General features: G+C 38.5%; 1 protein-coding gene across 5 annotated transcripts; it reads right to left on the minus strand.

The window, feature by feature from the left end:
* Nucleotides 1–54,481: 54,481 nt before the first annotated feature.
* CDH10 (cadherin 10) lies at nucleotides 54,482–403,027 on the minus strand. 5 transcript variants are annotated; one of them, XM_081951532.1, is made up of 12 exons: nucleotides 210,662–210,930; nucleotides 155,450–155,810; nucleotides 111,726–112,020; nucleotides 94,264–94,383; nucleotides 84,451–84,618; nucleotides 75,194–75,381; nucleotides 72,479–72,732; nucleotides 68,459–68,595; nucleotides 66,802–66,923; nucleotides 62,916–63,024; nucleotides 60,967–61,218; nucleotides 54,482–55,959 (listed from the first exon to the last, which is right to left on the minus strand). In XM_081951532.1, the coding sequence occupies exons 2-12, from the start codon at nucleotides 155,678–155,680 to the stop codon at nucleotides 55,472–55,474; spliced, it is 2,364 nt and encodes a 787-aa protein (XP_081807658.1). In that variant the 5' UTR covers nucleotides 155,681–155,810; nucleotides 210,662–210,930; the 3' UTR covers nucleotides 54,482–55,471. The 5 variants fall into 5 exon arrangements, with proteins under 5 accessions (XP_081807658.1, XP_081807657.1, XP_081807659.1 ...); XM_081951531.1 differs by having other exon boundaries at nucleotides 54,482–55,965; nucleotides 210,662–210,929; XM_081951533.1 differs by lacking the exons at nucleotides 111,726–112,020; nucleotides 155,450–155,810; nucleotides 210,662–210,930 and adding an exon at nucleotides 96,988–97,065 and having other exon boundaries at nucleotides 54,482–55,965.
* Nucleotides 403,028–505,000: the final 101,973 nt, after the last annotated feature.

The following is a 505,000-nucleotide window of genomic DNA, read 5'->3' on the forward strand; positions in this document are numbered from 1 at the left end:
AGGAAGAACTTAAATGTTTCATATTACACATACTTAGAACAGCTTGGCAAAGTAGTGATGCACATGAATGGCTGTTTACCAACACAGGTATACACAGAGATGAGCACCATTATCTCTCCAAGTAGTCTCAGCAGTCTGGAAGAAAAAGATCACTGTTTTGTTTTGTTTTTCCCTAGTGAAAATCGTCTTTCATGTATCATCTGCCCTTCAACACACACACAAATTTTTTGGAATGCCAAAACTGCTATCATCATTGTTTCTTAGTGGAAAAACAAACTGTCAGCACAATTCTGAAAAGTATGTTGGTAGGTAAATTAAGAGACATGAGTAATGCATATAGGGCCATATAGACAATGGTCCAAAGGATCGTGATGTCTCAATGAACTATTAAATATGAACCAGCCATGTATGGAGCTTCATGGGGGAAATAAAAATGTGATCTTAGGCTACAGCAACAGAAGCATAAATTACAGCTCAAGAGAAGGGATTGCTTTTCTTTGTTCCAGAGAGGATATTGCATGTAGGTCTGGTACCAGCCTCATATTTTAGGAAAGACAGTAATAAACAGAAATAGAGCCAGAGGAAAGCAACAAAGATTTGGGAGGGAGGGAGGGAGGGAGGGAGGAAGGAAGGAAGGAAGGAAGGAAGGAAGGAAGGAAGGAAGGAAGGAAGGAAGGTAGGTAGGTATCAGGGTTCCAAGCAACACCCCCAACAGAAGTAAAACTCTGACGCAGGCAAACTCCTGGAGGCCATCTTTTACTTAGTATCTTCAGGGCTGCTGGAAGGAAGGAAGGAAGTAAGGAAGGAAGGAAGGAAGGAAGGAAGGAAGGGAGGAAGGAAGGAATCAGGGTTCCAAGCAACACCTCCAACAGAAGTAAAACTCTGACGCAGGCAAACTCCTGGAGGCCATCTTTTACTTGGTATCTTCAGGGCTGCTGGAAGGAAGGAAGGAAGGAAAGGAAAGGAAAGGAAAGGAAAGGAAAGGAAATTATGAATTGATATTACAAAGAAGTGCATTTTAGATGGGCATCAGAAACACTTTTCTAACAAAGTTGTCCAGTAATACAACATAAGACCTTAAGAGGTTATCATTCTTTCATTCTCCTGGAAGTGTTTAAATAGAGGCTAGATGACCACTTATAGGAGTGACTTTAGTGAGGGATTCCTGACCTGGACCTGGGTGGACTAACTTCCTTATAAGGTGTTTTTCAATCCTTAATTCAATCATTTTATGCCATACTTCCACTATATTCTTTTTATCCTCTTTATAAGAAATTTGCAAGTTCTCTAAAAATGAACCAAAGCCTCTCATCCTGAATCTGACATATTTCTATACATTATCCTCCAGTTGCAAACCAATTGCATCAGTACAGATTGTATAAGCTACTTACTGTACAATCCCCTATAAATGGATTCAGAAGAAAGCCATATTAACTTCAGTGGCATTTATCTACAGTTAAGTCTGCAGATGATTTTCGTCTTACCCTTTAACTTGCAGAGGATGAACGGTTTAGAGAGAGAGAAACTAATTTTGTTTCCCTTGGATCCTTGTTCATGGATTTCTGGAGAATTATAGAACTGATTATGAATCTAATATTTATCTGTTTGTTTTCTGAAAAGTCCCTGAAGCCCAAGCTAAGAATAGTTACTTTTAAAATGACAATTTCCTGGAACAAGTAATAGAGCCTTGTCACCTTCATGTCTGGTTTATGAGTATTCAGAGATGTGAGCTATTATTAAAACCCAAACAGCAAGAATCCTAGTTTCATCCAGTAAGATTGGACCAAATTTCTTTTTGGATTGATATTTACTTTGATTTGTTAGGTAAGACCCATTTTTAAAATGTATTTATGCTGCAATGCAGAAGTAATGTTTTTGTTTAATCCATATAAATTCCTTGCTTAAAGGCTAGTTTGGAGTTCAGTAAATTTTCATCTTATTCTATTTGCCCCTTTACCTGGCCTTTTGTTTTATGAATGCCATGTTTACCCAGTTGGTAGATACTGACACAGGCAGTAACATCATGCTTAAAAGATGGGACAGGACATGGGGAGGGGAATTTAATCCTGTTTTCTTCCCTGCCGGACTCTACAGATTGAAATATAAATGAAGCTACTTGTTTTCAGTTTTCAAGTTCAGAAGCAGACTCACATTTAAACTTTCCGTATTTCAGTGTGTGCATACTTTACATTTTGAAGACTTATTACAAATCTAACTTCTGTATCTCTAATATGCAGGGTTACACTTGTATGTTTTATCTCCAATTTAGTTAGATGGAACATTGAAACTGATATTATAATAGACTGGAAAATTTCATTAAAATATCTAAATAGCTCCAGCAGAGAGTTGCTTTCATTTCTATCTAGGTTATTCCTTTTAAATGAACTGAGGTTGTTATTTTTTCCCCCAGGAATGAATTATGAAATAAATGAAATGAAGTCTAACCATTAAATGAGAAACACTCATCAGTGCTATTAGCCTGGCTAATTGATTTCAGTTTAAATAGAAAACTAGCTCCATTCATACTTTATCATTTGTGATCTTCCATCTGTTGTTACTGAACATTCTGCTGCATCAAGTTGTTTAAGTTGATAAGGTAATTGTGAGACTGATAGTGGTTCAAACTCATATATAACAATGTTCAACATGTCTGTATGCTTGTTTGCATTCATTTCTGCCTGCTGATCTTTTTTTCTGGGAATGAAAGACAAGAACAGTATGTACTTTTTGAAGAGAATATCCCATCATGCATTTAGGAGAGGCACTTCATCTGTACAATTTTGTCTTCTTAGAGAAGCTTAGAGAAACAGATTTTTTTTCTATTTTAAGGAACAGAACGCTGATCTTATGACATCAGCAGTTATTCCTTCAATACTTGTACTCGTTTCAATATAATTTAGCTTCTTAACAATAAACACTGAGAAAAGAAAATTAAAATAAGCATACAGTGCTTGAAAACCTTTCAAGAAATGGAATATTTTTGTCCAGATAAGTTATATTAACACTGCAGTGCTTTATTAATCCTTAGATTTTCATGCAAGCACATGATGCAGTCCTCAAGTGATATTTAACCAATGAACTATGCTTTTGTTGTTGAATTTATTCCCTGTATATTGTGTCAAAACCTAATTTTCCATCAGTGTAGCATTTTCAGAGTTCTGGATATCCCCAATGTTTCTTCTTTTCCTGAATAAGTAACCCAGTGAGTTCACGATTTTTGTAACTTTCCAAATTTCCCAGCTTTGTTGCCACTTCTCATGGGTTGATTCACAATGCTGAATTATAAAGCATTCTTGCCTCCGCTTTTTTCAACTTAAACTTCTTTTAAAGATCAGTCCTAAAATATCATGTTTAGGAGTATTATGTTCCTCCATAATTGTCTTTCAAATTTATTGCAAAAACTTAACACATCAAGTTAATGTAGAACTGCTTGTAAGTAGCCCTTGACTTATGGTTATAATTGGGACAAGAACATCTGTTGCTTCTTAAAAGAGTTTCAATCTCTTTTGCCTTGCTTGTTAAGTGAATCATTTTGGTGGTTTAAGTGAAGCACACAATCATTAAGGGAATCTGGCTTCCCCCACAGATTTTGCTTGTTGGAAGACAGGAGGGAAGGTTGAAAGTGGTGATCACATAACCTAAGAATGCTACTCCATCCATAAATACATGCTGGTAGCCAAGAGTCCAAATTTTGTTCATATTATTGCATGTGAGTGCGGGGATATAAGGACAAGGATCTGCTCCAGTCTTAAAGGTATTCAGATATTTAATAATCACTGAGATTATTAGATTAGATTAGAATGTATCTTTTTATGAAGGTGAAGGTGCAGACAAATCATCCCTTTTTCTCCATTCTTAAAATTACCATTCCAAGATACTTTTAAATACAACCACAATCACTCCATGCACACGCTAGTTTTTTTCTTTCTTTCTTTTTTCGTTTCTGTTATAATTTTGTACCAGTGAGGTTAAAACCAATTTTGTTGTATTTAAGAACAATGACAATAAAGATTATACATACATACAAACATACATATACAAAAACACTCATTATTAATAGGAGGCTTATTCAAGATAGGTTTGTACTATTTATTAATGTAGCTATTAAATGTATAGGTTACCACATTGTAATCAACAACAATTTTCTTCAACAAGATAAAATGAATGAAACAACTTCCATACCAGAAGAGCAAAGTAAAACACAATTACTAATACCTCAATTAATAAATTAAGTAACAAGCTTCAGCTGGTACATAATGCAGCTGTGCAGGTAGTTATGTGTGTTCCTAGAACTACATATTAACACTGCTGCACTAACTGCATTGGTTGTTAATTTGCTTCCAGACCCAATTCTACTTGCAGTATCATTAGCTAGGAATCTTCATATGATGGGTCCAGAAGGGTTACCTGCTCTTCTGTGGAACCCACCCTATGGAATATCATGTCTCCCTCCAATAGATTAGTTCCATCTCTCTCTCTCTCTCTCTCTCTCTCTCTCTCTCTCTCTCTCTCTCTCTCTCTCTCTCTCTCTCTCTCTCTCTCCCTCCCTCCCTCCCTCCCTCCCTCCCTCCCTCCCTCCCTCCCTCCCTCCCTCTCGTATGTATGTATGTATGTATGTGTGTGTGTTACAACCCCTGGTATGCCCAAATATGGGAGGGAGCTCACTACTCCCCCTTTCTGTCCTTTGGCTCATTACAGAAGATCATCCAGGCAGAAAACCATATTTTTATTTTTAATGTTGCCTTTGCTATGTTTGTGTTGTATTTGTGCTGATAAATAAATAAAGGGAGACTAGTATAGATCTATTTCAAGCTATTTAGCTCTCATCAGCTAGCCATACCCTTACTGGGATTACACACACACACACACACACACACACACACACAGAGAGAGAGAGAGAGAGAGAGAGAGAGAGAGACAGACAGACAGACAGACAGACAGTGTGCAGTGTGTGTCTTACTTGATTCTTCTGCACTGCCCAGAGTTGCTTTGCTTGCTTGCTTAATAGATAAAAAAAGAAAATTAAAAACACTTCCAAATAGTACTCGGATAATCCTCAAGAATAAAGTCTTTGTTACTTTACAGAATATATGTCTGGAACATGGTGGGATTCAAAACGTTTTACTACCAGTTCTTGGGCATGACATAGCATAGCTTGATGGGTGTGGCTTGGTGGGCATGGCAGGGGAAGGATACTGTAAAATCCCCATTCCATTCCTGCTTTCCAGCTCCATTCTCCTGTGCAGGGCAACAGAAGAAGACCCAGACAATCAGCTGGGACTGAGGAGGCAGTAAATAGATGGGGGCAGAGCCAGCCAGAGGTGGTATTTGCTGGTTCTCTGAACTACTCAAAATTTCCACTACCGGTTTGGTAGAACCAGTCAGAACTGGCTGAATACCACGTCTGGTCTTGAATGTCAATATTCTAAAAAGCAAAAAAGTATTTTTGTGCTACATGTGTTGATCTTTATCAGTGAAACATGTAAGATTAATTTTTCTTTTCCCCAGATTTATTGGATCTCAACGGATTATAAAATGAATACTGAAGTAAGCAGGAATATTTCAGCCATAAAGAATTTTAAAACTGGCATTAAATTGGCATATAAATAGCACATAGGATTCCAAATTCATGCAGTTTAGATCACGCTACTATTTTCATGACAAACTTGCTGAGAATGTGCAAGTAAGAAAATTACAAACAAACAAATAAATAAAGCCACACATTACAGCTGCCATTATGTTTTATTGCTGTAAATTTGGTGCTTTGCTATTCAGAGCTCTAGCAAAGAAATGTAAATGGTTTCTACCATACAGCCAGAACCTTTTTTGCCCCAGAAAGATAAATTGCATGGCTTTGATTTTCACAAAGAATTTGCAGTTCATAGAAAAGTATCTTTGCTAATCTTAACCCTTTACTATCTTATATTATATAAAGTTATTGATACGGCAACTGGCTGTGGTAAAATTTCTGCATCTAAAGGATTTGACCAGCAACATCTGCACAGTCCATTTGTATGTATGTGTGTGCGTCTAACCAGTCAAAAGCAGCAAACATTCAGTACTTAGTATGTGTCATGTCATCACACTCATATTTCCAAAGGAAGAATTTATGAGACTGTGTGCCTTTTCTTCATTTTGATAGAAACAACAGGACTGTGCACATACTTATGGATTTGAGGGCTCTTTGGTGCTCTTTGAACTGGCTTGTTGACTTGCAGATGTTTTATTACCCTAACAACGTAACATTATCAGTGCTAGTAAAGAGTGCTCTTTGCTGTCAGTTTATATTCTGGTGTCTTGCCTGTCTGTGTGGGTTGAAGCGGTCTTAGAGATTTTTTGCTTGGGCTGTTTATTAATGGCTCTTTGGCAGTATATTGGTAGTTATGGATCTGGCTATTATAGAACTTTGCAGGAACATCAGCTTGCTTTTCCCTCAAGAAATTAAGATGTAGACCTTTTTTTTAATGGGAACAGAATATTAATAGTAGCACCTAAAGAGCTGTGTCTGAAATTGTGGGAGAATAGAAATGGCCAAGAATAGACGTTTGTTTGATCCTATACTTACTGCTTTTCTTTGATTTTACTGCATACCCATTAATGGAGATAGACAAAAAGTTAAATTTGTGTGGGCAGGGGGCAACCAGATAATCTTTTAAAATAGTCTTAGTTTATTATTTTAAAGTCAACAAAATGAGCCTGAGGAAAAAGAAGAGAGGAAAGATATTGGATAGATATTTGGTCTTTCTGGGAATCCTAAGATTGCTGGGAGGTTTTAAAAAAAAAACCAATCCCAGAAGACCATAGCAAATCGTGTCTGTAACATTACCAAAGTGTCCATGTTCAATTGTGTTATGTTAAATTGAAAGGTGTCTTTACTTTTTAACAGTTTTAAAAAGTGGTAATGAGCAGCAGCAGTGAACATTGTCCCATGATAAATTGTTTCTTTCCAATAAGCCAACCCTCCCCCCACTTTTTCCCAAAAGCTCAAACCCATCCTTCAACTTCCACTTGAGGAAACATGGCAACTGGTCTACCAAGAGAAATTCATAAATAACATACCTCATAGAAAATTCTAACAATAGATTATGCTTTAATTACAATTAGCACTGTAAGTAGAGGACAATTTCACTTCCTACCCTATTTGAAACAGTTATCCTGGACAGACTAAGGTAGGCCCTGGGAATTCAAGATTTCAAAAGGAGGAAGAATCAGCAGAAAATTCTTCTCCTTCTATTCTCTTGACCAATGAAGAGTCTTTATTCATGGAGTGTTACTTATAAACAACCAACTGCAGTTAAGGCAATGCTTCTGGCTGGACCACTGCTTCCCAGCTCTTCCCCAAAATCTTAGGAATAGCTGCTAACTATCTCACCAGCAGGACATATCTATGAAAATCAAAAAACATTTCAAGCCCTGTCACATTTTTAATAATTCATAAATATCATATCCAATGTATGGGAATAATATATTCTGATCATGCCTTTCTTCTTCCTTTCCAAGTTATTTCATTTTATACATACCCCCCTTTTCTTTTTTGGAAAGGAATGGGTGAATCATGCATAGATAGATACTTGGATTCAATAAGCTGTTTGTTTTTATTTATTATACACAGCTTTTATTTATAATTAGCTCTGTCTTTGGATAATGCCCATTTATTTTTGACTTTACCAGCTTCTTATTGGTTTCTATTTTTTCTTAGCAAAATGGGCTCTGGTTTTTATTTATTTCCCCCAATCAAAATCTTTCCCTCTCCATTTAATTGTGGCTTAAGTAAGTAAGAAAGCAAGATGGATACACACACAATCTTTTCCCCCTAGGAGGTGAAAAAGGGGCTAATTAGCCTAATTCCTACATTCTGCTGAGGCAGATGGAGCCTTGTGAAACTCCTGTTTGTGTTGCCAGGGGGAGAGGAAATTGTCTTTGAAGCAGAGCTTGGCATATTAGATGAAATCTTCTTCTGACTTTCAGAGCATCTGCAGCATCTTTGAATCATATGTTTTAAAATGAAGACTTGTCTGTTTATCAGTCAACACCAATCAGTGGCAATTGCCTTTCTTCAACATATTGCCTGCTCTTTGATCTTTTTGCAATACAGTAGGAATGGTGGTGCTAGTGAGCTCAGCTTGCATGTTTCTAAATATGCTAAGTTAAACAACAATGACAACAAGTAACAGTGAGCTAGCGTGTTATACAATTCAGGTCAATAAAAGTTATCTTTAATCATTTAATATTCTTTCTTTAATTCATATTCTGCACAATGGGATATGTGGAATTGAGGAAATAGTAGCTGTGTTACAAAGTTATGGTTAGAGCTGGACTCAATCAAACAAAATTAGAATTTCTAAATGTGAATTCCCCTCTTTTCTCAAAGAAGGGAAGGAGAGAGTTAGGAGGAGTTTAAAAAGCTCCCAAAAGGGAACATTTTACTGTTGGAAGTCAGTCAGAAAAGAGAGAGGTCTGCAGTGCTAAGGCTTCAGAATTCTCTTTTTCTGTCTCTTCTTCTGGTTTTTGATCCACTTAAAGGTAAAGGTAAAGGTTCCCCTTGCACATATGTGCTAGTTGTTCACAACTCTGGGGAACAGTGCTCATTTCAGTTTCAAAGCCGAAGAGCCAGCGCTGTCCAAAGATGTCTCCGTGGTCATGTGGCGCTTTCAGCATGACTAATCCCAAATTTTAGTCCCTCAAGTCTGCATTTTTAAATTTTTAGGGGTACGCTTTTTAGCTGATTTTAACTTTTATTATTCTGTACAGCTGAATTTAGGTTTAATTCGTTTTTAAGGGTATGTAAGGGTATTTATTTTTTGTATCCGTTTTTAATGTAAAGTCTGTACACCACCCCGAGTCCCTTCGGGGAGAGGGGGCGGTCTATAAATTTTGAAAAATAAATAATAAATAAAATAAATAAATGCTGAAAGCGCATGGAACGCTGTTACCTTTCCACCAAAGTGGTCCGTATTTTTCTACTTGCATTTTTACATGTTTTTGAACTGCTAGGTTGGCAGAAGCTGGGACAAGTAATGGGAGCTCTCTCCATTATGTGGTGCTAGGGATTTGAACTGCTGAACTGCCGACCTTCTGATCAACAAGCTCAGTGTCTTAGCTGCTGAGCCACCATGTCCCTTTGATCCACTTACATACACGTATACTTTTTTCTATTTTCTGACATGTCTGTATTCATATTCCCATTTTTCTCCGCTTGAAAGTAAGCAGTACTTACTTACAAAGTAAGTAAGCAGTACAAACTTACAAAGTAAGTAAGTTACCTTACAATTTTTTTCTCCTTCTGTTTCTTTTTTTACCAATGATTTGTGAGCATTACTGTCTCTGAGAAAGTGAGAAAATTCTTCCTTCAAACATGGGTGGGCTTATTATGAACCAAAACTTTGTCCAACTCCCTGGTATGTGCTTCACCCACCCTCCTTTATGAATACCTGAAATGTCTTATAAATAAGGTAAAGGTTCCCGTCGCACATATGTGCTAGTCGTTCCCGACTCTAGGGGATGGTGCTCATTTCTGTTTCAACGTTGAAGAGCCGGTGTTTTCCGAAGACATCTCTGTGGTCATGTGGCCGGCATGACTACATGCCAGAGGTGGTCTGTATTTTTCTACTTGCATTTTTACATGCTTTCAAACTGCTAGGTTGGCAGTTCGAAAGCATTAGCTCCCGTTACTTGGATAAATAACAGGAGCTCACTCTGTTATGTGGCACTAGGGATTTGAACCACCAAACTGCCAATCTTTCTGATCAACAAGATCAGCATCTTAGCCACTGAGCCACTGCATCCCTGTCTCATAAATACTGGTAGACTAAGATACCTAGCAGGTGCTTTGCATTCAATTAATATTTTGCAACTTGCTCTGGACTAATCTAAATGGAAGAATCATCAACACTGGTGTTATTTTTTCCAACATTACTGGGAAACCAGCTCATAGGATGAACCTAGCATGATGTTTCATGTAGATCAAAGAATGACCAACCTAGGGCACAGCCTTTAATTTCATGCAGTTCCCAATCTAACACTTAATTAATTTAATCTAAATTAAAACAATGCAGACATTATTGTGGGTAATTCCCAGTCTAGTTTCACCTAGCACATCTCCAGTCATTCCCTTAATCCAAACTGGAGCACACACATAGACACACACCTTGATTCAGCTACAAAAATATAGCTTGATGTTTATTCATTAAACATTGGCAAACATTAAATAAGTGTCAAAACAGACCAAATTCCAAGCAAAAACCAACAAGAGAGAAAGACACGGACAACAGGCTACAATTTGCATTTTTTCTATATCCCTCTATATAAAAAGGCACAGAACATACAAGAGCCACAGGAAACAATACCTTGGATAATTATTATGCACAGTCCCAAAGGGGGTGTCTTTTGATTATCCTGTCATTTTCTTTTACATACAAAATTCCAACTGAATAGAGATGGACAACTGGTGATCCCTCTTTTATTCTACAGTTCAGGGACTGGGATGCTGGAGCCAACCAGACTTTGTGGAAAACTATATTCTCACTTTCTTAACTGTCTTCCATGTGCAGAGGAAGGCAGGGAAAAAAGAGTGATGGGGGAGGTGGGTGAAGGAACATAAATATACATTATAGTTCTGTTCATACTTGTCTGTACGTTGGTTCATGACTTGGTTCAGATGTGTCCTCTGTAGGTAGAGGATGTTTCCCACAGAATACTCTTTCGAAAATGTAGCCCTCTAGAGAGAAAGGTGGAAAATATCCATCTCTGGTCTAAACATATAGGACCATAGGAAGTGGTAGAAATGTGAAAATATGTCTCCTAAAGTTAGCAAATAATTGCATTAAATCAACTTCTAACCTGTAGTACCATTCAGACTTTCTGAACTTCAGTTCCCAGCATTTCAAGCTGGTTGAGAAATCTGTGTACTGAACGCTAATATACCTAGAGGTTACCAGCTTCAGGAAGTTTGTTCGGATTCAGTTTTAACAACTTGCCCATTCTGCACTGCACCTTCATTAAGTTGTTAAAAATATGTATGGTCTACAGTAATATTTTAACTAGAAGAGAGCTTGAGGTCTTTGCACAAAGAAAAAAAATGCCTCTGTAATAGCCATTCAAATATATTGTTTTGGGTGTGTGTGGGGGGGTGTATTTGTCATGAAGGCAGATGGCAATGTCTCTTAGAACAGCTGTGGGCCATCACTCTTCTACACAGGATTCCAGATGCTGTTGACAAGTTGTATGTAAATCATGCTGACAATTTGTTCAGCCTCTTCCCTGCTGAGATTGAGGTGTTCAGTTTGTAGAACTGGTCATATATAGAAGATGGTATAATCCCAGAAAGACACTTTTTTTTGTCAGCGAACATATGACAATATGAGGGAGGTCTGATTTGATATTGATTTCTTTGAAGAAAAGTGATTTGTTTTAATGACACACAAGATTATGTTTCCCCAGATTAGACAGAATGTAAAATTGATATTGGTATGACTACCTACTACTACCATTACTATTACTTCATCTTTCTCTTTGAAACACTGACAAGATATTTCCCTGACCTTGTATGTTAAAATTGCTTTTATCTCAAGGATTTGACATATAACAGAGAGATTATGCATTTATTACTGAATAAATGTCAAACGTTTCACTTTGCAAATACCTCCCTTAAAGCATTTGCATTGCGAGAGGTAGATTTACAACCTGTATCAGCCAAAAACCTTTCTCCTTCTGGCTTTGACAAGGCAGGACATTTAGATAATGTTGAAAAGTGGAGATTCCAGAAGAGATCCTTTCTTTAATTAACCTGTCTCCTGAAGTTGAAAAGAAAAGGCATTTAACAGAAGATTATATAGCATCATATGTTAACCTTAGATAATATCAGGCTTCAAGGACAAATATTTTTAGGGATTGCTATAGAACATAAGACCAACAGGAGAATAGCTACAACATTAATGTTTACATCTCTAAAATACTTTGGATGCAGAGGTCATTGTCATTAAATGGCCTAGGAATATTCTGACTAAATATGTATATACAGAGCTGCTCTAGGGAAATGGGTTTTCATAGCACTACCATAATTCCATTTATGGTGCAAGATTTTTTGTTTTAATGGTTGCCTACCAACAGTGCTTAGCAAATTAAAAGCTAGAATTTTGTTACCTTAAAGATCCCTGTTCATAAGAACAATTCTGCAGAAGAAACAATCCCTTAATGTTATTGAACATATAAATACCTGGAACCTTTTTCAGTTCCTGCGGTGAACAATGGTATGTCCTGTAAATCAGGGGTCCCCAACTCCCAGGCTGCAGCCTGGTACTGGACCATGGCCCATTCAGAACTGGGCCATGCAAACTTGTGTGGAACTATCCCTTCTCCTCCCCTTTGCCACTGCTGGTCCGCAAAACCAGAAATGTTGAGGACCGCTGCTGTAAATAATATACAGGTAGTTCTCGACTTACAACAGTTCATTTAGTCGCTATTCAAAGTTACTATGGCACTGGAAAAAAGTGACCTATGGCTGTTTTTCACACTTACGACCATTGCAGACTCCCCATCATCACGTGATAAAGATTCAGATGCTTGGCAACTGGTCATGTGATTCCCTTTTGCGATCTTGTGACCAGCAATGTCAATGGAGAATCCAGATTCGCTTAACAACCAAGTTACTAATTTAACAAATGCAATGATTCCCTTGACAACTGCGGCAAGAAAAGTCATAAAATGGGGTAAACCCGCTTAAATGTTTCACTGAGCAACATAAATGTTGGGCTCAATTGTGGTCACAACTCAAGGACTGCCTGTAACAAACTCTTGAAATCAACTTCACCATTATCATGACACTTGGGACAGAGCTCAACATAAACCCTAAAACCAAGAATAGGACGAGACAGAGATAAATCCAACTTTTTTTAAGTGGAATTGTAAGACCCCCAAATATGTTTGTGTGTATAAAGAGAAGGAGAAGAGAAACTGGGTCTGGATTTCACTTGATTTTAGTGAAATAGTATTATTTCGGAAGCAGTTCTAGAAATATTTTTCCACTGGGTTATGTGCCGACACTAGAAATGTACAATGTACAGTGTACATTCATTGCCTTGTTTTCCAATTAACATAGTAAAATTTGCAGACATTAAATGAGCATCAGACTGAATATATGAAAGGAATTGTACAGGGAGTTCTCACTTAAAGACATCCTTGTTGAGTGACCATTTGATGATCTGCAGCTATAATTGAGCTATTCATTAGCTATGTTTAGTTGAGCTCCAGGTGTCATCAGCATGCAATCAGAATATGTGTTGCCACATGTAATTACTACCAATTGTTATATTTCCATGGATAGTCAGCCAGCCAATCAAATAGTAAGTGTCTCAATTTATGACAAGATTGAAAGCAAATGGTTCTTTGGGCCTGGATTTTTGAACCATCAGTTCAGAATAATTGTGTAAATAAAACCATATGCTCTGCATGTAAATGGCAAACTGATAAGATTCTTAAATGATGGACAGGGGATGGAGAAATTACTAGTAGAGCAGGCTTCCAAATTCAGTTCAAATGATTTCTGCAGAAAGTAGCATCCTGCTAACACCTGGGTAGAACTTTCCACGTTCATTTCTCTTTGTTATTTTATCGGGATAACAGAACATTAATCAAGATTGATAGATGTACATGGACAAATATGTAAGACTCAAAAAGTTTTTTTTAAAGTAATATGATACATAGTATAATCTGGAGTGCTAAGATTTTTTTTCAGTAAGTTTTTATTTTTACTACACCTTTTAGTCTATAAAATGGATAGGGAGCAACAGGCTTCAGTGGACCCCTGACAGGACTGAGTGGCTTTTGATTTTGGAACCAACCGATTCCAGGAGTTTGCTGTCTTTGGTGATAAATAGAATAGCACTACCTCAGAAAAACTCAGTACAGCATATTTTAATTCTTCCCAGTTGCTTGAGTTCAAAGCAATATATTATAGGTTCTTCTTTCATTATCATCACATTACATTGAAGTTACTTCTCAGGCACCAAAAGGTTTTGGATACCTCTCTCCAGATGAAGCTCATTATACCAATTGAAAAATTGCAGTGTTGATTCAGCATTCTTTAATCAAGCGAAAAAGGAACAATTGCAAAGGTATGTGAGGAATTCAATTCAGATTCTGTTGTATAGAAGAAGAATTGGGGAGTTTTAGAAGAAGAAATCCAGTGTAGCAAAGGTTCCTCATTTTCCTTTTTTTTATACATTTAAATTAGTAGGGTAAAATCTACCCACCTTTGTCCTCCCATATCTGCATCCTATACATGGACTTAATATTTAAAGAACTATTTTTTCCCCGATGATCCTTCCTTCAGGCTTGTGATCAAGTATTGGAGTATTAGTAGTGATTGTACAACTAAACCTAAAGAGTTTAGAGGTTGCATAACTAAACTTCTCAATGGCAGATCCTTTTGGGTGAATGTTGTGAAATATATACATGCCTTCTAAATTATTCAGCCTCTTTTCTTTCTGACCTACAGATGGCAGCACAAGGCTGTCCTTGTCTAAGCTCAGAAGCAAGTGTAGATGAAGGGGAGCAGATGGGTTTTGTACTTAAATGGCAGGTACTGGAGAATATCAGGGTTGAAGGTAAAGTAGTTCTCTTCTCTTGCTTCAACACTTTGACACTATGACTGGGTTTGAGTTTAACTCAAAGAAGCCTTTATTTTTAATCTTATTTTCTGTTCTTTAAACAGTTTGCCATATTCAGATCTGATTTGGTATGAATATGAGCAAGCCAGTCTAGGAGGAGGACGAGATACACCTTACATAATTAGCACTTGGCTAGGTTCAGTCGTGATGTTTAGTCAGAAAGGACCTTTCAGCATATCATGGCAGCAGTGTGGGATGAACCCACAGCTAATTGGCTCCCATGGCAGTGCAATCACATCTAAAGGGCATCTAAGTCGAATGCTTTTGTGTGTAATGATTCAACACTGTCATTGTTTAATGGTCTGTGAGGAATATAGCAACAGCTGTTCACATTAGAAAAACAATTTAGGGGATGACTAGAAAAATACACGTTCTTGTCCTTGATATTTATATTTATTGGGTGTTCATGAATTGATGATTTATACATTTATTTCTTCTGAGTTACCCACTTTACATGCAACTCAGGGAAGTGTATACAAATAACATCAGAAACAGCCCAATTATACTATCTGCTTCTATTATCTTCAGGGCCTCTAATCCAGGAAGAACTAGAACTTCCTAGTTCTATAATAGGAAGGACTTCTTAATTCTTTTCATTGGCCTCCACTGAAAGGTCTAAAAAAGCCTCTATGTGCAGAAATGTAGTCAAGACTAAGGACTGGGTCAAGTAACTAACATACATGTAAATAATTAGCCAATTTTTTTTTAAAAAAAACCTTTTGAATTCAAGTTGATAAGCCAAGAAACTTTTTCACAAGCTTCTTTCTCCTCCATCATTTTAAGTCAATATATTTCCATAAATCAGCCTATTGCCTACTATTTTCTCTTTCATATTTCATTTTAAATCAATATATTTCCCCATAAATTTGGTTCGCCCACCTTTTGAAAGCACATTTTCTAATAGCAGAGTACTCAAATAGACTGGCACTTTTAAAAAGAGGGGGGAGGGGAAGTGAGCCTATGCATGTGCAAGAGAGAAAAAGAAAGCAAGAAGGCAATGAAAGTCACTCCTGTTGAGTGATTTTCATTACTCAGCAGGATGAATAACTCTGAGAAAATTAATGTGTTTAATTAGTAGATTATATTAAAAACAAGAATTGAAATCTATTTAGAATGAAAATTAATTTTGAGGGCTTGTCCATGCACTAGTGATGAGATTCAAACTTTTTTACTACCGGTTCTATGAGTGTGGCTTGATGGGCGTGGCATGTCCCGGTGGGTGTGGCAGGGGAATGATACTGTAAAATCTCCATCCCCACCCCACTCCAGAGGAAGATTACTGCAAATTCCCCATTTCCTCCCGATCGGGAGGCAGAGAATAGATGGGGGCAAGGGCAGTCAGAGGTGGTATTTACCAGTTCTTCGAACTACTCAAAATTTCCGCTACCAGAACTGGTCAGAACCTGCTGAATACTACCTATGCCATGCACATAAGTTGAAGATGATCATTTAACTTTTTTTCTATCTGATTATATTTTTAACAATAATCAGATAGAAAATAAGAAGTAATGTTTTACATTGTGCAAGATATGCTCCATTTTTAATTGCATACCACCAATATTTTTAGGACTGAGTATTTCTAGACTTCATTTACTTTATTCTGAAGTGTTCACACAAATACATTTACACACTCTCAATCAAATACAGTTTTACAGATACCAGTGTTGTGTGGTTCTAGTAATGAAACTCCCCTTCCTAACTAACTAACCCTACTATATGCCACCATCTAAATGTAAATTGTGTTGTTGAGAAGGTGGTGAAAGTATTAAAGAAGGTATATGATAAAACACAAACTAACGAACAAAGCCAATAATCTCATGGAATTCGAGAGACTAACAGTCATTTAATTTTATTTATTATTTAATAATAATAATAATAATAATAATAATAATAATAATAATAATAATAATAATAATAATAATAATAATAATTAATGCTTCTAGACCGCCCACTCTCCCGAAAGGGACTCGGGGCGGTGTACAGTTCATACAAAATATAACAAGATACAATAAAATTAAATATGTACAGTTGACAATTGACATGGAGGAGGTTAAAATGTAGTTAAAAGAACTGTACAAAGCAGATATAGAATAAATTCAAACCCCTAAAAACAAATACAATAAATTTAAAAACCCCTAAAATAACCAGATATAATACATTTGCCAGGAGGGACAGTTGAATTATGCCAGGCCTGCTAATCGGAACAGGTGGGTCTTCAGTTTTTGCCGGAAGGAGCGGAGGTCAGAAGTGGTTCTAATGTTGGGGGAGAGGTCATTCCAGAGGGTTCGGCCCATCACAGAGAAGGCCCTACTCCTCGGTGTCGCCCACTGGCATTGCCTAGTGGACGGCACCAGGAGAAGTCCCTCCCTGTGTGAGTGTATTGGCCGCAGGGATGTATGTGGGATTAGATAGTATTAGATTTGTATCCTTCTTTTATTACTTTATAAGTAACTCTAGTTGAAAAACATGCATAATATTCTTTCCTCCTCCTATTTTCCCCACAATCACCCTCTGAGGTAGATTGTTCTGAAAGAGAGTGACTAGGCTAAAGTCACCAGCTGGCCTTCATGTCTAAAACGGGACTGGAACTCCTGGTTTCTATGCCAGCCAGTATCTTAACTACCAAACTGGCTCTCTATTTTTGTTTTGTTTTAATGGTATGAATTAGACTAATTGCTTATGAAGATTTATGCCAAATTGTTAATATAAGACCCAGAGATTTCTATTGCCAGTCAAGGTTTTTGGATGTTGTTAATTTAACCTGAACAAAAATGCCAAGTTAATGCATTTGTTTCAGTTGAAAATGAATGACTAGTGAGTTAAGCCAGTGTCTTTGTTAATTTTTCTATATAATAATAACTTCAAAAAACATTGGATTAGCTTTTACATTAATACTAAACTAGATCTTGACAAACACCCAAAAACTTGATGAAAGGTGCTGAGAAAGATGAAGCAGTCTTTGTTTTATGTTAAACTTTGTTTGACTCAAAAGAAAAACAGCTTCGGTCTTCTGCTGGAATTTGTTACATATCCACAAAAGATTGGTGTGAGTTACCTTGCACTTCTAGAGAGCTAGCATTAATTTTATAAATATGGGTTTCACACACATTCTTTACTTGTGTCAAATTTTGTTCTTAAGTCAAGTCTTTGAGCTCAGGGCTGCAAAAATCCAAATGAACATTTGTATTACCACCCATACATGATTTGTTGAACAAATGAAACTCTCTATTTTATCCTTCCATTATGAAAGAAAAGTTCTCCGTTTCCTTCCTTCCTCAATTAACTTATGCTGTCATTATATTTCCTGCACCTAAATAGTGAAAAATATACCCTTCAATTTTTAAGAGCAATGGTCAGAAGAGGCTGTGATCTTGCAAAATAAAATGGCTCAAGAGATTTATACAGTTCTTCTGATTGCTCCTTCATTTCCTTTCCCAAAAGAAGCAGTGCCTGAATGGAAACCAACAATTTAGTTTGATAAAGAATTAAAGGATAAAATTGAAGTTAGTATTCATTATATATCAAAATTGCAAAATGAAGATATAAAATAGTGATTTTTTGAGAATCAAAAGGTTCAGAGGTTGAGAAATGTAAAATATAATTATAATTTTAAAAAATGAAATAAATTCATCAAAGAATGTTATTTTGTGTTTACTGGACCCTTCGTTTCAAAAAGGGATGATTTTCATATTTTTTATGTTGGCATTGCAAGATATTTGATAGTTCCTTAGCTCATATCATCTGCTCTTGTACAACTTTGTTATGGTTTCCAATCATTTCCTACGCCAATACAATTTTGGCAAAAAAAAAAAAAGTAATATTAAAATATATTCTTAAAATATGGAGTTTGTCTTCTCATGAAGATCTTTAGCTCTATTAAACCTGGAATACGACAAAGAAAATGATTGTATATAATTAGAAAAAAAATACTGTCCTGATTTTAAAGATTGGGTTCAGGTAATGTGTTTATAAAGTCTGTGTATTCTAAAAATGGCCAGATAATGCAACATGTTTCTATATGATTTAGATTTAGTGATAAACATAAAGATTAAATGTGTTTAATGCCATTATCCATAGTTATTATATGTTTTTGTGTTAATTGGAGGATGTGTTTTTGAGCATGTTTAATTTATTTTAATCACAACAATATATATTTTTTTAATGGGAGGTGTGATGCTGTAATTATTTTGCATTTCATCAGACAATAGTTGCTCATTTCTATGGTAAGGCTGAATCTACAGAAGGGCTACAATTAAGCTCTTTTTTTTTGTCTCCATTGTTTTTTGTACATTAAAGTCAAGAGTGTGTAATCAGGACTTCCGGTTCCGGCTGCTGATCACGACGGGCAGGCTCTGCTCGCCTCGCGCTCTCCTGGTGGGCTCCTCACTCCTTGGGGGGCACAGGACGCCCCGTAGAGGCTCCTGCCGAGGGGGCAGCACCGCGGGGGATCCCCTGAGTCGTCGGCGGCTGGGGGGGGCGCATCACCCTAGGCACCGGGAAGCATGATGGGGAGGTGCTCTGGCGCCTTCGTGAGGAGGCAGCTGGAAGAACGAGCAATCTGAAGGACGTGGTTGCTGTGCGGTGAGGTGGAAATTCCCTCCATTCCTTTTGCCTGCTTATAAAGAAACTCTCAGCTATATTTAGAACTGCTTTCAACTAGCTTCGAGAAGCGCGGCTGGAGGGAGGGGGATTTCCCCCCCCTCGGACAGGCGGCTGTAAACTGTTTTTGCTCTCAGCCCTAGAGGTGGAGGAAGGGAGAGAGCCTTTTAATGATTCCACGCTCATAGCAAAGGTGAATTTTGGATTATAACCTTACAAATGAAGTGATGATCTGAAAATCTTGGAAATTTTGAAAAACTTTCTGTTATGTCTCTTAACTCCGAAGCTGGCAGGGCAAGATGGCACACTTCCGTTGTCTTTAAAAACATTGAAAATAGACTCCACCTATAGAACTTCAGGCTTCCTGTCTTTGTCTCCGTGACACTCAGACAAATCTCTTGTTGATTTGGATTCCCTGGAGTAAAGGATTCATCACTCTATTGCCAGAGATTGTAACTAGAAAAAATCTCCTTCTGCCTGGACCTTTAGTCTCCTGAACTCTCTTGGCGGTTTTTCCTCTCTGACTGATTTCTCTCTGTATTGACTTTGAACTCTTTATTCCTCAACACAATGACACCTAAAAGACCACCCCCGGGGAAGCCGGGCTTTGCTGTCTCCACCCCGACATCCACAGCATCTAGTCCTAGTCAACAAATGATAACATCTTTGATGCAGCCCAAACCTACTGAGACGGACTTTCAACAAATGTTTCAACAAATTTTAAAGGGACAGGAGGACATAAAAAGTCAACTAAAGGACGACAATGAAAGAAGAGCTTAAAGAGAACAAAGACCAGGCGAGCAAAAATTCACAGAGACTGGATCTTTTGGAGGGGGGACGGCTGAGATGAGGGGGGAGATGGAAGGGGTGCAGAAGGGGAACAAAGAACTTGAGATCCACCAGATGAAAACAGAATTTGAAAGAATGTCCTTTTTTCTTACATTTCAAAATGTGGTTGAGGCAGATGATGAAGATCTAAGGGACATCATGATGAACATATTGGCTGAATACATTCAGAAAGAGAAGCAACAGATGGGGTGGGAACTAGATCTGGTTTATAGAGTAAATTCAGCATATGCTAGAACACACAATGTACCCAGGGAGGTACACATTAAATTTCTCAGAAAGACCACAAGAGATGAGATCCTGAGTGCACAAAGAGGGCAAGTTCTGAAATACCAAGATAGAGAGATAACCATTCTGAAACAGATCCCCAAGAAAGTGAGAGAGAAAAGGAAAAATTATGTGCAATTAGTGAAGAAACTTTACCAGAAGGGGGTGTGGTTTAGATGGTTGATGCCTGAAGGTATGTTAATATTCTGGGAGGATACAAGAGTTAGAATTAATACAACCATAGAGGCTCAGGCCTTTATGGAAAAAAACAAAGCACTCCTAGATAAACCAGATGATTTCACAACAGATACACAGGACACGGGAGGGGCCGGAGCTCTGCTGGCGGGGGGAGAAGAGGCAACACCAAGAAGGCTCAGATCACAAAAATGAGTAAGAATTTGTTTGATATAAACTGATTGAAATTATCACTTGAATTTACATGCTGACTAAATATTGCTATTTTGTATTGAATTCTGTTTAAATGTATACCATGAGTATGGGGGGAGGGGACACCTGCCACATATTGCAACTGCCAAAATTTGTAACCCTTTCCATCACCCCTTTCCTTTTTATTTCCTAAAAACCAATAAAACTTTGTTTTAAAAAAAGAGTGTGTAATCAGGAGAGAATGGGGAAACTAGAAATGATTGCTAGCAATCAAATGCATGGCCTTGAATAGGGTGTCAGGGTTCCAAATAGCATCTAAAAGTAAATCAGAGTCCAAAGCAAAGTATTGTTCAAAGTTTGAATTTATTAAGAAAGCCATGTTGGCACATCTGGGAAAACCTGAATCTAAAAGCTTCCCAGTTTTCCCCACCGAGTTGAAAGTTCAAAACCCTACACCAACACCCACACATCCATCACATGGTCCAATATTCCACTGCCATGTACTCCTGACCAGTATTTGAGGTTTTGGGGGCTTCCGTGCACACACAGGGAGTGTACAGCACCTGTGCGATGCTCCGCCAAGCAGCTGGAGCATTGCGGAGGCATTGCAGAGCATTTTGGGTGGTAAGTACGTGTGTGTGCACTGCGTGTGTTCATGTGGCTGACGCCTGGCCCCGTTGCACCGTACCGGTTGCAACGGGATCCAGAACCCACCACTGGAGGAATGCCTAGGAAAGAAGCAGAAATGCCATATAATAGAAAATGGACACGAATGATAAAGGGATGCACAAATATGTGCATTCTGTCACACACACCCCACTGCCACCGCCACCCCCATATTGTGTTATTTTTAAATCCAGAGTTTCTTTCTTGGTGGTAAAAGCCAAGAGTCAGTGTGTTACAGAGGGTGCTATAACTTGCTCTGGACTAGTATATCTGTACCTCTTGCCCACAGTGGTGTTGTTACAAGGAAGGCCAGATATTATGCATGTTTGATAAGAGCTGTGTCAGTACAGTGGTTAGAATCCAGTATTGCAGGCAAATTCTGCTGACTGTCAGCTGACTGCCAGCAAGCAGTTCAATCCTCACTGGCTCAAGGTTGACTCAGCCTTCCATTCTTTCAAGGTGGGTAAAATGAGGACCCAGATTGTTGAGAGCAATATGCTGACTGTGTAAACTACTTAGAGAAGGATGTAAATAGCAATAGGGTTATATACTGTGTTATAGTGCTTTACAGCCTGCTCTAAGGTTTACAGAGTCAGCATATTGACCCCAACAATCTGGGTCCTCATTTTACCCACCTCGGAAGGATGGAAGGCTAAGTCAAGCACTGTGAAGTGGTATATAAGGCTAAATGTTATTGCTAACTGCTTGAGCTCTCTAGGGGAGAATAGCTGCTATATTATTGTTATTTTGGCTGTAATTTCCAGTGACATGACAGTATTCATTTTAAGTCCATGTATTGTATTGTGATTCACACTAGCATAAATTTTATTTTTACACTAATATAATTTCTATTTCATTTTTATGCCATAAACAAACACAGTATCTTTTACAGGTTATTTCATAACTGCCTCATACAGTGACCATTTGTGCTGACAATGATGATAAAAACATAACTTTGCAACTGTCCTTGCACTTTGCAGGTTTGCAGACTGAAGCAAAACTAAAATAAGAGCATAAGCAGAGTTGCAGTTTTGCTTAGTGACGCTTCATTTATGAACTGAATGTTGGTCCCAATTCTAGTAGCTAACTGAGGACTACCTGTAATTTAGTTTGTTCATTTTTTGTGCATATATCCATATCCAGAATAAGAGAGGATTAAATTAGGGAGAGAGAACTATGGTCTTTTAGCTGCTTTTGGAAAAAACTACACACTTCCTGATGGGAGTTGTTGATTAATAGAATCTCTTTTCTTACAATTTGTTTGGAGTTGTGGTTCTCAAAGAGAATGTCTGGAAATCCTTTGGAATCCCTGAGATCCTTTCATAGGACTCACAAAGTTAAATAAATGATTTTTTTAAAAAAAATCTCAATTTTAATTTCTAATACAGTAAATATTGATCAATATAAATCCACATAAATAAAAGGTCTTTGGGATCCTCTATCATTTTTAAAAATCTAAGGGGACCCAAAACTATCAAGTTTGAGAAACATTTGTTTACATGATTAAAAAAACAGCATAGAAAGAAAGTAGGTTTGCTTTCATTCATTCACAGGCATGTGCTAGAGAGAAATAATATTGCAAACCTTGGAATTAAATTTCAATCAAATTAAGATGGAAGACAAATTTCAATCAAAGGAGGGAAAACTTTGACTTAGTAGTATGTATCAAAACCACAGGGATGCAGTAACATTATATTTTAGTTCGAACCCTTTATTCTAGGTGAGGAACTGCATAAATTCTCTGATGCTATGAGCATCTTTTCCATCTAAAGGAGAGAAATGTCTGCTAATCTCTCTCACTGTTGCAGAAGTCAATGCTACTACTTCCTCATGGCTGCCCTCTTTAAGAAAGTGAATAGGAGAGCACTAAAAACGTTAACTCTTTCCTGCCAGTTTCAACCTTGGTGATTGAGAAGGGTAAAAAATCCAGAGCATAATTTTGATCAGAATTATCTAAAAATCATTTAAAATAATGTGTTAAATTGCATTACATTGTTTTTAAAAAGCATAAAGGGCTCAGGTAATTGCCAGAGATGTAGCAATGGCCTTGCCTGAGCCACCTTTGAGCCCTCTCTGGTCCACCCTACCTAACCATTCTTGAACTATAAAAAGGCTTCTGAACAACAATATCAAATGAGAGGTTACAGACTGGTTACAGACAGAGTGGAAGTGAAAGGGAACAACAATTGCATCTTGTAATTTTCCAGAACTTTTTCATGATTCTCATAATGCACTGTTCCATTCCCTAAGTACTGTATGTTATCTCACAGTGAAGCCTGGTTCTTAGGATCCTATTGTTGTTTCCCCATTATTATTCATAATGTTCCCATGCCCAGCCACTCAATCCCTCCACATCATCCACAAATCCTCATGTATCTATGCATCAAAGCATCCAATTTGGAGAAAGTATATGGGATCCATTTCTCCACTCGATTATAGAAAATCCAACTTTGTCCTGAATAGAGTGTAGGGTTAAGGACAATTAATCTTTTGGGTTAACATCACAATGATCACACCTAGGTACCTTTGAATTCATGTTTAGCAGGCAATTCTTTGGGAAATTGAATTTTCAAAGCAAAAATTAAGAGTTGAGTATGAATGAGAGACTGGGTCTGGACACATAAGATCTCTGGCAGACTATTTTCTGCTATAATTGATTCTCAATCAAAATTTTATTTATGAACTAAATCAACCACAATAAAAGAACAGTGTACAATGCAATAACTATAAGGGACAATTTTAAAACATGCCACAAAATCCTACTGCTATTAGCTTATTTTCAATTCTTACCAAGCTCCACTCATGAGCTGTCCACCAGGCTTTTGTCTGTCCAGATTTCCAAATCTCAAGGCTAATGCTATTTTGTTTTTATTCCAGGCATTAAGGGCAATATGCTACTTTTTATATTCAGAAAGCATCCTTTTCTCCTTGTGCCTGAAAGCATCGAATTAGCTTAGGGCATTCAATATAGACTATGAGCTCTTTATATAACTGTTTCTTCCAATCTCTCCCAACCCCACCAACATATGCCACTTGAGGCAGCTGGCACACTCTGTGGGGTTGCTTCTGCTAAATCACATTTCTGTTTCTCTGGCATATTCCTCCTTGTCTCAGAATTAGAGGCTCCAGAAATCTAAAAATTCTGCACCTAGGGAATCAACATATGGTTGGAATTCAACCATATTGACTGAATACTTTACCTTAAAAATATTTAGCCTAGCTATGACTCAAATAAGATTAGAACAGGAAATAAAGGAGAGTAAATTCCCAGGAGTTATTTTTAAGCAATCTTGAGTACAAATATAAGCAGAAAGATATAAATTTAGTAATGAATAATACGCTTTTTAAAAGGATGGTTCATTGATGAAGAATGAGAAAGAAGCTCAATGTGTATTATTTAAGAGACAGAAATGTGTGGTGCCAACTATTATAAGAAATGAAACATGACAAATTCCCTAGGTCTGTGGGTTATAAGAGAAAATAATAATAATAAAACCTTGTGTATCAAACCAAGACAGGCAATAAGATGCATTGGTTTCATTTGTCAACTTATGGAATGAGTTTTGCTCAAAATGTTCATTTGGATTGCCAAACAGAAACATGAATCAAGAGCATCACTCAGTGAGTCCCAAGCTTCTGACAGAGGCCTCATCTTAATAGGGGCAATGGATTTCTTTCAATCATGGCATAAACCCACCAAGCTAGATATAACAGATTGCTTTGCAAGGTATTAGCTTAGGCAGAAGACTCCTGTTGAAATCACAGTGCCTTTAGTCAAACCATTTATATGCAGAAAGAAGTTTTATTCTCATCAGTCAAATTGATTGCATGCCCAAGAGTAGGGTTGACATCTAGGCACTAATCACAAAGGCAAGGCTAACATAAAAGCTTTGTAGATACAAGCAGAATAATCGATCAGAGTTTTGTGTCTCAGCTGTACACACATAACTGGTAGGATATCTACACTATTTCAGACAGGTTAATTAAAACAGGTAATTTGAACTATCAAGAGAAAGGCAGTGGCAAGTCAGGAGTAGCATTGCCAATCTTTCACCTCTGGAGTATATTCATCCATGCAATGTAAAATGAGACAGCTACTGCTATCAATTGGGTCTACCTTATAAGGATAGGTCTTATATGGGCTATTAGACTAGGAAAGGGACAAGAAGAAATTGAAGTGACACATGTCATTGTCTTAACCAGGAGACTGAAAAGCTAGTGACCTGGGTCTAAATCACTCAATGTTATCTGGAAGAGCTCAGAAAAAGTATTTTCAGACAATAAGGCAGGCAGCTACAGTGAAGAGTCTGAATTGATGCTAAAAGTATTGTTAAGAACCCTGGAGACCTGAAAAAATGCAGTAATCCAAATTAGACTGAAACCCTAGATATCAATCTTTCACTGGTATTTTACTGAAATGTCATTCCTTTAACCAAGGCAGCAATTTCTTTCTTTCTTTTAAAGCCATGAAGAATGGCTGAAGCAGTGGATAATTCTCAGTCAACAGAAAAATGGAGAGGGGTTTTTTGGTTGGTTGTTTCCTTGGAAAGAAGCATAAATAGGATCAAAAATTCTCCACGTTTATAATGTAGCAACAATGCCAGCTAATTGATTTATATTTTTTATTTATTTGACTTTTATCCTAATTTTATTATTATTTATAAATAACCCAAGGCAACAAACATACCTAGTACTCCTTCCTCCTCCCATTTCTCCCACAACAATAACCCTAGGAGATGGGTTGAGATGAGAAACAGTTACTGGCCCAATAAAACCACTCAGCTGGTTTTTCATGCCCAAGGCAAGACTAGAACTCATGGTCTCCTGATTCCTAGGCCAACACCTTAACCATCAAGCACAAATTTATAGCACAGTTGCAGAAAAGAAAGGGGAGGGAATGAGAATATGTTAGCTTCACATTTTGCCCTCATTTTTTTCCCATCCACCAAATTGAGAATCTGATTTTTATTTAAGAAGTTACCACTTAAGTTTATCACTTGTGGTGATGTACTTGAAAGCTCTGTGACCTTCCTGCAGGCGGAAAATGCCAGGCTTCTAAATCTATGACAAAAATAACCCCATTACAGAAATGTATAACAGAAAACAATGTAGAGTGATTTAGATGCCCTAAAATACAAAACATCATTCTCCTCCCCACCCCTGTCCCTAGGACTGCAAACATTACAAGCTGCCCTACAATTTACAATGCAAGCATTTATTGGGGTGCATACGAGTGATTTGTGCATTACCTTTATCACGCATTAATATTTTAAGTTCTGCCAGACTGCAAATTCTAAACCCAAGGCCATAGGAATAATAATGTGACAAGAACTGGTATAACGGTGCCTTCTTAAAGAGATGATGGGAAATAACTTGGCAGGAAGCAGAACAGGATTTTTAAAACGTTTGCATGATTTTATAGTACATGATCAGGAGTCATTATAAAATAATATTTTAATATATAAAATCCTTGCTGGTAATGTCCATAAAATAATGCGAGTCTCTAATAACCCTGCAATTCATTATAATTATCCCTACAATACTTTAGAATATATATAGTTTTTATTACAACAAAATGAGTATGGTTGTACATATTCTATTTTTCCTTGGATTTTTTTTTTACTGCTTTCATAGTATCTATGAAATCTTGCTATTTTTACTGAACAGTATTTTCTCTTTTATTATAATAGTAAAGTAGACACACCATATATGCAAAACCCATTAGCACTGTATATTAAGCTGACATTCCCTTTTATTACTATGAAAATATCTTAATGGTTATTGCTGTATTCTTGAGATATATAGATTAACCTTCTAACAGTGATCCTGATTTTAATAGATTTTAATAAGATCCACACAGCAGTTGTGCAATTCTCATTGCTAATTTAATAATGATACAAGAGAATTATATAAGCTTTAGAAGTATTCAGTATTTAACTTGCTCACAGAGCCAGTTGTTTGCCAGCCATAAAGCAACATACTGTATGTTAACAAAAGTCTGCCAGTTATTTATTTATTTATTCATCAAATTTATATCACCACTCATCACACAAGAATGATTCTGACCAGCAAGCAATAGTCAAGTCAAACAACAATATAAAAACAATAATTTCAAAAAAAAAACAATATTTATTAAAAATTAAATATTATTAAATATTAAAATACAGAAACCACAAAACAGAGAGAGAATAACAACCACAATAGGGGAGCCATCTTTGTGGTTTGCAGTTCCTCAGAGTTTTTAGATTGTGTTAAACAATAACACCATTTTCCTAGTTAGATCATCCCTTACACAACTGAACAGAGTCAAGAACAGTTAAAAAACAACCCTACTGTTGTTACTTATTAGGACCAAGTGTCAACTACACGTAGCAAATGAAAGAAGTAGAGAGGAAAACCCCAAATAAAAGCAAGTGTAATCAATAGGAATTTCCTTACGACAAGCTAAAAAAAATGGCACAATAAACAGTATTATGCTTTAAGCTACACTTCTACTAGTCCCCAAAGCTTGAATCTGTATGTAATTGGTCACAAAGTGCCTGTTTAGAGAAGCAACATCTTTGCAATATGTTAGCCGCTGAAAGGTCTGAAAGTTACAAGATAACTAGTATAAATCCAGTATACAACACAATAATTTTGTTAAGTCAACTTGTTTCAGGAGGAAGCTGAATTTTTGCATGCTCTGTTTCCAAGCCCATTTTTTCCAGCAACAATTCAGATTTCCTAGTAGTGTTCAACAATCCAATTCACTCTATGAAGAAATGCTAGTTTCACATGAAATGATGTCCCAGAAGAATAATATCAATAATCATATCAATATTAACCCATTCCTGCAGCATTTCTATTTAAGCAATATAAGTATTTCAGGGTATATCTATATTATGGGTTCAGTTTAACAATCTGCCTAAAAATAATTATTATAGAAATGCTATTCATGATAATTATATAAAAGAAAATAAATGAATAGTACCAATCTTAAAAACATGGAAAGTAAATTAAACTGGAAATGCATTCACAGGCCTGCAGAAAAATAAACATTTCAACAGCAAGCAAAGCAGATTTTCCTGATGTCTCTTTTGAAGGACAGTTCTAGAAACTATGTAAGTAGACATGGAGGAAAAATTATTTAATTCTCACATGAAGGCACACTTATCCAATTTCAAATATACACTTCTCTGAATTTTTCAGTACACTTTGTCAATCAAACATAACACTGCAGACTATCTTAGTTTAGTAAATTAATAATTTACAGGTAATTTCAAATACAATTCTGCAGGCATTAAATACAACGTCATACGATCATACTGAATTACATCAGTTCTGGCTACAGTCATTAAGCAAATCACAAGAGTTCATTGAGCATGATGTCATATGACCACAAGGACCACATGTAACTTCCTGCTTGTTTTTCCATTGAATTTGCTTGTTGGAAACCAGCAGAGGAGGTCACAAATGCCAATCATGTAACCATGAGATATTGCAAGCATCTTAAACATGCGTTGGTTAAGTACCTTGAATAGCAATCACACAATCACGAAGATCCTTCAATGGCTACAACTTCAAGTTGTAAATTCCCTTTTTCCAATGCCATTTTAACTTTAAATGGCTGGTAAAGGAGGAATACCTGTATATGTTTTTGAGCATGTAAAGAATATTTTGCAACTCTCAGAAATCAGTTCAAGATGTTTGTCCCTACCACAGAAAGAAAACAAAGCAAAAATAAATTGTGCTATGCGGATGTTTCATTTAGTACTCCAAGTATGCCTAAATAGTTGCCAATCCTAATTGTGGTCAGTATGTGAGGTCTACCTGTAAATTATTATTATTGTTTGCCTGAATAGCAAGAGTCATATTTAATACATTAACATAAGTAAAAGAGGTAGAGAACTATATATAATTATCATATAAATAAAAGAAGGTTACATTTTAAGAATATTAAAACCTTAATTCAGAAAGAACTAGAAATATGCAGAATAACAAAATTATAAAATATTCATAGTAAAAAAACATGATCTAAAAGGTTTACACAAAATGCCTTTTATGATATACCATATGGTCATAAAGCTACCAACTATGTTCAAGTCAAAGCTGCATGTAGAAACCATCATAATAATAGCTCCTTTTCCTTTCTTTCTATCAGTTACTTAAGGTCACACTGCTCAGATTCACACACATATAATTATGCAATACATTACAACATTCTGATTTTTAGGAAGTGTGAATGAAGGACAACACCAGCTAAAGAAGTGGCAGCTGTGATTTCACATTGTGGCGTATAAAATAAAAATAAAAAATTATGATAATGATCCTAATGATTTATGATAAAGATTTATATCTTGATGGATTGCAGAAGGCATCTTCTTATTGAGTTTATTAATCAACCTTTTACTGCAAATAAAGCATCCTGAAAAATGTATTGCAAAAATAATTTATTTTGTTCCCTTTGGGCAGTTCTTTGTCTAAGCAGCTTTTCATACTCTTACTCTCGTTCATTCATTCATTCATTCATTCATATTGTCAGCAGAATTTCCAATCATGTATCTAAGTCATGGTATCTCATAGATTGATGCCCATTTCTTTAAGCAAAATTGCTGTTAACTCTCAAACCAGATCTGCACAGATCACAGTACAGTTTATGCTTTAGGCCAGGGGTGTCAAACTCAAGGCCTGGGAGCCAGAGCTGGCCCACTGGGTAGTTGGATCTGGCCCGCAGGGCCACCCTGGAAGCAGTGAAGGGCCAGTCCATGGTGCTTCTGCCAATGAAAACAGAGCTCAGGAGGGCTGTTTTCACTGGCAGAACACTTGGGCCCCCACAGGCGTGCCTGGCACAAGTGACATTGAGCTGGCCATGTCCCCTGGACATGCCCACCCAGACTCCCCAAGGTTAAACACAAACCTGATGCAGCACTCAATAAAATTGAGTTTGAATATATATCTTTAGGTTATATATTCTTTAGAATTTTGCAATCCAACATGTTTTTAAAAAATGAAAAACTAAACACATTCTTTATTTTTTTTAAAAAAAAAACCAGTATCTTCAGAAAAGAGCATACAGGCATATATTTTGTAAAAGAGAAGACTCAGAAAATTAAACAACTTGCTTGTGGTATAGCTGTGCATGTTTTATGTTGGAGATGAAAGAAGTTAAACTTAAGACTGAATAGATACAGATCAGATTCACAACAGAAATAAACAAATATAACCCAACATTTACTTTTGTGATCCATGGGATTTTTATAGTCATTGTCTAAATCCTCTTTTCCTAACTATAGGACTTCCCTACTGCCATTACTTTATCATTATCTCCACTTTTTACCAAACCTGTATGGAAATTACTCAAGGAACCACAGTATTTTACAATAGAATCTAATGTATAGACTCTCTCTTTTTGTCCACAGCCCTATTTCTCACTTGTTTTCACATGGAGACAAAGTTTGTCGGGAAGCAATTATCTCTCTGGAATCAAAATGTTCATTACATCTATAGATTTCAAGCTGCTTTGCAGAAAATGTCTTTGAGTATTGTCAATTCAGGGCACTCAGCCATTAAAACTGGTATAACCCACTGATCAAACATAACAGCTATGTGTTGAAAATTATGGTTTAAATCATTGTTTCTTTTCTTTTCTTTTAAAGCTTTTTGAGATGCTCATGAAGGTTTTGTCATTTGAACCATCCCACGCTATGTGTTATTAGTTCAGTGCATTTACAATCTGATTTACTAAACACCACTGTTCTGTTATTGTGGGTGCACATTCCTCTTTATATGACTATTGTGTGTATTTTTGGTCATCTGTTAATTAATTCATTAAATTTATTTAACCACTGATCTCACACATGTGACTTTAGGTAGCACACAATTAGAACCAAGCAATCAATACAGCAAAAAACACAACCATTAAAAAGCAATGAAAACTATAAAGAAACCAAAACCATGGAAGACTATATTCCTGTGATGGTGAACCTATGGCACATATGCCACAGGTGGCATGCAGAACCCTCTCTGTGGACACACGAGCTGTCACTCCAGCACAGCTCCACTGCGCATGCATGCATGCCTTTCACTGGCTAGCTGGTTTTTGGGTCTCTGCTGCACATGTGTGTGGGGAGGGTCACATGCAGGAAAACTATGCATGCATGGGGGTCGCACATGCATGTGCGGGGTCACACATGCATGCTTTAGGGATGAGGCACATGCAGGAGGTCAAGAGCACATGTGCGGGGGGACAAGGACCATGGGGGATCACCCATGCATGCATGGGGTGCATGTGAGGGTTGTGCATGCCTGCATGGGGGCAGTGTCATGTGTGCAATGCATTATGGGTGCACTGCAAACACACACACACACATACACATGCATTCCGCACGTGATGACAAAAAGGTTGGGCATCACTGCTATATTCCATTCTTACAAGAATATAACAGTTTAGCTCTCTCCATACTTCAATGGGACCCCTAAGCCCAATGACCAAATTTTAAGGGACTTATAGAAGGTCAATAGAATTGGGGCCAATCTCATCTTAGGGGAATGATAGTCCAAAAAGTGGGTGCTTAATATTAGTGTAAGTAGTGTAATATTAGTGCAGTCAAATATTATAGTATAAGAGAAGAGTTTGGGCAGAATTGCTCTTTTGACTTCTATTTCTTATTTTATCGTTGCATAGACTTAAGCTGTGGAAATGAGTATTTTTAAATCAACATCATCTCCAGCAAGAACAATACATGGTTGAATTTTACAATATTACCTATGGAACATGACTATTTTTTAAAGAATGATACTGATTTTAACTTGGACAAAAACTTTTTAAAAATCCTTCTAATCCATAGGTAAGATCAGGAAGGGAGGGAAGGAGGATGGATGGATGGATGGATGGATGGATGGATGGAAGGAAGGAAGGAAGGAAGGAAGGAAGGAAGGAAGGAAGGAAGGAAATGTCTTGGCTGGTGCTAGAATGTGAAAATAAGATAGACTATTTTGCTCATGGTAATTGCTGTCAAAGCAATAGACAGATGTTTGCATGAATACACAATGATACCAAAATGACAATTGTTGCACATAATGTCATTTCATAAATGCCACTGTATAGTTGCATTCCAATATTTAAGTACAAATGAAACTTGTATGATGAGGTCATCATCATACCTGTTTTTCTGTCTATTTTTTTGTCTTTCTCTCCCACCCCCATACTATTAATAGACTTTTCTTTAATGATTTTGTCTGATTAGTATAAAAAAAAAGAATCCTAAAAGTTTGCATAATATTGTGAAGTTGCAAATAATAGCAAATATTTTCTTTGATGTCTGTCCTTGGCAGTTTATTTCTTATGGAACAGATTTGGGAAAATACATTTCATTCAAACATGAGTCAGAATTATGATTATTTTTCTTTTTGTAAAGGCCAAAAAGGGGGACATGTCTCAATTGCCTGACATTAGAGCTGTGATATTGTTGAACAAAAGGCTAAAGGCACTGGAAAATGTAATATCTGTTCTAGTAATATAACCATTCATGTTGAACAAATTAACATTTTCCGTTTCAGGTATCAAATTTCAATCACAAAATTTAGTTATTAACTCTGCGGGTGAATTCTCAATTTGGCATCCTTTAAGTGAAATGTCAGATGGCTTTTCAGATAATGTCCATGATAAAATAATAATAATTGAGAATGAATGGAGAGAGAGAGAGAGAAAAGCTAAGAGATGGAGGCATACAAATTGTAAGTGTCTGATAAACCAAACATGTTTCTTTCCCTTTACATTTGCCAGGATGCTATTTCTTCAAATTGTTTATCTTCCCTCTGAATTCCTTCCAATTTTCAGAAGTTCAAATATTGTGCAGTCAGTGCAATTACTTACAAAACTACCTTTTGGTATTTGATAAGTAGCCATCATCATCATCATCATCATCATCATCATCATCACACACACACACACACACACACACACACACCTGTCTGGAAAACTAAACAGTGTTTGTTTGTTTGTTTGTTTGTAAATTGGTGAACTTCAGTTCCCAATAGCTCCTCATTATCAAATGAGAGAAATGTAGGGAGTTATAGTTCAGTACATATGAAGGCGCAAGTGGCTTCATGCATAAACATAGTTTGCTTTGGCATGATATTTTGAATAAATCAGAAGAAGCTGGGTTTGCTATTCTTACTCATCCAACAGAACATGATCTAGGATTTAGAAAATTAATGTCCAGATTGCACTAGGGTCTACAACAATTGATATGATCACCCAATAATGGCATAGAAATATAGAGATATTAAAAAATAAATAAACACCATAGACCCTTTGCCGACTTCTAGAGTTTTGCAGTTCAAATCTACCCACCTTATACTGAACTGAAACCAAATTGTATTTTGATTTAATTAATATGTGCATCAACCCTAGTGGCATAGAAGCAGAGGTGGTATTCAGCAGGTTGTGACCAGTTCTGGAGAAATTTTGAGTAGTTCGGAGAACCAGTAAATATCCCATCTATTCTCTGCCTCCTGAGTCCCAGCTGATCGGGAGAGAATGGGGATTTTGCAGTATCCTTCCCCTGTATCTGTTTGATAGTAGCCCAAGAGACCAGAGATTTGGAAGAGCCAGTGTCCACTTCCATCTTGCAGGGCTCTCCCTCTATTCACACAGTCAGGTATATCTTATGGGTAGGCTTGGTCAGGGATGCATGGCTGATAGCCCAATCAGGGTGCTGGTCACCTGCGATGGCAAAACAGTCTTCGCGGTGTTTGGGAAGTCTTTACGAATTGTCTAGACAAGGCGCACTCTGGAGGTGGGTCAGCGATTGGCATGGCGTCTCTGCAGACATTGGCTAAATGTCCTTTCCTGTCACACCAATGACATATTGCAGCTTTGAACCTGCAGACTGACCTTGCATGGTTCCGCCACAACTCAGTCAACCCGCCTGAGGTAAAAAATCAGCCTGAGTCGTTTTTTTCCTGGTGGCCAGTTTGAGGCAGCTAAACTCTTCTTTCTCATCTGAGAAGTCTTCTTCATCATCTTCTTCGTGGTAGACAGCATGGCCCCTGCTGGCATGGGTGGTGGTGGCAGAAATCTCTGAATTTCTGTGGTGGATTTGTTTGACATTTCATATGCCATGGCTTCATCCACGGCTGCCTGAAGGCTCAGCTCTTTTTGTGCCAGCAAGCACTGCTGAAGTCTGAGTTCTTTGATACCACAGACCAGCTGTTCTAACGGGACATCATCCAGCACAGGAAAGTCACAGTGCAGGGCAGATGTTCTGAGGGAAGCATGTAATCACTCACAGATTCCCCTTCTCTCTGGGTCCTCTGCCTAAACGCATAACGTCTGGCTATGCGTGAGGGAGTTGGAGAGTAATCATTTTTAAGTTTCTCCAAAAGAGTCTCCCAAGGCATCAAATGGATGGCTTGAGGGGCTGCTAAAGCCCTGGCTTTTCCAAACATCTCGTGGCCACATGCGCTGAGAAAATATCCTCTTTTACGGCCACTGGACAAACCGGTGAAGTTGTTTGCCTCCAGGAAGCACTCGAACCGCTCGAGGTAGGCGTCCCATGTTTCAGTGGCCAGGCTGAATGCCTTGAATGCTGGTAGATTAGCCATCCTTAGAAGGACGGAACTTGAGGAATTAACTTTGGAGCGACTTCCCATCGCCTTTTACTTGAGGCAGCTCTTATTAGTGACTTCGCTTTTCCTTTACCTCAGTCCTGATCCCACCTTCGTCGCCAGTGTTCTGTAGGGAGAACGAGGCAGACAGGAACTGAGGCAAGGCAGGTTGAAGCTAACACAACCTTTATTAACAGTATAACACAGCAAAATATAAGGTAAACCTCAACCCGGCAAACAGCAGCATTTGACAGCTGACAGCCCTTTTTATATTAGAGCTGTCAGACGCTGAACCAATAGAATGGCTGCATTCTCCCGCCAGCTGGCTACTCGCGCCTCAATCAATCAGGGGCCAGTAATGATAGTCAATGGCGTTATAGCCTCGAGGATTTAACATATATAGATTGTATAGATTTATAAAAAAGTAATGGAATATTGGTATATATATGAATTGAATATTTAGAATATCTTGTTTAAAATGAAGAAATAATAATTGTAGTTGATTATATGAGATACAATGATAAAGATGTATTTATAAACATTTAATAGATTTTTTATGATTTTACATATAATTGAAAGTAATGATATACAAATATATGTTGGTGAATCCTTTTTTATATATATACTGCAAGAAATATTAAAATAAGATAGATGATACCATTAAGATTTGTTACTGTTTAATAGATTTACAATGATGTGACAGCTAGCATATATATGAATTTAATCCTTAGAATACATGTTCAAAAGGAAGAAATTATAAGAGTAAATTGAATTATGATTTACAATGATAATCAACGTATTAATTATACTGGGCTGATAACTACTGATTCTATATGTAATTGAAAGCGGTGATGCACAAATGTTTGTGACCAAATGACATGCTAAATGGATATGTAACTGATGATATTTTTTTAATGTATATTCTTGTTTATTTTAAAATTAAAAAAAATGTTTAAAAAAACTTTTTCTTGGGTAAATGTACACAGAATTGCAGCTTAAATCTTTGTTTTTTCACTTTTTTTTCTTAACCATAAAGCTAATCCACAACTGTATCTTCTTATAAAGACACCCACAGAATATGTACAGAGGAGGGCAGTAGACTGCAAAGCAGTTCCAGATTCTCCTGCAGGTGGGTGATGGTTGCTTGTTTCTCTTGAGGTAATTCCGGCTGGTGAAGCTTCTGTGTGTTTATTTGTGTGTTTGTGTGTGTGTGGTGTTTAATCTTCCTCCCTCCCTCCCTCTCTCTCTCTCTCCACTTAGATCCACAATTTCTGTGAGAAGAATCCAACAAGACATTGGGCATTAAGTGTAATTTTATGCAATGCCCAATGATGATTAATTCAGTTTTATTTTCATCGTGTGCACATGCAACCACCCACCCACACCCACCCACACACACACACACACACACCTCCTTTCTATGATGTAAGTTAAAGATAGTCTAGAATTGTATGAGACATAATCAAAGAAAGAATAGTGATTGAAATTTGATCAGCATGCCACTTACTTGATTTGGGCTTAAAAATATGGACATGACTAAAAAGTAGAGAGCTTTCTGGTAGCTCTACATATTGAAAAGCTGGTTTCTGGATTTTTAAAAAACCAGGTCTAGCACTGCACTTTCCCTGATTTTTTTCAATCAGAGAAAATAAGTTTGTAGAAAACTGTAGGATTAAACCATAAAGGGATTTAGCTAAACTGCAAATTTAATCAGCCACCCTTTGGAGGGCTTATCACAATGCCCTCTGAAGTATCTCAAGTTCACCCATCAGTAACAGAAAAATGCAATGGAAAAGTCATCTACCATTATTACCTTCATGCTTAATGTAGACTTTCCCCGCATTCTCTCAGTATTTTTTTTATACAATAGATACAATGTACATAGACAAAAGGAGACAGATTTCAACATATTAACCAGAAGTTTTAGTGGGAGAAAAATAATCATTATGAATGCTAGTTACAGCTTGAACTGTGGTTCCTTTATTTTATAATGTTTAAATACTAGCTGCAAGCTAACTTAACATTGCCAGAGCAGAATAGCTGGGACAAATCTTTCTGCTTTTAGTTTCTGAGTTGGGTTGCTATTTCTTTCATACAAATTGTTTCCACCATTTAAGCATAGCCAGTAGCAGCTAGAGAAAACAGTTACTGACAAGTGATGCACAATCAATATTCATGCAGTCAACAAGCAGAAGTGAAAAGCCAGAAAGAGTACATATTTCTAAAATGTTTATGTGCTAAACACCTGTAGTTAAAAGAATTGGTTCAATTTCCTGGCCACCGCTGCCTTTTAGATTTCAATTTCCCATCTTCTGCCCCACCCTTTCCTCACCAATTTATAAATTCCTACCCTTCAGTTCTACATGAAGTTGTCCCAAATCCATTTTTCTCTTAGCTCCATCATTCAACAATTTCATGTCTCATCAGCTTTTCTTTTCCAGACAGACATTTTCTATTCTGCTTTCTCTTTTCTTTCTTAGGTTTCTCTGCTGAAAATCAGATGCTGCTTTCCACCAATCTACCCATCTGTCCAGATTTTTTTCTTCTTATTGCCAATGCAAGATGATGATGATGATGATATTAATAATAATAATAAATTTCCTCCCTAACTTTCTTCTTCCTTCAGTAAATTCTATTGGAGGCAGAGGTGGTATTCAGCAGGTTCTGACCAGTTCTGGAGAACTGGTAGTGGAAATTTTGAGTATTTCGGAGAACTGGTAAATACCACTTCTGACTGGCCCCACCCCCATCTATTCTCTGCCTCCTGATTCCCAGCTGAACAGGAAGAAATGGGGATTTTGCAGTAACCTTCCCCTAGAGTGGGGAGGTAATGGAGATTTTACAGTATCCTTCCCCTGCCATGCCCATCAAGCCATGCCATGCCCACCAAGCCATGCTCCCAGAACTGGTAGTAATTTTTTTTTAATCCCACCACTGATTAGAGGTCTATATCCAGTGGCATTTCTATTGACCACAACTGCAACATGGGGTGTGCCTAGAGATATGAAGAACCTCTTAATGACATTGTCATAATAAATACATCTAACTTTTGCAAACTTTCATATATATTTTTTCATGGGAGGTATGTACATTTTAAGATTTCACTATGGAAAGTGAGATGTCAAATATTTTAGAAAGCCCACCTTAAAGAGTACAAGATGAAATGATTCTGTAAGAAAATGGAAGATTTTCAGGTAGAAAGAGAGTAAGCGTAAGAGGATGAATCTAAAGGAGCAAATAATGGCTATGAAAGTCTACTTGCATTTAAATTCCCCTGCATAAACAGAATAGCTTCCTTTGTGATTCAATTCAGGCTGCAGCTCTGAGGTTTGAATATGCATGATTTAATTTTCAGATTTGAGATGCAAGGGCATCAACTTGATTTGAAACGCTTTGAGATGCAATTTTGGGGGAAAAAGGTTCACAGATTGTGTAACAAGGAAGCGTTTAAGATTTGCAACTACTGCATTTTGAGGGGAAATATTAAAATAACAGGAAAGGTATATACTTAAGCGGGCATTACCTTTAATGCCCTCTTAAGTTAGCAATTTCATGCTAGCCTATTTTTAAAATATTTCCCTGGATCTTCAAAGAGAAAGAGAGGAGGGAGAGACAGAGAAAGAGAGAGAGAGAGAGGTTTTTGAGGTAGGGACAGAATGACAGTCTATTCCAGCAAATAGTCTTAGGGTAAAATTGTAGTGAAGCAATATAGAAAATGTAATGCTCCAACTTCAAAGTAAATTGTTCCAAACAGTTGAAAAAGCTCAGCTTTTAGATGCTCACAGACTTACCCTTGGGGGATGGTGAGCTTAGCTTCCTCTGATCTTTAGGTTTTCAGGGATGCCAAGATGGCTGGCATCGGCATTTGGCAAGCTTGGCCTTTTCTGGGAAAGACCCCCGTTACCCTGGGCTTTGGGTGAATGCCAGGAAAATGCAGTAATGCTTGGGTCAGTGCCTGGAAGTGCCTGGGAACAGTCACTCATGTCAAAACAGAGCTTGTATTTCATTTAATGAATGTACTATCTTGTCAGAACAAACGTGCCTGAGCAGGATCTAATAACAGCTACAGAATCTGTGATTTCAGCTTGCTTTTAACAAATGGCATGACTGCTGTTATTGAACCCCTTAAGTGTACTAATGTAGGTTAATACTACTTCTTTTAGAGATAAAGTTACCAGTAATCACATCCAAATCTATCAAGAAGCAAAAGAAACTGCCAAATGAATAATGATAAATGTTCATATGAGAAATTAAGAAGCACAAGAATCAAATCCTGGCACTTGTACAGCAGAGTTGTTTAGTGCAATTCGACTCAACTTTCACAAAGACAGGAAATGAAATCTAAGCTACTTAAACCTTATGCTCCAGAAGTAACAAAGGTATGTCTATGAAAGTTGGAGAACTGAACAAAACTGCTAGTAAGAGCAACCAATATTTACCAGATTAGAATATATTTGGAAAGAAGGGGAAAAGAAAGAACATGGAATAACAGAGTTGGAGGGGTCTTGGAGGTCTTCTAGTCCAACCCCCTGCTTGAGCAAGAGACCCTATGCCATTCCAGACAAATGGTTGTCCAATCTCCCCTTAAAAACCTTCAATGATGGAGCACCCAAGCCATTACACTGATTATTGTTCTCGCCATTAGGAAATTTCTGCTTAGTTCTAGGTTGCTTCTCTCCTTGATTAGTCCCCATCCATTGTTTCTTATCTTGCCTTCAGGTTCTTTGGAAAATAGGGTGACCCCCTCATCTTTGTGGTAGCCCCTCAAACTTGGAACACTGCTATCATGCCTCTCCTAGTCCTTCTTTTTACTAGACTAGACAACCCAATTCTTGCAACTGTCCTTCATAAGTTTCAGCCTCCAGCTGAAATCAACCTACTAGACATCATACTACACATACTAGTAATATATGTGGCTTCCATATTACTTAAGATTACGGTGGGATGGAGGTAGTGTCATGAACCATAAAAATACTTTCAAGTGTGATTATGGCATTACACAATAGTGTCAGTCAACCATGTTTAAACCCTGTAAACCAAATTGATGTGAAGGGTGTAGTTATTTGAGGGACTAACTATCTCACCTAGCATCTGCCCAGTCGATTCAATCTAGCAAAGTTGATACATTCAAGGTGTCTTTGATTAAACAATGCCATTTATGGGGACTTCAGAAATGCACCTTGAACTGCTTTCTGGAATGAGAATTCACATGAGATCTTGCTGACCCCAACCTGCTGATGTTTCAAAGGGCTTTGAAGATGTTACTATTTGCCCAAGTCTTTGACAAGGATGATTGAAACATCATTTTAAGAGGAATCAGTCCGTTTTTGTTGCTACCTGGGTTCTTTTTTTGTCCAACTTTTATTCTTGTCCACCATTATACAGGTAATATCCAGGTTAAAGCGTTCCCCTAGCAAACGTTTGAAGTTATGCGATACTACTCTGAACAAGTCCCGAAACTACGAATGTTGCAGCATCACAGCAGTTGTTCACCCTTATGAACAACCACACAGACTCTGCAACATTCACCCTGCCTATTCCCCTCCACTCTGCCCTTTGTGTTTTGGCCTGTGCAGGCCATCTAGCAACCTGTCTCCTCTCTGGCCTCTCAGCTGCATGTGCCCCTCCATTTTGGTGTGTGCAGATCTTGCCTGGCACTTTGCTGATCAAAATGGAGCATCAGAGGAGTGGTGCACATACCAAAATGGAGCACACACCAAAACAGAGCTCCATTTTGGCTGGCAAAGTGCTGGGCGAGGTCTGCACACACCAAAATGGAGGGGCACATGAAGCTGAGAGGCTGGAGAGAAGACAGCTTGCTAGATCTTTGCATGGTAAATGACCCAGAATGGCAGATTGGGGAGGAGGAAACAATTGTGGGGAGCATGAGGTATTTCAAATGAATACCTCAGTGGGTCAGGGAGCCTTTGGGTGTTCTTAAGCAGGTGGCCTATTCCATCACTAGGTCCCCCATGGCTTTCCTCACCCTGAAATACCTCGTGTGTACTTAACAAGCCACGCATTCGATTAATGAATGCTTGGGCAAAAGAAGGGAGTGATTGTGTTCAGGCTACAAGATTTACTCCCATGAATCCTCAGGTTACAAATGGAATTGGTGAGCTCCATTACATTCTTAACTCAAGGACTACCTGTATTATTTTATCAGTTTGTTTTTTTTATGTTTAACTTGTGAGTTGCAGAGAATCATTGAAATTTGGTAGGCATGCATGTAATAAATAATAATATCTAAGATGGTATCCATTCTTATCAGCACAAGACTGCTACTCAGTTGTGAGTGGTTCCTGTCAACAAATAATGTTTTAGAGAATATTGTATTGATAAGATTTACTGGCGAACACAAACTTATACTGTCATCCTTCTGCCATTAGCAACTCCTTGAAAGCTTTTTATCAATTAGTTTACTTTTCAGCAAATTTGGGATACTTTTCTCCAATCCAATCAAACATCTCTAGCCAGAGCTCCATTTTCGGATCTCCCTAGAATAATATTAGTCTGACTTTAATTTTCACCAGATCTGGACATTCCCACTAAATTCCTTAGTCAACTATTATGTAATAATTACTTTACAATATATTACAATTATTCTTGGGGAGCGGGAGAAGGGGGGGAGAGAATCCTAACTTTCTCACTGTTGATGTTATCTTGTGGAAGCAGCTCTTAAATAGCTTGAAAGTAAGCTGATTGTATGGCTGGTTTTGAATGAGTTGGAGTCTCGTCCATGAAAATATCTACTGTGTAAGATGAGATAAAATGACACATAATTATGGAAGATAAAAACTAGACAACAAGCATAGAAGCTATTAATTGAGAAGCTGGAGAGTTTCTGAGTTATTTCAATAAATATTCCTAATTTGATATGGCTGTTATTCAATTTCTGTCATTTAATTAATGAAGCATGTCCCATTATATCTAAAGGATAAGACATCTTTCATATTAAAAAACCAATTGTATATTTGGTTTTGAATAAACAAAGAATACAAGATGGCCATATCTGAGCCTGGATTTGCTATTCAGTGAGAAGTAGGTGGAAAATGACAGTCTGCTGGTATATCTTCTACCAGAGTTTGGCCTCACAATGGGGAAACCATGTCAAATATAACAGCTGATTCCTTCCAAAACTGGAAGTTTCAAACTAGAAAATATTAAAAACCTGCCACTTAGATGGATCTCAGCCAGCAAGGCATGCACAGATCTTCAAGCACCCTGCAGTGGTGGGTTGCAGGCGGTATGCCCCGGTACGAGTGTACCGGAGCCAGCCCTCAGCAACGGATACCGTTCCAGTACGGTGCTCTGGAGGGCCCACCCTCACACCCGAGCTCCTTACCTGTCTTTTAAGGTTTCTAGGCTTCCGCGCATGTGCATGGGGCATACAGTGCTTGCGCGATGCTCTGCTGAGCAGCTGGAGTGTCACGGAGGCTTGCAGAAGCCTTGCTGACAGATAGGATAGAATCCAGAACCCACCACTGGCACCCTGTAATATCATATCAACCTTGCTTAGCTAGAAAATATCCTATTCAATATCTTTCTGGTCTTTTCATTTAGAAAATAAGCATATTAGACGAGATAATATAAAGTCCCTGAGCTAGAATGTTGAATGGTCTTGCCATATTGGAATATTATCTTGGATATCACTTTTTGTTGTAGTGATACTGATTTCTTATGTTTCACATAAAAATCTTATAAAATAGAACCATTATCAGTTAGCATTCTTAAAAGCTATAGTTGATAAAGTACTTAAAAACATATTACAAGCAGTTGACCTAGTCAAAGTATACTGTTTCAAAGATAGTAAAGATGGTGTTTGCCAATCAGAGATACTCCCTTTCAAAATTCATATGCATACAAATAAAAATTTAACAATGATTCAAATCAGAATCTTTAAAAGGTTAATTCATTTCTGCTGAGCCAATATGCAAGTAAACAAGAATAGAGAAGCTCTGTTTTTTTAAATACACATCCGCATTGAGCACTTCAATAAGCTCATTATCCTCTCTAAATTCACAAATAGCAGGTTGTAGTTTTCCATTACATAGTTCTCCTGTTTTAATTGATAAACACATTTTTATCCCAATTCCATGAAATAATAACATGAAAAGAACAATGTTCAGGAGAGGAAGAGAAGGTCCTAACATGCTGAAATCATCCCCACGATAATTGGCAGCATCAATAGTCACTAATACAAGGTCCCTATGAGTCTTTTAAGAAGTAAAATATGTTATTTCAAGACACTTCCTTTCATTATCCATAATTAAGGGTAAGAAAACAAGCTTCCTTCATGGCAACTGTCACTTTCAAAGGTTACTGTGACATTTCAAAAGCATTCTGCTGCACATATGACTGAACTATGTCTCTTCCTTAGCTGTTGCTTTGTCTGCAACACCAAATCCTTTGGAATGGAACTGACATTTTACATGGTGAAACAGGTTTCTTTTTTCCCGTTGTTAATTAAATGGGGGAAATAATTGTGTTGAGTTGGAATATTTAATAAAGTATAAAGCAAACATGACAGAGTGCTTGCAATCAGTGTATCAAGACTCCAACTGCAGCAATTGAATTGTTAACATTGCCAGGTGGTGAGGAAAATGCTCTTATTGTTGCAAATTGAAGTGGGGAAGGAGAAATTACACCTGAAAGAAAATAATTATATATTTATATTTAAAATAATTATATATATATATACTGGTTTTGTTGTATTCGGGTCTTTTACCGTGTAAGGTTGAGATTGTCTTTGCAACGTTTCGGCAGGATCTCACCTGCCATCTTCAAGCCTGGGCTTAAAATGGGAACGGAGCTGCCGTCTTTCTGTAAGTCTTGGTGGGAGGGGATGGGGTGCTGGCTTTGTTTCAGTAAGTGGAATGATTGGTTGTGTGGTTGTATCATGATTGGTAGATTGATGCTGATTGGTGCAGGCTGTGTGTGCATTGTTGTTTTGTATTGTAACGGCTTGGGTGGTGGGTGGTGTTCGTTTGTTGGCTAGGGCTGGTTTCCAGATGTTTGGTAGGCGGGAGGTATCATCACGTTTATTCATGTTGTGGGAGTGTTTCTCTATTTCGATGGCTTCCATAATAATTCTCTTGTGGAGGTGTTCTGTTTTGGAGATTAACCTGTATGTGTGTGTGTTTGTGTTTGTGTGTGTGTGTATGACAGATGAGTGGTGGAACTTTGTCGTGGTTTTATTGCTTTTATTGATCATCTGATGTTCTTACTGCTTAGAAATTTTGTGAGCAGTTAAACTGAAAAACATGACAAATTTAAATGAAAAAATAATTACAGATCTGAACAACTGTGGTTTAAAAAGGAGTGGCTGAAACTGCTTCTGTATGAATCTGTTTGCTTTATTCATCATTCAGTACTGTCATATCTTGAGAATTCAAAAGTCCTGAAGAATGATGCTCAGACTCAATTAGAAGCAGCCTGAACAAACATTTCATGTGTCTCCTCCCTTATACATATCTTCATCCCATGGTTTATGTTGTGGCCCAGCTGGTGCCGTTGCCGCTGCCACCAGACTCCGAGAGTGATAGTCCCTACGAGTCAGCTCCAGAGGAGATGGGCGACCCTGGATAGGATTCGGAGGCTGGGCAGGGATCCGAGAGTCTGGTCGGCCACCAGGAGGCGCCTGAGGCATGGAGCAGCGGTGAGAGCCAGAGGAGGAGGACTCCCGATGCCATGCCTTGGAGTAGCGGGGAAGAGTCACGTGACAGTGACTCAGGACTCAACAGGGAGTTTCTGGACGCCCGTTACCGGCGCGCCCACAGACGCAAGGAGCGTGGGCGTAATTATAGGCGGTAAAGAGCTCTCAGGTGCTGTTTAGGAGGCGCCCTTTTTTAGGTTATAAAAGGGTTGACTTTGGATACGCCCTTCGCAGCAGTCAACAAAAGACTTATGCCAGAAGCTCTAGTCTGGGATCCTGGCAAGCTGGATGGCTGCTTTTGTGTTCTGTTCCTGTGAGTTTTGTCTTGGTGGCTTGCTGCCACGGAACCTCTTGTCTGTTTGTGCAATAAACCTTGTTCCCTTGTACTGTTCCGGAGTGTGTGTGCTGTGTGGGCAACGGAGGAAGGGGGGTCAGAACAGGTTTATATAGAACCTCATGAAAAAAATGATTTCTATATTTTTGAAATTAGATTATGGTCTACCCTTGGCTTTTTATACACTACCTTCAAGTATACTACAGTTTTTTCCTTAGAGAGACCACAAGTTGTGTATCACTTTTTTAAAACCAAGATATGCAGTGTCATGATTAAAGAGACTTTTTAAAAAATATTTCCAGCAGAGAAGCTATAAACCTAGGAGCAATGTGCATGTCACATTAAATATGCCAAGAGTAACAGGTCATCTAAGAAGATACCAGAAACAAATTGGCTTTTTAAAATAATTTTCCCTTTAGATGCTAAATCTGTCAAAGAATCAACGATGAGTTTCTCAAGTGATGAGTGGTCCAAGAAGGTCAAGCACTTCTTCTAGAATGATAAACATTCTTCCAATTTCCTTCTTACCTACATAACTCTCTGATCTAAAAGGTTAGGTGCCTTTCAGGGTACTGTTTGATCTTTTACAAACCTCGAGAGAACCTTCTATCTTCTTTTTTGCAAGATTTGGGGGAGATGTGTTGTGTCAATCTTTGATTATCAAAAGTTGAGCTACAACCTCTGCTGCATAGCCAAGATAAAATCCATAAGCAGCCCAAAATTTCCCTCCATTTCTTTGGAGTTTCACTGAAAGTTGTGGAATAAGGAGGGGGGCAGAACACTAAATACATTGAAATATAATCAATCAATGTTTGTCCAGAGTTTTAGAGACACTGAAAAACTGGAACAATGATTTCAGAATTGCTCAAGGAATTTTAGGCTTGGAAAAGGACATTTAGTCCATTGGTTTTAAACTCTTTAATCAACAGAAATCAATGCATTCAAAAAAAGGATGTCTAACCTCCTCTTGAACATATGCAATAAAAAGGTATTGGGATTCATTGTCACAATGGAAACTGGTTGTCTAGTAATTTCGATTCTAATCCTTTTATTCAACTTCAGAACTGAAGAAGCTTTTTTGATGAGAAGTGGAACATCTGCAAAAAAAAAAAAAGTCCAGTTGCCTCTTGAAAAAGCATATTTGAGACAACCATGACCTGGATGGCTAAGAATCTCCCTAGACTTTTATTCCAGGGTTCTCCAATGTGAACAATATCAAATCCCAAGAATTGATTAGACTATCCAATGAATTCTTCTTCTTGTTGTTGTTGTTATCATTACAACAATATGAAGTCACAGCTGCCAGTTCTTTAGCTGGCATTATTTGAATTGAATTCTTTCCAAGAACATAAGCTGTCATAATATACTGGCACAATATATGTGCAGATCCAAGCAGTGTGGCCTTTTGTAATTGACAGATATAAATTTTGTCAATGTGCAGATTTTCTAAGTGAAATCCAGGAATTTTTGTTATGGTCACCTAGTTATTATTAATATTCATAATATAATTAATTAAAGGTATTTAATAAATTAGTTTCATATTTATTTACTCATTTATAAAATGTATTGATAATTTTGTATAATACATGTTTGGGGATTGATGAAAAATCTGAAACTTCATGAAGGAATCAATGAGCTGAAGAGTTTGGGGACTTCCTGTTTTATTCTGTAGCAAAAAAAAGGCAGTCTGTGGCCTTTATATCATTTTTCTGTAAGTCTGGATCCCCCTCTGTCCATAGTTATTGAAAACTGATGGCAGACATTCTTGCCATCCTGAAAACTCTCTTTTTTTTTACAATTTTGTTGCTTTATTTTGAAAATCCCAAAACACCTCAAAACTCCTCCTTTGCGAAGGATATATGTTTTAAAGTGTCATTCATACTGTGGCTCTCAACTTCTAAATGGTAAAGCAAGTGTGCCTCATGTCCACAAATGATGCTTCCCTTGATTTAATGGATGAGATCAGGATCCAACATATTCTTACTATCAGGGATGTGCGGTCAGGGGAGGCAGGGGAGGCAGAGCCTCACCGCTCTCATCATGAAAAGAAAAGAAAAAGGGAAAAGGCACATGTGGTCTAATTCCCTGCCTTCCTGAGTCAATATGAAGGAGACCGCGGAGTGCGCTCCACTGGCTCGCGTTCCGTGGTCCCCTTCATGTTGACTCAGGAAGGCGGGGAATGGGACCACGTGTGCAGGAGGCTGAGTCTGCCTCAGTCTCCTGCACACGTGGTCCCATTCCCCGCCTTCCTGATGATGTCACCAGCCTCACCAACCATAAACCTCACCGCACATCACTACTTACTATTCACTATTCAGATCATCTTTTAAACCATTTAAACCTCTTCATTCTGACTATTGGAAAGATTTCTTATCTATGATTTTCTTTAAAACTGAATTAAAAAAAAGGTTCCCCTTGCACAAATGCGCTAGTTATTCCTGACTCTAGGGGGCGGTGCTCATCTCTGTTTCAAAGCCAAAGAACCAGCGCTATCTGAAGTCGTCTCTGTGGTCATGTGGCCGGCATGACTAAATGCCGAAGGAACACAGAACACTGTTACCTTTCCACCAAAGTTGGTTCCTACTTTTCTGTTTGCATTTTTACATGCTTTCAAACTGCTAGGTTGGCAGAAGCTGGGACAAGTAACGGAAACTTACTCCAATGCACAACACCAAGGATTCAAACTGCTAAACTGACAAACTTTCTGATTGACAAGCTTAGTCACTGAGCCACCGTGGTCCTGAATATTATTATAATATATTAGGTAAGACTTATTCTCTCGGTCAGAAAAACCTGTGCAAAGACGATCCTTTATAAACATCTTTTCCCCAATTCCTTATCATTCTCATACTTGTTCCTTTCCTTTTCTGTAATTTTACTCCTTCCTGAAGTTGGTTTGGCAAGAGCTGGTACATTCCAACAGCTCTTTTACTCTGCCTAACTAATTTTGCTCTGACTGAGGAAATTGTTTGAATGAGCAATGAAATGTCTCAGATCAACAAAATTTGATCCAGCAGCCATGATTCAACCTTTAGACACTTTTGGCCTGGATGATTGTGTTTTCATTGATATAGTCTTATCCAGGGTTATCTACAAAAATGGCAAAATGACAGGAAGGGCACCACAATCCTTTTCACATATGTACCTGCTGTTATTGCTGTGGAGGAGGAGGGACATGGTGGCTCAGTGGCTAAGACGCTGAGCTTGTTGATCAGAAAGATTGGCAGTTCAGTGGTTTGAATCCCTAGTGCCACATAATGAGGTGAGCTCCCATTATTTGTACCAGCTTTTGCTAACCTAGCACTTCAAAAGCATGTAAAAAATTGCAAGTAGAAAACTAGGAACCACATTTGGTGGGAAGGTAACAGCGCTCCTGCACCTTCAGCATTTAGTCATGCCAGCCACCTGAGCATGGAGACATCTTCAGACAGCCCTGGCTCTTTGGCTTTGAAACGGAGATGAGCATCGCCCCCTAGAGTTGAGAACTACTAGCACATATGTACAAGGGGAACCTTTACCTTTACCTTATTGATGTTGATATCCCTGCTTTTAGACCAACTCTTTTCTTTTTCAATGCTCCTTTCTATACACTTTCCCCCCTCTTTAAAACCCTTCCTAGTTTCCTTTTATTTGTATTTCTCACATTAATTTTACTTCCACGATTGTTGGGGGTCCCAGACAGCAAGTTAAAAACCACCAAAAATAATCCCCAGATAACACTATTTTTCTTTTGACTTTCTGTTGCAAATTTCTTTTGTACTTCAACTTGCTAACTTTTTAAATTAAATTAATTAGGAATTGTTAATTGTTGTCCTCTCACTGCAATCTAATAATTGCAGTATCTAGAGAGATATATACAATTTATAGAACCAAGATACTGTTATATATGTAGTAACCATATTTCAGAAGGTGTTTTGGTCCTGTAGCATAGGGATAGAATCAAGATCAAATGAAAAGTTAGTACTACTGTGTTACGCCTTGGTAAGACCACAACTGGAGTACGGCATCCAGTTATGGTTGCCACAATGTAAAAAAGATGTTAAGACTCTAGAAAGAGTGCAGAGAAGAGCAAGAAAGATGGTCAGGGGATTGGAAGCTAAAACATATGAAGAACGGTTGCAGGAATTGGTTATTTTATTTATTTATTTTATTTATTTAATTTGACTTCTTAGTCGCCCCCTCTCCCCCCAGGGACTCGGGGCGACGTACAATAACGTTATTGGTTATGTCTAGTTTAATTGAAAGAAGGACTAGCGAGTGACATGATAGCAGTGTTCCAATATTTGTGGGGCTGCCACAAAGAAGAGGGTGTCAAACTATTCTCCAAAGCACCAGAAGGCAAGACAAGAAACAATGAATGGAAACTAATCAAGCAGAGAACCAACCTAGAACTAAGGAGAATTTTTCTGTCAGTGAGAACAATAAACCAGTGGTATAGCTTGCCTTCAAAAGCTATGGGTGCTTCATGCCTGTAGGTGTTCAAGGAGAGATTGGACAGTCATTTATCCCAAATGGTATTGTGTCTCCTGCCTGACTAGGTGGTTGGACTAGAAGACTTTCAACGTATCTTCCAACTTTGTTATTCTGTTATATATTCCTGTTGTTATTGCTTTTGTTAAAAAGAAAAGAGTTTTCCATAACAGTCACAATATCTTGAATTTGTAACATAGTTTTGTTTGAAATTTCTTTTTTGCTAAAATTTATGGAATTTGGGAGGGGAGAATTGTAACATTTAATCCTGATGTTTTTCTGAAGTGTGTCAAATAATAATAATGATAATGATAATGATAATGATAATGATAATAATAATAATAATAATAATAATAATAATAATAATAATAATAATAATAATAATAATAATAATAATAATAATAATAATAATAAACAACCCTATCAGCCACTACATATTATTGCATATCTTTATTTTCAGTGATTTTGTTTCACATTTCACATTTCCTGATCTGTGGAAATCTGGCACGACAGCTTCAGAGTTATTTATTTACACATTTATCAAATTTGTTATAATGCCCAGAGTTCCTGTAGAGCCAGTGGTCTTTCGGATCTGATAAACAAGCAAAAAACCCCAACTATTGTCTGCTCATGTCTATAAACTCCCTTTTCAAAGGGAATTTTTGACATGGCAAAGCATTGAGATGGAGAAATATTTCTACCTATGTTCTGAAGAGACCCAGTCTGATATTTCCAAATATTTTAAATAGTTAAAGGATCAAAATATATTGCAGCTTTCCCTCAATTTCTTCTTCAAATTTCCTTTCCTCCATTATTCCAATATAAATATTATTTGTGAAAAACATCAAAATGGATCTGATTATAAAGGCTGTTTCAGCAAAACTCATTTTAGAGGTAGCAGGTAAACGCCAATACTTGCCCACTTTGAGGCTAAGAAATAAAGTTAGATGCTGACAATATTAAAGAACTGAAAAAAAGATGAAACAATGGTTTAGATGTATAGATCAAAACAGCACACTTTGTGCTCCAAACAAATATTTTTTTGTTATGATATTTGTTATGAGCAAACCAGGCAACATGGTGCCTCCAGTTGTTCTGCATTCTCATAACTTCTCCCAGTGATCCTATTCTGGCTGTGGTTGATGGGAGATGAAATGTAAAGCATCTGGAGGTTATCCAAAGTTCGACCTTGGTCTAGACTTTTCACATAAAGTTTGCACTGAATCAAGTTGGTGCAATTATTTATATTACGAAAGGAAAAATGAAAACTTTTCAAGCTGGATTATAACTCTGATTTTTAACTCAGGACGCAAAGGCTTTGAGACTCTAAATAAATAGAGAACATGTATTATTTTGACTTTGATACAACTATAATGGATTAAAGCAATTACTGAAGATATTTGTGCTCAGAAAAATGCTCAGTGCTATAGCCTAACAAAACATTTGTTTAAAGTAAGTACTGTTTAATTTTGTCTCTTCAGAAAGTTGTTCTGCTAACAGAGCCTTGCTGTACACAAAGGCATAAAGATTTTTCCCACTTCCAAAGTAAACGGCCAAACTTTATTACAAGACTGTTGACACAAGAGTTGGCAAACCTACTATCTCAAAGTCTTAAAACAATGTATTTAGTTTGTTAAACATTCTTGGATGGAATTACTTAATGTAATAAGGAGAGTCAGAAAAAGATCATTTGGCCAAATTCATAGTTTGGATTGGTTAACTAACCAGAAGTCTACAGCTTAGTTTTCAAGCCAGCTAATCACCTGATTCTTAACCTCTTAGGTTATCATGGCTTACCAATCAAAAAAATTTCTCGGATGACAATTTTCTCCTCAAGAGATAGGAAATACTTCATGTTGCATGTTGCATCTAATGTGTTGATGCTCTCCCTAAAACTCCTTTGTTTCTCTCAAGCCCCACTGATCAATCCACAATGGCAAACTATTTTTTGACTACAACCAACAAAACTATAGATAGTGGATGGAGTTGCCAAGAGTTGAGTTTACTTAAATATCTTTTTAGTTTTTCCAAGGCCAGACAACATAATCACCTGCAACATTTTTGGAGTACTGCTTTGCACTAGATAGGTATTGAAGGCTGAAACTGTGTTGAACAGGTTTATGATATTCTTTTGGGGAAAACAAAACAACGCAAAGCCAAGAAATTCTATAAAAATGTAGCAGAAGGTATTGTAGACTCCCTCCAGTATTCATGTATCAAGGCCTGAAATTGAAACTAGAAAACAAGTTCACCCACTCCCTCTTTCTTTTCCTGCTTCTCCCTGATGATCACATTTTCAGCTAGGAGGGCTGAACTAATGCTATATTTGAAGAAATGACTACCATTGTGTAAGCAGCCTTGCTTTATTAAGATGTTACACTATACATTTTTGGGAGATGATGCATTGACTATAAAATTGTGAAGCAGAACTCAATGTGGTGCTTGAGTTTTCTTTTTTCTTGTCCCTGAAGCCCCCTCTATACCATGCTTGGTGTTAGTAAAAAGATTTTCTTGCCACATTGAGATCAGGAATGCTGGTGAAAACACTAGTGTGAAATCTTAAGTTACTCCTATCATGGTTAAAACAACTCTCTTAACCTCCATTCCTCAAAATAGTCTTATCTGCATGTACTTGTACTGTATGTAGTGTTTCTCTCTTTGATTCCCAGTCTTCCCCCTCATAGGATTAAGCGAAGTCCTTGGCCACCACAACTTTTCCTATTTTGTTCCAGAGAAAGCACATAAAACCAAGGAAACTTCTCTGGATCAATTGGCTACAGAAATAGCAAGAAGAAAGGAAACTCACTTTATGGGATGGCTTTTTTAAAAAAAATATTTTCTTAAGGTCTGTAAAGGGCACCATATATGAACAAGTATGGAGTAGCTTAGGGGGATTTTATTTCTCAGCTGCACTCACAAAGACATGTGAAGACACGTCCTGCTACCAAGCTTCTTGATAGCCATAATGCTATGTTTAGCTAATATAAATATTTCCTGGAATAGGCAAGGATAATGTTACAGGAGGAGAAAATTAGAAAACCCCATTTTATGAAAAGGGTTGGGGAAATGTTTCTCTTCCAATATTTGCATGTTTTGTTTAAAATCAGTTCAGTGAAAAACCAATAAGAGGGCATCCCCTCTTATTCCTTAAATAGGGAAAGAACAATTTTTCAACATTTCATTTTTTTCTGACATCATCATTAATAAAATTCTGTGAATTTAATGAAGTGGAGTGCAAACATTGAAACCTTGTGTCAAAATAAGTGTATTAGTCTTCACAGTGTCCTGGGTCTTTTCACTGTTTTGCTGCAAAAAAAAAAAGGCTATATTTTTGATCACCATAATATTTGGCTGTGTTCTCATTGCAAACTAAGACCAGAAAACTCAGTTAAAAAGCATGTCCATGCTATAATTTTACCTCCTGCTGTGTGCTGTATTTTAATCAAGGCCTATAGCTTAGTTTATGTTACATACAAGGTAACAGCTGCATGTGTACAGACCAGATATCTCTGTAAGCAATATAATTCAAAGTCTGACCAATAATTTGTAGGATAATCTTATACGAATACCCAAAGTCTATTGCATTTCATGATTAACTGGCAGAAAAATGTGCAAGAGCTATGCCTGTAGATTAATCAAGGAGAGAACCAACCTAGAACTAAGGAGAAAGTTCCTCACAGTTAGAACACTTGAAATCTGTAGAGATTCTCAGTCATCCAGGTCATAGTTGCCCCAAAGGTGCTTTTCCCACTGGAAATCCATTCTTACTCCCAGAGGAAAAAATGCAGATTACAGGAACCAGGAGCACTACTTAGGTGACCCTGAGGACACAGATAAACCTCCAAGTTCTTCAACGACCCTCTAAAAGGTTGCAAATTACCAGCTGTCTGCAAAGAATATAAATCCTTCCATTCCCCACTCTCCTTACAGAGCTGAAGAAGCTTCTTGGATAAGAAGTGAAAGGTCTTCAAAATAACAAAAAAACAAGAAAGTCCAGTTCAGTGGTAAAATCTGATTTTTTTTGCCACTGGTTCTGTGAGTGTGGCTTGGTGGGGGAGGGGGGGTCATGTGACCGGGTGAGTCTGACCAACTTTTCCCCACTTTTTAAAGCATTTTTGTCCTGCCGGTTAGGGCGAATATGTAGGAAAAAATGCTTTCAAAAGTTTTTTAAAATGGTTCTGAAGTTTGCGCGGATCAGCTGAAAGCATGCGATCATCGGACCCTCTTTATTTAACTTTTTAAAGCATTTTTCTCTACTTATTCACCAGAACTAGTAATAAAAGAAATGCTTTAAAAAGTGAAAAAAAAGGTTCCCAGGATCGTATGACTCACAGCTGATCTGCACGATCATCGGAACCTTCCCCCCCACACACACACTTTTTAAAGCATTTTTTACTACCTATTTGCCAGAACTGGTAGTCAAAAATGTTTTAAAAAATGAAAAAAAAAAAAGGATCTGACGATCGCACAGCAGAGCTGAGATCACGGATCCTTTTTTTCACTTTGAAAGCTTTTTTAAACTACCAGTCTGGGTGAACCTTAGCATTTTTTGCTACCGGTTCTATTGAACCGGTCACAACCGGTAGCATTTCACCCCTGGTCCACCTGCCTCCTGAAAAAGCACCTTGGGGACAATTAAACACTTATTTGTGGGTATTCCAGTACTGGAGATTTTTAAGAGCAGAGTGGACAACCATTTGTCTGAAATGTATCAGATTTCCTGCTTGAGCAGGGGGTTGGACTTAGAAGCCCCACCCCCAAAGTCCCTTCCAACTCTGTTATAACTTTGTAAAGTAGGATTGCACTATTAATAAAATCTTAAGTGAATTCACAATAATCATTCTTTGAAACCCTTAAAACTAACAGTGCCTAACAGTCCCAAGTAATGTGTGCCTCACTATGTTTAATAACATTTGCTTACATGTTCAGAGAGCTTTACTTAACCTTGTAATACGTTATTTCCTTTTATAGAACAATCAGGGAACAGAATCGTTATAAAACTGGTTTATTTCTTAAAAATAAATACAAAAATATAAATATAAAACATTGGCAGATAGAATCTGATGAAATGAAGTTGCACAAAATTTTTCTTTTTAAACCAGCTGCATATCACATTAACACCACGTGTACATTTTCAGGGGTCACGTTTTTTTAAATGTACAGAATAGGGGCAACTGTTTTCTTCCTACTTCTTTTGGGTTATGATCCAAAAGGAAATGCGCAGACACTCTGTGCATACCATTTCAATTTTTTTCCCCAGTTCATTTTTCGGAAGCTGCACAAGCAGAAACCCCCCGATTATAACTGTTGTTCTTAAACAATGAAATCTGAACGTGTCTATCAAAAACTCTCATGGTATATAGCACTAAATTATTTTCCAGAGGAGCTATTTTTCTCCAAAGAAACACAAACCCAAAGCTAAACAAAAACCAAACCCTAGTTTGTTCATTATATGTGTAGATTTAGGAGAGAGCACACTCTCTGAATGAAAATGCTTAATAAGGTTTATGGGGGGGGGGGGTCTTCTGTGCATAGTTTCTGAAAAAGAAACACATTTCCAAGGAAAATGTGGGTGGGCATGTGGAATGTGCATGCGTGATCCTTTTGTAGATCACAGTCTGGGTCTTTTTCAAAGCCGTCCTTGCGAGTGTACCTAACAGAAGCAACTCTCATCTGACTGTTTGAGAGATTATATACCTGCTCAAACAGTGTCTCCTTTATTTAATAAAATGGATGACACCAAATTTCAATTGCTTTGGCTTTCAGAACAGGGTGAAATAAAATGCTGAATATATTCCATGTGACATTTTACAAGAAAGAATAAAGGACATTAATGAGCAATTCAAAAACCAAAATGAAGGAAAAAAGAAGAAGAAAAAGAAACATTGTGCTGAGTGGTAGGAGAATGCTCCTGAACATCAAATATTGTCACGTGGAAAACGTATCCGTAAAGTTACTTCCTCTCAATTGAACTACATATCCTACCGTAGGTTAGGAAGTGTCTTTATCACTTTCGCCTCCACCATACATCTCAGCAAGCTTATTAAACCGAGGGCCCCATTCCTTGAGGTAATCATAGTTTTGGTCTCCCTCAGTGGTGCCAGACTCTAAAGAACTCAAGGATTCAGCTATAGAATCATTTCCTTCATAGGCATAAGTTGCCAGAGAGTCATAAGGTGGAGCAGAGGGGTCATGATCATGTTCCTTCAACCTTTGGTTAATGAAATCACGGACATCTGTGTTATCTGGAGCAGAAGGAGTCCTCCGTGGTATAAATAATGTTTCTGGGATAATATCTCGGCGGAGTTTCTTATCTTCAATAGCTGCAGGATTTCTCAAAGTGCCTATATCAAAAGCCTGGGTATCTTCCTCTCCACCCCCTTCATCATTATAGCTCACGATATTGTCTCTGATGTCTTCTTTAGACAGGATCAGAGGCTCTTTCTTGCGCTGCCTCTTTAGAGCAGCAAACAACACCACTATAACTTGGAAGAAAGAAAAAACATGAATTAACTAAAAATCACATTTTATCATACTTTTTCTTCATAAACATAAGTATGCAACTTGGTTTATTATCATTATTGTTACATTAGCCAGGAGACTACAATGCAATTGCAGAGTAGTAGTTTGGCTGCCTGTTTACCAGTGCTGTCAGGTACATGCTTGCACGCTACCCATGGTGCACCATAAGAGAAAGAAGAACTGGAAGAAACATGAGCAGCTGTTCTTGCAGCATCATCCAAGGATCCCCTCCCTCCCCTGGATCCACCTTGCAAACTGGGAAGATTCAGAGCTGGCAGGAATCTGACTGCCTGCATGGAGCACCAGTTTGTCTTCTGACCGAAGAGGTACCTATGTATCTACTTGCATAAAACATGCTAGGTGGGCAGAAGCTGAGGCAAGTGATGGTGCTCACCCTGCTCCACAGTATTAAGACTCTTAACTGCTGGAGCAGAGACCATCTCCAGCATCATTAAGCTACTGAGCCCTCCCAGATTTAATATACAACTGTTTTGCTATGTTCCTTTTGGATAAATCTTAATTATTCTGATCCTGGACGTGTGGAATGAACCAAGGAAGAAATGTAAAAATCCCTGCTGAAGCAGACCAACATTGCTGCTTTCCTTTAGTGTTTTGTTTTGTAGAGTTGATAATTTGGGGAGTTCTGATTCCAATATAACTAGAGGGCATTAGATTGAGGAGGCTGCTATAGAAACACAGAAAAAGAATAGGAAGTTAATTGTCATCTTCTATCCTTGTTTCAAGCAATAATTATATATTCTTGCACCTGAACAAGAAAGGACAGATTCATTGCCAAACAGCTGCTGATTAATCTATCAACCATCAGCTTAACCATTCTTTTTTTAAAAACACACACACACACACAAAAGAACCATAAAAGAAATCAGTTACGCACAAATTGAAAACTGAATACTTCTTTCCATTTTTCCCTGTTTTTAAGCTACTATAAATATATCATAGTGAAAAAAAGGGACAAACATTTCATTAAGACCCTTATTAAGGTCTTTATTCCTTATGTGTCTGTCTTATACCATTGCAGGGTATTCTTTGCAAATATTAAAATAAGTCATTCAGAAATTCTTATTTTAAACTAAAGCGCAATAGAACACAGTAGCAATGCTTTCTTCTTTTGCAAAACATATTGTGTCAAGTTTTGATCAGATTTGATTTGTTTTCCTATACAGTTTCATTCAGACTTGCAAGATGAAGAGAGGGCTGTTTCTTTTGAGGAAAGAATTACTAACAAAACTATGTATTTGCAGTCCATATACATCAATATAAGAAACGCGGTGGCTCAGTGGCTAAGAGCAATGTTCCCTCTAAGTTGCGCGGCCACGCACTTAACGAGAAAATGCCATGCAGCAGTTTCCAACTGCCGTGCAGTGTTTTTTAATGTCTTAAAATATGACTTAAAATATTCCCCCTCCCTCCCTCCTATCTCTGCACTGAACTCTCTCCTCCAGTGGGTGAAGTCAAGGAAGACTCTGCCCGGAGACCAATGATGCTGCAGAAGGGAGAATTCCCATATGTCCTCTGGAGCTTCGTCGGTTCCTGGGAAAATGCAATTTGCTGGTTGTAGCCTGCATTTCTCTGCACATCCCGCATTTCTCAGGCATTGCGTTGTCTGAAGGCCCGTTCTGGGCTCAGCAGCCTTTCTGTGATCCCTTCGCTTTGCGGAGAGAGGGAAGTAGCGTGGAGTTGGACTGCCTGAGCCAAAGGGGTCCACGGGATCTTGAGACTTGATTTTTGAGCAGTACCAATCTATTCCACTCTTTCCTTTCCCTTTCTGACCTTCTTCTATCTTCCTTTCCTTTTCCTTTTCTTTTTCCTTTCCTTATTTCCTTTTCCCTTCTTTTTTTCTTTTCCCTTCCCTTCTCTTTCCCTCCCTTCTTCATCCTTTCCTTTCTTTTTTCCCATTTCCTTTCCTTTTTTCTTTCCTTCTTTTCCATTTCCTTTCCTTTTTCCTTTCCTTTCTCTTTTCTTTTCCCTTTTCTTTTCCTTCCTTTCCTTATTTCTTTTTCCCTACTCTTTTCTTTCCCCTTCCCTTTCTCTCCCTTCATCATCCTTTCCTTTTCTTCTTTCCCATTTCCTTTCCTTTCCCTCCCCCTCCCTTCTCTTCCTTCCTTCTTGGAGGTCTAAGGGAGAGGGAGGGTACCCTTTTCCTCCTTGCCCCCCTCCCCAACATCTGCTCTGATGGCATTTATGGCTAAAAAAATTTCAGGTGCTCAGGCATGAAAATGTGCCGCTCAAACACTATACTTTTCCGCACCCACTGAAAAAAAATGAAAGGGAACATTGGCTTAGAGGCTGATCTTGTCGATCAGAAAGGTCGGAAATTTGGCAGTTCAAATCCTTAGTGCCATGTAATGGAGTGAGCTCTCATTACTTGTCTCAGCTTCTGCCAACCTAGCAGTTTGAAAGCATGTGAAATTGTGTGTGTGTGTGTATGGTATGTATGTGTGTATGTGTATCTGTATGTGTATGTGTATGTGTGTATATATATTTAATATGTGTATATACATTTAATATGAAAGTTTTATAAAACTATTCACATTTTACACATTCGTTTTTTTAAAAAATGAGGTACTAAACTCATCAAATGAGAACTTTAGCATCTCAAAAACAATTGTCTAAATCATCATGGAAATTTTAATATAGCCTACTTGATAAATGACATGTGTTTAAGAAAGGAAAGGACTTTCAGTGAATGACGGTTTATGTTTTAAGCAAAACATTGTTTGTGTATGTATTAGTGTAAGTCTGGATATGTTCAGACTAAAATCCCGAGGCCACAGTGGCTTAAATAATACTAAGGAAAGGTTCTGAATTGCTAGGTAGCTGATAGAAATATACACACTTTGAGTTACTGTGATACTATAACTAGGGATGTGCAAAATGACTTGAGTGTTCTCTATTTGAAACCAGGCAATTTTCTTTTGAGTGCTTTCTTCAAAGTATGAAAGAAGACCGTGTTAAGATGTCCTTTCTAGCAAAAAGGAGCATTGTCTTTTGAATTTTCCTGCTTGGGCCAGTATAAATGTTTGTCTTAGCCCAGCTAAGGATAATCTGGAACTGAATGTTGGTATAATGCAGTAGGCATATAAGCAGCAAATGACATAATGAGGAGCTAGTCTGGATCTGTTTGTTGCTAGTGCAACACCAGGAAAGGAAGGTCTGGATCGCATCAAAACACATTACTGGATTCTGTCACTTTCTGGATTGCTACTACTGCTGCTTGTCCTAAAACTGATGGATATATGGCTGTCTGCTTTTCAAATACTGTAATTCCCACATTCTGATGGCAGTTAAGATGTGTTATTTCTTCTGTCCAGCTTTACAATATGTATTTTTTTTAAAAATGAGATAGAGAAAAGAGTGGTAATGCCTTTGATTTTAATCTAGACTTTTTTCTGGGTGTGTGTTTCAAAGGATGTTCTCTGCCGGATCCCTGAAAATCAGGCCTGTCTATCATTTGGGAGACACAATTCCTTTAATTAGGTTTAATGTGCATTGGTGATAAATACACCACAACCTTAATCTTGAAAACCCATGCTATGCTTCCTGTTAGTTGTTAGTAAAAAATGGGCCAGCAGGATGAATGCAATAAACATATTTTGCTGTCTAGAATGCTTAAAGATCTTCTTAGGCATCCAAACAGGTATCTTTTCCACTGCGGCAACACTCTGTAGCCTAGAGATAAGGCACCTGGTCTTAAACAGAGCAAGATGCCATTACAATGAATGAAACAGCCATGAAGAAATAAACTGCAGGGTACATTAAAGTAATCAGGTTCACACTAGCTCTTATGAAAATGATGGCTTTGAACAAGCAGGCTGTGATACTATTAGTTAGTTAGGATTAGGGCAATTTTTGGCTACTTTCAGCAGCTAGTTGTTACTATCTCTGTGACATGCTGGAAGAAATATTGCAATATCTGTGTGCATCAGGTACCAACCCATACAGCCACTTAATTTAATATATTTGGATACATAAAGGTGGAGTTTGTATATTTTACTTTTTTGTCATTTTGCACTAAGAGGAATGGAGGATCAAGTTATGGGTAGATGCTTCCTGATCTGCTGAATAGAGTTCATTGGAACACAAGGCAACTGTGACATTAAGTGCACAGCTATAATGGGCTTTCAGAGGAGAGGGAGTTTGGGGCCATCCAGATGGGAAGGCTAGGTGGATATGCTACCTGCAGTAGTACCAGCAGCCAGGTCTACATTCTGGTATGATATGGTAATCTTCAAAGTATTTGGGACTGTGCATATTTTAAATATCCCATCAGAAACAGAGTTGGGAGGACCTTGGAGGTCTTGTAGTCTCCTGCTTCCTGGTGTTGATTGAAAGGGGGTTAGTTTGACCTGCTATTCAAGAGTTTTATTTAATATTTTCCTGCAATTTTGATGACAAGTGGCAGCCATTGTATATGGCTATGCCAGTTGCTTTTGGTAGGTAGGCTGTAAAAGTGAGCAAAGGACTCATATCAATTTTTTAAACATTTCCTATGGAAGGAACATTGAAAATGTTTCAAGTTTTGTTTTAATGAAAGGCAAAACACTCAAGCTGTTCATAATTTTGTTCAATAACAATGCAGCCAAGTCAACCTTGTTCCAAGGAAACATTTTGAATGTTCTGTCTTCAAACCTAATGTGTTCCCATTTTGGGCATATCTGGTATAAATATCTCATGCTTTCTTTGTGGTTTGTAAAGGACTTTAATGCAGTATTTTATAATTTGACCTGGGCTTACACTGTCTGCCTCTGTATGACTTGTTCTCGAACTGCTGTATAATCCAAAGTTGACTCTCAAATTACAGTAGCTACAAAGGGCTTAGTTTCTGACTGGTTGCAAGGAGAGTCAACAATGTTTCTTTGCAAGGGTTGCACTCAATACAGCTTGGTAATATCTAGCATTTGGTAGTATTACGCTTAGCATGTGATTATTCCCTCAAAACTTACCCAGGAGAATGATGATACAGAGCAAAATGGCAATGAGTGCGCCGGTACTAAGGCCCGCTGGGAGGAGCAAAGCTTCAGCATTGCAGGACTGCATGTTTCCCCGACTATCACAAGCACACACACGAATTGTCAGTGTGCCTGTGCTACTCTGGATGGGGTAGTCATTATCTGATATCACCACTGGAAGAAGGTATGTGCTTTTTTCATGTCGGCTAAAGCCATTCCTTCTTGTCAAAATCCGGGCTGTGTTATCTGAACCAAGAAGTCACAAACAAAACATGCATTACAATTAATCCCATCAAGGAATGTAATCCACACTTCTAGTGTAAGCACACTTACAGCTTCACTTTACCACACATTGAAACAAACTTTAGTAGTATTTTTTTTTATTAATATGGCAAAGGTGTTCTTTTTTTCTCCTTTTCACTGAATGTATATGCGTGGCTTCTCAGTGATAAATGCAAACATTTGCAACTTTGTTTGAGAATTAAATTATAAGGTAATAGATACATTATCTATTACCTTATAATTTAATTATTATAATAATAGATAGAAGGCAGCATATTAGAAAACAAAACAGCTCTTTAATTGAACTCTCAGAGTCTATAGGATAATTTCCTGGACAGATCTAGCAGGTAAACTAGATCTCTATTTTTTTTAAAAAAAAATTGCAATGTAACAGCCACACCAGGTCCAGTTCTGAAATCGCAATAGCACTTATTGCTTATATACCACTTTACAGTGCTTTACAGCCCTCTCTAAGCAGTTTACAGAGTCAGAATATTGCCCCAAACAATCAGGGTCCTCATTTTACCCACCTCGGAAGGATGAAAAGCTGAGTCAACCTTGAGCCTGGTGAGATTTGAACTACCAAATTGCAGGCAGCCTGCAGTTAGCAGAAGTAGCCTGCAGTACTGCACTTTAACAACTGCACCACCCTGGCTCATACATATGGAAATACATATTTAAACTCATCCGTTGTTATATGCTGATTAAGTAGAACTTCTTTGTACAAAAGCATTTTAATTTGGGGGCTTCTGCATGGAAAGCAATTATATTCCCCACCCCACCTCTATCGATCTATTAAATCTAAGTGGCTTGTTTCTACAAAAAAAAAAAAAAGCTTTTTGATTCAATAATAAGCAGTTATTTGGAAATTCTGAAAAAAATAACATTTCAAAATGTTAAGTGGTCACCGCTCAGTAATTAAAAAGATTTATCAAATCATCCTCATCATCCTTTTCGGTTTCACTTTTTTGGCATTTCAAACTTGCTAAACTTGCTTTGTTTGCCTATACTTCCTTTATCAACATGTATTAAAAACACTTATCCATAATCATAAATCCCGAGTAATAATATAACAGTCTTTAATGTCAAATAATTTAGCTTAATAATTAAGAATTTATTATATGAATATTAATTTATTATATAAATATAACACAATAAAATAAATGCAATAAAATATTGTACCAAACTGAAAAGATGGCGCAAGAGATTGGTCAAGACAGCTAGATTTAATAATAAGTCAAAGGTAGTATATATTAACTCTTTAAGGCAGGGGTGTCCAAACTTGGGAACTTTAAGACTTGTGGACTTCAACTCCCGGAATTCTGGGAGTTGAAGTCCACAAGTCTTAAAGTTCCCAAGTTTGGACACCCCTGCTTTAAGGATATAAAGTGTTTCATTATAGTTAAGTTTCTTCAAAGTTACTCATTTAATTTCTATGTTGTATATTGTTTTCTGATTACTATGTTGTATATTGTTTTCTGATTTATGAAGACTATGTTGTATTTGTCATTTCTTCTATTCTTTGTATATTTCCCCAATCATTTCTTTTTTTAAAAAAAAAAATCCTAATTTCCTGAATCAGATAACATCTAACTGCTAAGTACATTACACTGTAGACATGTGTATGAGAATTAATCATCCTTGTTGTGTATGCATTATACCTTCATTGTCTTGTACGGTGAAATTTGGATTAACAGCTGCTAAACTGAAGAAAAACTTTTGTCCTCCAAGGGGATCATCTTTATCAACAGCACTAATGGTCTGTATTAGCTACAGGGGAGAACAAAGAAAAAAAAATACAGTTTGCAACATACACGACTGTTTTAAAAATAAAAAAAGAGTCACAAAAGATAGTAATAAAATATCTTTTATTTTATTATTAATGTAATAATTTTATTGAAATAATTTAATAAAATTAAAATGTGTTAGTATAATGGCACACAATACATTAGCCACATTGACTGATTTTCTTAAGGTGGGATAGGCAACAGGCTTTCCACAGTTTTCAGTTGGGCTTCTTAGAACCAACTCAAAACCAACTGATCTCAGCATTAGGCCCTTTGGTGCACAATTCTAAATCTAATGGAGAGATAAGCATGCTGTGTTTTAATTTCTCTCTTCCCCTTAGAATGCATATAGATGAACGGACTGAAGCAAAGTAGCATTAATGCAATGCAGGGTTGGTTTTTCTTTTGGCGATTCACACTTATAATTTTTCAGGATTTCCCACTTCTTATTTAATTAACTGTTCCATACAAAACCTTAATGATGATTTTACACTATAATGTTAATTTAGTGCAATATAGTTTATTCCATCCATCCATCCATCCATCCATCCATCCATCCATCCATCCATCCATCCATCCATCCATTTCCTCCCTCTCTTCAATAAAATAACTTTATGCAGATCTCAACAAATATAAATTATATTCCTTTGGTTCCTTGTTGCCTAGCAAGATACTTAAGAAATCTGGAGATACACAGAGGATCATGGCTACCAAAGATTCTACCGGTGGCCCGATTTGATATTACCATGAACGAGTTTTCTTAATATTTTTGGGTAGTGACACCTTGGATAAATTACAAAATGGTTGCAGTAATGGCATTGGCAGTCACACATATACACACATGTACACCTGGTACAACAATGCTAGTGGGCACAACTATGTTTGCTTTCATTATATTGGGATAGCCAACATTAAACTATGGCATAACATTCAAATCTCTGACTCCCCATTCATCCTTTAAAATGTCTGCACATAAAATTGTTTCATGCAATCATACCAGCAAAACTGAGAGATTTGGGTTACACTTCCTATTTTAATTTTAGGCTGTCATAATACAAAACACAGGCATCAAAGGCACGAAAGAAGAAAAGGAAAACAGTGCGAAAACAGTCAAATCCATGTTGTTTGTCAATCCTGTTCCAAATTACAATAAAATGTCAAAGTAGCAGAGCTGGAAGGGATCTTGGAGGTCTTCTAGTCTAATCCCCTGCTCAAGCAGGAGATTCTGTACCATTTCAGACAAATGGCTGTCCAATCTCTTCTTTAAAAATTCCAGGGATGGAGCACACACTACATCTCAAGGCAAACTGTTGCATTGACTAATTGTTCTGTCAGGAAACTTTGACTCATACTTGATTTCCTTGGGTCACAAGGTATAATTCCAAACCCCAGCTATTTCTCATGCCTGGATTACCTCCATTCAAGACAAAGGTACATGGAACAAGGCAATAGGTGAGAAATCAATATGCAGCAGAGTTACTTATGCCTACTAATGTACTTGCAGTTGCATTTGTTTTTATTGCTGTTCTTGCACTGAGGTATATTGTATTGTCTTTATATATCTTATTCTGAAAGAGATATAGAATTTATTTATATTTTGATAATTTCTGTATTTCCAAAATCCAGATGGTTTGTAATGCTTTGAAAACCATGAACATTCAGATATTAAAAATCTTTGAAAAACCACACATCGTTTCTTCTATTAATTTGCAATATACCATTAGCATTTAAATGGAAATGCTGCTTTTTGCATTTCTCTCTCAATATTTGAGCAGCAAGTCTTTCAAAGAAATTGGGCTGTGAGAGATTGCTTTTTATTCCCCCTCCTTTAAAAAAAATAGTGTCTCTATATATTTTAGCCATTCATTCCATCATTTGCTGCACACATCCATGGGTTTTTAATATACTCTGTCAATTTTCTCTGAAGAGTTAAATGTACTGATTTTTAAATTACTCAGTAAGGCAAAAAGTATGTTTTTCTCTGTTTAATACGACACAATTTCATTTTACAGGTTAAAACAGGGAAATATATATACAGACTATAAAATTAGTTTAATATGCCACTGTGTTTACTTCATCAAGCAAATGCACATTTCTCTATCTAAGATGGTAAATTATTTGTTTAATATAACTCTGGGTACCATATTAAAAAAAATCTGATTTCTTTACTTTGGCTAATTGCAGTGGCTTCATAATGTGTTCCTTTTATAATGTTCCAGGTAATTCCAGGCAGATCTTCTCTGGAAATATCCCTAATGTCTATATTTATACAATGTCTACTTTTAAAAAGTTTCTGCCACAACCTAGTCCTTGATCTTTTCTTTTCCACTCTCTTGATCTAAGATTTGCCCAGCAACAATCACAATCAATTGTGCTTCCTAATTTTATGAAAGCAGAGAAGAATAACACAGTTGGAAGGGACCTTGGATGTCTTCTAGTCTAATCCCCTGCTCAAGCAGGAGACACTATATAATCCCAGAGAACTGACTGTCTAGTCTCTTCTTAAAAACCTCCAATGATGGAGTATCCACAACTTCTGAAGGAAAGCAGTCCCACTGGTTAATTGTTAGGATCACTGTTAGGAAATTATCTCCTTAGTTCTAGGTTGCTTCTCTCCTTGATTAGTTTCCATCCATTGTCTCTTGTCTTGCCTTCTGGTGCTTTGGAAAATAAGTGACCCCCCCCTCTTTGTAGCAGCCCCTCAAATATTGGAACACTGCTATCATGTCCTTCTTTTCACTAGATTAGACATGCCCAATTCCTGCAACCGTTCTTCATATATTTTAGCCTCCACCCCCTAACAATTATTGATATCAACAGCAATTCCATAAAACAGGTTCCCCATTATTATAGTAAAACTAAACTAGTAACTACTCATGGTCTGATTTAGAGGAGGGGGAGGGTGTCCCAAATCTGCTCCTTTAATGAACCCAGTTTTTGATTTCTATTATTATTTTTTCTGAAAAAAAATATCACGAAAGTAGGATGGTGATTAATTGGTTTCTCCTTTCCTCTTGTAATTTGTTCACTCAGAATCAACTTTCCAAAGTTGCTTTGTTCTCATAACTTCTCCTACACATTGGAATTAAGGGGAAAGGGCAGTTTTTACTGTTAAAACAACTGGTTTTCCCTTGTCTCAAAAGGACATTTCTGACAGAATTCTGAGCTTGGTGCTTTGCTTTTCACTATATTGAAACTATTCTTTATTGGTGTTCAGTATTCTATATTCATCTGTAGGTGAAGGAAAACATGTTTTTTTAAAAAAAACTAACAACTTTTTATTCTTTTGTGACATTTGTCAACAACAAGCTGACTGAGATGAAAATAGTATTTGCAGAAAGAAATGCTGTCAGTGATGTTTTGATCCATATCAACTGAAGACTGAGCTGTGTAAGAAAAAAAAATCATATACACATATACACACGCACACACAAAGTGATTACAAGAAATAGTTTATAGCATACTTTTCTTCCACAAAGATATCATACAAAATTATTGTATTTCTGGGAGAAAAGAACCAAACAAAAAGAAGTTGAGGGAAAAAATAAGTTTGAAGAACCCAAAGTGTTTGGTGACAATACAAAAAGGTCGTGTTAGCATTGCTAGAAAGCACATCTATACAAAACTGGATTCAGATTTATTGATAGACATTTTTCCACTTTCATGTCATATTTCCAAGTTATTGTTAGATGAAACCTTTCATTTTTCCTGTTCCTAAAACAAAACTAGAAAGTTTGATGCATGTGCACAATTGACTTACTTGTCCTGCTCTTGCATTTTCACACACAAAAGTGTCATAGAATACAGCAAATTGTGGTGCATTGTCATTCACATCCAATATTCGTACGTACACAGAAACACGGGTTGTCTCTTTGGGATTGTCTGTCAAAGCAGGGGAAATAGGCAACTTTGTTTAAAAATGGATTTGTAGTCCTTAACCAGGATGTCCACAAATATACTACATTTTACTTTAAATATTTCTTTAAAGGATAAACACATTTTCAATCTGAAGACATTTCTGACAATCTCTTTGCACCCAGTTTGTGCTCTGTTATGGACAGAAGGCACCAAACTTACTTTTCTATGCCCTTTCAAAGAAAAACAAATATAAAGTAGTGGTGGATAACAGTTTAGTGACCAGAATTTACTATTTTTCATCTCTGAGAGCCAAAGTGGCATCAATCTCAAATGAATGGATAGGGCCAACATTTTAAATCTATTATTTTGAAGTTTCTGGCAGTTTAAAACAGAGCAAGAAGCATCTTACCGCCCCCTATTTTGGGTGAAACAAAGAAGCACAACAAATTAGAAAGAAACAGTTTCTTTTGAGACTTAGAAAGATGGGAAGAAGCATAAAGGAAAATTTGCTTCTTCCAGTTTCAATGAAAAATATATTTGATATTACAGATTCCTTAGAATGACATTATTATAAGTTATTCCATGACATATCTGATTAGGATATTATTTTTAATTAGCTTCAATAAAGTAAAGGGCAATTGGATAAGAACACAACTATATTCTTGTTTAATTTCCCTTTTCAGCCTATCCAAACTTTCTAGTTTCCAAATTCCTCTCTACATCACCAAGCAACACAACCTTTGATATCACTTATTAAGATAGCCTTAAATAGGGAAAATTGCTAATGATTTCACACCCCACAAAATAGCTATTTTGATAAAGAAACACTATATACTCATCAGTGTGATGAAATCCTCCTTACTACTATGGTGCTGAATAAAATCCCTTCCTAATATAAATTGTAGCCATGCCATTGTAGGATTACAAATGGGGATGATTCAGAAGTTAACATTTCCAAAAGAAAGGAAAACTTATTTTCTAATAGCTTATCTTGTTTTTGTATGACATTATGGCTACATGGCTAACCAGGGAAGTATGCATTGAAGTCACAATTTACATATCTGAATTGTGCTGAATTAGGGAAGGCTAGACGGTCACACACATATTTTGCTGGAGGACCACAAAACCACACAGATGGCCCTCGACTTACAACAGTTCACTTAATGACTGTTTGAAGTTACAACGGTATTGGAAAAAGTGACTTATGTCCATTTTTCACACTTATGACCATTATAGCATGCCCTACATCATTTACATTTAGATACTTGCCAACTGATCTACATTTATTATGGTTGCAGTGTCTCCTTTTGCTATCTTCTGGCAAGCAAAGTCAACGAATAAGCCAGATTCACTTAACAACTGTGGTACTAGTTTAACAAGTACAATGATTCACTTAACAACATCATAAAATGGGGGCACAATTCACTTAATACATATTTTGCTTAGCAACAGAAATTTTGGGCTCAATTGTACATCAAGGCCTATCTGTATTACATAACCAAGATACATTTCACTAGAAACAATAAATGAAATATATACACTGATAGTAGTGAACTTACTGATTTCTGCTGCTATTACACTAAGGTTGTGCCACTGTGATATTTCTCGGTCAAGCATCTTAGAAGTATAGATAGATCCATTTCCTGAATGTATGTTGAAAATTCTATCAAGATCAGTGTGACGATCCAAAGAAAACCTAACGATTGGTAGGAAGAAAAAGAACTTTATGTTGAGATGTACATATATACCACATATAATCTTGGGGAGTACAAGTTATTCTAATTGCGAGTAGTGATATAGTTGTCAGCAACTTTTAAAAAGCATTAAAATCAGCAAGAGATAGATAGTATTGAGATGCAAATCTCACACCCTTTATAAGAATGGCAACAATGCATACATATTCAATATGCTTGCATCATGGCAAAATGTTGCCCATCTTGATGATTTCAACACCTGCCCCCTCCCAGACCCCACCATATGTTGCCTTGTCAAATACTGAGCTCTTAAGAAAGCAAAGTTCATGAAGTTGTTTACCTCAAGATGCAATAATTAGAACAGCGACAATATTACAGTTTGTGACAATAAAAATTAATCAGAGATGACTGGCATTTCTAGACTTAAACATATTTAGAACTGACAGTTCATCAATCAGATTGAATATGAAGATGTTTGTATCCATTCTAATATGCATAAAGTTTAAGCTGCAATGGTTGGAACTAGATGTGACAGCAAGGATATGTTTGCACCACACCAAAAATCTTCCTGATGTTCAGCTCATAATTAGTGGCATTCAGTAGATGGTCACAATATTATGGATTTTCCATTGCTCTGTTTCATAGACAGTATTGTCAAAGCAATTCAGAGCTGGATGCAATGCATGAAAGCATCCATGATGCTGGCAAATGGAGCAAAACATAAAAGTTGATTCTGTATGACCTGAAATGCTATAGTTCATATGTGCCTTTTCTACTGAGAACTTTCTCTGTTATACATTTCTTTCATATATTTCCAGTAACATATAGAGAATATTCATATCAGCAACATCATGCAGGCAGCCTTTTCAATGCCTCTTAACTGTGAAACACAAGGTAGCAATGAAGTATATCAGCATAAAAGGTAATTTCTACATGATTTGCTAATGTTGAAAAGATACATGGTGCTAACCTAAATATATATAATCATTGTTCCAGAGAGCTTATATTTAATCTCTCCTTTTCATAAGAACAGTTTTGTTGCATCAAGTGCTGTTCTATTTGACTAAAAAGACAGTTTTGGCAGGAAGCATAATAATCACTTATTGTAATTTAATTGGCAAATAGCAACTTTTGCTCCCCTCTGATAAATACAGTAATTTACCTTTATTAGCCCTATTACCACTGTTGGTTAAAAAATATAATAATTAGAAAGCTCTAATGAGCTCCTACTCTGAAATACACCTTTTATCACTGTAAAGTGTCTAAAATGCTTAGGGAGCTTTGCCTTTCAGTATGATCACTATTTCTATTCATTCTTTACCTACAGAGTATTTTGTAAAAGTTTAAATCTTACCATAGATGGTAAGATGCAGCAGGACCCGCAAAGCATCTCAGAATCTGTTCTGAGATTACACAGAAAAATACACTGGAACTGACACTAATGTTTTGAGATATTTCCTGACCAAATAATTTTTTAGATCTCTGGAAATTGTGAAGTATGCAGAAATATCTAAACATATCGTTCTTAAACTACATTGCTTATTTTTATTTAATCTTCCTTTTTTTAAGATCTGACAAACTAGATGGACAGTTATTTTGCCCATCTCCAGTAATGGTTGTTTGCCCATCTCTAATAATGGTTGTCATAATCTTTAGATTATGAAAGAATATCCTCATGGGGATTGGGGACATTTATATGAAGGACTTCCAAATTAACAAAAAAATATTACGCTAGCATGGATTTACGAGTAGTGCTTGACTTCGTATTTTGGTTTAATGACATGGGTTTATCCTCTGTCATAAATTGCCTTTGGAATGATATAAGCTCAGGCTTTTCCAGTTTTGCCTGTAATGATTTGTCCAACTTTTCTTTAATTTATCCATGTATTTCATTAACTGATTCTGGACTACCATTTGTTATTCTACAACTATACAAAATGTCTGGACAGTTGTTGACAGCTTTAGAGAGCTCAAGTTTTGGCAGAGCCAATCAGCTTTCATTACTATCGTATTTTTCAGAGTATAAGATACACTCCCCCCCCCCCAAAAAAAAAAAGAGGCTGAAAATTTGGGTGTGTCTCATACTCCGAATGTAGCTTTTTCAAAGCTTTTTTTAAGCCCTAATGAAGCGCTAATGAGTAAAGTGATCTTCCCTGCTTTTCTCATTGCTCCTCACTCTAACATTAGTGCCTCATTAGGACTAAAGCACAGCTGATCGTTGTAGGGAGCAGCAATGAGAAAAGCAGGCAAAGCAATGAAGAATGCTTCACTCACTAGCGCCTTATTAGGGCTGAAAATAAAGCTTCTAAAGCATAACTGATCATCGTAGGGAGCAGCAATGAGAAAAGCAGGCAAAGGACAGAAGATCGCTTCACTTGTTAGTGCCTTATTGGGGCTGAAAAAAAGCTTTGAATATTTTTACTGCAGCATACTCATCCCTTTGGATACCGGTACATCTAAGTAAGGCTTGGAAGAGTAGAGACGAAACAAAATGGAGTCTGTGTTCAAAAAAAAATTCTCAAGGAATGGAAAATCTACTTCTTTGAATTTTCTCATTTAAGTATGCCCTTCAACTTTTCTCCAGAGCAGATAACTTGCTAGTATTACTGCTCCAAGTTTCCAGAATAGAAATAGCATTGATCTCAGATAGAGTTTAGACAGGAAAGTATACTCCTTTTTGGTCCAAATAGACTTCTCACTTGCCCTCAATAATGATTGTTTGTAATGATTGTAAGTAATTGTTAATCAGTGTGGCCTCACTTTGAAAGGAACATTCACTTTGAAAGGAACACTATTTAAAGACTTTGCATAAACATTTGTCGAAATTCACCCTTGAAAATAATGGACAAGTTCATTAATTCTAAAACTTCTCTCCAGACAATTGATAAAGTTCACTAATGTGATTATAATTATACACTTGACATAAATTAGGTCAATTACGTAGATTTGGACATTCTGGTTTTATGGATACCTTTTCTCCAGAAATGATCAATTAAACTGAAGTTTTACTGTATTGTCAAGTAAGATAGAAATAAAGCTGTTGGGTTAAATAATCTCATGTCAAACGTGCTTTGAAGAAATTCAAAACATGGAGCTGATGTAAATTTATTATGTAACTATTCACTGAGGATTTTATATTTAAACTTAATATTAGAACTGTGCTATTTTTCTTTTTCATATTTTAGTACTGGAAAATTATATTTAATTATTCATTATAATTGATTATATTTAAACATCAGGTACTACTTTAAATATATAATATTTAGTATGAGATTTCAGACAATGATACTATATGCCAACAACTTGGGAACTTTTGTATTTGATATTGGCCAATTGCAATGCAAATCAATTAAACCAATGAAACTTCAGATAGACAATGGCAAATTTCACATTAAAATTAAAGGTTATATTTCAATTGGGAATTTCTGGCAATTTTCCTCCATTTATTAATGCCTTTTTTCAGTTCTATTAATGAACCTCTATTAAAAGCAAGCAAGCAGGGAAAACTAACTTATGGTCCCACTATTTGACATTAAAGTGATGCTCATTATATCAGCCTTTCTCAAACTGATATTTTGCAGATAGCGTGAGACAACTGATCTAAGAACTTCAAATGGAACAAAATTATTTCTTATCCCTCATTATCCATATTGTTTGGCAATATGGGGAACTGTCCGTATTGTCTGGAGACACTTACTTGGGTAAGGCTGCAATTTACTTGTAGAAGATTATCTCACATAGTTCAAATTAAATAGGTGACCTGATGCTCCATTTTCTCCTTGTTTTCTGTACATTTTGTCACTCACAACAAAAGTATGAACTTAACTATTGATACAAATAATTCATCTTCCTATAAACTGTAATATTTTGGATTCTGGCATTTACCTTATCGGGCCTGCAGCAGAATCTGGATCTCGTGCCATGACTGTGCCTATGATGGTGCCCACCTCAATATCTTCATGGATTTCAAAAAGATATGAAGATCTGCTAAATATAGGAGGTTCATCCACATCTTCCACAGATATTTTCACGGTAATTGTATCTTTAAAAGGTCCAAGGTAATAAAAGCGTGGGTCAACATACAGATTTTGTGCCTCTACTTTCAAAGTATATAGCCTTCGATTCTCATAATCCAATGGCTGTATTAAAAATAAATGAATATATAAATACAGTTATTAACACAATGAGACAGAAGTATCTCAGGTATCAAAATGGCACACGGTAAAAAAGTGTGAATAGTATATCAAGGACTGTTTCCATTCATTTAAGGCCAGTTGTGTGTTAGGTCCTGTAGATAAAACAGAAACTATTGTAACTTCTTACATTTTCTTATTATACTTTTTTGTATTTATAAAGTAGACATTTTATATTCCAAGTTATATTATGCAGTCTGTAAACCACTACTTTTAATATTGGAGCCAATGCAACTTTTATCATGGCAGGAAGGAATAATGAATACAGTTACATAGTTTCAAAGAACAAATTATACCACAACTGATTTCAGTTTCCAAAGTACAATGAATGTGCCTTTAAATAAAGATAAAGTTCAGACTGATTTTAGGTGACAAATCCCTTACTTAACAGATTTAGTATACAATGAATTTTGTAATAGTTTTTTTAAAAAATATAAAATACATAAGCGCAATTAATCACTTTTTAAAAATGAAAAGATAATAAAGCTTGGGGTTAGAATTTATATGCTGTATGATAGTCTATGTGTGTAAATGGACCTGTCTATGTGGTTTTACTGTATATCTTTGGTGAATACTTTTGAATCTGTTTAAACATAAATAAAACACACAAAAGAGGGAACAGTGTGCTTAAATCTTCTCATTTACTCAGAAGTAATATTATACTAGAAATAAATATTGCTTTCAATATTATCTTGAGACTCTCCTCCTTATCATTTTAATCTTATTTTCTAGGACATTTTTATCCTGAATTGTAATTAATATATCTCAAATAAATTGAGATTTTAGAATTGCGTAGGGTTACACACTGCAGAGCAGTAATGTGAGTTCTAGGCATTGAAGAGGAGCCATCAAAGAAGACATCTGATTGGATGCCAAAAAAGTCATCCAATATAAATCCAGTTGACCTGTTTGAAATACTTCTGTAATTGCTTGGCTTTGAACAAACAACCGACATATATCCTTTAAGAAGCCAGATGATTTCCCTAAACGTTTTGCATTTGATGTTACAGCTGGCTACTAAGCTAAGATTCTAATGTCTGCTGGTTAACTAGTAATTAATTTAATGTTCTTCTCTGAAGACTTTATAGAAGATGCAAAGACTAAGTTCTTCTGAACATCATTTGGTGACTTTTTCATCACTGCTCTTTGGTCAATACATCATTGCTAGATAAAAAGCAAAGTGGCATCATTTTTGGGGGGGGGATAGGGAGATGTGGGCCACATTTCTTAAATTATACCTTTGTAGGGATCAATCTGTGATGGAAATGGATAAATATTTAGAAAATGTTGCATCCTTCTTGTGATCAATGATGCCATGGCTACCTCATGAATGGACTGCTGAGATGCCTCTACACGAGGCTGCCCTTGAAGATCATTCATAAGCCAAAGCTGGTACAAAATGCAGTGGGGCAATCAATAATGCAATCAATAATATCCTCTGCTTCTACTTAGGCTGCACTGATTGTCAGGAAGTTTCCAGGTACAATTCAAATCTATCTCCAATTGTTTTGGCCTACCAGGTAGGTTTGGGTGAGTGAGAGAGCTCCAGTTCTTTTCAATTGAATGCTGCATCTTACAGGAATCAGGAAGTGTGCCTTTTCTTTCATGGCCACCATCCTCTGGAACAACATCCCCCAAATATTTGGATGCTACCCACTCTTCTGAGATTCTGGAAAGCCTTGAAAATCTGGCTCTGTTCACAAAGCTGGGATTAAGTGTGTTATATTGGATGAGTCTCTGTTGTATTAAATGTTATATTCTTTGTACTATTTATTTTAATTGTTTTATTCCATGCTGCCTTTTTTGTGCATTTTAATTCTCTTTGTTTTTTATGGATTCCAAATTAATTTGAATTGGATAATTAAATTAAGTTATTATAACTGAGAGACACATAATCTCAATGCTGTATACTTCTATATAACAAACATATTGGTAGAACTTTTAGACACCCATCAAAAATTATTGTGTTTTTTTTCCAAAAACCAGATCATCTTATTTTTTGTAAAATCTTTTTCCATGTTATTGTATAGTTGATCATTCTGCTGAAATCATATACCACCAGGAAGATTTTCAAAGAATATCCCAATAAATTTGTCAACTATAGAAAGTATCCCATTTTAACTCTTCCTTCCTTCCTAATCAATGATATGATACAAAAATAAATATAAATAACCACCAAAGGAAAAAAGTTTTAGCTGTTGCTTTTTATTCATAATATTGTTAACACGTAGTGTTAACAATACATGCACCAAATTGTTCTATATAAACAACAATGTGAATTACAACAATACCAACTTATGGGTATTTTCATGGTGTTTGGTTGTTGTTGTTGTTGTTGTTTTTTTGCAAGGACTGAATGGTTAGTAGTTCCAAGCACACAATACAACATATTGAAAAAAATATGCACCTTTCGTACTGTTATAATGCCTTCCTGTGTGTCCTTTTGTGTTGCAACATCAAACATGTCTCTTCCATCACCATCAATAATTCGGTATTCAAGCTCTGCATTTCTCCCAATGTCAGCATCAGAGGCTTTAATGCTTCCAATGGCAGAGCCAACTGTAGAAGATTCTGGAATGCATAGATGGACTGAACCTGCAAAGAAGAAGAATCAGAAAAAGGTAAAAAATAAATAAATCTGATTAAGACCCCTGGTATAATAGCTTTGACCAAGAAACATGTGAATTGCTTTTAATTGAATGAGGTCTAGGAAAGTTATAGATTTAAATCCAAGAGCATCAGTTTTCTATTTAACTACAGAGTCACGGCTTTCAAATGGACTCTTCCAAAAACAAACTTGCACTTCACTGGCTAAATATAGTCTGCTAATTCTATTGGAAAGTTTAAAAACTTGTTTTCCCAGCATTTCAAATTGTGTTATGATGAAACATTATTCTGTAGATCCATTTCCCCACCACTAATCATTGCATTGTTCAACATACTTAAAAAGAAAAGGCAATTTCCAAGAAAGGCCTCTGGAGCTGACTGAAAGACTCTTAGTGCCTGCCTTACTTATTCAGTGATCATGAAACACCATCCTGTCTCTCCCAATCTTTGTCTATCTAATTGATGAGAAACTCATGACAGCCTTGTTTGTGCTTTCTTGCAGGCTACTATAGCTGGTGACTACTTTGCATCTATTGGCAAATAAGAAAGCCAATACACACTCTCTTGGCTACATAGGAGTGAGATGAAAAAAAAAAAGAGAGGTTACTGCAACTTGAAAGAAAATACCAAAAATCTACTGATCCATAAAATCTGAGTCTTTCAGACAGAGCCAAATCCTTCTTTTGAAAAGTTAAAAACTGAAAACAAGTTTTCTGCTTATTCCAAGAGCACCTTTTTTTGTTCAGGAAGCACAGAGAGGTTGCAGTATGATTGGGGAGATTTGTAAGATCATACATAAAAAGTAACACAGCACAGCATCTTTGAGTACTTTTCAATATGAAGATTAACCCCCCAAAAAATCACCTGAGAAATTCTAAAACAATGATAAAAGAAAGTGTATTTTAGGTGAAAGAAACTGGAGAACATATCTTTGCATACCATTAGATTTTCATCAAGTACCTAACCAGCCGCAATACAACACTGCTTGGTAGGTCAAAGAAAAAAAATGTGAAGAAATAAAGTAGGTTTTTGCAGTAATGCTAAGTGCAATTTCACTCAAGAGTGTTTGAAGTATAGACCTAAGTGAATACTAATAATCATTTGCAAATAGCTAATTAAAATACTAAAAAGAAAGTAAATTAGCAATTCAATCCAATATATTTAGAGGATATAGATAGATAGATAGATAGATAGATAGATAGATAGATAGATAGATAGATAGATAGATAGATAGATAGATAGATAGATAGATAGATAGCATTTGTGCTGACAAATAAATAAAGGAAGACTAGTATAGATCTATTTCAAGCTATTTAGCTCTCATCAGCTAGCCATACCCTTACTGGGAATTGAACCTGGGCTGCATTACATATTAGGCAGTTGTATTAGCCACTAAGCCCCAGGCTCTCCTCCTTATCAGCTGAGCCAGGGAAATAGGTATGTATTTGTGTTACAACCCCTTGTATGCAGTTGTATTATCTCCTCCTTTATCTAAGCCTGTGACTTAGTGGCTAATACATAAGTTAGTGGCTATTTTTTTAAAAGTAAAATTTTAAAATCAAATTCAAGTATTTCAATCATTTTGCAAGTTCCACCAATTTTTTCAGGAGGTGATTTGATCTGAATTTTGTGAGTCTCTTTTCCAACATCCCCACAGTTTCTTGAAGTACTTAAATGCTTGCAGTAAGAAGGTGAGGTGAAGAAGGAACTGCATTCCAATCCCTGATACTGAAAACATCACTGCAAGAGTTTGTAGGAATTCAGGGAAATTAATAGGGTCTGCAGAATCATAAAAAAAATTGCTCTTGGACATTTCTTTTTCATTGCAGCACAATTTGTACTGGAGTTATTTTTGATGGAGTCATGCCTCATTTTGCGGTATTTGATGGTTTCTCTTGTGTAGCATGTGTTGTGCAAAAAAAAGCCAAGTTTCTCTGTGTGGGCTTCTGTCTCTCCTGGCACAGGCAAACTGAACAGTAACATCTCCATCTGTATTTCTTGAGCAATAGCCTCAAGTGAGTGTAAATCTGGTGAAAATGTTTATTTTGAAAAGGAAAACCATTATTCCAGTAGAAGCCAATTTGTTGAAAATTTATGTACTCCACTAATGTTTAGTTTCCAGGCAAGACATGAACAACAAAGGATTTTGTTGTTATAGTTATTTTAAAAAAATAGCTCGGCTTCTTAAAATAAATTTGTAAGATACTGAGGCTAGGTCAGAAGAGAAATACAGAGAGAGATCTATGTGTGCGAGAGAAAATTTCTAACACCCTTTTCTTTGTATTTCATTTCCCTCTTCCTTTTTTGTGCCTCATTAGACCATAAACAAGCAGGGCACCTAGATTTTTGAGGTAAGTTATAAATTACCATTATTATTCTTTATTTGCACTTTGCCTCCAAGAGCTAAAAAGCTCTGGAAGCCTGGAAGTAATATAAAATCGCAATCAATCATTTTTATAAGTCTAGCAGTTTCTATAGCGTTGCCAAATTGCACAGCTCTTTGCAACTCACTTGAAGTGAATAGGCTTCATTTTGTGATTTTCAAAAGAAATCCAGAATAGAGAAGAGGAAACTGCTCCTGCTGGTTTTCAAAAGTATTTGTAATTTGTGACAGTTGAAGCTGGCAGTGTTTGAAAGTTACCAAAGCCAGTTTTCCTCTAGATTCTATGTTAACCTCTCTCTCACACACAAAGTCAATGGAACCACCATAATCCCCTGGTGAAATTCCAAGGAAACTACTCATCCTTGCTTCTACTTTGAGAAAGAAGAATGCAATCACAATTATAAAAAAATGTTGATGAAGACACAGAGTGCCATTTCCTGTGCCAAAACCAAGAGGCTTATGTACCAACCCATGACTGTCTAGGAAGAAAAAAAATCTATTTTATTATTTTCTGTCTCATAAGAACTCTCTTTGCATTGAAATTATATTTTTCCCATTGGAAGAGTCAGGAACCGTAGTAGTAAGGGTATATTTAAAACCAAAGACTCATTTCAAGCAGATTTGACTTGCCTCCATTTGACACAAGGGAATAAGGAAATGTGGTCAATATCAACACTACATTCAATTCTGCTGTTTTCAGGCAATTTTTCAGCATCTCTCTTTTTTAAAAAAAAATACCATTGGAAAATTGAAAGTTTACAAGATTGATATTATATGGAAAAAAAATGTGACTGAATCTAGATATTCTGCTTTGGATACCCTGAATTGTCTTCCCAAAAGGTAACAAGGAAACAGGTCATGAAGAGAATGTTTAGCATCTCAAACAATACTTTGGACCCTGTTCATGCATCACTTATATGCCATGAATATATATATATATATATATATATATATATATATATATATATATATATATGTGTGTGTGTGTGTGTGTGTGTGTGTGTGTGTGTGTGTGTGTGTGTGTGTGTGTGTGTGTGTGTGTGTGTGTTACAACCCCTGGTATGCCTAAATATGGGAGGAAGGTCACTACTCCCTCTTTCTGTCCTTCGGCTTATCACAGAAGACCATGCAGGCAGAAAACCATATTTTTTTTTTTAATGTTGCCTTTTTATATTTGTGTTGTATTTGTACTGATAAATAAATAAAGGGAGACTAGTATAGATCTATTGCGAGCTAATTACCTCTCATCAGCTAGCCATACCCTTACTGGTATTTGAACCTGGGCTGTATTATATCTTAGGCAGGAGTCTTAGCCACTAAGCCACAGGCTCGCCTCCTTATCAGTTGAGGTATGGGGTTGTAACACAAATACATACCTATTTCCCTGGCTCAACTGATAAGGAGGCGAGCCTGTGGCTTAGTGGCTAAGACTCCTGCCTAAGATATAATACAGCCCAGGTTCAAATCCCAGTAAGGGTATGGCTAGCTGATGAGAGCTAATTAGCTCGAAATAGATCTATACTAGTCTCCCTTTATTTATTTATCAGTACAAATACAACATATATATGCCACCTGCCATCTTTGGGCTTAGGCTTAAAATGGGAATGGAGCTGTCGTCTTTCTGTAAATCTCGGTGGGAGGGGATGGGGTGCTGGCTTTGTTTCAGTAAGTGGAATGATTGGTTGTGTGGTTGTATCATGATTGGTAGATTGGTGCTGATTGGTGCTGGCTGTGTGTGCATTGTTGTTTTGTATTGTAACGGCTTGGGTGGTGGGTGGTGTTCATTTATTGGCTAGGGCTGGTTTCCAGATGTACCTCCCACCTACCAAACATTTCTCTGACACTATGTGTTTCTTTGCTGAAAAACGCTACCTAACCTTGTCTTAAAGATTCACACCCCTATTTTCATGATCTAAGATTCATTTCTTCAGACATAGAAAATATTAATTAGCTTAAAACTGTAAGGAAGTCTGTTTTATTCCTGATATTACAGAATATATGGCATTGTTAATGACATAATTTTCATTTCACACAAATTCTATATTTCAATTTCATTTGCTGGTTATAGCCACTACGTCTAAATATACCTGTAATATAAGATAATATTTCTTGCATTTGTTCAAATGGTTCTCCTCTGCTAAAACCTATGCTATGTTAGTTTTTAGCACCTGAAATAAAAATCACAGGTGGAAACAACATGAATAATTTTTGACAACTTACAAACTTACAAAACCAAAATGTAATTTAGGTTGCTAGATTTTTTTTAAAAAAAGATTGTCAGAAATGAAATGACAGCTTCTAAAACTGTACTGAACTTTCTAAGAAACGTTTATCATGGAGAGGACACACAACAGAAAACAGAAAAGACTTATGTCTTCTTTCTAGCTGATAGAATTGAGATATATGATGAATAGATATGGAAAGCAACTGAGCCTTGAAAGACCAATATCCCAACCTTCACACTACTTATATTTCAAAACCTATGCTTTTTATTCAGTACTTTATGGATAAAGACATGAAAATCGTTGAAAAAGTGCAACAGAACTTTAGGCCAGATGTCTTCTAAAATAAGTTGACCTGCTCAATGTTCCCTTTCCCTAAATGGTCCCTTTTCAAAATGATTGTATTTCAGAGAAATATGACTTCATTCGTTACTATCCATTTTCAAAATGGGCAATTTTAAAATTCAGGTAAATATGTAATTATAATTTCCATTCCAGTAATTTTCCTAATGTCTCGTAAAAAACATGCAATGCATGAATTACCGTGCAACAATTTGCACAATGCAACTGGAATACTGCTGACAACAAACTTATAGTTGTTGGTTTTTTTCCCCTCATGAGAAAAAATGGGATTTTGTGGGAAAAAATCACAGAAAGCTCACTATAAATATTTTCAATGGGGAAAGAACTTACAATACAATACAATAGCAGATTCTTCAAATCTCAGAGAGGAACCATGGATGGAAGAATCCTGGATTTATTTCTTCCCGAAATTTAGTTCCTCTGCTGTCAAAAATAGGCAGAGAATCACAGCTGGCAACCAGTAAGAAACCTTTTTCATATATAATGCTTCCTGTTGCTGGTAATAGGATATTACACATTCAAATAGCACTATAAGGTGGGAAGATGATACTCCCACTGGGACATCTGATGGGCTGCCAATTCCAGTTACAGTCAAGTTAAATTGCTCTTCAGGAAGCTCCATCCTACTCCTGACAATTCTGGGAATATTTCTGACTCTGTAGGAAAATATTTAAAATATTATCCACTCCACTTTGCAGAAGGAGAATGGAGCTATGAAAGCAGAGGCTTTTTACATCATGCTTATATCATGCAGGGGCTATCCCATTATTCTCTGTAAATTAACAACCTTCTCTTACTAGATCTATCTTGATTAGGAATGATGAAGGTTGGTATCCAGCACTTCTAGAAGGTATCAAATTGCAGAAGGATTATAAAGTTAATATCAAAATGCTTGAGAAGGGAGGGGATGTTCAACCTAAACTCTATTGATATTACGGTTACTGGAATTCTACAGTAAACCAAAAAAAATGTCATGCAGGTATTAGAGCGCTTAAGTAAATCTATCTATAACTAAGGAGACTTAAGCACACAATAGATTTTCCATGAAATTGTGCTTTTCTGGCACATCTCATGGGGTTGTTGTGAGGTTAAAAAGAAAAGAAACGGAGAAAGGGTTTGTAAAAAAATTACATTTTAATTTTTTGTGCTGGAAATGTCTCCAGCAAAAAATAATAATACTTCACTTGTTTTTGAATCAGAACACTTATCATTGATCTAATGTTTTCACAAGGCTTCACAAAGTTGTGATTAGTTCTTTGTCATTAATACTAGTACAACCCTAATCTGATAATAAACTGTGTAAGGTCTTCCAATTTCAGAAGTCCTCCTGATCCATAATCAAATCAGCAAATCAGACAAGAGATGAGATCTGTTAAGTGTACAGTTTTACATTTGACATGAATATTATTGATTCTCTTTTAAGAAGGAATCGATAAGGCCTTTAGCACTTACATGAATCAACTCCTTTCACAAGCTCATTCGTTCACTTTCTTTTAACATGATATAAGCCTCATTAATAAAGAGAGTGTCAGGGGAACTGGGGAGGAAGAATATTTAATTTTAGAAAAATGCCTTATAGCAAAAAGATAGTTTATCTTACCAAGTTCATATATAACTACAAGACAAAAGTAAATATTCCCTCAAATCAAGCCTGATTTTACACAAGTTTATGTTGCAATATTAGAGGAGTGATTCGCCATTGCCCTTTTCAATAATATTTTTCCATTTCCCAGTCTAGTTTACAGGCTAATTGTTCCCTGGACTAACCAGACCCGGTCTTATTCAGACTGAAGACCCATATATAGATATACTTTGTAGTAAAGGTAAAGAAGGGAATTCAAACAAATAGAAGATATATGTGTGCAGTTCTAACTTCCAGCAGTATCGTGAGATCACAAAATACAGAACTGACCAGTTTTCTGAGACTATACAAGAAATTAACCCCCCCCCCTTTATTATCGGTCAAACGAATTAGTCAGTGAATGGCAAGGAAGCTATGCAAAGGGCTTTTCCAGCCATACCTACTAGGAGCAAACAAAGAGAAGGACAACAGAGCAGTACATTGCTCAGATCATCACTACAGAGGAAAAGCATCACCAGAGGGTCTTGAGAATGACTGCCCAATTCTCATGACTCAAAGTCATAAGCTTCAGCTAAAATAAAAATAAATAAATAAATGTAAATCAAGTCTAAGTACTGCAATAATTTTTAATTTATTGTAACTAAAAATAATTGACAGTACTATCCATGATAGAACTGGAAATATTCAAGTGGAGGCTAGACTGCTATCCATCTGGCAGGGGGCATCCATGAGTGGAAGGGGATCAAAAACATCATAATTGTGACACATTCATGAAGTTGTAGCCTTATCATGTGTGTTGTAAATAAAATATGATAGAAGATTGATTGTTTCACCCTCTTTCCCGAGAGACCTATGGAATACATCTGGGATAACTGAATTAATAACTTAAAGGTAGATTGGACCTGATGGTCCAAATGCCATTTTCCAAGTCTATGGGTTTTTTTGTTTAAAAAAGACATTGTTAAAACATGCCCTTCTATCTTGATTCGTTTTTAAAGTGTAATGCAGCAATGCATTAGCAGCTACAAAAAGTCTCCTTTGGTAAAGAAGCTGTTGTTAGTTATTCAAAAATTACTTTTGAGAAATATTGGAAATGGATCTCCAAATACCTTATTGAATCCTTCCTCCTGCTGCTTGATATTACAAACTGAGTAAGGAGAAAGAAATAGACAAGAGTAGAGGAGGATTAGCCTTTTCCAAAACTTTTTCAGTAATTTTGTTTTGGAAAATTGAAATGCATTACAAGTTCTCTACTAGCCTAAAATGTATTAACTATGTACATTTGGCCTTGTGTTTATGACTTTTTGAAGATTTTTTTAAAATCACTTCAGTTTGATGAATGGGAACATCCTGTTTCAATCTGTAACTCTGAATTGTAGTCATCTTTCAAAAACCCTTGTTTTGCTACAAAAGCTGTTCATATTTTGGTTTATGTTGCTCAAATTATTATATTAACTTCCAGACATCAACAAACAAAGAAATGCTCTTGAAACTTTAATTATAGAGTCAACCTCAGAAGAAATCATTCTTCTATATTCTGCTTTGGTCAGACTGTATCTAGACCAGGGATGTCAAACTTGCATCATCACGGTGGTGCCACGTGACGTATTGGGACTTTTCCCCCTTCGCTAAACCAGGCATGGGTGTAGCTAGCGCATGATCCATCTGGCCCATGGCCCACGAGTTTGACAGCCCTGACCTAGAACATTAATTTCAGAGTAGTTTAGGAAAGGAACTAGCAAAATAGAGTATGTTCAGAAGAGAACAATTAATTAAACAATTAATATATTATCAATTAATAATATAAAGTACTGATAAAGGGGAGGGAAAAGCACAAGTTTATATGAAATATCTGAACGTTTTGGATATGTTTAACCTTGACAAGAGAAAACAGTAAGAAGACACAATAGATGTCTTCAATTATCTGGTTGGTTATCATGTAAAAGATGGGGCAGAATTGTTCCAGAAAAGGAAACAAAGAACAATGGGTTTAATTACAAATCTAGTTGAACATTAGGGGAAAAAAATAACAGTAGGAGTTGATTAACAATAGAGAAGACTGCTTGGGATGTGGCAGACCCTTCTTTGTAAGAAGTACAAACTGGATGGCCATCTGGTAGAGATGCTGAAGCAGTAGATTCCTGTATTGTATAGTTAGTTGAACTAAATAATTTCCAAGGTCACTTCCAACCCTTTCATACTAATGTTATTTCTTCCATTCCTTTTGTGGAGGAGGGAGGGCGAAAGAGTATCATTCTGTACCATTATGCTAAGAATTATCCAATATTAAGCAATTGTTCTTTGCAACAGTATTTTTCTCTAACAAAGTTGTCCCTGTAACGTCTCATTTTATTTTTTTAATAACAGTGAATAAATCTATGGATAAAGCCTATTTTGCATGCGCTCCATAAACTATTTTTTTTTCTTACATTAAACCAGATGGTAGTTGTTTAATTCTTTCATTCTGATATTTTGGTAGCACAGAAGGACAATTAAAGGAAGCTTACTCTGTGGGAATCGAGGTGGATTGTCATTGACATCAGTCAGGGTAATGTTCACTATCGTGGTTCCTGATAATCCGCCCATCTGGCCCCCCATATCCTTTGCCTGGATAACAACCTGATATTGCTCTCTGTTTTCTCTGTTCATATTTGGCAGAGCTGTTCTAATAATGCCTGAAAAAGAAACAAACACAATTTTGCCATCACTCTCTGTGGAACAATATGTCTATTATTTAGAAAAGATTTTTTTAAAATGCCAAGCAGAGTTTAATGAATACATTGAACACAGAAATTAAAAGTAGGTGATAGTGGCTGTTATATATTAAGTAGCAGTTTATGCATTAAACAGTAATTCTGAGTCTGCCAGTTCAGACACTGAGGGAATATTTTTGAATGCTCTGCATATTAAGAACAACAATCACCTCTCTAAAGTAGTAAATTAGTAAAAAATAAAGGAAAAAGGAAGGCAATATTTTTCATAACATACTCCCTCATGTGTTTATTTTAGTAAATGCAGGGAACTTTGAGAAAGAAGGGAAAATATAATTAATCCACTATATGAAATGCCACTGTCACTTCATTTTGCACGATGTACATAAGTTCTCTTTTCACATTCTTTTTTTAGTTACTATTTTTAATCTTTGTCTTTGACTGTTCTCATTTTTACATGATGAAGATTTTTAACAGGCGACCAAGAACAAATTTTTTGATTCCATTCTTTTACATCTGTAGTATTGTTTTCAGTCCATCTTAGACAAACCCGTGGCTCGAAAAGATCAGAATTGTCTGCCAGAATCACATTCCATATTTTTGAAATATAACTCAGTATTACATTTGGACTTTTAACAACAATGCTTTTTCACATTGGCTCCATTAATATATACATGGTCATGGCTCACATATTTCAGCCAGTTTAGAAATTCTGATTCCAAAGAGGCTGCTAAGCCATTCATATAAAATTTGAACACTGCTGGTGCCAAAACATACCTTTTCTCCCTCCATGTTGTGTGAGGGGATTGAATTAGTTAAGCACTATTGGGACTATATCTAATCTGCAAAAAATGACTTAAGAGTATAATTGCATTATGAGAATGACCATTGGCTTACCTGAAGGGTCCTTTTCTGTGCACCGCGGGAGAGTCCAAGCAATGGGTTAATTCAGTCTGGTTGCCCTTGGATACTGAGGAACTTTTTTTCTCCCTTTAACCACACCTCCTCGTGTGATTATTGCCAGAATTAATGCCGAAAAGTCAGTCTGTCGAGAGGATGGAGCGAAGGCGTCCAAGATGTCTGTAGTTGAGAAGAGGAGCGAATCCCCAGGCCGAAGACCAGGGTGGGTTGGACTCTCCCACGGTGCACAGAAAAGGACCCTTCAGGTAAGCCAATGGTCATTTTCCTGTGCACCGCTTGGAGAGTCCAAGCAATGGGACATACCCAAGTTATTGTCCGGTTGGGTGGGCAGAAGCAGAGTCCTGGGATTCGGTCGAAGACACAACCCCTTGAAGCACCCTCCTGCCAAAGGACGCCTCAGCCGAGGCGTAGATGTCCAGCTTGTAATGACGGATGAAGAGCGATGGGGAGGACCACGTAGCCGCCTTACAAATGTCTAGGATTGATGCCTGGGTGGCCCAGGCCGCCGTGGTGGCCGCGCTGCGGTGGAGTGCGCAGTGATGCCCTGTGGCACCGACCTGGACTGGCTTTCGTAGGCCAAGGCGATGCAGGTGCGCAGCCACCTGCCAACAGTGGAAGAAGAGACTTTCTTGCCCAGGGAACCTGGATGAAATGACACGAACAAGGACTCCGACTTCCGGAATTCGGAGGTGCGGGCGATGTATGTTTTCAGCGCCCTTCTCACATCCAACATGTGCCACTGTCGTTCCCTGGGATGTGACGGTCGCGGACAGAAATCAGGAATTACAATTTCTTACGTTCTATGGAACCAAGTATTAACCTTTGGAATAAAGGTAGGGTCTAGTCTCAACACCACCCTGTCTGGGTGGACGGTACATAGGTCCTGGTGAACCGACAGTGCTGCCAGTTCTGATATACGACGAGCTGACGTCACGGCGATGAGGAATGCCGTCTTGTGTGTGAGATGACGTAGTGACGTAGTGCTGAGGGGCTCAAAGGGTGGAGCGGTGAGCGCCTGCAGAACCACGGACAGCTGCCAGGTGGGGTAACGATGGACCGTGGGAGGTCGCAAGTTACAAGCCCCTTTGAGAAAGGAACGGACCCTGGGAACCTTGCTAAGAGGCAAGACCGGGTCACCGGCCCAAACGGTGGAGAGGGCCGCCACCTGTCGTCGAAGGGTATTTGGAGCGAGGCCCTTGGCAAGACCCCCTTGTAGAAAGTCCAGGACGTGGGAGACCGGAGCCGTCACAGGGTCTAAACGTAAGGCGTCGCACCATTTGGTGAAGGAAGCCCACGAGGCATCGTAGATTCGAGTGGTTGACGGTCGCCTAGCTGCCTGAATGGTGTGGACTACCTCCTCTGAGAAGCCCTCATGCTTCAGCTGGTCCCCCTCAAGTGCCAGACGGCCAATTGGAGCCATTGGGGCTCTGGATGAGTTACGGCCCCCTGGCTGAGGGAGACTTGGTCTGGAGGAATCTTCCACGGAGGCGACAGGGAGAGGCTGACCAGGTCGGCGAACCACGATCGACGGGGCCAGTGCGGGGCCACGAGGAGTACCTCCGCCTCCTCCGCGATGATCTTGTGGATGACTTGCGGAATCAGGGGCAGAGGAGGAAAAGCATAAAGTAGGCCCCGGGGCCAAGGGGAGCGAAGGGCATCCGTCCCTTCCGCCCCCGAGGACTGGAAGCGGGAGAAATAGCGGTGAAGTTGAGCATTTTCCCTGGATGCGAATAGGTCAACCGTGGGAGTGCCGAACCTGCGGGACAGCTGGCGAAACAGAGCCGGATCCAGTTTCCACTCTGCCGGGTCTATGGTGGTCCTGCTCAGCCAGTCCGCCTGGGTGTTGTCGACTCCCGAAATATGGTCGGAACGAAGAGATGCCAGATGCCTCTCCGCCCAGCGCCCCAGGGATTCCGCTTCCTTCATCAATGTCTTGGATCTGGTGCCCCCCTGGCGGTTTATGTGGGCCTTGGTGGCCACATTGTCTGTCATCAATAAGACATGTTGATGGTGAATGTCCTGGTGAAAATGTTGGAGTGCCAGGCGGGCCGCATGCAGTTCCAGAAGATTGATGCTGCAGGAGCTCTCTGCGAGTGACCATTTGCCTTGCACCACTAGATGACCCATGTGTGCCCCCCAGCCAGCGAGGCTTGCGTCTGTGGTGACCACTAACCGGTTGGGCTCCTTGAACAGGTGGCCCTTGAGGAGTGCAGGGGACGTCCACCATCGGAGCAATCTCTTCACTGCTGGGGGAACGCTCACCAGTCGATTCGAGTTGCTCCTTGAGGGCCTCTGGTGAGGAAGGAGGAGCCATTGGAGAGCTCTGGAGTGAAGGCGAGCCCATGGGACGATCGAGATGGAAGAGATCATTTTTCCCAACAGCTGTGACAGGAGGACGATCGGTACCTGTCTCGCGAGCATCACCTTGCGGGTCATGGCCACTAAGCTGTCTAGCCTGTCCTGGGATAGGAAGACCCTGCACAGGGAAGTGTCTATGACCGCCCCCAGGTGGATAAGTCTGGAGGTGGGAACCAGATGGCTTTTCTTCAGATTTAGGGAGAAGCCATGGCTCCTCAGAGTTCTCATTGTGATGCGGAGGTCCCGCAAGGCCTGCTGCCTGGACGACGACTGGATCAGGATGTCGTCCAGGTAGCACTGGAGCCTTATGGGTCTGCGCCTCAGTTGGGCTGCTACAACCGCCAGGACCTTGGTGAAGGTCCTGGGGGCCGACGACAGGCCGAAGGGGAGGGCCCGGTATTGAAAATGCCGGCCGGCATAAAAGAAGCGCAGGAACCTCCTGTGCTGGGGACGGATGGGGATGTGTAGGTAAGCCTCCTTGAGGTCGATAGAGGTAAGGAGGTCTCCCTGACGGATCCCCGACAGGATGGACTGGAGGGACTGCATCTTGAACCTCCGGTAGGCGATGTGCCTGTTGAGGTTCTTTAGGTCCAAGATGGCCCTCCAGCCCCCCGAGTTCTTTGGTACCAGGAAGAGGATGGAGTAGAACCCCCTCCCCTCCTGGCCGGGGGGAACCTGCTCTATCGCATCTATCTCCAGGAGATGAAGTATCTCCTGGTTCATAAGCTCCCTCTTCAGAGGGCAGGAAGGAGTGGGGCACCGGATGAAGTTCCGGGGAGGGGGGATAGGAATTCTAGGGATAGGCCCTCCCTTACAATCTGGAGGACCCAGGCGTCCTCCGTGGTCTGGGCCCAGTGGTGGGCGAATAGCTGGAGGCGCCCCCCCTATGGGTGACAGGCCCGGGCAGTCACTTAGATTTGCGGAAGGGAATGTTAGAGGAACCTCCGCGGTTGGATTTACGGAAGCCGAATTGTTGTCTACCTCTGTCCCTAAAGGTGGATCTGTCCTGGAACCTCTCCCCTGACTGACCAGCCAGTCGGTAGGACGGGGTGAAGGAAGAAGAGGTAGAGGGTTCAGAGGCACGAAAGGGCTGCCTCCTGGGGTATGGAGCGGATTTACGGTCCTGCTTCTTAGTGGTGGAAGGTAAAATCTTTCTTTTATCTTTGGATTCAATGAGGAGAGGCTCAAGCGCCTCCCCAAATAATTTGGCGCCCTTAAAGGGGGCTGAGGCCAGCTTCCATTTATGCTTCTGGTCCGCCTGCCAGTGTCGGAGCCAGAGCAGGCGGCGTGAGGTGACGTTGGCCGCCAAGGCTCTAGAGGCAAATTTAGAGGCGTTAAGGGATGCGTCCACCGCATATTGGGAGGCCGCAATTATTTTTGAAATATCCTGGCGGAGGCGCAAGTCTCCTGCCGGGAGTTTGGCCAACAGTTCCCTTAGCCATATAACGGAGGCCCTGTTAAAAAAGGAGGCGGAAGAGCAGGCTTTGATGGCCCAGGCAGCTGCCAGGTGGGCCTTATGACATACCCTCTCTGCCTTCTTATCCTCCGCCTTGAGCCCATCCAGCAGATCTGCTGGAAGGGAGGAGTTGGAGGTGAGGGCAGTGATAGGTGGGTCCACGGCTGGGAGAACCAAAAGGTCTTCCAAGGTGGGGTCCATAAAGTAAAGATTCTTGTCTGCCCCGCTGGGGGAAGACAAGGTGGCTGGTTGGGCCCACTGGCGTTGGATTACGTCCAGGAATAAGCCTGGAACCGGTACCAGCTCTTGTTGGGGGGCCGGGACGTCGAACATGGCTGCATTGGGGTTTTCGGGAGCAGCATCGGCCGAAGGTTGGGCCGGCTTAGGTTTAATCCCTACCCTGGTAGCTAGTTTGGCCTTATGGAGAATGGACTTAAAGAGAGTAGGTTTGAAAAGTCCGGAAAAAGAGGGGGCGTCCGGGGGGAGGCCCTCGTCTTCAGATAGCTCCTGGCCGTCCTGGTCAGCGTCCTCGATGGCGGAGGTTTCGCTGACCACGGATGACTCAAGGGATGGATGGCGGGCACGTTTGGCTGGAGGAGGAGCCGTCGGGCCCTGGGGAGTGGCCCCTGACCCCGAAGGGGGAGGGGAGCGTTTTTGGAGGCCCTCAGCAATGCCTCTGGCGATAGCACGATCGACCAAGGCCTGCATGCGCGGTGACAGCTCGGGCTCCTGATCAGAGTCTGATTCCGGGTCCCTGGGGTCCTGGAGATGGTAGTGGGAGCCCCCAGCCGGGGGAGCCCTAGTGTGACCCTCTGGGACTGGGTCCTGTTCATATGACCAGGACGGGGCAGGAGAAACTGGTTCCACCAGTGATCTGTCCGGGGACAGATCCTGAGACTCTACCTCCTCATTCATCAATGCCAAGATATCACCTATGGATGGGGGAATGGGGGCCACCTCTGGGGGGGACCCTGTCCCAGCCTGGCGCCGGGTCTTCTCAAATTGTTTATCAAGGGCCCGCTGGCACCTCTCAGCGTCCTTGGTTTCGGCTGCAGACGGGGCCTTGACAGGGTGCTTATTAGTGGCCCCTGAGGCGCCCTTGCCCACACTCCCACCCCTACTGGAAGGGGGATCCTTGCTAGGGGCCTGAGAGGGGCTGGATCTAGCCTCAAGGGAACCTGATGGAGGGGGCAGCTCCATGCCAATGACCGCACAAGGATGATGCAGAAAACACAGGCAAGCGGGTAGGCTGCAGCGGATTTCGACTGGCTACACTGAAAAGCATAAAAAAGACAATCATGATTAATAATACAGGCATAGGAAAAATTAATAAATCCATTTCAGCCTAACACTAGTAGCCAGATGAGAGAAGGACACCCAGGAGGTTGAGCTATGAGGTGGGCCCGCAGCTCAGGCTGCAGTAACCCCTGCAGGAGAGACAGGGAAGTCAGTAGGCCAGGAGACTAGAGGCTTTAAAAAGGGGAAGGCCTGGCCAGATCTTAAGGATAAAGAAAAAATTCTTCCCTGTGCCGGTGCAAAGGACACGTGGTGGCCAAATTACCAGCGCCGCTGATGTCCAGTGAGTGGTGGCCGAGGGTCCGCTGGGCGGGCCCGGCGAGGCCCTGTGGCCACCAGGCGGCCTCCTGCCTGAGCGTGGCTGAGTGGCAGAGGCCTGAAATTAAAGGCGCGAACTTTTCGCGCCTAAAAATGGCCGCCGCAACAGCGAGGAGCTGGGCGGAGAGGAAAGCGGCAGCCAGGATCAATCCGGGCCGCTTGTTGCTCCGCGGCGGCTGAGGGGTGGAAAAGAATGCAGGGAAGTCAAAAAACGAAAAAACTAGGCCGGAAAATAACAACCGGGGAGGGAACCGAGCCAAAAACAAAAGAAAAAAACCCCCTCGCCGCTGCTGCCGCGCTCTAGGAGCAAGCGGCAAGTTTCCAAGCCTGCACGAGTGCGAGGCTGTGGAGAAAAACCTCCCCCACACACGCTTACCTCCTGGCCTTCGAGTTAGCTTGATGTTGATTGCAGAGGAACAAAAGGCAAGGAGAAAAATTCGTTTTAAAGAGGAAAAGGTTTTCCAAAAGATAGATCTGGGAGAGTCCAAGCCAAAGATTAATAGCCTGAACTCTAATATGCATCCGATCTGGGCAACTGAGGAATTAATTCTGGCAATAATCACACGAGGAGGTGTGGTTAAAGGTAGAAAAAAAGTTCCTCAGTATCCAAGGGCAACCAGACTGAATTAACCCATTGCTTGGACTCTCCAAGCGGTGCACAGGAAAAAAAACCTGCCTTCTGACAGTTCAGGGTTCCGTTATCTTTCCCCATAAAATACTCTACAAATTGAGTGTCAAACTGCTTTTAAGTCAAACAAAGATTATGTTTTAGTCCTCAGGAATATTCCCCTATTGTTGTGTATTGAACTGCCCTGCCATAGACTTACCTTGCTGCCTCCTGATTGGCTAAGACGCAGCAGCCTGCCGGCGGGAGAATCCAGCTACCTGATTAGTCAATTGCCTGACAGCTCGACTATAAAAGAGCTGTCAGCTGTTTTTTGCTTGCTGTTTGCCGGTCCGAGATTTGCCGAATTTATGAGCTGTTTGTCACTGTTAATCAGGGATGTACGGTCAGGGGAGGCAGGGGAGGCAGAGCCTCACCGCTCTCATCATGAAAAAAAAAAGGGAAAAGGTGCTGAGGAGCCTCGGGGAATGTGATTGCGCGAGCTGTGGTCCCCTTCATATTGACTCAGGAAGGCGGGGAATGGGACCACGTGTGCAGGACAGAGGGAGGTGCAGCAGGCTCCTCTAGCCTCAGCCTCCCTCCTGCACACGTGGTCCCATTCCCCGCCTTCTGTCGGGTTCTGACACCGGAGCTCATGGTTCCAGGGCGAATGTGCATGCGTGAGCGGCTCCCTTCCTTGCACTGAGCAATGGCAGGTTGACGGGAAGTTGCTCGCGAAAGGACGGACTTTTCGGACCGTCGGCTACCGTTTCCCTGCCAGCTCGCTCACGAAAGGACCCTGGAAACCGAGTCGTGGCCGGCGCCTTGCTAAGAATTCCCCGCCTTCCTGATGACGTCACCAGCCTCACCAGCCATAAACCTCACTGCATGTCACTGCTGTTAATAAAGGTTGTGATAGCTTCAACCTGCCTTGCCTCAGTCCCTGTCTGCCTCGTTCTCCCTACAGAACACCTATGAAATGGTATAAGATCAGACAGTGATCCAATATAGAATAACTTGCTCTGAATTCAGCCTGCCAAGATTTTAGAGTCTGTTGGCCACGTTCCTAACTTCTTTAAGAGATGCATAGCTTAAAATTTGCATACCACTGATAACAAACCAGTGATGCAATAGTTCAAAAGGTATTTTGGACATCTTTCTTTAACACAGGTACTACAAAAGTGTTTAACTATTTTTCAAACTAAATTCCACTGATTTTCTGAAACTGGATACTCACAGTCCTTATTCCATGCATCCTGTATATTTATATCACTGTTATTAAGTTTCAACACATTTTGAGATTTTCTATAGAATTGAATTTTGGGTTTTCTTTCTGATAGAACAGGGGTGTCAAACTCAATTTCATTAAGGATCACATCAGGGTTGTGTTTGACCTCAGGATCTGGGGTGGGTGTGGTCAGACTGGGCGTGGCCAGCATGACATCACTCATGTTGGGGGGCGCCTCTGGTGGCCTGAGTGCTCTGCCAGCGAAAACAGCTCCTGAGCTCCCTTTTCACTTGCAACATCCTCTGCAACCCTCTGCCAGCAAAAACCGAGCTAGGGAGGACCACCCGCAACCCTCACAATCTCCATTTTTGCTGGCAGAGGCACTGTGGGTCGGTCCTTCACTGTTTCCAGGGCAGCCCCGCAGGTCAGATCAAAGCACCCCATGAGTCGGATCTGGCCCTTGGGCCTTGAGTTTGACACCTCTGTGATAGAACATATTTTAAGCATCGATTATGCTGCTTTGCCCCTGGATCTATTGAAGTTAGACTGTATCATTTTTATCAGGAGTGTCAAACTGGCAGCCCATGCGCCAGATGCATCACGTGCAGGCCACAACCACCCCACCTCCGTGAATGGGAAAACCGCCATGAAATATCATGTGACGCGGCGAGTCTGACTCGTGATTTTGACACTATGTAAATCGTATATAGTACCAAGCACCAGATTCAGATAAATTCTATTCAAAATGTAGAGTCTTTGGTGCTTTCTAAACATGTTTGTTTTCTTGCAGATGTTTCATTACCCAAACTAGCTAACACCATCAATGTTAGGAAGGAGTGGGGTTTGCTTTCAGTTTATATTCTAGTAGCTTGCCTGTCTGTGTTGGTGGGGGTGAAACTACCAAGCAAGCTAAGAGTAAGCAGCCCAACCAAAGAACCTCTATGACCACCTCCACCAACACTGACAGGGCAAACTGCTAGAATATAAACAGAGAGCAAATGATGATATTACCTAGCTTGGGTAATAAAACATCTGCAAGAAAATAACCAAGCTCAGAGAGCACCAAGGACCCCTCCTTTCAACCCTGAGCTACAAGTATTTTCCTTTATATTCAAAACGTAACTTCCTGGAATCCTTGAAGTAGTCATCACTAATCCATCGTTTATGGTATGAATTCTTTGTTTAGCCCTTTCCCCCTAGTTTCAGATTAGGGAACAACAATATCTTAGGTAAATCCAGATCAAAATTTAATTGCTATCCAATTAGTACCCACATTTGAATTTTGTTACAGTAATTAGGACACATTTTCTCATATACTTTAAGAGAATTTAAGCTATTTTGAATGTGACACGTGGCTGAAAAATAACGGGAGTACCATTTTCTGACAGGGCAGAAATCCTTAATTAAGATCAATAACTACAACAACACCTGTTTCTGGCTCCACAGAGAAATATGGCTGGCCCTGGAGTATGCTGTAGATAATTCTGGCACTATTTCCATATGAAGGGTCATCGGCATCAAGGGCTGTGACTTGAACAACAGAAGTACCTGGAAAAGTCAAATGGAAATTAATTAGGTGTCATGTCAAAACCAATGCCCCCCCCCCCTTTTTTTACTGTTGCTCTATCATGAAAACATGTATCAACATTATATTTTGACCAGAGAGGCCTACAGATAATTATATTATCTTTCCTGCAGTAAGAATGCAAACACCTCAGCATCAGATATTCATGAGATTCATGCTGCTTACTAAAAGCTGCAGGTTTTTTTTTCTTTTTATTCTACTTCTTCATAGTAGTGCCTTTCCCAAATCATATTCCAGAATGTTCATAATTGCATACATTTCACCAAAACTCTCCCTCCCTCCCTCTAGTTTTTCCTCTGGTCAGTCCTTTGAGGAAAAAAAAATGACTAGTGCTTTTTTAGAATTTTAGTAGCTGAGGCACCATTTTTAATGATAGGCCATATTTTCTCCAATTTGTAAAAAATAAAAATCACCATTATTTCAGCATGTCATTTCTGTGTTGTTTCCAACCTTTAGGTCTCAAAACTCTGAGAACATCTTTAATATGTTGATACCACATATGTTGCAAGGAAAAAGGAAATGCTAGTGCTTTTCTGGCAGTTCTGTGACTTTAGTAATGTTTAGTTGACAAGAAACTTTGGTCATGTTTCACCAGTAATATAAATGTTGCTTCTTGAGGCAAGGAGGTTTTCTTCATATATTATGTAAAATAGTATGTGTATTATTGGTTCTTGATCTGCAGTTGCACAGTGGTTAGAGTACAGTACTGCAGGCTACTTCTTCTGATCACCAGCTGCCAGCAGTTTGGCAGGTCGAATCTCACCAGGCTCAAAATTGACCATCTTTCCATCCTTTCGAGGTGGGTAAAATGAGGACCCAGATTGTTGGAGGCAATATGCTAACTCTGTAAACCGCTTAGAGAGGGCTGTAAAGCACTGTGAAGCAATATATAAGTTTAAGTGCTATTGCTATTGATGTATAGATACTTGGGTGATAAAAGCACAGACTCATACTTATCTAAAGCCTTTAAGACAAATCCAGGGAATGTAATGTCAAAGTACACATGGAGTATTTATATTCCTTGAAGAGATGTTGGCAGACCCTGCCTCTGAACTTGTTATGCACTTTTGAAAGGATTTCTATTCTATCATTTTCTGCAATTACCAAATAACAAAAACGAGAACAGAGGGTGTATCATTTCAAAAATGACTGGGAGATGATATCAACATGCCATAAATCACTAGTGAGGAAAGGCCTTAAAAGCTTGCAAGCTTCTAATTCTACATTTCACTCTACCTACCATCTCTGTTTTAAAAGATAAGGAATAATAGTGGAGAAAATGTCTTCAGAAATGTTGTTCAATGAGGTATCTCACACAAGCAGTGCAATGGTAGTGAATTGAAGGGGTTTTAGGCATACATATGGCTGGTTAGGAGTTTTTTTCTCCTGGATTATCTTGCAAATAAGTCACATGAGTTTAAATGTATAGAAGAAACTTGGTAGCAATCCTGGAAGGAAATTAAACAAGAATGGGGAACCCTTGTATCTCTTTCTTTCCTATGCTGGCATGCATCTTTAAATGCTGGTTGCCATCATTAAATCTTGTGCCAACCTTGCCTATTCATTTCTTACAGTGACGTGCGGTGAGGTTTATGACTGGTGAGGCACTGACACAGTGCTGGGTTTCAAATATTTTTAGACTTGTGGACTTCAACTCCCAGAATTCCACAGCCAGGCATTCTCAGTTCCAATTTAAAGCGACAGCATTTGTTTTTCTCCTTCGCTCCTTCTTTCTTTTTCTTTTTCTTCTCCTTCCCCTCCTTCCTCCCTCTCTCCCTTCCTCCCCCTCTCTCAAACACACACACACACACACACACACACACAGAGAGAAGTTGGATTGGACTATCTCTCCTACCCCTTTCCTCTCTCACTCACTCTCAAACAAACCCCCCCACCCACAAAAGTTGGATTGGATATCTTTTCCAGTGGCTTGAAAGCAGCTCCTCTGCCATCTCCCCCCCATTCCCCTGCTGCCTTTCCCAAACACCTCCAACATTGCAAATGCAGCCTGCTGTCTGGGTGGGAAATGCCTGGAACACAATAAAGCCCACCCACCACCTCCTCCTGGCAGGCTGGGGTGAGAGGAGAGGCAAAGAAGCCGGAGGGGAGCCGAGCCGAGCCTTCCAAAAGAAAGAGGCTGGGGGGAAGTGTGTGTACTACAGCATGGGTCTTTGCCTGGCTTCCTGCCTCCTCCTGTGGTCTCCTCAGTGCTCACTTGTGCTCTCCCTCCCCAAGTGTAGTTTGATTGCAGGTGGAGCCACGTTGCCTTTTCAAACTTGTAATCAGTGAAGCTGGGCTAGATTTTTATATAGTTTTATCCAGCTGTGTGTGTGAGAGAGAGAAATGAATGGGGGCCTGGGGAGGAAGTCACTACACTTGGGGAGGGAGAGCACCAGTGAGGTTAAGCAGAGTCATCCACGGTGAGGCAGCAACTAGCTCAGCTTTTTCCTTTTACTTTTTTTTCATGATGAGAGTGGTGAGGCTGTGCCTCACTTGCCTCACCTGACTGCACGTTAAATTCTGGCAATTTAGCAACAATAGAAAAAAAAGTCCTGGAAAATCTTCACCTTTCCACCCACATATTTGATATAGGCACACCAGGAAGGCCCAATTTAATCCATCAGTGATAAATGTCTGATAATTAAAGCAGGAGATGGGTTTCAACCCTTTAATAAAATTGTAAGGAATAATTTGGTCAGTTTTAAAGGCACAGTGAATTCTCCCCTGTAGCTTTCTTGCCTTCCATTTCCCCATGCTAATCACTTGGAAGACTAATCCATGCTGATCAATTTGAATACATTAAAAGCTTTCCTTTCTATTTCATCTCTATCTTTAGCCATTTTAGAAACTGCACAGCCTTCAAAGACCTCTGAGTTAAATTTAAGTGAAACTCCTGACTCAGCCTTCCAGCAGTACCCTGCTTGTTATATTTCTGCATATTATACTTACCTTTCTAGAGAATTATTTCATTTTTGCCTGCCAGCCATGCTTTAATCCTTGTCAGTGGAATGCTCATGTGCATTGCATTGTAGAGCTCTCAGCCCCTATGCAAAGCATTCAAGAATTTCAGAAGGAATTTCCAAACTGCATAATACTATTATTATTATTTTTTTGCAGCTGAGCAACTTTATCTAAACTCATCAAGGAACCATCTTTTAAGAAACTATCATTCTTCCATATAATGCTGTATAGAATGTTAAGTTTCACTGGTTAATTGTTTCCACTGTTAGGAAGAACAATTAACTAGTGGAACACAGCTTTTCTTCAGAAGTTGTAGGTGCTTCATCACTGAAGTTTTTAAGAAAAGAATGGACAACCATCTGTCTGAAATGATATAGGGCCTCCTGCTTGAGCAAGAGGTTGGACTAGAAGAACTTTAAGGTCCCTTCCAGCTCTATTCTAATTGATTGATTGAGTGATTGAAGTAATATTACTCTAAGAAAAGCAAGTTTATATAGGTTTCCCTTTCCTTCTTTCTTGAAATTTAGAAAACCCTTAGTGAGAGTTATTTATATTATCTCTCTTCAAACTTTTATGGCCCTTGAATGTAAGAAAACATCTTCCACTATTCTAGATACATATATCTAAGTCCCACTAAGGGCTAAAGTACACAGGTTTTCCTTACTTGAGTCATTTGAAGTTAGAATCTATGCATGTGAGGCTCAGATGTGATCTTTTATTATGTGGCATTGTTAAATAAATGCTTTGACTCCCACCAAAATGCCTATTTTTTTAATATATAATGTAAATTAACTTCTGGGAATGGCAAAGAACATTATAGTAGAGATGGACAGGATTTAGTGAGTTAGTGTGGCCAGTGTGAAAATATCAGACTCCAAAAACCAAGAAAGAGACACAGTTACTTCTAAGCAGTTTCCTTTATTGTTCCTCACCTATAGACAGAATAGATAGAATCTTGCCCAACTAAAGGAAACTACTTGCATCATTAAAATGTATTCTTAGAACTTCTAGGAAGGATCTGATTTTCATTGTTCATCCTAACTAAGCCTCTCTGAACTGTGCTGCCTTATTCCTCTGAAATCCACTCCTCCTGGGAAGCCAGACTACATTCTGCCACAGAAACAATGGTTATATTATGAGTTAGGTCCAAGAAGATCCATGTTTGTGTCTACATTTGGTTATAAAAGCTTAATGAATGATTTTAAGTTATCCTGTCACTTAGGACAAACTACCTCTAAGGTTGATGGTTGTGGGGGAAGAATATTGTTTTTCCTGCCTTAAGTTCTGGAGAAAAAGTTAAAATATAAATTTAAGAAATGAATAAAATGTTAATAAAGTATTATTAAATGTCAGATACCTCTACTAGCATTCTTTTATAACTAAAAGAAAAGATTGTCTATGGAGATTCTCAGTCATCCAGGTTTTTACTTCTCATCCAAGAAGCTTCTTTGGTTTAGTTTTTTTTTCCCTTGAGGAAATTTTGCTTATCATCCAAGAAGTTTCTTCAGTTCTGAAGAAGCTTCTTGGATGAGAAGTAAAACGTCTTCCTCAAGGAAAAAACAAAGTCCAGTTGGCTTTTTGAAAAAGCACTTTTGAGATGATAGAAGATTATCTATCTATCTATCTATCTATCTATCTATCTATCTATCTATCTATCTATCTATCATCTATCTATCTATCATCTATCTATCATCTATCTATCTATCTATCTATCTATCTATCTATCTATCTATCTATCTATCTATCTATCTATCTATATCAATCATCATCTAATCTATCTATGCTGTAGCATGTTCTATATTTTCCAGGTTGATGACTTTATCTTAACAGCCAAAATACAAGTGATTATGTATAGTTTTGCCATTCTGGAATGCTCTCTCTCAATTTCCTTCCTCTCATACCAAAACATTTTTGATGATTTACATTTCATGCAATAATATCTATAGTACACACACACACACACACACACACAGAGAGAGAGAGAGAGAGAGAGAGAGAGAGAGAGAGAGAGAGAGAGAGAGAGAGAGAGAGAGAGAGAGAGAGAATGATAAAGAAACTATACTAACAGTATTATGCAATAATACCACTAGGACAAATGTTGGTAAGGTGAAGGATTATTTCTTAAAAAGTATAACTGATCTAGCGGTGAAAAAGATGGCACACCATACTAATGATGGAATTAACGAGGAGGCCTAGGGAGAAAGGAAATGAAATCTGCTAAAAATACCATGCCTTACTTCTGAAGACAAAGGGCAGCTGGCTCCAAATGTTAGTAGGGTAACTTTTGCAGACTGCCTGTGGACCCAGAAAGAGATCATATGTGTACAAATTTTGCCCTGATATTTCTGAGACAGGAGGCAGAAAAGATTAAAGGCTAAAAGCTCAACAAGAAAGGATGTCAGAAATCAGCAATACTGAGAAAATCATAGCTGGAGTAATTCAAGGGATGAGCTATTAAATCTTAAAAACCCAAGGTTGTAAAAGTTTGGTACATAAAGCCATAGAACAAGTAGGCAGAAATGAAATGAATATTGTGAAGTAGCAACCATGGATAAAGTAGCAGCTGCAGAGCTAGGAAATTTGTCTTAGTCTTATTAAAATGACAAAACAACAACAACAAAAACCTCTAACCCACAGACTCAGAAAGGGATATGTGTAAATGTGCATATGTACACACAAACAATGAAAATTGTTGCTGCAGGAGAAAAAAAATGTTATTGAGGAGGGGGCTTTGAAAACTAAGGCTTAACAGAGCTTCTAGATCTTTTAATCTGCTAACGACTTCTGGGATAATCACTGATTGTTTCGTACACAGCGGATTTATATTTAGGACATATATACTACTTAGGGAGTAACAAGGGAGTGAGGGAAAGTTAAACAGCTGGTGCTGTAGAATCTTATGAACAGTGAAATTCTTGTGAAATCCCTTAGAATATACTTTAAAAAAAAACAAGCTATAAAATGTATACCTTTTTTTCTTATATAAAAGCAAAATGAATCTTTTCAACAGACCTTTTGTCCCCCAAATATAATGTTAGGATGCCATGTCTTTGACACATTTTCAGTTATGTTACCAGTCACAGTTACTCTGAGTGAATGAACAAGCAATTCCTGGTCGCTTGAAACAATGCTCCATGTGGCTAGCTATTTGTGGGTAGGGTCTCCTCTCACCAATCAGATCAATTGAAATAGTTTTTTCTTGTGTTTTTCTTGTTTTCTAGTTCTTCTTGCTTGTGAGCAACAACCTCTCCTTAAATCTGAGGTGAATTCAACTATGTAAGGAACCAACACAATTTCCCAGAACAGTGTTCCATTTTACAAATGATTCTTCATGTTTTTGTGCTCTCCTAAAATTGGAGAGTCACTTGTGTGAAATGGTATAGGACAGTGGTGGGCAACATTTTTTTTCAACTGAGCCAAATCTCGCCAAAACCACGATTGAAATTTATTTTGAGAGCCACATTTTTAAAACCGAAAATACATAGGATGGTACACTGTTTTTAGTTTCAATAAACTCTGGCATTTGAAGCACGCAAGTCTTAAAGCTGTCAAGTTACAAGATCCTTGCACCCCTAACCCTTTAGAAAAAAAACCCAGGGGTCTTCAAACCTGACAGCTTGAAGACTTGTGGACTTCAACTCCCAGAATTCTGAGAATTGAAGTCCACCAAGGGCATCAATCATATTAGCCCAGGGATCAGCAAAATTGGCTCTTAAGACTGGTGGACTTCAATTCCCAGAATTCTGAGAATTGAAGTCCACCAGTCTTAAAACAGCCAACTTTGCAGACCCCTGTGTTAGCCCAAAGCCTGGTGCTGGGCCTTGCTCCCCCATTGGTGGAGCCCCAAGAAGCGAGGAGGGAGAAAAAGAGACGGAGGCCAAGGAGCTTCCCCCCCCCCAGCAAAAATCTAACCGGGGAGCCGGGCAGTAGCAAATTAGCCAATCATGCGAGGAAAGCGAGGTCTGACCGGGTGGGCAGCAAAACTCCAGGGCTCTCTGTTCTAATTCCCCGTGAAAACTGTTGCCTCTGAAGCGTTTGCTCTACTGTTTGAACCTTTAAGCGTCCCTTTCCCTTTTTTCTTTTCAACCCACAATGATTAGGGAGGATCCTTTTCTGCCTCCTCGCTTCTCGTCCCCGCCCGACTTCAGGATCCTCCCTAATCATTGTGGGTTGAAAAGAAAAAAGGGAAAGGGACACTTAAAGGTTCAAACAGTAGAGCAAACGCTTCAGAGGCAACAGTTTTCACGGGGAATTAGAACAGAGAGCCCTGGAGTTTCGCTGCCCACCCGGTCAGACCTCGCTTTCCTCGCATGATTGGCTACTGCCCGGCTCCCGGTTAGATTTTTGCTGGGAGGGGGCGGGGGGAAGCTCCTTAGCCTGCGTTTCTTTTTCTGCCTCCTCGCTTCTCGTCCCCGCCCGACTTCAGGATCCTCCCTAATCATTGTGGGTCGAAAAGAAAAAAGGGAAAGGGGCGCTTGTTTTGAAGTGCCCGAGAGGAGGGAGGGGAGCGGGCGCTTCAAAACAAGCGCCCCTTTCCCTTTTTTCTTTTCGATCCACAATGATTAGGGAGGATAATAATCCGGCACACAGAAGAGCCGCATTAAAATGTGTAAAGAGCCGCTTATGGCTCGCGAGCCGCGGCTTGCCGACCACTGGTATAGGACAATGAAGGGCACACATACCCTTGTCTGGGACGTGCCCCAGAAGAGAAGCTGCCAAGTGGATATGCATGTCCTGGAAATGAACCTCCAGTTTCCAGTATGCGCATGTGCACAGGCCAGCTTGTCTTCTGGTTACTGGCGTGCATGTGTGCACGGCAATCAGCTGGCTGGCGCGCATGCACACAATGGAAACTGCAAGATCACCTCTTCTGGTTTCCACCACTGCACACGTGCAAAAAACAGCTGATCATTGCACACACATGCATGCCAGAAACCCAGAAGAGGAAAGGGCAATGCCGCGCATGCCAGCCAACTTGGCTCCGCGTGCTACTTTGGTTCACCATCACGAGTATAAGGTCTCCTGCTTGAGCAAGGGGTTGGATTGTTATGATTGATCTATCCATCTGTCCATCTATCCATCCATCCATCCATCCATCCATCCATTCAATAATATTTTTCTTATAATCTTTCATGTACAGTACTTCTCAGCTTTATAATTGTAGTGGGAACAGTTTACTTTTCCCCCCATTCTTTTTAACCCACCAACAAAATCTTATCCCCCTTCTTTTGAAATCATTCTGGACAGTGATAAAGTATGAGAGAAATATATGTCTTTTTGAGGAGAGACTGAACATGTTTGCCTCTAATAGGTAATGATTGCTAGTCCTTTATGCAATCTAATAAAATGGGGACAATAGTGAGAAAATAATACATCTTTTCTTTAATTGGTGTGCAAAAGGAAAAGGAAACACAGGCACAGACATCTCCCTTCATCTTTTCCAAAAAACAGGGCAGGAAGTAGCCAGACCTCTATTATAAATGATGTTCCACTTCAAACTGAAATATGGACAGGGAATAAAGCACAAGTTGATTAATAGCAAGATTTGAGAATTCATCATCAAAGCTGAGATTAAAGAATTAGAGGAACTTGGAAGGAAGCTTGCACTTCAGAGATATCAAAGGATATTTAAAAGCACGGAGTAAGTGATGGATTTAGGTGTGGAAATAAGCAGTTTCAAGTTACTAATCTACAATAAAGCCCTGTGGATATATTTGGCAAATTCCTTTCTTTCTCTTCTGTAACAAGTTACACCATGAGTATCTCTAGTCAAAAGAATTATGTGAAAGTTTACAAACTGAAAGAAGCTGAAGAAAGTTTATAGCAGTGGTTCTCAATCTTCCTAATGCCGCAACCCTTTAATACAGTTCCTCATGTTGTGGTGAGCCAACCATAAAAAAAATTCTGTTGCTACTCTGAAACTGTACTTTTGCTACTGTTTTGAATCGTAATATAGATATTGATATTGGAAAACTACTATCATATCACCCTTAAGTCCTTCTTTTCATTCAACCAGACATACCCAGTTCCTGCAACTGTTCTTCATATGTTTGAGCTTCCAGTCCCCTAATCCTCTTGGTTGCTCTTCTTTGCACTTTTTCTAGACTAGAGTCTCCACATATATTTTATAGAGGCAGCCAACATCTTGTCTGCTCCTAAATTTTGGGCCTGAAAAGTGTCACATCCTGGAGGCTAGACAACTTCGGCTGCTATACAATCATACACACACATACACAGGGACACACAATGGCTTTATTCACACAGCCTCCTTAACTAAGTTGCCTGCAGCTGCATTCACAAACTTGCTTACCCTACCTGGATGGATCTTCAACCTGGTTTCGGGTTGTTTGCAGGAGTACTCTTAACCTTGGTGGTGGTGGTAAGCTTAACCTTAATTTATTGGGCAAACGTCGTGCAATGTTTATTTTTAATTTTTATTTTTTTTTCAAAAAAAAGTTTTTTTTAAATTTTCTCTTTCAAGTTCATTCACAAATATACGATCTTATTATTACCATTAATTATATCATTATCATTAATCATTAATCATTATTTTCTTACAAATATATAGAATACAGTTTGGATCACTTTCTTGCCACCCCATTTTATTTTGCAACAACCTTGATCCTTCTATCTTCTCTACCTCACTTCTCTGCCTTCTTCTTTCCTCCTCTCCTTCCTCCCTTCATATTCCCCTCTCTTTCCTCCCCTCCTCCTCCTTCTTACCCTCTCTCCTACTCTTACTCCCCCTTCTTTGCTTCCTCTGCTTTACCCTTTCCTCCTTTCCTTCCTCCTTCCTCCCTTCTTCTTCCCCTCTTTCCTCCCCTCCTCCTCTCTTCTCCTCCCTCTTACCCTCTCTCCTACTCTTAATTCCACTCTCTTACCTCCTCTGCTTTTACCCTTTCTTTATTTCCCTCCTCCTCCTTCCTCCCTCCTTCTTCCCCTCTCTTTCCTCCCCTCCTCCTCTCTTCTCCTCCCTCTTACCCTCTCTCCTACTCTTGATTCCTCTCCTTTACTCCATCTGCTTTACCCTTTCTCCCTTTCCCTCCTCATCTCTCCTCCTTTCCGTTGTTGCCCTTACTTATTTACTTTCTCTGATGGGTTCTCAGGGTGGCATTTCAGGAAACCCAACTTTATATTTTCATACATATCATTTTCTCTGTTACGTTTTATTTCTAATAATAATTCCACTTCTATCATTTTTTAAATTGTTATCTTTCATTGCTTTTTTTCTCTATTTTCCTTTGTGCATGGTTTATTGTACTTTTAGCAAGCAGGTTTTCATTGTGTGAATGGGGCTAATTCAAGCTCCTGAGCTTGGCTCTTGATGACAGGTCTGGTTGTGGATTTAGATATAGTTAAAAGTACCTGGCAGCAGCATGCAAAACATACGTGCGTGGAAAACACACGTCCCACACAATTACAGCCTGGAGCAGGACCTAAGCTCCTAAACTTCCTCCCTCGCAGGAACACTTTCCCTCCATTACGGAATCTCCAAGGCTAATTGTATGGAGTGTGCACGCGCACCTATATTTTTTACGGCATGAAGCCACGGCGACGCTCTGCACGGCCATTCCAGAGCCCATCCGCAGGGATTTCAAGGAGCGCGAGGTGGAGTCTAAACTTTAGAGTTGCACTGGTCTCAGCGACCCCTGTGAAACGGTTGTTCAACCCCAAAAGGTTGAGAACCGCTGGTTTATAGAAAAATAATAATAAAAGTAGAAATACGTAATACACACAGAAATACAGCATCTCATAAATACAGAATATCTGAATCCCTCTACCATTTTAATTCAAAGAATGACCGTATGGTAATTTAATCTACTGAACTAGGAAATATATCTCCCTAAGATTTCAGTCCCAATAGATATATATATAGTTTCTGATTTAGCCAAGATGGGTAAAACTGTACAGCTTCAATTTCATACTACAGATAATCCTTGATTTACAACAGTTCATTTAGTGAAGTTGAAATTATAACAGAACTGAAAAAGTAACTTATGACTCTTTTTCATATTTATGACCATTGCAGCATCCCTACAGTCACATGATCAAAATTTGGATGCTTGGCAAATGAATCATACTTATGATGGTTGCAGTAGGATCATGTGTTTCCCTTTTGCGACCTGACAAGTAAAGTCAATTGGAAAGCCAGATTCATTTAACAACCATGTTATTAACTTAACCACTGTGGTGATGTATTTAAGAATTGTGGCAAGAAAGGTCATAAAATGGGGCAAGACGTAGTTATTTATATATTTTTATTTATTTATTTATGTCTCACTTAGCAACTTACATTGTGGTCATAAATCAAGGTCTACATGTACATAGCTATATATATATATATATGTTTTCGTAGATTTTCACGGGTGTAGGTATGCTGGTTTTGTTGTATTCGGATCTTTTCCCATGTAAGGTTGAGATTGTCTTTGCAACGTTTCGGCAGGATCTCACCTGCCATCTTCAAGCGTGGGCTTAAAATGGGAACGGAGCTGCCGTCTTTCTGTAAGTCTTGGTGGGAAGGGATGGGGTGCTGGCTTTGTTTCAGTAAGTGGAATGATTGGTTGTGTGGTTATATCATGATTGGTAGATTGGTGCTGATTGGTGCAGGCTGTGTGTGCATTGTTGTTTTGTATTGTAACGGCTTGGGTGGTGGGTGGTGTTCGTTTGTTGGCTAGGGCTGGTTTCCAGATGTTTGGTAGGCGGGAGGTATCATCACGTTTGTTCATGCTGTGGGGATGTTTCTCTATTTCGATGGCTTCCATGATTATTCTCTTGTGGAGGTGTTCTGTTTTGGAGATTAACCTGGCTCCTTCAAAGTTGATTTCATGTCCTGTAGCTTTAAGGTGCTGGAAAGGGGAAGAAGTTTTTTTCTTTTTTTCTTACTGCATTCTTGTGTTCTGTGATGCGTGCATTTATCCTTCTGTTTGTTTGTCCTATGTATATTGCTGGGCAGATTTTCCATGGTATTTTGTAGACTCCTTGGTTTTCTAGCTGGATTTTGTCTTTGGGATTTCTTAAGATGTTGGCTATTTTTTGGTCAGTGGTGAAGGCTGTCCTGATATTGTGCTTGTGGAGAATTTTGCTGATTTTATCTGTGGTGCCTTTGATGTAAGGGAGGAGGGCGATGCCATTGTCCTGTTCTGTGTCTTGGTTTTTTGGGGGAGTCTCCTTTTGGATTAGGTTGGTGATTGTTTTTCTTTGGAATCCATTGGAGATTAATACATTTGTGAGTTTGTGTAATTCAGTTTCCAGGTGGTCTTTGTCGGCTAGGCGTTTGGTTCTGGAGATGAAGGTCTTGGCTACAGAGTTGATCTGTGCAGGGTGGTGATGGGATTGTGCATTTAAGTAGCGGTTGGTGTGTGTTTTTTTCTGGTAGATGGTGTGTCCTAGGGAGCCATTGGGTTTTTTGTAGATTAGGACATCCAGAAAGGGAAGTTGGTTGTTTGCTTCTATTTCCATGGTGAATTGTATTTTGGGGTGTAGGCTGTTGAGATGTGTGAGGAAGTTGTCCAGTTTTTCTTTTCCGCGTAGCCAAATCACGAAAGTGTCATCAACATATCTAAGCCAGAGTTTGGGTTTGTGTTCAGATTTGTCTAAGGCGTTGGTTTCAAAATGTTCCATGTATAAGTTTGCAATGACAGGTGAGAGGGGTGATCCCATGGGTGCTCCTTCTATCTGTTTGTATCTTTGTCCATTATAGATGAAGTATGTGTTGGTTAGGCAGTGGTTGGTCAGGTCCAGGATGTGTTTAGGGGGGTTGTGTTTTTTCTGGATGGCTGTTAAGGCTTCTTTTATGGGCACTTGGGTGAACAGGGATTTTTGTATTTGTGTTACAACCCCTGGTATGCCTAAATATGGGAGGAAGGTCACTACTCCATATTTAGGCATACCAGGGGTTGTAACACAAATACATACCTATTTCCCTGGCTCAACTGATAAGGAGGAGAGCCTGTGGCTTAGTGGCTAAGACTCCTGCCTAAGATATAATACAGCCCAGGTTCAAATCCCAGTAAGGGTATGGCTAGCTGATGAAAGCTAATTAGCTCGAAATAGATCTATACTAGTCTCCCTTTATTTATTTATCAGTACAAATACAACACAAATATAAAAAGGCAACATTAAAAATAAAAATATGGTTTTCTGCCTGCATGGTCTTCTGTGATGAGCCGAAGGACAGAAAGAGGGAGTAGGGACCTTCCTCCCATATTTAGGCATACCAGGGGTTGTAACACAAATACATACCTATTTCCCTGGCTCAAGTGATAAGGAGGAGAGCCTGTGGCTTAGTGGTTAAGACTCCTGCCTAAGATATAATACAGCCCAGGTTCAAATCCCAGTAAGGGTATGGCTAGCTGATGAGAGCTAATTAGCTCGAAATAGATCTATACTAGTCTCCCTTTATTTATTTATCAGTACAAATACAACACACACACACACACACACACACACACACACACACACACACACACACACACATATATATATATATATATATATATATATATATATATATATATATATATATATGAAACTTCGCTGAATAGCTTATTATTTTATACTTAGTATATAATTAAGTACAACATTTGTAAACAGAGAAAGAACAATGTGTTACCTTCTGGCTATAAATAACTTTATCTCACAGCCCTTACCTATGTCTGTTTCAAAGTAAACCTTAATGACTTGAATTGAATTTCTAAAGACTAGATTAGATCCTGCCAGTCATATGACCATATTGCTGAAAATATTTCAGTCCTTATTTAACAGATTAGATTTCAGAGCACCGTCCAACTTTATAACTAAACACAAAATACCAATTATTGTTAGAAGCATTTCCTCCTGAGCCACAGGAGAATGGAGACCACATAATAAAGGTTGAAATAACATTATTTACATCTACTACATCTACTACATTATTTCTGACAGAGGAAGAGATTATTAGTTATATATTGCATCATGCATGAAGCCAGTTTACTCATAGGCTTTTCCCCTATCGTTTGCTAGCTTTCCTGATTCATTTTCACCTTCTGTCTGAATGATGAGGCATAGCTATAAAGCAATGTTTTATTATTTGGTTTAATCTGAATAATATGTGTATGTGTGTGATTCATTCTATAATCATTCTATAATCACAGCTATTTTCACATCAATTTCTTAGTCTGGAATTGTTATTCTTAGGTAATTTTCTTTTTGACCACTCCCCAAAAATCCGCCCCTCCCCAAAATTCTGTGTCATTGTATTACATTCAATACTTTTGTCATTTTTCAGCTCTGAAATATACGGCATCACAGACACACATATTCATAGCATTGTCTGTGTGTGAACTTATAATACTGCTATTTAGAAACTAAACAGAGCTTATAAGGCTTTTCAGTATGTTTTATGTCGGCTATTTCTCTTAGTGACTTCTACCTGTTTAATTAGTTTCTGTTCAATAGTAATATAGTAACAGTAATTAAATCTTAATTAAAGCAAAATCTCCTTCACATTGAACTTGACTTTCTGTCACTTAATACAATTTTCTTGGCAAGAATATAAAAGTGATATGCCACAATCTTTATAGGTGATACTTTGTGACTTTTCAAGTCACAGCTTGGGAAATCTCCCATCCATAACCAGAAATGAACCTTCTTAGCTTCTGATCCCAGGCAAGGTCACCCAAGGGCTAGCAAATCTCAATTGCTCAATACTAAATTACTTTCAGAATAGGGTTAAAGTTTAATTAATTACTCATTATCACTTTTAATAAAAGGATTTCAATGAGAGTGAATGCTAATTAATGGAGTTTCTTGAGGATGAGAGGATAATTGAAGACGTTGATGACAAGTAATGAAATAATGTTAGGGTCGATGGTGTTCCTTCTAATTAAAGTTGAAGAGTAGGACTAAATTCTGAGTAAATATAAAATTATCTTGGCTAAACAATGCAAAACATTTGAAATTTGAAATATCTTAAGTTCAAAAGGGCCTATTTATAGCCTGAAACATTTGGTCTGAACTTGAGATAGGATATTCTATGTTCAAAATGGTCTGTTCGGCTTTTGAAGTAGTTGTGGAGTCATTTTAAGCCCAGAACAACCTAATATGGCTGGCCGGGATGGGACCCTGTGAACAGCTATTTTAAGGTTAACAGAAATTATTGGATCTCAAAATCTTTTAAATGCATATACTGCTAATCTTGCCAATCAGAAAGGTTTCTGCCAGATTACAGATAATAATAATATTTAAGAATCACATGGAGCCAAAATTTTAATCTGACTTTCTTCTGGTGTAGAAGATCAATCACAGCTATCAGTTCTTTGGTTGGTATTGGCCTTCATATCTATCAAGTTCTTCCTAAGAACCTAGGCTGTTCTATGTATTAGCATTGCATATGTAATTGCCACATCAATTATCCATGTTTGCCTCTTTTCAACCACACCACAAATCTGGTGTGTTATGAGCCAAGACTTTATCAATCTATATTTGGAATTCCATAGTATTTTTCATGCTTCCAGACACCCAGAGTTGTTGGATATGAGATGGTTGGCAAATAAGTTTCATAATAAATCAATCAATTTTAACCTGCCTGTTTTCTACTACTTTTTAAACTCTACGTTCCCATCAATTTTCCTTTATTGACATGTGATCATTTTTACATGTTTCAGTGAAAAGTTAAGTTTGCCAGCTGTGTTATGTCACTGTTTATCATGAGTTTGTGCAATTTTCATGCACAAGCTGAGTTTATGATTTAGTGTTTCTCTGGCTTTGTACAATTTACACTTTGAAACATTTGATCTTTTTTTTTTTTTTTTTAAAAAAAAACGTCCTCAATTGCACTAGTTTGAATGGCTTGCTTTCATGCAGCCGGAACCAAGAAGTCAGTTTCTCCCCCCCCCCTCTTTTTTTTTTAAAGCCAGGTTTTATATTTATCTACTTTTGTAGAAATTAACCACATAATGCTTCTTCCCTTGTCAGATCCAGTTTGGGGTTTTAGTACATTATTTGATATTCACTTTTTTGTTTCCTGTACATTTATTAACTTCCAATTTCTAATTGCATCAATGCTTGCTTTTGCTGTCTTTTAAATAATCAGCCAATGCATGTTCTTCTTTAACAGTTTGTTTGATATGAAGTAAGCCTCTGCCTCCATTTTTGTAGATCAAATATAATCTAAATATCACTACAGGGATGTTTATGCATATTGAATAGTTATGAGTGCTCTTGTTTTGTCCAGTTTTGCTTGTGCCCACTTAATAATTCCAGTTGTGTAGCATATCAGAGATATGGTCCAGGTATTGATGGATTTGATGGTGTTTCCACCATTTTGAATTTTGTCTTTAGCATGTTTTTCACTATTTGGATGTACCACTAATCACATTTTTAACTTGTCCATGCTTTTTTTTTTTTAATCCAACTGTAAGATGCCAAGATACTTGTAGGCTTCATCCTGATGGCTCCTGAGGGTTTGGCCATTCTGCATTTCAATTCTAATAGTCCAAGTGGTTTTATTCTTTATTGCTACTGAGGCACATTTTTCTCATCCAAATTCCACTGCTATATCGGTATTAGAAATTCCTGAAGTAATTGTCAATGGCTGAATTTCGATTTCTGGATCTGAGATAGGCAAATCTGTTTGATGGTGTAACAGAAATCATCGCAGAATGGAAGCAGTTCCAAGCAAAACCGCCTTCTGCAATTGACTGATGGGAAATTTGTCAATGCCTATTGTGTCTAAGTGGTGTACCAGTTGTTGTTGTTGTTGTTGTTGTTGTTGTTGTTGTTGTTGTTATTGATTATTGATTATTTGTTCACAACAATGTGAAGTCACAACTGTTAGTTCTTCAGCTGATTTTGGCCTTATATGCATGGAGTTCCAAAAATCCAGGATGTCATTATGTATTGGCACAATAAGCAATGTCCAAGCATTGTCGCCTTTGCAATTCACAGAAGGAAATTTTGTCAATGCACAAGTTTTTTACATGCCATCCAAGGTGTTTTGGTATGGTACCCAGTATACTGATAATTTGGGATCACCACAGCCAGCTTTTGCCACAATCTAATTAATATTTAAGCTATTGATATTCCTTTTTACATTAAATGAACACCACCACACAGGAAAATATTATAACATGCAAGCCAGACAGCTCATTTCTGACTTAAAATTAAAAGAGAAAAAAAAACTTTCATCAAGTTATTTAGAAAATTATATAATTTGATCTCCATATGAAATAATCTTTGCAGAACCTGCCAGTCCTGCTTAATGTAAACAATCTTATTAATGTAAAGCAACCTATATTCCAACTACATAAATTTACAGTAAGATCTACTAACTCATGCTTTTGCCATTTCTGAAGGGTATACTTACCAACCACTGACATTTCAGGAACACTTGCTATATAAACTTCTTCTGGAAATGTTGGCTCATTGTCATTGATGTCATGGATTTTGATGACAAACTCTGATTCAGGTTCCACTGGCTGAAGTGTTCTTCGGTTAATGGCCTGGGCACGCAGGGTATAGTAAGCTTTCTCTTCTCTGTCAATTCTTCTTGTGGCATGAATATCTCCTGTTCTCTCATCAATAACAAAAAGAGTGCCAGCCCCATCTCCTGACAAGATGTATTTGAGTGATCCATCTCCTTTGTCCTGGTCAGAGTGAAGCTAGAGTAGAAAAAAGGGAGAGTAAGCAAAGTTAAAGATACAGGCCTATGTAAACATAATAACAGCAATAATAATAATCCAGTTAATTTAAATCAATTAAATTCCACATGGCTGTAGAAAATATGAACTGACAAAATCTATTCCAATTCACTATACTGTGTTTCAGTATAGCAACAGTAGCAAAAGCATACTTCTCATTACCAGAACGTTCTTAATACCGAGAATAATTTTGATAGCTTAGCTTTGGTGGCAGATTTTAGTTTTTCTACCAACACCTGTTCTGCAGAGCAGAACATTTGTGTCACAAATCTTACAAGAATTTTATGTTAATGCTGACCTTTTCTTTCTTGAAAATGAATTATTAAACATTCACAACCTGCTGTGTTGGTTGTAAATTCTCTAAGCAGATAAAGGACATGACAAGATACATATTAATTAAGAATATCATATTTTCTTGAGCTGGTGGTGCCCTTTAAAAAATCTCAAAGCTTCGTATTTGTTAAAGAAAAAAATATATACAGAGGATCCTCAGAATTTGTTGGTAAACTTCAATCTCCTAATATATTATTTCTGAAATCTAAAAATGTATTAGATATGGAACAAAAGAACTTTAGACAAGGCACGTTTTTGATCTAAGAAAGGATTAGAGACCTTAATTTATTCATCTCTAACAGCTCTGAAGAAGTAAATCTAACTAGTATTAATCTAACTTAATCTAATGGACATTTTTTAAAAGTTTAAGGGTATGTGTCACATTAGTTTTGAGGTTGTCACAGAAACCATATAGGAACAGATGTTTCATAGAAAACCCCAGTTTAAGCTTAGGCATATATCACCTTATTTTCACAGGGTATTCTTCTGTTGCATTTTCTATAAATGGTTTTATTTCTGAGACATTTTTGTTCTTTATTTATACTCTCTCCCCCTCTCTCCCTCTGCCCCCCCTCTCCATACATACGGTACATATATACATGCACAATTACAGCGAAAACAGCACAAGTAATTTAGCATACTTCTTCTGTATCTCATGCTTTATTCAGACTTGGGAAAAAGAAATTGTCAAAATATTGAGGTGGAGCTGACATTGCGACAACACAACATGCGATCTTGGAGCTTCAAGATCGCTGTCGATAACTCTGCTGCTGGATGGTCCTTTTGGACTTAAGCTGTCCCATAGAGACGGTGATAGAGAAGGGCACATCCTGCTGATTTCAGGGACATCACAAAGTCCCTGATTGATCCAGGAGAAGCTCTTTTTTCCGGTGACAGAGAAGCAGCCATTGAAGCTGCTGAAATTGGGACAGCTCCAGAACAGAAGAAAAACTGGAGTGAAAGTGTGTCGAATTGGTGAGATAAATTTTATTATTAGAGAAGACATCACCCCCAAAAACCAAAAGTTATATTAAAATTGAAGACAGAAGAGAGCAAGCGGCCAGATTAAGCCAGAATTAAATTTAGTGTGTTATCTTTTTTATTTTTTTATTTTTACGGATGGAATTTTTGCAAATGTTTCCTACTTTTTAAATTGGATTGGTTAATTTTTCTTCTTCTATTTTTCATTCTTTTTTTCATACTTATGGATTACAAATTTCTTTTTTTTAATGAACACAAACAGACAAAAACAAAAAAAACACCAAACCATCTTCCATTACAGATTGTAGAAAGTGTGATGGTTGGTTACAAAAACTTCTGTGTGTCCCTTCCACAGTCATCACCTAATTCATATGAAATCACATATTTTTAAATCAAGTATGCAGTATTTATATGCATTGGTTGGAAATGGCAAGAGGGGAACATGGAAAGGGGAGATCAACGGATTGGAACTCTATCTCATTCCTCAAAATATAGAAGAAGAAAAGGGAGAAAATTTGACAGAAAAATGAGAGAAATTTTGGCTGAAGGATTGGTGATAACTAAAGGCAAGCTGATGGAAGGAACAGATGGAGGGTCTTGAGTCTTTACAAGATATGCAATGAGCAACAAGTTGCTAAGAGAAGTCCATATAAGACTTACCAAGAAAGCAACCAGAACACTAATACTACAAATGGCAAGATATATAAGATTGCACTACTATTGGAAGGGCACAGGATGATGTAATGAAAGGTTATAATAAAAATTAAGTTAAATTTAGAGTATTATGTATAAAATGGAGTGACAATAGTTATAGTCAAATAAATGAGTAGCAATGATAATAATGCATATATACACCAGATTGATAATATGAAATTTTATACAAATTGTAAGTGAGGACTTTGGAGAGGATGTTTAAAAGCTTTGTTACTAAATATAAACATTTTTTTATATAGAATATGGTATAAAGATGTAATATTATTGGATGACTTTAGGAGGATGTAATGAAACGGCATAATATAGATTCACTTTAAATTTAGAATATTTTATATGAAAGGATGTAATAACAGTTATAGTCAAATGAATGTTTAATAATCATAATTGTTTGCATATATATTGGATTGATGATATGAGAATTTGTGTAAATTGTAAGCGGGGACTATTGCGAGGAAGCACAAAGCTTTGTAACCAATTGACATACTGTATGTAACTGGAAGACGTTTTTTATGCATTGTGTGTGTCTATGTCTGTTTGTTTTATGTTTGTTTAAAAAAATTATATAAAAAAAGAAATTGCCAAAATATTTTTTTCACTTTTGAATTAATTATTTTAAAAAGGAGGTGGGATTGAGATAGGAAGAATAAAATATTTTCCAATTTTCCAATCAGCAAAGATAGTATCCTTAAAGATTATGTTGCCTCTGGCATTACATTAATAGCATATACATATTCCTATCACCTTTAGGAACAAAATTCATTATAACTGACAATATGAAAGGATGCGTGCTGAATAATCATGTCATAGTCAATTTTTCTTTTAACAGTTAAGGATTGACCCAGGTACTAAGGATTGAGAATGTTGGCTGAAACAAACTAGAGATTATGCTGATTCCATTTGTTTTTGTTATTGTTTTTGTTAGTGTGGTTTAAGTCTGTCACTGCCTATTTTTTTCAAGGATCAATCCTTTTAAATTGAAACATTTTTTTTGCAGATATTGCATCATCATAGACATTTCTTTTAAGACATCTATCAAAAGTTCAGTGATTCTCTTTAGCCCCATGTTGGCCTCTATTTGTTTTATGCTTTTGTTCATAAATTCTATTAAGGTAGAACATTTCTTTGTGTTGTGCGCCAAGAGGCCATTTGCTGAGCCCAGATGATCACACCACTCATCCCATCAGAGATCTTTAGCAAATGCAATCAATGATTTCTCTGCAGTATAGGCTGCCATGAAAGCAGACGGAAAAGCATCTGGGTAATCAGCTTTCTCCAGGGCACTCTGAATTTTAAACCTGAATCCCATTGCAACAAATGTTGATTAATCTAGCCATTGCTTGTTGAATACACTACTGCCTTCAGGGCAGACAGAACCATAACTTCATTCAAAGATGAATTCACTGTAGCATGGGCCTGATCATGTGTCACCAACTGGAAGGTCTTAACCAGCCAGGAGGGAAATGGATCAAAAAGATAGGTGGATGGTTAGCGACCCAAAGGAATATTTCCACTTCCTTGGGTATTACAGGATCAAATATTTCCCAGCTAACAGGACAAGGCTGTGGCTTAGCCAACTTAGCCAGACCTGCCCAGAGTCTATGTCTAAGTAAATTTGAACAATGTTATTTATCAGATGCCTAGAACGCTTCTAAGAGCAGCCATGAAGATGTTTTGGTGATATCCCTTCCTCACTCTCTCATAGGTAATGTGTATTTTATAGAGGGCTGAAGGCAAAATAAGAATAGAAAAAAATATTACATTTTGATCTGCTGATACTTAATTATACATCTTGACTCCCAGTCAATCAAATGATACTGTCAAAGTCCTGGCCCAGTATTTGGAGGTTCTGCTATCACTACTATACTGAGAAATATTATACTATGTATCAAGTTGGTAGATTGAAAAAACCTTTATCAATTCAACTTTTCTACAAATTACCCTGTGTGATTTTATGTTTTCTCAGTTATGTCTCTTTCTTCTCCCCTGTTCTCCTTTTTCTTCACCTAACTTAATTCTGATCAGGAAAAGGAGATCAAAAATCCCAGCCCTTATCGCCTGACAAGATATATCTGAGAAGTATATCTTGTCAGGAGGTAGATCTGATATTCTTTTAATTATTACAGAAAGAAAGAGATTTTACACTGCGTACATAAAAAAGAATTGTCTAGGGAAGGGAAAGCTTTCTATACCCAATGTACCCAGGCTATTAACCAAAAAATTACTCCAGTGGTGGAATCTGAATCAGACTTTTGACATCAAAACTCAGGCAGTTGCTCATGCCTTGGTTACATCTTGATTTAACTACTATAATGTAGCCTGCCCTTGAAGACCATTTGCAAGCTACAGCTGGCCTGGAATAATGGGGTGGAGGAAGTGATAGGTGTGTCACAGTATGAGCATGCATTCCTGCTACATCTTAAGTTGTGTTTCTCCTGTCCTTTGGAATGATATGCCCTTGGAGATATGGTATTGCTGCTATTCTTTTGAATGGTTGAAAATTGTTGAAGACCTGATTGTTCTACTTAGCTTTAGGGCAGAATGTTGGGTAGCCAAACTATTTTGGTTTTTGGTTCTGTCTTTGAAGCAGCTTTATTGTTAGATATATATTAGAGCAGAACAGAACAGCACAAAATAGAATAACAGAGTTCGATGGGACCTTGGAGGTCTTCTAGCCCAACCCCTTGCTGAGGCAGGAAAGCCTATACCATTTCAGACAAATAGTTGTCCAATATCTTCCTAAAAACCTCCAGTGTTAGAGCATGCACAACTTCTGGAAGCAAGTTGTTCCACTGATTAATTGTTTTAACTGTCAGCAAATATCTTCTTAGTTCTAGATTGCTTCTCTCCTTGATTAGCTTCCATCCATTGCTTCTTCTCCTGCCCTGAGGTGCTTTGGAAAATAGCTTGTTTCCCTCTTCTTTGTGGCAACCCCTGAGATATTGGAACACTGCTATCATAATAGTTTCTTTTACATATGCATTAATTTTAACTGTAAGTTACCCAGAGTTATTGTGGAGTTAGGTAGCCTTCAGCATGAATGAATGAATGAACCCAGGTGGGCATATCAAGATAATCAATCCACCCTCTGTGTCTACCCTAGTCTCATTTATACATGACATGTCAAGTGCTTTATCCAAGGTATATTTGTGGTTGGGGGAAAAAAAAACATTTTTACAGGCTGATTGACATTTAGGAGGCCAAGACCAAATGACCAAATGATTGGGGCTTAATACTGAAAGACAGAGCCAGTTTTAAGCATAAATACTCCTTCCCCACAAGTAGTCCACCTCCAGATTCCCATCAGATCTCTCTCTGCACTGATATTATTGCTTGCTGTTAACTATCACCAATCATCTTCCTCAAACCTTGTCTACTTTCCTAAGCCCTTGTCATTAGTAGGCATTATCTAACCTCTCCACAGTCAACCATACATCCTGTCAGCAGACAGCTCCCAAGTTGCTTCTTGTTGCAATACTATCATAATTGTCCTACCCAACTCACTATATCCCCATGTCTTCTTTCCTTTGCTGACAATCGAATTTTTCTATGTATGTATGTATGTATGTATGTATGTATGTATGTATGTATGTATGTATGTATGTATTTGTGTTACAACCCCTGGTATGCCCAAATATGGGAGGAAGCTCACTACTCCCTCCTTCTGTCCTTGGGCTCATCACAGAAAACCATCCAGGCAGAAAACCATATTTTTATTTTTAATGTTGCCTTTTTATATTTCTGTTGTATTGTGCTGATAAATAAATAAAGGGAGACTAGTATAGATCCATTTCGAGCTATTTAGCTCTCATCAGCTAGCCATACACTTACTGGGGTTCAAATCCTTTATTTGTACTGACCTCCACAATGTTTCTAAGAGATTAGCTAATGTTTCCTAATTGTATTATCACCAAATTGCAGAAAATGTATTGAAACTAGTAAAACTGTAGCTTTTATTTAAAATGTCTGCTTCAAGAGTAATAGCTGATTTGAGATTTTAAGCAGCAAGTTTGGCTCAAGGTTTATACTTTTGGTCCCCTTAAGGTGCTTTAGTATCATTTATCTTCATGTTTTGCTTCTTTCTTCTAAATCCAAGCATGTCCCAACATAAATCATTGTTAAGTTCATTGCTCCCAAACAGTGAAGAATGACTTAATGAAAAAGGAAGAGATTTATTTAGCAATCACTACTCAAATCACAACTGTTTATTACATTTTCTTCCCACTACCTCTATCAGTGACCATCTATTACAAGTTAAGCCTTAATGAAAACATATTGTTTTGTTGTGTCCTTTTATTGATATATGTCATTATTTCTCTGACATTTTACAATTATGCTAAAACTCATAACACTCCAGCAGTTATTTTAATATAACTGCAATGATAATTGGATATACAGCACAATAATAAAGTTATATAAATACCTCATCTAGTCATGGACACAGCTGTGATTATAGGCAGTGATTGTGATTACAGACAGAAGTAACTATAGCCTTCACACAAACACACATAGTCATATTATTATCCATCTCAGCCACATAGCTAGGTTAAAAAACATAACTGTCTTCATCCATCTATATCAGGGGTGTCAAACTCGCAGCATCATGGCGACATCATGTGATATATTGGGACTTTTTCCCCTTTGCTAAACCGGGTGTGGGCATGGCCAGCGCATGACACATATGGCCCAAGGGCTGCAAGTTTGACAGCACTGATCTATATGATATAAATATTGAAATTCTTTTGGTTCTCCCCCCCCCCACATCAAAGTTGGGTTTTCTATTATTCTCCCAAAATGGATAATGTTCTAGAGATTATTAGATCATCTTAATATCAACAAAAGCCCAATTGATTCCAAACCATCGCCAAAAATATAAATTATTTGGCTCCATTAAGCTCAGCTCATATAATAGTTGGGAGGTTCAAACCAGTAGTGCAATTCAGCCAGTTCTATCCTGTTTGGGTGAACCAATAGCGCTGGTGATCGGAGGCTCCGCCCACCCACCAGGACATTATCACGTCCTGTTTTTGCGCAGAACATTTACGAACCGGTAGTGAAGGTAAGTTGATTTCACCCTGGTTCAAACATTTTAAAATTGATACACTTGATTAGTTATTAATTTTAGAAAGTGGTATTGTTTATTGAAAATGTTAGTTATATATTTTATTGTGGACAATTCATTGCAAGTCACATCTTGTATATTATGTTATATTTCTTAGTATTTCATACTGTATCTAATGTGTGGGAGAAGTACTTTATTTTTAAGTAGCTGTTTTTTAAAGGACTCCCTATTCCATGTCAGCATTTTTTGTGCAGATATGTATATTTAAGACCACAATCTACCCACGTACTATTAATTCAGTTTGACTAGCTTCCAAAGATATAAGAAGGTAATTGTAGTTTTAAAAATTAAGAATAAAATCAGTGAGAAGTTACCACTTTTTAATAGTTACCACTTTAAAATTATTCTCACTATCAAGATCAGTTTTCTCCCACTAACATTTTATTAATGCATCATATATATTTATATGAGTATACTACTTCATATTTTATATATCGTATGTCTAAGAAAATCTGAATGATTTTTTTTTATCTGGTATTTTATTTTATGTCATGAATGAATGCTCATCCTATTTCTATCCTTTCCATTTTGCATTTTTAAATAATTTATTTTTGCCTTTAATTTCTCCCCCAATGGTCATATTGTCTATATTCTCTCTTCAAAATGCATTGTAAGAGTGACAGATATCTCTCACTCCTTGAAAGTTCATCAGAATCCTTCTTCATATTCAAACCACTTCTATTAACCATTATCTATACAAATTACTACATGTCTGAGTAGAACATATGCATTAGAAGGGTAAAATATACATTATGCTTCTCAGGGTGACGTATTTTATTTTTAGTAACATAAAGAAATCTATTAAAATCTTGTATCTTGACCGAAAGTTTATTAACAAGGCAACACTTGTTTTAATCAAGCTGAATGAGTGGAAAGCTGCTTTTTTCACTTGTACAACACAAAATCCTTTGCTATAAATCAAGAAAATAATTTTTTAATTACAGGAATTGGCAATAAATTGGCCCTTGAAATCAGCAATGAGAATAATTTAAGTTCACATTACTAGCACTAACTTAAATAATGATACAACCAGGATTGAAATTCCCCTTTCAATATATGTGCAGGCTCATTCAGCGATTTAGGCTTATATATATTTATTCCCTGGTGAAAATTAAGGAGTCATACAGCTATAATACTAATTATCTTATCTGCATATCAATGTTATTTAATTTGAATTAAACCTGCAGAAACATTGTTGGTAAGAGGTCTGCTAGCATATGCATACTATAAATATATTCACACTATAAAACACTATTAGTATGGATAATATGCAGAACTAATAAGCATACATCAGTTTTGTAGTGAATACGGTTTCTTATACTAAAATGTAGATTAAATCAATAAATTATCACAGATATTTTAAAAGAGATTTTGTGTTGCATTGTTTTTTTGTTGCCTTGTCCTCAGTAATGGCCAAAAGAGCATCAGTAAAAACTGCTATCAGAGTTTTCTGTGATAGCAGAAAAAACCTGCTATCACAATAATATTAATTATCATTATAATAAACTGTATTTTGAGCACTTTAAAGAAAGAAGGATAAATAATAAATATGTAAAGCCCAACCAGAGAAAAACCTAAGCTTTGCATGGAGAAGATTCAATGTTGCCATCTGAAAGAATAGACGGAAAAAAATTCTTGCCTGAAATCTTCCTAAATTCCTGGCACTTTTGAGTCCAACAGTTCCATTGCTAAGCAAGATGGTTGTTGAGTGAGTTTTGCTCTATTTAACTATCTTTCTTTCCATAGTTCTTAAGTGAAGCACTGCAGTTGTTAAATTACTAACATGGCTGTTAAGTGAATCTGGCTTCCCTATTGATTTTGCTTGCAAACTTGATTGCAGGCCCTGGAACACTGCAACTGTCATAAATACATTTCCAGATGCCAAGCGTCCACATTTTGATCATGTGATCTCGGGGATGCTGCAACTATCAGATGTAGGGGAAAGGGTCATATGTCACTTTTTTTCCAGTGCCGTTGTAATTCCAAACAGTCACTGAATGAATGGTTGCAAATTGAGAGCTACCTGAAGCTGGCTCAGTATATAGAAACTTTCTATCTTCTGACTGATAACTTCCAGCATAAACTCATTCCTTTTGTGAGCAGTGGTGGGATTCAAATTTTTTTTTTACTACTGGTTCTGTGGGCATGGCTTTGTGGGCATGGCAGGGGAAGGATACTGCAAAATCCCCATTCCCTCCGCACTCCTGGGGTAAGGTTACTGCAAAATCCCCATTCCTTCCCCACCCCACTAACCTGCTTTCCAGCTCCGTTCTCTTGTTCAGGGCAACAAAAGAAGATCAGCTGGGAGGCAGCGGGGGTGGGGCCAGCCTATTTGCTGGTTCTCCGAACTACTCAACATTTCTGCTACCGATTCTCCAGAACCTGTCAGAACTGGCTGAATACCACATCTGGCTGTGAGTCAGAAACAAATGCAGGGTTGTCCATGAAACTTATGATGAGCTGCAATGCCAGCTTTATCACCAAGTACATGATTCAAAAAATGAAGGTCTTGAATTTTGAGACTTTTCTAAAGCAAAGGTCTCCAACATTTCTGGCTTTGAGGACCTGTAGGGGGAGGGAAAGAGAATAGTTCCATGCAACCAGCAGATGTGTGCACTCAGAGCTCCATTTACACAAGTGATGGGTGCACACATGGGTGCTCCACTTGCATAAATGAAGCTCCGAGTGCGACAGCTGTCATGTCGCTTGCATGGCCCAGTTATGAATAGGCCGCAGCCCGGTACTGATAGGCCACAACCTTGTACTGGGCTGAGACCCAGGGGTTGGAGACCCTTAGTGTAAAGGATAGCCTTATATCTAAACAGACTGAGGAAAACAACTATTGCAAAGTATAGAGAAGCTTTTCTCTAAAATTTATATTTGTGGCTGAGGCCTGCTTTTATGCACATCAACTACTTTATTTTTATTTTTTTGCTTCACCATGATTACTAAGAAAGGTAGGAACAGCTAAAAAACCTTGGATGGCATTTCCCCAGCACTCGCGGGTGGGGGTGGGGAGTAGGTAATGCTTGTTTTTTTAAGAGCAACATGCCTGTATCTTGCTAGGAAAATAATGAAAAACAAATTTTAGGAAAGGATAGTTTGCTCATCATCACTGGTAAGGCTTCTGCAAAATATTAAAAGACAACACTGTAGGCAGTAGCAAGAGAAGGGATGGCAAGAATGTCCTGAATTAACTCCATTTTGGATAAAAATAGAAACAATGTATTAGCAATACCCACTATACTTGCATTGAGGACTTTTTTTTTCTAAAAGTAAGAGCAGCTTAACAATGGAACCAATTGCCTAAAGAGGTTTTGGCTTCCTTTTATTGGATATGTCCATTCATATCCACCCTTCTGTCAGAGATTGTTTAATTGGAATTCGGATTCTGCACATAGGAGGGATTTGGAGTTAGCAGCCTATCGGTTTTGTTCCAACTCTATGTATTATGAGATTGGGGGGGGGGGGGGGACAGACCTCTAAGCATTCTGGAACAAAAGACATGTTTCTTCCTTGGGCCAACAATTATTTATTTACTACTGTATTACCTGGATTTATATGCCTTTCCCATCCAAATAGCATCTAAACCCTATCTTGGATGCTGCCATGCTTCCTTGTATATTTTAGCTGCCATTTCTTTCATGTTCTCCAAAGTGGCCTGTCACAGCTGCTTGGTGCTGATAGCACAGTTCCTGTTTTTGTGAAAACACCCACCTTCTTCTCTTTTAAAAGGAAGGCAAGAGCAATTTTGACATAGACCAAAATCATACTGGGGAAATAAGTCTCTTTCTTTAACAGCTCAAGCTGAAAGTAATTTTTTAGTGAACTGTAGCATATAACAAAGGACTTTTTTTTTGTATATGCAATAATATTCCTTGAAATATCCAGCCAGACTGACTGGAGAATAGAGTTTGTTACCATTGCAGAAATAAACTGCAAGAATTAAATAGCAAACAATCATTAAATAAAAAACATATGATGGGGGACAAGGCAATCCCACTTTAGACTTTGATCTGTAATCACTGAAGACTTTCTATCTACAGTGAGTATCACAAATTATCTTTGCTTGCCATGCAATACAGCCTTATGTACAGGCAGTCCTTGACTTATGACCACAATTGGGCCCAATATCTCTGCTGCTAAGTGAGACATTTGTTAAGTGAATTTTGCCACATTTTACAATCTTTCTTGCCAACATTGTTAAGTGAATTACTGCAGTTGTTAACATAGTAACATGGTTGTTAAATGAATCTGGCTTCCCCGTTGACTTTGCTTGCCTGAAGATCACAAAAGTTGATCACATGACTCTGGGTCATAAATATGAGTCAGTTGCCAAAACACCTGGATTTTGATCACATGACCATGAGGATGCCATAACAATTGTAAGTGTGAAAAATTGTCATAAATCATTTTTTCAGTGCTGTTGTAAATCTGAAAGGTCACTAAATGAAGTATTGTAAGTTGAGGACTACCTTTATTGAGGTAGGGGTATTTTCAGAGAGGATAAATTCTATTAGATAGATAGATAGATAGATAGATAAATAGATAGATAGATAGATGATAGATAGATAGATAGATAGATAGATAGATAGATAGATAGATAGATAGATAGATAGATAGATAGATATTTTAAAAAATTAGCTCATTCTTATTTTTTTTCCAAAAAAAAACCCCAATAGCTTAGAAGAGCAAATCAGCTCCCTTAGAATGTAACTCACATTAAGAATGTAACTCTCATTACTTCTCAACAGGGATAATAGAACTTAAAATTGAACATCTGGAAGCCCAAAATAGCTCATTCATAGCTCATTCATGTTTTAAAATATGTCTTTCTCTTGCCTAATTTTACTCAAATGGCAGTCGGGCCAAATTATAAAAAATGAACATCTGGAAGTCAGAAATAGTTCATTGGTGTTTTAAAAGATGTCTTTTTTCTTACCTAATTGTTCTATTGAAATGGAAATCAGGTGACATTATAACTTTACCATCTCAAATCTTCATGGTAACAACATGTAAGCAGAAGAAAACTGGAGGGCAAAATGTGGCACCCACTGAGATAACTGAAATCCCAGCTATCTTCTTGTGATATTCTTTCTTCAATAATACTCTGAGGGACTACTGACGAACAATCCTGATGTACTACTTAATATCAAGAGACATTTTGGCTCAATATTCTTTGAATAGCAGGAATGTTGATATGGCATAGAGGTGGAGCTCTCACCTCACAATCAGGATGCTGTGAGTTCAATCCTAGGTAGCAGCAGATATTTCTCTTTCTTGGTTAAGAGTAAATATCTACTATGAGCTTTCCGTAGGAATCAGGAAGGGCATCCAGCCAGAAAATGCTCAGCTTCATTCACTCGCCCTGACTACACCCCAATGCAAGGGATTACAGGGCCATTAAAAGGGGGAGGGGAAATTCTTTGAGTAACAGATTCTATTCATCATTTGTTTTATGTTTATTAAAAGTAGAGAAAGAATAAGGACATAATAACATTTATGGAATAATGAATATAAAGTCCAGTACAAAATCATTAAAAAGTTGTTGTCAGGCCTGCAGTTATATTCCTTTTAGAATCTTTGGCCTGCCACACTTTCTCTCTCTCTCTCTTTACTATGCTGTTTCATTAGTGGGCAATTGGGAGGGGGGAATAGTAAGGAGTAGAATTGTGGAATGTGTTGTTATCATTCTAGAAATCAACGTCATTCTTTGTCTCTGCACCTCTGCATCTGATCGGAACTAGATAGGTGGAAATGTCAGCGTGGCAGAGGAAGATTGGACCATGTGATGGATTTATGGGTGTGGGGACAAGATCATGAACTTTCAACTGGGTGGGAATCTGAGGAAGCTTTCAGATTCGGGATTCCACAGTTTGTGCCAACATGTGTATCTTATTAAATTGGAACTTTAAGGATAGCTCTGCCTTAGACTCTGATTTAATTCTGCATGATATTTGGAACGCTGACAGATGTGCCATTTGAGGATCTCTGGGTTCCATTTCTATAGACTTCAGATTAGCAAAAACATTAGTAACATTTTATTCGGAAAAATTGTGAAGTTTTGATATGGTTCTCAAAATTCTTCATTTCTTCATAAAATAGCAATCCCTTTTAAAGAAGTATCATTTTAACATTATTTTATCTATTATTTTGTTCAATCCTCTAGTACTAAAGAGGATTCCAAGAGTTGCTTGTTAAAAGATATTAACTAAAGATACTACTGTTCTATATGTTTTATCAAATGATATCCACAGTCTTGCTAACATTGCATTATTTGACTTGCTTAAAATTGTCTCTATAATGTTGCTGAATAGTGAGCAGTTCTTAGAAGCTACCATGTTAGGAGAGAAAAATACACATTAACCTAAGTAACTAGAATATTAAACACTTACAGTTATAAAGGGGGTCACACAAATTATTATAAGTCTGAAAACAAATTCTAATGACTAAAACTTGCTGTTAAATAACCTGAAAAACAATGGAAAAATTGAAAAAAATTGGAAACTAATACTTTCTTAAACAATACATTTCCTGAGTAAAATAAAAGAGGAAGTGACTGCAAAATAGTGCACAAATTTTCTGAAAATACATGTTTGGAAATATATAAAGCAATACCATGTATGATATATATTATTGGTAACAAAACATTATTTTTACACTATTAATTACCTTAAAAACTAAGATCATTCATCTATAACTATTCTAATAAAAACAAAAGAACAGCAACTATAATAAAATATTAAAGTATGAGAAAGTATTTTTTCAAGCTTTGTTATTTCTGGGCATTACTGTAACTTTTGAGAAGAGTCTCATTTTAAAGTATACTCAGGCATGAAATCCTCTTATCTTAGCTACTGGTTTGGTAGCATGTGCGTGATGATGACAAGGTAGGTGAGTGGAGCCTTGTGCCACCGCCACTACCACTTTGCCCAAACCAGTGTAAAACGTCAGAATACCACATCTTAGTATACTATAGTTGTTTCCAAACTCATCAATTTGCAGTTAGAGACCAATTTATACTGTACACAGAAAAATTATAAAACCCATTACTGTGTTATTAATTTTGGTGGAAAAGACATATTTATTAATGAATGGAATGGAATGGAATGGAATGGAATAGAATAGAATAGAATAGAATAGAATAGAATAGAATAGAATAGAATAGAATAGAATAGAATAGAATAGAATAGAATAGAATAATAGAGTTGGAAGGGACCTTAGAAGTCTTCTAGTCCAACCCCGCTTGTCAGAAAATCCTATACAGAGAAAAGAGAGCTGACGTCATGATGACATGACGTGTGATCTTGGTGTTCCGAGATCGCAGTCGAATTCCTGCCGCTGGATGGTCCTTTCGGACTTAAACCGTCCCGCAGAGATGGTGATTGAGAAGGGCACCTTCTGCTGATCTCAGGGACACTGCAAAGTCCCTGAAAGATCCAGGAATAGCCCTTTTTCCAGCAACAGAAATGCAGCTAATGAAGCTGCTGAAGTTGGGACAGCTCCAGAATGAGAAGAAAGCAGAAAGAGAAAGTGTCGAATTGATGAGGAAATTTTATTATTAGAGAAAGGGACTACCCAAGAAAAAAAAAATAAGTTAAGATTGAAGACAAAAGACTGTAGGTGGTGAGATAGATCTGCATTGAACTTAGTGTGTTATCCAGTTTTTAATTTTTTTTTTCATGGGTGGAACTTTTGCAGGGGCTCCCTAATTTTTAAACTGAATGAATTAATTTTCTTCTTCTTCTCTTTTCACTTTTGCTTATACCTATGGATTAAAATTCTCCTTTTTTATAATGCTTGATTTGATTGATTGGATTGTTTTTGATCTCCATTTAAGGTGTTTTTTTTTTCTTTCTTAAGCTTGGAATATAAAGAAGAAAATAAGAAGAATTATAAAGAGGGTTGTTACAACAGGAGGAAAAGCAGTTACACTGCCACTTAGAAGCTGGATACATTGTTTTTTCTTCTTTCTCTTTGATCACTTGAGATTCAAGTTTCTTTCCGCTTGTTTACTGACAGTGATAGTAGAAAGTGCACTAGTTGTTTATATAGGTGCCCTTTGGAAGTTCTACCACTAGCTATTGGAGAGAAGACAATATTTTGACTTGAAAGATAATAAATGAACCTGTTTGAAGTTTATTAAAATAGCCTTTAACCCTATAGTGGCAGTATCTGCAAAATTGAAAGAATGGCCCAGCAGGAAAAAGAAACTGTAACATTGCAAATGATTATGTTTGAAATTCAAAACCTATTAGTTGTGACAGAGAGAATTGAAAAGAGTTTGGAGAATATGGAATACAAAACAGAAAAACCTGATGGAGAAACTGACGATGTTTACCAAATGAAGAAAATGGAGGACAGAGTTCAAAAGATGGAAGAAAAAATGAGCAAAGAGATAAGAAAACTGTGGATACTGATAACAAAGTGAGCATGGTTGGTAATGGCAAGAGCGGAATATGGAAAGGGGAGATGGATGGATTGGAACTCTACCCTAGACTTCAAAGCACAGAAGAAGAAAAGAGAGAAAAATTGACGGAGATAAGGAGAGAAATCTTGATAGAAGCACTAGAACATTAATGCTACAAATGGCAAGAGATATAAGACCGTACTATTGCTGGAGGGATACAGGTTGATGCAATGAAAATGTATAATAAAAACTAAGCTAAATTTAGTTTACTAGTAGTATGTATAAAATGAAGTGACAATAACTATAGTTACATAATTATTAATAAATTAATAATGATAACAATACATATAGATATATTAGTTTGATAATATGAAATTTTATATAAACAATATACGGAGATTATGAGTGGAGGTTTAAAAGCTTTATTTAGAATATGTTATAAAGATGTATTGTGATTGGATGATTTTAGGATGATTTAATATAATGTTATCATATAATCCTATCTTAGATTTTGAATATTATATATAAAAGGATGTAAAAACAATTATAGTCAAATTAAGGTTGAGCTATAATAATTGTGATATACATGAATATAGGTTAATTTAAAATATGCGATTTGATATGAAAAGCAGGTGGTGACTATGGAAGAGATGCATGGAAATACTGTAACCAACTGACACACTTTCTACAATTTGTAATGGAAGATGGGTTTTTTTTAATTTTTATGCTTGTCCTTGTTTAAAAACAAATAACAATTGTTTTTAAAAAAGAAAATCCTATACCATTTCAGACAAATAGTTATTTAATCTCTTCTTTAAAACAGTGTAGGAGCATTCACAACTTCTGGAGACAAGTTGTTCCATTGATTAATTGTTCTAACTGTCAGGAAATTTCTCCTTACTTCTAAGTTGCTTCTCTCCTTGATTAGTTTCCACTCATTGGTTCTTTGCCTGCCCTCAGGTCTTTGGAGAATAGCTTGACTCCCTCTTCTTTGTAGCATCCCTTGAGATACTGGAACACTGCTATCGTGTCACCCCTAATCCTTATTTTTGTTAAATTAGACATACCCAATTCCAGCAACCATATACCATGTCCTCAGTGAACAATTAGCCTGCTAAATCATATGCTCTCAAGATTCCAATTAAAAATCAAATAATAAAAGTGAGAGAAGACAACTTTTCCACATATCCTTCCAACAGCAAAGAGTGAAATCCTTTATAAGAATAGCCTAGATAAGATCCCATTAGTCCTTACTCACCCCCAAATCCTGTTGTGTTGCCACATCATTATGGGGGAAGTAAGATTCCTGGGAGGGATGAGCAAAACATTGGAAATGTATGCTAAGAGTAATAAAACCACAGCAGGATTACCCAAAGTGTGAAAGTCAACTAGCACTCAAAATTCTACTATTAAGGAAGAACTGAGGATCTTTTGGAGTATCAATGGTGCTTGTGATGTGGCTGGATTAAAATCATTTAATTATTGAAGTTGCCATAATGGAAAAGAAAATTCAAAGACAAAATTAGAGAAGGAAGATAGAATGTCGGCGTTAGTAGATGGATGATTACATATTATATATGAATTACTACCACCTTTAATTATTGGAGTAAAGCTCCATATATTGATGCTTTAAGTATCTATTTAAAACAATATTGATTAGATTCTTAGGCCAATATCTCACAGCTGGTCCACCACACAAAAGCATCAGTGGATAGTGCAATGGTGGCTTCATTAATAATAGGAAGTCCATCACAGAGAGGGACAAAGAGAGAGGGAGAGAGAGGTACATGATTTCTTCATATCTTTGTTTTCAATCGATTTCTGATTCTTGCTATTAGCAATACTAATCTGAAGAAGCAGAATTGAAAGCACTGGAAGAAATGCATCTCAAAATGAAATTAAGCCTCTAACTTAATTTCTCATTTGGAATTGATATTGTTTTTGAACGGGAAATACAAAACAATTATCGTACTTCTCTTCCTGCTAAATACTACTTTTGTTTCTTTTCACATCTTGAAATTTTAATTAAAAGCACAAAGAAAGCTAGTCTTATTTCAATCACATTCAGGGAAAAGCAGTTTTCAGTACAGCTAATGATGAGAGTCATTATTTCTCTTCTCTTCTTTCTTCTATCTACCGATCATCTGACTATCCTGTCTATTATTTCTTATAAATGACTCAAGGCAATTAAGATGCATATACACTTCTTCCTCCTTCTATTTCACCACAACAAAACCAATGTGAGATGGGTTGGGCTGAAAGAGAGTGACTGGACCAAGGTCACACAGTTGCCTTTCTTGCCTAAGGTGAGACCAGAACTCAACAGTCTCCTGGTTTCTAGCCTAGTGACTTCACCACTAGACCAAACTGACCAAATATGCGCAGGACAGATTGCATAAAACATAGATTTATCTTCTAATACTTCACTGGTTCTGCCAGAGCTACAACCATCTGCCACAAAAAGCAACAATCTCACTCTGGCTATGGTTTCTCTGGCTCCAAAGCCAACTGGTTTTTGAGCCAGAAATCTGCTGACTCACTAACAATATTAAACTTGAAACTGGTCCAGGTCTTTATGGGGGATGAGTGACAATAAATATGTTTCTAACTATTGCAAAGGAGTTTGGAAGCTAAACATTTTTTTCCCTTTTTCTTGTATATACGGCACTCTATCTTTTCTCTTTTTCTTAATATTGTTTCATATACTTTTATGTTTATCTTTTATTTTTTAATTTAAATTTTTCTTTAAAAATACGATAAAAAGATTAGTTCAGGTTTAATACTATTAAATCATTATTGTGTTTTATGTTGTGCCATCATTAAAAAGACACAAGAAAGAATGTTCTTCCTGGGTCAGCTCAGAAAGTTCAGATTGCACCTGAAGCTGTTGTTATAGTTCTACAAAGGAATTACTGAATCTGTCATTTGTATTTCTATAACTGTCTGGTTGGGTACAGCAACCAAACAGGACATGTACATAGTTAGGACTACAGAAAAAAATAATAACTGCAACTAACCCATCTTTCATAGAGGAACTGTATATCCTCTATACAGGGTCAGAAGAAGGGCTGAGAAAATATCTATAGACACCTCACATCCTGGACATAAACTGTTTCAACTCCTTTCCTTCGGATGCCGCTACAGGACTTTGCATGCCAAAACAACTAGATACAGATAGTTTTTTTCCCTAATTCCCACAGTCTTACTTCTAAGTATATTTATTCATGTGGTACTGCTGTATTATTATTATCCTTCTCATTTTATCGACTACAACCTCTTATTGGTTTTATTATAATTATTATTACTCTGATGTTTTGCATGTACACTAAGAGCTTCTGCAGTGCAGACAAATTCCTTCTATGTCTAATCACACTTGGCCAAATAAAGTATGTTCTCCTTTGCTTTGCTCTCTGCTCTGCTCTCCCCATTTCATTCCATTAACCAATACAAAAATGTCCTACAGGTTATAAATAATAACAATATTCTGTACTTTTTGATCACGCATATATGGTCAATTATTTTGGGACTTCAGTTTGATTAGATAATTTTGCTTCTACTTCTGATTTTTAAAAAAAATATTTACACAGTGTATGTTGGAGTTACTATTCTTTCCTAGCCACATATTTTGTTTTTAGAAGTCACATCAAGTCATAGATAATTTAATAATTCAGTGGGGCTGGCAAAGGCACCTCAGTGGGAAATACTGATCCATCACAAAAATTAATTTAAAAATGTATATATCATGGCAAATCTAGGAGCCAATTATGGAGGAGGAGGAGGAGGAGGAGGAGGAGGAGGAGGGGGAGGAGGAGGAGGAGGAGGAGGAGGAGGAGGAGGAGGAGGAGGATTTGCCATAAAAGTGTTGAAATAGACTAAACTTTCAGCAATTGTCCCATATTATTTTAAAGGTAGTCTTTTTCTTTGTGAAAAAACGACAACAGACACAAAAATCTGAAGCGTAACAGTGTGGTTCTTATTTTCTGTCATAAGTATAAAATGTTCAGACACTTCTTTTGGCTAATGGACATCTGTGATTTATGTCAGCCAAGCTGAGAAAGGAAAAGACATCTGTTTAACTGAGCAATTTTCTCTCTCCAAATGATCAGCTGTAAAGATGTGGTTTTGTTTTTGTATCTTGCCTCTGATATTTTGCAAACTGTTCTTCAATGAGTCCATTTGTTCTCTTCCCATCAGTAGCATTTCACTTTAGATTAGCTACTAAGCATACCTTCCTCTTTTGAATCTGAATAAATATGTATTATTTCTACAATTTATGATAACTTTATCCTGTAACACTTTTCTCTGCATGCCAGTTTTTCATGGTATTTCTTGTATTTATATCCTACTATCCAAGAGTTTAAGATAGATTTCATGAGGATCTCCCTTCAGTCGTATAAATCTCCTTTTACAAGATATTGGTTGGTGTCATAAAGTATCAAGCAGAAACTATTTGTAAACATTATGATTCATCAAGTTAGTTGCTATAAAAATTATATTAATATGTATAATATTAGAATAGTATGTATAATAATGCGTGTGTGTATTCCAATATGTATGCATACATGTATGCATGCATGTATTCTCTCGGTGCTCATTGGGCATTATTCCTATAATTTATAGACAATATAGTTTAGCTATCAAATTATATATTCTTCCATTGGCAGAGATGACACTATTTATCACTATTATTATTATCTAGTAAAACCTGTAAAGCTCTAGAATATCTAACTTCAAAAACAAAATAGAACCATGAGACAGAAGTATTGAGGTCCGACTGATATATTTAGATACCACATATCACCTAAGAAATAATTTCAGTATTTTTCTCCCTACATTCAAGTCAACTTCCCTGGGGCCCCATTAAAGCAGACAGCTGGTTTGATTCTTTTTGAGAAGGATGGTCTGTATGATCTGGGCCACTTCCAAATTCCTTAATGAATGGGAAAGAGAGACAAAAGTTCTCAGAGAAGATGTTTTTTCTTTCCCCACTTTCTCTCTCATCATCCTAAAGGTTCTATCAGCTGCTTAACATCACCCGGGACACAAGACTTCTTTGATTACAAAACAAAGAATTTATTTCTGACTCCATGTCATGCAAATGAAATGTTAGTCTACATTCTCCTGGGGCACTTAGTAAGTGTAAGAAGCTCATTAATCACACCCACTAAAAATGCATAGCTGTTGAAGCTATGCACAAGTTAGTAGTCACACTGAATAGCTGCTTCAAAGAGAAAATTTCTTGAAGTATTGAATTGAAAATTAGGCAAGTGCTCTTCCTGTATAGGCAAATACTATAAGAAGTCCTGGCCTTGCTGATTTGCTTTTAATATCTCAAAAAAATTCCAATGAAATTTCCGTGAAACCCAGTGTTCGCCCCATTGAAACCTATTTCTCCCAGCAAAATATTCATATAGGAAGTTGGGAATATGGTTCAGGGGTTATTCTAACCTTCATTATTTAAGGAGGAGGAGGAGCTGGTGGTAACTATGGTGAGGAGGAAGGGATTTGCACAAATCCATTTTGTGCAACAATTCCCTGGACTGGGAAGCCCTTATCGGGGTCACTCTTAATCACTTTCTATCTGGTTTACAGATTTTTTTTTAAAAAAAAAACCAAACTCAAATGCACTGATTGGACATTGTATTAATATTCCTATTGAAAAGATTCTTCTCATTTATATTTTTAATATGTGTGGGTAGATTATTTTACATACTAATATATGCTTAGTCAAGATCGTACTAGCATGAAATATGCATTGAAGGTATGTGGCAGTCCCATGATGGCATGATTCATACAGCTTCACTATTTGCAATGACATATCAAAAAAGGTGTCAGCTTTTCGTCACTGTTTTCTTGTTGTCTGGGGATCTTTTGATATCTTTTTATCTCCTGCAAGGCATCTAGGTTGTAATATGACTCAGCTTAGTGTCAACTCACACTCATATGAAATAAGTCACATCTTCCAAATTACTTTGAAAGCAGTGTGAAAAGGTAAGTCTCTTGTGATGAGAAATTTTACACTGCATTTCAATGAGACATTTAAAATCTCACCTTTAATTGATGACATTATCACTCATTATTGTGGTAATTGAAATTGTTTTTGATTCAATATTGAAGATGATAAGAGAATAAATAGTAAAATAGGTAACTGGAAGTGGTAGAACAGGTTTTTTTTTTGTTTCTATCAGTAGTTATAAACAGTGAATCTCATATAAAACAGATCAATATCATACAGCAAAAGGTTAAGCATAGTGCAAAAAGTCTTGTTGTGATCCAAGCCTTAAGGTAGACACTGCATAAACTACTGGCATTGCCTGATATTAATACATATTTTATTCCACAACTATAATTATATGCTTATTAATGGACTTTATTTATATACATTTTATCTTTTAAGGCTTACCTTTTAATTTTTTATTAAACAAGTTTATTTTGAAGATATGGTATTTCACATGTCTACAAACAAACCTTTATTATTTTATTTTATTTTATATTTTATATTATTTTATATTATTTTATATTATTATTTTATATTTATTTTATATTTATTTTATATTATTATATTTTTACATTTTTATATATTATATTATTTTATATTTTATATTTATTTATTTTATTATTTCATTTTATTTTATTATTTTTGCATGGCCACTCATCTTACCAAGTGAGTCTGGCTCATAAAATTTAAAAAATAAAAACAATTAAAATAATACAAACATTAAAATACATCACAGCTGAGAATATTTTAAAAAAATCAATCGTAATGACTTCATGTATGTTCAGCATCCTGTTTTCCATATTCAGGTGTTATATTTTTAGATCTATATTCAAAAAACCTTAGGTATAAAGTCCTTCATAAAATACAACATGTGGGCAGCTCTGACTATCTACAATATACAGTAGTTTGATTGATGTCATACACTGTCCATCTTAGAAAATACATAAAACATCCAACTACACTAACTCTACAATTAAGATTTAATAGTTTCAACTAAGTGGTAGTGAGGATGCAGAATTGCAGGTTAACTCACTGCTTACTGCCAGGAGTTCGATCATGACTGGCTCAAAGTTGACTCAGCCTTCCATCCTTCCAAGATCGGTAAAATGAGGAGCCAGATTGTTGGGGGCAATATGCTGATTCTGTACACCATTTAGAGAGTGCTGTAAAGTATTATGAAGCTGTATATAAATCTAAGTTCTATTTCTATTACTAAGTGGACATCAATATTACATCTGAAAATCAGGACACTGATCAGGACACTATGTAAAAAAAAAGCTTTTTACATAGTATACACTTTAATTCACAATATGTTTAGAAGAACTTTCTCAATATGCTTCTCTTTTTTTAAAGGAAATGAGAAAAGGTATGCTTGATGGTTTCTCAACTTTTTGTTTCCTCTTCTTTATTTCTAGATTATTTTAACCCCTCAGTAATAAAACAATCAACATATCACAAACATCACTAGCAGATATTATGAGAAAACTTCATTAGCTAACACGGTAATGGATTTTTCTTATGCTAGACATTAATGTGGTATTTTGATTGTTTTATTATTCTATCCAGGCAGCAGATAGTTTAATTTAACACAATATATTTTGGCAATGCTTGAGGGAATTCTATGAGATATAAACTATCAATATCTGTTGCAGTGTCTTGGTTTAATATCTAGCAACATCCATTTAATCATTCATGCAGGATACAAAGTATATCTTGCTTGCTTTTATATATTAAAGTAGTTTTATTTCTATTTCTCATTCTTGGCAGGTACTAAAACATTTTCCTTAACTGGGTATATCAATACTAGCTTGTTACATATAATTTTGGAAATTAAAAATCTGCAGGACTATGTGGCTGGCTAGCTCTTTTTCTTCCCCTTGGGAACACATGTACTACATTCAAATTACAAATCACTAGATGCTTTGTCATGTTTTCAGATCAGTTCCTTTTAGAGGATTTGGGACTGAAGGATGAGTCTGGTAATTTATTGCTCAGCCTTATTTCACATTCGTTCTGTCAAATGTTGACATTCAGTGTCATTGTTTATTTTCTCTTTTTCTCTTTAGCATTCATTAAACTAGCAAGACTAGAATCTATTTGCTTATGCCAAATATCATAGCTGAAAAGTTGAAATGTGAAATTTGCATTAGTAAGTTCAGCCAATTTCCACAATCCTTTATCTGGATATAAAATCGTGTCTTAAATGGATACATATACATTTTGCATGTAAAAAGAACATTATCTACTTTTCACTGTATCCAATGGAACTTAAATGGGCTTTGTGGAAGTTGCTGCTACATCTTTTCTGTATCTCATCTTAGAAGAATAGAATAATTTTCATGCTCAAAGGACCACCCCATTAATTTCTGGAATCCAGCAGACAATGTTTGCCTTGTGCATTTAGAATGTAAATTTTATCATTTACTAATATTGTTTTTATTGTCATTAACTTTTTTCTAACTCTCTGTCAACTGCTCCAAGTCAGTGGCAGGTGTACAATTGTAGACACTAATCAGGTATTTGCTCAATCAATCAAATTTATATTCTTCATAGGCCAAGACAAGAGGTTTTTAAAAAAAAAAAATTCCCACTTTTATTATTTTTAGTCACAATAATGGTGAACGAGGAGACTTAGGGCCAGGTAACTGCTTGGTAACTGGTTCACAATTACAGCAGTCACTGCATCTTGTGGTTGCGTGATCACTATTTGTGACCTTCACAATTGGCTTCCATCAAGAAAACTCAAAGGGAAAGCCAGGAGGATGTAGCAAATAGCAACCACATGATGTCACACCTAACAACTATGTAGGATTCTCCTAATTGCAACTGGAATGTCAGTACTGCTGTTGTAAGTCAGTACTGTCATGTCATGTTGAACTTTATGACCATGTTATTCAGAGATGGAATTCCTGGTCCTGATTACCATTGTTTACTGAGGATGATCTCAACTGGACTACAAGAACCACTGAACAAAGAAAAATAATATGCTTCTGAATTGTGGAACTGCAGAAAATTACTAATATTTTTAAATGTGTATTTGCCTAGCTTTGGACATGCTGATATGTATTTGTGAAAACTCAAGCAGTTTTTGACAGACAATCCATTCCATTGTGTCTCACAAAAAGTAAGTGATTGAACAATAACAATAATATACTGTTAAAGAAGAAATGTGGCAACAGCATTTAAGTTTATATATACCCCCCTAGCAATTTACAGCACTCTCTGTGAGGCTTACAATGTCAAAGCATGTGTGTCTTATTGCCCCTTGCAATCTGGGTCCTCATTTTGCCTGCCTCAGAAGGATGGAAGGCTAAGTCAACCTTGAGCCTCATCAGAATCGAACTCCAGGCATGGGCAGAGTTTGCTGGCAATATTGCACTTTAACCACTGCACCACTAGGGCTCTTGTATGTATTAAGTAGATTTAAAAAATAGCTAACATGGGTGGCCCTTTTGGACTGAATTTACTAATAAAAGAAATAGAAGCTGATATTTCCAAAAGAACTGGAAAAGGTAATCCAGCTCTTTTAAAATGTTCATTTTAGTTAACAATCTTAAAATATTTATAGTCTGAATACAGTTTTGAAACAGCAAATGTCAGATGATCTAAGGTACATAATTTCTGATGCTAAAAACAGTACTCAATTTATGTAAACAAGACAGCTAGTATTAATGTCACGAAGGATCATGTCTCACTGTGCAACAGTAAGACATGATTCTTTCCTACATATCTTTACCTTTTCTTATAGGCATTAGTATTTGAGTAATCCTAGGCTGATGAAAAGGATAAGCCAATTGAAAGAACATGGAGCAAATGGGGGATAATGTGATCTTTAGTTGGCAATTTGTCTGATTGAATAGCAATTTCTCTTCCTCCTTCAGCACATTTCCAGTATACAGATAACCAATGCTACTTTTTAAATAGAAAACAAGTTTGTTGGGGAAAACAAACATATAATGATCATTATGAGTATCTTTTTTAATACCCAGGACATCTTCAACTCGAGCTCCCCTTGTTAGGATACAAAATTTGGAGGAACACTGCAATCTCCATCCAGCAATGGAATAAGTGCAGGTTCCAACTGCAGGAATTTGGGATGACTACAAGCAAGTAGCCACAAGGGGTATGTTTGCAGTTTTATGTCAGAGTCTGTCACACCTGTCATTTCTTTGCCTAAAGTGTAAGTGTGGCATGGAAGGTGTTTTGTGCTGAACAAAGCAGAAATACTTATTAGTGCTCTGTTTCAGCAATGACTAATGCCCAGAAGAGGTACAAATCACAACACCTATCCTGAGGCAGCAAATCAATCAGATGTTTCCAGCAAAATCACAGTTAAAGATGGGGTTTCTTATAATAGCACTATCAATGACTGTACACTATCACCACCATCTCTAAGTAGGAGTGTTGCCTCTTTATTTTATAGAAGTGAAATGGCAGTGCCTGAAATAACCATCACATCACTTTGGCCAATATGGAATAAGTTATCACTGTTTAAAAAGGATTGGCTGATAGAATAATATACTCCCAAATATCGATTTTAAAACAATATTTAATTACTGAAGAATGGAGGGAAGTAATGAAAACTAACGATCTGTCTTTAAAAATGTTTTGGAATACATTGGGGAGGGGAGGTCTAGAACTGAAAATAAATGGAAATTTAGATAATCTAACTGAAGGAGAATTGAGTGAGAGTAGGTTAAGCGAAAATGGGGGTGAGAAATGGAAGCAATAAATATTTAAGAGCTGGTATCAGTTACATGGACTCTGGAGTTGCATATTTTAGAAAGGAAGAGAACTGAAATGTAGGCACATTGGTTGCTGTAAATCTACTGTATGTTCTAATTCACAAATGGCATTTCTTGTATGGCCTCAAAACATTTTTACCGAAGAGAGTCAGATTTCTTTTCAGAAATGCTTAAAGATCATCTACTAAAATTTATTCTGAGCTTGTAAATTCCAATAGCAGTACTGACTCAAACTGTCCCTGGGATCAATGTTTTACCCAACTTTTTGTCCTTTCTGTCTAGGCACTATTTATTTATGTTTTACAATTTATTTCCAGTATTACAGTCAGGAAGACAGACAAGCCACTCTGGAACTAATAGCCTTTGATAGTAGTTTTTTCCCCTGGAGGCAAAACCATCTTCCAAATTATACATCATGGAAACTGCAAAATGGCTAAAGGTCTTAAGCAAATAATTCTCCATTTAACACATAGCTTGCTTTATTCTAACGGAGCTTCTAATTTCCTGCTGCAAAGTTCTGGACAATAATACATCGATTTAGATAAATAAAGTTCCCATTTTTAAAAGAATAACCATGACTTGGAATTTAATATCATATTCTACCTCCTCCTCTGGACTGAGCTGCAGCAAGAGTCGTCTATTTCAGTCATATAACACACAATCTATCTGATCCATTCCATGGATCTCCATTCTTCTACCTGTTCATTCAGGAGTATGGGAATTTAGGTGTATGGGAATAGCTCCTTCAAAGTGAGAGTTGTGTGTCTAGAGGGAGGGAGGTTGCCTCTGCCCATTGCTAAAGTTTTAAATAAATTGCTTCACACTATTGAATCTTGAAATATCTATATTATATAATCTAATGTTCCAGTTCTTCTATTAAAACAGACTTTATAATTTCTATGCAGGGAAAATCTGCTTCTATAATGTTGGCTGTATTCTCTATATGTATACAGTTACTCAGAATGGAGGAGGAAGGTTTGGAGCTTTTTCTTCCAGGCTGGGTTTTAGAATGCAATCACTTTATACATTTCTAGATTAACTCCAATCATTAACTGTAGTGGCAGATCCTTAGATCCTGTAGGCTCTGTTAGTGTTATTTGTTATTTCCAAGTAAATTATTACACTGTAATGTAGTGCTTTCCCCTTTCTTTTCTCTCATTTTCTTCATTGGCTGCACCTATGAATACCAATTATTCCAATTTAATCAGCTTTTTAATGCAGTCGGGGAGCTTTTGTGATAGGGAACTGTCAACTTGAAAAGAGAAACTTGTGTCCCAAGTTGTGTTTTCTTGAAAGGCAGAGAAAAAGAATTATGTCCACAGCCTTGCATCATTTGTAAGTTAAACTCAGATAATCTCATAGTCCAAAAGTAGCTCAGGGCACCTCATTAAAGATTAATTGTGTGTTTGGGGGAAGGGTGCCCTCAATTTCCCTGCTAACTAACCAATGAGATGCCATTTCTTTGCTGACTTCAGCTGCCCAATTGTCTCATTGAAATGTGAGAAATTGTCATAATGGAGCAGTTCTACAGCACAGAGGTGTTGGCATCTTCATTAAGCACAGAATTCAATGTTAATAAGATAAAAATAAAAATAAAAGAAAATGCATCCTAACCCAAAGAGGCAAATAGCCTTGCAATTATGAATATTCCAGCAGTTGTTTCTTCTTTCTATTTTTCTGGAAAAAACTTACCGAAAGTATCCAGAGGGCCTCCAGATCTGTTGACTAAGTGGGACTACCATGTTTTACATAACTACCTCCTAAAACAACCACATCCTCCTGGTCCTGCTCTTCCTCGGCCATTACTGCTACTACATGTAGTGCTCACTTACTGAATGTATCATTTAATGATTGTTCAAAGTTATGACAGCACTGAAGAAGTATGAAGTCCTCATATTTACAAGCCATGCAACATCTCCACAGTCATGTGAACACGATTTCTGTACTTCACAACTGGCTTGCAACAAGCGGGATCAATGGAGAAGGTAGCAGTAAAATCAATTGCAGTCATATGATGTCTCACTAAATGACTGCAACAATAGTGACATGATAAGATCATCATGGTCTGTAATTGACCTCAGTGTTTAATGACAGAGTTGCTACTTCCAGCTGTGGTGGCTAATCCCAGTTTCTCTACTTAGCTTTTTTGTTTATGCTTTGCATATTATATTAACAAGCTGAAGTGCAGAAACAGGCATTTATCGATACAACTTTTTGGAACGAACATTTACGATGACACCAAAATTACAGCTGTCAGTTGCATAACAGCAATGTTTCAGGTGAGTGAAACCTGCTGGTGCCACTTTTGTGGCTGACAGAGTCTTTATGAATAGATGGAGGAAAACATTTCACTATGGTGTGAACGTGGGAGAATGTCTAAAGAAGCTAGATAACTACCTTAAGCTTTGAAAAAAACTGAAAGCACACCTAAAAAAGAAAAAGAAAACACCCACCCCAATCCAACTTGAATTTTTACACTGGGGCTCTTAACATGCCATGCAGAGCCCAATATGGCTCACAAGCTGTAATAACCTGCATACCATGCATCATATGTACGAAGCAAGCAAAGGAATTAAGACTGAGATCCTTCTAGTAGTAAAATGGGCATCAATTATAAAACTTGAGTAAAACCTGAGCAACCAATCAAATAGGTACCTTACAAATCAGCCAACTGTCAGTTCAGTTACTATATAGATAATCCTTAACTTACAGCCACAATTTGGATCAGAATCTTGGTCATTGAGTAAAGCAGTTGTTAAGTGAGATGTCTTATGACTGCTGACAACTGCTTCACTCAACAAACACAATCTCAACACTCCTGGTTGTGGTCATTAGGCAGTCTCAAGGTTGTTAAGCAGATGGAATGTCAGGTGAGGAGCATTGGGTACCTCAGGAGTAGGGGATCCTGGGAGATTTTACTCAGTATAATTTTCAACTCCTGATTGAAGGGATAGTGGTGGGTGCCCTGCACTGGGCCACCCCACCTGCCTGAGGTACCCTATCTTTACCTTACCGCACTGTCCCTCTGCTTGGATTTTGGTTCCTCTTGTCTCTGGAAGTTGGTTGAAAGAGAGTTCCCTCTTCTACCCCTCAAATGGGCAAAGAAGGCTACTCTTTGGGATTTGAGCTCTGTTTCTACACCCCACTGGAGGAGTTCAGCTCATCTCTGTGCAGGTGATGGAATTCCTCCAGGAGGGTTCAGCAGCAGAATTAAATCTTCAAGATTTGAGATAAGTTCCAGCACCTCCTTTAAGTAATTGGCAGGCAGCTCTGTCAGCCAGCTCCAGGAGATGAAAGGGAGTTCTCTTGGCAGGTGGCAGCAGCTTGCAACCTTCCCTGCCAGATTCTCCATTGACTTGTTGGGGAAGCTGGTAAAGAAGATTCCAAATTGCAATTACCTTAATACAGGGTGCTTGGCAACCAGTTGTAAGTACAAACAAGTCTACAAGCATCCAGATTCTGGTCACATGTCCAGTGGAGAGGTGGTTCAACATTTTGCGATTAGAAGTGCTTTATCAACACCTTTTCTGAGACTGTCATAACTCCAGACCATTGTTAAACAAAGAGTCGTAACTTGAGGATTACACATGTAGTCCAGACAAACTTTGCTGGGGTTATATTTGTATTCCATTGATACAGGAAAAGTGCAGCAACCTAAAATGAAATGTAGGAAAACAGGAGTGCATGTTGCAACCAGGTCTTTCCATTTCTGTCTAAATCATTCAAAACCTGCAGATGATTGTGGTACCTTTGTCACTCATTCAATCTACATGCGTACAATCTGATGCAGCCCACAGCCTAATTTCATGCAGCCCCTGATCTGATTCCAAAATCAATTTATCAAGCATCAATTTAAACTTCTGACAAAAGCAATCTGTTCCTTTCCTTGCTGGCTGCTGTGTGAGGAGAAAGAGAGAAAAGAAAAGGGTCTCACAAAAAGAAGAGCAGGATGAGGACACTGGCATTTCCCCATAAGTTTTAAGCACGCCCAATGCATCCATCCAAATGTAGAATGCTAATTGTATGCTGTGCCTCTCCTACGTAGCAATAAACTATTGTTCACTAAAGTAATAGTGGTGGGGAAACAGTGGTGGGTTCGTACCGGTTCGACAGACCAGTAGTGGTTTGGTGGTCTGGGTCACTGGAACCGGCAGTGACCCAGGCCTGCCATGCCCCTGAACCGGTTTCCCGGGAGGCGGCGTAAGTGCCACCATCTTGTTTTTGAGTTCTGGGCATGTGCAGAACAATTTTAATTGTATTAAAACTGCCGGAACCCACCCCTGTGGGGAACATATTGTTGTTGCACCAGAACAGGTTCTTCATAGAGAATATAACTTTTTAACAAATATATTCATATCATTATATTAAGGTATGGTTCATGTTTATTCTCTGCGTACTACTTTTGGAATCTGTAAACAAACCCGAATCACTCTTCTTTTTCCCTCCTGATTTTGCAAAAGAGAAGAATGAAAGTTGTACATAAATTGTCACCTGCACTCTGCTTAAGTCCATGCAATTTTGATGGCCTTCTGTGGGTTTATTACATAAAATGTCTTTAGGAAGGAAACAAGATGGAGGGGGAGGATATTAGCATTATTGCAGCTTTATTTTATTATGCTTGCACTACCAAATCTGCCACAAATGTCTAAGGTTATGAAACTTAGTAAGGAATGCTGGAGGAAGTAGAATATATTGCCGTCTTTGAGCATTTCCCTGAACACTCTCCATGTAGTTCAGTTTTATTAATAAATTTAAAAAATCACTTGGGTAAAAAGTCTTCTAAGTTAGTATTTAACCTCCAGATTTCAGTAAAAATTGAAGTATTCATTTCTTAGCTTTTTGGAAAAATAATTGTGGGGGATATCGTTTAATAAAATCTGAAATAATGCTACTAAAACAATTATTAATTAATTCTAATATATACCTTTGGTTGAGTGGTTAAGGCACCAGGTTAGAAACCAGGAGACTATGAGTTTTAGTCCTACTTCAGGTATGAAAGCCTGGGTGACTTTACTCCAGCCACTCTCTTTCAGCTCAACCCATTTGACATTGTTTTAGTAAAAATAGGAGGAAGAGTATTGGGTATGTTCACTGCCTTGAGTTACTTATAAAAATAATAAAGACAGAATATGAAATAAATATTTTTAAAAATTTTTTTTGATAAGAATCCACATTCTTTTTAACTACCCAGAGTAAAAAGTTAAATCTAGCTATGTTACTCCTGGGTTAAGATTAAAAACAAATAATTTTTGGTAATGGTAAACAAAGACTTGGTTTTTAAATGTAATTAGATTTGGTGGTAAAATTTAAAGCTGTTCCATTTGTTTTGTTCACAAATCAGAATTATGATTTAGAGATCAATCCTTGTACCAGTTACTCTGATGTTACAATGAGGCATTTTAGGATAAACAATTTCTGGATGACCAAGATGATCTTATTAATAGATACATGAAGCTACTGGAATAAGTAATTTGTTAGTTTGTGGTGCAATATCATTATTACACTGATGGATATACATTACATTGCCCATTTGTACATTACCATATTCTGGAAAATATAGGCCCTTGTCTGGAACAAAATTGACCGAAGCTGAGTCCACATAATTGTTGATTCGGGAACATATAAATGCAATACATTCTGTAACTTGCAACTTAGTTTATGTCTGCTATGCATGGTCTACTATATAAAGAGCCAATAAGATGAGATTTCCCTGCAAGTTATACAATTAGGAATAGCCTTAGACATAGCCTTAGACTCTAACTTCTGTCATTGTAGAAGGAATGGCAGCACCCGAGGGGAGAGTGAAAAGTGGGATCAGCCTAGAATCACTAAATAGTCACAAGTAAACCCCTTTGAGTGCCATTGCCCTGTATCTAACTCTAAGCAGATGCTGACAGTTAGCTGCGAAGATTCCTAAGATTTAATTAGCTTAATTAAACCTTCACATGTACACCTGGCCCTTTGACACCTCACAGTCATTTTGATCACTGATCATGTTTAATGAGGGATGACAAAAATTGGTTTCCACACCTTTGAAAGTCAGGCATGCTATTATTGTCCTATATTTTACTGTAAGAAAACCCATTATCTATGCTTAGATGTTAGGCAGATATCTATTTTCCTATGAATTATTCAATTCACACTCTCTTCTCCCCCGTATTTTCCTTCCAGAATTGGCAGTATTTATGAGGATCTATAGCTCATTTAGCTGGCCTGCACATACAATACTACACTGTGCTGTATTTTTCTTGCCTTGCATTACCAGGTTCTAGCAATAGAACTTAGACTTATATACCACTTAACAGTGATTTACAGTCCTCTCCAATCGGTTTACAGAATCAGCATATTGCCCCCAGCAATATGGGTCCTCATTTTACCCACCTCAGAAAGATGAAAGGCTGAGTCAACCTTGAGCCTGGTGAGATTTGAACTGCCAAATTGGAGGCAGATGGCAGTCAGCAGTAGCAGCCTGCAGTACTGTACTCTAACCACTGTGCCACCACGGCTCATATACAACAGGATACAAAAACAGCATGCATTACAGGATGTGGAAGGAATCAAGATGGGCAGGAATGAACCAAAGAGAGAAAATGACATTGCTAACACAAAAGCCAATTTACTAAAATGTAACAGTTTAAATCCATGGAATCATGTCACATGTTTCAGCATGTGGTGTTTCTGGTTTCTCTGCTTATTCCTATTGAGATAAAAGACAGAAAAGGGAGATAAAACATGGCCTGCTTACTTCAGAAAGAGGTCATCTGGAGACTCTACAAAATTGCTAATTAACCATCTGCACTACATATTAAAACATCCCTCTAGACCCTCTGGACAAAGCTTAGGTTCAAGAAGGCAGATCAAGTTATTTTGCACATATCTATTGATGCAATATGTGCAGGACAGTCTGTTTCCACACTTTGATTTGTTACATATTTTCTGTCCTCTCTCTTCCTCTTTTATCACTTTACGAAAATGCCTATTTAGATGTAATCTTAAAAAAAAGCTAGAGAACAATATAAGGCTCCACTTCCATTTTGTTATGGTTCTCTAGTTAACTTATTTTTTTTGCTGTCCATCAAGCTTAATTTAAATAATTCCTAACATTAATTCCAGTACTGTTTATTTTTAAATTATGCTATGATCTTATAAATTTTGTATTGCTTAATATACTACTTTTATATTTTAATATATTGTAAAAGTCATTAATTAAAATATCTGTAAAAATCATCAATATTCCTTTTGGCTAATAACCTAAAAGGCAAGACTGTTCCAAATTGCTGATGAGCATGTTAACATTAAAATAAATGGGCCTCAAAAATAAAACAAACAAACAAACAAACAAACATACATACATACATACATACATACATACATACATACATACATATATGCATATAGTGATGGATGAAGCAATGAACATATAATTTCTTCAATATATGCATGAAACACAAGATTTTTATGGAACTGTATTACTTGCATACATTTTCTTTTTCAATGGATTGTTACAAGTAAAAATTTCTACATACATATTGAGAAGTGGAACATATTCCCAAAATTGTCTGCAACCGTTAAAACCTGTGAATAAATGTTAAGTAGAAATGGAAACCAAAGATCACATCTGAAAACAGTAACTGAGTGAGCAAGCATAGTTGCTTTCACCAACACTGGTATTCAAATAAAAAAAGTGATTATGTATCCTTAGTGTTCCATTTAAGACGTAGGTTAAAACTCAGTGAATAGGACAATTATGAAAACCTTCTGACAAAAGGTGAAAAAGATAGATATTATCAAACAAAGCCATTGAGACTTTTTAAAAACTGTGTGTTCCTCATTGTCACTATTTTCATGTACAAAATTAACATAAGTAAGTTTTGAAGAAGCTGAGATTGATATGTTGACAAGAATGAGTCACTATAATTCTCACTTTGAAAGTGTTGATCAAAATTGTTGATTAAAGCACTGAATTTCACTTACAAATAAACAACTGTAGTCTTTGAGAATTTTACCACTACCCTGTGTCATGTTCCTTGGGTGTTAATGAATGAGAATGTTGCTCGTTCCTTCCTTATCAGTCCATTTCCCCTTATATTCTTACAAAAATTGCATACCTTTTAACAATTTCACATCATTCTTTCTTATGTTGAAATTAACATTCATCAATTCAAAGGCCCCTGAGTCAAACCACAACATTCCATTAAGAAAACTGAGTACTGACTTGGATTTTGCTTACGCTGTGCAAAATCAAGACCGAAATATGTTAACAGGGTGAACTAAAGAAAAGGCTATCAAAATGAGAGCTATGCAAAACTTCAAAAGGATGCTTTGATTAAGTGAAGATTTGAATGAAGCGTCCCAGCCAAGCCAAACGACATATCAAAGCAGAACCACTTTAATGCTACAAATCAAATAGGGGAGCTGCAAAGCGCTTTGCAGAGTCAATGCACATTTTCTGCTGCTTCTGAAATTGTTACAGACAATATACAATGCATAACTTCACTATTCTATAGAAAGAATATGGTGGATGGACATTTAGTGATGTCATAGGCTGTCTTACATTGAAAGGAGAAGCTGACTAATACATTTCATCAACTTAAGTTCTTGGGTTATCAAAGCCTATCTTGAATGCAAAACTATCATTTTTGTGAATTAATTCATTTTTTTCAAGTTCAAACTTATTTAATGTGATGAGGCACAAGACTTTACTTCCCCCCCCCCTTTTTTGTGCTAATAGAAAGTTTATCTTCTGTACTGATATTTCATCTCTATTTGGAGAACTCTGTATAGGGGTTTATGACTGGCCAATTCAGTATATACTGTTGGATCAAACTTTCTTTTTAAATAATCAGGACAGGTCAAATTCTCTTTACATTAGCTGAAAGTGTGCCAACTACTTGGGTGGTACGGCTTAAACTTCCATTTTCTGATGCCAGATTGTTTCTCTGTCCAAATGTTGCCATTTTGCCTTGCCCAGCCTGGCATCGAATCAAAGGTCCCTTCCAAGAGAGCTCAAACTTGTCAAAAAGCTATGCCAACTTTTTTGGCAAACCAGATGCAGAAAAACTGCTTCACGCCACAAGGGCAAGTTAACATATATTCTTCAGAATTAAGTCCTGTTTCTCAGAAAAGAAAGAGTGACCTTTTAAAAATGTGTGTGTGTGTGTGTTTTAAATTAAAGTGGAATACTGTGTACACTGATTCAGTAAATTTTCTCTGTAAGTTTTTTTTTCTCTTGATAATGGAGAAACTGTTGTGCTATTTTTTCCCATCTTTGATTTTACAAAGATGCAGAGGGAACATTTAATGTATATCTGGTAGGAACAAGCAAACACCACATGTCAAATATGAATTGTTCAAGTAGATTTCTGGCATTTGTGTCTTAATAGTAATATGTAAGCAGAAATTGATTCTTCTTTCTCTTTATAAAAGTAGCATAACCATCTCAGTTTTCAAAACGAGTCAGAGCTAATCAACAGCAGTTTTGAATTCATTCCCTTATTTTTTTTTTTTAATATTAAGCATATTGCTGCCCATCTGTACCTCTACTGAGGTTCAGGAAAACTACCAGGATTCTATGCTAGCAATGCTGATTCAAACACTGCTATTCCAGTGAAGAGTTCTAAGGAGCAACATATTGAAAATCAAAACAGAAAACAGAAGGAACTTCAGGTAGCTATTTTATAATGGCATGTCTTGAATGGTTATCAATACAGTGTATGCACCTCTTAATTGGTTGGATGTGACCAATGATATGTTGGCTTCCAAGAGAATCTCTATATTACAAATCTTAGGTTCTATAGAACCTTGGAATAAAGCTGGGCTTTTATTGTTCTTGTAACATATAGGCCAAAGTGACCGCTGCTGTCCTTACCATTAGGAAGGAATTCTAAATATGTCATGATATCAGCTTCAGAAACTAAGAAAGACATGTGAGATTCTTCTAAGCGGTTGTTTATTGTTTCACATCTATAGGCAGAAAACCGAACACTTCAACAAGAAAATAATTATGGAAGCTATTGAAATAGAGAAACAACTCCACAACATGAATAAACATGATGATACCTCCCATCTACCAGACATCTGGAAACCAGCCCTGGTAAACAAATGAGCCCCACCACCACCCAGGCCATTACAAAACAAAACAATGGACCCACAGCCAGCACCAATCAGCATCAATCTACCAATCATGATACAGCCACACATCCAATCAATCCACTTACTGAAACAACGGCAGCACTCCACACACCCCCACCAAGATTTATAGAAATACAGCTCTGGCCACACTTTAAGCCAAAAACACCAGCCTGAGGATGGCGAGTCAGACCTCGCCGAAACGTTGCCAAGACAATCTCAATCTTACACAGGAAAAGATCTGAATACAACAAGACCAAACGCTGAATACAACAAGACCAAACTTTGGCAAGAAAATCTCAATCTTACATGAGAAAAGACCTGAATACAACAAGACCAACATACATACATACATACATACATACATACATGCATGCATGCATACACACACACACACACACACACACACACACACACACACACATACACACACAAATTATGACTTGATATCATTTGTTTCAAGTGCATATGAAATTAGAATATATATTGGTATACTTTCAATTAAGCTCCACTGAATGGTCATAATGGGTGTTTCGGAAGGTCTCGGAATTCCAGGTCTCGGAATTCCCAATACGCAGTACGCTGCGGCCTTGTGGAGTGCCGCAATGTACTTGTTAATTGACTCATCCTCCTTCTGATTTCCGATGTTAAATTCATGCCGGTGAATGTGCTTGGATGGCTTGGGTGCATAGTGGGTCCTCAGCGTCTGCTGAAGCATAGACCAGGCAACTGATTGTAGTGGTGTCGGCTCAGAGAGTTCGTTCGCCATCTTGAACACTTCCCCGCCGCAATACCCAAGGAACATGTTCTTCTTGCAGCCTTCAGAAAGGCCCATGAGGTTGTTTGCCTCGAGGAAGCAGTCAAATCATAGCATGTACAAGTCCCAGTGCTCGGTGACTGCATCGTACGGAGTCGGTGGGGCGTGCATGGCCATTTTGTGTTCAGAGGGCATTTTGAGTTTGCCGCTCAACAATGGCTGCTCAAAGCCGCGCTGCGCTCCAGCTGAATGTACTTGCTGGATTGCTACACTCTTTGGTTCGCCTAGTTGCCTTCCAATCCCACTTCGTTGACAGTGTTAGATTGGTAATGGATAGGCACACACAGGCTTAACGGTAACAATAGCTCTTTATTAAGTACAACAAGTGAGAACAATCCAGCAAAGGTTGAGTATGACAGCAGCCCTTTTATAGGGAGCTGTCAGACCCTTTGGCCAATAGGATTAAACCTCTGTTCCTGCCGGAACAGAGGACCTTGGTGGAAACCACTGTAGTTAGAGCAAGTATCTAACATCATATGTTCTTGGTTTAGAAAGGGCATATGATAAGTGAACTTAGGGAGGCTCATCCAATCTCATTGTACACAGGTTGTGCACTATAAAGGTTTGAATTGAATTGAAGTGAAGTGAAGAAGGAAATAAACTCCACTCTAGCACTGATAATGTTACCTTATTTGGTAATGAAATGTCTGCAAGAAAGTCATCAATCTCAGAGAACACCAAGGATCCCACATTATGGAATGTGCTGCAGAAATATTATTGCTGAATGTAATAATAACCATATTTAATGAACATTAGTCACTCACGAGTATAATTAGAATATTTAATCAATAGGGAGTAAAGCAACAATGTGCAATATCCCATTGTTCGATTAGTATATTTATGAATAAGTGTATAAGGAATGTTTATAGTGATATTGGATGTATCTTACCACGTTTTCCCAAAAATAAGCCAGGGTCTTATTTTCTTTTGACCCCCCCCCCAAAAAATAAGCACTTGGCCTTCTTTATGGGGAGGTCTTATTTTCGGGTAAGGGCTTATTTTAGTATATGCGCTCAAAAGCCCATTTGGGCTTATTATCCAAGGAGGTCTTATTTTTGGAGAAACAGGGTAGTTGTGTATGTGTATGGGTATGCACTATTATTTGCAAATGATACCATGCTGTTGGATGAAAATCCAAAGTATTGATAGGCTATATTAAACATATCTGAGATGGAATAAAGAGCATGAATCTAAAGGACAAAGATCTGAGAAGCAAAATCAAGTAAACACTTGTAAGTTATAAATAAACGGACAAACAAATAAATGAATGAATAAATAAGAAAGGCAGGGTCTTATTTTCTTTTGGCCTTATTTTTGGGGAGGTCTTATTATTTTAGAGGTGCAGGAGGCGGTGAGCATGGTTACCTCATGGCTGCTTCTGTGTTGCAATATTTTCAGGGAGGGCTTATTTTAGTACATGCATTCAAAAGCTCAATTGAGCTTATTATCCGAGCAGGTCTTATTTTCGGGAAAACAGTGTAAATAAATAAATACCCATAGAGCACATCCATAATATAGTGCACTTTACAATACCTACTAAAGATTCTCTTATTTTTATTACAATCAAATAACAGCAACAGCAACGTGAATAAAAGGGGGTAGGATTAATAAATCTCTGGGGTAGATTTTTAAGTTGTTTTAATTCTTACTATTATTGTACAGATTTTTATTTAATTTGTTTTTACGGGGTTCTGATGTCTTTCTATGTATATGGTATTTTAACCTTGTCTATACACCGCCCTGAGTCCCTTCGGGGAGAGGGAGCGGTTTATAAATTTAATAAATAAATAAATAAATAAAAGTAGGCCCCAGCCAAAAAATGTATAATGTTTGTTCTAATTGCTGCCACTCTAAATTTAGCTACTGTGTTGTTGCTAACATGGCTGGAATCTGAGAAAAGACAATTGGCAGAGTAGTCTACTCTCCTTCCTGGGAGGCATTGCAGCCAGGATAATATATAATCCTTGTTCAGATCCTTATTAAAATTGCAGTGAAGCTACACATGTTGGACAATTTCTGTTTCCTCAGAGACAGATAAGCCAGGCGGGTTCTGTTAGTGGGATTTTGATAAATGTGGCCTGTAATAATGGCAATGATAGCACATTATTTCAGGCCCTGGAGAAGTTCTTCTTCACTCTGAGAAAGGTTAGTGTGAGTAACTTACAGACTGCCAAATATTTTTAGCTCTCGAGGTTTTGCTATCCCAGGAAGAGGGTTAGTAAATATATGGCAAAACTAGACAGCCTCTGTCTCTGATTCACTGCCAATAACATGATGAAGGACAGTCATTTGTCAGAATTAATAGTATCAGACCTTTTGGGCACAAGGCAATCTTTAGCCAGTACTTCTAGCCTCCATGCCCTTAACTCTATTCTGAGCATACTTGTCTCAAACCTGAGCAAAGTACTGCATTAGGAACATTCCTTAGATCTGAAAATATATATTTTTGTATAAGATTTTTTTCCTTCATATAGTATACTATCTGGACTCCATGTAGAATAAGAATTTTAGCCTCAAGTAATCTTACAGCTGGTTTACTAAAGATTAGAAATGTCCCAGAGGGGAGGGGGGGGGAGATTTACACATTTTGTAATAAAGTCAGTTGGTAGCCTATTTCTCCGTTGTAAGGAATGATTGTTTGTTAAAAGAAGCATAAATGGTTTGTACAAGAGTGTGCTTTGTTATTTGGAAATGCAGGTTCGGAGAGAAAAAAAAGTTAATAAGAGTGAGAATGAGGTATTTAAGAAGTGTGTGAAGTAAAAAGAGAAGAACTAATTTAAAGAAAGAGTGAATCAATATATTCTAATGGCTGACAAAGATGAGAGACAAGGATAGATTATGATAGTGAAATCAACATAAGCAGCTTGACTAACTTTGTCTCCTCTTCCAATCACAAATTAAAGTCCGCTTACATAGATTATTTTCACAGCAATTTATGCTACCTATGAGAGAATTCTGTGCTGCTTGCTTGAAGTGATAAGCCACAAAATATGCCTGACTGGCACTTTCTGGGTGTCAGTGGCAAATTATGGGAATTGCACAAAAGAAGCTTTCAGATGTGTGGTAAGTGTAATGTGCACTGAAGCATTATATGTACCAGTCATCCATTCTGAGTTATGCATTTATTTTTTTAAAAAAAGATTTCTGCAGCAGGAATTTTTGATGAGATTATTCCTAAAACTATGACTGTCCCAGGGTGGAAGATATGCTATTTATACATTGGGTTTGTGATGCACATAGGTTTTTAAATTATTATTATTTATTTATTTAGATATTAGGTTTGCAATAGCTCAACAAGTAACACATTATTACGGTTAGCTGCCTAATCAGCCAGATGTTTAGACAGGATATAGCATTTTATCCATTTACTGAGTTCTTCCCAAGAACCTCGGACAGGCATAAATTATTGATATTATTTCTTGCTGATTTATATGATTCATTTCTGCTGATTTAAATGTTAATAACTTAATTGGCTAGCATTGCATGCATTTATATGGAGCACTAGTACTTGTTTAGAACAAAAGAGTGTATATATTTATAGCTTTTCTCCAAACACATTTTCCCACATAAGCACTTCTCCTCACTCACATTTAATTAAGCACCAATAGTAACTAGAGCATCTACTGTAATTCTGAAATTCGCCTTAAGGAAGGTAAGTGTCCAGGAAAAATATATATGTTAAAATGAGGGGAAAAATATCTCTTGGGATTTTAAAGGAAAAAAAAAAACCTCAGGATGAGAGACTAGCAATCACACTTCTGGATCTATTACCTCCATTTTTAACTGTCCTTTCTTGAAAGGTCACAGGAAAGTTCAGCAATTTTTCAGCTGAATAGAATTACATTTTTTTGTAAACCTTTCCTTTAAGATCAGGAGTGGCAGGAATAATGATGGAACACACCTTCCATTTCATAAATAACACCTTAAAAAAAACACTAGCCATTTATTTTCTTCTGATTTGAATTGCAAAGATGTGGTGGATTTACTTTTTGAACAAAAACAAAAATACATACATTGTGAAATAACATTTGGCAATATGGATAATGATGTCTCTGAATATTTATAATAAAAATTATTAAGTCCTTGAGGCTACGACGCCATTGACTATCATTGCCGGCCCCTGATTGGTTGAGACGCAAGCAGCCAGCTGGCGGGAGAATGCAGCCATTCTATTGGTTCAGCGTCTGACAGCTCTAGTATAAAAGGGCTGTCAGCTGTCAAATGTTGCTGTTTTGCCGGTTCGAGGTTTGCCTTATATTTTACCGTGTTAAACTGTTAATAAAGGTTGTGTTAGCTTCAACCTGCCTTGCCTCAGTTCCTGCCTGCCACCCTACAGAACAAAAATGTGAATATTCTCTGCATATGGCTGCATCCTGTTGCTGCACTAGACTCGTTTGTTATTGCAAATACAGATCGAATTCAGACAATTAGAGAAACTGTATCTGCCTTTCATGATGTATGGATTACCCATGGTTATAACAATATATTTATACAATACCACACTGCAAAAAAAAAAAAAAAAAAAGCCAAAGAGATCATATGTATCACTGTCATTTCAAATATGGGTTATAGCACATGCAAATGTAATATTTGAAATTCTGTTTTATAGTTCTCCCCAACGAAGAAATAAAACAATTTGATACAAATCAGGAATTTATAAATATATACACAGGTAGTTACTAATATGTATGCACAGATTAATCCTGGATATTTTCAAGCATCTTTTGAAGTTATTGATTGCTCTACAGGAAAGAGATAACAATATCTGGACAGGAAATATTTGCTAAAGGCATGTAGGGACACAATGGCTCAGTGGCTAAGACACTGAGTTTGCCGATCAGAAAGGTCAGCAGTTCGGTGGTTTGAATCCCTAGTGCCATGTAATAGAGTGAGCTCCCATTACTTGTCCCAGCTTCTGCCAACCTAGCAGAAAGCATGTAAAAATGCAAGTAGAAAAGTATTGACCACCTTTGGTGGGAAGGTAACAGTGTTCTGTGCTCCTTCAGTGTTTAGCCATGCCGGCCACATGATACAGAAATGTCTTTGGACAGCACTGGCTCATCGGCTTTGAAACGGAGATGAGCACTGCTCCCTAGAGTCGGGAATGACTAGCACATATGCCCGAGGGGAACCTTTACCTTTTTCTAAAGACATGGATATCAATATTATGCTGTCCAAAAATCCTTTTCATTTCAAGGAACTTCTGCTTTTTTAATACAATATCTTAAATATCATTCTAAAATTCCAGGATAGTGATCCTGTATTTAACAATCTATTGGACAAATCTGAGAGTACAGCTACTATTTAAGGGTATTGACTATCTTGTGGGTTTGCGGTTTTATATTATGTTTCATATTTACTTTATCATGATATGGACTAATGTAATCACAAAACTAGGTTTGTGTATGTGTAATATTACACACTATTCAGACAATTTCGAATCCAGAAAGGTGGTTTAAAACAAGCAAAGGCACAAATGTAGATTTTGTTACATTCAATTACTACCTCTTTTCTTGAAATCACTTGACTTAACCTAGGTCACATACAAATTTGCTGGGGAAGTGATTAATCAATAAATCATTACTTGTTACATCCAGATTTTATATTAAAGAAAATATAGGCCAATCATCTATGAACTTTTAAGATTGTTTTACTTCTACATTCAAGAGATTGAAGCCAGGGACAAATTCTTATAGATTTTGTTCTATTTTGCCTACTTTTGTAGAGTATTTAAAACATTTTTCCTAATAACTGTATTGTTTCATATATTATTTTTTACATCAGGCTTGCTGGTGAGAATTACTTTTCAAAGTAAGAGGCGCTATTAGAAGTTGGGGAATATTTGCATTTTAGAGAAATCAGTAGGATATGTCATTTGAAAGATGGAGCGCTGAAACTGTTAATGGACATTATGATTCAAAATTCAAATCCTAAAGGAACTACAATGTCATCAACATGTCATGCAATGACATTATTAATTGGTTTGCTCCCAGAAGAACATTTGCCTATCAACCTGCTGCTCCTATTTGCCAAGATCTGGTGCTTTTTGTTTTTAACAAAACAAAGTGCACTCAAGGATAATTTCATGCCATTTCATTCAAAGCAGTACATTGGACTAATAGAAGAAAGAGTGTGTGATACCTACCTTGCCTACATATTGGTAATCAGATCCGGTATATTCCTCCAACAAGAAAAACTGGTTCCACATCCAGCCTCGTTTTTGACGGTGCAGAACTTTCCCATCATTTCCTACTCCATGATTTCTGTAAGTTGGGGGTTGGTGTTCTGTAGTCCTAGTAAACACCATTGCTGCCAAGCAGGGGTGTAGCAGGCATACCCAGAACAGTACCAGCAGTAAGACTTGCTGTATGATCATAGTTCTTGGCTTCACACGTGCCTTTGACTGCAAGTTCAATATTACACTTCTTCTTACAATAAGCTTTTGGGGCACCCTTGGAACAAGTTTATTAAAAACAGCTCATCTGTAGTCGGTGCATATCCAAAACCTTAAAGCAAACAGAAAAAAGAATTTATACATTCAGATGCACTCCTTTACTGTATATTAGGTTTCACATTATACCTGGCACCATAACTGCAAATATATATTTTCCCCCAAACACATTTAAACAAAACTACAAAAGTTATTTGGTAACTGTCACCTAATTCAACTTTTGCAAAACCTTAATGTAGTGTGAAGTTACTCCCATGACCACGTATTATGTAAATCAATGCTTTTTTCTAGTCTTCTCATGCAGCTCTTCTGACTTTTTAATAGATTTATTAAACTTTAATAAATGTAGTAACTATTAGAATGTTCATGGTGTAGATTCGAGAAATTGTACCACAGGTACTTAAATATTAAATATAATAGCTTTTGTTGTTGGTGGTAGTAGTGCTGATGCCTTCAAGTCAGTGTTGACTCCTGGTGACTGCCTAGACAAATCTCTGAAGATTTATTGCAAAGTTTTTTCAGAAGTGATTTGCCTCTATCTCTTTCCGAGGGCTTAGACAAAGTGACAGACACAAGGTCACCCAACTAGCTACATGCCCTTGGAGGGACTATAATTCCATTTCCTGGTTTCTAATCCCATTACCTTAACTGCTACATTAAATTGACTCTCACTATAGTTTTTATCCAAAATATTTTCTGCTTGATTTGGCTTGAAAGTCAAACAGTGATTTATTAATTTTGTCATCAAGAAACATTTAAAGACTAATGCAGTTTTAAAAATTACGGAAATCATAGAATATCAGTTTTCCAGAGTATTGCAAAAAAAAAAAAAAGACATATGCATCAGAAGAGAGACATGATCAGAATCAAAGATTTCAAAAATCAATTCCTAAAATTGCCCAAGAAAACAAAGTGAATCAATGAAGGAACAAATGCTAAATAAAATATTATTTTGCTCTGCATTTGAGACTATGGAAAGAAAAACTACCATGTCTCGTGACCTGACAGCATAGTTTGTTGTCCCAGTCTAACCAGTTTACTACCGTTTGTTTGTGCTCGTGTGTGCGCTTGTGCGCAACGCTTCTACGCATGCACAGAAGCGTCCAGGTGGGTGGGTAGAGCCTCCCTCCACCACCACTACCGGTTCAACCAAACCAGAGCGAACCAGCAGCAATCCATCTCTGATCTAAAAGCAGAAAAACAATCAGCTATAGATGCTTTTCAGTAGGAATTATGCAGGCAGTTATGCTTTAAAATGGTCTATTTAATTTATTCTCTGGTTTACATCATTGCTCAAAGGTTATCAGCAAAACATTTTCTTGCTCTGTTAAAATTTTTGGAGAGGAAAGTTGCATATCATATTATGTAATATAATATTAGCATCTTCTGAACCCCGATGGCAAAATGTACAAATGATCTTGTTGGCAAAGAATAATGAGAACTTGATTGCAATGTCTTTTCTTATTTACTGTACTTTTTCAAATTATTAAAAATAAAACTAAGCAAAACCAACTACAGTTTAAAAAAAGATAGGTTAAAGGAGTTGAAAAACATCCATTTGGTATAGGCTGTAACATATAATAATGACGCACTAAAAACCTAATAGTAAATATTAAATTATTTATTACCTTAAACAGGATGTGATTTTTATGGTCATTCACTGACCATCTTATCTTATAATACAATTCTAGAGATCACAATGGATTTCCAGATGTTGGCAATTGGAAATCCTAGCATTTTTTCTGCATGCCTTGTAGCAATGATATGAGTATATTTCAGCAATAACTGGAATGTACACACACACACACACATACACACACACACACACAAAATACACATATATGCGTGTATATATCTATGTGTGTACAGATGTAGATATTAGTTATAGACATATGGTGGTAGGTAGGTAGGTAGGTAGGTAGGTAGGTAGGTAGGTAGATAGATAGATGATAGATAGATAGATAGATAGATAGATAGATAGATAGATGATAGATAGATAGATAGATAGATAGATAGATAAATAGATAAACTATTGGAATGTTACAAACTCCATTCCAGGATTACTCTATTTCCTCTGAAGACAATGTAAAAGTAGAGCAAAATATCTATTTATATCATTTACTTTTATTAATTAATTAGGACCTTTTCCTTCCAATAAATTAAGCAAGTATTTGTTAGAAAAAAATAATATATTTCTCACAGTCCAGAAATATGAATGTAAACTACCAAAGGAAACAATCCTTCTGTTAGATATTAACATATATCGGGATAAGTCTTCCCTCTGGTCCGCTCCTACAGCGGGAAACAGGTATCCCTCTGATTGGTCGAGGGGCGTGCCCAATCCCTATAAAAGGGGAACCCTCCGACTACCAAACAAGCTGGATCACTATTATTACTAATAAAGAGCTGTTAAGTCACTTCGTGTCCGCAGTCTGTCTCTCGTTGCCCAGATCTAACATTGGCGACGAGGGTGGGATCGAGAGACAGATAGGACGAAGAACGCTACCTCCAGAATCTCCGGATTTGATCCAGCCCAGGAATTCGGCAGCAATTCCGACAGCCATCTCAGATCACCGCAGCGCGGCAAATTCAAACAGAGAAGATGGCGATGCATGCTCCCCCCGCTCCTTTCGACCCAGCAAACGACGAATGGGAAGCCTTCATGATTCGTTTCGAGTGTTTCCTCGAAGCGAACGAATACACGGGGATCACCGATGCGAGGAAGAAAAACATCTTCCTCGGCTACTGCGGAAAAGAAGTCTTCAATACGGCCAGAGACCTCACCGCGCCTACTCCAATACAAGCAGTATCGTGGACAACGTTGCAACAGACTCTGCAAACTCACTACGCGCCAAAACCTTCCCGCCATGTCTGCCGCAAAGAATTCAACATGAGGACTCAGAAGGCGGGAGAATCCATTAATCAATATGTTGCAGCCCTACGAAAAGCAGCAGCTCACTGCGAATACAGGGATCTGGAAGAACACATCTTAGAGCAACTCATCTGTGGGTTAAGAGACATTTCGCTGCAAAAGAAGCTGTTGGCAAACCCGAATTTAACCCTACAGACAGCGTTAAACGAAGCAAGAGCGTCAGAATCAGCGGAGAAATCATCTGTAACCATACAACGAGGGGCCAACATAAACCAGCCAGCAGCAAGGCAAACCAGAGTGCACTACGAGGACGCAAGCCCTGACTACGAGAATCCCGAGTTCGAGGACAGTCACCTGATGCAGAGCAGTCACTTGAGGCCTGGGGGGAGACCCGGATCCCGTTTGCCGCCCTGCGCAAGTTGCGGAGGGAATCACCCCAGGTCTACTTGTAGGTTCAGGAACGTTGTTTGTTCGCATTGCAACAAACTTGGGCACATCGCACGAGTGTGCCGGAGCGGAGTCCCTGCCTCACGGCAGCCACCCATGTACCGCCAACAGAAGCCCAACCCAGGGGCTTGGCGAAATCAAAAAGGGCGCCCAGAGAGAAATCCACAAGTGTTTACCCAGAGAGAACATTTCCAAAGAGCTGAACGAGCGTATCCCCAGAGAGATTACTCACAAGGAGTTGAGCGAGCGTATCCCCAGAGAGAATACACACAAAGAGCTGAACGAGCGTTCTATCAAGACGCTCAACGAGAGTATTTTCAGGATGTAGACGATGAGATAGAGTTGACCCAGAGAGAGGAGTTGCGAACGTATCTCACCACAATACATCAAGTCCGCCCTAAGCGGCCCAAAAGGCTGAGAGTCACAGTCCTCTTGGAGGGCTCACCCTGCGAGCTAGAAGTCGACACAGGATCGACCCTGACGATCATTTCATGGGCATCCATGAAACAGGCTATCCCTAGCCTCAGAAAGAGCCAACTACACGCTCCAGACGTCCTGCTACGAGACTACCAGGGGAACCAAGTCCCCATCGTGGGCCAAGGCACATTCCACATCCGTTTCAAGGACATCGAAGCCCAGCTGCCCGTGACCATCGCCAGCGCGCCATTGCAGAACCTTCTGGGGCTTGATTGGTTTGAAGCCCTGGGGTTAGAAGTCACCGGGATCAACGCCGTAAGAAACAGCAGCGCTGAACAGATTTTTAAGGAATTCGAGGATGTGTTCAGCCCCGGTCTTGGTAAGTATGTGGGTAAACCAATATCATTCAATTTAGACCCTAAAGTGGCGCCAATCCGACTTAAACCGAGACGAGTGCCTTTTGCACTCCGCCCTAAAATAGACAAAGAGATAGATAAGTTAGTGGAGCAAGGAATCCTTGAGCCGGTAGATCACGCGCGCTGGGAAACGCCCATCGTGACCCCAGTCAAGCCAGACGGATCAGTCCGCATCTGCGCGGACTATAAGTGCACAATTAATGTCGCGCTACAACAGAGCGCATATCCTGTGCCAGTAGTACAGCACTTATTGCACTCGTTGGGGCCAGGAAAGGTATTCGCAAAGTTAGACATGGCACAAGCTTACCAGCAACTGCCAGTTGATAGCGCCACAGCGGAGGCCCAAACGATAGTGACGCATAGAGGAGCATTCAAATGCAACCGGCTACAATTCGGCGTTAGCATTGCCCCAGGATTGTTCCAGAGCGTCATGGAACGACTGTTGCAAGGGATACCAGGAGTCGTCCCCTATTTTGACGACATCTTGGTGTCAGCTGCAAACGAGGAGCAATTAAACAAAAGAGTCAGATCTGTTTTGGCCAGAATCAGAGAAAAGGGTCTCCGCCTTAAAAAAGAAAAATGCCAAATTAACGTTCCTAGCGTAGAATTCCTGGGTTATAGAATCGATGGTCAGGGAATACACCCCACTTCAAAGAAAATTAAGGCGATCCAGGACGCCCCCACACCACGAAATCAGACCGAGTTGCAGGCCTTCCTCGGATTACTTAACTTCTACAGCGTTTTTCTGAGACAGAAGGCGACCGTTGCTGAGCCACTACACCGTCTACTCCAGAGGAACGCACCATGGAAATGGGGACGATCCGAAGCTGCAGCTTTCGCCGGAGTAAAGTGTCTACTCACCACTGACTCATTGCTTGTTCAATACAGCCAGACCCTACCGCTGGTATTGACCTGCGACGCATCACCTTTCGGAGTTGGAGCAGTCCTCAGCCACAGGATGCCCGACGGAAAAGAAGCACCCATCGCGTTCTACTCCAGAACTCTTTCATCGGCCGAAAGAAATTACAGCCAAATGGACAGGGAAGCGCTGGCTGCCGTCGCGGGAGTAAAGCGTTTCCACGAATACCTCTACGGCCGCGATTTTGAACTGATCACAGATCATAAACCGCTGTTGGGACTTTTGGCGGGAAACCGCCCCACTCCGGTCTCCCTTTCTCCTCGCATGACCAGGTGGACTGTTTTCCTGGCTGCATATTCATACAAATTGATACATCGACCGGGCTCCACTCTTGGACACGCAGACGCACTCAGCCGTTGCCCATTACCTGACATTCTGCCAGACCCCACTCCAGAAGTACCGGTATTGCTCATTGACTGTTTGGATTCGGGACCGGTTTCTTCCTACGATGTTGCAAGGTTCTCCTCTAAAGACAATTTAATAAAACAAGTTCAAACTTGGGTTTGGAGGGGGTGGCCAAAGGGAAATGTGGGCCCGGAATTCAAAATGTTTTGGTCGAAACGGGACGAGCTCTCAGTACTACAAGGATGTTTGTTGTGGGGGGATCGAGTTGTTATTCCGCATGCTTTACGTAAAAATGTATTAGATGCTTTACATATGGGTCATCCGGGGATTGTTAGAATGAAGGCGTTAGCAAGAAGTTACGTGTGGTGGCCAAACATGGACAAAGAAATAGAGGAGTGGGTGGCCACTTGTGACCCATGCCAGGAATCGAGACCAGCACCCCCGGAAGCGCCCGCCACAGAATGGGAGAAACCCAAAGCACCCTGGTCGCGAATACACATCGACTTCGCAGGGCCATTCCAAGGTCAGACTTTCCTTATAGTTGTGGATGCATACTCAAAGTGGCTAGATGTAGTCCTAATGACTTCAACCACGGCAGAGGCAGTCATAAAGGTTCTACGGCGACTCTTCGCCACCCATGGCCTGCCAGATCTCCTCGTATCCGATAACGGGCCCCAATTCACGGCCATGCACTTTGAAACATTTTTAGCAGGGTTGGGAATCCGGCATGCCCTCATCGCGCCATTCCACCCAGCATCAAACGGACAGGCGGAGAGAATGGTGCGATTCGCAAAAGAGGCCCTCGCCAGGATGGGTCCAGGTGATTGGCAAACACGCATTGACCATTACCTCCTCATTCAACACATTACCCCGAGCGCAACGACGGGTAGGAGCCCCGCTGAACTACTCATGGGCCGTCGCCTACGATCTCACCTAGACCGGCTCCATCCGAATTACTCTGCCACGGCTCCCCCAGACTCTACAAGTAAGGTCCGGTCTTTCAGAGTAGGGGATTCAGTATACGCTCACAACTACACGGGGGGAACATTATGGATGCCGGCAAAGGTCATAGGCATTACGGGCCCACGATCGTATTTGCTAGAGCTAGAAGATGGGCGGAATTGGAAAAGGCACATCGATCAACTGCGGGGTCGCCTAGCACACTCCAACCTTAGAAATGAAGACGAAAGTTTCCTGTCTACGGAAAGTCAGCCACAAGAAAACCCCAGCATAGGAAACAACGACGCCGGCGAGCCAAGCGTGGAACAAGACTACACACACGTAACAGAGAAACCCCCAGACAGCGCAGCCGAACAAACTCCTGAACGCCCGAGCAACGAAGGCACAAGACCTCCAGAACGGGAAATAGAAAAAGCACCCGATCCTGCAACTACTTCAAACCAACCCGCACCCAGGCCTGCAACCACTTCAAGCCAACCCGAACTACGACGTTCCTCCCGAGCAAGACAAACACCCACCTACCTAAAAGATTATGTTACCTACCGCAACGTCCCATCTAGGAGGGGAGGGGTGTTAGATATTAACATATATCGGGATAAGTCTTCCCTCTGGTCCGCTCCTACAGCGGGAAACAGGTATCCCTCTGATTGGTCGAGGGGCGTGCCCAATCCCTATAAAAGGGGAACCCTCCGACTACCAAACAAGCTGGATCACTATTATTACTAATAAAGAGCTGTTAAGTCACTTCGTGTCCGCAGTCTGTCTCTCGTTGCCCAGATCTAACACCTTCCTAACAAGAAAGATATGAGAGAAAGATTTGAATTTGGTACCTTCTTCATAGCTTCTTACAAAAGTATCATCAAACAGAAGAGACCAATCAAGCTCAGAGAGCACCAAGGAGTTCCTGAAAGTACCATCTTTGACGCTTCATTAGTTGTTTACCTGATCTAACATATATACAACCATTTTTTTTACTCTTGAGGAGAATTCTCTTAGTTAATTGACAGACTGACTTATAGCCAACTAGCTAACTTTGAATATCTAACACAAGACTATATTAATAAACTATCTTTATTAAATTCCAAAATCAACCATTAAAATATAAGCTGACATAAAAGAGAAATGGAATTACAAAACAAATTAAAAATGGCAATAATTGCAATAAACACATTTATAACAAAGATGACCTTCAACTTTCTTTTAGACCAGAGATAACAATACAACTTTAAATTTAGATAAAAGTTGTAAATTTAAACAGATAATACCAATATCTTGACATTCTATTAATCAACATTAATACCAATATTCATAAAATATTCTTCTCTTAATTTTAATCTAATATTTAATAAATTGTCAAATGAGTGGTGCAGTGGTCTAGAGGTGAAGATGCTTGTCTCCCACTTGGGAGCTTGAGAGTTCAATCCCAGGCAGTAACAGATGTTTCTCTATCAGGGCGCAAAGAAAAAAATATTTGCTGAGAACTCTGTATAGGCATCAGGAAGGGCATCCAACCAGTAAATGGTCAGCACCATTCAATTATCCCCAACCCCACCCGAAGCAAGAGATTATAAGGTTTGTAAAAAGAAAAAATATACTATATATAAACAATTGTCAATTGTGAATAACCTTATATTTAAAAGACTAAATATTTCTCAAATCCAATCCAATCTAATCCTCAAACCCCAAAGTCAATGTTCCTACATGTTTAACCTTAACAAATACATAGGCTACCATAAGAACCACTCCACCTTTTCTTATAAAACACAGTAAGTTTTGAACTGCTTGTATATGACATAGGGCTTTTTCCTCCTTGCTTCCTTTATAGAAAGGCATAATCCATTCGTTACACATTCTCACTTGATGTTAAAGTATTGTTAACATTCTCTGGGGAAATAATTCTTCAATGTTAGCTATTGTTATTGGATTTCTTTTTTGTTAAATTAGGTTAATGGAATAAAAGCTTGGATGGAATGTGTTGAAATTACAAAAATAGCTTATGTACACACATCTGACATACAGGTCTGCTTAATGGATTGCTACAGTGGATAATTTTCCCCCCCTCCATCCTTTACCTATTGGCTTGGAGAATCCTGCCTGAGTACAGTTTATTGCTGTAAGTACAAAAGCATTTCTAATTACCTGATTTTAAGCATCAATATATTTTCTGCCTGTGTGCAATAAAAGAATTAAGGCAATGAGTACATTTACAAGGATCAAAGGGGTTTCTTTGCTTTCAATTTTTTTAAAAGATGCAAGAGTCATTATAAGAGAGTCTTTATAAATTGCATTTTTTTCTTTAGGTAAGCACTGGGTAGAACACTAAATATGTAAGCGAATTCTAGTCTGATAAGATGATTTTATCCCCCAAAGATTCCATGAAAGGAGATGGTTAGAAGTGGATAAGAAAGGTGCATGATTACAGACATTTTGGTATCAGTGATAGATAATTTAAAAAGTATTATCTCGCAATTGATTCAGGAGTGGAATTTACTTACCTTCGCTACCAGTTTGCAAATGTGACCACACAGGACATCTCCGCACATGCACAGGACCTTCCACACATGTGCAGAGCATCAAAAACAGATGTGATGATGTGCTACCAAGCATCGTAAGTAGAACAGTGAAGGTGGAAATCCACTGTGCCACGTGATTTAGATTACCTAGAAAGCAGGAAATTCTGCTTTCTAACTAATATAAATGATGTGTAACAGCTGATCGTCGGAAATACTGGTTCACCCGAACTGATAGCATTTTTTAAATTATCAGTTCAGGTGAACCGGTAGCTTTTTTCACTACCAGTTTGGGTGAACCAGTCCAAACCGGTAGCATTTCGCCCCTGAATTGATTGTTTTTTAGTGGGACTTGTTACCTGCTGAATATATCCTTTTGTGTAATGTATAAATAGGCTTCCTTTATATATTTTTATTCTCTACCCAGACATTTCTTTATTTCTTCTCCTTCCTGCCTTTTTCTTCCTTCTTTTTTCCCATTCCTGTTGGAAAGGAGAGGAGTAATGTAGATGGTCTTAAAAGGGACATTCAGAAGCCATTACAGAAATAACAAGAGCAGAAGCCTTTCTTAAGCTCTGGATGTTAGGGAGAGATTCAAGCTGGCTTCCTACCTGACCACCTGGGTACAGGAAGGAGGCAAGGTCAAGCCAAAGTAGAGTTGCAAGATCTTAGAACTCCATGTAGTACTTATTCATTGTCTGCACAATCAGTTTACAGATCTGTTGTTTCTCATAGAGTTGACAGACAATATGTTTACAATATTACTAGTAAAGGAGAATATTTGTTGCTCAGGGTTGAAATGAAGAGTCTTTGGTGCTCTCTGAGCTTGTAAATGTTTCATTAAGCAAACTAGGTAGCATCAGTGCTAGTATGTATGTACGTATAAAATGTGTGTGCAAGCATGTAGACATGCATGAGATCTCTGCATGCATTAATAAGATTCTTTCTGTGTCAGACTGAAAATGGTTGAAACATGTATATGATGATAGAAACAGTTATTTCTATTTCAAAAGCAGTTAGTGGGGATCAGCATTGCACAAATCAAAACTGCATTAACAGGATAAGCCAATGAAGTGCTTAATTTAAACTGCATTATAGTCATTTAGTTTAAGAAACACCAAAAAAGAAGGAAATGAATTTTTGAAGGTGCAGTTGTTCTTTGTCTTTTTTGGAAACCCTATGCAAGTTTCTATGAAGTCAACCAATTAATCAACTCAAATAAGAAACGGCAGAAAGAGAGAAAGAAAATTGACAAACTTCCACTTCTATATTGCCTTTCCAGATTTGAAGACCTTTAATTTATTTTAAGTTTATATTATTCCTAGTCACAGTGAATTTTGAAAACCTACTGCCTCTAATGGGGATATTAAAACAAGTGCTGAAGTTATTGATCATTTTCCAATAACACACCCAGCATGAACATGGCCAATCATACCAACTGAATCATTCTATACCTTAGTTTTATGATCAATACAAATTGTACCACTGAAATAGAAAGGAACCTGAAATACCAGATTTCCTTTAGATTGCCAAATTGATTTTTGCTGTTGTTGTTTTTGCCCCACTATTGGAAGAACGTTTCTATGTTGTCAACAGTCTAGATTAATACTGCATGAACAGGCATACCGTTTCTCGTGCCCTCTGGATAAATCCCTGCTCCGTGGTAAGAATTCCACTAAATGACACTGAATGTCTCTAAGAAGGCATTTCTTCCCTTCAGGCTAAATAAAATATTAAATCTCTAGGCCCACTCTCTCTGTCTTTCCCTCTCTATGTCAGCAAGTTGCCAGGTTTATTATTGAAAGGGAAGGGGCAAAAACTAAGCAAGTATCTAAAAACCTGCCATTAGCTTCTCAAACATTTGCAGTGTCTGCTGAGGCTGAAACCCTGCAGCTTCAGAGAGCAGAATCAATTCATCAAGGCATGAAGAACTAAGGCACCGAGAAGCAGGAGATGTGATTTAATATTGCACTCACTCAAAGTATAACAAAGTTGTTTTATTAAAGACCAAGCACAGCCATTATTGGTAATTAGATCATGGCACTACAATGAAGTACTCTTATACAGACAGGTGCCAATAGACAATGTACATCTAGCATCCCACACTGAAATTAATTGTCTTCCAAATGAATGCCTAAATATTTATTCTTCTAGTAAAATCATTACACTGCACACATTTTTATATTTCCAAAAATATTTTCATCTCATTACTCCAAGGATTGCTTAAGGAATCTAATCTTTCTCAACTCAAAAATAAAATTACCTGAATTGTCCCACTTGGATTGATTTGAAGATCAGAACTTGGCATTCCAATAAATTATGTGCTTTTCTAGCTTGGAAGCACAGAGCTTGGAAATTAAAGAGATTAAAAATGCATTTGTACATATGCACAAGTAAGCATTACAGATCAATATTTATTATTATTATTTTATAATTGCTACTTATTAGGCAGGATTGTAATGCTATTGCAATTACTGTAAAATGCATATTAGACAATTCATTCAAGATACAGCAATTAAATTCAAGCACAAAAGAACTGTGGGTAAATCATAGGAATATGGCAACAGACTGAACAAAACATAATTGTGATGATGTGAAAGTCCACCGGAAGGCCAGGAGCACACTATCACCATAATAGCACCTCCGTATTGCCAAGCTACAGGTATTTAGCAGTATTGTGTCTCTGACACTGGAAAGTAAGTTTTCTCACCATGCTGCCTTGACTTATACAGGGAACATCTAAAATCTAAAGCACATAATTTCGGGGGGAAATGTGATAAAAATGTTATGTATTCATGCTGGATTAGACTAAAGGGATATTACCCTGCATCTTAGTTCCCTAGTGGCCCAATAAACAGAATCATTTTCTTGTATTGCACTATTTAGGAATGACAAGTCCATCCCTAATTATTTCTACTGTTTTCCCAAGGAAAAAAATTATCAGAAATGTAAGTAATCAAAGTCCAGATTGGAAACAAGAAGGTTGAGTATACAGTGCCTAGAAAAATGTGATTTGTAAACAATTTCAAGTAAATTTTTATATATATTATAAATATATATATAAAAGAAGAGACAGACATTGTGATCTCCAGAACTTAAAATATACTATCCACTTAGCTTTCGTTAGTCTCTGCTAACATAGTCATAGTGTAAACGCTACCATTGAAGAGATATTTGCCTTTATACATCATTGGTCAATTTGGCCATAGTGTGCATGATAAGCCCATCCACCCACCTCCCACCTGTAATTAGCTCTATCATTTTTACTTCAGACATGTTAATCTATGGAGGTTTAGCTCCTGTTGTTTTCTCCCCTATCGCAAATAGCTTGGGCTGCTCATCCCTAAGGAATGATGCTGCCCAATGTTGCTTTAACAACATTATCTCTGGCCCCCTCCCACACATTCCCCCTCCATCTATAGGCACATCTGATATATCAACCAGATTCATTTGTTGCTTTGCCTGTGATCTTTTAACCGGTATGGTTCATTCCTCATTTATACATGATGATGATATAGATATAGATATAGATGATAGATATAGATATAGATATAGATATAGATATAGATATAGATATAGATATAGATATAGATATAGATATAGATATAGATATAGATATAGATATAGATATAGATATAGATATAGATATATAGGTAGATATGTAGATATGTAGATGTAGATATGTAGATGTAGATGTAGATGTAGATATACATATACATATACATATACATATACATATACATGGTGGGTTGCTCCCGGTTCAGTCTGGTTTGGCTGAACCAATAGTAGTGGCAGCTGGAGGCCTCGCTCACCCACCCAGGCACTTCTGCGCATGCAGAAGCATTGCACAGAAGCGTTGCACATGTGTGGGAGCACGCCCAAACCAGTAGTAAAAATATCTGCAACTCACCACTGATACATATATACACATACTTAGAAGCACAGGAAATGTAATTTCAAAAAATGATATTGGCATTTTTTGGGTGGGGGTGTGGACTCAATATATCTTAGAATTGACTTAACAAATGGACTAGCTGCTGGGTTTTTTCTTTGTAATATCAGACCTCATAGTGCCTTTAAAGAAGACATTATAAATGCTTCTATCTCATGTACCCCATTAATTAATTATCCTTTAAGGAGCTTAAAAATGAAAGATACCATTCTCGTGGGAGACACTGATTGTGTGAAGCCTTCTCTCCCCCCACCCCACCGGAGAGCTTTAACTGAGAGATCAAACACAAGTGGCTGTAGCAGGCTATCTAGAGTAGGTTCATTATAAGCAAAGTGAATTGAACTGTTAAAGAGAGAGTGTGAAAGAATGAACTAAAATTAATACTAAAACCAATTATGGATTTAAAAGCCAGAAAATACATACATCATTATGGATTTTTACTGAGACAGTATGGACCAAATCCAACTGCCAAAGGAGTGAATTGCATAATCTATATTATACTAGAATAATATGGCTTCACTCAAAAGGGACAGTCCTACAGTTTTTAACAGCGTAGAGGAGTGATAGCTAACCTTTTTGTCATTGTGTTCCGAAAGCACATGTGTGCGCACCCATAATGCAATGCATATACAACCCCCTCACATGTCACTCCCCACGCATGCACATGCAACCCCCCACACTCTCCCATGCAAGCTTTTGCATGCACCCCCTGCGCATGCACCCCCCGCACATCCATGGCAGAGACCCCCAAAAAAAGCTGGCCGATGGGAGGCCCATGCACATGCATGGTGGAGCTGAGCTGGTGCGACAGCTCGCATCGCGCACAGAGAGAGCTCTGTATGCCACCTGTGGCACACATGTCATAGGTTCGCCATCATGGGTGTAGAGTGTGGAGAAACATCTCCTTAGATGCTCAAACTTTAAGTTATGTAGAACATTAAAGTTTTACACCAATGCCTTAAAAGTGTGCACAATAAGGAACTGGCAATCAGCACAGAACTTTCAATAAAGCCATAATATTACTACACTTCTAACACCGTAGTTGTCACATTTTGGATCAGCCACCTTCTGGTTTCTTTTCAAGGGCAGTTTCTCATGCAGTGTGTTACTTTACAGTATATAACTAAGGTATAGACCAGTGATGGCGAACCTATGGCACGCGTGCCATGGGTGGCATGTGGAGCCATTTGTCAGGGCACGCAAGGCACTGCCCTGTCAGCTGGCCAGCGCGCATGTGCACGCTGGCCAGCTGAGTTCACCCTTTTTAAAAGCCATTTTTCGCCCTCCTCAGGCTCCAGAGGCTTTATAGGAGCCTGAGAGGGCGAAAAGAGCCTCCCTCGCCCCCCGGAGGCCCTCAGGAAGCTTCTTGAGATTCCCTGAAGCCTCCGGAGCACAAAAAACGGCCCTACGGGCAAACCGGAAGTGACTTCCGGTTTGCTTGGAGGTTCGTTTTGACTGCTTCGGAGGCTTCAGGGAAGTGTCCTGAAGGTCCCTCAAGCCTTCGGAGCACTCAAAACAACCCTCTGAGCAAACTGGAAGTGACTTCCGGTTTGCTTGGAGGTTCGTTTTGACTGCTCTGGAGGCTTCAGGGAAGCGTCCTGAAAGTCCCTTAAGCCTCCAGAGGGCTTCCGGGGGGCGGGGGAGGCTGTTTTCACTCTCCCCAGGCTCCTATAAAGCCTCTGAAGCACATGCACACTGGGGGGTGTTGCGCATTTCATTATGGGTGTGGCACGCCTGCACACTACCCCCCTGCACTCCCCCACTTATGGCACGCGAGCCAAAAAAGGTTCGCCATCGCTGGTATAGACATTTTTTGTCAAATCTGATTGCCTCAGGAACAGTTGCTGCAGTTACATCAGTTAATTATGTGAAAGTGTTTCTTTGCACTGTCACTATTTACCAGTTTTGCATGAGGACAATGAGACATTATGGGGTTTCTATTTTCCCTAAATACATTCCATAGCTTGATAAGGTTGCTGTAATCAAAGCTTTTCCGTAATCAAGGAAGAACATTTTGACTTTTTTAATATTCTTTCATTTTCTCAATTATCCAGCAATGTCTCGTTTCCCAGTCTATTCTAAAATATTTGGCATCTCTCATTCCCCTGTAGCATATGAAATTAAGGATATTGTATGATAATGTGCACATTTTTAAGGCTTCTTTGGTAAATATACAGATTTTTTTCCCAATCTGAGTCATGCTCCAGATGTGCTGACGTAGCCTTTATTGATTCTTCCTGTTGATTGCCATATTTCTGTAATTATTCAAGCAATTCCTTTAGTCTTGCAATAACCTGATACCTGATCTAACTTCATTTTCTAGTATTAAAGGTACTTGACAACATTTTTTTTAAGATTTCTAGAACATTGACATCTCTATCAGTAATCTTCTACCTTTGTTTGATTTTCTATGAATTAATTACTGTCAATTACAGTAATACAATATTAATTCTGGAAGAAATACATTATCTAGATCCTTTTTATTTAGAATCCTATCTTGGGCATGGGACAGAAACCACAATGGTCACTCTCACGATCTAAGGCTTGAATAAGGAAAGTGTGACCCTACTAGACCTGCTGGATCTCTTGGTGAATTTATCAGCCATGGTTGACAGTATCCAAAGCTGCCAAGAGTTCAAGTAGCAGAAGGCTGGATGCACAACCATTCCAGTTTGAAACCCAACTGAAACAAGTTAAGATAATCTATTTCCTCCAGAGTTCTCATCTGCTGCAGACAAATCACCTTCCTAGCAACCTTCCTCAAAAGGGAAAGGCTGCAAAATAATAATTATAGCAATAATGCTCAGACTTAGATGCCATTCCATACTGCTTTACAGCACTCTCTGAGCAGTTTACAAATGTCAACATATTGCCCCCCAACAATTTGGGTCTTCATTTTACCGATCTTGGAAGGATGGAAGGCAGAGTCAACCTTGAGCTGGACAGGATCAAATCCGTAACTGTGGGCAGAATTTTATCACAATACTGCATTCTAACCACTGCATCATCAAGGCTCCTAACATAGCTTAGAATTATCATTAAAAACTACTGGATTCAAGGACGGCCTCTTGAGAAGGGAATGCACTACTACTTCCTTCAAGGTTGCCATCACTACCCCTTCCATTGAAGAAACTAACACTACAACATGAATCCTACTTAGGTTTGAGGAAACAAAAGGAGTCAAGCTTGGACTAGCCTTGAAAACAAAAGAAATAAAGAAATAACCATTCTTAAACAGATTCCAAAGAAAGTAAGAGACAAGAGGAAGAAATATTCCTCTTTAGCAAAAAATATATATAATAAAGGGGTCTGGTTTAGGTGGTTATTACCAGAAGGCATGTTGATTTTCTGGGAGGGCAGCAGAATTAGAATTAACACAGTTGTGGAGGCGGAGGCTTTCACTAAAAAACATAATGCTCTCCTAGATGAAATGGGGGATGTTACACAAGAGATGAAGGAGGGAGGGGCTGAGGCTCTGCCAGTAGATGGGAGGGGGGGAGGATGCAACAACCAGAAGACTCAGGTCACAAAAGTGATTTGAAACATTATTGCAATTGTGGTTATAATGTATCTTTATGGAAGTGATACAGAAAATGATTGAAATATATTGATGACTTAGTGTTAAATTCAAAACTGTTAATATCTATTCAAATGTTGATGATGTTCTAATTTTTTTCTTTATTGTAAAAGTTGCAAGATTTGGGGGGACTGCTTTCCCCCACACGATGTAGCTGTCAAAATTTTCTATACCCTTTTTAACCCCTTTTCCCTGAAAAAAATTGTAAAAACCAATAAAACTTGTTATAAAAAAAGAAAAAAGAGAAAGGAAAATTACTCTGGGGAAGAAGCAGTTAAAAACAAAAGAAGAGGAAATATACATATTCTATAACTATCCTGCATATAATACAGGTAGTCCTTGACTTACCACAATTGAGCCCCAAATTTATGTTGTTAAGTTAAAATGTGGTAAGTGACTTTGCCCGACTTTATGACATTTCTTACCACAGTTGTTAAGTGGATCACTGCATATAATGCAGGTAGTCCTTGACTTACCACAATTGAGCCCAACATTTATGTTGTTAAGTGAAAATTTGATAAGTGACTTTGCCCGACTTTATGACATTTCTTACCACAGTTGTTAGGTGGATCACTGCATATAATGCAGGTAGTCCTTGACTTACCACAATTGAGCCCAACATTTATGTTGTTAAGTGAAAATTTGATAAGTGACTTTGCCCGACTTTATGACATTTCTTACCACAGTTGTTAAGTGGATCACTGCATATAATGCAGGTAGTCCTTGACTTACCACAATTGAGCCCAACATTTATGTTGTTAAGTGAAAATTTGATAAGTAACTTTGCCCCACTTTATGACATTTCTTACCACAGTTAAGTGGATCACTGCAGTTGATAAGTCAGTAACCTGGTTGTTAAGTGAATCTGGCTTCCCCATTGACTTTGCTTGTCAGAAGGTCGCAAAAGGTGATCACATGACTCTGGGACACTGCAACGTTCATGATTATGAGCCAGTTGCCAAGCATCCAAATGTTGATCCCACGAGCATGGGGATGCTGCAAAGGTGGTAACTGTGAAAAATGGTCAGGTCTCTTTTTTCAGTGCCATTGTAACTTTGAATGGTCAGTAAATAAACTGTTGTAAGTTGTGGACTACCTGTATATGGAAGTGTGTGTGTGTGTGTGTTTTATACACACACACACAGGATTTGAATATAGATGATATACGTTATAGTATCAAAGCTGTGCAGAACATTTGCTAATTAAATCATGCTCACAATCTCTCAGTGAGCTTAATTATCTGCATTGCATATCAATATGAGCGAAAGAACATTCGCAATACAGTAAGGTCGATTAGAACAAAATGTAGGAATTGTATCCCATCACAAACTGCTTCTTCAGTTTTTATAACCGTTAAGTGGGTTTCTTGAACAGGGGCATTCAACTTGCAAGAGGCTGAAGAATGTGCTCTTTAATGGCTTCTTCCCCAGAGTAATTTTCTTTTCTTTTCAAGGCTACACCAAGCTTGACTCCTTTTATTTTTCCAGCACAATGGCCATATTATAAAGTGGGGATCCTTGAAACCAAAATAGATGAATTGGGGGATGTTCTTATTACTTGGGAAAGGTGGCTATGCATGCTTTGCTTATGTGAATCTGGGCATGTGTGTGGTCTACACATTGGTCGTCTCTCAGGGAAACAATGTTTTATACTCTTCTCTGCCTATATATAACTATCTGTTCCACAGCTCTGTGTATTAGTCACCCAATAGCATGTATCTTGTGAAGCCATTAACAGTATTCTGTAAGTGCAATGTTAACTTGCACTAGCATTTTAAAAATAATCTAGTGATTTATTTTAATGCAGTTTAACAAGTGGAAATAAGAAGCCAGCACTGTGTAATCAACAACCTTCCCTCCTCCTCTCGGCACCAACATTTGGGAATTACTGTACTGGAGAATGAAATATCACTTGACTGAGAGATTCTACATCAGCTACTGAAAAGGCTACCCACTTTTCGCCTGCCCCCAAGGATTACTATAATTTGAATGCGGAAATATCCACTCATATTATGTTTAAAGGTAGCTCGCTTGGCTATACTTGCATTTTAAATTGTCACTTTAGAGTACATGAATTTCGAGAAATACTTTTTTACCATTATGGGCAAAGAGCAACGTAGCTCAAGGGCATCGCAGCACAATGCTCAATGCATTGAATATATCTTGTGTGTTCAAAAAGAAAAGGGAACTGTTCTAAATGGAAGAGGTGCTTCCTGAATTGTAAAGATTAAACTATGTAAATGCATCAGTAGAGACACAGTTGAAAGAGGGCTCTCTTCTCTCCAGTGTCTTTATAATGCAGAACCTTTCAAATCCCACTGAATTCAAAGTTGTCAATAGGGTGATGTTCCTGTTAACATTAATCACCTTCAGATAATGATGGATTTTCAGATCGCAGTGAAAATTAAGTAAATTTCTACCATTAAAATCAAGAGACAGACAGTGCTTAGAGTCCTTTTACGTGCAATAGGAGGTATTTGACATATATTTAACAGAACGGCTGTCTTAGGTTCCTTTTACTGTATATTGACAAGTAATAGCAATAGCATTTGGACTTACATACTGCTTCATATGCTTTACAGCCCTCTCTAAGTGATTTACAGAGTCAACATATTGCCCCCAACAATCTCAGAAGGATGGAAGGCTCGGTCAACCTTGAGCCAGTGACAATCAAACTACTGGCAGTCAGCAGAATTCGTGTGCAATACTGCATTCTAATCACTGCGCTACTACATCTCTTAAGGACCCATACTTAATCACATTTAGAGAATGACCCACTGATATAAATTAAATTAGTATTTTACTAGTAATTTAACTTAAATTAGTAATTTAAATCCATGTATGCAGTTGGGCCAACTGTAGTATGTTTTATGTAAAACTAAGAAGCCAAGCATTTATTGGGGAAAAAATCATTTTTAAAAAATGTGGGTTTGTGAAAGGCAAAAACAAATTTAATAAGGGCAACAAAATCAGCTGTAAAAACTGGGTCATATCTTAAACACTAATAATACTCTGCAGATGGTTAAGCTATTGGAAGGCTGCTCAATGTAAAGCATTTGATTTTCTGAATATTATATTGAAGCATCTTCTCCATACATTATAGTACAAATTAATACATTTTGCAGATCTGAAACAATTGGAAATTATACTGCTGACACCCTGTACCGTGGAGAAAAGCTTTTTTAATTCTTTTTTTTAAGACTGTTATCCATTAAAAAAGATTTTCACACTCATATGATGATTGCTGTTCCAGAATTGCTACTATGCATCGGGTTCCATACTGCATAGATAATTAGTTTGACTTCATATTGTCTGCCATGCAAAGGAACAACTTGTAGAGTATGGCATTTTCCCATTTAGAAGCATAAACCTGGGTAGCTGTGTTTGTTAATTTGCTGGATATTTCTCTCACAGATCCCGTTTTCTGAACTGTCATAATTCAAAGCTCTACCAGCTATTTTGAATTATTTTGAGCTTTTGTTCTTCATCCAGAGCTGCTGCACACTTCTGTTATCTTTTCTACCAGGCTGTTTCTCATTAGTTCTTCCTATTCAGAGCCCAGAGCTAGTAAGCTATTGCAAAATCCTAGCCTTTGGCAAATAGTTCCCCAAAGTCCAATCACAGCTATTACATTTAATGTTAAACTGTTTCTCATTAAATCCCTCATTCAAAGCATGTACATCCTTATCTGGTTCAGACTACACTTGGCAATTATTCTTCAACATGTTTAGCATTCAGCCATGATTTTGTGACGATGTGGATGCTGCTGCTTGTTTAGGAAGCTTATACTTTATTGATTTATTTAACAATATTCATAGGCCACCTCAATACAATTCTGGATTGCATCCTATCATTCAAAACCAAATGAAATTTTATAAAGTATTATAAACAATACTATAGGACTTAATTAACACTGATGGTTTTCTAGGGAAAAAAAAACAATAACCCATAAGCCATACTTGATTGAACACTACTTCTTTAATTTGTTACCTGTACTTTGGAGGACATACATGTCCTCCAATAACAGACATGTCAAACACATGGCCTGTGGTCCAAATCCAGCCCATAATAGGCCCAGAGTTGTCCTGTGGCGCCATTCCAGAGATGGTAAGAGACCGGCTGCTGCCACCCTGGCTCCGGTCCACCCCATCCATGCCCACCCAGTCAGCCACAATGACCAGGCCATGCCCCCTAAGGACAAACAAAATTTTGATATAGCCTGCAATGGGATCAGGTTTGTCATCCCTGCATAACATGGGGACCACTCTCAAGAAGTCCTGCTAACTGTCCATGCCCTATTGATCTCCACAGGGGAACTAGACCTTCAGCAAGGTTGTTCTATGCATCTAATTACTTAAGCAGATTTTGTTTTGGCAAAGCATTGCCTAATATATTATTTTAAAACTCTAATAAAGGGCTTTAAAGGCAATGACCAACATATTAAATTAAGCACACAGGTTCACCAGTAACTAATGAAATTACTTCAAACCTGGACATATTCTGGATTAGCTTCATCTTATATATAGAGCATTACAGTAGTCTATGATCAGGTGTCAGTAACTGTCATAGGCTATCCAGATGAAGCTGGGCAAAATCCCGTTTCATTATAGCTTCATCTTGCTATTCCACTAGCTGCCAGGAGTCCACAAATACCTCCTTGTAACAAATCAACCCTTTAGAGTTGGGGGACACAACCCTTATGAAGGGTAACTGCTGAGAGAGTTCTTATGGATTGCTAAGGTAATTCATGAATAGTGTAGTAGCTGGAGCAATCTTTGGAACCTTTAGTTCATATTATGCTTCCGTTCCACAAACTACACTAGTTATCAGTCTACTTTCAAGTGCAGTTCAAGGTGTTGGTTATGACTTTTAAAGCCCTTAATGACATAAGTGCATGTGCCCTAATGAATCATCCCTTCCCACTAAAACTAGCTCATCCTATTCAGGCTGGAAGAGGGAGCTTACTGGAGATCCTGTTAGTCAAAGAACATTCAACTGTTGGGATCCAGAAAAAGAGCCTTCTCTGTCAAAGCACCTGCCTTTTGAAACATCCTGCTCTCCAGAATAAGATCTGCTACCAACTTCCTATCCTTCCATAAGAGCTAAGGACCTGGCTCTGCAAATTAGTCTAGGGATAATGGAGGAGTGCAATTCTGGAGGTTACCTGCTAAATTGACTGACCAATTTTCCATCAACTGTAGAGATGGAGGTGATATAAAGGTTATGTAGAGGCCGTGAGCAGCAAACTGCCACGTCTCAATGCCTGTTTACTTCAAATGTCTATGAGCTCACCTAATTAGCACGACCAGGCAGTACCAGGAACCATCTAGATATGTGAGACTCTACCCTGCCTGGGATGTTCTTTTAGATTGACAAGGAGAATAACCAATAGTGATGCTATTGCCATATACTCTTTGCTGCTTGTGAAAAACTGTATTCAAAGCAATAAACTATGCGGAGGCAGACAGACATTTTGGATAGCTTGCTATGACTGGTTTCTGAACCCATCATCAACAAAGGGTACAAATAAATATCACATTCATCATATTTGATGAATAAAATACTGTTACTTAGGTTATATTATGTATAACAAATTTGTAAAGAGAAAGTTTGTAAAGAGAGCTCTGAGTAGCACTCCCCATCACGGTGCTTTCAAGATACTATTAGGCATTAGCTGATGCTGACTTGAATAATACTGCAGTTGTAATCCTACACACAAAGTTGATAAAGGTACTTTAGAGCAAAATCCTCCACCCACCCACGATAAAATGCTTTGAAGTTATCATCAACCTCCTGACTGAACTTTCAGGAATAAAGTATGTTCTGGTCTCATCACAAATTAGGCTCTGTATCTATCCAATTAGCTAAGCCCATTTTCAATCATGTAAGTCTGTCTTGAACTTTACTGATAACACAACTTGTGCCATGAATTAAGACTCTCAAAAGATCAATGCTTAACTGTCAAAAATGATGAGCAGAAGTTTTAACAAGTTGAGATAAAATAAATGCTATAGTAGGAATGAAAAGACAATTAAATGCTCAGGCTCTCAGAGAATAAAACAGCTTTACTTCTATGGAAGGGAAAATAGATTTAACCAAGATTAGGAGCCTCTTTTTAGATAAAACCAATCAATGTATGATAGCAGACAGATGAGCCCTCTGACTGAATGGCAAAGGGAAACTTGAACAGTTGAAAATATCCCAAGAGCAGGTAATAATATGAGTAATATAATGCCTATTTAAAATGCCCGTAATTTGCAGCTTCAACTTTATAGAATACAGTAATTAAAGCTTTTCTTTATTCAAATAAATGACAGATTATTTACAATATGCCATAGTGCATTTATAGTTTTTTATGTTTGGGGTCCTAAAAAGGGAATGTGTCATTCTTAAAATCACAGAATAATAGTATATGAATGTAAAAGATGCCTTATTCTAAATTGTCTGGCATCTACACCGTGTTTTTCCCCATTATTCTATCTTAAGCATTCTACAAATAGCCATTACAAATAACACAATGTCAGCAAAAAGGATCTTACAGTTGGTGCTCACCTATTTCTTTATCGAAATAATCAGTTCTAATCCGCAGGAATCTTAAATAGCTATGCTGTTCTCAACACTCAGTGAAGAAATGTAGCATGTGTTAGATGGGTGCTATTACCATAATGGGTTTCTTTCAAATCAATTGTGGCAGAAATGCAGAAAAGAAAATTGAATTTTAAATCTATTGTTATGGACTAATGCAACAAGCAGCACAATGTCGAGCTGACCTAAACGATGTATCTATCTAAAGATCATGACCCAATCAAGCTTCCAACAAATATGGCTATTTATATTTCTTTTAAAAACAACCTCCAGGCTCCATACCAAATAAGATAGTGACTGCTATAACTCTGGCCATGGCAGCTAACTGCTGACATCATTTGAGAACACTGAGTAAGTAATATTCAGCACAGTGGTGGTTCTGCGGGCATGGCTTGGTAGGCATGGCTTGGTGGTTGTAGCAGGAGAAGGATACTGTAAAATCTCCATTCCCTCCTCACTCCAGGGAAAGGTTACTACAAAATCCCCATTCCCTCCTGACCAGCTGGGACTCGGGAGGCAGAGAAAAGATGGGGGTGGGGCCAGTCGGAGGTGGTATTTACCGGTTCTACAAACTACTCAATATTTTCACTACTGGTTCTCCAGAACTGGTCAGAACCTGCTGAATACCACCTCTGATTCAGTGCCTTAACATTTGGATGTTTTTAATTATTACTTTTAGAAAAATAAATAAAAAATAAAAATTAGATAGGCATAAATGGCACCTTTTTTCCCTTAATTTTATTTTGAATCACTGCCTTATAGAAATCAAACAATACTGCATGGGTCTGTCTGAAAGGAATAGCCCAATGTTAGGATTTAAGATTATTTTATAGATAAAGGCATGCATTTGTGCAAGATAGTAAATTAAGGAATAAAGAAAAGAAAAGTGTTAAATGATACCTGTATATATACTCCCCACCATTCTGCTTCAAACTACAAGAAGTCCTTAATTAAATTTAAGATACATCCCCAAAAAACAGAATCCAGAAAAAAAAACTTGTACATCTAAGTTAAAAAGTTTTCATTAATCAGAAAACTAAATTTGGGTCATTGATGTTTCTCTCGAGTAAAGGGATTCAGAATGTTAATCATATTGGTACAAACCATAACTCTTAAAATCATTAAGCCATCCAGATTTTTAATGCTAAAAAAATATTAAAACATCCTGAGAGACCTTTGCATGGTTTCTCATTAAAGATAGAAAAAAATTGAAATGTTGATCCCTAAATAATTATGAATTGTCAGATCACATAGAAAACTGATATTCAGTATGCTTCTGTGCAAGTCTTGTCATTATATCTGAACAGAAAATTAAGCCTGAAAGCCTACTTTGGATCTTTACTCTTAATGCAAGAATCTCACAGAGAAAAAGGACCAGAATCCTCTACCTATACTGCTGTTTCTTTCTAAAGAAGAGAGTTAAAGTCATTCTGACTGTTGAGGAAATAATCAAAATATGATGAATTGAGGTTCATAAATAAAATGGTTATGATACAGTGGTACCTCCATACTCATTGTTAATTGATTCCAGGAAGGGTGATAAGTACCAAAAATGATGAATACCAAAGAAATGTTTCCTATAAGGAATAATGTAATGAGTCACAAGACAGCCAATTGTGATAAGTTCTAGCTTATTTATTGAATACCAAATATAACGATGAGTCCGGGGACAAAACGTTTGCATCAAAATTGAGTTTCAAAGCAGTTGAGTACTCTTTACTTCTATGATACTTTAAAAACTAAACTATGTTAACATACTTAGTCTACAAAATGGTGATTGTTAAGGGAAATATGTTTTTGTTTTTTCAATAATGAAGATATGAAGTATAATCAAAAAGCAGAAGTCATAGAGTACTGTAGCCACTTGAAAGTTAGACATGGAATAGAAGAAATTGTAATTAGCATTAACAGTCATATATCAAGCTACAACCTTCAACTCCCATGAACAAAAATTAGACAAGGTTACTTTAAAAAAACATAAAAGTAATATATCATCTTGTAGAATATAAATTAAGGTTTATTCTGGTTTATCAAGACAAGTTCCATGTCAAATTGAAATGGTTGGTGTTTATTATATCACATTTACTAGGAAGTATCTCTATGTTAAGATTGATTTAATTCTCTCTTGAAAAATATATATATTCGTATCCACTAGCTAAGCAATTGCGTGCAAAGGGAAAAATTAACATCCATCAATATTTCAAGATTTCTGAAATAAAAGAAAGCTTCCTAGTTCTGTTTCTTCCCCTCCTCCATTTAGGGGACACTACATGTACACATCAAGTAGTACTGAATTTAATATTGTCCTGTATTGTATCCATTACAAGGCAAAGAAAGAAAATTCCTCTTACAAATCTAATCATGAAGCAAGAGAGTTTAATTGTGAAACTGCAGGTGTGGAAAATATATTGAATTAAAGGAGGTGTTCCAACCTCATCTATTCCAATCGTGTATCATAGACTTACCAAGAGTATTTTCAAACTCCGGTGGGCAAAGAACATAATTTTAATGTCTAAATGGGACATTTTGAAATTGTTTATTCAAAATAGTTTGTAAATTTCAAATTTGGCCTTCATTATTTGATCTTTTAAATTTGATATTGTATTATTTAAAAGGTTTGTATGGATGCCCAACTTAAAGCACAATTCTAAGTGTGTCACAGCAACATTAGAAATCGAACCATAAAAAATACAAAAACATAATTCATGGGTTCCAGGTGAAGGTTTATAGCAGTCTAGGCATCCCCAAAGGAACACAGAAGGCAGTGCAATGGAAACTAGTAGCTAGATGAATCCTGGGGTGATATAGTCTCTCTGGATTGATAGAAAGATTGCCCACTTGCACCTAGACAGCTTGTTTTAAGAAGACTGCAAGATACTTTGTGAATTAAGGAGCTGGGGATTGAGAGAATTAAATCAAGCTCACAGTTAGAATGCAATCTATATGGACACAAGTTTTACACAAGCCTTACTTTTTTAACCACTTTCAGGTGCAATCTATTTACCACTACTTACATATTTTCTCAGTGACAGGATAAGTGGAATCTACTTCATGATTCAACATTTTGTCTGGATTAAAAAAGGATAAAAAACAGGAGGGGGGCTTCACCAGATTTAAATTTTATCAAAATGCTTTAAAAAGTTTGGCTATAAGAAAGTTTAAAACAGACAAAGGAGCATTCACTTAAAAAGGATTGATTTCTGCTTAAAGAGTTTTTGAACAAATTGGAGTTAAACAAATAAATGGATTGAACCTTTGTGGGAATGTTATATCTTTACTATTAAAGAGTGCAAACAATTGGTTGATTTTACACAACAAAATAAATCAAAATTTGTGTAGCAAGAGGAAAAAAACTTGAGTTAAATATAAAGTGTTACAAGATGCAAAGGAAAAAGGAGATGGGTCTACCTGATTTGAAACTATATCTTTGCAGCTTGCTGTTTGGTTTGGATGAAAAAGTGGGTGCTGCTGAGAGATAGAAGGCTTTTAGAGTTAGAAGAACATGACTGGAGATTTCAGTGACATGGATATTTGTAGCACAATAAAGTCAAGGCTAATGTGGATTTTAAAAATCTTTATGTTAGATTTGTGACATTAAGAACAAATCCAGGTTGTATTCCAAAACACTTTTGCAGCTCTCAGAACAAGAAGCATTATATCAGAGGTGGTATGCTGCCGGTTCACACCAGTTTGGGCAAACTGGTAGTGGCCCAGTGCGAGGCTCCGCCCACCCACCCAGATATCATCAATGTCCGCCCACGCATGCCCAGACGCACACGCTCCCGCTACAGAACCAGTAGTGAAGAACATAGAATACCATTACTGCATTATATGGACAAGAAATAATAAGCAAACACAAATAGCTAACATATTGTGAGATACTGTACTACAATTTTACCAAGGGGAATACAAAATAAAATCAGTCTAATTGGTAGCAGAATACTATACTTGCCAATGGTTATTTACTTTGTCACTTTGTCCAGTTATCAGAAATATTTTTCATTGAACAACTGTCATTGTTGGACAGTTGAAAAAAATGTCTTGGAAACTTTTTTTTTTGTATACCATAACCACAGCATAATTATTATATGCACAAAACTGGAAAGATCTGGCAATACAAAATTCAGTATCTCAGTCATCTCCTTGAGATGCCCCAACAACTAACCCCAGATACATGCATGCTATCCCAGCGTTTGGATAAAAAATCAGGTCTTAATGGCCTTCCAAAAGAGTAAAGGAATGAAGACTATGAGGTCCTTGAAGAAAACATATTCTGGGGTAGCCACAGAAAAGGCGCTGCTTTTCCATTCTTTTCCAGTAAAGTTTTCTTAAATATCCAGTAATAAACATCAACCTATCATTAATATAGAAAAGCTAGTTCAAGGGGACAAAATATTTCCATACATATTTATATATGTAAAATACCAAGAAAAAAGACTAAAATAATTCTGAAACACTGAAATATTGTAGTGCCCTATTGTTTCAGCAGTAAGATTTCCTCAGTGGATATCCTTCTTACTCTGTTGTCAGATTTTCATGACTTATTTTGCAAAGTGCCAGCCAAATCTCCAAAAACTTTTGAGAATTACAGAAAGAAACACATCTGTCTTCAGAAAGAAGATTACTAATAGTGGCTAACCCACTTTACTTTTGGGCAGATTATATAACCAGGGAAAAATAACAGTTCTTTTCTTCTATTTTAATATTAAAACAAATCTTTTAAACACTCTTTTAGAGCTCTTGGTGAAACTGCTAGTAACTGTCCATTGTTTGTCTGACCTTGTCCATTGGTTCTTTCATAGTTCTGAAGTAGAAACCCTCAACTATGCTCCAGATTACCCTGCTTTTTCTCAGTCCTTTATGGCAAAAATTGGTTTCTTGCTTTTGTTTTTCATCATTTATCATCGCTGTAATATAAAGCCTTGTAACAATGATTCAAAATTAAATTAACTATTACGTGTATTTAGACATTATCTCCCAGCTCATGAGAACTTTATCTTTGAACACCATTTCTCCAGAATGTTATAGGGCCTCCTGCTTGAGGAGATGGTTGGACTAGAAGACCTCCAAGGTCCCTTCCAACTCTATAATTCTGTATTCTGTATTATCTGATATTCCAAAATTTTATTAATAGATGATTGGTAAATATCCTGTCACAATTTACTTACATCATATTAGAGCAAACATTTATATCAATTATGTTTAATGTGTTCCTCAATAACATAATCGTTCTGAACAATAAGGACTGCTGACATTTCAAGTATGGCATGGCTAGTTATAAGGGACACAGATGCTAGAAGGCTAATTAATGAAGGCTAATTTCCCAAATCAGCTGCTAAGGTCCACATCCCAAGCTTGTCTTGGGTCATTGTTTTCTTCATATAGAAGCACAAATTCCAAAAACACTGGACTGCAAACACATTTTAAAATTATTTGTAACAACAGCTATAGGGTCGAAGTGGGACTTAGAAGTACTTTTGGAAATTAAAAAAAGATGCTAAATATTCAATTGGCTTAATAAAATATGTTCTTAAAATCCAGTGAGTATAAGGCAGACAAGAAAGAAAATATATTGATATGATCTCTCTTAAGATTATGCTCTCTATATTTTTTAGAACTTGATTTGAATCTTCATTTCTTCAGTCTTGATTTAGATCTTCAATACGATCAGGTGCATTTCCTCAGTTATTTATAAAATATGCTTAGCAAGTTCATTCTGGATGTGATTGTTATACGCTACTAAAGCCAAGCCATTTCTTCAAAAGAGGGAGAGAAATCAGCTGAAGCTGGTAAAACAAAGCTATTCACTATTTCCTCCAACTGAGCACACAAACATAATGCCAGTTCCAGGAGCAGTTCCAATTTGCATTTAGAGTTCCCAAAGGAAGCATAATTCTTTCCCAAAATATATTTCAACTCAGATAAGAATTCCTAGCCAAATTACAACCATCTCTAAATGCTGTTGAGAATTTTGATCAAATGAGCATTCAGCAATGCTGAAACAGTGCACAAAAAAGCCCTTTTCAATGGGTTAATTATTTTGTAACAACTAGCTGCTATATTTGAGAAATATTAATATTACAAAGTGATCTGAAGTGTAAAAAGAAAAACATTGTTTAGCTATGGAATCATGTTTTTAGCTTACCTGCTAAAGTATGTCTTTGTCTCTCCTGTTTTGCATTTAAATGCTAGCCTTTCTATGAAATAGTGTAGCTACTTCCCATGCCATTAATAAAGCTCTATTGTTATTACTTTTGTGATGGTCAGGTACATGATTCTAACCACTTATATGAATAATACAGATTCAAACTGGATGCCCACAATGACTTTTCCGAATCCTATTCACTTTGAATCAGGCTCTCAGGAGACCAAATTCATAAAGTTTAGAAATGCATACATTTTTATAATATATTACATTACAATACAAAGATATTATCAGTATTCCTAGATATTTCAATGCTCAGAGGAAAAAAAAAGTTTTCTAAACTTTTAGACACACCACAAGATGGCACCAAAAGACTAACAACCATAAACTTAATAACTTGCAACAAAAGGTACTTTGTCAAGAATTTCATCCAGAAATGCTAGAGGTCAAATATATTATTAGCATCTTTGAATAATGCTAATATAGATATTATAGATATACATTTCTTGCAAAAAAAAGGAAAGTGTTGTATGCTAATCAAAGCACTCTAATGAATTCTGCATGGACGTATGACAGAGAAGCTATTTTGATTCAGTAGTCAAAGTCATTGGGTTAGAAATTAGGAGACTATGAGTAGTAGTCTTCCTTTAGGCAGGGCAGGAGTCAAAACTGATGGGAAGGCGAGGAGGAGGAGGAGGAGGAGGAGGAGGAGGAGGAGGAGGAGGAGGAGGAGGAGGAGGAGGAGGAAGGGGGAGGAGACACATTTTGGGAAATAAGAAAGTCCACCTCAATATTTTTTTCTAGCTTGACTTATTAAATTATGTCAATAGCATCTATACACATTTAAAAAAATTGATACATTATTCTAGTACCATCTTAAAAACTACAGTATGTTACAGATAATGAAGGCAAAATGTTTTCAATATTTATCAAAATAAGGTCATCATTAGCATAATCTATTAATATAAAGCATACATGCACATCAGTGGCGGGGTTCAATTTTTTTTTTTTTTACTATCGGATCAGTGGGTGTGGCAGGGGAAGGATACTGCAAAATCCCCATTCCCTTCTCACTCTCAAAAGTTCCGCTACCGGGTGTCCAGAACCTGTCAGAACTGGCTGAATACCAACTCTGATGCACATCCAATTTATTGCATTATTCTCTTTCATGGGAAGCAATTTATGGAGAATCAGAGTAAGAAATAGTAAACTAAATAAATCAAATTCATGACATAAGAAAAAGGAAAATGAATAGAACTCATTTAGTTTACACCAATATCATTAATTATGTCTCTACGTGTATTTTTAACCCTGCCAAACATAGTTGCTTCTGCCATTTCATACTCTGCTTTTTGGCTTTAGCTTTTTGTTTTGCGGATACCACCAAACATGACTTTCTCATTATTTTCCTACTATCAGCCCTATGCGGTAGGCTAAACCAGGAAACCAACTTCACAAGTTTCATTAGAAATATATTTGATACATCTCTGCAAACAAAACCTTGAAATTCCAGTGTTTTTCTTTCCCTTATACACCAGAGATTTGAGAAAGAACCAATGTGAGGTTCCTAATGTTTTCTTTGTTTCCCTGCCTTCAGGCATCTTGGTGTACATTTTTTTAAATATTTTTTTTTTATTTCTAATTTTCAAAACAAACACAACACATCCTTCTTTACATACTGTAGAAAGTGTATCAGTTGGTTACAAAAAGGCTTTACAACCCTCTCTAAGTGGTTTTACAGAGTCAGCAAATTGCCCCCAACAATCTGGGCCCTCATTTTACCCACTTTGGAAGGATGGAAGGCTGAGTCAACCTTGAGCCTGGTGGGATTTGAACTACCAAATCACAAGCAGCTGAGAGTGCAGTACAGCACTCTCACCACGGTGTCACTAAATTCTCCATCCATATACCTATCTTTAGTAAATGACTGTTGGCTTACCTGAATGGTCATTCTCTGGGCACTGTGGGAGAGTCCAAGCGTGGGTTAAATTCAGTCTATTCACCCAAGGACTCCTCTCCTCATTGAGGACCAGTCCCAAAACAAAGGCGTTGATCTGTAATGGACGTGTGCATGGTGTCTCCTCTGGACTTGTCAACAATATCTTTGCTCCACACAGCCTGATGCAATCTAGTAGAGAGGAAATAAAATCCAGGGCAGGATTGGACTCTCCCACAACACCCAGAGAATGACCATTCAGGTAAGCCAACTGTCATTCTCCTGTGCGCTGCTTGGAGATTCCAAGCATGGGACATACCCAAGCTATGAGGTCCCAGGGAGGGAAACAGAAACGTCTAGGATGTGTGGAGTCGCTATAACTTGATGTAACACCCTCCTCCCAAAAGAAGCCTCAGCTGCGGCGTAGGAATCAATGTGATAGTGTTTAATGAATAAGGTTGGGGACAACCATGTGGCCACCCTATAAATTTCCTCCACGGGTGCCTGCGTCATCCTCGCGGCCATGGTGGTGGCACTCCTCATAGAATGAGCCGTGATTCTAGGTGGTACTGCCCTGCCCTGCTACTGGTAGGCCAACTTAATGCAAGCCCTCAGCCAGTGACCGATAGTAGAAGGGGAGACTTTCCGTCCCATGGTGCCTGGCTAAAAGGAAACGAAGATGATTCAGAGTGGCGAAAACCCTCCGTCCTCTTGATGTATCTGTGCACCATCCTCCAAACGTCTAGCTTGTGACAGGTTCATTCCTTGGGATGCTGAGGGTGAGGGTAGGAAGTACCACCTCTTGAGTTCTGTGAAACATTGACTTAATTTTTGGCAGAAAGGCTGGATCTAAAGGAGAGTGATACGGTAGGCATGAAAGATACACAAATCCTCACAGATCGAGAGAGCTGCCAGCTCTGACACCCTCCTGGCCGACATAATAGCAATAAGAAAGACCGTTTTCAGATGCCGAAGGCCGATGAAACCTATCGGCTCAAATGGAGTCTTGGTCAGGGCCCTCAGAACAAGGGGAAGGTCCCATGTGGGGAACCTGTGAACAGTGGGTGGATGTAGGTTGGAAGCCCCCTTGAGGAAGCTTTTCACCTGAGGATGCTGCCCCAAGGACACTGAACAATGTCTAGTTAAGATGGTGGACAGGGCAGCAACTTGACGGCGAAGGGTGTTGGGGGACAAACCCTTGTCCAACCCGTCCTGTAAGAATTCTAGCAATTGCGGAACAGTAGCTGAGACTGCGATGATGTCATGAGTCCAGCACCAGGTAGCGAAGGCGGCTGAGGTGGCATCATAAATCTGAGTCGTGGAGGGTCAACGTGATACTTTTATGGTACGAATGACCTTGTCAGAAAGATTCTCTTTCCTCAGGAGTTCCCCCTCAAGTGCCAGACGGCCAACTGGAACCAGCTGGAATCCGGATGCACTATGGCCTCCTGGATGAGGGAGAGTAGCTCCTGAGGTATCCTCCATGGTCTGCGAATGGAGAGGCTGACAAGGTCCGTGTACCAGGATCTCCTGGGCCAATGAGATGCTATGAGGAGAACTTCCGCTTTCTCTGCTAGAATATTCTGGACGACCTGCGGGATGAGAGGCAGTGGCAGAAAGGTGTACAAGAGGCCTCATGGCCAGCGGCAGCGCAGGGCATCGGTCCCTTCTGCTTGCAGAGTGGCATACCTTGAGAAGAACCTTGGGAGTTGGCTGGACTGGCAAACAGATCGATCACCGGTAGGCCAAACCAGACTGTGAGCTGATGGAAGGTTGCCAGATGAAGATGCCATTCTGTGTGGTCGATGGTCGTCCGGCTCAGCCAGTCCACCCTCACATTGTCCATTCCTGAGATGTGGTCCGCTCGTAAGGAAGCCAGATGAAGTTTGCCCACCTCCTCAGCATCTCCACTTCCGCCATGAGGACCTTGGACCTGGTGCCGCCCTGGCGGTTTATGTGGGCCTTTGTTGCTATGTTGTCTCTAACATGGTGACCCACTATGTCCCTCCGAAAGTGGCGCAAGGCTAGCCTGGCCACCTGTAACTCTAACAAGTTTATGCTCTGTGCTGCCTCTCTCTGCGACCACTTGCCTTGAGTCATTTGCTCCTGAAAATGAGCGCCCCATCCTTGGAGACTCGCGTTGGTTTGACTACCAGCTGGTCTGGCTCTCTGAAGAGGCAACCCTTCATCACTGCTCGCGATTCCCACCACCAAAGGGACTGTTTCACCTTCAGGGGTTGCTTGACACGCCTGGGAAAGTTGCTGGCCTTCGCCCTCTGGATGGGAAGGAGGAACCATTGTAATTCGTGTGCATGCAGACGTGCCCAGGGAACTATGCTTATGCAAGAAATAATGAGTCCCAGAAGTAGAGACAGTGACATGATGGATGCAAGCTGATTCACTCTCGCAGCCCGTGAGTAGGTTGTGAGGTTGCATCTGCGGTCCGGTGACAGGAACACTCAGCAACAGTCTGAGTCTATCAGCGCACCAAGATGCAAGATGCGGATGGATGTCATTAGCTGACTCTTCTCCCAGTTTAACGAGAACCCATGATGTTGTAGAGTGGAGATGGTAAGTTGGACATTTCTGATGGCTTGGTCGGTGGACGCTGATTGAATCAAGATGTTGTCCAGGTAGCAGAGTAGCCGTATTGGACAGGAGCACAGGTGGGCCGCTAAAACTGCCAATATCTTTGTGAAAGTCCTCAGTGAATGGCAGAGCCCTGTACTTGTAGTGTCTGCCGTCGTAGTGGAACCTGAGGAACTTCCTAGGAGACCTGCAAATGGAGATGTGCAGGTATGCTTCCTTCAGATCTATAAAGGTCAACCTGTCCCCTCGTCTCATGCAACCTAGGATTGTCTGCAAGGATTGCATCTTGAAACACTTGTAGGCCAGATGTCGATTTAGAGTTTTGAGGTCCAAGATGGCCCTCCACTCCCGGAGGAGTAGGAGTAGAACCCCTTCTTTTCTTGTTCTACGGGAACTGGCTCTATGGCGTTTATCTGTAGGAGATGTTGAATCTCCGTCTGCATGTGTTCCCTCTTGGGAAGGGATGAGGGGACGGGACACCGGACAAAGGTCCTTGGGGGAAGGGATAAGAACTCTAGAGTCAGACTGTTCTTAATCGTGTTGAGGACCCATGCATCCGTGGAGATCAACTCCCATCAGGTGGTGTATAGTTGGAGACGACCGCCTATGGGAGGATCCCGTTGGTGGTCACTTGGACCGGCTTTAGGGGCAGTTGTTAGAACTGCTGCAAAAGGGACGCCAAAAGGACTGCTGCTGCTGTTGCCCCTTGTCCCTGAAGTTTGTTCTAGCCTGTCCACGGTCATTGGTCTGGGGATAGGATCTCTGATAAGAGGTACCCGCCCCTGAAAGGGCTGCTTCCGAAAAAATGAGCTACCCTTCCTATCTTCCTTCTTAGTGGTGGAAGGAAGTACCTTCCTCTAATCCTTGGTTTCAATTAAGAATTTGTCTAAGGGCTCCCCAAATAATTGGCTGCCTTTGAAAGGGGGAGAAGCCAACTTCCATTTGGACTTCATGTCTGCCTGCCAGTGACAGAGCCACAGCAGATGGCGTGAAGTCACATTGGAGGCTAATGCCCAGGAGACAAACTTGGCCGCATTGAGCGAAGCATCAGCTGAGTATTCTACAGCTGCAATGATTTTATTAAGGTCATGCCTCCATCTGGAGCCTGCCAAAGGGAAATTAGATCTCAATTGCCTCAGCCACAACAGCGAAGCTCTGGTGAAAAACGACGCTGAGGTGGAAGCCCTGATAGACCAAGTGGCCGCCTGGTGGGTGTTGTAGCAGGCTTTCTCTGCCTTTTTGTCCTTGGTTTTAAGACCCTCAAGGAGGTCAGCCGGAAGGACAGAACTAGAAGTAAGAGATATGATTGGGGTATCCACCTGTGGAAGTTGTAACAAATCTTCCAAGTTGCTTTCCACAGAGTAAAGATTTGTATCCACCACGCTAGGGTTAGTCAGGGAACCCGGTTGCGCCCACTGGCACTGAACCACATTGACAAACAGGTCTGGCACTGGAACTAGTTCCTGTGCTGGAGTGTTTTCCTTAAAGAGTCCCTCCTTCGAATCCTGGGATCCAGAGGGGGCAGGGGTCCCTTGGGTAGTAGTGACCAATTGAGTAGAAGCTTTAGCCTTATGTAATATTGACTTAAATACAGAAGGCTGGAATAAGCCAGTGAAGGCAGGCTTATCAGGAGGAGGATTCTCATCCTCTGAAAATTCCTGCTCCTCTACATTGTCCTCCTCTAGGGTGGATTCCGCCATGGCAATGGAGGTGCCAGGAGAAGGAGGACCCTGTACATGATCCCCTTGGGCAGGTTTCTGGGCAGTCTTGGCAGAGGGACCTCTGGAGGCATGGAGCTTCTTACGAATACTAGCCTCAATGCCTCTCTCAATGGCCTGTTCAATGACCTTTTGCCTCTCAGAGGATATGTTGAGACCCTGATCCCCAAGGGGCTTTGATGTCCCTGACCCTCCCCTGCTACTCTGTTGTGAGGAAACCAGGTCCTCCTCAACAAATGAGCAGGCAAATGGACATATTTCTTCCTGGATGGGAGAAGACTCTGGACATCCCAGGGAAGCTGCAGGCAAAGAAACCTGAAATCCCTCATCCACTACTAGAGGAGAACTTTTCCCCCTTGGAGAATCCTGGGGAAAAACCTCCTGAGGCTGGGGTAAGGGACTAGGATCCCTAGATGGCTGTCCAGAGGAAAGGGAGTGTCTTTGGGCCCTTTCAAAGGTCTTTTCTAGAGCCCTATGCCTGCGGGCCTCAGCCTTGGATAAGGCCTTGCCACCTCTGGGGTTAGGAATCCTCTTCCCTTTGGTGCCCTTAATGCCCTCCTCCACCTCAGGGGAGTCTGGCTTACTGCATTTCAATGAGGGGTCTGGATGCTCCTCTGGCACCCTCTTGCCTCTCTCAGCCATGGTGTCTTCAGCTGGTGTCTTCAACGATGCAAACAGTAGGCCTGGCACCGGCGTGAGTTGACAGGTACTGCGCACCTCACAGATGTGTCCTCCGGACAGGAGTATGACCCAAGGGCCAAAGCTCTCCTTAGCCACCCGTTTAACTCTTCTTAGGGAAGGAAGCCTTGCTGGAGCCCCGAACGAAGGCTAAGAACTTCCCTGCGGCAGTCTGCTGACTAGGAGGGAAAAGCGCAGCAAGCAGTAATGGCTGGAATCCAAAGTGCGTGAAAACGGCTTCAAAATGGCCACTGCGCTTCTTCAGGTGATAAGGGAACTGTCAGATGCAATCCAAAGCCTCTGATGAGGTCTCTGGGCGAAATAAAGTCAAACTGACATCTGGAGGGGGGGAAGGAAGCCTCCTGCCGCCCCCGTGCTTGTCAGCAGTCACTGGACAAGTGCCCCGAAGAACCAAAGCTCTGTCAGCTATGAGGAGCCGAAAAGCCCCGAAGTCCTCCCAGCAATTCAACGGAGAGTCAAATGATGTTTAAAAGGGATTTTTTTCTCCTGACTACAAACTAAGACAAAAATAAGAAAACCACTAACTAACTAAGGAGAGTCCCAATCTATTCACCCAAAAACTGAGGAATTCCCCAAAAACGCGTCCAAACTGGGCTGAGTTTTTGAACTGGTCCTCAATGAGGAGAGGAGGCATAGCTAAAAAAGTCAACTCAGTCCTTGGGCAAATAGACTGAATTTAGCCCATGCTTGGACTGTCCAAGCAGCACACAGGAGAACATTCTATCAAGTACACAAATGCATACATGTTTTCTAATCTTTCTCCATTTAAGTATTGGCATTCAATTTTTTTTTTTTTTACCATTTTGCCTATCTCACACTAGCTTGGTCTTTTGATACAATAATTTTCAATTATAGTTCATACTCCACCTTGTTTATGTAATCTACATTAGGGTTTTTCAACCTCAAAAATTTTAAGATGTGTGGACATCAACTATCAGAATCCCAAAGCTCATAAAAATTCAAGGATTGGCTTTTCCACAAATGGGCTTCGTGTGAGTACATACACTAGAATTATAGTCCAAGTATTCTTTCTTCCCCAGTTCACTAACTTTAGAAATTAGTTTTTCACATCATACTGCATTTTATGATCTCAACATATTAAAAAAATGTACATTTTTGTTGATCCATCAACAAAAGAAATAATGTATCTAAGACACAGAATATGAATTGACACCAGCACTAACAAACTTTTATCAAATGAGTAACCTGTTAGGGAATGGAGCTTGTAACAGTACAGACCCCTTGAGTTGTGGTCCACTAGCTAACAGATTTTTAAGAATTAATCAGCAAGATAGGATGCCGTAAAAAATTGTGGATGCCTCTTTACTGAAGATTTTAAAGAAGAGATTGGACAGCTATTTGTCTTGAATGGTATAGGATCTCCTGCTTGAACAGGGGGGTTGGACTAGTAAACCTCCAAGATCCCTTCCAACTCTGTTATTACAATACTTCCATCACACTACAACATTTCCATCTTAGTGGTATATAGCATTTTGCAGCAACTTTCAGCCTTCACAGTAGTGAGATTAAACATTTGTTTGTTCCTTTATGTGATAGTCAGTTCTTGGAGCTTTCTTGAGGAATGGTGCTGACTGACAGGTGGATCAGTTGAAAAGGGAAAGACAGAAAAGCGGCACCATCATTTTGCCTGATGACGACTGCCCCTCAAGTAAAGACACAGAGGGTGCCTAATAGACTTTATTGGATGGCCAGAAATCACTGGAAACAGATAGCCAGGCAGATATTCACCCCCCTGAACTTATACACTATACCACAACCACCATACTGGTTTAGAAAATGGTTTCTGCTAGAAAGGAAATTATCCTCTGAAAAGGACATGAAGACTCTTTCTGTATTTACATAGAAATGCATTAAAAATAATTAAATTAAGGTGTAAGCTGTTTCCCCAATCCCAAATTAAGATGTAAGAAAGAAATATAGCCCATTTCCATTTTAATGTAAGCAATAACAACTAAAGGGCTTATGATTCACTTACTTGAACTTCTTAAAAAATCATGTAAATGAATATGACCAGAATTTTGCCATATGAGTAAAACTGCTGTACTGGCTAGGAAAAGAACTAAGTCAACTAATGTTTAAACAGATGTATTTATTAAAGTACTCCAAGTAAATATATGAAAGAAGCCAGGAGAGAGAAATTTAAAAATCATCAGTTGCTTTCAAAACGAATGTTCAGTAAAATAAGATTAGTTGAATAAACTTCTGAAGACTCTTAAGTATAAGAATATTTTACCAAAGCAGGTACTCTTTCAGAATCTTTTTAAAATAATTCTTAGTCACAGAAATCACTTCTATGTGCTTGTAGAATTTTTCCTAGATATAAGTGATACCAAAAGGGGAAGAAAATTGAATTTATTATCATTAATGTACACCCAACGATAATGAGTAACTCCTCCCTCTGCATATACATACTTGTACAGCTATATTTGAGAGCCACTATGATACACTATTCATTGCTAACTGCTGGTACCCATACACTTTTAGAGACATTTAAATTTAATATACATTAAACATAATATGACTTCATTAGTGGTTTATTACATCCATCCATCTGAATACTAGTGATCCTAATCATGTTTATTACATCTTATTTTAATCCAGCTCTACAGAACATACTTTTCCATGTTGTTTCTTTTAAATAATAATTTCATTCCCATTAAACCAAAGGATATGTCAAAACTACAGTATATGCAATCAAAATCTGTATCTGATAATTAATAAATTAACCTTAGATTTATCTAGAGAAAAATATTCGGACAGGATTCTTTCTGTCATCTCCTCAACCATGGCACAATCATGCATATAATTGCATTTTCCCCCCTGCTATTTTCCTTGTGACATTGCCTCCCTCTCATCTCCAGCCTGTACCTGAAGCAGCTTAAAGTTATTCTTAGCAATTCCAGGGTGAAAATAGTGTTCTCTCTTCTTCCAACACATTTTATAATGTGGGTATATAATCTAGCACATGTCACTGGTGATGTGGCTATTCACACTGTCAGGGCTTAGGATCTGTCTAGCCCCATTTGCCTCTTTCATGCGTCTTTCTGTACGGGAAACTGGCAATTGCATTCCAAAACATTTAGACTTTGACTATAGGAGAGACCAGAAAGTTCTGCAGGAAATCTACCAAACTATTTGAGGCTCCTTTAAGCCCAGGTTTAGCAATCCTTTAAAAGAATAGTGGACCCTTGTTTAAAAAATAAGGGTGGACCTAGCCTTGTGCTATGCAGCAAGTTAATTTAAACTGGGAAGGAGAGCTGTGTTCCGCCTGCTCTGAGTTGCTAGTTCTATAATATGCCATTGGGTCCATTATGAGTTTTCTGCTTATCCTGCTGAGAAGGAGCTTACTGTGGTATGGCCAAACCTTGTACTGATTTTATTCTTCGGAGGAGATGCCATTTTGCCTATTTTATTCTGGCCTCAGCATCCCTAAATGCCATGACGATGGTTTTGACCTTCACGTGCATTCACAAGGCATTCAGTGAAATGAGACCAACATATACAAATTAAAATAAATCTGCCTCATTTCCCATGTAGCAATTGGCTTCTTTTTTCAATGCACTTTTAAATGATAGGTTAGCATAGCTGAGCAGAACATTTTCCACTACATTAGCACATTTGCCAATTCCTAGCGTATACGTCTATAAAAATGTACAGGTGTACATTAAATGAGTCTTGGGCCAAGGCGGAGGGTGTTTTAACAGTGTTATAAAGTTGTTACATGTCATTGCACTACATGTAGTTGTTCTAATATTTATGTCATCCCCATAAGTGTGCAACCCACCTGCAATCCTTAGGAGGGATGCTATTTCAAGGTTAAATTGTGGAAGCATGTGTTATTAATAAAATCCACAGGTTTACTCTTAAATATATTTACATTTACACTGCAAAATTGAACAATGCATTAGGCAGAATAAACAACATAAAAACTTCTGAATATAACAGATGACTGACAGCATAAAAGTCTTTGTTTCTTGTTTTTATGCTGAGGAGACATAGACACATCTCTTTTTTTTTTACCAAGCTTTTAATTATGACCTTAAATGCAGTATTTCAAATGTTTGATTTCATTCTAAAATTGAAAAGTCATTCTATTTACATTTTCTGTTTTTTATTGCTGCAATACATTTCATTTTCCAATGTATAGAAATCAGAATATAAATCTACAAATGAATAGATATATTCTTAGTTAAGATATTTCCTTATTGTTGGAACACAGTTGTCTATTAAAACTGAAACTCTTACTTATAATGGTTAATATTATTTTTGTTTGAGATCTGTGATTTTTTTTAAGGACAATTAACTCTTTAAAAATCAAAATAGTGAATGATTTAAATTTTGTTTCCAGAATGTTAACTTCTACTGTCAGATTAGAATAACTTGTTTGAATTTTGTGTTTTGGTGAACAATGATAGAACATGAAAGTTCTAGTCCTAACTCATATTCTTATTCTTAGTGAGTTTGAAGGATTGGAAGTAACTAAATGAAATTTGAAATCCCCTGAAGCCAATGATATTCAGACATTTCACTGAATATCATTGTCAAGTAATAACATATAAATTATTTCTCCTTCAAAAAAAAAGAAGTTAATTATGCCATGGACTTAACTTCATTTACCTTCCACATCATAATATAGATAGTCTAAAAACGAAAAAAGCTACTAAAACAACTAATAGGTTAGACAGTGACAATCTAAATTACTCTTAAATTTGCCTTAAGATACGAATATACTAATATACTAACTTCAGAAAACACATCTAACACACCTTCTTCCTGCTATTTCCCCCTTAACAACAACCACCCTGTGATATGAGTTGGGCTGAGAAAAAGTGACTGGGAGAGTGACTGGCCCAAAGCCACCCAGCTGGCTTTCATGCCTAAGGCAGCACTAGAACTCACAGTCTCCTGGTTTCTAGCATGTAGCTGCACTTAACCACTATATCAGTGGTGGGTTGCAGGCGGTATGCCCTGCTACATGCATACCGGTGCCTGCCGGAAGCAGCAGCCACCATACCGGAACGGTGCTTTGGAGGGCCCGCCCGCCCGCCCTCGTTCCTTACCTGTATTTGAAGGAAACTGGCCATCTGTGCATGTGCACACAGCATATGTCACCTGTGCAATGCTCCGCCAAGCAGCTGGAGCGTCGTAGGCAGTGAGTGCACATGCTCGCGCAGCACGCGTGCCCGTGGTGCATGCCCGGCTCCCGTTGCAGCATACCAGTTGCAACGGGAGCCGAAACCCACTACTGCACTATATCAAACTCGCTATTTCTGATTACTCTTAGCAAATTTTTAAAAAATTGTATCAAAGAAAAATCATACCAATGCTTCAGATGAAATCTGGGCCTTGACTCTTTAATAAGAGAACAATTTTAAAACAATACAATAATTCATAGAATTACAATGGCAAAAAAAGGCTATATATTTTATGCTACTTCTCACGGTGAATTAAACATTCTAATTACTCTACCCAGCCTTATGGAATCCAATTTGCAGACTATTCCTCAAATTTGCAGTGACCCAGGTCATGAAAAAGTGACTTCATGAATGTTAATGTTACGATAGTTGACTTCAGTCAATAAAATGTGGAATAAAGCTATTTTACATTTCTTTCTTTGAGACAAAAATTTGAAAAACAAATGATCTAGACCCAAATTCAGCATCCAAATCACATATCTCAAATCCATTCAGATTGGGTGGATAATACATTCAAGCAAACACACACAGAGAGAATTAAACCTTGCTGAGTCCTCAAGATATTATTTTGGTATAAAAGGACACAATTTCCAACATACACGGCTTGTTTGAAGCTGCAAGAAGGGAAGTGAGTTCCAAGTTCCAATTCATAAGGATAAGTTAATGTCACACATAGTATTTGAATACTTCAAAGAGTTTTCGGAGTTCACTTTCTCTTTCTCTGTTCCTCACTGTGTGTGACAGACCCAATATAAAATCAGAATTTTATGAAAATCATAAATGATAAGGGGGAATCATCTTTGATCCTTTAAAAAATAATGGAAGAATCTCAGTGAACCCATGCTTTACAACAACTACGCAAGCTACATTGCCTGCCAGTGGCTTCCCAATACAACTCAAGGTGCTGTTTATTACCTATAAAGTGCTGTATGGCATAGGACCTGGATATCCAAGAGATAGGTTGCCTTTGATTGTTTCTGCCCATCCAATAAGTTCCAGCAGAGTGTGGTCCTCCAGATCTCCTCCATTCAATGCTGCTATCTTGAAAGATGGAGGAAGTGTTTTAGAGCTTTCTAGAGTTCCAGAAAGCTTTGAAAACCTGGCATTCATTCCAAGCCAAGGGTTGGTGTTTATTATTTGTTCATTGGTCCGTTTTGTTTTATTCATTTTGTTGTTTATCAGATTATTTTATTTACCATGTATAGTGGACTTGGGAAAAAGCCAGACATTTTGGGGTACAAATGCTTACAATGATATAAAGAATTTTAAAGATTAATATTGAGAAAAAGACAAAACTATTTTTATTGGGACATATGGATAGCCAATTAGATAAGACCCATGGAAGACTGACTTTATGTAAGGTCATAGCAGCATTATTATTATATTGTATGTACAACAAAGGAGGAATGCCAAAATTTTCACAATGGAGGAATAGACTGTGAAAATGCAGAAATGGCAAAACTTATTATTTGGTCAGGGACAAAATAACAAGTATTTTTTACAAAACACCAGAAACTTTTTATGGACTTTTTCCAGAAAAAAACAATGATTTATATATCTGATGATTAAAAAAGGATTCCTCCCTCCCTCCCTCCGCTTTCTGCAACTTTCTTTTTTATTCCTCATATTTTTTTTCTTTACATTTTTTGCCCTTCACTTATGTAAACGTTTTCCAAAAAAATTCTTTTTAAAAAAGGCATCACTGGGAAACAGAGAATTTTAGTCCAACCTGAGACACAACGCCAGCTGGGTGACCTTGGGCTAGGACCTCTCAGCCCTCAAAAGGAGGCAATGGCCAACCACTTCCAAAGAGGTTCCAAAAAAAACCTCTGCGAGTTGTCCACGCAGTAACCAGGAGTCAACATTAACTGAAAGGGTCAAAAAAGAAAAAAGAAAGAAAGAAGCCCCATTCGACAGCAGCATTACAAATGAAGCCTTGCTTGTACTTGGGCTACAAACAGAGAACCTATAGATCTTTTCATACCTATGAAATGCTCTTTTTAAAATGAATGGATGAATACACAAGCTGTTCTTTGTTGTGGTGTCTGCTCTCTGGAATAGTGTCCCTGCAGAGACAACTGTAACTTCCACCCTGACAGATTTTCAGATTTGTTTGTTCTCCCAGGTTTTGGAGTAGGGTGAATTTGCACACCCTGTTGGTTGCAGTCTTTTTTCTTTTGCTATTATTTTAAAGTATTAAGCTGATCAGGGTTGCTTTTGAAGTAGGTCAGAATTTAAATTTAACAAGCAATGCTTTTATCACAGTTATTATAACAAATAATTAAAAGATATGTAATAAATGATGAAAGGACAAAGCTTTTCCAGTTCAATACTCTACTAAATGATTGCACAAAACTATTCCTCGATTTCTGAACTGTTTGGGAATGATGACGTTGCAAAATTGCCATGTACACAGGGATGTGTAATTCTATCCAAAACATGGGATCGGGGGTGGGTTCCATCAGGTTCCATCAGGCACATGCCGGTTCACTCATGTGTGCAGTGCAATTAAAATTGTTCTGAGCATGTGCAGAACTGAAAAACAAGATGGTGGTGCCTATGGTGCCGCCAGGGGAACCAGTTCGGGGGCATGGCAGACCTGGGTTGCTGCCAGTTTCAGCAACCCAGACTGCCAAACTACTACCGGTTTGGCCGAACTGGTCTGAACCAGTAGGAAGCCACCATTGCATGGGATCAATGGGCCATACTGGAATGGAGGCTCTCCTTGACAAACCAGCAAAATGGAGAAAGCGTACAATAAATTACATCAACAGCAAGAGGAAATAAGAATGTTTTGCTTCCATTCCTAGATTTATTGGAAGAAATTGAACCTCTGCTTTTTCTATAAAAAATTGGATCTATGATCTGGTTTTTTTTTGGGGGGGGGAGGATTCCTCAGATACCTCATATCTGAGAAGGAAGACTAGTTATGTGGATCTGAAAAAAAAGAATATACCCCAACTAATGATTGACTGATTCAAAGAAATGTGAGATAGGACATCTGAATAGCCTCATTAATTTTTTTTAACTAATTTAGGGTTGTCAAGTGTAAAAAAAAATCTTCCTAATCCTGAAAGTGTGCGAAGTCTGTGAAAAGCAAATACAAGTTAATTACTGACTGGAGTTTTGTTAGGGTCATCTAATCAAAATTAGCTTCATGATTCTTAGATTTCATGTGTGTCATTTATTAGCTTTAGCTGCACAGTTCTCTGTATTTGTTCAATAGGACTACTACAGTTAATAGGACTACTCAGGTTATTAGGACTAGTTAAGAAAATGGGCACAGCAATGGAATTTAATATCAGATTTGGCATTGGTATGTTGGGTTCTCTTGTTTAACCCATCCATTTATCCTGGACACAACTGTACAAAATTAGAATAATGCATTGATTCAGCAATAGATTGTAGTGGTTTGATTGGAAGACAATATTCCTTCCTTTACCACTTCTTTCCTCCCTTTTTATTCCCACATTCACTACTAGTGCGTGTAAATCTATCATGAACTGTAAGTAGTACCACCCTTTATTTTAAATAAAAGGACACCATATTCATGGTATAGAGTCAGACTTTTCTTGACTCTAATTTGTGCATCATTTTGGGGGTGGAAATAAGCACTTTGGGCATAAATCTCTTCTAATCTGAAAGTATAGTTCACTGGAGATTTTTTAAAAAGTCAAATATCAAGGGATTGGATTAGTTACTTGAGAGATAGGCAAGATATAAATTTAATAAACAAACAAACTGGGGTGCCCAATAAGTAAACACTAAGCTATGTGCTAGTAGGAATGCACGAGCCTTTTCTTAGACTGTCAGTTCCTTTGGATAGCAGATGGAGATAGATATTTTAAATAAAAGAATAATGTGAACCTTGAGCCAGTGATACTGCCGTATGTTTCCCTAAATAATGTTGACATGTTTCCCATATTGGAATTCACATAATGTCCAGTTTGTCAAGATTCCATCTCTCTAGATTAATTACATTAGAAAGGAATATAACCACTGATTTCTCAATAGCTAAGCTGCCATGAATCAAGTACAGCATACCATTTGTCACAAGGTGGTCAGGGAAGCAGAAAAGAGTTCAACATTAGTTCTGTGTAATCACAATATTTGCAGGGGTAGTTGGCTAATCTCTTTAGTTTTGATCAGTCTGTTTTACTTCATGGTCTACGTATGTCAGAATATCATATACTTTCATGAGAATATTCATGTATTTTTAATAATGATGATGAAGAAGATGATGATAACAACAACAACAACAACAACAGTGGTGCTCATGGTGGTGCCAATGATGGTGGAGAGGAGGAGGAGGAGTAAGTCAAATTAATGCAGGCCAATCTGTTACCTACAGAACTCCTGTTCTTGAATAGTATGAAGTCCAAACAATCAATAAATATATCTTTTTTTCACTCCAGCTTTGCTCTGTAGATTGCAAGAAATTTTCACCTTGATTTGAAGGACAAAAATTTAGTTTCCTGTATCCGTTGCATGCAAGTACTTTAAAAAAAAAACTGCACTACTAGTTTGGAGCAAGTAGGTCTTACTCAGATTTAATGTTGGCTAAATGATAGTATCTAATTATGAAAAACAGACATTTTATCAATTTCTTTTACTAGAGTATAGATTGTCAATTAACTCTGGCTTCTGAGTGTTTTTGAATATGTGTGTGTGTGTGTGTGTGTGTACACACATGTATATGTATGTACACACACCTTCAGAAATTCAGTTTGCAAAACAGCTGATATGATATAATTATATCTTGGGTCATAGCTACTCACATGTTCAGTTAACCTCCAGACAATCATATAAAATTATGTTTAAAATACTATGAGGACAAAATAATTCCTTCTCTCTGTTTACACATATCTGCATATATGGGTAAGCACACACACACACACACACACACACACACACACAGATTACACACATAGTTACCTTTTTATCTTTTATCTAAACATGTGATTTGGTTCTTAAATATTATAACAGTTAGAAATGCTATTATGCTGCATTAAGGTCATACAATTTTGAGCAAGTATGTTAAATTACTACTTCAATTCATATGCAACCCCCCCCCCCCCATCAATTGTGCAAAAATAAAGGAAACAACAATGCTTACTTTGGAAAAGGGTTTTCTTTTCCTTCTTTATTTTACAGTAATGTTGGTTGTTGGTTGCAGGGGAAAAAAAACCCCTCCATATGTAATGTTAAAAAAATAAAACTTTAAAAAATCATAAGGTTTGATTTCATGTTGATTGAAATTACTGGGGCTCAGAAAAAATTGCACACTACTAGCATGGTTTAGTTGAGACACTGCTACTTTAATCCTTTCTGTGATAAAACAGCAAGTTAAGCAGAATTTCAAAAGATCCTTCCAGGACATTTACACTGCACCACCAAATTTGTTTTATGAACCCAATATCCGTGAATCTACTGCACAGACAATTTTATCAGGGGTATCAGGCAAATACCAATTTTAAACAGGTATAGGAAATGCTTGTATATTATACATTAAAATTCCTATGGCTCTATTTCATGTCTGTTAGCAGACAGTATGGTTAAAAAAGTGAAGACCGTAGCCATAATGGAACAACTGAAGCTCCACTATGAATTAAAAAAAACCCAAAAAAACAGGTGGAGCTGTCATTACAACATCATGGCTGCCATCTTGACTTTTCTCACTATAACTTTCAGTTAACCCTGCCTGTTAAATAATAATAAAAATAAATAAACTGGATATTAGTGCAGACAGCCATGGAGAAGGCCTTGAAAAGAATATCCAGAAGTTGTTACAGAAATAACAAGGACAAAAGACTTCCTCAAACTCTGGAAAATTGATGAGTTCCTCCTTGACTCACCAGGATATAAGAGGGAGGGAAGGTGAAGTGGAAGCAGATTTGCAAGATTCTGTTGCTATAACCTATCTCAGAGTACTGTTACTGTCTTCCTATGCAGTCAGTTTCTGGATCTCAAGGCAGAATACCTTGTAAGCAGTGGTGGGATTCAAAAAAAAAATTACTACCAGTTCTATGGGTGTGGCTTAGTAGTCGTGGCAGCAGAGGGATACTGTAAAATCTCAATTTTACTGTAAAATCTTCCCTCCCCACTCCAGGGGAAAGTTACTGCAAAATCCCCATTCCCTCCAGATCAGCCAGGACTCGGGAGGCAGAGAATAAATGGGGGCAGGGCCAGTCAGAGTTCTCCAAACCACTCAAAATTTCTGCTACCAGTTCTCCAGAACTGGTCAGAACCTGCTGAATACCACCTCTGCTTGTAAGGCTGAGAATTACAGATAAAATTCTGGAGAAAAAAAAACCCCAAACTATCAACGCTAGGATTGGTAGACTGATGTTTCCTTTGCGACCTCTCTCCCCCACACAATTTTTGTATCTGAATGTTATTAGACTATATAATAAATAAATTGAAATCCATACTAGTTTTACAAGAAATTATTTATTATAACATTAATGATCATCCATTATTCAGATTGTAGCCATGATGGTCCTATATTAAAGACCTATCTGCATTTAAAAAGCTCCTCTTTCTACATAGTGAAAAATTAAGAGAAAACTTTTTTTATAGCAACTCTAAAGTGTTTCTGTTTTGTTTTGCTTTTATTGATGTGGAATTTTTACATACTAATCTGCAACATAATTATTTACAATGTACTACCCACATAACTACAAAATAAATGTGTGTATTCAGCTTTAGGAAACATTACTTGCAAATACCATCAAATAAATCTGTTTAAATCAGTCCTGTACATCAAATAAGGATTATGAAAATCTTAACCTTTCAAAAAGCCTATGAAAGCACTTTTCACCATACCTTCCTGCAGATTTTACTCCACCAGTTGTTGCTAACTCTAGAGGGTGATGCTCATCCTCATTTCAAGGCCATTGAGACAGCATTGTCTGAAGACATTTCCATGGTCATGTGGCCAGAATGAAGTGACGGAGCGCTGTTACCTCCCCCACCTAAGTGGTATCTATTTATCTACTTGCTTTTGCAGGAGCTGGAATGAGGACGGGAGCTCATCCCATCATGTGGAGCTTTGGTCTCGAACCTGGGCTGCTGGTTTTCCAGCCAACAAGCCCAGCATCTTAACCAAAGATGATATTCAGCAGGTTCTGACCAGTTCTGGAGAACCAGTAGCAGAAATTTTGAGTAGTTCAGAGAACCAATACCACCTCTGACTGGCCTCACCCCCATCTATTCTCTGCCTTTCAAGTCCCAGTTGATGGGGAGGAAATGGGGATTTTGCAGTAACCTTCCCCTGCCAAGCCACACTCACAGAACAAGCCACACCCACCAAGCCACACCCACAGAACTGGTAGTAAACATTTTGAATCCCACCACTGACCTTAGCCACTGAGTCACTGCATCACCCTACCTATATAGTACAGTTTCCAGGCATCCTAAATAGTTTTACAATTGTCTTGAAAGTTGAATGTCTTTTGTACATCTGCAGCATAAGTGGGTTGCTCCCGGTTCAGCCTGGATCAGTTGAACGGGTAGTGGCGGTGGCAGGAGGCTCTGCCTACCCACCGGGATGCTTCTGTGCAAGCACGAGTGAACTGGTAGCACTAGAATTTGAAACCTACCTCTGATCTAGAGGTCTATCTGCAAGCCTATCTACAAGTGTATTTTTACTTGCAGTGTAACCTTCGTGGATCAGCAAATGTAATAAAAAAATAAGAGTCACAAGATTACCTTAGATAATGAATGATTTACCACAGCACAAAATAAAAGGGGAAAGAGGGCATAATTGCTTCCTCCTCCCAATCTGGTGCTCTCCAGATGTGCTAGATCACAAGTTTCAGAATCTTCAGCCTCCATAGACATCTTACAACTTGCAATAAAACACACCTAGAGGGTAGAAGATTTCAAAAACATGAAATAGTAGCCTCACGTTTTTAGAGAACTCAGCAATTTTTATAGATAATAAGGCTGTGTGGAAAAATAAGATAAAATAAAAATTACCATTGCAATCCATTCTAAAATAGATATGGCTTATATAGAATAGTTTATAAGATGCCCTTGCTAACAGATTGGTACTCAAATCACACTTCACAGTAGCATTAAAGAGCCTTATCTGGGGAAGGGGAGAAGTTCTGCCTATTCTGATCCAGTCATGCAAGAGAGAAATGGGGGGGGGGGGGGGCGAGGGAGGTATGGATGGTGGGAGGAGTAGAGGTGAAACATATATAAGGCAATCTAATTGGTTGAATTAGAATGTTAATAAGGTTTGATGAAAAGTCTTCACAAACCTAAATTCAGCCCTGGCCAAATGGTTAATAATGAAGAAAAAAGGGAGAGAACAGAATGAAACAAATGAAAATAGTATAAAAACACAATTTGTGAGATGAAAAAAGGTTGTTGTTTTTTTAATTTCATCTTTTCATTTTGTGAATAAAGACCACAACTTAATTACTGGATAATATATCCATTATAGTCCGAGTTTTACAATTGTTTAAACTTCTGTTGGGCAATGACTAAGGCAGCAAATAATGAACTACAATACAATAATTTTGTTTCTGTTTTGCTATAATGTTTCCATGCCAAAAAAAAAAAAGGAATCATGGCAGGATTCTCAATATGTTTTACAGATCTACAAGGCTTACTGGATCACTGTAAGGTGCTTTACTGGAGCTTTGTGTGAAGACTACTGAGAAACAGCAGTAGGTATAAAATATAGCTTTCAAATTGCCAGTGGCTTGATCTGGTTTGGCAGTATATGCCCAATCTGTAATAGCAGAATTGGTTTCTGGATCCAGTTGAAAGTGCTGGTTATCTACCTACCTACCTACCTACCTACCTACCTACCTAAAAATGGATGTGTGTGTGTGTGTGTGTGTGTGTGTGTGTGTGTGTGTGTGATCCAGCATAATTCTGGAACGCCTTGAGCAGTTTCAACCAAACATGGTACATAGATGACTTATTCTCTGGAAAAAATAATAATGTGGGGTTAGGACACCCCTAATACCCTTCAGGGTTGTATTCTGTTAAGATGCAGCCTGTTGTTCCTTAAAATGGCTTCTACTGTACTGCCATAAAATGGCCTCTACTGTATAGCACAGTGGAGTTGCCATGGTAATGGCTTTACAGTACTCCACAAGGGGAATCCCTCTGGTAAGAGGGGAAATACAACATTAGATATCACGTTTGGTCTGGACATTTTCTCTCTATAAATAAATATCATCTAGCTAGCTATAAAGTCCCTTCACTGTTCAACTCTTCAATAGGATTGCTTTCTCCAAATAAAGTATTCTTACATGCTATTCCCTTTATCTGGGACAATGTTTCACAACCTTTGGTCTGTAGACCGCTGAGTGGCTGTGATGTCATTCCCAAGGGGCTTGAAGAAATGTTATGATTTACATCTTGAGTTAAGTCTTGGGAGTTCATGGACATGGTCTGTGGCCACAAAAGGTATTTAAAGGAGTTCCATGGAGAAGAAATGGTTGAGAACCACTAGTCTGGGGGATGGCAGCACAGAGAGAAGCTTTCATTTTTGCCACTCCAAGTCTTTGTAAGTCTCTTACTCTTTAAGAGAAGACGGCTCTTCCATAGTAATCTTCCAAAACAAGGGAAGGGATTCATTCTTGTTGAGCCTTTGGTAAGTTGACAAAATGGCAGTTGTTATGTTTGTCCCTGGAGTTTGTCAGTTCTATGTTTTTGGCTATTAAATGACTTCGTGATCTATAAATTTATGGTGATTTTAGACTTGGAGAATGTATTGATATTTTATTGTTGGGAGCTGTCCAAAGTCTGGTGAAGCAGAAGGCATATGAATAATGCAAATATATAAATTACACACAAACACACACACACACACACACACACACACACACACACACACACACACACACACACACACACACACACACATATATATATATATATATATATATATATATATATATATTATATATATAATTTATATATTTGCATACCTACCTACCTACCTACCTACCTACCTACCTACCTACCTACCTACCTACCTACCTACCTACATACATACATACATACATACATACATACATACATATATATATATATATATATATATATATATATATATATATATATATATATATAATTTATATATTTGCATACCTACCTACCTACCTACCTACCTACCTACCTACCTACCTACCTACCTACCTACATACATACATACATACATACATACATACATACATACATACATATATATATATATATATATATATATATATATATATCAGCAGCAGGAGAATAGTCTCAATATATTTATTTTTATAAGTTGAATCAAGTATTTCCTTGAGACAGAATGCAAATGTGGCTACAATTCTGGAGTAGAAACATGAAGGCATGAATCATTTGTACCTAGCACACTTATGCTTCCATGGAATTTGTGGAATTAAAAGCTATATCCCCATAATTCCAGATGCTATAATAATGCATTTTATTTGTTTGTAGATGTACAGTATATTCCAACTAGGTTCCAGGAGGTCAAGGTGGCACTCGGAGTACTTCTACAATCTTATGAGTTTGGTTGACCTGAAATAATGATGCATTCAAAGCCATGTAGTGACTTTCCATAGCAGGGGGAGGGCACGGTATCCAGGTTCTCACAATCCTAGTCTAAAAGCAATATACCGTATCTTTTTAAAGCTGCATGAAAAGTTTTCAAGCCAGCTTAAAAATCACTGATAGTTCTTTACTAGACTGTTTTCTTGCTCAAAATCTAGTCCTTCAGCAGCAAGAGTACAATATTAATTAGCATCATTGCATCTATTACGTAAAAAGATTCCAGTTCAGCTCTATTAAAATTATAATTTACATATTTTCTCTGAATCAATCAATCTTTTCCCTCTTGCTTTATTTGTCCCATTCCTGCCTGCCTTCCCCTGTGCCCAATTGGAGATAAATACAGCACTATGATGCAGAGCAGTGAGGACAGTGATGCAGTTTAATGAGGAAACTGGATACATCATATAAAATACTTCAGCTACTGATCATTAATCATTCTTTTTTAAAAAAAGAAAAGAGGTCAGTATTTAATATGAACATAAAGCACACTTCTTACACTTCTTTTGTGTGACTTGCTCAGTGTTTTTCCTCACACTTGTCTGACCCTGTGTGCAAATGCTGCAGCCTAGTGGCATTACAGAGCACAGACAATTATTACGATTTGAATTATTAGCATTATAAAAATACATAGAAAATAAATTATCTCAGAGGGGAAAAAATCAGACAGCCAACAAGAGTAAGGCTTCGTGGTTATTTTCGTTCTTTGGGATATCTTGTTTAAAATCAGGAAATGGCTTTCTAAGTACCAGAAAAGGTTATCATTTTTAAATTAACCTTTTCTCTCTTCTGTACTTCAGTTGATTTTAAAAAATGAAGCAATTGTCTTTCTTTCTTTTTTTGACCAGCCATGTTCAGTACCAGGGCTTTTTGAATTAACTTTAATATCAAATTTATCTGACTGATAATAAAAGAGCAATATGTCCTCTGTGTATCTGGAGACTATGAGTCTTTCAGTTTTATCTCCTTTTCTTAATAATAATATAATACAGATCTGCTCTCAGCACCTGATTCTGTTTAAAGGAATGCATTCTTTGGAAAAATTCTGCACACCTTTACAGCACTAAAGGACACTACAGAATAAAAATGCACACTGTACTCTCCAAGTATACCTGCACACAATATTTGACTGTTCACACAAAATCTAAAAATCTCCCTCACTGAAACTCATCCACAATCCAAATATATCCACATAAACTAGAGTGAGAAGGAACAAAATAAAATGAGTGAAACACAAACTAGAGGATCTTTATTTTTTTCTACAATTCTCACACACCTCATAGACAAATCATATCTTATTTGCAAAGCATGCAACACAATTTGATTTGACATCAAGCCCAATTACAATAAATTTAACTGTATAATTTTAAAGGCTAGGTTGAAATTCAAAACCAGTTTTTTTCAACCCTCAGGACTGAACTTTCACATTAGAAACACCCACCTTCAGTCAAGTGTGCACAAAGGGGTCAGTTTCATTGATTAAAATAGGTTTGAGATGAAAGGCTTAGCTTCAACAATTTGATTCATGTTCTGAATCACACTGTTCCTCCCTACTCACCAAATAATGCTGCCATTTTTTTAAGCCAGAGAAAGAGTCCCCCCCCCCCCAAGCAAATGGAACTTGTCCTTCTCTGTTTCTCTAAATATTATCTGCCCTCATCCTCCTCCCTTTCCGATCTTTTTCTCTCCCCCGTTTTTTTTTGGGGGGAGCAGAGAGGTGATGGATATTAGCATAAATATCTGAAATGCAGACAGCAGTAACATAAGCTCAACAAAGTTTTCACAGCAGATCATTTTAGAAAAAGGCTCAACAAATAGCAAGTCAAAATCTGACCAGTTGGTTATGTAAATATGGAACCATCTACCTTATAAATGCAAATACATTCTTCTATCTTCCTCTTTTTAACCATCCAGAAGAAAATGATGGACCTCAAAGCATTTCAAAACTAATGAGCTACAGTTTTGAAAACAGACTCCCTCCTCCCCCCCCCATTGTAAATCAGGGATGATGCTCCATTGAGATGGACAATACCAACCTGGCTGATAGTTCAGGTACTACTGTTTGTTACTAAGCACACATGCTGTCAGTTGGTGACCTCCTTGATGCCGTAAAGCTCTGTTTAGCTCAGATAGCTACAGCTGGCATTATAATGCACAATCATTTGCTGTAAATTTTGGAGCACGGCACAGAGCAGCTGACAAAGCGACCAACAGTGACTTGCTAGGAGCACAGAGGGGGACTCGCACCATGCTGCATTTATTTAACACCACATCAAATATGGATTTTATTGCAGCAGGGACAGTGAAGGCAGACACAACTTGCTTTCTCTCTTTTTGTGGGTTGTAAGTCTCTGATCACGACATGGGATGGGTGCCTTCTCAACCTTTGGCTGTGTAGCTCTTTACAAATGCAGACAGATAAGTTGAGTTTCTATGCTTCAAATACTCCTGGAGCATTTTGAAACATAATTTAACCCAAATATATGGGGGTGGGGAGAAGGGGGAGATTTACGGTAGCCTCAGAACAGAAACAGAAAACCCCTAAGGGCAATCTTCTATAAATGATGCAGTGAGTTCCGACACATATGTTTGCCATTCATGCTAAGCCCAAGATAAGGACTAGAGGATGAACGGTTAAGCTTTTACAAATGTTGCCTTGAGAGTTCTCATCCTCCACCTTTTTCACAAAAAAATGAAATACGTTCCTGGGTTTGTTTTTTAGTTAGTTAGTTAGTAGGTAGGTAGTCTTAAACGGAAAGGTAGGGATTCATCGGCAGTTCTTTTGACTAGCTTCGCAAACTGCCCATTTGAAGCAGCTCAGTTTAAGAATACAAGGCAACATGCTCGAGCAACTTCGGGTTTGAAAGGTTCTTTCTATAAGACCGACCGAGCGAGCGAAAGTTACCCCTTTTATACCCCTGTGGTTGATAGAATAGAACACAGCACCTGGGGATGGGGGAAACACCCCCACCCCCCGCAGATACAACTCCTATGCCCTTTCCACTACAAAGTCAAAGGCAAGAGATTCCTACCTTTTGTTGTGAATCGAGTCGTGTCCTACCGAGGCGGCAACCCCCGAAGTCCCGGACTAATCTTCCTCTTTATTTCCCGCTTATTTTGCCCTCTTCTACCCTAAGCCGACTCGAAACGAATTCAAGCGTCTTCTGCGAGCATCACTTAACTCTGGACAGCAGGGAAAGCGGCGGAGATGGGAAGCGGGGAAGAAGAAGAGGAGGAGGAGGAGGAGGAGGAGGGAGGGAGGGGGAAGCATTCGCTGGCTAGCTGGCTGACTCGTTCGCTTGCTCGCTCGCTCTGACTGGCTTTCATTCAGGGAGCCTGATTAAAAGAAAAAGAAAGAAGAAGGGGGGGAAAGCCACCACTCAGGAGAAGAAGAGGAGGAGGAGGAGGGAGAGAGAGAGAGACAGAGAGACAGAGAGGGAAAGGTCCTGCTGAGAGAACTGCAGCCCTTGCTATGGGAAGGTTACAGAAACTAGGAGAAGAGCTGGCTTTCCCAGGGATTTGCAAGTGAATGTGTGGGAGGGATACAAAGAGGGGGGGGGGGCTTTGCCTGGAAGATTCGCTCCTCCTGTTCCTGACAGAAGGGGTCTCTGTGCTTCAAGTCCAAGGTAACAATCAGCCCCGTCCGCTCTGCTCGCGGTAAACAAGACACAGTCACATCAACACCACTTTCGGGCTTGGTGGTTTGTTTGGGGTTTGTTGTGGGGGAGAATGGGCAGAGGCTGTCTTTCTGAAACATTTAATTTTCCTCTCTCTCTCCCTCTCCCTCCCTCCCTCCCCACCGGGAGACTGCAGCACTTTTTTCCTCGTCCCATCTATTGTCAGGTGACAAATTAAATTATACTCTTCTCGGAGGTGATACCAGAAGAAATTGCCTTTACATTTTCCTGCCGGGGGACTGGAGAGACAGGGCAGCATTTAACTGCTGCTCGCTTTCAGCTCTCTCGCGCCATAAAATAAAAGGGAGCAAAGCTATTATGAGATACTGATCGTGCTGGATTCTTTCCCGGAGACTTCTACAGAATTTAAATGTTCAGGGCTACTAGTAGTGAAATCGCTTCTGCAGAAGCTAAGCAAAGCGAAAGTCCTAATGTTCGTTTCCTGCCTTCCTAGCGATCCGGCGTTTTTGTCCCAGCCGATCTCTGGCATCACATGTGTATATGTGTGTGGATAACATTGCTTGAATTGCTGCCCTTTACTTTGCTGTTCTGCAGATGTCATCCTTTGCACGCATTAAATCTGGAACAGTTGAGGCTCTCTCATACTACAAACTGGGCTGTGCACAATTCCTCTTGGTTCAGACTGGACAAAAGCCTCCACATTTTTTTTAAATTTTGGGGTTTTTTGTGGGGTAAGTATTTTGTGCTTTTTAACACATGGGAATGTGCTGCAACAGTCCCTTAAGAGTAAACCAAAGGATGTCAGTATTGCTCCATCCAATCTGTGCTTTGAGAAAGGTTTGGTGGATGCACTTAAACACACACACACAAAACAACAACAACAACACTGCTTTCAAGTACGAAAATCAGTACAAGTGTTCACTTAAAAGGAAGGAAATTTTCCTAGCAAACCTGAAAAATCCAGTAATTTTGCTACCTGTCAACACATGATTTAAATGGGCTATGGACGTATTCAATTTAAATATGTTTTGGATTTTAACATGCTATCAATTTCGGTTAGAAGAGGCAGTCAAAGTAGCTCTGGATCATATAGAAAGAAAAAAGAAAAAAAGGCATTACTGTTACATGATAATAAAATACTTTAAAAAGTGAGGGGGGGGAAAGGAAGAGCAGATTATTACCATCCAAAGATCCTCTAAAGTAAAAATAAAATGGGAAAATTTGCCATTTTCCTTGATATAAAATGGATACAAGAAGACTAATAAGGGAAGGGTATATGGAAGAACAGATCATAGGTAGCCTGCCAATTATTTTATTTATTTATTTTTAATCCCATGTTCATTACTTAGTTTTAATAATTTGAGGCGGTAAACATGCCTAATGTTCCCTCCACTTCCTAATTTTCCTACAACTACAACCTTGTGAAGTGGGGTTGGCTGATAAGAGTGGACTGGTCCAATATCACCTGTCTGACTTCCAGACTAACCACAATGGCTCTCTCAATTATATTTTTATCTGTGCTTATGTGAACAATTAGTGCATCAAATGTTTCCCTGAGTAATTTTAATTATCTCCTCTGATTTAAATATTGATAGAAAAATAATATGTGGAAGAAATTTGGGGATGAGATTTGCTATCACTGAACCTTTGAAGGTGTTTTGGGACCCTTCCTCACCCCATTCTTACAGCAGCTGCAGAAATACTGAACTACCATTGATGGAGTGGGAGATATTCCATGAAAACAATTATTCTACTATAAACTTGAGAAAGCCAGATTTACATAGTGGCTAAGGCACCAGGCCAGAAAACAGAAGACCATGAGTTCTAGTTGTGCGTAAAACACAAAGCCAACTGGGCCTGTCATTTGTCAGTTCTAGGAAATAGGCAATGGCAATTCACTTCCGAAAATGTTGCCAAGGAAACTCCAGGGACTCCAAGCCACCCAAACTGAAAACCTGATCCATGTTGGGCTTTTAATGTGGGAAACCTAGGGTGATATATTAGATATAGCCATGAATTATATACATTTGCTGTGGAGTAAGACTTATTTGCCTTACTGACCATAGCACATATTAGTTAGTAAACATGATCAAAGAATGACATTTGAAGTAGGACAATTCAAGTTCAAATCCTTGTCCTTTACTTACCTCATTATTTAATCAACTCACAGGAATTAGGACAACATTGCTCCAAGATTAAAAAGAAAAGTGTGCATATATACTGCCCTCAGCTCCCTCAGCCCCAGGTTGAAATACAAATAAATGAAAAGCATTTGTCTGTATCTAACAGTTAATGAGGTGTTTTCTTTCAGTTACTATCCCAGTTTGCAGAATAGCCTTCTATGCACGTACACATACAAATGCATAGACAACTCTTAGAATTAAGGTTTATTCCACTCCTTCAAATGTTCTGACTTAACAGACTGAAGTCTTCTAAAGAACACGTGGTGAACTATTTTTAAATATCACTATTTTAACTTTACCTTGAATTTATTTAATTATTTGTGTTATTTTATTTTGTCATTTGATTTCATTACGATTTCATTATATTTGCCTTCCATTTATTTGTAATTGTTGTAATTTTGTTTGGTTGGATTGACCTAACAGACTAATTGTTTCAGTCGATATTTTAACTGTTTAAGGATTATTTTTTTGGTCAACTATTTTATGAATTGCTATCAGTCTCTAATCATTTATCACCATACAAGATGGATGGATGGATGGTGGAATGAATGAATGAATGAATGAATGAATGAATGAATGAGCGAGCGAGCGAACGAGCAAATGAGCGAACTAACTAACTAACTAACTAACTAACTAACTAACTAACTAACTAAGCTCTGGGATCCTCAATTTCACAGTATACCTTATGGATTCTTGATTCTATTTTCTTCAAGGCACAAAACACAGGCATTTTTCTTCAAATCTAATACTACATTTTCCATGATTCTCAAGGATGGGCATTGCACAAGTCATACTAAACATTTCTACAAAGCTGTTGTTGCCATTTATCTTGTCTGAGTTTTAAACAGCCCTGAGTTACTGTAAATTCCCCAGAAAGTTAGACAAGCATTACCGAAGCTTCCAGCAATATGTAATATGCCTCCATTTTGTAACAGCAGCTTACCTGCTCACTCACATACTTACTCACTGTTGTTGTGAGATGGAACACCCTCTTAAAGTGATATCTGTGCTAACGATTTTATTAAAAGCGGTAATAAACACTATAATTTGAAATAGAATAGTTCATATTCTATTGAGCCACAGGATGGCTTGTCAGTTCAAAGCATAGGCCCAGAAGCAAATGAACTATTTCTATTAGGCTGCTAGATGGCTGTAAATACCTGGATAACCACTGGATGAAGGCAAGTGTAGACTTTTCAGTATCTTTCTTCCTACCATGTAGTTATTATCTAGATTTTTTCAGTTCAGATCTAGTGTCCTTGTTATTGCAATGGGATGTTTTACTATTATTTGTGACTTAATATCTTGAATACCCAGTACAGGTAGTCCTTGACTTACGACCTTTTTAAACAATGCTTCAAAGTGATAGCGACCTTGAAAAAAGTGACTTACAACCTGTATTTGCATGCATGGCTGTTATACACCCCCCATGGTCTTGTCATTGCAATCCGGCCACTTGACAAGCAACTTGCATTTATGACCAGTTGCAGTGCCCTCATGTTATCACGTTTGTGATAATTTTGGCCAATTTCCAGCAAAACGCACCCATTTGAGAAGCCAGATTTGTTAATGACTGTAATGATTCACTTAAGGACTGCCATACAAATTGCCTAACATTGGGCCCAAATTGGTTTATGACCATGGCAACCTATAAATGGAAATGCCCATCCCAATTATGGTCATAAAATGAGGATTACCTGTAATTGTTGAATGTCACTCTTCCCTTAAGAATGTTACTGCTTTCTCCAGAAAAAAATTCTGAGAATAAATAGTTTATAACTGTTAAATGGTCTTCTCAATTGCATGCTTGAAAAGGAATGAACAATAGGCCTGTGCTTGGCTTCCATTACAGGCAAAAAGGAACCTGTGGTTGGATGGTAGGTTATATTTTTAACATTAACTTTTTATATAGGAAGCACTATATTGGCAAAAATATAATAATCTAGCAGTTGTTCTGAGATATTCTCCGAATTTAGGTCACTACTCCTCACTGAATCAAATTCACATTTTCTTCTGCCTTTACTGTTTTTCCACAGGATTTCCCTCCCCGTACCACCTCTTCCCAGAGGGATCTTAGTAGGGCAAATTGAATAACACAGCACCATCAAACATGCATACATATCCATTGCAATAATCTTTTTGGGGATAAGCAACTTTACAAAGGGCAGAAAAGGAAGATCTAATAATATACCAAATAACTTATAAGGACAAGATTAGAAAAGTGGATTTGTTTCATTATGTCTTTGATTTGATCAGGTGTTATAATGCAAAATTGATGGGCAATTGATGATAGTCTTATTTTTGCTTCTGTCATGTTTGTATTTTTTTCTGTTTGCTGCAAGAGTACACTTGAGTGGGACCAGTTATAAAAGTTGTTAAATAAATAAGGCATTTATATCATCATTTGTTTACTATCCCTCTGCATATTATTTTATACTTTATAATAAAATAATACATGCAAACAATACTTTTTGTTCTTTGAATTCCTTGAATTTATTCATCAATTCCATCCAACCATATTGTTCTGATTTTTTCCCTTCTTTTTGACCCACCCATTGACTTTTTCCTCACACATACATACTGTATTTATTTATTTTCATTATTTTTTCTCTTCATTAGATGAAACCATGCCCCTCTGTACTTCTTTCTTTCTGGTCATTTTTTACCCACATTCATTCTGCACCCATTTATTCTTCAATATATTTCTTCCAGTTTTTTAGACACTTATATCTTAATTTCTACATTCAATTTATTTTTGTGTTTCTCCAGACTTACTCAATTGTCATATAATAAAAGGAGCAAAAGCACAGTATTATATGTAATCACTTTCATGTCTTTCAGTATTCACACATTGCAGTACCATATACTAACTACATTTCTAACAGGGTTTCCATGTGTAATATTTCTTCATTAATTTTCCCATCCATAGTAACATTGAACCAAAATGCAATTCTTTCATATATTTTTTTTTACTATATACATAATTGGCAATCATTCAGTCTTTTCTCCTTGGCCTTTCATATATATAGTCATGGGAACAAAATTTGCTTGGTAATCTACCCACACTTAGGACTAAGCATAGGGATGTTGTGCCCTCTGACTGTCTCCCCCCAAATTCCACCCCACTGGGTCCATGCAGGCCTTGGACCTGCTTCCTACTCCTGTTGAGTCCCACCCTCTGCACCCCATCCTCAATCACTGATTGGTCATTTAACTTTTATTGCAAATTTCTTTCTCCATCTCTTCTTCATCTATGCAGGCTCAATGACTCCATCCCAGAAGCATACACCCTTTTAGGAGCAGACACAATACATTGGGGCTGCTTGGGAATGGTGCCCACTTCCGGGACATTGTCATATGGCCTAGGGATGCCAAGGACAGAAGTGACCTGTTCCCTTTCCTAAATACAAGCTCCAATACCTTGCAGGAATGGGGCTGAAAAGGAGTCCATGGCCTGCAGGGACCCCTTGGGATGGAAAAGCAGACCCAAAGTATGTGGGGACACTTAGGGGTTTAAGCAGAGCATGGAATGCCTCAGCTGGTGGAATAGATCATGGGAGGCCTCATGGCATGGCTTGGACATCATTTTCTTAACCCTAGCTAAAACTATAATATCAGTTATGTAATAGTGGTTAACATATTACATGTTAACTGCAGGGAAGGGGACTCCTCTACCTTCTGGTCATAGCAGTTCCTAAGCAGCATAGTATGCTACCAAGTCCGAAAGCAAGAATCAGATAATTTGACAAGAGGCCATGCTTATCACGCTTGTATCAATTCACTTTCCCAATAATCAAAGAGCTTATATAACCATCGCCTGAAGTTGAACATTTCCTTTGTACAATTTAGCACCAGAAAAAAGATTCAAAGGACCCATAAGAAAAATCAAACAACAGCATTTAGAGGGTTTCAAAAAAGGTTAAAGGAATTCAAGACAATACTTAATTTTTAAACAGAGAAATGAGGATTTCAAATGTCTGGAACCTAGGTTTTTGTTTTTTGTTTTTAATTTGGAATATTTTTCTCCCAAACTCCTTTTATAGACAAGTTACACTTGGGGGAAAAGAAGAAGCAGAAAGCAAGGAGGGGAAAGAAAGAATGACCCACAAATCTATGCCTGTTCTACTTTCCTTAGTAATTTACATTTTCCACAATGTGAAATTAACTTGACCTAAAAATGACTATAAGTCTGCTTGATGTAGTGGTTAAGGCATCAGGCTAGAAAACAGGAGACTGGGAGTTCTAGTCCTGCCTTAGGTTTAAAGCCAGCTGGGTGACCTTGGGCCAATGACTAGAAAGGAGGTAATTGGAAACCACTTCTGTAATCTTGCCAAGAAAACTGCAGGGACTTGTCCGGGCACTGACTTGAAGACACCTACACATACTAGTGTGTGCTTGTGCGTGTGTGTGTGTGTGTGTGTGCTTGCACAAAACCCTGATCTCATATAATTAAAATTAAGCCCTGGCTGAAACTGATGATATACACTCATCACTTTACCACTGAAAATGGTCCCTCTGGTTAGAAAAGATCTCCTATACAAATGAAAAGTCATTTCATGTGGAATATAAGATCATAATTAGAAGAATGCAGTAGGTTTCAGTAAAAGCTAATCACAAAAGGGGAAGGCAAGCTGAAGCATAAATAGCTCGCTTTATTATTCACCTCAGGAACAGCCACATGTATACCCTGAGAGAAGGGGGGGAAAGAAAAGAGAGAGAAAGAGGAAGAATAAGAGTGTCACAAGCACACAGATGCCCTGAAGCTTGAAGAATGTTCTTTGCATCACAGTGCAAGGGTAGCACAAAGCTCTGATTAAGCCTGGCATTTTTGGAAGATACACGTGGGAAGCAAGACAGAACAACAAAGGTCTATGGCTGGAGTTTTATTATCTCTGTCAGTGAAGGAGGTCCCTTTCTCCTCCTGAACAGTAACCTACATTCTACCTTCCACTCTCTCTCTCATGAAACTCCTCTATACACAGGTTGTAATTAATTCTACCACCACCATTTATTATGTCATGCAAAGACCACAGTGGTTTTAGAATGAAGTAAGATCCTTAGCAGGATGTTTTTCTTTGCTTAATGCAGATCTGATAGGCAGACATGAGCTTCCTACCGAAAAAAAAAGGAGCTGGGTCAGTATCCCTAAGTTTGTTCCAAAGTCAAAGGTGTGAATCAGAATAACAATACTAATAATATTTTTTAAAGAGACATGTTCGTTCCTTTTCTTAGATAGGTCCACCCAACTGAAAACAGAATATGACTTTCTGAGTATGGCTATACACTGATGATAAACATTTTTAATCTGCATCCCATTCTGAGCCATCAGAAAATAGACCAATGTAATTGGTCTAGTCCAGCAGTTCTCAACCTCTGGGTCGCGGTCCCTTTGGGGGTCGAATGACCCTTTCACAGGGGTCCCCTAAGACCATTCAACCTCCACCGGTGTCACCAATGCTCAGGAGCACGTCCTGAAGCGGCAAGTGCATGAAAAGCGCAAGGTGGCGAAGCAACCTCCTCCCAGACGCCGCCTCGCCTGGTCTCCACACCAGGGAAAGGCCGAGGCACTGAAGGGGGAGAGAGACAGCTTCTTCTGGGTGGTGGATCAGCCGCGGCTCTGACGGATGTCAAAGCAAGCACAGTTGGCGGTGCCGCTTCAGCCCAGCTGCCTGCATAGGGGCTTGAAGGCATCCAGAGAGCAGGATCGTCGGAGCAGTCAGGCCACCCACTTCAGCTGGCGGGACGGGCTCTCGCCCAGGCAGGCCCATGCCGGGATTCAAGCCGCCTTGGGCCTGAATGCTGCCTTTGCCGCCCCCACCGCCAGTTCTGTCCTGCGTGCTAAACTGAGTTTGGAGGCTTTTTGGCCCCCGGGAAGGGCTGGCAGGACAAGCCCTGCCCACCCATTCCTGCTATCCTGAGGAATTCCACTTGGGATGGAAGCACAGTTCGATGTAGCTTAAGTCTCCATTTAAAATCCCATTGAAAGGGCAACTTCTTAATCTGTGTTAAAGAAAGAAAGAAAGAAAGAAAGAAAGAAAGAAAGAGAGAGAGAGAGAGAGAGAGAAAGAAAGAAAGAAAGAAAGAAAGAAAGAAAGAAAGAAAGAAAGAAAAGGGAGGGGGGAATGGAAAGAAAAAAAGATGGAAGAAAAGGGAGGGGGAATGGAAAGAAAGAAGAAACGGGAGGAAGGAATGGAAAGAAAGAAAGAAAGAAAGAAAGAAAGAAAGAAAGAAAGAAAGAAAGAAAGAAAGAAAGAAAACAAACAAACTGGGTGGGTGGGTGGGAGGAACGGAATTGCTTTAATTATATTATATATGCTTTAATTATATTCAATTTGTAATAATGAAAATACATCCTGCATATCAGATATTTACATTACGATTCATAACAGTAGCAAAATTACAGTTATGAAGTAGCAACGAAAATAATTTTATGGTTGGGGGTCACCACAACATGAGGAACTGTTTTAAAGGGTCGCGGCATTGGGAAGGTTGAGAACCACTGGCCTAGTCCATTTTGTCTGAGATTGAATCTCACCAGGCTCAAAGTTGACTCAGCTTTCCACTCTTCCGAGGTCAGTAAATGAGGACCCAGATTGTTGGGGGCAATATGCTGACTCTGTAAATTGCTTAGAGGGCTGTAAAGCACTGTGAAATGGTATATAAGTCTAAGTGCTATTGCTATTTGTTTTTTTTAAAATAAGCTTTTAAAAACTATGTTCCCTGTAAATATTTATATAAATTCATTCCCTATACAACTCTTTATGATGTGGTACTTTATATGGCAATGATAAATCTGATTAATGAGGCTCCCCTTGCGATGCACCCGAAGGCTGCAGCTGGTTCAGAATGCGGCCGCGTGGGCAGTCTCGGGAGTCTTTAACTACTCCCACGTAACACCTCTCCTGCGCGGGCTACACTGGCTGCCTGTGGCTTTTCGGATGTGTTTCAAGGTGCTGACCATCATCTTTAAGGCACTCCATGGCACAGGACCTAGTTATTTGCGAGTTCGTATCCTGCCCCATACATCCCTTCGACCGATTCGCTCACACAGAGAGGGACTCCTCCGGGTGCCGTCCACTAGGCTGTGCCAGCGGGCGACGCCCAGGGGAAGGGCCTTCTCTGTGGCGGGCCCGACCCTCTGGAATGACCTTCCCCCCCGACGTTAGAATGGCTACGAATCTCCGCTCCTTCCGTCAGAAACTTAAAACCCACCTGTTCCAGCTAGCCGGCTTGGCCTAATTCCACCATCCCCAACTCAGTTTTATTTCTAAATTTTTATGATTGGTTTTATGGTCTGTTTTTAATTTTTTATAAATTTGTACAGGGGTTGTTTAATTTGATTTTTAGCTATGTATACGATTGTTTGTATGGTTTTTAAATTTATTCCTGTACACCGCCCCGAGTCCCTCCAGGGAGAGGGGGCGGTCTAGAAATCTAATTAATAATAATAATAATAATAATAATAATAATAATAATAATAATAATAATAACAACAACAACAACAACAACAACAACAACTATTATTATTATTATTATTATTATTATTATTATTATTATTATTATTATTATTATTATTATTATTATTATTATTATTATTATTATTATTATTATTACTACCCACAAGAGTATGAGTGCCTTATTATCTATTTTTCACCTTTATGCAAAAGTTAATTTTATTCACTTATCACTGGGGCTCAGTTCATTTTTCAGTAAGTAAGTTCATTTCTGGGGGTGAAAAATAAAGGGGGGGAGAATAACAAAGAAGAGAAAACACGAATAAAGTTTCTCTCTCAGTCCATTACTTTCCCCCTGTCATTAAGCCTAGATTAAGGAAGAAATGTTCCTAAATTGACTGTGGGTTCCACTAGACTTTAATGCTGACGTTTCTATTATTTCTACATAAATTACACATTATTTTTGCTTGCTTTGTTGTTGTTGTTACTTTTGATGGTTCGATATGATTACTATTCTTCATGTTGTTCAGTGTATTGGTTCTTAATCTTTCATATTTAAATGGCCACCAATTATTTTATGAACAAAAAGTCTCCTAATTAAGCTTGAAACAAAAAAAAAGCATTTTTGCCAACAACACCTGTTGTCTGCATTCCGTTACTACTTTCATAAGTCACAGTAAATCTTAAGGCAGTAGATACAGAAATAATGTTGACAAAAAATGTGTACTACTGGGACTGATATGCTTTAACTGCAGCTGAAGCAATCCCTATAATTATGAAAACAGTCTTCCCCAAAACCAAACCAAGAAACAGGTCCAAATAACGAGGGAGATTGTTAAAGCAGTCTTTCCGTAAACCCACCCAGATCCAAATAAAAAGAGAGCAAGCTAACTAGAACAAATCATAGTTCTGTTTATTATATGCATTCATTGCAAAAATGTTTATGCCATCTGATTCAATAAGGGGCTTACACAATTTACAGCCATACATTCTGTATAAAATATAAACAATATAACAACATCCTATGTATAAATTATAAACCAAATGCTACCTACCATTCTGTTTGTCTCTATAAAAAAAAAACATCCCAAAGCTGTTGCCCATCATTAAAAATATTCTGTTTTTCCTGATTCTGAAGGACAATAAGATAGAGGCCAGGACATTTTTGAAATGTTTGTCTTTGCTCATTTAGTTGGAAAATGCCCACCCTACTTTTTTGTGGCCCTCATTCTCCCTCTGTTTCTGTGAGTAATATTTTTGCCAATCTTAGAAGGGAGATGAGTAGAAAGTACTACTATCACTCATTGAGAAATATTCCATTCTCCCTTTAAAAAAGAAAAAGCAACGTACAGTACAGTGACAAAGAGGCTTTTTTTAATGGCAGGATAAAAAACATTAAAAAACATAACATTAATTTCACAATACATCAACAACTAAAGAGCTACATGTGTACTCGCAGAAAATAGGTGTTATAGGACATTTTCCTATAATGCATTAATCATAGCAGCAGCCGGAGTGGCACAGTGGTTAGAATACTGTATTGCAGGTTAATTCAGCTTACTGCCAGGAGTTTGATCCTCACCAGCTCACGTTCACTCAACCTTCCATCATTCCGAGTAAATTAGAATCCAGATACAGATAATATGCTGACTCCGTAAACCATTTAGAGCAGTGGTTCTCAACCTTCCCAATGCCGCGACCCTTTAATACAGTTCCTCACGTTGTGGTGACCCCCAACCATAAAATTATTTTCGTTGCTACTTCATAACTGTAATTTTGCTACTTTTATGAATCGTAATGTAAATATCTGATATGCAGGATGTATTTTTATTATTACAAATTGAACATAATTAAAGCATAGTGATTAATCTGCCAATCTTGGTTTGGGAGAAGATCAGCCAGGCTGGGATTTTCCAGGATAAAATGACCTCCCTGCCTGATCCAGCAGCAGTTTGTGGTTTACATGAGTTTCACTTTGTTAAATTTACTTTTTTTACATTCCGTTCCCCCCACCCCCCCACCCAGTTTTCTTTCTTTCTTTCTTTCTTTCTTTCTTTCTTTCTTTCTTTCTTTCTTTCTTTCTTTCTTTCTTTCTTTCTTTCTTTCTTTCTTTCTTTCTTTCTTTCTTAAACACAGATTAAGAAGTTGCCCTTTAAATGGGATTTTAAATGGAGGCTTAAGCTACATCGAATTGTGTTTCCATCGTGAATGGAATTCCTCATGACGGAAGGAATGGGTGGGCAGGGCTTGTCCTCCCCTTGTCCGCCTCTCTTGCCAGCCCTTCCCGGGGGCCAAAATGCCTCCAAGCTCAGATTAGCCTGCAGGACAGGACCGCCGGCTAAGGCAAAGGCAGCATCTAGGCCCAAGGTGGCTTGAATCCCAGCATGCGCCTGCCTGGCCGAGAGCCCATCTCGCCAGCTGAAGTGGGTGGCCCGACTGCCCCGCTGGTCTCCTGCTCTCTGGACATCTTCGAGCCCCTGTGCAGGTGGCTGGGCTGAAGCGGCATCAACGATCGCACTTGCTTTGGATGTCCATCAGAGCCGAGGCTGATCCATCACCCAGAAGAAGCTGTCTCTCTCTCCCCCTTCAGCGCCTCAGCCTTTCCCTGGAATGGAGACCAGGCGGGGCGGTGTCTGGGAGGAGGCTGTTTCACCACCTGGCGCTCTTCATGCACCTGCCGCTCCTGAGCATGGGCAATACTGGTGGAGGTTGGATGGTCGTAGGCGACACCTGTGAAAGGGTCATTTGACCCCCAAAGAGGTCATGACCCATAGGTTGAGACTGCTGTAAAACCCTTTCTGGTTTTGCAGACTGGCCGGGGGCAGGGGGTTCTGAGTGAGTGGCGGGCAAGTGCTTTCAGCCCTATTTGCGAGAGCAGTGGGCATGCAAGCCTGCTGCTTGTGCAAATGGAGTGCACAACACAAGAGGGGATGCACATGTGCTTTCCCATCACTTCTGAGGCCTGGTTTCGAAGGGCTCAAGGCCTAATAGTGAGCTGCGTGGATTGGAGACCCCTGTTGTAAAGCACTATGAAGCAGTATATAAGTCTAAGTATTATTGCTATTGCTATGACTTAATAACTATAACCCTAGCAAAAGCATGTTAGACAATATAGTAATCATATCCTCTTGATATTTGGGGAGGGGAAATTTGCTGTTTTGTTGTGGATATCCAGCTGGTATTTTCTATTTTGTATTTGTTGTTCTATTCTAGGTAGAAAATAGTTTTTGCCATTTCATATAATCTCTGGTTTAGCTTAGAATCCTATTTCTTCAAAAAGATATAAGAAACGTAGTCTCAATCTGTTTGTATAATTAACAGATCCTCATCAAAATGTACCTAAATTAAAGTTCTAAATTTGGATTTTGGACAAATTTATTTGAATATCTAATAAATAAGATGATCCGGAAACAACAACTACCTTTCTTGTTTTACCTTTGTTGTGCATAAAACAGATCTGCTGGGCTTTGGTTAAGCTACCTCTACTGGTGGTATGGGGTAAATAAAAAATATTTTGCAGACACAATAGCAGTTGTGATTCTGTAAACCATAAAGCATCAGTGTTGCGACTCCTCCTGATGCACATGACTTCGGCCTTATTAGACTCAGTGCAATCTAATAGCAGCAGTTAGGCAGCTGAAGAAGTAAACAAAAGGTGTATAGAAGGCCAGAGAATTCAAAGCATCAGTAGAGTTAAGGGGCTGTTGCACCTTTTTGCTACTCATAATTTTTATATGTTCACTTCCTAATCCCTATTGTTTTCCATTGAGTGTCAGTGGTTACTCCCTCCCCCCCCCCAAACCTCCTTGATGGAGCTCTGAATGGAAAGAGCAGAGTTTCAAAAGAAAATCAGAGACATGGGAGAAAGTCAAGTAGTTTTCATTTCTCTGGTGCTAAAGCTATTAAATAGTATTTACTTACTTACATCCTACATGTATACTTGCTGCTATTTGCAAATTCTTGGCAATTAACAATAGCCAGATGGCAATCAATAACACAGTGAGGCATCCATAACCATTGTAAAATAAAAACAAGCAACAGTCACAAGACTAATAAACCAGTGGAATTATTGCATCCTCCATAGTCTCTCTGAAACGATCCAGTTCTTAAAAATTGATAGAAACCCAACAACATGGGGGCCAATCTACTTTCCAAGTGGGAGGTGTTTCATAAGGCAGATACCCCCACTTTGGAGCAGCAGCTGTGAACTTCCATTGAAAATAACAAAATGATGCTTGTTGTATGTTCTTGGGTAAATTTCATTTGTTCATTACTATATGTGTAGATCAATATTTCTTAACTTTGACAACTTTAAGATGACTGGACTTGAACTCCCAGAATTCCCTAGCCAGACATGAACTGAGATCCATCTATCTTAAAGTTGTCAAGGTTAAGAAACACTGAATTAGATTAACAGATTTTTGCAGAGAAGGGTTAATTAATTAATACATGTGGATGATATTAAGCACATATGCAAACTTCTTAGTCTTATGACTAAGATGCAACTCTTTATAACATTTGAGATATCTCTGCTTTGTAGCTTAGGCCATTTTGCAGCTCTTTCAGCATGCTTAAATATCCTTTCCTCTCCGTTTTTCAATAGCTTCCTAACATAAATAAATTGTCCCCATCCAAGTGTCAGCATAGCGTTTTTCACAAGGAATGTTTAATCAAAAGTGTGTTTTAGTTCACACAGCTGTAAATTTTAATGCATTGCTTCAATAATATTGTGGGTGCAGCTCTCCCAGAAAGGGTGACAGGTAAGTACATTCCAGTCCCATTACACTGGGAAAAAAAACATGTGTGTGCATATGCAATTGTACAAAAATGAATGAGCAAGCCAGCCTCTTCCACTGATAAGGTTAATCTGTGTTTTTCCAGATACCTTCTTTAAACTTTGCACTAGCCAAAAACGAGATAGATCTGACAATAGAAAACAAAAGCTAACCAGCTCCAGTCTCATTTCTCACATGAAGGAAAAGCTTAGTTTGTAAAGAACAGCATTTTTCATCGAGTCAACATTGGGAACGCATTTTGGGGGAATGCAATCCATGATAAGATGCACCTGTCATATTTATATATCAATGAGAAATAGAGAAAGGACACATTACAGATCTATAACTGATGACATAACTACACCTCAAATGGTAGATTGTAGAGAGGAAAACTGCAGAAAAGGGGGAGTTAAAATGGTCACGGGGCTTTAGAAGCTCTACTAAGAAAATACAGCACAGAATGAGGAGAAGCAAGGTTCTAAAGGTATGCCTCAGGTAAGTATTATGGAAACGGAGAGACAACTCCCCCCCCCTTCCTGACTTTCATAATGATAATCTTTTACAGTTAAATGGAGGCAGGATCACCTTGCATAATGAATGCTAAACTAGTTTAAATCAATCACATTCAAATAAATCTAAAATAAAATGAGTTAAAATCTGTGTTTCTGTTTGCATTTTTTTATTTCTTTTAAATCAAAGGGACCCCAGTGTGGAAGATTTTTAAATGGGGCTCCCCTTGAGATGCACCCGAAGACTACAGCTGATCCAGAATGCGGCCGTGCGGGCAATTATGGGGAGTACTAGATACTCCCATATAACACCTCTCCTGCGCGAGCTGCACTGGCTCCCTGTGGTCTACCGGGTGCGTTTCAAGGTGTTGATTACCATCTTTAAAGCGCTCCATGGCACAGGACCTAGTTACTTGCGGGATCGCATCCTACCCCATATATCCCTGCGACCAATTCGCTCTCACAGAGAGGGACTCCTCCGGGTGCCGTCCACTAAGCAGTGCCAGCGGGCGGCGCCCAGGAGTAGGGCCTTCTCTGTGATGGGCCCAGCCCTCTGGAATGACCTCCCCCCCGACATTAGGACCACCACTGATCTCCGCTTCTTCCGCAAGAAACTCAAGACCCACCTGTTCCAACTAGCCGGCCTGGCCCAATTATAGCTTTATCCTCTAATCCTCCTGGCAATTTTAAATTTTAGGGTAGTTTTTTAATGTTATTTTAATTCTATTATCATTGTGTTGTTTTTATGAAATGTAATATTGGTGTTGTGAGTTTTTTATACCTCCTCCATGTAACATGTAACATGTAATATGTAATACGTTTTTGATTGTACGCCGCCCCGAGTCCCTTGGGGGAGAGGGAGCGGCTTATAAATCTAATAAAATAAAATAAATAAATAAATAAATAATAAATAAATGACCAGTCAAATTCAGGCCATCAGCAGCTTAGTAACCTTGATAGCTGCATGAATTATGGACTGCATACCTTAAATAACAGCTGCTGGGGGGAAAAGATCTATTGTCCTTCTACCCTAGTTTACAAGCTTTCCAAATGCAACTGTTTGACCACCACATAACAGAATATTGGACCAGACAGCTTGATCCAAGATGGTTTGATTATACAAGCTTCATATTGTTAATTACTTAATTTTCATAAATAAAATTTGGACTCATCGTAGGGTGTCCTGGAGTCTTTGAGATCTTAAACTCTGATTGGGTTGAAATTAGCATTATATTGTTCCTTCCAAATGTCAACCAGCGTGAAGAACAACGTTCAGTACACCTACTGCATGCCTCAAATTGTTACTATGTCAATGATGTGTCTCCAATTTAACTGGTAAAAACACTTGAAGCCTTGACAGCTCAGTGACAAATACATTTTTTTTTGTAAATAAGTATTCAAAAACAAAGTAGTAAAACTGGTTATACAATAGCATATCATGTCTGTAATAACATGACATAATTTCATTTTCACATTGTTAATGTTACAATAATTGTAGATTTAAATAATAGGTGTAGTTAATTTCCCACAGTTTTGGATTCATATCACTTTTATCTATGCCCCACATCCTCTCAGATAGCGTGGAATGCATTTAAATCCAGAATTACACAATGGATAGATGGGTATAGTCAAATTCCTTCCTCTCTTTTTATTTTTGTCAGCTCTGCTTCTGACACACATGGCTGCCAGGTCTGGGCTGCAAAAATCTAGAAACCGCCTTGATCCCATGTACATAAGCATATACAAACTACTCTCCACGTGCCCTAACCCAGGACCTTGGAAAGCAGCCAAGTTTTTAAGGACCTCTGGAATGCATCAGTTTGGGAAACACCTGAACTGCAGGGGGAGGGCATCCTTTCAGAGGTCAGAGGCCATGCCAGACAGATACTTCCTGGATCCTGCTAGATGACACTATTTAATTGAAGGGATCTGGAGCCCTTTGGCTCCTATTGTCTGGGATGAACATTCTAGGAGATAAGAGGTCCTAAGGATGATCCCTAGTCTGTTACTTCCTATGGGAAGAGATTTGAAAGAAGTAGAGTACATGCAAGGATAAGGCTACTTTGGTTGCCAGAGAGGTTATGTAATAATAAGACAGAATGGTCCAGGCAGGAAGACATTGGACAAGTCCTGTGACAAATTTGTAAACCATTTTTTACTTCTCTGTAAGTTCCCATGTAAATACTTTTATTTGTCCCAAGACAAATACTTTTATTTGTCCCAAGACAAATACTTTTATTTGTCCCAGGACAAATAAAAAGGCACGACCTTTTTATTTTAAAAAAGCCATCTGTCCTGTGACTGCCTTGGATCTTTCAATTAACACCTAGAAGAGAAGCTGCTTAGAAGAACTAGCTGCTCTGATTTACTCTTGTGAGCTGTGCGATAACAGACTTTCAGTTCTAAATCCAATCAGTTAATTAATTCATTTTGTCATTGTGAATGCTATACACTTATTAATATCAATCCTTCCTTTGCTGAGGAACTGTGGGGATGGAACTGTGGGTAAGAGAGGTGGCAGGGATATAAAACCTCCCCTGTAAAAGCAATTCCTTTGTAAATTGAATTCTGGAGACCATTCTTGCTACTCGGGTTTATTATAGCAAATGGAGAAAGAGCTCAGGGTGCTATAGTTAATGGGGACAATTTAAATAAAAATGATGCTGTTTGTTTTGTCCTACAAATTCTAAATTAGGCAACAGTACAAGGGTTAGAAAGAAATCAGGTTCATTTCTGAGTTGCATACAGTAATAATAAAGTGCAAGCAGTTGTTTGAATCAGAAGTGAAGTTTATTCCGAAAACACAATACACAATCAGCTATTTGGAGGTGGCCACTCTAAACCTTCCCCTGCAATCCCTTTATAGAGAAAAGCTTTGCCATTGTTCCTCAAAAGCAGACAAAAAGTGTCCATTTCTAGAAATTCCAAGGAAGTGTAGTTCCTGAGTTTCCAGAAGGGGGTGCTCTGTGGTTAGGCACCCTGCTGAGTTTGTAGTTTCCATTTATTTAACACTAGCTGAATACCTGTGGTCCACTACGAAACTATGTGATTGGGCTTGATAAATCGACACTTACCGCTTGAAAATTAATGAGTAGTTATGATCGGCTTCTCCTCTCCCTTTCTCTCCCTCAGTCTTGCCCCACAGAAGGCCCACCTATCCCACCCCCTTCCCCCTTCAGCCTTGCCCCACAGAATCTTCCCCTATCTTATTCCCTTCTCTCCCTCACTCTTGCCCCTCAGAAACCTCTCCTATCCTATTCCCCTTCTCTCCCTCAGGCTTGCCCCACAGAAACCTTTCCTATCCCTTTCTCTCCCTCAGGCTCCCATGTCCAAGTTTTCAGGTTGGGAGGGGGAATAGAATGTTTAACACCTTAGCATCAGAGCATGTTAATAATAATATAAGAAATACTAATTACTGTATCTGATGGTCATTTCGAAAAATCCTTTCTTAGTGAGCACCTATTCGCCAAGAGGAACATATGTGACAAATTTGAAGTTTGTAGGCTTTACGGTTCTGGAGATTTTGTGATGATGCATGAGTGGCATTTTGCTTTTATATACAGTATATAGATAGCAGAAAGAGGTTGCAATCTTTTAGAGGAAAGGACCAGGAGGATCTCTGGCATTATGGAAGAAATTTTCACCTGAGTAGGCTAGTACCTCCTGCCACATTTTAATCTTTTGACTCATGTTCTTCCCATTGCAATTTCTCACCTTTTGTCCTGATTGTAATCACTGATAAATAGTAGGAAGATTGTATGGGCAGAAGAAGACTTAATGGCAGGAGGTGTTGATTTCTTTCCCACACAGATTTTTCAGAAAACACCAGCAACCCCGAGTCTTTGTGTGTGTGTGTGTGTGTGTGTGTGTGTGTGTGTGTGTGAGAGAGAGAGAGAGAGAGAGAGAGAGAGAAAGAGAAAAGCAGGGGAAAGTGAAGGTTTATACATGAGGAGGCACAATCAGTATAGATTTGGTGAGTGTACGTATATCTACTATTTCTCTTACTCTTAAGCATTCTTTTAGTTGGAGGAACCTTTTATTAGTTGAAAAAAATCAGTTGAATAATTCTTTCATCACAACCTCCTTCATTAGATCACCGTCCTCTTTCCATTGGTTATTATAATGGACAACATTCCTCCAGGCTTCCTGTCCTCTACCATCTTCTGGAGTCCATTTAAGCTCACGCCTACTGCCTCAATCCAGCCACCTCATTTTCTGTCGTCCCCTTCTTCTTTTGCCCTTAATCTTTTCCAGCATTAGGCTCTTCTCCAGTGAGTCCTTCCTTCTCATTAGGTAGTCAAAGTATTTGAGTTTCATCTTCAGGATCTAAAGAGCAGTCAGGATTGATCTCCTCTAGGACTGACCTGTTTGATCGCCTTGCAGTCCAAGGGACTTGCAGGAGTCTTCTCCAGCACCATAGTTTAAAGGCCTCAATTCTTTGGCGCTCAGCCTTTCTTATGGTGCAACTTTCACAGCCATACATTGCAACTGATAAAAGTTATCAGTTACCAAGGCTAAAAAACAGAAAATTATTGGTTTATTATTTTACCATGGTTTCTTGAAAAGCTCGTGTCTTTTAATAAAATTAATTAGCCTGAAACGGTGCTACTGGTTTACATTCTAATTTTTGATTACCACTAGACAACCCATCACACATTGAATGTTATCTACACGGATATTTCCTTACCTTAACACAGAAACAGAATGACCACAGATAGGCAAAAAAATCAGTAAAAGCAGGAGTGACTTCCAGCTTCCCACCAGCTTTCCCATTTCCTTGTGAGAATCTAGCATGGAGAGTCAAAAATCATCCTCCATCCATCCATCCATCCATCCATCCATCCATCCATCCAACCATCCTCCTCAGTTTCATCCTAGTATTAAGACACTGTAGTAGACTACAACAGAAATTATGGTTCCAATGGGCTTGTGATATAATTGAGTGTTCAGATATGACCCCTTCATTTGTGGATGCTCCAGAAATCTACTTTGAAAGACAAGAAGCCTTATAAAAATGATGCATGAGTATCAATTTTTATGCATCTCCATACAGTATATACGTAACATTCGTACCTATCGTTTTGTTTCAAATAGACACTGCAAAAAGCATTCAAATAGATTCTGAAAAAATGTCTATGATTCCACCACCTACTAAAAATAAAAAAGATAGAAAAGTTATACTGATATCAGCAAACACTGTTAGAAAGATTATTATTTTTTACTAAAACAATTCTGATATCTAAGTATTAAAGAACAAACTAAAAACATGTAACTGCTCATGACAATATAAAAGAAAATGAGTGAAGCCTATACGGTCAATAGGGTTCTCATATGTATGGAAATCAGAGTATGTTCATGTTCCTTTTTTCTTTTTTGCAATACCACAATCAGCAAAGATTTTATCCTGTCTGTGGGACTGATGCTGAGTGAAGTAACTTAAAATAGAATTATGTTTTATTATTATTATTTGCTCTGTTGTCCTTTCCACTATTTCAATGCCCTCCAATTCACATTGGACAAACTTCTTCCACCCCGGACAATTCTCTGTCCCATTTTCTGTATCTTGGTAGATTTATTAAAACTCATTATGTACTTCTCTGATGAACTGATTTTCAATCTTCTGTTATTTGCAAGAGAAGTGGAAAATTATGCTTTTGTGATTTCTATAGACACTGTAAGAATATTTACTATTTTTAATGAGAGTATTAAGCCCTCCAGTGACTCGCTGCATGTGAATGCAGATGCCCATTTGCCATCTGTTTATTTGCTAGTGAGTTCATAGCTATATCACATCAGATGTTATGATTTCACCACATTCTGATTTTCTGAAATTTTTGGCCAAGTGAGGAGTCATGATAAAATTGCCTCACCATTTGGCAGGGCAATTAAAACACAACAAAAAAAAATACACACCAATCAAGTGGGATTATAGTTTGCTTGTTGATTTTTAAGGAATGAAGAATAAATGTAAAATCTCTCTCGCTCCCTCTCTCCCTCCCTCTACCCCTCCCTCTCTATCTATCCTTCCATCCATCCATCCATCCGTCCATCCATCTATCTATCATCTATCTATCTACTCCAATACACATATACATGTGTCTATCATCTATCACACTAATGGATACTTTTGTGTGTGTGTGTATGTGTGTGTGTGAGGGAGATCCAATTATGTGTCCTCAAGTTGTTAACTTGTAGTAACCACATAGACAGACTTTCCCCAGGATGATCCTGAGCTGGTCCTTCAGGTGTTCCAACCATTCAACCATTGCTACTGCACTGTATCTGCTACTGTAGGTCATTTTGTACCTCCATCTTTCTCCGGATGTCCTTGGCTTCTCTTTTATTCTACCTTTTGCAGTAGTATAGACTTCTCAAAAGAGATGGGTCTTTGAATAATACTGATTCAGTGGTGGGTTGCAGGCAGTACGCCCTGGTATGGGCATATTGGTGCCTGCCAGGAGCACCAGGTACCGTTCCGGTACAGTCCTCCGGAGAGTCCGCCTGCCTGAGCTCCTTACCTGTATTTGAGCTCTTCGGTGCTTCCACGCATGTGCACGAAGCATACAGTGCATGTACAATGCTCCATAAAGCAGCTGGAGCATCACGGAGGCATCGCAGAGGCGTCAAAGATGTGTCGTGAAGGTAAGGACGCATGTGCGCGCTGTGCAGGTGTGCACAAGTGCTGCACGCGTGCATGTGGGAGACGATCCGGAACCCACCCCTGTACTGTATGTCCAAAACATAATAAGTTGGCTCTGATAATTAATGCCTCAAGTGAGAACTCTAGATTGATTTGCTCTTTGATCAATTCCTTTTCTTTTCTTTAGCTGTTCATGATGTTCTCAGGAATTCTCTTTAAGACCAACATTCATAGGTGTCGAATATCTCTATATCTCAGGGATAACATAAAGATACTCAAATAATGAATACAATCATTAAATAATACATTGGATATATGTTACTTAATATTGCATATGTCGTAAATAACCTAACATAACAGATCACACACCTAAGTAATTTAAATAAATAATCAGGGTATGAGAAATTTAGGTGAATTGTTTTATGAGAACAAATGCCTGAAACAAAATAAAAAATAATAATTGTTAAAGGATCTTTCATTAGTGCAATTTAACCCATTGAAATGACTTCCTTCTTCCAATGTATCTTTAGCAGTGTTTTAAGCAAAATAAAAGTGGAGCTGCACCTCTGAATCACACTTTGTGCCACACTGTCACACTGTTACTTTGTGCTCTAGCAGTAAAATGTTACACTCTGCATTCATATCTCTACTTTGATGCATCAAAGGAAGGCAAATAAGGGTATTTGCAGAATCGGGTGGGGCCAATATCTGAAAGATGACAGGCACTGCATCGTGATTCAGACTTTTCTCCATATGTGAGATGGGGAAGTAACATCAAGACAAGCTTTGTTTTTCTTTACTATCCTGCTTCATTCGGTGACACACAGAAGTATTTTTTTATATTGGTTTACATCATAAAAAAGACATAATAAATTGTGGTTTCATAGTAGGGAAAAGTTACAAAAGGTAAGAACCATGGTGGTGCAATGGTTAGAATGCAGTATTTCAGACTAATTCTGTCAACTGCCAGCAGTTTGATCCTGAGCAGCTCAAGGTTGACTCAGCCTTCCATTCTTGGTTGGTAAAATGAGGATCCAGATTGTTGGGAGCGATATACTAACTTTGTAAACCTCTTAGAGAGGGCTGTAAAGCACTGTGAAGTGATATCTAAGTCTAACTGCTATTCTTATTGCAACAATGTAGCTGTGTCTCATGTTCTTACATTGTCTTTCCATCTTTTGTTCAGTTGTAGGAGAATGCACCACATTAGTCTGAGGGACTTTGTGTTAGCTTGATTTTTTGAAACAAGAAAAGTGTTATCACTGATAATGTAGCAAAGTGTACCTGCTTTATATGTGCACAAACAACTGACTACTGCACATGATTGACATTCTCATACTGGATTCATTTATTTTATTTTATGGCTAATTGGATGGTTTGTTTTCTCCTCCCCTTACTATATTCAGTTTATTTATATTTTATTTTATCTGGTCACTGACCAAAATAAAATTATCTATCTGCCTGCCTGCCTGCCTGCCTGCCTGCCTGCCTGCCTGCCTGCATATCTATCTATCATCTATCTATCTATCTATCTATCTATCTATCTATCTATCTATCTATCTATCTATCTATCTATCTATCTGAAAATGTTCACTTCCAGTTTTCATTATCCATACCTTTTCATACATCTGATTATCAAAATGTAGTTAAACTTTAGCTTATGTGAACCAAGCCAGCTTCAAAACATAGATTATGTTGCTGGTTAGCATCAATAAATCTTAATTAAGGTAAATCATATTTCCGTGATTTGACAAGATAATGGATAAACAAAAGGAAAGGGCCTAAATTTGTTCCATTTATAGCAAAGTAGAATTCATGGTGATGTTCCAACTCACTCACTTGCTTCCTTTGCTGCTCGAATTTAAAGTAACTGAGGAAACTGACATCCATAAACATTTTACATATAAAGTAACATTTTAATACTTTTAAATATTATTGATACAAGTGAAGTGATAGCACTGAGTTAAGTTTTCCCATTAGTAATATTTAGGCAAGAATGACTGAGATGTGAAGAAAGTTGGAATATTCTCAATATATCAAAATAATACATTGGGTCTGTAATAAGTTAACTCAACTTAATTCCCATTAAATCAATGAAACCTAAATCACAACTAACATGACCCATTGAGTTTACTGTGACCAAAGTTCAGTGAAGGCAGAGATTGACCGAGATCTCTGAAAAACTACAACTTCAGTGTGTATTAGAAACAAATGACCTGGCTTTTTGTCCATCCAGTTGAACCCAGCCTGTTATTTTCTATTTGTTGCAGATTAAAGCAATTGTGTAAGGTGGAATTGAATCAGAAACATAATTATTATGATTATAGAACATTACATGGATACTTGTTTATTCATTCTCTCAGATGCTTAATAAAGTAAGTCACAATTATTGCTCTTTTCAAAAGAATTGGTTGGTTTCTTTTTCCTTGGGTTATTCTAATCAAGGTTAGTTTAGAATCCTTTATAAGTCATGTGGAGAGGGAGGTTATTTTTTAAAAAAATATTGCAGAGTACCCAATTTGTATTCTTTCAATCTAGCTGAAAAACAGATAGATAGACAATCTGTAGTCTGAAGTGCTATAGCTTCGGAAAAGCTATGTAGTATTCTGAGGACCAAACTGTTTTTATTTTAAAAATATAAAGATAGAAAGCTGACAAAGATAGGTATAGGTATAAATTTACCAACATACATAGGAACACACACATACACACATACACACACATTCTTACTGCACAGTAACTGCAAAGGATTTACACGTACTGGTATATTCTTTTATAGAAAGAATGTGGTAGCTCCATACTCCACATGAAGTTCAGTGTGTATATGACCAAGGATAATTAAACTGCCCCATATTCATCTATTCTTCCCTAGCCTAGAAATATTGCTATAAATGGTAATTTCATAACAATGAATTGCATGTCAGACTTCATGCTATATAATGAAGCCAGGTTCCCCCCCCCCTTTTTTTTAACTTGACTTGGATTTTAATGACAGCCAAGAACAGTTCTCCCTATTATTTCTGTCCAAGCTATTACTATTTCCTTCTTCTTGTCACCATCCAACTGCTATTGCATTGGCAACACTGACAATAATCAGAGAGAAAGAATAGAGACTGAGCTGGTCTGTTTCTACTCTTCTACCTCCTTCAAAACATTCTGCCTTTGACCTTCTTCTATTTCTGACACCTAATATTTTATGAAGTGAGTTGGAATTAGAGTCCCGACTTCTTTAAATTGTAAAAGTTCTATCATATTGAAAAACGAGGGACTGGGAATCAGAGACTTACACGCTACATCTTCTGCTTCTCCTTTATATCTACATATATTGGTGGGGAAAGGTATGTGTTTGTTAATGCCTGAAAAAAAGCTCTACCAATATGCCTGATGTTATCTGATTTAGCAGACGCCAGAAAGGAAGGAGGGAGAGAAAGTTGCTCCTTGGAGCACAGCAGCTGCCCCTTCCTACTGTAACTCTGTAGAATAATAGGGGAAGAAACAACTAGTGCTTCTACTATCAGGTATCAGATATAGGGGGGGGGGCATAGAAGAAGGACTGTCAATTGCAAATAAATTGAGGACTTTATGCAAAAAATCATTTCCCAGATAATTGCTAATCCAAGTCCTAATCCAAATCAGATTTGACACAATTCATCGATTTTGACACTGGACTGAGATTTAAATACCTGAGTTTTTGGGAGAAAATTAAAGAGCCTTTGATTGTCCAATGATGATGATGGTTACCATAAAATCAGAAAGACAGGATGCTTCTATAGTCATCATATACAATGTTATGCGTACACACACATATTCCAACTCCAAAATGTTGCTCATGCTTAAAAGACTAGGTCAGGGGTGTTTAACTCGATTTCATTGAGGGACACATCAAGGTCGTTCTTGACCTGGGGGGGGGAGCAGGATGGGCATAGCCAGGGTGGGCATGGCCAGTCTGACATCACTTGTGTTGCGGGTGCTTGTGGTGGTCCGAGTGCTGTGCCAGCGAAAACAGGCACCTGAGCTCTGTTTTAGGCTTCAACAGCTTCCTGCAACTCTTTGCCAGCAAAAATGGAGATTGTGAGGGTAGCCCATGGGAGGGCTGGTCCTTCACTGTTTCCTGTGCCGGATCCAGCCCCTGGGCCTTGAGTTTGATACCCCTGGTCTAAGCAAAGATCAAAGCATTTTTTGTTTAGTATCAGATGGGGCTTCTGCTTTCTATTTCTCATATTTAAAACCAAAGGATTGCTGCTGCTTTGATATGATTCCAAACCATTTCAAGTTCTGGGGCTGAAGTTTAAATAATTCAGTACTGATACAACTACATCATTTCCATCCATTTTTCATCCTTTTATAAATAAACTCAGAGGTATGTAAGAAGAAACAGCACGTGATAAACAAAACAGATTTCAAACTGTGGCATTCTTCTAATGGTTTATTTGTCTGAGCAGCAAAGGTTCTGCTGCCTTCCACTTTTACTGTTGCTGTTGTTGTTTTTTGGCACATTTTTGCATCCACTGAGAAATGGCAACCCAGAGTTAATCGGGTGGGGGAGCTCTTTACAAAAATGCTTAGACAGTCACTTGAATTGACCATTTACTGCTTTCTCTCATGTCTCAGAAATGTTACCAAGTAGCATAAAATGAATTTTGCATAAAGACTTGTAAGAGACAATGTTTTTGCCTCAGGTTAGTAGCATTTGAAATGTGGAAAGGAAAAAAAAGAAGAGAGAAATTAAACAAAGAAGACCCCAATTAATCAGAATCTTTTAGAAATTCATTTGGGAATTGGCCAGATATTCCTTTTCTTTCTCTCATTAGGCCATTTAACACATCTTCCCCCACCCTTTCCTTGAAGAAAGTAGTCAGAAAGTTGGGAGTTGTGATATCTCCCAATTACACTTCTGTGCAGAGTAATGTGAAGTTATGAGGTATAATGAAGGCCTACGGGAGACTATTAGCATTGGTGGGTTTTTTTCAGAAACGGCAAAAGGCTTCCTTTAAATATTTATTTTAGTCCCTAACCCATATGTAGAAGCACTGATTTTAAAAGGATTTATCAAAAAGCCCCAACATCAAAAAGACAAAATGGCACTATAGAAAAAATGAACAGGTGCTTTCAGTTCAGTATCCCCCCATTAAGCATAAATACAATTTGGGGGGGGGGGATTCTTCAAGCTAAAACAAAGCAAAACAAAAACCTAACCAAATACTCCAATAGAAAATGCATTGGGAAAGAATTGCTATGTTACTATCAAAACATGGTTTTGCTATTTTTCCCCCTCTAAAAGGTAAAATGCTGATTGATGGTAAACATGACTGTGAGTCATTAGACAACATAGGAGAATCTTATCCTCCCCACCTCTTTCCACTTGTTTGTCCTTATTTTCTGACTTTTTTTTTCATGGGAAAACACAGAAAAATCCCCTGAAGCACTTTATAACTAATTCAGTTAAATATGAGCTAGCAATTCATAAATTCAGTTAAATATGACTCAGTAGTGTGAAGCAGCAACCAAAAAAAAAAACGCTAATGCAATCCTTGGTTGTGTAAACAGAGGGATAGAGTCAAGATCATGTGAACTATTAGTACCGCTTTATAAAATCTTAGTAAGACCAATGTCAAGGTTCCAACTAATGAATCCAAACAAGTCAGAACTCTGAGACTTGGATCCATCTCAAAGGACTTCTTTATTGAATACATCATATTGGCACATATTAAAGGAAACCAACTCTAAATAGTTCCCGTGGTTTCAGTATAATTAAAAGAAGAAATAAATCCATCCCCAAGTGTCACAGGTCACGTTGGCCAATTGGGTCAATTGGTCGGCTCTACAAGCATTCCTTCCTTTGTTCTGTTGTTTGTATCTCTGTATTTGTAAGAATGTGATTTTCTTTTTGCTCATCTAAGAATAAACTTTAGTGCAATGTATTTATTGTAAAAGCGATGAAATCTTCTAATTTCATATGCAGTATCATAACCCTAAATGTGTGATCAAAAATCATGTAAACACTTGGCTATAGCCATTAGTTCAAATGTTTTTATTTCTTATCTTTAGCAAAGGGGCTGTTGCATTTCTACATTATTATGTCCATTCTTCACCATTTTAGCTGAAAAATAATATGTGTGGATGCTTCTAATTCTAAAAACGGCTTAATAGCTTTAAATCTAAATATAAAAATCCATCTAATTCCCTGTGCTAATTCTGAAACCAAAATGAATGCACTCCAGGAAGTTATCTTAAAAATACACTTCTGTAAGTTCTCATAATGAGTATGTCTATTTCTAAAAATGAAATATTTGACATTAAAAAAAAATCAACATTTCCCATTAAATTATGTTTGATCAAAGAATTGAACATGCCACAATACTTAATACACATAGTTATCACTTACTGAGTTGCTCATTTCGCAACTGTTTGAAGTTATGACAGTGTTAAAAAAAGCAGTTTTGGAACCAGTTCTTTCATTTATAAAACTTGGAGCAATGCATATTCACATGATCACCATGCATGTGTTTCAAAATCAGCTTCCAACAAGCCGAGTTAATAGAAAGCACAGAAAGTCATGGTAACAGGATTCAGGTGATTTATTTCATGACTGAATGGAAAGTGATGTGGTAAACCCATGGCAGTCACATAATTTTCTGCTTAGCAACTAGGGTGCTTAGCAATGGAATTGACAATCCCAGTTGTGGTTTCTAAGCAAGAACTACCTGTAGTTAATATTAAATGGTGTTTAGCAACTGAAACTATTTTAAGTTTTATAGCTCCTATTACCAGAGCTCTAAAGCAAGTAATAATATATTTTTCTAATGGATTTGGCCAGTTGTTTGGCCAGAATTAGGTCACCATTTCAAATGCTGTCTAGGGATGATATGAGTTGTATATTGTTACATGTTATGTTTTGCCCTGGTCTCAGCCACCTAATTTTATGCAAAATAAAATGCTACACAGTTCTTTGGTAATAGCACACAAACTTAAAACATGGGCTTGAAAAGTATTCTTGAAACTTCCAAGAAAAAGCATGATATTTTATTGATTTATTATATTTTAAGCTTGCTTTATAACAAGAAATTACACCAAAACATGATTACCTTCTGCAACCATGTTCAGAATCTCGGTGTTTTACCCTATGGTGTAAATAACTTTTGCGGGCAAGGAAAATAGATGGGCTTGCTTTCTCTCCCCCCGCATTCCATATCTATGAATGTCAATTCTTCTGAAAAAATAGCAGATGTTATTCAGTCCATACACAGATAGACAACATTGATACTTTTGTTGTTGTTGTTGAACAATTTCAGAAGCTGAATAAGAACAGGAAAGAGTACAGAAGCAAGTTTTTGCTTGCCAGGTTATTTCAAGGGAATTGCAAGCTAAGAAGCAGGAAATGACTGAAGAGCTTAGCTCGATCAGAGACTAGGACCGTGATGGCGAACCTATGGCATGCGTGCCACAAGTGGCATGCGGAGCCATTTGTCAGGGCACGCGAGGCGCTGCCCTGTTAGCTGGCCAGTGCGCATGCGCGCGCTGGCCAGCTGAGTTCACCTTTTTAAAAGTTATTTTTCGCCTTCCCCAGGCTCCAGAGGCTTTATAGGAGCCTGGGGAGGGCGAAAAGAGCCTCCCCCGCCCCCCGGAGGCTTCAGTGACCGTCCCTGAAGCCTTCGAAACGCTTAAAACCACCCTCTGAGCAAACCGGAAGTGGTTGCTCGGAGGGTCGTTTTAAGCGTTCCGAAGGCTTCAGGGACCGTCCGAGGCTTCCCTGATGCCTTCGGAGCGCTTAAAACGACCCCCTGAGCAACCCGGAAGTCACTTCTGGTTTGCTCGGAGGGTGGTTTTAAGCGCTCCGAAGGCTTCAGGGACCATCCGAGGCTTCCCTGATGCCTTCGGAGTGCTTAAAATGACCCTCCGAGCAACCCGGAAGTCACTTCCGGTTTGCTCGGAGGGTGGTTTTAAGCGCTCCGAAGGCTTCAGGGAAGCCTCCGGACAGTCCCTGAAGCCTCCGGAGGGCCTCCGGGGGGTCGGGGGAGGCTCTTTTCGCCCTCCCCAGGCTCCTATAAAGCCCCTGGAGCCTGGGGAGGGCAAAAAAGATGTAAAAATGGGGGGGTGTCGCAGGTTGTGCGTGCATGCGCACTGGGGGGGAGGGTCGCGTGTTGCATTATGGGTGTGGCATGCCCGCACTCGACCCCCCTGCGCTCCCCCCACTTGTGGCACGCAAGCCAAAAAAGGTTCGCCATCACTGGACTAGGAGATATTGTTGTAGATTTCAAATGGGAAGATGTTGGAATCCCACAGGAATATTGACTTCCTCAGGACTCAGGAACCAGTTGAGATTTCCTTGAAAAACTATTCACCTGTGTTTAGTTTTGTTACCTACTGATTGCTGTGGTATTTCTGTCTTGGCACTTCTGTCTGCTTTATAAAATTGCCTTCAAGAGGTAGAAAATATTATAATGGCAAAAGAGAGATGAAAACACACCAGAGCTGCCTGGGAATGAACTTGTGCATCAGTAATCTAAACTGTCTCCTTGCATACTGTATTATTTCATTGTTTTTTGAACCACATTGCTCTGAGCCTTTATTTATTCCCCCACTCTAATTTTTAAGCATTTCTTTAAAAGAGAGATGGCCTCCTTACAGGGTTACAAGGCATGTACTGTAGAACTCCAGTCAACCAACAGGTGGTAGCAGAGAGCTCTGTGCTCAGTTTTCAACACAGACCTAATGTTCAATCCTGTTTTCAGAAAATCAGCCATTGTGTTAAAGCATTACATTATCCACTTAACAGCCCAGATAAATTTATCAGCTTAACATAATAATCTACCTGCCGGGTTTCATGTTCAGAAGTTTTGAACAGGATTTGTATTTTTCAGAGGAAAAATTCCAAGAGGTTACATTTACAAAAATAAATTAAAAGCTTACTTAATAATACAGGAGAGATGGCACTGACATATTAAGCTAGATTTAGGCAATCCCTTCACCTAAATCACACATTGAACTCCAAACCAATGCTTTTTAATTTAGGCAATTGCATATATATCATCAAATATCAAAGATATTTCAACATTAAATCAATAATGAAGTCTTTCACAAAGAAAATATAATTATGGCTGGCAAAGTATCCCTACTGACTTGATGGGTTGACTGGGGCTTAGGGGTGTGGATGGGGAACATAAATGCCAAAAAGTCAATCGTCCTGTGCTTAAAAAGATAACAAGAATTATTTATTGTTTAAGATGAGTTCTACAACTTGTATAAATCAAATTCTTCAAATGCGCAGTATTTCATACAATCAGCATTTTTTTTTTGCATTTTAAAAGTGTTTAGTGATTTTTTCTGTACAAGTATACTCATACTCTATGCATTGGTTTATAGACTCTATGCATTGGTGTATAGGGTCAGGCCTGTAGTTATGTTCTTTTTAGGATCTTTGGCCTGCCACACTTTCTTATAATTTTCTATGCTGTTTCAATAGTGTAGTAGTTGGGAGGGGGGAATAGAAAGGAGTAGGATTGTAGAATGGATTGTTGACATTCTTTTGTAGAAGCCAAGGTCATCTTTTGTCTTCGCATCTCGACACCTGGCCGAAAGAAGATGGGTGTACATGCCAGCGTGGAAGATGATGATTGGAACATGTGATGGATTTGGGGGTGTGGGGAGAGATTATGAACTTTCAACTGGGTGAACTTACAGGATGTAATTCAGAGTTGAAATTTTCCATAGCCGTGCTAACATGCCTGCAGAATAAATTGCACCTTTAAGGATGTTTTGCCTTGGACAATGATTTATTTCTGCATGGTATTTAGAACCCTAACATTATTTCAACTCTCTCTCTCAAAATAATTCACTAGCACCCCCCCCTCACAGGGGGGGGGGCTGGTGATGGGAGCCTCGGCATTCCCAACGCTGACCAGGACAGCATAAATATCAGCGAAGAATAAATGAGAAGCTTTTGGTGATAAGAAGCTGAGTGCGGAACTTCAAAGGCAATGGAATGCTGCTTCCAGTTTAATTGCATCAGGAGGAATGCAGGAGGAGACACGACAAGACGAAGGAAAGTCTCAAACCACATTTCTTCAGCAAACCGTGAGTGCATGCTCCCCCTCCTTCCCCCCAGCTTGGAAGCAAGGCTTGGAAAAAAACAAACCCTAGAACAGAGGTTTGGATTCCTTCCAGATGGCAATAAATGAAATGGCTTATCACCCTGCAACTAGCTGGGAGAAAGATTCCCTTTCAAAATGGGAATTTCAAAGGAGGCAGGAAGAAGAGATTTTTCCAGCATCTGTCACTTGCAAGCCACCACAAATGGGGCTGCAACCAGTAAATGAAGCAAATTGGGCAGTAAATTGGGCTTTCCTCCCAGGACTTGGATGGAAGAGATGCTACTTACCAACTCCTTTACCATCAGCATGGGGAAATGCTCCAAGCCAGCAGAGGGCACCTACTTGGCCCATAAATCATCCAAGCCAGCAAAGGGCACCTACTTGGCCCATAACTCCTCCAAGCCAGCAGGAGGGTCCTTGGCACGTAAAACCCCCTAGCCAGCCATCATTGGTTGAGCTGCAATCTGTGAAGCAGGCAACCCCGGGATGGGTCTTAACCCCAGGTCATGGATGGGAGGGATGCCAGTGGGCACCTGTCCTCCCTCAGCAGATGGCACCATGGCAGAAAGCTGGGCAGTGGCCAACCGTGGGATTGACCTCCCCACCGGTTCCAGTCTCCCCTGCAAGGCCCAAAAAGGTTCTTACCAGACCTTCCTACAGAGAAGAAATCTCCATGGAAGAAGGGATTACCAAACAGAGGCCTGCATTGTGGATGGCGGGAAAATGTGCGCCTGCAAGGCCCCAAGTGGTTCTTACCCCACCTTCCTACAGAGTAGCAATCACCAACATGGAAGAAGGGATTACCAAAGCCAGGCCTGCAAGATGGGAAGCGGGACAAGGTGCATCTGCAATGCCCCAAAAGGTTCTTACTCCACCTTCCTACAGAGAAGCAATCGCCACCATGGAAGAAGGGTTTACCAAGGGGGCAGCTGCAAGTTGGAGAGCAAGGCAGTGTGATGAAACGGTTCCTGAGTTTACAGATGTAACTAGGTTCCATTCCTCGTGGGGCCCAATTAAATGCCACCATTGTTGTCAACTTGGCCACAGAGCGTCAGAGTGCTTGGCTCCAGCCCCAATGCCACAAACATGCGCACCAACCACCACGGCGGTAAAGAGAGGGTCCCAGATGCCACCACAGAAGAGTCATCTGGGCCAACAACCTCTGGAAGAGGATCCCCAACTTAAGGTGAGGAAGTGTCCTACCAAGGGGGAGGCCTCAGAAGAGGAAAAGGGCAGACATTCTCCGGAGGAGGATCCCCAACTTAAGGTGACAAAGAGTCCAACTAAGGGGGAGGCCTCGGAGGGGGAAAAGCCTAAACGACCTCTGGAAGAGGATCCCCAACTTATGGTGACGAAGAGTCCTACCAAGGGGGAGGCCTTGGAGGAGGGAATTGCCGAAGAACAAATGTGTGTACCAGTCGCCATGGTGGTAAAGAGAGGGCCCCAGTTGCCAGCACAGAAAAGTCATCTGGGCAAACGACCTCTGGAAGAGGATCCCCAGCTTAAGGTGACAAAGAGTCCTACCAAGGGGGAGGCCTCGGAGGAGGGAATTGCCGAAGAACAAACGTGTGTACCAATTGCCACGGTGATTAAGAGAGGGCCCCAGATGCCCGCACAGAAAAGTCATCTGGGCCAACAGCCTCTGGAAGAGGACCCTCAACTTCAGGTGATGAAGAGTCCTATCAAGGGGGAGGCCTCAGAGGAGGAACAAGGCCAGCCATGGATGATTGAATCCAAGAGCCTAGAACCTACAGCACCTGCAGCAGAGAGCCCTAAACGGCCATGGGAAGAGGTCGCAATGGACTTCATCATTGAACTCCCAGACAGCAGTGGGCATAAAGTAATTTGGACTATTATTGATTTGTTTTCTAAGCAGGCACACTTCATTGCTTGCTCAGGATTGCCATCCACAAACGAATTAGCGAAAATGTTTGTGAAGCACATTTATCGCCTGCACGGAGTACCCAAGAGGATCGTTTCAGACCGCGGAGTCCAGTTCACAGCCAAGTTCTGGAGAGAGGTCCTGAGATCCATTGGGTCCACACAAGAACTGAGCTCAGAGGTTCATCCCAGCATGAACGGTGCAGCAGAGGGAGCCAAGGCGTGGTGGAACAATACATCAGGTGTTTTGTGGACTATCAGCACGACAACTGGTCAGACTTGCTACCCTTCGCCGAAGTGGCGTACAACGATGCGGTCCACAGCAGCAGAGGATTAGTGGGTTTCCAGATTACCAGTGGCATGGAAGTTGTTGCCATGCATGAGTTGCCTAGAGAACCTCCTTCTTTCATGTCTTTGAGTGAATGGATGGACATGCTAAAGAAAGGGTGGGAGAATACGAAGAAGGCTCTAGCAGTTGCGGCAGAAGCCTACCAGAAGCAAGATGATCAACGTCGCTCACTCCTAAACCTCTACCGTGTGGGGGACAATATTTTTGTATCTACCAAATACATAAGATTGGAAATGCTTAGCAAGGAATTGGGTCCAAAATTTCTAGGTCCATTCCCAATAGTGAAGATAGTTAACCCAGTTACAGATCAACTCGGTCTACCCAGAAGTCTAGGGGAAATTGACCCAGAAATTCATTGTAGCTTGTTGAAACCAGTAATTGGGTCTAACACAGTGCTTCTCAATTATTTTCTGTCATGCCCCCCCTAGGAAGAAGAAAACATTTCGCGCCCCCCCCCCCCCGTGCAACTGTAAATAGTATAATTTGTCTATAAAATTGTTATAAGTACACCTCTGCATAACATAGCACACCGGTCTTTCCTCGTCTCCCACCGTAGTCACATGCTTTCTTTCCTCTTTCCCTCTTACTTGTCTATCCTTCCTTCCACCCTCCCTTCCTCCTTCCCTTCCTTCCTGCCTCCCTTCCAGTTCCCTCCTTCCTCTTTCCCCCTGCCTGCCTGCCTTCTTTCCTCTTTCCCTATCCTCCTATCCTTCCTTTCTCCCTCCCTCCTTCCCTGCCTCCCTTCCAGTTCCATTCTTCCCTCCTTCCTTCTGCCTCCTTCCTGCCTGCTTGCCTTCTTTCCTCTTTCCCTCTTGCTTGTCTATCCTTACTCCCTCCTCCCTTTCTTCCTTCCCTCCCTGCCAGCAGCTCCTCCAGCATCCCAGCTGGAAGCAGCAGCACAACAGTCGCCGTTACCAGGGGCGAAGGGGTGGCGGTGGCAAGATCGGGCGACCGCCGCCCCTTTGTCCCTTCCCCAACAGCGGCTGTTGCGGTGGAGCTGCTGGCGGGGAAGCGAGCTACCTGCATAAAGACGCCGCCGAGGGCATGGCAGAATATATCCCGGCTTGAAGTGGCAGCGCTGGGGACTGCTCAGAGACTCATCAGAGCCACAGGCTGGAGCTGTGCAAAAAGTCTGCTTGGGCTGGGGTGATGGGGGGAGGGAGGGAAGCCTGGGACAGCCATGCTTCCCTCCCTCCCACCCCCGCCCGAGCAGGCTTCTTGCACAGCTCCAGCCCGCGGCTCCAATGAAAATCCACAGTCCGAAGTGCTGCGACTTCCAGGCGGGATATATTATGCCTCGCCCATGCCGCCGCCGCCGCCGCCGTTGCACCCAGATGGAAAGGGAGCCTTCGCGCCCCCCTTTACGGAGCCTCGCGCCCCCCCAGGGGGGCGCGCCCCACTATTTGAGAACCGCTGGTCTAACAGAAGAGTATCCACCCAAGCTCAATCTCCTCCTGTAGTGATGGAAGGGGAAACACAATCTGAGGTGGAAAAAATTGTAGATTTCAGGCTGAATAGGGGTTGCTTACAGTACTTAGTGCATTGGAAGGGTTACCCTTGGTCTGAAGCTAATTGGGTGAACAGTGGGAACCTAAAAGTGGAGAAGTTAGGAAAGCAAGTAAATGGGAAGTTTCCCGAGAAGTCAAGGGGTTCCCCTGGGTGGAGAAAAGGTGGTTAATTTTTTTATGTTAACTTTTATGTTATTCTCTTTGCAGGAAACGGTTTTCTTTTGAGGAGAGGCCGCCTGTCAGGCCTGTAGTTACGTTCTTTTTAGGATCTTTGGCCTGCCACACTTTCTTATAATTTTCCATGCTGTTTCAATAGTGTAGTAGTTGGGAGGGGGGAATAGAAAGGAGTAGGATTGTAGAATGGATTGTTGACATTCTTTTGTAGAAGCCAAGGTCATCTTTTGTCTTCGCATTTCGACACCTGGCCGGAAGAAGATGGGTGTACATGCCAGCGTGGAAGATGATGATTGGAACATGTGATGGATTTGGGGGTGTGGGGAGAGATTATGAACTTTCAATTGGGTGAACTTACAGGATGTAATTCAGAGTTGAAATTTTCCATAGCCGTGCTAACATGCTTGCGGAATAAATTGCACCTTTAAGGATGTTTTGCCTTGGACAATGATTTATTTCTGCATGGTATTTAGAACCCTAACATATAGACTTATACAAGTATCCTCATACTCTGTACATTGGTGTATAGACTCAAATGTCTATACACCAATGCACAGAGTATGAGGAATAAACAGGGCGAATTAGAAATTCAAGTAAAAGTGGGCAGATACGATATTGTTGCCATTACAGAAACTTGGTGGGATGAAACCGACAAATGGAACATACAACTAGATGGATTTAAATTATTTAAAAGAAATAGACCAAATAAAAGAGGAGGTGGAGTTGCACTATATATAAGAAATAATTACCTCTCTACAGAGCACAACAATGATGTGAGCACAACAAGGCAATGAATGCATTTGGGTCAATATTAAAGGTTGGGGTGGAAATGACATTGCCCTAGGTCTATACTACAGGCCACCCAACCAAGCAGAGGAAGTAGATGAACTTTTTGCTAGTCAGCTAACTAAGGTATGTAGGAAGCACACCACAATAGTAGTGGGGGATTTTAACTACCCTGACATCAACTGGGAAAAAAACTCTGCACCAAGTGGAAGATCCAACAGGTTCCTAACAAACCTAGCAAACAAATTTGTTTCCCAAAAATTAGAGAAGGGAACAAGGGGATCAGCCATATTGGACTTAATTCTCACTAACAGAGAGGAAATGATAGAAGCTGTTGAAGCCACAGGAACCCTGGGGTCAAGTGACCATGCAATATTGGAATTCAACATTATGCAAACACAAGTAGTAGAACAAAGTGAAACAAGTGTCTTGGATTTAAGAGAGCTAATTTCAATAAATTTAGAGAGAGCTTAGGAAAAATTCCATGGATGAGAATCCTCAAGGGGAAAACAACTCAAGAAGCTTGGGAAATTTTGAAAAATGAGATTACAAAAGCCCAGTCTAACACAATACCAATGAAGAAGAAAAATAACAGCTCCCAAAAGAAACCAGCATGGCTGCATAAAGAACTCTCTGACAAATTGAAAGACAAAAAAGATAAGTACAAAAAGTGGAAAGGGGGGGGGGCATAACTAAGGCAGAATATCAGCAAATAGCCTGAGCCTGTAAAGAGAAGTAAGGAAAGCTAAGGCTCACAATGAAGAAAGGCTTGCCACAAAAGTAACAAAATAACAAAAAAAGCTTCTTCCAACTTGTTAAAAACAAGAAAAGAGTTAAGGAAACAATTGGTCCATTGCTGGGAGAAAGTGGCAAGAAGGTGACAAGCAACAGGGAGAAAGCAGAACTATTTAACTCATGTTTTGCATCTGTCTTTACACAAAGGGATAAAACAGTCCAACCTATCAAAAACAGCACCACAAAAATCAGATTAGGAACACAAGTTGAAATAGGGAAGAAAATGGTAAGTGAGCATCTGTCTACCCTAGACAAGTTCAAATCACCAGGACCGGATGGATTACACCCCAGGGTTCTGAAAGAACTGGCAGACGAGATCTCAGAACCACTGAACTATATCTTTCAGAGATCCTGGAGCACCGGGGAACTACCAGAGTACTGGAAAAGAGCTGATGTGGTTCCCATCTTCAAAAACGGGGAAAAACGGATCCAGGAAACTACAGACCTATCAGCCTGACTTCAATACAAGGAAAGATTTTGGAAAAGATAATCAAGCAACAAATTAGTGAACACCTAGAAGCAAACAAAGTAATAGCCAAAAGCCAACATGGGTTTGTCAAAAACAGATCACGCCAGACTAATCTTATTGCATTATTTGACAAAGTGACAAAATTAGTGGACCAGAGGAATGCCGTCGATATAGTTTACTTGGACTTCAGTAAGGCATTTGATAAGGTAGACCATAACCCACTACTAGATAAAGTAGAAGAATGTGGGTTGGACAGCATCACCACCAGATGGATTCGTAACTGGCTGACCAATCGCACTCAACGTGTAGTCCTCAATGGAACTGCATCTACATGGAGGGAAGTATGCAGTGGAGTACCCCAAGGCTCTGTTTTGAGCCCAGTACTCTTCAACATCCTCATCAATGATTTGAATCAGGGAATAAATGGGGAACTCATCAAATTTGCAGATGACACCAAGCTGGCAGGAATAGCCAACACTCTAGAAGGATCTTGACAAACTTGAACATTGGGCACAATCTAACAAAATGAAATTCAATGGTGAAAAGAGTAAGGTTCTACATTTAGGCAACAAAAACAAAATGCACAGGTACAGTATAGGTGGTACCTTGCTCAACAGTAGTAATTGTGAAAGGGATCTTGGAGTCCTAGTGGACAACCATTTAAATATGAGCCAGCAGTGTGCAGCAGCTGCCAAAAAAAGCCAACACAGTTCTAGGCTGCATCAATAGAGGGATAGAATCAAGATCACATGAAGTGTTAATACCACTTTATAATGCTTTGGTAAGGCCACACTTGGAATACTGCATTCAGTTTTGGTCACCATGATGTAGAAAAGATGTGGAGAGACTAGAAAGAGTGCAGAGAAGAGCAACAAAGATGATTAGGGGACTGGAGACTAAAACATATGAAGAACTGTTGCAGGAACTGGGTATGTCTAGTTTAATAGAAAGAAGGACTAGGGGAGACATAATAGCAGTGTTCCAATATCTCAGGGGTTGCAACAAAGAAGATTGAGCCAAACTATTTTCCAAGGCACCTGAGGGTAGAACAAGAAACAATGGGTGGAAACTAATCAAGGAGAGAAGCAACTTAGAACTGAGGAGAAACTTCCTGACAGTTAGAACAATTAATTAGTGGAACAGCTTGCCTCCAGAAGTTGTGAATGCCCCAAAACTGGAAGTCTTTAAGAAGATGTTGGATAGCCATTTGTCTGAAACCGTATAGGGTTTCCTGCCTAGGCAGGGGGTTGGACTAGAAGACCTCCAAGGTCCCTTCCAACTCTGCTATTGTATTGTATTGTATTGTATTGTATTGTATTGTATTGTATTGGTAGTAAGACGTACAAAGATGAGCTAGAAACTAAAATGTTGTTCAACCTTGTTTGTCATTTCTAAGATATTGTCATCTTCAGACATACACTAAGCACCCTCCAGATTTGGAAAGATTTACTGGAAGCTACACAGTACCTGCATCTCCATCAACTATTTTTCCCACTGTGTCCTACAAAACCAAATGTGCATACAGCCTTGGCAAGAATTCCCTCCCTGTTGTGTTCAGATATGCTGCCACCACTCGGTCTTATAGTAAACACAAAGAACAAGAAGTCACCATGAAGATGATTGCTACACGGCAAGAAGCAACTCCAAGAGCCGTTCTCAATTATCTGTTGGAGGCTCTTCCAAGCTATTACCCAGTTATCCAGCATCCCTGCTGGTACTGAATAAATCAGTTTGGAAAGCCTTTGGGACATACTTAGCCCATCCTGAATGACCTCTATTATCTTGTCATATGTATGACCTACTGTATACCCATACATTGCAGTGTATCTCTGGAATCCTTTAAATAATATTCTTAGCATTTTAAAAAGAAAGAAAGAATGAAGGCAAAGCAGCAAAAAGGTTGTGGTTCACTGCAGCTGAAATTAATATGGTTCATGAATAGCCCAGTTGTTTTCTCTGGGTGGCGCAAAGGACATACATCAGCAGTCATTTCTTAAGTATAGGGAATACCTGTTGTTATAACAGCAAGCTGCTCTACACCTATATTTTTGAGAAGAATTCTGTTTTTGTTTCTTTTTCTGTTCTTTCCTATTAGCAAAGCAGCAGCTGTTATTGAAAGATCTTGCCATCTCTTCATTGGAAGAAATATCTATGTGATAAAACAAAATATTTTATCCCAACTAGTTAGTTCCAACATGCATTTTGTTTCATTGCCAAAACAAAAGGCCAGAAACTATGGAAGCATTACTCAACAGTTGGGAATATTTCAGGGAAATTTCAAGAGGAATGGGTTTCTCCACTTTTGTTGGTTGATCTGACATTGCTTAAATTCCACCTTCCATGTAATTGGCTGTCAGAGCTTATTAGGGATAAATATAATATAGAGAAAGGTCATTTCGTTGTTCAGAGCAGTAGACAAATTTATCCTCTGCTGTTTTATTTAAATCCCTACTAGTGTTAGTTGAACTCCCTGTTTTCTTTCTTGGGCCAGAAATGGAACCACTTCAGGGGTATGGAAAACATAAACTGCTGTTCTGCATACAGAAGAAGAAGAAATACATCCAGTAGTAGATTTCAAATAATTTAACAACTGGTTCTCTGCCCTAATGACTGGCTGGGTAGCATGGCATGGTGGTCATGTGACTCGATGGGCATGGTCAACAAAACATCACTCATCACACCCATCACACCCTCCTGGCCACTCGCCTCAAAGGCCTCAACAAGTTACAATTTCCCTTTCTATTTATTTATTAATACTGAACATCCAAAACAGCCCAAAAAATGGCTCAAAAACGGCCCAGAATTGCCCCGAAAAAAAGCTGAAAAATGGGCAGGGCCAGGGTCAGCCAGTGGTGAGATTAAACTGTTCACCAAATTGGACAGAATTTTAACAACCAGTTCGCTGAATCCGTCTGAACTGGCTGAATTCCATCTCTGGATACATCCTGCTACTTTGGATTATACTGAATGCATTGCAAATGACTCCCCCACTAATGTCTAGGAATATATTGTACCCCTCTTATTTTGCCTGAATATAGAAAGTCTTCACTTGTACCTAAGTGCAGCACAATCCTCTCTTGATGACCTCTTTCTTTTCTGCTGTATCATTATAACGCTGCTTTCATCTGAGTTCCCAACGTATACAAGGTGTGGAGTCAACTCTTATTCCAACACTAGTTTTACTTTGGATACAACCCAACAGGCTGAACTGATCATTCTGTTGGTGATGCAGTTGGGTGACTCTATGGGTGGGATCAAGCTCTGAATCACATAGACTGGTGTGACATGTCTCTACTCTCTGATTTCTGGACATTATCTTCCAGGCTGCTCTGCTTTAGACTATGGGAGACTCAATATAAGAATAGGTTCCAAGCCTGATAAAGACAAACCAACCTCTCCTCCTTGCTTTGTTCTTTCTCTGTTCACTCAACTATTCTTCAGACTGTTTTTCAGTCTGGGTTCTTGTAATATGATTATGTACATAGAGGGCTTTTGCTTAAGATACTTTCCTGAATCAAACTCTGTCCCACCATTTTAAAGTTTGCAATGAATGAATGAATGGATTTCTCTGAATTATGTATTAGAGAGCCGCAGATCAGAATTTTTCAATAGGAAGATATATGTTTAATTTCAAGAGTATCCAAGGGAGAGGACATGCTCAGCAGTCAAACCGACAGGCAGAGCTGTGGGCCATCAATGATTACTCTTTTATGTTCATGTGAAGCACATTAAAAAGGGATGGGGTGTTGATCATCGGGAAGTACCTGCCATTCTTATGCTCTTGATCTCCCTTCCAACCTTAGTAGATATTCCTGTAGATATAACCCTCACACACACCAGAGGTGGGTTGCTGCTGGTTTGGTCCGGATCAGCCGAACCAGTAGTAGCGGCCATGGGAGGCTCCGCCCACCCGCCTGGATGTTTCTGAGCAGAAGTGTCACATGCACACGCATGGGGAAGCACGTCCAAACCTGTAGTAACAAAATTGGCAACCCACCACTCACTCACTCACACACACACACACACACACACACACACACAATTTCCCTTGGTTTAGTTGCATTATTGTTCTGATGAAATTACATTCTGATCATGGATGATGTACTTTTTAAAGTCCTGTAAGAGTTCTGCATTTTGACCAATCATCAATAGATTTTACTCACACATATCTATATGTACATTTGTTTTTCTTCCTGTGTGGCAAAACAAAGATAGAAATCTTATGAGAATGATTAAAAGGGATACTCCAATGTGATATGTGATAAAGATCCATGTTGGAAGTCTTTTTCTTCATTTTATCATATCAACTTGGCAGTTGTAATACCAAAAAGGAAAGTCAAGGACAAGCTCCCCCTCTTCCACCCAAAAAGAAAGTCCCAAGTAAGTATTTTCACTAAAACAATACTAAAGTAATGGCATTTTTGACACACATTTGTTGCCCAAATGTATATTCCCATCAATGGTACAAAATGGATGGGAATAAACTCTGAGGATAACATCTATTTTTACAAATAGAGTCAGAAATGTGCCCAGCTTTCAAAACAACTGACACAGTATAGATTGTTTCAGTTGAAAAGTGCTCTGTGACTTATTTTGGATGGCTTGTTCACACACACACACACACACACACACACACACACACACCATAATTTAACTCATCTAATGGTTATCAGTCATGTATGAACTAGTCCTTCTAGGATTAATTCATTGAGTCAGATCTTAATACTCTTCTAGCTGGCGCCATCACATTATCATACATCATACAGCCCTCAAAGGGAGTGAAAGCTGGCGAACCAACACTTTCCTTTCATGCACCCGAATCCTGTGAGTTTAACTTGTGAATGGAGCCACAAGTTTTGGTGAGATTCTTTTTTTCCCCCAGTTTTCCTTCTCCTTCTGTCATTACACTATTCACATCATAGAAGGAATTCACATCTTAAAAGGACTGTGTGAGCTGTCACAGTTGCAAGAGAAATGACTAAATAATGACAGGAACCATTCAGTAAATATTCAGCGAGGAAAGAGAGAGAGAGAGTGTGTGTGTGAGAGAAGCAAAAATGGGAATAATTGTCACGAATGCCTGCTTTGCTGGTAGGGCAATTAGGAAAGCTCAAAATGAACAATGAAAGGAAGGGTCAGAAATGTAGGCATGCCTTTGTTCTGAGCCTGTTCTTCTAGAAAGGTGATGATGGCTCACAGCTTTACTCCACTATCACTTGTCTATTCTTTGCTGAATAATTAGGCCGAGAATGATTTTGCACATTTCACTTTACTTAATGGTATATAGTTTCTGTGTATTATTATTATCATTTCTCCTCCTCTTCTATCTTCCTATCTACTACCTCTCTATTTTTATAGTTTAATCAAGGTTAATCAGGAACATAGCTTTTTATGATGACTTTATAAAATGCTTTGTTGCTGGTATATTTAATGGGTTTTCCTAACTGAACAAATCTGTGTATCTCTGACAATTCATAATTAATAATTATGGATATATGTATGTATGTATGTATGTATGTATGTATGTATGTATGTATGTATGTATGTATGTATTCAGGTCTTTTCCCGTGTAAGATTGAGATTGTCTTGGCAATGTTTTGGCAAGGTCTCACTCGCCATCCTCAGGCTGGTGTTTTCGGCTTAAAGTGTGATCTTTCTATAAATCTTGGTGGGGGTGGGGGGAGTGCTGGCGTTGTTTCAGTAAGTGGATTGATTGGATGTGTGGCTGTATCATGATTGGTAGATTGGTGCTGATTGGTGCTGGCTGTGTGTCCATTGTTGTTTTGTGTTGTAACGGCCTGGGTGGTGGGTGGGGCTCGTTTGTTGACTAGGGCTGATTTCCAGATGTCTGGGCTGGTAGGTGGGAGGTATCGTCACGTTTATTCATGTTGTGGAGGTGTTTCTCTATTTTGATAGCTTCCATAATTATTCTCTTGTTGAAGTTTTCAGTTTTGGAGATTAACCTGGTTCCTTCAAAATTAATTTCATGTCCTGCAGCTTTAAGGTGCTGGAAAAGGGAGGAAGTTTTTTTTTCTTTTTTTCCTACTGCGTTCTTGTGTTCTGCGATGCATACATTTATTCTCTTGCAGGGCAGATTTTGCATGGTATTTCATAGATTCCTTGGTTTTCTGTGCATGGTATTTCAGAGACTCCTTGGTTTTCTACCATGCAAAATCTGCCCTGCAACATACATAGGACAAATGAATACAACAAGACCACCATACCTACACCCGTGAAAATCTACGAAAACACACACACACACACACACACACACACACACACACAGTATATAGAAATAGGAGGCACGGGGGTTCCATATCTGAGGGCACACGAGGCATTGTTCTATGTCACCCATGCACTGGCCAGCTGATTTTTGGCCTTCCAGAGGGCAGGGGAGCCCATTTTCGCCCTCCCCAGGCTTCAGAAAAGCCTCCTGAAAGCCTGAGCTGAGTGTAAAATGGCCCAACAGGCCTACCAGAAGCTTGGAAGCTTCAGTGAGGCCTGCACACATGTGAGGGGGGACTGTGGAGGGTTGTGCATGCATGAGCTAGGGAAGGGTATTGCATTATGGGTGTGGGCCCGTGTGTGCACTCTTTTGGCACTCGAGCAGAAAAACGTTCACCATCACTAATCTATTGCCTTTATAATCATAGCAAGTTCTTTGAACAACATGTACCAGAAAAAGTATTCCATTTGTAGGCATGTGAGTAGAAAGTCATTCTTGGGCCATATTATGGCATAGATTGGGTTTGGATAATGAAACTCATGAAATTTTGGAAGTTTAGGTAGACACTGAACTTAGGTTAGTAGACCATGTTTTTCAATGCCAGTGTCAATTACCCTGTTACCTAGATCCCTCCTTGAGGGCTTTCAGAAGGTTATTAAAAAGTTAGCTTTTCCAGAGATTGTTCTAGTAATTTGCAGCTACTGAATTATTGTTTTTAAATATTATTTTTTTTAAATATTATTATTATGGTATATATGGTTCATTTAGATTTATCTTTTCCTTATGTTGTTATGTTTAATCTTATGGTGGTTTTTTTTCATAACTTATATACTGCCAAGAATTATGAGATTTATATCAGCAGGATTTTTCAATGTCCAATGCTGGAAGCAAAATAATATACCGCCGGACGAATTATTGATAAAAAAAACAACACCTTGGATTGTGCAGAGATGGACAAACTAACCCTAAAATTAAAGGACAAAGAAGAATCTGAATACTACGAAATTTGGAATAAGTGGTATGAATGGTTGGAAAATAAGAAAAATAATTAAGCCGAAAACAATATACATAAATAAACACAGAACTGTATATAAAAGTAGGTAAATATGTAAAAGATCATAAAAATGTATAGATAAGATGACATAATGATGTAATAAATGGTAAAGAGAGGAAAACATATACAGATATGACGATGTAACATTGTACAAACTGTTGATATAAAGATTGTAATATGTGATGAAAAGACAAAAACAATAAAAAAATTATTATAAAAAAAGTTAGCTTTTCCAGAGATTGTTCTAGTAATTTGCAGCTACTGAATTATTGTTTTTAAATATTATTTTTTTAAATATTATTATTATGGTATATATGGTTCATTTAGATTTATCTTTTCCTTATGTTGTTATGTTTAATCTTAGGGTGGTTTTGTTTTCATAACTTATATACTGCCAAGAATTATGAGATTTATATCAGCAGGATTTTTCAATTTACAAAATACATTCTACTTTTTCCTTCAACTGAAGACTCCCCTCCCCTTTCCTCCTGTCTCCTCTCCTCCTCTCCTCTCCTCTTTTTTGTACCTTATCTTTTCAATTATTCTTTTAAATTTGTATATTTTATTACATTAAAAAATATTAACAAAAAAATAATAATTTATGGTTAGGCTGAAACAAGATGTTTTTTTGGAAGAGCTTAGAGTTCTTCCAAGCATACCAGCTTCTTCATTCTAGTTTCTCAATGATCCCATTTTGCTTGCAGTCTCTTGAGCCCTCAGTCTCTAAGTTTACTGCGGGAAGAATGATTGCCTACTATTCCCAGAGCCTTTTTCATGTCCTTTTCCATCTTCCTTCATTAACTCCTGAGCAGAAATAATTTGTGATGACATCTGCACCACAAGCCTGGGTTGACACTGTAATAAACTTAACTATGGGCTATTCTCAAGCTGACTGAAGATCTGCACAGCTACCAACTATTGACTGTTCCATAGGAAAGAGTTTATTTCGGAGAACAGCAGCCCAATTCACACTGAGGTATTAAGCCTGGATTCTAAATGTGATCCTATCTATTGGCAACTGAGGGATCACATAGCTGTAAAAAGGACTTCCACCTATTAGGAAGGAAGGCTAAACTCCATCCTTCTCATGACATCTTTCTTTTAGAAGAAATAAAACATTCTGGTGGCTGGTGGCTGGTGGCAGTCTGAAGACATATACCAAGTCAAGTACAGATTTATTCTCTTTATTCAGAACTGGGTCAGAATGTCCTTTGGGTCACATGGCTTTGCCAGTTTTATAAAAAGAAATCAGGGCAAATGCCTACAATCCAAAGTTTTATATGCCACAATTAGCAGACAACAATATTGAATAGACTACTAAAATGTTTTGGATCCAGTGCCAAAAAGCTACTTCGGAGCACATGCGGCACAATCTCCTATTCTAAATCCGGGGGGGGGGATGTGTATGCATTAGAGAGTTGAAAATAAGTGCTTTGCTTATGCCTTCCCCACCCCAAATATATCCTTTGAGATGTATTTCTAAACCACCTTTCAGCTGCAATATTTAGTCTCATATTTGCTGAGTTCTTCATTGCAAAGTTCCTCTGCTAGAGACCTGGACGAAACCTGGATGATTTGGGATATCATTTGGCAAGCCACATGCCACCATAAATCATGCAGTGCAATATTCAAAGAGTTACAAAGGTACGGTCCAGTCAGGTGAAACCTGCTGACCATTGTACTTTCAGCACTTCTTCATACAGTCCAATAATGCCTCAAAATGCTCTTTGATATGAAGCCTGTTGTATAGTATAAATTAAATTTCCACAAACAATGTCAAATCAGCTGTTATCAGAAACTCATCATAGCAAAATACCAGATATTGTGGTGCCGCTGGTATAGTAGCAGAAAGTACAGACGTCTTGTTTTCGGAATAAATGGATATTGCATGATATGAAAGAATAAAGCTTGCCTAGAAACTCAAAAAAACTGTAACCCTTCAGAGACCACCAGCAACTTAAATTCCATAATGTGAACATCTGACGGGACAGGATACATCCTTGGTAGAAAAAGGAATGAATGAAAATAGACTGTTGACTGGTATTTATTTCATTTTTCTGTAGACATATTGTTATCAGCAAATTTCCTTCTATGATAAATAGCGATTCACACATGTATTTACACCAGTTCACTTAGTGGCCATTCAATATTACAATGGCATTGAAAAAGTGATTCATGATCATTTTTCATACTTATGGCCATTGCAGCATCCCCATGGTTACATGATTTACATTTGGATGCTTGACAACTGACTCACATTTATGATGGGTGCAGTGTCCTAGGAATATGTGATCACCTCTTGCAATCTTCCGACAAGCAAAGTCAATGGGGAGACCAGATTCACTTACACTAATAGCCATGTTACTAATTCAACAACTGCAGTGATTCACTTAAATGAATGGCAAGGAAAGGCATAAAACGGGGCAAAAGTCACTTAAAGAAGCTATGGCTCCACAAGAAGAATTAGGATCCTTTGAAAAGGACCAGAACTGATACAAGATCATCAAATATATATGAATCACGCTCATCAAATTCTATAATCCTATGAATTGCTGTTCATTGTGATTTCTGATCATGAGGGATCAGATAGGAATTGACAATATAGAATTGGGAGTTGCAACTCAGTCTCACTGTTGAGCAGTATACTCATTTAAACCAGGGGCGTCAAACTGGATTTCTTCAAGGGCCAGATCAGCACTGCAGTTCTCCATGGGCTGGCCGAGAGGGAAGGTGAGACAAACACCTTCTGCAGAACTCTGCTGGCCAAAACTGGGCACTAAGAGGGCATGCACATCCCCTGTACCTGTTTTGGCCAGCAGAGTGCTGCAGGAGCTGTCCAGGCTTACAATGGGACCTCCCTCTGCACCACATGTTAGCTGCCAAATGCACCGCAGGCTGGTCCTTTGCTATTTACAGGCTGGCCCTGCAGGCCAGATTTAAGCATCCCACTGGTCGATCCGACCCATGGGCCTTGAATTTGACACCCCTGGTTTAAATTATTCATGCCATGAAATCACTAGAAAGGGGCAAATTTGAATAGGGAAGGAGATTAGGAAATGTTGGCTTCCCAGAGATAACACAATAGCTCAAAAACAAAAATTCTGCAAACAAAAATAAAAAAGCTACAGAAAAGGTGGCAAGAGGGACATATAAAAGGCAAATTCTACCATGTAATGATAGGCAGGTTTGCTTCAGGACATGCAAGTCACAATTTGTTTTTGAAGTGCTTTCAAAAGTAATTAATTCTGTTAGAAAACAAAAATAGACATTTATTTTAAAATCCATAATTCCCTGTGGAGGCTAACTTCAATTTCTTATACTTATCCTTCTATCATTTGTCAAATTTCTTATTGAGGAATACCTCTGGCATATCTCCATTTCTCTGCAGTTTATAGAAGCCCTGTCGGCATTGGTAGTTTTCAGAAGTAATATCCATCAATGGAAATATATATGTGTGTGTGTGTGTGTGTGTGTGTGTGTGTGTGTGTGTATGTATATATGTATATATGTATATATATGTGTGTGTGTGTGTGTGTGTGTGTATGTATGTATGTGTGGATAGATAGATAGATAGATAGATAGATAGAGATAGATATAGATGATATAGATATAAATATAGATAGATAGATAGATATAGATAGATAGATAGATAGATAGATAGATAGATAGATAGATGGATGGATGGATGATAGATAGAGATAGAGATATATATTTGTAGATTTTCACGGGTGTAGGTATGCTGGTCTTGTTTTATTCGGGTGTTTACCCATGTAAGATTGAGATTGTCTTGGCAATATTTCAGCGAGGTCTCACTCGCCATCTTCAGGCTGGTGTTTTGTTTTTTGTTTTTGTGTTGTAATGACCTGGGTGGGGGTGAGGTTCGTTTGTTGACTAGGGCTGGTTTCCAGATGTCTGGTAGCTGGGAGGTATTGTCATGTTTATTCATGTTGTGGAGTTGTTTCTCTATTTCAATGGCTTCCATAATTGTTCTCTTGTTGAAGTCTTCTGCTTTGGAGATTAATTTGATTCCTTCAAAATCAATTTCATGTCCTGTTGCTTTAAGGTGCTGGAAAAGGGAGGAAGTTTTTTTCTTTTTTTCTGACTGCATTCTTGTGTTCTGCGATGTGTGCATTTATTCTCCTATTAGTTTGTCCAATGTATGTAGCAGGGCAGATTTTGCATGGTATTTCGTAGACTCCTTGGTTTTCTAGCTGGATTTTGTCTTTGGGGTTTCTTAAGATGTTGGCTATTTTTTGGTCAGTGTTGAAGGCTGTCTTGATATTGTGTTTGTGGAGAATTTTGCTGATTTTATTTGTGGTGCCTTTAATGCAGTGCTTCTCAATTATTTTCTGTCATGCCCCCCCTAGGAAGAAGAAAACATTTCCCCCCCCCCCGCGCGACTGTAAATAGTATAATTTGTCTATAAAATTGTTATAAGTACACCTCTGCATAACATAGCACACCGGTCTTTCCTCGTCTCCCACTATAGTCACATGCTTTCTTTCCTCTTTCCCTCTTACTTGTCTATCCTTCCTTCCACCCTCCCTTCCTCCTTCCCTTCCTTCCTGCCTCCCTTCCAGTTCCCTCCTTCCTCTTTCCCCCTGCCTGCCTGCCTTCTTTCCTCTTTCCCTATCCTCCTATCCTTCCTTTCTCCCTCCCTCCTTCCCTGCCTCCCTTCCAGTTCCATTCTTCCCTCCTTCCTTCTGCCTCCTTCCTGCCTGCTTGCCTTCTTTCCTCTTTCCCTCTTGCTTGTCTATCCTTCCTTCCACCCTCCCTTCCTCCTTCCCGTCCTTCCTGCCGCCCTTCCAGTTCCCTCCTTCCTCTTTCCCCCTGCCTGCCTGCCTTCTTTCCTCTTTCCCTATCCTCCTATCCTTCCTTTCTCCCTCCCTCCTTCCCTGCCTCCCTTCCAGTTCCATTCTTCCCTCCTTCCTTCTGCCTCCTTCCTGCCTGCTTGCCTTCTTTCCTCTTTCCCTCTTGCTTGTCTATCCTTACTCCCTCCTCCCTTTCTTCCCTCCCTCCCTGCCAGCAGCTCCTCCAGCATCCCAGCTGGAAGCAGCAGCACAACAGTCGCCGTTACCAGGGGCAAAGAGGTGGCGGTGGCAAGATCGGGCGACCGCCGCCCCTTTGTCCCTTCCCCAACAGCGGCTGTTGCGCTTCCGCTTCCAGACGGAATCCTGGCGGTGGAGCTGCTGGCGGGGAGGCGAGCTACCTGCATAAAGACGCCGCCGAGGGCATGGCAGAATATATCCCGGCTTGAAGTGGCAGCGCTGGGGACTGCTCAGAGACTCATCAGAGCCGCGGGCTGGAGCTGTGCAAAAAGTCTGCTTGGGCTGGGGGGGGGAGGGAGGGAAGCCTGGGACAGCCATGCTTCCCTCCCTCCCACCCCGCCCGAGCAGGCTTCTTGCACAGCTCCAGCCTGCGGCTCCAATGAAAATCCACAGTCCGAAGTGCTGCCACTTCCAGGCGGGATATATTATGCCTCGCCCACGCCGCCGCCGTTGCACTCAGATGGAAAGGGAGCCTTCGCGCCCCCCTTTACGGAGCCTCGCGCCCCCCCAGGGGGGCGCGCCCCACTATTTGAGAACCGCTGCTTTAATGTAAGGGAGGAGGGCGATGCTGTTGTCCTGTTCTGGGTCTCGGTTCTTGGGGGGAGTCTCCCTTTGGATTAGGTTGGTAATTGTTTTTCTTTGGCATCCATTAGAGATTAATACGTTTGGGAGAGTGTGTAATTCAATTTTCAGGTGGTCTTTGTTGGCTAGGCGTTTGGTTCTGGAGATGAGGGTCTTGGCTACAGAGTTGATCTGTGCAGGGTGGTGATGGGATTGTGCATTTAAGTAGCGGTTGGTGTGTGTGTTTTTTTTTCCAGTATATGGTGTGTCCTAGGGAGCCATTGGTTTTTTTGTAGATTAGGATGTCCAGAAAGGGAAGCAAACAACCAACTTCCCTGTCTGAACGTCCTAATCTACAAAAAACCCAATGGTTCCCTGGGGCACACCATCTACTGGAAAAAAACACACACCAACCGCTACTTAAATGAACAACCCTATCACCTGCATTGTATGCCTATCCCAGGTCCTAGGGATGGACTCGATACGTAGATAAAAATTCCAAATCCAGTTTAATCTTCTGGTTGACTGGCTGACTCACCATAACAGTGATAGGCAAATAGATTCCACTTCCACTGCAAAGCAGTCCTATCCCCTGGCAAATCAATTTCCCATTCTTCCCATCCTTTCTGCTCACCTACTTATATTTCTGTACAAAGAGCTACACTTGAGGAGTGCTCAGAAAACTTCAGCTACTTCAAAACATAACAGCTAAGATTGCTAACTAAGACATAACACTAGACTAGCTGCTAGTTGTTTTCCTGGCACAATGTAAGACAGGGTGTTTTTTTCTTTTTCTTTTTAAAGCTCTGAATTATTTAGGACACTGCCTATGTTGATACAAATCTCTTCAGACATTAAGTTCAACATTAGAAGCTTTCTTAAAAATGTCCTCACTTTGCTAAATCCGTTTGTCATACGCAGAGAAGATAGTCTGATATACTGAGAAAAAAAAGTAGAATTGGGGATTAAGACACCATAGTGGTTAAGCCAAAAATGAAAGCATCACATTTGCATAACATGGTCATAAGACATTAAAGTAGCGCTCATATTTATGAAATTCTTGGAATAAATTCCATCACAGAAATAAGCCATTTGGTATTTATAAAAAAATATTAAAAATTGTACAAATGATAGCAAAGAAATATTTTCTTACATGATGCACTCTAGATATGTGAGCCAGGAGGCCATGTTGACAGAAAGTATCAGGATAAGGACAACTGAGATAGTTTGCTAAGTTAGTAAACTGAGCACTGAGTGTTAATTAGAAGCAAAAATCTTGGACAATCTTTCCCCATTCTTCATTCTTAATCAGAAATGTGAAGTTTTATAGAATTCAGCTGACATGAACATTTGAGCCTTTGCTGGACTGTGGGGCATTCAGGTTCACTTCATATGCCTTGTCAGAATTATGAGAAAAACAGTGCAAATTGTCAATATGTCTTTTTTCAAACCAAAGTGCCACAGAACAGTTTTGCCCAATGGCAGAAAAGATAAAATAGTTGCAATGCTACTTTTCTCCAACTAACTCTTTAAGGATTTCTGTAATTGTTTAATTCCTCTACAAGATTGTAAAACCATTAGGGATTCACACCTGGCACTTGTCCTACATAGATGAGACATCCACACAGAAGAAATAACTCATATGAAAGAACCGTCAGTGAGAATGACACCTACAGAAAGGTTGAAAGTTTTACAGAATGGAAAACAGGCAGCAAAACACATGAGGTCACATGCCTCCTTTTCCCCCCACACATTTCAATTCTACAGCTGTCTGCTAATAATATGTACTATAACAGTTTAAACTGGGGCATCTTACTCATCTCTTACTTATTCATAACATCTATGCTTATAATCTTTTAAGTATGCATACTCTGCATCATTTTTCCATTTGACTTACTAATAACAAAATCAAAAGGAGGAAAGAGAACAGAAGCAATTATTATGCATGTTTGTATTCTGTATATGTACAATAGTTTTCATATTGTCACCTAGCAATGTCCCGGCTACAGAGTTATTCCCATTTGCAACCGATTTTCCGAAGCACCAGAAGGCAAGACAAGAGGAATGGATGGAAACTAATCAAGGAGAGAAGCAACCTAGAAATAATAACTTTCCTGACAGTGAAAACAATTAACCAGTGGCATAGTTTGCCTTCAGAAGTTGTGGGTGTTCCCTCACTGGAGGCTTTTAAGAAGAGAGTGGACACTTACTTGTCTGGAATGGTATAGGGCAGGGCTGTTAAACTCCCAGCCCATGGGCCAGATGTGCCATGCGCTGGCCACACCCAGTTTATCAAAGGGAAAAAATCCCCTATGCATCATGTGATGTTGCCATGACAATGAGAGTTTCACATTCTTGGTATAAGGTCTCCTGCCTGAGCAGGGGGTTGGACTGGAAGACCCTCCAACTCTGTTATTCTGTTAGTATCTTATAGTTCAAGATTTCAGAAATGTGACTGTTTTTCCTCCATCCCCAAAAGTACATTATACAACATTTTATTCCATCCCAAAAAAATCCAGTAACCTCATTCTCTTAAATTAGGATCGGGCATGGCAAATTCCTGACTGCCAGCAGGAGGGATGCATGGTTACATGCATCCTACCCACATTCTCATTTGCAGTGATCGGAGAATCTGTTGAATGCTCCCTTTCTATATGAACTTTCCAAGGACTCCATGGACATCTGAATCACTATACTAGTCATACCACAGAGCAGGAAAGTGGAAAATTTTCCTCCTCCTCCCAAGCTGTCAGATAAAGCAAAAATAAAAAATAAAATAAAAAATGGGTGTTTTTATTTCAAATTGTTTATGTCAATTCCAAAAGAATTAGTTGGGGTATCTGATCCAGGAACATGTCAAATGTTAGGAGTGACTTTGCATCCAAAGTTCAGTACCATCTGTAACTCATTATTAATCCCAAAATGCTCAGTTTTATGGCTTCCCAATTACTGGTGTATATACAATCAGCATACATGGAATTTCATGAACAGGACTGGATTTTTATAGCAGACAGAATTGACCTGATCACATATCTGCTGGAGCAGGACACTTTTTCCACTCACCATCCCCATTGGTGATTCTGAATGTAATGAAGAATTAAGATCACAATAACCAGGAAGATGAATATTTCTCAGAGAGAAAACATTCTTGTTACATCAAATGTATCATCAATAAATATTTTTATATAATGACATGAATAATATAAACAGTTGGTGTAAGAAACAAATCTGTGAAAAGCTTCAATTCAGAATGTTGATTGAAAAGCATTTTAATCAAATATCCAATCAAAGTGGCTTACTGAATCAAAAACCATCATTCAATTCAAATTGCAAAATCATGTGGAATGTCTACAAATAATGTTGGATACCTTTTAAACTTCAGATGTGCATTATTAGCATCCAAATGTATTCCTGATTCATCCATAATAAATTCACTGCAATATATATTTACCTGACTGTTGTCTAATAAACAGAGCACCAATATTCTAAATATTTAAATATTAAATAATAAGCTGTGTTTACCAAGTCATAGTCAATTCTAAACATATTTTCACAAGGAAGACATTTCAGTGAGATAAACAAGATTTACTTCCTAACAAAATATATTATAATTTCAATCTTTCTTCTGCAATGTAAGCAATTGAAAAAAAATAATTTAGGACTCTTTTTTCTAAACCGACCAGAGCAACTGCTCCAAAGAGCATGAAAGTACAAGAAAGAAAATACCCAGACACATACATACACATTCATGTGTATTTACATGTATGTAACAAATGCATATATATGGAGGTGGGATATTCTTTTACTATTTATTCCTTCTACATTACAAATCTTAAGCTTCTGGATTCTTTTTCTTCTCAGGAAAGTGTGAAAAAAACCCTGAAATCTATGTATTGGTCTGTCTGTCTATGAATGAGCATATATGCACATAGACTTATCAATTTTTACAAAGCCTCAGATTAGCAGAAACTACAGCTCAATGTTCTACCAAAGCAATTTTCTACACCAGCAAAGTTCCACTTTCCAGGAACTGAGTTTAAGTTTCTTTGAAAACCGTTTAAACAATTATTGGCAAACATTAAAAATATAGGATTGATGCAGTGCTTTTATTTTTGCTAAAATGCTCAGTCATTACAAAAGTAAAGTTAAATTTTGGATGTCAGTTCACAAACTTTTTTCACCGGTTAGTGATTTAAAGCTAAATATGTATGCAAGTGCATGCAACTGCAGTAGTAATGTATTGTTATGTTGTATGATATTTTGCAATAGAGTTGAGAATGTTATTCAGTTCCAGAAGAACTGGTGTACATGACACCAGTTTCCACATGTGAAAATGTAATTTTAAATAAATACTTCCAGTATTTTTTAAAAAAAAAATGTGGTTCACCTGAAAACCTCATCTAAATTCCCTTAACCTATGGATTTATGAAATTATTTTTGCTATGATACATTTCAAGAAATGATTCAATCCACAGTTTGGTGGTGGTGAGGGTATATGTGTGTGTTTGTGTGTGGACATATACTTATATGTGTTTAATATCTGCATAACTCCAGTTTAGAGCCAAATAGAAATTTAATGAATTTACAGTATTAAACAATACAGCAAAGTAATACAAAAAAAAGTACCATGAAAAGTATTTCTGAAAAAGTGATAGAAATGGAAGACATAAAGAAGCATTCTTTCAACATATTGAAAAGACCTGGATCAAAGATATTCCTAGCTGCAAAGATCATTTGAGTCTCCAAGTAGGATAATCATTCTGGCACCACTACTAAACTACAATGTACCCTCTTCACTCAAAGAAGACCCTATTTAAAACAGTCAACTCATTGATTCCTAACTTCAGAAACCAACTTTCCACTCACAAAGTCTTTGTCTGAGATAAGTCGTAGTTTATAGATTATCCATCCCATTAGAGTTCCCTATATGTTATTAATAAGTATTTTTCGAGCATTGCATTCCTCCATAAATCTGGAGACACTGAAGAATTTGCTTGCTTTAATAACCATTCATGCTAGAGATAGAAATATGGTTTTGGTTAGAAACCAAAGTTTAATGAGCTGGTGTGACAAGTTGTACATAAGGCATTATGCGAAGGAGCTCTGCCTACAGTTGACTGCAAGCAAAGAGAGAAGGAAGGATACAATAGAAAACTGGATCAGGCCTACCAATTTAAACAAATAAGGCAAATCATTTTATCCAACCTTTACTTGCATTCAATGTTTATTTACCATATGGACGAACATAAACTTCCCCTCCTTACTTCAATCCTTCTCTGATAGGGATACTTTCAGCAAACTTATTTCAAAGGTTAGTTATGTAAAAGGTAAAGAGGATTCTACAGGTTACCAATTCAAATGAGAGACAGAGATCTCAATTTACCCTTTCAACTGCTCTATTTTTCATTTTTTGAATGACTTACAAAAAGGATGTTACTTCTCAGGCCCTGAATTGACAAGCACAATCTTTTTGTGACAACATGTAGTTACACATGGCTCTCTGTTATCTGTCATGCATACACCCACCCAGACATGGTGTTCTTCCTAGCTCATAGCAAAACCTGAGAGTAAAGAGATAGCAAAGGTTTTAAAGACTTGTTCATACAAAAGCTGAAGACACAAAAATAGAGATATAATGGCTGGTACAGCAATACGCAGTGTTTGTGGTTTTCAAAAAAGCAGGCCCTATGTTCCTGAAATAATTTTGAGTAAGGAGGGGTCAGAAGAAGATCCATTTAGGGGGGAAAAGAGTACACATGTGAGACAAATGTCTTCAAAATAGATGGCAATCATAGAAAACTGAAGAAGACAAAGCGATTGCACACATTCAGCTAGCTAGAGGAAGAAAACGTCAGACTGCAAGTCAGAGAAAGCTAAACAGTATAATTAATCCTTGTATAGCTCTAGTTAGGACATGGGAATAGACTGCATCAGGTGTGAAATCCTCCCGGTTCGGCCCAGTTCTGCCAACTAGTAGGGACGATTGTCCCTGGTTCTGCGAACTGGAAGTAAAAAAAAAAAAAAAAAAGCTTCTGAGGATCGCACGGCTCAGCTGTGAGCCATGCGATAGTCAGAAGCTTTTTTCCAACTTTTAAAGCATTTTTTCCCTGCCTATTCACCCAAACCAGCAGAAAAAAATGCTTTAGAAATTGAAAAAAAGTTGGCCACACCCAATACAGTCACATAACCCACACACACCAAGCAAGAGCTGATGGGCAAAAAAATTAGATTTTATCACTAGGCATGTTTTACTTTATTTCCTGGTCTTGGCTTGTGAAGGTAAGACCTGGTCTTATTTTCTTTTTGGCCCCAAAATAAGCACCAGGTCTTATTTTTTTGGGATGTCCAATCTTAGGACCCCTGCAGCATGCCTCCCATGCCCCAACACCTGTTGTGCTGCTGCCTGACTTTTCTGTGGCTGCTCACAGCTGCTCATGGCCAGACGGTGTGTGACACATCACACCAGTGCTGCCACTTGTGGCAGAACACTGCGAGGCTCATTCTGCCACGAGCCGTGGCACTGGCATAATGTTCCACATGTCATCTGGCCACAAGCAGCTGCAAGTGGCTGCAGAAGAAGTTGGGCAGTGGCATGACAGGTGTTGGGGCATGGCTGTGATGGTCCTAAGGTAAACGGATGTGGGACATGTGGAGCAGCTCTACCGCCCACCCCCGCCATAGCTTGATTTTTACACCTGCATCTCACCCCACCTTGTACAACCAGATGGTGGTGGTGGGCTTAACTAGGGCTTATTTTTGGATAAGACTTATATTATGTGCAGTTGTGAAAATTGGGCTAGGGTTTGTTTTAGGGTAGGTCATATTTTCAGGGGAACACGGTAGTGTTATGTTTGCATGCATGTATGTATATTTTAGATTGCTTAACTGCCCATCTTCCTCAGAGGTTCATGATTTGTGCTTCTTGTCTGGACTGCTTCAAATATCTGAAAGGCTAAAATACTGCATCCTTGGGAACTTCAGGATTGGATGGAAAATTCCCAGTTTAGCAGCCATCTTGTAATGTACTGTACCCTATTTAGCAGCCATCTTATAGTGTTTCAAAACCTGTTCTAGCTTGTCACACTTTAAAAAAAAATCCCTGTTAACAGTTATCTGGAAATAACTGTCCAGGTTGTCATGGCAGAAACAACAAATATTTTATCAGTGAAAGAAAAAGAAAAGTGGACCAGGTAACCTTTTTTTTAAGTTGGGCAAATAGTTTTTCTTCATGTCTTCCCATTCACACCCAATGCCTGATAAACAAGCTCAGGGAGGTAGATAGTCAGCAACTGACTCAAATGTTCAGCAAACAGCAATTACTGTGGCAGAAAAAGGCAGTTTCAAGTGGAAAAGTGGGAATAGATGTGTCATCTTTTCCCCCCTCTCACTTCAGGCTTTCTTATAGCTTGGATGTAACTTTATTATATTTACAGGAAAGGAAAGGAGATATCATAATGAACCAGTCCATAAAAGCACTTAAAGCAACAGGAGAGTCACAGTCACCATTTGATTCATCTTACCTACCTCAAATAAGAAGCTAGCCTGGCTTTACAAAATGTATTTGTTCTCTAGCAGTTTCAGATGCTTCAGTCAACTTCCTGTGTTACATTATATGGAACATCAGGATGCAACACATTGTGAGTTCTAGTCCCTAACAGTGGAGGTCAAGGTTGTTTCCCCATTTTAGGGGATTGTAAAACGTGACTTCTAGGACAGTGTAGAAGATCTTTCAGTATGCTGAAAGATCCTTGCTTCCTTGTTTCTGGTTTCCTTACTTCTCCAGAAACCGGCTTAAAGGTTAATCCTTCCTCCAGAGCTCCACCTAGTTCTACACATACTACGGCAGAAGGATGGATTAACCTTTATTTAGTGAACATTGCAAAACTGAGAAAAGCCTTTTTCCACATCACTGCCCAAACTGCTATCAGGTTGGCTGGCTTCAGCATAATTTTTAGGATTGCCTATAATGCTTCTGGCAGATTGTAGGAACACTTTATTTATTTAGTATATGGAATATCATACATGGACTAGCAATGTATCTAGATTAGTAGAATAAAATAAAATATAAATATTTAAAAGATCTCTATATTCAAATACCAATGTCTAGGTGTCTGACAATTGATGTGTGGCATTGTTCAGCTTACAGCCAGTTATGAAAGAAAATGGAAATACCAAAGAAAGCATCTTCACAGCATTTTACCTGTAAAGTTGTTTCATAATTAGAAAACATGAATTATCCATATTAAAAGGAAAAGCCAATAATATTTTATGGACTACTGGATGAAGCTCCCTGTGTATCAGCTTTTTGAAGTAGCAAAGTCAATAAGTATTCTAGGAATGGGCTTTATTGTAGTCAGAACAATAACCAGGTCACTTTTTTTGAGCAAAATCAAGCCAAGGATATTTTGAGTATCTTTCTTATACTTTCCTCCTTATCAGTACTAATTAATCTTTCTCAAAAGTTACTTCATAATAGTTTACTTATTTCTTCCATAGCTCAGCTTGACATTTCTTCACACTGCATGATCTTGGCCAATTATTTGGCCTCAGCTGTTCCTATACCATCAGGATATTTTGAACATTAAAAAGAGGGATGTGTCATCATATATGTTGTCTTATAGACATTTATTTAGGAAGCAATCTGAAATACTAATAGGAAGGAGGGAGGGAGGGAGGGAGGGAGGGAGGGAAGGAAGGAAGGAAGGAAGGAAGGAAGGAAGGAAGGAAGGAAGGAATAATATTAATTTCTTTAGCTACTCACAATCAGGGTAGACTGGGGCAGTGTAAACATAATTAAACAAACCAAACAAAATAAATTAAAAATGTAGCCAAGAGACTCTCTTTGACTAAAAGACACATCAATGTTGAAGGAAAAAAATACTAGCTAAAGTGGGTAAGGAGGGAAGAACAGTCTTATGCAGGCTATTAAATAAGTCTAAGTATGGAGAACAGTATTCTTTTGCACACATGCATATATTTTTTAACATCTAAATATTTTTGGCTACCTGTAATGACAGAATCTCTTTCAATTAACTTGCAACAGCAATGTCCTACAAATAAAAACACAATACAATGTGATAGAAAGTGAATACATAGAATCCAGTGCTGTTTTTGCTGGCCAATTTTCTTCTATTACTACCTGGGATTCTCTTGACCCTTGCATTTCCTCAGACAATTTAAAATCTTCCCTTTTTTGTAGGTGTTTTGTTTATCTGAGCAGGAGACCAAGATATGCATCAAAAAGGAGAGGACTAAAATGTTCTCCCACTCAAAGAGACTTTTGCTCAATGAATTCTGCTCAAAGCTAAAATAGCAAACATTAAAATAACATTTAAAAAACCTGCAAATCCCACCTTAGAAAAAAAAACCAGTGATAATAAATAGATTTTTTTTACAACGCTAATTATTTCTTATTACATCCTGGCACATATATGTACACTCCCAAGTTATTTATTCAACTAGAGCGCAGGTTTCAAACTTGCGGCATGATGTTGCTGTCACATGATGTATCATAACATTTTTTCCCTTCACAGAGCTGAGGTGGGTGTGGCTGCATGTGACACATCCGGTCTGCGGGCTGCCAGTTTGACACCCCTGAACTAAAGTATTAATGAGTATCATCAACTAGTGGCATGAGAAATTAGTCAATAAAGTCACTACTGAAAATAGTGATAGATATATAAACATAAACATTTGGTAAATTCTTTTATACTGTAAAAATATTTAAAATGAGACAATGATTACATAAAGGTACGTTGTAAGCAGACAGTCAAGAATGTAAGAGAATTAAGTTTATTGAAAAGAAAGAAATATTAATCGTAACTGAATATATGCTGTACATTGAAAGTGAAGTTTTTGGTTATATTAGATGGAAAATCTGTGATTGTATATGTAATCGAAAATACGGATGCAAAAACACTTGTAACCAAACGACATGCTGTATGTAATGGATGAAATTTTTTTAATGTTGTCTTTTATGTTTAAAAATAAAAAAAATGTGAAAAAAAAGCAGAGAGGGGACAGCCATTTTTTTTTTAGTCTCTGGTTGAGATCAGGTCTGTTAGTATCTTCTGACTTTGTGCATGATAAATGGAGCACTGAGTAAAGGATAAAGGGAAATGAAACTGAACTAAAGTTTTAGTGAAAGCATCAGGAAAGTAACATCAGGAGGATGGGGCTTGACATCAACATTCTTCCAAGAAGGATTGGATCATACAGAAAATCTATCTAGTTATATGGTCCTTAAGAGTCAGCACCAATTTGAAGGCATATAATCAATCAACAGTCAGGAACATTCAGAGGTTTTGCAAGCTGCACAACCAGGGTCAGAAAATTAGGCAATTAGAAAATCAGAAAACATTTGCTCTCTGTCATATGGCATTTTCCACGTATGATTCTGAAAGACTATGGAAAGGCATTAGAGAGCCATGGTGGCACAGTAGTTAGAATGCAGTACTGCAGGGTACTTGTGCTGACTGTCGAGTTTGTCAGCAGTTTGGCAGTTCAACTCTTAATGGCTTCCATCCTTCAAGGGTTGGTAAAATGTGGAGCCAGATTGTTGGAGTCAATATGCTGTCTCTGTAATCTGCTTGAATAGAATAGAATAGAATAGAATAGAATAGAATAGAATAGAATAGAATAGAATTCCTTATTGGCCAAGTGTCATTGGAATTTGTCTTTAGTGCATATGCTCTCAGTGTACATAAAAAGACAAGATTCATTCATCAAGAATCATAAGTTACAGTACAACACTTAATGATAGTCATAGGGTACAACTAAGCAATCAGGAAACAATCAACATCAATATAAATCGTAAGGATACAAGCGACAAAGTTACAGTCCTGCAGTCATAAGTAGGAGGAGATGGGTGATAGGAACAATGAGAAGACTAATAGTAATAGCAATGCAGCCTTAGTGAATGGTTTGACGGAGGTGAGGGAATGATTTGTTTAGCAGAGTGACGGTGTTCAGGGAAAAACTGTTCTTGTGTCTAGTTGCCTTGGTGTGCAGTGCTCTATAGCGTCATTTTGGGTAGGAGTTGAAATGATTTATGTCCAGGATGAGAGGGGTCTAAATATGTACATAGCCCTCTTTTTGACTCGTGCAGTGTACAGATCCTCAATGGAAGACAGGTTGTCAGTAATTGTGCAATTAGAGAGGACTATAAAGCACTGTGAAGTGGTATATAAGTTTAACTGCTATTGCTGTTATGCGAAAATGTTGTAGCCTGTGGTCCAGTGCCCCACAAACTTTTGCCCAAGTGACTTAATCCAGACATGCTAAATAAAATAGGTCTCAAAGTCCAAACCCAATCTTTAGCCTTCGTCAGTCTGCCTACCTGTACTATTTTTTTTAATGAATTCTAACACAAAATTGGAAAGGATCCTGCTTGAGAATTTGGCTTTGAATATAAAGTATCTGAGACCACTGCCAATGGAAGAACTAAGTAGTACTTCCCACTGACTTCCTGAGCCACTTGCATACTGCTCCACTTTGAAAATTGCGCAGCTAGTAAGATTTCTTTTTGAATAGATTCTCTTCAAAGATATTAAGATGCAGGTTTTACTGAGAGGAAATGTTACTTCATTAACACATACTGTGAAATGTTATAGTGGAAAATGAGCAGTTTGGAATAGTTGAGTCCCTTAGTATCTCAAGAATAAACTGCTTGTATTTTCTTGTTTGCTGCGTCATTATTATGATCATCATCATCATCATCATCATCATCATCATCATCATCATCATCATCATCACCATAATCATCATAGCAATTCATTTATAAGTAAAAATAAAGTCTGAAAAATAATCAGTTTGAATGCCATAAAGTAACAGCTCCAACTCTAATTCAATGTACTTATTACTCTCCCTATTACTGCTAGCATTAGAGAGCACCCTGCAAAGTTGCAATGGCAATGTCTGTGTAACTGCTTAAAATAGAATTCACATTTCTTCTTCTGCCTTGGAAAAAGGAATAGCCAAGGCACCAAGAAACTTCAAAGTTATTTTGATCTCCTTTGAAGTTTCTCCAATCAGTTTTTGCTAAATAAACTTAATACAGACTCCCACATCTGGGATTTTGCTGGATTTTTTTTCTTTCCCTTGCTACTTTCAGTTTGCTGATTTGGAAAAGAGGAGACTTCTAGGAAATAGTGTCTGCCTATAGTGACTCTCCAATGTTGTCCAATGTGTTCTGTGCACCACCAGCATTTAGTCATGCCAGCCACATGACCACAGAGACATCTTCGGACAGCGCTGGCTCTTTAGCTTTGAAACAGAGATGAGCACCGCCCCCTAGAGTCGAGAACGACTAGCACATATGTGCAAGGGGAACCTTTACTTTTACCTTTACATGTGTTCTCTTTACATACATACTCATTTCAATATCCACAAAATAGCAGCATCTTGCTTAGAAGCAGAAAAATGTTTTCTAACAGTAATCAATCCTTCATGGTCTTCATAACGGCACTTGAAGTTGGAAGTCAGAAAAATATAAATGTGGAGAAAAGAGAAGTAAGGTAGGAAGAATCATCGAGGTAATGTTAGTGTTGGAATAGAGCAATGGTCTTCAAATTGGCTAGTCTTAACTTATAAAATCCTGAAAAACATTGAAAAAGTAGTCTATTTGAAAATAGAAGGAGGTGAGAGACAACTGAATGACACTCTCCATGTTGCTATGAAGCAATTAGGCTATACTTAAGCATGTTTGAAATAAAACAATCAATGGTTGATTATGTAAAATGATTCCCAGATGCCATCCAGATAGCTCTGATTTCTGAGCTTATTTGTATTATTATCGGTGAGATAATTTCCTTAGTTCTGGTCTCTGAAATGCTGTTTTCATACTACTTTCATACTGTTCCCACTCAATTTATTATCCCCTTTTGACACCAGAATAATCAGTAAAAGCAGAGACACACCTCTTTTAATAAAATTGGACAAATTTAATTCTACGCAATTTTTGTGATATTTGTGGACTTTTATTACCTTAATCCCGTGATGGCGAACCTATGGCATGCGTGCCAGAGGTGACACACAGAGCCCTCTCTGCTGGCGCATGCAATGTTGACCCAGGTCAGACCTCCGTGGTCTTTTTTTCATGAGCTTCTGTTTCCTTGCAAATGATGAAACAGAAGCACATGAAAAGAAAAAGATTTTACTACTTGCTTTGCTGCTGGTGTTGGGATGCCCTGCCTCCCACCGGCCAGCTGGTCTTCGGGTCCCTGTTGCACATGCACACATGTCAGGTCATGCAAGCATGCATGTCAGTGCATGTGTCAGCAGATGCACGCATTTGTACACACACTTTTCAGTTTGGGCATGTGCATGCAAGGGGTTTGGGCACTCGGTGTCTCAAAGGTTTGCCATCACTGCTTTAGCTGTTTAAAGGTGTTATTTTATTCTTTGATTCTTTCTATTACTCTCATTGATTGTGAGCTGTTCTGAATATAGATAGCTGAAGGGTAAGATAAATAAATAAACAGATTGCAGCTAACAGCTTCTTTTGCATAAAAATGCCTTCAAGGGAAATGGGGAATGGCCACAAATGCCAAATTATTATTATGTTTTAACTACACGAAGGTTTCTAAGTAGTAAGTACCTTATTAATTAGATTTATGAACATGTCAAAAGCAAAGTGAAATAAAAATAAAATAGAGGATCTAATTCCAAGGCAAAATAGATTAAAGAAAATACAGTAATAAAATACATATGTGATAAATAGAAAGAGTCAGCATTCAAATAAATGGATTGCTTTTACAGGATACACTGATCTGTTTGATATAACAGGTTCATGTTTCAACTGCCTTAACAGTTCTGCTCACAATGTGTACATTAGAGCTCAGGAGGAAATAAGACGATCTGTGATTCTGGCCCCATTGAGCTGTTTTTTTCAAGTAGGGATGTTAAATAACTAAGCCTAAGAGGGGCATATATAGTTGACAGCTGAAAAAATAGCTTTGATGGCTGTGGCACCACATCTCAATGTCCTCTCATGAAATAGCAAGTGATGATGGCAGGTGACCATATTTGACCATAGAATTTAACAATTCAAATCTGGCTCTAGAGTAGGCCCTTCCTGAGAAGTATGTCAAACTCATTGACAGGTATTTTTCAAATCCGTAAAATGCACAGTCCAGACTCATCTTTCATGTATGGGAATGGACATTTGAGAAATCTCTGTATCTGAATTAAAGGCAGAGATGTTTTCTCTGCAGATGTTCAAGCACAAATGCCAAACAGCAGGGGATAGAAAACTGTTTCTTTGAAGTATGAATGCCCCTTTACATAAATAATGGCTGAAGAGCTGCATTGCATAATTAAAGATGAATTTGCTTAAAAACATTTGGAAGTGATAAAAGTCCCATTATATACAGATCCATTACATATGTGTGTGTGTATGTGTGTGTGTGTGTGTTTGTGCATGAATATGTATCTCTGTGTGTGTGTGTGTGTGTGTGTGTACACACACACACACACACACACTCAAATATATTTTCAGAAATTGATTTTTCTTGGGAATTATGTTAAATTTATTAAAATAGGAATATATGTAACAACAATAATAGAGATAGATAGATAGATAGATAGATAGATAGATAGATAGATAGATAGATAGATAGATAGATAGACAGACAGACCTACTGATGCCATTGTTGGCATGGATCAACTACTGAAGATAAATACTCATTCTCTGTAGCATCTTCAGAAAGTCATAAAACTCAATACTTAGTTCACATACCATGTGCTGCCAATCATTTACATGCACATGCACAGATTATATATGTGCAGACAAATCTACAGAGATGCAGATCTGTTGAGGGGGACAGAGGGAAATTTGCTCAGATAAGCAATGAAGTTCAAAAGTGCAGATGTTCATTTTACAAATGCAAACACAAGGACATGGGAATGTGATTGCTTATGTTACTGGAAAATGCCTGGGTGGTCATTTTTCAGAGTGCAATTGCTGTGCAGTAGCTACATGATAAATTGCACAATTGCAATGTCCACTGTATTTAGAATGTGAGCCGAGAAGAATATAGCTCATATATTCGGAATCAGGAGAAGTCAAAAGATCACCTGATTTTGGTAGCCAATAAGGGAATAGCGTTTTGTTTCATAGCCCTTCATTTTTGCACTAGTTCAAACCCTTGTTTTTTGCATCTATGCAGTCAGTATTTTTGTTTGTCTCAATCAATAATTTCCTGCCCATAAGCTTCTTCCCTCTGCCTCCTTGACATTTTGCTTATTTTCCACTCAGGTTTACAGCAGGATTTTATCACAAAGCCCAATCCATTCAATTCCATAATCCCTTAATCGGTTTTACAATGCAAATTACAAACTCTGCACCATGATTTCCCTTGCCTAGATAAGTCACAATTTTTTTTTTCACCTAGCAATGTTCTACAAATAACACTGATGGAGATTTAACTTTATCATACCTTGTGTTTGCTGGAAAATGGAAGTTGCAATTCCTCTATCAAATCAAGGACAGTATTTTTAGAGGGGGGAATGATGCAAAAGGAGTATTTTGGTATGTTCTGAAAATGAGGCATGGACTATAATTCCTGTGTACATTAAGGATGCCCATATCTGGACTGTAAAAATCTGCATGGCCCCCGTTCATCCATTTTGTATTCTAATTCTGTACAATGTTGTCTTTCCTCTTTCTGAAATATGTTAAATGGACCTCCCAAATGTCAGATTTCAGATCCAAAACTAACATGGGTCGAGTCTATTCAGACATAATCCAGAATGTTGTCATTCAGAAAGGTTCAAATTCTGCCAAGCCTAGAAGCATAACAGTTTGATTGAAAATGTATTTGAAATAGTTACTGTTTACTCTTCTTTCTCACTGGCTCTCTACTTCTTACTTCATCCAAACAATCATTGGTCTCAGAGCCAGAAATTCATAAATGAACGTGGTTCCCACTAGGCCCAAAGACAGCCCTGAAAGAGTTGGCAGCTAAAATTACTTTGTATATAGAACAGAAACTTGGACTAAATCTAATTAGTCCAAATTTATGTTCCATATAATCAATCAAAGATGTGAAGGATGTAACTTGGAAATGATCACTTGATAGCAAAAATAGATCAAAGACTAGGTAGCTGTTTAAAAGCACAGCCAACAAAATGAAGTGAAACTTAAATAATTTCTGGTGCCAAATCTATGCATATACATTCTAGGAAAACACAGTGCATATGCAGTAAGTAAAAAACAGTAGGTTGAGATTCTATGAAAACTAACAGTGCTTGATTATATGGCTGTGGCTGCCATCTTGATGTTTCAAGCCCTTTCCTGGATAAACGCTCTCTGTCATTCCTGATAATAATAATAAAAAAGGAAAAACAATCTTATATCAGCATCATGGGTAGAAATAAAAAGCGAGGAAGTCAGTATTTAGTAGCCCATTCTGATGTTTAATAGAATATGTATTTGTGATAGAGAATAAAACACAATGCATAGTAAATGAAGTATAACCTTCAGAAATAATACATGTTAAATCCCTCATTGTATATTTATGAAAGCAAAGCAACCTAACAACTGACAAAAACTAGACTGAATCTTGCCAGTTTCTTTTCTTGAAAAGAAGGGTTTTTTTTTAAAAAAAAATCCCTGTTTACTTTCCTTCACGCAATATTCCTTTACAATTTTTTTTTAAAAAAAATACTGCTTCGGACATATCCTTGTATGAGAATGTTAAGTTCCTATTGTGACATACTAATTTGATGGAACTTCTTGTAAAGATATACAGAAAAATGTTGCAAAATTATAAACAATATAAATCATGCATTCATTCTCCTTCATTTAATAAGGCTGGTATTAAGGTAGACTGTCCTTTAAAGCAATGGTAGTTAAAGAGACTAAAATGTCATGTTTCTGTCACATTGATTATTGAACTAATATTTTACTAGTCAAATATCCTAGTTGTATAACCTTAAAACACTGAACCCAGGTGGTGCTGAATTTTAATTCTTTTCAAAAACTTATTTGTCAACTACAATTACTTTTTATTAAGCCTAAAGCTAGGTTTGAGATGACACTAAAGGCCAGGAGTTCTAGTCCCACTTTAGTCATAAAAGCCAGCTGGGTGATTGGGCCAGTCACTCTCTCTCAACCCAACTCAACTTAGAGTGTTGTTGTTGTGGGGAACATATCAGGAGTAGGGGGTGGTTGGATATGTTCACCACCTTGAATTATTTGTGAAACGATTAAAAGGCTGTATATAACAAAATGAAATAAACTAACAATCTTTTTGAACAGTTCATAAGTGACAGAACTTCCTATTAGCAGAAATTTGCTTAATGTCTTGCCTCAGTCAGTGGCCTTTCCCTTTCTCAAAGATGATCAGTTAATTGCTGAGACACTATTATTTCAAAGACATTTAAAATACAGCAAAAATTAATGCCTTTTTTGTTTTGTATCTCAACCTTTACTCCTACGTCTACTTGGGTTTTTTGAGGAAATCACTAGAAAAATGTATAGAATATGAAATTAAAAATGGACATGGCATGTTATTTGATCACTCTTTGATCTGTCATCTGGAAATAATAATAATCAACCACATTGAATGGTTCGTAGTTTTTTTAGTGTTTAAAGCAATAAAATGAAGATCAGTTCTAAGCTTTTTCCGATGAATTGGTGAATAGAAATCAGCGTAATACAAAACTTCCCTAAATGATAACACATGGTTTAGTTACTTGGTTCAACCCAGAAAAATCACTATTAAATAATGTTTGGACCATGACTTAGCTTGATATGTGAAAAATGTCACTAAGAAATAGAAAGTGTGTGTGTGTGTGTGTGTGTATGTGTTTGTGTGTGTGTGTGTGAGAGAGAGAGAGAGAGGGAGGGAGGGAGGGAGGGAGGGAATAAGATAGTGGAATTTCTTCTTTGCAGTAGAGTTCAGTTGATACATAAACTGTCCTCAGCTTACATATTTGTAAGTAAAGTCAAACATAAGAAAAGAAACTTGTTACAGTTTCTTTCTCTACAGATAAGTTGATTACATTATACAGATGAGGGGAAGAAGCACAATAACTGAAACTTATCTTGCTGTATTGGTTCACTGGAATTATCTGGCCCAGTGCTGTCTTTTGTATTGCCAGTAATTTTCTAAACTGCAGGGTGTTGGGTTTCCTAACCTGAGACCTTATTACTAGAGATGTTGATAACTAATCCTGAGATTAGACCTGCATCATATACCCTTCCAATGATCTTTAGCCCTGCCACTGGAGATCATGAAACCAGGTATATCTAAATAGGGAAGATATTCCCCATTAATAAAAACAGTAGTTTATTTTATCACAAATGGATGAGCAGCATTTAGATTATTCAAAAATTTCCTCACAAATTCACCACATTTTTTGTGTATATTACAAAGACCAGTTTATGCAGGGTTTAAAAACCAGAAGTTAAGAGCATGACTTTGAAGAACAAGATGTAACTTAAATAAATGGTAATTTTATTGTTCCTTCAATAGGGTAAAAGTTTTTATTGTGCCCTACAAGTTATATTACACTTCATTTTGTTTTAATATGGTGGCAATTTATTCTTTTTTGTGTAAAGTTTTTTATTTTTCATTTTCATAACATATAATCACATGTATACTATTACATAGCCAACATTGTATTGTATTATTAAATGTTTACATCAATTCATCTTACCATCAACTCCCCATAAGAAAAAAAAACAGTTATTGGCTCTTCTGCTCTCCATACACTGTATTTGTGCATTCACTTTCTTCTCCCTCTCTCATCCTCCTACCTACCTCCTTTCTTCTCTCTGTCCTGCTTCCCTTCTCCACTTCCCCTTCCTCTTTCCTACTCCTCTCTCCCTTTTCCACTCCTCATTTCTCTCCTCCTCTTCCCCCCTCCTACATTCTCTCCTATCCCTTTCTCCTTCCCTTACCCCTCTCCTTTTCTTCCCACTCTTCATCTCATTTGCTTGGTGTATTTCAGCTTCTGAGCAAGCTCCATTTTATGTCGATGGTATTTATAGTTCCTTTTCAATATACATATTCAATTTTAAACATATATTTTCCTCCTTTAAAAAAGAAAAAGAAAAAATAGAACAAAAAGTATACATATATAGTCATTGTACTTTTAACCACCAACCCCCCCCCCCCCCAGCCTAATTGTGGTTGAGATGTAGACCTGGTTACAATTCCCAGCTATTCTCATCATTATCTTTATATAATTATACATCCTTACACGCCCCCAATTTGTGATACTGCCTTTAAGTCTCAATAGTTTCCCATTATAAGTATATTTCATGTTCCCTCTCCAATTTTTCCATATCTTGGATTAGATTACCTTTAGCTATCTATGAGTAACAAACCTCACTGTTCAATATTCATTTCAATTCCCTTAATATATTGTATAGAATAATAAACGGTAAACATCTCCCTTTATTTCATCATCTTAAAAGTTCTATCTATATCCATGTTTCATATATTTTAACCCATGCTTAGCTGTCCTTCTGTTGTCGTTTCCAGTCAGTTTGGTGGCAATTTATTCTAAATAAAATTAAAAGGAAAGAAAATTGAAAGAGCCCAAGAGGAAATGATGAATAAAAATGTAGTAATGTGGGGAAGGGTATGCAGGGCAGATTTTGATATACAACAGATGATTGAGAAATGTATACACAAGAGAATGAATCGTTACTGTATACCTGTTGATTTAGAGAAAGTTTACAATCAAGTTAATAAGCTTCAATTTTGCATAAATATGAAGTTGAAGGTTGGTTTTCCTCAAATGGTACATGATAAGCCAAGAAGGATGGAATGGAATGCTTAGTAATTGGTTTGCTAGTGAGCAGCGGGTGATAAGTACTTATCTTCTTCATTCTTTAATGTGTTAATAACATATAAAACTGATTGATGAAGCAGATCAATCAGAATAGAACTAGCACCATTGTCCAACTAATAATCAACTGATTTTTCCCAAGAAGCCTCCAAACACCAACATCAGTGGTAGGTTTCAATTTATTTTATTACTGGTTCACTCATGCGTGTGCACATGCTCGCATGATGCTTCTGCACATGTGCAGAAGCGTCCAGGTGTGTAGGCAGAGCTTTGTTCCGTTGCCACTACCAATTCGCCCAATCTGGGGTGAACCGGCAGAAACCCACCTCTGACCAACTTATTATAAACACTGCAATGCGGTCTCCACATTTGAACCATTGCATTAAGGAAGCCGTGCTGTATCATAAACTAAAATAACCTAATCTCTATTTTGGTTTTGATTATTTTAAGCCTGCAAAACCCCGGATATGTATATAAGGAACACTTGTCATAACATTAAAGCTGCATTGGTTTGGGATGTTAATGTGAATATATTATGCAAGTGAAGTAGGAATATAATAAGTTAAAATGAAAAAAAATGTGCTGACTTGACACTGTAAGTGTTTGAATAAACTTTAAAGTCTTCCAAATTGTCTGTTTGGAGTTTATTAAGTTATTCAGTATCTTTAAGGAAATGATACCAATGCTAAAAAGCTTTCTTGGTGGCCAAAAGATCCTTATTAAAAACATTAGTATTCCCAACTGGAATATTATTGGGGGGGGGGAGAAAATCATGGGGAGGAGGTTGTCTCCAAACTCTGAAATGAATTGTAAACAGGCTACTTCAATGTGATATCCAAAGCAAGAGTCTACAACAAAGAGATAGTTGAGATCTGGAGGATGGGCTAAGAAGTGAATCTATCCATCCATCCATCCATCCATCCATCCATCCATCCATCCATCCATCCATCCATCTATACAGCTAACCATCTTACATTCATGACTGAGAAATTAATATAATCAGTACACACAAACAAACAATAAGCAAAAAATCAATGCTATTAAAACCATAAAACATAATAAGCACGCAAGTGCTCCAAACCCTAACCTCATCTGGAGGCATAATATCAAGGCCAGGCAAGCAGGGTTAGAGCCAAACTAATCTCAGGGAAGTGTGATGCCCCAAATGGCAAGCACCATGCTCTTCTCGAGGTCCAATCAGATGGGCCTTCTTAATAGAGAGGACTGTAACATCTGTCAGATGGATATAATCAGAAAGAGGCTATACAGTATAACCTCAAATAATCCAGTCCCATTACAGGTAGGACTTTAACATCTTGAATTATGCTTGGAAGCACAGTGGCAACAAATGCAGAGGTAATTTGGGCATTGTTTGAGAAATGCACATATGTTTCTATGTCAGTTTTCCCACTGTGGCAGTTTTTCTACCAAGTGTATCTTCCAGATGTCCTTCAAGGGCAGTCTCATGTATTTGTAGAGCTTGTTACAGTAATTCATTTGGGATGTAATTAGGGCATGCATGATCAATAAAATTCTCTGGTTGAGTGACAAAGACAATAACTTTTCAAGGGGCAGGATCTACAACAAATCATCTAGATCAGCAATGAATCAACAAATCATCTAAATCAATGGTGTCAAACTCAAGTTTCGGGGGCCAGATCCAGGCTGCATGGTGCTCAGCTCTGACCCACAAGGCCACCCTGGAAACAGCTCTTGAGCCATCACAAATACCCCTGACATGAGTGACGTATAGCTGGCTACCCCACCGCCCTCCCGAGGTCAAACACAACGGTGATGTGGCCCTCAATGAAATTGAGTTTTACACCCCTGATGTAAATGGACAATAAAAATATTCCAAACAAATAAGAGAAAAATATGACAGATACATGTTTGAAAGCCAAAAGGACTATTAACCAAAGCAAAGTTTAATATTCATTACTGTGTGTTAAAGATTCCCCTAACAAGACCAATTACATAATTATTGATGAACTTTTTTCAAGTGGAGCACTTTATAGGGCCTACTTGGGTCTCTTCTGCAACTTCTTCAAAAGTTCAGACTGCCTGGAAGAGGATAGAGATCCTTAATTGATACAGAATTCAGCAGCCAGGAATCATGAAGGGTGTCCTTCTTAATAAAAGAGGAAGGAAATCTGGTGGTAGATGATGAGCATTCAGGAGTATTTATCTGTCATCAAGCATGCTGGGAAAGTTTGGAAAAAATAAATTACTATTGCATTTGAAAATAAATTCCTGCCCATTAATCCATTCTGTTTCCCGCACCAACTCTTAGAAGAGCTGTGAAGTCTTCATTTATTTCAGTTGCAACTGGAACCTTTGGGGCTGTTCATCAGGGTCTCCTTTGGCATTCAAAGGAGGTCCTGTCTCTTCATTTCCAATCCTGCATAATCCCTCTGTCTGGCTATTCAATCTGTCAGTATTTGAAGCCCTGGTGTGAAGCCACCTGAGTTGATTCAGGAGTCCAGACACATTTGGAAATGTGATCCAACCAGCACTTGGAAATGTTGAAATTCAAAAGAGCAGAAGGATGCTGATCTTTATGTCACAAGTTCTATGAGAATGCTATGGAGGCAATTAAATAAGAAATAAACCTTTCAGGAGATGATATGAATTGAACTCACAGGGAGTGTTGATATCCACTCCAGTGTGGTGTCCTGCGTCTAAATTTTCATCTCACCAAATTGATTATCAGCCATTCACTCCAAGAGGGGGAGATATCTGCAAATTTAGACAGTTATGTGTGTGTGTGTGTATGTGTGTGTGTACACACACACACACACACACACACACACATACATATACATATACATATGTTATACAGATGATACCAATATTCTTCTTTTGGGAATAGTATGGGGCAAAAAGTGTGCACTATATCTACAATAAATAGACATGAACATTATTATTGTTGTTGTTGTTATTATTATTATTTTAAAAAAGGAAGAGTAAATGGGTATCAATAAAAATGAAATGCATCTACCTTTTTAAAATAATACATTTAAGAAAATTTAAGAAAAGCATTTAGAAGAGATTCTTGACAAAACTACAACTCTTAGTTGGGAGAGAGAGACAGAGAAATTCTAATGCTGGCAATTAAAATGCAAGTCAAATCTGCACGTGTTATCAAATTAGAAAGACGGGAATTAATTAAGTTCTAGGCATGAGAATCCAGCATGTTTAATGATAAGCCAGGAAAGAATTTACTTAATCAAATGCCAGACAGACATTGGTGTTATTGATCCTTTTGTGTGGCTGCCTTATTGAACCTCAGTTTTAAGGAGAGGAATTGGAGACTCAGAAAAATAGCTGAAGTGTTGCTGGAGGGATGATTTGCATACTGGTAAACATCAGATTGTGGTGGCCTTAAGGTTCAACGTCATAAAATCATTTTTTCCCTCAAGAGCTGCTGGCTATCATTGTTCTCTTTTCAGCTCTATAAGGTCTCTTCTTTTGATACTTTGGATTTTTACCTTATATGGAAGCTTAGCAATGAAGTGTTCATGTTTCTTTTGCCTTTTTCTCTAAATCACATTATTATGTTCATTTTTTTCCTCTTTACCTTCATTTTATTCACTTGGTTTCAAACCAGGTTTTTACAACTTCTAACTAGAGCAAAGCGAGGTGAGAATTTTGTTTAACTCATATGTAAATAACAATATGCCAGATTTCTTGAACCACCAACTGTATCATAGCAATTTGCCAAATTGGGATTTACAGTAGATATTCAGGCAGATAAGACTAAAATGCCATTTTTTAAATTATAATAGAAACATCTACTCCCCCTAGATCAGTGATGGCGAACCTTTTTTGGCTTGCATGCCACAAGTGGGGGGAGCGCAGGGGGGTCGAGTGCGGGCGTGCCACACCCAAAATGCAATGCGCGACCCCCCCCAGTGTGCATGCGTGCAAACCGCGTGACCCCCCCATTTTTACATTTTGTTTTGCCCTCCCCATGCTCCAGGGGCTTTATAGGAGCCTGGGGAGGGCGAAAAGAGCCTCCCCCGACCCTCCGGAGGCTTCAGGGACTGTCCAGAGGCTGCCCTGAAGCCTTTGGAATGCTTAAAACCACCCTCCGAGCAAAACGGAAGTGACTTCCGGATTGCTTGGAGGGTCGTTTTAAGCGCTCCGAAGGCATCAGGGAAGCCTCGGATGGTCCCTGAAGCCTCCGGGGGGGCGGGGAGGCTCTTTTCGCCCTCCCCAGGCTCCTATAAAGCCTCTGGAGCCTGGGGAAGGCAAACAATAGCTTTTAAAAAGGTGAAATTAGCTGGCCAGCGCGCGCATGCGCGCTGGCCAGCTGACAGGGCAGCGCCTCGTGTGCCCTGACAAATGGCTCCGCGTGCCACTTGTGGCACGCGTGCCATAGGTTCGCCATCACGGCCCTAGATTCTTCCTATTTTTTTAAGATCATTTTTTTGCATAGATTTTTCCCCTCTGGCCTGTGTTGCTATATTACACATTAAGTCAAAACCAGAACATATCACCATCTCCAATAGAAAATTACACCTGTATAACTTCAAACAGGGTGAATCCATACCTCATATCTTATTAAAATGTCCACTATATTCAGGTGGGCAAGGAGTTTTAATTTCTCTCAAGTTGAAAGCATTTTTTTCCAATTTTGACTGACCTGATTTTATGTCATTTTTATGCCTATTTTAATTCTTATGTATGTTTTAATGAGTGTTGGTCTAGTCTTTGACTGCAAAGCAACAACATGAAAAAAAATGATGTACAGGTTTTATTTAGAACTGCACACATAATATATCTCAACCTTGTGTAAACATGGAATAACAGGGTTAGAAGAGACCTTGGAGGTTTTCTAGTCCAACCCCCTGCTCAATCAGGAGACCCTATACCTGGAGAAATGGCTGTCCAATCTCTTCTTAAAAACCTCCTGGAGTGGAGCACCCACAGGTTCTGAAGGAGAGGCTCCTAAGGAGCCTCTGACAAGGTTCAGTGAAAAAAGAATAGAGAAATAGAGAAATCTTATAGCTTTGCTTGCTCCTGTTCGTAACAGTAAATGTTTAGACATTTCCAGTCCTAGCCTACAGTAGCATCCATCTAGTTATCTTTTTATCAAGATAATAAACCTGTCCTATTTGTGCAAATTTTGATAACAAGATTTCATCCAAGAGTGCATCGTGGCTTGTTTATCCTTCAGCTCATATTCAACATATAAAAGTTGAATTGACTGATATACAAGCATTCCTTTAGCACACAAACATTTAGGTGGCTTTATTAAAGAATCAAGAGCTGAAATAATAAATGGGGACCCAAGCAATTTTACGTTTCCCAATCTTAAGAGAGGTTTAACAAGCTGAGAATTTTAAAAGGAGACTACATTTATTAGCTGTCTATTTATGAATGACAGTGAGCCCAAACAATAGCTCCTGACTGGATATTTGAAGCATCATGCCACAAAAAGCAGGATAAATCCTTCAAAGTCCCAATGAAAACAAATATCCTGAGTTGATCTTTAAAGATCATCTTGACATCTATGGGTGGATCTAATTAGTTGATAGATTGTGACCAATTGGATGCTATAATTCAGGATTTTCAGTTGGGAGGAAAAGTCTACCTGCTATTAGAAACAACCACTTCATGCTACTCTTATTTGCATTAGGAAGGAAGCTCCTATACTTTGTTTTCAATTATTCATTAAACATGAAAATGGATTTATAATATAATCCTTATATACTTATTCAGAAATCTCCCAACTGAATTCAATATTCCTTACCCTCTGGTGAGTTCAGACCATAATAATATAATTAATTTGGCTAAGAAAGAATGAGCAATGATGCAATGTTCATACAGCATGTCAACTTTAAAAATGGGATGTGATTTTTAAAAAAACCAAGTGAAAGGTATAAAACCAAATGCATGTAGGCCAACACCTTTGCAACCCAACCACAACAAACCAATAAGCTAAACCAAAAGCTGTAGAAACATGAAAGAAAATAAGCTAAATAAAGCAGAAACAGTTGGCTGTTGTATATTACTAGTTGCCTTCATTTCTTTTGTCTTGTACAATGCCATTAACAACTTAAAACATGTATTGAACTAACGTGTATACAGAAAATATACTGTATATGATGAGTGTACGGGGATAAATGTATACAACACTGTAAGTAGTCAGCTGGTGTCATTTAGTCTTTCCAGTCAGTATTTTCCAGCAGTAAGTTGAAATTGAAAACCTAGTATAAACTAAGCAGAGAGAAGGCTGTAACTATGCTTTTCCTAAGAAATAAAGATACAAAAATGTAATCAAATTTAAAGTCTCTTTCATTTTGATTAGTTCCCTAGCTTCTTGTTAGAACTATGAAAGAAGGATATCAAAATGAACTTAAAACATAAGTGTGTAAAGCCACATCCACACTGCTTAGTTGTTCTGTTACCAGCATGGGCAACAATCATGGATGATGTCAGTCTTTAGTCACCTCCTTTCCATCATACATTTCATCTGGATGCATTTTTTCCTCTGCAGTTTGAAAAAAAAAAGCCTGTCCTTGTATGTCACCTTGAGTGCTGCCATCCACTGTAGCTTGAAATGGACTTCACTTACAGGCTAGCCCCAACAGTTCAATAGTTATTCCTTCAGCTGAGGCAATAGTTGCCTTGATCAGTGAGCACCTAAGAGTCCCTTGGCATCTTTCAAAAAAATAGCACAATGGTTATGCATTTCACCTAGTCTGTAAGGGTTCTAAGACATTTTCCCACTAATTTTTTACTTCCGGTATTTTCAAAAAAGTGTAGGATTCTGCCAGGATTGCAACATTTCATTGTTTCTATAGGCATCAGAGGTAAAGGGTTTATGAATGGAAGGGCATACTAACTTGCAGTTCAGACCAAACTTCTTACATGTCGTTACTAGTGTATCACAGTTTGGATATATATGTTTTGTAAACCAACTTTAGCTGCTAAGAGCACAGGCCAGAAATGGCTTAAATGGATGCAGTGCAGATATGCCTTACATATGAAAACAGTAATTAAAAGTGTTTTTTAAAAACTATTTTAAATATGTTTCAGGATATTTGTCAAAGAAGCACACTCACACACACACATACAAATATGTGGGGTGCTATGTTCAGCAGATGTTCTGTCTTCTGCACAATATCTTATCTTAATTTCTGTCTTCTATTTTAAGTGATGAATATCATTTCATTTTGACATAAGTAAATGGTCTGTGTGGGTATACTGCATGATTTACTCAGAGTGAATGCAATGGCCATTCATTTTGCACAGATACAGATAACAGCAAGTTAAATTAAGATGGAGATTAATCATAAAGGTTTTATTTATATGTGTGTGTGTGTGTGTGTGTGTTGTATTTGTGCTGATAAATAAATAAAGGGAGACTAGTATAGATCTATTTCAAGCTATTTAGTTCTCATCAGCTAGCCATACCCTTACTGGGATTCGAACCATATATATATTTATATATTATTTATATATATATAAATAATCAGCATAAATACAACACACACACACACACACACACACACGTGTGTGTGTGTGTGTGTGTGTATTTGTGTTACAACCCCTGGTAAATAAATAAAGGGAGACTAGTATAGATCTATTTCAAGCTATTTAGCTCTCATCGGCCTAATATGCAATACAGCCCTGGTTCGATTCCCAGTAAGGGTATGGCTAGCTGATGAGAGCTAAATAGCTTGAAATAGCCGAAGGACAGAAAGCGGGAGTCGTGAGTTCCCTCCCATATTTGGGCATACCAGGGGTTGTAACACAAATACATACCTATTTCCCGGGCCTAGCTGATAAGGAAGAGAGCCTGTGGCTTAGTGGCAATTACATCGGCCTAATATGCAATACAGCCCTGGTTCGATTCCCAATAAGGGTATGGCTAGCTGATGAGAGCTAAATAGCTTGAAATAGATCTATACTAGTCTCCCTTTATTTATTTATCAGCACAAATACAACACAAACATATAATATATTTGTTACTCTCATAAAGCTTTCACAGAGAAAGGGAATTTGTTTCTGCAATTCCTAATTGCCAGCTATACAGACCAAATATTTCTGTATGTAACACTCATTAATTATTCACTAGGCAATCTGTTGCTCCAAACTAGAATTTCACTGATGTTCCTTTTACTTGCAATTTGATTTCAAATACATCCCTCCTGCTCAAGCTATTTCTTTCCCATGAGAAAAGAAGAAAGGCAAAATACACACATACAGTAGGTTGCCTTTTTAAGGGGAACGGGAAGGCTTTGCTTTCTGTTTTAGTAATGGGCCCATGTGGGGCATGAAATATTCCATTTTTAAATACCTTCATATCTGGAATGTAACATCTTATCAAATAGCTTTAGGAGCCAACTGGCTTAGGCAGGAATTTTGAAAGGTCTGCAAAGCATTCATTAGTTACTTTGCTAATATTATATTTTGATTGCGGAGTACAAGAATTGGTCCTTGTGGGATTTCTCTTTCTATTTTTGCCTCAGGTGCCAGAATAACTTGGCTGGATGTATATCATGACTTAGTTGGGTGTGACATTTATCGAGAACCCAAAATTCAGTACTCATCCTTTTATACTTCCTTACTACTGTCAGGGGAGAGCCTGCTGTCCATGCCATATCTCCCTAATTGCTGCGTAGTGACAGTTTTCCTATTGTGCTTACTGTCCGGGAAAGCACCAAGTGGTGCCTGCACGTTTTTTGTTTTTTGTTTTAATAGTCCAGCTAAAATTATGTGTCTATTCATTTCATCCATTTCTAACAGAACAGAATAACAGAGTTGGAAGGGACCTTGGATGTCTTCTAGTCCAACCCCCTGCTTAGGCAGGAAAATCTACACCACTTCAGACAAATAGTTACCCAATGTCTTCTTAAAAACTTCCAGTGTTGGAGGATTCATAATTTCTGGAGACAAGTTGTTCCATTGATTAATTGTTCTAACTGTAAGGAAATTTCTCCTTAGTTCTAGGTTGCTTCTCTCCTTGATTAGTTTCCACCCATTGCTTCTTGTCCTACCCTCAGGTGCTTTGTAGAATAGCTTGACTCCCTCTTCTTTGTGGCAGTCGCTGAGATATTGGAACACTACTAACATGCCTCTCTTAGTCCTTTTTTTCATTAAAGTTTCTTTACATTATTATCATAAAGTACTTCAGGTTTTACATAAAGAGAGCAAGTCAAATTGTAAGCAAGAGACTATGCAGATTTGCTTTTTGGCTTCAGGCAGGGAAATGCCTTAGGTGTTTTCTAAACAATCTTTTCGCCATTCCTTTCTTCAGTTCCTCATCTCCACTATTTTTGCCTTTTCAGCTCTTTTCTGTTTATACAGTTTCCTGAGGGTCTGGTTTTTTTAGTCTCACATATGCAGTTAGCAGTCTTTGCCACAGTATTCAGTTGGATAAAGATGTATTTCTAATTTCTATGATGCCAGATTATTTCTACAGCCAAGGTCAAAATGCTTAATATTTTTGTCCTTTCTAAATTAGCATGTTAAAATGATATTTCTTTCTAGTTAAGGTGGGTACAGATTCAAACTTGATGTAGAAAAGGAGGTAGGATAATCTTCCTATTGTTCTGGAGTATAAAACCTTAATAATGGATTGAATTGTTAAGAAGGGAGTTTACAATTGAGGGATCCCTCAGTTAAAGTATAGAAATTTGCAGGTGATACAACAACCAATGGCCTCATTCGAGATGTTGATGAGCCTGCATACAGATGGGAGGGTGAATAATTGGCCCTGTCGTGCAGCTGGAACAATCTGGATCTGAATACACTCAAAACTGTAGAGATGATAGTAGATTTTAGAAAGAGGCCTCTTTTTCTACCACCTCTTACAATATTAGACAACACAGTATTAATAATTGTTCTATAATCTCACAGGACTTGAAATGGACACCTAACATTAAAACCATCATCAAAAAGGCACAACAAAGAATATTCTTCCTCTATGAACTCAGAAAGTTCAGACTGCCCGGGCAGCTTGTGATACAGTTGCACAGGGAAATTACTGAGTCTGTCATTTGTATTTCTATAAGTGTTTGGTTTGGTACACAACAAAACAGGACATGTACAGACTTTAATGGATAGTTCGGACTGAAGAAAAAGCAATTGCAACCAGCCTGCCTTCCATTGAAGAACTGTACACTGCATAGGTCAGAAAGAGGGTGAGAAAATATCTACAGACCCCTGACATCCTGGACATAAACATTTCAACTGTTCGCCTCAGATGCTGCTGTAGGGCTGTGATGGCGAACCTATGGCACGTGTGCCACAAGTGTCATGCAGAGCCATTTGTCAGGGCAGCAAAGAATTGCCCTGTCAGCTAGCCAGTGCGCATGCATGTGCTGGCAGCTGACTTCGGCCTTCTTTTGAGGCCATTTTTCACCCTCCGGAGGCTTCCCTGAAGCCTCCAAAGAGCCAAAAACAGGCCCTATGGGCAAGCTGGATATTCAGGAATGGCCTTCTAGTTTGAACATAGAACCATTTTTCGCCTTCCGGAGCCTTCAGGGAAGCCTCCTGAAGACTCCAGGGGTTGAAAATTGGCCCTACAGATAAACCAGAAGTCACCATTCTCGAACTTCCAGGTTCCCCATAGGTCTGTTTTTTTGCCCTCCATAGGCTTCAGGGAAACTCCTGAGGGCTCCGGAGCGCATCCAGGTGGGCATGGAGACTGTTTTCACCCTCCCCAGGCTCCTAAAAAGCCTCTGGAGCCTGGGGAAGGTGAAAAAAAGCAGCAAAAGTGGGGGGGGGGTCGCTGATTACGTGCATGCACATGTGCTGGGGGACTCACGCATAGCATTATGGGTGTGGCATGCTGGCGCACGACCCCCCTGTGCTCCCCCAGCTTTTGCCACAGCAGCCAAAATAGGTTTGCCATCACTGTTATAGGGCATTGCATGTCAAACAACTAGACACAGAAACATGTTTCACTTGTACCAACACTCTGCTGAATACAACATTACTGTCCTATGTTTAAAGATATATGCCCATGTAGTATGGCTGTATTACTACTGTATTATGCTTCTCTACTACCTTCTTCTGTGGGTGTCTTATGATTGTACTACTTTGTTGTTGTATGTACACTGACATCTTATGCACTGGATACAAATTCCTTGTGTGTCCAACATGCTTGACCAATAAAGTGCTCTGCTCTACTTCTATTCTATTCTATTCTATTCTATTCTATTCTATTCTATTCTATTCTATTCTATTCTATTCTATTCTCACTCTACTCTACTCTACTCTACTCTACTCTATTCTATGAGTTCTGCTCTATTCTATTTTATTTGTCTCTTCCCTTCCCTTCCCTTCCCTTCCCTTCCCTTCCCTTCCCTTCCATTCCTGAATTTCTGAATTCATTACTTTAAGAGCAGGTGAATAATAGGAACCATTACTCAAAGAGATGGTGAACATTACTTCATGAAAGGGTGGAGAAATAATTTTCCATCTGCCACTGCCATTCTGCAGCTGACACTGCCTGATGCTCCATCCCTCAATGATGCCACACGCCAGATGTGCCAATGCCCCATTCCTCACCCCTGATGCTCTCAAAGCTGGGTCCCTGACACCAATGCTACCAATACCACAGGCTGGATTGAGATCACCCATTGACCAGATGTGGCCCACGAGTCATAAAATGCCCAGGTCTGCTTCAGTGGGTGTATTCAAGCAGGCAGTTAGAAGGACATTGTCTTTTGGATATCTTCACTGGAAGAAAGGGATTGGATTTACTGGTTCTTTCCAATTCTGTAATCAATATTTGAATTGGAAAAGGAAAAATAAACACTATTATGGGTGATTATATTTTAATTACCCTGACCAATAATCACTTTCTGTAAGAATTCTCAACATTCATAAATTATCTCATTTGAACAATTCTGACTTTTCCCATAAGTCTTAGGTTGCAGAAATTATATAGTGTTACTAGTCAGACTTAATTCAGTCTCCTGCTGTTTTCAACTTTGTTTACCATCCCATCTTTTCCAATGAGATCTCTTCTTAACTGGTTGGCAGAGGTTCATGGATCAACCTGGAATGAAATCATATCACATAGCCAAAAAGACTTCTAGTAAAGCCCAATGCAGCTCTTTCAACAGCTATGCTGATCAGCTTATTAGCAGGACACAACTTTCAGCTAATGAAGTTGTAATGTGAGTTTGGGTAAGCAGCTTTGGGATAATAGATTGAAATTCTCAATGTTGCCAGTGATTGTAATACCGATGTCTGTTCTAGTTTGGCCATGTTGGCTATCAGTGATGGTAATGGTGATCTGGGTATGCACATCCTCTGTACTAGAGATTTTCAAACTTCCAAGTCTTAGCAGTGAGAATGGGAGCAGGTTGGTGGTCCTGGATGAGAACCGGCTTGCATCCTGAAGCTGCTATGTAATCTATCTCATGAGAAAGTAAGTATTTTAATATTTTGTAGGGAATGGAACATCTTCACTCCATGCTGTGGACGCAAGATTGAAAGGAACCAGAATGTGGGCTAGGAGTTCTGTTTATGGCTTATGGCAGTTTATAATGTTTTTTTTTCAAGTTTGAAGAAGTAGGGGACACTTGGATTAAGGTAATGTAGTTTATCATTGTTTGTGTTAAATGGTTTTGGGGGGAATGGTGTTGGCATCAGGCCAGGGCCTCTTGATTCTTCATGGTGAGTATAAAGGATATAGCCAATGGCCTAGAAGGGCAACAGGAAAACTCACTGCTGGGGCAATGGGCCAAGAAACCAATTTGAGAAAACATCTCAACCTCCTACTAGTTCACAGAAAGTGAGAAAGGGGGAAAGCACATTCAAACTTGCAAAATTTAGCTGTTACAGTAAAAATAGGGGTGTCCTATATTGCATTGGTTTCTTAGTCTGGTCCTCCTTGTAGGGCTGATGTGATGATGAAAGATAGGAGGAGGCAAGTTATGTGTTCAGAGGTAGGATGGCAGCTAGATAAAATGACTGGTTTCCAGTGACAAATTTTTAAGAATGACTCAAGGATGCTTTGCAACTTTTTACATACTTATCTGTGTTCCTTTGTGGATTAATATGGGAATCAGGCATGAAATCCTCTGATCTTCACTACCGGTTTGGTAGCAGGAGCACACGCGCACGCCCACATGCTTGCAGCACGTCTGGGCATGCACAGAAGATTCATGTTGACGTCAGGGTAGTTGGATGGAGCCTTGTGCCGCTGCCACTACCAGTTCATTTAAACTGGTGCGAACTGGCTGAATACCACCTTTGTTGAGAATGCTACCTCACTTAGATTATTATATGACAAAATTGTCCTGTAATTCTAAATCTTTAATTTCCACAAGCAATCCTTCTTTAGATATTACTTTCTGACTGATTGTTGTGATATACTGTAGCTTATGTGCATGGATGTACGTATCTTAAAGCTAGGGACAGAATTTTCATAAATTCCAGAAGTGAGCACTGGAGGTAGATTTCAAGTGACATCTCAACAGAGACTTGATAGAGTAGTATGAGAAATAATCCCTGCAGACATGATTTATAGACAGTTTCCTCTGGTCTTGTGGGGTTGCAGAAAACTGTATTATATCTGAGAAGCAAAACTCATGACTTTGAATATGTAATGGTTTCTTAACTGTATATCCATTCACTTTTACAATTTTCCTCGCTCAAATAAATTTAGCCCTGGTGCTTTTTGTAATGAAGGGTTATTCAGGCTCACTAGGAAAAATGATGCCAGACCAATCATTGTCAAAATTGGTTGCTGTGTTGTTACTGAATTCATTTTCACATGTACCTATATTCCAGCATTTCTATATAGATAAATTCAGTTCCAAATAAAACTGGAAAGGTCCATTGTTGCATTTCATTGTGGATAAAACAGAAACCAATATAGCTAACATTTTACATTTGTGTAGGAAAAAACACTTTGATGACAAATCAAGTTCTATTTATTTACAGTAATTATTTTCTTTAGTTGGATGTTTAATCTGCCTCTCCCCAAGAGATTTAACTTGAATATAAATGAATACAACAATTTAATAAACAATGCAGATTCAGAAAGACTTTCTTCTAGTAGCTACATCTTTCATGACACTCTAAATTCTATAACCTAGTCTCTCTTTCAACAGTCTGTCTCTCCTTCAATTCTCTTTATCTCATCATCCATCCTGTCATTGCTCTAAAAATTGTTTTGCCACATTTTTTTTTTTGCTTTGGTAATTTGTATTTATTTGCTGGTTTACTTATTCAATCAATTGGTATGGCTGCACAATGTGATTCTGTGTAATTAATATCACATAATAATAAATAATAAGCACATCGGATGCAATTCAGAAACATCTAGAGCATCATTTAAAAACTATTGGTATTGACAAAATTACTAACTATCAATTGAAAAGTCAGCTTTATTCAGAACACTTTACATCCTATCACAATGCCTTTAATACCATCAAACATCTACAACTGTTCCACAGCAAACTATCCCAGGTACTTGGAAAGGATTTGATAGGTGGAGAAAAATGCCAAACCCAGTCTGAACATCTAGTTGATTTTACAATGAACCATAATAATAATAGAAATAAAAGTATAACACATAAATCAATAACCCTAAGGCAGGCTTACCTGGAACTCCAGCCCAATGCCTGGATGATATTAATGATAGTGTTTCCATCCAATGCCTCTGTATTTTTTTTGGGGGGGGTGGTGGTAGTGGTCAGATTGATCAGATTGTCAATGATTGCATAAGCAATAGTGTGTAATTTCACAGAAAAGCCTCAGATGCTTTGACTGGCCATAATAGAACTGATAAAATATAAAACATCTTTGATAGCAGAGACGCATTCATTTGTATTGGAAGGCCTCAAGAAAATTGCTGCATAGACATTAAGCCATTAGAAATATTAACGAATGACACTTCACTCCAATGGAAATATTTATTTAACTATATTATGAATCACAGACCCAAATGTACAAAAGAAAATGCAAAATATAATACAAAATGCATTGGAGCATACATAGTAAAAATAAAAAAGGGCCTGTTATCATGGTTAGTCTAAGTTGTCAACAGCTTATGAATTCTACAGGCTACAAACTTTATGACAGCAAGAGTTATCATGGGATCTTAATCTGCCACAAGAAGCTGTACATAGAATTTCTCTATCCAACCTGCTAATGGACTAAAAAGAGGCACTATGTCTCAGTAAAAATTACAATAAAGTAGAGTGTGACCCTAAGATTCACTATTCTCATCTTTAAAACAATCAATATCTATTTACATCTGACCATCTACCGAAACATGCCCTGAGATATTAGACATAGTTAATGGTATACAGTTAATATGTCTTCAAGGCCTTTTGGGAAGTCAAAAGGGCGGGTGCTGTTCTCACCTTGGAAGGCATTATGTTCCAGAGGGCAGGAGAAATGACAGAAAATGTTCTTCTGCATCCCACCAGATAAAATTCCTTGGCTGGTGGGGTGGGGTCCATAGCTTGCTTCTATTGGTGTTGGTGTGGTGGGCTAATCCCACATGGGTGAGCTGGTTTTTCAAATAGCCTGGAACCATGCCATGCAGGGCTTTAAATGTGGTAATTAAAACCTTGAATTGGATCCAGATGCAAACCACCAGCAATGAGGTTCACAATTAAGCCCACTTTATGGGCACCAAAAACTACCTGTGCAGCTATGTTTTGCACCAACTGAAGCTTCCAGATATTCTTCAAGTGTAGCCCCAAGTAGAATCATCATCATAATCATCATAGTTTTTTTTTTTCCTGCAAGTGCAGGATCCATTTTTGGGATTATGGCAATGAAGTCTCCTCCTTCTAGTGGTGCTGCTGGATACTGCCCGTTCGTTTAGGTGGTGAGCTGAAAACAGTCCAAATCAATATCAGGCTCTGGTGACAAGCCAGTCTGTCAATTTTTGTTTTTGCTGCAATTAATGGCCACATACATAGCCCCGTGTAGCATGCCCTACAGTATTCTAAGCATAAGATGACCAGGGCTTAAATGACTGAGCACAGGGACTTCTTCTCATTTAAAATATGCTTTATTAATAGTCCATTATACAAAGGTGTCCATAGAACAATAAGAGAGGAAGCAAACAATGCAAACAGTTGTATTGTTGTAACACAAATTGCATCCCTTTTATATACATGTTGTGGTACAAAAAGGGCAGAGCTTGTGTTGTAAAGGTGCAACACTCTCATTGATCATTTTAATGAAACATTGGATGGTGTAGATGTTTCATCCTGTAAGAAGTTTGAAAAATCTCTCTCAGGCCACCTCACATGGAAATAATAGAATGCTCACCTTGTCCTGTGCTTTTGTTAGCAATGATAAGTGAATAAATGCAATATCATAAAACCATAATGTTTTGTTGGCAGCTCAGGAATATTAGGTTGGTAGCAAATTAATACTAGCACAAGCATTTGGGACCTGAATGTCATAAGAGTCTGCTTTTGCCAAAGAACCTTGTATATTCTTTGCATTATTCAGGAGCAATGGCTCAGGTTTGATCTAATGTGGCTTGAAACAGTGGGACAGCAATCACCTCAGTTTTCTCGAATGCATTGCTTGCACTTAGGACCTATTCATCTATTACACAAGGATACCATTTCTGCTTGCTGCAGCTTTAGATACAGCAAAGCATTATTGTAGAGACTTCTTAGGAAGTGCCTACATTATTCCTGGTGGTCTTTAGAGAAACATAAAGGAAATGCCATTATTATTTCATCCATGTATCACCCTTATATACTGTAGATTAGATAGCAGACATAAGAAAGCATCAGTTCTTCATTTGGATAGCTAATGGGCTGAACCTCATAATTCCAGCAATATGTTTTCCTCCCTCCCATGACAGTAGCCCTTTGACCATCTTTCTGCAATGAAACCAGAAATCTAGATGCTTGCACAGAAAGTATTGTCTATTCTTTTTTGCAGCCTGCTTTTTCTCGCCTCAGAAGATGCAACTTTTTGGAACTGTCCTCTGAAACTCAGGGTTCCTGATGCAAATGCTGAGCTACAAGTGAACAAGGAAAATAATAATAATAATAAAAGGGGTTACTTTCTTTCTTCTTCTTCTTCTTTCAGCTCTTTTTCTTTCAGCCCTCTTGCATTCACTCTTGGAGAGTCTTTTTATCAGAGCAAGAAGTAGTTGGAAGAATGATCTTTTAAATAGATCATTATTTGATCTGTTGATAAATATGACAGAAATCACTATTTCTACCATAACAAATATAAACAGAAGGTAAGTGTCTATTCTTTTTTGATGGCAAATCAAAAAAGGCCATGGAAGCAAGAGCCATGGGAATGGATAGAAGGGGGCAGTATTGCAGTGGGCCAAATGGAATCCTTCAGGTCACCAATCCCCTCATGTTCTTGTTCCATAAAAATCAAAAATCAAATTATTGTTCTGCTGTTCTGTTTGATCTGGCTTTAGCCTGTTTTTAGATGCCTGATAACACCAAGCTGAAGGCTCTACTATGATGCTCCATAAATGCTCTATAAATGATCAGTAGGCCATCTGGGCATCAGGACAAGAGGTGATGGTTTTCTGGGTATATCTTAGGAATCAAGCATTCACATGCATTTACACAATCCATAATTTTTAATACATCTTTAAAAAAAGAATCTGGTTCACATCTGGCTTTTATGGAATTCAGCTTTAGAGAATACTAAACTTGTACAACCAAAAGTCTGGCACATTATAGGAATTTCAAGGTTGAATCCATCTAATTTGTTTTACTTTCAAGAACAACATCATTTAAACCCTCCTCCCCAATTAAATGTCAAATATTGTATAGCAAGAGAGCCAGTCTGGTGTAGTGGTTAAGTCACCCTGCTAGAAACTGAATGTTTATCGGCACAAAGTCAGCTGGGTGACCTTGACAGCCTAAATCTATGAAGAAAAGGATCATTTAGAAGAATAGAAACAAAAGTATAAAGTATATATTATAATCCTATCACCACTTCAGAACTTTGTGTATGATTGATTTAATGTTGGGGTTGTAGATTTATGCTAAAGTATGCTGGAATGAGCATTACATATACCTTCCTAAGCATTTTTGTTTTGTCTTGTGAGACAAATTTAGCCCCCAGAACAGTCCCATTATTTATTTTGCCTTCTTTGGCTGTCCATTCTTTGAAATAGGTAATGAGAAGGCGATTTGCCTTTAAAAAGAAATGTGAAGATAGGTAGCAATTTTCTGGGTTTATAATGAACTGCCTACCTGCAGATGTTAAAGAGCAGAAAAAAATGCATTAAAAACTTGCTTATCATCAGTTTTTGAACAGCATCTTAAATTTGAAGGGGTTTTTAAACTAAAGTGTATCAACCCCCTACCATTTGAGTTTTGGAAATGTTTGTGAGATTTCATACTTCACACTCTCAGCTTTCATTCTTTGGAGATCAACAGCCAGAGATTTTTTTTAGCTCACCACAAATACACCACTTTGAAAAAGAAAACACATGCATATTAACGGAACTTGGGATGTTCAAAAACCTTCTTTTCCAACAAGGACAGCATCAGGGCTCATTATTGTTGGGCAAGATCAATTCTCTCACAAGGCAGAGTGAGATGATTGCCTTAGGCAGTGGATGCTAGGGGACAGCAGCCTTCTGTCTTTTTTTCTCCTGAATTCCCCAGATATCTCAGTTGGAAGAGAGCTCTGAAAGGCACATAACCTCTAAATTAGCTTGCTTACTCACTGGAAACCATAATCCCATTGTCAAAGAAGTAAGGTTCAAATATAACATTAAACCAATCAGTTTCAATATACTTTAGGCTTTGGGGAAGTGACAGCATCCTGTCATTCATTTGGGCAGCAGTATTGGTGGGCAATCCTATTGATAGGCTCTTGCTGAGAATCATAACTAGCAATTCTTCCTGACTAATTTTCATAATTACATTCTTACCCATCTTCCTTGCTCTATCTATCTATCTATCTATCTATCTATCTATCTATCTATCTATCTATCTATCATGTGCCTGCCTTGTTTAAATCATCTAAAGCTGTGAACAGGGAGATAAAGTAATAGCTTCACTTAGCTTGCCAATTTGCTCTACATTATGGTGCAGAATAATGTAGACCTACATAAAGTATCCACTGCAACAGCTGTGGGAAGAGAGGAAATGTTCTGAGAATATCTTGCGAACCTGTTGCCCCAAATCCTGTCCAATCTGTGTGAGTGAAAATGTTGGAAAAAGCTATAAGGTGATGTATTTCCATCTTACTGTCTTTCTGAGGTTTCCCAGCTATAATTTCCAGGCTTAAGAAATGTAATTAAAAAACAAAAACAAATTACTGTTCTATTACTTTTAAATTATTATTTTTTTGCCTACTTGTAAACCTCTAGTTAGGATAATAAGCTTCTTCTTCTTTTTCCTACCTAGAAGTAAATTGGATAGAATTGGACAAAAAGTAGATTTGGAGTAAATATCCACCTTAATGAAAATGCAGTATTAGGTTTTGAAATCTGAAATGGACCAAATCAAAGAAGTGACATAGAAGTGATTTAGAAAGCCGCACTTACCAGAATCTTTAACAAGCATCAACATTTTGTGCAAAAATGATCTTTTAAATATTCTGACAAAATATTTATTATAAGACCCATAAAAAACCCATGAAAGCTTTGAAATTACACATTTATTAACAAAAACTAAGACATTTGTAAGAGTCCAGTCCAATTCCCTTCAGAATATGATGCTCTTGTGCTGAAGTAAAAGTTATTATTCTGTTTCTGTTGTTTGGTTGACTGTATGATGACTTGTTATTTCCCACACAGAGAAAAAAATCATAGGTTCATGTTATCATGATTACTATAAGACAGGTCATTTTATATAGTATTTTTTATTATTGATGCTTTGTAAAATACCACTTTACATCTACGGTTCTCCAGCTGTGCATCACAGCATCCCAGAGCACCACACCATATTCATAGAGGCTCCACATGATACTTTTCTACTAAATAAATGGAACTGTGTTGCAACACCATCTTTGGGAATGCTAGGGGTACCATAAAAACATTGCTGAGACGTTAAGCAGGCCATGAATTGGGAAAGTTTGGGAAACTGCTTTAGACTCTTATGCCAAGAGTTAAGCCATGCTACTGTTGAAAATATAGTTTGCATGATCCAATCTGGATCGGTCACCGGACCAGATATTTTGTCTTCTGAGCTTTTGGACTCATGCTGGAGTCCATCCTCAGGGAAATTCTCTGTTTGCTCTGGGATATTCTGTGTGTGGTACACAGTTCGGAGTACATAGAGGAGTTCCCTGAGAATGGGCTCCAGAAGGAAAAGACAAAACCTCTGGTTCCAGTGACAGACCCAGTTTTGTTCCTGCAGCATTATCCTGGGAAATGTAAATTCATCTTCATTTGTAAAACATAATTTGTTGAAGGAAAAGTGCAACAAGTAGTATTTTTGTCTGCTCATATTTAACGGCAACCTATATGTGGGAATGGCACTATCACTGATTATGGGCCAGTGTTTGGGCAACAAATTCTTGCCCCAAACAAAGACTATAGCCTTGAGGCAAACCAGATATTTTATCTAATATAGGGGCTAAAGGAAATATATGCAGGTTCTTATGGACAAAATGCTATGTTCATTGTCAATTTGAATTGAAATAAGGATTTAGTCAGGAGCAACGTGTTCTGTAGGCAACATACTTTATTAAGGCTGTTGTAAAAAGTACTTGGAAGTATCTGTTGCTTCAAAATGCAGAGGTACATGCACTACTGGATACAGTATGGTATAATGAAATACCATTGCTATGTTACCTTCACTGGCTTCCATAGGTTTCTAGATGCTTATGGAACAGCCTTTCATGGAGGTTCAGATGCCTGTGATTCTGTTGGTCTTCCATAACATAGCAATAGCATTTAGCCATGGCATTTAGGCTTATGTACTACCCCATAGGGCAGTGGTAGCAAACCTTTTTTGGCTGCTGGGCCAAAAGCGGGGCGAGCACAAGGGGGTTGTGCGCCGGCGTGCCACACCCATAATGCTATGTGCACAATCAGCAACAACCCCCCCCTTTTGCCATGTTTTTTGCTCCCCCAGGCTCGAGAGGTTTCTAAGAGCCGGGGGAGGGAAAAGTAGTCTCCCCGGACACCCTCTGGAGGCCTCAGGAGCTTCCCTGAAGCCTTCGGAGGGTGAAAAACAGACCTACAGGGAACCCGGAAGTTCGGAAATGGTGACTTCTGGTTTGTCCATATGGGTGATTTTTGACCTCCGGAGCCTTCAGAAGGCTTCCCTGAAGGCTCCAGAGGGCAAAAAATGGACTTACAGACAAATTGGAAGTCACTTCAGGTTTGCTCGTGGGCCCAGTTTTTGCCCTCTGGAGCCTTCAGGGAAGCCTCCTGAAGGCCACGAAGGCTCCAGAGGTCGAAAATTGGCCCTATGGACAAACTGGAAGTCACCATTCCCAAACATCTGGGTTCCCATAGGGCTGATTTTTGACCTCCAGAGGTTTCAGGGGCCTCCAGGAGGCTTCCCTGAAGGCTCCAGAGGGTGACAGCTGACAGGGCAATGCCTCGTGTGCCCTGACAAATGGCTCCGTGTGCCACCTGTGACATGCATGCCATAGGTTTGCCATCATAGCCATAGGGCAGTACTCTCTAGGTGGTTTGCAATGTACTGTAGAAGTATTATTTACGTATTACCTCCAACAATCTGGGTCCTCATTTTACTGTCCTTGGAAGGATGGAGGCTGAGTCAAACTTGAGACCTGTCAGGATTGAACACCAGGCTGTGGGCAGAGTTTTATCTGTAATGCCTCACTTTAACCACCTCACTACCAGGGCTGAAGATCATGAAGATTATGAAGACCTAGCTTTTCTCCCAAGCATTGAAACCAATAAGTTAATGGTGCTTTTATGTTGTGATTAGATTTTTACAGTGTTTGATCTCTGTGTTATTATGCTCCTGATATCATATTTCTATTATTTTCTTATATAGTGTTTTTAATTAAAGTGAAAGAAGGAGGAAGAAAAATATACATACAAATAGGCCCAAAAGGAAAAGAAAAAAATAAGAAAAAAATAAGCACAAAATGAGTAAATAGAGAACTTGCAAGGATCATAACATTTAGGTTAAATGTTCAGTATTTATTTAATTTTAAGTAACTGAATATATTAGATTGCTTTAAAAACTGAAAATTAAAATCCAAGTAGCATATGAATATCAATAGTTAACATAGTATAAATTCACAACTTGTGTTTAAGAAATAAAGTAATTTGTTTCCAAGCAGTTAAAGACTTTATGTTAAGTGAAATCCAAATTTTGGATGTGGTACAAGCCTCTATATAGAGTTACATCCAAAAAATATTTCCAAGTTGAATTAAATTGTTTTTCAGCTTTATTTTTGAAATAATAAAGTTATTTTGGACATCTAGGCATGCTCCCAAGGCTTAATTACTGATTCTTTTGCATAATAAACTATGTACATTTTCCAGTTGCAAATGAATAATATTTTTACACCAATTACTAATTCATATAGCTTTGTGGATTTGCAAAGTTTTAGTAATAATGAATAAAATATTTTAGTAATGTTTTTAAATATATATTATGTTTAAATATATATTATTATATATTTAAAAACATATTTATATTTAATAAAAATGTTTACACTATGTTGCCATGCTATCTTTAAAACAAATGACCAATTTCCAGTAGGAAATTATTGATTAAAGAATGAAAGAATATGCAATGATATTCCTGCTTTTCTGTCTTCAAAACAGTCCACATACATTATCAAGAACTTCTATGGCATCTCTATATCATAGGTCACTGTTACTGCCTCCATTTTGCAGATTTGGGAGAAGGAGAGTTGAAAGATAATCATTTCCCTAGGGCTACCAGATTCATTCATGGTGAATGTGATCATTCTTCTCCTCTTATTCCATCAGGATTTTCTGGTTCAGAAGTCAGCCTCTGGCCACAAAAGTGTACTAGCTTTCTATCAGCTACTCCATGATGATTGAGTCCATCTCCATTTGTCTATGAGTCTTCAGCAATTAATGAGAAGCTGCCAAGAATAAGAAAAATGCAATATCTTTTATCTCAGTTATCTCACGTGTTTATCATCATTCATAAATTTATTATTTATGAATGATGATAGGTGATATAGGAGAATATTTGTAGCTCAGGGTGGAAATGAGGGATTCTGGTACTCTATGAGCTTGATTGTTATCTTTCAGATGTTTCATTACCCAAACTAGGTAAAATCATCAATGCTAGTCACTAGCACTGTTGCTGTTACCTAGTTTGAGTAATAATGGGGTAGGATGTCTAGTCTGGATCACATTTCTTCTTCTGTTTATAATAACAACTTGAGATCTATATCATTCTATCAGAATCTATACATAATGAGCTATTTATACTATCCGTTAATTTCCTTCCTTCTTTTAAAAAAAAGATTGTTGACTAGCTATGTGTGTATAGGAGTCTTTAGTAATTTTTTAGAGACCCAAGAAAACAAACAACATATAACAGAATATATGAATATAGAATTATCATTTGAGTTACAAATGACCAGGCTTAGGTTATCATGTTTTGGATATATTATGGAAAAGCACAGCTGTTGCATGAAGTCTATAGTGGGGTAGAAGATAGTATGAAGGATGATCAGCAGGAAATTGAATTAATGCAGCAATTGTGGCAATGGGTCTTCTTCTTGTTGTGCCATATCTGTCATTGGACGTTGGTGATCATTTTGGCAATCCTATTTTTGTCAACAGCCACATGAAAAAGTGCTGCTTAGTTTGGCAATGGATATACCATTGAAAAACCTTAAGGGCCAAGTTAGAGGCAGATCACCTTGGAGATTGTCTATGTGGTTTCTAAAAGCTTATCCTTATTGAATGGCTCATAATTAATAAAAAGATTCCCCCAAATGTGTCCTAAACTAATTTGATGATATTAAATATTTTAAGTGAAGAACAGACTTTCCCTTAATTCCCCAAAAGTCTTTAATTCATTTAAAATGTTGTTCCTCAAAATAAGACTAAAACTCTACAAATTGTATTGGTCATATTAATATTCAGTTAATACCCTTTAAATTTATTAGATGATTCAAGCAGAAGTCTCAAATTCATTGTAGATTTTATCTACGCAACATTTCTGTCAAAATCATAACATACAGCTTTCTTGATACTTCTTTTCAGACATGAGGTTAAAGCTCAGGAGATTTAAATAATTACAATAACAAGAGATGATTGAATTACCGTATATACTTGAGTATAAGCCGACTCGAGTATAAGCCGAGACCCCTAATTTTACCCCCCAAAACTGGAAAAAGTTATTGACTCGAGTATAAGCCGAGGCTGGGAAATGCAGCAGCTCACGGTAAATTTTAAAAATAAAAATACAGGTAGATAACAATAAAATTGCTAAAAGTGTGTGTGTGTGTGAGAGAGACAGACAGACAGAGGAACAGAGAGAGGGAGAGAGAGAGGGAATCAGAGAGAGACTGACAGAGACGAATCAGAGACATACTTTTAACTACCTGGCAGCGGCGTTTTGCCTTGGGGGGCTCCTCAGAACATCCCAAGACTTCGGAGGGAAGTTTACAGCCCTCCCTCGGAACGCTTCGGAGGGAAGCTTCTGCAAAGGCGAGTGACAACAAGTCTCCCAGGCTTTAATTTGCCGAGCTGTGCGCACCGCCTGTTTTCCACGGCGTGGAGCAGCGGCGAGATTCTGTGCGGCGAGCGATGATTCCAGGGGCCATCCGGAAAGATGAGGAACGTGAGGGGGGACCCTGCCCCCCCCACTGATGGCCCCCGGAATCATCGCTCGCCGCCCAGAATCTCGCCGCTGCTCCACGCCGTGGAAAACAGGCGCGCGCGTACAGCTCAGCAAATTACAGCCTGGGAGACTTGTCACTCGCCGGGGTTATGCAGAAGCTTCCCTCCGAAGCCCGAGAGGAGGGAGGGAAGCGGGCGCCCGGCACACAGAAGAGCCGCATTAAAATGTTTAAAGAGCCACATTTTTTTTTTTTTTTTGTTCACTGGAGTATAAGCCAAAGTGGATTTTTCAGCCCAAAAAGTGGGCTGAAAAATTCGGCTTATACTCAAGTATATACGGTAAATGAGGATGTACAATAATGTATTATTCATCTTGATATAAACATGTTAGTATATATTCCTTTATTTCTTTAGATATTCACTCACACCTGTGTGATCAGCATTAAAAAAGGTGACTTTTCTCACATCACTGAAATGTATATCTATGCTAAATAAATAAATAATCTTTGTATTTTTGTAATTTGTGAATATTGCATATGCCAATGACTATGTTATCCTTGTCTTCACAAAATATCTGCCCAAAACCCTATTTTTTAAGCAAGTACAATATTTATTGTACTTATCAGACTTTAAGATTCAAAAATAAAATGGGTTGGAATGAACAAATGTTAAATGCAAGGAAAGCACAAATGATCTAAGATAACAAAAACTGCATAATCAAAACTATAGAGGATACAGGAGTTGATATCCAATAACTTCCAGAAAGTCAAAATGAAAAGGAGGAAGGCATCTAATAGTACATTTTGTAGGAACCCTCACAATCTAGGACTAAAACAATATAAACATCCAGGATAGCCATCACAGTTTGATTTGTGGCAATGTCATTTGTGCAATCAATTGTTGTAAACTAAGGAACATGTTCATGGTTTGGCTTTTAGTGGTGGGAATACTTAAGAATTCTTAATACTTAAGATCTGAACATGCAACCATATGAGAATTGGACCCCAGTTAGTGCTGTTATTTCCTCTTCCAAAATAAGCACAAGGAGCTTGATCTTGGACTGGGACTTCACAAGAGTTACTCCCTGCTTAAACTTCAATTCTAGTTCAGGTTGAGGGACAGGGACAGTTTAAGGATTCTGGGTGTCCTGTGCAATATCAGATTTAGAGCTTCTTCTATGCAACCATTTCAGAGACTCCCTTTAGAATAATTATTTAAAACATATATCCAAAGAATCTGAGCTAAAATTAAATATGCATTGATCTAAATACATATGCACATTGTTGAATATTTAGCAATATGCATATGTATTTAGAACAATTAATTATTGCTTAGGAACAAATGGGGCTAGAAACTTGGTCATTAAATGAAGAAGTCACTAAATAAAAACTGAGATGATGATTAACAACTTACTTCAGTTTTCCATTCCTTTACAGACACACAGAGTTTATAAATGCAAGGACTGTTTGTAAAATTAGGGGGGGGGGAGGTGTTTCATAGCAATAGCACTTAGACTTATATAACACTTCATAGTGCTTTTACAGCCCTCTCTAAGCTGTTTACAGAGTCAGTATATTGCCCCCAATGATCTGGCTCCTCATTTTACCCACCTCAGAGGGCTGGAAGGCTGAGTCAACCTTGGATCCTGGTGAGATTTGATCTGCCAAACTGCTGGCAACTGGTGATTAGCAAAAGTAGCCTGAAGTACTGCACTCTAACCAGTGCACGTCTGCGGTTCTTAACAGAATAGTCTTGCTCAAATTGGTGTCATCTCTGCTTAACAAAGCAGTTCAGCTCCATACCAATAAATACACGGCACCATAGACTCTTCTATGTGCTACCTAACTATTATTAACAATAAATTAAAATACAATAAAATGGGTGTCCCAAACACTCATATTGATTATCATACACACATTTTCTACCAACAGTATCTTCCCATGAAATTTGCAAGAAGCAAAGAATAAACAATAAAACACACTTTGATATATTGCCACAATGGACAATTCTTGCCCTCTTGGGAAGTCTTTTAAAATCAAATGGGGCTTGGGGTCTACTCTGATATATTTATGAATGTTCTATATAAAAGAATTTAATTTTAGCATACTCATTCAGAAGGGGTGACTACCTTTTAAAAAATTCATTGGACGCATTAGTAACAGACCTAAGCAAATTATAAATCATGCATTTGCAGACTATCAGAGTATGATTACAGAAACAAACCAATTCAAACAAACCAAAATCAATTCAGTCCAAGCCATTTCATTTGCAATTCAAGGAGGTAAAATGTACAAGAAACCCTAGAGTTCCTACTGTATTGGTTATATGGACATAAACCACATAGATGTTTATGGGCAGAGCTATGCATGAACTCCATCTGAACTCTTTCCCCAAATCTAATAAACTGCACCATTATAGATACTTGTTAATATGAATTGCCTTTTGAGATGGATATTAAAGTCCAAATATGCAGGCCTTCAATTTGCGTGCTATAAGTAGTCACAGCAAGAAAAACAAAACAAAACAGTTATACTTCATTGTACCCTGATTATAGCTGCTCTTTTCCCCCTCTTAATTGAACATAAAAGTTTCCTTTTGCATTTATGTATGCAAATATACTGTACATCACTATTTTGTTTTGTGTGTGTGTGTGAAAAAGAAAGTGTTTATGTGCATATTTTAGTCATACAGAATATACACATAAATATTAATTTGGCCTATATCATCACATTGCATTTATTATGAATAATCCTTAGTTTTAATGTTAACTGTAAAGCATGACCCCGGTTTTGCATTTCAAAGCTATGTTTAACATTGTATTGTGCATGCATTTGTGCTTAATCTGACTGTACCATTTAAACAAAGGTAGGACACAAGACTCTGGTGTATCAATCCAAAGAGCTAATTAATACTGCAATTTGACACAGTGACAAACAATATGCATTTAACTAAGTTCATAGGCATAACACATATCTGTGGTTTTTTTCTTAGTGACGGGAAACATGCTCCCTTTGAGTCTGGGAGTTTTTTTGCCATTATGTAACATTAGTACAGATTTTGATTGCAAGGGGTATAAATTGATAAATAGACAACAACACACACAGGTTTAATACTGTTTAATACTACTGTAATTCCTAGCCAAATGTTCAAGTATAAAGTAAAGGTAAATGTTTCCCTCGCACATAAGTGTTAATCATTTCCAGCTCTAAGGATGGTTCTCATCTCCGTTTCAAAGCCGAAGAGCCAGCGCTGTCTGAAGATGTCTCTGTGATCATGTGGCTGGCATGACTAAACGCCAAAGGCACATGGAATGCTGTTACCTTCCCACCAAAGGTGGTTCCTATTTTTTCTACTTGCATTTTTATGTGCTTTCAAACTACTAGGTTGGCAGAAGCTGGGACAAGAAACGGGAGCTCACTCCATTACACAGCACTAGGAATTCCAACCGCCAAACTGCCAACCTTTCTGATTGACAAGCTCAGCATCTTAGCCACTGAGCCATCACATCCCTTGTTCAAGAATATATATTGTTAAATTAATTAAAGACGTAAAAATAAACTCTCTACCTAGACATAATGACATATATTGTTGAATACATTAAATTACTGTTCTACAAGAATCACATTTATTGAAGCATGGAATGAAATATTCTGTTTTTAACATAAACGTTTGAAGCTTTTTCTACAGTAAACCATGTTGTAAAAATACGTGTTCTTGAGAATAAAGCAATGATTATCAGAGTAGAACAGACTGAAGCAATTATTTTGTGAGTATAAGCATTAGGGGAGGAAAAGTTCCTATTTTATTTGTGATTCTTATCAGAAGAATCTATTAAACTGAAGAGACTATGGATCATTATCAAGAAAACAAATGAAACAGCAAAATAATACAATATCAATAATAACACAGAATTCTGAAAATTCATCACACACCTCAGTTCTCTTTTAGAAAGAGGAAATTTCTATTTTTTAGAAGGAAACAAAGATTAAATGAATCTTTGATCAAATGAATCTCCAAAAGAAGAAAGCCTTATCCCACATCTTCGTAATTGTCAATATAAGTTTAGCTACCCTAAGGTTTAACTGTTGCAATATTTTTCTCAGGTGTGGTCTGTAATTTAGATCACAGCCCATGCTGCTAGTGCTATGCCATCCTATATATACCATTCCACAACCCAACTGTCACCAGCTAGAATTGTGACAATTTCTTTCAGCAATTTAGTTGCCCATGCATGTTATAATCTAGTGAAGTTCTAACACTTAATCATAAGAGTAGTTCTAAGGCTGTGGAAACTATTTGGAAACAAACAAATGAAAAAATTTCTAATCTTATCCAGTCTTAATTTAGCTCCACAAATGGTGGACAAAAATGCCAAATCCAGTTTAAACATATGGCTCAGGGTGTAAACAACCAAATACTAATAATACTAACAATAAATACTAATATATAATAATAATAATAATAATAATAATAATAATAACAATACATAATACATAATACATAATACATAATACATAATACATAATACATAATACATAATACATAATACATAATACATAATACATAATACATAATACATAATACATAATACATAATACATAATTAATAATAATAATAATTAATAATAATTAATAATAATTAATAATAATTAATAATAATTAATAATAATTAATAATAATTAATAATAATTAATAATAATTAATAATAATTAATAATAATTAATAATAATAAGTAGTCGTAGTAATAGTAGTAGTAGTAGTTTGATTCATTGACATTGCAATACCTGGTGATGCGCGAATTGAAGATAAGCAACAAGAAAAAAATCACAACGTACCAGGACTTGCAAATTGAAGTTGAGCGACTGTGGAAAAATAAACCGAGTGTTGTCCCAATTGTAATTGGAGCCCTTGGAGCAATACCTAAAGGGCTACCTTGCTATTTGGAAATAGTAAATTTATCAGATTTGAACATTCTGACTATTATTATTATTGTTGTTGTTGTTGTTGTTGTTGTTGTTGTTAACTCTGCCATTGCCGGTCCCAAGCCCGGATGAGAAAGGAGGAGGGTTGGGGTCAGGTTGGCAACCTGGCCCCATAAAAACTCGCTAACCCATACAACATGGTGAAAGAAACGAATAAAAATTCTATACCGCATCGGTCGTCACATGGGTTAACAAGGGCAGCGGCGGATGTTGAGGTCCCTGGGCATCCGTTGACAAGTGGGCTACAAGTGGACCAGCCAACAAAATGACAGAAATATAGTGCAGATGAAAATCGTGCCATAATGGCCTGTTATTACAACTCAGAGCCAAAAAAAAAGAGGCTATTTAAAGCGAATGTATGATTTATGGAAACAACAATATCCAGATTCAAATGTTAGTGAACAGCGACTAGCAGATCAAAGGTGATTTATTATCCGGAATAAAGTGCGTAGCGAAGTTGAACTTGAGGAAATTCAGGCAAATTGCAAAAAAAAAAAAAAAAAAAAAAAAAAAAAAAAACATCACAAGAGGAAATAACTGATACTCAAGACACAACTAAAGAAATTGTAGTAGAACTCCCAGAGGAAGCAGCCGGAGAGGAAATAACAACACTACCGCCAGAACCAGTTACCATTGAACCAACTGATGAACCAACTCAAAGACAAAAAGAACTGAAGGACAAGATCATGGAGCATTTTCTGGCTAGTGAGGAAAGGCAATGTTTACCATTATTAAAAACTGTCCCTAAGAAAATTTTGGGTCCTATCATGAAAATGGTTAATGCAGTGCTTTCAACAATTGAATCGGGAACCATCTTGGAAATGAATCAGTTAATGTACAGTGCAGCCGCAATAGTCACTAATGAACTAGGCATTAAAATCTAAGCACCTAATCACACAATGGAAAAAGCATCAAAGCCAAAGTGGAAAATCCGATTAGAACAAAAAGTCAAAAAATTAAGGGCAGATGCTAGCAACTTAAAGAGCATTCATGAGCAACGTCTTAAAAACAGCAAAATCATAGATCAGCTAATCAGAAGATATAGATTGGATACAAGAAACATCAATGAGGCTGTAGAGATTGTAAAACAGCAGATAACAGCAACAGCTAGAAAAATTGAGAGATATGAGGAGCGAATCATACAATACAAACAAAATCAACAATTTCAATCAGACCAACGACATTTTTATCAAAGTCTTAATGTGAATGGTGACACCAAAATTGAAAAACCAGAAAAGCAGGCCACAACTGAATTCTGGAAAGAATTGTGGGAAAATGCAAAGGACTACAATAAGGAAGCAAAGTGGATACATGACTTTGAGGAAAGCATTGGTAACAAACAAATGCAAGCATTAGAAATAACAACTGAGATGGTCAAAAATCGAGTAAAAAAAGTAACGAATTGGACATCACCTGGAAATGACCAATTACATGGTTTCTGGCTCAAATATCTCACCAGTTTACATGCAATGTTGGCCAGGCAACTGAATGAAATTTTACAAAATGGTCAAATTGATGAATGGTTGACAACTGGAAAAACATACTTGATTCAGAAAGATGCAACTAAAGGAACAATACCTGAAAACTACAGACCAATAACATGCTTGCCAACAACCTTCAAATTACTCACAGGCATTATTGCAGATAACATTATGGATTATTTGGAAACAAACAACATCTTGCCAGTAGAGCAAAAAGGCAACAAAAGAAGGAGTAGGGGCACAAAAGATCAGCTCCTAATTGATAAAATGATATTAGAAAATTGTAAGAAAAGAAAAACGAATATGAATATGGTCTGGATTGATTATAAAAAAGCATTTGACTCATTGCCACATAGTTGGATCATAAAATGATTAGAAACAACTGGCATTAGTAAAAATATTACATCCTTCACTGAAAAGGCGATGAAACAATGGAGAACTGAGTTGGCAGTAGGGAATGAGAACTACGGAATGGTTAATATCAGGCGAGGAATTTTCCAGGGTGATTCACTTTCACCTCTTCTCTTCATCATCGCGATGATCCCACTATCAGTAATCTTAAAAAAAATGAAATTAGGCTACCAAACAGCCAAAGAAGCTGAAAAAAAATCACATTTATTATATATGGATGATTTGAAACTCTATGGAAAGTCAGAAATAGAAATCCAATCACTGAGAAACACAGTCCGAGTATTCAGCAACGATATTTCAATGCAGTTTGGCATGGAAAAATGCGCCACTGTATCCATAAAAAGGGGCAAAATCACTACATGTGAGGGAATTGAAATGCCCAATGGCCAACTAATTAAATGCAATGAAAATGAAGCCTACAAATACTTAGGCATTTTGCAGTTGGATAACATCAAACATGGAGAAGTAAAAACTATTGTCAGGAGAGAGTACACCAACAGAGTTAGCAAAATTTTGAAATCTAAATTAAATGGTGGAAATACAATCAAGGCCATAAATACCTGGGCAATACCAGTTATAAGATACACAGCTGGTATAGTTAACTGGACACAAGCTGATTTGGACATTTTGGACCGAAAAACCAGGAAACTAATGACAATGCACTACAGTTTACATCCACGCGGTGACACTGATAGACTATACCTGCCCCGAAAATCAGGTGGCAGTGGACTATTACAAGTGAAGCAAATAGTTGAAGAAGAAAAACATGCACTGGCTGATTATTTAAAAGAAAGTCAAGAACATCTATTAATCGAAGTAAAGAACAAAAATCTACTGAAGGACCAACAGAAGAAACAAGAATACAGAAAAGATGTGATAAAATCAAGAATGGAGAGTTGGCAGAACAAAGCATTACATGGTCAATTTCTGGAAAAAATAAAAGATAAAGTGGACAGTAAAAAAACTTGGTTATGGTTAACAACAGTTACATTAAAGACAGAAACAGAGTCACTAATCCTGGCTGCGCAAGAACAAGCTATCCGCACAAATGCCATTAAGGCCAAAATCGAAAAATCCTCTGATGATGCCAAATGCAGACTCTGCAAAGAAGTTGATGAAACTGTTGACCACATAATCAGCTGCTGTAAAAAAATTGTGCAGACTGACTATAAAATGCGGCACAATTCAGTGGCACAAATGATCCACTGGAATTTGTGCAAAAATTATAATATTAAAACAGCAACAAACTGGTGGGAACATAAGCCTGAAAAAGTCGTTGAGGGTCAGATGGTCAAGATCTTGTGGGATTTTCGCATACAAATGGATAAAATACTGGCTCATAATACACCAGACATCACACTGGTTGAGAAAAATAAGGTTACAATCATAGACATCGCAATACCAGGTGATAGCAGGGTCGCCGAGAAGGAATATGAAAAAATCGAGAAATACCAGGACTTAAAAATCGAAATCCAACGATTATGGCACAAACCAGCAGTGGTAATTCCAGTGGTAATCGGCACACTGGGTGCTATTCCAAAAGCACTGGAATTACATTTAAAACAGTTAAAAATTGACAAAATCACCATCAGTCAAATGCAAAAGGCCGCACTGCTTGGATCCGCACACATATTACGAAAATACGTTACGACGTCCTAGGCCCCTGGGTGGGGCCCGACTAGTAATTAATGCCAAATCCAGTGAAACAACTGGCCGCTGTGATACAATTCTGTTGATGTAATAATAATAATAATAATAATAATAATAATAATAATAATAATAATAATAATAACAACAACAACAACAACAACAACAACAACAACAATGTTGTGTACTAAACTCTCCTGCCATAGACTTACATTGCTAACTTCTCCTGCCATAGACTTACATTGCTCACTCCTGATTGGCTACGACGCAAGCAGCCTGCCAGTTGGAGAATTCAGCCACCCGATTGGTTAAACACCTGACAGCTCGAGTATAAAAGAGCTGTCAGCTGTCTTTTGCTTTGCTGTTTGCCGGTTCGGGTTTGCCTTACTTCTGAGCAGTGACGCGCGGTCAGGGGAGGCAGGGGAGGCAGAGCCTCACCACTGTCAATCATGAAAAGGAAAAAAAATGTAAACGGGAAAAGGCGAGTGCTGAAGTGAGGTTAGCTAGCTGCTGCCTCACCGTGAATGACTGCCTGTTTAAAAAAGCCTCTAAAGCTCTGAGCTCTGACGCGAGGGAAAGAAAGTGCTTTAGTCAGTGGGGTGTCGGGGGAGAGGAGGAGAGATTCGACACCTCACTGACTAAAGCGCTTTCTTTCGCCTGCCTGAGCTCTTCTGCGGGCGAAAGAAAGCGCTTTAGTCAGTGAGGTGTTGGGGGAGAGGAGGAGAGATTCTATCCTCTCCCCTGACACCCCACTGACTAAAGCGCTTTCTTTCGCCCGCCTGAGCTCTTCCACAGGTGAAAGAAAGCACTTTAGTCAGTGGGGTGTCGGGGGAGAGGATAGAATGCTCAGGCATTCTCTCCTCCTCTCTTCCACACCCCGCTGACTAAAGCGCTTTCTTTCGCCCGCCTGAGCTCTTCCGCAGGCGAAAGAAAGCGCTTTAGTCAGTGGGGTGTCAGGGGAGAGGAGGAGAGATTCTATCCTCTCCCCTGACACCCCACTCATTAAAGCACTTTCTTTCACCCGCGGCACAGCTCAGGCAGGTGGACGCTCAGAGCCCCTGGAGCCCTTCTGCCGAACAGGGTGCTCCCTCACAGCTCCTGTTGTCCCATCTGGCAGGCGCCACCCGCCCGGGAAGCAGATGAGCTGGGAAGTCCCGGCCGGCAGTGTGGCTTCCAGAGCTGGTGGTGCGGGCACCGGTGGGCTCCTCTGGGCTCCCACCTTCCCAAAGCTCATCCCTGTTTTTGCGGAAAGCAAAAGAATGGAGAAGAAATGGGGAAGCTTCAGGTGGGAAATGAGGCCATGGAAGAGAGTTTTGCCCTTTGCTGGTGAACATGGATCGGTCTTGTGCCCATCCTGGAGAGATTCCACCCTGGGCTGGCTTTCAGAGACGTGAAAGGTTCTTTCCTCAGGCGGGCATTTTTTCCAATGAAATAGATCGAGACAGGAAGATCATTTTATTACATTTGAATGTTTTGACTAAAACGGATTCTCTCATTCAAGGAGAGAACCCAAAGACCATCTTTCTGTCCCTTTTATCAAAGAAAATGCCATTGGACAGGACAGAAATAACTCCTCCTTTGCCCTGGAAATCAGCTACATGGAATTAAACACTATAATCCAACTTCTGTGTGTGTGTGTGTGTGTGTGTGTGTGTGTGTGTGTGTTTGTGTGTTTGTGTGTTTGAGAGGGGGGAGGAGGGGAGACAGAGGAAGGAGGGGAAGGTAAAAGAAAAAGAAGGAAGAAAACTTATTTAAATAAGTTTAAAGCTGTTGCTTTAAATCGGAACTGAGCATGCCTGGCTGTGGCATTCTGGGAGTTGAAGTCCACAAGTCTAAAAAAATTGCTGCCTCACTAGCTATAAACTTCACTGCACATCACTGCTTCTGAGCTGTTGTTACTGTTAAAAAAAGTTTGTGTAATCTTCAACCTGCTTTGCCTCAGTTCCTGTCTGCCTCGTTCTCCCAATAGAACACTGGTGATGAGGATGGGATCAGGTCTGAGGTAAAGGACAAGAGCAAAGCCACTGTTTGAGCTGACTAAAGTCACTAAGCAATGAAAGGTCGCTCAGAGCTGATTTTTTTTCTTTTCCTGCCCATCCTTCTCAGGATGGCTGCCCAACCGGCATTCACAGCATTCAGCCCGGCCACCAAAACCTGGGACGCTTACCTCAAATGGTTTGAGTGCTTCCTGGAGGCAAATGATTTCACTGGTTTGTCTAGTGGCCGTAAAAGAGGCTATTTCCTCAGCGCCTGTGGCCACAAGATGTTTGGCACAGCCAGGGCCTTAGCTGCCCCTCAGTCAGTGCACTCAATGCCCTGGGAGACACTTTTGGAGAAGCTGAAGAATCATTATTCTCCAACTCCTTCACATATGGCAAGGCGCTATGTGTTCCAACAGAGAGTCCAGAGAGAGGGAGAATCCGTGTTGGACTACATGGCGTCCCTCAGAATGACGGCTCTACACTGCAATTTCCCTGTTCTGGACGATGCCCTACTAGAACAGCTGGTCTGTGGTATCAGAGACCTCAGATTTCAGCAGCGTTTGCTGGCGTGAAAAGAGCTATCACTTCAGGCAGCTGTGGACGAAGCCACGGCAGTCAAGATGTCTGATAGGTTTACTTCAGAAATTCTGAAATTTCTGCCACCAGCCACTTATGCCAGCAGGGGCCACGGTGTCCACTACAATGAGGTCGAAGCAGACGATCTCTCTGACATCGAAGAGGACATCAGCTGCCTCAACCTGTCAAGCTGGAAAACCTGGACACAGAGAAACTTTTGCCTCAGCCGGGGTGCCTCAGCTGTGGCGGGAACCATGCAAGGGCAACTTGCAGGTTCAAAGCCGCCATCTGCCAGCGATGTGACAGAAAGGGACATTTGGCCAAGGTGTGCAGGGCGGCCATGCCAGTTGCTCTCCGGCCTCCTGAACACGCCTTGCCAAGGCAATCCGTTAGACAGGCGCCTAGTCATCGCTGGGACTGTTTCACCATCTCGAGTAACCAGCAGCACTCTGAATGGGCTGTCAGTCTCACATCACTCTCAAGGCCAGCCCACAAAATCTACCTCACTGTCCAAATTGAGGGACAGCCTTGTAAAATGGAGGTGGACACTGGCTCCTCCAAATCTCTTGTTTCTTGGGGCACCATCAAGCAAATTGTGCCCAGCCTTAAGCAGTGCACGATTCGCCTCAAGGACTATCAGGGCCAACCAATTTTGATTGTGGGCTGTGGCATTTTCCAAGTAGCCTGCCAAAATTTCAAAGGGCCTCTTCCTCTCGTCATAGTCGACGGCCAGCTGCCCAGCCTCCTAGGCCTCGACTGGTTCTCCACGCTGGAGCTCAATGTTTCCAGCATCCACTCTGTGATTCCAGACCCTTTTGCCGCTCTGATCAGCAAGTTCGCAGACGTCTTTGATGACTGGCTGGGTAAATAAATGGGGACACCTATATCCTTTAATTTGGACCCCCAGGTGGCACCAATCCACCTTAAGCCCAGGAGAGTGCCATTTGCCCTGCAGCCCAAGGTTGACCTAGAGTTAGACAAACTAATTGCGCAGGGGGTGCTTGAGGCAGTGGACCACTCTCCCTGGGAAACCCCCATTGTGATACCCATCAAGCAGGATGGGAGCATTAGAATCTGTGGTGACTTTAAGTGCACCATCAACAGGGGGTTGCAAGCCAACCCCTACGCTGTACCCGTGGTGCAGCACCTGCTCCACTCCCTGGGGTGGGGTAATGTCTTTGCCAAATTAGGCTTAGGCCAAGCCTATCAGCAGCTCCTGGTGGACGAGGCCACTGCCATGGCCCAGACCATCGTAACCCACTGGGGAGCTTTCAAGTGCAAGAGGCTTCAGTTTAGGGTCAGCATAGCCCCAGGTATTTTTCAGAGCCTAATGGAGTGATTGCTCCAAGGGCTGCCTGGGATTGTGCCTTATTTTGATGATATACTTGTCTCCACCAAGGATCAAGCCAACCTCATCATCAAACTAAGGGCGGTCCTAAACAGGTTCCACCAGGCGGGCTAAAACTTAAATGAGGGAAATGCAAATTAGGAGTTCCCAGCATTGAATTTTTGGGGTACCTCTTGGATGCCAAAGGCATCCACCCTACCCCGTCCAAGATAGAGGCAATCAAAAGAGCCTCCATGCACATGTCTAAAGTAGAGCTCCAAGCCTTTCTTGGGCTCCTTAATTTTTATGCTATATTTTTGCCGCATAAGACTTCCTTAGCTGAGCCCCTGCACAGGTTCTTGGACTCTAAGACTCCCTGGCATTGGGGTCCTAAGGAAGCCCTTGCCTTCAAGGCAATTAAGGACGTCCTCACGTCCCAGTCACTGCTGGTCCAATACAGTGACCGCCTCCCTCTGATTTTGGCATGCGATGCATCGCCTTTTGGCATTGGGCTGTTCTGAGCCATGTTCTTCTGAATGGCTCAGAAGCCCCAATTGCCTACTATTCCCGCACTCTCTCAGCTGCAGAACGAAACTACAGCCAGCTTGACAAAGAAGCTCTAGCTGCTGTCGCTGGTGTCAAGCGGTTTCATGATTATGTCTACGGTCGTTTTTTCAATTGGTCACTGACCACAAGCCCCTCTTGGATCTTTTAGCAGGGAACCATCAGACCCCTCAGATCCTGTCCCCTAGAATGTCCAGGTGGACAGTCTTCCTGGCTGCCTACAATTACCAGCTGCTTTACAGGCCAGGGAAGAACTTGGGGCATGCTGATGCCCTCAGCCGCTGCCCCCTGCCAGCGCCTGTGGTTGACCCTGCTCCCACTGCCTCTGTCCTCCTAGTTGAGGAATTAGCCATGCCAATATCCACCCAGGATATTGCCAGGGTTTCAGCCAAAGACCCTGTTCTCTCCCAAGTGCTGGATTGGGTGCGCAGTGGGTGGCCACAAGGGCCAGTTGGTCAGGAGTTCCAGCCCTTTTCCATTCATCAGCCTGAGCTATCCGTCCTCAATGGATGCCTGCTGTGGGGAAACTGGGTAGTACCTCCCCCCAAGCTCAGGGCACCAATTTTGAACTGCCTGCACACTGCTCACCCAGGAATCGTGCGCATGAAGGTGCTGGGCAGGAGCTATGTGTGGTGGTCCAAAATTGACCAGCAGATTGAAGACTGGGTTGCTATCTGCCAACAGTGCCAGCAGTCAAGGCCAGCTCCCCCGTCAGGGAGTAGGACATGCCCAGGCTCCATGGGCGCGAATCCATTTGCATTTCTCTGCTCCATTCCTGGGACAGAATTTTCTAATTGTAGTGGACACCTACTCGAAGTGGATGGAACTGGCACTCATGCCATCCACCACTTCAGAGGCCGTCATTAAAGTACTGGAAAGACTTTTTGCAACACATGGGTTACCCAATGTGGTGGTGTCCGACAACAGACCCCAGTTCACGTCGGCACCATTTCAAATGTTCCTAGGCCAGCTAGGCATCCAACATGCGACCACGGCTCCGTTTCACCCGGCAGGCAACGGCCTGGCTGAAGGGACTGTCCGGTCTGCTAAGGAGGCATTGGGCTGCCTGGGGCCAGGCAATTGGCAAAATAAATTGTCCCAATATCTCCTGGCGTAACATACAACACCGTGCCCGGTCACCAACCAAAGCCCAGCAGAATGGCTAATGGGATGCTGGCTCCGGAATACCCTGGACCGGATGCTTCCCAACTATGCTTCAGAAAAAAGCCCCATCACAGACAATGCTGCTCGAGCCTTTAATGTGGGAGACCTGGTCTACGCAAAGAACTATGGGGCTAAACCAAGGTGGCTCCCTGGACAAATAATACAGTTAACTGGATCCTACTCTTATAGGGTCCAGCTCGACGATGGAAGAGAGTGGCGCCGACACATCAGCCAACTTCGACGAAGAACGACCAGTATTCCAGACCTCCAACCAGGGCAGGCCCAATCCTACCCTGGAGAACTAATGCCGCCAGAAACCGTTTCTGCACCCGTCTCCAAAGCTTTCTCGTCGCCAACCCTACCTGAAAGTCCAGTTGGTCCAGCGATGGCCTCGTTCCCCACCGTCTCGGCCGCTCAGTCTCCAGCAGTTCCGCAGGCACAGCCAGAAGAGACTCCTCCTATGGCCGCCGCCCCTGAACTAAGATGATCAGGGCGGATCCGACATCGGCCAGTGTACTTGGCGGACTACGCATGTGCCAACTGGGAGGGGTGTTGTGTACTAAATTCTCCTGCCATAGACTTACATTGCTAACTTCTCCTGCCATAGACTTACATTGCTCGTTCCTTGATTGGCTATGATGCAAGCAGCCTGCCGGCGGGAGAATCCACCCACCCGATTGGTTAAACACCTGACAGCTCGAGTATAAAAGAGCTATCAGCTGTCTTTTGCTTTGCTGTTTGCCGGTTCGTGTTTGCCTTACTTCTGAGCTGTTGCTACTGTTAAATAAAGGTTGTATTAGCTTCAACCTGCCTTGCCTCAGTTCCTGTCTGCCTCGTTCTCCCTATAGAACTAATAATAATAATAATAATAATAATAATAATAATAATAATAATAATAATAATAATAATAATAATAATAATACAAACAGACAAAATACTAGCGCATAACACACCAGACATCACGCTGGTTGAGAAAAAGAAGGTTACAATCATAGACATCGCAATACCAGGTGATAGCAGGGTTGAGGAGAAGGAACATGAAAAAGTCGCGAAATACCAGGACTTAAAAATTGAAATCCAACGATTATGGCACAAACCAGCAGTGGTAATTCCAGTGGTAATCGGCACACTGGGTGCTATTCCAAAAGCACTGGAATTACATTTAAAACAGTTAAAACTTGACAAAATCACCATCAGTCAAATGCAAAAGGCCGCACTGCTTGGATCTGCACGTATATTAAGAAAATACGTTACGACGTCCTAGGCCCCTGGGTGGGGCCCGACTAGTAATCAATGCCAAATCCGGCGAATCAACTGGCCGCTGTGATACAATCGAATAATAATAATAATAATAATAATAATAATAATAATAATAATAATAATAATAATAATTATTATTATTATTATTATTATTATTATTATTATTATTATTATTATTATTATTATTATTATTATTATTATTATTATTATTATTATTATTATTATTATTATTATTATTATTATTATTATTATTATTATTATTATTATGAACTGCCTCCATCCTGTGACGATATCTGTAACACCATCGAACATCCAGATTGGCCTATCCCAGGTAATTGGTAAGGACTCGATAGGTAGACAAAAAAGCCAAACCCAGACTGAACATCTGGCTGTGAGAAGATTAATAATATTAACGACAACAACAACAATAACAATAATAAATTAAAAATGAAGTCACTCCACTGTTGAATGTCCTGCCAATATAAAGCAACTTGAATTCCTGAACAAACCTGAAGATAAAGAAAAAATATTTATCAGACAAGCAAAATTAAAGTGAAATTTGATGTAGATAGTTGGTGGCAAGCTATCACAAGTGTCACACTCTTTCAGACCCCATTAGCATTCTGATAAGTACTCAGGTGATAAAGCTTCAATTGCCCTCAGTCGGGAAAGCCCTCAAAATTGTATTTGTTTTGGCTTCCCGGCCTGAGAAAGCTCAGATTCAGATGCTTTCAAAATTTCTCAGATCTGTCAGCTACTCAAGGGTCTTAGTCTTAAGAAATAGGACATTGTATGCCTAGGACTAGGAACAAGTATGAATAAGTCTAAGGAATCGCCTGGCTCTTCATCTTTGACCTGCTTAAGTTCTCAACTGAGCAAAAATAGAAAGCTGCTGGAATAAGAGTTTTTATATTGAGTGTTTATACCTGGAGTCTGGTTTCTTGTAAAGGTCTCCGTGGCTATGTTAGTTCTTTGTTTTATAAAGTCCAGATATGCCTTTTCTACTCATTCAGACTATTTTGTGTGTGTGTGGGGGGGGGGGAATCACTGATACAGGAATTGCTTAAAACTGAAACCAATCTCTAATAATTAATTTTTGTAATCAAAATATGTAAAATATGTACATATTCTAGGTACTGGTTGCAAGGGGTCCTCATTGGATATATTTATTACATTTATTTGCCTCCCATCTCACAGTTTGAGGTGGCTCTGAGAGTTTCATGATTTAGCTGAAAGACAAGAAAGAAGATGAAGAGGTCACAAGAGCATTTACAGGAATTGTGAAGGAAAGATGGTGGAAGAAATAGAACTTAATTTTATATTCCAAGGAAACTGCACTGTCATCGAACAGAAAAATGCTCATAGAAGCTATAACACAGGGTCAGATCAATTCATCTTTTTAGCCTTTAATACAGTTCCCAGATATTAAAATAATGTAATTGTGGAATATAGACATTTTCCAGGAACACAGCATTTTAAAAATGCATATGTAACTTGAACTTTGCAACAGGAGCTTCAAAAATCAGCATAATGTCCAATTTACATTAACCCAATTTTAATTATCTTGGTTTTGAAGAATTACTACATCCCTCTAGCTCATGTTGAGCTCTGTTCCCAAGATGGAGATTTCATCCAATCAGAGCATTTCTTACTATGTTAATGCCTATCAATGTAGACTACTTCTGAGCTTTGAAACTTTATTTTCTAAAATGAAATCATTTTTTTAAAATAGATAAGATAATAGTAGTCTGGGAAATCTTCTGTCTTTCAACCCTAAATTACTGTGTGTTCATAGTTGTCTCTGGTAAGATGATCCTGAATGATAAGTGGATGTCACAGCAGGGTTAGAGAACAGTGGAATGTGAAATGAAGGTCCAGGAACAAATTTCTACCGCTTTTTCCTCTTTTAGATCGATAATGAAGACACTTACCATGTGGTTTATTTGTATAAATGCAGCACAACAGCTGGAAGTGCAAGTTGCAAGCCAAAAACTCAAAAGTCTTTGGGCTAAATCATAAATGATAGAATTACGAGTTATATATTTGTTTGGAGTTGAAGTGATATTTTTCCTCAAGAAATCACAACATTAATAATTGCATTAATTCCATTATACCTGCTTTGGTTCTATTGTAAATGAATATTTTCATATACATTTAATATCCTAGGTCGTACATACATGTGACATTATTATTTTATTAGATATTATAGTAATATAGAATTTTAAAAAGATGAAAAAATGTAGATGTATGCTGGTGTAAGCATTAAAATCAAAAATATAAAAGCCCCAGGAATCCTCCACCAGTTTGATAATATTCCATCTTCTAAGATAAGAAAGATACTGTATAGAAGATGTAGATCAAGTGCTACATTTTCTAAATCTCATTATCTTAGCTATAACAATAAATCCTCTAACTTTCTGAATTTCTTCAGGGTAGTAAGATTCTGTATCTCTTTTTTTTATTAACAAGTTTTATTGGTTTTTACAAATTTTTCCAAGGAAAAAGGGTTAAAAATGGTATAGAAAATTTTGACAGCTACATCATGCGGGGGAGAGCAGTCCCCCCAAATCTCGCAACTTTTACAGAAAAGAATAGAAAAACATCAACATTTGAATAGATATTAGCAGTTTTAGATTTAACACTAGGTCATCAATATATTTCAATCATTTTTTTATGTCACTTCCGTAAAGGTAAATTATAACAACAATTGCAATAATGTTTCAAATCACTTTTGTGACCTGAGTCTTCTAGTTGTTGCATTCCCCCCCCCCCCCGTCTACTGGCAGAGCCTCAGCCCCTCCCTCCTTCATCTCTTGTGTACCATCCCCCATTTCATCTAGGAGAGCATTATGTTTTTTAGTGAAAGCCTCCGCCTCCACGACTGTGTTAATTCTAATTCTGCTGCCCTCCTAGAAAATCAACATGCCTTCTGGTAATAACCACCTGAACCAGACCCCTTTATTATATAATTTTTTTGCTAAAGAGGAATATTTCTTCCTCTTATCTCTTACTTTCTTTGGAATCTGTTTAAGAATTGTTATTTCTTTATCTTTATATTTTAATGATCCCCCCCCTTTGAGCTCCTAGAACCTCATCTCTTGTAGTCTTTCTGAGAAATTTAACATGAACTTCCCTTGGAACATTGTGTGTTCTTGCATATGCTGAATTAATCCTATAAATCAAGTCTATATCCCACCACATCTGTTGTTTATCTCTATTGATTTATTCTGCTAGTATTGTGGTCATAATCTCCTTAAGATCTTCATTCTCAACTTCTGGCAGATTTTGGAACCTAAGGAAAAAAGACATCCTTTCAAATTCCATTTTTATCATGTGGTTTTCAAATTCTACATTCCCCCTTTGGATTGTCTTAACCTCCTCCCTCATCCCAACCACACCCTCCTCCAGTACACCTATTCTCTGTTCATTTTGTGTGACTTGTTGTTGCATTTCTCTGAGCTGATCATTTAAGTCTGTCAGTTGTTTTTTCAGTTCGTCCTGTCCCTTTAAGAGAGATTGAAGCATCTGGTGAATAGATAAGTCCTTTGAACTCTCTTTGGAGGCTTTAGGTTTTAGAAATGACCCCAATTGTGACTGATGAGTAATCGGACTAGACGTAGAAGATGTCGGGGCCGATGAGGCCTTGCCAGGCGGTAATTTTTTTGGACCCATCATGAAGCTCAGAGATAGTTATAAATCTGTTCAAAGAAATGGCGTCTGTGGGAAAGCACAGCTGGTAGAGATCACAAGGCAGGCAAATCCAAAAGAGAATAAATCTTCTAATGCAGGAACCGGATCAAATAGATGAATCAAAATATTCCAAATCCAAGGGAAAAGCGTACTTAGAGAGGCTCCTGGAGATCTCTGGGGTGGAGACTCGTTCAGAGCCATAAAATCTTCCAAGGGAGGAATCTCATTCATAAAGACAAAGAAGAAGGAGGAAGTTGGCCATCTTGGCTCAGCCTTTACAGGTGGTCAGGAAACAACAAGTCCAAAGTTCCCATACATAGTTTAGAGAAGAGTCAGTTCAACCATCCTTTCTCTCGCAATTGTGGTCAAAAATTATTCTTCCATTGTTTAGAGGAAGTGAAAGTAAGTTTTTTAACTCTCTCTCTCTCTCCTATGAGAGGGAGAGATTTTGCAAGTGCCGCTTTTCCGAGGGGGGTGGAAATCCCACCCTCCAATCTTAGCTCTTCCAGAGGTTGAAACAAAGTTCTAAGAAAACTGCAGTTCATCAATTGAGTAAAACAGTAAAAGACTTGGGGAGACTTCCCACCTCACCGCACTTCAGCTGTGTCCTTCTAATTGATCGTTTCCTTCCAGGCTCCACTCGGTGAAGATGCGTGGCGGCATGCAGCGCCGCCATGCACCTCCCACGCTTCCCAGCTCCTGGGGCAAAGGTGGAGACCCCCCTGCGGCCGCTGCAGTTCCAGGGGGTCCCAGCAAGCCGCCCCTATGGCAGGGCACCCCTCGAAGGCATCCTGTGCTCCCCCTAAGCTTAAGGGGAGCCCACCGAAAAGGCAAGCAGCGGACGTGCACATCCGTCACCTTCAGGGACTGGAGGTCGTCTCAGATTCTGTATCTCTTTCTGTCTTCTATACTAGAATAGGACATCTTCTATTAAACATATCCTATTTCCTCTACTGCTTTTCAAATTCCCTATGAATTCTCTGTTCCTTGGAATTAAATCTATCATTTGTTCTGCTCCTCACATTGCTCTGAATATTTTGGTTTTCTCCCATTGAAAAAAATATTTTACTCTCTGAATTACCTGTTTTTCTTCCATTGAATTGAATAATGCACTTAATTATCATAGATAATTAAGATAATATCACATTCCATTTTATTGCTTTGTATTTTGCTTTAAATATTCCCTGAGATAGTCCACTTATTATTATTTGGTTGCTTTTATATCATAACCCTCAACTTCTTGGATTAATCTGTTATGTATAGTTTTATAGTTCAGACTTCTGGAATGTATAAGCTGGTTTAATAACCTATAGCGTAAAAATCCCAATAAAATTGACACTATTTCAGAAATACTTCATATTTCCTGGGGTAAGATTTGGCTGACAGACAAGGCGAGGTTAGACAATAATCTTTATTGCAAAGAAGAATGAAGCCAAATGAAACAACTGATTATTAGGGAGCAATCATCCTTTTAAACTTCATTGCTCTTTCTTACTGCCCTAAATTAATGGATTCTTTGCTAAGCACTCAGCAGCCTTGAAGCTGAGCAGTTATTAAATGCTTATATAACTGCTATCTCTGGCTTGCTGGCTCTCGTTTTAACTTCCATACTAGGGTCCTTTAAGGCAACGCTACATTTTACTTTCTTTTCTTATTTCCTACTTATCATCAACCTTAGGTGACTCATGTAGTGAAGATATTCTCTTCATTATAAGGGTTAGCTGGTCCCTAGCTGTGAGGTTGCTTCACTAATACTCTTTAGACAATAACCAATTTTTGTATTTTTAAGAAAAGGTAGAGTTTTGATAGAATTAAAGTTTGCTACTAAATTTTTAATAAGTCTTGCTTTTTTAGTAACTGCTTCTTTTCCTTTAGCTTTTTAGACTTTTGTAATGTATTAGTATTTGACTTGGAAATTTTGAAGTTTCATTGTTGTGAATTGATTATTCTGTCGCCATCAACATCAAGATCAGTACTATAGGTCTTCTTGAGGCAGCTGGGAGAGAATGGCCAAAATCTCACCATATCACCTGGGTATAGGAGCCCCCAGATACTATACTTTAAAATCAGTAATATGTCCTTAATAAGCACTTTGATTAAACTCTGATCTCTTTCTTCCTCAAAATTGTTACAAATTTTACTGGAACAGTGTGGTAAGACGCTGTAAAGGAGGGGCACAGGAAGCCAAGTGTGAGTGTAAAATAGAACAGAGGTGAAATTGCCGATAGCTTAAGACATGATAGGAACTTCTCTTTTTGTATTTTTCCTATGTACTTCTCTGTTTGTAACATTCCAGAATGAACTTCTCCTTTTTGAAATGTCATGTTTGTCTCATGTATGGAAACGCCTTGAGAATGCTCAGTGTGGAACACGGCATAAAAGTAGCATTCTGGGTGGAGCCCAGGCAGTTCAGATTTTGGTGTGTGAACACGCTGAACTCGATGCATCAATAAACCTGTTTCTCTTGCACCTTCGTGGTCTCACATCCCGTTTTTATTGAGCATTGTGGCGCAAGCCTCAATCTGCTGCAACATTCTAACTTCAAAAAACATAAATGTGGCCTTTGGTCATATTTTGAAGGAATCCCTTACTGTGCAATATCTAGTCTTATATTATAACACATGGAATCGTGAAATGTAACAATGTTAATCACTTTTAATAATTATATTAAAACAACCAAAGTACTGTATCAGAAACAGTTTGATTGCTTAGAAAATAAATCAAATGCTGCAGCACTATTACTTATTACTTAAGAAGTAAAAGATGATATGCATAATGAAAATAATCATATGGTACAATCTGATAAAAATGGTATCAGTTTGGCCTAGTCGTTACAGCACCCAGGCTAGAAACCAAGATACTGTGTGTTTTAGTGACAGTTTAGTCACAAAAGCTGGGTGGGTGACTTTGGGCCAGTCACTTTCTCTCAGCCCAATTTATCTCACAGGGTTGTTTCTGTGAGGAAAATAGAAGGAAGGAGTATTAAGTATGTTCACTCTCTTGAGTTATTTAAAATAAATAAATAAATAAAATGCAGGATTAAAAAAAACTTTTTTTTAAAAAAAAACCTCTACATCACATGTAATAATAGAACCCTACAGAGAGCATATATGGATTTCCTGCTCTTAGAAAAGCAAAGCATTGAATGAAAATGTTCCAGTTTCGTCTTCTGCCTGAGCTGCTTTAAATAAAACTCTTCATACTATACTTTTGTTTGTCATTTAGAGGAATAAATTAATATTAAAATAATTAAAGTGCAAACAATCTGAGATCATCAGTACACTTATGTCCAGTGACCCAAATAATTTGCCTATATTCCCACTTTTTATACTTATACTAGGTTTCTTTGTATATTTCCTTAAATAGCATACTTTAAAAAAAAACCTCAACAGCAATTAATTTTCTTGCAGACTGCAATTACTCAATGCATAAAGCACCAGACAATAAAAAGTTCTCATTTCTTTTTCATTATCACCTTAGTTCTTGGCAGTGACTGCTAATTAAACAATGGCATTGGAATATCCATAAGTGCATGAGGTCACCATCTTGGTAAATAATATAAAGTTTATTCAGGAATTATTTATTAATTAATTTTTTACCTCACCTTTATTACTTTGTAAGTAACTCACAGTGGCAAAGACACCATAACACTCCTTTTTCCTCCTGTTTTTCAAATAACAGCCTTGTGAAGTTGATTAAGCTTAAAGAGAGTGGCTGGCCTAAAGTCACCCAGGCAGCTTCGATGCCTAAAATGGGACTAGAAGTTACAGTCTCCTGGCCTCTAAGCCAGCACCAAAACAGTCTCAATTAACAGTATTAGTTAATTAATTAACTAATAAGCAATTTTTCAAAACTCTTAAAAATATGTATTCTAATATTACCATGAAGATGAGTAAATATTTCTTCCTTCTTTGAACATTATTATCTTAAATTGTTTGGGCTTGATCAACTTACAAGGTATTTTACTCCTTGGTAAATAAACAGTTCTCCTATGGCTGTGATGGTATGTGTGCCAAAGGTGGCACAAAGAGCCATTTGTTAGGGCACGCAAAGCACTGCCCTGTCAGCTCCAGCGTGCATGTGCTGGCTTAGAGACCAGGAGACCAGCTACTTTGGTCTTCTTTTGAGGCTGCTTTTTGCCCTTCAAGGAAGCCTCCCGAGCGCGAAAAACTGGCCCTAACGGCAAACCGGAAGTTTGGGAACGGACTTCCCGTTTGGCTGTAGCAGCGTTTTTTTGCCCTCTGGAGCCTTTAGGAGCATTCAGGTGGCTTTCCTAAAGGCTCCAGAGGGTGAAAAATGGAAGTGACTTCCGGTTTGCTCGTAGGGCTGGTTTTTTGCACTCTGGAGGCTTCAGGAGCTTTCCTGAAGAGGGCCTCCAGGGGAGGGGAGGCTATTTTCGCCCTCCCCAGGCTCCTAGAAAGTCTCTGGAGCCTGAGGAGGGCAAAAAAAGCACACCAAAAGCAGCGGGGAGTGCTGGTTGTGTGCGCATGCACACTGGGGGCAAGCATGCATGCAAGCTGGGTTGCGTGCATAGCATTATGGGTGTGGCATGCCCATGCACAAGCCCCCCCCCCCCCCGAGCTCACTCCACTTTTGGCATGCAGACTGAAAAAGTTTGGCTATCACTGTCCTATGGAATGTATATATTTGGTATTATGGAGAAAAATATTCAAATTGATCCCCCTCTCAAAAAAATATCCTTCACTGAGTATGCAAAGGAACAATGATATAATCTTCATGAACAAATTTCACAGAATATATGAAATTGTAAATGATGAATTCCACATTAAGATCTTCAGGATTGCTATTCTTTTTTAAAAAAAAAAAGATCTGATGAAAGTTCTTTGAGAAATGTTTATTGAAAATATGTATATAAATGTCCACATCACTTATTTCTGGTGGTTAAATCCAAAGGACAGTTCCGCTAATATGAAAAATAATTTTAATGTTTGAGAAATCATGGCAATCACACATGGAATGCTTTTTTTTCCTAGAGATTAGTATTTCTCTACAAAAAAAAAAACATGTCCTTTCTATATAGGCTATTATGAATTAATAAAGTTGGTGCTGCCACTCATTTCTGTCCCATGTTCTCCTTTTCTGCTCAGCACTAGGCTACATACTTTATTGTAGTGCAGTGCTGATAGTCCACTATTGAGTGTCATCCCTTTCAGATGGCTTAGTCAAGAGTAAATTTTAATTTTAGTATCCAGAATAATAGCAAATCAGAAATGCATTTTCTGGGAACAGATCCCAGCTTTAACAATAGCAATAAATAAGCTGTCTCTGTTGTGATATGGTGCCAGTTCCCCCACCCCTTATTCTTGCTGTATTGCTGAGAATGTATTTTAAAGAAAAAATGCACTCATCTACGGAGCATCTATGGCAAAACAACAACAACATCATCATATAATGTAAGTTAAAAATAAACTCATTTTTCCCCACTATTCTAGATTCTGTTGTTGACTCGGCCTTCCATCCATTGGTGGATTCCTTCTGGTTCAGACCGGTTCGGCTGAACCAGTAGTGGTATGGTGGCCTGGGTCACTGAAACCCCTGAATCAGTTCTCCAGTTTTTTTGCCGTCGCACTGCACAGAACAGTTTTCAGTCAACTGCATATGCACAGCAATGTGTGGCAGGGGCGCGTGCATGTGAAGTGAGCAGAGAGCATACAAAATGCCCTCTCAGCAAACTGGTAGTAAACCGGTTAGGAATCCACCACTGCTTCCATCCTTCCAAGTTCGGTAAAATGAGGACCCAGATTGTTGGAGGCAATATACTGACTCTGTAAGTTGCTTAAAGAAAGCTTTAAAGCACTGTGAAGCAATATATATATATGTTAAGTCTAAGTGCTATTGCTCTCACCTGAAAAAATAATCACCTTTGTTCCTTTTTTTAAAGTCATCGTCCCCCCCCCCCCCATTGACTGGATTTTGAAAACTACCAAAAATATACTTACATCATTTGGTAGGCTATTATTTTTAATTCTCTTCAAAGGAACTGCTTAGCTGCTATCATGGGACAAAAACTGCACAAGTTGCTTACTAAAGTGCTTGCCTTCTCCATGGTAAAATAATCTGGATATCCTAAACCTTATCCTAAGTATTTCTCCATGTGTTGGAGTAGCTACCTGAGAATTTAGATTGACTCCAAGCCTCCAATGTTTTTATGAATCCTATGAAGTTTGCAAAATGTTTCTTCTTTTCATGGAAGGGAGGTTGTTTCCTTTCACACACACCAACATATAGACACCAACACTTCTGTCTAGCAAGAAACATGTTAGTCGGTTTGCTTCACAAATATAGTTATCAAGTTTTCTATCAGGATGATTTGAAGCAGAACGAAATTTAAACTCAAGGGCAAGAGATTCACAAAAGTTTCATTGAGTGCCTGAGGCTCAACCTCTGCCTGAATGATGCTTTTGTTGTGTGGTGCTCACTGATGTTGCATTCCTGGCATGTCCACATTTCCTTGCTGGTCCATTGATTTCAGGATTAAATGTGAATTTATTCAGTCAGTAGAGATAATGTTTGGCAAATCCAACCAACTTCTCTGTGACAATGTGACTCCACCCATAGTAGGCAGTAATTAAAAGCAGATAACTTTTGTGAATTTGAAGCACTGGAAGAAATGAACTGGAGAACATTCATGCATAGGGAGGGATATTGGTGGTGGTGACAATGGCAATGATTGATGATTATTATATTTTAGAAGATTAAATGTAACCTCCTGCACTAAGGTCTTGATATATAATATTTATTTTTTTAAAAAAACTATTCATATTAAGAGTTTTGTTTCCTATCATGTTTAAAGTGCAATCAAAAAGCTTGTCAAATATGAAAAGGAAACGGTTTTACAAGAATATCAAGCAGTATTTGAAATAACACTGAAAAGTGGCAATATACTGAGCCTCACATCCTGGTTTCTTTCTTTCTTTTATCTTGGATGGGAAAAAAAAGCTTGCCAGTAAATACCAGTACTTTCACTAATACTACAAGGTACTTACTGGATGAAAAGTAATAATGATAAAATCTCCAGATTACCTTGTGATGTGAATGTCAGGTAAGATGTTGAGATGCATAGTTGAATTAATTCCTATGTAAGTTTTTTTTAAATTCTTCCACTGCCTATCGGCTCCATTTATAATACACATTAGTTATATTAGTGACTATAATTTATTTATTTATTTATTTATTTATTTATTTATTTATTTATTTATTTATTTATTTATTATCAAATTGATAAATACATAGACAAACAGTGCATAGTGATACTGAGTGGCTTATTATTCCTGAGTAAGAGGATGGCGCAACTAATTGTATGGAGAGGTTTTCTAGAAAGTCTGTTGTGACGGAAAGAACCTCCTGTTTCTGTGCTTCTAAAAATTATAGAAGAGATATCCATAGCAATAGTCCTATGAGTTGGGGTTGGGAGAAGAGGATTACGTTTGATAACTACACTTGCTGTTGCTTTGGAAACAAAGCTTGCATATCTCCATTAAGGGCATCTTCCGCATGTTCTCCATATATGAAATTAGGCGAATTGACATTTCAACAACAACAAAAAATAATAATAATTGGATTGTGATTTTATCCTGTCACATTTCTTTAAATCAGACCCAGAATGGGGGCTGCCAAGTTTGGCTCTTCTTTTATCCCTATTGACCAAACATACCAAATTCCAAATAAAGGATATTATACCTAATAATGAAGATCCTGGTGGCCTAATAATGAAGATGCTCGTGTCAGGGTTCCAAATAACACCCCTAATGGAAGAAAACTCAGAGGCTTGGGTTTCCTCAAAGTTCAACTTTATTAGAGATGTCATATTGGCACATCTGGGAAAACCCAAATCTGAGAGCTTCTAGGTTTTCCCCACCCAGTTGAAAGTTCAAGACCCTGCTCCACACCTACATGTCCATAGCTCAGTCCAATTAGACACCATCCCAACTGGAGATGTCTTCCAGACACTGCCATGCAGGTATAGGGGCAAGTCGTCCTTGACTCTCTGAGAAAGGAATGTTGTTATGGCTATACACCCACCAGGCTCCATACAATCCCCCCTCCCAGTTTCCCACAGTTTCAATTATGGCAGGTCTGAAGGCTCAATTCAAAATATGGCTTCCAAGTCTGACAGCTCGCTCCCTACTCAGAAGCTTGAGAGTTCAATCTCTGGGTAGTAGCAGTTGTTTCTTTCCCAGGACACAAAGAAAAAAAAATATTTGCCACTTGGTGTGGCATCAAAAAGGTCATCTGGCTAGCAAATGCTTAGCTCAATCTTGTCTCTCTGACTCTAACCTGAATTAAGAGATTATAGGATTGTAAAAAAATGGAGTATACCAATATTTAGGAATAATAATAAAGCAAGTTCCTCACACTGCTGTCTTGCTAGCCTATTAAATTTCAGTAACAAACTGTAGTGAAAAATACTGATCTTGAACTTACAGAAATGAATTGCAAGGTAAAAAAAAAAAACGAAGAGCAACAGACAGGATTCTGAAGGGGAGAACAACCATAAGCCATTGCAAATGTTCCAACATCTAATTGGGAAATATACTTGCATCCCCAAAGGTGCCCTTTATATGGCATATATTGATTTTAAACTTGTCTTTAATTCAAATCTAGTGTCTAAACTCTGGGATGAATTGGAAGGCTCTGCAACTGACGTCAGCTTTTAGCACTAATGAGAATCCTCCATCAGAAAATCTCCATTCGAGTAAGGTACAGCAATAGCTCCAATATCAAAATAAATTAAACAAGTCTGTTTTGTTTTGTTTTGTTTAGTCCTGACACTGTTCAAACCTTGCATTAACTTTTCAATCAAGTAACTTACCACTCAGAACTTTCTCTCACCTAAAATTGTAATGTGACAATCAGCTATAGGCCATAAATAAATACAGGCCATTGCTAAATATCTAAAATAAGTTTAAAAAAAACTGGGCTGGCCATTGCAAAAAAAAAAAAAAAAACTTTAAAATATTCTTGGCTCATTCATGGAGTTGAAAATAATCAGGGTCTGAAAGTTGTATATCCCTCCCAATTATTTTCCATTATTTGGTCTTATGAAGTATGTGTTAAATTCATAAACCAAAGTGCTTAGCACAGTCTTTCTCTAAACATGGTTTTTTGAAGCTATCTATGATGCAAACTGTGCCCTTTCAATAGTTGCATCACAATGTTGAATGAAAGTATGTAAAAAGCTGTGGTGGTGCAGTGGTTAGAGTGCAGTTTTGCAGGCTAATTCTGCTGACTTCCAGCTGTTCGATCCTGACTGGCTCAAGGTTGACTTCAACCTTCCATCCTTCTGAGGTTGATAAATTGAGGACCCAGATTGTTGGGGGCAATATGCTGACATTGCAAACTGTTCAGAGAATGCTGTAAAGCACTATGAAGCAGTATATAAGTCTAAGTGCTATTGCTAAAGAGAAATATATCACAATGTAATTAAACATATTTTGCTGTTTTGCTAAAATCTCAGTTTATTGTAGTTTCATCTGGGTTTTTATCCTGGCCTCCCCCTCCACACATGCACACCAGTGTACCCATATTCTTCCACCAGGCTTAGAGTTTTCTTAATCAAAAGGTCTAATACCAATTCTGCATGGTATAACTTATGTTATATCCTGACTCATAGCTTTTGGAATAAATTCTGTCAAAATTGTTAAGGACAATCGTTCAGGTTGCTAATTGTATTTCCAGGATTATTTTATGATCTGAAGCTCAACTCATGAAAAAAAACAACAAAAAAAAAACAGGTGATGTGAGGATTTGGATCATAATTTTTTAATTATTGGTTAAAAGGTCTTATCAATCTCTTTGGAATATTTTGAATGCAAAGTTTCAATGTAATGGCTTTTGTCCAGGGATATATTGGTATTAGAGCTAGAAAGTGAAAGGCTGTTATTAAGCAAATAATAAGATATGTGGAATACCACTTGTCAGTTGTTTTAACCTGGATAGAATTAAGTGTTCCCTGAAGGCAACTGAAGATGCTTGCATTTAACAATCCTCAATTACAGAACAGCCTTTACTTGGCAAGGGGTTGTGATACCAATTCTATATAGTTTGAAAAAATACAGGAATATTCTGAATTCTAAGAGAGGTCATCTTTAGAGATTTCTCTCTCTCTGATTTTGATATATCATGCTCATCTTATTGTCCTGATTTTATGGTCCTTTCAGTATGATCATAAGATGAAATCTACTTTTTTGCTTCCCAGTTTGTGTATGTGTGTATATGTATTATTTATAAGCCACTCATATTTCAGTTGCTGTAGACATGATTCAATATCAAACACAATACAAGAAATGCTGCAATAAAAAGCAATAAAATTATAAAATGTTAGGTGATCTATAGGATTAGAAAACTCGTAAACAGAAAATATCATATATCTATATCATATCTCTATATCACTATATCATCTATCTATCTATCTAAATTTAGTTTGTGATACCTACATTTTAAAATTTAATGAAATTGCATTTTACTAAAAATGCAACTACAATAAACAAATGAATAGAAACTAAAAAGAAAATAGAAGGTGCAGAGAAAATTGAAAAAAAAAATAGAAAAAAATTAAGACTACAGAAAAGAAAAATAAAATAAATATATAAAAATGACTTCTTCCTTTCTCACAATAATTATAAACAATTTTAGTAACTTATTGTCTTTGCTTAAAATAAAACAAATGATCTCTTCTTCCCATTTTTTCTAATCTACAAACAAATCCTTATAAACCTCATCATTTTAGTCCTAATCCATTAAAGGATTAGGTAATAATATATCTATTTTAGCCTTGATCAAATAAACTAACTATATTTTTTTTTCCTTTTAACAATCTTGATCTTTAATCCCTTTAAATAATGCCCCAGAATGGATGGCTATTCTCTCATCTCTAGAGCTCTAAACCCACCAGCAATTGCTGTCTTGTGATCTCCTTATAAACAACAACTGTATGGAGAACTGTGGGTGATCACAAATCCTCTCATTTTCCAGAAAGGAATGACAAAGAGCCAGTCTACTCACTGGTTCGTTATTTTGCTTTGGTCGTCAGCACCGGTTTTACTCATCCTATTTTCAGTTCTGACTTTTCTGGAAGTCCCTGTTTGTTATACATAGATTTAAAATTAGTTTGTATTAATTTATATTAGGTAGAGCTTTGATGGCAAAATGGTTAGAATGCAGTATTGCAGGCTATTTTTGCTGATTGCCAACAGTTTGATTCTCACCAGCTCAAGGTTGACTTAGCCTTCCAACCTTCCGAGGTTGATAGACTTCTTGCTGAGAATGTATTTTAAAGAAAAACTGATACCATTGCATTGATGATTCACTGATCTATGGAGCATCAATGGCAAAAAACAAAATCTAATGGAAGTTAAAAGTAAAACTCATTTTTCCCACTATTCTAGTGTCTGTTGTTGACTCAGCCTGCCATCCTTCCAAGGTCAGTAAAATGAGGATCCAGATTGTTGGGAGAAATACATTGATTCTGTAAACTGCTTAGAGAGAGAGCTGTAAAGCACTGTGAAGTGTTATATAAGTCTAAATGCTATTGCTATTGCCATGTATCTAAGTGAATCATATTCTAGTCACTGATAAAAATGATTTGATTTGATTTTGAAGCCCAGTTTACCACAAACATAACTGTCAGTCAAGTTTAAAACAATATCTTGCAAATCAATGGTGATTCTGCATGAATTGACATGAACTACTGCTACTAGTATGAAACAAAATGTACTTCTTCTCTGCTTTAAGGATGTATTTCTTCTATGATTTAAAGAATGCAATATGATTATATATTAATTACATCAATAATGAGTTTTTGTGTTGAAAACTGAGTATGCCCTAGTGGTACCTAACAGCCTGAATGTATAATATTGTGTTACAAAACACTAACAGATGCATTCTGCTTACAAATTTATATTTTACTTCATCCATAGAATAAAATGAATTGTTGCTATATCACCAATTGTCAAATGTATTGAGTTAATGAAGAAAAAAATTGTCAGGTAAAACCTTAGAAGTTGCTTCAAGAACCTGGGCAGCAGATGTTGAATATCTTCATTGTTAGCCTGAGGATTTGGTTGCGATTGTGTTGGAATTAATCAAATAATATTTTTATTGACAAATATATTGCATTCTTTTGAATGTTTATATCAATCATGTTTTAAGTCTTACAAAACTTTGCAAAAGATATGGAAAAAATATGCATACATTCTTCTCAAATTGTATTTAATCTGAACCCAGCCGTTAGCTGCACCGGTGTTTGTTGACACATCCATAGGATTCAATAGATTTGAGTGGGTGGATCACAAACATTGGCCTCAGCATTTATTATAATTAGGCACAGTTTTTTAGGCTGGTAAAAACTCTTTAGAGGAAGCCACACATGAGTAATATGAATATGAGACTTTCATGCATCTCCACATTTGATGCCTTCTAGCTTTATGCTAATGCAGTTACATGCCTTCATTGAGTGTATATGCAGCCAATCAATATAGTACTACAGGGGTGTCAAACTCAAGGCCCAGGGCTGGATCCGGCCCACAGAGTGCTTAGATCTGACCTGCAGGGACACCATGGAAAAACAGTCCATTTTCACTGGCAGAGCTCTTGGGTCACCACAGGCACCCCTCACATTAGTGACGTATAGCTGGCCACCCCCACATCACCTCCCGAGGTCAAACACAACACTGATGCTGCAAGATTGGTATTCAGGAGGTTCTGACCAGTTCTGGAGAACCAGTAGGGGAACTTTTGAGTTGTTTGGAGAACCAGTAAATACCACCTCTGACTGACCCACCAGTGGTGGGTTTCAATTTTTTTTAGAACCTCTTCTGTAGGTGTGGCCTGCTTTGTGGAAGTGGCTTGCCGGCCATGTGACCGGGTGGGAGTGGCTTGCAGGCCATGTGACTGGGTGGGAGTGGCTTGGTAGTCATGTGACTGGGTGGGCGTGGCCAACTTGTAAAATGTGGTGAAACTCACTTAACAATGCTCTTGCTTAGCAACCAAAATGTTGGCTCAGAAACTCTGGCATTTGAAGCACGCAAGTCTTAAAGCTGTCAAGTTACAAGACCCTTGCACCCCTAACCCGTTAGAAATAAGAACCCCAGGGGTGTTCAAACTTGACAGCTTTAAGACTTTAAGGTTTAGATAGGACTCTTAGAGGTGGGTGGGGCAATTGGTGAGCCAGCCAATCAGTGAGTGGTGGGCGGGGCAAGCATGGTGTGGACAGGCGGGGGAAGGGAGCTGGAACCAGTTCTAAATGGCACGGTAGATTTGTGGAACCTCTTCTATAGAAGAGGTGAGAACTGGCAGGAACCCATCCCTGGACCCCACCCTCATCTATTCTCTGCCTCCTGAGTCCCAGCTGATCAGAGGGGAATGGAGATTTTACAATATCCTTCCCCTGCTAAGCCCACCAAGCCATGTCAACAGAACCAGTAGTAATTTTTTTTTTAATCCCACCACTGTATGCTGCCCTCAATGAAATCGAGTTTGACACCCCTATAGTAATAGTAATATCCTAGTGCAAGGGGATAAACATGGCTTTGCATACTGCCCAGGCATTAAGGCTTGGTTTTATGTAGCCAGAAATAGCCCATCAATCTCTTTCTTTGATTTGCCTACTCCTTGATTATTATTACATATATCATCATCCTAGCATTTTTCCCACAGATTATTGTTGTTGTTGTTATTATTATTATTATTATTATTATTATTATTATTATTATTATTATTATTATTATATACATCATACTGTGTAATCATATCTGTTGTTTGTTTATTTTTTAAATTGGTTTTTGCTTTTATATGCGTCAAGTTCTTCCTAAGAACTTGGGATATTGTAATGTATTGACATAATACATGCGTACTCTCACAATGTGGTCTTTGAAATTGACTGATGTGCCTTACAAATTTGTTTTGGTATGGTATTCAGTGTACCAACAACCACTAGGACCAGCATGCCTGGTTTTGCCATAATCTTTGTCATCTTCTTCAATTCTTTGTCTTCCATTTTACTATTACATGATCTTGCCATATTGACATCCACACTTTCTTCTTTTCAAGTACAGTTAAATCAGGTATGTTATGTGCCAAGACTTATCATTTTTATATTTGGAAATCCCACAGGATTTCCAACTACTTTTTCAAGTATATATTCCACTAATATTTCCTCACTGGAACATGATAATTTTTACAGGTGTTCCAGTGAATCATTTTGATGAGTATGTTATATTGTGGTTTATAATCGGCTTGTGCAAACGTAAATATATGGATCAACTGTTTCTTCTGTTTTTTTGCACAATCTACACTTTGAATCATTTAATAATTTTTAATTCTAGTCTTGATTGCATTATTTAGAATACCTTGCTTTTGTGCATCCAAAATAAAGCCTTCAGATTCTTTTTTAATGTTCCAGTGGTAAGCCATTGCCAGGTTTAATCTCCATCCATATTTTTTTTCATGATCATTTTCAGAAATTAACCATATAATGTTTTTTTTGGGGGGGGGCTATGATTCTGTAAATGTTTTTATTACATTGTTTCAAAATGTATGTTTGTTTTGGGTACTTTCTGGTTGTTTTGGTACTTACTGGCTGCACAATCAGCAAGGATTTGGATTTGATATTTTACAAACCTGAGTCCTTCCCAAGGACCTAGGATTGGTAAACCAGTTGTCAACCTAGGATAAGTAGGTTGACAATTTCAAAGGCCACATTAGTACAGCTAAAGAACTGATAAGATACCATATATATTACCATACAGCTTTAACTCCATTGTTTGATGGGCTTAAAACTATATTAACATTATTTTTGTTGTTCTTATTTTTGTGTAAATAAAATGCCTCCGAGTTTTAGGAGAATGTAATGGGAGAAAACAAGTCAGATAAGTGCAGGATGTTTCAAGACACAATAATCTATTCAAAGTGACTGTGAGTTTTGTTTGTTTAGAAACAGCATGTAATGAACTTTTGCTCTGAAAATGAATTCAACAGTGAAATTTTGTTGGCAAATTTCAATAGAGAAAAATATCTTTGTGCAAAAATAAAGGACAACTGCAACAATAAAAATATCACCTTCTGATTATAATAGAATTGATTGTTGGCAAATAAGGGCAAGAGAAACATTAAAAATGAGCTCACAGTTTTGTTTTGGTTTCTGGTTCTTTCTTAAAAGAGAAAACAAGTGTTCTCACAGTGTGTAAAATAAAATAGACTGATGGACCCATTGTGAAAACTGAGTTAAACTCAGACACTGTTTTGCAAGATTTCTTTATTCCTTCAATTATTTTTCTTTAAAAATCATCACAATACATGCAGAAATAATGTAATATTGATACTCTTTGCCCATTGAGGCAACGTTGATAGATTTTAGGTTTATTTCATAAATATGCTGAATTGTTTCACAATTTTAGGAGAGAATTTTATAATAATGCCTACATTCTGCCTGAACATATATTATGGTTTATTTGAATGAGAAAAAAAGGATGTGCCTCATGCTATTTATAAGCAGTTAAATAAAGGACAACCGTAACAATAAAAATATCACCTTCTTATTATAATAGAATTGATTGTTGGCAATTAAAGGCAAGAGAAACATTAAAAATGAGCTCACAGTTTTGTTTTGGTTTCTGGTTCTTTCTTAAAAGAGAAAACAATTGTTCTCACAGTTTGTAAAATAAAATAGACTGATGGACCCATTGTGAAAACTGAATTAAACTAAGGCACTGTCTTGCAAGATTTCTTTATTCCTTCAATTATTTTTCTTTAAAAATCATCACAATATATGCAGAAATAATGTAATCCTGATGCTCTTTATCCATTGAGGCAACATGTTGATAGATTTTAGGTTTCATAAATATGTTAAATTGTTTCACAATTTTAGGAGAGAATTTTATAATAATGCCTACATTCTGCCTGAACATATATTATGGTTTATTTGAATGAGGGGAAAAAATGATGTACCTCATGCTATTTATCAGGCCAAAACATTTAGACTGGAATACAAAATTAAAATGCTAACATTCTGAGAACAAATAGAAAAACTTCGGGAACCGCAGACTCATTTTTAAAAATAAATTACATCTATAACTTTATGGTTGTGTGGTTAATTCTTTGCAGCATGTAGTGGTAGTTTCCATGTACTCTCAGTCTTATGGGTTGTTCTTTCTCTGTGGTACTATAAGCTTCTGAAAAAATATAATAGAGAACAATAAAACAAGAAAAGCCTCCCTGTGGCCTATTATGTTTTCCTTTTACATATAACCTAATCTTGTATTCCTGGTTTGACATTCATAACTAGGACACAATATCCTAAGAGAAAAGAGAAATTTCTTTATTTTCTTTTGTTTCTCCCTCCAGATGCTACTTGCCTTGACAATTGCATCTGAGAATTTGTGAATGAAATTATTGTTTGGTTTGAAAGAGTTAAAGCTATCGACGTTTTGCAAATAAGTATATATTCATGGGTTTTTCAAGATTGATTGAGATACATTTTAGCCTCCCCCCCCTCTTCTACACATTACAAGGCATGCTGTTTATTTCAATGAAACTAACTTCTATTTGTCCAATTTCTTGCTCTCTCTGGTTTTCTTTTGTAATTCGTTCTATTCATCCCTGTATTCCCTTGTTATTTTTCTGTTAATTTACATTTTAACTTGTTTTCTCCACACGTCTGATTTATTTTATTTTCTCTTTCCTCCTCCAAGCCACACTTCTTGTTGCTTATCTTGATGTCTTATTTTGTGTTACAAATTGTTCTCTTGAAATGTTTTGCTTTCAGATTTAACACAATGTGTTTCTTCCTCTTGCTAAGAGCAAGGGATTATCCACACATCAGTAGACTGGCCTGTATAATTGTTATGAATGTATATCTAGAGCTTTCTGAACTCTAAAGCATGGTTGGTGGGTGTGTTGAAATCATTCAGTTGCCAAGTCCCTTAAGGTGGGACCAGTTGAAGACAGGGGAACAAAAAGTGAAAATGAAGGTCACATGGCCACTTGTTCTGTGCTGTTTTCAAAGCAACAACAGGCCTGAGCCGAGAAGGAAATCCCCTTACTCACCCAGACAAAAGAGTCTTCCTCCCTCTCCTCTTTGTAAAGTTCAGGAAGACCCTCTTTCCTTCTGTTAGATCGGCACGAAAGGAACAGATGAGAGGTGCGAGTGAACTTCAGCACTTTTTATTTCAAGGAAAAAGGGAATGCACTCTGCCGGCTAGGCTGCCGGAGTTCGCCCTTAAAAGAGCTCTGGCAGGCCAGCCGGCCAATGACAGTGATTCAAGTTTCCTGCAGCTTGGGCGGCCGATCTGCAGTCAGCATGCAAATCAATGACATATGTCCATACGTAACACCCTTCCTCTCCCACAATGAACAATGTCCATTTTGTGGCCTTCGTAAGTGATGTAGTCCTTCAGGTAGGTGGGGCATGACCAGTTTCTACTGGACCTGCGCAGCTCACTTGTTCCTGGGACTTTGGCCAAGATGGTAGAATCTGTTGCTCCTCCGGTGGCCTGGGTGGGAACCTTCTGGAGCTCCTCGGCCTGCGAGTTAAGCTCTGGCCTGGTTTCCTCAGCTCCTCCATCCCCTTCTTTCCATTGGATGCTTCCAACTTCAGATAAGTGGTGGTGGCTCAGGTTGGATGGCAGCTCACCTTTGTGCCTACTGGGTTGGATCACCTCCTGCTTGTCTGCTCTCCAGCCAGCGGTTGAGCATGCTCTTTAGGGTGGAGAGGCGGCTCCTCTTGGTTGTTCGGGAAGTTGTTCCGAAACAGCGGTGGTGATTTAATCACCTTGGTTCCTTATCTCAGTGTCCCCCAGACAGTGTCGGAGCTGGTCTATGTGCCTCCTCCAGATTCTTCCATCCTCTAGTTCCACTTTGTATGGTTTAGGTGACAGCCACAACACAGGCCTCCAGCCAGGTCAGGTACCCAGCATAATTATGGGCAAATACCCTGTCATTTAAGCTAAAAGCTCGGGTTGGCTGAGCCAAGTCCAGGGAAGTCTCTGGGAGGTAGTCCAGGTGGTACCAGTCAAACCGGGACTGCAGCTTTCTCCCCATCAACAGTTCGGCCAGGCTCTTTTGGGTGGTCATGTGTGGAGTGATGTGTTGGACGAGGAGGAATTGGTCAACCTTCTCCTGTCAGTTGCCAGGCCCATTTGGGTGGGGGTTTCCTTGGTTAATCTCACCATCCGTTTGGCCTGTCGGTTGTACAATGAGCACATGCCTGATGCCCTGCTCAGTGAGAAAGGTATCCATGGTCTTGGCCATCAGTTGTGGTTCCTTGTCAGAGACCAGGACATCTGGTAAACCTTGGGTGGTGAAGAGGCATCAGAGGGCTCTGATGGTGGCTTCTGCTGTGCTGGTGGGCATAATGTTAATGTTAATTTGTAAAGCATTTCCATGATTACTATCAAGCTGACATAGGAAAAGGGAGGAAAGGGATGAGAATTCCATGCATACCTTTGGCCAGAGTCAGCGCTCATATTCCTACAGCTGGTGTGTGAAAAGTGCATGTTCATAGCTTGCCATAGCACCTTGTAGGTGGAAGTGATTTATGACACAGACAGAAGAGAGGGAATACAGGGGGTAAAGTTCAAACGCAATTAAGTGGCAATCAGTTTCAGCTCCACAGAAGAACATGCCAAAATGTTGATCCTAATAAATGAATGGATTTCTTTTGAACTTTGTCTCGAGGCTCGTAACTTAATTAGGTCATCCTTTGGAAACTTCACAGATAACTTCTAGGCATTTGGAGTAGGGGTCCACAACGTTGAGGAACTTCTGCCCCTGCACTGGTCCTGCAAAGTCAATGTGTATGCAGGACCAAGGACCCTTGGCTGCCTCCCATTCTTGAGTGGGTGCCTGTGGTGGGGCTGGCTGTGTCTCCTGGCACAGTCAGCAAGTGGCCACCCACTCAGTAATATCTTTGTCCATGTTTGGCCACCAGATGTAGCTCTGGGGTAATGCCTTTATCTGCACAATTCCCAGGTGACCCACATGTAGAGCATCCATGGCTCGCCTACAAAGCTTCTTGGGAACAATGACCCTTTCTCCCCACAGTAAGCAGCCTTTGATGGTAGACAGTTTAGCTTGCTTACTGTGGTAACTCTGTGGGCATGGGCAGCAGCTGAGGGTATCAGCATGGCTGATGTCTTTTCTGGGTTGATGTACCAGCTTGTAGTTGTAAGCGGTGAGGAAGATAGCCCATCTGCTCATCCTCGGAGACATGTATGGAGGGGTCTGTTGGTAACCGTCGAGGAGTCCCAGCAGTTGGTGGTGTGATGGATCTCTCTGGGAGCTTGGTAGTACTCTTCCCTCCATCTGTTCCGCTGCTCTTGGGTTGCTTGCTCTTCCCAGTGGTGCCGTTGGCTTGGTCTGGCATGGAATGGGTTGGGACACACTGCAGGCCTCTATGATGTGGCCCTTCCTTTGGCAACAGTGACATGTTGCATCTCAAAAATGGCATGCTGCTCTTGCATGGAACCCTATGCAATCTGGGCACCGTGGCTGCCTGTTCTCTGTGTCTCTGGGGTTTTGTCGTCTCTTGGGGAATATGTGGTGGACAGCATCGTCGGTGTCATCCGAGTCATCATCATACTCTGGAACTTCCGTTGGGTTCCAGTCGGGTTCCCTGTAAGAGTAATGCACCCCGCTGGTCTCCCTCATGTTTGCTGCTGAGTTGTTTGTTGCTGTTGTTTGTTGGATTTATATGCTGCCCTTCTCCCAAAGGACTCAGGGCAGCATACATCATTTAAAAAAAACACATATTACAAAAGTTACAAAGGAAATTAGATAGAGTATCCAAAAACAAACCCAATTAATATTAACAATAACATTTTAAAAATTAGATTAATTAGATTAGTTGTTTGACGACTCAGCAGCTCTGGCTTCCTTGAGTGCGTCCTTAAATGAGACCCCTCTCCTGATTAACAGTTTCTTTTGTAAGGAGAGGTCTCTCATCCTCCGGATGATCCGGTCCTTCATCATCTCCTCGGGGTTGATGAATTTGCACCTGGTGTAGATTTCCCAGAGGCTGGCCATGAAGTTATTCACAGTTTCCCGCTCTCATTGGCGTCGGTGGTAGAACTTGTTACGGCTCACCATGGGGGTGGTGGATGGTGCATAGTGGTCTTCCAGGGCATGCTGTAGGTGATCCAAGCAATGGTTTCCACATCTGCCGGTGCAATCAGCATCTGTGCCATCTTCTAATTGTTGGTGGTACAGTACTTTAGGAACAGTGCATGTTTCCTGTTGTCTGGCTGGTCCTGGTAGTTGTTGGCTTCTAGGAACATTCTGAAATGCCCCATGTATGTGTGCCAGTTCTCCGTCTGTGGATCAAAGATTGCTGGTGTGGGGGGTGCTTGCGATGCTATGTCATGCTGGTGGTCGAGTTCTTTGTTCCTGGTGTAAGATGGCCACGTGGTCCACAAGGAGGTTCTCAGGTCCCTTTGTCCTTTGTCACCAGTGTTAGATCAGCATGAAAAGAACAGGCGAGAGGCACAAGTGAATGTCAGCACTTTTTATTTCAAGGAAAAAGGGAATGCGCTCTGCTGGCTGGGCTGCCGGAACTCGCCCTTTAAGGAGCTTTGGCAGGCCAGCTGGCCAATGACAGTGATACAAGTTTTCCACGGGTTGGGCAGCCAATCCATAGTCAGCATGCAAATCAATGATGTATGTTTGTATGTAACACCTTCCCCTCTCCTTTTCAAACTACAGCTGCATTGAGCACAACCTCAAGTGCTTCCTTCAGCAAGGTGGGTTTTTTTTTTTTTTACAGCTCTTTGCTGCCCTCCGATTAGGAATATTTGGATTCTATTTGCAGGTCATCTGGATTTTTGCACCCCAGATATTGGTATGCCTCTCTTCTCATTCAACTCAAGCAGGAAGAAGTAGAAAGAAAAGACAACTGGGCCAGCTGTGATCAAGAGAAAAAAGCTGTCAGGGTCCCTTCCATGATGCTGCTATCAAGATGATAGCTGGCTGAGGAATGCAAATGAAGGAAAAAGTGGTAACAGTGACATAATGTATTTCTCCCTTCCAATCAGTCTTCTACTATGATTCCTCTGAGGGCTTCTGCTAGGTCCACTCTATTTCAGATGAACAAATCAAGGTGGCAATGAAGAGATAATGGAAAGTAACTTTTTGATTCCAATTACAGGCATCTAGGTTTTGATGTTAATATATAGTAGTTTGTGTTCTTAGTTTAGATCTATTTTTTCTTCCAAGAATTTTTTTTTGCTAAAGGTATGAAGCAAGGAGTGAGTGACCAGGTGACTGATTACTGAGTCTCCTGCCTTTAATATATTTATAGCGCTGGTAGAAAATAGCATTTACACAAATGCAGAAGGAAAAATATTTAAAAACCATTTTATAATAAAAAAAAATATGTAAAGTAATGTACATTTGTCCATTCTCATTTGAGTTTATGGAAAAGAACCTTTTTTTTAAACTTATCCACAAAGGAGGATAAATGTTTGATCACATTGTTATAAATGGGTTTTGGAATTTTGACATTTTCCCAAGACGGCCAATTATATTTTTTTAGATAGCCAAAGGATGTGCGTGTATACTGTCCAATATTTTATTGTCAGTGATCTGTCTAAGGGAGATCTCTAGAACTGGGTAGGAAACAAAAGAAACTCAGAACATTAATAACGATGAACAGATGGATATTTCAATGTCACTCATATCAGAGAAAAAGACAATTTAGAGTTTCGTTCTTTCATTCTAGAAAATAAGAGGTCCAAATGGTTCTCTGAAATCCTGCCTTTATTAATTTATCAAGAAATAATTGCTAGATCTTTGACTTATTCAGCTTCCAAGATTCTATATAGTAATTTCTTACCCTTTTGACTTTTAATCTAAGTAATAAGATTCACACAATCTTTCTTTGTGGATTTGATTTAGTAAATAGTCTGTACTGTACAATTTACTTCTACTTCTTTGATTAAATCAAAGATTTTAGAAAGATAGAGAGGGACTATCATTGTGGTAGTTTTTTATACTGGTGGGAATATTTTTCCTGCCACCTTGCAAAATGCAAAAACAGCATTGCATGCAACCTTATGAAAACTATACTAAATATACCAGCAAAATGAATTACAGCAACACATTATAACAGTCCAAGACTCAGGTAGAAAAAAATGTTTTTCACTAGAGAACCAAGAGAAGCAATTGTTTGGAAACTGAAGGCTAGGTTTTGAAACAGTATACATGAAACACTAGTTAAAATTATATGGTACAATAAAAATATTCAAAAATAATGACAGTATTCTGAATTCCATTCAGCTGATCTACAAGAGTATATTTTAAAAGTTTGAGTGTGCATAAAAAGTAACTGCTACTCTGTTTGTTCATGATAAGTTTGTTTCTACCTTCTGACAAATTGTACTCAATGGGGAAATAAAATATAAGGTGAAATTGAGAATACCAATCAAATTATAAAAAGGCAAGCAAATTATCTAAATACTATCAGTTAAACTGGAAAACACAGTAATCAGTGAAACCCATTTCAACATAGTTCTAGTTAGAGTGGATAAAATAGGCCATTTTATAAAACCAAAGCACAGTTTCAACTAAAAGATATTTTTAGCAAAATAAGTTTTACCTATTTATTATTCTTACATAGCCCTCCATGTCATAAATATGATTCTGGTTGGCTTAGAGATAGGTAAAACATTTTTTTTAAACAGCATAAACATAACATAAACATAAACAGCAGTATAAGAATTTAAAACAATAAAAATGATATATCAGCATATAAAATAATCATAAAAATTCATAAAGTTTACATCTACCAATAGCGTAGAGTACAACAGAGGTGGTATTCAGCAGGTTCTGACTAGTTCTGGAGAACTGATAGCAGAAATTTTGAGTAGTTTGGAGAACTGGAAAATACCACCTCTTACTTGCCCCATCCCCATCTATTCTCTGCCTCCCTAGTCATAGCTGATCCGGAGGAAATGGAGATTTTACAGTATCCTTCCCCTGGAGTAGGGTGGGAATGGAGATTTTACAATATCCTTCCCCTGCCATGCCCACCAAGCCACACCCACCAAGCCACGCCCACCAAGACATACCCACAGAACCAGTAGTAAAAAAGAAATTGAATCCCACCACTGGAGTACAGCTATCGTGTCAGCCCCATTACATTCTTGGGACCACCTGTCCATTGGCAAAACCTTCTGTCTGAGTGTTACGAAAAGCCCACAAGGTTGTAGCCAACTTAATCTCACATGGGATGATGTTCCAGACAAAGTTCTATAGAAGAAAAGACTCTCTTCTTCCTGTCTGTTGGGAGTCAGAGAATGCCCTCCTGCTGGATGAGATGGAATGGGTAGATGTGATGGGTGAAAAGCAGTCCCTGAAATGACTCAGTCCCAGTCAATAACATGTCCTTGAATGAGCTCGTGGAGCAGAGATGTAAAGTGTGATAAATTTGGAGTTCATGTGACTATATGCCCAGCCACTATTTGTATCAGCTGAAGTTGCCAGATAATCTTCAAGTACAGTGTATTACAGAAATCTATACAGGAGGTGATAAGTAATGCCTGCTTTGAAGCAATGCCCCCAGTCAAGGAGCAGGCACAAATAAACCAGAACAGAAATTGTGCAAAGACCCTCCTGGCAATAGCTGCCACTTGTATGTCAAATAGGGGCCATGGAGTTCAGGGAAGCCTTATTAGGGGATAACCTGGCATTAAGTATCAATTAACAAGGTTCTTTGGGGCAGAATTGCCCCATAAATAAGACTTTCTCCCCCAAACCAATGCTATGCAAATATTCTATCAACATAACCAGGTATGGAATAGGATTCTTTGCTTATGTTAATATTAAGAATGGGTGGATCCCTCTATTTCTAACCCTTGTCTTCACTCAAAAATGTTCTGTTTTCCATTAATTTTCTTGCTTAAACATGTGGTCTACAATCTAGATTATTTTCTCCTCCTAAAATAATAAAATATATTTTATATTACAGTTATATTTGTTTTATCTCAAAATATGTACTTTGTATGCATATGGCTGCTATTTTGAGCCAATTTTTTCCATATTTGAAGACGTATGACATCCAATGGATGGCTGCACAAAAATATATACATTATTCATTAGGAAGAGGTCACGTTGATGCATGTCAGAAAGTACAAATATTGAATTCCAAGGAAAGGTCTAAGTAGTGCAAACTGAAATGTTGCTAAAGCATTGTGATGACACCTGTGCTATTTACTACTTTGTCAAATGAGTATTTCATGCTAACCTTTATTTAATTTCATTTTGTCATTATACCTACTTTTCCAGTTTAGAATATGAAGAAGATCATTTACAAAACATATTATGGATGCTAATGAAGATAACAAGAAATGGGTAAAGAATGCAATATTTAACTACTTTCAAATTTCATTTTATTGTAGGATAAGAACCCAATGCATTTGCACCTAACTATATGATATTTGTACATTATATGTGCAGGATGTCTTTGTGGGTTTCTTAATTCATTATGTTCTGTTTCAAGCTGAGATCTCTCTACTTTCTGACTATGAAAGTCAGCATTTATCAGACAAGGCCAGCAATTGCTGCATGTGCCTTTTCAAATCTTGATTACTTTTGTAATCCCTTTCTCTGTCTCATAGAAAATGTCATTTCTTCCTTATAATTTTTAATGGCTCGGTTGTTTTAATTTCCAGTATTCCAGTAATTTCCAGTAATTTACAGATAAATGGTCTAGCTCCTTTCCTTTAGGGAAAGTCAAGCATTCCATAAGGGCAGGGCATGTGAGTGTGTCATATAAATGGGACAACCTTTAAAAGGCAAATTCAAACAACTGGGAAATACATAAAACAAACCGATCTCAGATCATTCCAAAACACATTAATTCTTTAGCAGAAAGCTATAATAAAGTTACTAATATGGATTTATGAAGGTTTTAATGTGTTCAGTCTCTAATCATTTTCTGAAAGGTAAAAATAAACTAAGAATCACTTTGGTGAAGTAATTTGATGGCTTCAGTCTAGAGCAGGGGTGTCAAATTCACAGCCCACAGGCCGGATGTGTCACATGCTGGCCAAGACCACCCCTGGTTTAGCAAAGGAGGGGAAATGTCTTCATACATCATGTTGAGTTCAACACCTCTGGGCTATCAGGTTTGGTGATATCAGGTTAGAAACCAGCAAATAATAGGCATTCTTCAAACTGTAATCCTTACTATTACCTTATATACACCTAAACTGAAGATGAAACAACAAATTGGAAAAAGTGCTGGAATGCAGATGGAGAAAAATGAATAATGCATTTAACTGAATACAAGTTAACAGTATGGTATTTTATGAAGCTGATCATCTGATAGTAATCAGGACCTTTTAAAGATTCTGAGTAGCCTTGGGGCAGAATGTTCATTTGAATTGTGCTGGCCACAGCTTTCTTGTCACTTTATCAACATTTTCTCCAATATGTTTCATCCACTGAGGTCAATGGCCCAGAAAATTGACATGTGTTGAAAAATCCTAATTTGGATTCTGGTTTAACTGATAAGCTATAAGGTCTAATTGAAATACAGAACATAACTTGGATACCCATTTCCATTTGTAGAGAAGGAAGGGAGAGAGGGAGGGAGGAAGAGAAGGGGGTTAATTTGTTCATTTATTATTTTATTGGATTTCTAAAAGAATCGGGCATACAGAACAAATTAAAATCACAATATAACAATACATAACTGTTTATTGACCAGAGTATACACAAATTATAATAATTATAACATCCTGATGGGTTTACAAAGTCCACTGCCTGAACCTACTGGACAAACAGGTTCATGGAATAAAGGAAGATAAAGAAGGAATCTAAAATGTTAATCCATCATGATAGTCTCATTACGGTTAATTTACAGGTGTGATTATTTGCAAAAAAATGTAGACCTTTGAAAAGATGCTTTTATTTCCAGCCATATTTTGGATCCTGGCCTTCTTGTAAAAGAGATGTCCTAAATGGCACAGCATGTAGAAATCTAAAACATTTTTGTATAGAACCAGTTATGCAATTGACCAAAGACTAGTCAAATTTTCCTTCTGCCACAGGGACAAGCCCGATGTGCATAGAAGTTTAACAAATACATGTGTTTAACATGGATGTATAGCCTGTAGTATTTTTGTCAACTATATCGGATAGAAGATAAACCCCTTTTCTTGCCCTACCTAACTGCTTTGAGCAAATGTATTGCAGCTCAGCTGTGACAGAAGGAAAGCTGCTGAAGGGAAAATCCAGTAAGGGCAGGATACATGGTTTTTGGAAACTAACCCAAATGGTAAATAATAGAGTTTACATTGTAGAAAAGTTGGGTTATCCTCATGCAGATTGAGCAAGAAAACTCATTTATACCTGACTAATCATTTCCGAACCAACGTGAATTGTGATAAATCATTTTCCTTGAAGTTATTCCTTAAATATTTTTGTACTTTTTCTGACCTGTTACTGTTGCCTTTTGCATTTCTTCCTTTGTCGCTCAATAGGCCACAGGTGAAACCACATGGTGAGCAGCTTCAGGGCTATATTGAAAACTTAAATGACACTCTATCTAATTCTTTGGACTTACCCTGGGGCATATCTGTAAAAGGTTGGACACCTCCACTAAATCTGCCAATGGAAATCAAAAACAAAATAGAGATCACCTTGTCAGGCTTGGGGCTGACATCTCTACAATGGACGGGGAGGGGGGGCATGGTTTTTATAACCAGGTTGCCATTTGGAAATCATTTCAAACTCAAAACAGGATGCCCTCCTTCCAATCATGCGGCATTAACTTACATAAATAACCTAGGCATTTTGCTGTGACACAGTATTCTGCAAACACAAATTGTACATTCAATCATCTTGTCAGCTAAAGTAAAGAAAAACATATTTAATGGAGCCCAGAGTCTCAGGGACAGAAATAGATGCCCTTGCTAACCAATGTTGCCAGCTATGAGAATGTCTGTATAGAGTTTTAAGTGCTCATTTTTTTTTTTTACAAAAACTCATTTTTAAGTCTAGCTTTCTCAAGTATTATATGCTGTGCAACTCTCAGCAGTAAGCATCTCATATAACTCTCATACAGCTCTTCATAGCCTATGATAATATTTTCAGTGCAGTTTTCCATTTATTATGGCCAAGTGTTTGAAAGCCATAATCAGACTATAAGTCTGCTAAACTCAGTATTGTTCATGGTACTAGCATGGATTAATCAGAAATTTACTTGTGTTTGAAGGTGTTAGAATCATTCCTGTGATTATCTGCATACAAAATGTGTGCCTTGCCACTGAGTTATGGCCATTCTGCCTTAGAATGTAAAGCATGTTTACCAAAAGAGGTATCAACTTTAATGAAGATTGTTCCAACCCTTGCAATAGTCCAGTCCAGGAATAAGTATGAACAATGTTACAAGAATATATGAATCACACATTAAAAAAAAAACACTGAAGAAGACAATAGACAATATAGTCTGTTATTTGATCACAAACAACATAAAGCTGTATGAAGACAAAACTGGCAAACTGCAATAAATAGGGTCAGTTAGAGAAGATCGACATTGCAAATTTGGATTGTATTACCTCAAGAAAGGAGGTGAATTTTTTATTGCACTTTCTATATACAAATGCCATGCATCTCATAAAGTAATATCTCAGTGAGATGGCTGTGGTAAACTAATAACTCTGATTGTCTTGTTTAGGATATTTTGTCTGGGAAAACATTTAGAAATGAGGTCATCAGCTAAATAAAACAAAAAAAAAGCAAGCAAACAAAAACTGTTGAGTTACAGACCACAAATCTTTCATTTCATCTCCACATTTCAGAAATAAATATGAGACTTATAGCTCAATCGTACACCCAGAATTGGTTCTGACTGTGTTCAGAGGGATTTCTTCCATATAAAAAATTGGACCTAGGATTGTAATTGGAAAATCCGTTAGACGCCTGAAGGATAGTGCTGTGGTCAAGGGATATACTTACATTCTGATCATTTTTATTATGAGAACAAAGTGTGTAAGCTCCTGAGTAAATGAGAACTATTCATCTGAAGGGAGCTCTGTTGACTAAGCAATCTGCTATAATGTGACACCCACGTTCTGTTCTATTAATTTCCATCTGATTATTAATTTGTTTGCTTAGAACATCCAGAAGGGTTCCAGGCTTGGATAATTCTTGTCAGCAGAAAAAGCAATAGAAGTAAATGATTGCAAAAACAATACTTTGAGGACGTGGGCAGGCGAACTGAGAATAAGTAAAAGTGTTATATGGAATAAATGCTTGTTTTATGCAAGATTGGCAAGTTAAGATTAATTGCATGCAGTTTCAACCCCATGGACCCCATGGCAAGTGAGAGCTAAAATGATGATGAGCACTAACTTTGACCTGGGGCCTTCCTTAGATATCTGGATTTCAGATTACCTGTGGCATTAATTCTAGCCACTCTTTACATGTTGTTTTCTAAATGAATCCTCCATGCACCTGTTTAGGCAATCTTAACCCAACTAGTTATAAAAAATATCATTTTCTTATTCTGCTTCTGGAGTAGAAATGTATTTTTCTGAGGCTGTAATATTAATAAAAATATACCCTAGAGAAAGAAAACATCTTAAGTATCTAATGAAAATAGAAAGGCAGTGAGTGTAACCATCTTGATAAGGAAGATTTCTGCAGCACAGAGACATTACTGAACGCATAGATTGTTACATCATGTCAGCTAATTCTGTCAACCCAGGAATTTGTTTATTAGCAGTAACGTGGTAGGAGGAAAATATAGGATTTCAATTAATAAATTATTAAAACAAAGTGTCCAAACAACAGCACATATCTTGCATTATTAACAATCATATTTAATTCATCACAGTTGTTCTTTTTTTAGAATTATGTTGATTTTTATTCTACTGGTTGGGCAATTTACAGCAGAATGCTGCAGCAATCACATCTATGTCATGATCATATTCACCTGGTTGCTAAAGAGAAATGAAAAGCCGTGTCATTGACAGAAGGTGGGTGGGAGAGAAGACGTTCTGCTTGCTTGGATGACAACACTGAGCATCTGAAATGAAGGAAGGTATGGGGTTCTTGAACCTACGATTATTTCATACATTTGGCATGCAGAATTTCCAAACATCATGATCCTTAACACCCACATTAGAAACAAATTCCACAAACACAATGAAGATAGCAACCCATGTTTCCCAACCAACACTATTACTTTGATATCTTCAGATTATAGCAAATAGCAATAGCACTTAGACTTATATACTGCTTCATGGTGCTTTCTAAGAGTCACCATATTGCCCCCAACAACCTGGGTCCTCATTTTACTGACCTCGGAAGGATGCAAGGCTGAGTCAAAGGTGAGCTGATCAGGATGGAACTCCTGGCAGTGATCAGTGAATTAACCTGCAATACTGTATTCTAACCATTGGGCCACCATGGCTCCTAAGATACCTAGGGTAATTCTAAATCACATAGTTATGATCCAAAAATCCACATCAATCACCAGGTATATATGGTGGCGATCAGAGAAAACCCTTATTTTTCAAGCTTCTATGTAGAGTTCTACTACTGTGAGCTGAACAAAGGAGAAATGTCAGCTGTTTAAAATAAAATAAAATGAAATGAAATAAAATAATAAAATAATAAAATAAAATAAATAAAAATAAAAACAAAACCAAAACCAAAACAAAGAAAACAACAGTTTCACATTGTACATTTCTTTGATTTACATTCTTTGCTTAAAATCAACTGGCAGACAAATAGTGAAGCCTATAAAGTTTCATGTTAGTTTAGAAATAAATTCTGATTGTTAGCTGGTAGGTGGCATTTCCTATGTCCAACAAAGGAAAACTCATTTGCTCTCTCTTGGCCTGGGGGAAAAGAGTCTGCAAAGGCATCCTACAGAGCAAGTCATTTGGCTTGCTCCCTTTTGAAGTCCAAAGTGATAATTGTCCAACTGATTGTTTTTTTAAAGATACTTGTTTCTTGCCCTGTACTATATAGCCAGGAAGTCAGTGTGTCATTCCACCTTGGATCAAAGATAATTATTCAGGTTTGACCATCACTGTTAGCCACTGGAGAGGAGCAAACACTCATTTTCCTCCTCACAGTTTGGCAAATGCCACAGTTGGCAGCAGTCCTACTTGCCTAAAAACTAATCTGACTCCTTTTCAATTCTATATACTGAGCATGGAAAAAGCAACAAATTGTACCCAAAGTCCTCTCTGGGTACCTTGGGAGGATGAAGACTTGGAGAATCACAAAATCTCACTACTATAGATCCCTCCCAAAGACAAATTGAACCACTACTCACTATCAGCATCTGAGAACAGATTGTGTCTGAGAACTAGGTACAGAATTTTATTTGATTGGTTCAAGGATAAATGATACTTTTTTCCTTAGAAGGGGCAGCATCAATGAAGATGACAAATGCAAGCAAGACCATCCTTGCCCTTGTAATGCCAGAAAGGGTGGGGGAATGCCTCTAACCCTCTCTGTTTTTTCTTGTCCTTTCATCTGCACAATGATAGCTGAATTTAATCTTACTTCATAAATTTATTTCCTATTTTTAAGATCTGAAGGGTCCCAGAACAATTAAAAATGGAAAGAGTTGAAACAATAACGAAATGCCAAATATAAGAAAGGGAAGGAAGGAAGGAAGGAAGGAAGGAAGGAAGGAAGAGAAAGGAAAGAAAGAGACAGAGAAAGAGGGGGGAGAGAGAGAGAGATAGAGAGAGGGAGGGAGAGAAAGGAACGAAAAACTTCCTTTACAGACCTTGACTACTAACATCCCCCCAAATGCAGCTCAGTGCAAACAAGATAGTGTAGAGTGTGGCAAAATATCAAGAATGATCGTATATATCTTACAATTGTAAACTTAATTCAAAAACATATTTTCTTCTTCTCATTTCCCCTTGTGTACATGAAATTTGTTCCATAATGAAAAATGTATGTAGAACTCTATCCTTATGTGCTATAAATATTTCGGCACCTAGAATATAGCTATATTGGTTTTTTTCTCTCCCAAACTCCCTCTTTCTGGTACTTTTGTTTTGTTTTCATAACTACTTTCAGGTTGATTTGTTTTATCATTTATCTTCTGACTATGTTGTCAGCAGGGAAAATGGAAACAAGTGAGTTTTAAGGGGAAAACATTATGGAAATGTGTTAAAAACAGAGCTTAAGGAGATATGAGGTGTACAGTTTTTAATTCTTTCCTCTAGGCTATATTATGAGGTGAGTTGCCCACTGCATTTTTAGCAATACATTTCTTTCTGATGAAAGAAAATATGAATAACACAAATAACTCTACTAGTTCCTTGTACCACTCAAAAAACAGTGAGCTACTAAATATCTGAAGAACTTTAAAACAAACATTTTATTGCAATGGTGTGCAAAGGGAGAAGAAGAAAGCAAGAGAAACAGTAGGGTAGAATAAATTAAAGTAAGTTAGAGGCCACTGAGGCACTGTTAGATTTTGTTTAATTTAAACAAAATATGAAATTTTTACGGAAAGATTCGGACGTGATGAGTACCATCTGCTGGTATTTTGTTACATAACCATTTGCATAAAATCTATTAAGTCTGGGTACTGCATGCTTCATGATTTTAATAACCTACAGTTATGTGTAACATGCACTACATGCTAACAAAACGGAACAGTGAGATAGTCCTAACTAAAACTACATCCAGGAAAGAATGTAAAAGTATTATCATAACTGAGATTTTCTTGGCTTGAGGCCGATAAAAGAATTCAACTACCTTTTCTAACATTGCTCCGTCACTGAGAAAAGTGTTAGTTTTCCTATTTCCTATTCCCTAATTTATTCCTCAGTAACTCAACTGTATTAGTTAGTGAAGACCAGAGGTGGGTTGCTGCCGTTTGGCCCAGATCGGCCGAACCAGTAGCAGCAGCAGTGGGAGGCTGTGCCCACCCACCCAGATGCTTCTGTGCATGCACAGAAGTGTTGCGCGCATGCGGGAGTGCGTGTGGCAGCGCGCCCAAACAAATAGTAAAAAAATTAGCAACCCACCTCTGGTGTAGACTCAACTGGGAATAAGACAGGCTAAAAATAATGTAAAAACAATCCGTTAATTAATAGGAAAACTATCTATTCATCAACGGAAAATGTGCCTTGTCGGGTTTTGCCATTTAAAAGAAATCTGTTCAAGACTAGACCTTTGACATTGGATGTGAGCATATTTTACTCCTGTACTGTGTTTTGATTACATGTAATTATTTCCCCAGGACAGCTTTTTTCCTGCTTGTTGTGAAAAGGCATAAATGCTTGGTTCTTTGCCAGTTAAACTGTAGTTCAAACTAAAAGCGTATCTTTTGCTTCTTTTTTTATTTTTTTACTCTGTTGCTGTGGACACTGTTTTTAGTTATAGATTTTGAAACTCGAACTATGGTTTGGTATAAAAATAATTTGAAAAAGATTTCTAAGACAGTTGTTGCCAGGACTTCTGGAAGAAAGAAAACAATTATTGGATGTATTCACATCAGCAGTATATAGGGATTATTTTAATCTTACCAGTTGTACAGCATTATGTTTTCTGTGGTGGGTTTTGATGAGCTGTCCTACCACTAGAGGGTTTCAAATTTTTTAGAACTTCTTCTATAGGTGTGGCCTGCTTTGTGGGAGTGGCTTGTGGGCCATATGACCAGGTGGGAGTGGCTAGGTATTTATGTGACCTGGTGGGCATGGCCAACTTGTATAATGTGGTGAAACTCACTTAACAATGCTCTTGCTTAGCAACCAAAATGTTGGCTCAGAAACTCTTGCATTTGAAGCACGCAAGTCTTAAAGCTGTCAAGTTACAAGACCCTTGCACCCCTAACCCTTTAGAAAAAAGAACCCAGGGGTGTTCAAACTTGACAGCTTTAAGACTTTAAGGTTTAGATAGGACTCTTAGAGGTGGGCGGGGCGATCGGTGAGCCAGCCAATCAGTGAGTGGTGGGCGGGGCAAACGTGGTGCGGATGGGCGGGGGGAGGGATCTGGAACCGGTTCTAAATGGCATGGTAGATTTGTGAAACCTCTTCTATAGAAGAGGTGAGAACTGGCAGGAATCCACCCCTCTGTCCTACTTTCAAAAATCATGATCTTTTATTTCTGACAAGTAAGCCACATTTTTTGCAGAATGTCTTAATGTGGTATATAATACTGTATATTTGCCTGATTCAAAAGAAAATATCCAAAATATTCTAATATGTTAGAAGACACAAAACAAGTGTGGTGTAGTGGTTAAGATTAAGGATTAGGAGCAGTGAGACCCAGGTTCAAAAACAGATGCTCAATGGGTGATTCTATGTAACTGTATGTGGGAATGACCTTTGAAGAAGTAGAGGGGAGAAGAAATGCTGCTCTGGAATAATGAGATAAAAGAGAAAGAAGCCCAGAAGAGGCTAGTGTCAGGCCTGTAGTTATGTTCTTTGTAGGATCTTTGGCCTGCCACACTTTCTTATAATTTCCTATGCTGTTCAATAGTGTAGTAGTTGGGAGGGGGGAATAGAAAGGAGTAGGATTGTGGAATGTATGTTGTTATTCTTTTATAGAAGCCAAGGTCATCTTTTGTCTCTGCACCTCGACACCTGGCCGGAAGCAGAGGGGTGTACATGCCAGCGTGGAAGATGAAGATTGGACCATGTGATGAATTATGGGGTGTGGGGATAGATGATGAACTTTTGGGCCGTTACCACCGGTGGAACCAAAAGGCCACCCAGGAACGTTGAAACCTAACAGCCCAACCCATCCAGAACCTGCAGCAACCGCAGCAGACACTAAACCTCCGGGAATCCAACGAGTCCCAAAGATCTATTGGGATCTGGAGGAGGTGTTCAGTGAGGAAGATGGAAACTACCTTCCACCTCACCGCGCCACAGATTGTGCAATAGAGTTCAAACCTGGGGTAACCTTACCAAAGCCCAAAATGTACTCTATGACGCCTAAAGAGATGATAGAATTGAGGAAGTACATCGACACCAATTTGAAAAGAGGATTTATTGAACCAGCAAAATCTAAAGTAGCGGCCCCAGTGCTCTTCAGAGAAAAGAAAGATGGGGGGGGGGGTTTGCCTCTGTGTGGACTTACGAGCTTTGAATGTGGTATGCGAAAAGAATACCTATCCCCTACCTCTCATGAAAGATAAGTTGAACCACTTGGCTAAGGGCAAGATCTTTTTTTTTTTTTTTCGTAATAAAATTTTATTGGTTTTTCAAGATTTATAGGGAAAAGGGTAAATGGACAGGTATTCAAATTTTGGCAGTTGCAAAATGTGTGAGGCCCCCCTCCCTCCATACCCATAGTATACATTTATATATAATGCATTAGTATATAATTGATTACAATCAGCATATTAGTTCTATTATTAAATTCAATCAAATTAAACATTACAGTATAAAATCCAAATATAATTCCATTTTCACTTTCGGTCAATTTATAATAATATGATTTTCTTGTTTATTTTTGTGATCTGAGTCTTCTTGCTATTGCCCCATCTCCCTCCACTGGCAGAGCTCTGGCCCCTCCCGTGTCCTGCGTGTCCGTTGTAGTGTCTGGTGGTTTCTCTAGGAGTGTTTTATTTTTTTCCATAAAGGCCTGCGCCTCTATGGGTGAATTAATTCTAATTCTTGTCTCCTCCCAGAATATCAGCATACCTTCAGGCATCAACCATCTAAACCACACCCCTTTCTGGTATAATTTATTCGCTAATTGCGAATAATTTTTTCTTTTTTCTCTAATCTTCTTAGGGATCTGCTTCAGAATGGTTATCTCCATATCATGATATGTCAATGCTTGCCCCCTTTGTACACCCAGAATTTCATCTCTTGTGCTTTTTCTAAGGAATTTAATGTGAACCTCCCTGGGTACATTGTGTGTTCTAGCATAAGCTGAGTTCACTCTATAAACCAGGTCTATATCCCACCCCATCTGTTGTTTTTCTTTGTGTGTGTAGTCAGCCAGAATGTTTGTCATGATGTCCCTTATATTTTCCCCATCTTCTTCTATAACATTTTGAAATCTAAGATAATAGGACATTCTCTCAAATTCTAATTTCATCTGTTGGATGTCAAGATCTTTGTTCCCTTTCTGCACAGCTTCCACCCCCCCCTCACCTCCTCCACCCCCCCCCCTTCCACAAGATCCAGTCTCTGTGAGTTCTTATAAATTTGGGCTTGATTTTCTTTAATTTCATCTTTCATTTCCCTTAGCTGTTTCTTGATTTCCTCCTGGCCCTGTAAAATTTGTTGAAGCATTTGTTGAAAGTCCATCTCTATAGTCTTAGGTTGCATCAGTTCTGTTATCTTTGACTGTGTGGCTGGACTGGATGTTACAGATGTTGGAGCAGACGTGGCAAAGCCAGGTTTCCCAGGAGGTGGTCTTTTGGATGCCATCCTTTATAACATTAGAAGTTCAGTCCATATATAAGATAAACAGTTAGAAAAGAAGGGTAGCCAGGTGAGGTCCGGGAGCAGAAGAACCAGGCAGAAGAGAATCTCTCTAATAAGTCTGGCAATAGATGAAAGGTTTCCCCTAGAAAGTTCAAAAAATACCAATCCACAAGAGATTCCTCTGGGAGACACGGAGACAAAGACCGGAAGCCTGAATTTTAAAGGTGGAGTCAGGTTTCACAATTCATAAAGACAACGGAAGTGTGCCATCTTGCCCTGCCAGTTTTGGGCACAGAGGCATAACAAAGTTTTAAAAAAGTTCCAAAAGTCCACAAATCACAATAGAAAGTAAAATTAAGTTGAAAAGAAAATCATCTCAGCCTGGGTGAGGCTTCATTCGTTGGCTCTCCCCCCTCCTCCTTCCCCGGGGGCTGAGAGCAAAATTATTCCTAGCCGCTTGTCCAAGGGGGGGGGAACCCCCCTCCCTCCAGCCGCGCCTCCAGAATACTCCGAAAGTTATTTTAAAGTTATTTTATAACTAATTCTTCGTGCAAAATAGGGCATGAAGAGAGAAGCAACCTCACCGCACCGCAGCTGCTTCCTTCAATTGCTTCATTCTCCAGACGGCTTTAGCGAGGCGCGAGGCGCAGAAACGCGAGGCGCCCTCCGAGCTAGCTCCCCGGTGCCTTGGGCGCGCGAGAGACCTTCCGCCGGCTGCCGCCGCTGCAGGAGCTCCCCGCGATGCTGCCCCTCCGGCAGGACCCCTCTGTGGGGTGTCCTGTGCCCCCCAAGGAGTGGGGAAGCCCACCGGAGAGCCGGAGTGGGCAAAGAGCTGCCCGTCGCCGCTGCCGCCGGAACCGGAACCGCTAAGGGCAAGATCTTCACCAAGCTGGACTTGAGAGAGGCGTATTACCGTATACGAATCCGGAAAGGGGATGAGTGGAAGACCGCTTTTATCACTCCCTTAGGCAGCTTCCAATATAAAGTCATGCCTTTCGGACTACAAGGAGCACCCGCAGTATTCATGCAGTACATAAATGAAGTGCTACACGACCACCTGTACTGCGGAGTACTCGTTTATTTAGATGACATCTTGATCTTCTCTGAGACCATGGAAGAACATGTGAAACTGGTGCGGCAAGTCCTGAAAAAACTTCTAGCTGCCAAACTTTATGCAAAATTGTCAAAGTGTGAATTCCACAAGACCTCGCTAGATTACCTGGGATATCGTATCTCCAATGAAGGAGTAGAAATGGATCCAGGAAAAGTGAAAGCGGTGTTAGATTGGAAACCTCCAAGCACTCGCAAACAATTACAAAGCTTGGATTTGCAAACTTTTATAGGCAGTTTATTCCAACCTTTGCTGAAATTGCCCTACCATTGACTGACCTATTAAGAACGGGGCCTTCCCCTACTAAACCAAAAGCAAACCAACCATTAAAATGGACAATCGACTGTCAAAAGGCTTTTGAGATTTTAAAACGGCTCTTTGCCCAAGAACCCATATTGCAACACCCCGATCCAGAGCGACCTTTCATAATCCAAATGGATGCCAGTGATGTCGCGATAGCCGCGGTGCTACTACAAAAGAATAAAGAAGGCCACCTCTTACCATGCGCTTACATCTCCAAGAAACTCACCACTATGAAAAGAAGGTGGCCCATTTGGGAGAAGGAGGCATTCGTGATCAGGTGGAGCATGCTCACCTGGAGACATCTCCTGGAAGGGGGGGATATACCGTTCGAGGTATGGACTGATCATAAAAACCTCGAAACTCTCCTTGCCCATCGAAAGTTATCCCCCAAACAGGTTCGGTGGGCCCAATATTTCCAAAGGTTCAAATTTGAAATTAAACACATCCCCGCAGGGAAGAACTTGTTAGCAGATGCACTGTCGAGAAAACCCCAGTTTGACAGTAAGAAGGAAGAAATTTTCCACCCCATCATATCTCCTTCTCACCAAAAGGCAGCTCAAGTCACCAGTCGAAGCCAAGATAAACTGAGAACCGAACTGAAAGCAGTCCTCCAGACAGACCCATGGTTCAACAACAACAAGGACATCCTAACGATTAATGATGGCGTAGCCTGGAAGGGATCCAAACTGTACGTCCCTGAAGAGATGAGATTGCAAGTGCTACAACGGAGACATGATGCGAAACTAGGAGGTCATTTCGGATTCCTGAAAACTCTCCACCTCGCTAGACGTCAATTTTGGTGGCCAAAGATGAGGTCGGAGGTGGAAGATTATGTAAAAAGCTGTGCTACTTGTGCAACAATGAAAACCCGTCCGTGAAAGCCCCCTGGACTACTACAACAAGTGGCCAACCCTAGCCGACCGTGGGAAGAGATAGCAATGGACTTCATCTTCGAGCTTCCAGATAGCGATGGTAATAGAGTAATATGGACAGTTATTGTTTTGTTTTCCAAGCAAGCACACTTTATCGCTTGTTCAGGCCTACCATCCACAAAGAAATTAGCAAAAATGTTTGTGAAACACATTTATCGCCTACATGGGGTACCAAAAAGGATCATTTCAGATCGCGGAGTTCAATTCACTGCCAAGTTCTGGAGAGAATTCCTAAAATCGATCGGGTCCACGCAGGGACTCAGCTCAGCATTTCATCCCAGCACAACTGGGGCAGCAGAGAGGCCCAATGCGATGGTGGAACAGTACATCCGGTGTTATGTGGACTATCAGCAAGACAATTGGTCGGACTTGCTACCCTTCGCTGAAGTAGCATATAATAATGCGGTTCACAGCAGTACAGGATTAACTCCTTTCCAGATTACCAGTGGCATGGAATTCGTTCCCATGCCTGAACTACCTAAGGAACCTCCCTCCTCCATGTGCCTGAATGAATGGCTGGAGGCACTAAAGAAGGGATGGGAGAATATGAAAAAGGCGCTAACAGATGCAGCAGAAGCCTACAAGAAGCAAGCTGATAAACATCGTTCCCTACAACCCCCCTTTCGAGTGGGGGACAAAGTTTTTTTGTCTACTAAATACATAAGATTAAAGATGCCTAGTAAGAAATTAGGTCCAAAATTTCTAGGTCCTTTCCCAATAGAAAAGATAATTAACCCAGTTACAGTTCGACTCAGCCTACCCAGACTCTTAGGGAAAATTTACCCGGTATTCCATTGTAGCTTATTGAAGCCGGTAAGGGAGTCTAGCACGAGACCATCCACCCAAACTCCACCTCCTCCCGTAGTGGTAGAAGGGGAAACACATTATGAGGTGAAAAAAATATTAGATTCCAGGCTGTATAGGGGTCGCTTACAATATTTAATGCATTGGAAGGGATACTCTTTGTCCGAAGCTACGTGGGTGAAAAGTTGGGATCTGAAAGCAGATAATTAGTGAAACAATTCCATGAGAAGTTCCCTGATAAGCCAAAGGGTCCCCCTGGGGGAGGAAGAGGTGGTTAAATTTTAATAGGTTAACTTTTATGTTATTCTCTTTTCAGGAAATGTTTTTCTTCTGAGGAGAGGCCGCCTGTCAGGCCTGTAGTTATGTTCATTGTAGGAACTTTGGCCTGCCACACTTTCTTATAATTTCCTATGCTGTTCAATAGTGTAGTAGTTGGGAGGGCGGAATAGAAAGGAGTAGGATTGTGGAATGTATGTTGTCATTCTTTTATAGAAGCCAAGGTCATCTTTTGTCTCCGTACCTCGACACCTGGCCGGAAGCAGAGTGGTGTACATGCCAGCGTGGAAGATGAAGATTGGACCATGTGGTGAATTATGGGGTGTGGGGATAGATGATGAACTTTTAACTGGGTGAACCCACAGGATGCACGTTAGAGTTGAAATTTCACAGCATAATGCCAAAATGTCTGTCTTATTAAATTGGAGTTTTAAGGATAACTTTGCCTTGGACAATGATTTAATTCTGCATGATATTTGGAACGCTGACAGCTAGAAGAGGAAGAAACTAGAAGATGAAGAGACTCTCTTCCTCTAGAACAGGCCTGTCAAGCTGGTGGTCAACGGGCCAGATGTGTCATACGCAGGCCACGACTATCCCAGCTCCGCAAAGGCAAAAAGGTCATGATACATCACATGACTGATTGAAGTTGACACCCATTTCTTAGAACCGTGATGGCGAACCTATGGCACATGTGCCACAGATGGCATGCGGAGCCATCTCTGCAGGCACACAAGCCTTCGCCCAGGTCAGTTCCACTGCGCATATGCGTGCACCTCCTGCCGGGTCTCTGCTGGGAGAAGTGCATGCATGTGTGGAAGTGGGAGGGGTCACAGTGCCTCTCCGTTTTTAGTTCCAGGAGGCTTCGTGAAAGCCTGCTAGCACCAAAATGGGAGTCATGCACACATGCACGTGGGGCATAGGATTATGGTGTCTGGGGGAGGGCATAGGATTATGGGTGTCCGCACACAAGAGCTTTTGGCACCCGAGGGAAAAAAGATTCGCCATCACTGTTCTAGAAGAAAAAAGGAAGAAACTTAGAAAGGTTCTACCCCAGTGGTGGGATTATTTTTTTTAATACTAGTTCTGTGGGTGTGGTATGGCTTAGTGGGTGTGGCTTGATGGGCATGGCAGGGGAAGGATACTGTTAAATCTCCATTCCCTCTTCTCTCCAGGGGAAGGTTACTGCAAAATCCCTATTTCCTCCCAATCAGCTGGGACGGGAGGCAGAGAATAAATGGGGAGGGCCAGTCAGAGCTGATATTTACCGGTCCTCTGAACTACTCAAAATTTCCACTACCGGGTCTCCAGAACCTGTTGAATACAACCACTGTTCCACCCTAATTATTCAGGTAGTAAAAAGAGACAGCGGGAGATTTGTACTTTCAGACTTGTAAGATTCTATTGCTGTAGCCTTATAATAAAGTAGATTTAGATCATTCTGCCATTATTTTTTGGTTGGTGTACTTGGGAGGCTGACATTTTGGGCCAATCACTCACTCTCCGCTCAGCCAACCTTGCCATGTAGACCAGCCAAAGTACATAGCTCCTGGTATAGAAGCTCTTGATCAAAGGGCAGAATCACACTGTAATTTCACAGGCAACAGAATGAGAAAGATCTCAGGGATCTGGCATGTACTAGAAGATGTTGGGCTAAAATTAGAGAAAAATTGTTAGGCTCCATGTAATGCACCCATTACAAAGTGAACTCCAAGAAATTGCTGTTTTTCTGAAACAGCAAAAAAAGAAATGTTAGTGTCGTGGTTATATACACCCACCCATCCACCCACACACCTACACCCACACTCATGGGTTAGTAATTCTAGCAGTTGCTGAAAATAAAATAAAAATGGCTTGTCCAAAACGTGTAAAGGTGAAGGTTCCCCTCGCATATATGTGCTAACCTTTCCCGACTCTAGAAGGTGGTGCTCATCTCTGTTTCAAAGCTGAAGAGCCAGCCCTGTCGGAAGATGTCTCTGTGGTCAGGTGGCTGGCAGGACTAAATGCCGAAGGCACACTGAATGCTGTTACCTTCTCACCAAAGGTGGTTCCTATTTTTCTCCTTGCATTTTTACATGCTTCTGAACTGCTAGGTTTGCAGAAGCTGGGACAAGTAATGGGAGCTCACTTCATTATGTGGGATTTGAACCACCGAACTGCCAACCATTCTGATCGACAAGCTCACCATCTTAGCAATTGAGCCACTGCATTCCCTTCCAAAATGTGTAGAATACCCTTTATTAGCCAACAAGGAATTTTAGTTACCTTTATTATATAAAAGACAATGGAACATCTCTCGGGCTTTCAATGGTCTTTGACAGCTTTTACTGGATTGTACCTCTATTGCTGCTACCCTGATGCTGATTTCCATCTAAATGTTATTTATTTCAAATAAACCATAGCTGAAATAGACAGCTATTATGTTGCAAGTTTCAACTATTTTTGAGAAGTGATCATTTCTGCATTCTTTATTCCCATTGTCGTCCTTTTTATGCTTCATTTTGTTAGTCATTTCTTAGGTTTTAACAAACTCTGCTTACTGAAAATCAGCACACCTCTGATAAAAGGATCCTGGGTGCTTGAAGACATAGTAAATATCACTCACTGTCTTAAAAGTTGTCTCATTTCTAGTCATAGTGATAGAAAGCACGAAGTGGAAGAGGAGAGCAAAAGAACACAAGTCTAAATCATATAATGTTTTAAATTATTATTATTAAATTTATTATATTGGGGTTTCATTTAAATTGATCACCTATGTCATGCATGTACATGAATTTATATATATGGACAGCACATCTGGTAATTATAAATAGATAAAATACATGGAAATGTATGTAAAGGGAAAAAGTGAACTACATTTATTTTCCATAATATTTTAATGATTGCCTTGTTTGAAAGACTGGTATCCTATCTCATAATTTCATTTTGAGTGCAGTAAAATACAAAATAATATTGTGTGAGTTTAAAGATTCATGACTGGACAATAGCCATGCTGTGGTCAATATTTCTCAGAAATCAAAAACAGGTTAGAAACTTAGCTTAATGGAATACTGTTCCGGGACAAAGAGTTTTGCTGATGTCACTGAATTCCCACTATAATTCCAGAAAGTGTGAATTTATAATTAGAAGCAAAGAACTTGAGGAGTGAATATTTCAGTTTAAATTAAATGGCTCAAAGGTGTTAAACTTGATGTCTTGAGGGTTTTGCAATCTTTCCCTCTTGGGATATTTTGCTAATTAAGCTAATATTTTCTTAAGGAGAAAAGGAATTTTTATGCTGGCATTCTCAACCTGATTAAATAATGGCGAAGGTGTTTATGTTTGTTTATTTTTTTTGTTTTCATCATTCCGTTGCCACCAGGCAAAGGTTTCTTATTCTCAGAGGAACTGAGTGATTGCAGCTCTGGGGCGAGTGAGCAAATGCCATCCCACCCTCTCTGCAGATGTTCAGCAGATCCCAAGAGACTGTCTCAAAGAGGAAAATGTGATAAATAAATCCAGCAGCTTCATTACAGGGCAAATAATCGGGGTTGAAGAACTGCATATAAAACACTGATTTGCTGAAATGCTTTTTGGCTTTATAACATGAGTCCACATTATGAATGAAGGTGAATTATACATGTCCCAGGATAATGTTGCAAGATCCAATCTGGGTCAGTCACCAGGACCCGAAGTTTTGTCTTCCAAGCTTTCAGACTCATGCTGGAGCCCATCTTCAGGGAACTTCTCCCAAGCAGAATGTGTGTTGCTCTCTGTGTGGTATTTATTCAGTATATGTGGCTTTTTATATGTTGATTGGGTGTTGATGGCTGACTATTAATTTGTTGGCTGTTGTTTGCTTGTGCTGCCAAGTCCTTGCCTCCTAAGTATTTGATAAGCTGGTGGTAAATCAGCACTCCTGTTGACTGACAAGAGGCCCATTTTCCAGACTTCAATCACTTCCATAGCTGTTTGTGTGCCTGCTCATCCAACAATCTAAGTAGCTGCAAAATTGAATGCATGTCCTTGTTCATTGTAGCATGAGGCTGCCAATGAGTTTAGGGCTCTTCGTCTGATTGCTTGCTTGCATTCTTGGAGTCTGGTGGTTAGTTTCCTTCCTGTTTGTCCTATATAGTCACAGGGGCAATTCATGCAGGGGATCTGATAGCTTACACTGGAAGTATCCCTCACTTCCAGCAATTCAATTTAAAAAAGGGGGTGCCAAGCACAGAGAATCAGTATGATTCATAAGGTTGCAGCATAGAAGATCTATTCAAGCCTATGCACAAGTTATAACTATATAACTAAGGTTCAACACTAAATTGGTGCCATAAAAAGATCAATGGAATTCAGAAAGAGTTGGATTTGGAATATTTGTGGGAATGCAGTGTCTCTGAACTGATGACACATTTAATTCTACATTTAAACTCTCTCAGCTCTTCTCCTATAGGAGGTGACGTCTGAGGCACCAGAACACTTGTACTGACAATTTTTTATTTATTTACTCTAGAATAACTCCTCCTGCTATAAAAGTTAGAGGTGTTTTCCTCCACATTTCCTTTTAATAAAATCAATTGCTTAAAAACATAAGCGGTCTTCACTGTTACTACCAGCTTAGTACACATCTCAGTAGCAGCAGGGAGTGAAAGAATGGCAAACTTTTCATTTCTTTACTTAGTGAATTTATATAGCTCTGCATTGTATCTTACAAAACCATTTATATAATTTTTCATGGAAAATCTAAAGGCATCCAGGTACATGACTTTAATTTCCACACTCTTGAAGAAAAGTGAATATTAATAACAACAACAGCAACAACAACAACAACAACAACAACAACAACCATCTTTATTGTCATTGTACATATATACAAAGAAATTGATTTAGCTTCTACTGGTGCAATTCATAACAAAATACAAAACAACATGAATAATATAGAAAATGGTCCTTATACAAGTAATTAGGGAGAAACCAGTCATATGCTTCCATGTATGCATGGAGTGATTGTAGTTGTATTTACGAGTCTGACAGCCCATGGATAAAAGCTGGTTTTTAAACCTGTTAGTCCAGCTGGCTATACTTCTGTGTCTTCTACCCAATGGTAAAAGTGAGAAAAGAAACAGACCAGGATGTGAATTGTCCCTAAGTATCTTCCTTACTCTGCTGAAATGACACCTGGCAATGTCATCCAGTGGTGTTAGGGGGCAACCAATGGTTTCTTGTGCTGAATTAATCACTCTCTGTATTGCCTTCCTGTCTGCAGTTGTTGAACCAGTGGCTCAGTGGCTAAGACACTGAGCTTGTTGATCAGAAAGGTCGGCAGCTCAGCGGTTCGAACTGCTAGTGCCACGTAAAGGAGTGAGTTCCCGTTACTTGTCCCAGCTTCTACCAACCTAGCAGTTTGAAAGCATGTAAAAATGCAAATACAAAAATAGGAACTACCATTGGTGGGAAGGTAACAGTGTTCCGTGTACCTTCAACATTTAGTCATGCTGGCCACATGACCACAGAGACGTCTTCGGGCAGCGTTGGCTCTTTAGCTTTGAAAGGGAAATAAGCCCCTAGAGTCAGGAACAACTAGCACATATGTGTGAGGGGAACCTTTATCTTTTTAAGGATACTTTCTATCATAGACTATCATAGACTGATAGAAAGTGGTCATCAGTCATTGTTCCACCTGATTTTTCTGCAGGACTCTAAGAAATGAAGTCTCTATTGAGCCTTACTAACCACCAGGGATAATTCACCCAACATAAAAGATGTTTGCATATTCATACCTGAATAGCTTATTTGACAATTTGCTGCCTGTAAACAATTGAGTGCCATACTATTTTTACCCTCTCAATACAATCTTTGAGTTACTATTATAATACTACTGTACTGAACTTGGCCTATACTTCCTCTAGATGAGCTAAGTGGGCGACTGATTCTTGTATGAATGTACCATTGAAAATGTTCAAAGCCTCCATATTTTGCCTTTGCATTCAGCACGGAACTTACTACAAAGGTTACATGTTGTGTCTTTGGCTTTCTCACATGAGCATGAATGAGCCAGTAGCTTTTTGGTACAGTAGCCAAGCAGGATTCACAGACACAAGATCTCTATTCTGTCCATTGCTTTGTATTAATTGGATGGAACCAAGCCAGTCCAATTTTGACTCATCTTGAATTAAAGAATCCTTTCACACTTGATAGCAGGAACTGGCAGTACAGAAAGGGACCGGAATGATTAAGCAAGCAGAAGAAAAAAAAAATAGGCAATTCTTTTAAATTTCTTAAGTCAATTTAGGGAGTTTAAGGAACTAGATCTTTGGTCTTCTGTAAAACGTACAGTATTGAATGTAATCTTTTGGACCCATCTAAATACCACCATGAATGGCCGGGTGGGTTCTGGCAGGCACTACTGCAGGTTCACTTAAAATTGTTCTGCACATGCACAGAACTGAAAAACAAGATTGCAACACCTATGGCGCTGCCCGGAGAACCGGTTCAGGGGTGTGGCAGGCCTAGGTTGCTACTGGTTCCAGCGACCCAGGCCACCAAATCACTACTGTTTTGGCCAAACCAGGCTGAACCGATAGGAACCTTCCACTGATGCATGGTGCTAAATGCAGCAATGCTGCTTTGGAGGAGAAAATTTCCAAAATATGTACTTAAGTAGCTAAATAGCTATGTGAGATGAACCTTCCCATCTAACTGTTTGCAAATGGAGAGGTGCAATCTCTGTTCAAAATATAGGCTTTAATAACATTTCTTCTCAAAATGCAAAAATCTTCCAAAGTGTATCTGATAAACATTGGTGGGGTTGGAAATGCACATTTCACTGGAACCTGCCCTTCTGAAAGGCAGAAAAGTCACATGTCCTATCTGTATCTTTTAGAGCACAAGGACTGATGGCTTTGATTACAGATAGGTTGGTTTAATGGACAGGATTTAAAGGATTATTGCTCAGCAGATATTTTGCTGCCTGCTGACAAAAGGTTTTATTGTGCAGCAGTCCTGATTCATTCCCTGGGTTTTTCAGGGAGGCTTGATAACATCATGTTCCATTTGTAGCCCTCTACTGATAGTCTTGTTTCCTACCATAGAAAGGTTGTTCAGGAGGGAAAGATGGAACACTGCACAGAAAATTGCAAGACTAGAGCGCTAAGGCTAGAAACTGTCTATCTAGAAGTATTTTGCAAAAGAACACCTTATATTAATCTAGGTCAGCGATGGCGAACCTTTTTTGGCTCGCGTGCCACAAATGGGGGGAGCGCAGGGGGTTCGTGTGCGGCTGTGCTGCACCCATAATGCAATGCGTGATCCCCCAGTGTGCATGTGCGTAAAACAGGCATGACCCCCATTTTTATATGCTTTTTTTGCCCTCCCCAGGCTCCAGAGGCTTTATAGGAGCCTGGGGAGGGTGAAAATGGCTTTTAAAAAGGGTGAAATCAGCACCTCGCATGCCCTGACAAATGGCTCTGCGTGCCACCTGTGGCACGCGTGCCATAGGTTTGCCATTACTGATCTAGGTAATAAGAGGAGGAACAATTTGCAAAACATTGCCTTCCATATGCAAACATTAAAAAAGCTATGGAAACCAAAGGGTTACTGTATGTGTATGTAGTCCTCAATTTACAATAGTTCATTTAGTGACTTTTCAAAGGTACAACGGCACTGAAAAAAGTGACTTATGACCATTTTCCTCAGTTACATCCTTTGTAGCATCCCCGTGATCATATTATCAAAATTCAGAAGCTTGGCATCTGGTTTATATTTATGACCATTGTTTTCATACCATTGATCATCTTTTGCAACCTTTTGACAACAAAGTCAATGGAGAAGCCAGATTCACTTAACAATCGGCTCACTAAATTGTCAACTGCAATGATTCATTTAACAATGGTTGAAAGAAAGGTCGTAAAATATGGCAAAACTCACTTAACAAATGTCTCACTTAACAACTAAGATTTGGGGTTCAATTGTGATCATGTGTCAAGGACTACCTGTATATGTCTATATTTATGTATATATGTATATCAGGGGTGGGTTTCAGCACTGGTACAGGTGTACTGGTTGGTGAAATTTAGTGTGCCTTCCTGTAATCAACTTTTTCCTGTACCATCTGTGCAACAATGAAGAGACAACCGGGGAAAAACCCCCAACTGCTGCAACCAGTAGCAGAGCCAATGAGGTCATGGGAGGAGATCACAATGGACTTTATAGTAGAATTGCTGAAAAGTGGGGGAAACATGGTGATTTGGACTGTAATATCCCTGTTCTCCAAACAGGCACACTTCATACCCTGCAGCAGATTACCCTCAGCTCACAAGCTGGCCAAACTGTTCGTGAAGCACATCTACTTCATGGAGTACCTCAAAGAACACATCTACTTCATTGACTACGTCAAAGAATTATCTCAGACAGAGGGGTGCAGTTCATGGCTAAGTTCTGGAGGGACTTCCTGCGGTCCATTGGGTCATCCCAGGGTCTTAGTTCAGCTTTTCATCTGAGCACCGATGGGGGGGGGGGGCAGAGAGACTAAACGCCATGGTAGAGCCGTTACCTGAGGTGTTATGTGAACTATCAGGAGTCCAATTGGGCAAACCTCCTATCTTTTGCTGAGGTCGTGTACAATAATGCTATTCACAAGAGCACGGGACTCACACCATTCAAAGTAATGAGTGGCATGGACTTTGTCCCAATGCCTGAGTACTCAATGGATCCCCCCTCCTCAATCAGCTTGACTGATTGGATGTCAATGCTAAAAGCAACCTGGGAAAATGTCAAAAAAGCACTGGCTAAAGCGGCATGAACCTATAAGAAACAGGCAGATAAACACCGAGCTCCGCAACAGCCATTCCAGGTGGGAGAGAAGATTTACCCCTCCACAAAATATTTGAGGTTAAAACTCCTAGCAAGAAACTGGGGGCAAAGTTTATGGGACCATTCCCCATAGTAAAGATCATCAACCCAGTCACAGTGCAATTGAAACTGCCTCGACTGCTGGGGAAGATACACCCAGTGTTCCATAGTAGCCTCTTAAAACCTGTGATCAGGTGCACTCTGCGACCACTACCCCGGGAGCCCCTGGGCCCTGTGGTCATACGGGGGCAAACCCATTATGAGGTGTAACAAGTCCTTGATTTGAGGTGGCACAAGAGACAACTCCAATACTTAATGAAATGGAGGGGCTATCTCTTATCAGAGGCATCTTCGGTAAAAAGTAGAAATATCCAGGCTGATCACTTTATAGTAAAATTCCATGCAGAAAATCCAAGCAAGCTTGGGGGGGGGGACACATCCCTAAATTATATACCTGTACTCAAATTGTTTTTGTTTCACACAGGTCATTTATGGGAAGTGAGAAGAGCCAAATATCAACTTGTAAAGTGTTTCCGTGCTTACTATCAAGTTGACATTGAAAGAAAGGGAGGGAGAATTCCACGCATACCTTCGCCAAGAGTCGGATCTCAGATTTCTACAGTAGGCGTGTGAGATGCAAAAGTTTACAACCTGCTGCAGCACTTCATTGGTGGATGTGATTTATGACACAGACTGAGGGAGGGGAGACACAGGGTTAAAGGACAACCACCATTAACCAGAAATCAGATCTGACTCCATGGCAGGTATCGCCAAAATGTTACTCCTAATAAATGATTGGATTTCTTTGAACTTTGTCTCAAGATTCATAAATTAATTAGAGCATCTTTTGGAAACCGGACAGAAGCATCTTAATCACAACTGGTAGATGTACAACTGGGGTTGACTATCCAGAGACAACCAATAATTTTACTTACAATTACATTTTCTCCTAATACTAGTTTGTATAATCAATTTTCAATTGATTATATTTTTATAGAACTAGGATATTCTCTAATTTCTGGATTCATTTTACTTTTGTGCCCCCACATTGAGAAGTCAACTCTTATGACCATTTTTCACAATTATAACCTTTGCGTCCCCATGTGATCAAAATTCAGATGCTTGGCAACTGGTTCATACTTATGACCGTTACTGTGTCCCAAGGTCATATAATCACCTTTTGCAACTTTCTCACAAGCAAAGTCAATGGGGAAGCCAGATTCACTTAACAACCGTGCTTCTAATTTAATAAATGCAATGGTTCACTTAACAACTGTGGCAAATAAGGTTGTAAAATGGGTCCAAACTCACTTAACAAATGTCTCGCTTAACAGCAGAAATTTTGGACTCACGTGTGGTCATAAGTCAAGGACTACCTATATAAAAGCAGCTTATGCATTTATTTTCCTGACCCATTTACCAGCAATGGAGACACTTACAGGTGTGTGTGTGCCTAGGAACCAGAGGGCAGGCCGTATGCTTTTGATCATATGATCAGAAGGCATAAGAATAGATCAACTGGCAACAATCCTAATCACTGCCCATTTGTGTCTCCTATAAAAGTTGTAGGGGAGTTTTTTTCTGGATATTTTTTTTTCCTTTACAGATCCTAACTCAGTCTTTACCATTGTAATCGACTTCTCTTTTGCCACTTTCTCCAGCACATAAAATGAAAACGAGTCAATCAGGATAACATTTGAATATATTCGCATCCTACCACACACGTCCCTGCGACCTATCCGCTCACACAGAGAGGGGCTCCTCCTGGTGCCGTCTGCTAGTCAATGCCAGCGGGCGACACCTAGGAGTAGATCCTTCTCTGTGATGGGCCCAACCCTCTGGAATGACCTCCCCCCTGACATTCGAACTACCACCGACCTCCGTTCCTTCCGGCAAAAGTTAAAGACTCACCTATTTCAATCAGCTGGCCTGGCACTTTCTTAGTTTTACCTCCCGGGGATTTATTCATTTTAATTGGGTTTGGGGTTTTAAAAAAGTTTTTAATACACTATATACTATATTTAATATTTATTATTCTATGTACAGTCTTGCAACCTCCTCCACCTACGTATTTAATTATTTAACTGTTTTGTATGTATTTTATAACGTATTTTAGTGACTGTACACCGCCCCGAGTCCCTTTCGGGAGAGGGGGCGGTCTATAAATATGAATAATAAATAAATAAAATAAATAAATATTTTCTTTCAGCTGGAAAACATTACAAGAATTGTGTCTATGTTATAGAATCATTTTAATGACAGATATCCTACCAAACCTTGAAGGGAAAAATTTTCACTGCAAATCTTGGACAAAATGACGAGAAATAGTTCCTCATTTTCAGCTGATAGGAATCACTGCCTCTAAATATCTTTAAGGTTACTATTATGCTTTTAAAGAATACATCATGGGAACATTAGTATTTATTGGTACAGCCACTCACCCAACCAGTAAATTTCAATATTTTTTTTGAATGAATACCTAAGCTTTGAATAGGATCAGAAAGCAGGGCTCTTTTATATTGGATGCTATTATTGCCCTATCTCTACCTGAATTGTTAGCAAATGGGTTTATTGGAAACTAGCAAGAATTCATAATTGTAATTCATTGAGAGAAATCTCAACAAAAAAATAACCCAGCTTGGCTTTCAGACACAATTATACACTATTCTATTCTACACTTTCTTATTTTAACTAAGACTTTAGTGTTTTACAGACCTCGGTCCCAGAGCAAATGTAACATTTTCATTTCTTTTCTACCTATCTCTTCCAGTTTTCACTAATGGTTATAGTTACATGGTTACAGTAAGAAGAAAAATGAAACTGTCTATCAAGTTGCTCAGCATCATTGACATCCCATGTGCTGTATTATGATGACACCCAAATTACAATGGTTGATGAAAGGTTACACTATCTGATGCAAGGAAAGAAAGGGATAAATGCATAAAGCTTTCCCTCCATACTGAATACAAAATCAGTTATTTTATATTGCTCAACCTTATTTTCTTCTTCTAGAGATGCAGAGTAGGAATATACAAAGAAATAAGTAAATAAAAAAGATATTATATGTCTGCAATATATACTGTGTGTGTGTGTGTGTGTGTGTGTGTGTGTGTGTGTGTGTGTGTATGCGTATGTATATATACCTGCGTGTATGTGTGTGTGTGTGTGTACGTACGTACGTACGTACGTACGTATGTATGTATGTATGCATATATATGTATGTATTATGTCACAACCCCTGGTATGCCCAAATATGGGAGGGAGGATATTGCTTCCCTTTTCTGTCTTTCAGCTCACCCTAGGAGCCATCCAGGCAGAAAGCCATTTTTTAATGTTACATTTGTGTTGCATTTGTGATGATAAATAAATAAAGGGAGACTAGTATAGATCTATTTCAATATATTTAGCTCTCATTATACGCAGTTACTACAATCGTTCTTCATGTTTTAGTCTCCAGTCCCGTAATCATTTTTGTTGCTCTTCTCTGCACTATTTCTACAGTCTCCACATCTTTTCTACATCATGGCAACCAAAACTTAATTCAGTATTCCAAGTATGGCCTTGCCAAGGCATTATAAAGTGGTATCAACACTTCACGTGATCTTGATTCTATCCCTCTGTTTATGTAGCCTAGAACTGTGTTGGCTTTTTTGGCAGCTGCTGCACACTGCTGGCTCATATTTAAATTGTTGTCCACTAGGACTCCAAGATCCCTTTCTCAGTTACTACTGTTGAGCAAGGTGCCACCTATACTGTACCTGTGCATTTCCTTTTTCTTGCCTAAATGTAGAACCTTACTCTTTTCACCATTGAATTTCATTTTATTAGATAGTGCCCAATGTTCAAGTTTGTCAAGATCCTTCTGTATCTTAAGCCTATCTTCTGGAATGTTGGCTATTCCTGCCAGCTTGCTGTCATCTGCAAATTTGATGAGTTCCTCATTTATTCCCTCATCCAAATCATTGATGAAGATGTTGAAGAGTACTGGGCCCAAAACAGAGCCTTGGGGTACTCCACTGCATACTTTCCTCCATGTAGATGCAGTTCTATTGAGGACTACATGTTGAGTGTGGTTGGTCAGCCAGTTACGAATCCATCTGGTGGTGATGCTGTCTAACCCACTAGGACTCCAAGATCCCTCTCAGAGTTACTACTATTGAGCATGGTACCACCTATACTGTACCTGTGCATTTTGTTTTTCTTGCCTAAATGTCGAACCTTACTCTTTTCACCATTGAAAGCTATCTATAGCTATCGCCATCTATAGCTATCTGCTATTTAATTATCTATCCATGCAATCATATTGTATTATATTATTTTGGAATTCTTAGCTACATTAATTTTTTTCTTCAGAAATGACAGTAATGTGAAATCTATCGATAATCTTTCTAAAAACTCCAACTCAGTCATCAGCTTAAGGCATAGCCTTCATTGGCATACAATTTGAATATCCTTATGCCATTATGAGTGGCACGTCCTATTTTTGGATGTATTACCAACTATTGACATTTGTTGTAATGATGGTTGCAACTTGAATCCCACTGAGAAAGAGAGAGAGAGGGTGTAATTCACACTTCTTGCCACTTTTGTTTAGACATGAGACATCATCCGTGCACAGGTTTTTTGCAATCTGTTCACATCTGAGGGGGGAAAATAGTTTTTAACATATGGACTAGACACTCATATCTTGTTTCGCATTTAGTTTCAGTAGCACAGGATGGCAGTCACCAGGGACAATACTAGCTCAGTGAGCCAAGTCCATTTCAGCAGCACTTTTTTTCCCCTTCACAAATTGTCAAAATAGCATCCAATCACACAGGTTTAGCTAGTCAAAACAAAGTCCTGTAGCTGTTACGTTTACTACAAAATAATTTCTAAGATGAACTTTCATTTTGTGGCATGAAATGAAGGAAGTCTGAACTTCAGTCCTTTTTAGTTTTAAGAACAGGAACTATATCTATGGAGGCTCAGCCCATATTTTGACAAAGCCAGTGGGAGAGAGAGGTTGCACAGAGAGGTACGCTGCATTCCCATGAGATCAATAAGAGTATGATCTAAGATATCAGCTGTCACATGGAAGGAGCAAATCTTGCTCGTTAGTAGAGCTTTAGATGGTTATTTTCCGCCAAATCATCAAGATTAATAAGAAGTTACAATGTAAGGGTGCTCACTCCTCAATTAACTGTGCTGTTCTTATAGTCAGTTCTGTCTATATACTCCTACACAATGTTCAGTTACGTGGTCACACTGGAGTATAATAAGGTATTGGATGAATGGTTGAAGGAAGCTTGAAGCTTACATTTTATGTATATATTGAAGGTCATTAGATGCTATGATCCCCTCTTCTCAAATTTATCATTATTTCCAGAATTATTTGGTGGCTAAAATGCTACATAATATCACTACATTGTTAAAATCTACATGTATTTCAAACTGAATATTAATAGAGTGACTATAATAATAATTATTAAAGTATTAGCATGTTGTAGCTAATTACATTGAAATAAAGTAAAAGCTGTGCTTTTTATTGAATGTAATTTATCTGAACCAAGCTGCACGTTTTGAAGCTGACTTGCATTCATCAATTACACATAGTCTTAATTAAAATTAAAGGTGAAATGAGAGAAGCAGCATTTAACATTATGACTCAAATCAGCCATCTTCTGCATGTGGCAACTGTCAGTGGAGAGAATTTTTCTATCTAAAGTCATATGTCACAGAACAATATTTAATTAATGCCTTACTAAAGAAGTTAATAATGATGTGGTGATTTTTTGATTTTTGATTTTTTTTTTGTTATTTGTTGACTTCTTTTCTGCAAATGAGAGAAAGGTATTCAGAACTCAGCTTGAAGTTGAGAGGTGAAAATTCTGGTTGACAAGACCTTAAAAGTGACATGACAAGCCTTGCGTTTTTTTAAAAAAAATCTTAAAATTGAGCTGTCGTTTGAAGGAGTAATTAATCCCATTGATAGCTATCTTTCTCATTCAGGAAAGTCTCTTGGCACAATAGCATGATCTGCTGCCCATGACAGGCTGAACTATATCATAATGTCCTGTGTCTGAAAGATGGTCATGAGCAAATATGTCTGATGTGATGAAATAGGGTCTCCAAAACTTATTTTCCAAGTGTTTGGCAGATGATTTTTTTCAGTGTGGTTGAGTTGTCTTTGGGAGCAATGGTCCAGCTTTTGAAATGATCCTTACTATAATGGACAAAGGTATAGCTATATACAATATCACTATATAAAACATAGAGGATATCCCTGCTTAAATTTGCTATCACACTATTTTACTTTGACATCAACAGTTCAGGGGTGGGTTTTAATTTTTTTTACTACCGGTTCAGTGGGTATGGCTAGGTAGGGGGACATGTGACTGAGTGGCCATGGCCAACGTGACAACACTAACACACTCAGTCACATGACCCGCCCCCATCAAGCCAGGCTCACCAAAACAATGACAAATTTTTTTGACAAGTGGGGGGGGCACCAGGCCAGGGCTCTTCACTGTCTTCTGGACGGTGCTGGGGGTAATGCTCTTGGAGGCCATGGTCGATGGGCTTGGTCCTGAGCTCTTGCTCTGTCTGCCTGGGATGCTCTGTCAGCTCCATCTGCCTGGGAGACGGAGCCTGGGGAGGAAGGAAACAGCCATCTAGGCGGTTCTGCCTGGCATCCCCGCCAACCAGAGACTGGCCAAGGACCCCTTTGGAGGCAATGGACCCAACCGAGGCAAGCGCTCCTCTCGGTGGGGCAGCTGTGCTCACCCGCTCCTGGCCCGAAGCCTGGCAGTGGCAGTGGGTCTTCCTGGTGATAGGTGGTCAGCTGTGGCAGCACCTCCTCCAGCCCAGGCATGGGTCTTTGAGCCGAGGCCTCGGGGCTCCCAGAGTGGCCTATGGGCGGAGGGTGCTCGGCTGGCTGCAGCTGCATCAGACTGGAGGAGGTGCTACCACAACTGACTACCCATCACCAGGAAGACCTGCTGGTACCACTAGATGCCTCCCGGCCCAGGTGAGCCATACTTGGCCAGACGGGGGAATTGCAAGGCTTCAGGCCAGGAGCTGGCGAGCACAGCTGCCCCACCGAGAGGAGCGCTTGCCTCCATTGGGTCTGTTGCCTCCAAAGGGGTCCCAGGTTGGGGATGCCAGTGGGACTGCCTGAATGGCCATTTCCTTCCTCTCCTCCAATTGGCCTACTGCAGTTGTCTTTTGGTGTACAAGTAGAGCCCAGCCTGGTTCGTTTCTCAGCCCCCATGGACTCCCTAGGTAAGCAGGTGCCCCCTGGGAACATACCAGCACCAGGCAGGGGCAGAAATCTGCCACCATCTTCGTGCATGGGCATGCCTTGGACTTGCAAGTCCAAGGGATGCATATGCGTGAAGATGGAGCAACAGAGGCTCTTTCTTCTTGCCAGCCGACCAGAGCTGAAAAGTGCTTTGTTCTCACATTGTTGCTGAGCTCCTGGAAACCCATGCTCATGGTGGGGATTCAGAGGGCAGGGGGAACAAACTGCTGCCTCCTAACTCAGGAGCCAGCCAGGGGCGAGCTGGGCTGGGGCAATGGCAATGGCGCTCGGGGAGGGCACTCCCAGCTTCACCCTGAGGTGCCTCTGCTGGCCCAGGGAAGTGGATTCAGCTGCATCCCGGATGAGCCAAGGCTGCAAGGAGCCCCCCACATGTTGCACCCCCCTCCCAGCCTTCGCCCGTGCCTTCAGACAGTATTCATGCGCCCAGCTTGCCGGGCTACCCCCATGCCCATTGCAGATACAACAATGGTGGCTTTGGGAGATGCTGGCTGGTGTGGACGCACAAGCAAAGGCTGCCCTCCTGAAACACGTGGGAGGCTCCCCACACTTCCTTGGCTCGTCCAGGATGTAGCTGAGCCTGCTGCCCTGAGCCGGCAGACTGAGACACCACAGGGCATGTCTGGGAGCACGCTAACCTTGCCCTCCCTGCCGCCACTGCCTTCTCCTCCTGCTGCCATCTCTTACTGCTGCCATTGCTCTCTCCGTCCACCGTCTTCTCCTCCCGCCACCATCCTCTCCAGCATGCCGGACTGCAACAATGGCTGGTATGGAGGGGCTAGGCTAGCGTGAATGCTGCTTACCTGTGTGTAGGCCGGTGGAGGCAGTTGTGTGGATGCATGTGGCAAAGGTGAGGCAAGACGAGCATCTGAGCGTACTGGTTTGGGGGCACGGCCAGCCAGGCATCACTACCGGTTCAGTGACCCAGGCCTGATTACCACTACTGGTTCTCTAAAACTAGTCCAAACTGGGAGTAACCCATCTCTGCAACAGTTTCAATCCTTGTTTCTACATATTGACATCTCTTGAGTAAGATGCTTACATTTATAAATGCCACTGATAAAAATATTTTCTTCCTTTACTCCAAAATCAGCAAAAGAATGTGTAATATTTGTTTCACTTTATCAATCCTGAATTTGGAGGCAAAATGAGGTAACCAATTGTGAGAATCATCAGAAAAGGGTCATCCTCCTTTCTGTAATTCAATTCTTAAAAAGCTGAACACAAAGTCACATGGGACATTAAAACAACAGCAGCAACAAAAAGGACACTATATGGTGTATAAAATCACTAGAGCCTAAAGTAGCACAATTAACCCATTAATTAAGCCTATTACAGCTTAATACACTAAACGAGCACTTCTAATGAAATTCTAGGGCCACCTTTCTCTTGCCTTTGCTTTCAGATGAGATCTACAGGAACCACCACTTTCATCAAAATGACAAAAGCACCACTTATAAAGGAATATTTAAAGATAATCTCATGGAGAATGGATGAGGCCTTAAAAGAGGGGAAATGGCATCCCTGTTCAAGAAAAAGGGAAACCGGTGAAAAAGAAAATCCCACATTGATGTGGTCTGGTATAAAATGGAGCAGAGAGAAATTCTGATGGGTTTTCAAGGCTCTGTTGTTATCTGACAACAATAAAAAGCATTCCTGGAGTCCTGGCCATGCCTATTTCCTGATCTATCTCAACAAGCTGGCAAGCTCCTCTCCTCTCCTCTCCTCCCCTCCCCTCCCCTCCCCTTCCCTCTATTGTTATGGTGGAATGAAGTTTGAGATGAGTAGCAGATAGAGAACTTATGTATGCCTGAGCCGCAATCTTGAGACAATGCCATACTTGGCAGATATCTTATCCTGTTGGCTGAAGGAGAGCGAAAAATGCCAAAGAAATCAATCAGTAACTTCGTTTATTGTCCATCACACAACTATAATAAGAACAGAGTCATTCAGTAATAATAAATATGTAACAAATGTAACAAAAATATAATTTTGATGTTAATACAGTTTTCTGCCAACTCAGGTTTGGCTGGAAAGCATTTTGATTTGGTTGTGAAAAAAGGCCCATACAAACTAACAAAACATTATCCTCCTATCTTAATATTATATATCTATATCTATATATATCTATATATATCTATATATATCTATATCTATATCTATATCTATATCTATATCTATATCTATATCTATATCTATATCTATATCTATATCTATATCTATATATATATATATATATATATATATATATATATATATATATATATCCAAGTGGTCATAAACTCATGATTGACGTTCAGCTGGCAAGTATTGGAGGTGGGGGGGGGCATAGATTTCCATGAGATATTTCAGAAATAATGAAACCTTACTATTTGCATGTTTCAATTGTGGAATATTTTATTTAACACTATATTCCTAACTCTGAAAGGGGTTAAGTATAGAAACAACACTTCAATTTTCTTGTTTTCTAAATAGAAGCTAATATGTTTAATTGTTTGGTTACACTTTAGAAGTTCCAAAATTTGTTCTGCTCCTTTTTGAGGGTTATATATTCTTGGTGAGATTCTGTTGTATTTTTTATTTTATACTCAGCACCCTGATATATAATTAAAAAAGAAAGAAAATAAATGTCTCATTTGTTAACACTTTTTTTGTAGTATATTTTCAAACGGTTGTTGCTAGGTAATCTTTCTTACCCTCAAGAAATGACAATTTTTATAATGTATGCTGCACAAGTGTTATCTTAGTTTTTAAAAAGTTTAGAACTATTCTCTTTCCACAAACACATACAATAGTGTGTGATTGTTTTTAAAAGCAGGATTACAATTTAAGAAGTATATTGCTGTTTATGTAGCTGGCTGCTCCATGCTTGTACCTCAAACTATATATTATATTGTTACAATTTAAAGTTCTTGGGGTGAAAAGAAGTATACAGACACATATACAGTACACCCTTCTTTTCAAAACATATATGAGTTTATTTCAATAAAATATTTCCCAAGTAACTTTTGGAATGCTTCAAATTTCAGTTTACTGCAATGGAAAAAGCTGCTAAACAAATGTTGCTGTCATATGTATATATGAGCTAATAGATCAAGCTATATTCCTAGCATACACAATTTATCGACTGAATTTGTATTCAGGTTTATACATACCACACAGCAAGAACTAAACAATCAAGGTAATAATTAGTCTTGAATTAGCCATAATGGTAATCAACCAAAGACATTAAGAGAAAAAATAAACAAACTTTTGACTGACTTTACCAGAAACGTTTATATTATACATTATTTTCAAACTGGTATATAGCTGTGCAAATTATATAGTATGTAAATATACCAAAATAGCATAGGTTTGGTAAGAGCAATGTACAATTTCTCTGGAAAGAAGATAAAACATATTTTAATTACTATATAGGGTTTTTGCTACATTCTGGGAATTGATGCACAAATCAGAAACAATGTAATATTGTAAAGATCAATGAACTAGGAAAAACAATAAGAACAACAATACCTGATGGAATGTTGTACATACCAGATGGAAGTATTTTTAATTTAGCTAAACATGGTATATTTTCTATATTCATCTCGAGCCATCGCACAGAAAGGTGAGTTTAATTTTTGAGAATGTACAATATTTGCTATTGCATTTTTAAATTACTATTTCTCAAGTATCTATAATCAATGTATTGTGCTTGCCAGTTTCCTGGTTCGTATAAGAGAAGATGTCTTAAGGAAAATAAGGTTAAAATAAAGGCCTAATCATATTTGACAGAGATGAATCCCTTTCTCCCAATTCTTCTTCTTCTTCTTCTTCTTCTTCTTCTTCTTCTTCTTCTTCTTCTTCTTCTTCTTCTTCTTCTTCTTCTTCTTCTTCTTCTTCTTCTTCTCCTTCTCCTTCTCCTCCTCCTCCTCCTCCTCCTCCTCCTCCTCCTCCTCCTCCTCCTCCTCCTCCTCCTCCTCCTCCTCCTCCTCCTCCTTCTTCTTCTTCTGTTTCTTTTGTACGGAGTGCATAGAGCAGCAAACTTGTTGCAATGAATCCTATCCATGGCATCATCTTCAGCATCTTCCCCTTTGATGTCCACTGTCCATAAATCATCTTTTTACATCTGATGGTAAGTTTTACATGTTCTATTCCACCTCCGCTTTCCCTCTGGTGGCTTCCAGTGTTTTTCATGTATCAATGTTCTGTCAAGTGAAGAATATGACCAGTTAGGACCATTCAACATTCCATCACAATGGCCTGAAACTTCCTGGATCCACTCTGCCTCAAAATGTCCTCATTGGTGACATGGTTGCACCAAGTAACATGATGAATTCTTCGTAGGCAATGTTAATGGAGCACATTGAGCTTTTATTGTGCTGTTATTGCCCATATTTCATTGGTGTAGGTCACAAAGATTGTTTTATAAAAGTTGGATAACAAGCATTTTACAAACGTGCTTCTCTGTAACGATCCTTCCTAGGTTATATTGCCAATCTTAAAAAAATAAAGGGAAACCTGCACCATGTATCCATTTTCCTACCCAAAAAATAGGATGCTTGGGCCTATAATAATTCATATACCTTTAAACACATACACTTTAATTCTCTTTCCTAAATGCTTTCCTCTACGAATTGCTCTCTCATATATGCATTTTGAAATGCAGAAGTTGATTGAAGGAGTGCATTGTAAAATTCCCAGGACCAAAACAGAGGACACAAATCACATTTCACTGTAGGCATTAATTCCATAAGTATGGCTCAGCAGGTAGCCTTATTGATCTTAGCTGATCTTGAAAAACTAAGTAGGATTGATTTCTTGGCTGCTACTTGCATTGGAGATGGCCAGTAAAGCTTATGATAATTGGTTCAAAGGGAAAGTTTTAAGAGTGTGTGTGTGTTTGTGTGTGTGTGTGTGAGAGAGAGAGAGAGAGAGAGAGAGAGAGAGAGAGAGAGAGAGAGAGAGAGAGAGAGAGAGAGAGAGAGAGAGAGAGCAGAAAAAGGCAATATCACACTAATTCCTATATTGTTGCTAAGAAAGCTAGTCAGACATGTCCATGAAGTTATTTTTCCTCCAGGCCAGCTCATATTTTCTTCTCTCTGTGGAATTACTCCTAAGCACTATATTTCAGTTAACCTGCAACAATTATGACTTTATAAGTGAAGCTGCATTCTATTAGCAAGCTACAATTTCTTTTCCCTCCCCATCAATCCACACATCAACCCTAGGATTTCTCTTAATGCATGTCTACTGAGGTACCCTGTTTTATTTTAGTTTATTTTAGTTTCTACCTTCTTTTCATCTAGAAGGAATAGTTCATCTGTATGTATGGAGATAGTATAGACATATCAGGCTGTGAAAGAATGATCAAACTGTCTTTCTTTCTTCTCCCAGACTTCAATAACTGTAATAGCCTTTGCCTCTCTTTTTTAGACATAAAAATCAATAAATATGAGTACACCTAATACAGTAATGCTGTACAGCACAAATCTATAATGTAGTCACTGACTCATACTGGAAGAAATAACTTGCATACTGAAGGTATATGGAGACATGTCTATGACTTCAATTATACCTTTGATTTAAAGAAGTTAATGGAGTTGGCAGATCTAATACATTTGAAGCTTGGGTCTATAACTTTTCCAATGACTATTTCTGGCAGTTTGTTAGATGCCGTAAGGATGAAAATGATTACAGCACCAACTATGAATTATCTTGACATAAGAGAATTCTTATACAAGAAATAAGGGATTGAATCCCCCAAAAAGAATTAGCAAGGAGGATAGACTAGTACCAAGAAAGTAAAGGAATAAATTAGATATTTCTTTCTGTGCTCTTTTTCTCTTTCTGTTAGACAAATAGAAACTGTAGTTTTTCCTAGCAAAACACTATGCAGTGCACATATGTTTAGTACAAATGGGTGCAGTAAACAATTAAACATTGTAGGAATGCATGTTCCAGAACATCCACAAGAGTGTCTGATATCTTTATTTCAAAGTAAAGTAATATCCAATAAATTTAAGATTCCGAGATGCCCAATAAGCAAATGGGCAAGAGGCAGCTCATTTGAGATACCATGAATATTAGAAAAATACTATTTATTTAATTGATATGGATGCATACTTAATGCAGTGGTAGGATTCAAAGATTTTTACTACCAGTTCTGTGGGCGTGGCTTGGTGTGCATGACATGGCTTGGTGTGCATGGCTTGGTAGGCGTGGCAGGGGAAGGATACTGCAAAATCCCATTTCCTCCCGATCAGATGGGACTTGGGAGGCAGAGAATAGATGGGGGCGGGGCCAGTCAAGATGTTATTTATCGTTTCTCTGAACTATTCAAAATTTCCACTACCGGTTCTCCAGAACTGGTCAGAACCTGCTGAATACCACCTCTCATTTAATGACAGTTTGAGTACTGTTTCATCTTTTTCTGAAATAACAAGCATTTCAAATTGCAGCTTCACTTAAGGTAGAGAAAATGCATTTTACGAACCCTGAATACTGTTTCTTGAATAATTTGTCTACATGAATTCATTGTTGCAACTGCAGATTTTTTCATCTATGTAGGGCATATGTCCTCCAAAATACTAGAATAAGCATCAAAGGTCTGTAATTCAATAAACAGATATATCTGCACTGCACTTTTAAGCAGCTCCTGTCTTGTACTCAGAGAGTCTTGATTCTGGTTTAGCTCCTTGGGACAGCATAGTCATAATTAATTTAGGTACCACAGATTTTAATCAGATTAGTCTAAATAGAGCTTAGTTCATGCTGATTGAAAATTGTAAAAATATACAATTCTTCCTTTCCTTTCCAGGTCTTCTTAATGATGTCTATGTTTTGGGTAGATAAACATTAAAATTGCTGTAATTCAACAAGAAATGATTTAATATATTTACATTTAAATCACAAATTTAAAATATTTGTATTTCTAAGCATCTCTCTCCCTCTCTCTTTCTCTCCTACATCCTCTTGGAAAGAAAGGTGCTAATGACATTTTGGTTCCAGTGACTGAAATTCTATAGAGAAATGATGAAGCAAGCTCCCAAGCATTGCTATATTTGTCTCATTGTTTGGTGATTATAACTGGCAGCCTAAGGAGTAAATCTAGCTATTCTTCTTGGGAAGTTCTGTCCAAACTAGAAGAAATGCACCTACTCACTACTTATGACACCTTTCTGAAAAAAAGACCTGCAATTTTACACAAGAGCTCTGCTTCAAATATACCAGGAAATCATTCCAAGCTGCCCATTTTTCTTTATTACAGATTCCTTCTGTTCCTTTTAGTTTCCCAGAGGTTGATGAGGAGAAAAATTGGACTTAATTAACGAGCCTATATTGCATTTTACTTTGAGTGCTTAGCTACTATTGTAATTAAGGGGCTTTGATGGTATCAGCAGCTGTCCCATTTCCTTTGATGGCTTCAGCCATTTGGCAGATCTTGCAGGATATCAGGGAAGAGGAGGAAAAATACAAGGGATTTAAAGCCATTTTAATGCCAGCCTACTTCAGCGCACCCCCCTAAAAGACTGCTCTCCTGCTAATTCACCTGAAGAGCCATTTCAATTTGGATCCATAGCTACCCACCTATTCCAGTGAAATAAAGAGGTTTCCTGGCTGAGTGTCAGGTTGAAAGAATGAACAAAAACTGTCCAACTGAACTTGAAGCAGTGGAAAAATACAGAGAGCTAATGATAGGGGAAATATTACAGAAGAACCAATCAGTTTGGTGTAATGGGCAAATCAACAGGGTAGACATTGGGAGACTATGAGTTTTAATCTTGCTTTAAGCACAAAGCCAGCAAGATAACCTTACAGGAAGTACACGTTACTCCCACGTAACACCTCTCCTGCGCGAGCTGCACTGGCTACCTGTGGCCTTTCGGGTGCGTTTCAAGGTATTGATCACCATCTTTAAAGCGCTCCATGGCATAGGACCTAGTTATCTGCAGGATCGCATCCTACCACACACGTCCCTGCGACCTATCCGCTCACACAGGGAGGGGCTCCTCCTGGTGCCGTCTGCTAGGCAATGCCAGCGGGCGACACCTAGGAGTAGATCCTTCTCTGTGATGGGCCCAACCCTCTGGAATGACCTCCCCCCAGACATTCGAACTACCACCGACCTCCGTTCCTTCCGGCAAAAGTTAAAGACTCACCTATTTCAATCAGCTGGCCTGGCACTTTCTTAGTTTTACCTCCCGGGGATTTATTTTATTTTAATTGGGTTTGGGGTTTTAATTGGGATGTTTTTAGGATTAGAATATATTTATTTCTTAGTACAGCCTATCTCCCCCTCCAAATGTATCTTAAATGTATTTTATTATTATGACTGATTTTATTTGTATTGACTGTACACCGCCCCGAGTCCCTTTCTGGGAGAGGGGGTGGTCTAAAAATCTAATAAATAAATAAATAAATAAATAAATAAATAAATAAATAAATAAATAAATAAATAAATAAATAAATAAATAAATAAATAAACCTTGGAGTAATCACTCTCTCTCAGGCCTAGGAAGCAGACAGTGGTAAACCATTTCTGAAATCTTTCCAACAAAACTGCAGAGAATTATTTGGGCAATCACCAGTAGTCAACACTGACTCAAAGGAACATGCACATATGCACACGTGTGTACACACACACAATTGCACTAACATATAAGTAACTGAAGAAGTAGTTTCTTCTTTGTCCCTCTCTAGACATTACTCTGTGGTTTAGAGCAGGGGTGGGGAGCCATGGTCCTTTTATAACTTATGGACCTCAGCTCCCAGAATTCCTGAGCCAGCCTGTTCATTTCTGAACAACTTTAGTTATAAAGCTCACAAAGAAAAATAGGAATAATCCTACCCATTAGGTTTTTATTTATATTAATTTATATTAATTAATATTATTAATTAATTATTAATAATGCTTCATTTTGCATATGTGGCCATTTAACAAGGAATTTTAAGTTTGAATTTACCAATGTTACCAACAAAGACAAAATTATATTGTATAACCATTCCTATGGACCACATACTTTAGTTAATCTGGTTCTTCGGCTTTAGGGAAACAAATGAACTAATAAAAAACTGTGGAATTTGGTTAGAAAAAATTGCCAGTGTTGTTTAAAAGGCAACTTTCTTAATGTTTTTTTTTCTAACCAGCCATGTGTTGGGAAAATTCCATACAAGGTCTGAAATCATAAAGTAAACCCAAATCTATTTATCAAAATAACAGTGAAATTCTTAAACAGCTGTTTACCATACTTCATTAATTCATTTAATTTTCTTCTTGGCATCAAACATCCATAGTACTAAGAACAGCAGTGATTTAGGGCCTTTTCCCACTGCTGAACTGAAATGCTATCCACTAATCTTTAGCTCAACAGAAAACTAAAGTGGCATAAAATTACTTCATTGCTGATCATATGCTGCCTGTTCTGGTTGTCACTAAATGTGGCATTGTCATGCATGATGTGCAGGGCAACTTCAGGGAAGGGATTGGTTGATCCCTGTAGTTTTATTTCCTACCATATCTCCCAAATGTCAGTGGCTGTCAGGGGAGCATCTAACAAATGATTTGGAGGAGGCAACTTTAGACGGAGGGCCAGAAGTGCAGTTTTAGGGATGTTAAAAACTTATTTTGCTATTATGCAAGTCCTTTTCATGAAGACGTTTAAAAGGAGCCTAACCAAAAGTCCCAACTAACAACTGTCAAGCAGGGCTGATTTTCATGGTGCAGCAATGCAGAGCCTGTTCCCTTTCTCAGTTCACCTCCAATTTCCCTATATGTCCGGTTTTAATCTGACAGCTACTAAATCAGAAAGAGCTCAGGTTGAAGACAGAGTTATGCCTGCCTGCCTGCCTGCCTGCCTGCCTGCCTGCCTGCCTGCCTGCCTGCCTGCCTTCCTTCCTTCCTTCCTTCCTTCCTTCCTTCCTTCCTTCCTTCCTTCCTTCCTTCCTTCCTTCCTTCTTGAATAATTTACAGACAAAAAGGGTTTGACTTCTTTCCTATCCAATTTAGAATGATCCTTGAAATACCAGAAGATAGAAGCCATACCCATCCTCTTCGTAAGGCGCTAACAGGAACTGAGTTGAAGCTATCCCCAAGGATTGTCCCCTGGCTGTGCTAACAACATAATGGCCAGTGATAATTGTCAGATTATATCCATGGCAAGAACTGTACTTGAATATCAACATAGCTAGTAATGACATGGTTGTCTTGGACATGGGTTGGAATGGAAATCAGATAAAAGTTGCATCGTAATGACTTGGCCAAAAAAGTGGTTTCTGAGATATGTTGTACACTACTGTACTTGGCTATAATAATAAGGCCCACTATTAGAAGTAAATTGAAACTTTGCCCTGAAGCTTGAATCAATATTTCTGCAAAACCTGTTCCCCAAAAATGGATAATTCTAAAACATTGTTTCCTAAAGTATGATCCCCTTGGGAGTCTCTGAAGACCCTCTTAAGAGTTGCAACAACATTATTTGCCAGTCTTTGTTGAAAAATAAAGCAATATTAAACTCCCATTTAATAATTGTAAGAAGCATTAATGGGAGAAGAGATATTAATTTTAATAGGGTAAATATTGATAAATATAACCAATATAGACAAAAGCTGTTTGAGGTCTCCATCATAATTTTTAAAAGTGAAAAGAGGTCCTAAGAGAAAAGAGTTTAGGAAACACTACTCTAACAATAACACCCAAATATCTTATTGTACCCATAATATTTATTTACCATTTGGGGCAATGATGGCTTAGAGGCCCATAATACTGCTATTTGAAATAGGAGAAGATGTTGGAATTCCCACATAAAATCTACTTTATTTCTAGTGTAGCAATTCATATGTTCTCTGTATGGAAGTTTCACATTTACATAACCCTCTGAATTAGATTAATATAACAAAAGTATAAATAAAGCAATACTTAATGTACATATCCTAGACCAGTGATTCCCAAACCCTTCTCCTTTGGCAAAACTACCATTACAATTAAATTATGAGGCAGGCCTTAAGTACCTTTCTTGATCCCAAAAAGCTCTGGTTAATACCTGCAATAGCTGATGTGTGTGTGTGTGTGTGTGTGTGTGTGTGTGTGTGTGTGTAAAGTAATGATAGGCTATATTTTAATGTTGCCCAGATCGTTCAACATTCTGTATTATTATGTATATTACTATAAGTATTCACATATATTACTACAATGACTACTGAGATAATGTCATAAAGTAGATAAATATTTCCTTTGGTGTATTACAGATAATTGAAATCAAGGTTTGATGGCTTCTTGAAAGTCAACTAGGGAATTTGAGTCATAGACTTTGGGTCTCCTAACAAGCTCAGATTCTTCTTTCCATATGATCCATTAGATACATTGACCTGCTTCTGCTCTGCCATTCATCATCAGCATCAGAAAATCTAAAAGAAGGGTTTTCAACAGTGAGCAGAGCCAATAGGATGCATCATCAGCAAAAGCAGCATTTGCTGGTTAAGTCTCATTCTACCAACTCTCAGCAGCACACAAGGGAAGTAGCTTCTATTAAGATATGTACAAAGCACAAGAAGATTTAGTCTGCTATCATTCCAAGACGAAAAGTGTAGGATTTAGTGTTTATGTATTGGAAATGTGTGTTCGAGAAAGACTGTTAGCAGAGCATAACTTGCTCCTGCTGACAGGGCAAACTGGAAAATTTTCAATTGTGCAGCTTGTCTTTTTCAAAATATACATCCACTTAGAAATAGATGTAATTGCATTTCTAGAATTTCTTGCTTATCTAATTCCCTATTTGCCTCTGAACCTAGATTAATTAGGAAGCAGAACCAAAAGCCACACATAGGGAACCACATTTTCCTAACAAAACAGAAGTATTAAATATCAGTGAACATTTTAATTAAGTATAGACTGTTGAAACACCACCTAATAAATTCTGCAAAATCACAGATGATTTGTGCAATATTTTCAATAACATTTTATCGTTTCAAGTAAGGATAATATTTGCATTTGGTAACAGCTTGCATTATATAGCAAAAATTATAAGAATTATTGAATTAAAATATTGGCAGTTACTAAGGAGGTTGCAGTTTTTGAGCACTGCCTTTTACAAAAGGTTCCCTTATTGTTATTACAACAACAACAACAATGCTGGAAACATAATTAAAACCATTAATACATGGGCAGTTCCAATGATACACTACTCAGCTGGAATCATCAATTGGACTGTGTCTGAACTAGAAAACCTGAACCTGAAAATGTGTAAACTTTTGAATATGTACCACGCTTTACATCCATGAAGTGACATCAACAGGTTGCACCTGTTAAAAAGAATAGGTGGCAGAGGGCTATTGCAAATCCATCAAACTGTAGAAGAAGAAAAACAAAGTTTGAATGATTATGTGAATCAAAGTACATTGCTGCAGGCTGTAAAAATGGAGAACATTATAAAAACAACAGAAACTAAGGCAGAATATAAGGAAAAACAGCTGGATGTCAGATTAAATGGATGGAAAACCAAAGCTTTGCATGTAGAATACTTGAAAAACATTGAAGAAAAATACGATAACAACTTGACATGGGCTTGGTTTAAGAGGGGAACAATCAAGAAAGAAACAAAAGATTTAATAGTTGCTGCTCAAGAACAAGCAATACAAACTAGTGCCATGAAATTTAAGATACAAAAATCCACTGACAATCCAAACTTCTGAATTTGCAACAACAAAGTTGAAACTGTTTCAACTTTAATATGTGAGTGCAGCAAAATCTGATCATGCTAGATATGATTGAGTTGCTAAATTAATCCACTGGTCATTATGTAAAAAAATACGCTTTACCTGTATCCAAAAAGTCACGGGTACATAAAGTGGAAAAAGTTGTTGAAAATGAGATGGTGAAGATCTTGTGGGACTTTCTAATACAGACAGATCGTCATTTGGGACACAACACTCCAGATATTACGGTTGTGAGGATGAAGCATACAATTTATTACTCTTGTTTTAAAGAATTTTATTGATTTTTAAAATTTATGGGAAAAGGGTAGGTGGATATACAAAAATGTTTTGGCAACTCCATCGTGCTAGAGGTAGAAATCTCTCCAATTCTCACAACTTTTACAGAAAGGAAAAAAAAAAAAACAATAGATAAAAGATAAGCAGAAATAGCATCTTATTATACATTGTATCAACCGTGTGTTCAATCATCTCTTTTGCCACTTTCTAATATATCAACAATTACAATGATATTCCAGATATATTTATTTTTGTGACCTGAGTCTTACCAATATTGTTCCCCCACCCTGTCCCCAGACGGAGCTGCAGCCCCTCCCTCCTTCATGTCTTGTGTATCATCGCCTTTTCCACTACCTCTTATATTTTTGTCCTCTAGGAGGGCACTGTTTTTTTTAATGAAGGCCTCTGCCTCCACAACTGTGTTAATTCTAATTCTGTTTCCCTTCTGTTTCCCTCCCAGATCAACATTCCTTCTGGCAATAACCATCTAAACCAAATTCCTTTATTATATAATTTCTTTGATAAGGAGGAATACTTCCTCCTCTTATCTCTTATTCTTTTCGGAATTTGCTTAAGAATGGCAATTTCTTTATCTTTATATTTTAGTGGTCCTCCCCCATTTGAGCCCCCAGAATCTCATCCCTCATGGTCTTCCTAAGAAATTTAACATGTACTTCCCTTGGAATATTATGTGTTCTGACATATGCTGAATTAATCCTGTAAACCAGATCCATATCCCACCACAACTGTTCTTTATCTCTTTTAATATATTCTGCTAAAATTGTACATATGATATCCTTAAGATCTTCATCGTCTGTCTCCGGTAGGTTCATCTTCTGTCTCCGATAGGTTCTGGAATCTGAGAAAGAAGGACATTCTTTCAAGTTCTATCTTTGCCATAAAATTTTCCAATTCTATATTCCCCTTCTGGAGTGCCTTAACCTCCTCCCCAAGCCCGACTGCAGCCTCCTCCAGCACACCAATTCTGTTTATTTTCTGTCATTTGTTGCTGTACACTTTTTTTGAGCTCTTCTCTAAAATCTGCCACCTCCTTTTTCAACTCATTTTGTCCCTGCATAAGAGCCTGGAACATTTGAATAACAGATAAATCTTTTGAACTCTCTCCAATCCTTTCTTGTTGTGAAAATGATGAAATTTTTGTCTGTTGAATCATTGGGCTGGATATAGAAGAAGTAGGTGCCGAGGCTGCTTTGCCTGAAGGTGGTTTTCTGGGCCCCATTGTCTGAGTTCAGAGATGGGTATAAATCTTTTGCAAAAGAAATGGCGTCTGTGAAGTGCGCAGCCGAGCGAGTCTGAGAAGACAGACAAATCCAAAAGTGAAAGTTAATCCTCAGTCACAGTTCCAAGCCAAGAAGTCACACAAGAAAAAAAAATCAAATAATCCAAATCCAGAAAGACCACATAACAGGAGAAGCTCCAGGAGTCCTTCAGGAGGGGGGCGGGGTAATATAAAGCCAGACTTTCTTCAAATGTAGTTTCAAAAGGCAGACTTCATTTATAAGTGTGAAGAAGAAGATGGAAGCAGGCCGTCTTAGCTCCCCCTTTCACAGGGAACCAGGAGCAGAACATCAAAAATTTCCATAAAGTTTTCAAAACAACTCAGCAATCACCTCTTGCAATTGTGATATAAATCTTTTCACATAGTTAGTTCAAGTGACTAATTCAACTTTTTGCTCTCTCTCTCTCTCTCCATTCCAAGATTGAGAGATAGTCCAAATGCCGCTTTGCCTGAGAGGGGTAGGAAAAAAAGAAACCCCCCTCCAATCTTCCAACTTCAAACAGATTGAATCCACAACTTACAAAAAGCTGCTGCTCATCAATTAAAAGCGATTAAGGAGATTGGAGCAAACTTCTCACCTCCAGCACTTCAGCCGCTGCATGTAATTAGTTATTTCCTTCCGGAATCCATTCAGCGAAGGTGCTGCTATGCACCCCCTATGCTCCCCGACTCCTGAGGCGAAACTGGAAACCCCCCCATGGCTGCCGCCTATCCGCGGGGTTCCAGCAAGCCGCCCTAAGGCAAGTGGTCCCTCCAAGACCGCCTGTGCTCCTAAGAGGAGCCCACCGGAGAAGCGAACAGTGGACCAACGTCCGTCACCTTCGGAAGCTGGAAGCGATCTCTGAAGCATACAATTTATTAATATCACTGTACCAGGAAACGCCAGAGTCAAAGAAAAAGAACTGGAAAAAATAATGAAATATTGGGACTTGGCCATCGAAACTATGTGATTATGGATGAAACATAACCCTGATACCCATTGTCATTGAGGCACCTGGTACCATGTCCAATAATTTTATAAAATACATCAAGAAATTGGAGCTTCCTGCAATAACACCAGTGGAACTGCAAAAACAATGCGCTACTCAGAACATCTTATATTTTAAGAAGGTACTTGGTTGACACCTAGGATGCTGGCAGCAACCCGTATCAACCATTAGCACCAGTCAATGGTATTTGTGATGCATTTTTAAATGTTCTGTTGACTGAGTTTCATGTTTAATGAATAAAGTATTAGATGATAGATGATAGATAGATAGATAGACAGATCAATAGATAGATAGATAGATAGATAGATAGATAGATAGATAGATAGATAGATAGATAGACAGATCAATAGATAGATAGATAGATAGATAGATAGATAGATAGATAGATAGATAGATAGATAGATAGATAGATAGATACATAGATAGATAAATTGCTAGATCTGGACAGTATAATGAACCACCACAGCACAAATAGCAACTTTCAAGCAAGAATATCAAGTTTCCATTCCATTTAAGTTTAGGCTAACTAATATGTTCTTCTTGTATCTTGGTTTTTTTTTTAATCTTGGTCTATAATTTATTACCGATTGGTACATGGTGTCATAAGTGATAGCATACTTCCAACTGCTTTTCTCATCCCCAGGCAATAAAAAATAAAAGTTACACTTGAGAGAGTGGAGGATGTCAAATGGAAGATTAGATAGGAGATGTTCTGATGACTTGACTGAACTGAATATAATAAGTGTTTCCAGTTCACGAGATGCTGTCCTGGTTCTTTCATCACTTGCAAACTTAGGAACAAATTCTGGATTCTATTTTTTATTATTGTGGGAAAAGAACTGAAAGAAGCAGTGATAGAATGACAAGACTCATGCCCATTGTCAACAACTGGAAGAGCACATTTTGTTTACTCATAAGCAACATTCTGGTTGATGGTTTTGCAGAAACAAACATTGTGATGTTTTGTTACCCTGCCATTACATATTACATCTCCTTCTATGTTCAAGCGATGTACTCTTATCTATACTCAGTATTTGAAAAATAACATATAGTCAGAGACAATATAGTCCCTTCTGAATTCATTCATAAAATCCCAACTTCTTATTTGCATGTGAATGAGGGTATTGATTACAGTTCTAACAATGATTAATAAGGAAAACAGGAACATAAGTGACTTATTACAATTAAATTGTAAGGCATTGCATAAAAATGTAGACAATTTTGTTTTCACAAGGAGCAAAATTACCCAGGCATAACCTCCATCATGAACAGAGATTATATTTTTTGTAATAATTATTTGCTGGCATTCTACCTGTTTTATACAAAAAATACATGTTAAACCTGATTTGTCTGAAAGATTAAAAATTTAGATGATTTTTTACTGATCAATCTAGAATCTAAAAAAACCCTCATTTACTAATGAATGAGTTAAAATAAATGAAGTACTTAGATAATATGTATAGTGCAAAGATCTGTTGAATAAAAGTGATTCCAATTTACTGGTACTCTAGCAAATAATATTTCCTGTTTTGTCTTCTGGAAGTGACGTATACACACCAGTGGTGGGTTTCCATTTTTTTTTACTACTGGTTCTCTTATGTGCATGTGTGATTGCTGGAGCCTATCACTACCACCCACTACTGCTTCACCCGATCCAGGCTGAACCGGGAGCAATGCACCTCTGATACATACTTCCATAACAGCATTTTTAATCTCTTGAGCATCTTTCTTCATGGCTGTAGAAGTTTTAGCACTTCAACAGCAAAAATGGAAGCATTTCATCTTCAAGGAACATACAAATACAGGTAGCTCATTTGAAGTTACAATGACTTGTGACCAGTCCTCGAATTTACAACTATCACAGCATCCCCGCAGTCATCAGATCAAAATTTGGGCACTTGGAAACTGGCATGAATTAACATTGGTTGAAATATTTCAGTCTCGTGAGCTATATTTGTGATTTTCCCAGCTGACTTCCAACAAACCAAAGTCAATGGGGGATGCTGGATTCATTTAATGACTACATGATTCACTTAAGAACTGCAATGATTTGCTTAACAATAATGGCCAAAAAAGTTATGGCTCACTTAACAACTGTCTTACTTAGCAACAAAAATTCTTGCCCCAACTGTGGTTGTATGTTGATGACTACATATTACAGAGATAGATAGATAGATAGATAGATAGATAGATAGATAGATAGATAGATAGATAGATAGATAGATAGATAGATAGATGATAGATAGATGATAGATAGATGATAGATAGATAGATAGATAGATAGATAGATAGATAGATGATAGATAGATAGATAGATAGATAGATAGATAGATAGATAGATAGATAGATAGATAGATAGATAATTAAAAATCTTCCAAACATTTTGCCTCTTCAGGTTGATTTTGAAATATTAAGCCATAACCACAATATCAATAAAATGTCAGCAAATTTAAATCAATAGGCAGTTTCAGAGCAATGAATTCAACATTTACCTGATAGAGACTTGGCTTAAGTTGTTGTCAATAGTTAGAAGACTAGTTTGACAGTGATCCTTGTTGTGAGAACAGGCCCTATGCAAGTATGGTATTTAAGAGTCTCAGTTTCATCAATCATTAGATATTGTTCCCCATTCATTTCCCCAGCTCTGTATGAGGGTTTCGACCATTTGGTATGAAAAAAAATACTTTCCTACTTATGTCTTCATCTGATTATTCCTAATTATTGAATATGCAGAGAAGTACATCAAACATTTGATTTCTAGAAACAAACACATGCATAGAATTACAAAAATTGTCCATCCAAATTAAGCTTAGCATTTTTGGTAAAATAAAATTTAACAAATATATAAATCACACCTTGCACACTCTTGTAGAGTATAAAAGACAAAATAGAACACAAGGCATGAAGGAACTTGTGCTTTAGCTAGTCTATTTCTTTAAGAAAAGAATCCATTTATAGATATATTTCAATAAATTCTTGAGTGCTCAAAATGTAAACAATTCTATCATTCCATTTATTGATAATTATTTTTTTCCTATAATTGTACAATGAATACGTTTGCAAATGTGTTGTGTGGTTCAACTACTTTGGACCAGAAGGATGCAATTAATTGCCTTCATAATTTAATATTTGCTGCACTGTTTTTTGCTTGCTTGCTCTTTGGAGTCCATTTTAATGATATTATTGACCCCTCATTACTGTTTTCTTATATTTATCTTGCTGGTATGGAAAATAGATCATATAAGAAGCAGTGACATGCAGTCAGGTGAGGCAAGTGAGGCACAGCCTCACCACTCTCATCATGAAAAAAAAAAAGTAAAAGGAAAAAGCTGAGCTAGTTACTGCCTCACCGTGGATGACTCTGCTTAACTGTTAAAAAAAGCTGGAAAAGGTATGTGTGGGTTGGAGGGAGGGGGAGGAATTCAAATTTCATCCTCCTGGTGCTGTGCAGGGCTTTGGGCAAAGGCTGGAGGGAAGGACCCTGGCTCGCTTGTGCTCTCCCTCCCCAAGAGTAGTTTGATTGCAGGCAGAGCCACGTTGTGGGGCCGGTGTGTGTGCTACAGCATGGCTCTTTGCCTGGCTTCCTGCCTCCTCCTGTGGTCTCCTCACTGGTGCTCTCCCTCCCCAAGTGTAGTGACTTCCTCCCCAGGCCCCCATTCATTTCTCTCACACACACAACTGCATAAAACTATATAAAAATCTAGCCCAGCTTCACTGATTACAAGTTTGAAAAGGAAACGTGGCTCCGCCTGCAATCAAACTACACTTGGGGAGGGAGAGCACAAGTGAGCACTGAGGAGACCACAGGAGGAGGCAGGAAGCCGGGCAAAGAGCCATGCTGTAGTACACACACTTCCACCCAGCCTCTTTCTTTTGGAAGGCTCGGATCGGGTCCCCTCCGGCTTCTCTGCCTCTCCTCTCACCCCAGCCTGCCAGCAGGTGGTGGTGGGTGGGCTTTATTGTGTTCCAGGCATTTCCCACCCAGACAGCAGGCTGCATTTGCAATGGTGGAGGTGTTTGGGAAAGGCAGCAGGGGAATGGGGGGGATGGCAGAGGAGCTGCTTTCAAGCCACTGGAAAAGATATCCAATCCAACTTTTGTGTGTGGGGGGGTTTGTTTGAAAGTGAGTGAGAGAGGGAAGGGGTAGGAGAGATAGTCCAATCCAACTTCTGTGTGTGTGTGTGTGTGTGTGTGTGTGTGTGTGTGTGTGTTTGAGAGAGGGGGAGGAAGGGAGAGAGGGAGGAAGGAGGGGAAGGAGAAGAAAAAGAAAAAGAAAGAAGAGCAAAGGAGAAAAACAAATGCTGTTGCTTTAAATTGGAACTGAGCATGCCTGGCTGTGGAATTCTGGGAGTTGAAGTCCACAAGTCTAAAAATATTTGAAACCCAGCACTGTGTCAGTGCCTCACCAGTCATAAACCTCACCGCACGTCACTGATAAGAAGTATATATCAAATACAACAAACCAAATAAAGGTTAATTGTATTAGAAGAATGAAGTGGAAAGCTACCCGAATGAGGACCCGTCAACTCCCTATCCAAAAAAACCTCAGTGCCTCTCCACACTCTATGAAATTAAGCAGCTGTTTCAGTGATGTTATACTGATAAACTGGAGTCAAAATGTTCATTCCTTTAGTACCAATCCTTGTTTATTTAAAATTGTTATTTTCTTGACTTTAAAAGTTCTAGAAAACTGATAATATAATATAATACATAATGAAAACTATCACTGAAACAAGACACTGGCAATCATACAATAATCAGGAAACAAAAACTCAACAGGTCTGGACACCTAGAATAAGCAATGTATGTAGATAAACATAAAGGAACAAAATGATTTAAATTATTAATGGAAATTATACTATTATTTCAAGACAAGCTGATGGAAGAATCTGTTCAAGTAAAAGGACCATATAATTATAGGATCATAAGTTTGGATGGGAATTTGGAGGCAGTCTTTTTTTAAAAAAATGACTTAAACCCTTTTAAAATAAAGTTTTGCACTGCAGTAACAGTCCCAGGAAGAGATGGTAAAAAGGAGCCTCAGAAAATCTATTTTTACTTGTCAAATAGATACAGGCCTATAACATGCAACAGAGTCTCTATTGATAATGTGCTGCAATTAAAAAAATAGTCTTATGATTGCAACATGTAAGACAATATGATTAACTTGATATCATCACCAGTTGCAGATATTCCTCTTGAATCCATAGTTAAAATTGTGTGGGAATTAAGGAATTACCAAGAAAGTATGTAGTTTATGTGGGGTTACAGTATGTGGGCTGCTGGTGCCATGATTATATATATCTGTGTCTTAAACTATTTTAAATTATTTAGATGCCATACGCTAAGTGAAATAAATAATGGTTGTGTTGTTTTATTGTTTTATAATTATTTAGTTGGTGGTTTTATTGTATGTTGCCGTAAACACAGAAATGTGAGAAGAGCAGCTATATAAAAGACACTAATAAATGAAACAATGTCATAACTGTGACAGAATTTGTGTCTAAGAAATTTCCAACATTGAATAAAAATGGAGAGCAAATAGGGGAAATGCTCCAAATTCTAATAAATTCCATCCTAAATATTTGATTAAAACTGAGATCAGTTTCTTGATATTCATTTTTGGAATAGAGATGCATGATAACTTAGAAAAGCTATGCGGTAACTAAATAGGCTGTAGAAGGTAAAAGCCTGACCAATTACTTCCCTGGAGTCATCATGTCTATATTCAAAGTAAAATGAATTATCTCAATAGTATTAATTAACCTCAAAGAGAAAGTTATCAGTAAATATAGGGCAACTATACTTTTACAGTTTATAAAGTAACATGAAAGATTTGAAGGGGGAAAAAACCTTTAAATGAAATCAAAATAATGTAATGAGCGCTGGATATTTTTTATGGAGATGAATGCTGTTTTTTTAAGAGAAAACCAAAACAAGATCCAAAGAAGTGAAAGGAAAAAAAGGAGTACAGCAGACATTATTTCAGCCCCAGCTTGTAAATGCATGAGAACAATGCTGAAATTGAGTACGCCTGCTTTAATATCTTTTAAATTGTAAGAATAAAAGCAAACTCTCATAATTTAAAGATGGTAAGGGTTTTTTCCTCCAGAATTGCTTTAATTTCCAGGAACAAGAGATCATAGCCTACGCTTGAAGATGGCAGGTGTGATCCTGCCGAAACGTTGCAAAGACAATCTCAACTTTACACGGGAAAAGACCCGAATACAACAAAACCAGCATACCTACACCCGTGAAAATCTACGAATATATATATATATATATATATATATATATATATATATATATATATATATATATATATATATGTGTGTGTGTGTGTGTGTGTGTGTGTGTGTGTGTGTGTGTGTGTGTGTGTGTGTGTGTGTGTGTGTGTGTGTTGTAATTGTACTTATAAATAAATAAAGGGAGACTTATTTATCAGTACAATTACAACACAAATATAAAAAGGCAACAGTAAAAATAAAAATATGGTTTTCTGCCTGCATGGTCTTTGTGATAAGCCGAAGGACAGAAAGAGGGAGTAGTGACCTTCCTCCCATATTTAGTCATACCAGGGGTTGTAACACAAATATATATATATATATATATATATATATATATATATATATATATATATATATATATATGTGTGTGTGTGTGTGTGTGTGTGTGTGTGTGTGTGTGTGTGTGTGTGTGTGTGTGTGTGTGTGTGTGTGTGTGTGTGTGTGTGTGTGTGTGTGTATGTATGTATGTATGTATATATATATATATATATATATATATATATATATATATATATATATATATATATGTTATATTTGTACTGATAAATAAATAAAGGGAGAGTAGTAATATATATATATTTGTTTTCGTAGATTTTCACGGGTGTAGGTATGCTGGTTTTGTTGTATTCGGGTCTTTTCCCGTGTAAGGTTGAGATTGTCTTTGCAACGTTTCGGCAGGATCACACCTGCCATCTTCAAGCTGTGGGCTTAAAATGTGATCGGAGCTGCCGTCTTTCTGTAAGTCTTGGTGGGAGGGAAAAAACACTCCAACAAACTCTACAGACTAGAAAAACGACAGAAGCCTAACCCCCCTCCTCAGCAACTCATGAAACAAACAGTACACAACATATCAGACAGAACCCTCACCACAGCTGAAACCAAAGTCCTTTCCAGAGGATTGAACTTTGCAGTTGCCCCTAAACGCATCCCCACTGAAGACATCATATGCGGAGTTGAAGCTACACTCATCAAAATCAACCCAGATGAAGCCAATAAAATCAGACTTGCAGTCAGCAACGTCCTTTGCTCCAGCATTCCACCCAGAAGCAACTTACAGCAACAAGAAGAAAAAGCACTCTCCAACCTGAGGAAAGACAACAATATAATCATTCTCCCAGCAGACAAAGGAAACGCCACAGTGGTGATGAACACATCTGACTACCAAGCCAAACTATCCAACCTATTCCAAGACCCTGCTTACAAACCTATAAACACAGACCCCACCACCTACCTGGAAAAAACCACCAAATCCAAAATAAAAGCCTCTGCCATCAGTGAAGAGATCCAGCAAAGAATCATCCCCAGAGAGAAATCTTCCAGATGCCCCAAACTCTATGGACTCCCCAAGATACACAAAGAAGGAACACCACTCAGACCCATAGTCAGCTCCATAGGCTCACCTCTACAGAACCTTGCCAAATTCCTCGCCAAACAACTCCAACCCTACGCAGAATCCATCACCTCAAACGTACAAAACTCACTCCACTTCATAGAAACAATAAAGAAACAAAACTTACAACCCAGTGACCTACTTGTGAGTTTCGACGTGATATCCCTCTTCACCCAAGTGCCCATAAAAGAAGCCTTGACAGCCATCCAGAAAAAACACAACCCCCCTAAACACATCCTAGACCTGATCAACCACTGCCTAACCAACACATACTTCATCCATAATGGACAAAGATACAAAAAGATAGAAGGAGCACCCATGGGATCACCCCTCTCTCCTGTCATTGCAAACTTATACATGGAACATTTTGAAACCAATGCCTTAGACAAATCTGAACACAAACCCAAACTCTGGCTTAGATATGTTGATGACACTTTCGTGATTTGGCCACATGGAAAAGAAAAACTGGACAACTTCCTCACACATCTCAACAACCTACACCCCAATATACAATTCACCATGGAAATAGAAGCAAACAACCAACTTCCCTTTCTGGATGTCCTAATCTGCAAAAAAACCAATGGCTCCCTAGGACACACCATCTACCAGAAAAAAACACACACCAACCGCTACTTAAATGCACAATCCCATCACCACCCTGCACAGATCAACTCTGTAGCCAAGACCCTCATCTCCAGAACCAAACGCCTAGCTGACAAAGACCACCTGAAAACTGAATTACACAAACTCACAAATGTATTAATCTCCAATGGATTCCAAAGAAAAACAATCACCTACCTAATCCAAAAGGAGACTCCCCCAAAAAACCAAGACACAGAATAGGAAAATGGCATCGCCCTCCTCCCTTACATCAAAGGCACCACAGATAAAATCAGCAAAATTCTCCACAAGCACAATATCAGGACAGCCTTCACCACTGACCAAAAAATAGCCAACATCTTAAGAAACCCCAAAGACAAAATCCAGCTAGAAAACCAAGGAGTCTACGAAATACCATGCAAAATCTGCCCAGCAATATACATAGGACAAACAAACAGGAGAATAAATGCACGCATCACAGAACACAAAAATGCAGTAAGAAAAAAAGAAAAAATTTCTTCCCTTTTCCAGCACCTTAAAGCTACAGGACACGAAATCAACTTTGAAGGAGCCAGGTTAATCTCCAAAACAGAACACCTCCACAAGAGAATAATCATGGAAGCCATCGAAATAGAGAAACACCCCCACAGCATGAACAAACGTGATGATACCTCCCGCCTACTAAACATCTGGAAACCAGCCCTAGCCAACAAACGAACACCACCCACCACCCAAGCCGTTAAAATACAAAACAACAATGCACACACAACCTGCACCAATCAGCACCAATCTACCAACCATGATACAACCACACAACCAATCATTCCACTTACTGAAACAAAGCCAGCACCCCATCCCCTCCCACCAAGACTTACAGAAAGACGGCAGCTCCGATCACATTTTAAGCCCACAGCTTGAAGATGGCAGGTGTGATCCTGCCGAAACGTTGCAAAAACAATCTCAACCTTACACGGGAAAAGACCCGAATACAACAAAACCAGCATACCTACACCCGTGAAAATCTACGAAAACATATATATTTATATTTATATTTATATTTATATTTATATTTATATTTATATTTATATTTATATTTATATTTATATTTATATTTATATTTATATTTATATTTATATTTATATTTATATTTATATTTATATTTATATTTATATTTATATTTATATTTATATTATTTATATTTATATTTATATTTATATTATTTATATTTATATTTATATTTATATTTATTTATTATTGGAATATATTCACTGAAAGACAGTAATTGGTTACAGTTTGCCTAATGATTGTAAGTTTGATCAAATCTGGGACCTAAAGCACAGATCTGTTTGCATGAAGCCATGGGCCACATTGAGAGATAATTATATACACACACACACACACACACACACACACACACACACACACAAATATATATGTTATATATATATATAATTTTCAGTTTTAGTTTTATATCAATGTTTATTCCGTTTCCTAAGGTAATTTCACATGTCACAAGGATTTCACCTTGAGGTAAGATGGGTGTAATATAAGTTAAATAAATGGAATAAATAAATACGTATTTCAGTCATTACTATAATGTTCTGCTTCACTTAGTTGGCTTGAACTAGAAGTTATCAAACTAAAAGAGTTGCTTATCTTTACAGTTGGATACTCTCCCCCCTTCTCTCCCTCTTTGTATAAAGAACATAGAACACAGAATATTTGAGTTGGAAGGGACCTTGGAGGTCTTCTAATCAAACTTTCTGCTCAAGCAAAAGACCCTGTACCATTCTGGACAAAAAGCTGTCCAATCTCTCCTTAAAAACCTCCAGTGATGGAGTACCCACAGCCATTCTCCTAATTAATTGTTGTCACTCTCATGAAATTTCTCCTTAGTTCTAACTTGGATCTCCCTTTAATGGTTTTCTATCCATTTTTTTTATAAAACTAAATGCTGCATGTTGAAATATTGGGGTGTTTATATATGTGTTTATAATAACTACTTCACAATAACTGGATTCCTTTTTTAATATAACATCAACTTTTGAAGTTAGAACAGCTTTCTTTTTCAAGAGTTTATAAAACTAACTGCTGCATTCCACACTCCAGTTTATTTTACATAAATTATATTGCTTAAGATGGAGTGCTATAAATATTGAGTAAAAATGTTGTCTGAAATGTTTTGCAGTTCTAAAGATATCTCACTATCAGAAATGTATTTAAACAGGAACAAGAATAAAGAAAAGGATGAAAATCCTTTTCATACTGATTCATGGACATAGTATATAGAAAACCTCTATTTTCTTTTAAATATTTTTGACAGAAAGCCTTTATTAATCTGCGGTTCCAAACAAAAAGTTTACTTAAAAAGTCTAAAATAATGGGCTTGGTATATGTGTTAATTTAAAAATAACTCTGAAAATTATAAATATAAAATCTTATAATCTAAATAGTTTCTTTTGCGTCAGAGTAAGAAAAACTCAAGAAAAATCTACAAAAAGCAAAAGAAAACTGTCTATTGAAGAAAACTGCTATATATTAGGTAATAAAAAAGTGTCGTTTTGCTGGCTCTGGATTATATTTCGATTTAGGTTGTAATCCTGTATCCACTCTTCTGAACAGTTTATTTTGCATATTTTTAAGATTACTCAGATGAGTACCAGATTTACAAACAGGTGTAGAGCTTGCATGTATAGTGAACACTTAGTATACTTCTTGCTTGAATCAGCAAAAGTCAAGTGGCTCATTAAGCATTGACAAATTACAATATATGGCTTATGCAAGGCTATAAAGCTGTGGGTTGTGTATACCCTCCATACACATATATTAGCATAATGTATTACTAGTAGAATTATTGTATTTTGCATAAAAAAAATATTGGTTACACCATTCAAATGATTTCCTTATGCCAGTCAAACTCATTGTCTTAATATTTCCTCAAGGGCCTGTCATTGCTGAAAATTTGGGTTTTACTTATTTGTCTATAGAGATTCTGGTTGTCCCAAAAGTGCTTTTCAAAAGGCAATGAGACTTTCTTGGTTTTTTACCCCCTTAAAAAAGTTTTGCTTCCCATCCAAGACATTTCTTCAGTTCTGTTTGAATGGTTGTGAATAGAAGGATTTATATTAATGTATCTTAATATATATTAATACCATATTTTTCGGAGCATAAGATGCACCAAGGTTTTGAAGAGGCAAATTTTTTTAAAAAAAGTTTTTTGCACTTTGCAAACCTCCCAAAAACAGCCAGTTTTTCTTGAAAATGGGCAGGTTTTTTTTTCATAAAAAAAAGCAGGAATAGCCTTTGGGGGCTTACAGAGTACTTTTGAGTTGTGCCCCCCCCCAAAAAATGAGCAAAACACAGCCCATTTTTCATGAAATCGGGCCCGTTTTTTGTTGAAAAAATTGCATGCATAGCCTTTAGGAAGCTTATAGAGTACTCCTGGGGACTGTGGGGGGCACAATTGAGCAACAACCAGTTTTTCACTCATTTCTGCCCTCCCCAGCCCCCAGGAGCTCTTTGAAAGCCTTCTACAGGCTCTGCATGGCCATTTTGGTGAAGGGGACGGGGCTTTGGGAGGCAAAAAATGTTGTATTCGGTGTATAAGTTGCACCCAGATTTTCAGTCTCTTTTTTACGGAAAAAAGGTGCATCTTATACTCTTAAAAATGTGGTATGTTTAACATATATCTATGTTAAAATTTGAACAGCTCTCTCTCAACAAAGGGGGAGGGATACGGCATCACCTATCCCCTGTCTACAACACAGTTCTTTTAACAGTCCCACACCCACTTACTGTTTCAAGTGACCCTAAATATCAAAGAGGCTTCAAGACTCACTGGTAGCTAAAGGCTGACTTTCAAAGTGCTAATGACCAGACAACTGCAAACAATATAAACCCTTCTATTCTAAGGTGACCAGACGTCTCCTTTTGGTGGGACAGTCCCGATTTTTAACAATTTGTCCTGCGTCCCGTGGCGTTTTTAAAAAGTGCCGATTTTTGGAAAGAATGCACAAGTTAGGGAATGGTGTGAGCCAAGTCGCCCCGGGCGGCGGTGGAGCTGAGGCCAAGCTGGGCATCGCAGTCTTCATGTGGTGGCGGTAGCGGTGGCTTTTGCCCCTTCTGAGGAACCAACTCCGGGGGAAGCAGGGACGGAGCACGCATGCCTCCCAAGCGGAGCCGTAGTGTGACCGAGATGAAGCGGAGGTGGTGGCGCATGGAGCCTGCAGGGAAGCAGCGCTGGTGGGCCCCGTCCGTCGGTCCCCCCACCCTGGCAGGCCAGGGAGAGAGGCTTCCACGGGGCCCCCGATCCCGCCAGATGCTCAAGCTGCGCTTCGCCCGTGGCTCCAGGATTGGCATGCACGCAGAGACAGGCAGGAAGAGCCTCGGGCGGCTGGGCTGGACTGGCTCACTTTACCTGGTGTACCGCAGAATGGGCGAGCTGGTGATGCGCACCCCACCTCCCCACCTCCTGCCCTGGCTGTGGGCTGTCTGCGATGCTGCTCCGCTCGCTCAGCGGTCCGGAGAGGCAGGAGCCCGGGGCTGGCCTGCCTTTTGTCCCCCGCCGCCTCCGCCTGCTGGCTGTGAGCGCTCTGCCAGGTGGCTCCCCCCGCTCCGTGCCTCCTTTCTGTTTGTTTTGTCTCTGGGTCTGCAGAGGGAGGGAGGGAGAGTGGAGCAGAGTGGCAGGCGAGGCGGCCGCCTGTCCGCTCGCCAAGCGCCGTGGGGAGAGAAAGCACTGGGTGGGCAGCAGCTGCGGCAGAGACCGAGTCTCACTCTTGGCTGTGCCCCCTCTGAGCATCCTCCCTCCCTCCTTCCCAGTCAATGGTGTCCCGCTTTACCAATGTTAAAATCTGGTCAGCTTATTCTATTCCCCACCATTCAATCAGAACTGATGGAGCTTCTTGTATGAGAAGTAAAACATTTTCATGGGGAAAAAGCCAAGAAAGTCCTGTTGCTTTTGAAAAACACATCTGGGATATTTATTTACTTATGCTTTATATATTAAAATATTTGTATGGCTATCCATCTTCAGATACAACTGAAGTGGCTAAGAAAAATGAACCCCACCCATGACCGGGTATCCCTCTATATTCTCCTTGTCTTATATTTTCTGGCAGTATTATGAAGTATGAAGAGTCATTTTGGTATGCTGGTTAAGCCATCAGTCTAGAAATTGGGAGATTGAGAGTTCTAGTCCAGATTTAGGAACTGAACCAACTTGTGTGTGTGTATGTGTGTGTGTGTCAAACCTCTTCTGAAAAATCTTGCCAAGAATGGTCCAGGCAGTGATCAGGAGTCAAAAACTGATTTGAATTTTCAATCAATCTATAATGATGTGTACAGTTTTATTAATTTAACTAGAACTTACTTGATTTCCATTATTATGTTTTTCTATGGTCTTGCCTGGCTTGGTTCATAATAAAGCAAAATATTTGGATTCTGAGTTTGGATGTGGCTAAAACATGCCATTGTAATAGTATTATCTTGGCAGAAGAAATGATTGACACATTATAATCCCAAGGAAGAATGTACTGGTTCTATAAAGCAGTGCTTATTTTCCATCTTGACTATTTCTAAATACAGACAATAAGCTAAAGTAATCAGGAAGAAATATTGATAAGAGGTACTTCATAATTTATGGTCCTAAGGTACATCCAAGCCAAAAGCATGTTGCTTAATATTATGTTTAAGGAAGTGGGATTTGAGAGGGATGTCCAGAGAAATGTCTGATCAATGTTGGCTGTGATGAGAGTTGGCACTTATAGATCTTTTAAAAATAAAAAAGATTCAAAACAATACAGAACAACTGTAACGCACTCTGACAGCCATCCATATACATTTATAACTGACTGTCAAATAATCTTGTAGTTGTTTGGATACTCTTTTAATTAACTCTTTCACATTTAAAAATTAGTTAACCTATCTAGATAGTCTAAGAAAACTAAACCCATTGTTCTTCCTTAATTTTCCCCACCATATAAAACTATCTCAAAACATCTTTACTTTTGTAATGAACTAATAGCCAGAGAAAATAGGCCCCAGGGTTGGTACAACTCCACTTGAAAGAAAGCATATTGGCATGGGGGGGGGGGAACCACCCCTTGTTTTTAAGCTCTCTTGTAGAATACTTCATTATATTTTAAAAGAAGACGTGTAACTAAGATGGAAGTAAAAGTATCTTGATGTTATGCAATATGTGTGTGCTTGATTCTGTATAAATTGTTTTAGAACATAAAGTTACACCCTGATCACCACACAATTGGATTAAACCCCTGTAAGAAAGTCAGTCTTTGGATATAATTTTAATAATTTAGAATGTATAGAAGCTCTAATGCTGGCAGATCGACCTCCCCATAGCAGAATGGTTTAGCTTTTGAAATCAGTGAACTTCTAGAAGGCTTCTAGATCCATTCAAAGTGCTGGTCATCGACTACAAAGCTTCATATGGATTAACACCAGGATTCATCAAATATTACTTCATCGGATACTGCCTTGCCATGGTTGAATCTGCAACCATGGCAATACAAACATCTTAAGAGAACATGCTGAGAATCCTCGCCATGATCATGAGTGCCATCACCACTCAAGGTGCAGCAAATCTCTGCTCTAGCCCCTATGCTTCAGAATATTCCCCATATTTATAAAGCATCCTCACTCTTAGTGGTCTACAAAACAGTTAAACAACTTATTTTGCTGTGTTTTGATTTTGGTTGATGATTTACGGATGTTCATCTTGGAGTGGATTGATTGAACCATGGTGGTGCAGTGGTTAGAATGCAGGCTACTTCTGCTAACTGTCAGGAGTTCTGACCAGCTCAACATTGACTCAGCCTTCCATCCTTCCGAGGTTGATAAAATGAGGACCGAGATTGTTACTTTATGGTTCGATAGTTCATGGGTGTTCACCTTGGAATGGATTGATTGAGCCATGGTGGTGCAGTGGTTAGAATGCAATACTACAAGCTAACAACCTAATTTACCACTTAATTTACTACAAGCTAACTCATTGCTCCCTCCAGGATCCTGACTGGCTCAAGGTTGACTCCACTTTCCATCCATCCGAGGTCAATAAAATGAAGACCCAGATTTTCTGGGGCAATATGCTGACTCTGTAAACTGCTTAGAGAGAGCTGTAAAGCATTACGAAGTGGTAAATAAGTCCAAGAGCTATTGCTGTTAGTGTTATTATGTTGCTTTTATATATTTTTCTTTGTTATATGCTAACCCATGGTCTTCAGACTGGCATACGTTACAAAAAATAGTTGCAGATATAGATGTAGATAGATATTTGTCCTGAGAATTTTTACCCTTATTTTTAGTTCCCTAATTGTAATAATAAAACTTTTCAGCTTATAGAACTGATGCAGTTGTTACAGAAATATCTATGTAACCACCATTTATTAAACAAAACATGTTTGCTTCACATATATTAACATTACACATAAATTACCTTTTGACTCAATACGTTGTGAAAATTCAGTCTATATGATTAGATGTAAAGGAGAGAGGAAAAGGTTAACTTTTCCTGTCTTCTCTTGACTGATAAGCAACACCTTCCCACATTTCCCAAAACACTATTCTTGTATGCAAACCATTACACTATACGTATCGTTATCAGATTTAAATAGCCACAATATGTTCCAGATAACCCTTTTCTTTGTACTATGATCTAGTTCAGATTAATGTCACTATTACATCTGGCAGCAGTAAGTTGCAGATGTACTTTGCGTGCTGTGGCAGAATTTTCCTTTTAGCAGCTTAATTAAATGTGGTGCTTATTTCTTTCGTTTCATGTTGCTTAGTTTTTATATCACATGACAGGCCGGAGCATCTGTTTCTATTCTCTTTTTTCCAAATCTCCCAGCTTTTAGTTTATAGCTGTATATCAGTTTCCCATTGGGAAGCACAGACTGAAATACCCTGGTAGTGAATGCTGCACAGCTTCTGGGGCTATCAAAGATGTTCGCAAATGACAGCTTCACATCCCATTCAACATCATTCTTGGTTTAGGATTACACCCAATATGTTAACTCTACTTTCCTTGTTCTTAACAGTAGCCAAATGCTTTTCTTATTCTCATCTTCAGCTTATTAGGCTCTGCAGCACTATGAGAGTTAGAGAAAAAAAATGCAGTTGCTTCAAAGGGTGGCAGAGAGGTGTTAGGCTCCCTATATCATCTTTTTGGACCCAAAACGAAATGCTGCCTACTTTTCTAGGTGTGAATATATCCATTGCTTTCTCATACTTTGAAAGGCCAAAAATATCACCTAATCACCAACTTTCAGTCAAATGATCCCCACCCCCTTTAAAATGCAAAGCTGTGAAACTGCAAGTAGAATCGATAGCAAAGTATGACAGCTACTGGTATTATTGCTGGTAGGGAAAAAGTGAATTTAACTGTTTTCTTCCTTCTGCGCCCTTCAAAAAAATACTTCTTTTGCATACAGTGTTGGGGTTCAGAAGGGGAAAAAATGCATACATTACAGCAGATGAACATGTTAATGAAAATACCACATGAGCTGGACACTGATATTTCTGAAAAACAAGGCACATCAGTAAGGTGACCAACCGTCCTCCTTTAGAGAGGACAGTCCTTCTTTTGTAAGTTTTGTCCTCCCTCGAAAAGTGTCTTCCTACATGTCCTCCTTTTCGATATTTGAAGACTAATCTGTTGCGCGTTATGTGACGTATTTGTATTTGACATGACAATTTGTCAAGGCTCGGTATAGTGCAGTATAACATGCGATTATGAGACGCATGCGCTCTGCACGGGAGACCTTCAGAGAGAGCGCCACGTGCAAGTGGCTTTGTTTACTTCTTACCGAAACACAACACGGCACATACACACGCAGTAGACTGAGATTGAGATTGAATGTTGATACTCTAGCTGCAACACTTGCCGTAAAATTCAATATGAAGGATATTTCTTGTTCAGATATTTCCAATATATTGTTAGAAGATGATACATTGACAAAAAATATTAATTCAATGGAAAAGTACTCATTTAAATAATAATTAACAGGCATGTAAGCATAATTACAATATAAAATGTTACAAATATTTTTATTATGCATATATCATATTTTAGTGTATTATTGTTGCAATGAATAAAATATTTCTTTTATTTACGATATTTTTCCCCAATTTATTTGTCCTCCTTTTCATTGTAAAAAAGTTGGTCACCTTAACATCAGCAAGGGCCTATTAATGTTTGGATATTCTAATTTGTCTGTGACAAAGAAGCCTTGTTTTGGTCTCTCTTGCCTACAAACCGTAAAAAATTATTTCCTATTTTGGGCCTTTGGGGCAGGGGGGAGGGAAGGGAATTATGTATGATATTTGAAATTATTACATACTAGCTTGTTATGGGCAAAATTGGAAAATGACCAAATCTGCATATTATTTCACTGTCTGAGAAGTGGCGTATAAGCAGAGAGCTAGACCATTGCTATGCTTGCTAATATATTCTCATCACTGATACATCATGTGCCTAGCAACTGCTTTTGCAAATCTAAAAGCTGTGCTCAGCAAGTGTCTGATAAGCTTCACTGCTATATTTACTGAATTTAGAACTATTATGTTATCTTCAGCAGTAAGTTCACAGCTCTTTCCCTGTAGCTTTCTGGAGCCAAGGAAAGACTTAAAGACCTCTCTCCAATGTGTTCTGAAGTTGTTCTTCCTGTCCTTTCCCAATGACAGGGTTCCTTTTCTTTCTCCACTTCTCCTCCCTCCCCCTCCCCCCTCCATATAATTAGGAGGGGATTTTTAACTGTCTGAACAGCTAACAGCTATTCCACTGCTTTTCACAGAAGAAATCTCACTCTTCAGGAAATTTTTTTGCATTTTGCACACACACATATACATACATACATACATACATACATACATACATACATACATACATACACACACACACACACACACACACACACACACACGGAGAGAGAGAGAGAGAGAGAGAGAGAGAGAGAGAGAGAGAGAGAGAGAGAGAGAGAGAGAGAGAGAGAGAGAGAGAGAGAGATATTCTTGCCTATAAAATAATAATGAAATGGTAAAACAATAAAACAACAACCCTGTGCCTTAATATTCACTTTGGGATGCTCTACAGCTTAAGTTGCCCTCATTCATACCTGCTTGCCTGCCTGCCTGCCTGTATCATCCATCCATCCATCCACCCACCCTCCCTCCCTCCCTCCATCATCTACTGTATCTATCTCTACAATATATCCATAGATTAGATAGATAGATAGATAGATAGATAGATAGATAGATAGATAGATAGATAGATAGATAGATAGATAGATAGATAGACAGACAGACAGACAGACAGACAGACAGACAGACAGACAGACAGACAGACAGACAGACAGACAGACAGACAGACAGACAGACAGACAGACAGAGATAGAGATAGAGATAGAGATAGAGATATATAGTATATCCTCAGTCCTAGACTTAGTTCATTATTCAGTACTGGCATTAGAATATAATTATAGTTCAGTACAGTTTATCAGGTGTTCTTTGCCACAGATTTTATATACTGCTGTCGTGTTGTGTTGTGTTGAGTATATAGCAGTATATAAAATCAGAGGCCATGGAGCTTTTGCTGAATGCATCCATACAGTAGTGGAAGCAGGCAAAAGTACACCTTCAGCAATGTGTGAATGAAATTTACATGTTCAGTGTAACTGACTAATGGGATTTATTCCTAAGGAGGTAGGACTCTCATGGTCAAACTGTCTTGTAAAATAAGTAATGACAAGTGAGCTTCCTCTTTAAACTCATTCAAAACAAAAACTTGTTAAGAATGCCCATGCTGTAATAGATAGGAAGATGAGATTTATGTGTGAAAATGTGTGCCACTGCTTTTGTTAGGAGCTTGACATTATATTTCAGAAATTTGAGTTATATCTATCACTCACCAGAACTCATTTCAATCTGTTCTGGGTTCTGTATTAGGGAGAAATAATATAGTACTACATATATGTATTTGTATGCCTGTATTTTCCTGATAAGAATAGTTTCCTGTAATGGTTGAGTGGTTCTTGGTTGAGTTGGGTAGCAATAGAAATTAATTAATTCAAATTACAAGTAAGTAAGTTCTATATTATGCTAAAAGCAACTTTTTCATATTTAGAAAACTCTTGTTTTATTTAAACCTTTAAAAAAACCATCTCCCAAATGTCTGACATGTACTTTCATGATCATATCCTTTTTACCATCATTTCTTTGCCTTCTTGCTTTTCTTTTTCTCATTCTGCTGTGGAAATCTGAGAATTTCAACCATCCAGCTCTATGACAATATTCATAGAAGTTTTAATAAGCTGATTGCACTTTGGAATAATATTGAGTTACATAGCCATTCCTTAGCAAACTCTTGTTCATTGTACATAGATTATATATACCTACAGTATATGCCAACTTATTAAGATATTATCAAGAGTATGATTAGTGACTTAATAGAGCTGGTGCAACTGGACAGTCTTCTGAAGATAAGCTAGTTGAAAGAAATAATCTATATATTTAATGGATATATTTATGTCATCTCCCAAATAATCCTAGAAGGCAACAAGATAATAATAATCTATTTGAAATAAGCAAATTCAGAGTCAGTATGGAAGGTGAGATCCAGCCATAACCAAAAATATTTGCAATCACCATCCAATGGAAAGCAGATAAATTTGAATGCTTAATTTAAAAAAAAATGTACTAGTCTGTTTTATGAGGTTTACTCCCATCCCAAATATGTACATGTGTTTTGGGTTTGCAGGTAGACAAACACACATACAGCCAAGTAGTGGCTTTTTTGTGACAAACTATGCTAAATCCCTTCTGTAGCATGACTATATAAATGCTCAGAAACATGCTGTTTGGTAAGCTTTTCAAGAACACTGTTTGGTACTAATACAAAATCAATTAATCTGAAGTTTCCCAGCTTCTGCTTCTTTCTCTTTTTGAAACTAGGGTTAATATCTGATCTCCTTTCCAGCAATCACCTCCACTACAGGTAGTCCTCAACTTACCACAATTCATTTAGTGACTGTTCAAAATTACAACAGCACTGAAAAAAGTGACTTATGGTTGTTTTTCACATTTAAGATTGTTGCAGCATCCTTATGGTCACATGACCAAAATTCAGACACCTGGTCACTGACTCATATTTACGACAGTCCCAGGGTTCATATGGTCACCTTCTGTGACCTTCAGACAAGCAAAGCCAATGGAGAAGCCAGATTTGCTTAATATCTGTGTCACTAACTTAACAACTGCAATGATTCATTTAAAAATGAGGCAAGAAAGGTCATAAAATGGGGCAAAAATCACTTAACAAATCTCTCTCTTAGCAACAGAAATGTTGGTCTGAATTGTGGGTGGTGATTGAGATTACCTTTATTGTGGATGGCAATGAGATTACCTTTAATTCCTTCATTATGTTGAATGTACTCCAGTGTTTGATATCTTTCTTACTTTCTTAACATATATGAAAAAGCCAGTTTAATAAAGTTGTTTGGAATAAAATAGTTGGTAATGCAATATTTCCACAATAAATTTTGGTGTTGACCTAAGTAAATCTGCTATTAATGAATTCATCCTGTGTATTTCTGCCTTTCTAAATAACAGTAGGATAAACTAAGAAAAGTACTGCTTTTTTGTTTGTAACAGTTCATCATGACACTTTTCAGAATATGTAATATGAATCCTTGATATTTAATGGCTTTATGTTTTACTGGGAAGCTCAGAAAGTATATTTGCTATTATATTTAATTTAGCCATAAAAACATTTTCCCATACATTATTCTAAACAAAACACATATTGAACTAATATGCAGGAGAACAAATAATCTCTATTCACCATAACTGGTGTGAACTGGTCTGAAAATAGATTGTAAAAAATAGGATCATAAAATTTGCAAGCAGATGTAGAAGCCATGATTGGCAGTGAAGCCTGTAATATCAAAAAAGTAATGGTTGCCCCTGAAATAGAGAGGAAATACTATCTGTCCCCTGCTTTACTATGAGGAATTCTATATTTTCTTCCACATCTTTTTGACTCTCCTCATTCTGAAATTTGGGATTGCTAGCAGTGTGAAACTAAGTGGATATGGTAGAAGATGGCATTTATACTGCTTGGAACATGTAGTGTATTTTAATATTATTTTCCTTCCTGGCAAAACAATAATGTTACATCAGAAATTGTCTGAAATATCTCTGTCTCTGTTCCAAGAACATTTTAAAGCATGGTCTCCTAAAGGATATGTTCTATCAAAAATTTCTTGAATGGAATGTTAAGAGTGCTGTATTTATTTGATTAAAATGTATGCAGATCCAGGGAGGCAGTTTCACAGAAATGTAAAACTCACCTGTTTGCTTGGTGGTTGCATCTGTAGAGGCTCCTCTGCGCCGCCCCCCCTCTCTTCTCTTTACATAGATCACTTGTGACTAACATAAAAAGGGGCAGGATTTTGAGAACATGATCATGGCCTCCATCTTGACATGTTTAACAACTAAACTTAGGACACTCCTGTGTTTAACAAACACCAATTTATTGATGTGCTAAACAATGATGAATGTCTGCTGGAGGTTACTGATGCCGCAGTTCCCCTCTTCACACTAGATCATTATTTATAATGAACCACGTTTTGGGAGCAGGATGAGAAAAAGGTGAGGTTTGGAACTTACTCAACATGCAGCACATATGCCTTTGGGGCTTTGTTCCATCCTACTTCCTCTATTGGCAATGATTGCTAAGAATATGCAGTAAGCTTCTTCAGTAGCGTTTTAAAACATGTCAGTTTAATGTCTAATGAAGTACTAGGACTTGTCATCCATCAACTAAATGTATGAAGTTATCCATTTTAAGATTTAGAAGCTATAACAGCATCCTATCATTGCATGTCTTTTTTTTTTTCAAAAAAAATTATTGGTTTTTTAAAACATTTATAAGGAAAAGGGTAAGTGGAATGGTTACAAATTTTGGCAGTTGCAAGTGTGGCAGATGCCCCCTCCCTCCAAACTCATAGAATACATCTAAATATAAAACATTAATACATAATCATAAAAAATCAGCATATTAATTCTAGAAAAAATAGTTTTCAATCAGTTTATATAGTTATGATATATATTCTAGATATAATTTCATTATTACTTTCGGTCTGTTTATAACATTGTGGTTTTCTTATTCATTTTTGTGATCTGAGCTTTCTTGGTGTTGCCCCTTCACCCCCCGCTGGCAGAGCTCCGGCCCCTCCTGTGTCCTGTGTGACCATTGTGGTGTCTTCTGTTTTTTCTAGGTTCGCTTTATTTTTTTCCATAAAGGCCTGTGCCTCTATGGGTGTGTTGATTCTAATTCTTGTCTCCTCCCAGAATATCAGCATACCTTCAGGCATCAACCATCTAAACCACACCCCCTTCTGGTATAGTTTATTCGCCAATTGCGGATAGTTTTTCCTTTTCTCCCTAATTTTTTTTGGGATCTGCTTCAGGATGGTTATATCCCTGTCATGATATGTCAATGTTTGCCCCCTTTGTACACCCAGAATTTCATCTCTTGTGCTTTTCCTAAGGAATTTAATATGAACCTCCCTGGGTACATTATGTGTTCTGGCATATGCTGAATTCACTCTATAGACCAGATCTATCTCCCATTCCATCTGCTGTTTATCTTTGTGTATGTATTCAGCTAGAATATTAGTCATAATGTCCCTTATATTTTCCCCATCTGCTTCTATTACATTTTGAAATCTAAGATAAAAGGACATTCTCTCAAACTCTGTTTTCATTTGTTGGATATCAAGTTCTTTGTTTCCCTTCTGTAAAGCCTCTACCCCCCCTCTCGCCTCCGCCACCCCACCCTCCACAAGGTCCAGTCTCTGTGAGTTCTTATAAATTTGGACTTGATTCTCTTTAATTTCTTCCTTCATTTCTGTTAATTGTTTCTTAATTTCTTCCTGGCCCTGTATGAGTTGCTGGAGCATTTGTTGCAAATCCATCTCTGTACTCTTAGGTTGCATCAGTTCTGTAATCTTTGACTGTGTGGCAGGGCTGGATGTTGCAGATGTCAGTGCAGAAGTAGCAAAGCCAGGTTTTCCCGGGGGTGGTCTTTTTGGAGACATGGTTTATAAAACAAAGAGATCAGTCAGTGTAGAGACTGGGCAGCTGGAGAAGTAGAGCAGGCAGATGAGTCCAGAAGGCAGAGGATCCAAACAGGTGGGAGTTTCTTTAGTCACTCTAGCAATAGGTGAAAGTTTTTTCTCCAAAGAGTTCAGGAAATAACAATCCACAAGAGATTGCTCTGGGTGACACGGAGACAAAGACCGGAAGCCTGAATTTTAAAGGTGGAGTCAGGTTTCACAGTTCATGAAGACAACGGAAGTGTGCCATCTTGCCCTGCCAGCTTTGGGCTCAGAGGCATAAGAAAAATTTTAAAAGTTCAAAAAGTTCTCAGATCATCAATAAGTTCTGGAACTAAGTCCCATGAAAAACACTTTTACTGGGGTGAGGCATCATTAGTTGGCTCTCCCCCCTCCTCCTTCCCCTGGGGGCGAGAGCAGAATTTTTACAAGCCGCTTGTCCAAGGGGGGGGAATCCCCCTCCCCTCTAGCCGCTCCTCCAAGAATAAATCCGAAAGATTAACTTTTAAAATTACTGAAAAGTCCATCAATTCAAAAGTAAGGGGATGAAGAGAGGAAGCATCTCACCGCACCGCCGCTGCTTCCTTCAGTTTTACGTTCTCCGATCGGCATGGGGCGAGACGCAGGCGCGTCCTCCAAAACTGCTCCCCGGTGCCTGGAGCAAAGCGGAAAAGCCCCCACCAGCAGCCACCGGTGCCAGAGCCTTCCGCGAGCCGCTCCTTCGGCAGGGCGCCTCTTCAGGGCGTCCTGTGCCCCCCCGAAGATGGGGGAAGCCCACCGAAGAGCGGGAGCGGGCAAAGTCCTTGCCCGTCGCCGTAGCCGCCGGAACCTCTGATTCCCATGTCTTTTTTTTTAAAGTACCACTTTGGAACACCAGAACTACAGAATGGCAGAATCTTAGCTGCTTTATTGATTAACTATGACTTGCATTTAAGACATAAGAAAACTTACAAAAATAAGATAATAAAACAAAATATTGAAGTGAATCGGGAAAAGGAACACTCCTTTGCAGTCTCAAGTAGCAGAGATTGCAAAATCCTACAATAAAATCCCATGACACGCATGTGTAACACACACACAGTGTAAAAAAGGCTTTTTTGTGGTTCTTGTATTCACTTGGCAGTACATACAAAATAGCTATTTATTTTTATTTTTCAAGACATTGTTTTCTTAGCCTGGGAAATAAACAATGATTCCTTTGGAATAAATATTATCTTGTTCTATTTTAGGTCTTTTGGCTTCCCATTGAAAGTTGCATTTAAGAAATACATTCCAAGTAATTATGTAAAATCTGTAGCTGTAAATGCCCCAGAGATGTTAAAGGGGAGAGGGAGAGAAAGAGAGAGGGGGGAGGGAGGGAGGGAGGGAGGGGGGGAAGGGAGAGAGAGAGAGAGAGAGAGAGAGAGAGAGAGAGAGAGAGAGAGAGAGAGAGAGAGAGAATCTTCTTTAAGAACTTAAACCTCATCCCAATGTAGTTTGATATCCATTTGTTTATCCTTCTCTTTTTAAACCAAGTGTACAGAGGATTGCAAAATGAACAATGACATTTCCTGCTCCTAAGAGTTCTAAGCATCCCACTGATTCTCAGTTTTATAACTGATAAAGCTCTCTAAATCTATCTCAATTTGTTGAACACCAGCACAATCTGAACCCCAAAGAGCGATCATTTATTCTGGGATATATTCAGTAACGCGGATGCTTCATTTCGCAGGTTCAGGATACTATCTTTATATGTGTGTACTAAATAAAGAGGACAAGAGATTGACTTAGCTGTATGTGGCACTTATAACAGTATTGGCATGCTGTAAGGTTGGCAGATGGTGCAATGATATGCCTCTTTGCTGGAAAGTCTCTCTCTCTCTCTTCTCACCCCCTCCCCCCTCTCCTGCTCCCTCTCCCTTCTTTCTCTGCAAGCATCTATAATTTCATGAAAGATATGATGGAAGGGATTAAAGAAATCCCTTCTCATATTACAGTATTTGGAAAGTAAAGTCTATTAGAAGAAAGTGTTTTTGAAATAACAAATACCCAACACTCGGTGTTTGATTTATTACTTTATTTTTGGCACACATGAAAGCAGCCTGCTCTTACAGAAGGCCATTGATGACTGCATCTCAATACAGATACATCTTGGCCCAAGAGAAGAAACAGAACTGCGCCCTCTGAAATGGAATACTTCTGCTATACCTTGACATTGGAAATGACAGATACACCAACACCAACAATTCTCAGGAGAGGATTAATGATTGGAGAGAAGCAAAATTCTAGTAATAAATCAGGCAGCATTTTCTAGATGGAGGCCTTTGGGATTTTAGGAGACTGGTTTTTTTTTATGTCAAAATATAATTAAAATGTAAGCATGTTAAGATGGAACAATAGCCTTTTTATTCCTCTGCATTATTGTTTACCAGTTTGAAAAACAAACAAACTACTTTGTTAAAAAAAAGTTCAGATCAATTCTAAAATATGTTTTTTGCTTCATGGGAGTTACTTTTTCAACCAATGGCTTTCTCTGGTTGGCGGGTGTGTTTGCTCTTTACCTGAATCTAATTTAATCACCATTAGAGTTGTAAAAGGCTTAGGTTTAGTGCCTTTTTATTATTAAAAGCTGTTACTTTGATTTAAAAAATCTTACTTTTCAATCCCAGGATATACAGAATGTATGTATGTATGTATATGTATATGTATATGTATATGTGTATGTATGTATGTATGTATGTATATGTATATGTATATATATGCTGGTTTTGTTGTATTCAGATCTTTTCCCGTGTAGGATTGAGATTGTCTTGGCAACGTTTCGGCAAGATCTCACTTGCTATCTTCAGGCTTGGGCTTAAAATGCGATCGGAGCTGCCATCTTTCTGTAAATCTTGGTGGGAGGGGATGGGGTGCTGGCTTTGTTTCAGTAAGTGGAATGATTGGTTGTGTGGTTGTATCATGATTGGTAGATTGGTGCTGATTGGTGCTGGCTGTGTGTGCATTGTTGTTTTGTATTGTAATGGCCTGGGTGGTGGGTGGTGTTTGTTTGTTGGCTAGGGCTAGTTTCCAGATGTTTGGTAGGCGGGAGGTATCATCACGTTTAGTCATGTTGTTGGGGTGTTTCTCTATTTCGATGGCTTCCATAATTATTCTCTTGTTGAGGTGTTCTGTTTTGGAGATTAACCTGGCTCCTTCAAAGTTGATTTCATGTCCTGTAGCTTTAAGGTGCTGAAAAGGGAGGAAGTTTTTTCTTTTTTTCTTACTGTGTTCTTGTGTTCTGTGATGCGTGCATTTATTCTCCTGTTTGTTTGTCCTATATATGTTGCCGGGCAGATTTTGCATGGTATTTCGTAGACTTCTTGGTTTTCTAGCTGGATTTTGTCTTTGGGGTTTCTTAAGATGTTGGCTATTTTTTGGTCAGTGGTGAAGGCTGTCTTGATATTGTGCTTGGTCAGAATTTTGCTGATTTTATCTGTGGTGCCTTTGATGTAAGGGAGGAGGGCGATGCCATTGTCCTGTTCTGTGTCTTGGTTTTTTGGGGGAGTCTCCTTTTGGATTCGGTTGGTGATTGCTTTTCTTTGGAATCCGTTGGAGATTAATACATTTGTGAGTTTGTGTAATTCAGTTTTCAGGTGGTCTTTGTCGGCTAGGCGTTTGGTTCTGGAGATGAGGGTCTTGGCTACGGAGTTGATCTATGCAGGGTGGTGATGGGATTGTGCATTTAAGTAGCGGTTGGTGTTTTTTTTTTCTGGTAGATGGTGTATCCTAGGGAGCCATTGGGTTTTTTGTAGATTAGGTCATCCAGAAAGGGAAGTTGGTTGCTTGCTTCTATTTCCATGGTGAATTGTATTTTGGGGTGTAGGCTGTTGAGATGTGTGAGGAAGTTGTCCAGTTTTTCTTTCCCGTGTGGCCAAATCATGAAAGTGTCATCAACATATCTAAGCCAGAGTTTGGGTTTGGGTTCAGATTTGTCTAAGGCGTTGGTTTCAAAATGTTCCATGTATAAGTTTGCAATGACAGGTGAGAGGGGTGATCCCATGGGTGCTCCTTCTATCTGTTTGTATCTTTGTCCATTATGGATGAAGTATGTGTTGGTTAGGCAGTGGTTGGTCAGGTCCAGGATGTGTTTAGGGGGGTTGTGTTTGTTCTGGATGGCTGTCAAGGCTTCTTTTATAGGCACTTGGGTGAAGAGGGATATGACATCGAAACTCTCGAGTAGGTCGCTGGGTTGTAGGTTTTGTTTCTTTATTGTTTCTATGAAGTGGAGTGAGTTTTGTACGTGTGAGGTGATGGATTCTGCGTAGGGTTGGAGTTGTTTGGCGAGGAACTTTGTTTGTTTTCGTAGATTTAGTAGATTTCGTGTATATATATATATATATATATATATATATATATATATATATATATATATATATATATATATATATATATATATATATATATATATATATATATATATATATATATATATATATATATATATATATATATATATATATATGGAAATAAGTGTTCAAGAACCATAATTATGGTTCATTCTAAGTACTAACACATGTAACAGGAATTAATATGGATTCATTTCACTCAGTTACAGTAGGCCAGTGAGAATCTCAACTTTTCTCTTCCCTTTCTCTTTAGTCACTTAATACATAAAATGAAGATTTACACCTCGGCCTCCCAAAAGAAAATGTGAATACACACAGCAGTAGTGTTGATTGGTTGGCTTCTGACCCATACATGCTTTATAAAGTCTATTCATCTGAAATAATTGGCCAGAATACTTTTATTATGTAAATATTCTTCTGCTCTTGTTCTTTTTCTTGTGATCATATGCAGAAAAGCACAGTATGAATGTTGCTTTACAGTTGTATAGTAGTTCAAAGTCTTTTACAGGGCTGTGGAGGACATAAAGATAGCTACATCAGATGATCACACCAAGAATTAATTTCTGTTTAGAGTTTCAATATGCAACAAGAGAACATCCTGAGTACACATCTAATTGGGAATCTGTTTGTCATGTGATCAAACTCACTTGAAAAGGCAGCTATTCTCAGAATGGTCAGAGGTTAAAGGAAATGAGACTGCCCCAAAATATGGTGGCTAGATACCATCAAAGCCAACTCTAGTCAGAGCATAAAACAACTGAAAGAAACTGTATAAGATCGAAAAATGTATTGGGAGGTCTTTCACAGAATCATTAAGAATTGAACATGATTGAATGAATAGCATCATCAACCAGTAGTGAACATATGAATCATAGAATAGAATATAATTCTTTATTGGCCAAGTGTGATTGGACACACAGGGAATTTGTCTTTGGTGGGTATACTCTCAGTGTACATAAAAAGACATTAGGGCTGAACATTTGGGTTCTTGGTGTTTCCTGAGCTTGATTTATTTTACGTAGATGCTTTGTTATCAGACAAGGTATCATCATATCAACAAGTAGTGCTCACCACACTCAGAAAATTTCAGTCAACCAATGTACAAACAGTTTGGGATTTCTCTATAAACCTGACAAAATTGTCATAGAAGTCACAGAACAATAGAGTTGTATGGGACCTAGGAGGTTTCTAGTTGAATCCCATGCTCAAGCCGGAAGACCCTATACCAGTCTCATTTTAAAAGCCTCATATGATGGGATTACTCAACTTTTGAAGGCAAGATATTCCACTGGTTGATTGCTCTCACTGTTAGGAAATTTCTCCTCAGTTCTATGTTGCTTCTCTCCTTGGTTAGTTTCTATCCATTGTTTCTTGTCTTGCCTTTTGGTGCAACTTTAGTAATTACCAACTTTACCCAACTTTAGTAATAACCAGAAGGATGTGCTCACCAGAGTTATTGTTCAGAATTCTGAGAGCTGAAATCTGCATAACTAGAAATTGCTGATATTGGAAAATACTTAAATGATTTTACCAGATGTGCCTAAGCCCATGTGTATGGGTGTGCTTTTATGTTGCTCTTTTACCAACATCATCATGTGAGCTTTATCAGATCATGAAAAATAGGCATTTTTCATGATTTTTTTATGCCAGGCCTGGCATAATTACAACTGTCCCTCCTGGCAAATGTATTATCATCTGGTTATTTTAGGGGTTTTTTAATTTATTGTGTCTATTTTAGGGGTTTAAAACTTATATTTATATTAGCTTTGTACAGTTCTTTTAATTGCATTTTAACCTCCTCCATGCCGACTGTACATATTTAACTTTTTTATTGTATTTTGTTATATTCTGTATGGACTGTACACCGCCCCGGGTCCCTTTTGGGAGAGGGGGCGGTCTAGAAGCATTAAATATAAATAAATAAATAAATAATAAATAAATAAATAAATAAATAAATAAATAAATAAATAAATAAATAAATAAATAAGCACCTTCCCGGAGCTACTTTTCTGAGAACGGAGAGACGGACAGTAGTTTGCGTGGTGCAGCTGGCACTTAGGAGGTCTTACGTAAGCTCCTGCTGCCATGCCCCACCCCCGCACCCATGCTTTCTGGCGGTCAGGCATCTTAGGCAAGTCCAGAGACCTTGCAAAGGCCTTGCGAGGTCCCTGAACTTGTCAAAGATGCCAGTCGCACCACATAAGCTCCCACCGCCATCCCCACCCCTGTGCCCATGCTTTGTGGCGGCTATGCAGCCATGCTCTATAAGCGAGCCCAGGATCCTTGCAAGGCTGCAAAAGGTCATTGGACTTACTTATAGTGCAGGGCCATGGCAGCCCTCCCCCGCCCCATGCTTAGTTGCAGCTTATTTACCTCCTCGGAGTTGGCAGGCAGCAATAGAGTGCCAAGCAGGAAAAAAGGTAAGTGGGTTTAGATAGGGTGAGGCGATTGGTGAGGTAGCCAATCAGTGAGCGGTGGGTGTGGCCAGGCGGGGGAGCGAGCAATCGAGTGGCTTCTGTACAGGCGTGGGTGAGCGAGCGAGTGACAGGGCCGGGGCAGGCATTCTGGAACTTACTTCCGGGTCCACCGGTGGAACCTCTTCTAACCAGTTCGGTAGATTTGACAAACCGGTTCTACTGAACCAGTGCGAACCGGTAGGAGCCCACCTCTGCATCAGGTACAGAATCTGGATATCAATCTCCTAAAGCAGACTTCCAAATATTTTGTAATTTTATTATCCATCTGGGATTATCTTTTTGAACAGCATTAAACAAATTCTCTTTCCAACTGAGGTTGGCAAGGTGATCTTTCTTCCTTTGTCCAAAATGCCATCATCAGCAAAACTGTGATAGGTATGGTAAGTGTCACCATCTGATCAGCAGTTGTAGAAAGCTTGTTAAATACAGAGATTTTAATTATTCAGGATGATTGTTTCACTGTGAAACTAAATATGGGAAAAGGTGACTTTGTCCATTACCTCTTTGCATAGGCAGCCTTCCTGCTCCTTGATCTTTGCAACTGGGAAATGGGAACTTACAAAATTCAGATGACAATTATCCTTTGATGAATGGCTAATGTGAACTTTTCCACTGAAGCCCACACATTGATTTTGATTTTGGGAAACAGCTTTCAACGCTTCTGATTGAAGATAGCACCATTCAGGGAGATTGATGAAATGTCTGTTTTCTTATCATGACAAGATTGGGACCACTTTCTTCATAAACAGCTAAATTAAGACTGGCTGTAGTATAAGACTAGTGAAAAACAGTACAGAGAACTGAAAGACATCAAAGTATTGTGGGAGAAACCAATTCAGGTTTCATTTTGTTTTGTGGCTGGTGTGTATATAGTTTCTGTGGCCAAGAGACACTTAGGAAGATTTTGTGTTAAAATAATTGTTAATTCACATTTTTTTCCTTTTTTACAATCTTGTAATCCCTTTATTCAGTAAGGGTAATTGAATGGAGCTAAGTGTTTACTGGCTGGATACCTTCCTGATGCCTACACAGAGTTCACAGCAAACATTTTCTCTTTGCACTCTGATAGAGAAACATTTATTGCTGCGTAGGATTGAACTTTCAACCTTCCGAATGGGAAGCGAACATCTTCACCTCTAGGCCCTCAGACCACAACAAATATTATTTCACATAATAATCCCTTAGTATTCCATCAGTTGATCAGTAGACTATTTGAAAAAAGTATGAATTAACATTTCTGAAGGCATGAATTAACATTAGTGAAGGATATATGATCTGAAAATGTGCACCCATTGTTGTATTCACGTTGTTGTAATCGATAGTGAATATATGAGTTCAACATGACAATGCTTTTGTAAAAGCAAATGATTTTAATTACAGAAACATCTGTTCTAGAGAAAGAAAGTGTTCAAACATAATTTATCTGGATTCAAAGCAAATCCATTTTCTTATGCTTCCTAGTAGTTTATATGGGGGCAGTGGAGAAATGACACAGAAAATTTGTCATGAAAAACTGGAAGCTTCATCAGTGTTGTTATCTGGATTTGTTTAACTTTTTTGAATTTCTGGTTATATTATTTATATCTGTAGGTTACCACACCTACATGCATATATGTATAATAATTTTGCAAGAATCACCAATACCTGGTCAGTGATGAATCAAAGATAGATTTGGTAGACAGCTTTGATAGCTGTAAAAGGCTAATATCCATTGTCTAACAGCATTTCCCACCAAACTTAAAAAACAAAATACAAAACTATGCTTGGAAAGGAAGAATATCAAGGAAGAGGACCATCTCCTAGTACAGACAAATTCCCAGGTGTCATATGGTCTTAGGAACTCACTGATCTTCAATTTTAAATATCTCTTTCCTATGCCACTTTTTATTTACTTCCAAATGCAAGACCTTTGGTAATAAATAATAACAACAATAACAACAATAACAACAATAACAACAATAACAACAATAACAACAATAACAACAATAACAACAATAACAACAGTAACAACAGTAACAACAGTAACAACAGTAACAACAGTAACAACAGTAACAGTAACAGTAATAGTAATAGTAATAATAACACACCAGACATCACACTGGTTGAGAAAAATAAGGTTACAATAATAGACATCACAATGCCAAGCGATAGCAGAGTCGACAAGAAGAAACATGAAAAAATCACGAAATACCAGGACCTAAAAATTGAAATTCAACGATTATGGCACAAACCAGCAGTGGTAATTCCAGTGGTAATCGGCACACTGGGTGCTATTCCAAAAGCACTGGAATTACATTTAAAAGAGTTAAACTTGACAAAATCACCATCAGTCAAATGCAAAAAGCTGCACTGCTTGGATCTACACGTACATTACGAAAATACGTTACGACGTCCTAGGCCCCTGGGTGGGGCCCGACTAGTAATCAATGCCAAATCCGGCGAAACAACTGGCCGCTGTGATACAATCATATAATAATAATAATAATAATAATAATAATAATAATAATAATAATAATAATAATAATAACAACAACAACAACAACAACAACAACAACAACAACGATGATGTGCCTTTTTTTCCTGCATTAGGTATAATTCTTAATCTGTCCTGTCAGTTCTTCAATGCATGATGAAGTGAAAAGGGCTAAATAATGTAATAATTTGAATTCTGTACGTGTATACTCAGAAATAACTTCCACCAAATTCACCTGACTTCCAAATCAATGATGCTTATGCTATGCTCCTTTCTCCTGCTACTAAACCTTTGGCAAATCCTACTTATATGCAAGAAATATGAGCTAGAAATATCTGATGTCTTGAGAAACCATGTCAACCAGGACTGCAAATATCTTTTTTTTCTGTTTTACAAGTCATATTTTCCCCCAAATAGAACTACTCACACATTAATTATGATTCTATTTTATGCATACACTAAGTGCATATGTATGTGTACTTATGTTTCAAAGCAATGGGATTTTATTTGTTGACGTTTAGTTGCAAAGTTGTGCCTGACAACTTAGCAACTAAATGACATGCTAGCTGCCCCTGTCCTCTATTGTCTGCTGAAGTTTGCCAAATTCATATTCATTGCATCAATGACATTATCTAACCATCTCATCCTCTGCTATTTCCCTTTTTCTTTTCCTGTGTTCAGTCTTTCCCACCATTAGGTTCTCTTCCAGTGAGTTATCTATTCTTGTTTGGTGGCCAAATGAGTATTTGAGCTTCAGCTTCAATATCTATCCTTCCAAAGAATAGTCAGGGTTGATTTCCTTTAGGATTAACTGATTTGACATCCTTAGAGCCCAAGGGACTATCAAGAGCCTTCTCCAGCACCATAATACAAAAGCAAATTCAAAAGCAAATAAGATTTTCTATGCTGCGCTAAATCCCTATTCTTGTTTTGCTAATAACTAAGAATAGGTTTACATTTTTTATGATATTGCTCCACTTTTTAAATGTAGCACCAAATACATGAATCTTGGATGCAGCAAACACATGCAATGAGACAGGATTGTCAACAGGTTCTCCTACTTGTCATTGAACATCTCCCCCCTCCCAAAATAATTGGGATATTTTAGAGGCAAAATCTGTGAAATATCACAAAATTTGTCAAAGTTTTTTGTGGGGTTACTTTTGATTTTTTTTTAGTGGAGGCTAACTTGGGCAGAAAAAACCAAAAGACTCTCCCTCCCTTATAATGAACAGAATCAAAGCAGGGCAATTTTGAGTTTCTTTAACCTGCTTTCCCAAATTAATCTCATGCTTTATTAATGGTTGTTGCATATTTTTCTCAATCTCATGTCTTTACTCTTCTGCACCCATCTCTAAAAATCAACAACTATTCTGCTGCATCGCCCCCAGACTCAACAAGCAAAATTCAGAATTTTAGCATAGGGGATTCAGTTTATGCCCACAACTACGCCTGTGGAACTCTGTGGATTCCTGCCACAGTGATAGGCATCACCGGGCCTTGCTTTTATCTCATAGAGCTTGAGAACGGTCGGAATTGGAGAAGGCACAGTGACCAACTCCGTGGCCACCTCTCCAACTCTTCTCTTAGACAACCAGAGGTAACTCCAGCAAGAGTTAGCCAAAGCCCTACCCAAAAGGAGCAAGAAGTCACTCCTTCCACAGACAGCTCAAGCCCGAAGGTACCGGGGAACTTATCTGGTTGTGTTGCAGGCCCGCAACAAGCTCTGAGCAAACCGGCTCTAGAAGCTCCAGCCGTGGCCTGTGAAAGGTTCCAGGAGCTTCCACCAGGCGAAGCTGCAGAGCCAACAGGTCCGTCCGACCTGTCTGAAGAACACCCTCCAACTGAACTGCGCAGGTCTGGCAGAACCACCAAAAAGCCTGCCTACCTGCATGACTACATCACGAGTCAGTTAATTCCATCTAAGAGGGGATGGCTGTTAGATATTAGCAACTGTTATAATGGTTTCCACCAAGGTCCTCTGTTCCAGTGGTAACAGAGATTCAATCTCATTGGTCGAAGGGTCTGACAGCTCCGTATAAAAGGGCTGCTATCAGACTGAACCTTTGCTGGATTGTACATAGTTGTTCTGTTACAATAAAGAGCTGTTGCTGCCTAAGCCTGAATGTGCCTTTCCTTTACCCAATCTAACAGTAATCTCTCTCACTCTGTTTCTCCTTCCCATTCCTTCCTTTTTTCCTTCCTTCCTTCCTCTTCTTACTTTCATTTCTTGAAGGAGAACAGAGATGAGACTTCAAGCAAGAACATTAGTGTGGACATGGAGTTGCTGCCATCAAAAATAATGCTAACGTTTTTCTTTGCCTGAGAGCTCCTATGGAGCAATATATATAAAAAATAAAGAATTAACTGTCACTTTTAAGGATAATGGCTCACTCACATTATCAAGATTTTTGGCTCATGTATATTAACATAACACAATATGAATATGCGTATTGATGTTTCATGCTAAATACCAAGTTATTCCATGTTATTATATTGTATAATATAAACAGTTAAGGTTCAGGAATGTGGTATGGAAGAATTTGTATGAATATTCAAATTCAAGAAAAGAAGTGCATACAGGATTCCTGTACACTGATTGTAAGATTGGCCAATAAATACAAATGTGTCCTACAGATATGTAACTGCTGACTAAAGTTAACTTTTGAGATAAACTGGTGAACAAACAGACATCACAAGGAATCCAGAAGTCCACATTGCTAATATAAATATAAAACTTTAAAAACGAGGCCCGGTGATGCCTATCACTGTGGCAGGAATCCACAGAGTTCCGCCGGTGTAGTTGTGGGCATAAACTGAATCCCCTATGCTAAAATTCTGAATTTTGCTTGTTGAATCTGGGGGCTATGCAGCAGAATAGTTTGGGTGCAGCCGGTCTAAGTGAGACCTTAGCTGGCAACCCATGAGAAGCTTGGAAGGGCTTCTCCCCATGGTAGCACTTGGCGTGATGTGCTGAATTAGGAGGAAATGGTTGACCTGTGTTTGCCAATCTCCCGGGCCCATCCTGGATAGGGCCTCTTTTGCAGATCTCACCATTCTCTCCGCCTGACCATTGGAGGCCCGATGGAATGGTGCGACCAGGACATGTCTAATTCCCTGTGTTGCTAAGTAGGTCTTGAATAGCATGGCTGTGAATTGGGGCCCATTTCAGAGACCAAGACATTGGGCAGGCCGTGAGTGGAGAAAAGTCTCTGTAGTGCCTTGATGACCACTTCTGCCATGGTAGAGGTCATGAGGACTACATCTAGCCATTTTGAGTAGCCGTCCACAACTACATGAATGTCTGGCCATGAACTGGGCCAGCGAAGTCTTTGTACACCCTAGACCATGGTGCTTGAGGTCGCTCCCGCTCCTTAGCAGGCACCTCTGGGGAAGCTGGTCTGGACTCCTAGCACGGTGTGCAGGTAGCCACCCATTCTTCTATCTCCCTATCCATGTTAGACCACCACACATAACTCCTAGCCAAAGACTTCATCCTGACAATTCCAGGATGCCCTACATGTAAAGCCTCTAAAACTGCAATGTGCAGTTTGGGTGGAACAATGACCCGGTCCCCCCACAGCAAACAGCCATTAATAACAGACATTTCATCTCTTTTACAATAATACATTTTGAATTCAGACCCAACAGGCCCCTTGGGCCACCCACTCCACACCCAGTTCAAAACTTGTTTGATCATGGAGTCTCTTGCAGAGTGGCGGGCAACGTCACTAGACGAGACAGGACCAGTCTCTAAGCAGTCAATGAGAAGGACTGGCATCTCGGGGGTAGGGTCTGCAAGCAGTTCAGGCAGTGGGCAGCGACTCAAGGCATCGGCATGCCCCAAGGTTGAGCCTGGTCGATGGACGAGGTGGTAGGTGTAGGCCACAAGGAGAATAGTCCATTTGGTCATTCGTGGCAACAAGGAGACAGGAGTAGGCCGGTCCCCAGCTAGCAAGCCCAGTAGCGGTTTGTGGTCTGTGATGAGTTCAAAGTCATGACTATAGAGGTACTCATGGAACCTTTTTACACCAGCCACTGAAGCCAGAGCCTCACAGTCCAGCTGGCTGTAGTTCCACTCGGCAGATTACAATGTCCTTGAGTAGTAGGCTATGAGTGCCTCGGCCCCATTGAGCAGTCTGTGGCTGAGGACATCTCCGATGGCAAATGGGGAAGCGTCGCAGGTTAAAACAAGTGGCAGGGTCTGGCTGTACTGGACTAGGAAGGACTCTGCTGACAGCAGTCTTTTCACTGCTGCAAATGTGGCTGCCTCAGCTTTGCCCCAGGACTACTTCATGTTTTTCGCCAGGAGACAATGTAAGGGCTCAGCAATGGTGGCTTTCTGTTTAAGAAAGACGCTGTAGACGTTAAGGAGCCCAAGGAACATCTGCAGCTCGGTCTGATTGTGAGGTGTAGAGGCATCCTGGATTGCTTGAACTATTTTAGAGGTCGGGTGAATCCCAGAGCAGTCAATGAGGTATCCTAGGAATTCAACCCTTGGCACGTTAATTTGGCATTTTTCTTTTTTGAGACGGAGGCCTCTGTCTCTACTTCTGGTCAAAACAGTTCTTAAACATTTGAAAAGTTGCTCCTCATTTGCAGCCGATACCAAGATGTCGTCAAAATAAAGGACAACTCCTGGAATCCCCTGCAAAAGCCATTCCATGATGCTTTGGAACAGTCCAGGGGCAATACTAACTCTAAATTGAAGGCAGTTACGTTTGAATGCACTCCTGTGCATCACGATAGTTTGGGCCTCCGCCGTAGCGCCATCTACAGGCAATTGTTGGTATGCCTGTGCCATGTTTAATTTAGCAAATACTTTGCGGGGCCTAAGGAATGTAGTAAATGCTGTACAATGGGTACAGGATAAATGCTTTGTTGTAAAAGCTGTATTGACTGTACACATGTAGTCTGCACAGATGCGGAAAGATCCATCAGATTTGACAGGTGTCACTATAAAGGTCTCCCAGTGAGCGTGATCTACCAGCTCTAGGATTCCTATGGCCTATGAGCTTGTCAATTTCCCGATCAATTTTTGGACAGAGAGCGAAAGGTACTCTCCTGGGTTTTAGCCTGATGGGGGCTACGTTGAGGTCCAAATTAAAAGAGATTGGGGTCCCCACATATTTTCCTAGACCGGTGCCAAAGATGTCCTCGAACTCCTTAAAGAATTCTTCGACGCTCTCATCTTTTAAGGCATTGATACCGGTCACATCTAGACCTAGGGCTTCGAACCAGTCAAGCCCCAGGAGGCTCTCCAGGTCACGGCTGACCACCGTCACTGGAAGCTGGCCACTGAAGTTTTTGAATTGTATTATTCTATAAATACGAATAATAAATAAATAAATAAATAATACCCGGAAGGTGCCCTGGCCCACGATGGGGACCTGGTAGTCGCAAAGGCCAATGTCAGGAATGCGTAGAAGCTGCTTCTTCAGGCTAGGGATAGCCTGCTTGAGTATAGACCACAGCATGATGGTCAATGATGACCCCGTGTCGATCTTCATCTCACATAGAGAGCCCTCGATGAGGACTGTGACTTTCAGCTTTTTTGGCCGCCTTGTGCAGACTTGGTCAATTGAGGTGTGATAGGTGACTCTGGTGTTGCCTTCTGAGTGCCGTGGTGGCAGCTGTCATGCTCTATGGTTGGGCCTCTGGTGGTGATTAGGTCGGCTTCTGGGCTTCCAGGTCGTCGTGGTGTGTTCACTTCTGCAAACCTTGACGATGTGATCCTTTTGCTCCCAGCGCTGGCAGATGGTGTTACAGAAACAGCAATACGATCTGGCATGGTCTCCTCCGCAGCTTGCGCATGGCAGGAAACACGGTTCAAATTTGCACACCAGCTTGGTGCAGTCACTGCTCATGCGGCAGCTGTCATCTTCACTTTCTGAGCCCTCGGCCTCTGTAGCCTCGTGATGTACGCCTGTGCTCTTCCGCGCGCCTTGTGGAATGCTTTGGTGCTGCAGGGTTTCTGTAGACTTAATGGCAGATTTGGATGCCCTGGCTTCATCCAAGGCAATTTGTAGAGTGAGATTAGACTTGGCAAGTAATCTCCTCTGTAAATTAATGTCCCACACACTGCATATGATGCAGTCGAGTATGAGTTCATCTAGATCTCTGAACTCGCAGTACGCTGCGGCCTTTCTTAGCGCTGCAACATACTCGTTGATAGATTCGCCTTCCTTTTGATTGTGAATATTAAATATGTGCCAGTGGACGTGAATAGATGGTTTTGGACCGTAGTGTGTCCACAGCGTCTGTTGGAGCACCGACCAAATGACCAATTGGAGTGGCGTTGGCTTGGATAGATCTTTGGCTGTCTCGAACACTTTCCGTCCACAGTAACCCAGGAACATGTTCTTCTTTCAGCCTTCAGAAAGGCCCATGAGGTCATTGGCTTCGAGGAAGCATTCGAACCTCACCATGTATGACTCCCAGGGTTCAGTGACTAGGTTGTATGGAGCCGGTGGGGCGTGCATGGCCATTTTGTGTTCTGGGGGCGTTTTGAGTTTGCCGCTCGAAAATGGCTGCTCGAAGCCGCACTGAGCTACAGGCTGGATTTACTCACTGGATTGTCGTGCTCTTTTTGTTTGCCTAATTGCCTTCCAATCCCATCCTCGTCGCCAGTGTTAGATTGGGTAAAGGAAAGGTACACTCAGGCTTAGGCAGCAACAACTCTTTATTGTAACAGAACAACTATGTACAATCCAGCGAAGGTTCAGTCTGACAGCATTCCTTTTATAGGGAGCTGTCAGACCCTTTGACCAATGAGATTGAATCTCTGTTCCCGCCAGAACAGAGGACCTTGGTGGAAACCATTATAACAGTTCCTAATATCTAACAATTACAATAGCAGAAATCTGCATATTCTAAATTATAGTTAAATTTAATCATTGGCCAGTTCTCTTAACTCATCTCAAATACTGGAAAACAACTGCAACTTGAAAAGATCAACATGAATTTCAAAAAAATGTATTTAAAATGTATATAAGAATTTAGATTATTCATTCACACATTTTATTTCAATGATCTTTAGTAGAACTGTCCCTATACTCCTCAAAAGAGAACCTGAGGGTAACCAAATGATCTGTCAAGAATAAATTAGTAATTTGATAGCCCATTTTTGCTCATTTCTGCCCTCCCCAGCCCCCAGGAGTTCTCTGAAATCCTTCTAAAAGCTATGCACGACCATTTGCGTGAAGGGACAGGTTTCAGGAGGCAAAAAATGCTGCATTCAGTGTATAAGACACATCCAGATTTTCAGCCTCTTTTTTGAGGGAAAAAAGGTCTTATACTCTGAAAAATATGGTAACTGTTAAATGGAAGATGCACCAGCAGTTTCCACTGCATTGTTTTTTTGTAGAATTATTGCAGAACCTGACAGTGAAGTTAAATAAGGATCAGCCTAGAATCTCTACATAGTCATAAATGGATTAAGTCCAAATTATGGAATTCTGTTGACAATATAACTTCAAGCAGTTTGTCGACAAGATCTTGTGTATAGACGAATAAATCAAACTAATTGGACTTTGATGTGTGGACCTGGTCTTTCATACCCAACATTTTCTCTCTCTATTGGCAGATATGAAATTCTGTATGCTCGATCAAGTAAACAACACATGCTGTTTGTACTGTTGCACTGTTCATCCATCCATCCACTCAATTTATACAATGCCCATCTCACCAGTCATACCATTTTATTTCATTTTCTCACCATCCCACTTTTACACCTTTTACAGGGTATTCTCTAACACCTGAGCTTATATATTCTTGCATTTCCCACCCAAAACTGTTGGTTTCCAACATTAATTTGATGATGGAAGCCAGCAGTTTCTTTAATGCCTGCTCCTTCCTTCCTTCCTTCCTTCCTTCCTTCCTTCCTTCCTTCCTTCCTTCCTTCCTTCCTCCCTCCCTCCCTCCCTCCCTCCCTCCCTCCCCAATCCCTGCCTCCTTTTTCTCTTTCTGGATGTAAAATAAAATCAATAGGACAAGAAGTGCCAAGGGAGATCCCCATGAATATAATTTTGTGGATCCAGTGTGTGCCACTTACATCTTAGCTTGACATTGAATTGTGCCATAACTAATTTCATGTGATTTTTCTTTCTCTTTCTATTCTATTTCAACTAATCATGAAGTTATACATTTTCATTTTCATTTATTTGAGTTACTTATATTATATCTCTTCCCAAATTAAATCCTATCTAATTAATTCCGGTTAGAAAGAAAGAAAGAAAGAAAGAAAGAAAGAAAGAAAGAAAGAAAGAAAGAAAGAAAGAAAGAAAGAAAGAAAAAAAAAAGAAAACAGACAAATGTGTGTGCAGGTATAACTACCCACTCATTGTATTTGCTTTACCTAATAGGTCATTATTGTGAACATGACTGATGAAATAATGTTTCTAAAATGCTTAAGAAAAGAAAGTGTTTGATCCCAAAAGAATTTGAACAGGTGCATAAAAGCAAAAAATATTTTTACATACTGAACTTTTGAATAACTTACTGGAAATGTTTTTTTTTTTCAAATGCAGGGGAGAGTCATATCAAAATTATATCACAACAGCCATTTAGAAGAATTGGTGAAAGATGTGTTTTATGTATTCTTCTGTAATTTTTGGTAAATGAAATATGAGGCATGTTGGTACAATGGATTTATATTTCTTTTGAATTCACAGAATGATTCAAGCACCTTCTCAATAATTCATTTCAAATAGTGGGCAATTTATGGGCCCACTTGAAAAGGTTATATTACTTAATGAAAAAGCTACTGGAATCTCATGGAATTTTAAGGAGAAGGTGAAACACATTTCTACTGGCAAGGAGCCAATATGTAATTTGAATTGCTTTCCTTAAGAAATGATAAGTATGAGGAAATTTGAGCCTTAAAATAACTTTGATTTCAGCAAATCTTCCTGGCATTCCTCTTGAATTCACTTTCTACATTGACTGACTGATTTTTTATACCACATTTCCATAAGACAATTAAAAGTAAGGAGGGGAAATAATCCTCCTCCTGCTGAAATTTTCTCTCTGGTTTTTTTTTTCAGATGAAATCAAATTATATCACATCCAGGAAAAAATAAGATAAAGTCTTCAAAATGAATATATAGAACATATACATGTATGAACACATAAAAGATTGACACAAAAAATAATAAATGTTCATATAAGATGTATGGCAAAGAACATAAATCTAAATGCAAGATACTGAGTAAGTAACATAATATGCAAGTAAATAAATGAATGACTCTCCAACTACAAGTAAAAGAAATACAGAAAATCCTCAGTTAACAACTAGCTGTTCAGCAATGGTTCAAAGTTGCAACAATGCTGAATGACTGGTACTTATGACCTATCCTTGAAGGTCCAGCACCTTCAGACATTTGATCATGATCCAGGCACTTGGCAACTGTTGCAAGTACATTCCATGGCTATGGAGGTCACCATTTGCAATCTTCCTTGGCAACCTCCCACAAGCAAAGCCAATGAGGAAGTCAGCAAATAATGTTGCAAGCTTCTCCTATAAGTTCCTTCCACCACTTTTCCGCTTGAAGAATCTGCTATTTACACTCCTTCCCACACTCACCTACACTTCTGTGGCACTGCATCTCTCCTTTAAAGTTGATTGAAACCAAAAGGAAATGAAGGTATTAATACATGGAATTCAAGCAAAGATTGCATTGCTTGAATCATTTCAAAGAAACAATGAATGGAAGAAACAATGGATGGAAACTAATCAAGTAGAGAAACACCATGGAATTAAGGAGAAACTTCATAACAGTGAAGACTATTAACCAGTGGAAGAGATTGTCTTCATTTGGATGCTTCATCATTGGAGGTTTTTTTTTTTTAAAAAAAAAGACTGGATGGTCAGCTTTCTGATATGGTAGGATCTCCTGCTTGAGCAGGGTTTGCCTAGAAGACCTCCAAGGTCCCTTCCAGCTCTATTCTGATTGGTTTTTCTGGTCAATTAAGATAGTGAAACAGCCTCAAGCACTACAAAGCAAACGTACTGACCACAAAATAATTATTAAGCTAAAATTTTCTTCTGTCTTCTGCGTGATATTTGCAAATGGTAAATAAATTAGAATATAATATAAGACTTTGTAACCCAGAGTTGTCTTCCTAACTTTTTGATGTTAATGTGACAAATAATTCCAAGGTGTCTGCTTTTCTAGGTAATGATGAACCCAGCAGTGGAAAAAATCATATCTCCGCAATAATTTGCACAATGTTTTTTTCATCATGAAATAGAAATGAAAGTTTAAGTCAGAATATATACTCAACAGTGGCACTAAAAACTTAAAAGGCAAGTTGTTGCTTTTCATTTTCTGAATAAGCCAATTCCCTGTTCTTATAACAGGCTATTAGTATTATTTTGGCTTCATAATACTTCATTCTAGTGTGAACTTTGCTGATAAAATAGCAAAGTGACTAGAGTTTAAAAGATCAGTTACATTTGCTTGCCTTGCTATTGCTAGCAAATTTTGAAAAGTGACCATTTTTAGCTGAAAAGCAACACTTTGAGCCTTGTAATGGAAAAGACACCTTTAGTTATCAGCTATATTTTAGCTGTGGCTTTATCTGTACAAAATGGTTTCTTTCTCTGCTAATTGAAGCATACAGAAGCAACCTGTCATAAAATACTAACAGAAAAGTGAGATTTTTCTCTCATTTTTTGTTATTTCTATTCTATTAAAATTATTATTTCTATAGACCCAAGCGAGAGTTCAATCAGTCTACAGAAAACTTTGTGGATATATTTGGGTCCCCAAAGCTGCTCCTTTATTGTGTTATAATTGCCATCATCCACACATCAAGCATAATGCTTTCATAACTTTTTAAAATAAATCTGAAAAGCAAAAGATAAAACCACCTACACCACCAATAGGGAAAAATCCATAAATAATGACTATAAAGTGAAGAAAGAAAACCTAATACATTATAGAGATTGAAAACAATGTGGAAAAAGAAAAAAAGAAACATATCAGCAGAAAAAGGCATATATAATAAAGACAGATAATGATATGAAGTTAATTCTGTCATTAAGCTGATCGTTAAAACTGAACCATATGTTAACATACTGCTTATATGTGTATGTATAATCTATATTCATATGTATATTAACATTTTCTCGCTTTGAGACCATAGAGATTTTTCAAAACTTGAGTACTAAATCTGTTTGATAAAATCAGAATATTACATAAGTTAGGTGCAATGGTTAGATCTTCAGACTAGAACTCCCAATACTGTGAGTTAAAGTTCTGTTTTAAGCATGAAGTCTACTGTGTAATCTTGGATCAGTCACTTTCTCTAAGTCCTATGAAAGAAGCAATGGCAAATCTTTTCTGAAAAAAAAGAACCTTGCCAAGAAAACTACAGGGACTTCTCTGGGGAGTTTCTGAGAATTGGACACAATTGAACAGTTATTTTAAAAAACACAACACCATAAAATTATTCTCTTTCTTTCAAACTTAAAACCAAAGCTCTTCAGGAGATGACAAATTTCATGGTTTTGGAAAATATTGTTTGATATTACATTGAGATGCTTGACTATATTTCTTTCCAAAATTGTATTAACATATATAATAATTTGAAACCAAAGCAAGGGGGCATTTGGACAAGACCAAATTTTATAATCAAATCAGATCATATCAAAACCAACTTTCAAGTTTCTTATATCGACATCTAATCCTCTTTTAAATATTCTTTGAGAAGTAAACATGACAGAATATTTTCTTATTTTTAAATCTTAAAAAGTGTACTTTACAAAGCTTAATACCAAGACTAATTGATTCCTTTAAGAATGGATATTCTAATTATTAATTAGATTAATTAGATTAATTAATTATTAATTAATTATCAGGGGTTGCCACAAAGAAGACGGAGTCAAGCTATTCTCCAAGGCACCTGAGGGTAGAACAAGAAGCAATGGGTGGAAACTAATCAAGGAGAGAAGCAACTTAGAACTGAGGAGAAACTTCCTGACAGTTAGAACAATTAATCAGTGGAACAGCTTGCCTCCAGAAGTTGTGAATGCCCCAACACTGGAAGTCTTTAAGAAGATGTTGGATAGCCATCTGTCTGAAACAGTATAGGGTTTCCTGCCTAGGCAGGGGGTCCTCCAAGGTCCCTTCCAACTACTATTGTATTGTATTGTATTAATTCTACAATTCACATATATAGCTAATTTTAATTCCAGTTTATCTGTGGCAATATCCATAAAATCAGTCTCCAGGCAGATGTTGCCAAATGTCTATTTTTAGATTGAAATAGATGAACTATAGATAGCATTACTTTCTGTAGTTTCTAGCTAGTATTCAGTAAATATCATAGTGTCCATATTAAACAGCTTGTGTATTTTTCTGAATGTTTACTGTTACTATATGATATCTTTTTATATATTTATTTTCTAAAATTTGGATAAACCTCCAACAATAAGTGTCATAAAGTCTATAAACATTCTTTACCATTTTATAGAAAATTTGTTTCGTCCTGGCTCTTTCATAGTTTTTGATGTCTTTGTGATCTCTTGTAATTAATTCTCTAAATTTATTTTAATTTTATTTATTTTTATTTTCATGAGATATTTTTCTATTTCATTATGTCCCAGATAATTGATAACTGATAGATTCTATCTTGGTTCATTACTAACCTGAATTCCAAATATAAACTTCTACTATTATTTCAACCTGTAAGAGATAACTTTCCAGCTTTTTCTCTTGATTCTCAATATTTCTAAGTGATAGGTTTCAGATAATAGTCAAATTATTCTCAATATAGAAGTTTCAATTTGCACATTGCTACTATAAATGTTTGATATGGTTTGCTATGAGATTTCTAGCATAAAATAAAAACGAATATTTCATCATCTTTTCCAACTTTATAGGATCCCTCCACCTCCTCCTCCTCCTCCTCCTCCTCCTCCTCCTCCTCCTCCTCCTCCTCCTCCTCCTCCTCCTCCTCCTCCTCCTCCTCCTCCTCCTCCTCCTCCTCCTCCTCCTCCTCCTCCTCTTCTTCTTCTTCTTCTTCTTCTTCTTCTTCTTCTTCTTCTTCTTCTTCTTCTTCTTCTTCTTCTTCTAGTATTTATAGCACTGGCTCTTGCCTGTATCGAGACTGAGTGGTAGATCAAGAGGGAAACTGATTGCTTTCTATTTCCCATTCACTTTTGCTGCTAGGTCAGCTGAAGCACCACTACTATGTTTACCTGCCTATTCCCTATTTCAATTATTGGTGATTTATGCTTTTTGCCCAATAGAGGAAAACCACACAAACGTAAATCTTGCTGGTGGCCATTAACTAGACAAGCATTGAATTGCCACTTGCTCCATCCTCACAGCTAGTACCTACAGAGTGGGCAATCTTTTGGTGACTGGGGCCTGCATTCCACATTCTTATGGGAATCTGAGGTGGGAAAGGGAATCATGTGAAATTGGATAGGATTGATATATATATATATATATATATATATATATATATATATATATATATATATATATATATATATATATATATATATATATATATATATATATATATATATATATATATATATATATATATATTCAGTTCCTAGTGAAGCTGCAGGGGAGGAAATTAAGCCCTTTATAAAACTTACACTAGCGCTTTCATCAATTTCTTCCTGAATGTGATGGAAAATTGGCATTCAATTTTCAGCTACAGTCATCAAAGAAGGCTCAGAGGGGGCTCGAAGAATGGGCTTGAAAATTTTCCCCATAGATGAGGAGAAATGACTCTCTGTTGCTAAATAATATTCTTTCTTGTGTAATGCTACTGTAAATCTGAAAATGCCAACACAGCTGCTTGCTACAGCAGCAAAATGAAATTGAAACACTCACTTTTTATCTTTCAACTCAATTTCTTTCCCTTGCAAGTAGCAAGGCAAAGTGTTACATGGGTTAATCCATAGATCTTAGAATAAGATGACCATATCTGTCTTGATCTATGTGAGATCCTTACTTGTGAAAACTTTTCAGATTTGCATTCAACGGATATCATTATTCCTTCCTCTGAAGGACTGCATTGTCCTTGTCAATTGTCCTTCATCCTACTCATCTAGCTCTGAAGTGCGCAATTCAACATAAATGTTTCATTATGGCAAGATAATTCATCTGCCCACCTATGAAAGTATTCTATTCCTCCTAATGGAATTTGATGCATTGCTATTTAATTGGCAGCTTAGTAATTACTCTTTTGTTAGTTCACTGAAGTTGGAATACATGACTGATTTGGAGTCCAATAGCACTGGAGCTAAACAAACTCATAATAAAATTGCATGCAGCATCTTTCCTCCAAGATCATGTTTTGCAAATGTGCGCTTTGGATATGGAGTTCCACAAATTACAGCCCTATGATTTCCTTCACCTCTAATATGGAACAATTCTTTGGGGTCTCTTTACTGCGTGGCAACCCACATATACAGTTCCTGGCTCTATGTTCATTGCTTTGACGTTAAGTGCAATTATGCCAAAGGTTATTCTTCCACTTGGTAGGGAAATATTTCTAACAGGACACACTTGGAAATTACATTAGATTCCTACTGCTGTAACATACGTATCAAACAGGGGATGACCCTGAAGACGAAGTCATCTGTAGTCGGTGCCCTCATTTTGCAAGTAAACTTTTTTCACTTTTTTCTAACGGCCATAGCTTTACTTTTTCTGGTGATTTTTTTAAAAAAGAAAAATGTGTATCTTTTGAATTCATTATTGCATATCCTTTTGCATTTGGAATACAGCAACATGGAGTCTCAGGACTGCATCACATTCTGAAATTCAGATCATACATTTTGCTATCTTTGTTCAAAAACTGCGGAAGTAACTCACACTTGCATATGGTGCATTTGGTTCCTAATCATACATTGATTCACAGTTTTATAAAAAGGAGAGACGGAGGAAGGTACAGGTAATTCAGTTGTTTCGGGGGGGAGAGTATTATTTGCAAAGATTAACAAACAAGAAAATTTGAGGAAACTCTCCATCCAGTTTTACAAAGGGAAAAATGCTTGAGTAACAACCCAGAACCCTAATGTAAAGATGTTCTTAAAGGTAAAGGTTTCCCTCGCACATATGTACTAGTCGTTCCCGACTCTAGGGACGAGGCTCATCTCCGTTTCAAAGCTGAAGAGCCAGCACTGTCTGAAGACATCTCCGTGGTTATATGGCCGACATGACTAAATGCCAAAGGCACACGGAATGCTTTTACTTTCCTCCAAAGGTAGTTTCTATTTTTCTACTTGCATTTTTACATGCTTTCGAACTGCTAGGTTGGCAGAAGCTGGGACAAATAATGGGAGCTCACTCCATTACGCGGGATTTGAACCACCAAACTGCCCACATTTCTGATCAACAAGCTCAGCATCTTAGCCACTGAGCCCCCACGCCCTAAAGATGTTCTTAAGATATGACAATACTTTATTACCTTTCTCTAGATTTTGAAGCTAAGCATATTAGGCCTAGTTAACATTTGATAGGAACCCAAACATTTCAAGGTAATGTTAAGGTGTGGTCTGATATGTCCCGTTCTGAAAGAAAACAATGACAAACAACATCTGTAAATTGCCAGGAAAACTGCACAGATGTATCTGTGAGGTCACTAGAAAGTAAAATATTTTCCTTGATCTTCTAATGTAAAGTGAAAAAGAAAACAAAAATATGATAGATATGACAGTTGTTTACAATTGGATAATACAGGACGGTTCATGAAAATAGGGCAAGAAGGAACTGATAGATTTAAAAATTAAAAGCATAAGAAATAGGATAGAGGTTGGTTACACCAGTACTTCTAATAGTAGACATTCTCCTACTAGAGTAGAAGTAGTCATTGCACACAAGCTACCTTGTAGAATCTTGATTTTAGAAGTAAATGCTTGAATGGGCATAAAAATATCAAGTTATTTTTTTCCTCCTTCAGTTGCTTCAGCAATGATATTGGCCACACAACTGAAGGTTTACTGAAGTGTTTGGGGTTTTTTGCATCATGGAGCTCTAAATGTCTAGCTAAAATAGATATGAAGATGTCATTGAGAAGCAATATCTTATTAATTATAAATTGTGTATCCATTGACAAAATGATTAGCCTAAAAAAATCATTTATAGGATGTGTTTATTGTTTGGCCTGATAAAAAAAAAGCAGTAGACAAGCCACATATGAATGGAACCAGATTTCAGGTAATGCAGATATCTCATCTAAACGTAAATGATTTCTAATACTGACATTGTTGTCAAGGCAATCAGGATTCTGATCCTGAAAATAAGGATTTAGTACCAGATTAGAAAGAAAAACATGGTCAGGAGGTCAGGAGGACCTTTTCTGAAACCAGAACAATATACCGTCTGCTTGAATCAAGGCAAGAAAAATAACAAAAACTTGTTTGTGTGCGCGCACACACACACACACACACACACACACTGCTGGACTAGTCTCTGTATTTTCTTGGTAAGATTTTCAAAGTGGTTTGCCATTGCCTGTTTCCTAGGGTTAAGAGAAATGAATCACTTAAAGTCACCTAAGGTTCCCCAACTGACTTAGAACTCAATTTCTTTCATTTCTACATGAAATTAGCTCTCTAGCACAAACTTAGGTAATGCCTTTTGCTTAACAGTAATATATGTTAGAATAGAAGGGATGTGGTGGCTTAGTGGCTAAGATGCTGAGCTTGTCAATCAGAAAGGTTGACAGTTTTGTGGTTTGAATCCCTAGCGCCACAGAACAGAGTCTTGTTGTCCCAGCTCCTGCCAACATAGCAGTTCAAAAGCACGTTAAAAATGCAAATAGAAAAATAGGGACCACCTTTAGTGGGAAGGTAACAGTGTTCTATGCACCTTCAGTGTTTAGCCATGCTGGCCACATGACCACAGAGACATCTTCGGATAGTGCTGGCTCTTCAGTCTTGAAACGGCTATGACCACTGCCCCCTAGATTCAGGAATGACTAGCATATATGTGCAAGGGAAACCTTTATATTTAACTTAATAGATGAAGAGTTCTGTTCATTGTTGATATTTTTGCTGCTTTAGGCTCAGGCCCCAATGAGATCTTCCATAAAGAACAAATCAGAAGCGGGGAAAACAGATATATTGAGGCATATAAATAAATAAATAAATAAATAAATAAATAAATAAATAAATAAATAAATAAATAAATAAATAAATAAATAAATAAATAAATAAATAAATAAATAAATAAATAAATAAATAAATAAATAAATAAATAAATAAATAAATAAATAAATAAATAAATAAATAAATAAATAAATAAATAAATATTTATTTCTTAGCCGCACCCTCTCCCGAAGACTCGGGGCAGCGTACAATGAAACATATGAAATAAATATGTGGACAAAACAAACATATAACAGAGACATATACCGAGACATACACAATATATCTGTTTGCCATTCCCTGACATATACAGATTATGTCAAAAATGTACAAATGCATTTTGATTTTATAAAGTGTTCTTCTTGGATGCAGTTAGTAAAGTATATTCTATAAAATTATGTTTTATAGATGAAGACATTTTACTGCATAATAAATTGTATTACTGAAAACAAAATCAAATAAACGCTACATACTGTATTAATGATGATCCATTTTCCTGGATAATCATTTAATTATTCCAGCTGTTTATTTCCTGGCATTGCTAAGTAGTCTCTAATGTTTTTTTTAATGGTATGAATACATCTATGTATGTGTTCTAAATAGTTTACATCAGCAACAAATAACTCTGTGAAAAGATATTTGCCCCTATTTGGATTTGCTGATACCTTGCATTTCTGCCAATGAATGTTACGAAAGCTTCATACAGGGCTACTGCCATATAAAAATAATGCAACCTTTTTTTTAAAAAAAATACATCTTTTGTATGTGTGTGAAATTATTTTTTCTTCGTAGCCATACAATATGCAATGTACCAATTTGAGGGAGGGGGGAGTAGTTGCTTCCTGAATCCAACAAAGCAATCTTTCTGAAACTTGGTGAGTTTATGTCACATAGACTTCAACTCCCTGAATTCCCTGCTAGAATGATGTCTAGGGAATTCTGAGAGTTGAAGTCCATGTGTCATAAAGTTGCCAAGTTTGAGAAACACTAAATAAAGGGAACAACTTGGGACAATTATTTGAATGTTTAGCTAATTATTTTCCTTTTTTTAAAAAAAAATCAGTGCTATTTCACCAATTTTCCAGCAAATGGGGTAGAAAAATTATATGATTGTTCCTTAGCAGTTGGGGGCAAAAACCAAAGGTGACTAGAAGAATGAGGACATGTTGGAACTGTATTTATTGGGGGTGGCAGAAAGCAAAGGATGAAAGAAAGAAAGAGGAAGCTTAGAAATAAGAACAATAATTACATAAAAATGATCCTGCTGATTTTGAGTCAACAAAGTTTAGGTTATCAAACAAGAGGGTTACTGATTTTCCTCTTCTAACAATTAGAGTAAAAGGAAAGTCTAAAATATACCAGTGGGAAATCTAAGGGGCAGTCCTTTCCCAGCTAAGCTAAGTGCTAAGCTTTGTTTGCAGCCAGATGAAATTATTTTAGACCAAATAGGAGAAGCACTTGAGCAATGTAGGGAGTATAATATCCAACTTGCATGGTGTAGCTTTCCTGATAAGTGGAGGATCAATACATGGTTGCCAGACATTTCTGATGATAGGATAAGTGGTAGTTTTGGATTTGCTTATAGTCATCATTTGGAGAAGATTTGGGACAATACTCAGTTTTCCCAGTGTGATTGATCAAAGATCACTTTTCAGATTTCTGGAGCAACCTTCTGAACAGATGAATCAGGAGTGGGATTTTTCAAGCTATAAGAGTGCCATTACACTGCATTCCACAAGAAACACCTTATTTAGATAGTCAAGCATGAGAGTAGTAATGCCATCATTTGCAGACATTTTCCTGCCTTCAGACTTGGACAATTGGTCATCAATGAGCAAAGCATAAATTCTGCTTTATAAGAGACCACTACAGGAAATTGTTAGGCTAACATCTGAAGGAAATTGTTTAGCATATTGCAAAATGCCTAGAAGGGAATGTATGAATACATCCTGCCCCCTTTTTTGTGTAATGATCAAGTATGAAGTAAAAAATGTTGTGGCTCCATGGTGGTTCTACAAAAATCTTTAAAAGTTATTGAGCTGCTGAAATTTACCATAGAGTGATGGACCACCAGATTCTAAGCAAGTGATGTGCGAAAGTTTGTTTGTTTGTTTTCACTAGGAGTTTTGTGGAGGAGTATCAGGAGGAAAAGTGCATACTTGCTACACCTTCTGGTAACTTCTGAAGAGGTTGTTTCTTTTCTTTGTCTTTTCTTAGAACAGTTTTCTTAGAAAGATGTTGCAACAATAGTTGAATTCCTTCTCTGTTGTGTAATTTGCACAATTACACAAAAGTTCCTTCTCTGTTATGCAATTTGCACAATTACATAAAAGTTCCTTCTCCTTTGTGTAATTTGCTATAGATTCACCCTTAATTGGAATTGTCTAGTTTTCTTTCCCAGGTTGAGAATTCAGTAGATGCCAACTCTTTCATATACTAATAATCACAAATATATTAGCTACCTTTTCTGGTACGTTTTTGTTTCTTTATATAAGAAAAAACTGGTGAAAAACAAAGTGTCTTCCACACCATTGGGGCTATAGAAAATGTTCCAGAAAAAAATGTTTGATATCTTCAGTTTATAATAGCAACATATAATTATTATTTAATTGAAATTTTGAGTTAATTCCTGGCTGAACTTGACTTCTTATAGAAATGTTGGACTTCCAGAATTCCCATAATTAAGTATGATGCACAGTTTTGCACATTCCAGGATGGGAGGAATGCATTTTAAAATGAACATGATTAAGTTTAGAAGGAAGGAAGGAAAGAAGGACTTTAATTCAGAATGTATAAAAAGTATGTGATGTGTTATAAGACAGCTGGGGGTACAGCCGTAGAAAGCAAACTATTTCTGAAAAACTGTGCCAAGAAAACTTGTCTTTCTTGGAGACTTGTCTACGAAGTCTCTGGAAGTCGTGCATGATTTAAAAAAAACCAACCACAATAACAAAAATCAAATATCAGCATTTTAATGTATCATCATCAACAACAACAATAAATCAACAGGACTGAGTGGTTGTGGTTGTTGGGGGCCCTGAATCAGGGTCACTTTAGTCACTAATCTTGGATGGAGAAGAACTTCCCCAATGTAGACTGGTGCACTTGGGAATCCTTTTGGATCTACAACTCCTGCTCAAATATCTTTGCACAAATCCATATTTTTGCTAGTTGCATCACTTCTTCAACCAGGAGGCCCTTCAGTCAGTTACTCATCTCCTAGTCACACCACAACTGAATTATTGATGGACTTTATATACAGTAAGCCTATCCTTGAAGACCATTTGGAAGGTACAGCTGGTATTAAACAGTAAGGGGACGCTTCCTAGTGTGTGTACATGCCACTATTACTAAATGAACTGCTTTGATTGCTTTCAGCTTGTGGGTGCAATTCAAAGTCATAACCTTTAATGGCATTGGACCTTGATGGCTGAGGGACAATCTGTTTCCAACTGTTTCTGCCCACCCTGTACATTCATTCTTTATGAAACATCTTGTGAGATGAAGAAAGTGTGACTTCTCTGTCATTATCCCCCCACTCTGTGAAACAGCATCTGCCCAGAGATAAAAATTGTGCCCTAACTGCTATGGTTTTGGAAAGTACTTAAGACCTGGCCTGGAATGGATAGGTTTTTCAGGGTTCTGGTTTCATTTGATTTGTTAATGTTTCAGTGTTTGAGAAGACTTGCATTATCATGTGATAACATAATTTTTGAAACCCTTAATAAGTTATGTGTGCCACAGATAGATTGGTCCTTTTGTTTTTCACAGAAGTGAGGGGTAAGGTAGAGAAAATAGGTAAGTTAAGTTTTGTGGTATGCCGGTGGGTGATATACTGTTGAAAATGATAATTGGGAAAATGTAATATTGTTGGCAACTTCTTATCTATATGTGGGCATTTCCAACACGATCAATCCAATGAACTTTCAAGTAAATGGAGGGATATGTATCATTGCTGATTTGATCATTATCCTGTCACAAAGTTTCCTTTGTTTACTTTAAGTCCAAAAACCATTTAATTCACATCTCTCTATCAAACATTAATCTCTTGGACATTAATTGCCTACTTAATAACTCTAAACTGCTAATTAAACCATTAGACAGTTAACTAGTGTTAGTGCCTTTGGTTTTTAGTGAAATGTCTTTATGGAGGATTATTTTGGAAAATTCCATTCTATTTTATGCTTCAAAGATTACAACTGTATTACTCAGCACATTTTTACTTTTGTGAATGAGTGAGGGAGATGTTTGGAAGATATTTGGATAATAAACAAGCAGTATTATTCACATGAAAGGTGTTTAATAATCTATTGTATATGCACAAGACCTGGATGATAAAAGAGAATGTTTTTCTCATGGTCTTTCATCCATGTAAATTTTGGGGAAATGCAGATTTCACATTGTCTGAATCAAAACTTAGTCTGATAGCTATAGCATATGGCTGTTGCAAGTATAGCTGACAATATCAGTTCCTCAGGAATTGATAAAATTGCAATACTTTTTAGCTACAGTGACTAATGCTGCAGTAGGAATGATTCAATAATGTTATATTTTATAACTTTTTATTTGAGTTACATAATAACATAAGAAGCTCTAAGCTAAGACTCCACAGGTTTAACAAAGTAAAGTTGTGATCAATTACCTGACAAATTGATTTGAGAAATCACACAATGATTTGACTTGTACTCTCTGTTCTTAATGCATAGCATGATGGACATTTGAAACATGTCACTTGCAAAGAAGGCATTATGGTATGTCCTCTCCATCCTCACATAGGGATCTATTAACAAAAGAATTTTTTTATCATGCTGTAGGACTTATGATGTATTCTTCTTCAATCTTTTTGACAAAAGCATTACCATAGTCACTGTGCTTGATAACTGTGAACAATTTGGAAAGAGTTCCATTATAAACACCTCCCACATTCTAAAAATGTTGACTGACTTGCTCATCAATTCTTCTGGAGCCACTTAAATATTGTCATATGTTAAAAAAAATCTTACTTTTTTTCTCATGTACATCTGGGGGTGAGGCTGTTTTCAGACTGATGTTAATAAGTGGTCTCTTTTACTAAAGTTCACACACACTTATCTATAATTTATATATACAATTTATGCATTGGTAACTGTAAATAAATTGGACTAACACCATATTTGTATATTAAGATGCATACATTTAGCTTCTAGGATGTATAAACAAGATGAAACTTTCACAGCTGGAATGTACTGGTTTTAAAACCTTAACTATTAATTATTTTGAAGAATTATTTGCTTATTATTACTATTGACCTAAAGGCAATCTGCTGACTAGGTTAATTTAATGACTCAATTCCAAAAAAAAAAAAAAAAACCCACCCTAAAACTATATTAAAAAGTAGGGAAAGTGGCAGGATGAGTTGGCATCACTGAGACTATATTGTATCTCAAGGTTGGGTAATTGTCTATTTCCCAAATGGATGAAAAATATCATGCAGGTAATTAGAAAGTTGTTGGAATCTCTTTAAGCAAACAAATTTGCCTTCTAGAGAAAGATTTATAAGAAAGAGAATTGTCAAGCGAATGTATTTTTGCTTGGTGCTTCTGCATAGACTGAATGTGCTTTTCATGGATCAAAGGAACAGAGTGATCAAAGGCATTGAAGACAACAAGAAGAGAAGGCAATTGAGCCAGGCAGGAGAATCACTAGAGGAAGGACGAATGACTGAATGACAGGTTGCCCCTATCAAGGGAAGAACACCCAAACACATGGGGGAAAAAATCCACCAAGCTAGGATTGCCAAATCTAGTCAGAAGTTACATAAGTAGATGGGAATGGTAACACCCTGGAGTCATTGCATAGAAGAAGTGCCATGCCTCAATTGGTCTGAAGTTCAAATTTAGCCTTGCCAGCAAGATTATAAGTGGCATTTTTATCTATATGTCTCTCTCTCTCTCTGTGTGTGTGTGTGTGTGAGAGAGAGAGAGAGAGAGAGAGAGAGAGAAGGATTTAAAGCTTTAGTTCAGAAAGTGAACAATAAAAGTTGCATTTATTTCTTTGTATCTGTAATTACTAGATAAATAAGGACACATAGCACTGAAATTATTATCAAAATCTCTTTGCAGATCTCCATTTTGCAATATATATTTTAATGTAACTGATTATGTCTTATATGAACACAACCTATTTATAGCTTTCTTTTTTTAAAAAAAAAGTTATATAAGATAGATTCAATGTGCATTTAATTTGCTGAACTTAACTTGGAGCACTTTGAGGTAAAGTCCGCCTTGACTGATGTTACCAATGATGACTTTCTGGAAAAGATAAGATGGATTTAGTTGAAGGTAGACCAGAGGCTAATTTTAAGATCCTTGTTAGAGGGACAGATGATGCAACAATAAGTTAAATGAAGTTCTCATAGCCTTAAGTGATATTTAGCAGCAATCAATGCAGAGTTAACATGAGCTGAGTGTCCTTCAGGAACATTTTTAAGTTTATTACCTACTACTTTGGAAACATTCTCTCTACGTTGTCTTTTTCTTTTCTTTCTCTCTCTCTCTTTGTGAAGTAAAATTTAATATTCAGCATTTTAAATCCTTTGTCAAAGGATTGACTGAAAGACTCTGTTCTTGTGGCTCAGGAGAGATGGAGATTGTTGGTCACATACTCCTTCAATGTTCCTTTTACAGAAACATTTGGGGAAAAAACCCATATCCTTCCAATAATTGCTAGGTATCCTGGCTGTTCCAACACTGCTTATATCCAGGGGCTGCTTAAGAATGAACAGTCCATAAGTACAATGCAGGTGGCTTGATTCTGCTCAGCAGTCCTGGGATTCATCGGAAATACATGTCTAATCCACCATATCTATTTTATACAACAAATGTGGCAAATCCGTTGCACTGCTTATTCCTTGCCCTTTTAGTATTAAACTGACTATGGGTCTCACAATTTATGGATTGCAATTTTAATATAGTTAGATCATGTGTAATTGACAGACTGGATTTTATCATAGATTTTGTCTGTTATTTATTTTATTCTTGAATTTTTAGTTGCATATTCATTGAGTGTTTTTATTTATTCCGGTCTCTGGTCTGTGGCTGTAATAAACTGAATTAAATTGAATCCTTTGTCAATCCAAACCAGGAACATTAGGCTTAAACAAAATCTGTCCAGTAAACAAACTTATTTCAATCATTTCTTCTGTAAAATATTGTCCAAAGTAAAAATGTGAACTACTTTTTGAAAATGTGATCTAATGAAGATAATAAGATAATAATAATAATAATAATAATAATAATAATAATAATAATAATAATAATAATAATAGGATATTATAAAAATATAATAGATAATTATAATACATACTATAAAAGTCAAAAAGATAATCCCTCAACATCTGAAGTAAAGAAGAAGATGGGAGGAGGAGGAGGAGGAGAAGGAGGAGGTGGAAGAGGAGGAGGAGGAGGGAGAAGAGGAAGAGGAGATTTAATATTTTAAATGCTCCAAAAGTAGAGAAATATAGTACAGTAAGGATGCTGAACTAGGACAGGGGAAATTCAGCTTCAAGTTCCTTTTCAGCTATGGAAGATTACTTTAATAAATATAATTTATTTATCTCATATAATTGCTATTATGGGTAAAATGGAGGAATTAAGAGTAAGGAGTAACTCTTGGAGGCAAGGTGGAACACTGCCTTCAGAATCAATAAATTGTTTCCTAAAATAAGTTATATTTATCTTAATAGGATTTTTTAAAAAATAGATATGGGTATATTCGACTGAAGATTGAGCAATTTTCTTCTAATTATCCACTGGGTCAGCATCTTTGAAGTTCAAAGTAACTGGAGTATTTAAAGATTTAGGAACAAGAGCTAGGAATGTACTGGGAATCCTGTTTTTGTAAGATTAGTATTAATAGAAGATCAAGTACTGCTTGCTGATCTTATTTATCCAGAGAATTGGGACATATAGAAATAAATACAAGTTTGAAACATTTGTTCTTCAGTTTCTGAATTACTATATGAACTTCCCTCCTTTTCTTCTTTATAGATAATCCAATTCAAAGTCAACTGGTTGAGATAGATTTGAGTTCCAGAAAAATCAAGGTAGGATGTCCACTGGGAACAAAACCTCATTCTATGTGATAACTTTGAAATACTATTGTTCTCATCTGCTTTTATAACTTAATGTAAACCATGTTTACTCCCAACTTGATAATTTTTACACACCTGTTAGTTTTTTTATGCTTGAAGGCTTATACCAAACACAGTTCTCATAGGAATCATCCCTTGTGTTTGAGAACAGACTCTTGTTTACAGAATCACCCCTGGTTGAGTTTTCTTAGAAATGTACAGGCTGGCAGTTTTCTTCATTAGCTGAAAAGCTCCATAGCAAACTTTTCTGCCTGTTTTGAACTTGGTACTTTGCTTTTGTTACATTTCTATATATGTATATCTTTTACATGATACAAGATATGTGGGTATGTGGGTAGCAATATGATGACATATTGAGTAAATGGAAGTCAGAGCCCAGGAATGTGCATGTGCTTTGTTTCTTAGCTGAATGATGAAGAGGCATGTGAGAGGTAACATACAGTGCTATAAATATTGTATCTGTGGCATTTGTCTGCATTAATCATCAAATGATAACCTTGCATCCCCGAACATGTCTGTTACTCATTAATATTATTCACAATTTTGTGAGGGTTAAGAGGAAGACTTAAAATGTTGTTACAAGATTGGAAATATGGACAAAAGAAGGTTAATGGTGCCAAAAATACTGCTAGTGACTATCTTAATTGCCTTGGCCAAGTGCCTCTCTTGTTCAGGAAAATACAGTAAATGTGTTTCCATGGGAACTAATTGTTAGATGATTTTCTTTAAGTCTAACTAAAAAAGTACTTGAAAAGAAGTGTTTCACCATGTCATGCTTCTGACTACTTTTCGAGAAAATGTAAATAAAGTGTTTTTAGAAAAAAAACTTATCAGTACAGTAGTACTCTATATGTGTCTACATAGAAAGGTGGGACCTCAAATTCAAAAGTTTTGGAATACATGAATATGTTGCAGCTAAATAGGAATAGAATTGTTTTGGAACTCTATGAACAATAGCATTTTGGGGATGCTGGTTGATTTTTTGTTAGAGGTTCAATGGGATGGTGGACTTAATTTTTCAAAATCAATGTTTAATTTGTGATTCAACCTGTGTATGCATTTTTATAAAAAATGTCAAAAATCATTAAATGTCATAAGTAGCAATAGCATCATCCTTTAAAAACAGCCTGGGTAAACATTGTACTTGCCGATCACAATCTGGGAAGTGAGCAAAAGTAATAGTATATTAGTAGAATGCTTTACCTATTTGTTGAAGCTGCTGTTAAGTGAATAGAAATGTAAACAGTAAGATGTTAAACTGCATAAAAAGAAGAAGTAATGTCTATGGAGATTCTCAGTCATCTAGCTCATGGTTGCCCCAAAGATGCTTTATTCAAGAGACAACTGGACTTTGTTTTTTCTTTGAAGATGCTTCGCTTCTCATCCAAGCAACTTCTTCAGCTATGACTAGATGGTGGGGAATGGAAAAATTTACACTCTTTGCAGACAGCTGGTCATTTGCGTTCGTTTAGAGCAAACTGTGGTTTAGAGCAAAATGTGAGTTGCCAACATCTTTCCCCTTCATGGAGCTGGGATGGGCATGGTCTGCACATGGCCTGCAGGCCTCCAGTTTGACAACCCTGTTTTAGAGAGTTGTTGAAGCCACCTGGATGTTTATCTGTCTCATCAGATCACCTGAATAGTGCGGAGTATTTTCAAAGAAAAACCAGAAAGTCCAGTTGCCTCTTGAAAAAGCACCTTTAAGTGGAAGTAATCTTATTTCTAATCAGCAATTGCTTCTTGTGAGATCTACTGCAATACCTAGAAAAGTGAACTAATGTAAAGATTTAATGGTGTTACTGTATTTAGTTGTTTTTCTTCCCTTCTTCTTTTGCAGACTTCAGTAAGTTAAAATAGATTACAAAAATTCAACCACAAATACACAATGACTTCTATTACCACCTGACAGCAGACTGATTCCATGTCCTTAAAGTGAACCTAAAAGCTGTTTTTACAATTTATTCAAATATTCCCAAATGGTTTTTCAAATAAATCACGATGAATCATAATGTGTCCTTTTTTCATATGCAAACAATGCCTACATATTTCTAATAACTTGATCCCACAATAAGAATGTCATACAAACTATCAAGACTGGAGATGATAATGTGAACATTTGAGGAGGCCATGATGCTTCAGGACCTGGATAACTTATCAACATTGAGGGAAGCATGATGCCTGCTTTAAATCAGATAATTCTGCAAGAGAATTGCAGCCCATCTGTTTGTCAGAGGAAAAGCAAATGGTCAGACAGCAAGGCAATATATAAAATTTTTAAAAAGTGTTTACACAAAAACAAAAGAATGAAGAACACATTCAGCACTTTGGAATGGTGAAATGAATGCTCTAAACCTTGTTGAAATATTGTAAGAGGAACTAAAACAAAGTTCATGCTACAAAATCTCCAGATATTACTTCGTTGAAACTGATAATCCTGATCATGAATTATAGGAAGCATGTGCTGACTATTTATTTATTTATTTTTTATTTATTTATTTATTTATTTATTTATTTATTTATTATTTATTTATTTATTTATTTATTTATTTATTTATTTATTTATTATTTATTATTTATTTATTTATTCTTAGCGCTTATAGACCGCCCCCTCTCCCGAAAGGGACTCGGGGCGGTGTACAGTCCATATCAGAAATACATGATGAATAACTATAAAATTTAGACAATTAAAATTATTAAGTAGATAGATAAATAAATAAGAGAAGGATAAAAAGATATACAGAACTGTACTGCTAAGTAAGTAATTTAAAATTTAAAAATTTTAAAACCCCAAACAAATATCCTAGAAAATTAATTTTAAAAGAACAATCCCCCTAAAAAACCAGTAAAAAATATGTATGCCAGGAGGTAGACGTTATATTACCACAACTAGGAGTAAATTGCTGAACTGAAGGAATATATTTTTTAAAAAATCAATTATTTTGGGAAACTTTTAATATCACTGTTTTTCTTACCGAACCACAACTTCTTCCTTGCATCTCCTCCATGAATAATTTGCCCAGAACTCCTGAGAGTTGGGTGGCATATAAATTTAATCAATTATTATTAAGAATAATCATTTTTACCCAATGCATTTTTTAATAGTGGATTTATAAAAAGTGAAATTGGTAAAAGAGACCAGCATATCCCTCAATATCGTTCGGAGGTTCTTTCTGACTTTCTGGATGGTTATATGGGGAGACTTTGACAGGATGGTTATATGGGGAGACTTTGACAGGATAGCCACTTTGGAGATGGTTCACTGTTGTCCATTTTGAGACTTTGTTTGTCACTCTGCATTGCTGAAAACTCAGAAATTTGCAAATGGTTTTGCAATCTTTGAAAGTGATAGCATCAATGACTTTTATTTTTTTTATAAAATGTATTTTGAACGCGTCATGATATACTTCTAGAATCTGTGTTTTGATAACTTGGTTGTGATGAGGGGAGCCAAAGTTTGTAAGATAAACAGAGAGCAATACCTGCCCATATTAATTCATCATTTTAAAAAATAAAATAAAGAAATACAATTGACCCCAATTATCCCTATAGTTGAACTGATTGATGGAGGGTCAATCCCTAGTAGATATCAGAATAATCACAAGGCATTAGGCCTACCTATTGTAGAAGAATATCTCCTTTCTGTTCAGCACTATACATTTTATTGCCTCAAGGAAGGATAAAGGGTCCTTATTATTGGAACATCAGGAAAATGTATGATTTGCTAAACTTCCAATGTTTTCCTTTTCTAAATTGCATAGCAGTATGTGTTCACACTGCTTGTTGGTCTTACAATAAATTTTCTCTGGGTGAAATTCTGTGTTTGACTACAAAAGTGTTTTGGATCACTGAGGAAGATTGATGGGAGATAAAATGGCAGCCAATGAATATTTAACAGGCTGTCATGAGCAAGAAAGACAGACCTGTTCTTCCCAGAAACTGTGGGCAGAGCACATGGAACACAAGGAAATTCAGATTGAATATTAAGGGGAAATTCCTAAAAGTAAGCATTATTAATCAGCAGAATAATATATTTAGGGCAGTGGTGGATTCTCTGTTGCTAGATATTTCCAAAGAAGGACTTAATTGCCATCTATGAGAAATTGTCTAATGAATTTCTGCACTGAACAATGGGTTGAATTAAATGATCTGTAAAATATCTTTTAATTCATATAATCTATTATTCTTAATCCCCTTTATTATTACAACTAAATTAGACAGGGAAAAACTACAACAAGAACCTTTCTGACTAAGTCCTATGGCCTAAAAATGCCATCCAAATGCAAGAAAAGAACTCAGACCAACCCTAATAATGATGCTGGGAACCATAAATCCAAAAAGCAGAGAAACAGATGAAGATTGACTCCTATCTCTTCACTGCAGAGACAACACAACATGTGAGTAACAGATCTACAGCTTTAGGCTCCTCACAAACCCCACGGAATATGAAAACACAGAAGCCAGTAACAAACCAATCTTCAGGCCTCCAAAGCTTCAACACAAATCACTTTCCAACAGCAACAAGGTAGTGCAGATAACCTCCTGGAACAAATCCCTGCATCCCCTCCTCCACCTACTACATTACGCTTGCAGAGAAACTCTGATCTTTATGTTATAGCAGCTAAATGACATTGCAGTCAAAGTGGACAGCTTCCAACAAGCTCTTAATCTGCAAATTCTCCATGGCAATCAGGGAGTTAAAATAGCAACAGAAGCTGGCCACATTGGCATTCGGACAGTCTGCTCATGACTTCATCAGGGTATCTTAGTACAGCCAAGTATGACCATGTACTACAGAAAAAGCAACTTCTCCTAGAAATCCATTGCAATGCCCATAGATGGAACTGCAAGATTATTGTGACCTCTCTATCTCCTAAAGTGCCAAAATTGAACAATTGATTTGAAAGTTTTTGACTACTTACCTAGTCAAATAAGTGTTAAATGCATATTCCTGTCTACCACTTACCAGACTTCAGAATCCAATACTATGCTGACAGCTGCACTTGAACCTACAAATAACTGCTGGCACGCAAGAAAAAGGAGGGCATGAAAAATAAATGGGCATGACTCATTCAGGCAGTCAGTTCCAATGACTCAGCCTCATTCTGGCATATCCCATCAAGCTCCCAAAGCAATGATCGATCTATGGTGGAATGTCTTGTACTCCCAGGGACCTACTTTCATGAACTCTATATGGATACCTTTGTTGAAAGTGGAGCCCTAATAAAATTACAGAAATTTTGCCAATGTAGACATCAGTGACAAAGATCAAGAAGACTTGTTGCTCAACTAAGACACACAGGAGAATATCTAATACCTTTTGAAACTGTTAAAATCACCTTTAGTGCCTGGCCTCTTAGTCTGGCCTCACTCTTTACCTGCATTGATGCCTATGGATCTAGAAAAACAACAAAGATTGGGACTTGTGATCATTGTCCTTATATATAAAAAAGTAAAAAGGGCTGTCCTGGTAATTATATATTGATAATGCACAATCAGCAAACTCTATGTAAGACATCTATAACGGAAATTCCATGTCTGGCTAGATCAAGAAAACCTATTTGCAGGTCTGTTTTTTGGGGAGGCCAATCTACCATTTATCAGTGCTTAGTACATCATCATTTTATTTTAAAAAAATCTTTCCACAATATGACATCCCTTTATGCCACTTCAAAGTAACATTTGATTCTCTAGCCCAAGGTAAATTATAGGAGAATATAAGGCCTCCCTGATTGATCAAAGTCTTCCTTATTTAATACATAATTACATATGCTACATATGCTACATGAACGGACCTCACTCAAAGAAAGATGTAAACCCTCACCAGCACTTTTGAAACTGAGAAAGGCATCAAACAAGACTGCATATTGGTCCTAGTATTATTTAACGTCTATATCAACTCCATGATGGGTTGACATCTCTGCAACCAAAATTTTTATTCTGTAAATTGTTCTGGAAGACACCTCTCTATTCTGTTCTACAGAGATAATGCAGTAATACTTCCAAGAACACCAATTGGCTTTAAAGGTGCTCTATTAGCAATAAGACAGGACTACAAGGAAAATTAGGAGAATTGGGTAGAACTTAATCATTAGAAAATTGAAATCAACGCATTTGCCCAAAGGGTTCTAGAGTCACTCATAGAACATATATAGCATGGCCACAAGATTCGGAAGGTCTTCTGTTTCAAACAGTTGCTAATAGTAGGAAAGCCCATGGAGACTACTTGGCTAAAAATGTGCATAGGAACTCATCTGCCATCCTTAAATTCCTTAAGACAAGTCCATGATACATGATCTTCTTTATGGTGCCAATCTGAGCCCCCTTTTCAATTTTACACAATTAGAATGTGTACAATCCCTTTTTGGGAGAGGGGGCGGTTTAGAAATGTGAATAAATAATAATAAATAATAATAATAAATCTAAGAACAACCCTCATGTCACAAATTGTGCTTCTAATGCTGCCCTGCAACCAGAGACAGACTTCTTGAAAGTGAAGGCTAAAGTATGGCAAACCTATTCAATGTATGGTAACTTACTCATGGTATGGGTAAAGTATTGGTAACCTACTCAAGGCTCAGACTATCCTTTTTCTTCCCCTTGAACTTGCCTCATTAATTATGAGGGAAGGTTCACATGGAAAAAGCAATCTCATTTCCTTGGACCTCCATGCAGGTCTTCTGACTCAGCATGAAATATGATCAGGCCAAAACATTCATTAAATAGTGTGTAGCAGACACAGAGGATCACTTGGATATAGCCAGGTTCCCAATGTTTAATGCCAGTGAATCCAACAGATATTATGGCACCACTATGGTATAGTTAATTAAACTCAAATTCCCTAAACATCAGAGGAACTTTGTTCTGACATAATGTCAAGCCCTCCATTTGGCTGACCTTGAAGGCTGATTCTGGGTATTCCCTACTCAGAGAGACAATGTCCTTATAATTTTGGACAGACAGAAATAACAGAACGTGTGCTTTTCCAGTCCCTTACAAGAGTTAAAAAAAGTAGGCCACAAGCCCTCAAGCCACTAACCTATCTCAATGTTCTGTGACACTCTTCAAATCCCATGCTGGTTGGCCAAGCCAGGTCTTAGTTCCTCGAGGGCCAGAAAAATGGGGCTATCCATCAGTTCTGAAGGCAAGATATCCCAAAGGATAGAAGCAACAGCAGAGAAAGCTCTTTTCCTAGACCTTGCCAGTCAAGCTTCTTTAACCAACAGGGCCCACAACACTCACTCTCTGCTTGACCAGTTGGGTAGAACAAGTTAATGAAATAAGAAAGAGAGGGTTTCTCGGGTAATCTGGTCCCATGAAGGGCTTCAAAGATAATAACCAATATCCTTGATTTGGACCTGAAAGTAAACTGGCACCCAATGCAGCCAGTGGGTGGCTAACAGAGGTGTGTTACGTGTGCAACCCTAGGAGCACCCAAAATTGCTTATATCATTGCATTCTGCCCCAGCTGCAGCTTCCGAATAACTTTCAATTATAGTATTCAATATTACATATTAATTTGCAGTATTAATAAGTTATCTTAATTTAATATTACAAGGACATTCTTACTTCATCTCACCATTATTGCATGAATACCCAGACAAGTAGGATAATTATCCACTTCCTTGCTGCTTTCAGATTCCATCCCTGTAACAACACACATTGTTACCAGGTTCAGCACAGCAGTGCTCAACATACAACAGATGATGACCTGTGCCATAAACTAGACTTAATGAGCATCCAGTTTGCCATACTAAACCTCTCGGTAATTTGATAGAGTCTTCCACATGCTAACTTTTATGCTCCTGTACATCCTTCTTTTGCTCTAATGCTCTAATGTCTACAGCTCCTACTCCTCCTTTAAGATTCTTTTAGACTCTTGTTTTCTATATAAACTTTATATCTTCTACCTTGTCTGATCCATATCTGATGTATCTTCTTTTTTAAAATGTTTTTTTTAATTTTTTAAAAAAACATCCTTCTCTACATACTGTAGAAAGTGTATCAGTTGGTTACAAAAAGGCTTTCGTGCATCTCTTCCACAATCAACAAACATAATTCATATTAACTCAAGTATTTTAACTCAGATATTTATTCATGTTACCATCATCATATGTTCATTTTCATTTGACTATAATTGTTTAAACGTCCTTCATCATAAAATATACCAAGATTTAATACATAACCACATACTGGCATTTCATTTACTATTTCTAAAATCCTCCAATACCTTATGTCCTATTCTAGCTAAACATCAATAATATTTAATAACAAAGTTTTCTAATCCTCCTTTCCAAATCACTGTTTACAATTAACATCCAGTTTCCTTATGTTGTACCCATACCTGTATATACGTTGTTAACATTATCCCTCCTTTCTTTAACTATATCCTGCATCATAACATTTCCCCCCTAATAATCAAGACTTAACTGTATCTAACTTAGTTCTTTTTAATTAACCTTTATATATAATCCAAAAGGATTTCTAATCTTCCTTTCATGGGTGCCATTCAATATTCATATCCAATTATTACTTATCATAACACTACACATTGTATACATTATTATCATTATCAATTATTTATTTAACTATATCTATTGTCACTAAATTTCACTAAGTTTAACTAGTTTTAAATTATACTCTTCCATCTATTACCCTGTATCTTTCCAGTAGCAAAACAGTCTCATATCTTCTGCCATTTGTGGTGTCAATCCTCTAATCAGCTCCTTAATCAACTTTGTATGGACTCCTCTTAGCAACTCCTTGCTTATAAAATTTCTCATGTAATTTTGATGCCCTTCTTCTGTTTCCTTAATCAGCTTATATTTGATTGTCAGTAGTGTTATCAATGATATTGCTAATAAAATTTATCTCTTTAAATCCATAAATTCTTTTGTTTTTTCTTCTTCTATATCTTGCCATCTGGGATAGATTTCCCCTCCATTTAATTCCTCTTTCAGTATTCCACTATTTCCATTTTCAGAGACAAACCAATCACCATAAATATCAGCAATTCTTATTTCTTTATATTCATTTTCCTCTTTGATTTTTAGGATTTTAACCACCACTTTTCCCATTTGAAAAACATCTCCAACTTCTTCATCATATTTTGCTGTTAGATGCTCTAAGTCTTCCAACTTATTCTCTCTCCTCTCATATGTGTTTGATAATTTATGTATTTCTGAGAATATCTTTTGCAGACTTAATTTTTTTTTCTGTTGTTGAAATTGTGCCATTATCTCCAGCTAACAAACACTGCTGCTCTAGCTTAGAAGATTTTAACAAGATTAAGCATAGATTCACAATAATGTTTTATTTTCACCTTTCTCTGGCTAAAGATATACTTCAAAGGGACATCTATATGCTTTTCTTCTTATCACTCTCTATAAACAAGCAGTCAGACTTTGGAGTGCCAAGCCACGATAATTAGTGAGAAAAGTAAGAGTGTTTTGTTTCCAATACACAAACCCCCAGCCTCTGAGTAGCAATGTTATTGTTGCAATTTTCTTTTTATCTTTTTGTATCTTTTTTTGCATTTCAAGTTAAAAAAAAGTCGGATTCTTGAATGAGTTAGAAGAACACCCACAGTAATGAAAGAGGAGAATTTTAGTCCATAGGTTACAAAGAATAATAAAATAAAAAAAATAGAAGAAAACTTAATCCATTCATATTAAAAGGCTTGCATAAATTCCATCCATGAAAATAGCATTTAAAAAGTAAGATAACCCACTGTCCAAAACCATTCCAAACTTAATTCCGCCACTTATTTCTTCTGTTCTCCAATTTAAATTAATTTTAAGTTTTTTATAGGCAGTCTCTTTTAAAACAGTCAAAATTCCTCAGCAGCTGGAAACACTTTCTTTTTCCATAACCTTCTATTTTGGAGCCACCCCGACTTCATCAACCTAATTGGATTTTTGTCGCCGGCTTGAAGAACTTCTCTTGGATCGATCAGGGGCTTTGCAATGTCCCTGAGATCAGCAAGATGCATTCTTCCTGTTCACTGTCTCTTCAGGATGGTTTATGTCCATTTGGACCACCCAGTGGCAAAAGTATAGACGGCGATCTCAGAGCATTGAGATTGCACGTTGTCTTGTCGCAACATTGGCTCCTCCTCTCTCCCATATCTGATGTATCTTCTATATTTTTTCATTGACTGTACTCCATCCTCTTTATGCGAGTCTATAACAATAATACAGATTTGATTTGATGATCAACAAAAACCTTTTAAGAGTAATTCTAGTGCTCAGGCTAAAGGAAGTGTAAAAATTCAAAAAGCAGTAAGTGAAAGCCACAATCCCCACTGCCTACCCCCCTCCAATGGGAAAAATAAAGATTTCTGTTCATTTAAAAAAGGAAAGTAGTACAATTTTGAATATTTCTAGGCAACAGAATGAGAGAAAAATCTGATATTTTTCAAGGTTAAAAGAAATCTAGCCTTGCATTGGAACCCCAGAAGCACAGAGTTAGAAATGACATTTGGTGCAAGATGCATGCATTAAATTATTCCTGAAAGATGGCTGTTTATCCTCCACCTGAATGAAGAAGATGAAGATGAAGCCAGTGGGGAAAAGCCCTTTGATGTCTTCTGTTCGTTCTGACACTGGCTGATTTAATCATGTAGGGGCTTTTTCAACATATAATGATTAGCTCTTAGTCTACTTTAAAACCGGTCTGTTGCAACTGAAAAACTTCCATAGGTTGGGGGATAGCAGTCACACTGGCGAATACAGTACAATACATTCTGAATTTCTTCCAGAATGGCATTTTTCAGAAACACTTTAAAGTGTATTATTTTGCAGAATAACAAAAGTCTTGGCATCCAATGCTTCCAAAACTGATTGAGAATAAAAATCATGAAATTATTCTTTAGAAGAATGGAATATAAGCAAAAATAGCACATAAAAATAATAGCAGATGAGAAACAAATTCAATGGTAATGCAGAACACATTTATTCATGCTACCTATTGTGTTTTAATCACCCTCTTATAATGTGGAATTTAATAATATAATTACTACCATCATCTTCCATGGGGGAGGAGGTGCTACCTTGGAATGATGATGAATCTCAAAGGATTCCCTCCCCCTCTGAGCTGAGCAACCTCTTGATTTTCTTTGTCAGGAAAAGCAAGCTGCTTGACAAATATGGATAGGAAAATTGTCAGCTGGATGTCTGGATAAGTGGATGTAGCAGAACCTGGAGACAGCAGAAAGAGAAAGAATTGGAGAAAATCATAAAATACAAAAATCCGCAAATACAATCATTGAGAGAGAGAGAGATAAAAAAAGAAGCAAAGGTAGAACCAATAGTAATAGGTGACGGGTGCAATCTCAAAACATCTGGAGTACCACCTGAACATCATTAGCATTGACAAACTCATGTTCAGTCAATTGCAAAAGGCAACTTTATCTGGATCACCTTATGTCCTGTGATGATACCTTTAAAACCATCAAAAACATCTGTCTATCTCAGGTTCTTGGACTGGATTTGATAGGTGAATAAAAACACCAAATCTAATCTAAACATCTGACTGACTGGTCAACAAATTACTTTTACTTTACTTTTACTTTTATTCATATTTATAGACCGCCCCCTCTCCCAAAAGGGACTCGGGGCGGTGTACAGTCAATACATGAAGGATACATAGATAAATCAATAGATACTTAGATGGAGGAGGTTAAAAAAACTGTACATTAAAGTAAAATATTTAAAATACAATCTTTAAAAAGACCCCTAAAAAATACCCCAAAGAGTTAAATTTAAAATGGTTCCCCAAAAGTACCAATTAAAATATATCTGCCAGGAGGTAAAAGCTATGAGTGTGCCAGGCCAGCTAATCGAAACAGGTGAGTCTTCAGTTTTTGTCGGAAGGAGCAGAAGTCGGTGGTGGTTCTAATGTCGGGGGGGAGGTCATTCCAGAGGGTTGGGCCCATCACAGAGAAGGCCCTACTCCTAGGCGTCGCCCATTGGCATTGCCTGGTGGACGGCACCAGGAGAAGTCCCTCCCTGTGAGAGCGAATTGGTTGCAGGGATGTGTGTGGCGGGATGCGATCCCGCAGATAGCTAGGTCAAATTGTAATCATAATGCAATCAGTCTACATTATAGCTTTGGTGAGAAATGTTGAGATGAAATACCTGAAGCACTTTTAAAATTTAAGAGTGCTACATAAATTTTAGCATTTGCTGCTTCACTGTTGTTTATTTGCTTGAATGCTAAATGTCTGACTAATATAGCCAAAGCACCTTTTCTTCAGCCTTACCAAGATAGAGTTTACATCCAAGTAATCTATAGCAGGGGTCCCCCATTTCTGGTACTGGTCTTTGGATTGTTGGGAATCGGGCTGTGCAAGTGGTGGGAGAGCATGCAAAGCTGCATTTGCTCATGTGTGGGATCTATGTTGCATGCACGAAACCACCACCCCCTGCCACCAGCACCACGTGGAGCCAGAAAGGTTGGGGACCACTGACCAATAGTGAAACTGGGTCCTTAACTATCCTTTAGAATAGTGGTGGATTTCAATTTATTTTACTACCGGTTCACTCCTGTGCTCATGTATTGCTTCTGCGCATGCACAAAAGTGTCCGAGTGGGTGGGCGGAACCTCCTGCCACCGCAACTATTGGTTTGCCCAATCCGGCGCAAACTGGCAGAAACCCATCTCTGCTTCAGAAGACAAAAATATTGATTATAGTTTGGCAATTCTTGGTACAGCTGAAAACTATTGAGGATATTTCCTAGCAATGTATCTAGGAGGATTTTGTTTCAGTGTCCATATTGTTTACTACATGACTCTAAAGACTGTTCTTCTTTTAGAATAAGTTGAAAATAAAAGGTTGCAATCAAATTTGGAATAAGGGCATCATGATTGCCTCAGAAATGATAGTCGTCACCAAGCCTATACATAAAGTCTCAAGCTTAGTTGTTAATAAATATTTTAACATCCATGTTTATGTTGTACAAAAGTAGAAATTATACTTTCATATTCTAGGGGAATTGGGAAGCTTTTCCTGTTTTGCCTTGTCTTTTTTCCTATAGATGTTTTTGCTATACTAGAGAAGTGGGGGGGGGGGTGTCTAAATAAAAACAAGTGGAAAATACATTCAATCCATACAGGGAACTTCGTTCCCAAAACAGACCTATAATTTTCAGAACAGTAGAATTCTTTCAGGCATGTTATCCTTTTATTTATATCTTCCCAAATGTATTTATTGATCCCCTGTAAAAGACATTGATATATAAATTGATTAGCTGTTTGTTATATCTCCCTTGTGGTAAGAGCTGTTGCATATACATTAGAATCTGCCACCTATAGATGTAGTGGGATTTCAGTTTCCATGATTTTAGGTCTCAGAGAATTCAGAAATTTGTGGCTTGTTTTTATGGTCTTTTTTTCAAATAGCCTTTGGCTCAATAAATGCATTTTGGCACAAGGGAAATTTTCCTTTTCTTTTAAAGTTGCTTTTTGAACCAATTGTGGAAGGCATAGCAGCAGCCTTTTCTTATGGTCAGATCATTACCTGGTCCAGATAAAACTAACTGGCATCTGGCATGACTTCTGTAGGATAATTGGACCTATCCAGATGGCTCACCCAAGATATCCAATAGAACAGGATTTACTCTGAAGGTTCTTGGAGAGTTTATCAACGATTTTGGTGGGCAATTCTGTTGAATATCTGGTTGGCTGCTGACAACGTGAGTCTCTGAGTCTTTAGTGTGATTGGCTTGTCTCTGTTGTCTGATTCTGGTAGAATCTTTGGCTTACCAAGGTCCTCCAGGAGATGAAACATTAGAGGCAACATTTTGAGAATGGTGGAGGAAAATGAGAAGTGATCTTGACCAACTAAGGATGGAACCCAATGTAGTAGCTGAGGCAGTGATTGGACATATTGCCTCAATTTTTTTTTTTTTTTGGATCCTTACTTAACTTCTTGATCACTTATCTTAACTACTAACAGCTTTGTGACTTCCTCTTAGATAGTGAATAAATGTTGCATCCTTAGATATTTGAAAACTTGGTAATCAATTTGATATAATCATGTATAGACAATCATTAAAACTTTTGGTATAATAAATCCTAGCTACAACGAATAGGTGAAGGGAAACATAGGTAGAACTGTAAGGAAAAATAAACCTCACTTGAATTGTTGCAAATCAAGGTAAAGCCTATAGTAATGAAGTAGAATGAGTAGTTATCCAATTAGAATTGATGAATCTTTACGATCAAGATACATAGTCCCAGCATTGGAGTAGCATGAGCTGATCACTCATGGGTGATTATAATTGCAGCTTTCTCTTCTATCTGAGCCTCTGCTATTGCATCCATGGATATGGAAATCCCAATAGGGCTTATTGAATGCTACTTCATAAATGACTATATTTACCTATTGATGTTTCTAGAGGATGACTGTGTTTCCATTGGAAAGAATTCCTGGCTTGCTCTACCTTTCACCTCCTGTGTCATCATACAGCAGCCTGACTTCCCTCCTGCTGTAGCTCCTAATATACATGCACAGAGCTGTTCTTTCATTCTGCCCAATCTAATTCACCAGTGTGGCAACATACTGGCACGGTCATAGCTATGGGACTGGTGCCTGAATTTTAAATGCAGAATTGCTGACAAGAAAGCATTATAAGTCCCAGGTGTTTGGAATACAATAGAGGTTTGGTGCCATGGTAACTAACTTTTGAGGATTTTCTATGCATTCGTTTACATTTTTAAACAATTGATCTTCCCTTCACTCAAACTTCTTATGGGACATTTGGCAAAACAATGGAACAAGTACAGAAATACATCTATAGAAATGCATAGAATGTTGTGACATTCAATTTGTATTGGGTTTTTTTAAAAAAATAGTGAAGAGGTGGGGAAAGCTTGCTTGATTATTCATCAATTGGCAAGCAGTTACCAAAGTCCAGTGGCATAAAATAAGCTTTTCTAAGTGTAGGCTTTTCTCCTGCTCAGTGGTAGTAAGGAGTTCAAAAGGATGTGTCCTTTTGTGCTGCTGGACTCTCTCAGCAATTGAGCAGATAGTGAGAAAGTAGGAGTGATGGCCTCTGTTAGATATTAACTGAAATAGAGAATGACTTTGTTAGGGATTCACAATTGTACTTCAATGTCCTAACCTCCTTAAAGGGACATTTCAAGATTCCTAGCAATTCCTATTTTCTGACCTTGCTTATCTGAAAGGGATGACAGTACAAGAGCAAATGACATAACAGAGCTTTCTTGGGCTGATAGCAATAGCAATAGCACTTAGACATATATACTGATTCATAGTGCTTTTACATCCCTCTCTAAGCAGTTTACAGAGTCAGCATATTGACCCTAACAATTTGGGTCCGCATTTTACCCACCTCAGAAGAATGGAAGGCTGAGTTTACCTTGAACTGGTAAGATTTGAACTGCTGAATTGCAGCTAGCAGTCAGCTGAAGCAGCCTGCAGAACTGCTCTCTAACCACTGCACCATCTCAGCTCTTGGTTTCTCTCAAACTCCTCTAAAGGTTTTAGTGGGTAGTTCAAGCAAATTCCAGGCTAGAATGCCTCAGAAAGGGCTTGCAAGAAATCCAGTAGGTTGTACAAATGATATCCAGCTGAGAGATCCTTCAGTTCATAGGAGGCTAGTGATTCAGCAGTGAGGGTCACATGGAATTTCTTTGGAGTGGTCAGCTCAAAGCTTAATACATGCCAGCCAGTGTAAAAAGAAGTAGCACCATTGACACATCTGCTCCTGTATGCTGATCAACTCATTTGTACAGATGTGGACAGAAAAGCTCTTGGTCAGCAGTAGGATTGAGAAAATCCAATAGCACCCCCTACCAAGCACTTGTCTCTTCCATAATCACTTTTCATGAATGGCTCATGCTTGTATCAATTGTGTAGGTAATCTGGAATAAGATTTCTTGTAGTACCTGCCAGAGACGCCTAGAGGACATCAGATCAGCCATCTGTGTTCCCTGTTGTGGGATTCTCACAGATCACACTACAGTAATTCCAGATAATTCCTTGGCAAGCATTACAATATTATTGCAATATGGTGCTTTACCGAGGATTAATGAAGATGCACACATATATATCCCTCCGAGTTTCCCAGAGCCCATTCATGGATTACTTTTCAAAGAGAACACATGAGTATTGGTTATTGGATTGTTCTATGAACTCACCTATTAAGGCAAGGAAGGTCAGCATAGACTCTATGGTGTTTTTCTGAAAGTTCTGGACTTGCAAACATGAGCATGCCCAGCAGTAGTGGAATTCATTTTTTTTTTACTACCAGGTCTGTGGGTGTGGCTTGGTATACTGAAAAATCTCCATTCCCACCACACTCCAGGAGGATACTGTAAAATCTCCATTCCCTCTTGATCAGCTAGGACTCGGGAGGCAGACAATAGATGGGGGTGGGGCCAGTCAGAGATGGTGTTTACTGGTTCTCCAAACTACTCAAAATTTCTGCTACTGGTTCTCCAGAATGGTCAGAACCTGCTGAATACCACCTTTGATGCCCAAGGTACCAAAATGTCTGAATAAATCTGTAAGCAGTCAAGACAAGTCTGAACCAGTCCAGAACAATTTATAGAACAATTGATGGCATGATAGATATTTTTGTTCCAATGACTCAGCTGCTGGCACGATCCAGAATTTTCAATAACATGTAAGTGAAATTTGGTAGGAGCTGAAGCTTTCTGCTTAGTGTTGTTGCTGTTGCTGTTCATTTTAAACTGATATCTTTCAAGCGAAAGAGTTTCAACAACGTGTAATACAATCCCTCAAAAAGGATATGTAAATTGAAATTTTCAGGCCATCAACTTGCCACTGAGCTATGCTGAAAGCAAAAAGGGAAATTTGGAAGCATTATCTGAATAAAAAGAATTGAGTGACTGAAAATGCTGGGGGATTTTTATATTTTCATAATATGAACCTAGTGGAATAAGACATGTAGATCATTTCATGACAGCACAGATCAGTAGTTTATTTAGAGATGCTTATTACTTCTTTTAAACAAAAATCCCTCATGAGATTTCAGGCATCAGGTATCACTTTTTTTTATAACCCCCAAAGTTGTTGATTCCTATGGCTTGTCATTAGTTATTTCCACTTTTGTCCCAGATGTGCTTCTAAATTCCCATTGTGTTCACTAATAACATCTTTCATTCTAAAGGAAACTGCAAGCAGTAAAGTAAGTAGCATCCCACAGCTGAATTCCCTATGCCTGTGTTACATGCACATGCAACCACTGAGCAAGGTTGCCTGGTGTTTGGAGATTTGATGCCATCTGTATGCTAATAATCTCCAATATGATCTAAATTTGGTGCTCTGTACTTAAGCAGTAGAGCACAAACAACTAACCCATCCAAACGATATAAAGGAGGGGGGAAATGAACGAATCAGTATCAAAATTGAGACATAACAAAAACTGCAGTTGACAAAGTGGCCCCCTGAATTCTCATTTGGAAAGCATTACACAAAGTGCTCGTGGAGACCCGTTCATTACTTTTTTTTCTGCAGCATTATTTGTGAGTTGCATACGTAAGTGAGGCATCAGGCAGGCATAAAGTTGGCAAGATTTGTGGATTGAGACACAGTGTGGCTTGAGCTTTCTGGCGGAATTGCTACAAGCAATCAAATGTAGTAGTCCAGTGATGAGTAATCAAGGGAAATAGTCATAGGTGCACCTGTGACTGGTCATTAGTCTCAATCTAATTAATTAGAGATGGGATAGGGCAGGCTGCAGAATTTTGTTCACTATTTCAGCCCTTCATTTGTCTGGAAATAGACTCAAAGCTTTTCTGTTTGTCCAGAAATGGCCTGGACAAACCTACTTTGTGGTGATGATAGTGAGAAATTATTTTTCTTTCTTTAAATTAACATTGTAGTGAAGGCATATGATACATTAAACCAACACATTTATATGGTCCAATGAAATTTGTCACCATAAGCAAATAGGAGCAATAAGAACTTCTTTTTCCCTAACTACTCCCTAAAGGAAGCATAACTGTTGGAATTGCCTTTATGGAGGAGCAGCATAAAGAATTGTGATTTCTGCATTCAGAATTTATTTCTTCTTCTTCTTCTTCTTCTTCTTCTTCTTCTTCTTCTTCTTCTTCTTCTTCTTCTTCTTCTTCTTCTTCTTCTTCTTCTTCTTCTTCTTCTTCTTCTTCTCCTCCTCCTCCTCCTCCTCCTCCTCCTCCTCCTCCTGCTCCTCCTCCTCCTCCTCTTTTTCTAGTTATAGTTCTTAATGCAACATAGTATGCACCTCAACTACAAAGGTAAATCAAATGATAATGAGAACATTCTGAATATTTCTTATTCCCACCACCTCTCATCAACTTTATGGGGCACGAAAACTCATAATGAAATCATGTTGCATTGCAAATTCAATGTTGCGTACCAGGGGTTGGCTGGATTTTGCTTGCTAGTAACATTAGTTCTGCCCTAAGCATTGCCTAACTGCCAGATATTTAATGTATGGATAGAACTATAGTAAGTTACTGGAGTCACAACAATAAAATGTCTATTGTTATTTGCAGTATTTGTAGCAGGTATTAACTATGCTTATTGACTATCTAAGTTACTGGTCACTGAAGGGTCATTAAAGAACAATAAAATAAATGGGTTTTCAGAGTGTAAAATGAACTTAGATTTATTGTGCACAGAAATAGAAAGGGACATGAATGAAAGAGGAACTTTGCAAATTGTGGGAAAATCAGCATGAAAATATGAATACATTTTAATATATTTTTTTGTGTCTGCAAAAGTTTTGCAAGCATTTTTTTTCTTGCCTAGTATTATGAAAAAGTAATATTAGCATTAAGCAAATCAGTTCCTTAATATATGTGCACTTAATAGAAATTTGTTTGGCTTCTACAGAACATTGGAAGTTATACTGTGCATGTGTATAAGTGTGTCCATAGAGTTTGAGCATAGGCAGACAGATACATTGATGATAAAAAAAAAATGCAGGTGAAGAAATTTCTTCTCCAGCTCTAGACAGAAGTATCCAATATATGAGTCAAACATAGAGATTAAGAAGAAACTTGGCAAGAAATAAAAAAGAGAAATATATTGCAATAAAAATATTTAATTTATGGTTGAATTCATGAACTCTGAAGAAACAAATATATTAGATTCTCTTATATTGTATATCGGGCATGATAGCAAAGATTATCCCTTCTGGGTTTGTTTGTTTTTTAAGGAAACAAAGAGAGAGAAAAATATGAATTAAATTACATTAGAAATCTAGTTTTTTTATATACCTTGTAAAGCATGAAGATGCAGGTAGTTCTCACTTAATAGCCAGTCAGCAATTGTTTGGACTTAAGATGGAACCTCCCCAAAGGTACCTATGACCCAATTTCAAAGTCCTGCTGCACAACTCCCTAAGGTCTCATGATCAATTTGGGTACTTGGTAACTGGCTCATCTTTATGACTACTTGCAGCATATTGCAGTCATGTGACCAATTGTTTTTGCCGTTTTGCTGGTTTCTGGAATTTACTTCTTGTTTCCAACAACACAGAGGTGGGTTGCTCCCAGTTTGGCCCGGTTTGGCTGAACCAGTAGTGGCGGCAGTGGGAGGCTCCGCCCACCCGCCTGGACACTTCTGCGCATGCACAGAAGTGTCGCGCTTCAGAGAGAGAGAGCATGTGCATGAGCAAACCGGTAGTACAACCGGTACAAACCCACCACTGCAACAACTGCCCATTTGAAAAACAGATTCACTTAAAGAACAACACATTTGCTTAATAGCCACGTTTGCTTAACCACCACCACAAAAAGGTCATAAAATGAGGCACAGTCCCAGGGTGACCCACTTAACAACTGCAATGACTTACAACTATAATTCCGGGATCAATTCCGTGGAACAGCTTGCCTCCAGAAGTTGTGAATACCCCAACACTGGAAGTCTTTAAGAAGATGCTAGATAGCCATTTGTCTGGAACGGTATAGGGTTTCCTGCCTAGGCAGGGGGTTGGACTAGAAGACCTCCAAGGTCCCTTCCAACTCTACTATTGTATTGTATTAATTACCATCATATATTAAGGATTATTTGAACTAGTTTTGTACCTTGTAATTTAAAACCAGTCCCAATTATTGTAACTGCTTACGTTAGAGAATGTGTTTTGTACTCTTAAAGAGCCAGAAGCAACCTATGCAAAGATTATTAAAGCAGATTATTTAATTTTAAGAAAAATAAGCATTATTCACAGGAATTGTATGAGATAGGCAGCAATACCTAGCACCCAACTAAATTCATCCATCCAGCTGTCAAGTCAAAAGCCTTTATCCTTAGGCAGTGGTGGGATTCAATCAGTTTGACTGGTTCATTATAACTGGTAGTTAATTTTTCTGGGGTTCAGCGACCTGGCTGAAGAAACGAGCAGGAAGCCCTGCCATGCCCGGCAAGGGGTGGAGAAGAGATGGCAAGAAGAGCCTCTCTTGCTCCACACCTCCCAATTAAAGGTAATAGCAGCCCGGCAACTTTTCTTCCCCACTCTCTCAAGCACTGGAAGCCAACTGTCAGTCTCATTCCCAGTCGCCCATTCATCCTTCTCCCCCCCCCCTCCTGTGTGTGTGTGTGTGTGTGTGTGTGTGTGTGTGTGTCTGGGGCTCACCAAGTACCACAGTCCACCACACCGGCCGGGAGCTACCCTGCCACCCTCCACAGGTTTGAGACGCTGCTGAGGAAAGGTACCAACGACTCCATGGGACTCTCTCTCTCTCTTTCTGCCACCACCAGATGCCCTTGCTCCCCCTAAGAAATGTGGTTAAAGAAAGAGGAGTCCTTCAAGTGCTGAATGCCATAATTAAACCATGGCTTCCTAGGATGCCCTCTCTGCCACTGGATAAAGAGCACCTCCAGCCCTCACAAAGTGAAAGAAGAAGAAATGCAGTGCCCACCCGCATCTCTTTTCCATCCCTGAACATTGTTTATCCTAAAGGCCTCTGGTTTGACACACCCTTCCGCTCTGCCTCTTTCCTCAGGGCACTGAGGAAAGTGCGGGTGGGCACTGCATTTCTTCTTCTTTCACTTTGTGAGGGCTGGAGGTGCTCTTTCCCACATAAATTTAAATATTTACATACTTAAGGGAACTTTTGCTCTGCTTTCAAGTTTTTTTTTAAAAAAAAACACAGGCTGACACTTTATCACATTGGAATTTCTTGAGAGAATGTGAGAGAAGAGGTACATTGAAAGACATAAACAGAAGCAGAAATTACATGCCAGGAAGCCCAAGAGGGAAAAGGGGTTCTAAAGTAGCAGAAAAATTGTGACTTTGCTAGACAGAGTGAATTAACTTTTTCTGAGAGATCAGGCAGCTGAATTAGGCAGAATTATACTTCTGAGTCAGCTGGAAATGTACAGTACAAACAAATTAGTGGGTCATGAGGGAATAGAGCAAAAGGCTGCACTGCATAATCTTGTTCAATGCTATAAGGCAGGAATGGGCAATCTCTGATCTTCTGGTCCCCATTTTTGCTTTTCCAGAGTTCCTTCAATGTGTCCCACTTAATATCTCTAGCATTTTGTGGTAGAAGCTCTCTTTCCCAAATAGTATTGTAAGGCCCAGAACAGACTCAACAGAGTTTAAATATAAAGAACCTCCTACCAACCCTCTTCACATTAACAATGTCAAGTTTCTGTATGTATGACAGTCTCCCACTGCTTTGCAAGACTGTACCATCCTCTGTAGTTCTTAAACTCCATTTACCCCTCCCCTTCACAAAGAAGTTGAATATGCTACCCAATCACTTACAATTGTCTATTAATTAGCCATGCCTTCTTCCAAAATATTTTTCTCAATTCCATATATGCATGCTCTAAATGAATGCAGCTGTCAAGCTACATATATTTCACTAATGTTTCAATTATTCATTTCTACTTTTCTCCTCCCACAGTTGCATTTTTAAAACAAAGTAATTCTACACATTTTTTCTTCATGTATATTTTTGCATGTGCTTTTTGCCTCAAGGTATACATTTTTTGATAGTGTTTTCCGCTTAATACAATGTACGCTGCACACATTTTAGTACTGAACAACAATGTAAAATAAGTACTAATAATAATTGCTTGAGGGAAAGAGTAAAGCTGTTTCTTCTGGTCCTAATCTGGTGAGTGGGCAGTAGGGACAGAGAGACATATTTTAAAGCGAGGCCTTTTGAAAACATTTTAACTCCACTACAATGTAGAACCCATGGAAAGCATACCATGTTTGGGTGGTAAACTCCAGAAAACCACTATATGGAAAAAATTTTAGAAAACTACAGCCCTTTGCTGCCATCTAGGAGTTTTGTAGATCAAGAATGGCATGTTCAACCTGAAATCTACCTTGTAGAGAAAGCTTGGGCCATGTATATATCTGGAAAGCAAAATCATACACCCTTGTAGTGAATCACAAGCTAAAGGCATTTATATTTCATTCCAAGCATATATCATTGGGCATATTATCACAAGAACCCAAGTTGAGCTTGGATTTACAAGTAAAAAATAACCCATACAGTTTATGTTTTGTACTTGCCTGTCTGCCTTTGAGTTGTTTTTGACTAATCCTTGATTTTATTCTTGGGAAACCTCTCCTCTCCTATTCCTGTAAATGGTTCTATCCAGAGAGAGTGACTGGCCCAAGGTCACCCTGCTAGTTTTCTGCGTAAGGACTAGAATCTTTAGCCACAAGCCAAACTGGCCCTTTCCTATTGTGGCCTTTTCTTACGTATCCATTATCCCAGGCACCTTGATAGATCAGCCAGCATTTTCAGTTTCCCTTCTCTCCACTCTTACTTGTTCAAGTTGCCCTAGCTGGAAGGCTAGTATTCAATATTAGGAAACTTAGCAAAGTTCAACAAGCAGGCCTGCATTCTGGAAGCAATAAAAATATTTGTGAAAGACAAAACAGAAAGAGATTGTGCAAAGGGGATGGCAGAAACATTTTTAAGTGGAGGGAGTTTTAATTTTAATTTTGCTAGACAAATTCAAATTAATTAGTTGCAGGTAATTATTTATTTTTTAATTCAAATAATTTTGAAGGAGCTGCTTTTCATTTATTTTTTTTTCCTTTTTCCCTTTACTATCACATATGAAAATTCTAAATGTTTTCATTGCCTTTTTATTGTTGATTAATTTTCCATAGACACAGAGGTTTCTGGTAAATACCATTCCCGTGCCTTTCCTACGTTGCTTCTCATGTGATTAATAATTATTTGAGGGAGAGTAGAATTGTATTTTCTAAACTGTTGACTGGGTAGTGGAGAGAGCAAGACATACAGTATTTATGAAGGGAAGCCTAATGAAAACTTATATATTATACACTACAGCCCATTGCTTACATCTAGGAGTTTTGCAGACCAAGAATGGTATGTTTACCTTGAGATCTACCTTGTAGATCTTTCTGGCTCAAGAAAACTTGAGCCAGGAAACCAATTGTTTATGCAAAAACTGCATCTCCTAGCTGTAGAAGGAAATGACCAACAAGAGGGATCATCCAGTTGTGGCTCTTTGTTGGAAGCTGTAGGAAATTCAAACCTACCCCTCTCCTAGAAAAATGAAATATCCTGGAAATATTGAAAAGGCAGAATAATGTATTTCCCTGGATAAGAAATGAAGAAACATGTTTTTAGGCAGGAAATAAACTCACTTTTAATAGCTCCCACCTTTCTCAATGGGCCATTAAAGGCCTGAGCCAGACTATTCTACATAACAAAGATCTCCCACTTCAGCTCCAGGGTGATGGGATTAAGGCATGATGGTATTAGCCCTTTACCCATCTCACCACAGGGCACCTGGGAAGAAACAATGCTCAACCAAACTTGCACTCAAAACACAGCCTACAGAGTTGCTCCTGCATAGTCCCATGGGTGTCGGACAACCAATCAGAATACAAACTCAGATTCAAAGCCCAGAGAGGGCATAAAACCAGGGACTCTCAGCATCTCTCTCTTTTCTTCTTCACCCAACATCTTGAAGCATGTGATCCCTCTTTTCTGTTCAGGAGCTCAAGCCATGTGATCCTGTTCACCATTAAACCATCTTTCCAAGCAGCCTCCATGTTTCTAGTGTCTTTTGCTCCACTTGGAACTGAACCCAGAAGGACATTTCTTCCAACAAAGCCTTACCTCAAAAACAATTGTTGTCTGGAACTTAGGTAAGTATTTCATAAATCTAGTGCCCACTTCAAAAAAACATCCATTGTCTCAAAGAAGCTCTGAAATTTCCCAAGTCCAGGGAGTTCTTCAGAAATGACCAACGAAACAAGCATGTGTTGGCTGAAGAATATGCAGAACTAGTGAATGTAAAACTTGTTAGGATTATTGGGGTGAAGAAAATGATGTGGGAGTGTCATGTGCTGCTCTATTGACTGAATTGTATATGTTTATGTAAACAAGTTGGTTGAACTAGTGACTTTACATTGTCTGAGCAAGAAAATCCTTTACATTTATTTTTTAACAATTTATTTGTTCCTAAAAATTGAGAAAATATATCTCATGTGGGTACTCCAAAGGACATTTTTTTTTGCTCAGTATGGCTACTGGGAAAGTGTGAATGACAGCAGAGAATGCTTTTTAAAAATTATTGTGACTGCCTGAATTAGTCTCAAAACGTTTACCGTGCAATGCTGAATAAAAATAGAATGGTGAAGTATTATGAGCTGAAATGTCTTAGAGTCAATTTTCCAAGCAATCGAATAGGCTTTTTAAAAATTAATTGTTGATGAAACAAAAGGACATGCATAAGCAGAACAGTAACTTTTTAGTGGCAAATGCAATGTCATGCATATCATTCATGAGATGCTACAGTATTAATAAGTTGTAAAAAGAATACCTTGACCTGATGTGGCATAAATATAAAAAACCGCATAGAATAAATCTATTATGGTGCTCAAGTAATAAATGGAACACTAAGTGATGTGCAAACAATTTCAAAAATAAATGTTCCAAGCTATGTAGGTTCATTGCTACAACCACAGGTTGAATCTCACAGTTGTTTATCTCTACAAAACATAAAGATTGTTGCTATCTCTCTCTCTCCATTTCTCTCTCTCTCCCGCCCCCCCCTTTCCCCTTCAATGATTACATATTTTTGTATTTTGCTCCTCTGTGTACACTACATTTCACAGAGCTACAAAAGAAATTGGGAGCAGAATTATTTAATTGAGTAAAATGTCAGACACTTGCTGAGTATGTCAGATTGCATCTTGCTTAGCTGTTAAATCAACACTTTCATTAATTGTATTACTTCTGAGTATAATCCAGCAGCAAATTGAATTCTGCAGTAAGTATAAAGAGATTGCAAATAAAGTAAACTTTTGCTTTGTGTTTTGGCTGAAACTTTTAAGGACAGTGTTTTTTGAAGTTACACGAGTACCAAATTACTTACCATAGTCAGATTGAGACTTGGCCCAAGCTTGCTTCCTAACTCTGCTTCCTTAATTCACTCTCAAGGTAATAAAGTGTAAGATAGGAAGTATCATGAGGAGAATTTCATGAAAGCCAACAGATTTCAAAGAACATTAGGATGAGTGCATATTCACTATGCACTGCATATGTCCTCTTTCCCCCAAATATTAAGCCACTTCTAAGAGCACAGAATCAGTTTTCAGTGGAAGAGGCAGGATGAGCTTGAACATACAGCTGTAAGAAAGAATGCTACAGCTGACTAGATCAGTTATGACTATGAAAAATATCAGTCTGAAGAATCCCTTAAATTATTCAATTGAATTGAATTGGCAAGTGTATTGCAGAGCAGCTGGGCCCTTAAAGAGCAAAACAGAGATAGTCACCTGACTGCAGAGAGCCAATACATGAAAAGAAGGTGTTTCTGTCAGATTTGGAGCAGGAAAATACTTTATTTATATACTTGGTGTCCTGGGTGATAAAGTTTACCTCAGACAAGGCTGAAAAATGAAGAATTCGTTTTCTTGTTTTCTAGTTCAAACAAGAAGTTAGATACTAGATTAAAATGTAGACTTAGTCTGGAATTTAAGGCTAGGGTCCTGTTAGATATTTTGTACTTTAGGTCTTTTTTACATGTATTCAATATTTTTTCTTATCTTTTTTTAAATACAATTGTTTAATTTTGAGTGAATTCTGGAGCTGATGGGTGACCTTCTATCACCTGCCTCAACTTGACTGAGCCACAGGTTCCCAAAAGTTTTGTTTGATTTTCCTTTCCCAAATTTTAGTCACACTCAGGGTGGAGCAAGGATTTTCTCTTCAATCGTCTTCTGGCTCTTCCAGAAGTCTGCAGTAGAAGTGCTAAAGTGGTTGATGTTGAGAGGTGTGTGGAAATGACCTTGGGAAATAGAAAAAAGAGCCACAGGTGAGAAATGGTCTGATAAATGAAATTTGAATCTAAAGAGGGTTTGGTGTAAAGAAAGTGTCGTAGAAGGAACCCTCCCTAGTTTTTGAGAGAGTAAATGTGAAGGAAAGGAGGAGCACTTTTTAGATTTGCAAGATTCTGTTAATATAAGTTTACCATAAATAAAGAACTTTCACTTCTGGCTGGGTTGCTTGACTAGGCCACCTTGCAAGATTAATAACAATCTTGCAAATCAGAATTTTTGCCACCCCTCCTTTTTGGACTAAAATTTCATCTATCAAACCATTGTCTAAGAAGCAGCTCTTCCTTTTATCTCCCAAGCTCATTCTCACATAACATTAAATGGTGGCACCAAGGAGACCTATTTTTTAAGTTGCCCTTTATCCTAACCCTCAAGTGATCTCAGAACCAAAGTACCAGAAGGGAAGCACTGGTTCAACCTGACACACTATATTATAGTAAATCAATATGATGCCTCAAAGTAGCTGCTTTCAAGACCATTTGTCTGTTCAATAGCCTTTTGGACAAACATATATGTCTTTTATAGCACATAAATAATTCAAATCATGTCTTGATTGATTTGTACCTCACTATTATTTGTGTTGATGTCTTGCTTTGTATTTACACTTCACTTTCCCCTTTACTGCCTAACAAACTAAAATAAATGTGTCACAAGAACCTCCTTCCTGTAGTTGGTGTAGCTGTGGGTTTTTCAACAGTACGGTATCTAGTGAGCTGGTTTTTGTAACCACACATTTCTTTTAGACCTCCTTTCTCCTTCCAATGTAATTATAATGTTGATATATGAACTAATCTACAGCAATTACTGAAATTAGGTTGTGTGTGTGTGTGTGTAATCTACTTGATAAGCAGAGTAGCATTCATTGATTTACAAAGATTGCCTTTGAAGCTATCCTAGAAAAAAATGTTTTATTAGAAGCATACATAAGGTAAAGTAAAGCCCAATCTGAGTTGACATTGGATCAGAGGCTTATTCTTCCAAGCTTTTGGACTCATGCTAGAGCTCCTCCTCAAGGAACTTCACTCTCTTCAAAATATATGCTCTGAGAAGTTTCCTGAAGATAGGTTCCAGCCCAAAATAAATATATGTAATGCCTTGCCATATTCTAAAATACAATAACACTTATTGATTGTCTGTGTGTGTCTCTGTGCGTGCATATGTCTTTCATAATGTTTCTACTGATATACAACTTGCTGGAATTTTATAATGTAAATATGCTATGTTTGATCTGTCTCAGTTCAGATTAAGTGGATTTAGCTACTTTTGGATACAGATTCTGATCCCAGGTAGGGAGCTATTGTTGATAAAGTCTTCCTAATACTTCCTAATACTGTTCAATCAAAATGCCATCATGAAATAGGCAATATAATGTAATTATGTGTCCACTATAGGGGTGGGCGCGCTGTTGGTTTTACTAGTGGTTCGCAACATGCATGTGCGGCAGACACCAGCTGTGCATGTGTGCGCTGTTCAATGTAAATTGTTCTTTGTGCATGCGCAGAACAATTTACAGTGAACTGCACATGCACAGTCACTAAAAATCAAAATGGTGGTGGCCCAGTGGCAGCAAAGGAACTGGTTCGGGGGTGTGGCAGGCCTGGGTCACTGCCAGTTCTGTGACTGAGGCCTGAATTCCGGGCTGAACCGGGAGCAACCCACCTCTGGTATACATGTAATGTAATTCTTTATTTTCTGCATTCCTATTTGAATTTTTTTTTTTAATTGCTGAAAACATATTTCCTTGGCTAATGCAATTAAAACATCAAACACTAAATGTTACATATCTACATGGAATAAATGTATTAGATGTACAGCTTTTTTTTTTTTTTTTACCACTTGATGTGTTCTTGGCTTCATATCCACATAACACAGATGGTATCTCTGGGAAAATAAAGTATCTTTGTTCATATAAGCTTGATGAGTGAGGCCTTCTGCCTGACAAATATATTCTATTCATATTGAGAATACTTGGGCTGAGTAAAAGTCACTGCTTAGGTTAGCTTCTTGTTATCATTGCCTTCAAGAAAAGACATATCAGGTTACATATTTAGATTTGCTTTGGAGACTATTTTATTTTGCCAACTAAAAGGTATTTTAATGATTTTCACTGTTTTGGATAACAATGACTATTTCTATGCCAGACATTTTTTGACTGCCCTCTCCTTTCTCTTCCTCCTCCTCTTTTTATTTTTAACATTATCTTGAGAATGCATATTGAAACATAATGTGAGAAGGAGGAAAACCAAAAGAAGTTAGCGACATACAACCTATTCCATCACGATTCATTTTAAAAAATAGGAAAAAAATATACCTGTATTTATATCTATGTCTAGGGCCCATGGTTGCCAGTGGTTAGAATGCAGTGTTGCCAACTGCCAGCAGTTCAACTTTGAATGGCTCAAAGTTGACTCAGCCTTTCATCCTTCTGAGGTCAGTAAAATGAGGACTCAGATTTTTAGAGGCAATGTGCTCATTCTGTAAACTGCTTAGAGAGGTTTGTAAAGCACTATAAAGTGGAATATAAGTCTAAGTGCTATTGTTGTCTGTCTGTCGTCTGTCTGTCTGTCTGTCTGTCTGTCTGTCCCTTTCTCCATTCACCCATCCCTTTGATTCAGTACAATCAGGGTGTTTGTTTGTTTTTTGCCCTTATAAAAAATGATTTGCCATTGCTTTCCTCATAAGACTGAAAGAAAGTAACTGGGCCAAGGTCAACTAGCTGGCTTTGTGCCTAAGGCAGGATTAAAATACATAATGTCCCAATTTCTAGCCCAGCGCTTTTAATGATTATACCAAACTGATCCTCATTGGCCACCAGAGGGAACATCAATTATAGTCCAGGAAGAAGTATACTAAATAGCATTTCAGCAATTTGTTGTCTCTTGATAGAAAAAGGTTACTCTGGAGTCTCTGAATTCTTGAATTCCACTGGATATCACCAGATGATGAGCGAATCATTGGAGACCTGCAAGACCAGGTTAGGGATTGATTGTCAATGAGAAAAATCTATCTATGTGGTCGCTAGGAATTAAAATCAATCAATCAAAGTAAAAAAATCTCGGTCTTTAAATGACCATTGTGGTTGCTGAGTAGAAGAGTAATTTTTTTATTCATTTAGAGCGATCTTCTAAGTATCCTTCTATGGGTGCAGAGATGTGGAAAATTAGTGCCATATAAAACCCTTGGAGTCAATACGTTTGCTAACTTCATTTAGAGGATAGTTATGCCAAATGGAATGTCTTGTGCGGTCTGTTCTGGATGGTAGGACAAAGAATGCAGATATTTTTTTATAAACCATATTCAGTACACTATTAGTCTCCTGCATGTGTTGGTCCAAATTCAGACTTATAGTGAAGGGAAAAAATCATTAACATGATGCTTTAACAATTCTTTTAAAAATATGAAAAGATTTTTAATTTTAGCAGGTAGCATTATCTGTCTGCCTTTGTCTAGGATTTAAAACTAAATAGGGTCGAGCCTGATTAGCATTTGGAAAGGAGACCACCAAAGAACATGAAGTATTTTAGACTGAGAGATCAAGAAAAAAATGTAAAAGAGGACAATAATAAGCCAATTGTGCACTTGTGCCAAGAAATCTACAGGAATCAAGCTTGACTCAAAGGAAAGATGTAGCTTGTTATCATGTAATGATTTTTTTTCTGCCAATGAATGCAGAACTGGATATGTAAATTAAAGGATCTACAATATAAATAATCTACTTTGGGTCTAGTATAAATAAATGTGCTGGATAAATCCCACTGTTCCATACAAATGTTTAAAATTGCTGCAGAAGTACAATTAGATGAAGCTGTTATATTGCAGTTGCTTATATTTGCATATTTGAGAGCAGAAATACTTTGTACTGAAGAAAATTGGATGTCTTTAGAATATATTGGCCTTCTACTATTAAATCATCCTGTGCAATTTTATTAATAATAGTTGATGCTTCTAGTCCTAAATATTACAAAATTGAAAGCCAAGTCTTTTACAATAATAAACCTGATTTCAAATTTTAATATTTTATTTTCAATTTTAACATAGCATCTTTTAAAATTGGCTTTAGCATAGTTGCTGATGGGCACAATGCAGTTGTTTTCATGTCTTCTCCATTATTTTTATATACCATAATTCTCATAGATTGTTTATAATAAAAGGTTTAAAAAATCTTCCAGTAGCCTGAATGCCAAGGCAGCAGAGAATCTGGCAAATGGATTGCTCTTTTGTTGCCCAACATTTGCTGGGAGGAAAAAAAAATCAATATTTGCCTGATGTTTGGCATACACTCCAAGTCTCAGTTTGGTTTCCGAAAAAAATTCAGGTAAATGAACGATAGAAAAAAATTGCTTAAAGTATGTCTTTGTTGATAATGCTATGACTTTCCCTCTGACCAATTGTGGTTATGTATGTATAGATTTGTACTCATGTTGAGTTATTGTGCTGAGAAATGCCTTCAGAGGCATTTATTTGATTTCTCACTCACCTTTCCTCCAGGAGTTGAAAGTAGCATTCATCGGAAATTTCCTTCATTTTATGCACAATCCTGCAAAGTAGGTTGGGCTGGTGAAGAGATTCTAGTCTTTGAGGTTGCCTACTTGGGATTAGTTAATAACTTTTTGTCGTCCGTGAATCTATTTCGTTTGGAATCTGTATTGCTCTGAATAGATTTTCTGTCTGGGGTGAAATGGCGGTGATCTAGTGCTGATAAACATTTCCTATTCTTCCAACACAGACAAATTTGCTACCTTGGATGATTTAGATTGTCCAATGAAGATTAGATTTTCTGATCCTTGGTGACTTTGCAAAATAGAGAATTTTGTACATTGCCTAGAGTTACTTCAGAGAGATAGAATTAGGAACCCATATAAATTGTATAAACAAACAGCCAGGGGCTTTTTCTTGGTATTATGCAAATGCATTATTATGTGTTATCCTTTATTGAATGGAATATAGTTATATCAAGTGATATAATATTTCCTGACAGAGATGGCCACATTTGTTGGTTTGATTAGTTTTTCAGTTTTCCATAAATATTTCGATGCATATTCAGTTTTCCTAACATATTTTTATACTAAGGTATAACGTTTTCTACATTCAAATACAGTTTCCATTGCTACCAAATGATAAGATGACACCCTCAGCCTTAGTGTGATTTGACTTTAGCTAGTTTGAGCTTTAGATTGGTGGAAATCAAATATATGCATGATGAAGTCAATTGCTTATGTGTTCTGAAATACATGAAACAGCCAGCTGGGGATTGAGAGACTACAGAGGAGGAGTCTGGGGGAAAAGAAGCAATGGACATTTTTCTAATAAGGCTGGTCAATTATAAAATGTAGCTTGCAATATTTCTCACAAGAATCCAGATATTGAACCAGTATATTTTCTTCATTGTTTCTTTGTCTCGGGGACTTCTTATTTCCTTCCTATGATACAGAACTGAATAGCATGCATAAGAATAAAGTTTTTTTAAAAGCCAAAACAACATTCCTCTTGTATCTGTCATCCATCATGATGACTACCTACAAATTTATTCCTTTGCTAGAACTGGGTACTAGGTTAATCCTACACATTTACCTGATCCATCACTGATATGTTCAGCTACAGGTCCTACACATTCAGATGCACCAATGTTTTCATCTCACCTTTACCCCTGCCTCATGGTGGTACATTTCAAAGGATTGAAGCAAAACATTATGAAATCTATGTTTTGGGAAGATTGGACAAATTTTGGGAATAAAATAGGTTACGTGCATAGGCTTAAATCAATAATATAATTCCATTGTTATGAAGTACCCTCTGGATCCTGAGGCTGCATATTTTTGGAGTGTCACTCTTGACATATCATACAAAACTCTCACATCAACAGAATTTATATATCCCTGATTTACAGATATACTAGGTCAGCACTGCCTTCAATATTTGTATTGTAAAATGCAATTACTAGCCTTTCATGCTTAGTCTAACTAGGCATTGTGTATAGAGGTAGCATATCTATAATGTGATTTCAATATGAATATAACATTGTTTTGTTAAATCTTATGAAGTCAAGCTATATGAGAGAAAAGCTGATGAAACCTAATGCTTTGGGGAAATAAGTGTTTACTTAAATTAGACAGTGCTGCCAAAACTGAATTCATAACATGATGAACATTTGCCTTACTTGCTGAAGATATAAGAAATATCTATAGTGTAGCATCAAAGAATTTAAATACTTTAAGTCTGAATCATAGGTGTCCATAGGTGTCAGGTTGGTAGCAAATGACAAATATAAATTAAGCTGTTGCATTGCAATCTCCAACTTATACGGACACATTGAATTCAAATACAATAGCAGACATGGCAATATATATTTTATCAGTGAACACTTTGAAATGCAGGGTGTTATCCTTGGAGCTGTGTAACTCATCCTCAAATAGAGTCTGAGCACACAAAGAGGAATGCTGACTTTTAACATCTAATATGGGTAATTTTTTCAACCTCAATCCAATGAAGTCTTTGCTGCTTGTGCTTACATAATGTCAGCCCTGTTCTATTACATTCAACAAGACATCTTGAGTGAAAACACACATGTCGCGTAAACATAGATTCTGGTAGTGACAACTCCTAGCTTGAGCGCCAAAGCATAGTTGTGAGTGCTCATCCCTCACTGAACTGCCTACATCCCAGCCCTGGATTAAATCCAATGTGTGCCATCCTTTGCAGCTTGGCTTTCCCCAATGGCACATGTGAGAACTTCCCTCTAGGTTTCAGGAAAATGTGTTTTTTCCGCCATCAAGGATATTGTAAAATGTAATCAATATTGTTACACAAATGGTATGGGCCTCTCGTCATAATTTCTCAAAGCAGATATAGCACTTCAAATGGAAGATTTTAAAAAAAAATCTTCAAAGAGTAATATCAAAATTTCAGGTCAGGTACCCTTAAGAGGAAAGCCCCAATGAGAGGAAGAAAGTAATATCTACTAAGTTCATTCACCATCAGTTTAGAAAACTAGCCTTTTTCTGTTAAAAAAATAAATTTCTATGGGGATATTTCATAGAATTGCTATTGATGAAAGCAAGACTATACTGAGACTATAACAATAATGGGAAATAATAAGGTTATTGTATTTCCCCTGTGTTATACCATATCTACTAAGAAAGAAAGAACTATAGAATTTATTACAATAGAACAAAATCAAATGAAGGATTGTATGTGTGTGCACATGCACACACACACTTATGATATTTAGTTTAAATTTGATTTCACTTTGCATGGATACCATAAGCTTGTGTTTTTATTCTTTTCCTGGAAGTGAAGATGAGAGGGTAAGACAGACGTGGAATTTTCCATTGCGAGGATGCAAGTAGCTTATAGCCTGAAATGAATATTTTGCAAGTTGTTGCTAAAGTGTCTGTCTGCCAGGATTTTCTTAAGATAGCTAGAGTCATGCTAGCATGAGTATAGGACAAGGACAGCTTAAACAGTAAGGGCAGTTATGCTTTTAATTTCATTGACAGGAGCTTGAAACTGTGTTACTTTCACTTTCTTATTTCATTCAGTTGGTTTGTGATCCATTGCATAAATTCCACCTTCTCCAAAAGAGTGGATTCTGATATTAAATAAGGAACTTAATGTTAGAGTTGGGATGAACTGAAAATGTGTGTTTAAGTTGGTTTGTTTGGGTTTTGTGTTTTGCTTTGTTGTCTATTGTATATTTATTGTCTGTACACCGCCCCGAGTCCCTTCGGGGAGAGGGGGTGGTTTATAAATTTAATAAACTAAACTAAACTAAACTAAAATGCCATGATATTTTATCTAGGTTTAATCACCAGTTTTTTACTCAAAACTGCCCTGCTGTTTAGTATTTTCTTTGGCATTTCTTTGATAAAACAATACCACCAGTGTCTTCAAAGAGCGACAGCTTTATCATAGTATTGTTATAGTTTTGAAAGTAGTTACTTTGTTTTTTAACCAAACACTTAGAACAGTTCCCCATTCCATCTTTCCTTTGCATCTCATTTTACTAATCCACATGGGTATATATATTGGAGAGAAAAAAGACACTAATCTTTGCATTTGCTCATTTAACACTTCATCCGTTTGAAATATGTGTGTATTAAAAGAGCAGTGATAAGAATGGTGAAGAATACCTGAACATAGGACTATTTTTTTTAAAGAAATGGTGCTACACTGTTATACACCCATGTTCTTCTAAAAATGTGATGTGGTTTTCTCCTTTCGTTTTTTTGCAGCTCTTCTAAAAGTTAAAGTATTCATATCACATCATGTCTATGTTCCAGGAGTCCAGGAATCTATTTTCACTTAAATTGAGCCATATGTAGGCCAAAATCACATTTTTTGAACCTGTTAATGTGCCACTTAACAGAACTGAGGTTGTTGAAGGGTGTTTTGCAAGATCTATATTTCTATTTTTAAAATTGTACTGGAGAAATAAGCATTATTTCTTTCTAGCTTATTATATTCTTTCTAGCTTAGTATATTGGAGAAAGCAATATACATACATCAGGTTATCTATAGGGAAGTAATGCAGACAAAAGTTTCTCAGTTCTAACTTCTGGCATGAATATACTATTTAAAAGAAGTATTCTTGAGATCAGTTGTTCTACATACCAATATGATTCTTTATGTCCAAAAATGTGTTCAACTTTTACTTGAGATGTTTTATCAATTTCACTGTAGGTTTTTATGTATTATCTTGTACTGTTTTCCCGCCCAGCCTTTGCTTTTTCTTTGAAGTCACTTATCATGTTGCAGATTACAAGTTTGTATGTATGTTTGCCCCCCCCCCCCAAAAAAAAACCACCTGTGTGGATTTAAAAACTGACTCTGGGAGGAGGAAATGAAAGATATATCTTGCTTACTGAAGAAATCAGATGACAGCTGTAGCTGTGACTATAATACATCAAATTATTTTTGATACGTTAAGCAAACAAATCATTTATAGACACTAAAGCAAACAATTATTTATATGTTTGATAGGCCATGTATAGCAGCAAGTCATGCTTGAAACACTTGTTAGAAGCAGTGTAGTATATACCTGAAATCCATCAAATTAGCTTGGATCAGAGGGGAAATATGTGTTGAATAACGTTTTGCAGTCACTTTATACTTTGTCTTTCTCAGACCATCCTCCATAGATTTCTTAAACACACACACACACACACACATACACTGTATATATAAAATATTGATTTTTGTTCTTTTTAAAAGCACACTTACTTAAATCAAGAAACTGTATGAGAAATTATTGTATTGTTTAAAAAACAATCTGGGCCTGACTTTTACATTTCTTAGAGCCTGTCTATCCATATGAACAATCCAAATTCTGAGATGGAATTTATTGAGTAGCGCTGGTTGTAGCAATATTGTCTCAGACTCTATTTCTCAGATATAGATTTGCTTGGAGAAAAAAAAAGCACTATGTTAAATAACATTTGACATGCATTTGCTTCTGGCATTTCTCCCATACTGAAATTTCTGAATCATTTTGATAGAAGTTAAAGGTGTTGCTTTCTACATTTTATAAAGGCTCAGACTTTTAGAAGGTTCTCTTGATAGGATTTATTAGTTTGCGAATGTGGATTATTTGGATATGTGTTTCTGCCAGAAGCAAAGTGAACTCTGCCCAACTTGAAGAACAATTTTGCAAGTTCCACCATATCCATTATTGTGAAGGACTGTGTAGATTGTGTATTCAGCAACAAGTGGAGAATCAGAACTATTATTCAGGTCATTAATGGAAATAGGTTAAACAGAACGCTGTTTTCCTCCTCTTCCACTTGGGCTCAACTTCCTGACATTCAACTTTTCTCAGGAATCTGCTACAACATTTAGCCAATATATAAGTGCTTTTCAGTCATTTTGTAATGATCTTCATCTTTCAGAAAGAATGTGTGCCAGCAAATTTGTCCACACAACTTGACTTTTTCTATGTTCCTTGATTTAACCCCCTTGATAGAGTCATTATATAATAGAAGCAAAAGAAAAATATGATTCACATTCGCTTGCAGATCAGTCAATTAGCAAATAGAACATCTGCAAGCAGCCACCATTTTCTATTTGTAAATTGTCACAAGAAGCACACATTAGGAAAGCTCATGACAAAAAGGCATATAGTGTAATATACACACATTTTTAAAAAGATGTACTTTAGGGAAAATAACTTACAAAACTAACCATGTTATAGAAGATTAGGTGCAAAACTGTATTACGGGGGGGGGGGGGTGTTCAACAAATGATTATTTGGCACCAAAAGCAAACTTTTCTTATGAGTTTAAAACTTTGTTGTAAATAGCCTATAAAGTATTAGTTAATATTTTTGTATGTTGTTTTTTGACCTTGATGTCCACACTTCTTAAAGTTGCCAAGGTTAACAAGCACTGCTTTTTAGTATCCACATGAAGCACGCATACTTAAAACACACACACACACAAACACACACACACACACACACACACACATGGCAGCAATGTGATCATGCAGTTGCAAATGCTGTCTTGACTTTTCTCAGTGCCCCTTCTAACTAAATCATGCAAAATACAGTATCTAGTCAGCTTTTATGTTTTTAGATCAGTCAGTGTCATTCATCCATTCCTGTAAAAAGCTTTCTGGTACTCCATATTTGTGTAATGAACAGAACACTCCCCCCAATATAAAATAGATTTTTTTAAAAATATACATCAATATCAATACAGTGAACAGTGAGACATCTGGGTATCATTCATTTGAATACAAGTGGTGATTGTATGAATATTATTTATTACTTAGATCATACTTATATGCCATATTTTTATATGGTACTGGTATAAGACACACCTTTCCCCCCCAAAAAAGAGGGTGAAAATCTGGGTGCAACTTATACACTGAATATAGCATTTCTGGCCTCTTTCACCATTTAATTTTTACATCTACCTATTACTTTTAGTATATTATATAAAAGTATGTATAATAATATACATATTATAAACATATTATAATATGTATAATATTTCTTGTTTCTGCCTCTGTTCTAGCTCTTAGTAAAGCCAATCTTGTGTTCCAAAACGTTTCCTCTATTCATCATCTCTTCCTATTTTACTATTTCAATACTTATTCATTTTTTGACTTGCCTGCCAAATTCCTCCCCTGGGTCTTCATCTATATCTAAAACTTTCCTGTTTAACCTACGTATTTCTTCCATCTCTACTATCCTTTGCTGCCAAGCCACTAGAGAATCTCTGCATGTCTCTATTTTTTTTCCCAAGAATATTTTTCTGTTTATTCATTATCATTTTCTTTGGTCTTTTAGCATGTATTTTCCCTGGGTTTTTTTTCCCATAAGTTTTTATTGCCGCCTTCTTCTCTTCTTGTTTTATTTGTTGATTTGTCTGTTCTATCTTTTCCCCTGGTCTCTCTATTATCTCCTCTATTTCCTGGGCTTTTAAAAATTATTATTCATTATCCCTGTAGAACACTTTCTAGCTTCCCATTTATATGCCATTCATTAAATCATTTATCTCCCTCTGATTCCTTACCATATCATAAATGCTTTGAAACATTGACACTATTTCTTTTTGTAAACCACTTATTTCTCCCTGCTGAAACATTTTGTCTTCTTTTGATAAATCCAAATATAGCTCAGTAGTCTATCAATGGTCTATTACTGCCCCAGATTCTCAATTATCTTTGACCTCAGAAAGTTGAACTGGAAACCATTTACTCAATCCTGTCATTGGTCCTCAGGGAATACAGTAATTATAATTCTTTATGTCCCACAGTTAGTCAATTTAGTTCTTTTTAGGTAATCCAGGAAGATTTCCAAATGTCTCCTTAAGTCCACTCTATAAGTTCAATCATAACTCCTGATATTTGAAAGTCACTTTATTTAGATGTCTTCTGTGTTCTCACCATTAGAGCTCCAGTAGTCATGAAGTAAATACGTATAGAACAGTAGATAGCACAGCAGTCCTCCAGGTATTATTTATTTCCCCTTTCTCCTCTGTCTTATCATTTTTTTCCCCAGGATTATAGGAGTATAATGTCTATTACATTCACCAGTAGGAGGCACCTTCAGCTTAACCTCCAGCATTACACAGATTCTATCAGGTTCCATTGATATTTATTCAAACAAATAATCAAAATTCTGACAATTCCAGCATTTTAAAGTGCCTTATTGCCAATAAAACTTAGAGATCTAATCTTTCTATATTTTTAAAGATTTTGCACTCTCTTCTTAAAATCTTTTCTTTCATGTTTGTGATTTTTCTCTCTGTAATTGCTCACCACTTAAACAAACTTTTCAAAGAATCTCTTTTTCAGAATTTATTTTCTTTGGGGTAGGTTTTAGATTAAAAAAGTCATCTCACCCAGTTCCAGTCACTGTTCATCCACACCATTCCGGCACATTCTTTATTTCTTTGGCTGCCCCAGCTTCCTAGTAGCCATAATGGCTGCCTCTCCTCTTTGTCGTCAGATGAGAGGGAATTAGCCCTGGGTCAAGCAGGAGAGCCGCCATCCTCCACAACCTGCAGGGGAACCCCTCCACTATGTGTCACCCCTACAGGGTGAATTTAGTCCTTTATGGGACCCTCCAACAAAGGAATTCAGTGTGAGTTCACAGAACCCCACTCTTCACATCCAATAATGCCATGACGTCAACTGGAAGTCCCTATAAAATAGATTATTATAGGGTTTATCATCCTTTGAATTGTGTAAAATTAAAAAAAAACTGTTTAATTTTTCTTAGAGGGATTTTGTATTTTCAGTGGGAAACTACTTGCAATTTGGATTCTGTTACAACTAAGTAAAATAAACAAATGTCTTCAGATTGGATGATCTTGTCTTTCATCTTGAATATTGACTCCATAATAATTTGATGGCAATATATCATTTTTGAAAATGGTTAGGACTGCTAGAGGAATACATCAGAAAATCAGTATTCTTCCTGTTTTACAATGTATCTCATGGTTTGCAGTAGAAATCACATAAGGAAAACAAATGCAGGCTGTTTACAGTACTAAGTAACATGAACTGACTAAAAAGCAGTGGAACAAAATGTCAGCTCCTAATTGACAAGATGGTTTTTGAAAACTACAAGATGAGGAAGATCCATTTGAATGTACTATAGATTGGGTTGATTACAAGAACACATTAAACTTCCTTTCACATGATTGTATAATTAACTGTCCAAAATAACAGAATAACAGAATTGGAAGGGACCTTGGAGGTCATCTAGTCATACCCCTTACTCAAGCAGGAAACCCTCTACTATTTCAAAAAAAAAAAAATGCTTGCTCAATCTCTTCTTAAAAACCTCCAGTGCTGGAGCAATGTCTACTTCCGGAGGAAAGTCATTCCCTTGGTTAATTGTTCTAACTGTCAGGAAATTTATTCTTAGTTCTAGGTTGGTTCTCTCCTTGATTAGTTTCCATCCATTGCTTCTTGTTCTGCCTTCTGATGTTTTGGAGAATAGGTTAACCCCTTCTTCTTTACCGCACACCCTTAGATATTGGAGCACTGCTACCATGTCATCCCTAGTCCTTTTTTTCATTAAACTAGACACACTCAGTTGCTGCAATAATTATTCATATGTTTTAGCCTCCAGTCCCGTAATCATCTTTGTACAAGATAGAAGAAGATAGAAATAACAGGAGTCAGTAAGCTTTGTGCAAATAGCACATTGGAAGAAACAGTGGCTGGATAATAATATACTAGAAGAAGTTAATATCAAAAGAGGAATCTTTCAAGGAGACTCATTGTCACCACTACTGTTTATCATTGTGTTGATTCTTCTGTCAAGAATACTGAACAAGTCAGCTCATGACTGTCAAATATGAAAAACACCTGCTAGATTATCCCTCCTTTTTTACGGGCATGATTTGAAGCTGTTTGGAAAAATACCATCTGAAATAGTATCCCTGCTCAACATCTCTGTATACAGCCAAGATACTACAATCAAGTTTGGACTGGATAAATGTGCCATCCTTTATCATCAGTAGGAGAATAATAGTGAAAATTGAAGAAATCAAAATACCTTATGGAAATAACAACAAGAATCTGGATGAAGAGGATCACTACAAATACCTGGGCATTCTTCATTCTGACAATATCAAACACAGTGAAGTCAAGAAGGATAATAATCAATACATCATGAGAGCAAAGAAGATCTTAAAATCCAAACTCAATGGCAGAAATGCCATCAAAGAAATTAACACCACTGCAATTCCAGTCATTATGGAGTCATCATCATGTTCCTCAGATACCCGGGTGTGAGTCGCTGGGTATGAAATGGGGCCCAGGGAGGCAGTGGGGTCTGCTGATTGTATACTTGGCTCCTCGCTATACGTCAGCGGCCCTGCCCGAGCTCCTCGAGCTGGTCTCGGAGACGGCGGTTGAGATACCCAAACTTCTGGTTATGGGGGATTTCAACCTGCCGTCTACGGGAGCAGCGTCCGAGGTGGCTCGGGAGTTCATGGCTTCCATGACAGCCATGGGCCTGACCCAACTAATTCAGGGCCCCACACACGAAGGCGGCCACACACTGGACCTTATCTTTGTATCTGAGCAGTGGACGAGTGATCTGGGAATAGGGGATATAGAGATTACGCCCCTGTCATGGTCAGATCACTCATGTCTCCGGCTGGACTTCCCTGGCGCTACCCTCCACCGCGAGGAGGCGGAGACAGTTTGTTCAAGCTGGTACCGCCCCAAGCACTTGATGGAACCGGACAGGTTCCAGACGGAGCTTGGGCCTTTACCTGTAGCCCTGACCCGCGCTCGGTCGGAGGACCTAGTCGACGCCTGGAATAGGGCGACGGCGGGGGCCTTGGACCGGGTTGCGCCTCTGCGACCTCTCCTACGGCAACGACCCACCCGGGCTCCCTGGTATACCGAGGAGCTTAGGGTGATGAAGCGCCATAGGAGACGTCTAGAGAGCAGGTGGAGGTCCTCACGCTCCGAATCTGACCGAACACAGGTAAGAGCCTATTTACGGACCTACCTTGTGGCATTGAGAGCGGCCAAACGTAGACATTGTGCCGCTCTCATTGCGTCTGCGGATAACCGCCCTGCCGCCCTGTTTAGGGTGACCCGCTCTCTCCTGTCGCAGGAGACGCGGGAGGCACCCTTGCAGGGAAGAGCAGAGGAGTTTGGGGAATATCTGCAAGACAAAGTCGCTCAGATCCGGAGCGGATGGGCCCCCCTCAGTGGACCGGACGAGCCGACATCAGTGAGTCTTGTGAGCCCACTCTGGGAGGAGTTTGACTCTGTTGCCCCTGAGGATTTAGACGGGTTGCGTGGACGGCTGCGACCCACCACATGTTCAATGGACCCGTGCCCCTCCTGGTTGGTACTGGCATCGTGGGAGGTGATGCGAGGCTGGCTTCTGGGCCTGGTGAACGCCTCATTGAGCGAGGGTTCCTTACCGACTGCCTTGAAAGAGGCGGTGGTGAGGCCCCTGCTCAAGAGGCCTTCACTTGACCCAACGGAGCTAGCTAATTATCGTCCAGTCTCCAACCTCCCCTTTTTAGCCAAGGTTGTTGAGAATGTGGTGGCGCAGCAATTTCCACGTCACCTCGACGAATCCATATATCTAGACCCACGCCAGTCCGGCTTCCGACCCGGGCACAGCACCGAGACAGCCTTGGTCGCGTTGGTGGATGATCTCTGGAGGGCCAGAGATAGAGGTTGCTCCTCTATCCTGGTCCTTTTAGACCTCTCGGCGGCTTTTGATACCATCGACCATGGTATCCTACTGCGCTGGCTGGAGGGGATGGGAGTCGGAGGCACCGTTTTACGGTGGTTCGGCTCCTACCTCTCCGGCCGGATGCAATATGTGTTGACTGGGGGGCAGAGGTCAACCCCGAGGCCACTCTCTTGTGGGGTGCCGCAGGGGTCGGTCCTCTCGCCCCTTCTGTTCAACGCATACGTGAAGCCGCTGGGTGAGATCATCCGTGGTTTGGGGGTTGAGTACCATCTGTACGCTGATGATACTCAGTTGTACATCTCAACCCCAAGCCACCCCAACGAGGCTGTCGAAGTGATGTCCCGGTGTTTGGAAGCCATCGGGGTCTGGATGGGGGACAACAGACTCAAACTCAACCCCTCCAAGACTGAGTGGCTGTGGCTACCGGCGCCTCGGTTCAGCCAGTTGATTCCATCACTGGCCATAGGGGGCGAACAATTGCCCCCTGTGGAACGGGCGCGCAATTTGGGCGTCCTCCTAGACGCCCGGCTGTCAATGGATGATCATGTGGCAGCCGTGGCAAGGGGGGCGTTCCACCAGGTTCGCCTGGTGCGCCAATTGCGCCCCCTTCTGGACCGTGATGCCCTACGCACAGTCACTCATGCACTGGTGACGTCTCGCCTGGACTACTGTAACGCTCTCTACATGGGGCTTCCCTTGGGACGCGCCCGAAGACTGCAGCTAGTCCAGAACGCAGCCGCGCTAGGTACTCCCACGTAACACCTCTCCTGCGCGAGCTGCACTGGCTACCTGTGGTCTTTCGGGTGCGTTTCAAGGTTCTGATCACCATCTTTAAAGCGCTCCATGGCATAGGGCCTAGTTACCTGCGGGATCGCATCCTCCCACATACATCCCTGCGGCCAATCCGCTCCTGGTGCCGTCCACGAGGCAATGCCAACGGGCGTCACCAAGGAGTAGGGCCTTCTCTGTGATGGGCCCAACCCTCTGGAATGACCTCCCCCCCGATATTAGAACCACTACTGACCTCTGCTCCTTCCAACAGAAACTGAAGACACACCTGTTCCGACTGGCTGGTTTGGCATAATTTTAACGTCTACCTCCTGGCATACACATTCTTACTCGTTTTTAGAGGGATATTGTTTTAAATTTAACTTGATATTTTAAACTTTTGTATTGATTTATTTATTAGCTGTACAGTTTGGTATATTTTACCCTCCTCTTATACATGTATTTATATAGTTATTTCTACGTTTTAATCTGTTGTATTTTAATACGGACTGTACACCGCCCCGAGTCCCTTTCGGGAGAGGGGGCGGTATATAAATGCTAATAATAAATAAATAAATAAATAAATTAGACCCACAGCTAGAATAGTGGACTGGACTCAAGCAGAGCTAAAAGCTCAAGATAGGAAGACCAGAAAAAATAAGAACAGGGAATCATGCCCTTCATTCACACAGTGATGTTGACAGACTCTATTTAGCAAGGAAAATAGGTAGGCATGGAATGTTGCAAATACATCAGACAGTTGAAGAAGAATTGGAAGAATATCTGAAGGACAGTTAAGAAAATGCAGTATAGCTAGTACATCATGCAGGCTTACTGAATACTAGAGAGACCAAACTGGCCACAAGAAAGACCAAATTAAGAGTAGAAAGGAGACATGGTAAGGCAAAGTATTACATGGCCAGTGCATGGGGAAAAAAATAACAGGCAAAGCAGATGACAAGAAGACCTGGCAATAGCTAAAAATGTGAAGAAGAAATGAAAAAGAAAAGAAAAGAATGAGGGGCTAATTTGGGCTGTACAATACCAAGATTTAAGAACAAATGCATTAAAGCAGGGGTGAAATGCTACCATTTTGGGCTGGTTCACCCAAACCGGTAGTAAAACAATATTTTTAAAAAGTAAAAAAAAAAGTTCTGATGATCAGCTGTGTGACAATCAGCTGTGCCATGCGATTTATATTAGCTAGAAAGCAGGAAATCCGAGTCTGAATCGCATGGCACAGCTGCTTTCTTCCCTCGCTGTTCTACTTACCTTTGCAGATTCAGAAAAGGCTTCTTAGTGCCTGCGGCATGTGTGTGTAAACCGGTAGCAGACTTCAGAGCATTTAACCCCTGCATCAAAGGTCAGAATTGAAAAGGTAGCCACAGACAGCAAATGCCTCCTCTGCAAAGACATGGATGAATACTGTGCAACCCAAGATTGCCCAGGATGACTACGAACAATGGCATAATAAAGTAGCTCAATAGTGCATTGAGAAGACCTGCAAAAAATAGCATTTGCCTCCAAGCAAGAACTGGTGGGGCTACTAAATAAACAAAATAATAGAAAATGAAAAAGAAAAAGAAAAACCTCTAAAGTGCTCTGGGATATTCGAATTCAAACATGCAAGCACCTACCACATAACAACCCAGACTTTAAAAAAATTGATAAGAAAGACAAGGAAACAAGAAGAAGAAAAGTAGATGTTGCAGTGCCTGGTGACAGTAGAAGAGATTAAAAAAAACCTGGAGTAATCACAAAATACAAATACCTGAAAATAAAAGTAGAACTGTGGCAAAAGAAAGCAAAAGTAGTACCAATAGTGATAAATATTTTGGGTGCAATTCCAAAATATGTGGAACAGCGCTTGAGCACCATTGTCAATGACAAAGTCACCATCACTTGATTGCAAGGAGAGTTTTACTTAGAATAGCCTACATCCTGTGTCAATGTCTTTAACATTATCAAACCACACCTGCCTATCCCAGGTTCTTGTGAGGGACTTAATAGGTGGATAAAATACCAAATCATCAAACACCTGGCTGACTATTTGACCAAGTATTATAATCTCACTTTGTTAAATAGCTGGGAAGTTAAAAAAAATACTGATAACTCATCTTATTACTTATTACTGAATGAAATCTTTCCAGATAGGATAGTAAAGAGATCAGATCTTCCAAGCATGTTCCCAGCCCGTGGAGCAAAGTATTAAGATACTTGTTCCTCTTATGCAGTTCAAATTGAAGGTACATTTTTTCCCCTCTGTGCTCATTTAGACAGTGGGAAACTGCTCGCCCTCCCCAATGGTAGAGATGCTTTCATCTCTACCATTGCTTTACCCTTGGCAGGCATAATATGACAATGATCCAAATTAATCAAATAGAATCTAGGCTTAGGCTACAATGTTATAAAAGCCAGTGGACTCATAGGATTCCATTTAAAATGCCTGCAGCAGTTCCAAAGCTTCATGAGCTGTAAGGCTTTAATTCTGATGTCTTTTCACTGATAAATAGGAACTGGTATGATATCAGCAGAAGACCAGTGTTGCTTGACCTCCAGCTGTGAGCTTAGAGAATAGTAAGGTAAATAGGATAGGCTGCATTTATTAGATACTGGGATTTGTACGTTAGAAGTGCAATTTTAGGCCCACTGGGTCAGAATTTATTATTCTGGGGCTCATAAGAGGTAGAATTTCTAAAGGACCTCTTCAAATGGTCTATCTCAGGGCTGTCGAACTTGCGGCTCATGGGCTGGATGGATCACACATTGCCCATGCCTTGGTTTAGCAAAGGGGGAAAAGTCGCAATGTGTCACATGATGATGCCAAGACGATGCAAGTTTGACACCCCTGGTTTATCTCATATTAGCATTTGACAATTTATTATGTGCATTCTTCAGTTTTGGAGCCTTTGGAGAACTGGAACTAGCCTAGTATATTTCAAGCCAATCAGACATTTTAATGTTTCTGATATTCTTCATTTTGATGCCTGCTATAAGTAAAGTAGACACTTCCTTCAGTAAAATAACTTTTACATTATTTCACCTCCTGGTAAAATTACTTTTGATGCTTGGCCTTTAGAAGATTGAGAGCCTTTGTCTCTGGCTCATATTCCAGCTTTTTTTGCCTTACCTTGCAGGATTACCAAGTGCCAATCCAAAGTATCCAAGGTAAGCCTTCTTGGTTTATGATTGTTGTTATTTTGTGACAGGTTGCCATTGTTTATTTTAATAATACCTCTGAGCCAAAAGATTATTCTTTCCTATTGTCTATGGGGATTCTCAGTCAGCCAAGTCATGGTTGTCCCAAAGGTGCTTTTTCAAAAGGCAACTGGACTTTCTTTGTTCTTCCTTTGAAGATGTTAACTTCTCGTCCAAGAAGCTTCTTCAGTTCTGAAGAAAATAACTAAAAAACCTTATTGAATGAGAAGTGAAACATCTTCAAGGAAGAACAAAGAAAGCCCAGTTGTCTTTTGAAAAAAAAAAAACACCTTTGGGTTCCTTCTTACTTTTATTATAATTTCCTATCATTTTAAATATGAAAAACTATAATACAATGTTGGATGCTGGAACATTTATGGGGTGGGTTGGAATTGCAAAAAATATGTAGGCCATGGCTATGCAGTCAAAGCCCCACTCTTTTTGCATGTGTATTTGCATGAGATGCTTGTAAAAGGGGTAGGGTTTTGATTGTGCAATCATGGGCTCATTTTGGTATAGTATATCAAGTAAGTGGGGAATAATAGCGAAACATATAATGCAATATCATGTGAAGAAACAGGCATGTTATTGTGAATGAAGACTCTCTAAAGTAAAATATAAGGAAAAAACTTTTTTCTGAAAATTTCAATTCTTTATCCACAATAGCCATGTCCCTCCACCTATTTATTTTTAAATAATGATCACATAAACTCTAAATATCATGGGATTCCAGAATTATTGGGTCACATTAGCATTCTGAAAAAAGAAGGTGAAACAAGAGACCTCCTATTGAGAATATTTATTTGGAAAATTAAATAAATGTAAAGTATTTTAATTTTTTTTAAAAAAGTTATTAACCAAAGAGAAATGTACCTTATTTTCCCTGGTATGAATTTGTATCCTTACTTTCAAGTTAACACCTTAGAACTACCTTCATAGTGAAGCACATGATTTTATATGGTACTACATTTAAATAATTAAAGTTGGGATGTTAAACATTTTATTCATGTTTTGTAGAAGTCTCTAGACTTTACATATAGCAGCATTTACTCCATCTCTAGAGGCAAGATTTCTGGAATTCAATATTTAGTGTAGCCTGAAGAATCCTCGCATTAATGATTTCAGAAGTGTATGTTACACTTTGAAAGGGATGTTGTTGTACTTGTGTAATCTTGGAACAAATCGCCCTTCTTAACTAATTAGAAAGATGCTCTTCATATTTTTCTTTCTTATGGAAGCTAGGTTAGAATAAATTAGGAAAATTGGAATGGGCTTCAGTGAAACTTGTCATTTTATGGGACCACCCAGTAGTCCATAAATGCCCCTGGAAAAGAATAATGCCACTTGCTCCAAGCAGATGATAAAGAAGAGTAAATGGCATTTCCCATAGGATAAGGATAAATCCCGCTCTGAATCTTGAACACAGCTACGTTGGGATTTGCCTGTCCATCTCAACTTCCTCATCTAAAATAATTGATATTTTGTTCACTAAATTTTGTTTAGTATTAAAAGGATTGCATTAATTGTGCAAATAAGCAATTAAGAGAAAGTCTAAAAGTGCACAGTGGGACTTGTTCTAAGAAGACAGGAAGTACTAAATATGAATTCCATGTTGCTATCAAGAGGAGGAGAATTTAAAATGGAACATCACACAGGATAATAAGGTAAAGATTTCACTTTGTTTTAAAGAGAAGTGCAAAATGGTTCACTTATGAACTATTCTAAACATGTGCTTGAGATTGTGCCAAACTCATTTTCATTTTGTGAACACCCTTTAAAGTTATTGATATTATTTTAACACAGTACTAGCCAGGAAAAAAAAAAGATGTTATGTGACCTTTCAGTTGAGAAAAAGAAAATTAACAGCATGTAAAGATCAACAGAGGTTTACACAGATTTAATATCATCCTTCAGAATGTTAAATATATGTTACACAAGCTTTATCCAGGCCTTAAACATGTCTAACTTGTATCATGGATTTCAATGGTTCCTAAAGTGAATTAGCATATGCATGACAGAAACAGGGATCCCAATGACCTCCAGGCTTCAGTTGGAAACATATGCAGTTGCAATCCAATTACAGACAAAGATTACTCTGCTCAATGCTGTGCCTTCCTTTAAATGTTTGAAGTCTGCCTAAAATAAGGAGTTCCAAGGGCCTCTGCTTTCTCCATTCCAAGTCCTCACCCATTGCCCTTAATAGTGCAAGAATAGGGACTTCCGGTTCCGGTGGCTGACGGCGATGGGCAACTCGCTTGCTCGCTCCGGCTCCCCGGTGGGCTTCCCCACTCCTTGGGGGGCACAGTACGCCCCGAAGAGGTGTCCTGCTGGAGGGGCAGCATCGCGGGGGATCCCTTCATCGGCGGCGGCCGGCGGGAGGTCCCCTGCGCGCTCAAGGCACAGGGAGCAGATCGGAGGGCGCATAAGGCGTCTTCGCTGACAGGCTGCACGGAGAATGAACAAGCAGAAGGAAGCAGCGGTGGTGCGGTGAGGCGCATACCCCCCTCCACTCCCTTTGTTGAATTGAAGGACTTTTCAGCAGTTTAAAAAACTTTCTCTTTCGGCTAACTTGGGAGGCGCGGCTGGAGGGAGGGGGATTTCCCCCCCCCCTTGGACAGGCGGCTTGGAACAATTTTGCTCTCAGCCCCAGGGGAAGGAGGAGGGGGGAGAGCCAAGCAATGATGCCACACCCTTGCCTAAAGTGACTTTCATTGAACTTAACCCCATAATATACTGATGATCTGAGGACTTTGGGAACTTTGAAAACTTTGTTATGCCTCTAAACCCGAAACTGGCAGGGCAAGATGGCACACTTCCGTTGTCTTCATGAACTGTGAAACCTGACTCCACCTTTAAAAATTCAGGCTTCCGGTCTTTGTCTCCGTGCTACTCAGATGAATCTCTTGTGGATTGCTACTCTTTGAACTCTCTGGGGTGAAAAACTTTACTCTATTGCCAGGCTGATTAGAGAAATTCTCTCCTGCTTGGATCCACTGCCTCCTGGACTCATCTGGCTGTTCTGCCGCTCTAGCTGTCCATTCTCTACACTGACTGAGCTCTTTATTCTATAAACAATGTCTCCTAAAAGACCACCTCCTGGAAAGCCTGGCTTTGCTACCTCTGCCCCGACATCAGCAACTTCCAGTCCTGCTACACAATCAAAGATAACAGACCTGATGCAACCTAAAAGTACAGAGATGGATTTGCAACAAATACTTCAGCAACTTTTACAGGGACAAGAGGAAATTAAGAAACAATTAAAGGAAATGAAAGAAGAAATTAAAGAGAACCAAGCCCAAATTCATAAGAACTCACAGAGACTGGACCTTGTGGAGGGTGGGGTGGCGGAGATGAGGGAGGTGGTGGAGGCGGTGCAGAAGGGAAACAAAGAACTTGATACCCAACAAATGAAAACAGAATTTGAGAGAATGTCCTTTTATCTTAGATTTCAAAATGTGATGGAAGCAGATGATGAAAACATAAGGGACATCATGATAAACATTTTGGCTGAATATACCCACAAAGAAAAACAACAGATGGAATGGGAGATAGATCTGGTGTATAGAGTGAATTCAGCTTATGCCAGAACACACAATGTACCCAGGGAGGTACATATTAAATTCCTTAGAAAAAGCACAAGAGACGAAATTCTGGGTGTACAAAGGGGGCAAGCCCTGACATACCATGATAGGGAAATAACTATCTTGAAGCAGATCCCCAAGAAAGTTAGGGAAAAAAGGAAAAAGTATTCGCAATTAGCGAATAAATTATACCAGAAGGGGGTGTGGTTCAGATGGTTGATGCCTGAAGGTATGTTAATATTCTGGGAGGAGACAAGAATTAGAATTAATACACCCATAGAGGCACAGGCTTTTATGGAAAAAAACAAAATACACCTAGAAGAAATAGAAGATCATACAACGGATATGCAGGACACGGGAGGGGCCGGAGCTCTGCCGGCGGGGGGAGATGGGGCAATACCAAGAAAGCTCAGATCAAAAAAATGAATAAGAAAATCTCTTTGACATAAACTGACCGAAAGTATTAATGGAATTAACATGTGGACTATATACTACTATGTATCAAATTGATTGAAAGCACCAATGGAATTAATATGCTGATTATATATGACTATGTATTAATGACTTTTACCCAGATGTATACTATGAGTTTGGAGGGAGGGGGCGCCTACCACACTTTGCAACTGCCAAAATTTGTATACTTTTCCACTACCTTTTCCCTTGCAAATTTAAAAAAAAAACCAATAAAACTTTGTTTTTTTTTAAAAAATAGTGCAAGAATAGGTCATTCTGTTCCCCAGTTTTCATATATTCAACAGAATGGAATGTATCATGCAAAGGAAAGTGCAGTTTAATACACATCCAAATTAAAGGAGCCATTTTGCACTGCAAACTAAGCTGCTTGTCTACCATATTGTTCCAAATTGTTTTTTAAACCAATTTCTGAACTCCAGTCAGGATTACAGTGGGTTAACAATGGGTCCAGGTTGATGATCAATCCAGGTAAGGCTAACACAGGACCTGATTTATTATTTCCAATTTTCTTGTCTTACCCATCTGAGTAGAAAGGCAAGTGTCACTGGCAAGGCTCCTGTACAGACGAGTCTGCCAGTAGTCCCAAAGAAACTTTCCAAAAAGCAACTGGGCTTTCTTTCTTTCAAAGAAAGTCCAGTTGCCTTTTGGAAAGCAGGTTTGGGATAACCATGACCTGAATGACTGACAATCTCCACAGATCTATAGTCTACCAGTATTTGTCTTTCCCTTTTAGGAATTGTTTTCACCTCACTAACCTCCATGATCTTCCTTTGCTCTTCAATTCTTTGTACATATATGTGCCATCATCTCCATTCACATCTCTTTCAGCACTAACACAGTTCCTCCCCATTTTCCCCCCTTTATAGTTTCATCATTGCTGAGATTCAGCAGTGATCAAAGTAATAAGGAACAGGTTATTCTTCTGTTTCATGGAAATTTTGCAGGAATAAGGAAAATGATAGCTTCACAAAAAGAAAGTAGCTACATTCCTACATTGCAATGAAAGATGTTTAAGAGGTGGGCTGGGAGGGAAACTGTTAAATACTATAGGCATGGGGGTGAACAAACAAGGGAGGATACTTCAATCAGCAAGGGCTGAGACCAAAATAGTGGACTTCTAGGGTTCAAGATGGTTCATACATTTAATGGGCTATCATTTAATCCACCTCCGTATTGTAAAAAAGAAGGGGGGCATTGCTGGAAGGGGCATGCCAACGCTACAACTAATTAGAGCTGGGGCTGCTGTTGGATCAGAAAGAATTACTGGAGGCCATTGCTCTGAAGTTCATTTTTTAAAACAGCTGCTTTGAACTGAAGCTAGAAAACATGGGTATGGGATGCATTAGCATTGGGTTGAGAAAAGGAACAGGATGACATCATCTGTCCCTGCAGTCAGGAAGCATTGAGTGACCTGCATTGATGATCTGCCCTTAGTCACCACA

This window comes from Natrix helvetica (genome assembly GCF_964273705.1).
Source record: "Natrix helvetica genome assembly, chromosome: 4".
Classification (NCBI taxonomy): Eukaryota; Metazoa; Chordata; class Lepidosauria; order Squamata; family Natricidae; genus Natrix; species Natrix helvetica.

Excerpts from the sequence above, each read along its gene's own strand:
- CDH10 (XM_081951531.1), bottom strand. The coding sequence starts at position 155,680 with ATGATCATACAGCAAGTCTTACTGCTGGTACTGTTCTGGGTATGCCTG. Across the intron at positions 94,384-111,725 it reads TCCTGAAATGTCAGTGGTTG|GTACTTCTGTTGTTCAAGTC; the intron begins GTAAGTATACCC and ends TGACTTTTCCAG. Across the intron at positions 63,025-66,801 it reads AAAATGCAAGAGCAGGACAA|CTAATACAGACCATTAGTGC; the intron begins GTAAGTCAATTG and ends TCTCCCCTGTAG.